This window comes from Gorilla gorilla, chromosome 6 (genome assembly GCF_029281585.2).
Source record: "Gorilla gorilla gorilla isolate KB3781 chromosome 6, NHGRI_mGorGor1-v2.1_pri, whole genome shotgun sequence".
Classification (NCBI taxonomy): domain Eukaryota; kingdom Metazoa; phylum Chordata; class Mammalia; order Primates; family Hominidae; genus Gorilla; species Gorilla gorilla.
In genome coordinates, this window is record NC_073230.2 from 6,922,811 (window position 1) to 7,499,526 (window position 576,716).

General features: G+C 54.7%; 2 long non-coding RNA genes across 19 annotated transcripts; both read right to left on the minus strand.

Moving 5' to 3' along the window:
• Positions 1-5,753: 5,753 nt before the first annotated feature.
• On the minus strand, positions 5,754-51,072 carry LOC129523742 (uncharacterized). Of its 11 annotated transcripts, XR_010134569.1 has the most exons (16): positions 50,542-51,072; positions 50,216-50,448; positions 49,250-49,440; positions 47,126-47,183; positions 45,621-47,004; positions 42,959-45,522; positions 40,669-40,726; positions 15,924-17,307; positions 15,392-15,825; positions 13,262-15,342; positions 10,972-11,029; positions 10,646-10,878; positions 8,834-8,891; positions 8,508-8,740; positions 6,238-6,295; positions 5,754-6,144 (listed from the first exon to the last, which is right to left on the minus strand). It is a non-coding gene; the product is annotated as an uncharacterized lncRNA (long non-coding RNA). The 11 variants fall into 11 exon arrangements; XR_010134568.1 differs by having other exon boundaries at positions 13,262-15,776; XR_010134562.1 differs by having other exon boundaries at positions 13,262-15,825.
• A 39,622-nt stretch (positions 51,073-90,694) lies between these two features.
• Positions 90,695-334,212, minus strand: LOC129523740 (uncharacterized). Of its 8 annotated transcripts, XR_010134576.1 has the most exons (20): positions 333,670-334,212; positions 324,023-324,218; positions 143,110-143,656; positions 133,462-133,657; positions 120,313-120,429; positions 116,078-116,268; positions 113,963-114,020; positions 113,637-113,869; positions 105,744-105,801; positions 105,418-105,650; positions 104,452-104,642; positions 102,328-102,385; positions 100,291-102,206; positions 98,161-100,241; positions 95,871-95,928; positions 95,545-95,777; positions 93,733-93,790; positions 93,407-93,639; positions 91,197-91,254; positions 90,696-91,103 (listed from the first exon to the last, which is right to left on the minus strand). It is a non-coding gene; the product is annotated as an uncharacterized lncRNA (long non-coding RNA). The 8 variants fall into 8 exon arrangements; XR_010134573.1 differs by having other exon boundaries at positions 98,161-102,206; XR_010134580.1 differs by lacking the exon at positions 104,452-104,642 and having other exon boundaries at positions 90,695-91,103; positions 98,161-102,209.
• Between the last annotated feature and the right edge of the window lie 242,504 nt (positions 334,213-576,716).

Genomic DNA, 576,716 nt, shown 5'->3' on the forward strand with positions numbered 1-576,716 from the left:
CCATGGGCCCTGGCGCTGACCCTGAAACAACCCTACCCCTGGGCCCTGGCCGTGACCCTAAATCAACCCTAAACCTGGGCCCTGGCCCTGACCCTAAAACAAGCCTATCCCTGGGCCCTGTCCGTGACCCTAAAACAAGCCTAACCCTGGGCCCTGGCCCTGACCCTAAAACAACCTTAACCCTGGGCCCTGGCCCTGACCCTAAAACAACCCTAACCCTGGCCCCTGGTCCTGACCCTAAAACAAGCCTAACCCTAGGCACTGGCACTGATCCTGAAACAAGCCTAACCCTGGGCCCTGGCCCTGACCCTGAAACAAGCCTAACCCTGGGCCCTGGCCCTGACCCTAAAACAACCCTAACCCTGGGCCCTGGCCCTGACCCCAAAATAAGCCTAACCCTGGGCCCTGGCCCTGACCCTAAAACAAGAATAACCCTGGGCCCTGGACCTGACCGTAAAAAAAACTTAACCCTGGGCCCTGGCCCTGACCCTAAAACAACCCTAACCCTGGGCCCTGGCCCAGACCCTAAAACAACCCCAAACCTGGGCCCTGGCCATGACCTAAAACAACCATAATGCTGGGCCCTGGCACTGACCTAAAACATCCCTGACCCTGGGCCCTGGCCCTGACCCTAAAACAACCCGAAACCTGGGCCCTGGCACTAAAACAAGCCTAACCCTGGGTCCAGGTCCTGACCCTATAACAACGCTAACCCTGGGCCCTGGCCCTGACCCTAAAACAACCCTAACCCTGGAACCTGGCCCTGACCCTAAAACAAGCCTAACCCAGCGCCCTGGCCCTGACCCTAAAACCCTAACCCTGGGCCCTGAAACTGATCCTAAAACCCTAACCCTGGGCCCTGACCCTGAGCCTAAAACCCTAACCCTGGGCCCTGGCCCTGACCCTAAAACCCTAACCCTGGGCCCTGCCCCTGAGCCTAAAACCCTAACCCTGGGCCCTGGCCCTGACCCTAAAACCCTAACCGTGGGACCTGGCCCTGAGCCTATAACCCGAACCCTGGGCCCTGGCCCTGAGCCTAAAACCCTAACCCTGGGCCCAGGTCATGACCCTAAAACAAACCTAACCCTGGGCACTGACCCTAAAACAACCCTAACCCTCGGCACTGACCCTAAAATAACCATAACCCTGGGCCCTGGCCGTGACCCTACAACAACCCTAACCCTGGGCCCTGGCCATGACACTGAAACAACCCTAACCCTGGACCATGGCCTTGACCCTAAAACAACCCTAAACCTGGGCCCTGGCCCTGACCCTAAAACAACCATAACCGTGGGCCCTGGCCCTGACCCTAAAACAACCCTAACCCTGGGCCCTGGCCCTGAACCAAAAACAACCCTAACCCCGGGCCCTGGCCCTGACCCTATAACAACCCTAACCCTGGGCCTTGGACATGACCCTAAAACAACCCTAACCCTGAGCCCCGGCCCTGACTCTAAAACAACCCTAACCCTGCGCCCTGGCCCTGACCCTAAAACAACCCTAAACCTGCGCCCTGACCCTGAACTTAAAACAACCCTAAACCTGGGCCCTATCCCTGACCCTAAAACATCCCTAACCCTGGGCTCTGGCCCTGACCCTAAAACAAGCCTAACCCCGGGCCCTGGCCCTGACCCTAAAACAACCCTAACCCTGGGCCCTGTCCCTGACAATAAAACAAGCCTAACCAAGGGCCCTGGCCTTGACCCTAAAACAAGCCTAACCCTGGGCCCTGGCCCTGACCCTTAAACAAGCCTAACCTTGGGCCCTGGCCCTGACCCTAAAACAACCCTAACCCTGGCCCCTGGTCCTGACCCTAAAACAAGCCTAACCCTAGGCACTGGCACTGATCCTGAAACAAGCCTAACCCTGGGCCCTGGCCCTGACCCTGAAACAAGCCTAACCCTGGGCCCTGGCCCTGACCCTAAAACAACCCTAACCCTGGGCCCTTGCCCTGACCCTAAAACAAGCCTAACGCTGGGCCCTGGCGCTGACCCTAAAACAACCCTAACCCTGGGCCCTTGCCCTGACCCTAAAACAAGCCTAACGCTGGGCCCTGGCGCTGACCCTAAAACAACCCTAACCCTGGGCCCTGGCCCTGACCCTAAAACAACCCTAAACCTGGGACCTGACCGTGACCCTAAAACAAGCCTAACCCTGGGCCCTGGCCCTGACCCTAAAACAACCCTAACCCTGGCTCCTGGCCCTGACCCTAAAACAAGCCTAACCCTGGGCCCAGGTCATGACCCTAAAACAACCCTAACCCTGGGCACTGACCCTAAAACAACCCTAACCCTCGGCACTGACCCTAAAATAACCATAACCGTGGGCCCTGGCCCTGACCCTAAAACAACCCTAACCCTGGGCCCTGGCCCTGAACCTAAAACAACCCTAACCCAGGGCCTTGGACATGAACCTAAAACAACCCTAACCCTGAGCCCTGGCCCTGACCCTAAAACAACCCTAACCCTGTACCCTGGCCCTGACCCTAAAACAACCCTAAACCTGGCCCCTGACCCTGAACTTAAAACAACCCTAACCCTGGGCCCTGTCCCTGACCCTAAAACATCCCTAACCCTCGACCCTGGCCCTGACCCTAAAACAAGCCTAACCCTGGGCCCTGGCCCTGAGCCTAAAACAAGCCTAACCCTCGAACCTGGCGCTGAACCTAAAACAACCCTAACGCTGGGCCTTGGCCCTGACCTAAAACAACCCTAACCTGGGCCCTGACCCTGACCCTAAAACAACCCTAACCCTGGGCCCTGGCACTAAAACAAGCGTAACACTGGGCCCAGGTCCTGACCCTAAAACAACCCTAACCCTGGGCCCTGGCCCTGACCCTAAAGCAAGCCTAACCCTGGACCCTGGCCCTGACCCTAAAACAACCCTAACCCTGGGCCCTGGCCTTGACCCTAAAAGATCCCTAACCCTGGGCCCTGGCCCTGACCCTAAAACAACCCTAACCCTGGGCCCTGGCCCTGACCCTAAAACAACCCTAACCCTGGGCCCTGGCCCTGACCCTAAAACAACCCTAACCCCGGGCCCTGGCCCTGACTCTAAAACAACCCTAAACCTGGACCCTGGCCCTGACCTAAAACAACCCTAATGCTGGGCCCTGGCCCTGACCTAAAACAACCCTGACCCTGGACCCTGGCCCTGACCCTAAAACAACCCTAACCCTGGGCCCTGGCACTAAAACAAGCCTAACCCTGGGCCCAGGTCCAGACCCTATAACAACCCTAACCCTGGGCCCTGGCCCTGACCCTAAAACAACCCTAACCCTAGGCCCTGGACCTGAACCTAAAACAACCCTAACCCTGGGCCCTGGCCCTGCCCCTAAAACAAAACTAAACCTGGGCCCTGGCACTAAAACAAGCCTAACCCTGGGCCCAGGTCCTGACCCTAAAACAACCCTAACACTGGGCCATGGCCCTGACCCTAAAACAACCCTAACCCTGGGCCCTGGCCCTGAGCCTAAAACAAGCCTAACCCTCGAACCTGGCGCTGAACCTAAAACAACCCTAACGCTGGGCCTTGGCCCTGACCTAAAACAACCCTAACCTGGGCCCTGACCCTGACCCTAAAACAACCCTAACCCTGGGCCCTGGCACTAAAACAAGCGTAACACTGGGCCCAGGTCCTGACCCTAAAACAACCCTATCCCTGGGCCCTGGCCCTGACCCTAAAACAACCCTAACCCTGGGCCCTGGCCCTGACCCTAAAACAACCCTAACCCTGGCTCCTGGCCCTGACCCTAAAACAAGCCTAACCCTGGGCCCAGGTCATGACCCTAAAACAACCCTAACCCTGGGCACTGACCCTAAAACAACCCTAACCCTCGGCACTGACCCTAAAATAACCATAACCGTGGGCCCTGGCCCTGACCCTAAAACAACCCTAACCCTGGGCCCTGGCCCTGAACCTAAAACAACCCTAATCCAGGGCCTTGGACATGACCCTAAAACAACCCTAACCCTGAGCCCTGGCCCTGACCCTAAAACAACCCTAACCCTGTACCCTGGCCCTGACCCTAAAACAATCCTAAACCTGGGCCCTGACCCTGAACTTAAAACAACCCTAACCCTGGGCCCTGTCCCTGACCCTAAAACACCCCTAACCCTCGGCCCTGGCCCTGACCCTAAAACAAGCCTAACCCTGGGCCCTGGCCCTGAGCCTAAAACAAGCCTAACCCTCGAACCTGGCGCTGAACCTAAAACAACCCTAACGCTGGGCCTTGGCCCTGACCTAAAACAACCCTAACCTGGGCCCTGACCCTGACCCTAAAACAACCCTAACCCTGGGCCCTGGCACTAAAACAAGCGTAACACTGGGCCCAGGTCCTGACCCTAAAACAACCCTATCCCTGGGCCCTGGCCCTGACCCTAAAACAAGCCTAACCCTGGACCCTGGCCCTGACCCTAAAACAACCCTAACCCTGGGCCCTGGCCTTGACCCTAAAAGATCCCTAACCCTGGGCCCTGGCCCTGACCCTAAAACAACCCTAACCCTGGGCCCTGGCCCTGACCCTAAAACAACACTAACCCTGGGCCCTGGCCCTGACCCTAAAACAACCCTAACCCCGGGCACTGGCCCTGACCCTAAAACAACCCTAACCCCGGGCCCTGACCCTAAAACAACCCTAACCCTGGGCCCTGACCCTGAAACAACCCTAACCCAGGGCCCTGACCCTGAAACAACCCTAACCCTGGGCCCTGACCCTGAAAAAACCCTAACCCTGGGCCCTGACCCTGAAACTACCCTAACCCTGGGCCCTGGCCCTGAGCCTAAAACCCTAACCCTGGGCCCTGGCCCTTACCCTAAAACCCTAACCCTGGGCCCTGGCCCTGATCCTAAAACCCTAACCGTGGGTCCTGACCCTAAAACAACCCTACCCTGTGCCTTGACCCTAAAACAACCCCAACCCTGGGCCCTGACCCTAAAACAACCCTAACACTGGGCCCTTACCCTAAAATAACCCTAACCCTGGGCCCTAACCCTAAAACAACACTAACCCTGGGCCCTGACCCTAAAACAACCCTAACCCTGGGCCCTGACCCTTAAACAACCCTAACCCTGGGCCCTGACCCTAAAACAACCCTAACCCTGGGCCCTGACCCTAAAACAACCCTAACTCTGGGCCCTGACATTAAAACAACCCTAACCCTGGGCCCTGGCCCAAATTGTAATGAGGTCTGTTGGGCAAAATTCCATATAAGCAAAGTATAAATTAATAAAGCAAATCGTGATAAATTAGTACGATTGACTTTCTGGAGTTTCTGACAATAAAAGTAAGGAAAATGCAGAACACAAAGACAGAGAGTAAAAAGAGAAATTAGGAAAGCATTCTACATGTTTAATAGGAAGACACTGGCCGTGTTCGTGCAGCGGCAGTATGTCGTGACATGACATACCTTGGAGAGAAGTTAACAGATGAGGAAGTTGATAAAAATCGTCAGAGAAGCAAAATACTGGTAGCGACACTCAAGGAAACCACGAAATTTCCATAACTTATGTCAGCAAAGTGGGAATATTGTACAGTGTGTGTTGAAGTTCCTATACAACATTGTTTATCTGCCGTTTGTTTGTTTGTAAGGAATGTATATACTAAAAGTTCTTCTTGCTGTCAAAAGAATATGTGTGAATAAGTCATTTTAACTTATTCTTCTGTTTTTCTTTTATCTTCCTGCCATCATCCCACAGCCTTACTTTAGAAATTTTTTCTTTAGAAAATTGAACAAGTGCCCCTTGTGGTGGCACATACCTCGAGGATGGGAGGCAGGGGTGGAAGGGTCACTTGAGGCCATTAGTTTGACAGCAGCCTGGCCAACAAAGTGAGACCCCATGTCTGCAAAACAATTTAAAAATTAGCCAAGTATCATCATGTATACCTACAGTCCCAGCTACCTCAACTTACGGAGAAAGTTCAGGGCCTGGAGAGAAGGCTGGGAGGCAGGAGCTGGGTCTAAAGAGGCCATTGTAACGATGGAGCTGTGCCTGTGGAGGCTGTTGTGAGGCAGTAGGCTCATCTGCGGAGACTGCCGTGAGGTAGGGTATGGGCCTCAATAGGCCATTGTGAGTCATGAGCTTGGTCTGTAGAGGCTGACTGGAGAGAGTTCTGGGCCTGGCGAGGCTGCCGGGAGGTAGGAGCTGGGCCAAAAGATTTAAGCACATTTACGTTGATTAGGCACTTCATTTCCATTATTACACTGGAATATATAATAAAATAATTATAGAACTCACCATAATGTAGAATCAGTGGGCGTGTTAAGCTTGTTTTCCTGAAACTGGATGGTCCCACCTGAGCGTGATGGGAGAAAGTGACAGATCAATAGGTATTAGATTCTCATAAGCACAGCGCAACCTAGATCCCTCACATGCACGGTTCACAACAGGGTGTGTTCTCCTATGAGAATCTAATGCTGCTGCTCATCTGAGAAGGTGGAGCTCAGGCGGGAATGTGAGCAAAGGGGAGTGGCTGTAAATACAGACGAAGCTTCCCTCACTCCCTCACTCGACACCACACACCTGCTGTGTGGCTCCTTACGGCTCCATGGCTCAGGGGTTGGGGACCGCTGCTCAAGTGCATCCAAAGCGACCCTTCCCACACCAGTCTTCATAGTAGTCAAGGGCAGCAACCACTTAGCTCCCAAGGCATGTGCCTCAGCTGGCATTTCATCACAATCAACAGTAAGTGGTAGCTTGAGTCACTGTGAGGTCACTTCCTGGAAATCACCCTAACCCTGGGCCCTGACCCTAAAACCCTAACCCTGGGCCCTGACCCTAAAAACCTAACCCTGGGCCCAGGCCCTGACCCAAAAACCCTAACCCTGGGCCCTGGCCCTGACCCTAAAACCCTAACCCTGGGCCCTGGCCCTGACCCTAAAACCCTAACCCTGGGCCCTGACCCTAAAAGAACCCTAAACCTGGGCCCTGGCCCTGACCCTAAAACAACCCTAATCCTGGGACCTGGCCATGACCCTAAAACAACCCTAACCCTGGGCCCTGGCCCCGACCCTAAAACAACCCTAAACCTGGGCCCTGGCCCTGAGCCTAAAACCCTAACCCTGGACCCTGGACCAGTGCCTAAAAACCTAACCCTGGGCCCTGACCCTGACCCTAAAACAACCCTAACCCTAGGCCGTGGCCCTGACCCTAAAACAAGCCTAACCCTGGGCCCTGGCCCTGACCCTAAAACAAGCCTAACCCTGGGCCCTGACCCTGACCCTAAAACAACCCTAACCCTGGGCCCTGACCCTGAAACAACCCTAACCCAGGGCCCTGACCCTGAAACAACCCTAACCCTGGGCCCTGACCCTGAAAAAACCCTAACCCTGGGCCCTGACCCTGAAACTACCCTAACCCTGGGCCCTGGCCCTGAGCCTAAAACCCTAACCCTGGGCCCTGGCCCTTACCCTAAAACCCTAACCCTGGGCCCTGGCCCTGATCCTAAAACCCTAACCGTGGGTCCTGACCCTAAAACAACCCTACCCTGTGCCTTGACCCTAAAACAACCCCAACCCTGGGCCCTGACCCTAAAACAACCCTAACACTGGGCCCTTACCCTAAAACAACCCTAACCCTGGGCCCTAACCCTAAAACAACACTAACCCTGGGCCCTGACCCTAAAACAACCCTAACCCTGGGCCCTGACCCTTAAACAACCCTAACCCTGGGCCCTGACCCTAAAACAACCCTAACCCTGGGCCCTGACCCTAAAACAACCCTAACTCTGGGCCCTGACATTAAAACAACCCTAACCCTGGGCCCTGGCCCAAATTGTAATGAGGTCTGTTGGGCAAAATTCCATATAAGCAAAGTATAAATTAATAAAGCAAATCGTGATAAATTAGTACGATTGACTTTCTGGAGTTTCTGACAATAAAAGTAAGGAAAATGCAGAACACAAAGACAGAGAGTAAAAAGAGAAATTAGGAAAGCATTCTACATGTTTAATAGGAAGACACTGGCCGTGTTCGTGCAGCGGCAGTATGTCATGACATGACATACCTTGGAGAGAAGTTAACAGATGAGGAAGTTGATAAAAATCATCAGAGAAGCAAAATACTGGTAGCGACACTCAAGGAAACCACGAAATTTCCATAACTTATGTCAGCAAAGTGGGAATATTGTACAGTGTGTGTTGAAGTTCCTATACAACATTGTTTATCTGCCGTTTGTTTGTTTGTAAGGAATGTATATACTAAAAGTTCTTCTTGCTGTCAAAAGAATATGTGTGAATAAGTCATTTTAACTTATTCTTCTGTTTTTCTTTTATCTTCCTGCCATCATCCCACAGCCTTACTTTAGAAATTTTTTCTTTAGAAAATTGAACAAGTGCCCCTTGTGGTGGCACATACCTCGAGGATGGGAGGCAGGGGTGGAAGGGTCACTTGAGGCCATTAGTTTGACAGCAGCCTGGCCAACAAAGTGAGACCCCATGTCTGCAAAACAATTTAAAAATTAGCCAAGTATCATCATGTATACCTACAGTCCCAGCTACCTCAACTTACGGAGAAAGTTCAGGGCCTGGAGAGAAGGCTGGGAGGCAGGAGCTGGGTCTAAAGAGGCCATTGTAACGATGGAGCTGTGCCTGTGGAGGCTGTTGTGAGGCAGTAGGCTCATCTGCGGAGACTGCCGTGAGGTAGGGTATGGGCCTCAATAGGCCATTGTGAGTCATGAGCTTGGTCTGTAGAGGCTGACTGGAGAGAGTTCTGGGCCTGGCGAGGCTGCCGGGAGGTAGGAGCTGGGCCAAAAGATTTAAGCACATTTACGTTGATTAGGCACTTCATTTCCATTATTACACTGGAATATATAATAAAATAATTATAGAACTCACCATAATGTAGAATCAGTGGGCGTGTTAAGCTTGTTTTCCTGAAACTGGATGGTCCCACCTGAGCGTGATGGGAGAAAGTGACAGATCAATAGGTATTAGATTCTCATAAGCACAGCGCAACCTAGATCCCTCACATGCACGGTTCACAACAGGGTGTGTTCTCCTATGAGAATCTAATGCTGCTGCTCATCTGAGAAGGTGGAGCTCAGGCGGGAATGTGAGCAAAGGGGAGTGGCTGTAAATACAGACGAAGCTTCCCTCACTCCCTCACTCGACACCACACACCTGCTGTGTGGCTCCTTACGGCTCCATGGCTCAGGGGTTGGGGACCGCTGCTCAAGTGCATCCAAAGCGACCCTTCCCACACCAGTCTTCATAGTAGTCAAGGGCAGCAACCACTTAGCTCCCAAGGCATGTGCCTCAGCTGGCATTTCATCACAATCAACAGTAAGTGGTAGCTTGAGTCACTGTGAGGTCACTTCCTGGAAATCACCCTAACCCTGGGCCCTGACCCTAAAACCCTAACCCTGGGCCCTGACCCTAAAAACCTAACCCTGGGCCCAGGCCCTGACCCAAAAACCCTAACCCTGGGCCCTGGCCCTGACCCTAAAACCCTAACCCTGGGCCCTGGCCCTGACCCTAAAACCCTAACCCTGGGCCCTGACCCTAAAAGAACCCTAAACCTGGGCCCTGGCCCTGACCCTAAAACAACCCTAATCCTGGGACCTGGCCATGACCCTAAAACAACCCTAACCCTGGGCCCTGGCCCCGACCCTAAAACAACCCTAAACCTGGGCCCTGGCCCTGAGCCTAAAACCCTAACCCTGGACCCTGGACCAGTGCCTAAAAACCTAACCCTGGGCCCTGACCCTGACCCTAAAACAACCCTAACCCTAGGCCGTGGCCCTGACCCTAAAACAAGCCTAACCCTGGGCCCTGGCCCTGACCCTAAAACAAGCCTAACCCTGGGCCCTGGCCCTGACCCTAAAACAAACCCAACCCTGGGCCCTCACCCCAAAACAACCCTAATCTTGGTCCCTGACCCTAAAACAACCCTAACCCTGGGCCCTGGCCCAAATTGTAATGAGGTCTGTTGGGCAAAATTCCATATAAGCATAGTATAAATTAATAAAGCAAATCGTGATAAATTAGTACGATTGACTTTCTGGAGTTTCTGACAATAAAAGTAAGGAAAATGCAGAACACAAAGACAGAGAGTAAAAAGAGAAATTAGGAAAGCATTCTACATGTTTAATAGGAAGACACTGGCCGTGTTCATGCAGCGGCAGTATGTCGTGACATGACATACTTTGGAGAGAAGTTAACAGATGAGGAAGTTGATAAAAATCGTCAGAGGAGCAAAATACTAGTAGCGACACTCAAGGAAACCACGAAATTTCCATAACTTATGTCAGCAAAGTGGGAATATTGTACAGTGTGTGTTGAAGTTCCTATACAACATTGTTTATCTGCCGTTTGTTTGTTTGTAAGGAATGTATATACTAACAGTTCTTCTTGCTGTCAAAAGAATATGTGTGAATAAGTCATTTTAACTTATTCTTCTGTTTTTCTTTTATCTTCCTGCCATCATCCCACAGCCTTACTTTAGAAATTTTTTCTTTAGAAAATTGAACAAGTGCTCCTTGTGGTGGCACATACCTCGAGGATGGGAGGCAGGGGTGGAAGGGTCACTTGAGGCCATTAGTTTGACACCAGCCTGGCCAACAAAGTGAGACCCCATGTCTGCAAAACAATTTAAAAATTAGCCAAGTATCATCATGTATACCTACAGTCCCAGCTACCTCAACTTACGGAGAAAGTTCAGGGCCTGGAGAGAAGGCTGGGAGGCAGGAGCTGGGTCTAAAGAGGCCATTGTAAAGATGGAGCTGTGCCTGTGGAGGCTGTTGTGAGGCAGTAGGCTCATCTGCGGAGACTGCCGTGAGGTAGGGTATGGGCCTAAATAGGCCATTGTGAGTCATGAGCTTGGTCTGTAGAGGCTGACTGGAGAGAGTTCTGGGCCTGGCGAGGCTGCCAGGAGGTAGGAGCTGGGCCAAAAGATTTAAGCACATTTACGTTGATTAGGCACTTCATTTCCATTATTACACTGGAATATATAATAAAATAATTATAGAACTCACCATAATGTAGATTCAGTGGGCGTGTTAAGCTTGTTTTCCTGAAACTGGATGGTCCCACCTGAGCGTGATGGGAGAAAGTGACAGATCAATAGGTATTAGATTCTCATAAGAACAGTGCAACCTAGATCCCTCACATGCACGGCTCACAACAAGGTGCGTTCTCCTATGAGAATCTAATGCTGCTGCTCATCTGAGAAGGTGGAGCTCAGGCGGGAATGTGAGCAAAGGGGAGTGGCTGTAAATACAGACGAAGCTTCCCTCACTCCCTCACTCGACACCACTCTCCTGCTGTGTGGCTCCTTACGGCTCCATGGCTCAGGGGTTGGGGACCCCTGCTCAAGTGCATCCAAAGCGACCCTTCCCACACCAGTCTTCATAGTGGTCAAGTGCAGCAACCCCTTAGCTCCCAAGGCGTGTGCCTCAGCTGGCATTTCATCACAATCAACAGTAAGTGGTAGCTTGAGTCGTTGTGAGGTCACTTCCTGGAAATCACCCTAACCCTGGGCCCCGGGCCCTGACCCTAAAACCCTAACCCTGGGCCCCGGGCCCTGACCCTGAAGCCCTAACCCTGGGCCCCGGGCCCTGACCCTGAAGCCCAAACCCTGGGCCCCGGGCCCTGACCCTGAAGCCCAAACCCTGGGCCCCGGCCCTGACCCTGAAGCCCTAACCCTGGGCCCCAGGCCCTGACCCTGAAGCCCTAACACTGGGCCCCGGGCCCTGACCCTGAAGCCCTAACCCTGGGCCTCGGGCCCTGACCCTGAAGCCCTAACCCTGGGCCCCGGGCCCTGGCCTTGAAGCCCCAACCCTGGGCCCCGGGCCCTGTCCCTAAAGCCCTAACCCTTGGCCCCAGGCCCTGACCCTAAAGCCGTAACCCTGGGCCCCGGGCCCTGACCCTAAATCCCTAACCCTGGGCCCCGGGCCCTGGCCCTAAAGCCCTAACCCTGGGTCCTGGGCCCTGACACTAAAACCCTAACGCTGGGCCCTGGGCCCTGACCCTAAAACCCTAACCCTGGGCCCTGACCCTAAAACCCTAACCCTTCACCCTTACCCTAAAACCCTAACCCTAACCCTAGTGAGCCTAGACCACACATTGCACTCCAGCCTGGGTGACAGAGCATGACTCTGTCTCAAAAAAAAAAAAAAGAAAAAAAGACAGAGAAAAGGAAGCCAACAAGACACCATTAGGCAACCCATTGTCAGGTTATGGGAGTTTGAAAAGGAAAGTAGAGAAAGGAGAAGAAAGCTTATTTAAAGAATGGCTGAAGACTGCCTAAATCATGGGAAAGATTTAGACATCTAAATCCATAAAGCTTAAAGATTCCTGAAGAGGTTCAAACCAAATAGATACTCACCAAGTCACAATATAATCAAATAGTCAAAAGTTAAAGAAACTTTGCAGGTCAGGACAGAATCGAATAATACATTCAAAGTGCTGAAAGAAAAAAAGTGCCAGCAACTAATACTATGTCTGACAAAGCTGTCCTTCAGAAAGAAAAAAGAAATAACGTGCTTCCTCGACAAACAAAGCTGAGGGCATTCAGGACCACTAGGTCTACCTTAAAAAAATGCTTAACGGAGTTTTTCAAGTAAAAATGAATGAAGTTGGGAGCAGTGGCTCATGCCCGTAATCCCATTTTGGGAGGCTGAGGTGGGTGGATCACCTGAGGTCGGGAGGTCAAGACCAGCCTGGCCAACATGGCAAAACCCCATCCCCAGTAAAAATACAAAAAATTAGCCAGGTATGAAGGCCACTGAGATCGTGCCACTGCACTCCAGCCTGGGTGACAAGAGTCAAACTACATTTCAAAAACAAAAAAACAAACAAAAAAAACAAAACTTGAGGCCTGGTCTTCTGCTCCTCTCCAACCCCCACTTCTCTGGGCCCAAGCCACCTGGGCTGAGGAGGGGGTGAGGTGTGAGCCCCTGCCAGGAACTCCCTGCCCGGACCAAGTACTCGGCCCCCAGGCCTGCATTCAGTGAGGCCTCCCGTGGCGTCAGCATGTTCGTGTGGAGGAATGTGGAAGGTCACTCTGTGGCCGTGTTCCCCTGGTACTCCATCCCCTTCCTGACCCCTCCCTGCAGCCACACGAGGCCCAGCAACCTGCCAGTTACTCAGTGGCCTCCAACCAGAGAAAACAACCTGCCAAGTTGGCAGCTGTTGCTCATGAGCATCCACCAGGTGGCACAGGGAGTGTTGACCCTGGGCGGCCCCCTGGAGCCACCTGCCCTGAAAGCCCAGGGCCCGCAACCCCACACACTTTGGGGGTGGTGGAACCTGTTAAAAGCTCACCTCCCACCATGGAGGAGGAGCCCTGGGCCCCTCAGGGGAGTCCCTGCTTGACAGTGAGACAGAGAATGACCATGATGATGCTTTCCTCTCCATCATGTCTCCTGACACCCAGTTGCCTCTACCACTCAGATGATGTCAGGCCCAGTCCCTCAGTGCCCTGCGCAAGGAACAGGACTCATCTTCTGAGAAGGATGGACGCAGCCCCAACAAATGGGACAAGGACCACATCGGTGGCCCATGAGTGGCGGTCATGATCTTCAGCAAGCGGCACCAGGCCCTGGCAGGGCACACCAGGGTCACTCCAACCAGGATATCCGGACCGTCAGCCAGATGCTGACTCTGGCCCAAAGACTTCTACTCAGTATGGAGCTCCAGGCCACTTTGCAGCCCCTGGTGAGGGAGGTGTACATACCATGAATTGTGGGACCTTCAGAGCTTTTCACTTTTCGGAAAATAGCTCCTGTTGGGGCTACAAGATGGAGTGTGAAGAGGGCCTTGGGCCACAGGGAGGTGCCTGTGGACTAGGGGGAGTTCATGCACCCCTTCTTTCCCCAGAGGGGCTGGACTCAGGTGAGTATGGGGGTGGGGGCTCCTGCACTTCGACACAGGCAGCGGGAGGGTTTTATCCCCATTCCCTCTGCACTCCCAACTTGAGCTATACTTTTTAAGAAAGTGATTCACCCTGCCTTTGCCCCCTTCCCCAGAACAGAACACATTGATCATGGGTGATATTTTTCATTGTGCCAAACAGTTGCCATGACCGTCATTAAACCTGTTTAACACCAAATAATAAGGAAAATAAAATAAAAAATTCAGGCTTGGTGCAGAAACTCACCCCAAATAAATCACCTACCAAAATATTTACATAATGGTGGAAATATTCCAAAATTCAATATTTTGGGATTTATACACAAAAGATAAACAAATTAGAGGCCAAGAGGCTGCCAGAAGGGAAAAACGGGGCCTGGGAAGGCCGTTGTGAGGAACGAGCTGGGCCTAAAGAGGCCACTGGCAGGCGGGAGCTGGGCCTGCCGAAGCGGCCGAGAGGCAGGAGCTTTGGACTCGGGAGGCCGCAATGAGGCGAGAGCTAGCTGGGCATGGAGAGTCCGCTGTGAGTCCGCTGTGAGTCCGGGCCCGTGCAGGCCTTCGAGAGGCAGGAGGCCGGGCCTGCAAAGGCCCACTGGAGGTCAAGTTCTGGGCCTGAAGAGGCCACCAAAAGTCAAAAGCGGGGCCTGGGAAGGCCGCCAAGAGCCATGAGCTGGTCTGGGCTGAAAGAGGCCACTGGGAGGCAGGAGGAGCTGGGCCTGGAGAGGCTGACTCGAGGAAGTTTTGCATCTGGAGAGGCCGCCGAGAGGACGGAGCTGGGCCCGGGGAGGCCGACTTGCTGCTCTTCCGGGCCCAATTCCAGGCTGACTTGACGACAACTTGGGCCTGCTGGGAGCTGGGCAGGAGCTGAGTCCAAAGACGTTGTAGGGAGGCCAGACTCAGGCCTGGAGATGCAGCCGGGAGGAAGAGCTGGGCCCGGAGAGGATGCCGGGAGGCTGCAAGTGGGTCTGGAGAGGCCGATTTGAGGAGGCCCGGCCTCCGCCTCCCGCATGGCGGCCTCTGCAGGCACAGCTGTTTCTCCTGGCTGCATCTCCCGCCTCCCAGCAAACAAGCTTTTTTGGCTCAGCTCCCGCCTGCGTTTGTAGACCCCGAAGTTTCTGCAACCAAGCTCTTCAGACCCACATCCCACCTCCCAGTACCTGAACAGTCCCAGCTCCGGCTGGAGAACAGAGTCTGTAGGCCCCGCTGTTGCCTCCCAGGGGAGTCTCCAAGCCCAGCTCTCACCCCACCACGACCTCCCAGGCCCAAGTCGCTGCCTGCCTCACAGCAGCCCGCGTGCGACCCTGCTCCTCCCTCACGGTGGCCTGTTGAGGCAGGGGCTCACGCTGACCTCTCTCACCGTGGGAGGGGCCGGTGTGAGGCAAGGGCTCACGCCGACCTCTCTCAGCGTGGGAGGGGCCGGTGTGAGGCAAGGGGCTGACGCTGACCTCTCTCACCGTGGGAGGGGCCGGTGTGAGGCAAGGGCTCACGCCGACCTCTCTCAGCGTGGGAGGGGCCGGTGTGAGGCAAGGGGCTCACGCCGACCTCTCTCAGCATGGGAGGGGCCGGTGTGAGGCAAGGGCTCACGCCGACCTCTCTCAGCATGGGAGGGGCCGGGGTGAGGCAAGGGGCTCACGCCGACCTCTCTCAGCGTGGGAGGGGCCGGTGTGAGGCAAGGGCTCACGCTGACCTCTCTCAGCGTGGGAGGGGCCGGGGTGAGGCAAGGGGCTCACGCTGACCTCTCTCAGCGTGGGAGGGGCCGGTGTGAGGCAAGGGCTCACGCTGACCTCTCAGCGTGGGAGGGGCCGGTGTGAGACAAGGGCTCAGGCTGACCTCTGTCAGAGTGAGAGGGGCCTGTGTGAGGCAAGGGGCTCATGCCGACCTCTCTCAGCGTGGGAGGGGCCGGTGTGAGGCAAGGGCTCACGCTGACCTCTCTCAGCGTGGGAGGGGCCGGTGTGAGGCAAGGGGCTCATGTTGACCTCTCTCAGCGTGGGAGGGGCCGGTGTGAGGCAAGGGGCTCATGTTGAAATCTCTCAGCGTGGGAGGGGCCGGTATGAGGCAAGGGGCTCATGTTGACCTCTCTCAGCGTGGGAGGGGCCGGCGTGAGGCAAGGGCTCACGCCGACCTCTCTCAGCGTGGGAGGGGCCGGTGTGAGGCAAGGAGCTCATGTTGACCTCTCTCAGCGTGGGAGGGGCCGGTGTGAGTCAAGGGCTCACGGCGACCTCTCTCAGCGTGGGAGGGGCCGGTGTGAGGCAAGGGGCTGACGCTGACCTCTCTCACCGTGGGAGGGGCCGGTGTGAGGCAAGGGCTCACGCCGACCTCTCTCACCGTGGGAGGGGCCGGTGTGAGGCAAGGGGCTGACGCTGACCTCTCTCACCGTGGGAGGGGCCGGTGTGAGGCAAGGGCTCACGCCAACCTCTCTCAGCATGGGAGGGGCCGGTGTGAGGCAAGGGCTCACGCTGACCTCTCTCAGCGTGGGAGGAGCCAGGGTCAGGCAAGGGGCTCACGCTGACCTCTCTCAGGATGGGAGGGGCCGGTGTGAGGCAAGGGCTCACGCTGACCTCTCTCAGCGTGGGAGGAGCCAGTGTGTGGCAGGGGCTCATGCCTCTGGGCAGGGTACCAGAGGCATGGGCATCAACAGGCCACCGTGAGGGAGGAGCTGGGCCGCATGCGGGCTGCTGGGAGGCAGGCAGGGACTTGGCCCCAGGTGGCCGCCGTGGGGGCAAGAGCTGGGCCTGGAGAGGCCCCTGGGAGGCAAGAGCGGGACCTGCAGAGGCCGTTCTCCAACCATTGCTGGGCCCGTACAGGCCACCGGGCGGCAGGAATGAGGCCCAAAGAACTTGGCTGGAGAAAGTTCGGGACCTACAAAGGCGGTTGGGAGCTGGGCAGGAGTTGAGCCAAAAGAGCTTGCTTACTTGCTGGGAGGCATGGCTGGGAGATGCCGACTTCAGGACAACTTGGGCCTGCAGAGGTCACCGGGAGGCCCAAGCTTGGCATGGAGGAGCCCACCGACCGGAGACCATTTGGGTCCTGCAGGTGCCATTGGAGGGCAGGAGCTCATCGTGGAGGGGGCACCGTGAGGCCTGACCTGGGCCTGGGGAGCTTGGCTTGAGGAAGCTGTGGGCCGACCAAGGACGCCAGGAGATGGGTAGGCACTGAGTCCAAAGAGGTTGTTGAGAGGCAGGAGTCGGGCCTGGAGACGCAGCCAGGAAGAGGAGCTTGGCCCGGAGAGGACGCCTGGAGGGTGCAAGTGAGTCTGGAGAGGCCGACTTGAGGAGGTTCTCAGCCCGGAGAGGCCGCCGGAAGGGAAAAACTGGGACTGGAAAGGCTGTTGTGAGGAATGAGCCCCATGGGCCTGAAGAGGCCACTGGCAGGCGGGAGCTGGGTGTGTAGAAGCTGCTGAAAGGTTGGGAGCTTGGCTTGGGGGGTCCACAGTGAGGCAGATGCTGGGCCTGAAGAATCTGCTTAAAAAGATTTAAGCAGATTTACATTTATTAGGCACTTTATTTCCATTATTACATACATATAAATATATATACGTATTATATATCCAATATATAATAAAATGATTATACAACTCACCATAATGTAGAATCAGTGGGCGTGTTAAGCTTGTTTTCCTGAAACTGGATGGTCCCACCTGAGCGTGATGGGAGAAAGTGACAGATCAATAGGTATTAGATACTCATAAGCACAGCGCAACCTAGATCCCTCACATGCATGGTTCACAACAGGGTGCATTCTCCTATGAGAATCTAATGCTGCTGCTCATCTGAGAAGGTGGAGCTCAAGCGGGAATGTGAGCAAAGGGGAGTGGCTGTAAATACAGACGAAGCTTCCCTCACTCCCTCACTCGACACCACTCACCTCCTGCTGTGTGGCTCCCTACGGCTCCATGGCTCAGGGGTTGGGGACCCCTGCTCAAGTGCATCCAAAGCGACCCTTCCCACACCAGTCTTCATAGTGGTCAAGGGCAGCAACCACTTAGCTCCCAAGGCATGTGCCTCAGCTGGCATTTCGTCACAATCAACAGTAAGTGGTAGCTTGAGTCACTGTGAGGTCACTTCCTGGAAATCACCAGCATCCCATTTCCCACTGGCAAAGAGCTCAGCACTGCCCCCTGGGAAACCAAACCTATGCACAAATCCCATCTGTGTGGGTTTATCTCCTGGGACCCTTCCTAACATATTAGTCAGAGTCCAATCAGGAAGCATAAACCACTCAAAAGTTGAAAGTGGTAAAATTTAATACGGAGAATTATTCATTATAACAGGTGAACAGCATAATGAGAGACAGGCTAGCACAAAGTAAAGAGAACTCTAGAGAATACAGGACTAGCCCAGGCCAGGCATGGTGGCTCATGCCTGAAATTCCAGCAATTTGAGAAGCTAATGCAGGAGGATTGCTTAAGGCCAGGAGCTAGAGACCGGTCTGGACAGCACAGTGAGAACCTGTCTCTATCCAAAAGAAGAAAACAGTTAGCTGGGAGTGGTGGTGCACACTTGTAGTCCCAGCTACTCGGAATGCTGAAGTTTGAGCCTGGGAGGTCAAGGCTGCAGCGAGGCATGATTATGCCACTACAGTCCAGCCTGGTGACAGAGCAAGACCCTGTCTCAAAGAACAAAACAACAACAACCATTTACAGACAGAAAAGAGGTAGAGCTAATAAGCTAAGGAAAGCTGTTGAAATGTGACAAGTAAAGTAATATGAGGTCTTTTATCTATTTAAAATAATCAAACAAAAAATGACTTACTAAATTATAATACCCTGTGCTGGCAAAGGTGCAGTGAAATGGGCACTTTCTTATACTATGAGGGGTGTTTACATTGTGTATAAGCCTTCCCGGGTAAAGCTTGTCAATTTTTTAAAATAATGGAGACAGGGTCTCACCATACTGCCATACTGCCTCCTCCAACTCTTGGCCTCAAGCAATCCTCCTCTCTTAGCCTCCCAAAGTGCTAAGAGTATAGCTGGGAGGCACCCAAAACCCTGTCAATTTACATCAAGGGTAATGAGAATGTCCATTCACCATGACTCACAGTAATCTTACTTCTGGGGAGACAATTCAATCTAAACAAAAGGTCATCTGTACACACACAGTAAAAATCTGGGAGTAACTGAAGACAGAGTTGGTAAGTGAAATAAGAAACAGTTCTAAGAAATTAAACTATGGTATCAATAGGCACCTGGTATAAAAGGTCAGTTGATGTTAGCTGCTACTTTTTTGTTGTTTTGAGACAGGGTCTCACTCTGTCACCCAGGCTGGAGTGCAGAGGCCTGATCATGACTCACTGCAGTCTCAGCCTCCCTGGGCTTGAGTGATCCTCCCACCTCAGCCTCCCAAGTAGCTGGGACTACAGGAACGTGCCACCACACTAGGCTAATTCATGTATTTTTCTGTAGGGATGGTGACTCCCCCTTTGTTTCCAAGGCCTATCGCAAACTCTTGGCCTCAAGCCATCCTCCTACCTCAGCCTCCCAAAGTGTTGCGATTACCAGTGTGAGCCACCACACCTGGCCAGCTGCTACTTTTAGAAATATTATTATTATTCTTCCACTCCATTAAAAATTATTATTTTCAAGGCTATGCAACAGTATGTATCTTACAGCGTAATTGTAAAAACATAAACAGTTGCCGTCCCTCAGTATACAGAATTAGTTACAGCCCCCCATCTCTGCATATACCAAAATCCATGCTTACTCACGTTTCGCTGTCACTCCTCTGGAATCCACGTATACGAAAATACCAAATATTAGTTGGGCATAGTGGCAAGCACCTGTAGTCTCAGCCACGTGGGAGGTTGAGATGGGAGGATCGCTTCAGCCTGGAAGGTTGAGGCTGCAGTCAGCTGCGATAGCACTACTACCCTCCAGCCTCGGACAACAGAGGGAGACCCTGTCTCAGAAAAAAGAAAACAAAATAAAACAGGTTAGAAATTGTAATGAGGTCTGTTGGGCAAAATTCCATATAAGCAAAGTATAAATTAATGAAGCAAATCGTGATAAATTAGTACGATTGACTTTCTGGAGTTTCTGACAATAAAAGTAAGGAAAATGCAGAACACAAAGACAGAGAATAAAAAGAGAAATTAGGAAAGCATTCTACGTGTTTAATAGGAAGACACTGACTGTGTTCGTGCAGCGGCAGTATGTCATGACATGACATACTTTGGAGAGAAGTTAACAGATGAGGAAGTTGATAAAAATCATCAGAGCAGCAAAATACTGGTAGCGACACTCAAGGAAACCACGAAATTTCCATAACTTATGTCAGCAAAGTGGGAATATTGTACAGTGTGTGTTGAAGTTCCTATACAACATTGTTTATCTGCCGTTTGTTTGTTTGTAAGGAATGTATATACTAAAAGTTCTTCTTGCTGTCAAAAGAATATGTGTGAATAAGTCATTTTAACTTATTCTTCTGTTTTTCTTTTATCTTCCTGCCATCATCCCACAGCCTTACTTTAGAAATTTTTTCTTTAGAAAATTGAACAAGTGCTCCTTGTGGTGGCACATACCTCGAGGATGGGAGGCAGGGGTGGAAGGGTCACTTGAGGCCATTAGTTTGACAGCAGCCTGGCCAACAAAGTGAGACCCCATGTCTGCAAAACAATTTAAAAATTAGCCAAGTATCATCATGTATACCTACAGTCCCAGCTAACTCAACTTACGGAGAAAGTTCAGGGCCTGGAGAGAAGGCTGGGCGGCAGGAGCTGGGTCTAAAGAGGCCATTGTAACGATGGAGCTGTGCCTGTGGAGGCTGTTGTGAGGCAGTAGGCTCATCTGCGGAGACTGCCGTGAGGTAGGGTATGGGCCTCAATAGGCCATTGTGAGTCATGAGCTTGGTCTGTAGAGGCTGACTGGAGAGAGTTCTGGGCCTGGCGAGGCTGCCGGGAGGTAGGAGCTGGGCCAAAAGATTTAAGCACATTTACGTTGATTAGGCACTTCATTTCCATTATTACACTGGAATATATAATAAAATAATTACAGAACTCACCATAATGTAGAATCAGTGGGCGTGTTAAGCTTGTTTTCCTGAAACTGGATGGTCCCACCTGAGCGTGATGGGAGAAAGTGACAGATCAATAGGTATTAGATTCTCATAAGAACAGCGCAACCTAGATCCCTCACATGCACGGTTCACAACAGGGTGCGTTCTCCTATGAGAATCTAATGCTGCTGCTCATCTGAGAAGGTGGAGCTCAGGCGGGAATGTGAGCAAAGGGGAGTGGCTGTAAATACAGACGAAGCTTCCCTCACTCCCTCACTCGACACCACTCACCTGCTGTGTGGCTCCTTACGGCTCCATGGCTCAGGGGTTGGGGACCCCTGCTCAAGTGCATCCAAAGCGACCCTTCCCACACCAGTCTTCATAGTAGTCAAGGGCAGCAACGAATTAGCTCCCAAGGCATATGCATCAGCTGGCATTTCGTCACAATCAACAGTAAGTGGTAGCTTGAGTCATTGTGAGGTCACTTCCTGGAAATCACCCTAAACCTGCGCCCTGACCCTAAAACCCCAACCCTGGGCCCTGACCCTAAAACCCTAACACTGGGCCCTGACACTAATAACCTAACACTGGGCCCTGGCCCTGAGCCTAAAACCCCAAACCAGGGTCCCGGCCCTGACCTTAAACAACCCTAAAACTGGGCCCCGGCACTGAACCTAAAACAACCCTAACACTGGGCCCCGGACCTGACCCTAAAACAACCCTAACCCTGGGCCCCGGACCTGACCCTGAAACAAGCCTAAACCTGGGCCCTGGCCCTGAACCTAAAACAATCCTAACCCTGGGCCCTGGCCCTTTCCCTAAAACAACCCTAAACCTGGGCCTTGGCCCTGATCCTAAAACAACCCTAACCCTGGGCCCTGGCCATGACCCTAAAACAACCCTAACCCTGGGCCCTGGCCATGACCCTAAAACAACCCTAACCCTGGGCCCTGGCCCTGACCCTAAAACAACCCTAACCCTGGGCCCTGGCCCTGACCCTAAAACAACCCTAAACCTGGGCCCTGGCCCTGACCCTAAAACCACCCTAAACCTGGGCCCTGGCCCTGACCGTAAAACAAGCCTAACACTGGGCCCTGACCCTGACCCTAAAACAACCCTAACCCTGGGCCCTGGCCCTGAACCTAAAACAACCCTAACCCTGGGCCCTGTCCCTGATCCTAAAACAAGCATGACCCTGGGCCCTGACCCTTACCCTTAAACAACCCTAACCCTGGGCCCTGGCCCTGACCCTAAAAAAAGCTGCACCCTGGGCCCTGGCCCTGACCCTAAAACAACCCTAACCCAGTGCCCTGGCCCTGACCCTAAAACAACCCTAACCCTGGGCCTTGGCCCTGACCCTAAAACAAACCCACCCCTGGGCCCTCACCCTAAAACAACCCTAACCCTGGACCATGACCCTGAAACAAACCTAACACTGGGCCCTGACCATAAAACAACCCTAACCCTGAGCCCTGACCCTAAAACAACCCTAACCCTGGGCCCTGATCCTAAAACAAGCCTAACCATGGGCCCTGACCCTGACCCAAAACAAGCCTAACCCTGGGCCCTGGCCCTTTACCTAAAACAAACCTAACCATGAGCCTTGGCCCTGACCCTAAAACAAGCCTAAATCTGGGCCCTGGCCCTGACCCTACAACAACCCTAAACCTGGGCCCTGGCCCTGACCCTAAAAGAACCCTAAACCTGGGCCCTGGCCCTGACCCTAAAACAACCCTAACACTGGGCCCTGGCCCTGACCCTAAAACAAGCCTAACGCTGGGCCCTAGCCCTGACCCTCAAACAACCCTAACCCTGGGCCCTGGCCCTGACCCTAAAACAAACCAAACCCAGGGCCCTCACCCTAAAACAAACCTAACCCTGGGCCCTGACCCTAAAACAACCCTAACCCTGGGACCTGACCCTAAAACAACCCTATCCCTGGGCCCTGATCCTAAAACAAGCCTAACCCTGGGCCGCGACCCTAAAAAATCCCTAACCCGGGCCCTGGCACTAAAACAAGCCTAGCTCTGGGCCCTGGCCCTGACCCTAAAACAAGCCTAACCCTGGGCCGTGGCCGTGACCCTAAAACAAGCCTAACCCTGGGCCCTGACCCTGACCCTAAAACAAGCCTAACCCTGGGCCCTGGCCCTGACCCTAAAACAAGCCTAACCCTGCGCCCTGGCCCTGACCCTAAAACAACCCTAACCCTGGGCCCTGTCCCTGACCCTAAAACAAGCCTAACACTGGGCCCTGGCCCTGATCCTAAAACAAGCCTAACCCTGGGCCCTGGCGCTGACCCTAAAACAAGCCTAACCCTGGGCCCTGGCCCTGACCCTAAAACAACCCTAACCCTGGGCCCTGGCCCTGACCGTAAAACAACCCTAACCTTGGGACCTGGCCCTGACCTAAAACAACCCTAACCCTGGGACCTGGCCCGGACTCTAAAACAACCCTAAACCAGGGCCCTGGCCTTGACCCTAAAACAACCCTAAACCTGGGCCCTGGCCCTGACCCTAAAATAAGCCTAACCCTGGGCCCTGGCCCGGACCCTAAAACAACCATAACCCTGGGCCCTGGCCCTGACCCTAAAACAAGCCTAAACCTGGGCCCTGGCCCTGACCCTAAAACAACCCTAAACCTAGGCCGTGGCCCTGACCCTAAAACAAGCCTAACCCTGGGCCCTCACCCTGACACTAAAACAACCCAAACACTCGGACCTGGCCTTAACCCTGACCCTAAAACAACCCTAACACTGGGCCCGCTGCGACCCTAAAACAAGCCTAACCCTGGGCCCTGGCCCTGACCCTAAAACAAGCCTAACCCTGGGCCCAGGTCCTGACACTAAAACAAGCCTAACCCTGGGCCCTGGCCCTGACCCTATAACAACCCTAACCCAGGGCCCTGACCCTGACCCTAAAACAACCCTAACCCTGGGCCATGGCCTTAAACCTAAAACAACCCTAACCATGGGCCCTGGCCCTGACCCTAAAACAACCCTAACCCTGGGCCCTGGCCCTGACCCTAAAACAACCCTAACCTTGGGCCCTGGCCCTGACCCTAAAACAACCCTAACCCTGTGACCTGGCCCTGACCTAAAACAACCCTAACACTGGGCCCTGGCCCTGACCAAAAACAAGCCTAACCCTGGGACCTGGCCCTGACCCTAAAACAAACCTAACCCAGGGCCTTGGCACTAAAACAAGCCTAACCCTGGGCGCAGGTCCTCACCCTAAAACAACCCTAACACTGGGCCCTGGCCCTGACCCTAAAACAACCCTAACCCTTGGCACTGACCCTAAAACAACCCTATCCCTGGGCCCTGATCCTAAAACAACCCTAACCCTGGGCCGCGACCCTAAAAAAACCCTAACCCTGGGACCTGGCACTAAAACAAGCCTAACCCTGGGCCCTGGCCCTGACCCTAAAACAAGCCTAACCCTGGGCCGTGGCCCTGACCCTAAAACAAGCCTAACCTTGGGCCCTGACCCTGAACCTAAAACAAGCCTAACCCTGGGCCCTGGCCCTGACCCTAAAACAAGCCTAACCCTGGTCCCTGGCACTGACCCTAAAACAACCCTAACCCTGGGCCCTGGCCCTGACCCTAAAACAAGCCTAACCCTGGGCCCAGGCCCTGACCCTAAAACAAGCCTAACCCTGGGCCCTGGCCCTGACCGTAAAACAACCCTAACCCTGGGCCCTGGCCCTGACCCTAAAACAACCCTAACCTTGGGACCTGGCCCTGACCTAAAACAACCCTAACCCTGGGCCCTGGCCCTGACTCTAAAACAACCCTAACCCTGGGACCTGGCACTAAAACAAGACTAAACCTGGGCCCAGGTCCTGACCCTAAAACCACCCTAAACCTGGGCCCTGGCCCTGACCCTAAAACAACCCTAAACCAGGGCCCTGGCCTTGACCCTAAAACAACAGTAACCCTGGGCCCTGGCCCTGACCCTAAAACAAGCCTAACCCTGGGCTCTGGCCCTGACCCTAAAACAACCATAACCCTGGGCCCTGGCCCTGACCGTAAAACAAGCCTAAACCTGAGCCTTGGCCCTGACCCTGAAACAACCCTACACCTGGGCCCTGGCCGTGACCCTAAAACAAGCCTAACCCTGGGCCCTCACTCTGACCCTAAAACAACCCTAACCCTGGGACCTGGCCTTAACCCTGACCCTAATACAACCCTAACACTGGGCCCTCGCTCTGACCCTAAAACAAGCCTAACCCTGGGCCCAGGTCCTGACGCTAAAACAATCCTAAACCTGGGCCATGGCCCTGACCCTATAACAAACCTAACCCTGGGCCCTGGCCCTGACCCTAAAACAACCCTAACCCTGGGCCCTGGCCTGAACCTAAAACAACCCTAACACTGGGCCCTGGCCCTGATCTTAAAACAAGCCTAACACTGAGCCCTGGCCCTGACCCTGAAACAACCCTAACCCAGGGCCCTGGCCCTGACCCTAAAACAAACCTAACCCTGGGCCCTGGCCCGGACCCTAAAACAAAACCAACCATGGGCACTCACCCTAAAACAACCCTAACCCAGGGCCCTGACCCTAAAAGAACCCTAATGCTGGGACCTGGTCGTGACCCTAAAACAAGACTAAACCTGGGCCCTGGCCCTGACCCTAAAACAACCCTAACACTGGGCCCTGGCCCTGACCTTAAAACACGCCTAACATTGGGCCCTGGCCCTGACCCTAAAACACGCCTGACCCTGGGCCCTGGCCCTCACCCTAAAACAACCCTAACCCTGGGCCCTGTCCCTGACCCTAAAACAACCCTAAACCTGGGCCCTGGCCCTGACCCTAAAACAACCCTAACCCTGGGCCCTGGCACTAAACCAAGCCTAACACTGGGCCCAGGTCCTGACCCTAAAACAACCCTAACCCAGGGCCCTGGCCCTGACCTTAAAACAAGCATAACCCTGGACCCTGGCCCAGAACCTAAAACAACCCTAACCCTGGGCCCTGACACTGACCCTAAAACATCCCTAACCCTGGGCTCTGGCCCTGACCCTAAAACAACCCTAACCCTGGACCCTGGCCCTGACCCTAAAACAACCCTAACCCTGGGCCCTGGCCCTGACCTAAAACAACCCTAAACCTGGGCCCTGGTCCTGACCCTAAAACAACCCTAACCCTGGGCCCTGGCACTGAAACAACCCTAACCCTGGGCCCACGACCTGACTCTAAAACAACCCTAACCCTGGGTCCTGGCCCTGACCCTAAAACAACCCTAACCCTGGCCCCTGGCCCTGACCCTAAAACAACCCTAACCCTGGGCCTTACCCCTGACCCTAAAACAAGCGTAACCCTGGGCCCTGGACCTGACCCTACAACAACCCTAACCTTGGGCCTTTTCCCTGACCCTAAAACAAGCCTAACACTGGGCCCTGGCCCTGACCCTAAAACAAGCTTTACCCAGGGCCCTGGCCCTGACCCTAAAACAAGCCTAACCCTGGGCCCTGGCCCAGACCCTAAAACAACCCTAACCCTTGGCCCTGGCCCTGACCCTAAAATAACCCTAACCCTGGGCCCTGGCCCTGAAACTAAAACAACCCTAAACTTGGGACATTGCCCTGAACTAAAACAACCCTAATCCTGGGCCCTGGCCTTGACCTAAAACAATCCGAAACCTGGGCCCTGGCCCTGACTCTAAGACAACCCTAACCCTGGGCCCTGGAACTAAAACAAGCCTAAACCTGGGCCCAGGTCCTGACCCTAAAACCACCCTAACCCTGGGCCCTGGCCCTGACCCTAAAACAACCCTAACCCTGGGCCCTGGCCCTGACCCTAAAACAAGCCTAACCCTGGGCCCTGGCCCTGATCCTGAAACAACCCTAACCCTGGGCCCTGGCCCTGACCCTAAAACTAACCTAACCCTGGGCCCTGGCCCTGACCCTAAAACAAAAACAACCATGTGCACTCACCCTAAAACAACCCTAACCCAGGGCCCTGACCCTAAAAGAACTCTAACCCTGGGACCTGGCCGTGACCCTAAAACAAGCCTAAACCTCGGCCCTGGCCCTGACCCTAAAAAAACCCTAACCCTGGGCCCTGGCCATGACCCTAAAACAACCCTAATCTTGGGCCCTGGCCCTGACCTAAAACAACCCTAAACCTGGGACCTGACCCTGACCCTAAAACAACCCTAACCCTGGGCCCTGGCATTAAAACCACCCTAACACTGGGCCCAGGTCCTGACCCTAAAACAACCCTAACCCTGGGCCCTGGCCCTGACACTAAAAAAAGTCTAAACCTGGGCCCTGACCCTGACCTAAAACAACCCTAACCCTGGGCCCTGGCCCTGACCCTAAAACAACCCTAACCCTGGGCCCTGGCACTAAAACAACCCTAACCCTGGGCCCAGGACCTGACCCTAAAACAACCCTAACCCTGGGTCCAGGCTCTGACCCTAAAACAACCCTAACCCTGGGCCCTGGCCCTGACCCTTAAACAACCCTAACCCTGGGACCTAGCCCTGACCCTAAAACAAGCCTAACCCTGGGCCCTGGCCCTGACCCTAAAACAACCCTAACCCTGGGCCTTTTCCCTGACCCTAAAACAAGCCTAACCCTGGGCCCTGGCCCTGACCCTAAAACAAGCCTTACCCTGGGCCCTGGCCCTGACACTAAAATAAGCCTAACCCTGGGCCGTAGCCCAGACCCTAAAACAACCCTAACCTTTGGCCCTGGCCCTGATCGTAAAACATCCCTAAACCTGGCCACTGGCCCTGAACTAAAACAACCATAATCCGGGGCCCTGGCCCTGACCTAAAAGAACACTAACCCTGGGCCCTGGCCCTGACCATAAAACAACCCTAACCCTGTGCCCTGGCACCAAAACAAGCCTAAACCTGGGCCCAGGTCCTGACCCTAAAACAACCCTAATCCTGGGCCCTGGCCCTAACCCTAAAAGAACCCTAACCCTGGGCCCTGGCCCTGACCCAAAAACAACCCTAACCCTGGGCCCTGGCCCAGACCCTAAAACAACCCTAACCCTCGGCCCTGGCCCTGACCCTAAAACAAGCCTAACCCTGTGCCCTGGCCCTGACCCTAAAACAAGCCTAACCCTGGGCCCTGGGCATGACCCTGAAACAACCCTAACCCTCGGCCCTGGCCCTGACCCTAAAACAAACCCAACCCTGGGCCCTCACCGTAAAACAACCCTAACCCTGGGCCCTGACCCTAAAACAAACCTAACCCTGCGCCCTGACCCTAAAACAACCCTAACCCTGGGCCCTGACCCTAAAACAACCTTAACACTGGGACCTGATACAAAAACAAGCCTAACCCTGGGCCCCAACCCTTAAAAAACCCTAACCCTGGGCCATGGCACTAAAACAAGCCTAACCCTGGGCCCAGGTCCTGACCCTAAAACAACCCTAACACTGGGCCCAGGCCCTGACCCTAAAACAACCCTAACCCTGGGCCCTGGCCGTGACTCTAAAACAAGCCTAACCCTGGGCCCTGGTCCTGACACTGAAACAACCCTAATCCTGGACCCTGGCCCTGACCCTAAAACAACCCTAAACCTGGGCCCTGGCCCTGACCCTAAAACAACCATAACCCTGGGCCCTGGCCCTGACCCTAAAACAACCCTAACCCTGGGCCCTGGCCCTGAACCTAAAACAACCCTAACCCAGGGCCCTGGCCCTGACCCTAAAACAACCCTAACCCTGGGACCTGGCCCTGACCCTAAAACAACCCTAACCCTGTGACCTGGCCCTGACCTAAAACAACCCTAACACTGGGCCCTGGCCCTGACCAAAAACAAGCCTAACCCTGACACCTGGCCCTGACCCTAAAACAAACCTAACCCAGGGCCCTGGCACTAAAACAAGCCTAACCCTGGGCCCAGGTCCTCACCCTAAAACAACCCTAACCCTGGGCTCTGGCCTTGACCCTAAAACAACCCTAACCATGGGCCCTGGCCCTGACCCTGAAACAACCCTAAACCTGGGCCCTGGCCCTGACCCTAAATCAACCGTAAACCTGGGCCCTGGCCCTGACCCTAAAACAAGCCTATCCCTGGGCCCTGTCCCTGACCCTAAAACAAGCCTAACCCTGGGCCCTGGCCCTGACCCTAAAACAACCGTAACCCTGGGCCCTGGCCCTGACCCTAAAACAACCCTAACCCTGGCCCCTGGCCCTGACCCTAAAACGAGCCTAACCCTAGGCACTGGCACTGAACCTGAAACAAGCCTAACCCTGGGCCCTGGCCCTGACCCTGAAACAAGCCTAACCCTGGGCCCTGGCCCTGACCCTAAAACAACCCTAACCCTGGGCCCTTGCCGTGACCCTAAAACAAGCCTAACGCTGGGCCCTGGCGCTGACCCTAAAACAAGCCTAACCCTGGGCCCTGGAACTGACCCTAAAACAAGAATACCCCAGGGCCCTGGCCCTGACCCTAAAACAAGCCTAACCCTGGGCCCTGGCCCTGAGCATAAAACAAGCCTAACCCTCGAACCTGGCCCTGAACCTAAAACAACCCTAACGCTGGGCCTTGGCCCTGACCCTAAAACAACCCTAACCCTGGGCCCTGACCCTGACCCTAAAACAACCCTAACCCTGGGCCCTGACCCTGACCCTAAAACAACCCTAACCCTGGGCCCTGGCACTAAAACAAGCGTAACACTGGGCCCAGGTCCTGACCCTAAAACAACCCTAACCCTGGCCCCTGGCCCTGACCCTAAAACAACCCTAACCCTGGGCCTTACCCCAGACCCTAAAACAAGCCTAACCCTGGGCCCTGGACCTGACCCTAAAACAACCCTAACCTTGGGCCTTTTCCCTGACCCTAAAACAAGCCTAACACTGGGCCCTGGCCCTGACACTAAAACAAGCCTTACCCAGGGCCCTGGCCCTGACCCTAAAACAAGCCTAACCCTGGGGCCTGGCCCAGACCCTAAAACAACCCTAACCCTTGGCCCTGGCCCTGACCCTAAAACAACCGTAACCCTTGGCCCTGGCCCTGACCCTGAAACAAACCCAACCCTGGGCCCTCACCGTAAAACAACCCTAACCCTGGGCCCTGACCCTAAAACAAACCTAACCCTGCGCCCTGACCCAAAAACAACCCTAACCCAGGGCCCTGACCCTAAAACAACCTTAACACTGGGACCTGATCCAAAAACAAGCCTAACCCTGGGCCCCAACCCTTAAAAAACCCTAACCCTGGGCCATGGCACTAAAACAAGCCTAACCCTGGGCCCAGGTCCTGACCCTAAAACAACCCTAACACTGGGCCCTGGCCCTGACCCTAAAACAACCCTAACCCTGGGCCCTGGCCGTGACTCTAAAACAAGCCTAACCCTAGGCCCTGGTCCTGACACTGAAACAACCCTAACCCTGGACCCTGGCCCTGAACCTAAAACAACCCTAAACCTGGGCACTGGCCCTGACCCTAAAACAACCATAACCCTGGGCCCTGGCCCTGACCCTAAAACAACCCTAACCCTGGGCCCTGGCCCTGAACCTAAAACAACCCTAACCCAGGGCCCTGGCCCTGACCCTAAAACAACCCTAACCCTGGGACCTGGCCCTGACCCTAAAACAACCCTAAACCTGTGACATGGCCCTGACCTAAAACAACCCTAACACTGGGCCCTGGCCCTGACCAAAAACAACCCTAACCCTGAGACCTGGCCCTGACCCTAAAACAAACCTAACCCAGGGCCCTGGCACTAAAACAAGCCTAACCCTGGGCCCTGTCCCTGACCCTAAAACAAGCCTAACCCTGGGCCCTGGCCCTGACCCTAAAACAACCGTAACCCTGGGCCCTGGCCCTGACCCTAAAACAACCCTAACCCTGGCCCCTGGCCCTGACCCTAAAACGAGCCTAACCCTAGGCACTGGCATTGAACCTGAAACAAGCCTAACCCTGGGCCCTGGCCCTGACCCTGAAACAAGCCTAACCCTGGGCCCTGGCCCTGACCCTAAAACAACCCTAACCCTGGGCCCTTGCCCTGACCCTAAAACAAGCCTAACCCTGGGACCTGGCCCTGACCCTAGAACAAACCTAACCCAGGGCCCTGGCACTAAAACAAGCCTAACCGTGGGCCCAGATCCTCCCCCTAAAACAACCCTAACACTGGGACCTGGCCCTGATCCTAAAACAACCCTAACCCTGGGCCCTGGCCCTAACCCTAAAACAACCCTAACCTGGGCCCTGGCACCGACCCTAAAACAACCCTAACCCTGGGCCCTGGCCCTGACCCTAAAACAACCCTAACCCCGGGCCCTGGCCCTGACTCTAAAACAACCCTAAACCTGGACCCTGGCCCTGACGTAAAACAACCCTAATGCTGGGCCCTGGCCCTGACCTAAAACAACCCTGACCCTGGACCCAGGCCCTGACCCTAAAACAACCCTAACCCTGGGCCCTGGCACTAAAACAACCCTAACCCTGGGCCCTGGCCCTGACTCTAAAATAAGCCTAACCCTGGGCCCTGGTCCAGACCCTAAAACAAGCCTAACCCTGGGCCCTGGCCCTGACCCTAAAACAACCCTAACCCTGGGCCCTGGCCCTGACCCTAAAACAAGCCTAACACTGGGCCCTGGCCCTGACCCTAAAACAAGCCTAACCCTGGGCCCTGGCCCTGACCCTAAAACAAGCCTAACCCTGGGCCCAGGTCATGACCCTAAAACAACCCTAACCCTGGGCACTGACCCTAAAACAACCCTAGCCCTCGGTACTGACCCTAAAATAACCATAACCCTGGGCCCTGGCCCTAAAACAACCGTAACCCTGGGCCCAGGCCCTGACCCTAAAACAACCCTAACCCTGGGCCCTGGCCCTGACCCTAAAACAACCCTAACCCTGGGCCCTGGCCCTGACCCTAAAACAAGCCTAACCCTGGGCCCTGGCCCTGAGCCTAAAACAAGCCTAACCCTCGAACATGGCGCTGAACCTAAAACAACCCTAATGCTGGGCCTTGGCCCTGACCCTAAAACAACCCTAACCCTGGGCCCTGACCCTGACCCTAAAACAACCCTAACCCTGGGCCCTGGCCCTGACCCTAAAACAAGCCTAACCCTGGGCCCTGGCCCTCACCCTAAAACAACCCTAATCCTGGGCCCTGGCCCTGACCCTAAAACAACCCAAACCCTAGGCCCTGGCCCTGAACCTAAAACAACCCTAACCCTAGGCCCTGGAGCTGACCCTAAAACAACCCTAACCCTGGGCCCTGGCCCTGACCCTAAAACAACCCGAACCCTGGGCCCTGGCACTAAAACAAGCCTAACCTTGGGCCCAGGTCCTGACCCTAAAACAAACCTAACACTGGGCCCTGGCCCTGACCCTAAAACAACCCTAACACTGGGCCCTGGCCTTGACCCTAAAACAACCCTAACCCTGGGCCCTGGCCCTGACCCTAAAACAACCCTAACACTGGGCCCTGGCCCTGACCCTAAAACAACCCTAAACCTAGGCCCTGGCCCTGACCCTAAAACAAGCCTAACCCTGGGCCCTGGCCCTCACCCTAAAACAAGCCTAACCCTGGGCCCTGGCCCTAACCCTAAATCAACCCTACCACTGGGCCCTGGCCCTGACCCTAAAACAAGCCTAACCCTGGGCCCTGGCCCTGACCCTAAAACAAGCCTAACCCTGGGCCCTGGCCCTTACCCTAAAACAAGCCTAACCCTGGGCCCTGGCCCTGACCCTAAAACAACCCTAACCCTGGACCCTGGCCCTGACCCTAAAACAAGCCTAACACTGGGCCCTGGCCCTGACCCTAAAACAACCCTAACCCTGGGCCCTGGCCCTGACCCTAAAACAAGCCTAACCCTGGGCCCAGGTCATGACCCTAAAACAACCCTAACCCTGGGCACTGACCCTAAAACAACCCTAACCCTCGGCACTGACCCTAAAATAACCATAACCCTGGGCCCTGGCCAGGACCCTACAACAAACCTAACCCTGGGCTCTGGGCCTGACACTGCAACAACCCTAACCCTGGACCATGGCCCTGACCCTAAAACAACCCTAAACCTGGGCCCTGGCCCTGAACCTAAAACAACCCTAACCCAGGACCTTGGACATGACCCTAAAACAACCCTAACCCTGAGCCCTGGCCCTGACCCTAAAACAACCCTAACCCTGTGCCCTGGCCCTGACCCTAAAACAACCCTAAACCTGGGCCCTCACCCTGAACTTAAAACAACCCTAACCCTGTACCCTGTCCCTGACCCTAAAACATCCCTAACCCTGGGCCCTGGCCCTGACCCTAAAACAAGCCTAACCCTGGGCCCTGGCCCTGAGCCTAAAACAAGCCTAACACTCGAACCTGGCGCTGAACCTAAAACAACCCTAACGCTGGGCCTTGGCCCTGACCCTAAAACAACCCTAACCCTGGGCCCTGACCCTGACCCTAAAACAACCCTAACCCTGGGCCCTGGCCCTGACCCTAAAACAAGCCTAACACTGGGCCCTGGCCCTGAACCTAAAACAAGCCTAACCCTGGGCCCTGGCCCTGACCCTAAAACAAGCCTAACCCTGGGCCCAGGTCATGACCCTAAAACAACCCTAACCCTGGGCACTGACCCTAAAACAACCCTACCCCTCGGCACTGACCCTAAAATAACCATAATCCTGGGCCCTGGCCCTGACCCTAAAACAACCGTAACCCTGGGCCCTGGCCCTGAACCTAAAACAACACTAACCCTGGGCCCTGGCCCTGAACCCAAAACAACCCTAACCCAGGGCCTTGGACATGACCCTAAAACAACCCTAACTATGAGCCCTGGCCCTGACCCTAAAACAACCCTAACCCTTTGCCCTGGCCCTGACCCTAAAACAACCCTAAACCTGGGCCCTGACCCTGAACTTAAAACAACCCTAACCCTGGGCCCTCGCCCTGACCCTAAAACATCCATAAACCTGGGCCCTGGCCCTGACCCTAAAACAAGCCTAACCCTGGGCCCTGGCCCTGAGCCTAAAACAAGCCTAACCCTCGAACCTGGCGCTGAACCTAAAACAACCCTAATGCTGGGCCTTGGCCCTGACCCTAAAACAACCCTAACCCTGGGCCCTGACCCTGACCCTAAAACAACCCTAACCCTGGGCCCTGGCCCTGACCCTAAAACAAGCCTAACCCTGGGCCCTGGCCCTGAACCTAAAACAAGCCTAACCCTGGGCCCTGGCCCTGACCCTAAAACAACCCTAACCCTGGGCCCTGGCCCTGACCCTAAAACAACCCTAATCCTGGACCCTGGCCCTGACCTAAAACAACCCTAAACCTGGGACCTGACCCTGACCCTAAAACAACCCTAACCCTGGGCCCTGGCACTAAAACAAGCGTAACACTGGGCCCAGGTCCTGACCCTAAAACAAGCCTAACCCTGGGCCCTGGCCCTGACACTAAAACAAGCCTAACCCTGGACCCTGGCCCTGACCCTGAAACAACCCTAACACTGGGCCCTGGCCCTGACCCTAAAAGATCCCTAACCCTGGGCCCTGGCCCTGACCCTAAAACAACCCTAACCCAGGGCCCTGGCCCTGACCCTAAAACAACCCTAACCCTGGGCCCTGGCCCTGACCCTAAAACAACCCTAACCCCGGGCCCTGGCCCTGACCCTAAAACAACCCTAACCCTGGGCCCTGGTCCTGACCCTAAAACAAGCCTAACCCTGGGCCCTGGCCCTGACCCTAAAACAAGCCTAACCCTGGGCCCTGGCCCTGACCCTAAAACAAGCCTAACCCTGGGCCCAGGTCATGACCCTAAAACAACCCTAACCCTGGGCACTGACCCTAAAACAACCCTAACCCTCGGCACTGACCCTAAAATAACCATAACCCTGGGCCCTGGCCCAGACCCTAAAACAACCCTAACCCTGGGCCCTGGCCCTGACCCTAAAACAACCCTAACCCTGGCCCCTGGCCCTGACCCTAAAACAAGCCTAACCCTAGGCACTGGCACTGACCCTAAAACAAGCCTAACCCTGGGCCCTGGCCCTGACCCTGAAACAAGCCTAACCCTGGGCACAGGCCCTGACCCTAAAACAACCCTAACCCTGGGCCCTTGCCCTGACCCTAAAACAAGCCTAACGCTGGGCCCTGGTGCTGACCCTAAAACAAACCTAACCCTGGGCCCTGGCCCTGACCCTAAAACAAGCCTAACCCTGGGCCCAGGTCATGACGCTAAAACAACCCTAACCCTGGGCACTGACCCTAAAACAACCCTAACCCTCGGCACTGACCCTAAAATAACCATAACCCTGGGCCCTGGCCCTGACCCTAAAACAACCCTAAACCTGGGCCCTGACCCTGAACTTAAAATAACCCTAACCCTGGGCCCTGTCCCTGACCCTAAAACATCCCTAACCCTGGGCCCTTGCCCTGACCCTAAAACAAGCCTAACGCTGGGCCCTGGCGCTGACCCTAAAACAACCCTAACCCTGGGCCCTGGAACTGACCCCAAAGCAAGAATACCCCTGGGCCCTGGCCCTGACCCTAAAACAACCCTAACCCTGGGCCCTGGCCCTGACCCTAAAACAACCCTAACCCTGGGACCTGACCGTGACCCTAAAACAAGCCTAAACCTGGACCCTGGCCCTGACCCTAAAACAACACTAACCCTGGGCCCTGGCACTAAAACAAGCCTAACACTGGGCCCAGGTCCTGACCATATAACAACCCTAACCCTGGGCCCTGGCCCTGACCCTAAAACAACCTTAAATCTGAGCCCTGGCCCTGACCCTAAAACAACCCTAACCCTGGGCCCTGGCCCTGACCCTAAAACAAGCCTAACCCTGGGCCGTGGCCCTGAGCCTAAAACAACCCTAACCCACGAACCTGGCGCTGAACCTAAAACAACCCTAACGCTGGGCCTTGGCCCTGACCCTAAAACAACCCTAACCCTGGGCCCTGACCCTGACCCTAAAACAACCCTAACCCTGGGCCCTTGCCCTGACCCTAAAACAAGCCTAACACTGGGCCCTGGCCCTGACCCTAAAACAAGCCTAACACTGGGCCCTGGCCCTGACCCTAAAACAAGCCTAACCCTGGGCCCTGACCCTGAACTTAAAACAACCCTAACCTTGGGCCCTGGCCCTGACCCTAAAACATCCCTAACCCTGGGCCCTGGCCCTGACCCTAAAACAAGCCTCACCCTGGGCCCTGGCCCTGAGCCTAAAACAAGCCTAACCCTCGAACCTGGCGCTGAACCTAAAACAACCCTAACGCTGGGCCTTGGCCCTGACCCTAAAACAACCCTAACCCTGGGCCCTGGCCCTGACCCTAAAACAACCCTAAACCTGGGACCTGACCGTGACCCTAAAACAAGCATAACCCTGGGCCCTGGCCCTGACCCTAAAACAACCCTAACCCTGGCTCCTGGCCCTGACCCTAAAACAAGCCTAACCCTGGGCCCAGGTCATGACCCTAAAACAACCCTAACCCTGGGCACTGACCCTAAAACAACCCTAACCCTCGGCACTGACCCTAAAATAACCATAACCGTGGGCCCTGGCCCTGACCCTAAAACAACCCTAACCCTGGGCCCTGGCCCTGAACCTAAAACAACCCTAACCCAGGGCCTTGGACATGACCCTAAAACAACCCTAACCCTGAGCCCTGGCCCTGACCCTAAAACAACCCTAACCCTGTACCCTGGCCCTGACCCTAAAACAACCCTAAACCTGGGCCCTGACCATGAACTTAAAACAACCCTAACCCTGGGCCCTGTCCCTGACCCTAAAACACCCCTAACCCTCGGCCCTGGCCCTGACCCTAAAACAAGCCTAACCCTGGGCCCTGGCCCTGAGCCTAAAACAAGCCTAACCCTCGAACCTGGCGCTGAACCTAAAACAACCCTAACGCTGGGCCTTGGCCCTGACCTAAAACAACCCTAACCTGGGCCCTGACCCTGACCCTAAAACAACCCTAACCCCGGGCCCTGGCACTAAAACAAGCGTAACACTGGGCCCAGGTCCTGACCCTAAAACAACCCTAACCCTGGGCCCTGGCCCTGACCCTAAAACAACCCTAACCCTGGGCCCTGGCCCTGACCCTAAAACAACCCTAACCCCGGGCACTGGCCCTGACCCTAAAACAACCCTAACCCCGGGCCCTGACCCTAAAACAACCCTAACCCTGGGCCCTGACCCTGAAACAACCCTAACCCAGGGCCCTGACCCTGAAACAACCCTAACCCTGGGCCCTGACCCTGAAAAAACCCTAACCCTGGGCCCTGACCCTGAAACTACCCTAACCCTGGGCCCTGGCCCTGAGCCTAAAACCCTAACCCTGGGCCCTGGCCCTTACCCTAAAACCCTAACCCTGGGCCCTGGCCCTGATCCTAAAACCCTAACCGTGGGTCCTGACCCTAAAACAACCCTACCCTGTGCCTTGACCCTAAAACAACCCCAACCCTGGGCCCTGACCCTAAAACAACCCTAACACTGGGCCCTTACCCTAAAACAACCCTAACCCTGGGCCCTAACCCTAAAACAACACTAACCCTGGGCCCTGACCCTAAAACAACCCTAACCCTGGGCCCTGACCCTTAAACAACCCTAACCCTGGGCCCTGACCCTAAAACAACCCTAACCCTGGGCCCTGACCCTAAAACAACCCTAACTCTGGGCCCTGACATTAAAACAACCCTAACCCTGGGCCCTGGCCCAAATTGTAATGAGGTCTGTTGGGCAAAATTCCATATAAGCAAAGTATAAATTAATAAAGCAAATCGTGATAAATTAGTACGATTGACTTTCTGGAGTTTCTGACAATAAAAGTAAGGAAAATGCAGAACACAAAGACAGAGAGTAAAAAGAGAAATTAGGAAAGCATTCTACATGTTTAATAGGAAGACACTGGCCGTGTTCGTGCAGCGGCAGTATGTCGTGACATGACATACCTTGGAGAGAAGTTAACAGATGAGGAAGTTGATAAAAATCGTCAGAGAAGCAAAATACTGGTAGCGACACTCAAGGAAACCACGAAATTTCCATAACTTATGTCAGCAAAGTGGGAATATTGTACAGTGTGTGTTGAAGTTCCTATACAACATTGTTTATCTGCCGTTTGTTTGTTTGTAAGGAATGTATATACTAAAAGTTCTTCTTGCTGTCAAAAGAATATGTGTGAATAAGTCATTTTAACTTATTCTTCTGTTTTTCTTTTATCTTCCTGCCATCATCCCACAGCCTTACTTTAGAAATTTTTTCTTTAGAAAATTGAACAAGTGCCCCTTGTGGTGGCACATACCTCGAGGATGGGAGGCAGGGGTGGAAGGGTCACTTGAGGCCATTAGTTTGACAGCAGCCTGGCCAACAAAGTGAGACCCCATGTCTGCAAAACAATTTAAAAATTAGCCAAGTATCATCATGTATACCTACAGTCCCAGCTACCTCAACTTACGGAGAAAGTTCAGGGCCTGGAGAGAAGGCTGGGAGGCAGGAGCTGGGTCTAAAGAGGCCATTGTAACGATGGAGCTGTGCCTGTGGAGGCTGTTGTGAGGCAGTAGGCTCATCTGCGGAGACTGCCGTGAGGTAGGGTATGGGCCTCAATAGGCCATTGTGAGTCATGAGCTTGGTCTGTAGAGGCTGACTGGAGAGAGTTCTGGGCCTGGCGAGGCTGCCGGGAGGTAGGAGCTGGGCCAAAAGATTTAAGCACATTTACGTTGATTAGGCACTTCATTTCCATTATTACACTGGAATATATAATAAAATAATTATAGAACTCACCATAATGTAGAATCAGTGGGTGTGTTAAGCTTGTTTTCCTGAAACTGGATGGTCCCACCTGAGCGTGATGGGAGAAAGTGACAGATCAATAGGTATTAGATTCTCATAAGCACAGCGCAACCTAGATCCCTCACATGCACGGTTCACAACAGGGTGTGTTCTCCTATGAGAATCTAATGCTGCTGCTCATCTGAGAAGGTGGAGCTCAGGCGGGAATGTGAGCAAAGGGGAGTGGCTGTAAATACAGACGAAGCTTCCCTCACTCCCTCACTCGACACCACACACCTGCTGTGTGGCTCCTTACGGCTCCATGGCTCAGGGGTTGGGGACCGCTGCTCAAGTGCATCCAAAGCGACCCTTCCCACACCAGTCTTCATAGTAGTCAAGGGCAGCAACCACTTAGCTCCCAAGGCATGTGCCTCAGCTGGCATTTCATCACAATCAACAGTAAGTGGTAGCTTGAGTCACTGTGAGGTCACTTCCTGGAAATCACCCTAACCCTGGGCCCTGACCCTAAAACCCTAACCCTGGGCCCTGACCCTAAAAACCTAACCCTGGGCCCAGGCCCTGACCCAAAAACCCTAACCCTGGGCCCTGGCCCTGACCCTAAAACCCTAACCCTGGGCCCTGGCCCTGACCCTAAAACCCTAACCCTGGGCCCTGACCCTAAAAGAACCCTAAACCTGGGCCCTGGCCCTGACCCTAAAACAACCCTAATCCTGGGACCTGGCCATGACCCTAAAACAACCCTAACCCTGGGCCCTGGCCCCGACCCTAAAACAACCCTAAACCTGGGCCCTGGCCCTGAGCCTAAAACCCTAACCCTGGACCCTGGACCAGTGCCTAAAAACCTAACCCTGGGCCCTGACCCTGACCCTAAAACAACCCTAACCCTAGGCCGTGGCCCTGACCCTAAAACAAGCCTAACCCTGGGCCCTGGCCCTGACCCTAAAACAAGCCTAACCCTGGGCCCTGGCCCTGACCCTAAAACAAACCCAACCCTGGGCCCTCACCCCAAAACAACCCTAATCTTGGTCCCTGACCCTAAAACAACCCTAACCCTGGGCCCTGGCCCAAATTGTAATGAGGTCTGTTGGGCAAAATTCCATATAAGCATAGTATAAATTAATAAAGCAAATCGTGATAAATTAGTACGATTGACTTTCTGGAGTTTCTGACAATAAAAGTAAGGAAAATGCAGAACACAAAGACAGAGAGTAAAAAGAGAAATTAGGAAAGCATTCTACATGTTTAATAGGAAGACACTGGCCGTGTTCATGCAGCGGCAGTATGTCGTGACATGACATACTTTGGAGAGAAGTTAACAGATGAGGAAGTTGATAAAAATCGTCAGAGGAGCAAAATACTAGTAGCGACACTCAAGGAAACCACGAAATTTCCATAACTTATGTCAGCAAAGTGGGAATATTGTACAGTGTGTGTTGAAGTTCCTATACAACATTGTTTATCTGCCGTTTGTTTGTTTGTAAGGAATGTATATACTAACAGTTCTTCTTGCTGTCAAAAGAATATGTGTGAATAAGTCATTTTAACTTATTCTTCTGTTTTTCTTTTATCTTCCTGCCATCATCCCACAGCCTTACTTTAGAAATTTTTTCTTTAGAAAATTGAACAAGTGCTCCTTGTGGTGGCACATACCTCGAGGATGGGAGGCAGGGGTGGAAGGGTCACTTGAGGCCATTAGTTTGACACCAGCCTGGCCAACAAAGTGAGACCCCATGTCTGCAAAACAATTTAAAAATTAGCCAAGTATCATCATGTATACCTACAGTCCCAGCTACCTCAACTTACGGAGAAAGTTCAGGGCCTGGAGAGAAGGCTGGGAGGCAGGAGCTGGGTCTAAAGAGGCCATTGTAAAGATGGAGCTGTGCCTGTGGAGGCTGTTGTGAGGCAGTAGGCTCATCTGCGGAGACTGCCGTGAGGTAGGGTATGGGCCTAAATAGGCCATTGTGAGTCATGAGCTTGGTCTGTAGAGGCTGACTGGAGAGAGTTCTGGGCCTGGCGAGGCTGCCAGGAGGTAGGAGCTGGGCCAAAAGATTTAAGCACATTTACGTTGATTAGGCACTTCATTTCCATTATTACACTGGAATATATAATAAAATAATTATAGAACTCACCATAATGTAGATTCAGTGGGCGTGTTAAGCTTGTTTTCCTGAAACTGGATGGTCCCACCTGAGCGTGATGGGAGAAAGTGACAGATCAATAGGTATTAGATTCTCATAAGAACAGTGCAACCTAGATCCCTCACATGCACGGCTCACAACAAGGTGCGTTCTCCTATGAGAATCTAATGCTGCTGCTCATCTGAGAAGGTGGAGCTCAGGCGGGAATGTGAGCAAAGGGGAGTGGCTGTAAATACAGACGAAGCTTCCCTCACTCCCTCACTCGACACCACTCTCCTGCTGTGTGGCTCCTTACGGCTCCATGGCTCAGGGGTTGGGGACCCCTGCTCAAGTGCATCCAAAGCGACCCTTCCCACACCAGTCTTCATAGTGGTCAAGTGCAGCAACCCCTTAGCTCCCAAGGCGTGTGCCTCAGCTGGCATTTCATCACAATCAACAGTAAGTGGTAGCTTGAGTCGTTGTGAGGTCACTTCCTGGAAATCACCCTAACCCTGGGCCCCGGGCCCTGACCCTAAAACCCTAACCCTGGGCCCCGGGCCCTGACCCTGAAGCCCTAACCCTGGGCCCCGGGCCCTGACCCTGAAGCCCAAACCCTGGGCCCCGGGCCCTGACCCTGAAGCCCAAACCCTGGGCCCCGGCCCTGACCCTGAAGCCCTAACCCTGGGCCCCAGGCCCTGACCCTGAAGCCCTAACACTGGGCCCCGGGCCCTGACCCTGAAGCCCTAACCCTGGGCCTCGGGCCCTGACCCTGAAGCCCTAACCCTGGGCCCCGGGCCCTGGCCTTGAAGCCCCAACCCTGGGCCCCGGGCCCTGTCCCTAAAGCCCTAACCCTTGGCCCCAGGCCCTGACCCTAAAGCCGTAACCCTGGGCCCCGGGCCCTGACCCTAAATCCCTAACCCTGGGCCCCGGGCCCTGGCCCTAAAGCCCTAACCCTGGGTCCTGGGCCCTGACACTAAAACCCTAACGCTGGGCCCTGGGCCCTGACCCTAAAACCCTAACCCTGGGCCCTGACCCTAAAACCCTAACCCTTCACCCTTACCCTAAAACCCTAACCCTAACCCTAGTGAGCCTAGACCACACATTGCACTCCAGCCTGGGTGACAGAGCATGACTCTGTCTCAAAAAAAAAAAAAAGAAAAAAAGACAGAGAAAAGGAAGCCAACAAGACACCATTAGGCAACCCATTGTCAGGTTATGGGAGTTTGAAAAGGAAAGTAGAGAAAGGAGAAGAAAGCTTATTTAAAGAATGGCTGAAGACTGCCTAAATCATGGGAAAGATTTAGACATCTAAATCCATAAAGCTTAAAGATTCCTGAAGAGGTTCAAACCAAATAGATACTCACCAAGTCACAATATAATCAAATAGTCAAAAGTTAAAGAAACTTTGCAGGTCAGGACAGAATCGAATAATACATTCAAAGTGCTGAAAGAAAAAAAGTGCCAGCAACTAATACTATGTCTGACAAAGCTGTCCTTCAGAAAGAAAAAAGAAATAACGTGCTTCCTCGACAAACAAAGCTGAGGGCATTCAGGACCACTAGGTCTACCTTAAAAAAATGCTTAACGGAGTTTTTCAAGTAAAAATGAATGAAGTTGGGAGCAGTGGCTCATGCCCGTAATCCCATTTTGGGAGGCTGAGGTGGGTGGATCACCTGAGGTCGGGAGGTCAAGACCAGCCTGGCCAACATGGCAAAACCCCATCCCCAGTAAAAATACAAAAAATTAGCCAGGTATGAAGGCCACTGAGATCGTGCCACTGCACTCCAGCCTGGGTGACAAGAGTCAAACTACATTTCAAAAACAAAAAAACAAACAAAAAAAACAAAACTTGAGGCCTGGTCTTCTGCTCCTCTCCAACCCCCACTTCTCTGGGCCCAAGCCACCTGGGCTGAGGAGGGGGTGAGGTGTGAGCCCCTGCCAGGAACTCCCTGCCCGGACCAAGTACTCGGCCCCCAGGCCTGCATTCAGTGAGGCCTCCCGTGGCGTCAGCATGTTCGTGTGGAGGAATGTGGAAGGTCACTCTGTGGCCGTGTTCCCCTGGTACTCCATCCCCTTCCTGACCCCTCCCTGCAGCCACACGAGGCCCAGCAACCTGCCAGTTACTCAGTGGCCTCCAACCAGAGAAAACAACCTGCCAAGTTGGCAGCTGTTGCTCATGAGCATCCACCAGGTGGCACAGGGAGTGTTGACCCTGGGCGGCCCCCTGGAGCCACCTGCCCTGAAAGCCCAGGGCCCGCAACCCCACACACTTTGGGGGTGGTGGAACCTGTTAAAAGCTCACCTCCCACCATGGAGGAGGAGCCCTGGGCCCCTCAGGGGAGTCCCTGCTTGACAGTGAGACAGAGAATGACCATGATGATGCTTTCCTCTCCATCATGTCTCCTGACACCCAGTTGCCTCTACCACTCAGATGATGTCAGGCCCAGTCCCTCAGTGCCCTGCGCAAGGAACAGGACTCATCTTCTGAGAAGGATGGACGCAGCCCCAACAAATGGGACAAGGACCACATCGGTGGCCCATGAGTGGCGGTCATGATCTTCAGCAAGCGGCACCAGGCCCTGGCAGGGCACACCAGGGTCACTCCAACCAGGATATCCGGACCGTCAGCCAGATGCTGACTCTGGCCCAAAGACTTCTACTCAGTATGGAGCTCCAGGCCACTTTGCAGCCCCTGGTGAGGGAGGTGTACATACCATGAATTGTGGGACCTTCAGAGCTTTTCACTTTTCGGAAAATAGCTCCTGTTGGGGCTACAAGATGGAGTGTGAAGAGGGCCTTGGGCCACAGGGAGGTGCCTGTGGACTAGGGGGAGTTCATGCACCCCTTCTTTCCCCAGAGGGGCTGGACTCAGGTGAGTATGGGGGTGGGGGCTCCTGCACTTCGACACAGGCAGCGGGAGGGTTTTATCCCCATTCCCTCTGCACTCCCAACTTGAGCTATACTTTTTAAGAAAGTGATTCACCCTGCCTTTGCCCCCTTCCCCAGAACAGAACACATTGATCATGGGTGATATTTTTCATTGTGCCAAACAGTTGCCATGACCGTCATTAAACCTGTTTAACACCAAATAATAAGGAAAATAAAATAAAAAATTCAGGCTTGGTGCAGAAACTCACCCCAAATAAATCACCTACCAAAATATTTACATAATGGTGGAAATATTCCAAAATTCAATATTTTGGGATTTATACACAAAAGATAAACAAATTAGAGGCCAAGAGGCTGCCAGAAGGGAAAAACGGGGCCTGGGAAGGCCGTTGTGAGGAACGAGCTGGGCCTAAAGAGGCCACTGGCAGGCGGGAGCTGGGCCTGCCGAAGCGGCCGAGAGGCAGGAGCTTTGGACTCGGGAGGCCGCAATGAGGCGAGAGCTAGCTGGGCATGGAGAGTCCGCTGTGAGTCCGCTGTGAGTCCGGGCCCGTGCAGGCCTTCGAGAGGCAGGAGGCCGGGCCTGCAAAGGCCCACTGGAGGTCAAGTTCTGGGCCTGAAGAGGCCACCAAAAGTCAAAAGCGGGGCCTGGGAAGGCCGCCAAGAGCCATGAGCTGGTCTGGGCTGAAAGAGGCCACTGGGAGGCAGGAGGAGCTGGGCCTGGAGAGGCTGACTCGAGGAAGTTTTGCATCTGGAGAGGCCGCCGAGAGGACGGAGCTGGGCCCGGGGAGGCCGACTTGCTGCTCTTCCGGGCCCAATTCCAGGCTGACTTGACGACAACTTGGGCCTGCTGGGAGCTGGGCAGGAGCTGAGTCCAAAGACGTTGTAGGGAGGCCAGACTCAGGCCTGGAGATGCAGCCGGGAGGAAGAGCTGGGCCCGGAGAGGATGCCGGGAGGCTGCAAGTGGGTCTGGAGAGGCCGATTTGAGGAGGCCCGGCCTCCGCCTCCCGCATGGCGGCCTCTGCAGGCACAGCTGTTTCTCCTGGCTGCATCTCCCGCCTCCCAGCAAACAAGCTTTTTTGGCTCAGCTCCCGCCTGCGTTTGTAGACCCCGAAGTTTCTGCAACCAAGCTCTTCAGACCCACATCCCACCTCCCAGTACCTGAACAGTCCCAGCTCCGGCTGGAGAACAGAGTCTGTAGGCCCCGCTGTTGCCTCCCAGGGGAGTCTCCAAGCCCAGCTCTCACCCCACCACGACCTCCCAGGCCCAAGTCGCTGCCTGCCTCACAGCAGCCCGCGTGCGACCCTGCTCCTCCCTCACGGTGGCCTGTTGAGGCAGGGGCTCACGCTGACCTCTCTCACCGTGGGAGGGGCCGGTGTGAGGCAAGGGCTCACGCCGACCTCTCTCAGCGTGGGAGGGGCCGGTGTGAGGCAAGGGGCTGACGCTGACCTCTCTCACCGTGGGAGGGGCCGGTGTGAGGCAAGGGCTCACGCCGACCTCTCTCAGCGTGGGAGGGGCCGGTGTGAGGCAAGGGGCTCACGCCGACCTCTCTCAGCATGGGAGGGGCCGGTGTGAGGCAAGGGCTCACGCCGACCTCTCTCAGCATGGGAGGGGCCGGGGTGAGGCAAGGGGCTCACGCTGACCTCTCTCAGCGTGGGAGGGGCCGGTGTGAGGCAAGGGCTCACGCCGACCTCTCTCAGCGTGGGAGGGGCCGGGGTGAGGCAAGGGGCTCACGCTGACCTCTCTCAGCGTGGGAGGGGCCGGTGTGAGGCAAGGGCTCACGCTGACCTCTCAGCGTGGGAGGGGCCGGTGTGAGACAAGGGCTCAGGCTGACCTCTGTCAGAGTGAGAGGGGCCTGTGTGAGGCAAGGGGCTCATGCCGACCTCTCTCAGCGTGGGAGGGGCCGGTGTGAGGCAAGGGCTCACGCTGACCTCTCTCAGCGTGGGAGGGGCCGGTGTGAGGCAAGGGGCTCATGTTGACCTCTCTCAGCGTGGGAGGGGCCGGTGTGAGGCAAGGGGCTCATGTTGAAATCTCTCAGCGTGGGAGGGGCCGGTATGAGGCAAGGGGCTCATGTTGACCTCTCTCAGCGTGGGAGGGGCCGGCGTGAGGCAAGGGCTCACGCCGACCTCTCTCAGCGTGGGAGGGGCCGGTGTGAGGCAAGGAGCTCATGTTGACCTCTCTCAGCGTGGGAGGGGCCGGTGTGAGTCAAGGGCTCACGGCGACCTCTCTCAGCGTGGGAGGGGCCGGTGTGAGGCAAGGGGCTGACGCTGACCTCTCTCACCGTGGGAGGGGCCGGTGTGAGGCAAGGGCTCACGCCGACCTCTCTCACCGTGGGAGGGGCCGGTGTGAGGCAAGGGGCTGACGCTGACCTCTCTCACCGTGGGAGGGGCCGGTGTGAGGCAAGGGCTCACGCCAACCTCTCTCAGCATGGGAGGGGCCGGTGTGAGGCAAGGGCTCACGCTGACCTCTCTCAGCGTGGGAGGAGCCAGGGTCAGGCAAGGGGCTCACGCTGACCTCTCTCAGGATGGGAGGGGCCGGTGTGAGGCAAGGGCTCACGCTGACCTCTCTCAGCGTGGGAGGAGCCAGTGTGTGGCAGGGGCTCATGCCTCTGGGCAGGGTACCAGAGGCATGGGCATCAACAGGCCACCGTGAGGGAGGAGCTGGGCCGCATGCGGGCTGCTGGGAGGCAGGCAGGGACTTGGCCCCAGGTGGCCGCCGTGGGGGCAAGAGCTGGGCCTGGAGAGGCCCCTGGGAGGCAAGAGCGGGACCTGCAGAGGCCGTTCTCCAACCATTGCTGGGCCCGTACAGGCCACCGGGCGGCAGGAATGAGGCCCAAAGAACTTGGCTGGAGAAAGTTCGGGACCTACAAAGGCGGTTGGGAGCTGGGCAGGAGTTGAGCCAAAAGAGCTTGCTTACTTGCTGGGAGGCATGGCTGGGAGATGCCGACTTCAGGACAACTTGGGCCTGCAGAGGTCACCGGGAGGCCCAAGCTTGGCATGGAGGAGCCCACCGACCGGAGACCATTTGGGTCCTGCAGGTGCCATTGGAGGGCAGGAGCTCATCGTGGAGGGGGCACCGTGAGGCCTGACCTGGGCCTGGGGAGCTTGGCTTGAGGAAGCTGTGGGCCGACCAAGGACGCCAGGAGATGGGTAGGCACTGAGTCCAAAGAGGTTGTTGAGAGGCAGGAGTCGGGCCTGGAGACGCAGCCAGGAAGAGGAGCTTGGCCCGGAGAGGACGCCTGGAGGGTGCAAGTGAGTCTGGAGAGGCCGACTTGAGGAGGTTCTCAGCCCGGAGAGGCCGCCAGAAGGGAAAAACTGGGACTGGAAAGGCTGTTGTGAGGAATGAGCCCCATGGGCCTGAAGAGGCCACTGGCAGGCGGGAGCTGGGTGTGTAGAAGCTGCTGAAAGGTTGGGAGCTTGGCTTGGGGGGTCCACAGTGAGGCAGATGCTGGGCCTGAAGAATCTGCTTAAAAAGATTTAAGCAGATTTACATTTATTAGGCACTTTATTTCCATTATTACATACATATAAATATATATACGTATTATATATCCAATATATAATAAAATGATTATACAACTCACCATAATGTAGAATCAGTGGGCGTGTTAAGCTTGTTTTCCTGAAACTGGATGGTCCCACCTGAGCGTGATGGGAGAAAGTGACAGATCAATAGGTATTAGATACTCATAAGCACAGCGCAACCTAGATCCCTCACATGCATGGTTCACAACAGGGTGCATTCTCCTATGAGAATCTAATGCTGCTGCTCATCTGAGAAGGTGGAGCTCAAGCGGGAATGTGAGCAAAGGGGAGTGGCTGTAAATACAGACGAAGCTTCCCTCACTCCCTCACTCGACACCACTCACCTCCTGCTGTGTGGCTCCCTACGGCTCCATGGCTCAGGGGTTGGGGACCCCTGCTCAAGTGCATCCAAAGCGACCCTTCCCACACCAGTCTTCATAGTGGTCAAGGGCAGCAACCACTTAGCTCCCAAGGCATGTGCCTCAGCTGGCATTTCGTCACAATCAACAGTAAGTGGTAGCTTGAGTCACTGTGAGGTCACTTCCTGGAAATCACCAGCATCCCATTTCCCACTGGCAAAGAGCTCAGCACTGCCCCCTGGGAAACCAAACCTATGCACAAATCCCATCTGTGTGGGTTTATCTCCTGGGACCCTTCCTAACATATTAGTCAGAGTCCAATCAGGAAGCATAAACCACTCAAAAGTTGAAAGTGGTAAAATTTAATACGGAGAATTATTCATTATAACAGGTGAACAGCATAATGAGAGACAGGCTAGCACAAAGTAAAGAGAACTCTAGAGAATACAGGACTAGCCCAGGCCAGGCATGGTGGCTCATGCCTGAAATTCCAGCAATTTGAGAAGCTAATGCAGGAGGATTGCTTAAGGCCAGGAGCTAGAGACCGGTCTGGACAGCACAGTGAGAACCTGTCTCTATCCAAAAGAAGAAAACAGTTAGCTGGGAGTGGTGGTGCACACTTGTAGTCCCAGCTACTCGGAATGCTGAAGTTTGAGCCTGGGAGGTCAAGGCTGCAGCGAGGCATGATTATGCCACTACAGTCCAGCCTGGTGACAGAGCAAGACCCTGTCTCAAAGAACAAAACAACAACAACCATTTACAGACAGAAAAGAGGTAGAGCTAATAAGCTAAGGAAAGCTGTTGAAATGTGACAAGTAAAGTAATATGAGGTCTTTTATCTATTTAAAATAATCAAACAAAAAATGACTTACTAAATTATAATACCCTGTGCTGGCAAAGGTGCAGTGAAATGGGCACTTTCTTATACTATGAGGGGTGTTTACATTGTGTATAAGCCTTCCCGGGTAAAGCTTGTCAATTTTTTAAAATAATGGAGACAGGGTCTCACCATACTGCCATACTGCCTCCTCCAACTCTTGGCCTCAAGCAATCCTCCTCTCTTAGCCTCCCAAAGTGCTAAGAGTATAGCTGGGAGGCACCCAAAACCCTGTCAATTTACATCAAGGGTAATGAGAATGTCCATTCACCATGACTCACAGTAATCTTACTTCTGGGGAGACAATTCAATCTAAACAAAAGGTCATCTGTACACACACAGTAAAAATCTGGGAGTAACTGAAGACAGAGTTGGTAAGTGAAATAAGAAACAGTTCTAAGAAATTAAACTATGGTATCAATAGGCACCTGGTATAAAAGGTCAGTTGATGTTAGCTGCTACTTTTTTGTTGTTTTGAGACAGGGTCTCACTCTGTCACCCAGGCTGGAGTGCAGAGGCCTGATCATGACTCACTGCAGTCTCAGCCTCCCTGGGCTTGAGTGATCCTCCCACCTCAGCCTCCCAAGTAGCTGGGACTACAGGAACGTGCCACCACACTAGGCTAATTCATGTATTTTTCTGTAGGGATGGTGACTCCCCCTTTGTTTCCAAGGCCTATCGCAAACTCTTGGCCTCAAGCCATCCTCCTGCCTCAGCCTCCCAAAGTGTTGCGATTACCAGTGTGAGCCACCACACCTGGCCAGCTGCTACTTTTAGAAATATTATTATTATTCTTCCACTCCATTAAAAATTATTATTTTCAAGGCTATGCAACAGTATGTATCTTACAGCGTAATTGTAAAAACATAAACAGTTGCCGTCCCTCAGTATACAGAATTAGTTACAGCCCCCCATCTCTGCATATACCAAAATCCATGCTTACTCACGTTTCGCTGTCACTCCTCTGGAATCCACGTATACGAAAATACCAAATATTAGTTGGGCATAGTGGCAAGCACCTGTAGTCTCAGCCACGTGGGAGGTTGAGATGGGAGGATCGCTTCAGCCTGGAAGGTTGAGGCTGCAGTCAGCTGCGATAGCACTACTACCCTCCAGCCTCGGACAACAGAGGGAGACCCTGTCTCAGAAAAAAGAAAACAAAATAAAACAGGTTAGAAATTGTAATGAGGTCTGTTGGGCAAAATTCCATATAAGCAAAGTATAAATTAATGAAGCAAATCGTGATAAATTAGTACGATTGACTTTCTGGAGTTTCTGACAATAAAAGTAAGGAAAATGCAGAACACAAAGACAGAGAATAAAAAGAGAAATTAGGAAAGTATTCTACATGTTTAATAGGAAGACACTGACTGTGTTCGTGCAGCGGCAGTATGTCATGACATGACATACTTTGGAGAGAAGTTAACAGATGAGGAAGTTGATAAAAATCATCAGAGCAGCAAAATACTGGTAGCGACACTCAAGGAAACCACGAAATTTCCATAACTTATGTCAGCAAAGTGGGAATATTGTACAGTGTGTGTTGAAGTTCCTATACAACATTGTTTATCTGCCGTTTGTTTGTTTGTAAGGAATGTATATACTAAAAGTTCTTCTTGCTGTCAAAAGAATATGTGTGAATAAGTCATTTTAACTTATTCTTCTGTTTTTCTTTTATCTTCCTGCCATCATCCCACAGCCTTACTTTAGAAATTTTTTCTTTAGAAAATTGAACAAGTGCTCCTTGTGGTGGCACATACCTCGAGGATGGGAGGCAGGGGTGGAAGGGTCACTTGAGGCCATTAGTTTGACAGCAGCCTGGCCAACAAAGTGAGACCCCATGTCTGCAAAACAATTTAAAAATTAGCCAAGTATCATCATGTATACCTACAGTCCCAGCTAACTCAACTTACGGAGAAAGTTCAGGGCCTGGAGAGAAGGCTGGGCGGCAGGAGCTGGGTCTAAAGAGGCCATTGTAACGATGGAGCTGTGCCTGTGGAGGCTGTTGTGAGGCAGTAGGCTCATCTGCGGAGACTGCCGTGAGGTAGGGTATGGGCCTAAATAGGCCATTGTGAGTCATGAGCTTGGTCTGTAGAGGCTGACTGGAGAGAGTTCTGGGCCTGGCGAGGCTGCCGGGAGGTAGGAGCTGGGCCAAAAGATTTAAGCACATTTACGTTGATTAGGCACTTCATTTCCATTATTACACTGGAATATATAATAAAATAATTACAGAACTCACCATAATGTAGAATCAGTGGGCGTGTTAAGCTTGTTTTCCTGAAACTGGATGGTCCCACCTGAGCGTGATGGGAGAAAGTGACAGATCAATAGGTATTAGATTCTCATAAGCACAGCGCAACCTAGATCCCTCACATGCACGGTTCACAACAGGGTGCGTTCTCCTATGAGAATCTAATGCTGCTGCTCATCTGAGAAGGTGGAGCTCAGGCGGGAATGTGAGCAAAGGGGAGTGGCTGTAAATACAGACGAAGCTTCCCTCACTCCCTCACTCGACACCACTCACCTGCTGTGTGGCTCCTTACGGCTCCATGGCTCAGGGGTTGGGGACCCCTGCTCAAGTGCATCCAAAGCGACCCTTCCCACACCAGTCTTCATAGTAGTCAAGGGCAGCAACGAATTAGCTCCCAAGGCATATGCATCAGCTGGCATTTCGTCACAATCAACAGTAAGTGGTAGCTTGAGTCATTGTGAGGTCACTTCCTGGAAATCACCCTAAACCTGCGCCCTGACCCTAAAACCCCAACCCTGGGCCCTGACCCTAAAACCCTAACACTGGGCCCTGACACTAATAACCTAACACTGGGCCCTAGCCCTGAGCCTAAAACCCCAAACCAGGGTCCCGGCCCTGACCTTAAACAACCCTAAAACTGGGCCCCGGCACTGAACCTAAAACAACCCTAACACTGGGCCCCGGACCTGACCCTAAAACAACCCTAACCCTGGGCCCCGGACCTGACCCTGAAACAAGCCTAAACCTGGGCCCTGGCCCTGAACCTAAAACAATCCTAACCCTGGGCCCTGGCCCTTTCCCTAAAACAACCCTAAATCTGGGACTTGGCCCTGATCCTAAAACAACCCTAACCCTGGGCCCTGGCCATGACCCTAAAACAACCCTAACCCTGGGCCCTGGCCATGACCCTAAAACAACCCTAACCCTGGGCCCTGGCCCTGACCCTAAAACAACCCTAACCCTGGGCCCTGGCCCTGACCCTAAAACAACCCTAAACCTGGGCCCTGGCCCTGACCCTAAAACCACCCTAAACCTGGGCCCTGGCCCTGACCGTAAAACAAGCCTAACACTGGGCCCTGACCCTGACCCTAAAACAACCCTAACCCTGGGCCCTGGCCCTGAACCTAAAACAACCCTAACCCTGGGCCCTGTCCCTGATCCTAAAACAAGCATGACCCTGGGCCCTGACCCTTACCCTTAAACAACCCTAACCCTGGGCCCTGGCCCTGACCCTAAAAAAAGCTGCACCCTGGGCCCTGGCCCTGACCCTAAAACAACCCTAACCCAGTGCCCTGGCCCTGACCCTAAAACAACCCTAACCCTGGGCCTTGGCCCTGACCCTAAAACAAACCCACCCCTGGGCCCTCACCCTAAAACAACCCTAACCCTGGGCCATGACCCTGAAACAAACCTAACACTGGGCCCTGACCATAAAACAACCCTAACCCTGAGCCCTGACCCTAAAACAACCCTAACCCTGGGCCCTGATCCTAAAACAAGCCTAACCATGGGCCCTGACCCTGACCCAAAACAAGCCTAACCCTGGGCCCTGGCCCTTTACCTAAAACAAACCTAACCATGAGCCTTGGCCCTGACCCTAAAACAAGCCTAAATCTGGGCCCTGGCCCTGACCCTACAACAACCCTAAACCTGGGCCCTGGCCCTGACCCTAAAAGAACCCTAAACCAGGGCCCTGGCCCTGACCCTGACCCTAAAACAACCCTAACACTGGGCCCTGGCCCTGACCCTAAAACAAGCCTAACGCTGGGCCCTGTCCCTGACCCTCAAACAACCCTAACCCTGGGCCCTGGCCCTGACCCTAAAACAAACCAAACCCAGGGCCCTCACCCTAAAACAAACCTAACCCTGGGCCCTGACCCTAAAACAACCCTAACCCTGGGACCTGATCCTAAAACAACCCTATCCCTGGGCCCTGATCCTAAAACAAGCCTAACCCTGGGCCGCGACCCTAAAAAATCCCTAACCCGGGCCCTGGCACTAAAACAAGCCTAACCCTGGGCCCTGGCCCTGACCCTAAAACAAGCCTAACCCTGGGCCGTGGCCGTGACCCTAAAACAAGCCTAACCCTGGGCCCTGACCCTGACCCTAAAACAAGCCTAACCCTGGGCCCTGGCCCTGACCCTAAAACAAGCCTAACCCTGCGCCCTGGCCCTGACCCTAAAACAACCCTAACCCTGGGCCCTGTCCCTGACCCTAAAACAAGCCTAACACTGGGCCCTGGCCCTGATCCTAAAACAAGCCTAACCCTGGGCCCTGGCGCTGACCCTAAAACAAGCCTAACCCTGGGCCCTGGCCCTGACCCTAAAACAACCCTAACCCTGGGCCCTGGCCCTGACCGTAAAACAACCCTAACCTTGGGACCTGGCCCTGACCTAAAACAACCCTAACCCTGGGACCTGGCCCGGACTCTAAAACAACCCTAAACCAGGGCCCAGGCCTTGACCCTAAAACAACCCTAAACCTGGGCCCTGGCCCTGACCCTAAAATAAGCCTAACCCTGGGCCCTGGCCCGGACCCTAAAACAACCATAACCCTGGGCCCTGGCCCTGACCCTAAAACAAGCCTAAACCTGGGCCCTGGCCCTGACCCTAAAACAACCCTAAACCTAGGCCGTGGCCCTGACCCTAAAACAAGCCTAACCCTGGGCCCTCACCCTGACACTAAAACAACCCAAACACTCGGACCTGGCCTTAACCCTGACCCTAAAACAACCCTAACACTGGGCCCGCTGCGACCCTAAAACAAGCCTAACCCTGGGCCCTGGCCCTGACCCTAAAACAAGCCTAACCCTGGGCCCAGGTCCTGACCCTAAAACAAGCCTAACCCTGGGCCCTGGCCCTGACCCTATAACAACACTAACCCAGGGCCCTGACCCTGACCCTAAAACAACCCTAACCCTGGGCCATGGCCTTAAACCTAAAACAACCCTAACCATGGGCCCTGGCCCTGACCCTAAAACAACCCTAACCCTGGGCCCTGGCCCTGACCCTAAAACAACCCTAACCTTGGGCCCTGGCCCTGACCCTAAAACAACCCTAACCCTGTGACCTGGCCCTGACCTAAAACAACCCTAACACTGGGCCCTGGCCCTGACCAAAAACAAGCCTAACCCTGGGACCTGGCCCTGACCCTAAAACAAACCTAACCCAGGGCCTTGGCACTAAAACAAGCCTAACCCTGGGCGCAGGTCCTCACCCTAAAACAACCCTAACACTGGGCCCTGGCCCTGACCCTAAAACAACCCTAACCCTTGGCACTGACCCTAAAACAACCCTATCCCTGGGCCCTGATCCTAAAACAACCCTAACCCTGGGCCGCGACCCTAAAAAAACCCTAACCCTGGGACCTGGCACTAAAACAAGCCTAACCCTGGGCCCTGGCCCTGACCCTAAAACAAGCCTAACCCTGGGCCGTGGCCCTGACCCTAAAACAAGCCTAACCTTGGGCCCTGACCCTGAACCTAAAACAAGCCTAACCCTGGGCCCTGGCCCTGACCCTAAAACAAGCCTAACCCTGGTCCCTGGCACTGACCTTAAAACAACCCTAACCCTGGGCCCTGGCCCTGACCCTAAAACAAGCCTAACCCTGGGCCCAGGCCCTGACCCTAAAACAAGCCTAACCCTGGGCCCTGGCCCTGACCGTAAAACAACCCTAACCCTGGGCCCTGGCCCTGACCCTAAAACAACCCTAACCTTGGGACCTGGCCCTGACCTAAAACAACCCTAACCCTGGGCCCTGGCCCTGACTCTAAAACAACCCTAACCCTGGGACCTGGCACTAAAACAAGACTAAACCTGGGCCCAGGTCCTGACCCTAAAACCACCCTAAACCTGGGCCCTGGCCCTGACCCTAAAACAACCCTAAACCAGGGCCCTGGCCTTGACCCTAAAACAACAGTAACCCTGGGCCCTGGCCCTGACCCTAAAACAAGCCTAACCCTGGGTTCTGGCCCTGACCCTAAAACAACCATAACCCTGGGCCCTGGCCCTGACCCTAAAACAAACCAAACCCAGGGCCCTCACCCTAAAACAAACCTAACCCTGGGCCCTGACCCTAAAACAACCCTAACCCTGGGACCTGACCCTAAAACAACCCTATCCCTGGGCCCTGATCCTAAAACAAGCCTAACCCTAGGCCGCGACCCTAAAAAATCCCTAACCCGGGCCCTGGCACTAAAACAAGCCTAACCCTGGGCCCTGGCCCTGACCCTAAAACAAGCCTAACCCTGGGCCGTGGCCGTGACCCTAAAACAAGCCTAACCCTGGGCCCTGACCCTGACCCTAAAACAAGCCTAACCCTGGGCCCTGGCCCTGACCCTAAAACAAGCCTAACCCTGCGCCCTGGCCCTGACCCTAAAACAACCCTAACCCTGGGCCCTGTCCCTGACCCTAAAACAAGCCTAACACTGGGCCCTGGCCCTGATCCTAAAACAAGCCTAACCCTGGGCCCTGGCGCTGACCCTAAAACAAGCCTAACCCTGGGCCCTGGCCCTGACCCTAAAACAACCCTAACCCTGGGCCCTGGCCCTGACCGTAAAACAACCCTAACCTTGGGACCTGGCCCTGACCTAAAACAACCCTAACCCTGGGACCTGGCCCGGACTCTAAAACAACCCTAAACCAGGGCCCAGGCCTTGACCCTAAAACAACCCTAAACCTGGGCCCTGGCCCTGACCCTAAAATAAGCCTAACCCTGGGCCCTGGCCCGGACCCTAAAACAACCATAACCCTGGGCCCTGACCCTGACCCTAAAACAAGCCTAAACCTGGGCCCTGGCCCTGACCCTAAAACAACCCTAAACCTAGGCCGTGGCCCTGACCCTAAAACAAGCCTAACCCTGGGCCCTCACCCTGACACTAAAACAACCCAAACACTCGGACCTGGCCTTAACCCTGACCCTAAAACAACCCTAACACTGGGCCCGCTGCGACCCTAAAACAAGCCTAACCCTGGGCCCTGGCCCTGACCCTAAAACAAGCCTAACCCTGGGCCCAGGTCCTGACCCTAAAACAAGCCTAACCCTGGGCCCTGGCCCTGACCCTATAACAACACTAACCCAGGGCCCTGACCCTGACCCTAAAACAACCCTAACCCTGGGCCATGGCCTTAAACCTAAAACAACCCTAACCATGGGCCCTGGCCCTGACCCTAAAACAACCCTAACCCTGGGCCCTGGCCCTGACCCTAAAACAACCCTAACCTTGGGCCCTGGCCCTGACCCTAAAACAACCCTAACCCTGTGACCTGGCCCTGACCTAAAACAACCCTAACACTGGGCCCTGGCCCTGACCAAAAACAAGCCTAACCCTGGGACCTGGCCCTGACCCTAAAACAAACCTAACCCAGGGCCTTGGCACTAAAACAAGCCTAACCCTGGGCGCAGGTCCTCACCCTAAAACAACCCTAACACTGGGCCCTGGCCCTGACCCTAAAACAACCCTAACCCTTGGCACTGACCCTAAAACAACCCTATCCCTGGGCCCTGATCCTAAAACAACCCTAACCCTGGGCCGCGACCCTAAAAAAACCCTAACCCTGGGACCTGGCACTAAAACAAGCCTAACCCTGGGCCCTGGCCCTGACCCTAAAACAAGCCTAACCCTGGGCCGTGGCCCTGACCCTAAAACAAGCCTAACCTTGGGTCCTGACCCTGAACCTAAAACAAGCCTAACCCTGGGCCCTGGCCCTGACCCTAAAACAAGCCTAACCCTGGTCCCTGGCACTGACCCTAAAACAACCCTAACCCTGGGCCCTGGCCCTGACCCTAAAACAAGCCTAACCCTGGGCCCAGGCCCTGACCCTAAAACAAGCCTAACCCTGGGCCCTGGCCCTGACCGTAAAACAACCCTAACCCTGGGCCCTGGCCCTGACCCTAAAACAACCCTAACCTTGGGACCTGGCCCTGACCTAAAACAACCCTAACCCTGGGCCCTGGCCCTGACTCTAAAACAACCCTAACCCTGGGACCTGGCACTAAAACAAGACTAAACCTGGGCCCAGGTCCTGACCCTAAAACCACCCTAAACCTGGGCCCTGGCCCTGACCCTAAAACAACCCTAAACCAGGGCCCTGGCCTTGACCCTAAAACAACAGTAACCCTGGGCCCTGGCCCTGACCCTAAAACAAGCCTAACCCTGGGCTCTGGCCCTGACCCTAAAACAACCATAACCCTGGGCCCTGGCCCTGACCGTAAAACAAGCCTAAACCTGAGCCTTGGCCCTGACCCTGAAACAACCCTACACCTGGGCCCTGGCCGTGACCCTAAAACAAGACTAACCCTGGGCCCTCACTCTGACCCTAAAACAACCCTAACCCTGGGACCTGGCCTTAACCCTGACCCTAATACAACCCTAACACTGGGCCCTCGCTCTGACCCTAAAACAAGCCCAACCCTGGGCCCAGGTCCTGACGCTAAAACAATCCTAAACCTGGGCCCTGGCCCTGACCCTATAACAAACCTAACCCTGGGCCCTGGCCCTGACCCTAAAACAACCCTAACCCTGTGCCCTGGCCTTGAACCTAAAACAACCCTAACCATGGGCCGTGGCCCTGACCCTAAAACAACCCTAACCCTGGGCCCTGGCCTGAACCTAAAACAACCCTAACACTGGGCCCTGGCCCTGATCTTAAAACAAGCCTAACACTGAGCCCTGGCCCTGACCCTGAAACAACCCTAACCTAGGGCCCTGGCCCTGACCCTAAAACAAACCTAACCCTGGGCCCTGGCCCGGACCCTAAAACAAAACCAACCATGGGCACTCACCCTAAAACAACCCTAACCCAGGGCCCTGACCCTAAAAGAACCCTAAAGCTGGGACCTGGTCGTGACCCTAAAACAAGACTAAACCTGGGCCCTGGCCCTGACCCTAAAACAACCCTAACACTGGGCACTGGCCCTGACCTTAAAACACGCCTAACATTGGGCCCTGGCCCTGACCCTAAAACACGCCTGACCCTGGGCCCTGGCCCTCACCCTAAAACAACCCTAACCCTGGGCCCTGTCCCTGACCCTAAAACAACCCTAAACCTGGGCCCTGGCCCTGACCCTAAAACAACCCTAACCCTGGGCCCTGGCACTAAACCAAGCCTAACACTGGGCCCAGGTCCTGACCCTAAAACAACCCTAACCCAGGGCCCTGGCCCTGACCTTAAAACAAGCATAACCCTGGACCCTGGCCCAGAACCTAAAACAACCCTAACCCTGGGCCCTGACACTGACCCTAAAACATCCCTAACCCTGGGCTCTGGCCCTGACCCTAAAACAACCCTAACCCTGGGCCCTGGCCCTGACCCTAAAACAACCCTAACCCTGGGCCCTGGCCCTGACCTAAAACAACCCTAAACCTGGGACCTGGTCCTGACCCTAAAACAACCCTAACCCTGGGCCCTGGCACTGAAACAACCCTAACCCTGGGCCCACGACCTGACTCTAAAACAACCCTAACCCTGGGTCCTGGCCCTGACCCTAAAACAACCCTAACCCTGGCCCCTGGCCCTGACCCTAAAACAACCCTAACCCTGGGCCTTACCCCTGACCCTAAAACAAGCGTAACCCTGGGCCCTGGACCTGACCCTACAACAACCCTAACCTTGGGCCTTTTCCCTGACCCTAAAACAAGCCTAACACTGCGCCCTGGCCCTGACCCTAAAACAAGCTTTATCCAGGGCCCTGGCCCTGAACCTAAAACAAGCATAACCCTGGGCCCTGGCCCAGACCCTAAAACAACCCTAACCCTTGGCCCTGGCCCTGACCCTAAAACAACCCTAACCCTGGGCCCTGGCCCTGAAACTAAAACAACCCTAAACTTGGGACATTGCCCTGAACTAAAACAACCCTAATCCTGGGCCCTGGCCTTGACCTAAAACAATCCGAAACCTGGGCCCTGGCCCTGACTCTAAGACAACCCTAACCCTGGGCCCTGGAACTAAAACAAGCCTAAACCTGGGCCCAGGTCCTGACCCTAAAACCACCCTAACCCTGGGCCCAGGCCCTGACCCTAAAACAACCCTAACCCTGGGCCCTGGCCCTGACCCTAAAACAAGCCTAACCCTGGGCCCTGGCCCTGACCCTGAAACAACCCTAACCCTGGGCTCTGGCCCTGACCCTAAAACTAACCTAACCCTGGGCCCTGGCCCTGACCCTAAAACAAAAACAACCATGTGCACTCACCCTAAAACAACCCTAACCCAGGGCCCTGACCCTAAAAGAACTCTAACCCTGGGACCTGGCCGTGACCCTAAAACAAGCCTAAACCTCGGCCCTGGCCCTGACCCTAAAAAAACCCTAACCCTGGGCCCTGGCCATGACCCTAAAACAACCCTAATCTTGGGCCCTGGCCCTGACCTAAAACAACCCTAAACCTGGGACCTGACCCTGACCCTAAAACAACCCTAACCCTGGGCCCTGGCATTAAAACCACCCTAACACTGGGCCCAGGTCCTGACCCTAAAACAACCCTAACCCTGGGCCCTGGCCCTGACACTAAAAAAAGTCTAAACCTGGGCCCTGACCCTGACCTAAAACAACCCTAACCCTGGGCCCTGGCCCTGACCCTAAAACAACCCTAACTCTGGGCCCTGGCACTAAAACAACCCTAACCCTGGGCCCAGGACCTGACCCTAAAACAACCCTAACCCTGGGTCCAGGCTCTGACCCTAAAACAACCCTAACCCTGGGCCCTGGCCCTGACCCTTAAACAACCCTAACCCTGGGACCTAGCCCTGACCCTAAAACAAGCCTAACCCTGGGCCCTGGCCCTGACCCTAAAACAACCCTAACCCTGGGCCTTTTCCCTGACCCTAAAACAAGCCTAACCCTGGGCCCTGGCCCTGACCCTAAAACAAGCCTTACCCTGGGCCCTGGCCCTGACACTAAAATAAGCCTAACCCTGGGCCGTAGCCCAGACCCTAAAACAACCCTAACCTTTGGCCCTGGCCCTGGCCCTGACCGTAAAACATCCCTAAACCTGGCCACAGGCCCTGAACTAAAACAACCATAATCCGGGGCCCTGGCCCTGACCTAAAAGAACACTAACCCTGGGCCCTGGCCCTGACCATAAAACAACCCTAACCCTGTGCCCTGGCACCAAAACAAGCCTAAACCTGGGCCCAGGTCCTGACCCTAAAACAACCCTAATCCTGGGCCCTGGCCCTAACCCTAAAACAACCCTAACCCTGGGCCCTGGCCCTGACCCAAAAACAACCCTAACCCTGGGCCCTGGCCCAGACCCTAAAACAACCCTAACCCTCGGCTGTGGCCCTGACCCTAAAACAAGCCTAACCCTGGGCCCTGGCCCTGACCCTAAAACAAGCCTAACCCTGGGCCCTGGGCATGACCCTGAAACAACCCTAACCCTCGGCCCTGGCCCTGACCCTAAAACAAACCCAACCCTGGGCCCTCACCGTAAAACAACCCTAACCCTGGGCCCTGACCCTAAAACAAACCTAACCCTGAGCCCTGACCCTAAAACAACCCTAACCCTGGGCCCTGACCCTAAAACAACCTTAACACTGGGACCTGATACAAAAACAAGCCTAACCCTGGGCCCCAACCCTTAAAAAACCCTAACCCTGGGCCATGGCACTAAAACAAGCCTAACCCTGGGCCCAGGTCCTGACCCTAAAACAACCCTAACACTGGGCCCAGGCCCTGACCCTAAAACAACCCTAACCCTGGGCCCTGGCCGTGACTCTAAAACAAGCCTAACCCTGGGCCCTGGTCCTGACACTGAAACAACCCTAATCCTGGACCCTGGCCCTGACCCTAAAACAACCCTAAACCTGGGCCCTGGCCCTGACCCTAAAACAACCATAACCCTGGGCCCTGGCCCTGACCCTAAAACAACCCTAACCCTGGGCCCTGGCCCTGAACCTAAAACAACCCTAACCCAGGGCCCTGGCCCTGACCCTAAAACAACCCTAACCCTGGGACCTGGCCCTGACCCTAAAACAACCCTAACCCTGTGACCTGGCCCTGACCTAAAACAACCCTAACACTGGGCCCTGGCCCTGACCAAAAACAAGCCTAACCCTGAGACCTGGCCCTGACCCTAAAACAAACCTAACCCAGGGCCCTGGCACTAAAACAAGCCTAACCCTGGGCCCAGGTCCTCACCCTAAAACAACCCTAACCCTGGGCTCTGGCCTTGACCCTAAAACAACCCTAACCATGGGCCCTGGCCCTGACCCTGAAACAACCCTAAACCTGGGCCCTGGCCCTGACCCTAAATCAACCGTAAACCTGGGCCCTGGCCCTGACCCTAAAACAAGCCTATCCCTGGGACCTGTCCCTGACCCTAAAACAAGCCTAACCCTGGGCCCTGGCCCTGACCCTAAAACAACCGTAACCCTGGGCCCTGGCCCTGACCCTAAAACAACCCTAACCCTGGCCCCTGGCCCTGACCCTAAAACGAGCCTAACCCTAGGCACTGGCACTGAACCTGAAACAAGCCTAACCCTGGGCCCTGGCCCTGACCCTGAAACAAGCCTAACCCTGGGCCCTGGCCCTGACCCTAAAACAACCCTAACCCTGGGCCCTTGCCCTGACCCTAAAACAAGCCTAACGCTGGGCCCTGGCGCTGACCCTAAAACAAGCCTAAACCTGGGCCCTGGAACTGACCCTAAAACAAGAATACCCCAGGGCCCTGGCCCTGACCCTAAAACAAGCCTAACCCTGGGCCCTGGCCCTGAGCATAAAACAAGCCTAACCCTCGAACCTGGCCCTGAACCTAAAACAACCCTAACGCTGGGCCTTGGCCCTGACCCTAAAACAACCCTAACCCTGGGCCCTGACCCTGACCCTAAAACAACCCTAACCCTGGGCCCTGACCCTGACCCTAAAACAACCCTAACCCTGGGCCCTGGCACTAAAACAAGCGTAACACTGGGCCCAGGTCCTGACCCTAAAACAACCCTAACCCTGGCCCCTGGCCCTGACCCTAAAACAACCCTAACCCTGGGCCTTACCCCAGACCCTAAAACAAGCCTAACCCTGGGCCCTGGACCTGACCCTAAAACAACCCTAACCTTGGGCCTTTTCCCTGACCCTAAAACAAGCCTAACACTGGGCCCTGGCCCTGACCCTAAAACAAGCCTTACCCAGGGCCCTGGCCCTGACCCTAAAACAAGCCTAACCCTGGGGCCTGGCCCAGACCCTAAAACAACCCTAACCCTTGGCCCTGGCCCTGACCCTAAAACAACCGTAACCCTTGGCCCTGGCCCTGACCCTGAAACAAACCCAACCCTGGGCCCTCACCGTAAAACAACCCTAACCCTGGGCCCTGACCCTAAAACAAACCTAACCCTGCGCCCTGACCCAAAAACAACCCTAACCCTGGGCCCTGACCCTAAAACAACCTTAACACTGGGACCTGATCCAAAAACAAGCCTAACCCTGGGCCCCAACCCTTAAAAAACCCTAACCCTGGGCCATGGCACTAAAACAAGCCTAACCCTGGGCCCAGGTCCTGACCCTAAAACAACCCTAACACTGGGCCCTGGCCCTGACCCTAAAACAACCCTAACCCTGGGCCCTGGCCGTGACTCTAAAACAAGCCTAACCCTGGGCCCTGGTCCTGACACTGAAACAACCCTAACCCTGGACCCTGGCCCTGAACCTAAAACAACCCTAAACCTGGGCACTGGCCCTGACCCTAAAACAACCATAACCCTGGGCCCTGGCCCTGACCCTAAAACAACCCTAACCCTGGGCCCTGGCCCTGAACCTAAAACAACCCTAACCCAGGGCCCTGGCCCTGACCCTAAAACAACCCTAACCCTGGGACCTGGCCCTGACCCTAAAACAACCCTAAACCTGTGACCTGGCCCTGACCTAAAACAACCCTAACACTGGGCCCTGGCCCTGACCAAAAACAACCCTAACCCTGAGACCTGGCCCTGACCCTAAAACAAACCTAACCCAGGGCCCTGGCACTAAAACAAGCCTAACCCTGGGCCATGTCCCTGACCCTAAAACAAGCCTAACCCTGGGCCCTGGCCCTGACCCTAAAACAACCGTAACCCTGGGCCCTGGCCCTGACCCTAAAACAACCCTAACCCTGGCCCCTGGCCCTGACCCTAAAACGAGCCTAACCCTAGGCACTGGCACTGAACCTGAAACAAGCCTAACCCTGGGCCCTGGCCCTGACCCTGAAACAAGCCTAACCCTGGGCCCTGGCCCTGACCCTAAAACAACCCTAACCCTGGGCCCTTGCCCTGACCCTAAAACAAGCCTAACCCTGGGACCTGGCCCTGACCCTAGAACAAACCTAACCCAGGGCCCTGGCACTAAAACAAGCCTAACCGTGGGCCCAGGTCCTCCCCCTAAAACAACCCTAACACTGGGACCTGGCCCTGATCCTAAAACAACCCTAACCCTGGGCCCTGGCCCTAACCCTAAAACAACCCTAACCTGGGCCCTGGCACTGACCCTAAAACAACCCTAACCCTGGGCCCTGGCCCTGACCCTAAAACAACCCTAACCCCGGGCCCTGGCCCTGACTCTAAAACAACCCTAAAACTGGACCCTGGCCCTGACGTAAAACAACCCTAATGCTGGGCCCTGGCCCTGACCTAAAACAACCCTGACCCTGGACCCAGGCCCTGACCCTAAAACAACCCTAACCCTGGGCCCTGGCACTAAAACAACCCTAACCCTGGGCCCTGGCCCTGACTCTAAAATAAGCCTAACCCTGGGCCCTGGTCCAGACCCTAAAACAAGCCTAACCCTGGGCCCTGGCCCTGACCCTAAAACAACCCTAACCCTGGGCCCTGGCCCTGACCCTAAAACAAGCCTAACACTGGGCCCTGGCCCTGACCCTAAAACAAGCCTAACCCTGGGCCCTGGCCCTGACCCTAAAACAAGCCTAACCCTGGGCCCAGGTCATGACCCTAAAACAACCCTAACCCTGGGCACTGACCCTAAAACAACCCTAGCCCTCGGTACTGACCCTAAAATAACCATAACCCTGGGCCCTGGCCCTAAAACAACCGTAACCCTGGGCCCAGGCCCTGACCCTAAAACAACCCTAACCCTGGGCCCTGGCCCTGACCCTAAAACAACCCTAACCCTGGGCCCTGGCCCTGACCCTAAAACAAGCCTAACCCTGGGCCCTGGCCCTGAGCCTAAAACAAGCCTAACCCTCGAACATGGCGCTGAACCTAAAACAACCCTAATGCTGGGCCTTGGCCCTGACCCTAAAACAACCCTAACCCTGGGCCCTGACCCTGACCCTAAAACAACCCTAACCCTGGGCCCTGGCCCTGACCCTAAAACAAGCCTAACCCTGGGCCCTGGCCCTCACCCTAAAACAACCCTAATCCTGGGCCCTGGCCCTGACCCTAAAACAACCCAAACCCTAGGCCCTGGCCCTGAACCTAAAACAACCCTAACCCTAGGCCCTGGAGCTGACCCTAAAACAACCCTAACCCTGGGCCCTGGCCCTGACCCTAAAACAACCCGAACCCTGGGCCCTGGCACTAAAACAAGCCTAACCTTGGGCCCAGGTCCTGACCCTAAAACAAACCTAACACTGGGCCCTGGCCCTGACCCTAAAACAACCCTAACACTGGGCCCTGGCCTTGACCCTAAAACAACCCTAACCCTGGGCCCTGGCCCTGACCCTAAAACAACCCTAACACTGGGCCCTGGCCCTGACCCTAAAACAACCCTAAACCTAGGCCCTGGCCCTGACCCTAAAACAAGCCTAACCCTGGGCCCTGGCCCTCACCCTAAAACAAGCCTAACCCTGGGCCCTGGCCCTAACCCTAAATCAACCCTACCACTGGGCCTGGCCCTGACCCTAAAACAAGCCTAACCCTGGGCCCTGGCCCTGACCCTAAAACAAGCCTAACCCTGGGCCCTGGCCCTTACCCTAAAACAAGCCTAACCCTGGGCCCTGGCCCTGACCCTAAAACAACCCTAACCCTGGACCCTGGCCCTGACCCTAAAACAAGCCTAGCACTGGGCCCTGGCCCTGACCCTAAAACAACCCTAACCCTGGGCCCTGGCCCTGACCCTAAAACAAGCCTAACCCTGGGCCCAGGTCATGACCCTAAAACAACCCTAATCCTGGGCACTGACCCTAAAACAACCCTAACCCTCGGCACTGACCCTAAAATAACCATAACCCTGGGCCCTGGCCCAGACCCTACAACAACCCTAACCCTGTGACCTGGCCCTGACCTAAAACAACCCTAACACTGGGCCCTGGCCCTGACCAAAAACAAGCCTAACCCTGAGACCTGGCCCTGACCCTAAAACAAACCTAACCCAGGGCCCTGGCACTAAAACAAGCCTAACCCTGGGCCCAGGTCCTCACCCTAAAACAACCCTAACCCTGGGCTCTGGCCTTGACCCTAAAACAACCCTAACCATGGGCCCTGGCCCTGACCCTGAAACAACCCTAAACCTGGGCCCTGGCCCTGACCCTAAATCAACCGTAAACCTGGGCCCTGGCCCTGACCCTAAAACAAGCCTATCCCTGGGACCTGTCCCTGACCCTAAAACAAGCCTAACCCTGGGCCCTGGCCCTGACCCTAAAACAACCGTAACCCTGGGCCCTGGCCCTGACCCTAAAACAACCCTAACCCTGGCCCCTGGCCCTGACCCTAAAACGAGCCTAACCCTAGGCACTGGCACTGAACCTGAAACAAGCCTAACCCTGGGCCCTGGCCCTGACCCTGAAACAAGCCTAACCCTGGGCCCTGGCCCTGACCCTAAAACAACCCTAACCCTGGGCCCTTGCCCTGACCCTAAAACAAGCCTAACGCTGGGCCCTGGCGCTGACCCTAAAACAAGCCTAAACCTGGGCCCTGGAACTGACCCTAAAACAAGAATACCCCAGGGCCCTGGCCCTGACCCTAAAACAAGCCTAACCCTGGGCCCTGGCCCTGAGCATAAAACAAGCCTAACCCTCGAACCTGGCCCTGAACCTAAAACAACCCTAACGCTGGGCCTTGGCCCTGACCCTAAAACAACCCTAACCCTGGGCCCTGACCCTGACCCTAAAACAACCCTAACCCTGGGCCCTGACCCTGACCCTAAAACAACCCTAACCCTGGGCCCTGGCACTAAAACAAGCGTAACACTGGGCCCAGGTCCTGACCCTAAAACAACCCTAACCCTGGCCCCTGGCCCTGACCCTAAAACAACCCTAACCCTGGGCCTTACCCCAGACCCTAAAACAAGCCTAACCCTGGGCCCTGGACCTGACCCTAAAACAACCCTAACCTTGGGCCTTTTCCCTGACCCTAAAACAAGCCTAACACTGGGCCCTGTCCCTGACCCTAAAACAAGCCTTACCCAGGGCCCTGGCCCTGACCCTAAAACAAGCCTAACCCTGGGGCCTGGCCCAGACCCTAAAACAACCCTAACCCTTGGCCCTGGCCCTGACCCTAAAACAACCGTAACCCTTGGCCCTGGCCCTGACCCTGAAACAAACCCAACCCTGGGCCCTCACCGTAAAACAACCCTAACCCTGGGCCCTGACCCTAAAACAAACCTAACCCTGCGCCCTGACCCAAAAACAACCCTAACCCTGGGCCCTGACCCTAAAACAACCTTAACACTGGGACCTGATCCAAAAACAAGCCTAACCCTGGGCCCCAACCCTTAAAAAACCCTAACCCTGGGCCATGGCACTAAAACAAGCCTAACCCTGGGCCCAGGTCCTGACCCTAAAACAACCCTAACACTGGGCCCTGGCCCTGACCCTAAAACAACCCTAACCCTGGGCCCTGGCCGTGACTCTAAAACAAGCCTAACCCTGGGCCCTGGTCCTGACACTGAAACAACCCTAACCCTGGACCCTGGCCCTGAACCTAAAACAACCCTAAACCTGGGCACTGGCCCTGACCCTAAAACAACCATAACCCTGGGCCCTGGCCCTGACCCTAAAACAACCCTAACCCTGGGCCCTGGCCCTGAACCTAAAACAACCCTAACCCAGGGCCCTGGCCCTGACCCTAAAACAACCCTAACCCTGGGACCTGGCCCTGACCCTAAAACAACCCTAAACCTGTGACCTGGCCCTGACCTAAAACAACCCTAACACTGGGCCCTGGCCCTGACCAAAAACAACCCTAACCCTGAGACCTGGCCCTGACCCTAAAACAAACCTAACCCAGGGCCCTGGCACTAAAACAAGCCTAACCCTGGGCCCTGTCCCTGACCCTAAAACAAGCCTAACCCTGGGCCCTGGCCCTGACCCTAAAACAACCGTAACCCTGGGCCCTGGCCCTGACCCTAAAACAACCCTAACCCTGGCCCCTGGCCCTGACCCTAAAACGAGCCTAACCCTAGGCACTGGCACTGAACCTGAAACAAGCCTAACCCTGGGCCCTGGCCCTGACCCTGAAACAAGCCTAACCCTGGGCCCTGGCCCTGACCCTAAAACAACCCTAACCCTGGGCCCTTGCCCTGACCCTAAAACAAGCCTAACCCTGGGACCTGGCCCTGACCCTAGAACAAACCTAACCCAGGGCCCTGGCACTAAAACAAGCCTAACCGTGGGCCCAGGTCCTCCCCCTAAAACAACCCTAACACTGGGACCTGGCCCTGATCCTAAAACAACCCTAACCCTGGGCCCTGGCCTTAACCCTAAAACAACCCTAACCTGGGCCCTGGCACTGACCCTAAAACAACCCTAACCCTGGGCCCTGGCCCTGACCCTAAAACAACCCTAACCCCGGGCCCTGGCCCTGACTCTAAAACAACCCTAAAACTGGACCCTGGCCCTGACGTAAAACAACCCTAATGCTGGGCCCTGGCCCTGACCTAAAACAACCCTGACCCTGGACCCAGGCCCTGACCCTAAAACAACCCTAACCCTGGGCCCTGGCACTAAAACAACCCTAACCCTGGGCCCTGGCCCTGACTCTAAAATAAGCCTAACCCTGGGCCCTGGTCCAGACCCTAAAACAAGCCTAACCCTGGGCCCTGGCCCTGACCCTAAAACAACCCTAACCCTGGGCCCTGGCCCTGACCCTAAAACAAGCCTAACACTGGGCCCTGGCCCTGACCCTAAAACAAGCCTAACCCTGGGCCCTGGCCCTGACCCTAAAACAAGCCTAACCCTGGGCCCAGGTCATGACCCTAAAACAACCCTAACCCTGGGCACTGACCCTAAAACAACCCTAGCCCTCGGTACTGACCCTAAAATAACCATAACCCTGGGCCCTGGCCCTAAAACAACCGTAACCCTGGGCCCAGGCCCTGACCCTAAAACAACCCTAACCCTGGGCCCTGGCCCTGACCCTAAAACAACCCTAACCCTGGGCCCTGGCCCTGACCCTAAAACAAGCCTAACCCTGGGCCCTGGCCCTGAGCCTAAAACAAGCCTAACCCTCGAACATGGCGCTGAACCTAAAACAACCCTAATGCTGGGCCTTGGCCCTGACCCTAAAACAACCCTAACCCTGGGCCCTGACCCTGACCCTAAAACAACCCTAACCCTGGGCCCTGGCCCTGACCCTAAAACAAGCCTAACCCTGGGCCCTGGCCCTCACCCTAAAACAACCCTAATCCTGGGCCCTGGCCCTGACCCTAAAACAACCCAAACCCTAGGCCCTGGCCCTGAACCTAAAACAACCCTAACCCTAGGCCCTGGAGCTGACCCTAAAACAACCCTAACCCTGGGCCCTGGCCCTGACCCTAAAACAACCCGAACCCTGGGCCCTGGCACTAAAACAAGCCTAACCTTGGGCCCAGGTCCTGACCCTAAAACAAACCTAACACTGGGCCCTGGCCCTGACCCTAAAACAACCCTAACACTGGGCCCTGGCCTTGACCCTAAAACAACCCTAACCCTGGGCCCTGGCCCTGACCCTAAAACAACCCTAACACTGGGCCCTGGCCCTGACCCTAAAACAACCCTAAACCTAGGCCCTGGCCCTGACCCTAAAACAAGCCTAACCCTGGGCCCTGGCCCTCACCCTAAAACAAGCCTAACCCTGGGCCCTGGCCCTAACCCTAAATCAACCCTACCACTGGGCCTGGCCCTGACCCTAAAACAAGCCTAACCCTGGGCCCTGGCCCTGACCCTAAAACAAGCCTAACCCTGGGCCCTGGCCCTTACCCTAAAACAAGCCTAACCCTGGGCCCTGGCCCTGACCCTAAAACAACCCTAACCCTGGACCCTGGCCCTGACCCTAAAACAAGCCTAGCACTGGGCCCTGGCCCTGACCCTAAAACAACCCTAACCCTGGGCCCTGGCCCTGACCCTAAAACAAGCCTAACCCTGGGCCCAGGTCATGACCCTAAAACAACCCTAATCCTGGGCACTGACCCTAAAACAACCCTAACCCTCGGCACTGACCCTAAAATAACCATAACCCTGGGCCCTGGCCCAGACCCTACAACAACCCTAACCCTGGGCTCTGGGCCTGACACTGCAACAACCCTAACCCTGGACCATGGCCCTGACCCTAAAACAACCCTAAACCTGGGCCCTGGCCCTGAACCTAAAACAACCCTAACCCAGGGCCTTGGACATGACCCTAAAACAACCCTAACCCTGAGCCCTGGCCCTGACCCTAAAACAACCCTAACCCTGTGCCCTGGCCCTGACCCTAAAACAACCCTAAACCTGGGCCCTCACCCTGAACTTAAAACAACCCTAACCCTGTGCCCTGTCCCTGACCCTAAAACATCCCTAACCCTGGGCCCTGGCCCTGACCCTAAAACAAGCCTAACCCTGGGCCCTGTCCCTGAGCCTAAAACAAGCCTAACACTCGAACCTGGCGCTGAACCTAAAACAACCCTAACGCTGGGCCTTGGCCCTGACCCTAAAACAACCCTAAACCTGGGCCCTGACCCTGACCCTAAAACAACCCTAACCCTGGGCCCTGGCCCTGACCCTAAAACAAGCCTAACACTGGGCCCTGGCCCTGAACCTAAAACAAGCCTAACCCTGGGCCCTGGCCCTGACCCTAAAACAAGCCTAACCCTGGGCCCAGGTCATGACCCTAAAACAACCCTAACCCTGGGCACTGACCCTAAAACAACCCTACCCCTCGGCACTGACCCTAAAATAACCATAATCCTGGGCCCTGGCCCTGACCCTAAAACAACCGTAAACCTGGGCCCGGGCCCTGAACCTAAAACAACCCTAACCCTGGGCCCTGGCCCTGAACCCAAAACAACCCTAACCCAGGGCCTTGGACATGACCCTAAAACAACCCTAACTATGAGCCCTGGCCCTGACCCTAAAACAACCCTAACCCTGTGCCCTAGCCCTGACCCTAAAACAACCCTAAACCTGGGCCCTGACCCTGAACTTAAAACAACCCTAACCCTGGGCCCTGGCCCTGACCCAAAAACATCCATAAACCTGGGCCCTGGCCCTGACCCTAAAACAAGCCTAACCCTGGGCCCTGGCCCTGAGCCTAAAACAAGCCTAACCCTCGAACCTGGCGCTGAACCTAAAACAACCCTAATGCTGGGCCTTGGCCCTGACCCTAAAACAACCCTAACCCTGGGCCCTGACCCTGACCCTAAAACAACCCTAACCCTGGGCCCTGGCCCTGACCCTAAAACAAGCCTAACCCTGGGCCCTGGCCCTGAACCTAAAACAAGCCTAACCCTGGGCCCTGGCCCTGACCCTAAAACAACCCTAACCCTGGGCCCTGGCACTAAAACAAGCGTAACACTGGGCCCAGGTCCTGACCCTAAAACAACCCTAACCCTGGGCCCTGGCCCTGACCCTAAAACAAGCCTAACCCTGGACCCTGGCCCTGACCCTGAAACAACCCTAACACTGGGCCCTGGCCCTGACCCTAAAAGATCCCTAACCGAGGGCCCTGGCCCTGACCCTAAAACAACCCTAACCCAGGGCCCTGGCCCTGACCCTAAAACAACCCTAACCCTGGGCCCTGGCCCTGACCCTAAAACAACCCTAACCCCGGGCCCTGGCCCTGACCCTAAAACAACCCTAACCCTGGGCCCTGGTCCTGACCCTAAAACAAGCCTAACCCTGGGCCCTGGCCCTGACCCTAAAACAAGCCTAACCCTGGGCCCTGGCCCTGACCCTAAAACAAGCCTAACCCTGGGCCCAGGTCATGACCCTAAAACAACCCTAACCCTGGGCACTGACCCTAAAACAACCCTAACCCTCGGCACTGACCCTAAAATAGCCATAACCCTGGGCCCTGGCCCAGACCCTAAAACAACCCTAACCCTGGGCCCTGGCCCTGACCCTAAAACAACCCTAACCCTGGCCCCTGGCCCTGACCCTAAAACAAGCCTAACCCTAGGCACTGGCACTGACCCTGAAACAAGCCTAACCCTGGGCCCTGGCCCTGACCATGAAACAAGCCTAACCCTGGGCACAGGCCCTGACCCTAAAACAACCCTAACCCTTGGCCCTTGCCCTGACCCTAAAACAAGCCTAACGCTGGGCCCTGGCGCTGACCCTAAAACAACCCTAACCCTGGGCCCTGGCCCTGACCCTAAAACAAGCCTAACCCTGGGCCCAGGTCATGACGCTAAAACAACCCTAACCCTGGGCACTGACCCTAAAACAACCCTAACCCTTGGCACTGACCCTAAAATAACCATAACCCTGGGCCCTGGCCCTGACCCTAAAACAACCCTAAACCTGGGCCCTGACCCTGAACTTAAAATAACCCTAACCCTGGGCCCTGTCCCTGACCCTAAAACATCCCTAACCCTGGGCCCTTGCCCTGACCCTAAAACAAGCCTAAACCTGGACCCTGGCCCTGACCCTAAAACAACACTAACCCTGGGCCCTGGCACTAAAACAAGCCTAACACTGGGCCCAGGTCCTGACCATATAACAACCCTAACCCTGGGCCCTGGCCCTGACCCTAAAACAACCTTAAATCTGAGCCCTGGCCCTGACCCTAAAACAACCCTAACCCTGGGCCCTGGCCCTGACCCTAAAACAAGCCTAACCCTGGGCCGTGGCCCTGAGCCTAAAACAAGCCTAACCCTCGAACCTGGCGCTGAACCTAAAACAATCCTAACGCTGGGCCTTGGCCCTGACCCTAAAACAACCCTAACCCTGGGCCCTGACCCTGACCCTAAAACAACCCTAACCCTGGGCCCTTGCCCTGACCCTAAAACAAGCCTAACACTGGGCCCTGGCCCTGAACCTAAAACAAGCCTAACCCTGGGCCCTGGCCCTGACCCTAAAACAACCCTAACCCTGGGCCCAGGTCATGACCCTAAAACAACCCTAACCCTGGGCACTGACCCTAAAACAACCCTACCCCTCGGCACTGACCCTAAAATAACCATAATCCTGGGCCCTGGCCCTGACCCTAAAACAACCGTAACCCTGGGCCCTGGCCCTGACCCTAAAACAACCCTAACCCTGGGCCCTGGCCCTGAACCCAAAACAACCCTAACCCAGGGCCTTGGACATGACCCTAAAACAACCCTAACTATGAGCCCTGGCCCTGACCCTAAAACAACCCTAACCCTGTGCCCTGGCCCTGACCCTAAAACAACCCTAAACCTGGGCCCTGACCCTGAACTTAAAACAACCCTAACCCTGGGCCCTGGCCCTGACCCTAAAACATCCCTAACCCTGGGCCCTGGCCCTGACCCTAAAACAAGCCTCACCCTGGGCCCTGGCCCTGAGCCTAAAACAAGCCTAACCCTCGAACCTGGCGCTGAACCTAAAACAACCCTAACGCTGGGCCTTGGCCCTGACCCTAAAACAACCCTAACCCTGGGCCCTGACCCTGTCCCTAAAACAACCCTAACCCTGGGCCCTGGCCCTGACCCTAAAACAAGCCTAACCCTGGGCCCTGGCCCTGAACCTAAAACAAGCCTAACCCTGGGCCCTGGCCCTGACCCTAAAACAACCCTAACCCTGGGCCCTGGCCCTGACCCTAAAACAACCCTAATCCTGGACCCTGGCCCTGACCTAAAACAACCCTAAACCTGGGACCTGACCCTGACCCTAAAACAATCCTAACCCTGGGCCCTGGCACTAAAACAAGCGTAACACTTGGCCCAGGTACTGAACCTAAAACAACCCTAACCCTGGGCCTAGTCCCTGACCCTAAAACAAGCCTAACCCTGGACCCTGGCCCTGACCCTGAAACAACCCTAACACTGGGCCCTGGCCCTGACCCTAAAAGATCCCTAACCGTGGGCCCTGGCCCTGACCCTAAAAGAACCATAACCCAGGGCCCTGGCCCTGACCCTAAAACAACCCTAACCCCGGGCCCTGGCCCTGACCCTAAAACAACCCTAACCCCGGGCCCTGGCCCTGACCCTAAAACAACCCTAACCCTGGGCCCTGGTCCTGACCCTAAAACAAGCCTAACCCTGGGCCCTGGCCCTGACCCTAAAACAAGCCTAACCCTGGGCCCTGGCCCTGACCCTAAAACAAGCCTAACCCTGGGCCCAGGTCATGACCCTAAAACAACCCTAACCCTGGGCACTGACCCTAAAACAACCCTAACCCTCGGCACTGACCCTAAAATAACCATAACCCTGGGCCCTGGCCCAGACCCTAAAACAACCCTAACCCTGGGCCCTGGCCCTGACCCTAAAACAACCCTAACCCTGGCCCCTGGCCCTGACCCTAAAACAAGCCTAACCCTAGGCACTGGCACTGACCCTGAAACAAGCCTAACCCTGGGCCCTGGCCCTGACCCTGAAACAAGCCTAACCCTGGGCACTGGCCCTGACCCTAAAACAACCCTAACCCTGGGCCCTTGCCCTGACCCTAAAACAAGCCTAACGCTGGGCCCTGGCGCTGACCCTAAAACAACCCTAACCCTGGGCCCTGGAACTGACCCTAAAACAAGAATACGCCTGGGCCCTGGCACTGACCCTAAAACAACCCTAACCCTGGGCCCTGCCCCTTACCCTAAAACAACCCTAACCCTGGGACCTGACCGTGACCCTAAAACAAGCCTAACCCTGGGCCCTGGCCCTGACCCTAAAACAACCCTAACCCTGGGCCCTGGCCCTGACCCTAAAACAAGCCTAACCCTGGGCCCAGGTCATGACCCTAAAACAACCCTAACCCTGGGCACTGACCCTAAAACAACCCTAACCCTCGGCACTGACCCTAAAATAACCATAACCCTGGGCCCTGGCCCTGACCCTAAAACAACCCTAAACCTGGGCCCTGACCCTGAACTTAAAATAACCCTAACCCTGGGCCCTGTCCCTGACCCTAAAACATCCCTAACCCTGGGCCCTTGCCCTGACCCTAAAACAAGCCTAACGCTGGGCCCTGGCGCTGACCCTAAAACAACCCTAACCCTGGGCCCTGGAACTGACCCCAAAACAAGAATAGCCCTGGGCCCTGGCCCTGACACTAAAACAACCCTAACCCTGGGCCCTGGCCCTGACCCTAAAACAACCCTAACCCTGGGACCTGACCGTGACCCTAAAACAAGCCTAACCCTGGACCCTGGCCCTGACCCTAAAACAACACTAACCCTGGGCCCTGGCACTAAAACAAGCCTAACCCTGGGCCCAGGTCCTGACCATATAACAATCCTAACCCTGGGACCTGGCCCTGACCCTAAAACAACCTTAAACCTGAGCCCTGGCCCTGACCCTAAAACAACCCTAACCCTGGGACCCGGCCCTGACCCTAAAACAAGCCTAACCCTGGGCCCTGGCCCTGACCCTAAAACAACCCTAACCCTGGGCCCTGACCCTGACGCTAAAACAACCCTAACCCTGGGCCCTGGCCCTTACCCTAAAACAACCCTAACCCTGGGCCCTGGCCCTGACCATAAAACAAGCCTAACCAGGGGCCCTGGCCTTGACCCTAAAACAAGCCTAACCCTGGGCCCTGGCCCTGACCCTTAAACAAGCCTAACCTTGGGCCCTGGCCCTGAACCTAAAACAACCGTAACCCTAGGCCCTTGCCCTGACCCTAAAACAACTCTAACCCTGTGACCTGGCCCTGACCTAAAACAACCCTAACACTGGGCCCTGGCCCTGACCAAAAACAAGCCTAACCTTGGGACCTGGCCCTGACCCTAAAACAAACCTAACCCAGGGCCCTGGCACTGAAACAAGCCTAACCCTGGGCCCAGGTCCTCAGCCTAAAACAACCCTAACCCTGGGCTCTGGCCTTGACCCTAAAACAACCCTAACCATGGGCCGTGGCCCTGACCCTAAAACAACCCTAACCCTGGGCCCTGACCCTGACCTACAACAACCCTAATGCTGAGCCCTGGCCCTGACTTAAAACAACCCTGACCCTGGACCCTGGCCCTGACCCTAAAACAACCCTAACCCTGGGCCCTGGCACTAAAACAAGCCTAACCCTGGGCCCAGGTCCTGACCCTATAACAACACTAACCCTGGGCCCTGGCCCTGGCCCTAAAACAACCGTAAACCTGGGCCCTGGCCCTGACCCTAAAACAACCCTAATCCTGGGCCCTGGCCCTGACCCTAAAACAAGCCTAACCCTGGGCCCTGGCCCTCACCCTAAAACAACCCTAACCCTGGGCCCTGGCCCTGACCCTAAAACAACCCAAACCCTAGGCCCTGGCCCTGAACCTAAAACAACCCTAACCCTAGGCCCTGGAGCTGACCCTAAAACAACCCTAACCCTGGGCCCTGGCCCTGACCCTAAAACAATCCGAACCCTGGGCCCTGGCACTAAAACAAGCCTAACCCTGGGCCCAAGTCCTGACCCTAAAACAACCCTAACACAGGGCCCTGGCCCTGACCCTAAAACAACCCTAACACTGGGCCCTGTCCTTGACCCTAAAACAACCCTAACCCTGGGCCCTGGCCCTGACCCTAAAAAAACCCTAACACTGGGCCCTGGCCCTGACCCTAAAACAACCCTAAACCTAGGCCCTGGCCCTGACCCTAAAACAAGCCTAACCCTGGGCCCTGGCCCTGACCCTAAAACAACCCTAACCCTGGGCCCTGGCCCTGACCCTAAAACAACCCTACCACTGGGCCCTGGCCCTGACCCTAAAACAAGCCTAACCCTGGGCCCTGGCCCTGACCCTAAAACAAGCCTAACCCTGGGCCCTGGCCCTTACCTTAAAACAAGCCTAAACCTGGGCCCTGGTCCTGACCCTAAAACAACCCTAACCCTGGGCCCTGGCCCTGACCCTAAAGCAAGCCTAACACTGGGCCCTGGCCCTGACCCTAAAACAAGCCTAACCCTGGTCCCTGGACCTGACCCTAAAACAAGCCTAACCCTGGGCCCAGGTCATGACCCTAAAACAACCCTAACCCTGGGCACTGACCCTAAAACAACCCTAGCCCTCGGCACTGACCCTAAAATAACCATAACCCTGGGCCCTGGCCCTGACCCTAAAACAACCGTAACCCTGGGCCCTGGCCCTGACCCTAAAACAACCCTAACCCTGGGCCCTGGCCCTGACCCTAAAACAACCCTAACCCTGGGCCCTGGCCCTGAACCCAAAACAACCCTAACCCAGGGCCTTGGACATGACCCTAAAACAACCCTAACTATGAGCCCTGGCCCTGACCCTAAAACAACCCTAACCCTGTGCCATGGCCCTGACCCTAAAACAACCCTAAACCTGGGCCCTGACCCTGAACTTAAAACAAACCTAACCCTGGGCCCTGGCCCTGACCCTAAAACATCCCTAACCCTGGGCCCTGGCCCTGACCCTAAAACAAGCCTAACCATGGGCCCTGGCCCTGAGCCTAAAACAAGCCTAACCCTCGAACATGGCGCTGAACCTAAAACAACCCTAATGCTGGGCCTTGGCCCTGACCCTAAAACAACCCTAACCCTGGGCCCTGACCCTGACCCTAAAACAACCCTAACCCTGGGCCCTGGCCCTGACCCTAAAACAAGCCTAACCCTGGGCCCTGGCCCTCACCCTAAAACAACCCTAACCCTGGGCCCTGGCCCTGACCCTAAAACAACCCAAACCCTAGGCCCTGCCCCTGAACCTGAAACAACCCTAACCCTAGGCCCTGGAGCTGACCCTAAAACAACCCTAACCCTGGGCCCTGGCCCTGACCCTAAAACAACCCGAACCCTGGGCCCTGGCACTAAAACAAGCCTAACCTTGGGCCCAGGTCCTGACCCTAAAACAAACCTAACACTGGGCCCTGGCCCTGACCCTAAAACAACCCTAACACTGGGCCCTGGCCTTGACCCTAAAACAACCCTAACCCTGGGCCCTGGCCCTGACACTAAAACAACCCTAACACTGGGCCCTGGCCCTGACCCTAAAACAACCCTAAACCTAGGCCCTGGCCCTGACCCTAAAACAAGCCTAACCCTGGGCCCTGGCCCTCACCCTAAAACAAGCCTAACCCTGGGCCCTGGCCCTGACCCTAAATCAACCCTACCACTGGGCCCTGGCCCTGACCCTAAAACAAGCCTAACCCTGGGCCCTGGCCCTGACCCTAAAACAAGCCTAACCCTGGGCCCTGTCCCTGACGCTAAAACAACCCTAACCCTGGGCCCTGGCCCTGACCCTAAAACAACCCTAACCCTGGACCCTGGCCCTGACCCTAAAACAAGCCAAACACTGGGCCCTGGCCCTGACCCTAAAACAACCCTAACCCTGGGCCCTGGCCCTGACCCTAAAACAAGCCTAACCCTGGGCCCAGGTCATGACCCTAAAACAACCCTAACCCTGGGCACTGACCCTAAAACAACCCTAACCCTCGGCACTGACCCTAAAATAACCATAACCCTGGGCCCTGGCCCAGACCCTACAACAACCCTAACCCTGGGCTCTGGGCCTGACACTGCAACAACCCTAACCCTGGACAATGGCCCTGACCCTAAAACAACCCTAAACCTGGGCCCTGGCCCTGACCCTAAAACAACCATAACCGTGGGCCCTGGCCCTGACCCTAAAGCAACCCTAACCCTGGGCCCTGGCCCTGAACCTAAAACAACCCTAACCCAGGGCCTTGGACATGACCCTAAAACAACCCTAACCCTGAGCCCTGGCCCTGACCCTAAAACAACCCTAACCCTGTGCCCTGGCCCTGACCCTAAAACAACCCTAAACCTGGGCCCTCACCCTGAACTTAAAACAACCCTAACCCTGTGCCCTGTCCCTGACCCTAAAACATCCCTAACCCTGGGCCCTGGCCCTGACCCTAAAACAAGCCTAACCCTGGGCCCTGGCCCTGAGCCTAAAACAAGCCTAACACTCGAACCTGGCGCTGAACCTAAAACAACCCTAACGCTGGGCCTTGGCCCTGACCCTAAAACAACCCTAACCCTGGGCCCTGACCCTGACCCTAAAACAACCCTAACCATGGGCCCTGGCCCTGACCCTAAAACAAGCCTAACACTGGGCCCTGGCCCTGAACCTAAAACAAGCCTAACCCTGGGCCCTGGCCCTGACCCTAAAACAACCCTAACCCTGGGCCCTGGCCCTGAACCCAAAACAACCCTAACCCAGGGCCTTGGACATGACCCTAAAACAACCCTAACTATGAGCCTTGGCCCTGACCCTAAAACAACCCTAACCCTGGGCCCTGACCCTGTCCCTAAAACAACCCTAACCCTGGGCCCTGGCCCTGACCCTAAAACAAGCCTAACCCTGGGCCCTGGCCCTGAACCTAAAACAAGCCTAACCCTGGGCCCTGGCCCTGACCCTAAAACAACCCTAACCCTGGGCCCTGGCCCTGACCCTAAAACAACCCTAATCCTGAACCCTGGCCCTGACCTAAAACAACCCTAAACCTGGGACCTGACCCTGACCCTAAAACAACCCTAACCCTGGGCCCTGGCATTAAAACAAGCGTAACACTGGGCCCAGGTACTGACCCTAAAACAACCCTAACCCTGGGCCCTGGCCCTGACCCTAAAACAAGCCTATCCCTGGACCCTGGCCCTGACCCTGAAACAACCCTAACACTGGGCCCTGGCCCTGACCCTAAAAGATCCCTAACCGTGGGCCCTGGCCTTGACCCTAAAACAACCCTAACCCAGGGCCCTGGCCCTGACCCTAAAACAACCCTAACCCTGGGCCCTGGCCCTGACCCTAAAACAACCCTAACCCCGGGCCCTGGCCCTGACCCTAAAACAACCCTAACCCTGGGCCATGGTCCTGACCCTAAAACAAGCCTAACCCTGGGCCCTGGCCCTGACCCTAAAACAAGCCTAACCATGGGCCCTGGCCCTGACCCTAAAACAAGCCTAACCCTGGGCCCAGGTCATGACCCTAAAACAACCCTAACCCTGGGCACTGACCCTAAAACAACCCTAACCCTCGGCCCTGACCCTAAAATAACCATAACCCTGGGCCCTGGCCCAGACCCTAAAACAACCCTAACCCTGGGCCCTGGCCCTGACCCTAAAACAACCCTAACCCTGGCCCCTGGCCCTGACCCTAAAACAAGCCTAACCCTAGGCACTGGCACTGACCCTCAAACAAGCCTAACCCTGGGCCATGGCCCTGACCCTGAAACAAGCCTAACCCTGGGCACTGGCCCTGACCCTAAAACAACCCTAACCCTGGGCCCTTGCCCTGACCCTAAAACAAGCCTAACCCTGGGACCTGACCGTGACCCTAAAACAAGCCTAACCCTGGGCCCTGGCCCTGACCCTAAAACAACCCTAACCCTGGGACCTGACCGTGACCCTAAAACAAGCCTAACCCTGGGCCCTGGCCCTGACCCTAAAACAACCCTAACCCTGGGCCCTGGCCCTGACCCTAAAACAAGCCTAACCCTGGGCCCAGGTCATGACCCTAAAACAACCCTAACCCTGGGCACTGACCCTAAAACAACCCTAACCCTCAGCACTGACCCTAAAATAACCATAACCCTGGGCCCTGGCCCTGACCCTAAAACAACCCTAAACCTGGGCCCTGACCCTGAACTTAAAATAACCCTAACCCTGGGCCCTGTCCCTGACCCTAAAACATCCCTAACCCTGGGCCCTTGCCCTGACCCTAAAACAAGCCTAACGCTGGGCCCTGGCGCTGACCCTAAAACAACCCTAACCCTCGGCCCTGGCCCTGACCCTAAAACAACCCTAACCCTGGGACCTGACCGTGACCCTAACACAAGCCTAACCCTGGACCCTGGCCCTCACCCTAAAACAACACTAACCCTGGGCCCTGGCACTAAAACAAGCCTAACCCTGGGCCCAGGTCCTGACCAGATAACAACCCTAACCCTGGGCCCTGGCCCTGACCCTAAAACAACCTTAAACCTGAGCCCTGGCCCTGACCCTAAAACAACCATAACCCTGGGCCCTGGCCCTGACCCTAAAACAAGCCTAACCCTGGGCCCTGGCCCTGACCCTAAAACAACCCTAACCCTGGGCCCTGACCCTGACGCTAAAACAACCCTAACCCTGGGCCCTGGCCCTGACCCTAAAACAACCCTAACCCTGGGCCCTGGCCCTGACCATAAAACAAGCCTAACCAAGGGCCCTGGCCTTGACCCTAAAACAAGGCTAACCCTGGGCCCTGGCTCTGACCCTTAAACAAGCCTAACCTTGGGCCCTGGCCATGAACCTAAAACAACCGTAACCCTAGGCCCTTGCCCTGACCCTAAAACAACTCTAACCCTGTGACCTGGCCCTGACCTAAAACAACCCTAACACTGGGCCCTGGCCCTGACCAAAAACAAGCCTAACCTTGGGACCTGGCCCTGACCCTAAAACAAACCTAACCCAGGGCCCTGGCACTGAAACAAGCCTAACCCTGGGCCCAGGTCCTCACCCTAAAACAACCCTAACCCTAGGCTCTGGCCTTGACCCTAAAACAACCCTAACCATGGGCCGTGGACCTGACCCTAAAACAACCCTAACCCTGGGCCCTGACCCTGACCCTAAAACAACCCTAACACTGGGCCCTGACCCTGACCCTAAAACAACCCTAACCCTGGGCCCTGACCCTCACCCTAAAACAACCCTAACCCTGGGCCCTGGCACTAAAACAAGCGTAACACTGGGCCCAGGTCCTGACCCTAAAACAACCCTAAACCTGGGCCCTAACCCTGACCCTAAAACAACCCTAAACCTGGGCCCTGACCCTGACCCTAAAACAACCCTAACCCTGGGCCCTGGCACTAAAACAAGCGTAACACTGGGCCCAGGTCCTGACCCTAAAACAACCCTAACCCTGGGACCTGGCCCTGACCCTAAAACAAGCCTAACCCTGCACCCTGGCCCTGACCCTGAAACAACCCTATCCCTGGGCCCTGGCCCTGACCCTAAAACATCCCTAACCCTAGGCCCTGGAGCTGACCCTAAAACAACCCTAACCCTGGGCCCTGGCCCTGACCCTAAAACAACCCGAACCCTGGGCCCTGGCACTAAAACAAGCCTAACCCTGGGCCCAGGTCATGACCCTAAAACAACCCTAAACCTGGGCCCTGTCCCTGACCCTAAAACAACCCTAACACTGGGCCTTGGCCTTGACCCTAAAACAACACTAACCCTGGGCCCTGGCCCTGACCCTAAAACAACCCTAACACTGGGCCCTGGCCCTGACCCTAAAACAACCCTAAACCTGGGCCCCGGCCCTGACCCTAAAACAAGCCTAACCCTGGGCCCTGGCCCTCACCCTAAAACAAGCCTAACCCTGGGCCCTGGCCCTGACCCTAAAACAACCCTAACCCTGGGCCCTGGCCCTGACCCTAAAACAACCCTAACCCTGGGCCCTGGCCCTGACCCTAAAACAAGCCTAACCCTGGGCCCTGGCCCTTACCCTAAAACAAGCCTAACCCTGGGCCCTGGCCCTGACCCTAAAACAACCCTAACCCTGGGCCCTGGCCCTGACCATAAAACAAGCCTAACACTGGGCCCTGGCCCTGACCCTGAAACAAGCATAACCCTGGGCCCTGGCCCTGACTCTAAAACAAGCCTAACCCTGGGCCCAGGTCATGACCCTAAAACAACCCTAACCCTGGGCACTGACCCTAAAACAACCCTAACCCTCGGCACTGACCCTAAAATAACCATAACCCTGGGCCCTGGCCGTGACCCTACAACAACCCTAACCCGGGGCCGTGGCCATGACACTGAAACAACCCTAACCCTGGACCATGGCCTTGACCCTAAAACAACCCTAAACCTGGGCCCTGGCCCTGACCCTAAAACAACCATAACCGTGGGCCCTGGCCCTGACACTAAAACAACCCTAACCCTGGGCCCTGGCCCTGAACCTAAAACAACCCTAACCCCGGGCCCTGGCCCTGACCCTATAACAACCCTAACCCTGGGCCTTGGACATGACCCTAAAACAACCCTAACCCTGAGCCCCGGCCCTGACTCTAAAACAACCCTAACCCTGTGCCCTGGCCCTGACCCTAAAACAACCCTAAACCTGGGCCCTGACCCTGAACTTAAAACAACCCTAAACCTGGGCCCTATCCCTGACCCTAAAACATCCCTAACCCTGGGCCCTGGCCCTGACCCTGAAACAAGCCTAACCCTGGGCACTGGCCCTGACCCTAAAACAACCCTAACCCTGGGCCCTTGCCCTGACCCTAAAACAAGCCTAACGCTGGGCCCTGGCGCTGACCCTAAAACAACCCTAACCCTGGGCCCTGGAACTGACCCTAAAACAAGAATACGCCTGGGCCCTGGCCCTGACCCTAAAACAACCCTAACCCTGGGCCCTGCCCCTTACCCTAAAACAACCCTAACCCTGTGACCTGACCGTGACCCTAAAACAAGCCTAACCCTGGGCCCTGGCCCTGACCCTAAAACAACCCTAACCCTGGGCCCTGGCCCTGACCCTAAAACAAGCCTAACCCTGGGCCCAGGTCATGACCCTAAAACAACCCTAACCCTGGGCACTGACCCTAAAACAACCCTAACCCTCGGCACTGACCCTAAAATAACCATAACCCTGGGCCCTGGCCCTGACCCTAAAACAACCCTAAACCTGGGCCCTGACACTGAACTTAAAATAACCCTAACCCTGGGCCCTGTCCCTGACCCTGAAACATCCCTAAACCTGGGCCCTTGCCCTGACCCTAAAACAAGCCTAACGCTGGGCCCTGGAGCTGACCCTAAAACAACCCTAACCCTGGGCCCTGGAACTGACCCCAAAACAAGAATACCCCTGGGCCGTGGCCCTGACACTAAAACAACCCTAACCCTGGGCCCTGGCCCTGACCCTAAAACAACCCTAACCCTGGGACCTGACCGTGACCCTAACACAAGCCTAACCCTGGACCCTGGCTCTGACCCTAAAACAACACTAACCCTGGGCCCTGGCACTAAAACAAGCCTAACCCTGGGCCCAGGTCCTGACCATATAACAACCCTAACCCTGGGCCCTGGCCCTGACCCTAAAACAACCTTAAACCTGAGCCCTGGCCCTGACCCTAAAACAACCCTAACCCTGGGCCCTGGCCCTGACCCTAAAACAAGCCTAACCCTGGGAACTGGCCCTGACCCTAAAACAACCCTAACCCTGGGCCCTGACCCTGACGCTAAAACAACCCTAACCCTGGGCCCTGGCCCTGACCCTAAAACAACCCTAACCCTGGGCCCTGGCCCTGACCCTAAAACAACCCTAACCCTGGGCCCTGGCCCTCACCCTAAAACAAGCCTAACCAAGGGCCCTGGCCTTGACCCTAAAACAAGGCTAACCCTGGGCCCTGGCCCTTACCCTAAAACAAGCCTAACCCTGGGCCCTGGCCCTGACCCTAAAACAACCCTAACCCTGGGCCCTGGCCCTGACCATAAAACAAGCCTAACCCTGGGCCCTGGCCCTGACCCTAAAACAACCCTAACCCTGGGCCCTGGCCCTGACCATAAAACAAGCCTAACACTGGGCCCTGGCCCTGACCCTGAAACAAGCATAACCCTGGGCCCTGGCCCTGACTCTAAAACAAGCCTAACCCTGGGCCCAGGTCATGACCCTAAAACAACCCTAACCCTGGGCACTGACCCTAAAACAACCCTAACCCTCGGCACTGACCCTAAAATAACCATAACCCTGGGCCCTGGCCGTGACCCTACAACAACCCTAACCCGGGGCCGTGGCCATGACACTGAAACAACCCTAACCCTGGAACATGGCCTTGACCCTAAAACAACCCTAAACCTGGGCCCTGGCCCTGACCCTAAAACAACCATATCCGTGGGCCCTGGCCCTGACCCTAAAACAACCCTAACCCTGGGCCCTGGCCCTGAACCTAAAACAACCCTAACCCCGGGCCCTGGCCCTGACCCTATAACAACCCTAACCCTGGGCCTTGGACATGACCCTAAAACAACCCTAACCCTGAGCCCCGGCCCTGACTCTAAAACAACCCTAACCCTGTGTCCTGGCCCTGACCCTAAAACAACCCTAAACCTGGGCCCTGACCCTGAACTTAAAACAACCCTAAACCTGGGCCCTATCCCTGACCCTAAAACATCCCTAACCCTGGGCCCTGGCCCTGACCCTGAAACAAGCCTAACCCTGGGCACTGGCCCTGACCCTAAAACAACCCTAACCCTGGGCCCTTGCCCTGACCCTAAAACAAGCCTAACGCTGGGCCCTGGCGCTGACCCTAAAACAACCCTAACCCTGGGCCCTGGAACTGACCCTAAAACAAGAATACGCCTGGGCCCTGGCCCTGACCCTAAAACAACCCTAACCCTGGGCCCTGCCCCTTACCCTAAAACAACCCTAACCCTGGGACCTGACCGTGACCCTAAAACAAGCCTAACCCTGGGCCCTGGCCCTGACCCTAAAACAACCCTAACCCTGGGCCCTGGCCCTGACCCTAAAACAAGCCTAACCCTGGGCCCAGGTCATGACCCTAAAACAACCCTAACCCTGGGCACTGACCCTAAAACAACCCTAACCCTCGGCACTGACCCTAAAATAACCATAACCCTGGGCCCTGGCCCTGACCCTAAAACAACCCTAAACCTGGGCCCTGACCCTGAACTTAAAATAACCCTAACCCTGGGCCCTGTCCCTGACCCTAAAACATCCCTAACCCTGGGCCCTTGCCCTGACCCTAAAACAAGCCTAACGCTGGGCCCTGGCGCTGACCCTAAAACAACCCTAACCCTGGGCCCTGGAACTGACCCCAAAACAAGAATACCCCTGGGCCGTGGCCCTGACACTAAAACAACCCTAACCCTGGGCCCTGGCCCTGACCCTAAAACAACCCTAACCCTGGGACCTGACCGTGACCCTAACACAAGCCTAACCCTGGACCCTGGCCCTGACCCTAAAACAACACTAACCCTGGGCCCTGGCACTAAAACAAGCCTAACCCTGGGCCCAGGTCCTGACCATATAACAACCCTAACCCTGGGCCCTGGCCCTGACCCTAAAACAACCTTAAACCTGAGCCCTGGCCCTGACCCTAAAACAACCCTAACCCTGGGCCCTGGCCCTGACCCTAAAACAAGCCTAACCCTGGGCCCTGGCCCTGACCCTAAAACAACCCTAACCCTGGGCCCTGACCCTGACGCTAAAACAACCCTAACCCTGGGCCCTGGCCCAGACCCTAAAACAACCCTAACCATGGGCCCTGGCCCTGACCCTAAAACAACCCTAACCCTGGGCCCTGGCCCTGACCATAAAACAAGCCTAACCAAGGGCCCTGGCCTTGACCCTAAAACAAGGCTAACCCTGGGCCCTGGCCCTGACCCTTAAACAAGCCTAACCTTGGGCCCTGGCCCTGAACCTAAAACAACCGTAACCCTAGGCCCTTGCCCTGACCCTAAAACAACTCTAACCCTGTGACCTGGCCCTGACCTAAAACAACCCTAACACTGGGCCCTGGCCCTGACCAAAAACAAGCCTAACATTGGGACCTGGCCCTGACCCTAAAACAAACCTAACCCAGGGCCCTGGCACTGAAAAAAGCCTAACCCTGGGCCCAGGTCCTCACCCTAAAACAACCCTAACCCTGGGCTCTGGCCTTGACCCTAAAACAACCCTAACCATGGGCCGTGGCCCTGACCCTAAAACAACCCTAACCCTGGGCCCTGACCCTGACCCTAAAACAACCCTAACACTGGGCCCTGACCCTGACCCTAAAACAACCCTAACCCTGGGCCCTGACCCTCACCCTAAAACAACCCTAACCCTGGGCCCTGGCACTAAAACAAGCGTAACACTGGGCCCAGGTCCTGACCCTAAAACAACCCTAAACCTAGGCCGTAACCCTGACCCTAAAACAACCCTAAGCCTGGGCCCTGACCCTGACCCTAAAACAACCCTAACCCTGGGCCCTGGCACTAAAACAAGCGTAACACTGGGCCCAGGTCCTGACCCTAAAACAACCCTAACCCTGGGACCTGGCCCTGACCCTAAAACAAGCCTAACCCTGCACCCTGGCCCTGACCCTGAAACAACCCTATCCCTGGGCCCTGGCCCTGACCCTAAACCATCCCTAACCCTAGGCCCTGGAGCTGACCCTAAAACAACCCTAACCCAGGGCCCTGGCCCTGACCCTAAAACAACCCGAACCCTGGGCCCTGGCACTAAAACAAGCCTAACCCTGGGCCCAGGTCCTGACCCTAAAACAACCCTAAACCTGGGCCCTGGCCCTGACCCTAAAACAAGCCTAACCCTGGGCCCTGGCCCTCACCCTAAAACAAGCCTAACCCTGGGCCCTGGCCCTGACCCTAAAACAACCCTAACCCTGGGCCCTGGACCTGACCCTAAAACAACCCTAACCCTGGGCCCTGGCCCTGACCCTAAAACAAGCCTAACCCTGGGCCCTGGCCCTTACCCTAAAACAAGCCTAACCCTGGGCCCTGGCCCTGACCCTAAAGCAACCCTAACCCTGGGCCCTGGCCCTGACCATAAAACAAGCCTAACACTAGGCCCTGGCCCTGACCCTGAAACAAGCATAACCCTGGGCCCTGGCCCTGACTCTAAAACAAGCCTAACCCTGGGCCCAGGTCATGACCCTAAAACAACCCTAACCCTGGGCACTGACCCTAAAACAACCCTAACCCTCGGCACTGACCCTAAAATAACCATAACCCTGGGCCCTGGCCGTGACCCTACAACAACCCTAACCCGGGGCCGTGGCCATGACACTGAAACAACCCTAACCCTGGACCATGGCCTTGACCCTAAAACAACCCTAAACCTGGGCCCTGGCCCTGACCCTAAAACAACCATAACCGTGGGCCCTGGCCCTGACCCTAAAACAACCCTAACCCTGGGCCCTGGCCCTGAACCTAAAACAACCCTAACCCCGGGCCCTGGCCCTGACCCTATAACAACCCTAACCCTGGGCCTTGGACATGACAGTAAAACAACCCTAACCCTGAGCCCCGGCCCTGACTCTAAAACAACCCTAACCCTGTGCCCTGGCCCTGACCCTAAAACAACCCTAAACCTGGGCCCTGACCCTGAACTTAAAACAACCCTAAACCTGGGCCCTATCCCTGACCCTAAAACATCCCTAACCCTGGGCTCTGGCCCTGACCCTAAAACAAGCCTAACCCCGGGCCCTGGCCCTGACCCTAAAACAACCCTAACCCTGGGCCCTGTCCCTGACCATAAAACAAGCCTAACCAAGGGCCCTGGCCTTGACCCTAAAACAAGCCTAACCCTGGGCCCTGGCCCTGACCCTTAAACAAGCCTAACCTTGGGCCCTGGCCCTGACCCTAAAACAACCCTAACCCTGGGACCTGGCCCTGACACTAAAACAACCCTAACCCTGTGACCTGGCCCTGACCTAAAACAACCCTAACACTGGGCCCTGGCCCTGACCAAAAACAAGCCTAACCTTGGGACCTGGCCCTGACCCTAAAACAAACCTAACCCAGGGCCCTGGCACTGAAACAAGCCTAACCCTGGGCCCGGGTCCTCACCCTAAAACAACCCTAACCCTGGACTCTGGCCTTGACCCTAAAACAACCCTAACCATGGGCCCTGGCGCTGACCCTGAAACAACCCTAACCCTGGGCCCTGGCCGTGACCCTAAATCAACCCTAAACCTGGGCCCTGGCCCTGACCCTAAAACAACCCTATCCCTGGGCCCTGTCCGTGACCCTAAAACAAGCCTAACCCTGGGCCCTGGCCCTGACCCTAAAACAACCGTAACCCTGGGCCCTGGCCCTGACCCTAAAACAACCCTAACCCTGGCCCCTGGTCCTGACCCTAAAACAAGCCTAACCCTAGGCACTGGCACTGATCCTGAAACAAGCCTAACCCTGGGCCCTGGCCCTGACCCTGAAACAAGCCTAACCCTGGGCCCTGGCCCTGACCCTAAAACAACCCTAACCCTGGGCCCTTGCCCTGACCCTAAAACAAGCCTAACGCTGGGCCCTGGCGCTGACCCTAAAACAGGCCTAACCCTGGGCCCTGGAACTGACCCTAAAACAAGAATACCCCTGGGCCCTGGCCCTGACCCTAAAACAACCCTAACCCTGGGCCCTGGCCCTGACCCTAAAACAACCCTAAACCTGGGACCTGACCGTGACCCTAAAACAAGCCTAACCCTGGGCCCTGGCCCTGACCCTAAAACAACCCTAACCCTGGCTCCTGGCCCTGACCCTAAAACAAGCCTAACCCTGGGCCCAGGTCATGACCCTAAAACAACCCTAACCCTGGGCACTGACCCTAAAACAACCCTAACCCTCGGCACTGACCCTAAAATAACCATAACCGTGGGCCCTGGCCCTGACCCTAAAACAACCCTAACCCTGGGCCCTGGCCCTGAACCTAAAACAACCCTAATCCAGGGCCTTGGACATGACCCTAAAACAACCCTAACCCTGAGCCCTGGCCCTGACCCTAAAACAACCCTAACCCTGTACCCTGGCCCTGACCCTAAAACAATCCTAAACCTGGGCCCTGACCCTGAACTTAAAACAACCCTAACCCTGGGCCCTGTCCCTGACCCTAAAACACCCCTAACCCTCGGCCCTGGCCCTGACCCTAAAACAAGCCTAACCCTGGGCCCTGGCCCTGAGCCTAAAACAAGCCTAACCCTCGAACCTGGCGCTGAACCTAAAACAACCCTAACGCTGGGCCTTGGCCCTGACCTAAAACAACCCTAACCTGGGCCCTGACCCTGACCCTAAAACAACCCTAACCCTGGGCCCTGGCACTAAAACAAGCGTAACACTGGGCCCAGGTCCTGACCCTAAAACAACCCTATCCCTGGGCCCTGGCCCTGACCCTAAAACAAGCCTAACCCTGGACCCTGGCCCTGACCCTAAAACAACCCTAACCCTGGGCCCTGGCCCTGACCCTAAAACAACCCTAACCCTGGCTCCTGGCCCTGACCCTAAAACAAGCCTAACCCTGGGCCCAGGTCATGACCCTAAAACAACCCTAACCCTGGGCACTGACCCTAAAACAACCCTAACCCTCGGCACTGACCCTAAAATAACCATAACCGTGGGCCCTGGCCCTGACCCTAAAACAACCCTAACCCTGGGCCCTGGCCCTGAACCTAAAACAACCCTAATCCAGGGCCTTGGACATGACCCTAAAACAACCCTAACCCTGAGCCCTGGCCCTGACCCTAAAACAACCCTAACCCTGTACCCTGGCCCTGACCCTAAAACAATCCTAAACCTGGGCCCTGACCCTGAACTTAAAACAACCCTAACCCTGGGCCCTGTCCCTGACCCTAAAACACCCCTAACCCTCGGCCCTGGCCCTGACCCTAAAACAAGCCTAACCCTGGGCCCTGGCCCTGAGCCTAAAACAAGCCTAACCCTCGAACCTGGCGCTGAACCTAAAACAACCCTAACGCTGGGCCTTGGCCCTGACCTAAAACAACCCTAACCTGGGCCCTGACCCTGACCCTAAAACAACCCTAACCCTGGGCCCTGGCACTAAAACAAGCGTAACACTGGGCCCAGGTCCTGACCCTAAAACAACCCTATCCCTGGGCCCTGGCCCTGACCCTAAAACAAGCCTAACCCTGGACCCTGGCCCTGACCCTAAAACAACCCTAACCCTGGGCCCTGGCCTTGACCCTAAAAGATCCCTAACCCTGGGCCCTGGCCCTGACCCTAAAACAACCCTAACCCTGGGCCCTGGCCCTGACCCTAAAACAACACTAACCCTGGGCCCTGGCCCTGACCCTAAAACAACCCTAACCCCGGGCACTGGCCCTGACCCTAAAACAACCCTAACCCCGGGCCCTGACCCTAAAACAACCCTAACCCTGGGCCCTGACCCTGAAACAACCCTAACCCAGGGCCCTGACCCTGAAACAACCCTAACCCTGGGCCCTGACCCTGAAAAAACCCTAACCCTGGGCCCTGACCCTGAAACTACCCTAACCCTGGGCCCTGGCCCTGAGCCTAAAACCCTAACCCTGGGCCCTGGCCCTTACCCTAAAACCCTAACCCTGGGCCCTGGCCCTGATCCTAAAACCCTAACCGTGGGTCCTGACCCTAAAACAACCCTACCCTGTGCCTTGACCCTAAAACAACCCCAACCCTGGGCCCTGACCCTAAAACAACCCTAACACTGGGCCCTTACCCTAAAACAACCCTAACCCTGGGCCCTAACCCTAAAACAACACTAACCCTGGGCCCTGACCCTAAAACAACCCTAACCCTGGGCCCTGACCCTTAAACAACCCTAACCCTGGGCCCTGACCCTAAAACAACCCTAACCCTGGGCCCTGACCCTAAAACAACCCTAACTCTGGGCCCTGACATTAAAACAACCCTAACCCTGGGCCCTGGCCCAAATTGTAATGAGGTCTGTTGGGCAAAATTCCATATAAGCAAAGTATAAATTAATAAAGCAAATCGTGATAAATTAGTACGATTGACTTTCTGGAGTTTCTGACAATAAAAGTAAGGAAAATGCAGAACACAAAGACAGAGAGTAAAAAGAGAAATTAGGAAAGCATTCTACATGTTTAATAGGAAGACACTGGCCGTGTTCGTGCAGCGGCAGTATGTCGTGACATGACATACCTTGGAGAGAAGTTAACAGATGAGGAAGTTGATAAAAATCGTCAGAGAAGCAAAATACTGGTAGCGACACTCAAGGAAACCACGAAATTTCCATAACTTATGTCAGCAAAGTGGGAATATTGTACAGTGTGTGTTGAAGTTCCTATACAACATTGTTTATCTGCCGTTTGTTTGTTTGTAAGGAATGTATATACTAAAAGTTCTTCTTGCTGTCAAAAGAATATGTGTGAATAAGTCATTTTAACTTATTCTTCTGTTTTTCTTTTATCTTCCTGCCATCATCCCACAGCCTTACTTTAGAAATTTTTTCTTTAGAAAATTGAACAAGTGCCCCTTGTGGTGGCACATACCTCGAGGATGGGAGGCAGGGGTGGAAGGGTCACTTGAGGCCATTAGTTTGACAGCAGCCTGGCCAACAAAGTGAGACCCCATGTCTGCAAAACAATTTAAAAAGTAGCCAAGTATCATCATGTATACCTACAGTCCCAGCTACCTCAACTTACGGAGAAAGTTCAGGGCCTGGAGAGAAGGCTGGGAGGCAGGAGCTGGGTCTAAAGAGGCCATTGTAACGATGGAGCTGTGCCTGTGGAGGCTGTTGTGAGGCAGTAGGCTCATCTGCGGAGACTGCCGTGAGGTAGGGTATGGGCCTCAATAGGCCATTGTGAGTCATGAGCTTGGTCTGTAGAGGCTGACTGGAGAGAGTTCTGGGCCTGGCGAGGCTGCCGGGAGGTAGGAGCTGGGCCAAAAGATTTAAGCACATTTACGTTGATTAGGCACTTCATTTCCATTATTACACTGGAATATATAATAAAATAATTATAGAACTCACCATAATGTAGAATCAGTGGGCGTGTTAAGCTTGTTTTCCTGAAACTGGATGGTCCCACCTGAGCGTGATGGGAGAAAGTGACAGATCAATAGGTATTAGATTCTCATAAGCACAGCGCAACCTAGATCCCTCACATGCACGGTTCACAACAGGGTGTGTTCTCCTATGAGAATCTAATGCTGCTGCTCATCTGAGAAGGTGGAGCTCAGGCGGGAATGTGAGCAAAGGGGAGTGGCTGTAAATACAGACGAAGCTTCCCTCACTCCCTCACTCGACACCACACACCTGCTGTGTGGCTCCTTACGGCTCCATGGCTCAGGGGTTGGGGACCGCTGCTCAAGTGCATCCAAAGCGACCCTTCCCACACCAGTCTTCATAGTAGTCAAGGGCAGCAACCACTTAGCTCCCAAGGCATGTGCCTCAGCTGGCATTTCATCACAATCAACAGTAAGTGGTAGCTTGAGTCACTGTGAGGTCACTTCCTGGAAATCACCCTAACCCTGGGCCCTGACCCTAAAACCCTAACCCTGGGCCCTGACCCTAAAAACCTAACCCTGGGCCCAGGCCCTGACCCAAAAACCCTAACCCTGGGCCCTGGCCCTGACCCTAAAACCCTAACCCTGGGCCCTGGCCCTGACCCTAAAACCCTAACCCTGGGCCCTGACCCTAAAAGAACCCTAAACCTGGGCCCTGGCCCTGACCCTAAAACAACCCTAATCCTGGGACCTGGCCATGACCCTAAAACAACCCTAACCCTGGGCCCTGGCCCCGACCCTAAAACAACCCTAAACCTGGGCCCTGGCCCTGAGCCTAAAACCCTAACCCTGGACCCTGGACCAGTGCCTAAAAACCTAACCCTGGGCCCTGACCCTGACCCTAAAACAACCCTAACCCTAGGCCGTGGCCCTGACCCTAAAACAAGCCTAACCCTGGGCCCTGGCCCTGACCCTAAAACAAGCCTAACCCTGGGCCCTGGCCCTGACCCTAAAACACCCCTAACCCTGGGCCCTGACCCTGAAACAACCCTAACCCAGGGCCCTGACCCTGAAACTACCCTAACCCTGGGCCCTGGCCCTGAGCCTAAAACCCTAACCCTGGGCCCTGGCCCTTACCCTAAAACCCTAACCCTGGGCCCTGGCCCTGATCCTAAAACCCTAACCGTGGGTCCTGACCCTAAAACAACCCTACCCTGTGCCTTGACCCTAAAACAACCCCAACCCTGGGCCCTGACCCTAAAACAACCCTAACACTGGGCCCTTACCCTAAAACAACCCTAACCCTGGGCCCTAACCCTAAAACAACACTAACCCTGGGCCCTGACCCTAAAACAACCCTAACCCTGGGCCCTGACCCTTAAACAACCCTAACCCTGGGCCCTGACCCTAAAACAACCCTAACCCTGGGCCCTGACCCTAAAACAACCCTAACTCTGGGCCCTGACATTAAAACAACCCTAACCCTGGGCCCTGGCCCAAATTGTAATGAGGTCTGTTGGGCAAAATTCCATATAAGCAAAGTATAAATTAATAAAGCAAATCGTGATAAATTAGTACGATTGACTTTCTGGAGTTTCTGACAATAAAAGTAAGGAAAATGCAGAACACAAAGACAGAGAGTAAAAAGAGAAATTAGGAAAGCATTCTACATGTTTAATAGGAAGACACTGGCCGTGTTCGTGCAGCGGCAGTATGTCGTGACATGACATACCTTGGAGAGAAGTTAACAGATGAGGAAGTTGATAAAAATCGTCAGAGAAGCAAAATACTGGTAGCGACACTCAAGGAAACCACGAAATTTCCATAACTTATGTCAGCAAAGTGGGAATATTGTACAGTGTGTGTTGAAGTTCCTATACAACATTGTTTATCTGCCGTTTGTTTGTTTGTAAGGAATGTATATACTAAAAGTTCTTCTTGCTGTCAAAAGAATATGTGTGAATAAGTCATTTTAACTTATTCTTCTGTTTTTCTTTTATCTTCCTGCCATCATCCCACAGCCTTACTTTAGAAATTTTTTCTTTAGAAAATTGAACAAGTGCCCCTTGTGGTGGCACATACCTCGAGGATGGGAGGCAGGGGTGGAAGGGTCACTTGAGGCCATTAGTTTGACAGCAGCCTGGCCAACAAAGTGAGACCCCATGTCTGCAAAACAATTTAAAAATTAGCCAAGTATCATCATGTATACCTACAGTCCCAGCTACCTCAACTTACGGAGAAAGTTCAGGGCCTGGAGAGAAGGCTGGGAGGCAGGAGCTGGGTCTAAAGAGGCCATTGTAACGATGGAGCTGTGCCTGTGGAGGCTGTTGTGAGGCAGTAGGCTCATCTGCGGAGACTGCCGTGAGGTAGGGTATGGGCCTCAATAGGCCATTGTGAGTCATGAGCTTGGTCTGTAGAGGCTGACTGGAGAGAGTTCTGGGCCTGGCGAGGCTGCCGGGAGGTAGGAGCTGGGCCAAAAGATTTAAGCACATTTACGTTGATTAGGCACTTCATTTCCATTATTACACTGGAATATATAATAAAATAATTATAGAACTCACCATAATGTAGAATCAGTGGGCGTGTTAAGCTTGTTTTCCTGAAACTGGATGGTCCCACCTGAGCGTGATGGGAGAAAGTGACAGATCAATAGGTATTAGATTCTCATAAGCACAGCGCAACCTAGATCCCTCACATGCACGGTTCACAACAGGGTGTGTTCTCCTATGAGAATCTAATGCTGCTGCTCATCTGAGAAGGTGGAGCTCAGGCGGGAATGTGAGCAAAGGGGAGTGGCTGTAAATACAGACGAAGCTTCCCTCACTCCCTCACTCGACACCACACACCTGCTGTGTGGCTCCTTACGGCTCCATGGCTCAGGGGTTGGGGACCCCTGCTCAAGTGCATCCAAAGCGACCCTTCCCACACCAGTCTTCATAGTAGTCAAGGGCAGCAACCACTTAGCTCCCAAGGCATGTGCCTCAGCTGGCATTTCATCACAATCAACAGTAAGTGGTAGCTTGAGTCACTGTGAGGTCACTTCCTGGAAATCACCCTAACCCTGGGCCCTGACCCTAAAACCCTAACCCTGGGCCCTGACCCTAAAAACCTAACCCTGGGCCCAGGCCCTGACCCAAAAACCCTAACCCTGGGCCCTGGCCCTGACCCTAAAACCCTAACCCTGGGCCCTGGCCCTGACCCTAAAACCCTAACCCTGGGCCCTGACCCTAAAAGAACCCTAAACCTGGGCCCTGGCCCTGACCCTAAAACAACCCTAATCCTGGGACCTGGCCATGACCCTAAAACAACCCTAACCCTGGGCCCTGGCCCCGACCCTAAAACAACCCTAAACCTGGGCCCTGGCCCTGAGCCTAAAACCCTAACCCTGGACCCTGGACCAGTGCCTAAAAACCTAACCCTGGGCCCTGACCCTGACCCTAAAACAACCCTAACCCTAGGCCGTGGCCCTGACCCTAAAACAAGCCTAACCCTGGGCCCTGGCCCTGACCCTAAAACAAGCCTAACCCTGGGCCCTGGCCCTGACCCTAAAACAAACCCAACCCTGGGCCCTCACCCCAAAACAACCCTAATCTTGGTCCCTGACCCTAAAACAACCCTAACCCTGGGCCCTGGCCCAAATTGTAATGAGGTCTGTTGGGCAAAATTCCATATAAGCATAGTATAAATTAATAAAGCAAATCGTGATAAATTAGTACGATTGACTTTCTGGAGTTTCTGACAATAAAAGTAAGGAAAATGCAGAACACAAAGACAGAGAGTAAAAAGAGAAATTAGGAAAGCATTCTACATGTTTAATAGGAAGACACTGGCCGTGTTCATGCAGCGGCAGTATGTCGTGACATGACATACTTTGGAGAGAAGTTAACAGATGAGGAAGTTGATAAAAATCGTCAGAGGAGCAAAATACTAGTAGCGACACTCAAGGAAACCACGAAATTTCCATAACTTATGTCAGCAAAGTGGGAATATTGTACAGTGTGTGTTGAAGTTCCTATACAACATTGTTTATCTGCCGTTTGTTTGTTTGTAAGGAATGTATATACTAACAGTTCTTCTTGCTGTCAAAAGAATATGTGTGAATAAGTCATTTTAACTTATTCTTCTGTTTTTCTTTTATCTTCCTGCCATCATCCCACAGCCTTACTTTAGAAATTTTTTCTTTAGAAAATTGAACAAGTGCTCCTTGTGGTGGCACATACCTCGAGGATGGGAGGCAGGGGTGGAAGGGTCACTTGAGGCCATTAGTTTGACACCAGCCTGGCCAACAAAGTGAGACCCCATGTCTGCAAAACAATTTAAAAATTAGCCAAGTATCATCATGTATACCTACAGTCCCAGCTACCTCAACTTACGGAGAAAGTTCAGGGCCTGGAGAGAAGGCTGGGAGGCAGGAGCTGGGTCTAAAGAGGCCATTGTAAAGATGGAGCTGTGCCTGTGGAGGCTGTTGTGAGGCAGTAGGCTCATCTGCGGAGACTGCCGTGAGGTAGGGTATGGGCCTAAATAGGCCATTGTGAGTCATGAGCTTGGTCTGTAGAGGCTGACTGGAGAGAGTTCTGGGCCTGGCGAGGCTGCCAGGAGGTAGGAGCTGGGCCAAAAGATTTAAGCACATTTACGTTGATTAGGCACTTCATTTCCATTATTACACTGGAATATATAATAAAATAATTATAGAACTCACCATAATGTAGATTCAGTGGGCGTGTTAAGCTTGTTTTCCTGAAACTGGATGGTCCCACCTGAGCGTGATGGGAGAAAGTGACAGATCAATAGGTATTAGATTCTCATAAGAACAGTGCAACCTAGATCCCTCACATGCACGGCTCACAACAAGGTGCGTTCTCCTATGAGAATCTAATGCTGCTGCTCATCTGAGAAGGTGGAGCTCAGGCGGGAATGTGAGCAAAGGGGAGTGGCTGTAAATACAGACGAAGCTTCCCTCACTCCCTCACTCGACACCACTCTCCTGCTGTGTGGCTCCTTACGGCTCCATGGCTCAGGGGTTGGGGACCCCTGCTCAAGTGCATCCAAAGCGACCCTTCCCACACCAGTCTTCATAGTGGTCAAGTGCAGCAACCCCTTAGCTCCCAAGGCGTGTGCCTCAGCTGGCATTTCATCACAATCAACAGTAAGTGGTAGCTTGAGTCGTTGTGAGGTCACTTCCTGGAAATCACCCTAACCCTGGGCCCCGGGCCCTGACCCTAAAACCCTAACCCTGGGCCCCGGGCCCTGACCCTGAAGCCCTAACCCTGGGCCCCGGGCCCTGACCCTGAAGCCCAAACCCTGGGCCCCGGGCCCTGACCCTGAAGCCCAAACCCTGGGCCCCGGCCCTGACCCTGAAGCCCTAACCCTGGGCCCCAGGCCCTGACCCTGAAGCCCTAACACTGGGCCCCGGGCCCTGACCCTGAAGCCCTAACCCTGGGCCTCGGGCCCTGACCCTGAAGCCCTAACCCTGGGCCCCGGGCCCTGGCCTTGAAGCCCCAACCCTGGGCCCCGGGCCCTGTCCCTAAAGCCCTAACCCTTGGCCCCAGGCCCTGACCCTAAAGCCGTAACCCTGGGCCCCGGGCCCTGACCCTAAATCCCTAACCCTGGGCCCCGGGCCCTGGCCCTAAAGCCCTAACCCTGGGTCCTGGGCCCTGACACTAAAACCCTAACGCTGGGCCCTGGGCCCTGACCCTAAAACCCTAACCCTGGGCCCTGACCCTAAAACCCTAACCCTTCACCCTTACCCTAAAACCCTAACCCTAACCCTAGTGAGCCTAGACCACACATTGCACTCCAGCCTGGGTGACAGAGCATGACTCTGTCTCAAAAAAAAAAAAAAGAAAAAAAGACAGAGAAAAGGAAGCCAACAAGACACCATTAGGCAACCCATTGTCAGGTTATGGGAGTTTGAAAAGGAAAGTAGAGAAAGGAGAAGAAAGCTTATTTAAAGAATGGCTGAAGACTGCCTAAATCATGGGAAAGATTTAGACATCTAAATCCATAAAGCTTAAAGATTCCTGAAGAGGTTCAAACCAAATAGATACTCACCAAGTCACAATATAATCAAATAGTCAAAAGTTAAAGAAACTTTGCAGGTCAGGACAGAATCGAATAATACATTCAAAGTGCTGAAAGAAAAAAAGTGCCAGCAACTAATACTATGTCTGACAAAGCTGTCCTTCAGAAAGAAAAAAGAAATAACGTGCTTCCTCGACAAACAAAGCTGAGGGCATTCAGGACCACTAGGTCTACCTTAAAAAAATGCTTAACGGAGTTTTTCAAGTAAAAATGAATGAAGTTGGGAGCAGTGGCTCATGCCCGTAATCCCATTTTGGGAGGCTGAGGTGGGTGGATCACCTGAGGTCGGGAGGTCAAGACCAGCCTGGCCAACATGGCAAAACCCCATCCCCAGTAAAAATACAAAAAATTAGCCAGGTATGAAGGCCACTGAGATCGTGCCACTGCACTCCAGCCTGGGTGACAAGAGTCAAACTACATTTCAAAAACAAAAAAACAAACAAAAAAAACAAAACTTGAGGCCTGGTCTTCTGCTCCTCTCCAACCCCCACTTCTCTGGGCCCAAGCCACCTGGGCTGAGGAGGGGGTGAGGTGTGAGCCCCTGCCAGGAACTCCCTGCCCGGACCAAGTACTCGGCCCCCAGGCCTGCATTCAGTGAGGCCTCCCGTGGCGTCAGCATGTTCGTGTGGAGGAATGTGGAAGGTCACTCTGTGGCCGTGTTCCCCTGGTACTCCATCCCCTTCCTGACCCCTCCCTGCAGCCACACGAGGCCCAGCAACCTGCCAGTTACTCAGTGGCCTCCAACCAGAGAAAACAACCTGCCAAGTTGGCAGCTGTTGCTCATGAGCATCCACCAGGTGGCACAGGGAGTGTTGACCCTGGGCGGCCCCCTGGAGCCACCTGCCCTGAAAGCCCAGGGCCCGCAACCCCACACACTTTGGGGGTGGTGGAACCTGTTAAAAGCTCACCTCCCACCATGGAGGAGGAGCCCTGGGCCCCTCAGGGGAGTCCCTGCTTGACAGTGAGACAGAGAATGACCATGATGATGCTTTCCTCTCCATCATGTCTCCTGACACCCAGTTGCCTCTACCACTCAGATGATGTCAGGCCCAGTCCCTCAGTGCCCTGCGCAAGGAACAGGACTCATCTTCTGAGAAGGATGGACGCAGCCCCAACAAATGGGACAAGGACCACATCGGTGGCCCATGAGTGGCGGTCATGATCTTCAGCAAGCGGCACCAGGCCCTGGCAGGGCACACCAGGGTCACTCCAACCAGGATATCCGGACCGTCAGCCAGATGCTGACTCTGGCCCAAAGACTTCTACTCAGTATGGAGCTCCAGGCCACTTTGCAGCCCCTGGTGAGGGAGGTGTACATACCATGAATTGTGGGACCTTCAGAGCTTTTCACTTTTCGGAAAATAGCTCCTGTTGGGGCTACAAGATGGAGTGTGAAGAGGGCCTTGGGCCACAGGGAGGTGCCTGTGGACTAGGGGGAGTTCATGCACCCCTTCTTTCCCCAGAGGGGCTGGACTCAGGTGAGTATGGGGGTGGGGGCTCCTGCACTTCGACACAGGCAGCGGGAGGGTTTTATCCCCATTCCCTCTGCACTCCCAACTTGAGCTATACTTTTTAAGAAAGTGATTCACCCTGCCTTTGCCCCCTTCCCCAGAACAGAACACATTGATCATGGGTGATATTTTTCATTGTGCCAAACAGTTGCCATGACCGTCATTAAACCTGTTTAACACCAAATAATAAGGAAAATAAAATAAAAAATTCAGGCTTGGTGCAGAAACTCACCCCAAATAAATCACCTACCAAAATATTTACATAATGGTGGAAATATTCCAAAATTCAATATTTTGGGATTTATACACAAAAGATAAACAAATTAGAGGCCAAGAGGCTGCCAGAAGGGAAAAACGGGGCCTGGGAAGGCCGTTGTGAGGAACGAGCTGGGCCTAAAGAGGCCACTGGCAGGCGGGAGCTGGGCCTGCCGAAGCGGCCGAGAGGCAGGAGCTTTGGACTCGGGAGGCCGCAATGAGGCGAGAGCTAGCTGGGCATGGAGAGTCCGCTGTGAGTCCGCTGTGAGTCCGGGCCCGTGCAGGCCTTCGAGAGGCAGGAGGCCGGGCCTGCAAAGGCCCACTGGAGGTCAAGTTCTGGGCCTGAAGAGGCCACCAAAAGTCAAAAGCGGGGCCTGGGAAGGCCGCCAAGAGCCATGAGCTGGTCTGGGCTGAAAGAGGCCACTGGGAGGCAGGAGGAGCTGGGCCTGGAGAGGCTGACTCGAGGAAGTTTTGCATCTGGAGAGGCCGCCGAGAGGACGGAGCTGGGCCCGGGGAGGCCGACTTGCTGCTCTTCCGGGCCCAATTCCAGGCTGACTTGACGACAACTTGGGCCTGCTGGGAGCTGGGCAGGAGCTGAGTCCAAAGACGTTGTAGGGAGGCCAGACTCAGGCCTGGAGATGCAGCCGGGAGGAAGAGCTGGGCCCGGAGAGGATGCCGGGAGGCTGCAAGTGGGTCTGGAGAGGCCGATTTGAGGAGGCCCGGCCTCCGCCTCCCGCATGGCGGCCTCTGCAGGCACAGCTGTTTCTCCTGGCTGCATCTCCCGCCTCCCAGCAAACAAGCTTTTTTGGCTCAGCTCCCGCCTGCGTTTGTAGACCCCGAAGTTTCTGCAACCAAGCTCTTCAGACCCACATCCCACCTCCCAGTACCTGAACAGTCCCAGCTCCGGCTGGAGAACAGAGTCTGTAGGCCCCGCTGTTGCCTCCCAGGGGAGTCTCCAAGCCCAGCTCTCACCCCACCACGACCTCCCAGGCCCAAGTCGCTGCCTGCCTCACAGCAGCCCGCGTGCGACCCTGCTCCTCCCTCACGGTGGCCTGTTGAGGCAGGGGCTCACGCTGACCTCTCTCACCGTGGGAGGGGCCGGTGTGAGGCAAGGGCTCACGCCGACCTCTCTCAGCGTGGGAGGGGCCGGTGTGAGGCAAGGGGCTGACGCTGACCTCTCTCACCGTGGGAGGGGCCGGTGTGAGGCAAGGGCTCACGCCGACCTCTCTCAGCGTGGGAGGGGCCGGTGTGAGGCAAGGGGCTCACGCCGACCTCTCTCAGCATGGGAGGGGCCGGTGTGAGGCAAGGGCTCACGCCGACCTCTCTCAGCATGGGAGGGGCCGGGGTGAGGCAAGGGGCTCACGCCGACCTCTCTCAGCGTGGGAGGGGCCGGTGTGAGGCAAGGGCTCACGCTGACCTCTCTCAGCGTGGGAGGGGCCGGGGTGAGGCAAGGGGCTCACGCTGACCTCTCTCAGCGTGGGAGGGGCCGGTGTGAGGCAAGGGCTCACGCTGACCTCTCAGCGTGGGAGGGGCCGGTGTGAGACAAGGGCTCAGGCTGACCTCTGTCAGAGTGAGAGGGGCCTGTGTGAGGCAAGGGGCTCATGCCGACCTCTCTCAGCGTGGGAGGGGCCGGTGTGAGGCAAGGGCTCACGCTGACCTCTCTCAGCGTGGGAGGGGCCGGTGTGAGGCAAGGGGCTCATGTTGACCTCTCTCAGCGTGGGAGGGGCCGGTGTGAGGCAAGGGGCTCATGTTGAAATCTCTCAGCGTGGGAGGGGCCGGTATGAGGCAAGGGGCTCATGTTGACCTCTCTCAGCGTGGGAGGGGCCGGCGTGAGGCAAGGGCTCACGCCGACCTCTCTCAGCGTGGGAGGGGCCGGTGTGAGGCAAGGAGCTCATGTTGACCTCTCTCAGCGTGGGAGGGGCCGGTGTGAGTCAAGGGCTCACGGCGACCTCTCTCAGCGTGGGAGGGGCCGGTGTGAGGCAAGGGGCTGACGCTGACCTCTCTCACCGTGGGAGGGGCCGGTGTGAGGCAAGGGCTCACGCCGACCTCTCTCACCGTGGGAGGGGCCGGTGTGAGGCAAGGGGCTGACGCTGACCTCTCTCACCGTGGGAGGGGCCGGTGTGAGGCAAGGGCTCACGCCAACCTCTCTCAGCATGGGAGGGGCCGGTGTGAGGCAAGGGCTCACGCTGACCTCTCTCAGCGTGGGAGGAGCCAGGGTCAGGCAAGGGGCTCACGCTGACCTCTCTCAGGATGGGAGGGGCCGGTGTGAGGCAAGGGCTCACGCTGACCTCTCTCAGCGTGGGAGGAGCCAGTGTGTGGCAGGGGCTCATGCCTCTGGGCAGGGTACCAGAGGCATGGGCATCAACAGGCCACCGTGAGGGAGGAGCTGGGCCGCATGCGGGCTGCTGGGAGGCAGGCAGGGACTTGGCCCCAGGTGGCCGCCGTGGGGGCAAGAGCTGGGCCTGGAGAGGCCCCTGGGAGGCAAGAGCGGGACCTGCAGAGGCCGTTCTCCAACCATTGCTGGGCCCGTACAGGCCACCGGGCGGCAGGAATGAGGCCCAAAGAACTTGGCTGGAGAAAGTTCGGGACCTACAAAGGCGGTTGGGAGCTGGGCAGGAGTTGAGCCAAAAGAGCTTGCTTACTTGCTGGGAGGCATGGCTGGGAGATGCCGACTTCAGGACAACTTGGGCCTGCAGAGGTCACCGGGAGGCCCAAGCTTGGCATGGAGGAGCCCACCGACCGGAGACCATTTGGGTCCTGCAGGTGCCATTGGAGGGCAGGAGCTCATCGTGGAGGGGGCACCGTGAGGCCTGACCTGGGCCTGGGGAGCTTGGCTTGAGGAAGCTGTGGGCCGACCAAGGACGCCAGGAGATGGGTAGGCACTGAGTCCAAAGAGGTTGTTGAGAGGCAGGAGTCGGGCCTGGAGACGCAGCCAGGAAGAGGAGCTTGGCCCGGAGAGGACGCCTGGAGGGTGCAAGTGAGTCTGGAGAGGCCGACTTGAGGAGGTTCTCAGCCCGGAGAGGCCGCCGGAAGGGAAAAACTGGGACTGGAAAGGCTGTTGTGAGGAATGAGCCCCATGGGCCTGAAGAGGCCACTGGCAGGCGGGAGCTGGGTGTGTAGAAGCTGCTGAAAGGTTGGGAGCTTGGCTTGGGGGGTCCACAGTGAGGCAGATGCTGGGCCTGAAGAATCTGCTTAAAAAGATTTAAGCAGATTTACATTTATTAGGCACTTTATTTCCATTATTACATACATATAAATATATATACGTATTATATATCCAATATATAATAAAATGATTATACAACTCACCATAATGTAGAATCAGTGGGCGTGTTAAGCTTGTTTTCCTGAAACTGGATGGTCCCACCTGAGCGTGATGGGAGAAAGTGACAGATCAATAGGTATTAGATACTCATAAGCACAGCGCAACCTAGATCCCTCACATGCATGGTTCACAACAGGGTGCATTCTCCTATGAGAATCTAATGCTGCTGCTCATCTGAGAAGGTGGAGCTCAAGCGGGAATGTGAGCAAAGGGGAGTGGCTGTAAATACAGACGAAGCTTCCCTCACTCCCTCACTCGACACCACTCACCTCCTGCTGTGTGGCTCCCTACGGCTCCATGGCTCAGGGGTTGGGGACCCCTGCTCAAGTGCATCCAAAGCGACCCTTCCCACACCAGTCTTCATAGTGGTCAAGGGCAGCAACCACTTAGCTCCCAAGGCATGTGCCTCAGCTGGCATTTCGTCACAATCAACAGTAAGTGGTAGCTTGAGTCACTGTGAGGTCACTTCCTGGAAATCACCAGCATCCCATTTCCCACTGGCAAAGAGCTCAGCACTGCCCCCTGGGAAACCAAACCTATGCACAAATCCCATCTGTGTGGGTTTATCTCCTGGGACCCTTCCTAACATATTAGTCAGAGTCCAATCAGGAAGCATAAACCACTCAAAAGTTGAAAGTGGTAAAATTTAATACGGAGAATTATTCATTATAACAGGTGAACAGCATAATGAGAGACAGGCTAGCACAAAGTAAAGAGAACTCTAGAGAATACAGGACTAGCCCAGGCCAGGCATGGTGGCTCATGCCTGAAATTCCAGCAATTTGAGAAGCTAATGCAGGAGGATTGCTTAAGGCCAGGAGCTAGAGACCGGTCTGGACAGCACAGTGAGAACCTGTCTCTATCCAAAAGAAGAAAACAGTTAGCTGGGAGTGGTGGTGCACACTTGTAGTCCCAGCTACTCGGAATGCTGAAGTTTGAGCCTGGGAGGTCAAGGCTGCAGCGAGGCATGATTATGCCACTACAGTCCAGCCTGGTGACAGAGCAAGACCCTGTCTCAAAGAACAAAACAACAACAACCATTTACAGACAGAAAAGAGGTAGAGCTAATAAGCTAAGGAAAGCTGTTGAAATGTGACAAGTAAAGTAATATGAGGTCTTTTATCTATTTAAAATAATCAAACAAAAAATGACTTACTAAATTATAATACCCTGTGCTGGCAAAGGTGCAGTGAAATGGGCACTTTCTTATACTATGAGGGGTGTTTACATTGTGTATAAGCCTTCCCGGGTAAAGCTTGTCAATTTTTTAAAATAATGGAGACAGGGTCTCACCATACTGCCATACTGCCTCCTCCAACTCTTGGCCTCAAGCAATCCTCCTCTCTTAGCCTCCCAAAGTGCTAAGAGTATAGCTGGGAGGCACCCAAAACCCTGTCAATTTACATCAAGGGTAATGAGAATGTCCATTCACCATGACTCACAGTAATCTTACTTCTGGGGAGACAATTCAATCTAAACAAAAGGTCATCTGTACACACACAGTAAAAATCTGGGAGTAACTGAAGACAGAGTTGGTAAGTGAAATAAGAAACAGTTCTAAGAAATTAAACTATGGTATCAATAGGCACCTGGTATAAAAGGTCAGTTGATGTTAGCTGCTACTTTTTTGTTGTTTTGAGACAGGGTCTCACTCTGTCACCCAGGCTGGAGTGCAGAGGCCTGATCATGACTCACTGCAGTCTCAGCCTCCCTGGGCTCCAGTGATCCTCCCACCTCAGCCTCCCAAGTAGCTGGGACTACAGGAACGTGCCACCACACTAGGCTAATTCATGTATTTTTCTGTAGGGATGGTGACTCCCCCTTTGTTTCCAAGGCCTATCGCAAACTCTTGGCCTCAAGCCATCCTCCTGCCTCAGCCTCCCAAAGTGTTGCGATTACCAGTGTGAGCCACCACACCTGGCCAGCTGCTACTTTTAGAAATATTATTATTATTCTTCCACTCCATTAAAAATTATTATTTTCAAGGCTATGCAACAGTATGTATCTTACAGCGTAATTGTAAAAACATAAACAGTTGCCGTCCCTCAGTATACAGAATTAGTTACAGCCCCCCATCTCTGCATATACCAAAATCCATGCTTACTCACATTTCGCTGTCACTCCTCTGGAATCCACGTATACGAAAATACCAAATATTAGTTGGGCATAGTGGCAAGCACCTGTAGTCTCAGCCACGTGGGAGGTTGAGATGGGAGGATCGCTTCAGCCTGGAAGGTTGAGGCTGCAGTCAGCTGCGATAGCACTACTACCCTCCAGCCTCGGACAACAGAGGGAGACCCTGTCTCAGAAAAAAGAAAACAAAATAAAACAGGTTAGAAATTGTAATGAGGTCTGTTGGGCAAAATTCCATATAAGCAAAGTATAAATTAGTGAAGCAAATCGTGATAAATTAGTACGATTGACTTTCTGGAGTTTCTGACAATAAAAGTAAGGAAAATGCAGAACACAAAGACAGAGAGTAAAAAGAGAAATTAGGAAAGCATTCTACGTGTTTAATAGGAAGACACTGACTGTGTTCGTGCAGCGGCAGTATGTCATGACATGACATACTTTGGAGAGAAGTTAACAGATGAGGAAGTTGATAAAAATCATCAGAGCAGCAAAATACTGGTAGCGACACTCAAGGAAACCACGAAATTTCCATAACTTATGTCAGCAAAGTGGGAATATTGTACAGTGTGTGTTGAAGTTCCTATACAACATTGTTTATCTGCCGTTTGTTTGTTTGTAAGGAATGTATATACTAAAAGTTCTTCTTGCTGTCAAAAGAATATGTGTGAATAAGTCATTTTAACTTATTCTTCTGTTTTTCTTTTATCTTCCTGCCATCATCCCACAGCCTTACTTTAGAAATTTTTTCTTTAGAAAATTGAACAAGTGCTCCTTGTGGTGGCACATACCTCGAGGATGGGAGGCAGGGGTGGAAGGGTCACTTGAGGCCATTAGTTTGACAGCAGCCTGGCCAACAAAGTGAGACCCCATGTCTGCAAAACAATTTAAAAAGTAGCCAAGTATCATCATGTATACCTACAGTCCCAGCTAACTCAACTTACGGAGAAAGTTCAGGGCCTGGAGAGAAGGCTGGGCGGCAGGAGCTGGGTCTAAAGAGGCCATTGTAACGATGGAGCTGTGCCTGTGGAGGCTGTTGTGAGGCAGTAGGCTCATCTGCGGAGACTGCCGTGAGGTAGGGTATGGGCCTAAATAGGCCATTGTGAGTCATGAGCTTGGTCTGTAGAGGCTGACTGGAGAGAGTTCTGGGCCTGGCGAGGCTGCCGGGAGGTAGGAGCTGGGCCAAAAGATTTAAGCACATTTACGTTGATTAGGCACTTCATTTCCATTATTACACTGGAATATATAATAAAATAATTACAGAACTCACCATAATGTAGAATCAGTGGGCGTGTTAAGCTTGTTTTCCTGAAACTGGATGGTCCCACCTGAGCGTGATGGGAGAAAGTGACAGATCAATAGGTATTAGATTCTCATAAGAACAGCGCAACCTAGATCCCTCACATGCACGGTTCACAACAGGGTGCGTTCTCCTATGAGAATCTAATGCTGCTGCTCATCTGAGAAGGTGGAGCTCAGGCGGGAATGTGAGCAAAGGGGAGTGGCTGTAAATACAGACGAAGCTTCCCTCACTCCCTCACTCGACACCACTCACCTGCTGTGTGGCTCCTTACGGCTCCATGGCTCAGGGGTTGGGGACCCCTGCTCAAGTGCATCCAAAGCGACCCTTCCCACACCAGTCTTCATAGTAGTCAAGGGCAGCAACGAATTAGCTCCCAAGGCATATGCATCAGCTGGCATTTCGTCACAATCAACAGTAAGTGGTAGCTTGAGTCATTGTGAGGTCACTTCCTGGAAATCACCCTAAACCTGCGCCCTGACCCTAAAACCCCAACCCTGGGCCCTGACCCTAAAACCCTAACACTGGGCCCTGACACTAATAACCTAACACTGGGCCCTGGCCCTGAGCCTAAAACCCCAAACCAGGGTCCCGGCCCTGACCTTAAACAACCCTAAAGCTGGGCCCCGGCACTGAACCTAAAACAACCCTAACACTGGGCCCCGGACCTGACCCTAAAACAACCCTAACCCTGGGCCCCGGACCTGACCCTGAAACAAGCCTAAACCTGGGCCCTGGCCCTGAACCTAAAAAAATCCTAACCCTGGGCCCTGGCCCTTTCCCTAAAACAACCCTAAACATGGGCCTTGGCCCTGATCCTAAAACAACCCTAAACCTGGGCCCTGGCCATGACCCTAAAACAACCCTAACGCTGGGCCCTGGCCATGACCCTAAAACAACCCTAACCCTGAGCCCTGGCCCTGACCCTAAAACAACCCTAACCCTGGGCCCTGGCCCTGACCCTAAAACAACCCTAAACCTGGGCCCTGGCCCTGACCCTAAAACCACCCTAAACCTGGGCCCTGGCCCTGACCGTAAAACAAGCCTAACACTGGGCCCTGACCCTGACCCTAAAACAACCCTAACCCTGGGCCCTGGCCCTGAACCTAAAACAACCCTAACCCTGGGCCCTGTCCCTGATCCTAAAACAAGCATGACCCTGGGCCCTGACCCTTACCCTTAAACAACCCTAACCCTGGGCCCTGGCCCTGACCCTAAAAAAAGCTGCACCCTGGGCCCTGGCCCTGACCCTAAAACAACCCTAACCCAGTGCCCTGGCCCTGACCCTAAAACAACCCTAACCCTGGGCCTTGGCCCTGACCCTAAAACAAACCCACCCCTGGGCCCTCACCCTAAAACAACCCTAACCCTGGGCCATCACCCTGAAACAAACCTAACACTGGGCCCTGACCATAAAACAACCCTAACCCTGAGCCCTGACCCTAAAACAACCCTAACCCTGGGCCCTGATGCTAAAACAAGCCTAACCATGGGCCCTGACCCTGACCCAAAACAAGCCTAACCCTGGGCCCAGGCCCTTTACCTAAAACAAACCTAACCATGAGCCTTGGCCCTGACCCTAAAACAAGCCTAAATCTGGGCCCTGGCCCTGACCCTACAACAACCCTAAACCTGGGCCCTGGCCCTGACCCTAAAAGAACCCTAAACCTGGGCCCTGGCCCTGACCCTAAAACAACCCTAACACTGGGCCCTGGCCCTGACCCTAAAACAAGCCTAACGCTGGGCCCTAGCCCTGACCCTCAAACAACCCTAACCCTGGGCCCTGGCCCTGACCCTAAAACAAACCAAACCCAGGGCCCTCACCCTAAAACAACCCTAACCCTGGGCCCTGACCCTAAAACAACCCTAACCCTGGGACCTGACCCTAAAACAACCCTATCCCTGGGCCCTGATCCTAAAACAAGCCTAACCCTGGGCCGCGACCCTAAAAAATCCCTAACCCGGGCCCTGGCACTAAAACAAGCCTAACCCTGGGCCCTGGCCCTGACCCTAAAACAAGCCTAACCCTGGGCCGTGGCCGTGACCCTAAAACAAGCCTAACCCTGGGCCCTGACCCTGACCCTAAAACAAGCCTAACCCTGGGCCCTGGCCCTGACCCTAAAACAAGCCTAACACTGGGCCCTGGCCCTGACCCTAAAACAACCCTAACCCTGGGCCCTGTCCCTGACCCTAAAACAAGCCTAACACTGGGCCCTGGCCCTGATCCTAAAACAAGCCTAACCCTGGGCCCTGGCGCTGACCCTAAAACAAGCCTAACCCTGGGCCCTGGCCCTGACCCTAAAACAACCCTAACCCTGGGCCCTGGCCCTGACCGTAAAACAACCCTACCCTTGGGACCTGGCCCTGACCTAAAACAACCCTAACCCTGGGACCTGGCCCGGACTCTAAAACAACCCTAAACCACGGCCCTGGCCTTGACCCTAAAACAACCCTAAACCTGGGCCCTGGCCCTGACCCTAAAATAAGCCTAACCCTGGGCCCTGGCCCTGACCCTAAAACAACCATAACCCTGGGCCCTGGCCCTGACCCTAAAACAAGCCTAAACCTGGGCCCTGGCCCTGACCCTAAAACAACCCTAAACCTGGGCCGTGGCCCTGACCCTAAAACAAGCCTAACCCTGGGCCCTCACCCTGACACTAAAACAACCCAAACACTCGGACCTGGCCTTAACCCTGACCCTAAAACAACCCTAACACTGGGCCCGCTGCGACCCTAAAACAAGCCTAACCCTGGGCCCTGGCCCTGACCCTAAAACAAGCCTAACCCTGGGCCCAGGTCCTGACCCTAAAACAAGCCTAACCCTGGGCCCTGGCCCTGACCCTATAACAACCCTAACCCTGGGCCCTGACCCTGACCCTAAAACAACCCTAACCCTGGGACCTGACCGTGACCCTAAAACAAGCCTAACCATGGGCCCTGGCACTGACCCTAAAACAACCCTAACCTTGGGCCCTGGCACTAAAACAACCCTAACCCTGGGCCCTGACCCTGACCCTAAAACAACCCTAACGCTGAGCCCTGGCCCTGACCGTAAAACACCCCTAAACCTCGGCCCTGGCCCTGACCCTAAAACAACCCTAATGCTGGGCCCTGGCCCTGACCTAAAACAACCCTGACCCTGGGCCCTGACCCTGACCCTAAAACAACCCTAATCGTAGGCCCTGGCACTAAAACAAGCCTAACCCTGGGCCCAGGTCCTGACCCTAAAACAACCCTAACACTGGGCCCTGGCCCTGACCTTAAAACAACCCTAATGCTGAGCCCTGGCCCTGACCCTAAAACAAGCCTAACCCTGGGCCCTGGCCCTGACCCTAAAACAAGCCTAACCCTGGGCCCTGGCCCTGACCCTAAAACAAGCCTAATCCTGGGCCCTGGCCCTGACCCTAAAACAAGCCTAACAGTGGGCCCTGGCCCTGACCCTAAAACAACCCTAATGCTGGGCCCTGGCCCTGACCTAAAACAACCCTGACCCTGGGCCCTGACCCTGACCCTAACACAACCCTAACCCTGGGCCCTGGCACTAAAACAAGCCTAACCCTGGGCCCAGGTCCTGACCCTAAAACAACCCTAACCCTGGGCCCTGGCCCTGAAGCTAAAACAACCCTAACCCTGGGCCCTGGCCATCACCCCACAACAACCCTAACCCTGGGCCCTGACCCTGACCCTACAACAACCCTAACCCTGGGCCCTGGCCCTGACCCTAAAACAACCCTAACCCTGGGCCCTGGCCCTGACCCTAAAACAACCCTAACCCTGGGCCCAGGCCCTGACCCTAAAACAACCCTGACCCTAAAACAACCCTAACCCTGGGCCCTGGCCCTGACCCTAAAACAATCCTAACCCTGGGCCCTGACCCTAGAACAAGCCTAAACCTGGGCCCTGACCCTAGAACAACCCTAACCCTGGGCCCTGACTCTAAAACAAGCCTAACCCTGGGACCTGACCCTAAAACAACCCTAACCCTGGGCCCTGTCCTTGACCCTAAAACAACCCTAACCCTGGGCCCTGGCCCTGACCCTAAAACAACCCTAACCCTGGGCCCTGGCACTAAAACAAGCCTAACCCTGGGCCCAGGTCCTGACCCTAAAACAACCCTAAACCTGGGCCCTGGCCCTGACCCTAAAACAACCCTAACGCTGGGCCTTGGCCCTGACCCTAAAACAACCCCAACCCTGGGCCCTGGCCCTGACCCTAAAACAAGCCTAACCCTGGGCCCTGGCCCTGACCCTAAAACAACCCTAACCCTGGGCCCTAGCCCTGACCCTAAAACAAGCCTAACACTGGGCCCTGGCCCTGACCCTAAAACAAGCCTAACCGTGGGCGCTCGACCTGACCCTAAAACAAGCCTAACCCTTGGCCCTGGACCTGACCCTAAAACAACCCTAACCCTGGGACCTGGCCCTGACCCTAAAACAAGCCTAACCATGGGCCCTGGCCCTGACCCTAAAACAAGCCTAACCCTGGGCCCTGACCCGGACCCTAAAACAACCCTAAACCTGGGCCCTGGCACTGACCCTAAAACAACCCTAACCCTAGGCCGTGGCCCTGACCCTAAAACAACCCTAAACCTGGGCCCTGGCCCTGACCCTAAAACAAGCCTAACCCTGGGCCCTGGCCCTGACCCTAAAACAAGCCTAACCATGGGCCCTGGCACTGACCCTAAAACAACCCTAACCTTGGGCCCTGGCACTAAAACAACCCTAACCCTGGGCCCTGACCCTGACCCTAAAACAACCCTAACGCTGAGCCCTGGCCCTGACCCTAAAACACCCCTAAACCTGGGCCCTGGCCCTGACCCTAAAACAATCCTAATGCTGGGCCCTGGCCCTGACCTAAAACAACCCTGACCCTGGGCCCTGACCCTGACCCTAAAACAACCCTAATCCTGGGCCCTGGCACTAAAACAAGCCTAACCCTGGGCCCAGGTCCTGACCATAAAACAACCCTAACCCTGGGCCCTGGCCCTGACCTTAAAACAACCCTAACGCTGGGCCCTGGCCCTGACCCTAAAACAACCCTAACCCTGGGCCCTGGCCCTGACCCTAAAACAAGCCTAACCCTGGGCCCTGGCCCTGACCCTAAAACAAGCCTAATCCTGGGCCCTGGCCCTGACCCTAAAACAAGCCTAACAGTGGGCCCTGGCCCTGACCCTAAAACAACCCTAATGCTGGGCCCTGGCCCTGACCTAAAACAACCCTGACCCTGGGCCCTGACCCTGACCCTAACACAACCGTAACCCTGGGCCCTGGCACTAAAACAAGCCTAACCCTGGGCCCAGGTCCTGACCCTAAAACAACCCTAACCCTGGGCCCTGGCCCTGAAGCTAAAACAAGCCTAACCCTGGGCCCTGGCCTTCACCCCACAACAACCCTAAACCTGGGCCCTGGCCCTGACCCTACAACAACCCTAACCCTGGGCCCTGGCCCTGACCCTAAAACAACCCTAACCCTAGGCCCTGGCCCTGACCCTAAAACAACCCTAACCCTGGGCCCTGGACCTGACCCTAAAACAACCCTGACCCTAAAACAACCCTAACCCTGGGCCCTGGCCCTGACCCTAAAACAATCCTAACCCTGGGCCCTGACCCTAGAACAAGCCTAACCCTGGGCCCTGACCCTAGAACAACCCTAACCCTGGGCCCTGACCCTAGAACAACCCTAACCCTGGGCCCTGACCCTAAAACAACCCTAACCCAGGGCCCTGGCCCTGACCCTAAAACAACCCTAAACCTGGGCCCTGGCCCTGACACTAAAACAACCCTAACCCTGGGCCCTGACCCTGAAACAACCCTAACCCTGGGCCCCGGCGCTGGGCCTAAAACAACCCTAAACCTGGGCCCCGGCCCTGGGCCTGAAACAACCCTAACCCTGGGCCCCAGCCCTGGGCCTGAAACAACCCTAACCCTGGGCCCTGGCCCTGACCCTGAAACAACCCTAACCCCGGGCCTCGGCCCTGACCCTAAAACAACCCTAACCCTGGGCCCCGGCCCTGACCCTAAAACAACCCTTACCCTGGGCCCCGGCCCTGACCCTAAAACAACCCTAGCCCTGGGCCCCGGCCCTGAGCCTAAAACAACCCTAACCCTGGGCCCCGGCCCAGAGCCTAAAACAACCCTAACCCTGGGCCCTGGCCCTGAGCCTAAAACAACCCTAACCCTGGGCCCCGGCCCTGACCCTAAAACAACCCTAAACCTGGGCCCCGGCCCTGACCCTAAAGCAACCCTAACCCTGGGCCCCTGCCCTGACTCTAAAGCAACCCTAACCCTGGGCCCCGGTCCTGACCCTAAAACAACCCTAATCCTGGGCCCCGGCCCTGACCCTAAAACAACCCTAACCCTGGGCCCCGGCCCTGACCCTAAAACAACCCTAACCCTGGGCCCCGGCCCTGACCCTAAAACAACCCTAACCCTGGGCCCCGGCCCTGACCCTAAAACAACCCTAACCCTGGTCCCCGGCCCTGACCCTAAAACAACCCTAACCCTGGGCCCTGGCCCTGACCCTAAAACAACCCTAACCCTGGGCCCCGGACCTGACCCTAAAACATCCCTAACCCTGGGCCCTGGCCCTGACCCTAAAACAACCCTCACCCTGGACCCCGGCCCTGACCCTAAAACAACCCTAACCCTGGTCCCCGGCCCTGACCCTAAAACAACCCTAACCCTGGGCCCCGGCCCTTACCCTAAAACAACCCTAACCCTGGGCCCCGGCCCTGACCCTAAAACAACCCTAACCCTGGGCCCCGGCCCTGACCCTAAAACAACCCTAACCCTGGGCCCCGGCCCTGACCCTAAAACAACCCTAAACCTGGGTCCCGGCCCTGACCCTAAAACAACCCTAACCCTGGGCAGCGGCCCTGACCCTAAAACAACCCTAACCCTGGGCCCCGGCCGTGTGCCTAAAACAACCCTAACCCTGGGCCCCGGCCCTGACCCTAAAACAACCCTAACCCTGGGCCCCGGCCCTGACCCTAAAACAACCCTAAACCTGGGCCCTGGCCCTGACCCTAAAACAACCCTAACCCTGGGCACCGGCCCTGACCCTAAAACAACCCTAACCCTGGGCCCCGGCCGTGTGCCTAAAACAACCCTAACCCTGGGCCCCGGCCCAAATTGTAATGAGGTCTGTTGGGCAAAATTCCATATAAGCAAAGTATAAATTAATGAAGCTAATCGTGATAAATTAGTACGATTCACTTTCTGGAGTTTCTGACAATAAAAGTAAGGAAAATGCAAAACACAAAGACAGAGAGTAAAAGGAGAAATTAGGAAAGCATTCTACATGTTTAATAGGAAGACACTGGCCGTGTTCGTGCAGCGGCAGTATGTCGTGACATGACATACCTTGGAGAGAAGTTAACAGATGAGGAAGTTGATAAAAATCTTCAGAGAAGCAAAATACTGGTAGCGACACTCAAGGAAACCACGAAATTTCCATAACTTATGTCAGCAAAGTGGGAATATTGTACAGTGTGTGTTGAAGTTCCTATACAACATTGTTTATCTGCCGTTTGTTTGTTTGTAAGGAATGTATATACTAAAAGTTCTTCTTGCTGTCAAAAGAATATGTGTGAATAAGTCATTTTAACTTATTCTTCTGTTTTTCTTTTATCTTCCTGCCATCATCCCACAGCCTTACTTTAGAAATTTTTTCTTTAGAAAATTGAACAAGTGCCCCTTGTGGTGGCACATACCTCGAGGATGGGAGGCAGGGGTGGAAGGGTCACTTGAGGCCATTAGTTTGACAGCAGCCTGGCCAACAAAGTGAGACCCCATGTCTGCAAAACAATTTAAAAAGTAGCCAAGTATCATCATGTATACCTACAGTCCCAGCTACCTCAACTTACGGAGAAAGTTCAGGGCCTGGAGAGAAGGCTGGGAGGCAGGAGCTGGGTCTAAAGAGGCCATTGTAACGATGGAGCTGTGCCTGTGGAGGCTGTTGTGAGGCAGTAGGCTCATCTGCGGAGACTGCCGTGAGGTAGGGTATGGGCCTAAATAGGCCATTGTGAGTCATGAGCTTGGTCTGTAGAGGCTGACTGGAGAGAGTTCTGGGCCTGGCGAGGCTGCCGGGAGGTAGGAGCTGGGCCAAAAGATTTAAGCACATTTACATTTATTAGGCACTTCATTTCCATTATTACACTGGAATATATAATAAAATAATTATAGAACTCACCATAATGTAGAATCAGTGGGCGTGTTAAGCTTGTTTTCCTGAAACTGGATGGTCCCACCTGAGCGTGATGGGAGAAAGTGACAGATCAATAGGTATTAGATTCTCATAAGAACAGCGCAACCTAGATCCCTCACATGCACGGTTCACAACAGGGTGCGTTCTCCTATGAGAATCTAATGCTGCTGCTCATCTGAGAAGGTGGAGCTCAGGCGGGAATGTGAGCAAAGGGGAGTGGCTGTAAATACAGACGAAGCTTCCCTCACTCCCTCACTCGACACCACTCACCTCCTGCTGTGTGGCTCCCTACAGCTCCATGGCTCAGGGGTTGGGGACCCCTGCTCAAGTGCATCCAAAGCGACCCTTCCCAAACCAGTCTTCACAGTGGTCAAGGGCAGCAACCACTTAGTTCCCAAGGCATGTGCCTCAGCTGGCATTTCGTCACAATCAACAGTAAGTGGTAGCTTGAGTCACTGTGAGGTCACCTACTGGAAATCACCAGCATCCCATTTCCCACTGGCAAAGAGCTCAGCACTGCCCCCTGGGAAACCAAACCTATGCACAAATCCCATCTGTGTGGGTTTATCTCCTGGGACCCTTCCTAACATATTAGTCAGAGTCCAATCAGGAAGCATAAACCACTCAAAAGTTGAAAGTGGTAAAATTTAATACGGAGAATTATTCATTATAACAGGTGAACAGCATAATGAGAGATTGGCTAGCACAAAGTAAACAGAACGCTAGAGAATACAGGACTAGCCCAGGCCAGGCATGGTGGCTCATGCCTGAAATTCCAGCAATTTGAGAAGCTAATGCAGGAGGATTGCTTAAGGCCAGGAGCTAGAGACCGGTCTGGACAGCACAGTGAGAACCTGTCTCCATCCAAAAGAAGAAAAAGTTAGCTGGGGGTGGTGGTGCACACTTGTAGTCCCAGCTACTCGGAATGCTGAAGTTTGAGCCTGGGAGGTCAAGGCTGCAGCGAGGCATGATTATGCCACTACAGTCCAGCCTGGTGACAGAGCAAGACCCTGTCTCAAAGAACAAAACAACAACAACCATTTACAGACAGAAAAGAAATAGAGCCAATAAGCTGATGAAAGATGTTGAAATGTGACAAGTAACATGAAGTCTTTTGTCTATTTAAAATAATCAAACAAAAAATGACTTACTAAATTATAATACCCTGTGCTGGCAAAGGTGCAGTGAAATGGGCACTTTCTTATACTATGAGGGGTGTTTACATTGTGTATAAGCCTTCCTGGGTAAAGTCTGTCAATTTTTTAAAATAATGGAGACAGGGTCTCACCATACTGCCATACTGCCTCCTCCAACTCTTGTCCTCAAGCAATCCTCCTCTCTTAGCCTCCCAAAGTGCTAAGAGTATAGCTGGGAGGCACCCAAAACCCTGTCAATTTACATCAAGGGTAATGAGAATGTCCATTCACCATGACTCACAGTAATCTTACTTCTGGGGAGACAATTCAATCTAACCGAAAGGTCATCTGCACACACACAGTAAAAATCTGGGAGTAACTGAAGACAGAGTTGGTAAGTGAAATAAGAAACAGTTCTAAGAAATCAAACCATGGTATCAATAGGCACCTGGTATAAAAGGTCAGTAGATGTTAGCTGCTACTTTTTTGTTGTTTTGAGACAGGGTCTCACTCTGTCACCCAGGCTGGAGTGCAGAGGCCTGATCATGACTCACTGCAGTCTCAGCCTCCCTGGGCTCCAGTGATCCTCCCACCTCAGCCTCCCAAGTAGCTGGGACTACAGGAACGTGCCACCACACTAGGCTAATTCATGTATTTTTCGGTAGGGATGGTGACTCCCCCTTTGTTTCCAAGGCCTATCACAAACTCTTGGCCTCAAGCCATCCTCCTGCCTCAGCCTCCCAAAGTGTTGCGATTACCAGTGTGAGCCACCACACCTGGGCAGCTGCTACTTTTGGCAGTATTATTATTATTCCACTCAATTAAAAATTATTATTTTGAAGGCTATGCAACAGTATGTATCCTACAGCATAATTGTAAAAACATATACAGTTGCCGTCCCTCAGTATACAGAATTAGTTGCAGCCCCCCATCTCTGCATATACCAAAATCCATGCTTACTCACGTTTCGCTGTCACCTCTCTGGAATCCACGTATACGAAAATTCCAAATATTAGTTGGGCATAGTGGCAAGCACCTGTAGTCTCAGCCACGTGGGAGGTTGAGATGGGAGGATCGCTTCAGCCTGGAAGGTTGAGGCTGCAATCAGCTGCGATAGCAGTACTACCCTCCAGCCTTGGACAACAGAGGGAGACCCTGTCTCAGAAAAAAAAAACAAAATAAAACAGGTTAGAAATTATAATGAGGTCTGTTGGGCAAAATTCCATATAAGCAAAGTATAAATTAATAAAGCAAATCGTGATAAATTAGTACGATTGACTTTCTGGAGTTTCTGACAATAAAAGTAAGGAAAATGCAGAACACAAAGACAGAGAGTAAAAAGAGAAATTAGGAAAGCATTCTACATGTTTAATAGGAAGACACTGGCCGTGTTCGTGCAGCGGCAGTATGTCGTGACATGACATACCTTGGAGAGAAGTTAACAGATGAGGAAGTTGATAAAAATCGTCAGAGAAGCAAAATACTGGTAGCGACACTCAAGGAAACCACGAATTTTCCATAACTTATGTCAGCAAAGTGGGAATATTGTACAGTGTGTGTTGAAGTTCCTATACAACATTGTTTATCTGCCGTTTGTTTGTTTGTAAGGAATGTATATACTAAAAGTTCTTCTTGCTGTCAAAAGAATATGTGTGAATAAGTCATTTTAACTTATTCTTCTGTTTTTCTTTTATCTTCCTGCCATCATCCCACAGCCTTACTTTAGAAATTTTTTCTTTAGAAAATTGAACAAGTGCTCCTTGTGGTGGCACATACCTCGAGGATGGGAGGCAGGGGTGGAAGGGTCACTTGAGGCCATTAGTTTGACACCAGCCTGGCCAACAAAGTGAGACCCCATGTCTACAAAACAATTTAAAAATTAGCCAAGTATCGTCATGTATACCTACAGTCCTAGCTACTCAGGAGGGTCAGGTAGGAGTATCCTTAGCCCAGGAGTTCAAGGCTGCAGTGAGCTGTGATAGCACTACTGTACTCAAGCCTGGGTGACAGGGTGAGACCCCATCTCCTACAATAAAAAACAAAGAAAAAAAATAGTTCAAGTAGCAAGTTGTATGTGGCTTAGTCTGAATATTTGTAAACTAGAAATTCTCAGTCTTTTGGGGTCTAACATCCCTTTACCTTTTTTAACTTTATTGAAGATCTCTAGGACTATTTCTTTCTGTTGATAATTATATGAAAACTAGAAAATAAGACCCAAATTTTTAAATATTATTCATCACATATTAAAGCCATTACATGTTGACGTAAGATTTTAAAAATATTTAATATTCATTACATATTAATAATAAAACCATTACATGTTGATATAATACTTTTTTTTCTTTGAGACAAAGTCTTGTTCTCTTGCCCAGGTTGGAGTGAAGTGGCTCAATCTCAGCTCATTGCAACCTCCGCCCCGCAGGTTCAAGTGATTCTCCTACCTCAGCCTCCCAAGTAGCTGGGATTACAGGCGTCCACTACCATGTCCAGCTAATTATTGTATTTTCTTAGTAGAGAAGGAGTTTCACCATGTTGGCAAGGCTGGTCTTGAACTCTTGACCTCAGGTGATCCACCCGCCTGGGTCTCCCTAAGTGCTGGGATTACAGGTGTGAGCCACCGCGCCCACCCCGATTAATGTATGTTTTAAAACACTGATTAGTCAGGCAACAACACCGGGCAGGGGTCTCCTCATTCCCAGCGACGCAAACCCCACTGCACGGCTGAGGGGTTGCAAGGGCTGCAGAGCCAAAAGGCTCTGACTTGAGATATTATTTTACTTGTATTTTTATTTGTATTGTGAGACAGGTACTGCTCTGTCACCCAGACTGGAGTGCAGCTGTGCATTTACAGCTCGCTGCAGCCTCGACCTCCTGGGCTCAAGCCATCTTCCTGCCTCAGCTCCCCAGTAGCTGGTAGTACAGTTGAGTGTCACCATGCCTGGTTATTTTTTTAATTTTTTTGTAGAGTGAGGGTTCTTGCTATGTTGCCCAAGCTGGCCTCAAACTCCTGACCTCAAGAGATCTGCCCACTTCAGCCTCCTGAGTAGCTGAAACTACAAGTACACATCACCATGCCTAGCTACATTTATTTCATTTTGAAAAATATTTTTGTAAAGAGCAGATCTTGCTGTGTTGTCCAGGCTGGTCTTGAACACCTGACCTTAAAAGATACTCGCACCTCTGCTTACCAAAGAGCTGGGACTACAGGCATGAGCCATTGCAATGAGCCTGAAGAGATTTCTTTAATCTAGCATCCCATACTTGGTAGGATTGGGAAAGGCAGTAGTGTTTTTTAAAATTACTTAATAATTTCAGTAACAATCAAACTCAACCTTGACCCCTGCCTTCTCTCACACCCCATATCCAGTCTGTCAGGAAATCCTGTTGATTGTCTTCGACATCTACTAAAGATCCCCACCCAGCAACTCCCTGGCCTCCTCCCCTACTTCTCCCCTCTGACCATCTCTCAACACCACCACGACCCTGGTCAGGACCACCATCATCTCCTGCCTGGATGTTGCCAAAGCTTGGCCCCCATGCTTCTATCACATCTTCCCACAGTCTTTCTCAACTCAGCAGCCAGAGAATGCTTTTAAATCGGGAGACAGATTATGTCGCCTCTCTGCTCAGAACCCTCCCGCAGTTCCCATCTGAGTCAGAGTAAAAGCCAAAGCCCCACCAATAACCTCCCAGGGCTTATGTGATCTGTATTTATCCCCACCCAGCAACTCCCTGGCTCCCTCCCCTAATTCTCTTCCTCTCTCCATCTGCTCCATGGGCCTCCTTCCAGAGCCAGAGACACACCTCAGACAGTTTATTCTATTGTTTCTGCCTACAATCCTCTTCCCTCAGCACCTTGGCCACCTCCTTCCCCTCCTTCAAATCTTTACTCAGTTTTCACTTAGGAGGCCACCCCTGACCATTCTATTTAACATTGCCATTTGTCCCCATGCCCACCATGCTCATTTCTTCTTTCTTTACTTTCTTCTTTCTTTTTTTCAAGATCTCACTGTCACCAAGGCTGGAGTGCAGTGGCGAAATCACAGCTCACTGCAGCCTTGACCACCTGGGCTCAAGTAATCTCACTTAATTTTTATTTGGTTTAAGAAAGTCTTGGTTGAGGGTGGTGGCTTATGCCTGTAATCTCAGCACTTTGGGAGGCTGAGAGAGGTATATTACTTGAGGCCAGGAGTTTGAGATCAGCCTGGGCAATATATTAAGACCCTGCCTCTACCAAAAAACAGAGTGAATGTGTGGAAGACAATTTTTCCACAGACTGGGAGTGAGGGAATAATTTCAGGATGATTCAAGTGCATTACGTATATTGTGCGCTTTATTTCTATTATTACTACATAGTAATATATAATGAAATGATTCTACAACTCACTATAACGTAGACTCAGTGGGATCTCTGAGCTTGTTTTCCTGCAACTAGACTGTCCATCTGGGGTGATGGCAGACAGTAACAGAATATCAGGCATTAGATTCTCATAAGGAGTACACAACCTAGATCCCTCACATGCACACTTCACAACAGAGTTTGTGCTCCTATGAGAATCTAATGCTGCTGCTGATCTGACAGGACATGGAGCTCAGGTGGTCATGCAAGCGATGGGAGGGGCTAGAAATACAGATGAAGTTTCCCTTCACTCGCCTGCTGCTCACCTCCAGCTCTGTGGCCCTGTGGTTGGAGACCGCTGCTCAAGTGCATTTGAAAGGATCCATCCCACGCCATTCTTCAGAGTCATCTTTACTGCTGCAGTGGTCAACTTGTAGCACCCCTAAGCTCGCAGGACATGTGCTTCAACTGGCATTTCACAATCAGCAGTATGTGGCAGCTTGAGTCATTGTGAGCTCACTTCCTGGAAATCACCAGCATCCCATATCCCATTAGCAAGGAGCTCAGCACTGCTCCTTGGATAACCAAACCTATTCCCAAATCCCATCTGTGTGTGTCTATCTCCTGGTACCCTTCCTAGCATCAATTCTGTATTTGTAGGAGTCCAATCAGGAGACACAAACCACTCAAAAGTTTAAACTAGAATGAGCAAGATGGCTCACACCTGTAATCCCAGCACTCTGGGAGGCCAAGGTGGGTGGACTGCTTTGAGCTCAGGAGTTTGAGAACAGTCTGGGAAACACGGCGAAACCTCGTCTCTACAAAAAACACAAAAATCAGCTGGGTGTGGTGGCACTTACCTGTAATCCCAGCTACTCGGGAGGCTGAGGCAGGAGAATTGCTTGAGCCTGGCAGGTGGAGGCTGCAGTGAGCAGAGGTTGTGCCACTGTACTCCAGGCTGGGTGACAGTGTGAGACCTGGTATCAAAAAGAAAAAACGTATATATATATATGTATATGTAAATTTAATATAAAAAGTATTAATTTTGGCCAGGCAAAATGGCTCATGCCTGTAATCCCAACACTTTGGGAGGCCAAGGCAGACAGATCACCTGAGGTCAGGAGTTCGAGACCAGCCTGACCAGCATAGAGAAACCCCAACCCTACTAAAAATACAAAATTAGCTGGGCATGGTGGCACATGCCTGTAATCCCAACTACTCGGGAGGCTGAGGCAGGAGAATCACTTGAACCCGGCAGGTGGAGGTTGCGCTGAGCAGAGATAGCGCTATTGCACTCCAGCCTGGGCAACAAGAGTGAAACTCCATCTCAAAAAAAAAAAAAAAGGTATTTTTACAGAGGATCAGCACAATGAGGGACACACTAGCAAAAAGTAAAGACAACTCTAGAGAATACGGAACTAGCAGAGGCCAGGCATTGTGGCTCATGCCTGTAATCCCAGCAATTTGGGAAGCCTAGGCAGGAGGATCGCTTGAGGCCAGGAGTTGGAGACCAACCAGTGTTAAATAGTGAGACTCTGTGTCTACCAAAAAAAAGAGACATTAGCCAGGTGTGGTAGTGGTGCACACCTGTAGTTCCAGCTACCTGGGAGTCTGGGGTGGGAGAAATCCCTTGAGCCTGGGAAGTCTACACTACAGTGAGCCAAGATTGTGCCACTGCACTCCAGCCTGGGCGACAGAGTGAGACCCTGTCTTAGAAAGAAAAAAGAAAAGAAAGTGTTAATCCCCCTATGGGAATCTCCTCTTCTCCTGCCCTCTCTGGAACCTCACTTGTCGGTTCTTCCTCCCACTTTCCTGTACCTTTAACCTATCCCCCACTTTTAGCTCCTTCCCATCATCATTTACATTACTCAAACTTCTTCTGTTTTAAAAACCTCTCCCTAAACTCAGGGAGAGGTCTCCTGCACACCCATTGAGCCATCTGCTCTCCCTGGTGCCTTCTCCACAGCAGCCAGAGCCATGTCTCTAATCCATGAATCTCATCAGGTTACTCCCCCAATGCATTAGTATTGGAAGCGATGGTCTGGATTACATCAATGATAGGGAATGGTGTGGATATTATTACATTAGTATTGGAAGTGATGGTGTGGATTAGATCAGTGTTAAGTCATGGTATAGATATTATTATATTAGTATTGAAAGCGATGGTGTGGATTAGATCAGTGTTAAGGCATGGTGTGGATATTACTACATTAGCACTGGAGGAGATGGTGTGGATTAGATCAGTGATGGGGCATGGTGTGGATATTATTACATTAGTATTGGAAGCGATGTTGTCGATTAGATCAGTGATAGGGCATGGTGTGGATATTATTTCATTACTATTGGAGGCGATGGTGTGGACTAGAACTGTGATAGGGCATGGTGTGGATATTATTACATTAGAATTGGAAGCGATGGTGTGGACTAGATCAGTGACAGGGCATGGTGCGGATATTACTACCGTAGTATTGGAAGGGATGGTGTGGATTAGATCAGTGATAGGACATGGTGTGGATATTATTACATTAGTATTGGAAAGGATAGTGTGGATTAGATCAGCGATTGGGCACGGTGTGGATAATATTACAGTACTATTGGAGGCGATGGTTTGGATTAGACCAGTGTTAAGGCATAGTGTGGATATGACCACATTAGTATTGGAAGGGATGGTGTGAATTAGATCAGTGTTAAGGCATGGTGTGCATATTATTACATTAGTATTGGAAGCGATGGTGTGGATTAGATCAGTGATAGGCCATGGTGTGGATATTATTACATTACTATTGGAAGCGATGGTATGGATTAGATCAGTGTTAGGGCATGGTGTGGATATTATTACATTAGTACTGGAAGCGATGGTGTGGATTAGATCAGTGGTAGGGCATGGTGTGGATATTATTACATTAGTATTGGAAGTGATGGTGTGGATTACATCAGTGATAGCGCATGGTGTGGATATTATTACATTAGTATTAGAAGCGATGGTGTGGATTAGGTCAGTGATACGGCATGGTGTGGATATTATTACATTAGTATTGGAGGCGATAGTGTGGACAAGATCAGTGTTAGGGCATGGTGCGGATATTATTATACTAGTATTGGAAGTGATGGAGTGGATTAGATCAGTGTTAAGGCATGGTGTGGATATTATTACATTAGTATTGGAAGCGATGGTGTGGACTAGATCAGTGACAGGGCATGGTGCGGATATTACTACATTAGTATTGGAAGGGATGGTGTGCATTAGATCAGTGATAGGGCATGGTGTAGATATTATTACCATACTATTGGAGGTGATGGTGTGGATTAGATCAGTGTTAAGGCATGCTGTGGATACGACCACATTAGTATTGGAAGTGATGGTGTGAATTTCATCACTGTAAAGCCATGGTGTGCATATTATTACATTAGTATTGTAAGCGATGGTGTGGATTAGATCAGTGATAGGGCATGGTGTGGATATTATTACATTAGTATTGGAAGCGATGGTGTGGATTAGATCAGTGATAGGGCATGGTGTGGATATTATTACATTAGTATTAGAAGCGATGGTGCAGATTAGATCAGTGATAGGGCATGGTGTGGATATTACTACATTAGTATTGGAAGCGATGCTGTGGATTAGATCAGTGACAGGGCATGGTGTGGATATTATTACACTAGTATTGGAAGCGATGGTGTGGATTAGATCACTGTTAAGGCATGGTGTGGATATTATTATATTAGTACTGGAGGTGATGATGTGGACTAGATCAGTGATAGGGCAAGGTGTGGATATTATTACATCAATATTGCAACCGTTGTTGTGGATTAGAACAGTGTTAGGCCATGATGTGGATAGTATTACATTACTATTGGAAGCGATGGTGTGGATTGGATCAGTGATAGGGCATGGTGTGGATATTACTACATTAGTATTGGAGGTGATGGTGTGGATAAGATCAGTGATAGGGCATGGTGTGGATATTATTACATTAGTATTGGAAGCGATGCTCTGGATTAGATCAGTGAGAGGGCATGGTGTGGATATGACCACATTAGTATTGGAAGCGATGCTGTTGATTAGATCAGTGATAGGACACGGTGTGGATATCATTACATTAGTATTGGAAGGGATGGTGTGAATTAGATCAGTGTTAAGGCATGGTGTACATATTATTACATTAGTATTGGAAGCGATGGTGTGGATGAGATCAGTGATAGGGCATGGTGTGGATATTACTACATTAGTATTGGAAGCGATGGTGTGGATTAGATCAGTGTTAGGGCATGGTGTAGATATTATGACATTACTATTGGAAGCGATGGTGTGGATTAGATCAGTGATAGGGCATGGTGTGGATGTTATTACATTAGTATTGGAAGCGATGGTGTGGATTAGATCAGTGTTAGGGCATGGTGTGGATATTATTACATTAGTATTGGAAGCGATGGTGTGGAATACATCAGTGATAGGGCATGGTGTGGATATTATTACATTAGTATTGGAAGCGATGGTGTGGATTAGATCAGTCATAGGGCATGGTGTGGATATTTTCCCATTAGTATTGGAATTGATGGTGTGGATTCGATCAGTGTTAGGGCATGGTGTGGATATTACTACATTAGTATTGGGAGCGATGGTGTCGATTTTATCAGTGGTAAGGCATGGTGTGGATATTATTACATTAGTACTGGAAGCGATGTTATGGACTGCGTCAGTGTTAGGGCACGGTGTGGATATGATCACATTAGTATTGGAGGCGATGGTGTGGATTAGATCAGTGTTAGGGCATGGTGTGGATATTAATACATTAGTATTGGAAGCGATGGTGTGGATTAGATCACTGATAGGGCATGGTGTGGATATTATTACATTAGCATTGGAAGTGACGGTGTGGATTAGATCAGTGTTAGGGCATGGTGTGGATATTAATACATTAGTATTGGAAGCGATGCTGTGGATTAGACCAGTGATAGGGTATGGTGTGGATATTATTACATTAGTACTGGAGGCGATGGTGTGGATTAGATCAGTGATAGGGCATGGTGTACATATTATAACATTAGTATTGGAAGCGATGGTGTGGATTAGATCAGTGTTTAGGCATGGTGTGGATATTATTAGATTAGTATTGGAAGCGATGGTGTGGATTACATCAGTGATAGGGCATGGTGTGGATATTATTATATTAGTATTGGAAACGATGGTGTGGATTAGATCAGTGACAGGGCATGGTGTGGATATGGTTACATATCTATTGGAGGCGATGGTGTGGATTAGATCAGTGTTAAGGCATGGTGTGGATATTACTACATTAGTATTAGAAGTCATGGTGTGGATTAGATCAGTGTTAAGGCATGGTGTGGATATTATTACATTAGTATTGGAAGTGACGGTGTGGATTAGATCAGTGTTAAGGCATGGTGTGGATATTATTACATTAGTATTGGAAGTGACGTTGTGGATTAGATCAGTGTTAAGGCATGGTGTTGATATTATTATACCAGCATTGGAAGCGATGCTGTGTATTAGACCAGTGATAGGGCATGGTGTGGATATTATTACATTAGTACTGGAGGCGATGGTGTGGATTAGATCAGTCATAGGGCATGGTGTCGATATTATTACATTAGTATTGGAGGCAATGGTGTGGATTACATCATTGTTAGGGCATGGTGTGGACATTACTACATTAGTATTGGAGGTGATGGTGTGGATTAGATCACTGATAGGGCATGGTGTGGATATTATAACATTAGTATTAGAGGCGATGGTGTGGATTGTATCAGTGATAGGGCATGGTGAGAATATTACTACATTAGTATTGGAAGCGATGGTGTGGATTAGATTAGTGATAGGGCATGGCGTGGATATTATTACATTAGTATTGGAAGCGATGGTGTGGATTAGATCAGTGTTTAGGCATGGTGTGGATATTATTACATTAGTATTGGAAGCGATGGTGTGGATTACATCAGTGATAGGGCATGGTGTGGATATTATTATATTAGTATTGGAAACGATGGTGTGGATTAGATCAGTGACAGGGCATGGTGTGGATATTACTACATTAGTATTAGAAGTCATGGTGTGGATTAGATCAGTCTTAAGGCATGGTGTGGATATTATTACATTAGTATTTGAAACGATGGTGTGGATTAGATCACTGATCGGGTATGGTGTGGATATTATTACATTAGTATAGGAGGCGATGGTGTGGATTAGATCAGTGTTAAGGCAAGGTGTGGATATTACTGCATTAGTATTGGAAGTGATTGTGTGGATTAGATCAGTGTTAAGGCATGGTGTGGATATTATTACATAAGTATTGGAAACGATCGTGTGGATTAGATCAGTGATAGGGCATGGTGTGGATATTATTACTTTACTATTGGAGGCGATGGTGTGGATTGGATCAGTGTTAAGGCATGGTGTGGATATTATTACATTAGTATTGGAAGCGATGGTGTGGATTAGATCAGTGATAGGGCATGGTGTGGATATTATTACATTAGTATTGGAAGCGATGGTGTGGACTAGATCAGCGATAGGGCATGGTGAGAATATTACTACATAAGTATTGGAGGCGATGGTGTGGACTTGATCAGTGTTAGGGTATGGTGTGGATATTATTACATTAGGATTGGAGGCGATGGTCTGGATTAGATCAGTGATAGGGCATGGTGTGGATATTACAACATAAGTATTAGAAGCGATGATGTGGATTGGATCAGTGATAGAGCATGGTGTGGATATTACTACATTAGTATTGGAAGTGATGGTGTGGATTAGATCAGTGTTAAGGCATGTTGTGAATATTATTACGTTAGTATTGGTAGTGATTGTGTGGACTAGATCAGTGATAGGGCATGGTGTGGATATTATTACATTAATACTGGATGCGATGGTGAGGATTAGATCAGTGTTAGGGCATGTTGTGGAGACTACTACATTAGTATTGGAGGCGATGGTGTGGACTAGATCAGTGATAGGGCATGGTGTGGATATTATTACAGTAGTATTGGAAGTGATGGTGTGCATTAGATCACTGTTAAGTCATGGTATAGATATTATTACATTAGTATTGAAAGCGATGGTGTGGATTAGGTCAGTGATAGGGCATGGTGTGGATATTATTACATTAGCATTGGAAGTGATGGTGTCGATTAGATCAGTGTTAAGGCAAGGTGTGGATATTATTACATTAGTATTGAAAGCGATGTTGTCGATTACATCAGTGATAGGGCATGGTGTGGATATTATTTCATTACTATTGGAGGCGATGGTGTGGACTAGATCCGTGATAGGACATGGTGTGGATATTATTATATTAGTATTGGAAGCGATGGTGTGGACTAGATCAGTGACAGGGCATGGTGTGGATATTACTACCTTAGTATTGGAAGGGATGCTGTGGACTAGATCAGTGATAGGGCATGGTGTGGATATTATTACATTAGTATTGGAAGCGATGGTGTGGATTAGATCAGTGATAGGGCATGGTGTGGATATTACTACATTAGTACTGGAAGCGATGCTGTGTATTAGATCAGTGATAGGACATGGTGTGGATATTATTACATTAGTATTGGAAAGGATAGTGTGGATTAGATCAGTGTTACTGCATCCTGTGGATATTATCACATTAGTATTGGAGGCGATGCTGTGGATTAGATCAGTGTTAGGGCATGGTGTGGACATTACTACATTAGTATTGAAAGCAATGGTGTGGATTAGATCAGTGATAGGGCATGGTGTGGATATTATTACATTAGCAGTGGAAGCGATGGTGTGGATTAGATCAGTGTTAGGTCATGGTGTGGGTATTACTACATTAGTATTGGAAGCGATGGTGTGGATTGGATCAGTGTTAGGGTATGGTGTGGATATTATTACGTTAGCTTTGCAAACGACGGTGTGAACTAGATCAGTGATAGGGCATGGTGTGGATATTACTACATTAATATTGGAAGTGATGGTGTGGATTAGATCGGTGATAGGTTATTGTGTGGAAATTATTTCATTAGCATTGGAAGCGATGGTGTGGATTAGATCAGTGATAGGGCAAGGTGTGGATATTACCACATTAGTATTGGAAGCGATGGTGTGTATTAGATCAGTGATAGGGCAGTGTGTGGATATTATTATATTAGTACTGGAAGCGATGGTGTGGATTAGATCAGTGTTAGGGCATGGTGTGGAGATTAGTACATTAGTATTGGAAACGATGGTGTGGACTAGATCTCTGATAGGGCACAGTGTGGATATAATTACATTAATATTGGAAGCGATGGTGTGGATTAGATCAGTGATAGGACTTGGTGTGGATGTTATTACATTAGTATTGGAAGCGATGGTGTGGATTACGTCAGTGATAGGTCATGGTGTGGATATCACTACATTAGTATTGGAGGCGATGGTGTGGATTACATCGGTGTTAGGGCATGGTGCGGATGTTATTGCATTAGCAGTGGAAGCGATGGTGTGGACTAGATCAGTGATAGGGCATGGTGTTCATATAACTGCATTAGTATTGGAAGCCATGGTGTGGATTAGATCAGTGATACGGCCTGGTGTGGATATCATTACATGAGTATTGGAAGCGATGGTGTGGACTAGATCAGACATAGGGCATGGTGTGGATATTATTACATTAGTATTGGATGCGATGGTGTGGACTAGCTCAGTGATAGGGCATGGTGTGGATATTATTACATTAGTATTGGAAGCGATGGTGTGGATTAGATCAGTGATAGGGTATGCTGTATATATTATTACATTAGTATTGGAAATGATGTTGTGGATTAGATCAGTGTTAGGGCATGGTGTTGATATTATTACATTAGTAGTGGAAGTGATGGTGTGGACTAGATCAGTGATAGGGCATGTTGCGGATTTTATTACATGAATATGAGAAGCGATGTTGTGGATTAGATCAGTGACAGGGCATGATGTGGATATTATTACATTAGTGTTGGAAGCGATGGTGTGAATTAGATCAGTGATAGGGCATGGTGTGGATAATACTACTTTAGTATTGGAAGCGATGGTGTGGATTAGATCAGTCATAGGGCATGGTGTGGAAATCATTTCATTAGTATTGGAAGCGATGGCGTGGACTAGATCAGTGATAGGGCGTGGTGTGGATACTATTACATTAGTATTGGAAGTGATGGTGTGGATTAGATCAGTGTTAGGGCATGGTTTGGATATTACTACATTAGTATTGGAAGCGATGGTGTGGACTAGATCAGTGATAGGGCATGGTGTGGATATTATTCAATTAGTATTGGAAGCGATGGTGTGGATTAGATCAGTGATAGGGCATGATGTCGATATTATTACATTAGCATTGGAAGCAATGGTGTGGACTAGATCAGTGTTAGGGCATGGTGTGGATATTACGATATAAGTATTGGAAGTGATGGTGTGGATTAGATCAGTGTTAGGGCATGGTGTGGATATTACGATATAAGTATTGGAGGCGATGGTGTGGATTAGATTAGTGATAGGGCAGGGTGTGGATATTACTGCATTAGTATTGGAAGCGATGTTGTGGATTAGATCAGTGACAGGGATGGTGTGGATATTATTACATTAACATTGAAGCGATGGTGTGGATTTGATCAGTGTTAGGGCATGGTGTGGATATTATTACGTTAGTATTGGAAGCGATGGTGTGGACTAGATCAGTGATAGGGCATGGTGTGGATATTATTACATTAGTATTGGAAGCGATGGTGTGGATTAGATTAGTGATAGGGCAGGGTGTGGATATTATTACATTAGCATTGGAAGCGATGGTGTGGATTAGATCAGTGATTGGGCATGGTGTGGATATTATTACATTAGCATTGGAAGCAATGGTGTGGATTAGATCAGTGATAGGGCATGGTGTGGTTATTACTACATTAGTATTGGAAGCGATGGTGTGTACTAGATCAGTGATAGGGCATGGTGTGGATATTATTACATTAGTATTTGAAGCGATGGTGTATTAGATCAGTGATAGGGCATGGTGTGGATATTATTACATTAGTATTGGAAGCGATGGTGTGGACTAGATCAGTGATAGGGCATGGTGTGGATATTATTACATTAGTATTGGAAGCGATGGTGTGGACTAGATCAGTGTTAGGGCATGGTGTGGATATTACTACATTTGTATTGGAAGCGATGGTGTGGATTAGATCAGTGTTAGGGCATGGTGTGGATATTACTACATTAGTGCTGGAAGCGATGATGTGGATTATATCAGTGATAGGGCATGGTGTGGATATTATTACATTAGTATTGGAAGCGATGGTGTGGATTAGATCAGTGTTAGGGCGTGGTGTGGATATTACTACATTAGTACTGGAAGCGATGTTGTGGATTAGATCAGTGATAGGGCATGGTGTGGATATTATTACATTAGTATTGGAAGCGATGGTGTTGACTAGATCAGTGTTAGGGCATGGTGTGGATATTACGATATAAGTATTGGAAGTGATGGTGTGGATTAGATCAGTGTTAGGGCATGGTGTAGATATTATTACATTAGCATTGGAAGCGATGGTGTGGATTGCATCAGTGATAGGGCATTGTGTGGATATTCTTACTTTAGCATTGTAAGCGATGGTGTGGATTAGATCAGTGTTAGGGCATGGTGTGGATATTATTACAATAGTATTGGAAGTGATGCTGTGGATTAGATCAGTGTTAGGGCATGGTGTGGATATTACTACATTAGTATTGGAAGCGATGGTGTGGATTACATCACTGTTAGGGCATGGTGCGGATATTACTACATTAGTATTGGAGGCGATGGTGTGGATTAGATCAGTGTTAGGGCATGGTGTGGATATTATTACATTAGTATTGTAAGCGATGGTGTGGATTAGATCAGTGTTAGGGCATGGTGTGGATATTACTACATTAGTATTGAAAGCGATGGTGTGGATTAGATCAGTGATAGGGCATGGTGTGTATATTATTACATTAGTATTGGAAGTGATGGTGCGGATTAGATCAGTGTTAAGGCATCGTGTGGATATTATTACATTAGTCTTGGAAGCGTTGCTGTGAATTAGATCATTGATAGGGTATGGGGTGGATACTATTACATTAGTACTGGAGGCGATTGTGAGGATTACATCAGTGTTAAGGCATGGTGAGGATATTATTACATTAGTATTGGAAGCGATGGTGTGGACTAGATCAGTGATAGGGCATGGTGTGGATATTATTAAATTAGTATTGGAAGTGATGGTGTGGATTAGATCAGTGTTAGGGCATGGTGTGGATATTATTACAATAGTATTGGAAGCGATGCTGTGGATTAGATCAGTGTTAGGGCATGGTGTGGATATTACTACATTAGTATTGGAAGCGATGGTGTGGATTACATCAGTGATAGGGCATGGTGTGGATATTACTACATTAGTATTGGAAGCGATGGTGTGGATTACATCAGTGATAGGGCATGGTGTGGATATTATTACATTAGTATTCAAGGCGATGGTGTGGAATAGATCAGTGATAGGGCATGGTGTGCATATTACTACATTACCATAGGAAGCAATGGTGTGGACTAGATCAGTCATAGGGCATGGTGTGGATATTACTACATTAGTATTGGAAGCGATGGTGTGTACTAGATCAGTGATAGGGCATGGTGTGGATATTACTACATTAGTATTGGAAGCGATGGTGTGGACTAGATCAGTGATAGGGCATGGTGTGGATACTACTACATTAGTATTGGAAGCGATGGTGTGGACTAGATCAGTGATAGGGCATGGTGTGGATATCATTACATTTGTATTGGAAGCGACGGTATGGACTAGATCAGTGATAGGGCACGGTGTGGATATTATTACATTACTACTGGAAGCAATGGTGCGGACTAGATCAGTGATAGGGCATGGTGTGGATATTATTACATTAGCATTGGAAGCGATGATGTGGACTAGATCAGTGATAGGGTGTGGTGTGGATATTATTACATTAGTATTTGAAGCGATGGTGTGGACTAGATCAGTGATAGGGCATCGTGTGGATATTATTACATTAGTATTGGAAGAGGTGGCATGGACTAGATCAGTATAAGGCCATGGTGTTTATATTACAGCATTAGTATTGGAAGTGATGGTGTGGACTAGATCAGTGATAGGGCATGGTGTGGATATTATTACATTAGTATTGGAAGCAATGTTGTGTATTAGATCCATGATAGGGCATGGTGTGTATATTCTTACATTAGTATGGGAGGCAATGGTGTGGACTAGATCAGTGATAGGGCATGGTGTGGATATTACTAAATTCGTATTGGAGGCGATGGTGTGGATATTCTTACATTAGTATGGAAGGCAATGGTGTGGACTAGATCAGTGATAGGGCATGGTGTGGATATTATTACATTACTACTGGAAGCGATGGTGCGGACTAGATCAGTGATAGGGCATGGTGTGGATATTATTACATTAGTATAGGAGGCGATGGTGTGGATTAGATCAGTGATAGGGCATGGTGTGAATATTACTACATTAGTATTGGGAACGATGGTGTGGACTAGATCAGTGATAGGGCATGGTGTGGATATTGCTTCATTAGTATTGGAAGCGATGGTGTGGATTAGATCAGTGATAGGGCATGTTGTGGATATTATTACATTAGTATTCTAAGCGATGGTGTGGATTAGATCAGTGTTAGCGCATGATTTAGATATTACTACATTAGTATTGGAAGCGATGGTGTGGATTAGATCAGTGATAGGGCATGGTGTGGATATTACTACATTAGTATTGGAAGCGATGTTGTGGATTAGATCAGTGACAGGGATGGTGTGGATATTATTACATTAACATTGAAGCGATGGTGTGGATTTGATCAGTGTTAGGGCATGGTGTGGATATTATTACGTTAGTATTGGAAGCGATGGTGTGGACTAGATCAGTGATAGGGCATGGTGTGGATATTATTACATTAGTATTGGAAGCGATGGTGTGGATTAGATTAGTGATAGGGCAGGGTGTGGATATTATTACATTAGCATTGGAAGCGATGGTGTGGATTAGATCAGTGATTGGGCATGGTGTGGATATTATTACATTAGCATTGGAAGCAATGGTGTGGATTAGATCAGTGATAGGGCATGGTGTGGTTATTACTACATTAGTATTGGAAGCGATGGTGTGTACTAGATCAGTGATAGGGCATGGTGTGGATATTATTACATTAGTATTCGAAGCGATGGTGTATTAGATCAGTGATAGGGCATGGTGTGGATATTATTACATTAGTATTGGAAGCGATGGTGTGGACTAGATCAGTGATAGGGCATGGTGTGGATATTATTACATTAGTATTGGAAGCGATGGTGTGGACTAGATCAGTGTTAGGGCATGGTGTGGATATTATTACATTAGTATTGGAAGCGATGGTGTTGACTAGATCAGTGATAGGGCATGGTGTGGATATTACTACATTAGTACTGGAAGCGATGGTGTGGATTAGATAAGTGACAGGGCATGGTGTGGATATTATTACATTAGTATTGGAAGCGATTGTGTGGATTATATCAGTGATAGGGCATGGTGTGGATATTACTACATTAGTATTGGATGCGATGGTGTGGACTAGATCAGTGATAGGGCATGGTGTGGATATCATTACATTAGTATTGGAAGCGATGCTGTGGATTAGATCAGTGATAGGGCATGGTGTGGATATTATTACATTAGTATTGGAAGCGATGGTGTGGACTAGATCAGTGTTAGGGCATGGTGTGAATATTATATGGGTGTTAGGGCACGGTGTGGATATCATAGTAATGTAGGGCACCGTGTGATTATTATATTAGAGGCCACTGTAAGAATATATACTAGCAGCCACTGTGTCTTGGACGTTGACAATGATATTAAGGTGTACTCCAAGCAGTGAGATTTGGGGATTTTATTTTTCTAGATGGATTTCTTCCTCTGCTGAGTACTCTAAAGACTCACTCCTTGGCACTCAGGGCCGTGGACAGGAGCTTTTTACTCACCGATGAAGAACACCAAGTTAACACGACCCTCGTGCTGCCCTGAGGAAGTTGAAGCTCCTCGCTGCTTCTGGCACCTCCGCGGGAAGTTCGTTGGGGCGGGATCGCGCGCCCTCTGGTGGCTCCGTGGTTCAGCACAGACGCTCTTGCTCACAGTTTGTCGGCGGATGTGCGCCCCCTCCTGGCTGTCCTGAAATACCTATAAAATTCAATATTCAGTTTATTCAGTGTCATAATTTTGCAAATTCAAACCGAAATAAAGGCCACTATATCCATACCCTTCCCATAAATGGTGATGGAAGAATTATTTGGAAGCCAAATGGAATGAAATGACTCTATACACAAATTAAAACACAAAAACCTACTCAAAATAGTCCAGAGACTACAACTTCAAATGCAAAACTATAATCTAAAAGAAAACCTAAGAGACATTGGATCTGGTGTTGAGTTTTAACACACAGCATCAAGTGCCAATTCGTGAAAATACTAAGAACAGACTTTATAAAGCTAAATTTTCTACTATGAAAATCCCTATTCAGAGAACAAAAAGACAAGACACACTGTGAGAAGATATTTACAGAATACAAACGTGATTTTAAAAACTGTATTGAAAATACACAAAGAACTCTTCAAACGAACACTAAGAAAACTAAAAACCCAAATAAAACTGGGTAAATATCTGAACAGACATCCAGCCAAATAAAATATATAGATAGCAGGCCAGGTGTGGTGGCTCATGCCTATAACCCCAGCACTTTGGGAGGCTGAGGTGGGTGAGTCACCTGAGGTCAGGAATTTGAGATCAGCCTGGCCAACATAGTGATACCCCCTCTCTACTAAAAATACAAAAAAATTAGCCACGCATGGTGGTGGGTGCCTGTAATCCCAGCTACTTGGGAGGCTGATGCAAGAGAATTGCTTGAACATCGGAGGTGGAGGTTGCAGTGACCCAAGATCACGCCACTGCACTCCAGCCTGAGTGACAGAACGAGACTCTATCTCAATAAAAATAGAAAGAAAAAAGAAAAAAAAGAAAATATACAGATAGCACATAATCACACAAAAGGATGCTCAATATATCTCATTAGGAGACTGCAAATTAAAATAATGCTGAGATATCACTGCACACCTAGTACAACTGTGGGACTCTTAAAAAAGCTCAACAGTAACAATTGGAGGTTGAAGAACAATAGGTACGGCCATTCATTACTGGCAGAATGCATGAATGGGTACAGCCACTTTGGGAAATAGTTTGACAGTTTTTCCCAAAGATAAACAAGTCTTACCTTACAATCCAACAAATGCACCCCTAAATTGTGTATGTTTAGACAGCTGCTTTGAAAAATTATGTTCAAACAAAAACTAGCATGTAATTATATACGAGGCACTCTAGTCATAATGGCCAAAACTTGAAGTAATCAGAACGTTCTTCAATAGCTGAACGCACAATCAATTTGAAGTACAACCATGCAATGGAACACCATTCACCAACAGAAAGGAATGAACTGTCAATCCATGAAAACAAATGAATGAATCTTGCATCTATGTTGCTAAGTAAAGGGTGGCAGTATGAAGATGCTATACATTATATGACTCCATTCATATAACATTCTGGAAAAAGCACAACCAAAGAGATGATAGTCAGATCAGTGACTGTCTGGGGTGGGGATTTGAAGTATTCTGTATGCTACTTCAGTAGTGGATATCTGATACTATGCATTTGATAAAACCCACAGAATTTTAATGCACAAAGAACAAATCACAATCTACACAAATTAAATGATTTAGGATGTGGAAGTATCTAAGGACAAAATACAGAGTGCAACCAAGAATCTAACTGTATTACCAATGTATGTTGCAAGTGGTGGGCCAAAGGTGCTGAGCTGGAAATGAGTAGAATCCATAGACTAAAAACAAAACGTACTATATACACGAACAGTGGACTCTATTTTATAAAGTTATTTCCCATAGGGATAATAGTTAATTTTGAAACTACTATATCTGTAAAAAGAAAAATAACCATGATTTTCCTCTATACTATCAACACTCCACTTTTAACAGCAAATTGTGGGGGGTGGGGGGTGTGTCCCATACCAACCGATATTCCAACTCTCTGGAAAACAATTGGGTATCCTGTAATTCAACTGTGACACTGATTACCTGGAGTTAGTATACACCCTACAGGTTAAGGGCTTAGTAACACCAGACTGTCCACAACCTCAGATGCCAGTCACAAGTTGTGAATCCCCAGTTTACCCAAACTTCTATATGACTTGGCTAGAAACTAGGTATTCCTACACCCCCTCTTCAGGTTTGACAATTTGCTATGATGGCTTATGGAACTAGGAAATACTTACTTATGTTTACTAGTTATTATGGTCTCAATGTGTGTACACCCCCACCCCAAATTCCTATTTTGAAATGTAATCCCCAAAGGGATGGTATTCAGAGGTAACCGAGAGGTGATCGGATCATGAGAGTGCTGTCCTCATGAATGAAACCAGTGCCCTTATAAAAGCATCTAGGAGCCCGTTTCCCCATTCTGCCATGTCACGACATGCTAAAAGGTACTATCTATGATAGATGAGCCCTCACTAGACATCAAATCTGTCAGCCTTGATCTGGAACTTTCCAAATTCCATATTTTAGGAATTTTTATGGAAGCTTCATCATGTAGACATGACGGATTATTAACTCCATTTCCAGTCCCTTCACACCCTCAAAGGATTGCATGTTAAGCTAAAAGTTACAACCTTCTTATCATGGCTTGGTCTTTCTGGTGACCATCCCCATCCTGAAACCATCCAGGAACCCACAGAGTGTCCTTATTAGAACAGAAGCCATTCCTATTATCCAGGAGATTCCAAGAGATTTAGGAACTCTGCGTCAGGAACCAGGGCCAAAGACCAAATATTAGAACACAAGATGCTCCTAGCACCCCTACTGTTCAGGAAATTATAATAGTTTTAGAAGCTCTGTACCAGGAACTGCAGACACAGACCAAACATATATTTCTTATTAAGCCCAACCTGGAATCTTGATCAAGAATGAATTCCTTGTTCCCAATGGTACAAGGGATGAAATAAATGGCAGATAGTAGGAGCCAGGTTCCTCACTATTACAGTGAGAAGTTACAGATAAAAAATAGGGAAGCCTAGAATGATCTCTGTCATAATGAGTCAGAATATATATATACAACATAAGTATAAACTCACATTTAGCTTAACATATACATAGATGGTTCCACATAGAAATCTTTATAATTAAGTGGGTACATATAAGTTAGAAGACACACATATATTTCTTTGCACTGTCAGCTGTAAGTGTCATGATGCAATGACCACATTTAGTGGCCAGATGTAAGTTGTTCATACCATTCTCTAACAAAAGAAATCAGGGCTATTAGAAGAAATAGCTGAAACTAGGACTGGGACAGAAAATATATGAGCCAGGGTACTTTTGAAGTAACAGAAATAAATTATAAAAAAAAACCATGAAATTATGTAAAAGGAGCCAGTGGAAAGAGCTACCAATGGCCACAGGTATGAACAAAGAGCAACAAAATACTGTACAATTAGATAACAACCAAAAGATTAAAGTAACTATCTGTGGACCCATACTGGTATAAATAAATGATTAAACAGATATGCAAATGGGCTGAATAGAAATCTCTTATACAGAAGAATTCCAAATACCTGATATAGACAGCCATCAAGGAGGTGGGGCTAACTCCCCACTCCTTTAAGTATGAGCTCTGCATGATGACTTCCTCCAAAAGCATACATACAATATAGACATGGGAAAAAAGTAACTTCACAGTGAAAAACCTGAAAACACTGCCTCAACCAAGTGATAAAAGTTAACATTAATGGTGATAACACATCTTGAGAGCATGAAGTGACAGCATGAAGTGACTACACTAGCACTTGCAAACCAAAAATAAAATTCAAAGATCTTTCCCACAACCACCTCTCCACCAGGGGACACCAAAGTTAACCTGGAAGACTGGTTCAGGCTATGATGGGAAAGAGGTGGTCAGACATGCCTCATTATGCCCTCCTCCCTTTTGGAATTCAGGAAAAGCCAATCAGCATTTAACATCAACACAACCTAAAATCTGATAAGAAACATTTACAATCTATTCTCTCTGAAGCCTGCTACCTGGAAGCTTCATCTCCATGATAAAACCTTGGTCTCCATAACCCCTTATCATAGCCCAGACACTCCTTTCTATTGATAGTAAGTCTTTCAACAAACTGCCAATCAGAAAAATTTTAAATGTACCTATAACCTGGAAGCCCCATCCCACCCTAATCCATTGGGTTGTCCCACCTTTCTGGACCGAACCAATATATATCTTAAATACACTTGATTGATGTCTCCTATCTCCCTAAAATGTATAGAACCAACCTGTACCCCAACGACCTTGAGCACATGTTCTCAGGGTCTCCTGAGGGCTGTGTCAAGGGCCATGGTCACTCATATTTGGCTCAGAATACTTCTCTTCAAATATTTTACAGTCTTTGACTCTTTTTGTGGACACACTACACATCTGCTCTGCTTCCCGCAAACCCCTAAACCCAGGCTGATTATGAGAAAAACCCCAAGTAAACCACAATGGAGGACATTCTACACAATACCTGACCAATCCTCCTAACACTGTTCCAGGTCCTCAGAAGTAAAGTCTGAGAGACTGTCACAGCCAAGAAGAGCCTGACATGATGACTAAATGTCCTATGGGATCCTAGATAGGATCCTGGGAGAGAAAAAGGCAGAACTAAGGGAAACCAAATAAGATGTGAGCTTATTTAATAATATAGTAATACCCAGTCATTAAGTATGACAAGAAATGATGTAAGATGTTGGTCAGGAGTGGTGGCTCATGCCTGTAATCCCAGCACTTTGGGAGGCTGAGGCAGGCGGATAACCTGAGATCAGGAGTTCAAGACCAGCCTGGCCAATGTGGTGACACCTCATCTCTACTAAAAATACAAAAATTAGCCGGGCATGATGGCAGGCGCCTGTAATACCAGCTACTCAGGAGGCTGAGGCAGGAGAATCGCTTGAACCTGGGAGGCGGAGGTTGCAGTGAGCCGAGATCACGCCACTGCACTCCAGCCTGGTTGAGACTCTGTCTGGAAAAAAAAAAAAAAAAAGATGTTAAACCTATCTGATACATGTTGATATGTTAAAAAGAGGGGAAACTAGGTTGCATCTACATGGGAAATCTGCATTTTCTTCCCAATTTCTGTATGAATCTAAAACTAATTTAAAATAAAACCTCTATTTAAAAATTGTAATTTTTTCAGATATCTGCTAAATTATTTGTACTAAAAATTAGTAATTGACAGTAACTACTCCTACTTTTAAAAATAAGAGCATTCATGGTACTGCAAAGTAAATTATACAGACTAATATATACTTTCAAAGAAATGCCCCTTTTACATGTTTTATGTTATGATAACATATATGCGTAAACATGGTCATATCATTTTTCTTATGGTGTAGTTCACTCTCTAAGAAAGCTGGTCATCTTAGAACCAGGGAAAAAAATTCACATTTTGGAGACTATTTCAATTTACGGCTGGACGTTTTCAAAGTATGACTTTGTGGAAAAAAAAAAAAGTTCAAATTGATTCATTGTGACTGGATCACTTATTCTAATGAATGCTTGTCTTTATTTTGTTTCCCAGCATTCCTTTCAGCTATGATACAACAGAAGCAAATATTTGCCACTGGAAAAAATATTCAAAGACACTCTTAGGTTAATCTATAGCTGATGACAGTCAGTCTAGTCTATATAGCAAGCAGCTTCAAGATATGATTACTTAGCTAAGAGGGAAATGGGACGTGACTGCTGCCTCATTCCCATGCCTCTCTGGACCTGATAATTTAGAGGAAGCTCACATTCGCAAGATAAAAATTTTCTTTTCTTTCTCAGTATTAAATATGCTGTCACAATAGAAGAAAGCTTTACTGACTTCTTAAATGATGTGTTGAGACCGGAAACCTAAAATGATAGTTACTGAGAATACTGCTAATGCCCTAAGTTTTTAGTCACACCCTCACCTAGGTAGGAACCTAACCAAAAGGGGAGAACTGTTGAACAAATTACGGGAGGTCATTGTTTTGGTCACAACTCCCGCATTAGGCCACACTGAGCAGGCAAAACCAGAATGGAGACACTCACGCTGAATGACACACAACAAAGCTGAAACTTTAAGGAAGTAGATAGATCCCAAAAGAGCTCCCTTTTCCCTGAAGAGATTCCAGTCTACCTGAGTCAGCACGAAGAAGTCCCCTCTGCTTTAATTCTTACCAAAACAAGTAACTTGAAGTAATCTGATATTAACAAATCTGTTGTTATTTTCTATTGCTCTATTTCCGCCTTACACAACACAGTGTTCTGCTATTGCCCAGAGGGCACTGAGACCAAATAAAACTTGAAAATGCCACACTGAAAGCAAATAAGTCCTAATAACTCAATTTACAACGATAACAAAGAGTGACACCAATGCCCAAAGTTTTGATCAATATCTCAAAATTGAGAGGCTGACCAAAAGGGAGGAATTCTTACATCAAACAACATTTGGGCTTTAGAAGCCTCCCAAGGAGTCCTTGTAAAGAGTCGCGGCCGGGCGCCGTGGCTCACGCCTGTAATCCCGGCACTTTGGGAGGCCGAGACGGGTGGATCATGAGGTCAGGAAATCGAGACCATCATGGCTTACAAGGTGAAACCCAGTCTCTACTAAAAAAAAATACAAAAAAATTAGCCGGACTTGGTGGCGGCAGCCTGCAGTCCCAGCTACTCGGGAGGCCGGGACAGGAGAATGGCATGAACCCGGGAGGCGGAGCTTGCTGTGAGCTGAGATCGCGCCACTGCACTCCAGCCTGGGCGACAGAGCGAGACTCCGCCTCAAAAAAGAAAAAAGAAGAAGAAGAAGAAGAATCGCAACCTAATTTAGTATAGAAACAAACTGAAAATCTGACTTGGAATGTATCATGGTAACAAACAGCGGCGGTTCAGCCAATCACATCAGCCGAGTGTCAGTCAATGGCCGGCAGCCAGCTGTTCAAAACAAGTTCCAAGAAGGCAAATCCGGGCTGTAACCAGGTCTGTAACCAATCCAGCCACCTCTATACCTCACTTCTGTTTTCTGTATGTCACTTTTTTTCTCTGGCTATAAACATAACCCGCACAAGTTGTGTGGCAGATCATTCTGAACCATTTTTGGTCTGGACTGCTGCCTGATTCTAGAACCACAAAAAAAAGCCAATTAAGATCTGCAAACCCACATTTGTTGTAATTTTGTATTTTAACAGTTGTGCCCTACAAAAGAAATTAAGCTGAAATTAATTAAAAATCATTTACGGTCATGATTAGGTCATAAAAAATTGTCAAACATAACAATTCTTCAAAAAAAGCTAAAAAGTATATTTTAAAAATATTGTTGATGGAAAAAAGAGTGCAAAAGTAGATAGGAAAATTATGTACAAAACTAAAAACAGAGGAGAAATTAAAAGTCAAATAATTGCATCAAACTGGAAACCTAGAAAAAATGGGTGATTTCCTAGTAAAAATACACATTAACAAAATGGGCACTGAAATAAGGCAACTATGAATATACCAATTAGCAGAGAAAAGCTAAGAAAGGTCCTTAAAGATCTCCCAGTGGAAAAAGGCCCCAGGACCATCTGGGTCCATAGCTTAGTGTAAGCTGACTTAACTAAATGTGATTTTACACTCGTGCATTGCATACATATGATGGTGGTCCCATGAGATAAAAATGGAGCTGAAAAATTCCTTCCTAGCCATCTTGTCATAAGCTCATGGCTCAACGCATTACCTTTTCTTTGTTCTGATACCAGGAAAGGAAAATAAATCTCAGGACCCCCAAATCACTAAGCCAAGGGAAAAGTCAAGCTGGGAGCTATGTCAGGCAAACCTGCCCTCATTCTATTCCTAACTAAGATAGCTGCAAAGATAAAAAGCTACATACCTCACTCACAATTTGCCCACAAAGAATTTCCTTTTGGACAAAGGACAGACAGCACTCAAAGTCATCCCTCACCTGAGACAGACGCATATCTGATTGCTTCCTCTGCCCTATTATTTATGTAAAAATGCAGATTCATTGAGCCAGACTAAATTGTGTATTCAGTGGAAGGCTGATGAAGGATTCAAAAGAATGCAACCTTTTGTCTCTAACCTACTTCTGACCTGGAAGCACCCCCACTTCCTGCTTCCAGTTGTCCCACCTTACTGGGCCAAATGACTGTACATCTTACACATCTCATGTATCCCTAAAATGTACAAAAGCAAGCTCTACCCTGGCCACCTTGGACACACGTCATCAGGACCTCCTGAGGCTGTGTCATGGGCGTGTCCTTAATCTTGGCAAAATAAGCTTTCTAAATTGACTGAGACCTGTCTCAGATATTCTGGGATCACAATCTACAATCACCATGGTGTTATGGTTGACTACAGCATTCAGTACAGAGACATGCTGTACAGGTTCGTAGCCTGGGAGCAATAGGCTATACTACGTAACTTAGGTGTGGAGTGGGCTACACCATCTAAGTTTTATAAGGACACTCTACAGTGTTCACACAAAGATGAAATCACCTAGGGACAGATTTCTCAGAAAGTATAACATCGTTATGAGATGCCTGAGTGTATTTTAAATGGTCAAAGCCTAGGAGAAAAAAAGAAACTTAACTCTTGTTATGGGTTAATAACAAAGCTTAAGAGAGTTAACATATTTCATCTAATCTAAGATGCCAATGATTAAAAGACATTATTTTATGCACCATCACAAATAGGTTGCCAATTAAACCGACTTTCTGAATAACACACAAATGTGAATTTACTTCTATTAATGCCAGGAAAGTAAAATGAAAAATAAATTATGGTTTTGACATGTTAAAGCAAATACGGCGGGGGTTAGCCTGAGGCCTTCCCTAAGCAAACAGAAACCGAACTTGGAGGCATGTGAACTGACTTAAAAAAATTCACAAACCAACCACAGTCAATGCCAAAAAGCCCAGCAGCCAGTTGGCTGTATGACTAGGGACGCTGAGGGAAGCATCCCCACCACAGGCGGTCGCCTAGCTGGAGCCACTGAGGAGCCTCACTTACGGGCCACCCTAAGAGCTCGAAGCCCCAAGCCGACTTCCGTTCTGGTGCTTCCTGCGTGATTCATGAACCATTCCTTTGCCGAAATAAACTCCGCTTAAATTTATTTTACCTAAAATCCTGTTAACAGACAAAGTCCAGTATTTACACTTAAAATACGGTTGTGAAAACTCACATCTACATCTGGTCTTCAATATTTTTCAAGTACTTTAACACTCTAAGAAAAACGAGCCACTGGAACGCAAATAAAAGCAAGTCGTGGGGTGCGCGTCTCCCTGGGGCTCTCCATGTTGCCCTCAGGGTTTCTCCCTTCTCTGTCCCGGATCCACCCCAAACAAACCCAAATTGGTCAAAAATTTAAAAACGAAACAACTCAGGTATGCTGTAATAATGAATAACAAAGCCACTTAATGATGGGCCACTTTGTAAAATAAAATAAATACAACTTGAGAAAGTGGAGCGCGAGGCAGCGCGGCCGCCTCAGCACTGAGCCGGGACGGAAAGCTTTTCCTCACCTTTCCTCGGGCAGCCTCGGGGACCACGAAGCCACAGCTTCCCCAGTCGTTCCTGAGGAGCTGAGGAGAAGGAGGCTGGGTGGTCCCTGGCCACGGTCCCCAGGTGTTCCTATAGAGCCAGCGGCGTCTCCCGAGTGGGTCCTGAGGAGGAGGAGGCTGGGTCCTCTCGGGTGTCCCTGTAGGGATGACGGCGCCTCCTGCGTAGGTCCTGAGGAGGCGGCTCGGCTCCGCCCCCTGGAGCCGCCGGGCTTCTGTGCCGGAACCCGGGCGCCTCTTGAGGTTCTGTGAGGCGGCATCGCGCCCCCTGACGGCCGTCGCAGGCGGTGCAGGATGCTCAGGTGCTCGCGGTTGAGCTGTGGCCTCGCCCCTCCGGTGGATCTCCGAAGTTCACTGTTCTGACAATTACACGCCATGACTTTTGAAAAACCAGCTGAGGCCGGGCGCGGTGGCTCACGCCTGTAATCCCAGCACTTTGGGAGGCCGAGGCGGGCGGATCGCGAGGTCAGGAGATCGAGACCATCCTGGCTAACACGGTGAAACCCCGTCTCTACAAAAAAAAAAAACCAAAAAAAAATTAGCCGGGAGTGGTGGAGGGCGCCTATAGTTCCAGCTACTCGGGAGGCTGAGGCAGGAGAATCGCTTGAACCCGGAAGGGGGAGGTTTCGGGGAGCCTCCTCTAAACAGAAAAGACTGACCCCCAGTCAGTGTTTTATTTTCCCTGATGACCGCAGGCCATGAACTTATGGAACAATAAGGTAATTAGGCTCTTGGACCCAGGGAAGTAGCTCCATGCCACCTGCCCTCATTCGCTGAGCATTTTGGTTTCTCGGATCTGCTACTCAGTTTCCAGTCTCTTCCTCCCTGCCAATGCTGCCAGCGTGCCTCTTCTGCAAGCAGCAACTGCCTTCCACCTTCCATTCTCTACTCTTTAGCCATCACCTGGCTGGACTTTTCAGAATGGACTGCAAAGGAGAATAAACTGGCTGAGTCTGAGGGTGCACTCACGTGCAAAGTTGCAAGCTTTAATGTACCCATCTTGGCAGATTTTGGCTCCTTAGAGTTCTTTCTCATTTGGGGATCTCATGTGCCCTCTGATGAGGTGGGCTCACTGACTGTCTGCGCTGGTGGCATCTGGCAGCACCTTGTCACGTGCACCTAGGTAAGAACCTGGCTGCACCTGATGCTTAGCCAAACGGGGAACCCACAGTTCTGTGTATCAGGTGATGTTTAATCTCTGGAGGTTAATGAACGTGAGGGAGAGATACTGTCTGGGACTCTCCACATACTGCGTCTGAGTCACTGAAGGAAAAGAATGTGGGGTCTGTTTGCTGGGACTGGACACCTCCATAATCACATGCTCCATGAAATGCAGGCAGGAGATCTCGCTTTCTACCTCTGGGATGGGAGTGTGCAGTTTCAGAATGAGACTAGCCCACACAACTGACTCTTTATTTGGGAAAGAGAAATGAAATCAGATGCAGCAATTTAATATCCACTAAGATGATATCTTAATCACAAACACTCTTCTGGTTTTTAGAAATGTGAATGTTATTTACACTAAGTTAAAAAACCTGAATATCCAACAGCATGACACCGACTAAAGAAATACTGGCGCACTCTGGAACCTTGCACACCACTTATTGGCATGGGAACAATGGGAACACGCCTATGCAAAGATGTGCATGGAAATTAGAAGAATGCAACACTGTAGAACAGATGTGACTAGGTGCATGATCAAGAGCACACAAGACCAAGCCTGCCTCTGCACACACAAGACCGCGCCTGAGTCTGCACCACGTGACGGGACCATTGTGGAGCAAGCCGGGGAGATTTTGATGTAGGCAGCAGAGGCGTCACTTAGGGACCAGACCCTAAAACAACCCTAACCCTGGACCCTGACCCTAAAACAACCCTAACCCTGGACCCTGACCCTAAAACAACCCTAACCCTGGGCCCTGACCCTAAAACAAACCTAACCCTGGGCCCTGACCCTAAAACAACCGTAACCCAGGGCCCTGACCCTAAAACAACCCTAACGCTGGGCCCCGACCCTAAAACATCCCTACCCCTGTGCCCTGAACCTAAAACAACCCTAACCCTGAGCCCTGGCCCTGACCCTAAAACAACCCTAACCCTGGCCTGGCCCTGACCCTAAAACAACCCTAACCCTGGGCCCTGGCCCTGAGCCTAAAACCCTAACCCTGGGCCCTGGCCCTGACCCTAAAACACCCCTAGCCCTGGGCCCTGGCCCTGACCCTAAAACAACCCTAACCCTGGGCCCTGGCCCTGACCCTAAAACAACCCTAACCCTGGGCCCTGGCCCTGAGCCTAAAATCCTAACCCTGGGCCCTGGCCCTGTGCCGAAAACCCTAACCTTGGGCTCTGGCCCTGAGCCTGAAACCCCAACCCTAGGCCCTGGCCCTGAGCCTGAAACCCTAACCCTGGGCCCTGGCCCTGAGCCTAAAACCCTAACCCTGGGCCCTAACACTAAAACAACCATAACCATGGGCCCTGACCCTAAAACAACTCTAACCCTTGGCCCTGACCCTAAAACAACCCCAACCCTGGGCCGTAACCCTAAAACAACCCTAACCCTGGGCTATGACCCTAAAACAACCATAACCCTGGGCCCTGGCCCTGACCCTAAAACAACCCTAACCCTCGGCCCTGGCCATGACCCTAAAACAACCCTAACCCTGAGCCCTGGACCTGACCCTAAAACAACCCTAAACCTGGGCCCTGGCCCTGAGCCTAACAACCTATCCCAGGGCCCTGGACCTGAGCCTAAAACCCTAACCCTGGGCCCTGACCCTACAACAACCCTAAACCTGGGCCCTGGCCCTGACCCTAAAACAACCCTAACCCTGGGCCCTGACCCTAAAACAACCCTAACCCTGGGCCCTAACCCTAAAACAACCCAAACCCTGGGCACTGACCCTAAAACCCTAACCCTGGGCCCTGGCCCTGAGCCTAAAACCTTAACCCTGGGCCCTGGCCCTGAGCCTAAAACCCTAACCCTGGGCCCTAAACCTAAGAGAACCATAACCCTAGCCCCTGACCCTAAAACAACCCTAACCCTGGGCCCTGAGCCTAAAACAACCCTAACCCTGGGCCCTGACCCTAAAACAACCCTAACCCTGGGCCCTGACCCTAAAACAACCCTAACCCTGGGCCCTGACCCTAAAACAACCATAACCCTGGGCCCTGGCCCTGACCCTAAAACAACCCTAACCCTGGGACCTGGCCATGACCCTAAAACAACCATAACCCTGAACCCTGGCCCTGACCCTAAAACAACCCTAACCCTGGGCCCTGGCCCTGAGCCTAAAACCATAACCCTGGGCCCTGGACCTGAGCCAGAACCCTAACACTGGGCCCTGAACCTAAAACAACCCTAACTTTGGGCCCTGGCCCTGACCCTAAAACCCTAACCCTGGGCCCTGGCCCTGAGCCTAAAACCCTAACCCTGGGCCCTAAACCTAAGGGAACCATAACCCTAGGCCCTGAACCTAAAACAACCCTAACCCTGGGCCCTGACCCTAAAACAACCCTAACCCTGGGCCCTGACCCTAAAACAACCCTAACCCTGGGCCCTGACCCTAAAACAACCCTAACCCTGGGCCCTGGCCCTAACCCTAAAACAACCCTAACCCTGGGACCTGGCCATGACCCTAAAACAACCATAACCCTGGGCCCTGGCCCTGACCCTAAAACAACCCTAAACCTAGGCCCTAGCCCTGAGCCTAAAACCATAACCCTGGGCCCTGGACCTGAGCCTAAAACCCTAACCCTGGGCCCTGAACCTAAAACAGCCCTAACTTTGGGCCCTGGCCCTGACCCTAAAACCCTAACCCTGTGCCCTGACCCTAAAACCCTAACCCTGGGCCCTGACCCTAAATCCCTAACCCTGGGCCCTGACCCTAAAACTCTAATCCTCGGCCCTGGCACTGACCATAAAAACCTAACCCTGGGCCCTGGCCCAGAGCCTAAAACCCTACCTCTAGGCCCTGGCCCTGAGTCTAAAACCCTAACCCTGGGCCCTGGCCCTGAGCCTAAAACCCTAACCCTGGGCCCTGAACCTAAAACAACCCTAACTTTGGGCTCTGGCCCTGACCCTAAAACCCTAACCCTGGGCCCTGACCCTAAATCCCTAACCCTGGGCCCGGACCCTAAAACTCTAATCCTGGGCCCTGGCACTGACCATAAAAACCTAACCCTGGGCCCAGGCCCTGATCAAAAAACCCCAACTGTGGGCCCTGACCCTAAAACAACCCTAACCCTCGGCCGTGACCCTAAAACAACCCTAACCCTGGGCCCTGACCCTAAAAAAACCCTAACTCTGGGCCCTGACCATAAAATAACCCTAACAATGGGCCCTGACCCTAAAACAACCCTAACCCTGGGCCCTGGCCCTGACCCTAAAACAACCCTAACCCTGGCCTGGCCCTGACCCTAAAACAACCCTAACCCTGGGCCCTGGCCCTGAGCCTAAAACCCTAACCCTGGGCCCTGGACCTGAGCCTAAAACCCTAACCCTGGGCCCTGACCCTAAAACAACCCTAACTTTGGGCCCTGGCCCTGACCCTAAAACACCCCTAGCCCTGGGCCCTGGCCCTGACCCTAAAACAACCCTAACCCTGGGCCCTGGCCCTGACCCAAAAACAACCCTAACCCTGGGCCCTGGCCCTGAGCCTAAAACCCTAACCCTGGGCCCTGGCCCTGTGCCGAAAACCCTAACCTTGGGCTCTGGCCCTGAGCCTGAAACCCCAACCCTAGGCCCTGGCCCTGAGCCTAAAACACTAACCCTGGGCCCTGGCCCTGAGCCTAAAACCCTAACCCTGGGTCCTAACACTAAAACAACCATAACCATGGGCCCTGACCCTAAAACAACTCTAACCCTTGGCCCTGACCCTAAAACAACCCCAACCCTGGGCCCTAACCCTAAAACAACCCTAACCCTAGGCTCTGACCCTAAAACAACCGTAACCCTGGGCCCTGGCCCTGACCCTAAAACAACCCTAACCCTCAGCCCTGGCCATGACCCTAAAACAACCCTAACCCTGAGCCCTGGACCCGACCCTAAAACAACCCTAAACCTGGGCCCTGGCCCTGAGCCTAAAACCTTAACCCTGGGCCCTGGACCTGAGCCTAAAACCCTAACCCTGGGCCCTGGCCCTGAGCCGAAAACCCTAACCTTGGGCTTGGGCCCTGAGCCTGAAACCCCAACCCTGGGCCCAGGCCCTGAGCCTAAAACCCTAAACCTGGGCCCTGGCCCTGAGCCTAAAACCCTAACCCTGGGCCCTAAACCTAAGAGAACCATAACCCTAGGCCCTGACCTTAAAACAACCCTAACCCTGGGCCCTGACCCTAAAACAACCCTAACCCTGGGCCCTGACCCTAAAACAACCCTAACCCTGGGCCCTGACCCTAAAACAACCATAACCCTGGGCCCTGGCCCTGACCCTAAAACAACCCTAACCCTGGGACCTGGCCATGACCCTAAAACAACCATAACCCTGAGCCCTGGCCCTGACCCTAAAACAACCCTAAACCTGGGCCCTGGCCCTGAGCCTAATACCATAACCCTAGGCCCTGGACCTGAGCCAGAACCCTAACCCTGGGCCCTGAACCTAAAACAACCCTAACTTTGGGCCATGGCCCTGACCCTAAAACCCTAACCCTGGGCCCTAAACCTAAGAGAACCATAACCCTAGGCCCTGACCCAAAAACAACCCTAACCCTGGGCCCTGACCCTAAAACAACCCTAACCCTGGGCCCTGACCCTAAAACAACCCTAACCCTGGGCCCTGACCCTAAAACAACCATAAACCTGGGCCCTGGCCCTAACCCTAAAACAACCCTAACCCTGGGACCTGGCCATGACCCTAAAACAACGATAACCCTGGGCCCTGGCCCTGACCCTAAAACAACCCTAAACCTGGGCCCTGGCCCTGAGCCTAAAACCATAACCCTGGGACCTGGACCTGAGCCTAAAACCCAAATCCTGGGCCCTGAACCTAAAACAACCCTAACTTTGGGCCCTGGCCCTGACCCTAAAACCCTAACCCTGTGCCCTGACCCTAAAACCCTAACCCTGGGCCCTGACCCTAAATCCCTAACCCTGGGCGCTGACCCTAAAACTCTAATCCTGGGCCCTGGCGCTGACCATAAAAACCTAACCCTGGGCCCTGGCCCAGAGCCTAAAACCCTACCTCTAGGCCCTGGCCCTGAGTCTAAAACCCTAACCCTGGGCCCTGGCCCTGAGCCTAAAACCCTAACCCTGGGCCCTGGCCCTGACCCTAAAACCCTAACCCTGGGCCCTGGCCCTGATCAAAAAACCCTAACTGTGGGCCCTGACCCTAAAACAACCCTAACCCTGGGCCCTGACAATAAAACAACCCAAACCCTGGGCCGTGACCCTAAAACAACCCTAACAGTGGGCCCTTACCCTAAAAAAACCCTAACTCTGGGCCCTGACCCTACAACAACCCTAACACTGGGCCCTGACCCTAAAACAACCCTATCCCTGGGCCCTGGCCCTGACCCTAAAACAACCCTAACCCTGGCCTGGCCCTGACCCTAAAACAACCCTAACACTGGGCCCTGGCCCTGAGCCTAAAACCCTAACCCTGGGCCCTAACACTAAAACAACCATAACCATGGGCCTTGACCCTAAAACAACCCAAACCCTGGGCCCTGACCCTAAAACCCTAACCCTGGGCCCTGGCCCTGAGCCTAAAACCCTATCTCTGGTCCCTGGCCCTGAGCCTAAAACCCTAACCCTGGGCCCTGGCCCAGAGCCTAAAACCCTAACCCTGGGCCCTGGCCCTGAGCCGAAAACCCTAACCTTGGGCTCGGGCCCTGAGCCTGAAACCCCAACCCTGGGCCCAGGCCCTGAGCCTAAAACCCTAAACCTGGGCCCTGGCCCTGAGCCTACAACCCTAACCCTGGGCCCTAAACCTAAGAGAACCATAACCCTAGGCCCTGACCCTAAAACAACCCTAACCCTGGGCCCTGACCCTAAAACAACCCTAAATTTGGGCCCTGGCCCTGACCCTAAAACAACATTAACCCTGGGCCCTGGCCCTGACCCTTAAACAACCCTAAACCTGGGCCCTGGCCCTGACCCTAAAACAACCCTAACCCTAGGCCCGGACCCTAAAACAACCCTAACCCTGGACCCTGACCCTAAAACAACCCTAAACCTGGGCCCTGAACCTAAAACAACCCTAACCCTGGGCCCTCACCCTAAAACAACCCTAACCCTGGGACCTGACCCTAAAACAACCCTAACCCTGGACCGGGACCCTAAAACAACCCTAACCCTGGGCCCTGACCCTAAAACAACCCTAACCCTGGGCCCTGACCCTGAGCCTGAAACCCCAACCCTGGGCCCTGAACCTGAGCCTGAAACCCTAACCCTGGGCCCTGACCCTAAAACAACCCTAACCCTGGGCCCTGACCCTAAAACAACCCTAACCCTGGGCCCTGACCCTAAAACAACCCTAACCCTGGGCCCTGACCCTAAAACAACCCTAACCCTGGGCCCTGACCCTAAAACAAACCTAACCCTGGGCCCTGACCCTAAAACAACCCTACCCCTGGGCCCTGACCCTAAAACAACCCTAACCCTGGGCCCTGACCCTAAAACAACCCTAACCATGGGCCCTGACCCTAAAACAACCCTAACCCGGGGCCCTGACCGTAAAAAAACCCTAACCCTGGGCCCTGACCCTAAAACCCTAACCCTGGGCCCTGGCCCTGAGCCTAAAACCTTATCTCTGGTCCCCGGCCCTGAGCCTAAAACCCTAACCCTGCGCCCTGGCCCTGAGCCTAAAACCTTAACCCTGGGCCCTGGCCCTGAGCCTAAAACCCTAACCCTGAGCCGTGGCCCTGAGCCGAAAACCCTAACCTTGGGCTCGGGCCCTGAGCCTGAAACCCCAACCCTGTGCCCTGACCCTGAGCCTAAAACCCTAACCCTGGGCCCTGGCCCTGAGCCTAAAACCCTAACCCTGGGCCCTAAACCTAAGAGAAACATAACCCTAGGCCCTGACCCTAAAACAACTGTAACCCTGCGCCCTGACCCTAAAACAACCCTAACCCTGGGCCCTGACCCTAAAACAACCATAACCCTGGGCCCTGAGCCTAAAACAACCATAACCCTGGGCCCTGGCCCTGACCCTAAAACAACCCTAACCCTGGGACCTGGCCACGACCCTAAAACAACCATAACCCTGGGCCCTGGCCCTGACCCTAAAACAACCCTAACCCTGGGACCTGGCCCTGAGCCTAAAACCCTAACCCTGGGCCCTGGCCCTGAGCCGAAAACACTAACCTTGGGCTCTGGCCCTGAGCCTGAAACCCCAACCCTAGGCTCTGGCCCTGAGCCTAAAACCCTAACCCTGGGCCCTGGCCCTGAGCCTAAAACCCTAACCCTGGGCCCTCGCCCTGAGCCTAAAACCCTAACCCTGGGCCCTGACCCTAAAACAACCCTACCCTCTGCCCTGACCCTAAAACAACCCTAAGCCTGGGCCCTGACCCTAAAACAACCCTAACCCTGGGCCCTGACGCTAAAACAACCCTACCCCTGGGCCCTGACCCTAAAACAACCCTAACCCTGCGCCCTGACCCTAAAACAACCCTAACCCTGGGCCCTGACGCTAAAACAACCCTAACCCGGGGCCCTGACCCTAAAACAACCCTAACCCTGGGCCCTGACCCTAAAACCCTAACCCTGGGCCCTGGCCCTGAGCCTAAAACCCTATATCTGGTCCCTGACCCTGAGCCTAAAACCCTAACCCTGCGCCCTGGCCCTGAGCCTAAAACCCTAACCCTGGGCCCTGACCCTAAAACAACCCTAACCCTGGGACCTGGCCATGACCCTAAAACAACCATAACCCTGGGCCCTGGCCCTGACCCTAAAACAACCCTAACCCTGGGCCCTGGCCCTGAGCCTAAAACCCTAACCCTGGGCCCTGGCCCTGAGCCGAAAACCCTAACCTTGGGCTCTGGCCCTGAGCCTGAAACCCCAACCCTAGGCCCTGGCCCTGAGCCTAAAACCCTAACCCTGGGCCCTGGCCCTGAGCCTAAAACCCTAACCCTGGGCCCTAACACAAAAACAACCATAACCATGGGCCCTGACCCTAAAACAACCCTAACCCTTGGCCCTGACCCTAAAACAACCCCAACCCTGGGCCCTGACCCTAAAACAACCCTAACCCTGGGCTCTGACCCTAAAACAACCATAACCCTGGGCCCTGGCCCTGACCCTAAAACAACCCTAACCCTGGGCCCTGTCCATGACCCTAAAACAACCCTAACCCTGAGCCCTGGACCTGACCCTAAAACAAGCCTAAACCTGGGCCCTGGCCCTGAGCCTAAAACCCTATCCCTGGGCCCTGGACCTTAGCCTAAAACCCTAACCCTGGGCCCTGACCCTAAAACAACCCTAAACCTGGACCCTGGCCCTGACCCTAAAACAACCCTAACCCTTGGACCTGACCCTAAAACAACCCTAACCCCGGACCCTGAACCTAAAACAACCCTAACCCTGGGCCCTGACCCTAAAACAACCCTAACCCTGTGCCCTGCCACTGAGCCTAAAACCCTAACCTTGGGCTCTGGCCCTGAGCCTGAAACCCCAATCCTGGGCCCTGGCTCTGAGCCTAAAACAACGCTAAACCTGGGCCCTGGCCCTGACCGTATAACAACCATAACCCTGGGCCCTGACCCTAAAACAACCCTAACCCTGGGCCCTTACCCTAAAACAACACTAACTCTGGGCCCTGACCCTAAAACAACACTAACGCTGGGCCCTGACCCTAAAACAACACTAACCCTGGGCCCTGACCCTAAAACAACCCTAACTTAGGGCCCCGGGCCCTGACCCTAAAACAACCCTAACCCTGGGCCCCGGGCCCTGACCCTAAAGCCCTAACCCTGGGCCCCGGGCCCAGGTCCTAAAGCCCTAACCTTGGGCCCCGGGCCCTGACCCTAAAGCCCTAACCCTGGGCCCCGGGCCCTGCCCCTAAAGCCCTAACCCTGGGCCCCGGGCCCTACCCCTAAAGCCCTAACCCTGGGCCCCGGGCCCTGGCCCTAAAGCCCTAAGCCTGGGCCCTGGGCCCTGACCCTAAAACAACCCTAAACCTGGGCCCTGGCCCTGAGCCTAAAACCATAACCCTGGGCCCTGGACCTGAGCCTAAAACCCTAACCCTGGGCCCTGAACCTAAAACAACCTTAACTTTGGGCCCTGGCCCTGACCCTAAAACCCTAACCCTGGGCCCTGACCCTAAAACCCTAACCCTGGACCCTGACCCTAAATCCCTAACCCTGGGCCCTGACCCTAAAACTCTAACCCTGGGTCCTGGCCCTGACCCTAAAAACCTAACCCTGGGCCCTGGCCCTGACCCTAAAAACCTAACCCTGGGCCCTGGCCCAGAGCCTAAAACCCTAACTCTGGGCCCTGCCCCTGAGGCTAAAATCCTAACCCTGGGCCCTGGCCCTGAGCCTAAAACCCTAACCCTGGGCCCTGGCCCTGACCCTAAAACCCTAACCCTGGGCCCTGGCCCTGACCCTAAAACCCTAACCCTGGGCCCTGGACCTTACCCTAAAACCCTAACCCTGGGCCCTGACCCTGATCAAAAAACCCTAACTGTGGGCCCTGACCCTAAAACAACCCTAACCCTGGGCCCTGACCCTAAAACAACCCTAACCCTGGGCCCTGGCCCTGAGCCTAAAACAACGCTAACCCTGGGCCCTGGCCCTGACCCTATAACAACCCTAACCCTCGGCCCTGACCCTAAAACAAAACTAACCCTGGGCCCTGACCCTAAAACAACACTAACCCTGGGCCCTGACCCTAAAACAACACTAACCCTGGGCCCTGACCCTAAAACAACCCTAACTTCGGGCCCCGGGCCCTGACCCTAAAACAACCCTAACCCTGGGCCCCGGGCCCTGACCCTAAAGCCCTAACCCTGGGCCCCGGGCCCTGCCCCTAAAGCCCTAACCCTGGGCCCCGGGCCCTGCCCCTAAAACCCTAACCCAGGGCCCTGACCCTAAAACAACCCTAACTTTGGGCCCTGGCCCTGAACCTAAAACACCCCTAGCCCTGGGCCCTGGCCCTGACCCTAAAACAACCCTAACCCTGGGCCCTGGCCCTGACCCTAAAACAACCCTAACCCTGGGACCTGGCCCTGAGCCTAAAAACCTAACCCAGGGCCCTGGCCCTGAGCCAAAAACCCTAACCTTGGGCTCTGGCCCTGAGCCTGAAACCCCAACCCTAGGCCCAGGCCCTGAGCCTAAAACCCTTAACCTGGGCCCTGGCCCTGAGCCTAAAACCCTAACCCTGGGCCCTAACACTAAAACAACCATAACCATGGACCCTGACCTTAAAACAACCCTAACCCTTGGCCCTGACCCTAAAACAACCCCAACCCTGGGCCCTGACCCTAAAACAACCCTAACCCTGGGCTCTGACCCTAAAACAACCATAACCCTGGGCCCTGGCCCTGACCCTAAAACAATCCTAACCCTGGGCCCTGGCCATGACCCTAAAACAACCCTAACCCTGGGCCCTGGCCCTGGGCCTAAAACCCTAACCCTGGGCCCTAAACCTAAGAGAACCATAACCCTAGGCCCTGACCCTAAAACAACCCTAACCCTGGGCCCTGACCCTAAAACAACCCTAACCCTGGGCCCTGACCCTAAAACAACCCTAACCCTGGGCCCTGACCCTAAAACAACCATAACCCTGGGCCCTGGCCCTAACCCTAAAACAACCCTAACCCTGGGACCTGGCCATGACCCTAAAACAACCATAACCCTGGGCCCTGGCCCTGACCCTAAAACAACCCTAAACCTGGGCCCTAGCCCTGAGCCTAAAACCATAACCCTGGGCCCTGGACCTGAGCCTAAAACCCAAATCCTGGGCCCTGAACCTAAAACAACCCTAACTTTGGGCCCTGGCCCTGACCCTAAAACCCTAACCCTGTGCCCTGACCCTAAAACCCTAACCCTGGGCCCTGACCCTAAATCCCTAACCCTGGGCCCTGACCCTAAAACTCTAATCCTGGGCCCTGGCGCTGACCATAAAAACCTAACCCTGGGCCCTGGCCCAGAGCCTAAAACCCTAACTCTGGGCCCTGCCCCTGAGGCTAAAACCCTAACCCTGGGCCCTGGCCCTGAGCCTAAAACCCTAACCCTGGGCCCTGGCCCTGACCCTAAAACCGTAACCCTGGGCCCTGGCCCTGACCCTAAAACCCTAACCCTGGGCCCTGGCCCGGATCAAAAAACCCTAACTGTGGGCCCTGACCCTAAAACAACCCTAACCCTGGGCCCTGACCCTAAAACAACCCTAACCCTGGGCCGTGACCCTAAAACAACCCTAACCCTGGGCCCTTACCCTAAAAAAACCCTAACTCTGGGCCCTGACCGTAAAACAACCCTAACACTGGGCCCTGACCCAAAAACAACCCTAACCCTGGGCCCTGGCCCTGACCCTAAAACAACCCTAACCCTGGCCTGGCCCTGACCCTAAAACAACCCTAACCCTGGGCCCTGGCCCTGAGCCTAAAACCCTAACCCTGGGCCCTGGACCTGAGCCTAAAACCCGAACCCTGGGCCCTGACCCTAAAACAACCCTAACTTTGGGCCCTGGCCCTGACCCTAAAACACCCCTAACCCTGGGCCCTGGCCCTGACCCTAAAACAACCCTAACCCTGGGCCCTGGCCCTGACCCTAAAACAACCCTAACCCTGGGCCCTGGCCCTGAGCTTAAAATCCTAACCCTGGGCCCTGGCTCTGTGCCGAAAACCCTAACCTTGGGCTCTATCTCTGAGCCTGAAACCCCAACCCTAGGCCCTGGCCCTGACCCTAAAACAACCCTAACCCTGGGCCCTAACCCTAAAACAACCCAAACCCTGGGCCCTGACCCTAAAACCCTAACCCTGGGCCCTGGCCCTGAGCCTAAAACCCTATCTCTGGACCCTGGCCCTGAGCCTAAAACCCTAACCCTGGGCCCTGGCCCTGAGCCTAAAACCTTAACCCTGGGACCTGGCCCTCAGCCTAAAACCCTAACCCTGGGCCCTGGCCCTGAGCCGAAAACCCTAACCTTGGGCTCGGGCCCTGAGCCTGAAACCCCAACCCTGGGCCCAGGCCCTGAGCCTCAAACCATAAACCTGGACACTGGCCCTGAGCCTAAAACCCTAACCCTGGGCCCTAAACCTAAGAGAACCATAACCCTAGGCCCTGACCCTAAAACAACCCTAACCCTGGTCCCTGACCCTAAAACAACACTAACCCTGGGCCCTGGCCCTAAAACAACCCTAACTTTGGGGCCTGGCCCTGACCCTAAAACAACCCTAACCCTGGGCCCTGGCCTTGACCCTAAAACAACGCTAACCCTGGGCCCTGACCCTGACCCTAAAACAACCCTAACCCTGGGCCCTGGCCCTGAGCCTAAAACCTTAACGCTGGGCCCTGGACCTCAGCCTAAAACCCTAACCCAGGGCCCTGACCCTAAAACAACCCTAAATTTGGGCCCTGGCCCTGACCCTAAAACAACATTAACCCTGGGCCCTGGCCCTGACCCTTAAACAACCCTAAACCTGGGCCCTGGCCCTGACCCCAAAACAACCCTAACCCTGGGCCCTGACCCTAAAACAACACTAACCCTGGACCCTGACCCTAAAACAACCCTAACCCTGGGCCCTGACCCTAAAACAACCCTAAATTTGGGCCCTGGCCCTGACCCTAAAACAACATTAACCCTGGGCCCTGGCCCTGACCCTTAAACAACCCTAAACCTGGGCCCTGGCCCTGACCCTAAAACAACCCTAACCCTGGGCCCGGACCCTAAAACAACCCTAACCCTGGGCCCTGACCCTAAAACAACCCTAACCCTGGGCCCTGACCCTAAAACAACCCTAACCCTGGGACCTGACCCTAAAACAACCCTAACCCTGGACCGGGACCCTAAAACAACCCTAACCCTGGGCCCTGACCCTAAAACAACCCTAACCCTGGGCCCTGACCCTGAGCCTGAAACCCCAACCCTGGGCCCTGGACCTGAGCCTGAAACCCTAACCCTGGGCCCTGAACCTAAAACAACCCTAACCCTGGGCCCTGACCCTAAAACAACCCTAACCCTGGTCCCTGACCGTAAAACAACCCTAACACTGGGCCCTGACCCAAAAACAACCCTAACCCTGGGCCCTGGTCCTGACCCTAAAACAACCCTAACCCTGGCCTGGCCCTGACCCTAAAACAACCCTAACCCTGGGCCCTGGCCCTGAGCCTAAAACCCTAACCCTGGGCCCTGGACCTGAGCCTAAAACCCGAACCATGGGCCCTGACCCTAAAACAACCCTAACTTTGGGCCCTGGCCCTGACCCTAAAACACCCCTAACCCTGGGCCCTGGCCCTGACCCTAAAACAACCCTAACCCTGGGCCCTGGCCCTGACCCTAAAACAACCCTAACCCTGGGCCCTGGCCCTGAGCTTAAAATCCTAACCCTGGGCCCTGGCTCTGTGCCGAAAACCCTAACCTTGGGCTCTATCTCTGAGCCTGAAACCCCAACCCTAGGCCCTGGCCCTGACCCTAAAACAACCCTAACCCTGGGCCCTAACCCTAAAACAACCCAAACCCTGGGCCCTGACCCTAAAACCCTAACCCTGGGCCCTGGCCCTGAGCCTAAAACCCTATCTCTGGACCCTGGCCCTGAGCCTAAAACCCGAACCCTGGGCCCTGGCCCTGAGCCTAAAACCTTAACCCTGGGACCTGGCCCTGAGCCTAAAACCCTAACCCTGGGCCCTGGCCCTGAGCCGAAAACCCTAACCTTGGGCTCGGGCCCTGAGCCTGAAACCCCAACCCTGGGCCCAGGCCCTGAGCCTCAAACCCTAAACCTGGGCCCTGGCCCTGAGCCTAAAACCCTAACCCTGGGCCCTAAACCTAAGAGAACCATAACCCTAGGCCCTGACCCTAAAACAACCCTAACCCTGGTCCCTGACCCTAAAACAACACTAACCCTGGGCCCTGGCCCTAAAACAACCCTAACTTTGGGGCCTGGCCCTGACCCTAAAACAACCCTAACCCTGGGCACTGGCCTTGACCCTAAAACAACGCTAACCCTGGGCCCTGACCCTGACCCTAAAACAACCCTAACCCTGGGCCCTGGCCCTGAGCCTAAAACCATAACGCTGGGCCCTGGACCTCAGCCTAAAACCCTAACCCAGGGCCCTGACCCTAAAACAACCCTAAATTTGGGCCCTGGCCCTGACCCTAAAACAACATTAACCCTGGGCCCTGGCCCTGACCCTTAAACAACCCTAAACCTGGGCCCTGGCCCTGACCCCAAAACAACCCTAACCCTGGGCCCTGACCCTAAAACAACACTAACCCTGGACCCTGACCCTAAAACAACCCTAACCCTGGGCCCTGACCCTAAAACAACCCTAAATTTGGGCCCTGGCCCTGACCCTAAAACAACATTAACCCTGGGCCCTGGCCCTGACCCTTAAACAACCCTAAACCTGGGCCCTGGCCCTGACCCTAAAACAACCCTAACCCTGGGCCCGGACCCTAAAACAACCCTAACCCTGGGCCCTGACCCTAAAACAACCCTAACCCTGGGCCCTGACCCTAAAACAACCCTAACCCTGGGACCTGACCCTAAAACAACCCTAACCCTGGACCGGGACCCTAAAACAACCCTAACCCTGGGCCCTGACCCTAAAACAACCCTAACCCTGGGCCCTGACCCTGAGCCTGAAACCCCAACCCTGGGCCCTGGACCTGAGCCTGAAACCCTAACCCTGGGCCCTGAACCTAAAACAACCCTAACCCTGGGCCCTGACCCTAAAACAACCCTAACCCTGGTCCCTGACCCTAAAAGAACCCTAACCCTGGGCCCTGACCCTAAAACAACCCTAACCCTGGGCCCTGACGCTAAAACAACCCTAACCCTGGGCCCTGACCCTAAAACAACCCTACCCCTGGCCCCTGACCCTAAAACAACCCTAACCCTGGGCCCTGACCCTAAAACAACCCTAACCATGGGCCCTGAAGCTAAAACAACGCTAACCCGGGGCCCTGACCGTAAAACAACCCTAACCCTGGGCCCTGACCCTAAAACCCTAACCCTGGGCCCTGGCCCTGAGCCTAAAACCCTATCTCTGGTCCCTGGCCCTGAGCCTAAAACCCTAACCCTGCGCCCTGGCCCTGAGCCTAAAACCTTAACCCTGGGCCCTGGCCCTGAGCCTAAAACCCTAACCCTGAGAAGTGGCCCTGAGCCGAAAACCCTAACCTTGGGCTCGGGCCCTGAGCCTGAAACCCCAACCCTGTGCCCTGGCCCTGAGCCTAAAACCCTAACCCTGGGCCCTGGCCCTGAGCCTAAAACCCTAACCCTGGACCCTAAACCTAAGAGAAACATAACCCTAGGCCCTGACCCTAAAACAACTGTAACCCTGCGCCCTGACCCTAAAACAACCCTAACCCTGGGCCCTGACCCTAAAACAACCATAACCCTGGGCCCTGAGCCTAAAACAACCATAACCCTGGGCCCTGGCCCTGACCCTAAAACAACCCTAACCCTGGGACCTGGCCATGACCCTAAAAAAACCCTAACCCTGGGCCCTGGCCCTGACCCTAAAACAACCCTAACCCTGGGCCCTGGCCCTGAGCCTAAAACCCTAACCCTGGGCCGTGGCCCTGAGCCGAAAACACTAACCTTGGGCTCTGGCCCTGAGCCTGAAACCCCAACCCTAGGCTCTGGCCCTGAGCCTAAAACCCTAACCCTGGGCCCTGGACCTTACCCTAAAACCCTAACCCTGGGCCCTCGCCCTGAGCCTAAAACCCTAACTCTGGGCCCTGACCCTAAAACAACCCTAACCCTCTGCCCTGACCCTAAAACAACCCTAACCCTGGGCCCTGACCCTAAAACAACCCTAACCCTGGGCCCTGACGCTAAAACAACCCTACCCCTAGGCCCTGACCCTAAAACAACCCTAACCCTGCGCCCTGACCCTAAAACAACCCTAACCCTGGGCCCTGACACTAAAACAACCCTAACCCGGGGCCCTGACCCTAAACCAACACTAACCCTGGGCCCTGACCCTAAAACCCTAACCCTGGGCCCTGGCCCTGAGCCTAAAACCCTATATCTGGTCCCTGACCCTGAGCCTAAAACCCTAACCCTGCGCCCTGGCCCTGAGCCTAAAACCCTAACCCTGGGCCCTGACAATAAAACAACCCTAACCCTGGGACCTGGCCATGACCCTAAAACAACCATAACCCTGGGCCCTGGCCCTGACCCTAAAACAACCCTAACCCTGGGCCCTGGCCCTGAGCCTAAAACCCTAACCCTGGGCCCTGGCCCTGAGCCGAAAACCCTAACCTTGGGCTCTGGCCCTGAGCCTGAAACCCCAACCCTAGGCCCTGGCCCTGAGCCTAAAACCCTAACCCTGGGCCCTAACACTAAAACAACCATAACCATGGGCCCTGACCCTAAAACAACCCTAACCCTTGGCCCTGACCCTAAAACAACCCCAACCCTGGGCCCTGACCCTAAAACAACCCTAAGCCTGGGCTCTGACCCTAAAACAACCATAACCCTGGGCCCTGGCCCTGACCCTAAAACAACCCTAACCCTGGGCCCTGTCCATGACCCTAAAACAACCCTAACCCTGAGCCCTGGACCTGACCCTAAAACAAGCCTAAACCTGGGCCCTGGCCCTGAGCCTAAAACCCTATCCCTGGGCCCTGGACCTGAGCCTAAAACCCTAACCCTGGGCCCTGACCCTAAAACAACCCTAAACCTGGACCCTGGCCCTGACCCTAAAACAACCCTAACCCTGGGACCTGACCCTAAAACAACCCTAAACCTGGGCCCTGGCCCTGACCCTAAAACAACCCTAACCATGGGACCTGACCCTAAAACAACCCTAACCCTGGACCCTGAACCTAAAACAACCCTAACCCTGGGCCCTGACCCTAAAACAACCCTAACCCTGTGCCCTGCCACTGAGCCTAAAACCCTAACCTTGGGCTCTGGCCCTGAGCCTGAAACCCCAATCCTGGGCCCTGGCTCTGAGCCTAAAACAACGCTAAACCTGGGCCCTGGCCCTGACCGTATAACAACCCTAACCCTGGGCCCTGACCCTAAAACAACCCTAACCCTGGGCCCTTACCCTAAAACAACACTAACTCTGGGCCCTGACCCTAAAACAACACTAACGCTGGGCCCTGACCCTAAAACAACACTAACCCTGGGCCCTGACCCTAAAACAACCCTAACCCTGGGCCCCGGGCCCTGACCCTAAAGCCCTAACCCTGGGCCCCGGGCCCAGGTCCTAAAGCCCTAACCTTGGGCCCCGGGCCCTGACCCTAAAGCCCTAACCCTGGGCCCCGGGCCCTGCCCCTAAAGCCCTAACCCTGGGCCCCGGGCCCTGCCCCTAAAGCCCTAACCCTGGGCCCCGGGCCCTGGCCCTAAAGCCCTAAGCCTGGGCCCTGGGCCCTGACCCTAAAACAACCCTAAACCTGGGCGCTGGCCCTGAGCCTAAAACCATAACCCTGGGCCCTGGACCTGAGCCTAAAACCCTAACCCTGGGCCCTGAACCTAAAACAACCTTAACTTTGGGCCCTGGCCCTGACCCTAAAACCCTAACCCTGGGCCCTGACCCTAAAACCCTAACCCTGGGCCCTGACCCTAAATCCCTAACCCTGGGCCCTGACCCTAAAACTCTAACCCTGGGCCCTGGCCCTGGCCCTGACCCTAAAAACCTAACCCTGGGCCCTGGCCCTGACCGTAAAAACCTAACCCTGGGCCCTGGCCCAGAGCCTAAAACCCTAACTCTGGGCCCTGCCCCTGAGGCTAAAATCCTAACCCTGGGCCCTGGCCCTGAGCCTAAAACCCTAACCCTGGGCCCTGGCCCTGACCCTAAAACCCTAACCCTGGGCCCTGGTCCTGACCCTAAAACCCTAACCCTGGGCCCTGGACCTTACCCTAAAACCCTAACCCTGGGCCCTGACCCTGATCAAAAAACCCTAACTGTGGGCCCTGACCCTAAAACAACCCTAACCCTGGGCCCTGACCCTAAAACAACCCTAACCCTGGGCCCTGACCCTAAAACAAACATAACCCTGGGCCCTTACCCTAAAAAAACCCTAACTCTGGGCCATGACCCTAAAACAACCCTAACACTGGGCCCTGACCCTAAAACAACCCTAACCCTGGGCCCTGGCCCTGACCCTAAAACAACCCTAGCCCTGGGCCCTGGCCCTGCCCTAAAACAACCCTAACCCTGGGCCCTGGACCTGAGCCTAAAACCCTAACCCAGGGCCCTGACCCTAAAACAACCCTAACTTTGGGCCCTGGCCCTGAACCTAAAACACCCCTAGCCCTGGGCCCTGGCCCTGACCCTAAAACAACCCTAACCCTGGGCCCTGGCCCTGACCCTAAAACAACCCTAACCCTGGGACCTGGCCCTGAGCCTAAAAACCTAACCCAGGGCCCTGGCCCTGAGCCAAAAACCCTAACCTTGGGCTCTGGCCCTGAGCCTGAAACCCCAACCCTAGGCCCTGGCCCTGAGCCTAAAACCCTAACCCTGGGCCCTGGCCCTGAGCCTAAAACCCTAACCCTGGGCCCTAACACTAAAACAACCATAACCATGGACCCTGACCGTATAACAACCGTAACCCTTGGCCCTGACCCTAAAACAACCCCAACCCTGGGCCCTGACCCTAAAACAACCCTAACCCTGGGCTCTGACCCTAAAACAACCATAACCCTGGGCCCTGGCCCTGACCCTAAAACAATCCTAACCCTGGGCCCTGGCCATGACCCTAAAACAACCCTAACCCTGAGCCCTGGACCTGACCCTAAAACAAGCCTAAACCTGGGCCCTGGCCCTGAGCCTAAAACCCTATCCCTGGGCACTGGACCTGACCCTAAAACAACCCTAAACCTGGGCCCTGGCCCTGACCCTAAAACAACCCTAACCCTGGGCCCTGACCCTAAAACAACCCTAACCCTGGGCCCTGACACTGAGCCTAAAACCCTAACCTTGGGCTCTGGCCCTGAGCCTGAAACCCCAATCCTGGGCCCTGGCACTGAGCCTAAAACAACGCTAACCCTGGGCCCTGGCCCTGACCCTATAACAACCCTAACCCTCGGCCCTGACCCTAAAACAAAACTAACCCTGGGCCCTGACCCTAAAACAACATTAACCCTGGGCCCTGACCCTAAAACAACACTAACCCTGGGCCCTGACCCTAAAACAACCCTAACTTCGGGCCCCAGGCCCTGACCCTAAAACAACCCTAACCCTGGGCCCCGGGCCCTGACCCTAAAGCCCTAACCCTGGGCCCCGGGCCCAGGTCCTAAAGCCCTAACCCTGGGTCCCGGGCCCTGACCCTAAAGCCCTAACCCTGGGCCCCGGGCCCTGCCCCTAAAGCCCTAACCCTGGGACCCGGGCCCTGCCCCTAAAGCCCTAACCCTGGGCCCCGGGCCCTGCCCCTAAAGCCCTAACCCTGGGCGCCGGGCCCTTGCCCTAAAGCCCTAATCCTGGGCCCCGGGCCCTGGCCCTAAAGCCCTAATCCTGGGCCCCGGGCCCAGGCCCTAAAGCCCTAACCCTGGGCCACGGGCCCTGGCCCTAAAGCCCTAACCCTGGGCCACGGGCCCTGGCCCTAAAGCCCTAACCCTGGGCCACGGGCCCTGGACCTAAAGCCCTAACCCTGGGCCACGGGCCCTGGACCTAAAGCCCTAACCCTGGGACAGGGGACCTGAGCCTAAAACCCTAACCCTGGGCCCTGGCCCTGAGCCTAAAACCCTAACCCTGGGCCCTGGCCCTGAGCCTAAAACCCTAACCCTGGGCCCTGGCCCTGATCCTAAAACCCTAACCCTGGGCCCTGGCCCTCAGCCTAAAACCCTAACCCTGGGCTCTGGCCCTGAGCCTGAAACCCCAACCCTGGGCCCTGGACCTGAGCCTGAAACCCTAACCCTGGGCCCTGACCCTAAAACAACCCTAACCCTGGGCCCTGACCCTAAAACAACCCTAACCCTGGGCCCTGACCCTAAAACAACCCTATCCCTGGGCCCCGACCCTAAAACAACCCTAACCCTGGGCCGGGACCCTAAAACAACCCTATCCCTGGGCCCTGACCCTAAAACAACCCTAACCATGGGCCCTGACCCTAAAAAAACCCTAACCCTGGGCCCTGACGCTAAAACAACCCTAACCCTGGGCCCTGACCCTAAAACAACCCTAACCCTGGGCCCTGACCCTAAAACAACCCTAACCCTGGGCCCTGACCATAAAACAACCCTAACCCGGGGCCCTGACCCGAAAACAACCCTAACCCTGGGCCATGACCCTAAAACAACCCTAACCCTGGGCCCTGACCCTAAAACAACCCTAACCCTGGGCTCTGACCCTAAAACAACCATAACCCCGGGCCCTGGCCCTGACCCTAAAACAATCCTAACCCTGGGCCCTAGCCATGATCCTAAAACAACCCTAACCCTGAGCCCTGGACCTGACCCTAAAACAAGCCTAAACCTGGGCCCTGGCCCTGAGCCTAAAACCCTATCCCTGGGCCCTGGCCCTGAGCCTAAAACCCTAACCCTGGACCCTGACCCTAAAACAACCCTAAACCTGGGCCCTGGCCCTGACCCTAAAACAACACTAACCCTGGGCCCTGACCCTAAAACAACCCTAACCCTGGACCCTGACCCTAAAACAACCCTAACCCTAGACCCTGACCCTAAAACAACCCTAAACCTGGGCCCTGACCCTAAAACAACCCTAACCCTGGGCCCTGACGCTAAAACAACCCTAACCCTGGGCCCTGACCCTAAAACAAACCTAACCCTGGGCCCTGACCCGAAAACAACCCTAACCCTGGGCCCTGACCCGAAAACAACCCTAACCCGGGGCCCTGACCCTAAAACAACACTAACCCTGGGCCCTGACCCTAAAACCCTAACCCTGGGCCCTGGCCCTGAGCCTAAAACCCTATCTCTGGTCCCTGGCCCTGAGCCTAAAACCCTAACCCTGCGCCCTGGCCCTGAGCCTAAAACCTTAACCCTGGGCCCTGGCCCTGAGCCTAAAACCCTACCCCTGGGCCCTAACACTAAAACAACCATAACCATGGGCCCTGACCCTAAAACAACCCTAACCCTTGGCCCTGACCCTAAAACAACCCCAACCCTGGGCCCTGACCCTAAAACAACCCTAACCCTGGGCTCTGACCCTAAAACAACCATAACCCTGGGCCCTGGCCCTGACCCTAAAACAACCCTAACCCTGGGCCCTAGCCATGACCCTAAAACAACCCTAACCCTGGGCCCTGACACTGAGCCTAAAACCCTAACCTTGGGCTCTGTCCCTGAGCCTGAAACCCCAATCCTGGGCCGTGGCCCAGAGCCTAAAACAACGCTAACCCTGGGCCCTGGCCCTGACCCTATAACAAACCTAACCCTGGGCCCTGACCCTAAAACACCCCTAACCCTGGGCCCTGACCCTAAAACAACACTAAACCTGGGCCCTGACCCTAAAACAACACTAACCATGGGCCCTGACCCTAAAACAACACTAACCCTGGGCCCTGACCCTAAAACAACCCTAACTTAGGGCCCCGGGCCCTGACCCTAAAACAACCCTAACCCTGGGCCCCGGGCCCTGACCCTAAAGCCCTAACCCTGGGCCCCGGGCCCAGGTCCTAAAGCGCTAACCCTGGGCCCCGGACCCTGACCCTCAAGCCCTAACCCTGGGCCCCGGGCCCTGCCCCTAAAGCCCTAACCCTGGGCCCCGGGCCCTGCCCCTAAAGCCCTAACCCTGGGCCCCGGGCCCTGGCCCTAAAGCCCTAACCCTGGGCGCCGGGCCCTGGCCATAAAGCCCTAACCCTGGGCCCCGAGCCCTGGCCCTAAAGCCCTAACCCTGGGCCCCGGGCCCTGGCCCTAAAGCCCTAACCCTGGGCCACGGGCCCTGGCCCTAAAACCGTAACCCTGGGCCAGGGGCCCTGAGCCTAAAACCCTAACCCTGGGCCCTGGCCCTGAGCCTAAAACCCTAACCCTGGGACCTGGCCCTGAGCCTAAAACCCTAACCCTGGGCCCAGGCCCTGAGCCTAAAACCCTAACCCTGGGCCCTAGCCCTCAGCCTAAAACCCTAACCTTGGGCTCTGGCCCTGAGCCTGAAACCCCAACCCTGGGCCCTGGACCTGAGCCTGAAACCCTAACCCTGGGCTCTAACCCTAAAACAAACCTAACCATGGGCCCTGACCCTAAAACAACCCTAACCCTGGGCCCTGACCCTAAAACAACCCTAAACCTGGGCCCTGACCCTAAAACAACCCCAACCCTGGGCCCTGACGCTAAAACAACCCTAACCCTGGGCACTGACCCTAAAACAACCCTAACCCTGGGCCCTGACCCTAAAACAACCCTAACTCTGGGCCCTGACCCTAAAACAACCCTAACCCGGGGCCCTGACCCTGAAACAACACTAACCCTGGGCCCTAATCCTAAAACCCTAACCCTGGGCCCTGGCCCTGAGCCTAAAACCCTATCTCTGGTCCCTGGCCCTGAGCCTAAAACCCTAACCCTGCGCCCTGGCCCTGAGCCTAAAATCTTAACCCTGGGCCCTGGCCCTGAGCCTAAAACCCTAACCCTGGGCCCTGGCCCTGAGCCGAAAACCCTAACCTTGGGCTCGGGCCCTAAGCCTGAAACCCCAACCCTGGGCCCTGGCCCTGAGCCTAAAACCCTAACCGTGGGCCCTGGCCCTGAGCCTAAAACCCTAACCCTAGGCCCTAAACCTAAGAGAACCATAACCCTAGGCCCTGACCCTAAAACAACCCTAACCCTGGGCCCTGACCCTAAAACAACCCTAACCCTGGGCCCTGACCCTAAAACAACCCTAACCCTGGGCTCTGACCCTAAAACAACCATAACCCTGGGCCCTGGCCCTGACCCTAAAACAACCCTAACCCTGGGACCTGGCCATGACCCTAAAACAACCATAACCCTGGGCCCTGGCCCTGACCCTAAAACAACCCTAAACCTGGGCCCTGGCCCTGAGCCTAAAACCATGACCCTGGGCCCTGGACCTGAGCCTAAAACCCTAACCCTGGGCCCTGAACCTAAAACAACCCTAACTTTGGGCCCTGGCCCTGACCCTAAAACCCTAACCCTGGGCCCTGACCCTAAAACCCTAACCCTGGGCCCTGACCCTAAATCCCTAACCCTGGGCCCTGACCCTAAAAAAACCCTAACTCTGGGCCCTGACCCTAAAACAACCCTAACACTGGGCCCTGACCCTAAAACAACCCTAACCCTGGGCCCTGGCCCTGCCCTAAAACAACCCAAACCCTGGGCCCTGGCCCTGAGCCTAAAACCCGAACCCTGGGCCCTGGACCTGAGCCTAAAACCCTAACCCTGGGCCCTGACGCTAAAACAACCCTAACTTTGGGCCCTGGCCCTGACCCTAAAACACCCCTAGCCCTGGGCCCTGGCCCTGACCCTAAAACAACCCTAACCCTGGGCCCTGGTCCTCACCCTAAAACAACCCTAACCCAGGGCCCTGGCCCTGAGCCTAAAACCCTAACCCTGGGCCTTGGCCCTGAGCCGAAAACCCTAACCTTGGGCTCTGGCCCTGAGCCTGAAACCCCAACCCTAGGCCCTGGCCCTGAGCCTAAAACCCTAACCCTGGGCCCTGGCCCTGAGCCTGAAACCCTAACCCTGGGCCCTAACACTAAAACAACCATAACCATGGGCCCTGACCCTAAAACAACCCTAAACCTTGGCCCTGACCCTAAAACAACCCCAACCCTGGGCCCTGACCCTAAAACAAACCTAACCCTGGGCTCTGACCCTAAAACAACCATAACCCTGGGCCCTGGCCCTGACCCTAAAACAATCCTAACCCTGGGCCCTAGCCATGACCCTAAAACAACCCTAACCCTGAGCCCTGGACCTGACCCTAAAAGAAGCCTAAACCTGGGCCCTGGCCCTGAGCATAAAACCCTATCCCTGGGACCTGGACCTGAGCCTAAAACCCTAACCCTGGGCCCTGAGCCTAAAACAACCCTAAACCTGGGCCCTGGCCCTGACCCTAAAACAACCCTAACCCTGGGCCCTGACCCTAAAACAACCCTAACCCTGGGCCCTGACCCTAAAACAACCCTAACCCTGGGCCCTGACACTAAAACAACCCTAACCCTGGGCCCTGACCCTAAAACAACCCTATCCCTGGGCCCTGACCCTAAAACAACCCTAAACCTGGGCCGGGACCCTAAAACAACCCTATCCCTGGGCCCTGACCCTAAAACACCCCTAACCCTGGGCTCTGTCCCTAAAACAACACTAACCCTGGGCCCTGACCCTAAAACAACCCTAACTTTGGGCCCTGGCCCTGACCCTAAAACACCCCTAACCCTGGGCCCTGGCCCTGACCCTAAAACAACCCTAACCCTGGGCCCTGGCCCTGACCCTAAAACAACCCTAACCCTGGGCCCTGGCCCTGAGCTTAAAATCCTAACCCTGGGCCCTGGCTCTGTGCCGAAAACCCTAACCTTGGGCTCTATCTCTGAGCCTGAAACCCCAACCCTAGGCCCTGGCCCTGACCCTAAAACAACCCTAACCCTGGGCCCTAACCCTAAAACAACCCAAACCCTGGGCCCTGACCCTAAAACCCTAACCCTGGGCCCTGGCCCTGAGCCTAAAACCCTATCTCTGGACCCTGGCCCTGAGCCTAAAACCCTAACCCTGGGCCCTGGCCCTGAGCCTAAAACCTTAACCCTGGGACCTGGCCCTCAGCCTAAAACCCTAACCCTGGGCCCTGGCCCTGAGCCGAAAACCCTAACCTTGGGCTCGGGCCCTGAGCCTGAAACCCCAACCCTGGGCCCAGGCCCTGAGCCTCAAACCATAAACCTGGACACTGGCCCTGAGCCTAAAACCCTAACCCTGGGCCCTAAACCTAAGAGAACCATAACCCTAGGCCCTGACCCTAAAACAACCCTAACCCTGGTCCCTGACCCTAAAACAACACTAACCCTGGGCCCTGGCCCTAAAACAACCCTAACTTTGGGGCCTGGCCCTGACCCTAAAACAACCCTAACCCTGGGCCCTGGCCTTGACCCTAAAACAACGCTAACCCTGGGCCCTGACCCTGACCCTAAAACAACCCTAACCCTGGGCCCTGGCCCTGAGCCTAAAACCTTAACGCTGGGCCCTGGACCTCAGCCTAAAACCCTAACCCAGGGCCCTGACCCTAAAACAACCCTAAATTTGGGCCCTGGCCCTGACCCTAAAACAACATTAACCCTGGGCCCTGGCCCTGACCCTTAAACAACCCTAAACCTGGGCCCTGGCCCTGACCCCAAAACAACCCTAACCCTGGGCCCTGACCCTAAAACAACACTAACCCTGGACCCTGACCCTAAAACAACCCTAACCCTGGGCCCTGACCCTAAAACAACCCTAAATTTGGGCCCTGGCCCTGACCCTAAAACAACATTAACCCTGGGCCCTGGCCCTGACCCTTAAACAACCCTAAACCTGGGCCCTGGCCCTGACCCTAAAACAACCCTAACCCTGGGCCCGGACCCTAAAACAACCCTAACCCTGGGCCCTGACCCTAAAACAACCCTAACCCTGGGCCCTGACCCTAAAACAACCCTAACCCTGGGACCTGACCCTAAAACAACCCTAACCCTGGACCGGGACCCTAAAACAACCCTAACCCTGGGCCCTGACCCTAAAACAACCCTAACCCTGGGCCCTGACCCTGAGCCTGAAACCCCAACCCTGGGCCCTGGACCTGAGCCTGAAACCCTAACCCTGGGCCCTGAACCTAAAACAACCCTAACCCTGGGCCCTGACCCTAAAACAACCCTAACCCTGGTCCCTGACCGTAAAACAACCCTAACACTGGGCCCTGACCCAAAAACAACCCTAACCCTGGGCCCTGGTCCTGACCCTAAAACAACCCTAACCCTGGCCTGGCCCTGACCCTAAAACAACCCTAACCCTGGGCCCTGGCCCTGAGCCTAAAACCCTAACCCTGGGCCCTGGACCTGAGCCTAAAACCCGAACCATGGGCCCTGACCCTAAAACAACCCTAACTTTGGGCCCTGGCCCTGACCCTAAAACACCCCTAACCCTGGGCCCTGGCCCTGACCCTAAAACAACCCTAACCCTGGGCCCTGGCCCTGACCCTAAAACAACCCTAACCCTGGGCCCTGGCCCTGAGCTTAAAATCCTAACCCTGGGCCCTGGCTCTGTGCCGAAAACCCTAACCTTGGGCTCTATCTCTGAGCCTGAAACCCCAACCCTAGGCCCTGGCCCTGACCCTAAAACAACCCTAACCCTGGGCCCTAACCCTAAAACAACCCAAACCCTGGGCCCTGACCCTAAAACCCTAACCCTGGGCCCTGGCCCTGAGCCTAAACCCCTATCTCTGGACCCTGGCCCTGAGCCTAAAACCCGAACCCTGGGCCCTGGCCCTGAGCCTAAAACCTTAACCCTGGGACCTGGCCCTGAGCCTAAAACCCTAACCCTGGGCCCTGGCCCTGAGCCGAAAACCCTAACCTTGGGCTCGGGCCCTGAGCCTGAAACCCCAACCCTGGGCCCAGGCCCTGAGCCTCAAACCCTAAACCTGGGCCCTGGCCCTGAGCCTAAAACCCTAACCCTGGGCCCTAAACCTAAGAGAACCATAACCCTAGGCCCTGACCCTAAAACAACCCTAACCCTGGTCCCTGACCCTAAAACAACACTAACCCTGGGCCCTGGCCCTAAAACAACCCTAACTTTGGGGCCTGGCCCTGACCCTAAAACAACCCTAACCCTGGGCACTGGCCTTGACCCTAAAACAACGCTAACCCTGGGCCCTGACCCTGACCCTAAAACAACCCTAACCCTGGGCCCTGGCCCTGAGCCTAAAACCATAACGCTGGGCCCTGGACCTCAGCCTAAAACCCTAACCCAGGGCCCTGACCCTAAAACAACCCTAAATTTGGGCCCTGGCCCTGACCCTAAAACAACATTAACCCTGGGCCCTGGCCCTGACCCTTAAACAACCCTAAACCTGGGCCCTGGCCCTGACCCCAAAACAACCCTAACCCTGGGCCCTGACCCTAAAACAACACTAACCCTGGACCCTGACCCTAAAACAACCCTAACCCTGGGCCCTGACCCTAAAACAACCCTAAATTTGGGCCCTGGCCCTGACCCTAAAACAACATTAACCCTGGGCCCTGGCCCTGACCCTTAAACAACCCTAAACCTGGGCCCTGGCCCTGACCCTAAAACAACCCTAACCCTGGGCCCGGACCCTAAAACAACCCTAACCCTGGGCCCTGACCCTAAAACAACCCTAACCCTGGGCCCTGACCCTAAAACAACCCTAACCCTGGGACCTGACCCTAAAACAACCCTAACCCTGGACCGGGACCCTAAAACAACCCTAACCCTGGGCCCTGACCCTAAAACAACCCTAACCCTGGGCCCTGACCCTGAGCCTGAAACCCCAACCCTGGGCCCTGGACCTGAGCCTGAAACCCTAACCCTGGGCCCTGAACCTAAAACAACCCTAACCCTGGGCCCTGACCCTAAAACAACCCTAACCCTGGTCCCTGACCCTAAAAGAACCCTAACCCTGGGCCCTGACCCTAAAACAACCCTAACCCTGGGCCCTGACGCTAAAACAACCCTAACCCTGGGCCCTGACCCTAAAACAACCCTACCCCTGGCCCCTGACCCTAAAACAACCCTAACCCTGGGCCCTGACCCTAAAACAACCCTAACCATGGGCCCTGAAGCTAAAACAACGCTAACCCGGGGCCCTGACCGTAAAACAACCCTAACCCTGGGCCCTGACCCTAAAACCCTAACCCTGGGCCCTGGCCCTGAGCCTAAAACCCTATCTCTGGTCCCTGGCCCTGAGCCTAAAACCCTAACCCTGCGCCCTGGCCCTGAGCCTAAAACCTTAACCCTGGGCCCTGGCCCTGAGCCTAAAACCCTAACCCTGAGAAGTGGCCCTGAGCCGAAAACCCTAACCTTGGGCTCGGGCCCTGAGCCTGAAACCCCAACCCTGTGCCCTGGCCCTGAGCCTAAAACCCTAACCCTGGGCCCTGGCCCTGAGCCTAAAACCCTAACCCTGGACCCTAAACCTAAGAGAAACATAACCCTAGGCCCTGACCCTAAAACAACTGTAACCCTGCGCCCTGACCCTAAAACAACCCTAACCCTGGGCCCTGACCCTAAAACAACCATAACCCTGGGCCCTGAGCCTAAAACAACCATAACCCTGGGCCCTGGCCCTGACCCTAAAACAACCCTAACCCTGGGACCTGGCCATGACCCTAAAAAAACCCTAACCCTGGGCCCTGGCCCTGACCCTAAAACAACCCTAACCCTGGGCCCTGGCCCTGAGCCTAAAACCCTAACCCTGGGCCGTGGCCCTGAGCCGAAAACACTAACCTTGGGCTCTGGCCCTGAGCCTGAAACCCCAACCCTAGGCTCTGGCCCTGAGCCTAAAACCCTAACCCTGGGCCCTGGACCTTACCCTAAAACCCTAACCCTGGGCCCTCGCCCTGAGCCTAAAACCCTAACTCTGGGCCCTGACCCTAAAACAACCCTAACCCTCTGCCCTGACCCTAAAACAACCCTAACCCTGGGCCCTGACCCTAAAACAACCCTAACCCTGGGCCCTGACGCTAAAACAACCCTACCCCTAGGCCCTGACCCTAAAACAACCCTAACCCTGCGCCCTGACCCTAAAACAACCCTAACCCTGGGCCCTGACACTAAAACAACCCTAACCCGGGGCCCTGACCCTAAACCAACACTAACCCTGGGCCCTGACCCTAAAACCCTAACCCTGGGCCCTGGCCCTGAGCCTAAAACCCTATATCTGGTCCCTGACCCTGAGCCTAAAACCCTAACCCTGCGCCCTGGCCCTGAGCCTAAAACCCTAACCCTGGGCCCTGACAATAAAACAACCCTAACCCTGGGACCTGGCCATGACCCTAAAACAACCATAACCCTGGGCCCTGGCCCTGACCCTAAAACAACCCTAACCCTGGGCCCTGGCCCTGAGCCTAAAACCCTAACCCTGGGCCCTGGCCCTGAGCCGAAAACCCTAACCTTGGGCTCTGGCCCTGAGCCTGAAACCCCAACCCTAGGCCCTGGCCCTGAGCCTAAAACCCTAACCCTGGGCCCTAACACTAAAACAACCATAACCATGGGCCCTGACCCTAAAACAACCCTAACCCTTGGCCCTGACCCTAAAACAACCCCAACCCTGGGCCCTGACCCTAAAACAACCCTAAGCCTGGGCTCTGACCCTAAAACAACCATAACCCTGGGCCCTGGCCCTGACCCTAAAACAACCCTAACCCTGGGCCCTGTCCATGACCCTAAAACAACCCTAACCCTGAGCCCTGGACCTGACCCTAAAACAAGCCTAAACCTGGGCCCTGGCCCTGAGCCTAAAACCCTATCCCTGGGCCCTGGACCTGAGCCTAAAACCCTAACCCTGGGCCCTGACCCTAAAACAACCCTAAACCTGGACCCTGACCCTGACCCTAAAACAACCCTAACCCTGGGACCTGACCCTAAAACAACCCTAAACCTGGGCCCTGGCCCTGACCCTAAAACAACCCTAACCATGGGACCTGACCCTAAAACAACCCTAACCCTGGACCCTGAACCTAAAACAACCCTAACCCTGGGCCCTGACCCTAAAACAACCCTAACCCTGTGCCCTGCCACTGAGCCTAAAACCCTAACCTTGGGCTCTGGCCCTGAGCCTGAAACCCCAATCCTGGGCCCTGGCTCTGAGCCTAAAACAACGCTAAACCTGGGCCCTGGCCCTGACCGTATAACAACCCTAACCCTGGGCCCTGACCCTAAAACAACCCTAACCCTGGGCCCTTACCCTAAAACAACACTAACTCTGGGCCCTGACCCTAAAACAACACTAACGCTGGGCCCTGACCCTAAAACAACACTAACCCTGGGCCCTGACCCTAAAACAACCCTAACCCTGGGCCCCGGGCCCTGACCCTAAAGCCCTAACCCTGGGCCCCGGGCCCAGGTCCTAAAGCCCTAACCTTGGGCCCCGGGCCCTGACCCTAAAGCCCTAACCCTGGGCCCCGGGCCCTGCCCCTAAAGCCCTAACCCTGGGCCCCGGGCCCTGCCCCTAAAGCCCTAACCCTGGGCCCCGGGCCCTGGCCCTAAAGCCCTAAGCCTGGGCCCTGGGCCCTGACCCTAAAACAACCCTAAACCTGGGCGCTGGCCCTGAGCCTAAAACCATAACCCTGGGCCCTGGACCTGAGCCTAAAACCCTAACCCTGGGCCCTGAACCTAAAACAACCTTAACTTTGGGCCCTGGCCCTGACCCTAAAACCCTAACCCTGGGCCCTGACCCTAAAACCCTAACCCTGGGCCCTGACCCTAAATCCCTAACCCTGGGCCCTGACCCTAAAACTCTAACCCTGGGCCCTGGCCCTGGCCCTGACCCTAAAAACCTAACCCTGGGCCCTGGCCCTGACCGTAAAAACCTAACCCTGGGCCCTGGCCCAGAGCCTAAAACCCTAACTCTGGGCCCTGCCCCTGAGGCTAAAATCCTAACCCTGGGCCCTGGCCCTGAGCCTAAAACCCTAACCCTGGGCCCTGGCCCTGACCCTAAAACCCTAACCCTGGGCCCTGGTCCTGACCCTAAAACCCTAACCCTGGGCCCTGGACCTTACCCTAAAACCCTAACCCTGGGCCCTGACCCTGATCAAAAAACCCTAACTGTGGGCCCTGACCCTAAAACAACCCTAACCCTGGGCCCTGACCCTAAAACAACCCTAACCCTGGGCCCTGACCCTAAAACAAACATAACCCTGGGCCCTTACCCTAAAAAAACCCTAACTCTGGGCCATGACCCTAAAACAACCCTAACACTGGGCCCTGACCCTAAAACAACCCTAACCCTGGGCCCTGGCCCTGACCCTAAAACAACCCTAGCCCTGGGCCCTGGCCCTGCCCTAAAACAACCCTAACCCTGGGCCCTGGACCTGAGCCTAAAACCCTAACCCAGGGCCCTGACCCTAAAACAACCCTAACTTTGGGCCCTGGCCCTGAACCTAAAACACCCCTAGCCCTGGGCCCTGGCCCTGACCCTAAAACAACCCTAACCCTGGGCCCTGGCCCTGACCCTAAAACAACCCTAACCCTGGGACCTGGCCCTGAGCCTAAAAACCTAACCCAGGGCCCTGGCCCTGAGCCAAAAACCCTAACCTTGGGCTCTGGCCCTGAGCCTGAAACCCCAACCCTAGGCCCTGGCCCTGAGCCTAAAACCCTAACCCTGGGCCCTGGCCCTGAGCCTAAAACCCTAACCCTGGGCCCTAACACTAAAACAACCATAACCATGGACCCTGACCGTATAACAACCGTAACCCTTGGCCCTGACCCTAAAACAACCCCAACCCTGGGCCCTGACCCTAAAACAACCCTAACCCTGGGCTCTGACCCTAAAACAACCATAACCCTGGGCCCTGGCCCTGACCCTAAAACAATCCTAACCCTGGGCCCTGGCCATGACCCTAAAACAACCCTAACCCTGAGCCCTGGACCTGACCCTAAAACAAGCCTAAACCTGGGCCCTGGCCCTGAGCCTAAAACCCTATCCCTGGGCACTGGACCTGACCCTAAAACAACCCTAAACCTGGGCCCTGGCCCTGACCCTAAAACAACCCTAACCCTGGGCCCTGACCCTAAAACAACCCTAACCCTGGGCCCTGACACTGAGCCTAAAACCCTAACCTTGGGCTCTGGCCCTGAGCCTGAAACCCCAATCCTGGGCCCTGGCACTGAGCCTAAAACAACGCTAACCCTGGGCCCTGGCCCTGACCCTATAACAACCCTAACCCTCGGCCCTGACCCTAAAACAAAACTAACCCTGGGCCCTGACCCTAAAACAACATTAACCCTGGGCCCTGACCCTAAAACAACACTAACCCTGGGCCCTGACCCTAAAACAACCCTAACTTCGGGCCCCAGGCCCTGACCCTAAAACAACCCTAACCCTGGGCCCCGGGCCCTGACCCTAAAGCCCTAACCCTGGGCCCCGGGCCCAGGTCCTAAAGCCCTAACCCTGGGTCCCGGGCCCTGACCCTAAAGCCCTAACCCTGGGCCCCGGGCCCTGCCCCTAAAGCCCTAACCCTGGGACCCGGGCCCTGCCCCTAAAGCCCTAACCCTGGGCCCCGGGCCCTGCCCCTAAAGCCCTAACCCTGGGCGCCGGGCCCTTGCCCTAAAGCCCTAATCCTGGGCCCCGGGCCCTGGCCCTAAAGCCCTAATCCTGGGCCCCGGGCCCAGGCCCTAAAGCCCTAACCCTGGGCCACGGGCCCTGGCCCTAAAGCCCTAACCCTGGGCCACGGGCCCTGGCCCTAAAGCCCTAACCCTGGGCCACGGGCCCTGGACCTAAAGCCCTAACCCTGGGCCACGGGCCCTGGACCTAAAGCCCTAACCCTGGGACAGGGGACCTGAGCCTAAAACCCTAACCCTGGGCCCTGGCCCTGAGCCTAAAACCCTAACCCTGGGCCCTGGCCCTGAGCCTAAAACCCTAACCCTGGGCCCTGGCCCTGATCCTAAAACCCTAACCCTGGGCCCTGGCCCTCAGCCTAAAACCCTAACCCTGGGCTCTGGCCCTGAGCCTGAAACCCCAACCCTGGGCCCTGGACCTGAGCCTGAAACCCTAACCCTGGGCCCTGACCCTAAAACAACCCTAACCCTGGGCCCTGACCCTAAAACAACCCTAACCCTGGGCCCTGACCCTAAAACAACCCTATCCCTGGGCCCCGACCCTAAAACAACCCTAACCCTGGGCCGGGACCCTAAAACAACCCTATCCCTGGGCCCTGACCCTAAAACAACCCTAACCATGGGCCCTGACCCTAAAAAAACCCTAACCCTGGGCCCTGACGCTAAAACAACCCTAACCCTGGGCCCTGACCCTAAAACAACCCTAACCCTGGGCCCTGACCCTAAAACAACCCTAACCCTGGGCCCTGACCATAAAACAACCCTAACCCGGGGCCCTGACCCGAAAACAACCCTAACCCTGGGCCATGACCCTAAAACAACCCTAACCCTGGGCCCTGACCCTAAAACAACCCTAACCCTGGGCTCTGACCCTAAAACAACCATAACCCCGGGCCCTGGCCCTGACCCTAAAACAATCCTAACCCTGGGCCCTAGCCATGATCCTAAAACAACCCTAACCCTGAGCCCTGGACCTGACCCTAAAACAAGCCTAAACCTGGGCCCTGGCCCTGAGCCTAAAACCCTATCCCTGGGCCCTGGCCCTGAGCCTAAAACCCTAACCCTGGGCCCTGACCCTAAAACAACCCTAAACCTGGGCCCTGGCCCTGACCCTAAAACAACACTAACCCTGGGCCCTGACCCTAAAACAACCCTAACCCTGGACCCTGACCCTAAAACAACCCTAACCCTGGGCCCTGACCCTAAAACAACCCTAACCCTGGGCCCTGACGCTAAAACAACCCTAACCCTGGGCCCTGACCCTAAAACAAACCTAACCCTGGGCCCTGACCCGAAAACAACCCTAACCCTCGGCCCTGACCCTAAAACAACCCTAACCCGGGGCCCTGACCCTAAAACAACTCTAACCCTGGGCCCTGACCCTAAAACCCTAACCCTGGGCCCTGGCCCTGAGCCTAAAACCCTATCTCTGGTCCCTGGCCCTGAGCCTAAAACCCTAACCCTGCGCCCTGGCCCTGAGCCTAAAACCTTAACCCTGGGCCCTGGCCCTGAGCCGAAAACCCTAACCTTGGGCTCTGGCCCTGAGTCTGAAACCCCAACCCTGGGCCCTGGCCCTGAGCCTAAAACCCTAACCCTGGGCCCTGGCCCTGAGCCTAAAACCCTAACCCTGGGCCCTAAACCTAAGAGAACCATAACCCTAGGCCCTGACCCTAAAACAACCCTAACCCTGGGCCCTGACCCTAAAACAACCCTAACCCTGGGCCCTGACCCTAAAACAACCCTAACCCTGGGCCCTGACCCTAAAACAACCATAACCCTGGGCCCTGGCCATGACCCTAAAACAACCCTAACCCTGGGCCCTGGCCCTGAGCCTAAAACCCTAACCCTGGGCCCTGGCCCTGAGCCGAAAACCCTAACCTTGGGCTCTGGCCCTGAGCCTGAAACCCCAACCCTAGGCCCTGGCCCTGAGCCTAAAACCCTAACCATGGGCCCTGGCCCTGAGCCTAAAACCCTACCCCTGGGCCCTAACACTAAAACAACCATAACCATGGGCCCTGACCCTAAAACAACCCTAACCCTTGGCCCTGACCCTAAATCAACCCCAACCCTGGGCCCTGACCCTAAAACAACCCTAACCCTGGGCTCTGACCCTAAAACAACCATAACCCTGGGCCCTGGCCCTGACCCTAAAACAACCCTAACCCTGGGTCCTAGCCATGACCCTAAAACAACCCTAACCCTGGGCCCTGACACTGAGCCTAAAACCCTAACCTTGGGCTCTGGCCCTGAGCCTGAAACCCCAATCCTGGGCCCTGGCCCTGAGCCTAAAACAACGCTAAACCTGGGCCCTGGCCCTGACCCTATAACAAACCTAACCCTGGGCCCTGACCCTAAAACACCCCTAACCCTGGGCCCTGACCCTAAAACAACACTAAACCTGGGCCCTGACCCTAAAACAACACTAACCATGGGCCCTGACCCTAAAACAACACTAACCCTGGGCCCTGACCCTAAAACAACCCTAACTTAGGGCCCCGGGCCCTGACCCTAAAACAACCCTAACCCTGGGCCCCGGGCCCTGACCCTAAAGCCCTAACCCTGGGCCCCGGGCCCAGGTCCTAAAGCGCTAACCCTGGGCCCCGGGCCCTGACCCTAAAGCCCTAACCCTGGGCCCCGGGCCCTGCCCCTAAAGCCCTAACCCTGGGCCCCGGGCCCTGCCCCTAAAGCCCTAACCCTGGGCCCCGGGCCCTGGCCCTAAAGCCCTAACCCTGGGCGCCGGGCCCTGGCCCTAAAGCCCTAACCCTGGGCCCCGGGCCCTGGCCCTAAAGCCCTAACCCTGGGCCCCGGGCCCTGGCCCTAAAGCCCTAACCCTGGGCCACGGGCCCTGGCCCTAAAACCGTAACCCTGGGCCCAGGCCCTGAGCCTAAAACCCTAACCCTGGGCCCTGGCCCTCAGCCTAAAACCCTAACCTTGGGCTCTGGCCCTGAGCCTGAAACCCCAACCCTGGGCCCTGGACCTGAGCCTGAAACCCTAACCCTGGGCTCTAACCCTAAAACAAACCTAACCATGGGCCCTGACCCTAAAACAACCCTAACCCTGAGCCCTGACCCTAAAACAACCCTAACCCTGGGCCCTGACCCTAAAACAACCCCAACCCTGGGCCCTGACGCTAAAACAACCCTAACCCTGGGCCCTGACCCTAAAACAACCCTAACCCTGGGCCCTTACCCTAAAACAACCCTAACTCTGGGCCCTGACCCTAAAACAACCCTAACCCGGGGCCCTGACCCTGAAACAACACTAACCCTGGGCCCTAATCCTAAAACCCTAACCCTGGACCCTGGCCCTGAGCCTAAAACCCTATCTCTGGTCCCTGGCCCTGAGCCTAAAACCCTAACCCTGCGCCCTGGCCCTGAGCCTAAAATCTTAACCCTGGTCCCTGGCCCTGAGCCTAAAACCCTAACCCTGGGCCCTGGCCCTGAGCCGAAAACCCTAACCTTGGGCTCGGGCCCTAAGCCTGAAACCCCAACCCTGGGCCCTGGCCCTGAGCCTAAAACCCTAACCGTGGGCCCTGGCCCTGAGCCTAAAACCCTAACCCTAGGCCCTAAACCTAAGAGAACCATAACCCTAGGCCCTGACCCTAAAACAACCCTAACCCTGGGCCCTGACCCTAAAACAACCCTAACCCTGGGCCCTGACCCTAAAACAACCCTAACTCTGGGCTCTGACCCTAAAACAACCATAACCCTGGGCCCTGGCCCTGACCCTAAAACAACCCTAACCCTGGGACCTGGCCATGACCCTAAAACAACCATAACCCTGGGCCCTGGCCCTGACCCTAAAACAACCCTAAACCTGGGCCCTGGCCCTGAGCCTAAAACCATAACCCTGGGCCCTGGACCTGAGCCTAAAACCCTAACCCTGGGCCCTGAACCTAAAACAACCCTAACTTTGGGCCCTGGCCCTGACCCTAAAACCCTAACCCTGGGCCCTGACCCAAAAACCCTAACCCTGGGCCCTGACCCTAAATCCCTAACCCTGGGCCCTGACCCTAAAAAAACCCTAACTCTGGGCCCTGACCCTAAAACAACCCTAACACTGGGCCCTGACCCTAAAACAACCCTAACCCTGGGCCCTGGCCCTGACCTTAAAACAACCCTAACCCTGGGCCCTGGCCCTGCCCTAAAACAACCCTAACCCTGGACCCTGGCCCTGAGCCTAAAACCCTAACCCTGGGCCCTGGACCTGAGCCTAAAACCCTAACCGTGGGCCCTGACCCTAAAACAACCCTAACTTTGGGCCCTGGCCCTGACCCTAAAACACCCCTAGCCCTGGGCCCTGGACCTGAGCCTAAAACCCTAACCGTGGGCCCTGACCCTAAAACAACCCTAACTTTGGGCCCTGGCCCTGACCCTAAAACACCCCAAGCCCTGGGCCCTGGCCCTGACCCTAAAACAACCCTAACCCTGGGCCCTGGCCCTCACCCTAAAACAACCCTAACCCAGGGCCCTGGCCCTGAGCCTAAAACCCTAACCCTGGGCCTTGGCCCTGAGCCGAAAACCCTAACCTTGGGCTCTGGCCCTGAGCCTGAAACCCCAACCCTAGGCCCTGGCCCTGAGCCTAAAACCCTAACCCTGGGCCCTGGCCCTGAGCCTGAAACCCTAACCCTGGGCCCTAACACTAAAACAACCATAACCATGGGCCCTGACCCTAAAACAACCCTAAACCTTAGCCCTGACCCTAAAACAACCCCAACCCTGGGCCCTGACCCTAAAACAAACCTAACCCTGGGCTCTGACCCTAAAACAACCATAACCCTGGGCCCTGGCCCTGACCCTAAAACAATCCTAACCCTGGGCCCTAGCCATGACCCTAAAACAACCCTAACCCTGAGCCCTGGACCAGACCCTAAAAGAAGCCTAAACCTGGGCCCTGGCCCTGAGCATAAAACCCTATCCCTGGGACCTGGACCTGAGCCTAAAACCCTAACCCTGGGCCCTGAGCCTAAAACAACCCTAAACCTGGGCCCTGGCCCTGACCCTAAAACAACCCTAACCCTGGGCCCTGACCCTAAAACAACCCTAACCCTGGGCCCTGACCCTAAAACAACCCTAACCCTGGGCCCTGGCCCTCAGCCTAAAACCCTAACCCTGGGCCCTGGCCCGGAGCCTAAAACCCTAACCCTGGGACGTGGCCCTGAGCCTAAAACCCTAATCCTGGGCTCTGGCCCTGAGCGTAAAACCTTAACCCTGGGCCCTGACCCTGAACCTAAAGCCCTAAACTTGGGCTATGGCCCTGAGCCTGAAACCCCAACCCTGGGCCCTAGACCTGAGCCTGAAACCCTAACCCTGGGCCCTGACCCTAAAACAAACCAAACCCTGGGCCCTGACGCTAAAACAACCCTAACCCTAGGCCCTGACCCTAAAACAACCCCAACCCTGGGCCCTGACCCTAAAACAACCCTAACCCTGGGCCCTGACCCTAAAACAACCCTAACCCAGGGCCCTGACCCTAAAACAAAACTAAACCTGGGCCCTGACCCTAAAACAACACTAACCCTGGGCCCTGACCCTAAAACAACCCTAACCCAGGGTCCTGACCCTAAAACAACCCTAACCCAGGGCCCTGACCCTAAAACAACACTAACCCTGGGCCCTGAACCTACAACAACACTAACCCTGGGCCCTGACCCTAAAACAACCCTAACTTAGGGCCCCGGGCCCTGACCCTAAAACAACCCTAACCCTGGGCCCCGGGACCTGGCCCTAAAGCCCTAAACCTGGTCCCCGGGCCCAGGCCCTAAAGCCCTAACCCTGGACCACGGGCCCTGTCCCTAAAGCCCTAACCCTGGGCCACGGGCCCTGGCCCTAAAACCCTAACCCTGGGCCCTGGCACTGAGCCTAAAATCCTAACCCTGGGCCCTGACCCTAAAAAAACCCTAACCCTGGGCCCTGACCCTAAAGCAACCCTAACCCTGGGACCTGACCCTAAAACAACCCTAACCATGGGCCCTGACCCTAAAACAACCCTAACCCTGGGCCCTGACCCGAAAACAACCCTAACCCTGGGCCCTGACCCCAAAACAACCCTAACCCTGGGCCCTGTCCCTAAAACAACCCTAACCCTGGGCCCTGACCCTAAAACAACCCGAACCCTTGGCCCTGACCCTAAATCAACCCCAACCCTGGGCCCTGACCCTAAAACAACCCTAACCCTGGTCCCTAACTCTAAAACAACCATAACCATGGGCCCTGGCCCTGACCCTAAAACAACCCTAACCCTGGGCCCTGGCCATGACCCTAAAACAACCCTAACCCTGGGCCCTGGCCCTGACCCTAAAACAACCCTAAACCTGGGCCCTGCCCCTGAGCCTAAAACCCTAACCCTGGGCCCTGGACCTGAGCCTAAAACCCTACCCCTAGGCCCTGACCCTAAAACAACCCCAACCTTGGGCCCTGCCCCTGACCCTAAAACAACGCTAACCCTGGCCCCTGGCCCTGACCCTAAAATAACCCTAACCCTGGGCCCTGGCCCTGAGGCTAAAACCCTAACCCTGGGCCCCGGGCCCTGCCCCTAAAGCCCTAACGCTGGGCCCCGGGCCCTGGTCCTAAAGCCCTAACCCTGGGCCCCGGGCCCTGGCCATAAAGCCCTAACCCTGGGGCCCGGGCCCTGGCACTAAAGCCCTAACCCTGGGCCACGGGCCCTGGCCCAAAAGCCCTAACCCTGGGCCCGGGCCCCTGAGCCTAAAACCCTAACCCTGGGCCCTGGCCCTGAGCCTAAAACCCTAACCCTGGGCCCTGGCCCTCAGCCTAAAACCCTAACCCTGGGCCCTGGCCCTCAGCCTAAAACCCTAACCCTGGGCCCTGACCCTGAGCTTAAAACCCTAACCCTGGGCACTGACCCTGAGCCTAAAACCCTAACCCAAGGCCCTGGCCCTGAGCCTAAAACCATAACCCTGGGCCCTGACCCTGAACCTAAAACCCTAAACTTGGGCTCTGGCCCTGAGCCTGAAACCCCAACCCTGGGCCCTGGACCTGAGCCTGAAACCCTAACCCTGGGCCCTGCCCCTAAAACAACCCTAACCCTGGGCCCTGACCCTAAAACAACCCTAAACCTGGGCCCTGACCCTAAAACAACCCTAACCCTGGGCCCTGACGCGAAAACAACCCTAACCCTGGGCCCTGACCCTAAAACAACCCTAACCCTGGGCCCTGACCCTAAAACAACCCTAACCCTGGGCCCTGACCCTAAAACAACCCTAACCCTGGGCCCTGACCCTAAAACAACCCTATCCCTGGGCCCTGACCCTAAAACAACCCTAAACCTGGGCCGGGATCCTAAAACAACCCTATCCCTGGGCCCTGACCCTAAAACACCCCTAACCCTGGGCCCTGTCCCTAAAACAACACTAACCCTGCGCCCTGACCCTAAAACAACCCTAACCCTGGGCCCCGACCCTAAAACAACCCTAACTTAGGGCCCCGGGCCCTGACCCTAAAGCAACCCTAACCCTGGGCCCCGGGCGCTGACCCTAAAGCCCTAACCCTAGGCCCCGGGCCCTGGTCCTAAAGCCCTAAACCTGGACCCCGGGCCCTGACCCTAAGCCCTAACCCTGGGCCCCGGGCCCTGCCCCCTAAAGCCCTAACCCTGGGCCCCGGGCCCTGGCCCTAAAGCCCTAAACCTGGGCCCCGGGCCCTGGCCCTACAGCCCTAACCCTGGGCCACGGGCCCTGGCCCTAAAGCCCTAACCCTGGGCCCCGGGCCCTGGCCCTGAAGCCCTAACCCTGGGCCCTGGGCCCTGGCCCTAACGCCCTAACCCTGGGCCACGGGCCCTGGCCCTAAAGCCCTAACGCTGGGCCCGGGGCCCAAAGCCTAAATCCCTAACCCTGGGCCCAGGCCCTGAGCCTAAAACCCTAACCCTGGGCCCTGACCCTGAGCTTAAAACCCTAACCCTGGGCACTGACCCTGAGCCTAAAACCCTAACCCAAGGCCCTGGCCCTGAGACTAAAACCATAACCCTGGGCCCTGACCCTGAACCTAAAACCCTAAACTTGGGCTCTGGCCCTGAGCCTGAAACCCCAACCCTGGGCCCTGGACCTGAGCCTGAAACCCTAACCCTGGGCCCTGCCCCTAAAACAACCCTAACCCTGGGCCCTGACCCTAAAACAACCCTAACCATGGGCCCTGACCCTAAAACAACCCTAACCCTGGGCCCTGACGCTAAAACAACCCTAACCCTGGGCCCTGACCCTAAAACAACCCTAACCCTGGGCCCTGACCCTAAAACAACCCTAACCCTGGGCCCTGACCATAAAACAACCCTAACCCGGGGCCCTGACCCGAAAACAACCCTAACCCTGGGCCATGACCCTAAAACAACCCTAACCCTGGGCCCTGACCCTAAAACAACCCTAAGCCTGGGCTCTGACCCTAAAACAACCATAACCCCGGGCCCTGGCCCTGACCCTAAAACAATCCTAACCCTGGGCCCTAGCCATGACCCTAAAACAACCCTAACCCTGAGCCCTGGACCTGACCCTAAAACAAGCCTAAACCTGGGCCCTGGCCCTGAGCCTAAAACCCTATCCCTGGGCCCTGGCCCTGAGCCTAAAACCCTAACCCTGGGCCCTGACCCTAAAACAACCCTAAACCTGGGCCCTGGCCCTGACCCTAAAACAACACTAACCCTGGGCCATGACCCTAAAACAAACCTAACCCTGGACCCTGACCTTAAAACAACCCTAACCCTGGGCCCTGACCCTAAAACAACCCTAACCCTGGGCCCGGACCCTAAAACAACCCTAACCCTCGGCCCTGACCGTAAAACAACCCTAACCCTGGGCCGGGACCATAAACAACCCTAACCCTGGGCCCTGACCCTAAAACAACCCTAACCCTGGGCCCTGTCCCTAAAACAACCCTAACCCTGGGCCCTGACCCTAAAACGACCCTAACCCTGGGCCCTGACCCTAAAACGACCCTAACCCTGGGCCCTGACCCTAAAACAACCCTAACCCTGGGCCCTGACCCTAAAACAACCCTAACCCTGGGCCCTGACCCTAAAACGACCCTAACCCTGGGCCCTGACCCTAAAACAACCCTAACCCTGGGCCCTGACCCTAAAACAACCCTAACCCTGGGCCCTGACCCTAAAACAACCCTAACCCTGGGCCCTGACCCTAAAACAACCCTATCCCTGGGCCCTGACCCTAAAACAACCCTAAACCTGGGCCCTGACCCTAAAACAACCCTATCCCTGGGCCCTGACCCTAAAACACCCCTAACCCTGGGCCCTGTCCCTAAAACAACACTAACCCTGGGCCCTGACCCTAAAACAACCCTAACCCTGGGCCCCGACCCTAAAACAATCCTAACTTAGGGCCCCGGGCCCTGACCCTAAAACAACCCTAACCCTGGGCCCCGGGCGCTGACCCTAAAGCCCTAACCCTAGGCGCCGGGCCCTGGTCCTAAAGCCCGAAACCTGGACCCCGGGCCCTGACCCTAAGCCCTAACCCTGGGCCCCGGGCCCTGCCCCCTAAAGCCCTAACCCTGGGCCCCGGGCCCTGGCCCTAAAGCCCTAAACCTGGGCCCCGGGCCCTGGCCCTACAGCCCTAACCCTGGGCCACGGGCCCTGGCCCTAAAGCCCTAACCCTGGGCCCCGGGCCCTGGCCCTGAAGCCCTAACCCTGGGCCCTGGGCCCTGGCCCTAACGCCCTAACCCTGGGCCACGGGCCCTGGCCCTAACGCCCTAACCCTGGGCCACGGGCCCTGGCCCTAAAGCCCTAACCCTGGGCCCGGGGCCCAAAGCCTAAAACCCTAACCCTGGGCCCTGGCCCTGAGCCTAAAACCCTAACCCTGGGCCCTGACCCTGAGCTTAAAACCCTAACCCTGGGCACTGACCCTGAGCCTAAAACCCTAACCCAAGGCCCTGGCCCTGAGCCTAAAACCATAACCCTGGGCCCTGACCCTGAACCTAAAACCCTAAACTTGGGCTCTGGCCCTGAGCCTGAAACCCCAACCCTGGGCCCTGGACCTGAGCCTGAAACCCTAACCCTGGGCCCTGCCCCTAAAACAACCCTAACCCTGGGCCCTGACCCTAAAACAACCCTAACCATGGGCCCTGACCCTAAAACAACCCTAACCCTGGGCCCTGACGCTAAAACAACCCTAACCCTGGGCCCTGACCCTAAAACAACCCTAACCCTGGGCCCTGACCCTAAAACAACCCTAACCCTGGGCCCTGACCATAAAACAACCCTAACCCGGGGCCCTGACCCGAAAACAACCCTAACCCTGGGCCATGACCCTAAAACAACCCTAACCCTGGGCCCTGACCCTAAAACAACCCTAAGCCTGGGCTCTGACCCTAAAACAACCATAACCCCGGGCCCTGGCCCTGACCCTAAAACAATCCTAACCCTGGGCCCTAGCCATGACCCTAAAACAACCCTAACCCTGAGCCCTGGACCTGACCCTAAAACAAGCCTAAACCTGGGCCCTGGCCCTGAGCCTAAAACCCTATCCCTGGGCCCTGGCCCTGAGCCTAAAACCCTAACCCTGGGCCCTGACCCTAAAACAACCCTAAACCTGGGCCCTGGCCCTGACCCTAAAACAACACTAACCCTGGGCCATGACCCTAAAACAAACCTAACCCTGGACCCTGACCTTAAAACAACCCTAACCCTGGGCCCTGACCCTAAAACAACCCTAACCCTGGGCCCTGACCCTAAAACAACCCTAACCCTCGGCCCTGACCGTAAAACAACCCTAACCCTGGGCCGGGACCCTAAAACAACCCTAACCCTGGGCCCTGACCCTAAAACAACCCTAACCCTGGGCCCTGTCCCTAAAACAACCCTAACCCTGGGCCCTGACCCTAAAACAACCCTAACCCTGGGCCCTGACCCTAAAACAACCCTAACCCTGGGCCCTGACCCTAAAACAACCCTAACCCTGGGCCCTGACCCTAAAACAACCCTAACCCTGGGCCCTGACCCTAAAACAACCCTAACCCTGGGCCCTGACCCTAAAACAACCCTAACCCTGGGCCCTGACACTAAAACAACCCTAACCCTGGGCCCTGACCCTAAAACAACCCTATCCCTGGGCCCTGACCCTAAAACAACCCTAAACCTGGGCCGGGACCCTAAAACAACCCTATCCCTGGGCCCTGACCCTAAAACACCCCTAACCCTGGGCCCTGTCCCTAAAACAACACTAACCCTGGGCCCCGACCCTAAAACAACCCTAACCCTGGGCCCCGACCCTAAAACAACCCTAACTTAGGGCCCCGGGCCCTGACCCTAAAACAACCCTAACCCTGGGCCCCGGGCGCTGACCCTAAAGCCCTAACCCTAGGCCCCGGGCCCTGGTCCTAAAGCCCTAAACCTGGACCCCGGGCCCTGACCCTAAGCCCTAACCCTGGGCCCCGGGCCCTGCCGCCTAAAGCCCTAACCCTGGGCCCCGGGCCCTGGCCCTAAAGCCCTAACCCTGGGCCACGGGCCCTGGCCCTAAAGCCCTAACCCTTGGCCCCGGGCCCTGGCCCTGAAGCCCTAACCCTGGGCCCTGGGCCCTGGCCCTAACGCCCTAACCCTGGGCCACGGGCCCTGGCCCTAAAGCCCTAACCCTGGGCCCGGGGCCCTAAGCCTAAAACCCTAACCCTGGGCCCTGGCCCTGACCCTAAAACCCTAACCCTGGGCCCTGGCCCTCAGCCTAAAACCCTAACCCTGGGCCCTGGCCCGGAGCCTAAAACCCTAACCCTGGGACGTGGCCCTGAGCCTAAAACCCTAATCCTGGGCTCTGGCCCTGAGCGTAAAACCTTAACCCTGGGCCCTGACCCTGAACCTAAAGCCCTAAACTTGGGCTCTGGCCCTGAGCCTGAAACCCCAACCCTGGGCCCTAGACCTGAGCCTGAAACCCTAACCCTGGGCCCTGACCCTACAACAAACCTAACCCTGGGCCCTGACGCTAAAACAACCCTAACCCTAGGCCCTGACCCTAAAACAACCCCAACCCTGGGCCCTGAACCTAAAACAACCCTAACCCAGGGCCCTGACCCTAAAACAACACTAAACCTGGGCCCTGACCCTAAAACAACACTAACTCTGGGCCCTGACCCTAAAACAACCCTAACCCAGGGTCCTGACCCTAAAACAACCCTAACCCAGGGCCCTGACCCCAAAACAACACTAACCCTGGGCCCTGAACCTAAAACAACACTAACCCTGGGCCCTGACCCTAAAACAACCCTAACTTAGGGCCCCGGGCCCTGACCCTAAAACAACCCTAACCCTGGGCCCCGGGCCCTGGCCCTAAAGCCCTAAACCTGGTCCCCGGACCCAGGCCCTAAAGCCCTAACCCTGGACCACGGGCCCTGTCCCTAAAGCCCTAACCCTGGGCCACGGGCCCTGGCCCTAAAACCCTAACCCTGGGCCCTGGCACTGAGCCTAAAATCCTAACCCTGGGCCCTGACCCTAAAAAAACCCTAACCCTGGGCCCTGACCCTAAAGCAACCCTAACCCTGGGACCTGACCCTAAAACAACCCTAACCATGGGCCCTGACCCTAAAACAACCCTAACCCTGGGCCCTGACCCGAAAACAACCCTAACCCTGGGCCCTGACCCCAAAACAACCCTAACCCTGGGCCCTGTCCCTAAAACAACCCTAACCCTGGGCCCTGACCCTAAAACAACCCGAACCCTTGGCCCTGACCCTAAATCAACCCCAACCCTGGGCCCTGACCCTAAAACAACCCTAACCCTGGTCCCTAACTCTAAAACAACCATAACCATGGGCCCTGGCCCTGACCCTAAAACAACCCTAACCCTGGGCCCTGGCCATGACCCTAAAACAACCCTAACCCTGGGCCCTGGCCCTGACCCTAAAACAACCCTAAACCTGGGCCCTGGCCCTGAGCCTAAAACCCTAACCCTGGGCCCTGGACCTGAGCCTAAAACCCTACCCCTGGGCCCTGACCCTAAAACAACCCCAACTTTGGGCCCTGCCCCTGACCCTAAAACAACGCTAACCCTGGCCCCTGGCCCTGACCCTAAAATAACCCTAACCCTGGGCCCTGGCCCTGAGGCTAAAACCCTAACCCTGGGCCCCGGGCCCTGCCCCTAAAGCCCTAACGCTGGGCCCCGGGCCCTGGTCCTAAAGCCCTAACCCTGGGCCCCGGGCCCTGGCCCTAAAGCCCTAACCCTGGGCCCCGGGCCCTGGCCCTAAAGCCCTAACCCTGGGCCCCGGGCCCTGGCCCTAAAGCCCTAACCCTGGGCCCCGGGCCCTGGCCATAAAGCCCTAACCCTGGGCCCCGGGCCCTGACACTAAAGCCCTAACCCTGGGCCCGGGGCCCTGAGCCTAAAACCCTAACCCTGGGCCCTGGCCCTGAGCCTAAAACCCTAACCCTGGGCCCTGGCCCTCAGCCTAAAACCCTAACCCTGGGCCCTGGCCCTCAGCCTAAAACCCTAACCCTGGGCCCTGACCCTGAGCTTAAAACCCTAACCCTGGGCACTGACCCTGAGCCTAAAACCCTAACCCTAGGCCCTGGCCCTGAGCCTAAAACCTTAACCCTGGGCCCTGACCCTGAACCTAAAACCCTAAACTTGGGCTCTGGCCCTGAGCCTGAAACCCCAACCCTGGGCCCTGGACCTGAGCCTGAAACCCTAACACTGGGCCCTGACCCTAAAACAACCCTAACCCTGGGCCCTGACCCTAAAACAACCCTAACCCTGGGCCCTGTCCCTAAAACAACCCTAACCCTGGGCCCTGACCCTAAAACAACCCAAACCCTGGGCCCTGACCCTAAAACAACCCTAACACTGGGCCCTGACCCTAAAACAACCCTAACCCTGGGCCCTGACCCTAAAACAACCCTAACCCTGGGCCCTGACCCTAAAACAACCCTAACCCTGGGCCCTGAACCTAAAACAACTGTAACCCAGGGCCCTGACCCTAAAACAACCCTAACCCTGGGCCCTGACTTTAAAACATCCCTACCCCTGGGCCCTGACCCTAAAACATCCCTAACCCTGGGCCCTGGCCCTGAGCCTAAAACCCTAACCCTGGGCCCTGGCCCTGAGCCTAAAACCCTAACCCTGGGCCCTAACCCTAAAAGAACCATAACCCTGGGTCCTGACCCTAAAACAACCCTAACCCTGGGCCCTGACCCTAAAAGAACCCTAACCCTGGGCCCTGACCCTAAAACAAACCTAACTCTCAGCCCTGACCCTAAAACCACCATAATCCTGGGCCCTAGCCCTGACCCTAAAACAACCCTAACCCTGGGACCTGGCCATGACCCTAAAACAACCCTAACCCTGGGCCCTGGCCCTGACCCTAAAACAACCCTAAACCTGGGACCTGGCCCTAAAACAAACCTAACCCTGGACCCTGACCTTAAAACAACCCTAACCCTGGGCCATGACCCTAAAACAAACCTAACCCTGGACCCTGACCTTAAAACAACCCTAACCCTCGGCCCTGACCCTAAAACAACCCTAACCCTGGGCCCGGACCCTAAAACAACCCTAACCCTCGGCCCTGACCGTAAAACAACCCTAACCCTGGGCCGGGACCATAAACAACCCTAACCCTGGGCCCTGACCCTAAAACAACCCTAACCCTGGGCCCTGTCCCTAAAACAACCCTAACCCTGGGCCCTGACCCTAAAACGACCCTAACCCTGGGCCCTGACCCTAAAACGACCCTAACCCTGGGCCCTGACCCTAAAACAACCCTAACCCTGGGCCCTGACCCTAAAACAACCCTAACCCTGGGCCCTGACCCTCAAACAACCCTAACCCTGGGCCCTGACCCTAAAACAACCCTAACCCTGGGCCCTGACCCTAAAACAACCCTAACCCTGGGCCCTGACCCTAAAACAACCCTATCCCTGGGCCCTGACCCTAAAACAACCCTAAACCTGGGCCCTGACCCTAAAACAACCCTATCCCTGGGCCCTGACCCTAAAACACCCCTAACCCTGGGCCCTGTCCCTAAAACAACACTAACCCTGGGCCCTGACCCTAAAACAATCCTAACCCTGGGCCCTAGCCATGACCCTAAAACAACCCTAACCCTGAGCCCTGGACCTGACCCTAAAACAAGCCTAAACCTGGGCCCTGGCCCTGAACCTAAAACCCTATCCCTGGGCCCTGACCCTAAAACAACCCTAAACCTGGGCCCTGGCCCTGACCCTAAAACAACACTAACCCTGGGCCATGACCCTAAAACAAACCTAACCCTGGACCCTGACCTTAAAACAACCCTAACCCTGGGCCCTGACCCTAAAACAACCCTAACCCTGGGCCCTGACCCTAAAACAACCCTAACCCTCGGCCCTGACCGTAAAACAACCCTAACCCTGGGCCGGGACCCTAAAACAACCCTAACCCTGGGCCCTGACCCTAAAACAACCCTAACCCTGGGCCCTGTCCCTAAAACAACCCTAACCCTGGGCCCTGACCCTAAAACAACCCTAACCCTGGGCCCTGACCCTAAAACAACCCTAACCCTGGGCCCTGACCCTAAAACAACCCTAACCCTGGGCCCTGACCCTAAAACAACCCTAACCCTGGGCCCTGACCCTAAAACAACCCTAACCCTGGGCCCTGACCCTAAAACAACCCTAACCCTGGGCCCTGACACTAAAACAACCCTAACCCTGGGCCCTGACCCTAAAACAACCCTATCCCTGGGCCCTGACCCTAAAACAACCCTAAACCTGGGCCGGGACCCTAAAACAACCCTATCCCTGGGCCCTGACCCTAAAACACCCCTAACCCTGGGCCCTGTCCCTAAAACAACACTAACCCTGGGCCCCGACCCTAAAACAACCCTAACCCTGGGCCCCGACCCTAAAACAACCCTAACTTAGGGCCCCGGGCCCTGACCCTAAAACAACCCTAACCCTGGGCCCCGGGCGCTGACCCTAAAGCCCTAACCCTAGGCCCCGGGCCCTGGTCCTAAAGCCCTAAACCTGGACCCCGGGCCCTGACCCTAAGCCCTAACCCTGGGCCCCGGGCCCTGCCGCCTAAAGCCCTAACCCTGGGCCCCGGGCCCTGGCCCTAAAGCCCTAACCCTGGGCCACGGGCCCTGGCCCTAAAGCCCTAACCCTTGGCCCCGGGCCCTGGCCCTGAAGCCCTAACCCTGGGCCCTGGGCCCTGGCCCTAACGCCCTAACCCTGGGCCACGGGCCCTGGCCCTAAAGCCCTAACCCTGGGCCCGGGGCCCTAAGCCTAAAACCCTAACCCTGGGCCCTGGCCCTGACCCTAAAACCCTAACCCTGGGCCCTGGCCCTCAGCCTAAAACCCTAACCCTGGGCCCTGGCCCGGAGCCTAAAACCCTAACCCTGGGACGTGGCCCTGAGCCTAAAACCCTAATCCTGGGCTCTGGCCCTGAGCGTAAAACCTTAACCCTGGGCCCTGACCCTGAACCTAAAGCCCTAAACTTGGGCTCTGGCCCTGAGCCTGAAACCCCAACCCTGGGCCCTAGACCTGAGCCTGAAACCCTAACCCTGGGCCCTGACCCTACAACAAACCTAACCCTGGGCCCTGACGCTAAAACAACCCTAACCCTAGGCCCTGACCCTAAAACAACCCCAACCCTGGGCCCTGAACCTAAAACAACCCTAACCCAGGGCCCTGACCCTAAAACAACACTAAACCTGGGCCCTGACCCTAAAACAACACTAACTCTGGGCCCTGACCCTAAAACAACCCTAACCCAGGGTCCTGACCCTAAAACAACCCTAACCCAGGGCCCTGACCCCAAAACAACACTAACCCTGGGCCCTGAACCTAAAACAACACTAACCCTGGGCCCTGACCCTAAAACAACCCTAACTTAGGGCCCCGGGCCCTGACCCTAAAACAACCCTAACCCTGGGCCCCGGGCCCTGGCCCTAAAGCCCTAAACCTGGTCCCCGGACCCAGGCCCTAAAGCCCTAACCCTGGACCACGGGCCCTGTCCCTAAAGCCCTAACCCTGGGCCACGGGCCCTGGCCCTAAAACCCTAACCCTGGGCCCTGGCACTGAGCCTAAAATCCTAACCCTGGGCCCTGACCCTAAAAAAACCCTAACCCTGGGCCCTGACCCTAAAGCAACCCTAACCCTGGGACCTGACCCTAAAACAACCCTAACCATGGGCCCTGACCCTAAAACAACCCTAACCCTGGGCCCTGACCCGAAAACAACCCTAACCCTGGGCCCTGACCCCAAAACAACCCTAACCCTGGGCCCTGTCCCTAAAACAACCCTAACCCTGGGCCCTGACCCTAAAACAACCCGAACCCTTGGCCCTGACCCTAAATCAACCCCAACCCTGGGCCCTGACCCTAAAACAACCCTAACCCTGGTCCCTAACTCTAAAACAACCATAACCATGGGCCCTGGCCCTGACCCTAAAACAACCCTAACCCTGGGCCCTGGCCATGACCCTAAAACAACCCTAACCCTGGGCCCTGGCCCTGACCCTAAAACAACCCTAAACCTGGGCCCTGGCCCTGAGCCTAAAACCCTAACCCTGGGCCCTGGACCTGAGCCTAAAACCCTACCCCTGGGCCCTGACCCTAAAACAACCCCAACTTTGGGCCCTGCCCCTGACCCTAAAACAACGCTAACCCTGGCCCCTGGCCCTGACCCTAAAATAACCCTAACCCTGGGCCCTGGCCCTGAGGCTAAAACCCTAACCCTGGGCCCCGGGCCCTGCCCCTAAAGCCCTAACGCTGGGCCCCGGGCCCTGGTCCTAAAGCCCTAACCCTGGGCCCCGGGCCCTGGCCCTAAAGCCCTAACCCTGGGCCCCGGGCCCTGGCCCTAAAGCCCTAACCCTGGGCCCCGGGCCCTGGCCCTAAAGCCCTAACCCTGGGCCCCGGGCCCTGGCCATAAAGCCCTAACCCTGGGCCCCGGGCCCTGACACTAAAGCCCTAACCCTGGGCCCGGGGCCCTGAGCCTAAAACCCTAACCCTGGGCCCTGGCCCTGAGCCTAAAACCCTAACCCTGGGCCCTGGCCCTCAGCCTAAAACCCTAACCCTGGGCCCTGGCCCTCAGCCTAAAACCCTAACCCTGGGCCCTGACCCTGAGCTTAAAACCCTAACCCTGGGCACTGACCCTGAGCCTAAAACCCTAACCCTAGGCCCTGGCCCTGAGCCTAAAACCTTAACCCTGGGCCCTGACCCTGAACCTAAAACCCTAAACTTGGGCTCTGGCCCTGAGCCTGAAACCCCAACCCTGGGCCCTGGACCTGAGCCTGAAACCCTAACACTGGGCCCTGACCCTAAAACAACCCTAACCCTGGGCCCTGACCCTAAAACAACCCTAACCCTGGGCCCTGTCCCTAAAACAACCCTAACCCTGGGCCCTGACCCTAAAACAACCCAAACCCTGGGCCCTGACCCTAAAACAACCCTAACACTGGGCCCTGACCCTAAAACAACCCTAACCCTGGGCCCTGACCCTAAAACAACCCTAACCCTGGGCCCTGACCCTAAAACAACCCTAACCCTGGGCCCTGAACCTAAAACAACTGTAACCCAGGGCCCTGACCCTAAAACAACCCTAACCCTGGGCCCTGACTTTAAAACATCCCTACCCCTGGGCCCTGACCCTAAAACATCCCTAACCCTGGGCCCTGGCCCTGAGCCTAAAACCCTAACCCTGGGCCCTGGCCCTGAGCCTAAAACCCTAACCCTGGGCCCTAACCCTAAAAGAACCATAACCCTGGGTCCTGACCCTAAAACAACCCTAACCCTGGGCCCTGACCCTAAAAGAACCCTAACCCTGGGCCCTGACCCTAAAACAAACCTAACTCTCAGCCCTGACCCTAAAACCACCATAATCCTGGGCCCTAGCCCTGACCCTAAAACAACCCTAACCCTGGGACCTGGCCATGACCCTAAAACAACCCTAACCCTGGGCCCTGGCCCTGACCCTAAAACAACCCTAAACCTGGGCCCTGGCCCTAAAACAACCCTAACCCTGGGCCCTGACCCTAAAACAACCCTAACCCTGGGCCCTGACGCGAAAACAACCGTAACCCTGGGCACTGACCCTAAAACAACCCTAACCCTGGGCCCTGACCCTAAAACAACCCTAACTCTCGGCCCTGACCCTAAAACAACCCTAACCCGGGGCCCTGACCCTAAAACAACACTAACCCTGGGCCCTAATCCTAAAACCCTAACCCTGGGCCCTGGCCCTGAGCCTAAAACCCTATCTCTGGTCCCTGGCCCTGAGCCTAAAACCCTAACCCTGCGCCCTGGCCCTGAGCCTAAAACCTTAACCCTGGGCCCTGGCCCTGAGCCTAAAACCCTAACCCTGGGCCCTGGCCCTGAGCCGAAAACCCTAACCTTGGGCTCGGGCCCTAAGCCTGAAACCCCAACCCTGGGCCCTGGCCCTGAGCCTAAAACCCTAACCCTGGGCCCTGGCCCTGAGCCTAAAACCCTAACCCTGGGCCCTAAACCTAAGAGAACCATAACCCTAGGCCCTGACCCTAAAACAACCCTAACCCTGGGCCCTGACCCTAAAACAACCCTAACCCTGGGCCCTGACCCTAAAACAACCCTAACCCTGGGCCCTGACCCTAAAACAACCATAACCCTGGGCCCTGGCCCTGACCCTAAAACAACCCTAACCCTGGGACCTGGCCATGACCCTAAAACAACCATAACCCTGGGCCCTGGCCCTGACCCTAAAACAACCCTAAACCTGGGCCCTGGCCCTGAGCCTAAAACCATAACCCTGGGCCCTGGACCTGAGCCTAAAACCCTAACCCTGGGCCCTGAACCTAAAACAACCCTAACTTTGGGCCCTGGCCCTGACCCTAAAACCCTAACCCTGGGCCCTGACCCTAAAACCCTAACCCTGGGCCCTGACCCTAAATCCCTAACCCTGGGCCCTGACCCTAAAAAAACCCTAACTCTGGGCCCTGGCCCTGCCCTAAAACAACCCTAACCTTGGGCCCTGGCCCTGAGCCTAAAACCCTATCCCTGGGCCCTGGCCCTGAGCCTAAAACCCTAACCCTGGGCCCTGACCCTAAAACAACCCTAAACCTGGGCCTTGGCCCTGACCCTAAAACAACACTAACCCTGGGACCTGACCCTAAAACAACCCTAACCCTGGACCCTGACCCTAAAACAACCCTAAACCTGGGCCCTGACCCTAAAACAACCCTAACCCTGGGCCCTGACGCTAAAACAACCCTAACCCTGGGCCCTGACCCTAAAACAAACCTAACCCTGGGCCCTGACCCGAAAACAACCCTAACCCTGGGCCCTGACCCGAAAACAACCCTAACCCGGGGCCCTGACCCTAAAACAACACTAACCCTGGGCCCTGACCCTAAAACCCTAACCCTGGGCCCTGGCCCTGAGCCTAAAACCCTATCTCTGGTCCCTGGCCCTGAGCCTAAAACCCTAACCCTGCGCCCTGGCCCTGAGCCTAAAACCTTAACCCTGGGCCCTGGCCCTGAGCCTAAAACCCTAACCCTGGGCCCTGGCCCTGAGCCGAAAACCCTAACCTTGGGCTCTGGCCCTGAGTCTGAAACCCCAACCCTGGGCCCTGGCCCTGAGCCTAAAACCCTAACCCTGGGCCCTGGCCCTGAGCCTAAAACCCTAACCCTGGGCCCTAAACCTAAGAGAACCATAACCCTAGGCCCTGACCCTAAAACAACCCTAACCCTGGGCCCTGACCCTAAAACAACCCTAACCCTGGGCCCTGACCCTAAAACAACCCTAACCCTGGGCCCTGACCCTAAAACAACCCTAACCCTGGGACCTGGCCATGACCCTAAAACAACCCTAACCCTGGGCCCTGGCCCTGAGCCTAAAACCCTAACCCTGGGCCCTGGCCCTGAGCCGAAAACCCTAACCTTGGGCTCTGGCCCTGAGCCTGAAACCCCAACCCTAGGCCCTGGCCCTGAGCCTAAAACCCTAACCCTGGGCCCTGGCCCTGAGCCTAAAACCCTACCCCTGGGCCCTTACACTAAAACAACCATAACCATGGGCCCTGACCCTAAAACAACCCTAACCCTTGGCCCTGACCCTAAAACAACCCCAACCCTGGGCCCTGACCCTAAAACAACCCTAACCCTGGGCTCTGACCCTAAAACAACCATAACCCTGGGCCCTGGCCCTGACCCTAAAACAACCCTAACCCTGGGCCCTAGCCATGACCCTAAAACAACCCTAACCCTGGGCCCTGACACTGAGCCTAAAACCCTAACCTTGGGCTCTGTCCCTGAGCCTGAAACCCCAATCCTGGGCCCTGGCCCTGAGCCTAAAACAACGCTAACCCTGGGCCCTGGCCCTGACCCTATAACAAACCTAACCCTGGGCCCTGACCCTAAAACACCCCTAACCCTGGGCCCTGACCCTAAAACAACACTAAACCTGGGCCCTGACCCTAAAACAACACTAACCATGGGCCCTGACCCTAAAACAACACTAACCCTGGGCCCTGACCCTAAAACAGCCCTAACTTAGGGCCCCGGGCCCTGACCCTAAAACAACCCTAACCCTGGGCCCCGGGCCCTGACCCTAAAGCCCTAACCCTGGGCCCCGGGCCCAGGTCCTAAAGCGCTAACCCTGGGCCCCGGGCCCTGACCCTCAAGCCCTAACCCTGGGCCCCGGGCCCTGCCCCTAAAGCCCTAACCCTGGGCCCCGGGCCCTGCCCCTAAAGCCCTAACCCTGGGCCCCGGGCCCTGGCCCTAAAGCCCTAACCCTGGGCGCCGGGCCCTGGCCATAAAGCCCTAACCCTGGGCCCCGAGCCCTGGCCCTAAAGCCCTAACCCTGGGCCCCGGGCCCTGGCCCTAAAGCCCTAACCCTGGGCCACGGGCCCTGGCCCTAAAACCGTAACCCTGGGCCAGGGGCCCTGAGCCTAAAACCCTAACCCTGGGCCCTGGCCCTGAGCCTAAAACCCTAACCCTGGGACCTGGCCCTGAGCCTAAAACCCTAACCCTGGGCCCAGGCCCTGAGCCTAAAACCCTAACCCTGGGCCCTGGCCCTCAGCCTAAAACCCTAACCTTGGGCTCTGGCCCTGAGCCTGAAACCCCAACCCTGGGCCCTGGACCTGAGCCTGAAACCCTAACCCTGGGCTCTAACCCTAAAACAAACCTAACCATGGGCCCTGACCCTAAAACAACCCTAACCCTGGGCCCTGACCCTAAAACAACCCTAAACCTGGGCCCTGACCCTAAAACAATCCCAACCCTGGGCCCTGACGCTAAAACAACCCTAACCCTGGGCACTGACCCTAAAACAACCCTAACCCTGGGCACTGACCCTAAAACAACCCTAACTCTGGGCCCTGACCCTAAAACAACCCTAACCCGGGGCCCTGACCCTGAAACAACACTAACCCTGGGCCCTAATCCTAAAACCCTAACCCTGGGCCCTGGCCCTGAGCCTAAAACCCTATCTCTGGTCCCTGGCCCTGAGCCTAAAACCCTAACCCTGCGCCCTGGCCCTGAGCCTAAAATCTTAACCCTGGGCCCTGGCCCTGAGCCTAAAACCCTAACCCTGGGCCCTGGCCCTGAGCCGAAAACCCTAACCTTGGGCTCGGGCCCTAAGCCTGAAACCCCAACCCTGGGCCCTGGCCCTGAGCCTAAAACCCTAACCCTGGGCCCTGGCCCTGAGCCTAAAACCCTAACCCTAGGCCCTAAACCTAAGAGAACCATAACCCTAGGCCCTGACCCTAAAACAACCCTAACCCTGGGCCCTGACCCTAAAACAACCCTAACCCTGGGCCCTGACCCTAAAACAACCCTAACCCTGGGCTCTGACCCTAAAACAACCATAACCCTGGGCCCTGGCCCTGACCCTAAAACAACCCTAACCCTGGGACCTGGCCATGACCCTAAAACAACCATAACCCTGGGCCCTGGCCCTGACCCTAAAACAACCCTAAACCTGGGCCCTGGCCCTGAGCCTAAAACCATGACCCTGGGCCCTGGACCTGAGCCTAAAACCCTAACCCTGGGCCCTGAACCTAAAACAACCCTAACTTTGGGCCCTGGCCCTGACCCTAAAACCCTAACCCTGGGCCCTGACCCTAAAACCCTAACCCTGGGCCCTGACCCTAAATCCCTAACCCTGGGCCCTGACCCTAAAAAAACCCTAACTCTGGGCCCTGACCCTAAAACAACCCTAACACTGGGCCCTGACCCTAAAACAACCCTAACCCTGGGCCCTGGCCCTGCCCTAAAACAACCCAAACCCTGGGCCCTGGCCCTGAGCCTAAAACCCGAACCCTGGGCCCTGGACCTGAGCCTAAAACCCTAACCCTGGGCCCTGACGCTAAAACAACCCTAACTTTGGGCCCTGGCCCTGACCCTAAAACACCCCTAGCCCTGGGCCCTGGCCCTGACCCTAAAACAACCCTAACCCTGGGCCCTGGTCCTCACCCTAAAACAACCCTAACCCAGGGCCCTGGCCCTGAGCCTAAAACCCTAACCCTGGGCCTTGGCCCTGAGCCGAAAACCCTAACCTTGGGCTCTGGCCCTGAGCCTGAAACCCCAACCCTAGGCCCTGGCCCTGAGCCTAAAACCCTAACCCTGGGCCCTGGCCCTGAGCCTGAAACCCTAACCCTGGGCCCTAACACTAAAACAACCATAACCATGGGCCCTGACCCTAAAACAACCCTAAACCTTGGCCCTGACCCTAAAACAACCCCAACCCTGGGCCCTGACCCTAAAACAAACCTAACCCTGGGCTCTGACCCTAAAACAACCATAACCCTGGGCCCTGGCCCTGACCCTAAAACAATCCTAACCCTGGGCCCTAGCCATGACCCTAAAACAACCCTAACCCTGAGCCCTGGACCTGACCCTAAAAGAAGCCTAAACCTGGGCCCTGGCCCTGAGCATAAAACCCTATCCCTGGGACCTGGACCTGAGCCTAAAACCCTAACCCTGGGCCCTGAGCCTAAAACAACCCTAAACCTGGGCCCTGGCCCTGACCCTAAAACAACCCTAACCCTGGGCCCTGACCCTAAAACAACCCTAACCCTGGGCCCTGACCCTAAAACAACCCTAACCCTGGGCCCTGACACTAAAACAACCCTAACCCTGGGCCCTGACCCTAAAACAACCCTATCCCTGGGCCCTGACCCTAAAACAACCCTAAACCTGGGCCGGGACCCTAAAACAACCCTATCCCTGGGCCCTGACCCTAAAACACCCCTAACCCTGGGCTCTGTCCCTAAAACAACACTAACCCTGGGCCCTGACCCTAAAACAACCCTAACCCTGGGCCCCGAACCTAAAACAACCCTAACTTAGGGCCCCGGGCCCTGACCCTAAAACAACCCTAACCCTGGGCCCCGGGCGCTGACCCTAAAGCCCTAACCCTAGGCCCCGGGCCCTGGTCCTAAAGCCCTAAACCTGGACCCCGGGCCCTGACCCTAAGCCCTAACCCTGTGCCCCGGGCCCTGCCCCCTAAAGCCCTAACCCTGGGCCCCGGGCCCTGGCCCTAAAGCCCTAAACCTGGGCCCCGGGCCCTGGCCCTACAGCCCTAACCCTGGGCCACGGGCCCTGGCCCTAAAGCCCTAACCCTGGGCCCCGGGCCCTGGCCCTGAAGCCCTAACCCTGGGCCCTGGGCCCTGGCCCTAACGCCCTAACCCTGGGCCACGGGCCCTGGCCCTAAAGCCCTAACCCTGGGCCCTGGCCCTGAGCCTAAAACCCTAACCCTGGGCCCTGGCCCTCAGCCTAAAACCCTAACCCTGGGCCCTGGCCCGGAGCCTAAAACCCTAACCCTGGGACGTGGCCCTGAGCCTAAAACCCTAATCCTGGGCTCTGGCCCTGAGCGTAAAACCTTAACCCTGGGCCCTGACCCTGAACCTAAAGCCCTAAACTTGGGCTCTGGCCCTGAGCCTGAAACCCCAACCCTGGGCCCTAGACCTGAGCCTGAAACCCTAACCCTGGGCCCTGACCCTACAACAAACCTAACCCTGGGCCCTGACGCTAAAACAACCCTAACCCTAGGCCCTGACCCTAAAACAACCCCAACCCTGGGCCCTGACCCTAAAACAACCCTAACCCTGGGCCCTGACCCTAAAACAACCCTAACGCAGGGCGCTGACCCTAAAACAACACTAAACCTGGGCCCTGACCCTAAAACAACACTAACCCTGGGCCCTGACCCTAAAACAACCCTAACACTGGGCCCTGACCCTAAAACAACCCTAACCCTGGGCCCTGGCCATGACCCTAAAACAACCCTAACCCTGGGCCCTGGCCCTGACCCTAAAACAACCCTAAACCTGCGCCCTGGCCCTGAGCCTAAAACCCTAACCCTGGGCCCTGGACCTGAGCCTAAAACCCTAACCCTGGGCCCTGACACTAAAACAACCCCAACTATGGGCCCTGCCCCTGACCCTAAAACAACGCTAACCCTGGCCCCTGGCCCTGACCCTAAAATAACCCTAACCCTGGGCCCTGGCCCTGAGGCTAAAACCCTAACCCTGGGCCCCGGGCCCTGCCCCTAAAGCCCTAACGCTGGGCCCCGGGCCCTGGCCCTAAAGCCCTAACCCTGGGCCCCGGGCCCTGGCCCTAAAGCCCTAACCCTGGGCCCCGGGCCCTGGCCCTAAAGCCCTAACCCTGGGCCCCGGGCCCTGGCCCTAAAGCCCTAACCCTGGGCCCCGGGCCCTGGCCATAAAGCCCTAACCCTGGGCCCCGGGCCCTGGCCCTAAAGCCCTAACCCTGGGCCCGGGGCCCTGAGCCTAAAACCCTAACCCTGGGCCCTGGCCCTGAGCCTAAAACCCTAACCCTGGGCCCTGGCCCTCAGCCTAAAACCCTAACCCTGGGCCCTGGCCCTCAGCCTAAAACCCTAACCCTGGGCCCTGACCCTGAGCTTAAAACCCTAACCCTGGGCACTGACCCTGAGCCTAAAACCCTAACCCTAGGCCCTGGCCCTGAGCCTAAAACCTTAACCCTGGGCCCTGACCCTGAACCTAAAACCCTAAACTTGGGCTCTGGCCCTGAGCCTGAAACCCCAACCCTGGGCCCTGGACCTGAGCCTGAAACCCTAACCCTGGGCCCTGCCCCTAAAACAACCCTAACCCTGGGCCCTGACCCTAAAACAACCCTAACCATGGGCCCTGACCCTAAAACAACCCTAACCCTGGGCCCTGACGCTAAAACAACCCTAACCCTGGGCCCTGACCCTAAAACAACCCTAACCCTGGGCCCTGACCATAAAACAACCCTAACCCGAGGCCCTGACCTGAAAACAACCCTAACCCTGGGCCATGACCCTAAAACAACCCTAACCCTGGGCCCTGACCCTAAAACAACCCTAAGCCTGGGCTCTGACCCTAAAACAACCATAACCCCGGGCCCTGGCCCTGACCCTAAAACAATCCTAACCCTGGGCCCTAGCCATGACCCTAAAACAACCCTAACCCTGAGCCCTGGACCTGACCCTAAAACAAGCCTCAACCTGGGCCCTGGCCCTGAGCCTATAACCCTATCCCTGGGCCCTGGCCCTGAGCCTAAAACCCTAACCCTGGGCCCTGACCCTAAAACAACCCTAAACCTGGGCCCTGGCCCTGAGCCTAAAACCCTAACCCTGGGCCCTGACCCTGAGCTTAAAACCCTAACCCTGGGCACTGACCCTGAGCCTAAAACCCTAACCCAAGGCCCTGGCCCTGAGCCTAAAACCATAACCCTGGGCCCTGACCCTGAACCTAAAACCCTAAACTTGGGCTCTGGCCCTGAGCCTGAAACCCCAACCCTGGGCCCTGGACCTGAGCCTGAAACCCTAACCCTGGGCCCTGCCCCTAAAACAACCCTAACCCTGGGCCCTGACCCTAAAACAACCCTAACCATGGGCCCTGACCCTAAAACAACCCTAACCCTGGGCCCTGACGCTAAAACAACCCTAACCCTGGGCCCTGACCCTAAAACAACCCTAACCCTGGGCCCTGACCCTAAAACAACCCTAACCCTGGGCCCTGACCATAAAACAACCCTAACCCGGGGCCCTGACCCGAAAACAACCCTAACCCTGGGCCATGACCCTAAAACAACCCTAACCCTGGGCCCTGACCCTAAAACAACCCTAAGCCTGGGCTCTGACCCTAAAACAACCATAACCCCGGGCCCTGGCCCTGACCCTAAAACAATCCTAACCCTGGGCCCTGGCCATGACCCTAAAACAACCCTAACCCTGAGCCCTGGACCTGACCCTAAAACAAGCCTAAACCTGGGCCCTGGCCCTGAGCCTAAAACCCTATCCCTGGGCCCTGGCCCTGAGCCTAAAACCCTAACCCTGGGCCCTGACCCTAAAACAACCCTAAACCTGGGCCCTGGCCCTGACCCTAAAACAACACTAACCCTGGGCCATGACCCTAAAACAAACCTAACCCTGGACCCTGACCTTAAAACAACCCTAACCCTGGGCCCTGACCCTAAAACAACCCTAACCCTGGGCCCTGACCCTAAAACAACCCTAACCCTCGGCCCTGACCGTAAAACAACCCTAACCCTGGGCCGGGACCCTAAAACAACCCTAACCCTGGGCCCTGACCCTAAAACAACCCTAACCCTGGGCCCTGTCCCTAAAACAACCCTAACCCTGGGCCCTGACCCTAAAACAACCCTAACCCTGGGCCCTGACCCTAAAACAACCCTAACCCTGGGCCCTGACCCTAAAACAACCCTAACCCTGGGCCCTGACCCTAAAACAACCCTAACCCTGGGCCCTGACCCTAAAACAACCCTAACCCTGGGCCCTGACCCTAAAACAACCCTAACCCTGGGCCCTGACACTAAAACAACCCTAACCCTGGGCCCTGACCCTAAAACAACCCTATCCCTGGGCCCTGACCCTAAAACAACCCTAAACCTGGGCCGGGACCCTAAAACAACCCTATCCCTGGGCCCTGACCCTAAAACACCCCTAACCCTGGGCCCTGTCCCTAAAACAACCCTAACCCTGGGCCCCGACCCTAAAACAACCCTAACCCTGGGCCCCGACCCTAAAACAACCCTAACTTAGGGCCCCGGGCCCTGACCCTAAAACAACCCTAACCCTGGGCCCCGGGCGCTGACCCTAAAGCCCTAACCCTAGGCCCCGGGCCCTGGTCCTAAAGCCCTAAACCTGGACCCCGGGCCCTGACCCTAAGCCCTAACCCTGGGCCCCGGGCCCTGCCGCCTAAAGCCCTAACCCTGGGCCCCGGGCCCTGGCCCTAAAGCCCTAACCCTGGGCCCCGGGCCCTGGCCCTACAGCCCTAACCCTGGGCCACGGGCCCTGGCCCTAAAGCCCTAACCCTTGGCCCCGGGCCCTGGCCCTGAAGCCCTAACCCTGGGCCCTGGGCCCTGGCCCTAACGCCCTAACCCTGGGCCACGGGCCCTGGCCCTAAAGCCCTAACCCTGGGCCCGGGGCCCTAAGCCTAAAACCCTAACCCTGGGCCCTGGCCCTGAGCCTAAAACCCTAACCCTGGGCCCTGGCCCTCAGCCTAAAACCCTAACCCTGGGCCCTGGCCCGGAGCCTAAAACCCTAACCCTGGGACGTGGCCCTGAGCCTAAAACCCTAATCCTGGGCTCTGGCCCTGAGCGTAAAACCTTAACCCTGGGCCCTGACCCTGAACCTAAAGCCCTAAACTTGGGCTCTGGCCCTGAGCCTGAAACCCCAACCCTGGGCCCTAGACCTGAGCCTGAAACCCTAACCCTGGGCCCTGACCCTACAACAAACCTAACCCTGGGCCCTGACGCTAAAACAACCCTAACCCTAGGCCCTGACCCTAAAACAACCCCAACCCTGGGCCCTGAACCTAAAACAACCCTAACCCAGGGCCCTGACCCTAAAACAACACTAAACCTGGGCCCTGACCCTAAAACAACACTAACTCTGGGCCCTGACCCTAAAACAACCCTAACCCAGGGTCCTGACCCTAAAACAACCCTAACCCAGGGCCCTGACCCCAAAACAACACTAACCCTGGGCCCTGAACCTAAAACAACACTAACCCTGGGCCCTGACCCTAAAACAACCCTAACTTAGGGCCCCGGGCCCTGACCCTAAAACAACCCTAACCCTGGGCCCCGGGCCCTGGCCCTAAAGCCCTAAACCTGGTCCCCGGGCCCAGGCCCTAAAGCCCTAACCCTGGACCACGGGCCCTGTCCCTAAAGCCCTAACCCTGGGCCACGGGCCCTGGCCCTAAAACCCTAACCCTGGGCCCTGGCACTGAGCCTAAAATCCTAACCCTGGGCCCTGACCCTAAAAAAACCCTAACCCTGGGCCCTGACCCTAAAGCAACCCTAACCCTGGGACCTGACCCTAAAACAACCCTAACCATGGGCCCTGACCCTAAAACAACCCTAACCCTGGGCCCTGACCCGAAAACAACCCTAACCCTGGGCCCTGACCCCAAAACAACCCTAACCCTGGGCCCTGTCCCTAAAACAACCCTAACCCTGGGCCCTGACCCTAAAACAACCCGAACCCTTGGCCCTGACCCTAAATCAACCCCAACCCTGGGCCCTGACCCTAAAACAACCCTAACCCTGGTCCCTAACTCTAAAACAACCATAACCATGGGCCCTGGCCCTGACCCTAAAACAACCCTAACCCTGGGCCCTGGCCATGACCCTAAAACAACCCTAACCCTGGGCCCTGGCCCTGACCCTAAAACAACCCTAAACCTGGGCCCTGGCCCTGAGCCTAAAACCCTAACCCTGGGCCCTGGACCTGAGCCTAAAACCCTACCCCTGGGCCCTGACCCTAAAACAACCCCAACTTTGGGCCCTGCCCCTGACCCTAAAACAACGCTAACCCTGGCCCCTGGCCCTGACCCTAAAATAACCCTAACCCTGGGCCCTGGCCCTGAGGCTAAAACCCTAACCCTGGGCCCCGGGCCCTGCCCCTAAAGCCCTAACGCTGGGCCCCGGGCCCTGGTCCTAAAGCCCTAACCCTGGGCCCCGGGCCCTGGCCCTAAAGCCCTAACCCTGGGCCCCGGGCCCTGGCCCTAAAGCCCTAACCCTGGGCCCCGGGCCCTGGCCCTAAAGCCCTAACCCTGGGCCCCGGGCCCTGGCCATAAAGCCCTAACCCTGGGCCCCGGGCCCTGACACTAAAGCCCTAACCCTGGGCCCGGGGCCCTGAGCCTAAAACCCTAACCCTGGGCCCTGGCCCTGAGCCTAAAACCCTAACCCTGGGCCCTGGCCCTCAGCCTAAAACCCTAACCCTGGGCCCTGGCCCTCAGCCTAAAACCCTAACCCTGGGCCCTGACCCTGAGCTTAAAACCCTAACCCTGGGCACTGACCCTGAGCCTAAAACCCTAACCCTAGGCCCTGGCCCTGAGCCTAAAACCTTAACCCTGGGCCCTGACCCTGAACCTAAAACCCTAAACTTGGGCTCTGGCCCTGAGCCTGAAACCCCAACCCTGGGCCCTGGACCTGAGCCTGAAACCCTAACACTGGGCCCTGACCCTAAAACAACCCTAACCCTGGGCCCTGACCCTAAAACAACCCTAACCCTGGGCCCTGTCCCTAAAACAACCCTAACCCTGGGCCCTGACCCTAAAACAACCCAAACCCTGGGCCCTGACCCTAAAACAACCCTAACCCTGGGCCCTGACCCTAAAACAACCCTAACCCTGGGCCCTGACCCTAAAACAACCCTAACCCTGGGCCCTGACCCTAAAACAACCCTAACCCTGGGCCCTGAACCTAAAACAACTGTAACCCAGGGCCCTGACCCTAAAACAACCCTAACCCTGGGCCCTGACTTTAAAACATCCCTAACCCTGGGCCCTGACCCTAAAACATCCCTAACCCTGGGCCCTGACACTGAGCCTAAAACCCTAACCTTGGGCTCTGGCCCTGAGCCTGAAACCCCAATCCTGGGCCCTGGCCCTGAGCCTAAAACCCTAACCCTGGGCCCTGGCCCTGAGCCTAAAACCCTAACCCTGGGCCCTAACCCTAAAAGAACCATAACCCTGGGTCCTGACCCTAAAACAACCCTAACCCTGGGCCCTGACCCTAAAAGAACCCTAACCCTGGGCCCTGACCCTAAAACAAACCTAACACTCAGCCCTGACCCTAAAACCACCATAATCCTGGGCCCTAGCCCTGACCCTAAAACAACCCTAACCCTGGGACCTGGCCATGACCCTAAAACAACCCTAACCCTGGGCCCTGGCCCTGACCCTAAAACAACCCTAAACCTGGGCCCTGGCCCTAAAACAACCCTAACCCTGGGCCCTGACCCTAAAACAACCCTAACCCTGGGCCCTGACGCGAAAACAACCGTAACCCTGGGCACTGACCCTAAAACAACCCTAACCCTGGGCCCTGACCCTAAAACAACCCTAACTCTCGGCCCTGACCCTAAAACAACCCTAACCCGGGGCCCTGACCCTAAAACAACACTAACCCTGGGCCCTAATCCTAAAACCCTAACCCTGGGCCCTGGCCCTGAGCCTAAAACCCTATCTCTGGTCCCTGGCCCTGAGCCTAAAACCCTAACCCTGCGCCCTGGCCCTGAGCCTAAAACCTTAACCCTGGGCCCTGGCCCTGAGCCTAAAACCCTAACCCTGGGCCCTGGCCCTGAGCCGAAAACCCTAACCTTGGGCTCGGGCCCTAAGCCTGAAACCCCAACCCTGGGCCCTGGCCCTGAGCCTAAAACCCTAACCCTGGGCCCTGGCCCTGAGCCTAAAACCCTAACCCTGGGCCCTAAACCTAAGAGAACCATAACCCTAGACCCTGACCCTAAAACAACCCTAACCCTGGGCCCTGACCCTAAAACAACCCTAACCCTGGGCCCTGACCCTAAAACAACCCTAAACCTGGGCCCTGACCCTAAAACAACCATAACCCTGGGCCCTGGCCCTGACCCTAAAACAACCCTAACCCTGGGACCTGGCCATGACCCTAAAACAACCATAACCCTGGGCCCTGGCCCTGACCCTAAAACAACCCTAAACCTGGGCCCTGGCCCTGAGCCTAAAACCATAACCCTGGGCCCTGGACCTGAGCCTAAAACCCTAACCCTGGGCCCTGAACCTAAAACAACCCTAACTTTGGGCCCTGGCCCTGACCCTAAAACCCTAACCCTGGGCCCTGACCCTAAAACCCTAACCCTGGGCCCTGACCCTAAATCCCTAACCCTGGGCCCTGACCCTAAAAAAACCCTAACTCTGGGCCCTGGCCCTGCCCTAAAACAACCCTAACCTTGGGCCCTGGCCCTGAGCCTAAAACCCTATCCCTGGGCCCTGGCCCTGAGCCTAAAACCCTAACCCTGGGCCCTGACCCTAAAACAACCCTAAACCTGGGCCTTGGCCCTGACCCTAAAACAACACTAACCCTGGGCCCTGACCCTAAAACAACCCTAACCCTAGACCCTGACCCTAAAACAACCCTAAACCTGGGCCCTGACCCTAAAACAACCCTAACCCTGGGCCCTGACGCTAAAACAACCCTAACCCTGGGCCCTGACCCTAAAACAAACCTAACCCTGGGCCCTGACCCGAAAACAACCCTAACCCTGGGCCCTGACCCGAAAACAACCCTAACCCGGGGCCCTGACCCTAAAACAACACTAACCCTGGGCCCTGACCCTAAAACCCTAACCCTGGGCCCTGGCCCTGAGCCTAAAACCCTATCTCTGGTCCCTGGCCCTGAGCCTAAAACCCTAACCCTGCGCCCTGGCCCTGAGCCTAAAACCTTAACCCTGGGCCCTGGCCCTGAGCCTAAAACCCTACCCCTGGGCCCTAACACTAAAACAACCATAACCATGGGCCCTGACCCTAAAACAACCCTAACCCTTGGCCCTGACCCTAAAACAACCCCAACCCTGGGCCCTGACCCTAAAACAACCCTAACCCTGGGCTCTGACCCTAAAACAACCATAACCCTGGGCCCTGGCCCTGACCCTAAAACAACCCTAACCCTGGGCCCTAGCCATGACCCTAAAACAACCCTAACCCTGGGCCCTGACACTGAGCCTAAAACCCTAACCTTGGGCTCTGTCCCTGAGCCTGAAACCCCAATCCTGGGCCGTGGCCCAGAGCCTAAAACAACGCTAACCCTGGGCCCTGGCCCTGACCCTATAACAAACCTAACCCTGGGCCCTGACCCTAAAACACCCCTAACCCTGGGCCCTGACCCTAAAACAACACTAAACCTGGGCCCTGACCCTAAAACAACACTAACCATGGGCCCTGACCCTAAAACAACACTAACCCTGGGCCCTGACCCTAAAACAACCCTAACTTAGGGCCCCGGGCCCTGACCCTAAAACAACCCTAACCCTGGGCCCCGGGCCCTGACCCTAAAGCCCTAACCCTGGGCCCCGGGCCCAGGTCCTAAAGCGCTAACCCTGGGCCCCGGACCCTGACCCTCAAGCCCTAACCCTGGGCCCCGGGCCCTGCCCCTAAAGCCCTAACCCTGGGCCCCGGGCCCTGCCCCTAAAGCCCTAACCCTGGGCCCCGGGCCCTGGCCCTAAAGCCCTAACCCTGGGCGCCGGGCCCTGGCCATAAAGCCCTAACCCTGGGCCCCGAGCCCTGGCCCTAAAGCCCTAACCCTGGGCCCCGGGCCCTGGCCCTAAAGCCCTAACCCTGGGCCACGGGCCCTGGCCCTAAAACCGTAACCCTGGGCCAGGGGCCCTGAGCCTAAAACCCTAACCCTGGGCCCTGGCCCTGAGCCTAAAACCCTAACCCTGGGACCTGGCCCTGAGCCTAAAACCCTAACCCTGGGCCCAGGCCCTGAGCCTAAAACCCTAACCCTGGGCCCTGGCCCTCAGCCTAAAACCCTAACCTTGGGCTCTGGCCCTGAGCCTGAAACCCCAACCCTGGGCCCTGGACCTGAGCCTGAAACCCTAACCCTGGGCTCTAACCCTAAAACAAACCTAACCATGGGCCCTGACCCTAAAACAACCCTAACCCTGGGCCCTGACCCTAAAACAACCCTAAACCTGGGCCCTGACCCTAAAACAACCCCAACCCTGGGCCCTGACGCTAAAACAACCCTAACCCTGGGCACTGACCCTAAAACAACCCTAACCCTGGGCCCTGACCCTAAAACAACCCTAACTCTGGGCCCTGACCCTAAAACAACCCTAACCCGGGGCCCTGACCCTGAAACAACACTAACCCTGGGCCCTAATCCTAAAACCCTAACCCTGGGCCCTGGCCCTGAGCCTAAAACCCTATCTCTGGTCCCTGGCCCTGAGCCTAAAACCCTAACCCTGCGCCCTGGCCCTGAGCCTAAAATCTTAACCCTGGGCCCTGGCCCTGAGCCTAAAACCCTAACCCTGGGCCCTGGCCCTGAGCCGAAAACCCTAACCTTGGGCTCGGGCCCTAAGCCTGAAACCCCAACCCTGGGCCCTGGCCCTGAGCCTAAAACCCTAACCCTGGGCCCTGGCCCTGAGCCTAAAACCCTAACCCTAGGCCCTAAACCTAAGAGAACCATAACCCTAGGCCCTGACCCTAAAACAACCCTAACCCTGGGCCCTGACCCTAAAACAACCCTAACCCTGGGCCCTGACCCTAAAACAACCCTAACCCTGGGCTCTGACCCTAAAACAACCATAACCCTGGGCCCTGGCCCTGACCCTAAAACAACCCTAACCCTGGGACCTGGCCATGACCCTAAAACAACCATAACCCTGGGCCCTGGCCCTGACCCTAAAACAACCCTAAACCTGGGCCCTGGCCCTGAGCCTAAAACCATGACCCTGGGCCCTGGACCTGAGCCTAAAACCCTAACCCTGGGCCCTGAACCTAAAACAACCCTAACTTTGGGCCCTGGCCCTGACCCTAAAACCCTAACCCTGGGCCCTGACCCTAAAACCCTAACCCTGGGCCCTGACCCTAAATCCCTAACCCTGGGCCCTGACCCTAAAAAAACCCTAACTCTGGGCCCTGACCCTAAAACAACCCTAACACTGGGCCCTGACCCTAAAACAACCCTAACCCTGGGCCCTGGCCCTGCCCTAAAACAACCCAAACCCTGGGCCCTGGCCCTGAGCCTAAAACCCGAACCCTGGGCCCTGGACCTGAGCCTAAAACCCTAACCCTGGGCCCTGACGCTAAAACAACCCTAACTTTGGGCCCTGGCCCTGACCCTAAAACACCCCTAGCCCTGGGCCCTGGCCCTGACCCTAAAACAACCCTAACCCTGGGCCCTGGTCCTCACCCTAAAACAACCCTAACCCAGGGCCCTGGCCCTGAGCCTAAAACCCTAACCCTGGGCCTTGGCCCTGAGCCGAAAACCCTAACCTTGGGCTCTGGCCCTGAGCCTGAAACCCCAACCCTAGGCCCTGGCCCTGAGCCTAAAACCCTAACCCTGGGCCCTGGCCCTGAGCCTGAAACCCTAACCCTGGGCCCTAACACTAAAACAACCATAACCATGGGCCCTGACCCTAAAACAACCCTAAACCTTGGCCCTGACCCTAAAACAACCCCAACCCTGGGCCCTGACCCTAAAACAAACCTAACCCTGGGCTCTGACCCTAAAACAACCATAACCCTGGGCCCTGGCCCTGACCCTAAAACATTCCTAACCCTGGGCCCTAGCCATGACCCTAAAACAACCCTAACCCTGAGCCCTGGACCTGACCCTAAAAGAAGCCTAAACCTGGGCCCTGGCCCTGAGCATAAAACCCTATCCCTGGGACCTGGACCTGAGCCTAAAACCCTAACCCTGGGCCCTGAGCCTAAAACAACCCTAAACCTGGGCCCTGGCCCTGACCCTAAAACAACCCTAACCCTGGGCCCTGACCCTAAAACAACCCTAACCCTGGGCCCTGACCCTAAAACAACCCTAACCCTGGGCCCTGACACTAAAACAACCCTAACCCTGGGCCCTGACCCTAAAACAACCCTATCCCTGGGCCCTGACCCTAAAACAACCCTAAACCTGGGCCGGGACCCTAAAACAACCCTATCCCTGGGCCCTGACCCTAAAACACCCCTAACCCTGGGCTCTGTCCCTAAAACAACACTAACCCTGGGCCCTGACCCTAAAACAACCCTAACCCTGGGCCCCGAACCTAAAACAACCCTAACTTAGGGCCCCGGGCCCTGACCCTAAAACAACCCTAACCCTGGGCCCCGGGCGCTGACCCTAAAGCCCTAACCCTAGGCCCCGGGCCCTGGTCCTAAAGCCCTAAACCTGGACCCCGGGCCCTGACCCTAAGCCCTAACCCTGTGCCCCGGGCCCTGCCCCCTAAAGCCCTAACCCTGGGCCCCGGGCCCTGGCCCTAAAGCCCTAAACCTGGGCCCCGGGCCCTGGCCCTACAGCCCTAACCCTGGGCCACGGGCCCTGGCCCTAAAGCCCTAACCCTGGGCCCCGGGCCCTGGCCCTGAAGCCCTAACCCTGGGCCCTGGGCCCTGGCCCTAACGCCCTAACCCTGGGCCACGGGCCCTGGCCCTAAAGCCCTAACCCTGGGCCCTGGCCCTGAGCCTAAAACCCTAACCCTGGGCCCTGGCCCTCAGCCTAAAACCCTAACCCTGGGCCCTGGCCCGGAGCCTAAAACCCTAACCCTGGGACGTGGCCCTGAGCCTAAAACCCTAATCCTGGGCTCTGGCCCTGAGCGTAAAACCTTAACCCTGGGCCCTGACCCTGAACCTAAAGCCCTAAACTTGGGCTCTGGCCCTGAGCCTGAAACCCCAACCCTGGGCCCTAGACCTGAGCCTGAAACCCTAACCCTGGGCCCTGACCCTACAACAAACCTAACCCTGGGCCCTGACGCTAAAACAACCCTAACCCTAGGCCCTGACCCTAAAACAACCCCAACCCTGGGCCCTGACCCTAAAACAACCCTAACCCTGGGCCCTGACCCTAAAACAACCCTAACGCAGGGCGCTGACCCTAAAACAACACTAAACCTGGGCCCTGACCCTAAAACAACACTAACCCTGGGCCCTGACCCTAAAACAACCCTAACACTGGGCCCTGACCCTAAAACAACCCTAACCCTGGGCCCTGGCCATGACCCTAAAACAACCCTAACCCTGGGCCCTGGCCCTGACCCTAAAACAACCCTAAACCTGCGCCCTGGCCCTGAGCCTAAAACCCTAACCCTGGGCCCTGGACCTGAGCCTAAAACCCTAACCCTGGGCCCTGACACTAAAACAACCCCAACTATGGGCCCTGCCCCTGACCCTAAAACAACGCTAACCCTGGCCCCTGGCCCTGACCCTAAAATAACCCTAACCCTGGGCCCTGGCCCTGAGGCTAAAACCCTAACCCTGGGCCCCGGGCCCTGCCCCTAAAGCCCTAACGCTGGGCCCCGGGCCCTGGCCCTAAAGCCCTAACCCTGGGCCCCGGGCCCTGGCCCTAAAGCCCTAACCCTGGGCCCCGGGCCCTGGCCCTAAAGCCCTAACCCTGGGCCCCGGGCCCTGGCCCTAAAGCCCTAACCCTGGGCCCCGGGCCCTGGCCATAAAGCCCTAACCCTGGGCCCCGGGCCCTGGCCCTAAAGCCCTAACCCTGGGCCCGGGGCCCTGAGCCTAAAACCCTAACCCTGGGCCCTGGCCCTGAGCCTAAAACCCTAACCCAGGGCCCTGACCCTAAAACAACCCTAAATTTGGGCCCTGGCCCTGACCCTAAAACAACATTAACCCTGGGCCCTGGCCCTGACCCTTAAACAACCCTAAACCTGGGCCCTGGCCCTGACCCCAAAACAACCCTAACCCTGGGCCCTGACCCTAAAACAACACTAACCCTGGACCCTGACCCTAAAACAACCCTAACCCTGGGCCCTGACCCTAAAACAACCCTAAATTTGGGCCCTGGCCCTGACCCTAAAACAACATTAACCCTGGGCCCTGGCCCTGACCCTTAAACAACCCTAAACCTGGGCCCTGGCCCTGACCCTAAAACAACCCTAACCCTGGGCCCGGACCCTAAAACAACCCTAACCCTGGGCCCTGACCCTAAAACAACCCTAACCCTGGGCCCTGACCCTAAAACAACCCTAACCCTGGGACCTGACCCTAAAACAACCCTAACCCTGGACCGGGACCCTAAAACAACCCTAACCCTGGGCCCTGACCCTAAAACAACCCTAACCCTGGGCCCTGACCCTGAGCCTGAAACCCCAACCCTGGGCCCTGGACCTGAGCCTGAAACCCTAACCCTGGGCCCTGAACCTAAAACAACCCTAACCCTGGGCCCTGACCCTAAAACAACCCTAACCCTGGTCCCTGACCCTAAAAGAACCCTAACCCTGGGCCCTGACCCTAAAACAACCCTAACCCTGGGCCCTGACGCTAAAACAACCCTAACCCTGGGCCCTGACCCTAAAACAACCCTACCCCTGGCCCCTGACCCTAAAACAACCCTAACCCTGGGCCCTGACCCTAAAACAACCCTAACCATGGGCCCTGAAGCTAAAACAACGCTAACCCGGGGCCCTGACCGTAAAACAACCCTAACCCTGGGCCCTGACCCTAAAACCCTAACCCTGGGCCCTGGCCCTGAGCCTAAAACCCTATCTCTGGTCCCTGGCCCTGAGCCTAAAACCCTAACCCTGCGCCCTGGCCCTGAGCCTAAAACCTTAACCCTGGGCCCTGGCCCTGAGCCTAAAACCCTAACCCTGAGAAGTGGCCCTGAGCCGAAAACCCTAACCTTGGGCTCGGGCCCTGAGCCTGAAACCCCAACCCTGTGCCCTGGCCCTGAGCCTAAAACCCTAACCCTGGGCCCTGGCCCTGAGCCTAAAACCCTAACCCTGGACCCTAAACCTAAGAGAAACATAACCCTAGGCCCTGACCCTAAAACAACTGTAACCCTGCGCCCTGACCCTAAAACAACCCTAACCCTGGGCCCTGACCCTAAAACAACCATAACCCTGGGCCCTGAGCCTAAAACAACCATAACCCTGGGCCCTGGCCCTGACCCTAAAACAACCCTAACCCTGGGACCTGGCCATGACCCTAAAAAAACCCTAACCCTGGGCCCTGGCCCTGACCCTAAAACAACCCTAACCCTGGGCCCTGGCCCTGAGCCTAAAACCCTAACCCTGGGCCGTGGCCCTGAGCCGAAAACACTAACCTTGGGCTCTGGCCCTGAGCCTGAAACCCCAACCCTAGGCTCTGGCCCTGAGCCTAAAACCCTAACCCTGGGCCCTGGACCTTACCCTAAAACCCTAACCCTGGGCCCTCGCCCTGAGCCTAAAACCCTAACTCTGGGCCCTGACCCTAAAACAACCCTAACCCTCTGCCCTGACCCTAAAACAACCCTAACCCTGGGCCCTGACCCTAAAACAACCCTAACCCTGGGCCCTGACGCTAAAACAACCCTACCCCTAGGCCCTGACCCTAAAACAACCCTAACCCTGCGCCCTGACCCTAAAACAACCCTAACCCTGGGCCCTGACACTAAAACAACCCTAACCCGGGGCCCTGACCCTAAACCAACACTAACCCTGGGCCCTGACCCTAAAACCCTAACCCTGGGCCCTGGCCCTGAGCCTAAAACCCTATATCTGGTCCCTGACCCTGAGCCTAAAACCCTAACCCTGCGCCCTGGCCCTGAGCCTAAAACCCTAACCCTGGGCCCTGACAATAAAACAACCCTAACCCTGGGACCTGGCCATGACCCTAAAACAACCATAACCCTGGGCCCTGGCCCTGACCCTAAAACAACCCTAACCCTGGGCCCTGGCCCTGAGCCTAAAACCCTAACCCTGGGCCCTGGCCCTGAGCCGAAAACCCTAACCTTGGGCTCTGGCCCTGAGCCTGAAACCCCAACCCTAGGCCCTGGCCCTGAGCCTAAAACCCTAACCCTGGGCCCTAACACTAAAACAACCATAACCATGGGCCCTGACCCTAAAACAACCCTAACCCTTGGCCCTGACCCTAAAACAACCCCAACCCTGGGCCCTGACCCTAAAACAACCCTAAGCCTGGGCTCTGACCCTAAAACAACCATAACCCTGGGCCCTGGCCCTGACCCTAAAACAACCCTAACCCTGGGCCCTGTCCATGACCCTAAAACAACCCTAACCCTGAGCCCTGGACCTGACCCTAAAACAAGCCTAAACCTGGGCCCTGGCCCTGAGCCTAAAACCCTATCCCTGGGCCCTGGACCTGAGCCTAAAACCCTAACCCTGGGCCCTGACCCTAAAACAACCCTAAACCTGGACCCTGGCCCTGACCCTAAAACAACCCTAACCCTGGGACCTGACCCTAAAACAACCCTAAACCTGGGCCCTGGCCCTGACCCTAAAACAACCCTAACCATGGGACCTGACCCTAAAACAACCCTAACCCTGGACCCTGAACCTAAAACAACCCTAACCCTGGGCCCTGACCCTAAAACAACCCTAACCCTGTGCCCTGCCACTGAGCCTAAAACCCTAACCTTGGGCTCTGGCCCTGAGCCTGAAACCCCAATCCTGGGCCCTGGCTCTGAGCCTAAAACAACGCTAAACCTGGGCCCTGGCCCTGACCGTATAACAACCCTAACCCTGGGCCCTGACCCTAAAACAACCCTAACCCTGGGCCCTTACCCTAAAACAACACTAACTCTGGGCCCTGACCCTAAAACAACACTAACGCTGGGCCCTGACCCTAAAACAACACTAACCCTGGGCCCTGACCCTAAAACAACCCTAACCCTGGGCCCCGGGCCCTGACCCTAAAGCCCTAACCCTGGGCCCCGGGCCCAGGTCCTAAAGCCCTAACCTTGGGCCCCGGGCCCTGACCCTAAAGCCCTAACCCTGGGCCCCGGGCCCTGCCCCTAAAGCCCTAACCCTGGGCCCCGGGCCCTGCCCCTAAAGCCCTAACCCTGGGCCCCGGGCCCTGGCCCTAAAGCCCTAAGCCTGGGCCCTGGGCCCTGACCCTAAAACAACCCTAAACCTGGGCGCTGGCCCTGAGCCTAAAACCATAACCCTGGGCCCTGGACCTGAGCCTAAAACCCTAACCCTGGGCCCTGAACCTAAAACAACCTTAACTTTGGGCCCTGGCCCTGACCCTAAAACCCTAACCCTGGGCCCTGACCCTAAAACCCTAACCCTGGGCCCTGACCCTAAATCCCTAACCCTGGGCCCTGACCCTAAAACTCTAACCCTGGGCCCTGGCCCTGGCCCTGACCCTAAAAACCTAACCCTGGGCCCTGGCCCTGACCGTAAAAACCTAACCCTGGGCCCTGGCCCAGAGCCTAAAACCCTAACTCTGGGCCCTGCCCCTGAGGCTAAAATCCTAACCCTGGGCCCTGGCCCTGAGCCTAAAACCCTAACCCTGGGCCCTGGCCCTGACCCTAAAACCCTAACCCTGGGCCCTGGTCCTGACCCTAAAACCCTAACCCTGGGCCCTGGACCTTACCCTAAAACCCTAACCCTGGGCCCTGACCCTGATCAAAAAACCCTAACTGTGGGCCCTGACCCTAAAACAACCCTAACCCTGGGCCCTGACCCTAAAACAACCCTAACCCTGGGCCCTGACCCTAAAACAAACATAACCCTGGGCCCTTACCCTAAAAAAACCCTAACTCTGGGCCATGACCCTAAAACAACCCTAACACTGGGCCCTGACCCTAAAACAACCCTAACCCTGGGCCCTGGCCCTGACCCTAAAACAACCCTAGCCCTGGGCCCTGGCCCTGCCCTAAAACAACCCTAACCCTGGGCCCTGGACCTGAGCCTAAAACCCTAACCCAGGGCCCTGACCCTAAAACAACCCTAACTTTGGGCCCTGGCCCTGAACCTAAAACACCCCTAGCCCTGGGCCCTGGCCCTGACCCTAAAACAACCCTAACCCTGGGCCCTGGCCCTGACCCTAAAACAACCCTAACCCTGGGACCTGGCCCTGAGCCTAAAAACCTAACCCAGGGCCCTGGCCCTGAGCCAAAAACCCTAACCTTGGGCTCTGGCCCTGAGCCTGAAACCCCAACCCTAGGCCCTGGCCCTGAGCCTAAAACCCTAACCCTGGGCCCTGGCCCTGAGCCTAAAACCCTAACCCTGGGCCCTAACACTAAAACAACCATAACCATGGACCCTGACCGTATAACAACCGTAACCCTTGGCCCTGACCCTAAAACAACCCCAACCCTGGGCCCTGACCCTAAAACAACCCTAACCCTGGGCTCTGACCCTAAAACAACCATAACCCTGGGCCCTGGCCCTGACCCTAAAACAATCCTAACCCTGGGCCCTGGCCATGACCCTAAAACAACCCTAACCCTGAGCCCTGGACCTGACCCTAAAACAAGCCTAAACCTGGGCCCTGGCCCTGAGCCTAAAACCCTATCCCTGGGCACTGGACCTGACCCTAAAACAACCCTAAACCTGGGCCCTGGCCCTGACCCTAAAACAACCCTAACCCTGGGCCCTGACCCTAAAACAACCCTAACCCTGGGCCCTGACACTGAGCCTAAAACCCTAACCTTGGGCTCTGGCCCTGAGCCTGAAACCCCAATCCTGGGCCCTGGCACTGAGCCTAAAACAACGCTAACCCTGGGCCCTGGCCCTGACCCTATAACAACCCTAACCCTCGGCCCTGACCCTAAAACAAAACTAACCCTGGGCCCTGACCCTAAAACAACATTAACCCTGGGCCCTGACCCTAAAACAACACTAACCCTGGGCCCTGACCCTAAAACAACCCTAACTTCGGGCCCCAGGCCCTGACCCTAAAACAACCCTAACCCTGGGCCCCGGGCCCTGACCCTAAAGCCCTAACCCTGGGCCCCGGGCCCAGGTCCTAAAGCCCTAACCCTGGGTCCCGGGCCCTGACCCTAAAGCCCTAACCCTGGGCCCCGGGCCCTGCCCCTAAAGCCCTAACCCTGGGACCCGGGCCCTGCCCCTAAAGCCCTAACCCTGGGCCCCGGGCCCTGCCCCTAAAGCCCTAACCCTGGGCGCCGGGCCCTTGCCCTAAAGCCCTAATCCTGGGCCCCGGGCCCTGGCCCTAAAGCCCTAATCCTGGGCCCCGGGCCCAGGCCCTAAAGCCCTAACCCTGGGCCACGGGCCCTGGCCCTAAAGCCCTAACCCTGGGCCACGGGCCCTGGCCCTAAAGCCCTAACCCTGGGCCACGGGCCCTGGACCTAAAGCCCTAACCCTGGGCCACGGGCCCTGGACCTAAAGCCCTAACCCTGGGACAGGGGACCTGAGCCTAAAACCCTAACCCTGGGCCCTGGCCCTGAGCCTAAAACCCTAACCCTGGGCCCTGGCCCTGAGCCTAAAACCCTAACCCTGGGCCCTGGCCCTGATCCTAAAACCCTAACCCTGGGCCCTGGCCCTCAGCCTAAAACCCTAACCCTGGGCTCTGGCCCTGAGCCTGAAACCCCAACCCTGGGCCCTGGACCTGAGCCTGAAACCCTAACCCTGGGCCCTGACCCTAAAACAACCCTAACCCTGGGCCCTGACCCTAAAACAACCCTAACCCTGGGCCCTGACCCTAAAACAACCCTATCCCTGGGCCCCGACCCTAAAACAACCCTAACCCTGGGCCGGGACCCTAAAACAACCCTATCCCTGGGCCCTGACCCTAAAACAACCCTAACCATGGGCCCTGACCCTAAAAAAACCCTAACCCTGGGCCCTGACGCTAAAACAACCCTAACCCTGGGCCCTGACCCTAAAACAACCCTAACCCTGGGCCCTGACCCTAAAACAACCCTAACCCTGGGCCCTGACCATAAAACAACCCTAACCCGGGGCCCTGACCCGAAAACAACCCTAACCCTGGGCCATGACCCTAAAACAACCCTAACCCTGGGCCCTGACCCTAAAACAACCCTAACCCTGGGCTCTGACCCTAAAACAACCATAACCCCGGGCCCTGGCCCTGACCCTAAAACAATCCTAACCCTGGGCCCTAGCCATGATCCTAAAACAACCCTAACCCTGAGCCCTGGACCTGACCCTAAAACAAGCCTAAACCTGGGCCCTGGCCCTGAGCCTAAAACCCTATCCCTGGGCCCTGGCCCTGAGCCTAAAACCCTAACCCTGGGCCCTGACCCTAAAACAACCCTAAACCTGGGCCCTGGCCCTGACCCTAAAACAACACTAACCCTGGGCCCTGACCCTAAAACAACCCTAACCCTGGACCCTGACCCTAAAACAACCCTAACCCTGGGCCCTGACCCTAAAACAACCCTAACCCTGGGCCCTGACGCTAAAACAACCCTAACCCTGGGCCCTGACCCTAAAACAAACCTAACCCTGGGCCCTGACCCGAAAACAACCCTAACCCTCGGCCCTGACCCTAAAACAACCCTAACCCGGGGCCCTGACCCTAAAACAACTCTAACCCTGGGCCCTGACCCTAAAACCCTAACCCTGGGCCCTGGCCCTGAGCCTAAAACCCTATCTCTGGTCCCTGGCCCTGAGCCTAAAACCCTAACCCTGCGCCCTGGCCCTGAGCCTAAAACCTTAACCCTGGGCCCTGGCCCTGAGCCGAAAACCCTAACCTTGGGCTCTGGCCCTGAGTCTGAAACCCCAACCCTGGGCCCTGGCCCTGAGCCTAAAACCCTAACCCTGGGCCCTGGCCCTGAGCCTAAAACCCTAACCCTGGGCCCTAAACCTAAGAGAACCATAACCCTAGGCCCTGACCCTAAAACAACCCTAACCCTGGGCCCTGACCCTAAAACAACCCTAACCCTGGGCCCTGACCCTAAAACAACCCTAACCCTGGGCCCTGACCCTAAAACAACCATAACCCTGGGCCCTGGCCATGACCCTAAAACAACCCTAACCCTGGGCCCTGGCCCTGAGCCTAAAACCCTAACCCTGGGCCCTGGCCCTGAGCCGAAAACCCTAACCTTGGGCTCTGGCCCTGAGCCTGAAACCCCAACCCTAGGCCCTGGCCCTGAGCCTAAAACCCTAACCATGGGCCCTGGCCCTGAGCCTAAAACCCTACCCCTGGGCCCTAACACTAAAACAACCATAACCATGGGCCCTGACCCTAAAACAACCCTAACCCTTGGCCCTGACCCTAAATCAACCCCAACCCTGGGCCCTGACCCTAAAACAACCCTAACCCTGGGCTCTGACCCTAAAACAACCATAACCCTGGGCCCTGGCCCTGACCCTAAAACAACCCTAACCCTGGGTCCTAGCCATGACCCTAAAACAACCCTAACCCTGGGCCCTGACACTGAGCCTAAAACCCTAACCTTGGGCTCTGGCCCTGAGCCTGAAACCCCAATCCTGGGCCCTGGCCCTGAGCCTAAAACAACGCTAAACCTGGGCCCTGGCCCTGACCCTATAACAAACCTAACCCTGGGCCCTGACCCTAAAACACCCCTAACCCTGGGCCCTGACCCTAAAACAACACTAAACCTGGGCCCTGACCCTAAAACAACACTAACCATGGGCCCTGACCCTAAAACAACACTAACCCTGGGCCCTGACCCTAAAACAACCCTAACTTAGGGCCCCGGGCCCTGACCCTAAAACAACCCTAACCCTGGGCCCCGGGCCCTGACCCTAAAGCCCTAACCCTGGGCCCCGGGCCCAGGTCCTAAAGCGCTAACCCTGGGCCCCGGGCCCTGACCCTAAAGCCCTAACCCTGGGCCCCGGGCCCTGCCCCTAAAGCCCTAACCCTGGGCCCCGGGCCCTGCCCCTAAAGCCCTAACCCTGGGCCCCGGGCCCTGGCCCTAAAGCCCTAACCCTGGGCGCCGGGCCCTGGCCCTAAAGCCCTAACCCTGGGCCCCGGGCCCTGGCCCTAAAGCCCTAACCCTGGGCCCCGGGCCCTGGCCCTAAAGCCCTAACCCTGGGCCACGGGCCCTGGCCCTAAAACCGTAACCCTGGGCCCAGGCCCTGAGCCTAAAACCCTAACCCTGGGCCCTGGCCCTCAGCCTAAAACCCTAACCTTGGGCTCTGGCCCTGAGCCTGAAACCCCAACCCTGGGCCCTGGACCTGAGCCTGAAACCCTAACCCTGGGCTCTAACCCTAAAACAAACCTAACCATGGGCCCTGAACCTAAAACAACCCTAACCCTGAGCCCTGACCCTAAAACAACCCTAACCCTGGGCCCTGACCCTAAAACAACCCCAACCCTGGGCCCTGACGCTAAAACAACCCTAACCCTGGGCCCTGACCCTAAAACAACCCTAACCCTGGGCCCTTACCCTAAAACAACCCTAACTCTGGGCCCTGACCCTAAAACAACCCTAACCCGGGGCCCTGACCCTGAAACAACACTAACCCTGGGCCCTAATCCTAAAACCCTAACCCTGGACCCTGGCCCTGAGCCTAAAACCCTATCTCTGGTCCCTGGCCCTGAGCCTAAAACCCTAACCCTGCGCCCTGGCCCTGAGCCTAAAATCTTAACCCTGGTCCCTGGCCCTGAGCCTAAAACCCTAACCCTGGGCCCTGGCCCTGAGCCGAAAACCCTAACCTTGGGCTCGGGCCCTAAGCCTGAAACCCCAACCCTGGGCCCTGGCCCTGAGCCTAAAACCCTAACCGTGGGCCCTGGCCCTGAGCCTAAAACCCTAACCCTAGGCCCTAAACCTAAGAGAACCATAACCCTAGGCCCTGACCCTAAAACAACCCTAACCCTGGGCCCTGACCCTAAAACAACCCTAACCCTGGGCCCTGACCCTAAAACAACCCTAACTCTGGGCTCTGACCCTAAAACAACCATAACCCTGGGCCCTGGCCCTGACCCTAAAACAACCCTAACCCTGGGACCTGGCCATGACCCTAAAACAACCATAACCCTGGGCCCTGGCCCTGACCCTAAAACAACCCTAAACCTGGGCCCTGGCCCTGAGCCTAAAACCATAACCCTGGGCCCTGGACCTGAGCCTAAAACCCTAACCCTGGGCCCTGAACCTAAAACAACCCTAACTTTGGGCCCTGGCCCTGACCCTAAAACCCTAACCCTGGGCCCTGACCCAAAAACCCTAACCCTGGGCCCTGACCCTAAATCCCTAACCCTGGGCCCTGACCCTAAAAAAACCCTAACTCTGGGCCCTGACCCTAAAACAACCCTAACACTGGGCCCTGACCCTAAAACAACCCTAACCCTGGGCCCTGGCCCTGACCTTAAAACAACCCTAACCCTGGGCCCTGGCCCTGCCCTAAAACAACCCTAACCCTGGACCCTGGCCCTGAGCCTAAAACCCTAACCCTGGGCCCTGGACCTGAGCCTAAAACCCTAACCGTGGGCCCTGACCCTAAAACAACCCTAACTTTGGGCCCTGGCCCTGACCCTAAAACACCCCTAGCCCTGGGCCCTGGACCTGAGCCTAAAACCCTAACCGTGGGCCCTGACCCTAAAACAACCCTAACTTTGGGCCCTGGCCCTGACCCTAAAACACCCCAAGCCCTGGGCCCTGGCCCTGACCCTAAAACAACCCTAACCCTGGGCCCTGGCCCTCACCCTAAAACAACCCTAACCCAGGGCCCTGGCCCTGAGCCTAAAACCCTAACCCTGGGCCTTGGCCCTGAGCCGAAAACCCTAACCTTGGGCTCTGGCCCTGAGCCTGAAACCCCAACCCTAGGCCCTGGCCCTGAGCCTAAAACCCTAACCCTGGGCCCTGGCCCTGAGCCTGAAACCCTAACCCTGGGCCCTAACACTAAAACAACCATAACCATGGGCCCTGACCCTAAAACAACCCTAAACCTTAGCCCTGACCCTAAAACAACCCCAACCCTGGGCCCTGACCCTAAAACAAACCTAACCCTGGGCTCTGACCCTAAAACAACCATAACCCTGGGCCCTGGCCCTGACCCTAAAACAATCCTAACCCTGGGCCCTAGCCATGACCCTAAAACAACCCTAACCCTGAGCCCTGGACCAGACCCTAAAAGAAGCCTAAACCTGGGCCCTGGCCCTGAGCATAAAACCCTATCCCTGGGACCTGGACCTGAGCCTAAAACCCTAACCCTGGGCCCTGAGCCTAAAACAACCCTAAACCTGGGCCCTGGCCCTGACCCTAAAACAACCCTAACCCTGGGCCCTGACCCTAAAACAACCCTAACCCTGGGCCCTGACCCTAAAACAACCCTAACCCTGGGCCCTGGCCCTCAGCCTAAAACCCTAACCCTGGGCCCTGGCCCGGAGCCTAAAACCCTAACCCTGGGACGTGGCCCTGAGCCTAAAACCCTAATCCTGGGCTCTGGCCCTGAGCGTAAAACCTTAACCCTGGGCCCTGACCCTGAACCTAAAGCCCTAAACTTGGGCTATGGCCCTGAGCCTGAAACCCCAACCCTGGGCCCTAGACCTGAGCCTGAAACCCTAACCCTGGGCCCTGACCCTAAAACAAACCAAACCCTGGGCCCTGACGCTAAAACAACCCTAACCCTAGGCCCTGACCCTAAAACAACCCCAACCCTGGGCCCTGACCCTAAAACAACCCTAACCCTGGGCCCTGACCCTAAAACAACCCTAACCCAGGGCCCTGACCCTAAAACAAAACTAAACCTGGGCCCTGACCCTAAAACAACACTAACCCTGGGCCCTGACCCTAAAACAACCCTAACCCAGGGTCCTGACCCTAAAACAACCCTAACCCAGGGCCCTGACCCTAAAACAACACTAACCCTGGGCCCTGAACCTACAACAACACTAACCCTGGGCCCTGACCCTAAAACAACCCTAACTTAGGGCCCCGGGCCCTGACCCTAAAACAACCCTAACCCTGGGCCCCGGGACCTGGCCCTAAAGCCCTAAACCTGGTCCCCGGGCCCAGGCCCTAAAGCCCTAACCCTGGACCACGGGCCCTGTCCCTAAAGCCCTAACCCTGGGCCACGGGCCCTGGCCCTAAAACCCTAACCCTGGGCCCTGGCACTGAGCCTAAAATCCTAACCCTGGGCCCTGACCCTAAAAAAACCCTAACCCTGGGCCCTGACCCTAAAGCAACCCTAACCCTGGGACCTGACCCTAAAACAACCCTAACCATGGGCCCTGACCCTAAAACAACCCTAACCCTGGGCCCTGACCCGAAAACAACCCTAACCCTGGGCCCTGACCCCAAAACAACCCTAACCCTGGGCCCTGTCCCTAAAACAACCCTAACCCTGGGCCCTGACCCTAAAACAACCCGAACCCTTGGCCCTGACCCTAAATCAACCCCAACCCTGGGCCCTGACCCTAAAACAACCCTAACCCTGGTCCCTAACTCTAAAACAACCATAACCATGGGCCCTGGCCCTGACCCTAAAACAACCCTAACCCTGGGCCCTGGCCATGACCCTAAAACAACCCTAACCCTGGGCCCTGGCCCTGACCCTAAAACAACCCTAAACCTGGGCCCTGCCCCTGAGCCTAAAACCCTAACCCTGGGCCCTGGACCTGAGCCTAAAACCCTACCCCTAGGCCCTGACCCTAAAACAACCCCAACCTTGGGCCCTGCCCCTGACCCTAAAACAACGCTAACCCTGGCCCCTGGCCCTGACCCTAAAATAACCCTAACCCTGGGCCCTGGCCCTGAGGCTAAAACCCTAACCCTGGGCCCCGGGCCCTGCCCCTAAAGCCCTAACGCTGGGCCCCGGGCCCTGGTCCTAAAGCCCTAACCCTGGGCCCCGGGCCCTGGCCATAAAGCCCTAACCCTGGGGCCCGGGCCCTGGCACTAAAGCCCTAACCCTGGGCCACGGGCCCTGGCCCAAAAGCCCTAACCCTGGGCCCGGGCCCCTGAGCCTAAAACCCTAACCCTGGGCCCTGGCCCTGAGCCTAAAACCCTAACCCTGGGCCCTGGCCCTCAGCCTAAAACCCTAACCCTGGGCCCTGGCCCTCAGCCTAAAACCCTAACCCTGGGCCCTGACCCTGAGCTTAAAACCCTAACCCTGGGCACTGACCCTGAGCCTAAAACCCTAACCCAAGGCCCTGGCCCTGAGCCTAAAACCATAACCCTGGGCCCTGACCCTGAACCTAAAACCCTAAACTTGGGCTCTGGCCCTGAGCCTGAAACCCCAACCCTGGGCCCTGGACCTGAGCCTGAAACCCTAACCCTGGGCCCTGCCCCTAAAACAACCCTAACCCTGGGCCCTGACCCTAAAACAACCCTAAACCTGGGCCCTGACCCTAAAACAACCCTAACCCTGGGCCCTGACGCGAAAACAACCCTAACCCTGGGCCCTGACCCTAAAACAACCCTAACCCTGGGCCCTGACCCTAAAACAACCCTAACCCTGGGCCCTGACCCTAAAACAACCCTAACCCTGGGCCCTGACCCTAAAACAACCCTATCCCTGGGCCCTGACCCTAAAACAACCCTAAACCTGGGCCGGGATCCTAAAACAACCCTATCCCTGGGCCCTGACCCTAAAACACCCCTAACCCTGGGCCCTGTCCCTAAAACAACACTAACCCTGCGCCCTGACCCTAAAACAACCCTAACCCTGGGCCCCGACCCTAAAACAACCCTAACTTAGGGCCCCGGGCCCTGACCCTAAAGCAACCCTAACCCTGGGCCCCGGGCGCTGACCCTAAAGCCCTAACCCTAGGCCCCGGGCCCTGGTCCTAAAGCCCTAAACCTGGACCCCGGGCCCTGACCCTAAGCCCTAACCCTGGGCCCCGGGCCCTGCCCCCTAAAGCCCTAACCCTGGGCCCCGGGCCCTGGCCCTAAAGCCCTAAACCTGGGCCCCGGGCCCTGGCCCTACAGCCCTAACCCTGGGCCACGGGCCCTGGCCCTAAAGCCCTAACCCTGGGCCCCGGGCCCTGGCCCTGAAGCCCTAACCCTGGGCCCTGGGCCCTGGCCCTAACGCCCTAACCCTGGGCCACGGGCCCTGGCCCTAAAGCCCTAACGCTGGGCCCGGGGCCCAAAGCCTAAATCCCTAACCCTGGGCCCAGGCCCTGAGCCTAAAACCCTAACCCTGGGCCCTGACCCTGAGCTTAAAACCCTAACCCTGGGCACTGACCCTGAGCCTAAAACCCTAACCCAAGGCCCTGGCCCTGAGACTAAAACCATAACCCTGGGCCCTGACCCTGAACCTAAAACCCTAAACTTGGGCTCTGGCCCTGAGCCTGAAACCCCAACCCTGGGCCCTGGACCTGAGCCTGAAACCCTAACCCTGGGCCCTGCCCCTAAAACAACCCTAACCCTGGGCCCTGACCCTAAAACAACCCTAACCATGGGCCCTGACCCTAAAACAACCCTAACCCTGGGCCCTGACGCTAAAACAACCCTAACCCTGGGCCCTGACCCTAAAACAACCCTAACCCTGGGCCCTGACCCTAAAACAACCCTAACCCTGGGCCCTGACCATAAAACAACCCTAACCCGGGGCCCTGACCCGAAAACAACCCTAACCCTGGGCCATGACCCTAAAACAACCCTAACCCTGGGCCCTGACCCTAAAACAACCCTAAGCCTGGGCTCTGACCCTAAAACAACCATAACCCCGGGCCCTGGCCCTGACCCTAAAACAATCCTAACCCTGGGCCCTAGCCATGACCCTAAAACAACCCTAACCCTGAGCCCTGGACCTGACCCTAAAACAAGCCTAAACCTGGGCCCTGGCCCTGAGCCTAAAACCCTATCCCTGGGCCCTGGCCCTGAGCCTAAAACCCTAACCCTGGGCCCTGACCCTAAAACAACCCTAAACCTGGGCCCTGGCCCTGACCCTAAAACAACACTAACCCTGGGCCATGACCCTAAAACAAACCTAAACCTGGACCCTGACCTTAAAACAACCCTAACCCTGGGCCCTGACCCTAAAACAACCCTAACCCTGGGCCCGGACCCTAAAACAACCCTAACCCTCGGCCCTGACCGTAAAACAACCCTAACCCTGGGCCGGGACCATAAACAACCCTAACCCTGGGCCCTGACCCTAAAACAACCCTAACCCTGGGCCCTGTCCCTAAAACAACCCTAACCCTGGGCCCTGACCCTAAAACGACCCTAACCCTGGGCCCTGACCCTAAAACGACCCTAACCCTGGGCCCTGACCCTAAAACGACCCTAACCCTGGGCCCTGACCCTAAAACAACCCTAACCCTGGGCCCTGACCCTAAAACAACCCTAACCCTGGGCCCTGACCCTAAAACAACCCTAACCCTGGGCCCTGACCCTAAAACAACCCTAACCCTGGGCCCTGACCCTAAAACAACCCTAACCCTGGGCCCTGACCCTAAAACAACCCTATCCCTGGGCCCTGACCCTAAAACAACCCTAAACCTGGGCCCTGACCCTAAAACAACCCTATCCCTGGGCCCTGACCCTAAAACACCCCTAACCCTGGGCCCTGTCCCTAAAACAACACTAACCCTGGGCCCTGACCCTAAAACAACCCTAACCCTGGGCCCCGACCCTAAAACAATCCTAACTTAGGGCCCCGGGCCCTGACCCTAAAACAACCCTAACCCTGGGCCCCGGGCGCTGACCCTAAAGCCCTAACCCTAGGCGCCGGGCCCTGGTCCTAAAGCCCGAAACCTGGACCCCGGGCCCTGACCCTAAGCCCTAACCCTGGGCCCCGGGCCCTGCCCCCTAAAGCCCTAACCCTGGGCCCCGGGCCCTGGCCCTAAAGCCCTAAACCTGGGCCCCGGGCCCTGGCCCTACAGCCCTAACCCTGGGCCACGGGCCCTGGCCCTAAAGCCCTAACCCTGGGCCCCGGGCCCTGGCCCTGAAGCCCTAACCCTGGGCCCTGGGCCCTGGCCCTAACGCCCTAACCCTGGGCCACGGGCCCTGGCCCTAAAGCCCTAACCCTGGGCCCGGGGCCCAAAGCCTAAAACCCTAACCCTGGGCCCTGGCCCTGAGCCTAAAACCCTAACCCTGGGCCCTGACCCTGAGCTTAAAACCCTAACCCTGGGCACTGACCCTGAGCCTAAAACCCTAACCCAAGGCCCTGGCCCTGAGCCTAAAACCATAACCCTGGGCCCTGACCCTGAACCTAAAACCCTAAACTTGGGCTCTGGCCCTGAGCCTGAAACCCCAACCCTGGGCCCTGGACCTGAGCCTGAAACCCTAACCCTGGGCCCTGCCCCTAAAACAACCCTAACCCTGGGCCCTGACCCTAAAACAACCCTAACCATGGGCCCTGACCCTAAAACAACCCTAACCCTGGGCCCTGACGCTAAAACAACCCTAACCCTGGGCCCTGACCCTAAAACAACCCTAACCCTGGGCCCTGACCCTAAAACAACCCTAACCCTGGGCCCTGACCATAAAACAACCCTAACCCGGGGCCCTGACCCGAAAACAACCCTAACCCTGGGCCATGACCCTAAAACAACCCTAACCCTGGGCCCTGACCCTAAAACAACCCTAAGCCTGGGCTCTGACCCTAAAACAACCATAACCCCGGGCCCTGGCCCTGACCCTAAAACAATCCTAACCCTGGGCCCTAGCCATGACCCTAAAACAACCCTAACCCTGAGCCCTGGACCTGACCCTAAAACAAGCCTAAACCTGGGCCCTGGCCCTGAGCCTAAAACCCTATCCCTGGGCCCTGGCCCTGAGCCTAAAACCCTAACCCTGGGCCCTGACCCTAAAACAACCCTAAACCTGGGCCCTGGCCCTGACCCTAAAACAACACTAACCCTGGGCCATGACCCTAAAACAAACCTAACCCTGGACCCTGACCTTAAAACAACCCTAACCCTGGGCCCTGACCCTAAAACAACCCTAACCCTGGGCCCTGACCCTAAAACAACCCTAACCCTCGGCCCTGACCGTAAAACAACCCTAACCCTGGGCCGGGACCCTAAAACAACCCTAACCCTGGGCCCTGACCCTAAAACAACCCTAACCCTGGGCCCTGTCCCTAAAACAACCCTAACCCTGGGCCCTGACCCTAAAACAACCCTAACCCTGGGCCCTGACCCTAAAACAACCCTAACCCTGGGCCCTGACCCTAAAACAACCCTAACCCTGGGCCCTGACCCTAAAACAACCCTAACCCTGGGCCCTGACCCTAAAACAACCCTAACCCTGGGCCCTGACCCTAAAACAACCCTAACCCTGGGCCCTGACACTAAAACAACCCTAACCCTGGGCCCTGACACTAAAACAACCCTAACCCTGGGCCCTAACCCTAAAACAACCCTATCCCTGGGCCCTGACCCTAAAACAACCCTAAACCTGGGCCGGGACCCTAAAACAACCCTATCCCTGGGCCCTGACCCTAAAACACCCCTAACCCTGGGCCCTGTCCCTAAAACAACACTAACCCTGGGCCCCGACCCTAAAACAACCCTAACCCTGGGCCCCGACCCTAAAACAACCCTAACTTAGGGCCCCGGGCCCTGACCCTAAAACAACCCTAACCCTGGGCCCCGGGCGCTGACCCTAAAGCCCTAACCCTAGGCCCCGGGCCCTGGTCCTAAAGCCCTAAACCTGGACCCCGGGCCCTGACCCTAAGCCCTAACCCTGGGCCCCGGGCCCTGCCGCCTAAAGCCCTAACCCTGGGCCCCGGGCCCTGGCCCTAAAGCCCTAACCCTGGGCCACGGGCCCTGGCCCTAAAGCCCTAACCCTTGGCCCCGGGCCCTGGCCCTGAAGCCCTAACCCTGGGCCCTGGGCCCTGGCCCTAACGCCCTAACCCTGGGCCACGGGCCCTGGCCCTAAAGCCCTAACCCTGGGCCCGGGGCCCTAAGCCTAAAACCCTAACCCTGGGCCCTGGCCCTGACCCTAAAACCCTAACCCTGGGCCCTGGCCCTCAGCCTAAAACCCTAACCCTGGGCCCTGGCCCGGAGCCTAAAACCCTAACCCTGGGACGTGGCCCTGAGCCTAAAACCCTAATCCTGGGCTCTGGCCCTGAGCGTAAAACCTTAACCCTGGGCCCTGACCCTGAACCTAAAGCCCTAAACTTGGGCTCTGGCCCTGAGCCTGAAACCCCAACCCTGGGCCCTAGACCTGAGCCTGAAACCCTAACCCTGGGCCCTGACCCTACAACAAACCTAACCCTGGGCCCTGACGCTAAAACAACCCTAACCCTAGGCCCTGACCCTAAAACAACCCCAACCCTGGGCCCTGAACCTAAAACAACCCTAACCCAGGGCCCTGACCCTAAAACAACACTAAACCTGGGCCCTGACCCTAAAACAACACTAACTCTGGGCCCTGACCCTAAAACAACCCTAACCCAGGGTCCTGACCCTAAAACAACCCTAACCCAGGGCCCTGACCCCAAAACAACACTAACCCTGGGCCCTGAACCTAAAACAACACTAACCCTGGGCCCTGACCCTAAAACAACCCTAACTTAGGGCCCCGGGCCCTGACCCTAAAACAACCCTAACCCTGGGCCCCGGGCCCTGGCCCTAAAGCCCTAAACCTGGTCCCCGGACCCAGGCCCTAAAGCCCTAACCCTGGACCACGGGCCCTGTCCCTAAAGCCCTAACCCTGGGCCACGGGCCCTGGCCCTAAAACCCTAACCCTGGGCCCTGGCACTGAGCCTAAAATCCTAACCCTGGGCCCTGACCCTAAAAAAACCCTAACCCTGGGCCCTGACCCTAAAGCAACCCTAACCCTGGGACCTGACCCTAAAACAACCCTAACCATGGGCCCTGACCCTAAAACAACCCTAACCCTGGGCCCTGACCCGAAAACAACCCTAACCCTGGGCCCTGACCCCAAAACAACCCTAACCCTGGGCCCTGTCCCTAAAACAACCCTAACCCTGGGCCCTGACCCTAAAACAACCCGAACCCTTGGCCCTGACCCTAAATCAACCCCAACCCTGGGCCCTGACCCTAAAACAACCCTAACCCTGGTCGCTAACTCTAAAACAACCATAACCATGGGCCCTGGCCCTGACCCTAAAACAACCCTAACCCTGGGCCCTGGCCATGACCCTAAAACAACCCTAACCCTGGGCCCTGGCCCTGACCCTAAAACAACCCTAAACCTGGGCCCTGGCCCTGAGCCTAAAACCCTAACCCTGGGCCCTGGACCTGAGCCTAAAACCCTACCCCTGGGCCCTGACCCTAAAACAACCCCAACTTTGGGCCCTGCCCCTGACCCTAAAACAACGCTAACCCTGGCCCCTGGCCCTGACCCTAAAATAACCCTAACCCTGGGCCCTGGCCCTGAGGCTAAAACCCTAACCCTGGGCCCCGGGCCCTGCCCCTAAAGCCCTAACGCTGGGCCCCGGGCCCTGGTCCTAAAGCCCTAACCCTGGGCCCCGGGCCCTGGCCCTAAAGCCCTAACCCTGGGCCCCGGGCCCTGGCCCTAAAGCCCTAACCCTGGGCCCCGGGCCCTGGCCCTAAAGCCCTAACCCTGGGCCCCGGGCCCTGGCCATAAAGCCCTAACCCTGGGCCCCGGGCCCTGACACTAAAGCCCTAACCCTGGGCCCGGGGCCCTGAGCCTAAAACCCTAACCCTGGGCCCTGGCCCTGAGCCTAAAACCCTAACCCTGGGCCCTGGCCCTCAGCCTAAAACCCTAACCCTGGGCCCTGGCCCTCAGCCTAAAACCCTAACCCTGGGCCCTGACCCTGAGCTTAAAACCCTAACCCTGGGCACTGACCCTGAGCCTAAAACCCTAACCCTAGGCCCTGGCCCTGAGCCTAAAACCTTAACCCTGGGCCCTGACCCTGAACCTAAAACCCTAAACTTGGGCTCTGGCCCTGAGCCTGAAACCCCAACCCTGGGCCCTGGACCTGAGCCTGAAACCCTAACACTGGGCCCTGACCCTAAAACAACCCTAACCCTGGGCCCTGACCCTAAAACAACCCTAACCCTGGGCCCTGTCCCTAAAACAACCCTAACCCTGGGCCCTGACCCTAAAACAACCCAAACCCTGGGCCCTGACCCTAAAACAACCCTAACACTGGGCCCTGACCCTAAAACAACCCTAACCCTGGGCCCTGACCCTAAAACAACCCTAACCCTGGGCCCTGACCCTAAAACAACCCTAACCCTGGGCCCTGAACCTAAAACAACTGTAACCCAGGGCCCTGACCCTAAAACAACCCTAACCCTGGGCCCTGACTTTAAAACATCCCTACCCCTGGGCCCTGACCCTAAAACATCCCTAACCCTGGGCCCTGGCCCTGAGCCTAAAACCCTAACCCTGGGCCCTGGCCCTGAGCCTAAAACCCTAACCCTGGGCCCTAACCCTAAAAGAACCATAACCCTGGGTCCTGACCCTAAAACAACCCTAACCCTGGGCCCTGACCCTAAAAGAACCCTAACCCTGGGCCCTGACCCTAAAACAAACCTAACTCTCAGCCCTGACCCTAAAACCACCATAATCCTGGGCCCTAGCCCTGACCCTAAAACAACCCTAACCCTGGGACCTGGCCATGACCCTAAAACAACCCTAACCCTGGGCCCTGGCCCTGACCCTAAAACAACCCTAAACCTGGGACCTGGCCCTAAAACAAACCTAACCCTGGACCCTGACCTTAAAACAACCCTAACCCTGGGCCATGACCCTAAAACAAACCTAACCCTGGACCCTGACCTTAAAACAACCCTAACCCTCGGCCCTGACCCTAAAACAACCCTAACCCTGGGCCCGGACCCTAAAACAACCCTAACCCTCGGCCCTGACCGTAAAACAACCCTAACCCTGGGCCGGGACCATAAACAACCCTAACCCTGGGCCCTGACCCTAAAACAACCCTAACCCTGGGCCCTGTCCCTAAAACAACCCTAACCCTGGGCCCTGACCCTAAAACGACCCTAACCCTGGGCCCTGACCCTAAAACGACCCTAACCCTGGGCCCTGACCCTAAAACAACCCTAACCCTGGGCCCTGACCCTAAAACAACCCTAACCCTGGGCCCTGACCCTCAAACAACCCTAACCCTGGGCCCTGACCCTAAAACAACCCTAACCCTGGGCCCTGACCCTAAAACAACCCTAACCCTGGGCCCTGACCCTAAAACAACCCTATCCCTGGGCCCTGACCCTAAAACAACCCTAAACCTGGGCCCTGACCCTAAAACAACCCTATCCCTGGGCCCTGACCCTAAAACACCCCTAACCCTGGGCCCTGTCCCTAAAACAACACTAACCCTGGGCCCTGACCCTAAAACAACCCTAACCCTGGGCCCCGACCCTAAAACAACCCTAACTTAGGGCCCCGGGCCCTGACCCTAAAACAACCCTAACCCTGGGCCCCGGGCGCTGACCCTAAAGCCCTAACCCTAGGCGCCGGGCCCCGGTCCTAAAGCCCGAAACCTGGACCCCGGGCCCTGACCCTAAGCCCTAACCCTGGGCCCCGGGCCCTGCCCCCTAAAGCCCTAACCCTGGGCCCCGGGCCCTGGCCCTAAAGCCCTAAACCTGGGCCCCGGGCCCTGGCCCTACAGCCCTAACCCTGGGCCACGGGCCCTGGCCCTAAAGCCCTAACCCTGGGCCCCGGGCCCTGGCCCTGAAGCCCTAACCCTGGGCCCTGGGCCCTGGCCCTAACGCCCTAACCCTGGGCCACGGGCCCTGGCCCTAAAGCCCTAACCCTGGGCCCGGGGCCCAAAGCCTAAAACCCTAACCCTGGGCCCTGGCCCTGAGCCTAAAACCCTAACCCTGGGCCCTGACCCTGAGCTTAAAACCCTAACCCTGGGCACTGACCCTGAGCCTAAAACCCTAACCCAAGGCCCTGGCCCTGAGCCTAAAACCATAACCCTGGGCCCTGACCCTGAACCTAAAACCCTAAACTTGGGCTCTGGCCCTGAGCCTGAAACCCCAACCCTGGGCCCTGGACCTGAGCCTGAAACCCTAACCCTGGGCCCTGCCCCTAAAACAACCCTAACCCTGGGCCCTGACCCTAAAACAACCCTAACCATGGGCCCTGACCCTAAAACAACCCTAACCCTGGGCCCTGACGCTAAAACAACCCTAACCCTGGGCCCTGACCCTAAAACAACCCTAACCCTGGGCCCTGACCCTAAAACAACCCTAACCCTGGGCCCTGACCATAAAACAACCCTAACCCGGGGCCCTGACCCGAAAACAACCCTAACCCTGGGCCATGACCCTAAAACAACCCTAACCCTGGGCCCTGACCCTAAAACAACCCTAAGCCTGGGCTCTGACCCTAAAACAACCATAACCCCGGGCCCTGGCCCTGACCCTAAAACAATCCTAACCCTGGGCCCTAGCCATGACCCTAAAACAACCCTAACCCTGAGCCCTGGACCTGACCCTAAAACAAGCCTAAACCTGGGCCCTGGCCCTGAACCTAAAACCCTATCCCTGGGCCCTGACCCTAAAACAACCCTAAACCTGGGCCCTGGCCCTGACCCTAAAACAACACTAACCCTGGGCCATGACCCTAAAACAAACCTAACCCTGGACCCTGACCTTAAAACAACCCTAACCCTGGGCCCTGACCCTAAAACAACCCTAACCCTGGGCCCTGACCCTAAAACAACCCTAACCCTCGGCCCTGACCGTAAAACAACCCTAACCCTGGGCCGGGACCCTAAAACAACCCTAACCCTGGGCCCTGACCCTAAAACAACCCTAACCCTGGGCCCTGTCCCTAAAACAACCCTAACCCTGGGCCCTGACCCTAAAACAACCCTAACCCTGGGCCCTGACCCTAAAACAACCCTAACCCTGGGCCCTGACCCTAAAACAACCCTAACCCTGGGCCCTGACCCTAAAACAACCCTAACCCTGGGCCCTGACCCTAAAACAACCCTAACCCTGGGCCCTGACCCTAAAACAACCCTAACCCTGGGCCCTGACACTAAAACAACCCTAACCCTGGGCCCTGACCCTAAAACAACCCTATCCCTGGGCCCTGACCCTAAAACAACCCTAAACCTGGGCCGGGACCCTAAAACAACCCTATCCCTGGGCCCTGACCCTAAAACACCCCTAACCCTGGGCCCTGTCCCTAAAACAACACTAACCCTGGGCCCCGACCCTAAAACAACCCTAACCCTGGGCCCCGACCCTAAAACAACCCTAACTTAGGGCCCCGGGCCCTGACCCTAAAACAACCCTAACCCTGGGCCCCGGGCGCTGACCCTAAAGCCCTAACCCTAGGCCCCGGGCCCTGGTCCTAAAGCCCTAAACCTGGACCCCGGGCCCTGACCCTAAGCCCTAACCCTGGGCCCCGGGCCCTGCCGCCTAAAGCCCTAACCCTGGGCCCCGGGCCCTGGCCCTAAAGCCCTAACCCTGGGCCACGGGCCCTGGCCCTAAAGCCCTAACCCTTGGCCCCGGGCCCTGGCCCTGAAGCCCTAACCCTGGGCCCTGGGCCCTGGCCCTAACGCCCTAACCCTGGGCCACGGGCCCTGGCCCTAAAGCCCTAACCCTGGGCCCGGGGCCCTAAGCCTAAAACCCTAACCCTGGGCCCTGGCCCTGACCCTAAAACCCTAACCCTGGGCCCTGGCCCTCAGCCTAAAACCCTAACCCTGGGCCCTGGCCCGGAGCCTAAAACCCTAACCCTGGGACGTGGCCCTGAGCCTAAAACCCTAATCCTGGGCTCTGGCCCTGAGCGTAAAACCTTAACCCTGGGCCCTGACCCTGAACCTAAAGCCCTAAACTTGGGCTCTGGCCCTGAGCCTGAAACCCCAACCCTGGGCCCTAGACCTGAGCCTGAAACCCTAACCCTGGGCCCTGACCCTACAACAAACCTAACCCTGGGCCCTGACGCTAAAACAACCCTAACCCTAGGCCCTGACCCTAAAACAACCCCAACCCTGGGCCCTGAACCTAAAACAACCCTAACCCAGGGCCCTGACCCTAAAACAACACTAAACCTGGGCCCTGACCCTAAAACAACACTAACTCTGGGCCCTGACCCTAAAACAACCCTAACCCAGGGTCCTGACCCTAAAACAACCCTAACCCAGGGCCCTGACCCCAAAACAACACTAACCCTGGGCCCTGAACCTAAAACAACACTAACCCTGGGCCCTGACCCTAAAACAACCCTAACTTAGGGCCCCGGGCCCTGACCCTAAAACAACCCTAACCCTGGGCCCCGGGCCCTGGCCCTAAAGCCCTAAACCTGGTCCCCGGACCCAGGCCCTAAAGCCCTAACCCTGGACCACGGGCCCTGTCCCTAAAGCCCTAACCCTGGGCCACGGGCCCTGGCCCTAAAACCCTAACCCTGGGCCCTGGCACTGAGCCTAAAATCCTAACCCTGGGCCCTGACCCTAAAAAAACCCTAACCCTGGGCCCTGACCCTAAAGCAACCCTAACCCTGGGACCTGACCCTAAAACAACCCTAACCATGGGCCCTGACCCTAAAACAACCCTAACCCTGGGCCCTGACCCGAAAACAACCCTAACCCTGGGCCCTGACCCCAAAACAACCCTAACCCTGGGCCCTGTCCCTAAAACAACCCTAACCCTGGGCCCTGACCCTAAAACAACCCGAACCCTTGGCCCTGACCCTAAATCAACCCCAACCCTGGGCCCTGACCCTAAAACAACCCTAACCCTGGTCCCTAACTCTAAAACAACCATAACCATGGGCCCTGGCCCTGACCCTAAAACAACCCTAACCCTGGGCCCTGGCCATGACCCTAAAACAACCCTAACCCTGGGCCCTGGCCCTGACCCTAAAACAACCCTAAACCTGGGCCCTGGCCCTGAGCCTAAAACCCTAACCCTGGGCCCTGGACCTGAGCCTAAAACCCTACCCCTGGGCCCTGACCCTAAAACAACCCCAACTTTGGGCCCTGCCCCTGACCCTAAAACAACGCTAACCCTGGCCCCTGGCCCTGACCCTAAAATAACCCTAACCCTGGGCCCTGGCCCTGAGGCTAAAACCCTAACCCTGGGCCCCGGGCCCTGCCCCTAAAGCCCTAACGCTGGGCCCCGGGCCCTGGTCCTAAAGCCCTAACCCTGGGCCCCGGGCCCTGGCCCTAAAGCCCTAACCCTGGGCCCCGGGCCCTGGCCCTAAAGCCCTAACCCTGGGCCCCGGGCCCTGGCCCTAAAGCCCTAACCCTGGGCCCCGGGCCCTGGCCATAAAGCCCTAACCCTGGGCCCCGGGCCCTGACACTAAAGCCCTAACCCTGGGCCCGGGGCCCTGAGCCTAAAACCCTAACCCTGGGCCCTGGCCCTGAGCCTAAAACCCTAACCCTGGGCCCTGGCCCTCAGCCTAAAACCCTAACCCTGGGCCCTGGCCCTCAGCCTAAAACCCTAACCCTGGGCCCTGACCCTGAGCTTAAAACCCTAACCCTGGGCACTGACCCTGAGCCTAAAACCCTAACCCTAGGCCCTGGCCCTGAGCCTAAAACCTTAACCCTGGGCCCTGACCCTGAACCTAAAACCCTAAACTTGGGCTCTGGCCCTGAGCCTGAAACCCCAACCCTGGGCCCTGGACCTGAGCCTGAAACCCTAACACTGGGCCCTGACCCTAAAACAACCCTAACCCTGGGCCCTGACCCTAAAACAACCCTAACCCTGGGCCCTGTCCCTAAAACAACCCTAACCCTGGGCCCTGACCCTAAAACAACCCAAACCCTGGGCCCTGACCCTAAAACAACCCTAACACTGGGCCCTGACCCTAAAACAACCCTAACCCTGGGCCCTGACCCTAAAACAACCCTAACCCTGGGCCCTGACCCTAAAACAACCCTAACCCTGGGCCCTGAACCTAAAACAACTGTAACCCAGGGCCCTGACCCTAAAACAACCCTAACCCTGGGCCCTGACTTTAAAACATCCCTACCCCTGGGCCCTGACCCTAAAACATCCCTAACCCTGGGCCCTGGCCCTGAGCCTAAAACCCTAACCCTGGGCCCTGGCCCTGAGCCTAAAACCCTAACCCTGGGCCCTAACCCTAAAAGAACCATAACCCTGGGTCCTGACCCTAAAACAACCCTAACCCTGGGCCCTGACCCTAAAAGAACCCTAACCCTGGGCCCTGACCCTAAAACAAACCTAACTCTCAGCCCTGACCCTAAAACCACCATAATCCTGGGCCCTAGCCCTGACCCTAAAACAACCCTAACCCTGGGACCTGGCCATGACCCTAAAACAACCCTAACCCTGGGCCCTGGCCCTGACCCTAAAACAACCCTAAACCTGGGCCCTGGCCCTAAAACAACCCTAACCCTGGGCCCTGACCCTAAAACAACCCTAAACCTGGGCCCTGACGCGAAAACAACCGTAACCCTGGGCACTGACCCTAAAACAACCCTAACCCTGGGCCCTGACCCTAAAACAACCCTAACTCTCGGCCCTGACCCTAAAACAACCCTAACCCGGGGCCCTGACCCTAAAACAACACTAACCCTGGGCCCTAATCCTAAAACCCTAACCCTGGGCCCTGGCCCTGAGCCTAAAACCCTATCTCTGGTCCCTGGCCCTGAGCCTAAAACCCTAACCCTGCGCCCTGGCCCTGAGCCTAAAACCTTAACCCTGGGCCCTGGCCCTGAGCCTAAAACCCTAACCCTGGGCCCTGGCCCTGAGCCGAAAACCCTAACCTTGGGCTCGGGCCCTAAGCCTGAAACCCCAACCCTGGGCCCTGGCCCTGAGCCTAAAACCCTAACCCTGGGCCCTGGCCCTGAGCCTAAAACCCTAACCCTGGGCCCTAAACCTAAGAGAACCATAACCCTAGGCCCTGACCCTAAAACAACCCTAACCCTGGGCCCTGACCCTAAAACAACCCTAACCCTGGGCCCTGACCCTAAAACAACCCTAACCCTGGGCCCTGACCCTAAAACAACCATAACCCTGGGCCCTGGCCCTGACCCTAAAACAACCCTAACCCTGGGACCTGGCCATGACCCTAAAACAACCATAACCCTGGGCCCTGGCCCTGACCCTAAAACAACCCTAAACCTGGGCCCTGGCCCTGAGCCTAAAACCATAACCCTGGGCCCTGGACCTGAGCCTAAAACCCTAACCCTGGGCCCTGAACCTAAAACAACCCTAACTTTGGGCCCTGGCCCTGACCCTAAAACCCTAACCCTGGGCCCTGACCCTAAAACCCTAACCCTGGGCCCTGACCCTAAATCCCTAACCCTGGGCCCTGACCCTAAAAAAACCCTAACTCTGGGCCCTGGCCCTGCCCTAAAACAACCCTAACCTTGGGCCCTGGCCCTGAGCCTAAAACCCTATCCCTGGGCCCTGGCCCTGAGCCTAAAACCCTAACCCTGGGCCCTGACCCTAAAACAACCCTAAACCTGGGCCTTGGCCCTGACCCTAAAACAACACTAACCCTGGGACCTGACCCTAAAACAACCCTAACCCTGGACCCTGACCCTAAAACAACCCTAAACCTGGGCCCTGACCCTAAAACAACCCTAACCCTGGGCCCTGACGCTAAAACAACCCTAACCCTGGGCCCTGACCCTAAAACAAACCTAACCCTGGGCCCTGACCCGAAAACAACCCTAACCCTGGGCCCTGACCCGAAAACAACCCTAACCCGGGGCCCTGACCCTAAAACAACACTAACCCTGGGCCCTGACCCTAAAACCCTAACCCTGGGCCCTGGCCCTGAGCCTAAAACCCTATCTCTGGTCCCTGGCCCTGAGCCTAAAACCCTAACCCTGCGCCCTGGCCCTGAGCCTAAAACCTTAACCCTGGGCCCTGGCCCTGAGCCTAAAACCCTAACCCTGGGCCCTGGCCCTGAGCCGAAAACCCTAACCTTGGGCTCTGGCCCTGAGTCTGAAACCCCAACCCTGGGCCCTGGCCCTGAGCCTAAAACCCTAACCCTGGGCCCTGGCCCTGAGCCTAAAACCCTAACCCTGGGCCCTAAACCTAAGAGAACCATAACCCTAGGCCCTGACCCTAAAACAACCCTAACCCTGGGCCCTGACCCTAAAACAACCCTAACCCTGGGCCCTGACCCTAAAACAACCCTAACCCTGGGCCCTGACCCTAAAACAACCCTAACCCTGGGACCTGGCCATGACCCTAAAACAACCCTAACCCTGGGCCCTGGCCCTGAGCCTAAAACCCTAACCCTGGGCCCTGGCCCTGAGCCGAAAACCCTAACCTTGGGCTCTGGCCCTGAGCCTGAAACCCCAACCCTAGGCCCTGGCCCTGAGCCTAAAACCCTAACCCTGGGCCCTGGCCCTGAGCCTAAAACCCTACCCCTGGGCCCTTACACTAAAACAACCATAACCATGGGCCCTGACCCTAAAACAACCCTAACCCTTGGCCCTGACCCTAAAACAACCCCAACCCTGGGCCCTGACCCTAAAACAACCCTAACCCTGGGCTCTGACCCTAAAACAACCATAACCCTGGGCCCTGGCCCTGACCCTAAAACAACCCTAACCCTGGGCCCTAGCCATGACCCTAAAACAACCCTAACCCTGGGCCCTGACACTGAGCCTAAAACCCTAACCTTGGGCTCTGTCCCTGAGCCTGAAACCCCAATCCTGGGCCCTGGCCCTGAGCCTAAAACAACGCTAACCCTGGGCCCTGGCCCTGACCCTATAACAAACCTAACCCTGGGCCCTGACCCTAAAACACCCCTAACCCTGGGCCCTGACCCTAAAACAACACTAAACCTGGGCCCTGACCCTAAAACAACACTAACCATGGGCCCTGACCCTAAAACAACACTAACCCTGGGCCCTGACCCTAAAACAGCCCTAACTTAGGGCCCCGGGCCCTGACCCTAAAACAACCCTAACCCTGGGCCCCGGGCCCTGACCCTAAAGCCCTAACCCTGGGCCCCGGGCCCAGGTCCTAAAGCGCTAACCCTGGGCCCCGGGCCCTGACCCTCAAGCCCTAACCCTGGGCCCCGGGCCCTGCCCCTAAAGCCCTAACCCTGGGCCCCGGGCCCTGCCCCTAAAGCCCTAACCCTGGGCCCCGGGCCCTGGCCCTAAAGCCCTAACCCTGGGCGCCGGGCCCTGGCCATAAAGCCCTAACCCTGGGCCCCGAGCCCTGGCCCTAAAGCCCTAACCCTGGGCCCCGGGCCCTGGCCCTAAAGCCCTAACCCTGGGCCACGGGCCCTGGCCCTAAAACCGTAACCCTGGGCCAGGGGCCCTGAGCCTAAAACCCTAACCCTGGGCCCTGGCCCTGAGCCTAAAACCCTAACCCTGGGACCTGGCCCTGAGCCTAAAACCCTAACCCTGGGCCCAGGCCCTGAGCCTAAAACCCTAACCCTGGGCCCTGGCCCTCAGCCTAAAACCCTAACCTTGGGCTCTGGCCCTGAGCCTGAAACCCCAACCCTGGGCCCTGGACCTGAGCCTGAAACCCTAACCCTGGGCTCTAACCCTAAAACAAACCTAACCATGGGCCCTGACCCTAAAACAACCCTAACCCTGGGCCCTGACCCTAAAACAACCCTAAACCTGGGCCCTGACCCTAAAACAATCCCAACCCTGGGCCCTGACGCTAAAACAACCCTAACCCTGGGCACTGACCCTAAAACAACCCTAACCCTGGGCACTGACCCTAAAACAACCCTAACTCTGGGCCCTGACCCTAAAACAACCCTAACCCGGGGCCCTGACCCTGAAACAACACTAACCCTGGGCCCTAATCCTAAAACCCTAACCCTGGGCCCTGGCCCTGAGCCTAAAACCCTATCTCTGGTCCCTGGCCCTGAGCCTAAAACCCTAACCCTGCGCCCTGGCCCTGAGCCTAAAATCTTAACCCTGGGCCCTGGCCCTGAGCCTAAAACCCTAACCCTGGGCCCTGGCCCTGAGCCGAAAACCCTAACCTTGGGCTCGGGCCCTAAGCCTGAAACCCCAACCCTGGGCCCTGGCCCTGAGCCTAAAACCCTAACCCTGGGCCCTGGCCCTGAGCCTAAAACCCTAACCCTAGGCCCTAAACCTAAGAGAACCATAACCCTAGGCCCTGACCCTAAAACAACCCTAACCCTGGGCCCTGACCCTAAAACAACCCTAACCCTGGGCCCTGACCCTAAAACAACCCTAACCCTGGGCTCTGACCCTAAAACAACCATAACCCTGGGCCCTGGCCCTGACCCTAAAACAACCCTAACCCTGGGACCTGGCCATGACCCTAAAACAACCATAACCCTGGGCCCTGGCCCTGACCCTAAAACAACCCTAAACCTGGGCCCTGGCCCTGAGCCTAAAACCATGACCCTGGGCCCTGGACCTGAGCCTAAAACCCTAACCCTGGGCCCTGAACCTAAAACAACCCTAACTTTGGGCCCTGGCCCTGACCCTAAAACCCTAACCCTGGGCCCTGACCCTAAAACCCTAACCCTGGGCCCTGACCCTAAATCCCTAACCCTGGGCCCTGACCCTAAAAAAACCCTAACTCTGGGCCCTGACCCTAAAACAACCCTAACACTGGGCCCTGACCCTAAAACAACCCTAACCCTGGGCCCTGGCCCTGCCCTAAAACAACCCAAACCCTGGGCCCTGGCCCTGAGCCTAAAACCCGAACCCTGGGCCCTGGACCTGAGCCTAAAACCCTAACCCTGGGCCCTGACGCTAAAACAACCCTAACTTTGGGCCCTGGCCCTGACCCTAAAACACCCCTAGCCCTGGGCCCTGGCCCTGACCCTAAAACAACCCTAACCCTGGGCCCTGGTCCTCACCCTAAAACAACCCTAACCCAGGGCCCTGGCCCTGAGCCTAAAACCCTAACCCTGGGCCTTGGCCCTGAGCCGAAAACCCTAACCTTGGGCTCTGGCCCTGAGCCTGAAACCCCAACCCTAGGCCCTGGCCCTGAGCCTAAAACCCTAACCCTGGGCCCTGGCCCTGAGCCTGAAACCCTAACCCTGGGCCCTAACACTAAAACAACCATAACCATGGGCCCTGACCCTAAAACAACCCTAAACCTTGGCCCTGACCCTAAAACAACCCCAACCCTGGGCCCTGACCCTAAAACAAACCTAACCCTGGGCTCTGACCCTAAAACAACCATAACCCTGGGCCCTGGCCCTGACCCTAAAACAATCCTAACCCTGGGCCCTAGCCATGACCCTAAAACAACCCTAACCCTGAGCCCTGGACCTGACCCTAAAAGAAGCCTAAACCTGGGCCCTGGCCCTGAGCATAAAACCCTATCCCTGGGACCTGGACCTGAGCCTAAAACCCTAACCCTGGGCCCTGAGCCTAAAACAACCCTAAACCTGGGCCCTGGCCCTGACCCTAAAACAACCCTAACCCTGGGCCCTGACCCTAAAACAACCCTAACCCTGGGCCCTGACCCTAAAACAACCCTAACCCTGGGCCCTGACACTAAAACAACCCTAACCCTGGGCCCTGACCCTAAAACAACCCTATCCCTGGGCCCTGACCCTAAAACAACCCTAAACCTGGGCCGGGACCCTAAAACAACCCTATCCCTGGGCCCTGACCCTAAAACACCCCTAACCCTGGGCTCTGTCCCTAAAACAACACTAACCCTGGGCCCTGACCCTAAAACAACCCTAACCCTGGGCCCCGAACCTAAAACAACCCTAACTTAGGGCCCCGGGCCCTGACCCTAAAACAACCCTAACCCTGGGCCCCGGGCGCTGACCCTAAAGCCCTAACCCTAGGCCCCGGGCCCTGGTCCTAAAGCCCTAAACCTGGACCCCGGGCCCTGACCCTAAGCCCTAACCCTGTGCCCCGGGCCCTGCCCCCTAAAGCCCTAACCCTGGGCCCCGGGCCCTGGCCCTAAAGCCCTAAACCTGGGCCCCGGGCCCTGGCCCTACAGCCCTAACCCTGGGCCACGGGCCCTGGCCCTAAAGCCCTAACCCTGGGCCCCGGGCCCTGGCCCTGAAGCCCTAACCCTGGGCCCTGGGCCCTGGCCCTAACGCCCTAACCCTGGGCCACGGGCCCTGGCCCTAAAGCCCTAACCCTGGGCCCTGGCCCTGAGCCTAAAACCCTAACCCTGGGCCCTGGCCCTCAGCCTAAAACCCTAACCCTGGGCCCTGGCCCGGAGCCTAAAACCCTAACCCTGGGACGTGGCCCTGAGCCTAAAACCCTAATCCTGGGCTCTGGCCCTGAGCGTAAAACCTTAACCCTGGGCCCTGACCCTGAACCTAAAGCCCTAAACTTGGGCTCTGGCCCTGAGCCTGAAACCCCAACCCTGGGCCCTAGACCTGAGCCTGAAACCCTAACCCTGGGCCCTGACCCTACAACAAACCTAACCCTGGGCCCTGACGCTAAAACAACCCTAACCCTAGGCCCTGACCCTAAAACAACCCCAACCCTGGGCCCTGACCCTAAAACAACCCTAACCCTGGGCCCTGACCCTAAAACAACCCTAACGCAGGGCGCTGACCCTAAAACAACACTAAACCTGGGCCCTGACCCTAAAACAACACTAACCCTGGGCCCTGACCCTAAAACAACCCTAACACTGGGCCCTGACCCTAAAACAACCCTAACCCTGGGCCCTGGCCATGACCCTAAAACAACCCTAACCCTGGGCCCTGGCCCTGACCCTAAAACAACCCTAAACCTGCGCCCTGGCCCTGAGCCTAAAACCCTAACCCTGGGCCCTGGACCTGAGCCTAAAACCCTAACCCTGGGCCCTGACACTAAAACAACCCCAACTATGGGCCCTGCCCCTGACCCTAAAACAACGCTAACCCTGGCCCCTGGCCCTGACCCTAAAATAACCCTAACCCTGGGCCCTGGCCCTGAGGCTAAAACCCTAACCCTGGGCCCCGGGCCCTGCCCCTAAAGCCCTAACGCTGGGCCCCGGGCCCTGGCCCTAAAGCCCTAACCCTGGGCCCCGGGCCCTGGCCCTAAAGCCCTAACCCTGGGCCCCGGGCCCTGGCCCTAAAGCCCTAACCCTGGGCCCCGGGCCCTGGCCCTAAAGCCCTAACCCTGGGCCCCGGGCCCTGGCCATAAAGCCCTAACCCTGGGCCCCGGGCCCTGGCCCTAAAGCCCTAACCCTGGGCCCGGGGCCCTGAGCCTAAAACCCTAACCCTGGGCCCTGGCCCTGAGCCTAAAACCCTAACCCTGGGCCCTGGCCCTCAGCCTAAAACCCTAACCCTGGGCCCTGGCCCTCAGCCTAAAACCCTAACCCTGGGCCCTGACCCTGAGCTTAAAACCCTAACCCTGGGCACTGACCCTGAGCCTAAAACCCTAACCCTAGGCCCTGGCCCTGAGCCTAAAACCTTAACCCTGGGCCCTGACCCTGAACCTAAAACCCTAAACTTGGGCTCTGGCCCTGAGCCTGAAACCCCAACCCTGGGCCCTGGACCTGAGCCTGAAACCCTAACCCTGGGCCCTGCCCCTAAAACAACCCTAACCCTGGGCCCTGACCCTAAAACAACCCTAACCATGGGCCCTGACCCTAAAACAACCCTAACCCTGGGCCCTGACGCTAAAACAACCCTAACCCTGGGCCCTGACCCTAAAACAACCCTAACCCTGGGCCCTGACCATAAAACAACCCTAACCCGAGGCCCTGACCTGAAAACAACCCTAACCCTGGGCCATGACCCTAAAACAACCCTAACCCTGGGCCCTGACCCTAAAACAACCCTAAGCCTGGGCTCTGACCCTAAAACAACCATAACCCCGGGCCCTGACCCTGACCCTAAAACAATCCTAACCCTGGGCCCTAGCCATGACCCTAAAACAACCCTAACCCTGAGCCCTGGACCTGACCCTAAAACAAGCCTAAACCTGGGCCCTGGCCCTGAGCCTATAACCCTATCCCTGGGCCCTGGCCCTGAGCCTAAAACCCTAACCCTGGGCCCTGACCCTAAAACAACCCTAAACCTGGGCCCTGGCCCTGAGCCTAAAACCCTAACCCTGGGCCCTGACCCTGAGCTTAAAACCCTAACCCTGGGCACTGACCCTGAGCCTAAAACCCTAACCCAAGGCCCTGGCCCTGAGCCTAAAACCATAACCCTGGGCCCTGACCCTGAACCTAAAACCCTAAACTTGGGCTCTGGCCCTGAGCCTGAAACCCCAACCCTGGGCCCTGGACCTGAGCCTGAAACCCTAACCCTGGGCCCTGCCCCTAAAACAACCCTAACCCTGGGCCCTGACCCTAAAACAACCCTAACCATGGGCCCTGACCCTAAAACAACCCTAACCCTGGGCCCTGACGCTAAAACAACCCTAACCCTGGGCCCTGACCCTAAAACAACCCTAACCCTGGGCCCTGACCCTAAAACAACCCTAACCCTGGGCCCTGACCATAAAACAACCCTAACCCGGGGCCCTGACCCGAAAACAACCCTAACCCTGGGCCATGACCCTAAAACAACCCTAACCCTGGGCCCTGACCCTAAAACAACCCTAAGCCTGGGCTCTGACCCTAAAACAACCATAACCCCGGGCCCTGGCCCTGACCCTAAAACAATCCTAACCCTGGGCCCTGGCCATGACCCTAAAACAACCCTAACCCTGAGCCCTGGACCTGACCCTAAAACAAGCCTAAACCTGGGCCCTGGCCCTGAGCCTAAAACCCTATCCCTGGGCCCTGGCCCTGAGCCTAAAACCCTAACCCTGGGCCCTGACCCTAAAACAACCCTAAACCTGGGCCCTGGCCCTGACCCTAAAACAACACTAACCCTGGGCCATGACCCTAAAACAAACCTAACCCTGGACCCTGACCTTAAAACAACCCTAACCCTGGGCCCTGACCCTAAAACAACCCTAACCCTGGGCCCTGACCCTAAAACAACCCTAACCCTCGGCCCTGACCGTAAAACAACCCTAACCCTGGGCCGGGACCCTAAAACAACCCTAACCCTGGGCCCTGACCCTAAAACAACCCTAACCCTGGGCCCTGACCCTAAAACAACCCTAACCCTGGGCCCTGACCCTAAAACAACCCTAACCCTGGGCCCTGACCCTAAAACAACCCTAACCCTGGGCCCTGACCCTAAAACAACCCTAACCCTGGGCCCTGACACTAAAACAACCCTAACCCTGGGCCCTGACCCTAAAACAACCCTATCCCTGGGCCCTGACCCTAAAACAACCCTAAACCTGGGCCGGGACCCTAAAACAACCCTATCCCTGGGCCCTGACCCTAAAACACCCCTAACCCTGGGCCCTGTCCCTAAAACAACCCTAACCCTGGGCCCCGACCCTAAAACAACCCTAACCCTGGGCCCCGACCCTAAAACAACCCTAACTTAGGGCCCCGGGCCCTGACCCTAAAACAACCCTAACCCTGGGCCCCGGGCGCTGACCCTAAAGCCCTAACCCTAGGCCCCGGGCCCTGGTCCTAAAGCCCTAAACCTGGACCCCGGGCCCTGACCCTAAGCCCTAACCCTGGGCCCCGGGCCCTGCCGCCTAAAGCCCTAACCCTGGGCCCCGGGCCCTGGCCCTAAAGCCCTAACCCTGGGCCCCGGGCCCTGGCCCTACAGCCCTAACCCTGGGCCACGGGCCCTGGCCCTAAAGCCCTAACCCTTGGCCCCGGGCCCTGGCCCTGAAGCCCTAACCCTGGGCCCTGGGCCCTGGCCCTAACGCCCTAACCCTGGGCCACGGGCCCTGGCCCTAAAGCCCTAACCCTGGGCCCGGGGCCCTAAGCCTAAAACCCTAACCCTGGGCCCTGGCCCTGAGCCTAAAACCCTAACCCTGGGCCCTGGCCCTCAGCCTAAAACCCTAACCCTGGGCCCTGGCCCGGAGCCTAAAACCCTAACCCTGGGACGTGGCCCTGAGCCTAAAACCCTAATCCTGGGCTCTGGCCCTGAGCGTAAAACCTTAACCCTGGGCCCTGACCCTGAACCTAAAGCCCTAAACTTGGGCTCTGGCCCTGAGCCTGAAACCCCAACCCTGGGCCCTAGACCTGAGCCTGAAACCCTAACCCTGGGCCCTGACCCTACAACAAACCTAACCCTGGGCCCTGACGCTAAAACAACCCTAACCCTAGGCCCTGACCCTAAAACAACCCCAACCCTGGGCCCTGAACCTAAAACAACCCTAACCCAGGGCCCTGACCCTAAAACAACACTAAACCTGGGCCCTGACCCTAAAACAACACTAACTCTGGGCCCTGACCCTAAAACAACCCTAACCCAGGGTCCTGACCCTAAAACAACCCTAACCCAGGGCCCTGACCCCAAAACAACACTAACCCTGGGCCCTGAACCTAAAACAACACTAACCCTGGGCCCTGACCCTAAAACAACCCTAACTTAGGGCCCCGGGCCCTGACCCTAAAACAACCCTAACCCTGGGCCCCGGGCCCTGGCCCTAAAGCCCTAAACCTGGTCCCCGGGCCCAGGCCCTAAAGCCCTAACCCTGGACCACGGGCCCTGTCCCTAAAGCCCTAACCCTGGGCCACGGGCCCTGGCCCTAAAACCCTAACCCTGGGCCCTGGCACTGAGCCTAAAATCCTAACCCTGGGCCCTGACCCTAAAAAAACCCTAACCCTGGGCCCTGACCCTAAAGCAACCCTAACCCTGGGACCTGACCCTAAAACAACCCTAACCATGGGCCCTGACCCTAAAACAACCCTAACCCTGGGCCCTGACCCGAAAACAACCCTAACCCTGGGCCCTGACCCCAAAACAACCCTAACCCTGGGCCCTGTCCCTAAAACAACCCTAACCCTGGGCCCTGACCCTAAAACAACCCGAACCCTTGGCCCTGACCCTAAATCAACCCCAACCCTGGGCCCTGACCCTAAAACAACCCTAACCCTGGTCCCTAACTCTAAAACAACCATAACCATGGGCCCTGGCCCTGACCCTAAAACAACCCTAACCCTGGGCCCTGGCCATGACCCTAAAACAACCCTAACCCTGGGCCCTGGCCCTGACCCTAAAACAACCCTAAACCTGGGCCCTGGCCCTGAGCCTAAAACCCTAACCCTGGGCCCTGGACCTGAGCCTAAAACCCTACCCCTGGGCCCTGACCCTAAAACAACCCCAACTTTGGGCCCTGCCCCTGACCCTAAAACAACGCTAACCCTGGCCCCTGGCCCTGACCCTAAAATAACCCTAACCCTGGGCCCTGGCCCTGAGGCTAAAACCCTAACCCTGGGCCCCGGGCCCTGCCCCTAAAGCCCTAACGCTGGGCCCCGGGCCCTGGTCCTAAAGCCCTAACCCTGGGCCCCGGGCCCTGGCCCTAAAGCCCTAACCCTGGGCCCCGGGCCCTGGCCCTAAAGCCCTAACCCTGGGCCCCGGGCCCTGGCCCTAAAGCCCTAACCCTGGGCCCCGGGCCCTGGCCATAAAGCCCTAACCCTGGGCCCCGGGCCCTGACACTAAAGCCCTAACCCTGGGCCCTGACCCTAAAACAACCCTAACCCTGGGCCCTGACCCTAAAACAACCCTAACCCTGGGCCCTGACCCTAAAACAACCCTAACCCTGGGCCCTGACCCTAAAACAACCCTAACCCTGGGCCCTGAACCTAAAACAACTGTAACCCAGGGCCCTGACCCTAAAACAACCCTAACCCTGGGCCCTGACTTTAAAACATCCCTAACCCTGGGCCCTGACCCTAAAACATCCCTAACCCTGGGCCCTGACACTGAGCCTAAAACCCTAACCTTGGGCTCTGGCCCTGAGCCTGAAACCCCAATCCTGGGCCCTGGCCCTGAGCCTAAAACCCTAACCCTGGGCCCTGGCCCTGAGCCTAAAACCCTAACCCTGGGCCCTAACCCTAAAAGAACCATAACCCTGGGTCCTGACCCTAAAACAACCCTAACCCTGGGCCCTGACCCTAAAAGAACCCTAACCCTGGGCCCTGACCCTAAAACAAACCTAACACTCAGCCCTGACCCTAAAACCACCATAATCCTGGGCCCTAGCCCTGACCCTAAAACAACCCTAACCCTGGGACCTGGCCATGACCCTAAAACAACCCTAACCCTGGGCCCTGGCCCTGACCCTAAAACAACCCTAAACCTGGGCCCTGGCCCTAAAACAACCCTAACCCTGGGCCCTGACCCTAAAACAACCCTAACCCTGGGCCCTGACGCGAAAACAACCGTAACCCTGGGCACTGACCCTAAAACAACCCTAACCCTGGGCCCTGACCCTAAAACAACCCTAACTCTCGGCCCTGACCCTAAAACAACCCTAACCCGGGGCCCTGACCCTAAAACAACACTAACCCTGGGCCCTAATCCTAAAACCCTAACCCTGGGCCCTGGCCCTGAGCCTAAAACCCTATCTCTGGTCCCTGGCCCTGAGCCTAAAACCCTAACCCTGCGCCCTGGCCCTGAGCCTAAAACCTTAACCCTGGGCCCTGGCCCTGAGCCTAAAACCCTAACCCTGGGCCCTGGCCCTGAGCCGAAAACCCTAACCTTGGGCTCGGGCCCTAAGCCTGAAACCCCAACCCTGGGCCCTGGCCCTGAGCCTAAAACCCTAACCCTGGGCCCTGGCCCTGAGCCTAAAACCCTAACCCTGGGCCCTAAACCTAAGAGAACCATAACCCTAGACCCTGACCCTAAAACAACCCTAACCCTGGGCCCTGACCCTAAAACAACCCTAACCCTGGGCCCTGACCCTAAAACAACCCTAAACCTGGGCCCTGACCCTAAAACAACCATAACCCTGGGCCCTGGCCCTGACCCTAAAACAACCCTAACCCTGGGACCTGGCCATGACCCTAAAACAACCATAACCCTGGGCCCTGGCCCTGACCCTAAAACAACCCTAAACCTGGGCCCTGGCCCTGAGCCTAAAACCATAACCCTGGGCCCTGGACCTGAGCCTAAAACCCTAACCCTGGGCCCTGAACCTAAAACAACCCTAACTTTGGGCCCTGGCCCTGACCCTAAAACCCTAACCCTGGGCCCTGACCCTAAAACCCTAACCCTGGGCCCTGACCCTAAATCCCTAACCCTGGGCCCTGACCCTAAAAAAACCCTAACTCTGGGCCCTGGCCCTGCCCTAAAACAACCCTAACCTTGGGCCCTGGCCCTGAGCCTAAAACCCTATCCCTGGGCCCTGGCCCTGAGCCTAAAACCCTAACCCTGGGCCCTGACCCTAAAACAACCCTAAACCTGGGCCTTGGCCCTGACCCTAAAACAACACTAACCCTGGGCCCTGACCCTAAAACAACCCTAACCCTAGACCCTGACCCTAAAACAACCCTAAACCTGGGCCCTGACCCTAAAACAACCCTAACCCTGGGCCCTGACGCTAAAACAACCCTAACCCTGGGCCCTGACCCTAAAACAAACCTAACCCTGGGCCCTGACCCGAAAACAACCCTAACCCTGGGCCCTGACCCGAAAACAACCCTAACCCGGGGCCCTGACCCTAAAACAACACTAACCCTGGGCCCTGACCCTAAAACCCTAACCCTGGGCCCTGGCCCTGAGCCTAAAACCCTATCTCTGGTCCCTGGCCCTGAGCCTAAAACCCTAACCCTGCGCCCTGGCCCTGAGCCTAAAACCTTAACCCTGGGCCCTGGCCCTGAGCCTAAAACCCTACCCCTGGGCCCTAACACTAAAACAACCATAACCATGGGCCCTGACCCTAAAACAACCCTAACCCTTGGCCCTGACCCTAAAACAACCCCAACCCTGGGCCCTGACCCTAAAACAACCCTAACCCTGGGCTCTGACCCTAAAACAACCATAACCCTGGGCCCTGGCCCTGACCCTAAAACAACCCTAACCCTGGGCCCTAGCCATGACCCTAAAACAACCCTAACCCTGGGCCCTGACACTGAGCCTAAAACCCTAACCTTGGGCTCTGTCCCTGAGCCTGAAACCCCAATCCTGGGCCGTGGCCCAGAGCCTAAAACAACGCTAACCCTGGGCCCTGGCCCTGACCCTATAACAAACCTAACCCTGGGCCCTGACCCTAAAACACCCCTAACCCTGGGCCCTGACCCTAAAACAACACTAAACCTGGGCCCTGACCCTAAAACAACACTAACCATGGGCCCTGACCCTAAAACAACACTAACCCTGGGCCCTGACCCTAAAACAACCCTAACTTAGGGCCCCGGGCCCTGACCCTAAAACAACCCTAACCCTGGGCCCCGGGCCCTGACCCTAAAGCCCTAACCCTGGGCCCCGGGCCCAGGTCCTAAAGCGCTAACCCTGGGCCCCGGACCCTGACCCTCAAGCCCTAACCCTGGGCCCCGGGCCCTGCCCCTAAAGCCCTAACCCTGGGCCCCGGGCCCTGCCCCTAAAGCCCTAACCCTGGGCCCCGGGCCCTGGCCCTAAAGCCCTAACCCTGGGCGCCGGGCCCTGGCCATAAAGCCCTAACCCTGGGCCCCGAGCCCTGGCCCTAAAGCCCTAACCCTGGGCCCCGGGCCCTGGCCCTAAAGCCCTAACCCTGGGCCACGGGCCCTGGCCCTAAAACCGTAACCCTGGGCCAGGGGCCCTGAGCCTAAAACCCTAACCCTGGGCCCTGGCCCTGAGCCTAAAACCCTAACCCTGGGACCTGGCCCTGAGCCTAAAACCCTAACCCTGGGCCCAGGCCCTGAGCCTAAAACCCTAACCCTGGGCCCTGGCCCTCAGCCTAAAACCCTAACCTTGGGCTCTGGCCCTGAGCCTGAAACCCCAACCCTGGGCCCTGGACCTGAGCCTGAAACCCTAACCCTGGGCTCTAACCCTAAAACAAACCTAACCATGGGCCCTGACCCTAAAACAACCCTAACCCTGGGCCCTGACCCTAAAACAACCCTAAACCTGGGCCCTGACCCTAAAACAACCCCAACCCTGGGCCCTGACGCTAAAACAACCCTAACCCTGGGCACTGACCCTAAAACAACCCTAACCCTGGGCCCTGACCCTAAAACAACCCTAACTCTGGGCCCTGACCCTAAAACAACCCTAACCCGGGGCCCTGACCCTGAAACAACACTAACCCTGGGCCCTAATCCTAAAACCCTAACCCTGGGCCCTGGCCCTGAGCCTAAAACCCTATCTCTGGTCCCTGGCCCTGAGCCTAAAACCCTAACCCTGCGCCCTGGCCCTGAGCCTAAAATCTTAACCCTGGGCCCTGGCCCTGAGCCTAAAACCCTAACCCTGGGCCCTGGCCCTGAGCCGAAAACCCTAACCTTGGGCTCGGGCCCTAAGCCTGAAACCCCAACCCTGGGCCCTGGCCCTGAGCCTAAAACCCTAACCCTGGGCCCTGGCCCTGAGCCTAAAACCCTAACCCTAGGCCCTAAACCTAAGAGAACCATAACCCTAGGCCCTGACCCTAAAACAACCCTAACCCTGGGCCCTGACCCTAAAACAACCCTAACCCTGGGCCCTGACCCTAAAACAACCCTAACCCTGGGCTCTGACCCTAAAACAACCATAACCCTGGGCCCTGGCCCTGACCCTAAAACAACCCTAACCCTGGGACCTGGCCATGACCCTAAAACAACCATAACCCTGGGCCCTGGCCCTGACCCTAAAACAACCCTAAACCTGGGCCCTGGCCCTGAGCCTAAAACCATGACCCTGGGCCCTGGACCTGAGCCTAAAACCCTAACCCTGGGCCCTGAACCTAAAACAACCCTAACTTTGGGCCCTGGCCCTGACCCTAAAACCCTAACCCTGGGCCCTGACCCTAAAACCCTAACCCTGGGCCCTGACCCTAAATCCCTAACCCTGGGCCCTGACCCTAAAAAAACCCTAACTCTGGGCCCTGACCCTAAAACAACCCTAACACTGGGCCCTGACCCTAAAACAACCCTAACCCTGGGCCCTGGCCCTGCCCTAAAACAACCCAAACCCTGGGCCCTGGCCCTGAGCCTAAAACCCGAACCCTGGGCCCTGGACCTGAGCCTAAAACCCTAACCCTGGGCCCTGACGCTAAAACAACCCTAACTTTGGGCCCTGGCCCTGACCCTAAAACACCCCTAGCCCTGGGCCCTGGCCCTGACCCTAAAACAACCCTAACCCTGGGCCCTGGTCCTCACCCTAAAACAACCCTAACCCAGGGCCCTGGCCCTGAGCCTAAAACCCTAACCCTGGGCCTTGGCCCTGAGCCGAAAACCCTAACCTTGGGCTCTGGCCCTGAGCCTGAAACCCCAACCCTAGGCCCTGGCCCTGAGCCTAAAACCCTAACCCTGGGCCCTGGCCCTGAGCCTGAAACCCTAACCCTGGGCCCTAACACTAAAACAACCATAACCATGGGCCCTGACCCTAAAACAACCCTAAACCTTGGCCCTGACCCTAAAACAACCCCAACCCTGGGCCCTGACCCTAAAACAAACCTAACCCTGGGCTCTGACCCTAAAACAACCATAACCCTGGGCCCTGGCCCTGACCCTAAAACAATCCTAACCCTGGGCCCTAGCCATGACCCTAAAACAACCCTAACCCTGAGCCCTGGACCTGACCCTAAAAGAAGCCTAAACCTGGGCCCTGGCCCTGAGCATAAAACCCTATCCCTGGGACCTGGACCTGAGCCTAAAACCCTAACCCTGGGCCCTGAGCCTAAAACAACCCTAAACCTGGGCCCTGGCCCTGACCCTAAAACAACCCTAACCCTGGGCCCTGACCCTAAAACAACCCTAACCCTGGGCCCTGACCCTAAAACAACCCTAACCCTGGGCCCTGACACTAAAACAACCCTAACCCTGGGCCCTGACCCTAAAACAACCCTATCCCTGGGCCCTGACCCTAAAACAACCCTAAACCTGGGCCGGGACCCTAAAACAACCCTATCCCTGGGCCCTGACCCTAAAACACCCCTAACCCTGGGCTCTGTCCCTAAAACAACACTAACCCTGGGCCCTGACCCTAAAACAACCCTAACCCTGGGCCCCGAACCTAAAACAACCCTAACTTAGGGCCCCGGGCCCTGACCCTAAAACAACCCTAACCCTGGGCCCCGGGCGCTGACCCTAAAGCCCTAACCCTAGGCCCCGGGCCCTGGTCCTAAAGCCCTAAACCTGGACCCCGGGCCCTGACCCTAAGCCCTAACCCTGTGCCCCGGGCCCTGCCCCCTAAAGCCCTAACCCTGGGCCCCGGGCCCTGGCCCTAAAGCCCTAAACCTGGGCCCCGGGCCCTGGCCCTACAGCCCTAACCCTGGGCCACGGGCCCTGGTCCTAAAGCCCTAAACCTGGACCCCGGGCCCTGACCCTAAGCCCTAACCCTGGGCCCCGGGCCCTGCCGCCTAAAGCCCTAACCCTGGGCCCCGGGCCCTGGCCCTAAAGCCCTAACCCTGGGCCCCGGGCCCTGGCCCTACAGCCCTAACCCTGGGCCACGGGCCCTGGCCCTGAAGCCCTAACCCTTGGCCCCGGGCCCTGGCCCTGAAGCCCTAACCCTGGGCCCTGGGCCCTGGCCCTAACGCCCTAACCCTGGGCCACGGGCCCTGGCCCTAAAGCCCTAACCCTGGGCCCGGGGCCCTAAGCCTAAAACCCTAACCCTGGGCCCTGGCCCTGAGCCTAAAACCCTAACCCTGGGCCCTGGCCCTCAGCCTAAAACCCTAACCCTGGGCCCTGGCCCGGAGCCTAAAACCCTAACCCTGGGACGTGGCCCTGAGCCTAAAACCCTAATCCTGGGCTCTGGCCCTGAGCGTAAAACCTTAACCCTGGGCCCTGACCCTGAACCTAAAGCCCTAAACTTGGGCTCTGGCCCTGAGCCTGAAACCCCAACCCTGGGCCCTAGACCTGAGCCTGAAACCCTAACCCTGGGCCCTGACCCTACAACAAACCTAACCCTGGGCCCTGACGCTAAAACAACCCTAACCCTAGGCCCTGACCCTAAAACAACCCCAACCCTGGGCCCTGAACCTAAAACAACCCTAACCCAGGGCCCTGACCCTAAAACAACACTAAACCTGGGCCCTGACCCTAAAACAACACTAACTCTGGGCCCTGACCCTAAAACAACCCTAACCCAGGGTCCTGACCCTAAAACAACCCTAACCCAGGGCCCTGACCCCAAAACAACACTAACCCTGGGCCCTGAACCTAAAACAACACTAACCCTGGGCCCTGACCCTAAAACAACCCTAACTTAGGGCCCCGGGCCCTGACCCTAAAACAACCCTAACCCTGGGCCCCGGGCCCTGGCCCTAAAGCCCTAAACCTGGTCCCCGGGCCCAGGCCCTAAAGCCCTAACCCTGGACCACGGGCCCTGTCCCTAAAGCCCTAACCCTGGGCCACGGGCCCTGGCCCTAAAACCCTAACCCTGGGCCCTGGCACTGAGCCTAAAATCCTAACCCTGGGCCCTGACCCTAAAAAAACCCTAACCCTGGGCCCTGACCCTAAAGCAACCCTAACCCTGGGACCTGACCCTAAAACAACCCTAACCATGGGCCCTGACCCTAAAACAACCCTAACCCTGGGCCCTGACCCGAAAACAACCCTAACCCTGGGCCCTGACCCCAAAACAACCCTAACCCTGGGCCCTGTCCCTAAAACAACCCTAACCCTGGGCCCTGACCCTAAAACAACCCGAACCCTTGGCCCTGACCCTAAATCAACCCCAACCCTGGGCCCTGACCCTAAAACAACCCTAACCCTGGTCCCTAACTCTAAAACAACCATAACCATGGGCCCTGGCCCTGACCCTAAAACACCCCTAGCCCTGGGCCCTGGCCATGACCCTAAAACAACCCTAACCCTGGGCCCTGGCCCTCACCCTAAAACAACCCTAACCCAGGGCCCTGGCCCTGAGCCTAAAACCCTAACCCTGGGCCTTGGCCCTGAGCCGAAAACCCTAACCTTGGGCTCTGGCCCTGAGCCTGAAACCCCAACCCTAGGCCCTGGCCCTGAGCCTAAAACCCTAACCCTGGGCCCTGGCCCTGAGCCTGAAACCCTAACCCTGGGCCCTAACACTAAAACAACCATAACCATGGGCCCTGACCCTAAAACAACCCTAAACCTTGGCCCTGACCCTAAAACAACCCCAACCCTGGGCCCTGACCCTAAAACAAACCTAACCCTGGGCTCTGACCCTAAAACAACCATAACCCTGGGCCCTGGCCCTGACCCTAAAACAATCCTAACCCTGGGCCCTGGCCATGACCCTAAAACAACCCTAACCCTGAGCCCTGGACCTGACCCTAAAAGAAGACTAAACCTGGGCCCTGGCCCTGAGCATAAAACCCTATCCCTGGGACCTGGACCTGAGCCTAAAACCCTAACCCTGGGCCCTGAGCCTAAAACAACCCTAAACCTGGGCCCTGGCCCTGACCCTAAAACAACCCTAACCCTGGGCCCTGACCCTAAAACAACCCTAACCCTGGGCCCTGACCCTAAAACAACCCTAACCCTGGGCCCTGACCCTAAAACAACCCTAACCCTGGGCCCTGAACCTAAAACAACTGTAACCCAGGGCCCTGACCCTAAAACAACCCTAACCCTGGGCCCTGACTTTAAAACATCCCTACCCCTGGGCCCTGACCCTAAAACAACCCTAACCCTGGGCCCTGACACTGAGCCTAAAACCCTAACCTTGGGCTCTGGCCCTGAGCCTGAAACCCCAATCCTGGGCCCTGGCCCTGAGCCTAAAACCCTAACCCTGGGCCCTGGCCCTGAGCCTAAAACCCTAACCCTGGGCCCTAACCCTAAAAGAACCATAACCCTGGGTCCTGACCCTAAAACAACCCTAACCCTGGGCCCTGACCCTAAAAGAACCCTAACCCTGGGCCCTGACCCTAAAACAAACCTAACTCTCAGCCCTGACCCTAAAACCACCATAACCCTGGGCCCTAGCCCTGACCCTAAAACAACCCTAACCCTGGGACCTGGCCATGACCCTAAAACAACCCTAACCCTGGGCCCTGGCCCTGACTCTAAAACAACCCTAAACCTGGGCCCTGGCCCTAAAACAACCCTAAACCTGGGCCCTGACCCTAAAACAACCCTAACCCTGGGCCCTGACGCTAAAACAGCCCTAACCCTGGGCACTGACCCTAAAACAACCCTAACCCTGGGCCCTGACCCTAAAACAACCCTAACTCTCGGCCCTGACCCTAAAACAACCCTAACCCGGGGCCCTGACCCTAAAACAACACTAACCCTGGGCCCTAATCCTAAAACCCTAACCCTGGGCCCTGGCCCTGAGCCTAAAACCCTATCTCTGGTCCCTGGCCCTGAGCCTAAAACCCTAACCCTGCGCCCTGGCCCTGAGCCTAAAACCTTAACCCTGGGCCCTGGCCCTGAGCCTAAAACCCTAACCCTGGGCCCTGGCCCTGAGCCGAAAACCCTAACCTTGGGCTCGGGCCCTAAGCCTGAAACCCCAACCCTGGGCCCTGGCCCTGAGCCTAAAACCCTAACCCTGGGCCCTGGCCCTGAGCCTAAAACCCTAACCCTGGGCCCTAAACCTAAGAGAACCATAACCCTAGACCCTGACCCTAAAACAACCCTAACCCTGGGCCCTGACCCTAAAACAACCCTAACCCTGGGCCCTGACCCTAAAACAACCCTAAACCTGGGCCCTGACCCTAAAACAACCATAACCCTGGGCCCTGGCCCTGACCCTAAAACAACCCTAACCCTGGGACCTGGCCATGACCCTAAAACAACCATAACCCTGGGCCCTGGCCCTGACCCTAAAACAACCCTAAACCTGGGCCCTGGCCCTGAGCCTAAAACCATAACCCTGGGCCCTGGACCTGAGCCTAAAACCCTAACCCTGGGCCCTGAACCTAAAACAACCCTAACTTTGGGCCCTGGCCCTGACCCTAAAACCCTAACCCTGGGCCCTGACCCTAAAACCCTAACCCTGGGCCCTGACCCTAAATCCCTAACCCTGGGCCCTGACCCTAAAAAAACCCTAACTCTGGGCCCTGGCCCTGCCCTAAAACAACCCTAACCTTGGGCCCTGGCCCTGAGCCTAAAACCCTATCCCTGGGCCCTGGCCCTGAGCCTAAAACCCTAACCCTGGGCCCTGACCCTAAAACAACCCTAAACCTGGGCCTTGGCCCTGACCCTAAAACAACACTAACCCTGGGCCCTGACCCTAAAACAACCCTAACCCTAGACCCTGACCCTAAAACAACCCTAAACCTGGGCCCTGACCCTAAAACAACCCTAACCCTGGGCCCTGACGCTAAAACAACCCTAACCCTGGGCCCTGACCCTAAAACAAACCTAACCCTGGGCCCTGACCCGAAAACAACCCTAACCCTGGGCCCTGACCCGAAAACAACCCTAACCCGGGGCCCTGACCCTAAAACAACACTAACCCTGGGCCCTGACCCTAAAACCCTAACCCTGGGCCCTGGCCCTGAGCCTAAAACCCTATCTCTGGTCCCTGGCCCTGAGCCTAAAACCCTAACCCTGCGCCCTGGCCCTGAGCCTAAAACCTTAACCCTGGGCCCTGGCCCTGAGCCTAAAACCCTACCCCTGGGCCCTAACACTAAAACAACCATAACCATGGGCCCTGACCCTAAAACAACCCTAACCCTTGGCCCTGACCCTAAAACAACCCCAACCCTGGGCCCTGACCCTAAAACAACCCTAACCCTGGGCTCTGACCCTAAAACAACCATAACCCTGGGCCCTGGCCCTGACCCTAAAACAACCCTAACCCTGGGCCCTAGCCATGACCCTAAAACAACCCTAACCCTGGGCCCTGACACTGAGCCTAAAACCCTAACCTTGGGCTCTGTCCCTGAGCCTGAAACCCCAATCCTGGGCCCTGGCCCAGAGCCTAAAACAACGCTAACCCTGGGCCCTGGCCCTGACCCTATAACAAACCTAACCCTGGGCCCTGACCCTAAAACACCCCTAACCCTGGGCCCTGACCCTAAAACAACACTAAACCTGGGCCCTGACCCTAAAACAACACTAACCATGGGCCCTGACCCTAAAACAACACTAACCCTGGGCCCTGACCCTAAAACAACCCTAACTTAGGGCCCCGGGCCCTGACCCTAAAACAACCCTAACCCTGGGCCCCGGGCCCTGACCCTAAAGCCCTAACCCTGGGCCCCGGGCCCAGGTCCTAAAGCGCTAACCCTGGGCCCCGGACCCTGACCCTCAAGCCCTAACCCTGGGCCCCGGGCCCTGCCCCTAAAGCCCTAACCCTGGGCCCCGGGCCCTGCCCCTAAAGCCCTAACCCTGGGCCCCGGGCCCTGGCCCTAAAGCCCTAACCCTGGGCGCCGGGCCCTGGCCATAAAGCCCTAACCCTGGGCCCCGAGCCCTGGCCCTAAAGCCCTAACCCTGGGCCCCGGGCCCTGGCCCTAAAGCCCTAACCCTGGGCCACGGGCCCTGGCCCTAAAACCGTAACCCTGGGCCAGGGGCCCTGAGCCTAAAACCCTAACCCTGGGCCCTGGCCCTGAGCCTAAAACCCTAACCCTGGGACCTGGCCCTGAGCCTAAAACCCTAACCCTGGGCCCAGGCCCTGAGCCTAAAACCCTAACCCTGGGCCCTGGCCCTGAGCCTAAAACCCTATCTCTGGTCCCTGGCCCTGACCCTAAAACCCTAACCCTGGGCCCTGGCCCTGAGCCTAAAACCCTATCTCTGGTCCCTGGCCCTGAGCCTAAAACCCTAACCCTGCGCCCTGGCCCTGAGCCTAAAACCTTAACCCTGGGCCCTGGCCCTGAGCCTAAAACCCTACCCCTGGGCCCTAACACTAAAACAACCATAACCATGGGCCCTGACCCTAAAACAACCCTAACCCTTGGCCCTGACCCTAAAACAACCCCAACCCTGGGCCCTGACCCTAAAACAACCCTAACCCTGGGCTCTGACCCTAAAACAACCATAACCCTGGGCCCTGGCCCTGACCCTAAAACAACCCTAACCCTGGGCCCTAGCCATGACCCTAAAACAACCCTAACCCTGGGCCCTGACACTGAGCCTAAAACCCTAACCTTGGGCTCTGTCCCTGAGCCTGAAACCCCAATCCTGGGCCCTGGCCCAGAGCCTAAAACAACGCTAACCCTGGGCCCTGGCCCTGACCCTATAACAAACCTAACCCTGGGCCCTGACCCTAAAACACCCCTAACCCTGGGCCCTGACCCTAAAACAACACTAAACCTGGGCCCTGACCCTAAAACAACACTAACCATGGGCCCTGACCGTAAAACAACACTAACCCTGGGCCCTGACCCTAAAACAACCCTAACTTAGGGCCCCGGGCCCTGACCCTAAAACAACCCTAACCCTGGGCCCCGGGCCCTGACCCTAAAGCCCTAACCCTGGGCCCCGGGCCCAGGTCCTAAAGCGCTAACCCTGGGCCCCGGACCCTGACCCTCAAGCCCTAACCCTGGGCCCCGGGCCCTGCCCCTAAAGCCCTAACCCTGGGCCCCGGGCCCTGCCCCTAAAGCCCTAACCCTGGGCCCCGGGCCCTGGCCCTAAAGCCCTAACCCTGGGCGCCGGGCCCTGGCCATAAAGCCCTAACCCTGGGCCCCGAGCCCTGGCCCTAAAGCCCTAACCCTGGGCCCCGGGCCCTGGCCCTAAAGCCCTAACCCTGGGCCACGGGCCCTGGCCCTAAAACCGTAACCCTGGGCCAGGGGCCCTGAGCCTAAAACCCTAACCCTGGGCCCTGGCCCTGAGCCTAAAACCCTAACCCTGGGACCTGGCCCTGAGCCTAAAACCCTAACCCTGGGCCCAGGCCCTGAGCCTAAAACCCTAACCCTGGGCCCTGGCCCTCAGCCTAAAACCCTAACCTTGGGCTCTGGCCCTGAGCCTGAAACCCCAACCCTGGGCCCTGGACCTGAGCCTGAAACCCTAACCCTGGGCTCTAACCCTAAAACAAACCTAACCATGGGCCCTGACCCTAAAACAACCCTAACCCTGGGCCCTGACCCTAAAACAACCCTAAACCTGGGCCCTGACCCTAAAACAACCCCAACCCTGGGCCCTGACGCTAAAACAACCCTAACCCTGGGCACTGACCCTAAAACAACCCTAACCCTGGGCCCTGACCCTAAAACAACCCTAACTCTGGGCCCTGACCCTAAAACAACCCTAACCCGGGGCCCTGACCCTGAAACAACACTAACCCTGGGCCCTAATCCTAAAACCCTAACCCTGGGCCCTGGCCCTGAGCCTAAAACCCTATCTCTGGTCCCTGGCCCTGAGCCTAAAACCCTAACCCTGCGCCCTGGCCCTGAGCCTAAAATCTTAACCCTGGGCCCTGGCCCTGAGCCTAAAACCCTAACCCTGGGCCCTGGCCCTGAGCCGAAAACCCTAACCTTGGGCTCGGGCCCTAAGCCTGAAACCCCAACCCTGGGCCCTGGCCCTGAGCCTAAAACCCTAACCCTGGGCCCTGGCCCTGAGCCTAAAACCCTAACCCTAGGCCCTAAACCTAAGAGAACCATAACCCTAGGCCCTGACCCTAAAACAACCCTAACCCTGGGCCCTGACCCTAAAACAACCCTAACCCTGGGCCCTGACCCTAAAACAACCCTAACCCTGGGCTCTGACCCTAAAACAACCATAACCCTGGGCCCTGGCCCTGACCCTAAAACAACCCTAACCCTGGGACCTGGCCATGACCCTAAAACAACCATAACCCTGGGCCCTGGCCCTGACCCTAAAACAACCCTAAACCTGGGCCCTGGCCCTGAGCCTAAAACCATGACCCTGGGCCCTGGACCTGAGCCTAAAACCCTAACCCTGGGCCCTGAACCTAAAACAACCCTAACTTTGGGCCCTGGCCCTGACCCTAAAACCCTAACCCTGGGCCCTGACCCTAAAACCCTAACCCTGGGCCCTGACCCTAAATCCCTAACCCTGGGCCCTGACCCTAAAAAAACCCTAACTCTGGGCCCTGACCCTAAAACAACCCTAACACTGGGCCCTGACCCTAAAACAACCCTAACCCTGGGCCCTGGCCCTGCCCTAAAACAACCCAAACCCTGGGCCCTGGCCCTGAGCCTAAAACCCGAACCCTGGGCCCTGGACCTGAGCCTAAAACCCTAACCCTGGGCCCTGACGCTAAAACAACCCTAACTTTGGGCCCTGGCCCTGACCCTAAAACACCCCTAGCCCTGGGCCCTGGCCCTGACCCTAAAACAACCCTAACCCTGGGCCCTGGCCCTCACCCTAAAACAACCCTAACCCAGGGCCCTGGCCCTGAGCCTAAAACCCTAACCCTGGGCCTTGGCCCTGAGCCGAAAACCCTAACCTTGGGCTCTGGCCCTGAGCCTGAAACCCCAACCCTAGGCCCTGGCCCTGAGCCTAAAACCCTAACCCTGGGCCCTGGCCCTGAGCCTGAAACCCTAACCCTGGGCCCTAACACTAAAACAACCATAACCATGGGCCCTGACCCTAAAACAACCCTAAACCTTGGCCCTGACCCTAAAACAACCCCAACCCTGGGCCCTGACCCTAAAACAAACCTAACCCTGGGCTCTGACCCTAAAACAACCATAACCCTGGGCCCTGGCCCTGACCCTAAAACAATCCTAACCCTGGGCCCTAGCCATGACCCTAAAACAACCCTAACCCTGAGCCCTGGACCTGACCCTAAAAGAAGCCTAAACCTGGGCCCTGGCCCTGAGCATAAAACCCTATCCCTGGGACCTGGACCTGAGCCTAAAACCCTAACCCTGGGCCCTGAGCCTAAAACAACCCTAAACCTGGGCCCTGGCCCTGACCCGAAAACAACCCTAACCCTGGGCCCTGACCCCAAAACAACCCTAACCCTGGGCCCTGTCCCTAAAACAACCCTAACCCTGGGCCCTGACCCTAAAACAACCCGAACCCTTGGCCCTGACCCTAAATCAACCCCAACCCTGGGCCCTGACCCTAAAACAACCCTAACCCTGGTCCCTAACTCTAAAACAACCATAACCATGGGCCCTGGCCCTGACCCTAAAACACCCCTAGCCCTGGGCCCTGGCCATGACCCTAAAACAACCCTAACCCTGGGCCCTGGCCCTCACCCTAAAACAACCCTAACCCAGGGCCCTGGCCCTGAGCCTAAAACCCTAACCCTGGGCCTTGGCCCTGAGCCGAAAACCCTAACCTTGGGCTCTGGCCCTGAGCCTGAAACCCCAACCCTAGGCCCTGGCCCTGAGCCTAAAACCCTAACCCTGGGCCCTGGCCCTGAGCCTGAAACCCTAACCCTGGGCCCTAACACTAAAACAACCATAACCATGGGCCCTGACCCTAAAACAACCCTAAACCTTGGCCCTGACCCTAAAACAACCCCAACCCTGGGCCCTGACCCTAAAACAAACCTAACCCTGGGCTCTGACCCTAAAACAACCATAACCCTGGGCCCTGGCCCTGACCCTAAAACAATCCTAACCCTGGGCCCTGGCCATGACCCTAAAACAACCCTAACCCTGAGCCCTGGACCTGACCCTAAAAGAAGACTAAACCTGGGCCCTGGCCCTGAGCATAAAACCCTATCCCTGGGACCTGGACCTGAGCCTAAAACCCTAACCCTGGGCCCTGAGCCTAAAACAACCCTAAACCTGGGCCCTGGCCCTGACCCTAAAACAACCCTAACCCTGGGCCCTGACCCTAAAACAACCCTAACCCTGGGCCCTGACCCTAAAACAACCCTAACCCTGGGCCCTGACCCTAAAACAACCCTAACCCTGGGCCCTGAACCTAAAACAACTGTAACCCAGGGCCCTGACCCTAAAACAACCCTAACCCTGGGCCCTGACTTTAAAACATCCCTACCCCTGGGCCCTGACCCTAAAACAACCCTAACCCTGGGCCCTGACACTGAGCCTAAAACCCTAACCTTGGGCTCTGGCCCTGAGCCTGAAACCCCAATCCTGGGCCCTGGCCCTGAGCCTAAAACCCTAACCCTGGGCCCTGGCCCTGAGCCTAAAACCCTAACCCTGGGCCCTAACCCTAAAAGAACCATAACCCTGGGTCCTGACCCTAAAACAACCCTAACCCTGGGCCCTGACCCTAAAAGAACCCTAACCCTGGGCCCTGACCCTAAAACAAACCTAACTCTCAGCCCTGACCCTAAAACCACCATAACCCTGGGCCCTAGCCCTGACCCTAAAACAACCCTAACCCTGGGACCTGGCCATGACCCTAAAACAACCCTAACCCTGGGCCCTGGCCCTGACTCTAAAACAACCCTAAACCTGGGCCCTGGCCCTAAAACAACCCTAAACCTGGGCCCTGACCCTAAAACAACCCTAACCCTGGGCCCTGACGCTAAAACAGCCCTAACCCTGGGCACTGACCCTAAAACAACCCTAACCCTGGGCCCTGACCCTAAAACAACCCTAACTCTCGGCCCTGACCCTAAAACAACCCTAACCCGGGGCCCTGACCCTAAAACAACACTAACCCTGGGCCCTAATCCTAAAACCCTAACCCTGGGCCCTGGCCCTGAGCCTAAAACCCTATCTCTGGTCCCTGGCCCTGAGCCTAAAACCCTAACCCTGCGCCCTGGCCCTGAGCCTAAAACCTTAACCCTGGGCCCTGGCCCTGAGCCTAAAACCCTAACCCTGGGCCCTGGCCCTGAGCCGAAAACCCTAACCTTGGGCTCGGGCCCTAAGCCTGAAACCCCAACCCTGGGCCCTGGCCCTGAGCCTAAAACCCTAACCCTGGGCCCTGGCCCTGAGCCTAAAACCCTAACCCTGGGCCCTAAACCTAAGAGAACCATAACCCTAGACCCTGACCCTAAAACAACCCTAACCCTGGGCCCTGACCCTAAAACAACCCTAACCCTGGGCCCTGACCCTAAAACAACCCTAAACCTGGGCCCTGACCCTAAAACAACCATAACCCTGGGCCCTGGCCCTGACCCTAAAACAACCCTAACCCTGGGACCTGGCCATGACCCTAAAACAACCATAACCCTGGGCCCTGGCCCTGACCCTAAAACAACCCTAAACCTGGGCCCTGGCCCTGAGCCTAAAACCATAACCCTGGGCCCTGGACCTGAGCCTAAAACCCTAACCCTGGGCCCTGAACCTAAAACAACCCTAACTTTGGGCCCTGGCCCTGACCCTAAAACCCTAACCCTGGGCCCTGACCCTAAAACCCTAACCCTGGGCCCTGACCCTAAATCCCTAACCCTGGGCCCTGACCCTAAAAAAACCCTAACTCTGGGCCCTGGCCCTGCCCTAAAACAACCCTAACCTTGGGCCCTGGCCCTGAGCCTAAAACCCTATCCCTGGGCCCTGGCCCTGAGCCTAAAACCCTAACCCTGGGCCCTGACCCTAAAACAACCCTAAACCTGGGCCTTGGCCCTGACCCTAAAACAACACTAACCCTGGGCCCTGACCCTAAAACAACCCTAACCCTAGACCCTGACCCTAAAACAACCCTAAACCTGGGCCCTGACCCTAAAACAACCCTAACCCTGGGCCCTGACGCTAAAACAACCCTAACCCTGGGCCCTGACCCTAAAACAAACCTAACCCTGGGCCCTGACCCGAAAACAACCCTAACCCTGGGCCCTGACCCGAAAACAACCCTAACCCGGGGCCCTGACCCTAAAACAACACTAACCCTGGGCCCTGACCCTAAAACCCTAACCCTGGGCCCTGGCCCTGAGCCTAAAACCCTATCTCTGGTCCCTGGCCCTGAGCCTAAAACCCTAACCCTGCGCCCTGGCCCTGAGCCTAAAACCTTAACCCTGGGCCCTGGCCCTGAGCCTAAAACCCTACCCCTGGGCCCTAACACTAAAACAACCATAACCATGGGCCCTGACCCTAAAACAACCCTAACCCTTGGCCCTGACCCTAAAACAACCCCAACCCTGGGCCCTGACCCTAAAACAACCCTAACCCTGGGCTCTGACCCTAAAACAACCATAACCCTGGGCCCTGGCCCTGACCCTAAAACAACCCTAACCCTGGGCCCTAGCCATGACCCTAAAACAACCCTAACCCTGGGCCCTGACACTGAGCCTAAAACCCTAACCTTGGGCTCTGTCCCTGAGCCTGAAACCCCAATCCTGGGCCCTGGCCCAGAGCCTAAAACAACGCTAACCCTGGGCCCTGGCCCTGACCCTATAACAAACCTAACCCTGGGCCCTGACCCTAAAACACCCCTAACCCTGGGCCCTGACCCTAAAACAACACTAAACCTGGGCCCTGACCCTAAAACAACACTAACCATGGGCCCTGACCCTAAAACAACACTAACCCTGGGCCCTGACCCTAAAACAACCCTAACTTAGGGCCCCGGGCCCTGACCCTAAAACAACCCTAACCCTGGGCCCCGGGCCCTGACCCTAAAGCCCTAACCCTGGGCCCCGGGCCCAGGTCCTAAAGCGCTAACCCTGGGCCCCGGACCCTGACCCTCAAGCCCTAACCCTGGGCCCCGGGCCCTGCCCCTAAAGCCCTAACCCTGGGCCCCGGGCCCTGCCCCTAAAGCCCTAACCCTGGGCCCCGGGCCCTGGCCCTAAAGCCCTAACCCTGGGCGCCGGGCCCTGGCCATAAAGCCCTAACCCTGGGCCCCGAGCCCTGGCCCTAAAGCCCTAACCCTGGGCCCCGGGCCCTGGCCCTAAAGCCCTAACCCTGGGCCACGGGCCCTGGCCCTAAAACCGTAACCCTGGGCCAGGGGCCCTGAGCCTAAAACCCTAACCCTGGGCCCTGGCCCTGAGCCTAAAACCCTAACCCTGGGACCTGGCCCTGAGCCTAAAACCCTAACCCTGGGCCCAGGCCCTGAGCCTAAAACCCTAACCCTGGGCCCTGGCCCTGAGCCTAAAACCCTATCTCTGGTCCCTGGCCCTGACCCTAAAACCCTAACCCTGGGCCCTGGCCCTGAGCCTAAAACCCTATCTCTGGTCCCTGGCCCTGAGCCTAAAACCCTAACCCTGCGCCCTGGCCCTGAGCCTAAAACCTTAACCCTGGGCCCTGGCCCTGAGCCTAAAACCCTACCCCTGGGCCCTAACACTAAAACAACCATAACCATGGGCCCTGACCCTAAAACAACCCTAACCCTTGGCCCTGACCCTAAAACAACCCCAACCCTGGGCCCTGACCCTAAAACAACCCTAACCCTGGGCTCTGACCCTAAAACAACCATAACCCTGGGCCCTGGCCCTGACCCTAAAACAACCCTAACCCTGGGCCCTAGCCATGACCCTAAAACAACCCTAACCCTGGGCCCTGACACTGAGCCTAAAACCCTAACCTTGGGCTCTGTCCCTGAGCCTGAAACCCCAATCCTGGGCCCTGGCCCAGAGCCTAAAACAACGCTAACCCTGGGCCCTGGCCCTGACCCTATAACAAACCTAACCCTGGGCCCTGACCCTAAAACACCCCTAACCCTGGGCCCTGACCCTAAAACAACACTAAACCTGGGCCCTGACCCTAAAACAACACTAACCATGGGCCCTGACCGTAAAACAACACTAACCCTGGGCCCTGACCCTAAAACAACCCTAACTTAGGGCCCCGGGCCCTGACCCTAAAACAACCCTAACCCTGGGCCCCGGGCCCTGACCCTAAAGCCCTAACCCTGGGCCCCGGGCCCAGGTCCTAAAGCGCTAACCCTGGGCCCCGGACCCTGACCCTCAAGCCCTAACCCTGGGCCCCGGGCCCTGCCCCTAAAGCCCTAACCCTGGGCCCCGGGCCCTGCCCCTAAAGCCCTAACCCTGGGCCCCGGGCCCTGGCCCTAAAGCCCTAACCCTGGGCGCCGGGCCCTGGCCATAAAGCCCTAACCCTGGGCCCCGAGCCCTGGCCCTAAAGCCCTAACCCTGGGCCCCGGGCCCTGGCCCTAAAGCCCTAACCCTGGGCCACGGGCCCTGGCCCTAAAACCGTAACCCTGGGCCAGGGGCCCTGAGCCTAAAACCCTAACCCTGGGCCCTGGCCCTGAGCCTAAAACCCTAACCCTGGGACCTGGCCCTGAGCCTAAAACCCTAACCCTGGGCCCAGGCCCTGAGCCTAAAACCCTAACCCTGGGCCCTGGCCCTCAGCCTAAAACCCTAACCTTGGGCTCTGGCCCTGAGCCTGAAACCCCAACCCTGGGCCCTGGACCTGAGCCTGAAACCCTAACCCTGGGCTCTAACCCTAAAACAAACCTAACCATGGGCCCTGACCCTAAAACAACCCTAACCCTGGGCCCTGACCCTAAAACAACCCTAAACCTGGGCCCTGACCCTAAAACAACCCCAACCCTGGGCCCTGACGCTAAAACAACCCTAACCCTGGGCACTGACCCTAAAACAACCCTAACCCTGGGCCCTGACCCTAAAACAACCCTAACTCTGGGCCCTGACCCTAAAACAACCCTAACCCGGGGCCCTGACCCTGAAACAACACTAACCCTGGGCCCTAATCCTAAAACCCTAACCCTGGGCCCTGGCCCTGAGCCTAAAACCCTATCTCTGGTCCCTGGCCCTGAGCCTAAAACCCTAACCCTGCGCCCTGGCCCTGAGCCTAAAATCTTAACCCTGGGCCCTGGCCCTGAGCCTAAAACCCTAACCCTGGGCCCTGGCCCTGAGCCGAAAACCCTAACCTTGGGCTCGGGCCCTAAGCCTGAAACCCCAACCCTGGGCCCTGGCCCTGAGCCTAAAACCCTAACCCTGGGCCCTGGCCCTGAGCCTAAAACCCTAACCCTAGGCCCTAAACCTAAGAGAACCATAACCCTAGGCCCTGACCCTAAAACAACCCTAACCCTGGGCCCTGACCCTAAAACAACCCTAACCCTGGGCCCTGACCCTAAAACAACCCTAACCCTGGGCTCTGACCCTAAAACAACCATAACCCTGGGCCCTGGCCCTGACCCTAAAACAACCCTAACCCTGGGACCTGGCCATGACCCTAAAACAACCATAACCCTGGGCCCTGGCCCTGACCCTAAAACAACCCTAAACCTGGGCCCTGGCCCTGAGCCTAAAACCATGACCCTGGGCCCTGGACCTGAGCCTAAAACCCTAACCCTGGGCCCTGAACCTAAAACAACCCTAACTTTGGGCCCTGGCCCTGACCCTAAAACCCTAACCCTGGGCCCTGACCCTAAAACCCTAACCCTGGGCCCTGACCCTAAATCCCTAACCCTGGGCCCTGACCCTAAAAAAACCCTAACTCTGGGCCCTGACCCTAAAACAACCCTAACACTGGGCCCTGACCCTAAAACAACCCTAACCCTGGGCCCTGGCCCTGCCCTAAAACAACCCAAACCCTGGGCCCTGGCCCTGAGCCTAAAACCCGAACCCTGGGCCCTGGACCTGAGCCTAAAACCCTAACCCTGGGCCCTGACGCTAAAACAACCCTAACTTTGGGCCCTGGCCCTGACCCTAAAACACCCCTAGCCCTGGGCCCTGGCCCTGACCCTAAAACAACCCTAACCCTGGGCCCTGGCCCTCACCCTAAAACAACCCTAACCCAGGGCCCTGGCCCTGAGCCTAAAACCCTAACCCTGGGCCTTGGCCCTGAGCCGAAAACCCTAACCTTGGGCTCTGGCCCTGAGCCTGAAACCCCAACCCTAGGCCCTGGCCCTGAGCCTAAAACCCTAACCCTGGGCCCTGGCCCTGAGCCTGAAACCCTAACCCTGGGCCCTAACACTAAAACAACCATAACCATGGGCCCTGACCCTAAAACAACCCTAAACCTTGGCCCTGACCCTAAAACAACCCCAACCCTGGGCCCTGACCCTAAAACAAACCTAACCCTGGGCTCTGACCCTAAAACAACCATAACCCTGGGCCCTGGCCCTGACCCTAAAACAATCCTAACCCTGGGCCCTAGCCATGACCCTAAAACAACCCTAACCCTGAGCCCTGGACCTGACCCTAAAAGAAGCCTAAACCTGGGCCCTGGCCCTGAGCATAAAACCCTATCCCTGGGACCTGGACCTGAGCCTAAAACCCTAACCCTGGGCCCTGAGCCTAAAACAACCCTAAACCTGGGCCCTGGCCCTGACCCTAAAACAACCCTAACCCTGGGCCCTGACCCTAAAACAACCCTAACCCTGGGCCCTGACCCTAAAACAACCCTAACCCTGGGCCCTGACCCTAAAACAACCCTAACCCTGGGCCCTGAACCTAAAACAACTGTAACCCAGGGCCCTGACCCTAAAACAACCCTAACCCTGGGCCCTGACTTTAAAACATCCCTACCCCTGGGCCCTGACCCTAAAACAACCCTAACCCTGGGCCCTGACACTGAGCCTAAAACCCTAACCTTGGGCTCTGGCCCTGAGCCTGAAACCCCAATCCTGGGCCCTGGCCCTGAGCCTAAAACCCTAACCCTGGGCCCTGGCCCTGAGCCTAAAACCCTAACCCTGGGCCCTAACCCTAAAAGAACCATAACCCTGGGCCCTGACCCTAAAAGAACCCTAACCCTGGGCCCTGACCCTAAAACAAACCTAACTCTCAGCCCTGACCCTAAAACCACCATAACCCTGGGCCCTAGCCCTGACCCTAAAACAACCCTAACCCTGGGACCTGGCCATGACCCTAAAACAACCCTAACCCTGGGCCCTGGCCCTGACTCTAAAACAACCCTAAACCTGGGCCCTGGCCCTAAAACAACCCTAAACCTGGGCCCTGACCCTAAAACAACCCTAACCCTGGGCCCTGACGCTAAAACAGCCCTAACCCTGGGCACTGACCCTAAAACAACCCTAACCCTGGGCCCTGACCCTAAAACAACCCTAACTCTCGGCCCTGACCCTAAAACAACCCTAACCCGGGGCCCTGACCCTAAAACAACACTAACCCTGGGCCCTAATCCTAAAACCCTAACCCTGGGCCCTGGCCCTGAGCCTAAAACCCTATCTCTGGTCCCTGGCCCTGAGCCTAAAACCCTAACCCTGCGCCCTGGCCCTGAGCCTAAAACCTTAACCCTGGGCCCTGGCCCTGAGCCTAAAACCCTAACCCTCGGCCCTGGCCCTGAGCCGAAAACCCTAACCTTGGGCTCGGGCCCTAAGCCTGAAACCCCAACCCTGGGCCCTGGCCCTGAGCCTAAAACCCTAACCCTGGGCCCTGGCCCTGAGCCTAAAACCCTAACCCTGGGCCCTAAACCTAAGAGAACCATAACCCTAGGCCCTGACCCTAAAACAACCCTAACCCTGGGCCCTGACCCTAAAACAACCCTAACCCTGGGCCCTGACCCTAAAACAACCCTAACCCTGGGTCCTGACCCTAAAACAACCATAACTCTGGGCCCTGGCCCTGACCCTAAAACAACCCTAACCCTGGGACCTGGCCATGACCCTAAAACAACCATAACCCTGGGCCCTGGCCCTGACCCTAAAACAACCCTAAACCTGGGCCCTGGCCCTGAGCCTAAAACCATAACCCTGGGCCCTGGACCTGAGCCTAAAACCCTAACCCTGGGCCCTGAACCTAAAACAACCCTAACTTTGGGCCCTGGCCCTGACCCTAAAACCCTAACCCTGGGCCCTGACCCTAAAACCCTAACCCTGGGCCCTGACCCTAAATCCCTAACCCTGGGCCCTGACCCTAAAAAAACCCTAACTCTGGGCCCTGACCCTAAAACAACCCTAACCCTGGGCCCTGGCCCTGCCCTAAAACAACCCTAACCCTGGGCCCTGGCCCTGAGCCTAAAACCCTAACCCTGGGCCCTGGACCTGAGCCTAAAACCCTAACCGTGGGCCCTGACCCTAAAACAACCCTAACTTTGGGCCCTGGCCCTGACCCTAAAACACCCCTAGCCCTGGGCCCTGGCCCTGACCCTAAAACAACCCTAACCCTGGGCCCTGGCCCTGAGCCTAAAACCATAACCCTGGGCCCTGGACCTGAGCCTAAAACCCTAACCCTGGGCCCTGAACCTAAAACAACCCTAACTTTGGGCCCTGGCCCTGACCCTAAAACCCTAACCCTGGGCCCTGACCCTAAAACCCTAACCCTGGGCCCTGACCCTAAATCCCTAACCCTGGGCCCTGACCCTAAAAAAACCCTAACTCTGGGCCCTGACCCTAAAACAACCCTAACCCTGGCCCTGGCCCTGCCCTAAAACAACCCTAACCCTGGGCCCTGACCCTAAAACAACCCTAACCCTGGGCCCTGACCCTAAAACAACCCTAACCCTGGGCCCTGACCCTAAAACAACCCTAACCCTGGGCCCTTACCCTAAAAAAACCCTAACTCTGGGCCCTGACCCTAAAACAACCCTAACACTGGGCCCTGACCCTAAAACAACCCTAACCCTGGGCCTTGGCCCTGACCCTAAAACAACCCTAACCCTGGGCCGTGACCCTAAAACAACCCTAACTTTGGGCCCTGGCGCTGACCCTAAAACACCCCTAGCCCTGGGCGCTGGCCCTGACCCTAAAACAACCCTAACCCTGGGCCCTGGCCCTGACCCTAAAACAACCCTAACCTTGGGCCCTGGCCCTGACCCTAAAACAACCCTAACCCTGGGCCCTGACCCTAAAACAACCCTAACCCTGGGCCCTGACCCTAAAACAACCCTAACCCTGGACCCTGACCCTAAAACAACCCTAACCCTGGGCCCTGACCCTAAAACAACCCTAACCCTGGGCCCTGACCCTAAAACAACCCTAACCCTGGGCCCTGACACTAAAACAACCCTAACCCTGGGCCCTGACCCTAAAACAACCCTATCCCTGGGCCCTGACCCTAAAACAACCCTAAACCTGGGCCGGGACCCTAAAACAACCCTATCCCTGGGCCCTGACCCTAAAACACCCCTAACCCTGGGCTCTGTCCCTAAAACAACACTAACCCTGGGCCCTGACCCTAAAACAACCCTAACCCTGGGCCCCGACCCTAAAACAACCCTAACTTAGGGCCCCGGGCCCTGACCCTAAAACAACCCTAACCCTGGGCCCCGGGCGCTGACCCTAAAGCCCTAACCCTAGGCCCCGGGCCCTGGTCCTAAAGCCCTAAACCTGGACCCCGGGCCCTGACCCTAAGCCCTAACCCTGGGCCCCGGGCCCTGCCCCCTAAAGCCCTAACCCTGGGCCCCGGGCCCTGGCCCTAAAGCCCTAAACCTGGGCCCCGGGCCCTGGCCCTACAGCCCTAACCCTGGGCCACGGGCCCTGGCCCTAAAGCCCTAACCCTGGGCCCCGGGCCCTGGCCCTGAAGCCCTAACCCTGGGCCCTGGGCCCTGGCCCTAACGCCCTAACCCTGGGCCACGGGCCCTGGCCCTAAAGCCCTAACCCTGGGCCCGGGGCCCAAAGCCTAAAACCCTAACCCTGGGCCCTGGCCCTGAGCCTAAAACCCTAACCCTGGGCACTGACCCTGAGCCTAAAACCCTAACCCAAGGCCCTGGCCCTGAGCCTAAAACCATAACCCTGGGCCCTGACCCTGAACCTAAAACCCTAAACTTGGGCTCTGGCCCTGAGCCTGAAATCCCAACCCTGGGCCCTGGACCTGAGCCTGAAACCCTAACCCTGGGCCCTGCCCCTAAAACAACCCTAACCCTGGGCCCTGACCCTAAAACAACCCTAACCATGGGCCCTGACCCTAAAACAACCCTAACCCTGGGCCCTGACGCTAAAACAACCCTAACCCTGGGCCCTGACCCTAAAACAACCCTAACCCTGGGCCCTGACCCTAAAACAACCCTAACCCTGGGCCCTGACCATAAAACAACACTAACCCGGGGCCCTGACCCGAAAACAACCCTAACCCTGGGCCATGACCCTAAAACAACCCTAACCCTGGGCCCTGACCCTAAAACAACCCTAAGCCTGGGCTCTGACCCTAAAACAACCATAACCCCGGGCCCTGGCCCTGACCCTAAAACAATCCTAACCCTGGGCCCTAGCCATGACCCTAAAACAACCCTAACCCTGAGCCCTGGACCTGACCCTAAAACAAGCCTAAACCTGGGCCCTGGCCCTGAGCCTAAAACCCTATCCCTGGGCCCTGGCCCTGAGCCTAAAACCCTAACCCTGGGCCCTGACCCTAAAACAACCCTAAACCTGGGCCCTGGCCCTGACCCTAAAACAACACTAACCCTGGGCCATGACCCTAAAACAAACCTAACCCTGGACCCTGACCTTAAAACAACCCTAACCCTGGGCCCTGACCCTAAAACAACCCTAACCCTGGGCCCTGACCCTAAAACAACCCTAACCCTCGGCCCTGACCGTAAAACAACCCTAACCCTGGGCCGGGACCCTAAAACAACCCTAACCCTGGGCCCTGACCCTAAAACAACACTAACCCTGCGCCCTGTCCCTAAAACAACCCTAACCCTGGGCCCTGACCCTAAAACAACCCTAACCCTGGGCCCTGACCCTAAAACAACCCTAACCCTGGGCCCTGACCCTAAAACAACCCTAACCCTGGGCCCTGACCCTAAAACAACCCTAACCCTGGGCCCTGACCCTAAAACAACCCTAACCCTGGGCCCTGACCCTAAAACAACCCTAACCCTGGGCCCTGACCCTAAAACAACCCTAACCCTGGGCCCTGACCCTAAAACAACCCTAACCCTGGGCCCTGACACTAAAACAACCCTAACCCTGGGCCCTGACCCTAAAACAACCCTATCCCTGGGCCCTGACCCTAAAACAACCCTAAACCTGGGCCGGGACCCTAAAACAACCCTATCCCTGGGCCCTGACCCTAAAACACCCCTAACCCTGGGCCCTGTCCCTAAAACAACACTAACCCTGGGCCCCGACCCTAAAACAACCCTAACCCTGGGCCCCGACCCTAAAACAACCCTAACTTAGGGCCCCGGGCCCTGACCCTAAAACAACCCTAACCCTGGGCCCCGGGCGCTGACCCTAAAGCCCTAACCCTAGGCCCCGGGCCCTGGTCCTAAAGCCCTAAACCTGGACCCCGGGCCCTGACCCTAAGCCCTAACCCTGGGCCCCGGGCCCTGCCGCCTAAAGCCCTAACCCTGGGCCCCGGGCCCTGGCCCTAAAGCCCTAACCCTGGGCCCCGGGCCCTGGCCCTAAAGCCCTAACCCTTGGCCCCGGGCCCTGGCCCTGAAGCCCTAACCCTGGGCCCTGGGCCCTGGCCCTAACGCCCTAACCCTGGGCCACGGGCCCTGGCCCTAAAGCCCTAACCCTGGGCCCGGGGCCCTAAGCCTAAAACCCTAACCCTGGGCCCTGGCCCTGACCCTAAAACCCTAACCCTGGGCCCTGGCCCTCAGCCTAAAACCCTAACCCTGGGCCCTGGCCCGGAGCCTAAAACCCTAACCCTGGGACGTGGCCCTGAGCCTAAAACCCTAATCCTGGGCTCTGGCCCTGAGCGTAAAACCTTAACCCTGGGCCCTGACCCTGAACCTAAAGCCCTAAACTTGGGCTCTGGCCCTGAGCCTGAAACCCCAACCCTGGGCCCTAGACCTGAGCCTGAAACCCTAACCCTGGGCCCTGACCCTACAACAAACCTAACCCTGGGCCCTGACGCTAAAACAACCCTAACCCTAGGCCCTGACCCTAAAACAACCCCAACCCTGGGCCCTGAACCTAAAACAACCCTAACCCAGGGCCCTGACCCTAAAACAACACTAAACCTGGGCCCTGACCCTAAAACAACACTAACTCTGGGCCCTGACCCTAAAACAACCCTAACCCAGGGTCCTGACCCTAAAACAACCCTAACCCAGGGCCCTGACCCCAAAACAACACTAACCCTGGGCCCTGAACCTAAAACAACACTAACCCTGGGCCCTGACCCTAAAACAACCCTAACTTAGGGCCCCGGGCCCTGACCCTAAAACAACCCTAACCCTGGGCCCCGGGCCCTGGCCCTAAAGCCCTAAACCTGGTCCCCGGGCCCAGGCCCTAAAGCCCTAACCCTGGACCACGGGCCCTGTCCCTAAAGCCCTAACCCTGGGCCACGGGCCCTGGCCCTAAAACCCTAACCCTGGGCCCTGGCACTGAGCCTAAAATCCTAACCCTGGGCCCTGACCCTAAAAAAACCCTAACCCTGGGCCCTGACCCTAAAGCAACCCTAACCCTGGGACCTGACCCTAAAACAACCCTAACCATGGGCCCTGACCCTAAAACAACCCTAACCCTGGGCCCTGACCCGAAAACAACCCTAACCCTGGGCCCTGACCCCAAAACAACCCTAACCCTGGGCCCTGTCCCTAAAACAACCCTAACCCTGGGCCCTGACCCTAAAACAACCCGAACCCTTGGCCCTGACCCTAAATCAACCCCAACCCTGGGCCCTGACCCTAAAACAACCCTAACCCTGGTCGCTAACTCTAAAACAACCATAACCATGGGCCCTGGCCCTGACCCTAAAACAACCCTAACCCTGGGCCCTGGCCATGACCCTAAAACAACCCTAACCCTGGGCCCTGGCCCTGACCCTAAAACAACCCTAAACCTGGGCCCTGGCCCTGAGCCTAAAACCCTAACCCTGGGCCCTGGACCTGAGCCTAAAACCCTACCCCTGGGCCATGACCCTAAAACAACCCCAACTTTGGGCCCTGCCCCTGACCCTAAAACAACGCTAACCCTGGCCCCTGGCCCTGACCCTAAAATAACCCTAACCCTGGGCCCTGGCCCTGAGGCTAAAACCCTAACCCTGGGCCCCGGGCCCTGCCCCTAAAGCCCTAACGCTGGGCCCCGGGCCCTGGTCCTAAAGCCCTAACCCTGGGCCCCGGGCCCTGGCCCTAAAGCCCTAACCCTGGGCCCCGGGCCCTGGCCCTAAAGCCCTAACCCTGGGCCCCGGGCCCTGGCCCTAAAGCCCTAACCCTGGGCCCCGGGCCCTGGCCATAAAGCCCTAACCCTGGGCCCCGGGCCCTGACACTAAAGCCCTAACCCTGGGCCCGGGGCCCTGAGCCTAAAACCCTAACCCTGGGCCCTGGCCCTGAGCCTAAAACCCTAACCCTGAGCCCTGGCCCTCAGCCTAAAACCCTAACCCTGGGCCCTGGCCCTCAGCCTAAAACCCTAACCCTGGGCCCTGACCCTGAGCTTAAAACCCTAACCCTGGGCACTGACCCTGAGCCTAAAACCCTAACCCTAGGCCCTGGCCCTGAGCCTAAAACCTTAACCCTGGGCCCTGACCCTGAACCTAAAACCCTAAACTTGGGCTCTGGCCCTGAGCCTGAAACCCCAACCCTGGGCCCTGGACCTGAGCCTGAAACCCTAACCCTGGGCCCTGACCCTAAAACAACCCTAACCCTGGGCCCTGACCCTAAAACAACCCTAACCCTGGGCCCTGTCCCTAAAACAACCCTAACCCTGGGCCCTGACACTAAAACAACCCAAACCCTGGGCCCTGACCCTAAAACAACCCTAACCCTGGGCCCTGACCCTAAAACAACCCTAACCCTGGGCCCTGACCCTAAAACAACCCTAACCCTGGGCCCTGACCCTAAAACAACCCTAACCCTGGGCCCTGAACCTAAAACAACTGTAACCCAGGGCCCTGACCCTAAAACAACCCTAACCCTGGGCCCTGACTTTAAAACATCCCTACCCCTGGGCCCTGACCCTAAAACATCCCTAACCCTGGGCCCTGACACTGAGCCTAAAACCCTAACCTTGGGCTCTGGCCCTGAGCCTGAAACCCCAATCCTGGGCCCTGGCCCTGAGCCTAAAACCCTAACCCTGGGCCCTGGCCCTGAGCCTAAAACCCTAACCCTGGGCCCTAACCCTAAAAGAACCATAACCCTGGGTCCTGACCCTAAAACAACCCTAACCCTGGGCCCTGACCCTAAAAGAACCCTAACCCTGGGCCCTGACCCTAAAACAAACCTAACTCTCAGCCCTGACCCTAAAACCACCATAATCCTGGGCCCTAGCCCTGACCCTAAAACAACCCTAACCCTGGGACCTGGCCATGACCCTAAAACAACCCTAACCCTGGGCCCTGGCCCTGACCCTAAAACAACCCTAAACCTGGGCCCTGGCCCTAAAACAACCCTAACCCTGGGCCCTGACCCTAAAACAACCCTAACCCTGGGCCCTGACGCGAAAACAACCCTAACCCTGGGCACTGACCCTAAAACAACCCTAACCCTGGGCCCTGACCCTAAAACAACCCTAACTCTCGGCCCTGACCCTAAAACAACCCTAACCCGGGGCCCTGACCCTAAAACAACACTAACCCTGGGCCCTAATCCTAAAACCCTAACCCTGGGCCCTGGCCCTGAGGCTAAAACCCTATCTCTGGTCCCTGGCCCTGAGCCTAAAACCCTAACCCTGCGCCCTGGCCCTGAGCCTAAAACCTTAACCCTGGGCCCTGGCCCTGAGCCTAAAACCCTAACCCTGGGCCCTGGCCCTGAGCCGAAAACCCTAACCTTGGGCTCGGGCCCTAAGCCTGAAACCCCAACCCTGGGCCCTGGCCCTGAGCCTAAAACCCTAACCCTGGGCCCTGGCCCTGAGCCTAAAACCCTAACCCTGGGCCCTAAACCTAAGAGAACCATAACCCTAGGCCCTGACCCTAAAACAACCCTAACCCTGGGCCCTGACCCTAAAACAACCCTAACCCTGGGCCCTGACCCTAAAACAACCCTAACCCTGGGCCCTGACCCTAAAACAACCCTAACCCTGGGCCCTGGCCCTGACCCTAAAACAACCCTAACCCTGGGACCTGGCCATGACCCTAAAACAACCATAACCCTGGGCCCTGGCCCTGACCCTAAAACAACCCTAAACCTGGGCCCTGGCCCTGAGCCTAAAACCATAACCCTGGGCCCTGGACCTGAGCCTAAAACCCTAACCCTGGGCCCTGAACCTAAAACAACCCTAACTTTGGGCCCTGGCCCTGACCCTAAAACCCTAACCCTGGGCCCTGACCCTAAAACCCTAACCCTGGGCCCTGACCCTAAATCCCTAACCCTGGGCCCTGACCCTAAAAAAACCCTAACTCTGGGCCCTGGCCCTGCCCTAAAACAACCCTAACCTTGGGCCCTGGCCCTGAGCCTAAAACCCTATCCCTGGGCCCTGGCCCTGAGCCTAAAACCCTAACCCTGGGCCCTGACCCTAAAACAACCCTAAACCTGGGCCTTGGCCCTGACCCTAAAACAACACTAACCCTGGGCCCTGACCCTAAAACAACCCTAACCCTGGACCCTGACCCTAAAACAACCCTAAACCTGGGCCCTGACCCTAAAACAACCCTAACCCTGGGCCCTGACGCTAAAACAACCCTAACCCTGGGCCCTGACCCTAAAACAAACCTAACCCTGGGCCCTGACCCGAAAACAACCCTAACCCTGGGCCCTGACCCGAAAACAACCCTAACCCGGGGCCCTGACCCTAAAACAACACTAACCCTGGGCCCTGACCCTAAAACCCTAACCCTGGGCCCTGGCCCTGAGCCTAAAACCCTATCTCTGGTCCCTGGCCCTGAGCCTAAAACCCTAACCCTGCGCCCTGGCCCTGAGCCTAAAACCTTAACCCTGGGCCCTGGCCCTGAGCCTAAAACCCTAACCCTGGGCCCTGGCCCTGAGCCGAAAACCCTAACCTTGGGCTCTGGCCCTGAGTCTGAAACCCCAACCCTGGGCCCTGGCCCTGAGCCTAAAACCCTAACCCTGGGCCCTGGCCCTGAGCCTAAAACCCTAACCCTGGGCCCTAAACCTAAGAGAACCATAACCCTAGGCCCTGACCCTAAAACAACCCTAACCCTGGGCCCTGACCCTAAAACAACCCTAACCCTGGGCCCTGACCCTAAAACAACCCTAACCCTGGGCCCTGACCCTAAAACAACCCTAACCCTGGGACCTGGCCATGACCCTAAAACAACCCTAACCCTGGGCCCTGGCCCTGAGCCTAAAACCCTAACCCTGGGCCCTGGCCCTGAGCCGAAAACCCTAACCTTGGGCTCTGGCCCTGAGCCTGAAACCCCAACCCTAGGCCCTGGCCCTGAGCCTAAAACCCTAACCCTGGGCCCTGGCCCTGAGCCTAAAACCCTACCCCTGGGCCCTAACACTAAAACAACCATAACCATGGGCCCTGACCCTAAAACAACCCTAACCCTTGGCCCTGACCCTAAAACAACCCCAACCCTGGGCCCTGACCCTAAAACAACCCTAACCCTGGGCTCTGACCCTAAAACAACCATAACCCTGGGCCCTGGCCCTGACCCTAAAACAACCCTAACCCTGGGCCCTAGCCATGACCCTAAAACAACCCTAACCCTGGGCCCTGACACTGAGCCTAAAACCCTAACCTTGGGCTCTGTCCCTGAGCCTGAAACCCCAATCCTGGGCCCTGGCCCTGAGCCTAAAACAACGCTAACCCTGGGCCCTGGCCCTGACCCTATAACAAACCTAACCCTGGGCCCTGACCCTAAAACACCCCTAACCCTGGGCCCTGACCCTAAAACAACACTAAACCTGGGCCCTGACCCTAAAACAACACTAACCATGGGCCCTGACCCTAAAACAACACTAACCCTGGGCCCTGACCCTAAAACAACCCTAACTTAGGGCCCCGGGCCCTGACCCTAAAACAACCCTAACCCTGGGCCCCGGGCCCTGACCCTAAAGCCCTAACCCTGGGCCCCGGGCCCAGGTCCTAAAGCGCTAACCCTGGGCCCCGGGCCCTGACCCTCAAGCCCTAACCCTGGGCCCCGGGCCCTGCCCCTAAAGCCCTAACCCTGGGCCCCGGGCCCTGCCCCTAAAGCCCTAACCCTGGGCCCCGGGCCCTGGCCCTAAAGCCCTAACCCTGGGCGTCGGGCCCTGGCCATAAAGCCCTAACCCTGGGCCCCGGGCCCTGGCCCTAAAGCCCTAACCCTGGGCCACGGGCCCTGGCCCTAAAACCGTAACCCTGGGCCAGGGGCCCTGAGCCTAAAACCCTAACCCTGGGCCCTGGCCCTGAGCCTAAAACCCTAACCCTGGGACCTGGCCCTGAGCCTAAAACCCTAACCCTGGGCCCAGGCCCTGAGCCTAAAACCCTAACCCTGGGCCCTGGCCCTCAGCCTAAAACCCTAACCTTGGGCTCTGGCCCTGAGCCTGAAACCCCAACCCTGGGCCCTGGACCTGAGCCTGAAACCCTAACCCTGGGCTCTAACCCTAAAACAAACCTAACCATGGGCCCTGACCCTAAAACAACCCTAACCCTGGGCCCTGACCCTAAAACAACCCTAAACCTGGGCCCTGACCCTAAAACAACCCCAACCCTGGGCCCTGACGCTAAAACAACCCTAACCCTGGGCACTGACCCTAAAACAACCCTAACCCTGGGCCCTGACCCTAAAACAACCCTAACTCTGGGCCCTGACCCTAAAACAACCCTAACCCGGGGCCCTGACCCTGAAACAACACTAACCCTGGGCCCTAATCCTAAAACCCTAACCCTGGGCCCTGGCCCTGAGCCTAAAACCCTATCTCTGGTCCCTGGCCCTGAGCCTAAAACCCTAACCCTGCGCCCTGGCCCTGAGCCTAAAATCTTAACCCTGGGCCCTGGCCCTGAGCCTAAAACCCTAACCCTGGGCCCTGGCCCTGAGCCGAAAACCCTAACCTTGGGCTCGGGCCCTAAGCCTGAAACCCCAATCCTGGGCCCTGGCCCTGAGCCTAAAACCCTAACCCTGGGCCCTGGCCCTGAGCCTAAAACCCTAACCCTAGGCCCTAAACCTAAGAGAACCATAACCCTAGGCCCTGACCCTAAAACAACCCTAACCCTGGGCCCTGACCCTAAAACAACCCTAACCCTGGGCCCTGACCCTAAAACAACCCTAACCCTGGGCTCTGACCCTAAAACAACCATAACCCTGGGCCCTGGCCCTGACCCTAAAACAACCCTAACCCTGGGACCTGGCCATGACCCTGAAACAACCATAACCCTGGGCCCTGGCCCTGACCCTAAAACAACCCTAAACCTGGGCCCTGGCCCTGAGCCTAAAACCATGACCCTGGGCCCTGGACCTGAGCCTAAAACCCTAACCCTGGGCCCTGAACCTAAAACAACCCTAACTTTGGGCCCTGGCACTGACCCTAAAACCCTAACCCTGGGCCCTGACCCTAAAACCCTAACCCTGGGCCCTGACCCTAAATCCCTAACCCTGGGCCCTGACCCTAAAAAAACCCTAATTCTGGGCCCTGACCCTAAAACAACCCTAACACTGGGCCCTGACCCTAAAACAACCCTAACCCTGGGCCCTGGCCCTGCCCTAAAACAACCCAAACCCTGGGCCCTGGCCCTGAGCCTAAAACCCGAACCCTGGGCCCTGGACCTGAGCCTAAAACCCTAACCCTGGGCCCTGACGCTAAAACAACCCTAACTTTGGGCCCTGGCCCTGACCCTAAAACACCCCTAGCCCTGGGCCCTGGCCCTGACCCTAAAACAACCCTAACCCTGGGCCCTGGCCCTCACCCTAAAACAACCCTAACCCAGGGCCCTGGCCCTGAGCCTAAAACCCTAACCCTGGGCCTTGGCCCTGAGCCGAAAACCCTAACCTTGGGCTCTGGCCCTGAGCCTGAAACCCCAACCCTAGGCCCTGGCCCTGAGCCTAAAACCCTAACCCTGGGCCCTGGCCCTGAGCCTGAAACCCTAACCCTGGGCCCTAACACTAAAACAACCATAACCATGGGCCCTGACCCTAAAACAACCCTAAACCTTGGCCCTGACCCTAAAACAACCCCAACCCTGGGCCCTGACCCTAAAACAAACCTAACCCTGGGCTCTGACCCTAAAACAACCATAACCCTGGGCCCTGGCCCTGACCCTAAAACAATCCTAACCCTGGGCCCTAGCCATGACCCTAAAACAACCCTAACCCTGAGCCCTGGACCTGACCCTGAAAGAAGCCTAAACCTGGGCCCTGGCCCTGAGCATAAAACCCTATCCCTGGGACCTGGACCTGAGCCTAAAACCCTAACCCTGGGCCCTGAGCCTAAAACAACCCTAAACCTGGGCCCTGGCCCTGACCCTAAAACAACCCTAACCCTGGGCCCTGACCCTAAAACAACCCTAACCCTGGGCCCTGACCCTAAAACAACCCTAACCCTGGGCCCTGACACTAAAACAACCCTAACCCTGGGCCCTGACCCTAAAACAACCCTATCCCTGGGCCCTGACCCTAAAACAACCCTAAACCTGGGCCGGGACCCTAAAACAACCCTATCCCTGGGCCCTGACCCTAAAACACCCCTAACCCTGGGCTCTGTCCCTAAAACAACACTAACCCTGGGCCCTGACCCTAAAACAACCCTAACCCTGGGCCCCGAACCTAAAACAACCCTAACTTAGGGCCCCGGGCCCTGACCCTAAAACAACCCTAACCCTGGGCCCCGGGCGCTGACCCTAAAGCCCTAACCCTAGGCCCCGGGCCCTGGTCCTAAAGCCCTAAACCTGGACCCCGGGCCCTGACCCTAAGCCCTAACCCTGGGCCCCGGGCCCTGCCCCCTAAAGCCCTAACCCTGGGCCCCGGGCCCTGGCCCTACAGCCCTAACCCTGGGCCACGGGCCCTGGCCCTGAAGCCCTAACCCTGGGCCCCGGGCCCCGGCCCTGAAGCCCTAACCCTGGGCCCTGGGCCCTGGCCCTAACGCCCTAACCCTGGGCCACGGGCCCTGGCCCTAAAGCCCTAACCCTGGGCCCTGGCCCTGAGCCTAAAACCCTGACCCTGGGCCCTGGCCCTCAGCCTAAAACCCTAACCCTGGGCCCTGGCCCGGAGCCTAAAACCCTAACCCTGGGACGTGGCCCTGAGCCTAAAACCCTAATCCTGGGCTCTGGCCCTGAGCGTAAAACCTTAACCCTGGGCCCTGACCCTGAACCTAAAGCCCTAAACTTGGGCTCTGGCCCTGAGCCTGAAACCCCAACCCTGGGCCCTAGACCTGAGCCTGAAACCCTAACCCTGGGTCCTGACCCTACAACAAACCTAACCCTGGGCCCTGACGCTAAAACAACCCTAACCCTAGGCCCTGACCCTAAAACAACCCCAACCCTGGGCCCTGACCCTAAAACAACCCTAACCCTGGGCCCTGACCCTAAAACAACCCTAACCCAGGGCGCTGACCCTAAAACAACACTAAACCTGGGCCCTGACCCTAAAACAACACTAACCCTGGGCCCTGACCCTAAAACAACCCTAACACTGGGCCCTGACCCTAAAACAACCCTAACCCTGGGCCCTGGCCATGACCCTAAAACAACCCTAACCCTGGGCCCTGGCCCTGACCCTAAAACAACCCTAAACCTGCGCCCTGGCCCAGAGCCTAAAACCCTAACCCTGGGCCCTGGACCTGAGCCTAAAACCCTAACCCTGGGCCCTGACACTAAAACAACCCCAACTTTGGGCCCTGCCCCTGACCCTAAAACAACGCTAACCCTGGCCCCTGGCCCTGACCCTAAAATAACCCTAACCCTGGGCCCTGGCCCTGAGGCTAAAACCCTAACCCTGGGCCCCGGGCCCTGCCCCTAAAGCCCTAACGCTGGGCCCCGGGCCCTGGCCCTAAAGCCCTAACCCTGGGCCCCGGGCCCTGGCCCTAAAGCCCTAACCCTGGGCCCCGGGCCCTGGCCCTAAAGCCCTAACCCTGGGCCCCGGGCCCTGGCCCTAAAGCCCTAACCCTGGGCCCCGGGCCCTGGCCATAAAGCCCTAACCCTGGGCCCCGGGCCCTGGCACTAAAGCCCTAACCCTGGGCCACGGGCCCTGGCCCTAAAGCCCTAACCCTGGGCCCGGGGCCCTGAGCCTAAAACCCTAACCCTGGGCCCTGGCCCTGAGCCTAAAACCCTAACCCTGGGCCCTGGCCCTCAGCCTAAAACCCTAACCCTGGGCCCTGGCCCTCAGCCTAAAACCCTAACCCTGGGCCCTGACCCTGAGCTTAAAACCCTAACCCTGGGCACTGACCCTGAGCCTAAAACCCTAACCCTAGGCCCTGGCCCTGAGCCTAAAACCTTAACCCTGGGCCCTGACCCTGAACCTAAAACCCTAAACTTGGGCTCTGGCCCTGAGCCTGAAACCCCAACCCTGGGCCCTGGACCTGAGCCTGAAACCCTAACCCTGGGCCCTGCCCCTAAAACAACCCTAACCCTGGGCCCTGACCCTAAAACAACCCTAACCATGGGCCCTGACCCTAAAACAACCCTAACCCTGGGCCCTGACGCTAAAACAACCCTAACCCTGGGCCCTGACCCTAAAACAAACCTAACCCTGGGCCCTGACCCTAAAACAACCCTAACCCTGGGCCCTGACCATAAAACAACCCTAACCCGAGGCCCTGACCTGAAAACAACCCTAACCCTGGGCCATGACCCTAAAACAACCCTAACCCTGGGCCCTGACCCTAAAACAACCCTAAGCCTGGGCTCTGACCCTAAAACAACCATAACACCGGGCCCTGGCCCTGACCCTAAAACAATCCTAACCATGGGCCCTAGCCATGACCCTAAAACAACCCTAACCCTGAGCCCTGGACCTGACCCTAAAACAAGCCTAAACCTGGGCCCTGGCCCTGAGCCTATAACCCTATCCCTGGGCCCTGGCCCTGAGCCTAAAACCCTAACCCTGGGCCCTGACCCTAAAACAACCCTAAACCTGGGCCCTGGCCCTGACCCTAAAACAACACTAACCCTGGGCCATGACCCTAAAACAACCCTAACCCTGGACCCTGACCTTAAAACAACCCTAACCCTGGGCCCTGACCCTAAAACAACCCTAACCCTGGGTCCTGACCCTAAAACAACCCTAACCCTCGGCCCTGACCGTAAAACAACCCTAACCCTGGGCCGGGACCCTAAAACAACCTTAACCCTGGGCCCTGACCCTAAAACAACCCTAACCCTGGGCCCTGTCCCTAAAACAACCCTAACCCTGGGCCCTGACCCTAAAACAACCCTAACCCTGGGCCCTGACCCTAAAACAACCCTAACCCTGGGCCCTGACCCTAAAACAACCCTAACCCTGGTCCCTGACCCTAAAACAACCCTAACCCTGGGCCCTGACCCTAAAACAACCCTAACCCTGGGCCCTGACCCTAAAACAACCCTAACCCTGGGCCGGGACCCTAAAACAACCTTATCCCTGGGCCCTGACCCTAAAACACCCCTAACCCTGGGCCCTGTCCCTAAAACAACACTAACCCTGGGCCCTGACCCTAAAACAACCCTAACCCTGGGCCCCGACCCTAAAATAACCCTAACTTAGGGCCCCGGGCCCTGACCCTAAAACAACCCTAACCCTGGGCCCCGGGCGCTGACCCTAAAGCCCTAACCCTAGGCCCCGGGCCCTGGTCCTAAAGCCCTAAACCTGGACCCCGGGCCCTGACCCTAAGCCCTAACCCTGGGCCCCGGGCCCTGCCCCCTAAAGCCCTAACCCTGGGCCCCGGGCCCTGGCCCTGAAGCCCTAACCCTGGGCCCCGGGCCCTGGCCCTACAGCCCTAACCCTGGGCCCCGGGCCCTCGCCCTAAAGCCCTAACCCTGGGCCCCGGGCCCTGGCCCTGAAGCCCTAACCCTGGGCCCCGGGCCCTGGCCCTAACGCCCTAACCCTGGGCCACGGGCCCTGGCCCTAAAGCCCTAACCCTGGGCCCGGGGCCCTAAGCCTAAAACCCTAACCCTGGACCCTGGCCCTGAGCCTAAAACCCTAACCCTGGGCCCTGCCCCTCAGCCTAAAACCCTAACCCTGGGCCCTGGCCCGGAGCCTAAAACCCTAACCCTGGGACGTGGCCCTGAGCCCAAAACCCTAACCCTGGGCCCTGGCCCTGAGCGTAAAACCTTAACCCTGGGCTCTGACCCTGAACCTAAAGCCCTAAACTTGGGCTCTGGCCCTGAGCCTGAAACCCCAACCCTGGGCCCTGGCCCTGAGCCTAAAACCCTAACCCTGGGCCCTGGCCCATACTCTAAAACCCCAACCCTGGGCCCTGGCCCTGATCAAAAAACCCTAACCGTGGGCCCTGACCCTAAAACAACCCTAACCCTGGGCCCTGACCCTAAAACAACCCTAACCCTGGGCCCTGACCCTAAAACAACCCTAACCCTGGGCCCTTACCCTAAAAAAACCCTAACTCTGGGCCCTGACCCTAAAACAACCCTAACACTGGGCCCTGACCCTAAAACAACCCTAACCCTGGGCCTTGGCCCTGACCCTAAAACAACCCTAACCCTGGGCCGTGACCCTAAAACAACCCTAACTTTGGGACCTGGCGCTGACCCTAAAACACCCCTAGCCCTGGGCGCTGGCCCTGACCCTAAAACAACCCTAACCCTGGGCCCTGGCCCTGACCCTAAAACAACCCTAACATTGGGCCCTGGCCCTGACCCTAAAACAACCCTAACCCTTGGCCCTGACCCTAAAACAACCCTAACCCTGGGCCGTGACCCTAAAACAACCCTAACCCTGGACCCTGACCCTAAAACAACCCTAACCCTGGGCCCTGACCCTAAAACAACCCTAACCCTGGGCCCTGACCCTAAAACAACCCTAACCCTGGGCCCTGACCGTAAAACAACCCTAACCCTGGACCGGGACCCGAAAACAACCCTAACGCTGGGCCCTGACCCTAAAACAACCCTAACCCTGGGCCCTGTCCCTAAAACAACCCTAACCCTGGGCCCTGACCCTAAAACAACCCTAACCCTGGGCCCTGACCCTAAAACAACCCTAACCCTGGGCCCTGACCCTAAAACAACCCTAACCCTGGGCCCTGACCCTAAAACAACCCTAACCCTGGGCCCTGACCCTAAAACAACCCTAACCCTGGGCCCTGACTTTAAAACATCCCTACCCCTGGGCCCTGACCCTAAAACAACCCTAACCCTGGGCCCTGACACTGAGCCTAAAACCCTAACCTTGGGCTCTGGCCCTGAGCCTGAAACCCCAATCCTGGGCCCTGGCCCTGAGCCTAAAACCCTAACCCTGGGCCCTGGCCCTGAGCCTAAAACCCTAACCCTGGGCCCTAACCCTAAAAGAACCATAACCCTGGGTCCTGACCCTTAAACAACCCTAACCCTGGGCCCTGACCCTAAAAGAACCCTAACCCTGGGCCCTGACCCTAAAACAAACCTAACTCTCAGCCCTGACCCTAAAACCACCATAACCCTGGGCCCTAGCCCTGACCCTAAAACAACCCTAACCCTGGGACCTGGCCATGACCCTAAAACAACCCTAACCCTGGGCCCTGGCCCTGACTCTAAAACAACCCTAAACCTGGGCCCTGGCCCTAAAACAACCCTAAACCTGGGCCCTGACCCTAAAACAACCCTAACCCTGGGCCCTGACGCTAAAACAGCCCTAACCCTGGGCACTGACCCTAAAACAACCCTAACCCTGGGCCCTGACCCTAAAACAACCCTAACTCTCGGCCCTGACCCTAAAACAACCCTAACCCGGGGCCCTGACCCTAAAACAACACTAACCCTGGGCCCTAATCCTAAAACTCTAACCCTGGGCCCTGGCCCTGAGCCTAAAACCCTAACCCTGGGCCCTGGCCCTGAGCCTAAAACCCTAACCCTGCGCCCTGGCCCTGAGCCTAAAACCTTAACCCTGGGCCCTGGCCCTGAGCCTAAAACCCTAACCCTGGGCCCTGGCCCTGAGCCGAAAACCCTAACCTTGGGCTCGGGCCCTAAGCCTGAAACCCCAACCCTGGGCCCTGGCCCTGAGCCTAAAACCCTAACCCTGGGCCCTGGCCCTGAGCCTAAAACCCTAACCCTGGGCCCTAAACCTAAGAGAACCATAACCCTAGGCCCTGACCCTAAAACAACCCTAACCCTGGGCCCTGACCCTAAAACAACCCTAACCCTGGGCCCTGACCCTAAAACAACCCTAACCCTGGGTCCTGACCCTAAAACAACCATAACTCTGGGCCCTGGCCCTGACCCTAAAACAACCCTAACCCTGGGACCTGGCCATGACCCTAAAACAACCATAACCCTGGGCCCTGGCCCTGACCCTAAAACAACCCTAAACCTGGGCCCTGGCCCTGAGCCTAAAACCATAACCCTGGGCCCTGGACCTGAGCCTAAAACCCTAACCCTGGGCCCTGAACCTAAAACAACCCTAACTTTGGGCCCTGGCCCTGACCCTAAAACCCTAACCCTGGGCCCTGACCCTAAAACCCTAACCCTGGGCCCTGACCCTAAATCCCTAACCCTGGGCCCTGACCCTAAAAAAACCCTAACTCTGGGCCCTGACCCTAAAACAACCCTAACCCTGGGCCCTGGCCCTGCCCTAAAACAACCCTAACCCTGGGCCCTGGCCCTGAGCCTAAAACCCTAACCCTGGGCCCTGGACCTGAGCCTAAAACCCTAACCGTGGGCCCTGACCCTAAAACAACCCTAACTTTGGGCCCTGGCCCTGACCCTAAAACACCCCTAGCCCTGGGCCCTGGAACTGACCCTAAAACAACCCTAACCCTGGGCCCTGGCCCTGAGCCTAAAACCCTAACCCTGGGCCCTGGACCTGAGCCTAAAACCCTAACCCTGGGCCCTGAACCTAAAACAACCCTAACTTTGGGCCCTGGCCCTGACCCTAAAACCCTAACCCTGGGCCCTGACCCTAAAACCCTAACCCTGGGCCCTGACCCTAAATCCCTAACCCTGGGCCCTGACCCTAAAAAAACCCTAACTCTGGGCCCTGACCCTAAAACAACCCTAACCCTGGGCCCTGGCCCTGCCCTAAAACAACCCTAACCCTGGGCCCTGGCCCTGAGCCTAAAACCCTAACCCTGGGCCCTGGACCTGAGCCTAAAACCCTAACCGTGGGCCCTGACCCTAAAACAACCCTAACTTTGGGCCCTGGCCCTGACCCTAAAACACCCCTAGCCCTGGGCCCTGGCCCTGACCCTAAAACAACCCTAACCCTGGGCCCTGGCCCTGAGCCTAAAACCCTAACCCTGGGCCTTGGCACTGAGCCGAAAACCCTAACCTTGGGCTCTGACCCTGAGCCTGAAACCCCAACCCTAGGCCCTGGCCCTGAGCCTAAAACCCTAACCCTGGGCCCTGGCCCTGAGCCTGAAACCCTAACCCTGGGCCCTAACCCTAAAAGAACCATAACCCTGGGCCCAGACCCTAAAACAAACCTAACCCTGGGCCCTGACCCTAAAAGAAGCCTAACCCTGGGCCCTGACCCTAAAACAAACCTAACTCTCAGCCCTGACCCTAAAAACACCATAACCCTGGGCCCTAGCCCTGACCCTAAAACAACCCTAACCCTGGGACCTGGCCATGACCCTAAAACAACGCTAACCCTGGGCAATGGCGCTGACTCTAAAACAACCCTAAGCCTGGGCCCTGGCCCTGAGCCTAAAACCCGAACCCTGGGCCCTGGACCTGAGCCTAAAACCCTAACCCTTGGCCCTGGCCCTGAGCCTAAAACCCTAACCATGGGCCCTGGCCCTGAGCCTAAATCCCTAACCCTAGGCCCTGGCCCTGACCCTAAAACCCTAATCCAGGGCCCTGGCCCTGATGAAAAAACCCTAACCCTGGGCCCTGGCCCTGATGAAAAAACCCTAACCGTGGGCCCTGACCCTAAAACAACCCTAACCCTGGGCCCTGACCCTAAAACAACCCTAACCCTGGGCCCTGACCCTAAAACAACCCTAACCCTGGGCCCTTACCCTAAAAAAACCCTAACTCTGGGCCCTGACCCTAAAACAACCCTAACACTGGGCCCCGACACTAAAACAACCCTAACCCTGGGCCCTGGCCTTGACCCTAAAACAACCCTAACCCTGGGGCCTGGCCCTGACCCTAAAACAACCCTAACCCTGGGACCTGGCCCTGAGACTAAAACCCTAACCCTGGGCCCTAGCCCTGAGCCGAAAACCCTAACCTTGGGCTCTGGCCCTGAGCCTGAAACCCCAACCCTAGGCCCTGGCCCTGAGCCTAAAACCCTAACCCTGGGCCCTGGCCCTGAGCCTAAAACCCTAACTCCGGGCCCTAACACTAAAACAACCATAACCATGGGCCCTGACCCTAAAACAACCCTAACCCTTGGCCCTGACACTAAAACAACCCCAACCCTGGGCCCTGACCCTAAAACAACCCTAACCCTGGGCTCTGACCCTAAAACAACCATAACCCCGGGCCCTAGCCCTGACCCTAAAACAATCCTAACCCTGGGACCTAGCCATGACCCTAAAACAACCCTAACCCTAAGCCCTGGACCTGACCCTAAAACAAGCCTAAACCTGGGCCCTGGCCCTGAGCCTAAAACCCTATCCCTGGGCCCTGGACCTGAGCCTAAAACCCTAACCCTGGGCCCTGACCCTAAAACAACCCTAACCCTGGGCCCTGGCCCTGACCCTAAAACAACCCTAACCCTGGGCCCTGACCCTAAAACAACCCTAACCCTGGACCCTGACCCTAAAACAACCCTAACCCTAGGCCCTGACCCTAAAACAACCCTAACCCTGGGCCCTGACCCTAAAACAACCCTAGCCCTGGGCCCTGAACCTAAAACAACCCTAACCCTGGGCCGGAACCCTAAAACAACCCTAACCCTGGGCCCTGACACTAAAACAACCCTAACCCTGGGCCCTGTCCCTAAAACAACCCTAACCCTGGGCCCTGACGCTAAAACAACCCTAACCCTGGGCACTGACCCTAAAACAACCCTAACCCTGGGCCCTGAACCTAAAACAACTCTAACCCAGGGCCCTGACCCTAAAACAACCCTAACCATGGGCCCGGACTTTAAAACATCCCTACCCCTGCGCCCTGACCCTAAAACAACCCTAACCCTGGGCCCTGACACTGAGCCTAAAACCCTAACCTTGGGCTCTGGCCCTGAGCCTGAAACCCCAATCCTGGGCCCTGGCCCTGAGCCTAAAACCCTAACCCTGGGCCCTGGCCCTGAGCCTAAAACCCTAACCCTGGGCCCTAACCCTAAATCAACCATAACCCTGGGCCCTGACCCTAAAACAAATCTAACCCTGGGCCCTGACCCTAAAAGAAGCCTAACCCTGGGCCCTGACCCTAAAACAAACCTAACTCTCAGACCTGACCCTAAAACCACCATAACCCTGGGCCCTAGCCCTGACCCTAATACAACCCTAACCCTGGGACCTGGCCATGACCCTAAAACAACCCTAACCCTGGGCCCTGGCCCTGACTCTAAAACAACCCTAAACCTCGGCCCTGGCCCTGAGCCTAAAACCCGAACCCTGGGCCCTGGACCTGAGCCTAAAACCCTAACCCTGGGCCCTGGCCCTGAGCCTAAAACCCTAACCCTGGGCCCTGGCCCTGAGCCTAAAACCCTAACCCTGGGCCCTGGCCCTGACCCTAAAACCCTAATCCTGGGCCCTGGCCCTTACCCTAAAACCCTAACCCTGGGCCATGGCCCTGATCAAAAAACCCTAACCGTGGGCCCTGACCCTAAAACAACCCTAACCCTGGGCCCTGACCCTAAAACAACCCTAACCCTGGGCCCTGACCCTAAAACAACCCTAACCCTGGGCCCTGGCCCTGACCCTAAAACAACCCTAACCCTGGGCCCTGGCCCTGAGCCTAAAACCCTAACCCTGGGCCCTGGACCTGAGCCTAAAACCCTAACCCTGGGCCGTGACCCTAAAACAACCCTAACTTTGGGCCCTGGCCCTGACCCGAAAACACCCCTAGCCCTGGGCGCTGGCCCTGACCCTAAAACAACCCTAACCCTGGGCCCTGGCCCTGACCCTAAAATAACCCTAACCCTGGGCCCTGGCCCTGAGCCTAAAACCCTAACCCTGGGCCCTAGCCCTGAGCCGAAAACCCTAACCTTGGGATCTGGCCCTGAGCCTGAAACCCCAACCCTAGGCCCTGGCCCTGAGCCGAAAACCCTCACCCTGGGCCCTGGCCCTGAGCCTAAAACCCTAACCCTGGGCCCTAACACTAAAACAACCATAACCATGGGCCCTGACCCTAAAACAACCCTAACCCTTGGCCCTGACCCTAAAACAACCCCAACCCTGGGCCCTGACCCTAAAACAACCCTAACCCTGGGCTCTGACCCTAAAACAACAATAACCCCGGGCCCAGGCCCTGACCCTAAAACAATCCTAACCCTGGGCCCTAGCCATGACCTTAAAACAATCCTAACCCTGGGCCCTGACACTGAGACTAAAACCCTAACCTTGGGCTCTGGCCCTGAGCCTGAAACCCCAATCCTGGGCCCTGGGCCATAACCCTAAAAGAACCATAACCCTGGGCCCTGACCCTAAAACAACCCTAACCCTGGGCCCTGACCCTAAAAGAACCCTAACCCTGGGCCCTGACCCTAAAACAAACCTAACTCTCAGCCCTGACCCTAAAACCACCATAACCCTGGGCCCTAGCCCTGACCCTAAAACAACCCTAACCCTGGGACCTGGCCATGACCCTAAAACAACCCTAACCCTGGGCCCTGGCCCTGGCTCTAAAACAACCCTAAACCTGGGCCCTGGCCCTAAAACAACCCTAACCCTGGGCCCTGACCCTAAAACAACCCTAACCCTGGGCCCTGACGCTAAAACAACCCTAACCCTGGGCACTGACCCTAAAACAACCCTAACCCTGGGCCCTGACCCTAAAACAACCCTAACTCTCGACCCTGACCCTAAAAGAACCCTAACCCGGGGCCCTGACCCTAAAACAACACTAACCCTGGGCCCTAATCCTAAAACCCTAACCCTGTGCCCTGGCCCTGAGCCTAAAACCCTATCTCTGGTCCCTGGCCCTGAGCCTAAAACCCTAACCCTGCGCCCTGGCCCTGAGCCTAAAACCTTAACCCTGGGCCCTAGCCCTGAGCCTAAAACCCTAACCCTGGGACCTGGCCCTGAGCCGAAAACCCTAACCTTGGGCTCGGGCCCTAAGCCTGAAACCCCAACCCTGGGCCCTGGCCCTGAGCCTAAAACCCTAACCCTGGGCCCTGGCCCTGAGCCTAAAACCCTAACCCTGGGCCCTAAACCTAAGAGAACCATAACACTAGGCCCTGACCCGAAAACAACCCTAACCGTGGGCCCTGACCCTAAAACAACCCTAACCCTGGGCCCTGACCCTAAAACAACCCTAACCCTGGGCCCTGACCCTAAAACAACCCTAACCCTGGGCCCTGACCCCAAAACAACCCTAACCCTGGGCCCTGTCCCTAAAACAACCCTAACCCTGGGCACTGACCCTAAAACAACCCGAACCCTTGGCCCTGACCCTAAATCAACCCCAACCCTGGGCCCTGACCCTAAAACAACCCTAACCCTGGTCCCTAACTCTAAAACAACCATAACCATGGGCCCTGGCCCTGACGCTAAAACAACCCTAACCCTGGGCCCTGGCCATGACCCTAAAACAACCCTAACCCTGGGCCCTGGCCATGACCCTAAAACAACCCTAACCCTGGGCCCTGGCCCTGACCCTAAAACAACCCTAAACCTGGGCCCTGGCCCTGAGCCTAAAACCCTAACCCTGGGCCCTGGACCTCAGCCTAAAACCCTAACCCTGGGCCCTGACCCTAAAACAACCGTAACTTTGGGCCCTGCCCCTGACCCTAAAACAACGCTAACCCTGGCCCCTGGCCCTGACCCTAAAATAACCCTAACCCTGGGCCCCGGGCCCTGAGCCTAAAACCCTAACCCTGGGCCTCGGGCCCTGCCCCTAAAGCCCTAACCCTGGGCCCCGGGCCCTGGTCCTAAAGCCCTAACCCTGGGCCCCGGGCCCTGCCCCTAAAGCCGTAACACTGGGCCCCGGGCCCTGCCCCTAAAGCCCTAACCCCGGGCGCCGGGCCCTGGCCCTAAAGCCCTAACCCCCTGGGCCCTGGCCCTGACCCTAAAACAACCCTAACCCTGGGCCCTGGCCCTGACCCTAAAACAACCCTAACGCTGGGCCCTGGCCCTGAGCCTAAAACCCTAACCCTGGGCCCTGGCCCTGTGCCGAAAACCCTAACCTTGGGCTCTGGCCCTGAGCCTGAAACCCCAACCCTAGGCCCTGGCCCTGAGCCTAAAACCCTAACCCTGGGCCCTGGCCCTGAGCCTAAAACCCTAACCCTGGGCCCTAACACTAAAACAACCATAACCATGGGCCCTGACCCTAAAACAACTCTAACCCTTGGCCCTGACCCTAAAACAACCCCAACCCTGGGCCCTAACCCTAAAACAACCCTAACCCTGGGCTCTGACCCTAAAACAACCATAACCCTGGGCCCTGGCCCTGACCCTAAAACAACCCTAACCCTCGGCCCTGGCCATGACCCTAAAACAACCCTAACCCTGAGCCCTGGACCTGACCCTAAAACAACCCTAAACCTGGGCCCTGGCCCTGAGCCTAACACCCTATCCCTGGGCCCCGGACCTGAGCCTAAAACCCTAACCCTGGGCCCTGACCCTACAACAACCCTAAACCTGTGCCCTGGCCCTGACCCTAAAAAACCCTAACCCTGGGCCCTGACCCTAAAACAACCCTAACCCTGGGCCCTAACCCTAAAACAACCCAAACCCTGGGCCCTGACCCTAAAACCCTAACCCTGAGCCCTGGCCCTGAGCCTAAAACCCTATCTCTGGTCCCTGGCCCTGAGCCAAAAACCCTAACCCTGGGCCCTGGCCCTGAGCCTAAAACCTTAACCCTGGGCCCTGGCCCTGAGCCTAAAACCCTAACCCTGGGCCCTGGCCCTGAGCCGAAAACCCTAACCTTGGGCTCGGGCCCTGAGCCTGAAACCCCAAACCTGGGCCCAGGCCCTGAGCCTAAAACCCTAAACCTGGGCCCTGGCCCTGAGCCTAAAACCCTAACCCTGGGCCCTAAACCTAAGAGAACCATAACCCTAGGCCCTGACCCTAAAACAACCCTACCCTGGGCCCTGACCCTAAAACAACCCTAACCCTGGGCCCTGACCCTAAAACAACCCTAACCCTGGGCCCTGACCCTAAAACAACCATAACCCTGGGCCCTGGCCCTGACCCTAAAACAACCCTAACCCTGGGACCTGGCCATGACCCTAAAACAACCATAACCCTGAGCCCTGGCCCTGACCCTAAAACAACCCTAACCCTGGGCCCTGGCCCTGAGCCTAAAACCATAACCCTGGGCCCTGGACCTCAGCCAGAACCCTAACCCTGGGCCCTGAACCTAAAACAACCCTAACTTTGGGCCCTGGCCCTGACCCTTAAACCCTAACCCTGGGCCCTGGCCCTGAGCCTAAAACCCTAACCCTGGGCCCTAAACCTAAGAGAACCATAACCCTAGGCCCTGACCCTAAAACAACCCTAACCCTGGGCCCTGACCCTAAAACAACCCTAACCCTGGGCCCTGACCCTAAAACAACCCTAACCCTGGGCCCTGGCTCTAACCCTAAAACAACCCTAACCCTGGGCCCTGGCCCTGATCCTAAAACAACCCTAACCCTGGGCCCTGGCCCTGAGCTTAAAACCCTAACCCTGGGCCCTGGCCCTGAGCCAAAAACCCTAACCTTGGGCTCTGGCCATAAGCCTGAAACCCCAACCCTAGGCCCTGCCCTGAGCCTAAAACCCTAACCCTGGGCCCTGGCCCTGAGCCTAAAACCCTAACCCTGGGCCCTGGCCCTGACCCTAAAACCCTAACCATGAGCCCTGGCCCTTAACCTAAAACCCTAACCCTGGGCCCTGGCCCTAATCAAAAAACCCCACCTGTGGGCCCTGACCCTAAAACAACCCTAACCCTGGGCCTTGACCCTAAAACAACCTTAACCCTCGGCCGTGACCCTAAAACAACCCTAACCCTGGGCCCTTACCCTAAAAAAACCCTAACTCTGGGCCCTGACCCTAAAACAACCCTAACACTGGGGCCTGACCCTAAAACAACCCTAACCCTGGGCCCTGGCCCTGACCCTAAAACAACCCTAACCCTGGCCTGGCCCTGACCCTAAAACAACCCTAATCCTGGGCCCTGGCCCGGAGCCTAAAACCCTAACCCTGGGCCCTGGACCTGAGCCTAAAACCCTAACCCTGGGCCCTGACCCTAAAACAACCCTAACTTTGGGCCCTGGCCCTGACCCTAAAACACCCCTAGCCCTGGGCCCTGGCCCTGACCCTAAAACAACCCTAACCCTGGGCCCTGGTCCTGACCCTAAAACAACCCTAACCCTGGGCCCTGGCCCTGAGCCTAAAACCCTAACCCTGGGCCCTGGCCCTGTGCCGAAAACCCTAACCTTGGGCTCTGGCCCTGAGCCTGAAACCCCAACCCTAGGCCCTGGCCCTGAGCCTGAAACCCTAACCCTGGGCCCTGGCCCTGACCCTAAAACACCCCTAGCCCTGGGCCCTGGCCCTGACCCTAAAACAACCCTAACCCTGGGCCCTGGCCCTGACCCTAAAACAACCCTAACCCTGGGCCCTGGCCCTGAGCCTAAAACCCTAACCCTGGGCCCTGGCCCTGTGCCAAAAACCCTAACCTTGGGCTCTGGCCCTGAGCCTGAAACCCCAACCCTAGGCCCTGGCCCTGAGCCTAAAACCCTAACCCTGGGCCCTGGCCCTGAGCCTAAAACCCTAACCCTGGGCCCTAACACTAAAACAACCATAACCATGGGCCCTGACCCTAAAACAACTCTAACCCTTGGCCCTGACCCTAAAACAACCCCAACCCTGGGCCCTAACCCTAAAACAACCCTAACCCTGGGCTCTGACCCTAAAACAACCATAACCCTGGGCCCTGGCCCTGACCCTAAAACAACCCTAACCCTCGGCCCTGGACATGACCCTAAAACAACCCTAACCCTGAGCCCTGGACCTGACCCTAAAACAACCCTAAACCTGGGCCCTGGCCCTGAGCCTAACACCCTATCCCTGGGCCCTGGACCTGAGCCTAAAACCCTAACCCTGGGCCCTGACCCTAAAACAACCCTAAACCTGGGCCCTGGCCCTGACCCTAAAACAACCCTAACTCTGGGCCCTGACCCTAAAACAACCCTAACCCTGGGCCCTAACCCTAAAACACCCCAAACCCTGGGCCCTGACCCTAAAACCCTAACCCTGGGCCCTGGCCCTCAGCCTAAAACCCTATCTCTGGTCCCTGGCCCTCAGCCAAAAACCCTAACCTTGGGCCCTGGCCCTGAGCCTAAAACCTTAACCCTGGGCCCTGGCCCAGAGCCTAAAACCCTAACCCTGGGCACTGGCCCTGAGCCGAAAACCCTAACCTTGGGCTCGGGCCCTGAGCCTGAAACCCGAACCCTGGGCCCAGGCCCTGAGCCTAAAACCCTAAACCTGGGCCCTGGCCCTGAGCCTAAAACCCTAACCCTGGGCCCTAAACCTAAGAGAACCATAACCCTAGGCCCTGACCCTAAAACAACCCTAACCCTGGGCCCTGACCCTAAAACAACCCTAACCCTGGGCCCTGACCCTAAAACAACCCTAACTCTGGGCCCTGACCCTAAAACAACCATAACCCTGGGCCCTGGCCCTGACCCTAAAACAACCCTAACCCTGGGACCTGGCCATGACCCTAAAACAACCCTAAACCTGGGCCCTGGCCCTGACTCTAAAACAACCCTAAACCTGGGCCCTGGCCCTGAGCCTAAAACCCGAACCCTGGGCCCTGGACCTGAGCCTAAAACCCTAACCCTGGGCCCTGGCCCTGAGCGTAAAACCCTAACCCTGGGCCCTGGCCCTGAGCCTAAAACCCTAACCCTGGGCCCTGGCCCTGACCCTAAAACCCTAATCCTGGGCCCTGGCCCATACTCTAAAACCCTAACCCTGGGCCCTGGCCCTGATCAAAAAACCCTAACCGTGGGCCCTGACCCTAAAACAACCCTAACCCTGGGCCCTGACCCTAAAAGAACCATAACCCTGGGCCCTGACCCTAAAACAACCCTAACCCTGTTCCCTTACCCTAAAAAAACCCTAACTCTGGGCCCTGACCCTAAAACAACCCTAACACTGGACCCTGACCCTAAAACAACCCTAACCCTGGGCCCTGCCCCTGACCCTAAAACAACCCTAACCCTGGGCCCTGGCCCTGACCCTAAAACAACCCTAACCCTGGGCCCTGGCCCTGAGCCTAAAACCCTAACCCTGGGCCCTGGACCTGAGCCTAAAACCCTAACCCTGGGCCGTGACCCTAAAACAACCCTAACTTTGGGCCCTGGCCCTGACCCTAAAACACCCCTAGCCCTGGGCGCTGGCCCTAAAACAACCCTAACCCTGGGCCCTGACCCTAAAACAACCCTAAACCTGGGCCCTGGCCCTGACCCTAAAACAACCCTAACCCTGGGCCCTGACCCTAAAACAACCCTAACCCTGGGCCCTGACCCTAAAACAACCCTAACCCTGGGCCGGGACCCTAAAACAACCCTAACCCTGGGCCCTGACCCTAAAACAACCCTAACCCTGGGCCCTGTCCCTAAAACAACCCTAACCCTGGGCCCTGACCCTAAAACAACCCTAACCCTGGGCCCTGACCCTAAAACAAACCTAACCCTGGGCCCTGAACCTAAAACAACCGTAACCCAGGGCCCTGACCCTAAAACAACCCTAACCCTGGGCCCTGACCCTAAAACCACCATAACCCTGGGCCCTAGCCCAGACCCTAAAACAACCCTAACCCTGGGACCTGGCCATGACACTAAAACAACCCTAACCCTGAGACCTGGCCATGACCCTAAAACAAACCTAACCCTGGGCCCTGGCCCTGACTCTAAAACAACCCTAAACCTGGGCACTGGCCCTGAGCCTAAAACCCTAACCTTGGGCTCTGGCCCTGAGCCTGAAACCCCAATCCTGGGCCCTGGCCCTGAGCCTAAAACCCTAACCCTGGTCCCTGGCCCTGAGCCTAAAACCCTAACCCTGGGCCCTAACCCTAAAAGAACCATAACCCTGGGCCCTGGCCCTGAGCCTAAAACCCTAACCCTGGGCCCTAACCCTAAAAGAACCATAACCCTGGGCCCTGACCCTAAAACAACCCTAACCCTGGGCCCTGACCCTAAAACCACCATAACCCTGGGCCCTAGCCCTGACCCTAAAACAACCCTAACCCTGGGACCTGGCCATGACCCTAAAACAACCCTAACCCTGGGCCCTGGCCCTGACTCTAAAACAACCCTAAACCTGGGCCCTGGCCCTGAGACTAAAACCCGAGCCCTGGGCCCTGGACCTGAGCCTAAAACCCTAACCCTGGGCCCTGAACCAAAAACAAACCTAACTTTGGGACCTGGCCCTGACCCTAAAACAACCCTAAGCCTGGGCCCTGGCCCTGACCCTAAAACAATGCAAACCCTGGGCCCTGGCCCTGACCCTATAACAACCCTACCCCTGGGCCCTGACCCTAAAACAACCCTAACCCTGGGCCCTGACCCTAAAACAACACTAACCCTGGGCCCTGACCCTAAAACAACACTAACCCTGGGCCCTGACCCTAAAACAACACTAACCCTGGGCCCTGACCCTAAAACAACACTAAACCTGGGCCCAGACCCTAAAACAACCCTAACTTAGGGCCCCGGGCCCTGACCCTAAAACAACCCTAACCCTGGGCCCCGGGCGCTGACCCTAAAGCCCTAACCCTGGGCGCCGGGCCCTGGTCCTAAAGCCCTAATCCTGGGCCCCGGGCCCTCACCCTAAAGCCCTAACGCTGGGCCCCGGGCCCTGCCACTAAAGCCCTAACCCTGGGCCCCGGGCTCTGCCCCTAAAGCCCTAACCCTGGGCCCCAGGCCCTGGCCCTAAAGCCTTAACCCTGGTGCCCGGGCCCTAGCCCTAAAGCCCTAACCCTGGTCCCCGGGCCCCGGCCCTAAAGCCCTAAACCTGGTCCCCGGGCCCCGGCCCTAAAGCCCTAACCCTGGACTACGGGCCCTGTCCCTAAAGCCCTAACCCTGGGCCACGGGCCCTGGCCCTAAAACCCTAACCCTGGGCCCTGGCCCTGAGCCTAAAACCCTAACCCTGGGCCCTGACCCTAAAATAACCCTAACCCTGGACCCTGACCCTAAAACAACCCTAACCCTGGGCCCTGACCCTAAAGCAACCCTAACCCTGGGCCCTGACCCTAAAACAACCCTAACCATGGGCCCTGACACTAAAACAACCCTAACCCTGGGCCCTAACCCCAAAACAACCCTAACCCTAGGCCCTGTCCCTAAAACAACCCTAACAATGGGCCCTGACCCTAAAACAACCCTAACACTGGGCCTTGGCCCTGACCCTAAAACAACCCTAACCCTGGGCCCTGGCCCTGACCCTAAAACAACCCTAACCCTGGGCTCTGGCCCTGAGCCTAAAACCCTAACCCTGGGCCCTGGACCTGAGCCTAAAACCCTAACCCTGGGCGGTGACCCTAAAACAACCCTAACTTTGGGCCCTGGCCCTGACCCTAAAACACACCTAGCCCTGGGCGCTGGCCCTGACCCTAAAACAACCCTAACCCTGGGCCCTGGCCCTGATCCTAAAACAACCCTAACCCTGGGCCCTGGCCCTGAGCCAAAAACCCTAACCTTGGGCTCTGGCCATAAGCCTGAAACCCCAACCCTAGGCCCTGGCCCTGAGCCTAAAACCCTAACCCTGGGCCCTGGCCCTGAGCCTAAAACCCTAACCCTGGGCCCTGACACTAAAACAAGCATAACCATGGGCCCTGACCCTAAAACAACCCTAACCCTTGGCCCTGACCCTAAAACAACCCCAACCCTGGGCCCTGACCCTAAAACAAGCCTAACCCTTGGCCCTGACCCTAAAACAACCCCAACCCTGGGCCCTGACCCTAAAACAACCCTAACCCTGGGCCCTAACCCCAAAACAACACTAACCCTGGGCCCTGAGCCTGAAACCTTGGGATCTAAACCAGGGCGCTGGCCCTGACCCTAAAACAACCCTAACCCTGGGCCCTGGCCCTGATCCTAAAACAACCCTAACCCTGGGCCCTGGCCCTGAGCCAAAAACCCTAACCTTGGGCTCTGGCCCTGAGCCTGAAACCCCAACCCTAGGCCCTGGCCCTGAGCCGAAAACCCTCACCCTGGGCCCTGGCCCTGAGCCTAAAACCCTAACCCTGGGCCCTAACACTAAAACAACCATAACCATGGGCCCTGACCCTAAAACAACCCGAACCCTTGGCCCTGACCCTAAATCAACCCCAACCCTGGGCCCTGACCCTAAAACAACCCTAACCCTGGTCCCTAACTCTAAAACAACCATAACCATGGGCCCTGGCCCTGACGCTAAAACAACCCTAACCCTGGGCCCTGGCCATGACCCTAAAACAACCCTAACCCTGGGCCCTGGCCATGACCCTAAAACAACCCTAACCCTGAGCCCTGGACCTGACCCTAAAACAACCCTAAACCTGGGCCCTGGCCCTGAGCCTAACACCCTATCCCTGGGCCCCGGACCTGAGCCTAAAACCCTAACCCTGGGCCCTGACCCTACAACAACCCTAAACCTGTGCCCTGGCACTGACCCTAAAAAACCCTAACCCTGGGCCCTGACCCTAAAACAACCCTAACCCTGGGCCCTAACCCTAAAACAACCCAAACCCTGGGCCCTGACCCTAAAACCCTAACCCTGAGCCCTGGCCCTGAGCCTAAAACCCTATCTCTGGTCCCTGGCCCTGAGCCAAAAACCCTAACCCTGGGCCCTGGCCCTGAGCCTAAAACCTTAACCCTGGGCCCTGGCCCTGAGCCTAAAACCCTAACCCTGGGCCCTGGCCCTGAGCCGAAAACCCTAACCTTGGGCTCGGGCCCTGAGCCTGAAACCCCAAACCTGGGCCCAGGCCCTGAGCCTAAAACCCTAAACCTGGGCCCTGGCCCTGAGCCTAAAACCCTAACCCTGGGCCCTAAACCTAAGAGAACCATAACCCTAGGCCCTGACCCTAAAACAACCCTACCCTGGGCCCTGACCCTAAAACAACCCTAACCCTGGGCCCTGACCCTAAAACAACCCTAACCCTGGGCCCTGACCCTAAAACAACCATAACCCTGGGCCCTGGCCCTGACCCTAAAACAACCCTAACCCTGGGACCTGGCCATGACCCTAAAACAACCATAACCCTGAGCCCTGGCCCTGACCCTAAAACAACCCTAACCCTGGGCCCTGGCCCTGAGCCTAAAACCATAACCCTGGGCCCTGGACCTCAGCCAGAACCCTAACCCTGGGCCCTGAACCTAAAACAACCCTAACTTTGGGCCCTGGCCCTGACCCTTAAACCCTAACCCTGGGCCCTGGCCCTGAGCCTAAAACCCTAACCCTGGGCCCTAAACCTAAGAGAACCATAACCCTAGGCCCTGACCCTAAAACAACCCTAACCCTGGGCCCTGACCCTAAAACAACCCTAACCCTGGGCCCTGACCCTAAAACAACCCTAACCCTGGGCCCTGGCTCTAACCCTAAAACAACCCTAACCCTGGGCCCTGGCCCTGATCCTAAAACAACCCTAACCCTGGGCCCTGGCCCTGAGCTTAAAACCCTAACCCTGGGCCCTGGCCCTGAGCCAAAAACCCTAACCTTGGGCTCTGGCCATAAGCCTGAAACCCCAACCCTAGGCCCTGCCCTGAGCCTAAAACCCTAACCCTGGGCCCTGGCCCTGAGCCTAAAACCCTAACCCTGGGCCCTGGCCCTGACCCTAAAACCCTAACCATGAGCCCTGGCCCTTAACCTAAAACCCTAACCCTGGGCCCTGGCCCTAATCAAAAAACCCCACCTGTGGGCCCTGACCCTAAAACAACCCTAACCCTGGGCCTTGACCCTAAAACAACCTTAACCCTCGGCCGTGACCCTAAAACAACCCTAACCCTGGGCCCTTACCCTAAAAAAACCCGAACTCTGGGCCCTGACCCTAAAACAACCCTAACACTGGGGCCTGACCCTAAAACAACCCTAACCCTGGGCCCTGGCCCTGACCCTAAAACAACCCTAACCCTGGCCTGGCCCTGACCCTAAAACAACCCTAATCCTGGGCCCTGGCCCGGAGCCTAAAACCCTAACCCTGGGCCCTGGACCTGAGCCTAAAACCCTAACCCTGGGCCCTGACCCTAAAACAACCCTAACTTTGGGCCCTGGCCCTGACCCTAAAACACCCCTAGCCCTGGGCCCTGGCCCTGACCCTAAAACAACCCTAACCCTGGGCCCTGGTCCTGACCCTAAAACAACCCTAACCCTGGGCCCTGGCCCTGAGCCTAAAACCCTAACCCTGGGCCCTGGCCCTGTGCCGAAAACCCTAACCTTGGGCTCTGGCCCTGAGCCTGAAACCCCAACCCTAGGCCCTGGCCCTGAGCCTGAAACCCTAACCCTGGGCCCTGGCCCTGACCCTAAAACACCCCTAGCCCTGGGCCCTGGCCCTGACCCTAAAACAACCCTAACCCTGGGCCCTGGCCCTGACCCTAAAACAACCCTAACCCTGGGCCCTGGCCCTGAGCCTAAAACCCTAACCCTGGGCCCTGGCCCTGTGCCAAAAACCCTAACCTTGGGCTCTGGCCCTGAGCCTGAAACCCCAACCCTAGGCCCTGGCCCTGAGCCTAAAACCCTAACCCTGGGCCCTGGCCCTGAGCCTAAAACCCTAACCCCGGGCCCTAACACTAAAACAACCATAACCATGGGCCCTGACCCTAAAACAACTCTAACCCTTGGCCCTGACCCTAAAACAACCCCAACCCTGGGCCCTAACCCTAAAACAACCCTAACCCTGGGCTCTGACCCTAAAACAACCATAACCCTGGGCCCTGGCCCTGACCCTAAAACAACCCTAACCCTCGGCCCTGGACATGACCCTAAAACAACCCTAACCCTGAGCCCTGGACCTGACCCTAAAACAACCCTAAACCTGGGCCCTGGCCCTGAGCCTAACACCCTATCCCTGGGCCCTGGACCTGAGCCTAAAACCCTAACCCTGGGCCCTGACCCTAAAACAACCCTAAACCTGGGCCCTGGCCCTGACCCTAAAACAACCCTAACTCTGGGCCCTGACCCTAAAACAACCCTAACCCTGGGCCCTAACCCTAAAACACCCCAAACCCTGGGCCCTGACCCTAAAACCCTAACCCTGGGCCCTGGCCCTCAGCCTAAAACCCTATCTCTGGTCCCTGGCCCTCAGCCAAAAACCCTAACCTTGGGCCCTGGCCCTGAGCCTAAAACCTTAACCCTGGGCCCTGGCCCAGAGCCTAAAACCCTAACCCTGGGCACTGGCCCTGAGCCGAAAACCCTAACCTTGGGCTCGGGCCCTGAGCCTGAAACCCGAACCCTGGGCCCAGGCCCTGAGCCTAAAACCCTAAACCTGGGCCCTGGCCCTGAGCCTAAAACCCTAACCCTGGGCCCTAAACCTAAGAGAACCATAACCCTAGGCCCTGACCCTAAAACAACCCTAACCCTGGGCCCTGACCCTAAAACAACCCTAACCCTGGGCCCTGACCCTAAAACAACCCTAACTCTGGGCCCTGACCCTAAAACAACCATAACCCTGGGCCCTGGCCCTGACCCTAAAACAACCCTAACCCTGGGACCTGGCCATGACCCTAAAACAACCCTAAACCTGGGCCCTGGCCCTGACTCTAAAACAACCCTAAACCTGGGCCCTGGCCCTGAGCCTAAAACCCGAACCCTGGGCCCTGGACCTGAGCCTAAAACCCTAACCCTGGGCCCTGGCCCTGAGCGTAAAACCCTAACCCTGGGCCCTGGCCCTGAGCCTAAAACCCTAACCCTGGGCCCTGGCCCTGACCCTAAAACCCTAATCCTGGGCCCTGGCCCATACTCTAAAACCCTAACCCTGGGCCCTGGCCCTGATCAAAAAACCCTAACCGTGGGCCCTGACCCTAAAACAACCCTAACCCTGGGCCCTGACCCTAAAAGAACCATAACCCTGGGCCCTGACCCTAAAACAACCCTAACCCTGTTCCCTTACCCTAAAAAAACCCTAACTCTGGGCCCTGACCCTAAAACAACCCTAACACTGGACCCTGACCCTAAAACAACCCTAACCCTGGGCCCTGCCCCTGACCCTAAAACAACCCTAACCCTGGGCCCTGGCCCTGACCCTAAAACAACCCTAACCCTGGGCCCTGGCCCTGAGCCTAAAACCCTAACCCTGGGCCCTGGACCTGAGCCTAAAACCCTAACCCTGGGCCGTGACCCTAAAACAACCCTAACTTTGGGCCCTGGCCCTGACCCTAAAACACCCCTAGCCCTGGGCGCTGGCCCTAAAACAACCCTAACCCTGGGCCCTGACCCTAAAACAACCCTAAACCTGGGCCCTGGCCCTGACCCTAAAACAACCCTAACCCTGGGCCCTGACCCTAAAACAACCCTAACCCTGGGCCCTGACCCTAAAACAACCCTAACCCTGGGCCGGGACCCTAAAACAACCCTAACCCTGGGCCCTGACCCTAAAACAACCCTAACCCTGGGCCCTGTCCCTAAAACAACCCTAACCCTGGGCCCTGACCCTAAAACAACCCTAACCCTGGGCCCTGACCCTAAAACAAACCTAACCCTGGGCCCTGAACCTAAAACAACCGTAACCCAGGGCCCTGACCCTAAAACAACCCTAACCCTGGGCCCTGACCCTAAAACCACCATAACCCTGGGCCCTAGCCCAGACCCTAAAACAACCCTAACCCTGGGACCTGGCCATGACACTAAAACAACCCTAACCCTGAGACCTGGCCATGACCCTAAAACAAACCTAACCCTGGGCCCTGGCCCTGACTCTAAAACAACCCTAAACCTGGGCCCTGGCCCTGAGCCTAAAACCCTAACCTTGGGCTCTGGCCCTGAGCCTGAAACCCCAATCCTGGGCCCTGGCCCTGAGCCTAAAACCCTAACCCTGGTCCCTGGCCCTGAGCCTAAAACCCTAACCCTGGGCCCTAACCCTAAAAGAACCATAACCCTGGGCCCTGGCCCTGAGCCTAAAACCCTAACCCTGGGCCCTAACCCTAAAAGAACCATAACCCTGGGCCCTGACCCTAAAACAACCCTAACCCTGGGCCCTGACCCTAAAACCACCATAACCCTGGGCCCTAGCCCTGACCCTAAAACAACCCTAACCCTGGGACCTGGCCATGACCCTAAAACAACCCTAACCCTGGGCCCTGGCCCTGACTCTAAAACAACCCTAAACCTGGGCCCTGGCCCTGAGACTAAAACCCGAGCCCTGGGCCCTGGACCTGAGCCTAAAACCCTAACCCTGGGCCCTGAACCAAAAACAAACCTAACTTTGGGACCTGGCCCTGACCCTAAAACAACCCTAAGCCTGGGCCCTGGCCCTGACCCTAAAACAATGCAAACCCTGGGCCCTGGCCCTGACCCTATAACAACCCTACCCCTGGGCCCTGACCCTAAAACAACCCTAACCCTGGGCCCTGACCCTAAAACAACACTAACCCTGGGCCCTGACCCTAAAACAACACTAACCCTGGGCCCTGACCCTAAAACAACACTAACCCTGGGCCCTGACCCTAAAACAACACTAAACCTGGGCCCAGACCCTAAAACAACCCTAACTTAGGGCCCCGGGCCCTGACCCTAAAACAACCCTAACCCTGGGCCCCGGGCGCTGACCCTAAAGCCCTAACCCTGGGCGCCGGGCCCTGGTCCTAAAGCCCTAATCCTGGGCCCCGGGCCCTCACCCTAAAGCCCTAACGCTGGGCCCCGGGCCCTGCCACTAAAGCCCTAACCCTGGGCCCCGGGCTCTGCCCCTAAAGCCCTAACCCTGGGCCCCAGGCCCTGGCCCTAAAGCCTTAACCCTGGTGCCCGGGCCCTAGCCCTAAAGCCCTAACCCTGGTCCCCGGGCCCCGGCCCTAAAGCCCTAAACCTGGTCCCCGGGCCCCGGCCCTAAAGCCCTAACCCTGGACTACGGGCCCTGTCCCTAAAGCCCTAACCCTGGGCCACGGGCCCTGGCCCTAAAACCCTAACCCTGGGCCCTGGCCCTGAGCCTAAAACCCTAACCCTGGGCCCTGACCCTAAAATAACCCTAACCCTGGACCCTGACCCTAAAACAACCCTAACCCTGGGCCCTGACCCTAAAGCAACCCTAACCCTGGGCCCTGACCCTAAAACAACCCTAACCATGGGCCCTGACACTAAAACAACCCTAACCCTGGGCCCTAACCCCAAAACAACCCTAACCCTAGGCCCTGTCCCTAAAACAACCCTAACAATGGGCCCTGACCCTAAAACAACCCTAACACTGGGCCTTGGCCCTGACCCTAAAACAACCCTAACCCTGGGCCCTGGCCCTGACCCTAAAACAACCCTAACCCTGGGCTCTGGCCCTGAGCCTAAAACCCTAACCCTGGGCCCTGGACCTGAGCCTAAAACCCTAACCCTGGGCCGTGACCCTAAAACAACCCTAACTTTGGGCCCTGGCCCTGACCCTAAAACACACCTAGCCCTGGGCGCTGGCCCTGACCCTAAAACAACCCTAACCCTGGGCCCTGGCCCTGATCCTAAAACAACCCTAACCCTGGGCCCTGGCCCTGAGCCAAAAACCCTAACCTTGGGCTCTGGCCATAAGCCTGAAACCCCAACCCTAGGCCCTGGCCCTGAGCCTAAAACCCTAACCCTGGGCCCTGGCCCTGAGCCTAAAACCCTAACCCTGGGCCCTGACACTAAAACAAGCATAACCATGGGCCCTGACCCTAAAACAACCCTAACCCTTGGCCCTGACCCTAAAACAACCCCAACCCTGGGCCCTGACCCTAAAACAAGCCTAACCCTTGGCCCTGACCCTAAAACAACCCCAACCCTGGGCCCTGACCCTAAAACAACCCTAACCCTGGGCCCTAACCCCAAAACAACACTAACCCTGGGCCCTGTCCCTAAAACAACCCTAACCCTGGGCCCTGACCCTAAAACAACCCGAACCCTTGGCCCTGACCCTAAATCAACCCCAACCCTGGGCCCTGACCCTAAAACAACCCTAACCCTGGTCCCTAACTCAAAAACAACCATAACCATGGGCCATGCCCCTGACCCTAAAACAACCCTAACCCTGGGCCCTGGCCATGACCCTAAAACAACCCTAACCCTGGGCCCTGGCCCTGACCCCAAAACAACCCTAAACCTGGGCCCTGGCCCTGAGCCTAAAACCCTAACCCTGGGCCCTGGACCTGAGCCTAAAACCCTAACCCTGGGCCCTGACCCTAAAACAACCGTAACTTTGGGCCCTGCCCCTGACCCGAAAACAACGCTAATTCTGGACCCTGGCCCTGACCCTAAAATAACCCTAACCCTGGGCCCCGGGCCCTGAGCCTAAAACCCTAACCCTGGGCCCCGGGCCCTGCCCCTAAAGCCCTAACCCTGGGCTCCGGGCCCTGGTCCTAAAGCCCTAACCCTGGGCTCCGGGCCCTGCCCCTAAAGCCCTAACACTGGGCACCGGGCCCTGCCCCTAAAGCCCTAACCCTGGGCCCCGGGCCCTGGCCCTAAAGCCCTAACCCCCTGGGCCCCGGGCCCTGGCCCTAAAGCCCTAACCCTGGGCCCCGGGCCGAGGCCCTAAAGCCCTAACCCTGGGCCCCGGTCCCTGGCCCTAAAGCCCTAACACTGGGCCCCGGGCCCTGGCCCTAAAGCCCTAAACCTGGGCACCGGGCCCTGGCCCTAAAGCCCTAACCCTGGGCCCCGGGCCCTGGCCCTAAAGCCCTAACCCTGGGCCCCGGGCCCTGGCACTAAAGCCCTAACCCTGGGCCACGGGCCGTGGCCCTAAAGCCCTAACCCTGGGCCCGGGGCCCTGAGCCTAAAACCCTAACCCTGGGCCCTGGCCCTGAGCCTAAAACCCTAACCCTGGGCCCTGGCCCTCAGCCTAAAACCCTAACCCTGGGCCCTGGCCCTCAGCCTAAAACCCTAACCCTGGGCCCTGACCCTGAGCCTAAAACCCTAATCCTGGGCCCTGACCCTGAGCCTAAAACCCTAACCCTAGGCCCAGGCCCTGAGCCTAAAACCTTAACCCTGGGCCCTGACCCTGAACCTAAAACCCTAAACTTGGGCTCTGGCCTAGAGCCTGAAACCCCAACCCTGGGCCCTGGACCTGAGCCTGAAACCCTAACCCTGGGCCCTGACCCTAAAACAACCCAAACCCTGGGCCCTGCCCCTAAAACAACCCTAACCATGGGCCCTGACCCTAAAACAACCCTAACCCTGGGCCCTGACCCTAAAACAACCCTAACCCTGGGCCCTGACGCTAAAACAACCCTAACCCTGGGCCCTGACCCTAAAACAACCCAAACCCTTGGCCCTGACCCTAAAACAACCCTAACCCTGGGCCCTGGCCATAAAACAACCCTAACCCGGGGCCCTGACCCTAAAATAACTCTAACCCTGGGCCCTGACCCTAAAACAACCCTAAGCCTGGACCCTGACCCTAAAACAACCCTAACCCTGGGCCCCAGGCCCTGACCCTAAAGCCCTAACCCTGGGCCCCGGGCCCTGGTCCTAAAGCCCTAACCCTGGGCCCCGGGCCCTGACCCAAAAGCCCTAACCCTGGGCCCCGGGCCCTGCCACTAAAGCCCTAACCCTGGGCCCCGGGCCCTGGCCCTAAAGCCCTAACCCTGGGCCCCGGGCCCTGGCCCAAAAGCCCTAAACCTGGTCCCCGGGCCTTGGCCCTAACGCCCTAACCCTGGGCCGCGGGCCCTGGCCCTAAAGCCCTCACCCTGGGCCCCGGGCCATGGCCCTAAAGCCCTAAACCGGGTCCCCGGGCCTTGGCCCTAACGCCCTAACCCTGGGCCCCGGGCCCTGGCCCTAAAGCCCTAACCCTGGGCCACGGGCCCTGGTCCTAAAACCCTAACCCTGGGCCCAGGGCCCTGAGCCTAAAACCCTAACCCTGGGCCCTGGACCTGAGCCTAAAACCCTAACCCTGGGCCGTGACCCTAAAACAACCCTAACTTTGGGCCCTGGCCCTGACCCTAAAACACCCCTAGCCCTGGGCGCTGGCCCTGACCCTAAAACAACCCTAACCCTGGGCCCAGGCCCTGAGCTTAAAACCCTAACCCTGGGCCCTGGCCCTGAGCCAAAAACCCTAACCTTGGGCTCTGGCCATAAGCCTGAAACCCCAACCCTAGGCCCTGGCCCTGAGCCTAAAACCCTAACCCTGGGCCCTTGCCCTGAGCCTAAAACCCTAACCCTGGGCCCTAACACTAAAACAAGCATAACCATGGGCCCTGACCCTAAAACAACCCTAACCCTTGGCCCTGACCCTAAAACAACCCCAACCCTGGGCCCAGTCCCTAAAACAACCCTAACAATGGGCCCTGACCCTAAAACAACCCTAACACTGGGCCCTGGCCCTGACCCTAAAACAACCCTAACCCTGGGCCCTGGCCCTGACCCTAAAATAACCCTAATCCTGGGCCCCGGGCCCTGAGCCTAAAACCCTAACCCTGGGCCCCGAGCCGTGCCCCTAAAGCCCTAACCCTGGGCCCCGGGCCCTGGTCCTAAAGCCCTAACCCTGGGCCCCGGGCCCTGCCCCTAAAGCCCTAACACTGGGCCCCGGGCCCTGGCCATAAAGCCCTAACCCCCTGGGCCCCGGGCCCTGGCCCTAAAGCCCTAACCCTGGGCCACGGGCCGTGGCCCTAAAGCCCTAACCCTGGGCCCGGGGCCCTGAGCCAAAAACCCTAACCCTGGGCCCTGGCTCTGAGCCTAAAACCCTAACCCTGGGCCCTGGCCCTCAGCCTAAAACCCTAACCCTGGGCCCTGGCCCTCAGCCTAAAACCCAAACCCTGGGCCCTCACCCTGAGCCTAAAACCCTAATCCTGGGCCCTGACCCTGAGCCTAAAACCCTAACCCTAGGCCCTGGCCCTGAGCCTAAAACCTTAACCCTGGGCCCTGACCCTGAACCTAAAACCCTAAACTTGGGCTCTGGCCTAGAGCCTGAAACCCCAACCCTGGGCCCTGGACCTGAGCCTGAAACCCTAACCCTGGGCCCAGGGCCCTGAGCCTAAAACCCTAACCCTGGGCCCTGGACCTGAGCCTAAAACCCTAACCCTGGGCCGTGACCCTAAAACAACCCTAACTTTGGGCCCTGGCCCTGACCCTAAAACACCCCTAGCCCTGGGCGCTGGCCCTGACCCTAAAACAACCCTAACCCTGGGCCCTGGCCCTGACCCTAAAACAACCCTAACCCTGGGCCCTGGCCCTGAGCTTAAAACCCTAACCCTGGGCCCTGGCCCTGAGCCAAAAACCCTAACCTTGGGCTCTGGCCATAAGCCTGAAACCCCAACCCTAGGCCCTGGCCCTGAGCCTAAAACCCTAACCCTGGGCCCTGGCCCTGAGCCTAAAACCCTAACCCTGGGCCCTAACACTAAAACAAGCATAACCATGGGCCCTGACCCTAAAACAACCCTAACCCTTGGCCCTGACCCTAAAACAACCAAAACCCTGGGCCCTGACCCTAAAACAACCCTAACCCTGGGCTCTGACCCTAAAACAACCATAACCCTGGGCCCTGACCCTGACCCTAAAACAACCCTAACCCTGAGCCCTGGACCTGACCCTAAAACAACCCTAAACCTGGGCCCTGGCCCTGAGACTAAAACCCTATCCCTGGGCCCTGGCCCTGAGCCTAAAACCCTAACCCTGGGCCCTGACCCTAAAACAACCCTAAACCTGCGCCCTGGCCCTGACCCTAAAACAACCCTAACCCTGGGCCCTGACCCTAAAACAACCCCAACCCTGGGCCCTGGCCCTGACCCTAAAACAACCCTAAACCTGGGCCCTGACCCTAAAACAACCCTAAACCTGGACCCTGACCCTAAAACAACCCTAACCCTGGGCCCTGACCCTAAAGCAACCCTAACCCTGGGCCCTGACCCTAAAACAACCCTAACCATGGGCCCTGACCCTAAAGCAACCCTAACCCTGGGCCCTGACCCTAAAACAACCCGAACCCTTGGCCCTGACCCTAAATCAACCCCAACCCTGGGCCCTGACCCTAAAACAACCCTAACCCTAGTCCCTGACCCTAAAACAACTATAACCCTGGGCCCTGGCCCTGACCCTAAAACAACCCTAACCCTGGGCCCTGGCCATGACCCTAAAACAACCCTAACCCTGGGCTCTGGCCCTGACCCTAAAACAACGCTAACCCTGGGCCCTGGCCCTGACCCTAAAACAACCCTAACCCTGGGCCCTGGCCCAGAGCCTAAAACCCTAACGCTGGGCCCTGGACCTGAGCCTAAAACCCTAACCCTGGGCCCTGACCCTAAAACAACCCTAAATTTGGGCCCTGGCCCTGACCTTAAAACAACATTAACCCTGGGCCCCGGCCCTGACCCTTAAACAACCCTAAACCTGGGCCCTGGCACTGACCCTAAAACAACCCTAACCCTGGGCCCTGACCCTAAAACAACCCTAACCCTGGGCCCTGACCCTAAAACAACCCTAACCCTGGGCCCTGACCCTAAAACAACCCTAACCCTGGGCCCTGACCCTAAAACAACCCTAACCCTGGGCCCTGGCCCTGAGCCTAAAACCCTAACCCTGTGCCCTGGCCGTGAGCCTAAAACCCTAACCCTGGGCCCTTACCCTAAAAGAACCATAACCCTGGGCCCTGACCCTAAAACAACCCTAACCCTGGGCCCTGACCCTAAAACAACCCTAACCCTGGGCCCTGACCCTAAAACAAACCTAACCCTGGGCCCTGACCCTAAAACAACCATAACCCTGGGCCCTGGCCCTGACCCTAAAAGAACCCTAACCCTGGGACCTGGCCATGACCCTAAAACGACCCTAACCCTGGGCCCTGGCCCTGACTCTAAAACAACCCTAAACCTGGGCCCTGACCCTGAACCTAAAACCCTAAACTTGGGCTCTGGCCTAGAGCCTGAAACCCCAACCCTGGGCCCTGGACCTGAGCCTGAAACCCTAACCATGGGCCCTGACCCTAAAACAACCCTAACCCTGGGCCCTGCCCCTAAAACAACCCTAACCATGGGCCCTGACCCTAAAACAACCCTAACCCTGGGCCCTGACCCTAAAACAACCCTAACCCTGGGCCCTGACGCTAAAACAACCCTAACCCTGGGCCCTGACCCTAAAACAACCCAAACCCTTGGCCCTGACCCTAAAACAACCCTAACCCTGGGCCCTGGCCATAAAACAACCCTAACCCGGGGCCCTGACCCTAAAATAACTCTAACCCTGGGCCCTGACCCTAAAACAACCCTAACCCTGGACCCTGACCCTAAAACAACCCTAACCCTGGGCCCCAGGCCCTGACCCTAAAGCCCTAACCCTGGGCCCCGGGCCCTGGTCCTAAAGCCCTAACCCTGGGCCCCGGGCCCTGACCCTAAAGCCCTAACCCTGGGCCCCGGGCCCTGCCACTAAAGCCCTAACCCTGGGCCCCGGGCCCTGGCCCTAAAGCCCTAACCCTGGGCCCCGGGCCCTGGCCCAAAAGCCCTAAACCTGGTCCCCGGGCCTTGGCCCTAACGCCCTAACCCTGGGCCGCGGGCCCTGGCCCTAAAGCCCTCACCCTGGGCCCCGGGCCATGGCCCTAAAGCCCTAAACCGGGTCCCCGGGCCTTGGCCCTAACGCCCTAACCCTGGGCCCCGGGCCCTGGCCCTAAAGCCCTAACCCTGGGCCACGGGCCCTGGTCCTAAAACCCTAACCCTGGGCCCAGGGCCCTGAGCCTAAAACCCTAACCCTGGGCCCTGGACCTGAGCCTAAAACCCTAACCCTGGGCCGTGACCCTAAAACAACCCTAACTTTGGCCCTGGCCCTGACCCTAAAACACCCCTAGCCCTGGGCGCTGGCCCTGACCCTAAAACAACCCTAACCCTGGGCCCTGGCCCTGACCCTAAAACAACCCTAACCCTGGGCCCTGGCCCTGAGCTTAAAACCCTAACCCTGGGCCCTGGCCCTGAGCCAAAAACCCTAACCTTGGGCTCTGGCCATAAGCCTGAAACCCCAACCCTAGGCCCTGGCCCTGAGCCTAAAACCCTAACCCTGGGCCCTGGCCCTGAGCCTAAAACCCTAACCCTGGGCCCTAACACTAAAACAAGCATAACCATGGGCCCTGACCCTAAAACAACCCTAACCCTTGGCCCTGACCCTAAAACAACCCCAACCCTGGGCCCTGACCCTAAAACAACCCTAACCCTGGGCTCTGACCCTAAAACAACCATAACCCTGGGCCCTGACCCTGACCCTAAAACAACCCTAACCCTGAGCCCTGGACCTGACCCTAAAACAACCCTAAACCTGGGCCCTGGCCCTGAGCCTAAAACCCTATCCCTGGGCCCTGGCCCTGAGCCTAAAACCCTAACCCTGGGCCCTGACCCTAAAACAACCCTAAACCTGCGCCCTGGCCCTGACCCTAAAACAACCCTAACCCTGGGCCCTGACCCTAAAACAACCCCAACCCTGGGCCCTGGCCCTGACCCTAAAACAACCCTAAACCTGGGCCCTGACCCTAAAACAACCCTAAACCTGGACCCTGACCCTAAAACAACCCTAACCCTGGGCCCTGACCCTAAAGCAACCCTAACCCTGGGCCCTGACCCTAAAACAACCCTAACCATGGGCCCTGACCCTAAAACAACCCTAACCCTGGGCCCTGACCCTAAAACAACCCTAACACTGGGCCCTGACCCCAAAACAACCCTAACCCTGGGCCCTGTCCCTAAAACAACCCTAACCCTGGGCCCTGACCCTAAAACAACCCGAACCCTTGGCCCTGACCCTAAATCAACCCCAACCCTGGGCCCTGACACTAAAACAACCCTAACCCTAGTCCCTGACCCTAAAACAACTATAACCCTGGGCCCTGGCCCTGACCCTAAAACAACCCTAACCCTGGGCCCTGGCCATGACCCTAAAACAACCCTAACCCTGGGCTCTGGCCCTGACCCTAAAACAACGCTAACCCTGGGCCCTGGCCCTGACCCTAAAACAACCCTAACCCTGGGCCCTGGCCCAGAGCCTAAAACCCTAACGCTGGGCCCTGGACCTGAGCCTAAAACCCTAACCCTGGGCCCTGACCCTAAAACAACCCTAAATTTGGGCCCTGGCCCTGACCTTAAAACAACATTAACCCTGGGCCCCGGCCCTGACCCTTAAACAACCCTAAACCTGGGCCCTGGCACTGACCCTAAAACAACCCTAACCCTGGGCCCTGACCCTAAAACAACCCTAACCCTGGGCCCTGACCCTAAAACAACCCTAACCCTGGGCCCTGACCCTAAAACAACCCTAACCCTGGGCCCTGACCCTAAAACAACCCTAACCCTGGGCCCTGGACCTGAGCCTAAAACCCTAACCCTGTGCCCTGGCCGTGAGCCTAAAACCCTAACCCTGGGCCCTTACCCTAAAAGAACCATAACCCTGGGCCCTGACCCTAAAACAACCCTAACCCTGGGCCCTGACCCTAAAACAACCCTAACCTTGGGCCCTGACCCTAAAACAAACCTAACCCTGGGCCCTGACCCTAAAACAACCATAACCCTGGGCCCTGGCCCTGACCCTAAAAGAACCCTAACCCTGGGACCTGGCCATGACCCTAAAACGACCCTAACCCTGGGCCCTGGCCCTGACTCTAAAACAACCCTAAACCTGGGCCCTGACCCTGAACCTAAAACCCTAAACTTGGGCTCTGGCCTAGAGCCTGAAACCCCAACCCTGGGCCCTGGACCTGAGCCTGAAACCCTAACCCTGGGCCCTGACCCTAAAACAACCCTAACCCTGGGCCCTGCTCCTAAAACAACCCTAACCATGGGCCCTGACCCTAAAACAACCCTAACCCTGGGCCCTGACCCTAAAACAACCCTAACCCTGGGCCCTGACGCTAAAACAACCCTAACCCTGGGCCCTGACCCTAAAACAACCCAAACCCTTGGCCCTGACCCTAAAACAACCCTAACCCTGGGCCCTGGCCATAAAACAACCCTAACCCGGGGCCCTGACCCTAAAATAACTCTAACCCTGGGCCCTGACCCTAAAACAACCCTAACCCTGGACCCTGACCCTAAAACAACCCTAACCCTGGGCCCCAGGCCCTGACCCTAAAGCCCTAACCCTGGGCCCCGGGCCCTGGTCCTAAAGCCCTAACCCTGGGCCCCGGGCCCTGACCCTAAAGCCCTAACCCTGGGCCCCGGGCCCTGCCACTAAAGCCCTAATCCTGGGCCCCGGGCCCTGGCCCTAAAGCCCTAACCCTGGGCCCCGGGCCCTGGCCCAAAAGCCCTAAACCTGGTCCCCGGGCCTTGGCCCTAACGCCCTAACCCTGGGACGCGGGCCCTGGCCCTAAAGCCCTCACCCTGGGCCCCGGGCCATGGCCCTAAAGCCCTAAACCGGGTCCCCGGGCCTTGGCCCTAACGCCCTAACCCTGGGCCCCGGGCCCTGGCCCTAAAGCCCTAACCCTGGGCCACGGGCCCTGGTCCTAAAACCCTAACCCTGGGCCCAGGGCCCTGAGCCTAAAACCCTAACCCTGGGCCCTGGACCTGAGCCTAAAACCCTAACCCTGGGCCGTGACCCTAAAACAACCCTAACTTTGGGCCCTGGCCCTGACCCTAAAACACCCCTAGCCCTGGGCGCTGGCCCTGACCCTACAACAACCCTAACCCTGGGCCCTGGCCCTGACCCTAAAACAACCCTAACCCTGGGCCCTGGCCCTGAGCTTAAAACCCTAACCCTGGGCCCTGGCCCTGAGCCAAAAACCCTAACCTTGGGCTCTGGCCATAAGCCTGAAACCCCAACCCTAGGCCCTGGCCCTGAGCCTAAAACCCTAACCCTGGGCCCTGGCCCTGAGCCTAAAACCCTAACCCTGGGCCCTAACACTAAAACAAGCATAACCATGGGCCCTGACCCTAAAACAACCCTAACCCTTGGCCCTGACCCTAAAACAACCCCAACCCTGGGCCCTGACCCTAAAACAACCCTAACCCTGGGCTCTGACCCTAAAACAACCATAACCCTGGGCCCTGACCCTGACCCTAAAACAACCCTAACCCTGAGCCCTGGACCTGACCCTAAAACAACCCTAAACCTGGGCCCTGGCCCTGAGCCTAAAACCCTATCCCTGGGCCCTGGCCCTGAGCCTAAAACCCTAACCCTGGGCCCTGACCCTAAAACAACCCTAAACCTGGGCCCTGGCCCTGACCCTAAAACAACCCTAACCCTGGGCCCTGACCCTAAAACAACCCCAACCCTGGGCCCTGGCCCTGACCCTAAAACAACCCTAAACCTGGGCCCTGACCCTAAAACAACCCTAAACCTGGACCCTGACCCTAAAACAACCCTAACCCTGGGCCCTGACCCTAAAGCAACCCTAACCCTGGGCCCTGACCCTAAAACAACCCTAACCATGGGCCCTGACCCTAAAACAACCCTAACCCTGGGCCCTGACCCTAAAACAACCCTAACCCTGGGCCCTGACCCCAAAACAACCCTAACCCTGGGCCCTGTCCCTAAAACAACCCTAACCCTGGGCCCTGACCCTAAAACAACCCGAACCCTTGGCCCTGACCCTAAATCAACCCCAACCCTGGGCCCTGACCCTAAAACAACCCTAACCCTAGTCCCTGACCCTAAAACAACTATAACCCTGGGCCCTGGCCCTGACCCTAAAACAACCCTAACCCTGGGCCCTGGCCATGACCCTAAAACAACCCTAACCCTGGGCTCTGGCCCTGACCCTAAAACAACGCTAACCCTGGGCCCTGGCCCTGACCCTAAAACAACCCTAACCCTGGGCCCTGGCCCAGAGCCTAAAACCCTAACGCTGGGCCCTGGACCTGAGCCTAAAACCCTAACCCTGGGCCCTGACCCTAAAACAACCCTAAATTTGGGCCCTGGCCCTGACCTTAAAACAACATTAACCCTGGGCCCCGGCCCTGACCCTTAAACAACCCTAAACCTGGGCCCTGGCACTGACCCTAAAACAACCCTAACCCTGGGCCCTGACCCTAAAACAACCCTAACCCTGGGCCCTGACCCTAAAACAACCCTAACCCTGGGCCCTGACCCTAAAACAACCCTAACCCTGGGCCCTGACCCTAAAACAACCCTAACCCTGGGCCCTGGCCCTGAGCCTAAAACCCTAACCCTACGCCCTGGCCGTGAGCCTAAAACCCTAACCCTGGGCCCTAACCCTAAAAGAACCATAACCCTGGGCCCTGACCCTAAAACAACCCTAACCCTGGGCCCTGACCCTAAAACAACCCTAACCCTGGGCCCTGACCCTAAAACAAACCTAACCCTGGGCCCTGACCCTAAAACAACCATAACCCTGGGCCCTGGCCCTGACCCGAAAAGAACCCTAACCCTGGGACCTGGCCATGACCCTAAAACGACCCTAACCCTGGGCCCTGGCCCTGACTCTAAAACAACCCTAAACCTGGGCCCTGGCCCTGAGCCTAAAACCCTAACCCTGGGCCCTGAACCTAAAACAACCCTAACTTTGGGCCCTGGCCCTGACCCTAAAACAACCCTAACCCTGGGCCCTGGCCCTGACCCTAAAACAACGCTAACCCTGGGCCCTGGCACTGACCCTATAACAACCCTAACCCTGGGCCCTGACCCTAAAACAACCCTAACCCTGGGCCCTGACCCTAAAACAACCCTAGGCAGCCTAGGCAGGAGGATCGCTTGAGGCCAGGAGTTGGAGACCAATCAGTGTTAAATAGTGAGACTCTGTGTCTACCAAAAAAAAGAGACATTAGCCAGGTGTGGTAGTGGTGCACACCCGTAGTTCCAGCTACCTGGGAGTCTGGGGTGGGAGAAATCCCTTGAGCCTGGGAAGTCTACACTACAGTGAGCCAAGATTGTGCCACTGCACTCCAGCCTGGGCGACAGAGTGAGACCCTGTCTTAGAAAGAAAAAAGAAAAGAAAGTGTTAATCCCCCTATGGGAATCTCCTCTTCTCCTGCTCTCTCTGGAACCTCACTTGTCGGTTCTTCCTCCCACTCTCCTGTATCTTTAACCTATCCCCCACTTTTAGCTCCTTCCCATCATCATTTAAATTACTCAAACTTCTTCTGTTTTAAAAACCTCTCCCTAAACTCAGGGAGAGGTCTCCTGCACACCCATTGAGCCATCTGCTCTCCCTGGTGCCTTCTCCACAGCAGCCAGAGCCATGTCTCTAATCCATGAATCTCATCAGGTTACTCCCCCAATGCATTAGTATTGGAAGCGATGGTGCGGATTAGAACAGTGTTAAGGCACGGTGTGGATTTTATTACATTAGTATTGGAAGCAATGGTGCAGATTAGATCAGTGTTAGGGCATGGTGTGGATATTATTACATTAGTACTGGAGGCGATGGTGTGGATTAGATCAGTGTTAGGGCATGCTCTGGATATTATTACATTAGTATTGGAAGCGACGGTGTGGATTAGATCAGTGATAGGCCATGGTGTGGATATTATTACATTACTATTGGAAGCGATGGTGTGGATTAGATCAGTGTTAGGGCATGGTGTGGATATTATTACATTAGTACTGGAAGCGATGGTGTGGATTAGATCAGTGTTAAGGCATCGTGTGGATATTACTACATTAGTATTGGAGGCGATGGTGTGGACTAGATCAGTGATAGGGCATGGTGTGGATATTATTACATTAGTATTGGAAGTGATGGTGTGGATTAGATCAGTGTTAAGGCATGGTTTGGATATTATTACATTAGTACTGGAGGCGACGGTGTGGATTAGATCACTGATAGGGCATGGTGGGGATATTATTACATTAGTATTGGAAGCGATGGTGTGGATTAGATCAGTGATAGGGCATGGTGCGGATATTATTACATTAGTATTGGAAGCGATGGTGCAGATTAGATCAGTGATAGGGCATGGTGTGGATATTATTACATTAGTAGTGGAAGCGATGGTGTGGACTAGATCAGTGATAGGGCATGGAGTGGATATTATTACATTGGTATCGGAGGCGATGGTGTGGATTAGAGCAGTGATAGGGCATGGTGTGGATATTATTACATTAGTATTGTAAGCGATGGTGAGGACTAGATCAGTGATAGGGCATGGTGTGGATATTACTACATTACTATTGGAAGCGATGCTGTGGATTAGATCAGTGACAGGGCATGGTGTGGATATTATTACACTAGTATTGGAAGCGATGGTGTGGATTAGATCACTGTTAAGGCATGGTGTGGATATAATTATATTAGTACTGGAGGCGATGGTGTGGACTAGATCAGTGATAGGGCATGGTGTGGATATTATTACATCAATATTGCAACCGTTGTTGTGGATTAGAACAGTGTTAGGCCATGATGTGGATAGTATTACATTATTATTGGAAGCGATGGTGTGGATTGGACCAGTGATAGGGCATGGTGTGGATATTACTACATTAGTATTGGAGGTGATGGTGTGGATTAGATCACCGATAGGGCATGGTGTGGATATTATTACATTAGTATTGGAGGCGATGGTGTGGATTAGGTCAGTGACAGAGCATGGTTTGGATATTATTACATTAGTATTGGAGGCGATGGTGTGGATTAGATCACTCATAGGGCATGGTGTGGATATTATTTCATTAGTACTGGAGGCGACGGTGTGGATTAGATCACTGATAGGGCATGGTGTGGATATTACTACATTAGTATTGGAAGTGATGGTGTGGATTAGATCAGTGTTAAGGCATGGTGCGGATATTATTACATTAGTACTGGAAGCGATGGTGTGGATTACATCAGTGGTAGGGCATGGTATGGATATTATTACATTAGTATTGGAAGCGATGTTGTGGATTAGATCAGTGACAGGGCATGGTGTGGATATTATTACATTAGTATTGGAAGCGATGGTATGGATTAGATCACAGTTAAGGCATGGTGTGGATATTATTACATTAGTACTGGAGGTGATGGTGTGGACTAGATCAGTGATAGGGCATGGTGTGGATATTATTACATTAGTATTGGAAGCGATGTTGTGGATTAGATCAGTGACAGGGCATGGTGTGGATATTATTACATTAGTATTGGAAGCGATGTTGTGGATTAGATCAGTGACAGGGCATGGTGTGGATATTATTACATTAGTATTGGAAGCGATGGTGTGGATTAGATCACAGTTAAGGCATGGTGTGGATATTATTACATTAGTACTGGAGGTGATGGTGTGGACTAGGTCAGTGATAGGGCATGGTGTGGATATTATTACATTAATATTGAAAGCATTGTTGTGGACTAGAACAGTGTTGGAGCATGGTGTGGACAGTATTACATTACTATTGGAAGCGATGGTGTGGACTACATCAGTGATAGGGCATGGTGTGGATATTATTACATTAGTATTGGCAGTGATGGTGTGGATTAGATCAGTGATAGGGCATGGTGTGGATATTACTACATTAGTACTGGAAGCGATGGTGTGGATTAGATCAGTGATAGGGCATGGTGTGGATATTATTACATTAGTATTGTAAGCGACGGTTTGGACTACATCAGTGATAGGGCATGGTGTGGATATTACTACATTAGTATTGGAAGCGATGGTGTGGACTAGATCAGTGTTAGGGCATGGTGTGGATATTATATGGGTGTTAGGGCACGGTGTGGATATCATAGTAATGTAGGGCCCAGTGTGATTATTATGTTAGAGGCCACTGTAAGAATATATACTAGCAGCCACTGTGTCTTGGACGTTGACAATGATATTAAGGTGTACTCCAAGCAGTGAGATTTGGGGATTTTATTTTTCTAGATGGATTTCTTCCTCTGCTGAGTACTCTAAAGACTCACTCCTTGGCACTCAGGGCCGTGGACAGGAGCTTTTTACTCACCAATGAAGAACACCAAGTTAACACGACCCTCGTGCTGCCCTGAGGAAGTTGAAGCTCCTCGCTGCTTCTGGCACCTCCGCGGGAAGTTCGTTGGGGCGGGATCGCGCGCCCTCTGGTGGCTCCGTGGTTCAGCACAGACGCTCTTGCTCACAGTTTGTCGGCGGATGTGCGCCCCCTCCTGGCTGTCCTGAAATACCTATAAAATTCAATATTCCGTTTATTCAGTGTCATAATTTTGGAAATTCAAACCGAAATAAAGGCCACTATATCCATACCCTTCCCATAAATGGTGATGGAAGAATTATTTGGAAGCCAAATGGAATGAAATGACTCTATACACAAATTAAAACACAAAAACCTACTCAAAATAGTCCAGAGACTACAACTTCAAATGCAAAACTATAATCTAAAAGAAAACCTAAGAGACATTGGATCTGGTGTTGAGTTTTAACACACAGCATCAAGTGCCAATTCGTGAAAATACTGAGAACAGACTTTATAAAGCTAAATTTTCTACTATGAAAATCCCTATTCAGAGAACACAAAGACAAGACACACTGTGAGAAGATATTTACAGAATACAAACGTGATTTTAAAAACTGTATTGAAGATACACAAAGAACTCTTCAAACGAACACTAAGAAAACTAAAAACCCAAATAAAACTGGGTAAATATCTGAACAGACATCCAGCCAAATAAAATATATAGATAGCAGGCCAGGTGTGGTGGCTCATGCCTATAACCCCAGCACTTTGGGAGGCTGAGGTGGGTGAGTCACCCGAGGTCAGGAATTTGAGATCAGCCTGGCCAACATAGTGATACCCCCTCTCTACTAAAAATACAAAAAAATTAGCCACGCATGGTGGTGGGTGCCTGTAATCCCAGCTACTTGGGAGGCTGATGCAAGAGAATTGCTTGAACATCGGAGGTGGAGGTTGCAGTGACCCAAGATCACGCCACTGCACTCCAGCCTGAGTGACAGAATGAGACTCTATCTCAATAAAAATAGAAAGAAAAAAGAAAAAAAAGAAAATATACAGATAGCACATAATCACACAAAAGGATGCTCAATATATCTCATTAGGAGACTGCAAATTAAAATAATGCTGAGATATCACTGCACACCTAGTACAACTGTGGGACTCTTAAAAAAGCTCAACAGTAACAATTGGAGGTTGAAGAACAATAGGTACGGCCATTCATTACTGGCAGAATGCATGAATGGGTACAGCCACTTTGGGAAATAGTTTGACAGTTTTTCCCAAAGATAAACAAGTCTTACCTTACAATCCAACAAATGCACCCCTGAATTGTGTATGTTTAGACAGCTGCTTTGAAAAATTATGTTCAAACAAAAACTAGCATGTAATTATATACAAGCCACTCTACTCATAATGGCCAAAACTTGAAGTAATCAGAACGTTCTTCAATAGCTGAATGCATAATCAATTTGAAGTACAACCATGCAATGGAACACCATTCACCAACAGAAAGGAATGAACTGTCAATCCATGAAAACAAATGAATGAATCTTGCATCTATGTTGCTAAGTAAAGGGTGGCAGTATGAAGATGTTATACATTATATGACTCCATTCATATAACATTCTGGAAAAAGCACAACCAAAGAGATGATAGTCAGATCAGTGACTGTCTGGGGTGGGGATTTGAAGTATTCTGTATGCTGCTTCAGTAGTGGATATCTGACACTATGCATTTGATAAAACCCACAGAATTTTAATGCACAAAGAACAAATCACAATCTACACAAATTAAATGATTTAGGATGTGGAAGTATCTAAGGACAAAATACAGAGTGCAACCAAGAATCTAACTGTATTACCAATGTATGTTGCAAGTGGTGGGCCAAAGGTGCTGAGCTGGAAATGAGTAGAAGCCATAGACTAAAAACAAAACGTACTATATACACGAACAGTGGACTCTATTTTATAAAGTTATTTCCCATAGGGATAATAGTTAATTTTGAAACTACTATATCTGTAAAAAGAAAAATAACCATGATTTTCCTCTATACTATCAACACTCCACTTTTAACAGCAAATTGTGGGGGGGTGGTGGGTGTTTCCCATACCAACGGATATTCCAACTCTCTGGAAAACAATTGGGTATCCTGTAATTCAACTGTGACACTGATTACCTGGAGTTAGTATACACCCTACAAGTTAAGGGCTTAGTAACACCAGACTGTCCACAACCTCAGATGCCAATCACAAGTAGTGAATCCCCAGTTTACCCAAACTTCTATATGACTTGGCCAGAAACTAGGCATTCCTACACCCCCTCTTCAGGTTTGACAATTTGCTATGATGACTTATGGAACTAGGAAATACTTACTTATGTTTACTAGTTATTATGGTCTCAATGTGTGTACACCCCCACCCCAAATTCCTATTTTGAAATGTAATCCCCAAAGGGATGGTATTCAGAGGTAACCGAGAGGTGATCGGATCATGAGAGTGCTGTCCTCATGAATGAAACCAGTGCCCTTATAAAAGCATCTAGGAGCCCATTTCCCCATTCTGCCATGTCACGACATGCTAGAAGGCACTATCTATGATAGATGAGCCCTCACTAGACATCAAATCTGTCAGCCTTGATCTGGAACTTTCCAAATTCCATATTTTAGGAATTTTTATGGAAGCTTCATCATGTAGACATGATGGATTATTAACTCCATTTCCAGTCCCTTCACACCCTCAAAGGATTGCATGTTAAGCTAAAAGTTACAACCTTCTTATCATGGCTTGGTCTTTCTGGTGACCATCCCCATCCTGAAACCATCCAGGAACCCACAGAGTGTCCTTATTAGAACAGAAGCCATTCCTATTATCCAGGAGATTCCAAGAGATTTAGGAACTCTGCATCAGGAACCAGGGCCAAAGACCAAATATTAGAACACAAGATGCTCCTAGCACCCCTACTGTTCAGGAAATTATAATAGTTTTAGAAGCTCTGTACCAGGAACTGCAGACACAGACCAAACATATATTTCTTATTAAGTCCCAACCTGGAATCTTGATCAAGAATGAATTCATTGTTCCCAATGGTACAAGGGATGAAATAAATGGCAGATAGTAGGAGCCAGGTTCCTCACTATTACAGTGAGAAGTTACAGATAAAAAATAGGGAAGCCTAGAATGATCTCTGTCATAATGAGTCAGAATATATATATACAACATAAGTATAAACTCACATTTAGCTTAACATATACATAGATGGTTCCACATAGAAACCTTTATAATTAAGTGGGTACATATAAGTTAGAAGACACACATATATTTCTTTGCACTGTCAGCTGTAAGTGTCATGATGCAATGACCACATTTAGTGGCCAGATGTAAGTTGTTCATACCATTCTCTAACAAAAGAAATCAGGGCTATTAGAAGAAATAGCTGAAACTAGGACTGGGACAGAAAATATATGAGCCAGGGTACATTTGAAGTAACAGAAATAAATTATAAAAAAAAACCATGAAATTATGTAAAAGGAGCCAGTGGAAAGAGCTACCAATGGCCACAGGTATGAACAAAGAGCAACAAAATACTGTACAATTAGATAACCACCAAAAGATTAAAGTAACTATCTGTGGACCCATACTGGTATAAATAAATGATTAAACAGATATGCAAATGGGCTGAATAGAAATCTCTTATACAGAAGAATTCCAAATACCTGATATAGACAGCCATCAAGGAGGTGGGGCTAACTCCCCACTCCTTTAAGTATGAGCTCTGCATGATGACTTCCTCCAAAAGCATACATACAATATAGACATGGGAAAAAAGTAACCTCACAGTGAAAAACCTGAAAACACTGCCTCAACCAAGTGATAAAAGTTAACATTAATGGTGATAACACATCTTGAGAGCATGAAGTGACTAGACTAGCGCTTGCAAACCAAAAATAAAATTCAAAGATCTTTCCCACAACCACCTCTCCACCAGGGGACACCAAAGTTAACCTGGAAGACTGGTTCAGGCTATGATGGGAAAGAGGTGGTCAGACATGCCTCATGATGCCCTCCTCCCTTTTGGAATTCAGGAAAAGCCAATCAGCATTTAACATCAACACAACCTTAAATCTGATAAGAAACATTTACAATCTATTCTCTCTGAAGCCTGCTACCTGGAAGCTTCATCTCCATGACAAAACCTTGGTCTCCATAACCCCTTATCATAGCCCAGACACTCCTTTCTATTGATAGTAAGTCTTTCAACAAACTGCCAATCAGAAAAATTTTAAATGTACCTATAACCTGGAAGCCCCACCCCACCCTAATCCATTGGGTTGTCCCACCTTTCTGGACCGAACCAATATATATCTTAAATACACTTGATTGATGTCTCCTATCTCCCTAAAATGTATAGAACCAACCTGCACCCCAAAGACCTTGGGCACATGTTCTCAGGGTCTCCTGAGGGCTGTGTCAAGGGCCATGGTCACTCATATTTGGCTCAGAATACATCTCTTCAAATATTTTACAGTCTTTGACTCTTTTTGTGGACACACTACACATCTGCTCTGCTTCCCGCAAACCCCTAAACCCAGGCTGATTATGAGAAAAACCCCAAGTAAACCACAATGGAGGACATTCTACACAATACCTGACCAATCCTCCTAACACTGTTCCAGGTCCTCAGAAGTAAAGTCTGAGAGACTGTCACAGCCAAGAAGAGCCTGACATGATGACTAAATGTCCTATGGGATCCTAGATAGGATCCTGGGAGAGAAAAAGGCAGAACTAAGGGAAACCAAATAAGATGTGAGCTTATTTAATAATATAGTAATACCCAGTCATTAAGTATGACAAGAAATGATGTAAGATGTTGGTCAGGAGTGGTGGCTCATGTCTGTAATCCCAGCACTTTGGGAGGCTGAGGCGGGCGGATCACCTGAGATCAGGAGTTCAAGACCAGCCTGGCCAACGTGGTGAAACCTCACCTCTACTAAAAATACAAAAATTAGCCGGGCATGATGGCAGGCGCCTGTAATACCAGCTACTCAGGAGGCTGAGGCAGGAGAATCGCTTGAACCTGGGAGGCGGAGGTTGCAGTGAGCCGAGATCACGCCACTGCACTCCAGCCTGGTTGAGACTCTGTCTGGAAAAAAAAAAAAAAAAAAAAAAAAAGATGTTAAACCTATCTGATACATGTTGATATGTTAAAAAGAGGGGAAACTAGGTTGCATCTACATGGGAAATCTGCATTTTCTTCCCAATTTCTGTATGAATCTAAAACTAATTTAAAATAAAACCTCTATTTAAAAATTGTAATTTTTTCAGATATCTGCTAAATTATTTGTACTAAAAATTAGTAATTGACAGTAACTACTCCTACTTTTAAAAATAAGAGCATTCATGATACTGCAAAGTAAATTATACAGACTAATATATACTTTCAAAGAAATGCCCCTTTTACATGTTTTATGTTATGATAACATATATGTGTAAACATGGTCATATCATTTTTCTTATGGTGTAGTTCACTCTCTAAGAAAGCTGGTCATCTTAGAACCAGGGAAAAAAATTCACATTTTGGAGACTATTTCAATTTACGGCTGGACGTTTTCAAAGTATGACTTTGTGGGAAAAAAAAAAAAGTTCAAATTGATTCATTGTGACTGGATCACTTATTCTAATGAATGCTTGTCTTTATTTTGTTTCCCAGCATTCCTTTCAGCTATGATACAACAGAAGCAAATATTTGCCACTGGAAAAAATATTCAAAGACACTCTTAGGTTAATCTATAGCTGATGACAGTCAGTCTAGTCTATATAGCAAGCAGCTTCAAGATATGATTACTTAGCTAAGAGGGAAATGGGACGTGACTGCTGCCTCATTCCCACGCCTCTCTGGACCTGATAATTTAGAGGAAGCTCACATTCGCAAGATAAAAATTTTCTTTTCTTTCTCAGTATTAAATATGCTGTCACAATAGAAGAAAGCTTTACTGACTTCTTAAATGATGTGTTGAGACCGGAAACCTAAAATGATAGTTACTGAGAATACTGCTAATGCCCTAAGTTTTTAGTCACACCCTCACCTAGGTAGGAACCTAACCAAAAGGGGAGAACTGTTGAACAAATTACGGGAGGTCATTGTTTTGGTCACAACTCCCGCATTAGGCCACACTGAGCAGGCAAAACCAGAATGGAGACACTCACGCTGAATGACACACAACAAAGCTGAAACTTTAAGGAAGTAGATAGATCCCAAAAGAGCTCCCTTTTTCCCTGAAGAGATTCCAGTCTACCTGAGTCAGCATAAAGAAGTCCCCTCTGCTTTAATTCTTACCAAAACAAGTAACTTGAAGTAATCTGATATTAACAAATCAGTTGTTATTTTCTATTGCTCTATTTCCGCCTTACACAACACAGTGTTCTGCTATTGCCCAGAGGGCACTGAGACCAAATAAAACTTGAAAATGCCACACTGAAAGCAAATAAGTCCTAATAACTCAATTTACAACGATAACAAAGAGTGACACCAATGCCCAAAGTTTTGATCAATATCTCAAAATTGAGAGGCTGACCAAAAGGGAGGAATTCTTACATCAAACAACATTTGGGCTTTAGAAGCCTCCCAAGGAGTCCTTGTAAAGAGTCGCGGCCGGGCGCCGTGGCTCACGCCTGTAATCCCGGCACTTTGGGAGCCGAGACGGGTGGATCATGAGGTCAGGAAATCGAGACCATCATGGCTTACAAGGTGAAACCCAGTCTCTACTAAAAAAAAATACAAAAAAATTAGCCGGACTTGGTGGCGGCAGCCTGCAGTCCCAGCTACTCGGGAGGCCGGGACAGGAGAATGGCATGAACCCGGGAGGCGGAGCTTGCTGTGAGCTGAGATCGCACCACTGCACTCCAGCCTGGGCGACAGAGCGAGACTCAGCCTCAAAAAAGAAAAAAGAAGAAGAAGAAGAAGAATCGCAACCTAATTTAGTATAGAAACAAACTGAAAATCTGACTTGGGAATGTATCATGGTAACAAACAGCGGCGGTTCAGCCAATCACATCAGCCGAGTGTCAGTCAATGGCCGGCAGCCAGCTGTTCAAAACAAGTTCCAAGAAGGCAAATCCGGGCTGTAACCAGGTCTGTAACCAATCCAGCCACCTCTATACCTCACTTCTGTTTTCTGTATGTCACTTTTTTTCTCTGGTTATAAATATAACCCGCACATGTTGTGTGGCAGATCATTCTGAACCATTTTTGGTCTGGACTGCTGCCTGATTCTAGAACCACAAAAAAAAAGCCAGTTAAGATCTGCAAACCCACATTTGTTGTAATTTTGTATTTTAACAGTTGTGCCCTACAAAAGACATTAAGCTGAAATTAATTAAAAATCATTTACGGTCATGATTAGGTCATAAAAAATTGTCAAACATAACAATTCTTCAAAAAAAGCTAAAAAGTATATTTTAAAAATACTGTTGATGGAAAAAAGAGTGCAAAGTAGATAGGAAAATTATGTACAAAACTAAAAACAGAGGAGAAATTAAAAGTCAAATAATTGCATCAAACTGGAAACCTAGAAAAAATGGGTGATTTCCTAGTAAAAATACACATTAACAAAATGGGCACTGAAATAAGGCAACTATGAATATACCAATTAGCATAGAAAAGCTAAGAAAGGTCCTTAAAGATCTCCCAGTGGAAAAAGGCCCCAGGACCATCTGGGTCCATAGCTTAGTGTAAGCTGACTTAACTAAATGTGATTTTACACTCGTGCATTGCACACATATGATGGTGGTCCCATGAGATAAAAATGGAGCTGAAAAATTCCTTCCTAGCCATCTTGTCATAAGCTCATGGCTCAACAAATTACTTTTTCTCTGTTCTGATACCATGAAAGGAAAATAAATCTCAGGACCCCCAAATCACTAAGCCAAGGGAAAAGTCAAGCTGGGAGCTATGTCAGGCAAACCTGCCCTCATTCTATTCCTAACTAAGATAGCTGCAAAGATAAAAAGCTACATACCTCACTCACAATTTGCCCACAAAGAATTTCCTTTTGGACAAAGGACAGACAGCACTCAAAGTCATCCCTCACCTGAGACAGATGCATATCTGATTGCTTCCTCTGCCCTATTATTTATGTAAAAATGCAGATTCATTGAGCCAGACTAAATTGTGTATTCAGTGGAAGGCTGATGAAGGATTCAAAAGAACGCAACCTTTTGTCTCTAACCTACTTCTGACCTGGAAGCACCCCCACTTCCTGCTTCCAGTTGTCCCGCCTTACTGGGCCAAATGACTGTACATCTTACACGTCTCATGTATCCCTAAAATGTACAAAAGCAAGCTCTACCCTGGCCACCTTGGACACACATCGTCAGGACCTCCTGAGGCTGTGTCACGGGCGTGTCCTTAATCTTGGCAAAATAAGCTTTCTAAATTGACTGAGACCTGTCCCAGATATTCTGGGATCACAATCTACAATCACCATGGTGTTATGGTTGACTACAGCATTCAGTACAGAGACATGCTGTACAGGTTCGTAGCCTGGGAGCAATAGGCTATACTACGTAACTTAGGTGTGGAGTGGGCTACACCATCTAAGTTTTATAAGGACACTCTACAGTGTTCACACAAAGATGAAATCACCTAGGGACAGATTTCTCAGAAAGTATAACATCGTTATGAGATGCCTGAGTGTATTTTAAATGGTCAAAGCCTAGGAGAAAAAAAGAAACTTAACTCTTGTTATGGGTTAATAACAAAGCTTAAGAGAGTTAACATATTTCATCTAATCTAAGATGCCAATGATTAAAAGACATTATTTTATGCACCATCACAAATAGGTTGCCAATTAAACCGACTTTCTGAATAACACACAAATGTGAATTTACTTCTATTAATGCCAGGAAAGTAAAATGAAAAATAAATTATGGTTTTGACATGTTAAAGCAAATACGGCGGGGGTTAGCCTGAGGCCTTCCCTAAGCAAACAGAAACCGAACTTGGAGGCATGTGAACTGACTTAAAAAAATTCACAAACCAACCACAGTCAATGCCAAAAAGCCCAGCAGCCAGTTGGCTGTATGACTAGGGACGCTGAGGGAAGCATCCCCACCACAGGCGGTCGCCTAGCTGGAGCCACTGAGGAGCCTCACTTACGGGCCACCCTAAGAGCTCGAAGCCCCAAGCCGACTTCCGTTCTGGTGCTTCCTGCGTGATTCATGAACCATTCCTTTGCCGAAATAAACTCCGCTTAAATTTATTTTACCTAAAATCCTGTTAACAGACAAAGTCCAGTATTTACACTTAAAATACGGTTGTGAAAACTCACATCTACATCTGGTCTTCAATATTTTTCAAGTACTTTAACACTCTAAGAAAAACGAGCCACTGGAACGCAAATAAAAGCAAGTCGTGGGGTGCGCGTCTCCCTGGGGCTCTCCATGTTGCCCTCAGGGTTTCTCCCTTCTCTGTCCCGGATCCACCCCAAACAAACCCAAATTGGTCAAAAATTTAAAAATGAAACAACTCAGGTATGCTGTAATAATGAATAACAAAGCCACTTAATGATGGGCCACTTTGTAAAATAAAATAAATACAACTTGAGAAAGTGGAGCGCGAGGCAGCGCGGCCGCCTCAGCACTGAGCCGGGACGGAAAGCTTTTCCTCACCTTTCCTCGGGCAGCCTCGGGGACCATGAAGCCACAGCTTCCCCAGTCGTTCCTGAGGAGCTGAGGAGAAGGAGGCTGGGTGGTCCCTGGCCACGGTCCCCAGGTGTTCCTATAGAGCCAGCGGCGTCTCCCGAGTGGGTCCTGAGGAGGAGGAGGCTGGGTCCTCTCAGGTGTCCCTGTAGGGATGACGGCGCCTCCTGCGTAGGTCCTGAGGAGGCGGCTCGGCTCCGCCCCCTGGAGCCGCCGGGCTTCTGTGCCGGAACCCGGGCGCCTCTTGAGGTTCTGTGAGGCGGCATCGCGCCCCCTGACGGCCGTCGCAGGCGGTGCAGGATGCTCAGGTGCTCGCGGTTGAGCTGTGGCCTCGCCCCTCCGGTGGATCTCCGAAGTTCACTGTTCTGACAATTACACGCCATGACTTTTGAAAAACCAGCTGAGGCCGGGCGCGGTGGCTCACGCCTGTAATCCCAGCACTTTGGGAGGCCGAGGCGGGCGGATCGCGAGGTCAGGAGATCGAGACCATCCTGGCTAACACGGTGAAACCCCGTCTCTACAAAAAAAAAAAACCAAAAAAAAAATTAGCCGGGAGTGGTGGAGGACGCCTATAGTTCCAGCTACTCGGGAGGCTGAGGCAGGAGAATCGCTTGAACCCGGGAGGGGGAGGTTTCGGGGAGCCTCCTCTAAACAGAAAAGACTGACCCCCAGTCAGTGTTTTATTTTCCCTGATGACCGCAGGCCATGAACTTATGGAACAATAAGGTAATTAGGCTCTTGGACCCAGGGAAGTAGCTCCATGCCACCTGCCCTCATTCGCTGAGCATTTTGGTTTCTCGGATCTGCTACTCAGTTTCCAGTCTCTTCCTCCCTGCCAATGCTGCCAGCGTGCCTCTTCTGCAAGCAGCAACTGCCTTCCACCTTCCATTCTCTACTCTTTAGCCATCATCTGGCTGGACTTTTCAGAATGGACTGCAAAGGAGAATAAACTGGCTGAGTCTGAGGGTGCACTCACGTGCAAAGTTGCAAGCTTTAATGTACCCATCTTGGCAGATTTTGGCTCCTTAGAGTTCTTTCTCATTTGGGGATCTCATGTGCCCTCTGATGAGGTGGGCTCACTGACTGTCTGCGCTGGTGGCATCTGGCAGCACCTTGTCACGTGCACCTAGGTAAGAACCTGGCTGCACCTGATGCTTAGCCAAACGGGGAACCCACAGTTCTGTGTATCAGGTGATGTTTAATCTCTGGAGGTTAATGAACGTGAGGGAGAGATACTGTCTGGGACTCTCCACATACTGCGTCTGAGTCACTGAAGGAAAAGAATGTGGGGTCTGTTTGCTGGGACTGGACACCTCCATAATCACATGCTCCATGAAATGCAGGCAGGAGATCTCGCTTTCTACCTCTGGGATGGGAGTGTGCAGTTTCAGAATGAGACTAGCCCACACAACTGACTCTTTATTTGGGAAAGAGAAATGAAATCAGATGCAGCAATTTAATATCCACTAAGATGATATCTTAATCACAAACACTCTTCTGGTTTTTAGAAATGTGAATGTTATTTACACTAAGTTAAAAAACCTGAATATCCAACAGCATGACACCGACTAAAGAAATACTGGCGCACTCTGGAACCTTGCACACCACTTATTGGCATGGGAACAATGGGAACACGCCTATGCAAAGATGTGCATGGAAATTAGAAGAATGCAACACTGTAGAACAGATGTGACTAGGTGCATGATCAAGAGCACACAAGACCAAGCCTGCCTCTGCACACACAAGACCGCGCCTGAGTCTGCACCACGTGACGGGACCATTGTGGAGCAAGCCGGGGAGATTTTGATGTAGGCAGCAGAGGCGTCACTTAGGGACCAGACCCTAAAACAACCCTAACCCTGGACCCTGACCCTAAAACAACCCTAACCCTGGACCCTGACCCTAAAACAACCCTAACCCTGGGCCCTGACCCTAAAACAAACCTAACCCTGGGCCCTGACCCTAAAACAACCGTAACCCAGGGCCCTGACCCTAAAACAACACTAACGCTGGGCCCCGACCCTAAAACATCCCTACCCCTGTGCCCTGAACCTAAAACAACCCTAACCCTGAGCACTGGCCCTGACCCTAAAACAACCCTAACCCTGGCCTGGCCCTGACCCTAAAACAACCCTAACCCTGGGCCCTGGCCCTGAGCCTAAAACAACCCTAGCCCTGGGCCCTGGCCCTGACCCTAAAACAACCCTAACCCTGGGCCCTGGCCCTGAGCCTAAAACCCTAACCCTGGGCCCTGGCCCTGTGCCGAAAACCCTAACCTTGGGCTCTGGCCCTGAGCCTGAAACCCCAACCCTAGGCCCTGGCCCTGAGCCTAAAACCCTAACCCTGGGCCCTGGCCCTGAGCCTAAAACCCTAACCCTGGGCCCTAACACTAAAACAACCATAACCATGGGCCCTGACCCTAAAACAACTCTAACCCTTGGCCCTGACCCTAAAACAACCCCAACCCTGGGGCCTAACCCTAAAACAACCCTAACCCTGGGCTCTGACCCTAAAACAACCATAACCCTGGGCCCTGGCCCTGACCCTAAAACAACCCTAAACCTCGGCCCTGGCCATGACCCTAAAACAACCCTAACCCTGAGCCCTGGACCTGACCCTAAAACAACCCTAAACCTGGGCCCTGGCCCTGAGCCTAACACCCTATCCCTGGGCCCTGGACCTGAGCCTAAAACCCTAACCCTGGGCCCTGACCCTACAACAACCCTAAACCTGGGCCCTGGCCCTGACCCTAAAACAACCCTAACCCTGGGCCCTGACCCTAAAACAACCCTAACCCTGGGCCCTAACCCTAAAACAACCCAAACCCTGGGCCCTGACCCTAAAACCCTAACACTGGGCCCTGGCCCTGAGCCTAAAACCCTATCTCTGGTCCCTGGCCCTGAGCCAAAAACCCTAACCCTGGGCCCTGGCCCTGAGCCTAAAACCTTAACCCTGGGCCCTGGCCCTGAGCCTAAAACCCTAACCCTGGGCCCTGGCCCTGAGACGAAAACCCTAACCTTGGGCTCGGGCCCTGAGCCTGAAACCCCAAACCTGGGCCCAGGCCCTGAGCCTAAAACCCTAAACCTGGGCCCTGGCCCTGAGCCTAAAACCCTAACCCTGGGCCATAAACCTAAGAGAACCATAACCCTAGGCCCTGACCCTAAAACAACCCTAACCCTGGGCCCTGACCCTAAAACAACCCTAACCATGGGCCCTGACCCTAAAACAACCCTAACCCTGGGCCCTGACCCTAAAACAACCATAACCCTGGGCCCTGGCCCTGACCCTAAAACAACCCTAACCCTGGGACCTGGCCATGACCCTAAAACAACCATAACCCTGAGCCCTGGCCCTGACCCTAAAACAACCCTAACCCTGGGCCCTGGCCCTGAGCCTAAAACCATAACCCTGGGCCCTGGACCTGAGCCAGAACCCTAACACTGGGCCCTGAACCTAAAACAACCCTAACTTTGGGCCCTGGCCCTGACCCTAAAACCCTAACCCTGGGCCCTGGCCCTGAGCCTAAAACCCTAACCCTGGGCCCTAAACCTAAGAGAACCATAACCCTAGGCCCTGACCCTAAAACAACCCTAACCCTGGGCCCTGACCCTAAAACAACCCTAACCCTGGGCCCTGACCCTAAAACAACCCTAACCCTGGGCCCTGACCCTAAAACAACCCTAACCCTGGGCCCTGGCCCTAACCCTAAAACAACCGTAACCCTGGGACCTGGCCATGACCCTAAAACAACCATAACCCTGGGCCCTGGCCCTGACCCTAAAACAACCCTAAACCTGGGCCCTGGCCCTGAGCCTAAAACCATAACCCTGGGCCCTGGACCTGAGCCTAAAACCCTAACCCTGGGCCCTGAATCTAAAAGAACCCTAACTTTGGGCCCTGGCCCTGACACTAAAACCCTAACCCTGTGCCCTGACCCTAAAACGCTAACCCTGGGCCCTGACCCTAAATCCCTAACCCTGGGCCCTGACCCTAAAACTCTAATCCTGGGCCCTGGCACTGACCATAAAAACATAACCCTGGGCCCTGGCCCAGAGCCTAAAACCCTAACTCTGGGCCCTGGCCCTGAGTCTAAAACCGTAACCCTGGGCCCTGGCCCTGAGCCTAAAACCCTAACCCTGGGCCCTGGCCCTGACCCTAAAACCCTAACCCTGGGCCCTGGCCCTGACCCTAAAACCCTAACCCTGGGCCCTGGCCCTTACCCTAAAACCCTAACCCTGGGCCCTGGCCCTGATCAAAAAACCCCAACTGTGGGCCCTGACCCTAAAACAACCCTAACCCTGGGCCCTGGCCATGACCCTAAAACAACCCTAACCCTGGGCCCTGGCCCTGACCCTAAAACAACCCTAAACCTGGGCCCTGGCCCTGAGCCTAAAACCCTAACCCTGGGCCCTGGACCTAAGCCTAAAACCCTAACCCTAGGCCCTGACCCTAAAACAACCCCAACTTTGGGCCCTGCCCCTGACCCTAAAACAACGCTAACCCTGGCCCCTGGCCCTGACCCTAAAATAACCCTAACCCTGGGCCCTGGCCCTGAGGCTAAAACCCTAACCCTGGGCCCCGGGCCCTGCCCCTAAAGCCCTAACGCTGGGCCCCGGGCCCTGTCCTAAAGCCCTAACCCTGGGCCCCGGGCCCTGGCCCTAAAGCCCTAACCCTGGGCCCCGGGCCCTGGCCCTAAAGCCCTAACCCCCTGGGCCCCGGGCCCTGGCCCTAAAGCCCTAAACCTGGGCCTCGGGCCCTGGCCCTAAAGCCCTAACCCTGGGCCCAGGGCCCTGGCCCTAAAGCCCTAACCCTGGGCCCAGGGCCCTGGCCCTAAAGCCCTAACCCTGGGCCCAGGGCCCTGGCCCTAAAGCCCTAACCCCGGGCCACGGGCCCTGGCCCTAAAGCCCTAACCCCGGGCCCGGGGCCCTGAGCCTAAAACCCTAAACTTGGGCTCTGGCCCTGAGCCTGAAACCCCAACCCTGGGCCCTGGACCTGAGCCTGAAACCCTAACCCTGGGCCCTGACCCTAAAACAACCCTAACCCTGGGCCCTGCCCCTAAAACAACCCTAACCCTGGGCCCTGACCCTAAAACAACCCTAACCCTGGGCCCTGACGCTAAAACAACCCTAACCCTGGGCCGTGACCCTAAAACAACCCTAACCCTGGGCCCTGACCCTAAAACAACCCTAACCCTGGGCCCTGACCATAAAACAACCCTAACCGGGGCCCTGACCCTAAAACAACCCTAACCCTGGGCCCTGACCCTAAAACAACCCTAACCCTGGGCCCTGACCATAAAACAACCCTAACCGGGGCCCTGACCCTAAAACAACCCTAACCCTGGGCCCTGACCCTAAAACAACCCTAACCCTGGGCCCTGACCATAAAACAACCCTAACCCTGGGCTCTGACCCTAAAACAACCATAACCCCGGGCCCTGGCCCTGACCCTAAAACAATCCTAACCCTGGGCCCTAGCCATGACCCTAAAACAACCCTAACCCTGAGCCCTGGACCTGACCCTAAAACAAGCGTAAACCTGGGCCCTGGCCCTGAGCCTAAAACCCTATCCTTGGGACCTGGACCTGAGCCTAAAACCCTAACCCTGGGCCCTGACCCTAAAACAACCCTAAACCTGGGCCCTGGCCCTGACCCTAAAACAACCCTAACCCTGGGCCCTGTCCCTGAAACAACCTTAACCCTGGGCCCTGACCCTAAAACAACCCTAACCCTGGGCCCTGACCCTAAAACAACCCTAACCCTGGGCCCTGAACCTAAAACAACCGTAACCCAGGGCCATGACCCTAAAACAACCCTAACCCTGGGCCCTGACTTTAAAACATCCCTACCCCTGGGCCCTGACCCTAAAACAACCCTAACCCTGGGCCCTGACACTGAGCCTAAAACCCTAACCTTGGGCTCTGGCCCTGAGCCTGAAACCCCAATCCTGGGCCCTGGCCCTGAGCCTAAAACCCTAACCCTGGGCCCTGGCCCTGAGCCTAAAACCCTAACCCTGGGCCCTAACCCTAAAAGAACCATAACCCTGGGCCCTGACCCTAAAACAAACCTAACCCTGGGCCCTGACCCTAAAAGAAGCCTAACCCTGGGCCCTGACCCTAAAACAAACCTAACTCTCAGCCCTGACCCTAAAACCACCATAACCCTGGGCCCTAGCCCTGACCCTAAAACAACCCTAACCCTGGGACCTGGCCATGACCCTAAAACAACCCTAACCCTGGGCCCTGGCCCTGACTCTAAAACAACCCTAAACCTGGGCCCTGGCCCTGAGCCTAAAACCCGAACCCTGGTCCCTGGACCTGAGCCTAAAACCCTAACCCTGGGCCCTGGCCATGAGCCTAAAACCCTAACCCTGGGCCCTGGCCCTGAGCCTAAAACCCTAACCCTGGGCCCTGGCCCTGACCCTAAAACCCTAATCCTGGGCCCTGGCACTTACCCTAAAATCCTAACCCTGGGCCCTGGCCCTGATCAAAAAACCCTAACCGTGGGCCCTGACCCTAAAACAACCCTAACCCTGGGCCCTGACCCTAAAACAACCCTAACCCTGGGCCCTGACCCTAAAACAACCCTAACCCTGGGCCCTTACCCTAAAAAAACCCTAACTCTGGGCCCTGACCCTAAAGCAACACTAACCCTGGGCCCTGACCCTAAAACAACACTAACCCTGGGCCCTGACCCTAAAACAACACTAACCCTGCGCCCTGACCCTAAAACAACACTAACCCTGGGCCCCGACCCTAAAACAACCCTAACCCTGGGCCCCGGGCACTGACCCTAAAGCCCTAACCCTGGGCCCCGGGCCCTGCCACTAAAGCCCTAACCCTGGGCCCCGGGCCCTGGCCCTAAAGCCCTAACCCTGGGCCCCGGGCCCTGGCCCTAAAGCCCTAACCCTGGGCACCGGGCCCTGGCCCTACAGCCCTAACCCTGGGCCCCGGGCCCTGGCCCTAAAGCCCTAACCCTGGGACCAGGGCCCTGGCCCTAAAGCCCTAACCCTGGGCCCCGGGCCCTGGCCCTAACGCCCTAACCCTTGGCCACGGGCCCTGGCCCTAAAGCCCTAATCCTGGGCCCGGGGCCCTAAGCCTAAAACCCTAACCCTGGGCCCTGGACCTGAGCGTAAAACCTTAACCCTGGGCCCTGACCCTGAACCTAAAGCCCTAAACTTGGGCTCTGGCCCTGAGCCTGAAACCCCAACCCTGGGCCCTAGACCTGAGCCTGAAACCCTAACCCTGGGCCCTGACCCTAAAACAACCCTAACCCCGGGCCCAGACGCTAAAACAACCCTAACCCTAGGCCCTGACCCTAAAACAACCCTAACCCTGGGCCCTGACCCTAAAACAACCCTAACCCTGGGCCCTGACCCTAAAACAACCCTAACTTAGGGCCCCGGGCCCTGACCCTAAAACAACCCAAACCCTGGGCCCCGGGCCCTGGTCCTAAAGCCCTAATCCTGGGCCCCGGGCCCTCACCCTAAAGCCCTAACGCTGGGCCCCGGGCCCTGCCACTAAAGCCCTAACCCTAGGCCCCGGGCCCTGCCCCTAAAGCCCTAACCCTGGGCCCCGGGCCCTGGCCCTAAAGCCCTAACCCTGGTCCCCGGGCCCTGGCCCTAAAGCCCTAACCCTGGTCCCCGGGCCCTGGCCCTAAAGCCCTAACCCTGGTCCCCGGGCCCTGTCCCTAAAGCCCTAACCCTGGACCACGGGCCCTGTCCCTAAAGCCCTAACCCTGGTCCACGGGCCCTGGCCCTAAAACCCTAACCCTGGGCCCTGGCCCTGAGCCTAAAACCCTAACCCTGGGCCCTGACACTAAAATAACCCTAACCCTGGACCCTGACCCTAAAACAACCCTAACCCTGGGCCCTGACCCTAAAGCAACCCTAACCCTGGGCCCTGACCCTAAAACAACCCTAACCCTGGGCCCTGACCCTAAAACAACCCTAACCCTCGGCCCTGACCCCAAAAAAACCCTAACCCTGGGCCCTGACCCCAAAACAACCCTAACCCTGGGCCCTGTCCCTAAATCAACCCTAACCCTGGGCCCTCACCCTAAATCAACCCGAACCCTTGGCCCTGACCCTAAATCAACCCCAACCCTGGGCCCTGACCCTAAAACAAACCTAACCCTGGTCCCTAACTCTAAAACAACCATAACCATGGGCCCTGGCCCTGACCCTAAAACAACCCTAACCCTGGGCCCTGGCCATGACCCTAAAACAACCCTAACCCTGGGCCCTCGCCCTGACCCTAAAACAACCCTAAACCTGGGCCCTGGCCCTGAGCCTAAAACCCTAACCCTGGGCCCTGGACCTGAGCCTAAAACCCTAACCCTGGGCCCTGACCCTAAAACAACCGTAACTTTGGGCCCTGCCCCTGACCCTAAAACAACGCTAACCATGGCCACTGGCCCTGACCCTAAAATAACCCTAACCCTGGGCCCCGGGCACTGAGCCTAAAACCCTAACCCTGGGCCCCGGGCCCTACCCCTAAAGCCCTAACCCTGGGCCCCGGGCCCTGCCCCTAAAGCCCTAACACTGGGCCCCGGGCCCTGCCCCTAAAGCCCTAACCCTGGGCGCCGGGCCCTGGCCCTAAAGCCCTAACCCCCTGGGCCTCGGGCCCTGGCCCTAAAGCCGTAACCCCCTGGGCCCCGGGCCCTGGACCTAAAGCCCTAACCCTGGGCCCCGGGCCCTGGCCCTAAAGCCCTAACCCTGGGCCCCGGGCCCTGGCCCTAAAGCCCTAACCCTGGGCCCCGGGCCCTGGCACTAAAGCCCTAACCCTGAGCCACAGGCCCTGGCCCTAAAGCCCTAACCCTGGGCCCGGGGCCCTGAGCCTAAAACCCTAACCCTGGACCCTGGCCCTGAGCCTAAAACCCTAACCCTGGGCCCTGGCCCTCAGCCTAAAACCCTAACCCTGGGCCCTGGCCCTCAGCCTAAAACCCTAACCCTGGGCCCTGGCCCTCAGCCTAAAACCCTAACCCTGGGCCCTGACCCTGAGCCTAAAACCCTAATCCTGGGCCCTGACCCTGAACCTAAAACCCTAACCCTGGGCCCTGGCCCTGAGCCTAAAACCTTAACCCTGGGCCCTGACCCTGAACCTAAAACCCTAAACTTGGGCTCTGGCCCTGAGCCTGAAACCCCAACCCTGGGCCCTGGACCTGAGCCTGAAACCCTAACCCTGGGCCCTGACCCTAAAACAACCCTAACCCTGGGCCCTGCCCCTAAAACAACCCTAACCATGGGCCCTGACCCTAAAACAACCCTAACCCTGGGCCCTGACCCTAAAACAATCCTAACCCTGGGCCCTGACGCTAAAACAACCCTAACCCTGGGCCCTGACCCTAAAACAACCCAAACCCTTGGCCCTGACCCTAAAACAACCCTAACCCTGGGCCCTGACCATAAAACAACCCTAACCCGGGGCCCTGACCCTAAAATAACCCTAACCCTGGGCCCTTACCCTAAAAAAACCCTAACTCTGGGCCCTGACCCTAAAACAACACTAACACTGGGCCCTGACCCTAAAACAACCCTAACCCTGGGCCCTGGCCCTGACCCTAAAACAACCCTAACCCTGGGCCCTGGCCCTGACCCTAAAACAACCCTAACCCTGGGCCCTGACCCTAAAACAACACTAACCCTGGGCCCTGACCCTAAAACAACACTAACCCTGGGCCCTGACCCTAAAACAACACTAACCCTGGGCCCTGACCCTAAAACAACACTAACCCTGGGCCCCGACCCTAAAACAACCCTAACTTAGGGCCCCGGGCCCTGACCCTAAAACAACCCTAACCCTGGGCCCCGGGCGCTGACCCTAAAGCCCTAACCCTGGGCCCCGGGCCCTGCCACTAAAGCCCTAACCCTGGGCCCCGGGCCCTGGCCCTAAAGCCCTAACCCTGGGCCCCGGGCCCTGGCCCTAAAGCCCTAACCCTGGGCACCGGGCCCTGGCCCTACAGCCCTAACCCTGGGCCCCGGGCCCTGGCCCTAAAGCCCTAACCCTGGGACCCGGGCCCTGGCCCTAAAGCCCTAAACCTGGGCCCCGGGCCCTGGCCCTAACGCCCTAACCCTTGGCCACGGGCCCTGGCCCTAAAGCCCTAATCCTGGGCCCGGGGCCCTAAGCCTAAAACCCTAACCCTGGGCCCTGGACCTGAGCGTAAAACCTTAACCCTGGGCCCTGACCCTGAACCTAAAGCCCTAAACTTGGGCTCTGGCCCTGAGCCTGAAACCCAACCCTGGGCCCTAGACCTGAGCCTGAAAGCCTAACCCTGGGCCCTGACCCTAAAACAACCCTAACCCCGGGCCCTGACGCTAAAACAACCCTAACCCTAGGCCCTGACCCTAAAACAACCCTAACCCTGGGCCCTGACCCTAAAACAACCCTAACCCTGGGCCCTGACCCTAAAACAACCCTAACTTAGGTCCCCGGGCCCTGACCCTAAAACAACCCAAACCCTGGGCCCCGGGCCCTGGTCCTAAAGCCCTAATCCTGGGCCCCGGGCCCTCACCCTAAAGCCCTAACGCTGGGCCCCGGGCCCTGCCACTAAAGCCCTAACCCTGGGCCCCGGGCTCTGCCCCTAAAGCCCTAACCCTGGGCCCCGGGCCCTGGCCCTAAAGCCCTAACCCTGGTCCCCGGGCCCTGGCCCTAAAGCCCTAACCCTGGTCCCCGGGCCCTGGCCATAAAGCCCTAACCCTGGTCCCCGGGCCCTGGCCCTAAAGCCCTAAACCTGGTCCCCGGGCCCTGGCCCTAAAGCCCTAACCCTGGACCACGGGCCCTGTCCCTAAAGCCCTAACCCTGGGCCATGGGCCCTGGCCCTAAAACCCTAACCCTGGGCCCTGGCCCTGAGCCTAAAACCCTAACCCTGGGCCCTGACCCTAAAGCAACCCTAACCCTGGGCCCTGACCCTAAAACAACCCTAACCCTGGGCCCTGACCCTAAAACAACCCTAACCCTGGGCCCTGACCCCAAAAAAACCCTAACCCTGGGCCCTGACCCCAAAACAACCCTAACCCTGGGCCCTGTCCCTAAATCAACCCTAACCCTGGGCCCTCACCCTAAATCAACCCAAACCCTTGGCCCTGACCCTAAATCAACCCCAACCCTGGGCCCTGACCCTAAAACAACCCTAACCCTGGTCCCTAACTCTAAAACAACCATAACCATGGGCCCTGGCCCTGACCCTAAAACAACCCTAACCCTGGGCCCTGGCCATGACCCTAAAACAACCCTAACCCTGGGCCCTGGCCCTGACCCTAAAACAACCCTAAACCTGGGCCCTGGCCCTGAGCCTAAAACCCTAACCCTGGGCCCTGGACCTGAGCCTAAAACCCTAACCCTGGGCCCTGACCCTAAAACAACCGTAACTTTGGGCCCTGCCCCTGACCCTAAAACAACGCTAACCATGGCCACTGGCCCTGACCCTAAAATAACCCTAACCCTGGGCCCCGGGCCCTGAGCCTAAAACCCTAACCCTGGGCCCCGGGCCCTGCCCCTAAAGCCCTAACCCTGGGCCCCGGGCCCTGGTCCTAAAGCCCTAACCCTGGGCCCCGGGCCCTGCCCCTAAAGCCCAAACCCTGGGCGCCGGGCCCTGGCCCTAAAGCCCTAACCCCCTGGACCCCGGGCCCTGGCCCTAAAGCCCTAACCCTGGGCCCCGGGCCCCAGCCCTAAAGCCCTAACCCTGGGCCCCGGGCCCTGGCACTAAAGCCCTAACCCTGGGCCACGGGCCCTGGCCCTAAAGCCCTAACCCTGGGCCCGGGGCCCTGAGCCTAAAACCCTAACCCTGGACCCTGGCCCTGAGCCTAAAACCCTAACCCTGGGCCCTGGCCCTCAGCCTAAAACCCTAACCCTGGGCCCTGGCCCTGAGCCTAAAACCTTAACCCTGGGCCCTGACCCTGAACCTAAAACCCTAAACTTGGGCTCTGGCCCTGAGCCTGAAACCCCAACCCTGGGCCCTGGACCTGAGCCTAAAACCCTAACCCTGGACCCTGACCCTAAAGCAACCCTAACCCTGTGCCCTGACCCTAAAGCAACCCTAACCCTGGGCCCTGACCCTAAAACAACCCTAACCATGGGCCCTGACCCTAAAACAACCCCAACCCTGGGCCCTGACCCTAAAACAACCCTAACCCTGGGCCCTGACCCCAAAACAACCCTAACCCTGGGCCCTGTCCCTAAATCAACCCTAACCCTGGGCCCTCACCCTAAATCAACCCGAACCCTTGGCCCTGACCCTAAATCAACCCCAACCCTGGGCCCTGACCCTAAAACAACCCTAACCCTGGTCCCTAACTCTAAAACAACCATAACCATGGGCCCTGGCCCTGACCCTAAAACAACCCTAACCCTGGGCCCTGGCCATGACCCTAAAACAACCCTAACCCTGGGCCCTGGCCCTGACCCTAAAACAACCCTAAACCTGGGCCCTGGCCCTGAGCCTAAAACCCTAACCCTGGGCCCTGGACCTGAGCCTAAAACCCTAACCCTGGGCCCTGACCCTAAAACAACCGTAACTTTGGGCCCTGCCCCTGACCCTAAAACAACGCTAACCATGGCCACTGGCCGTGACCCTAAAATAACCCTAACCCTGGGCCCCGGACCCTGAGCCTAAAACCCTAACCCTGGGCCCCGGGCCCTGCCCCTAAAGCCCTAACCCTGGGCCCCGGGCCCTGGTCCTAAAGCCCTAACCCTGGGCCCCGGGCCCTGCCCCTAAAGCCCTAACACTGGGACCCGGGCCCTGCCCCTAAAGCCCTAACCCTGGGCGCCGGGCCCTGGCCCTAAAGCCCTAACCCCCTGGGCCCCGGGCCCTGGCCCTAAAGCCCTAACCCTGGGCCCCGGGCCCAGGCCCTAAAGCCCTAACCCTGGGCCCCGGGCCCAGGCCCTAAAGCCCTAACCCTGGGCCCCGGTCCCTGGCCCTAAAGCCCTAACCCTGGGCCCCGGGCCCTGGCCCTAAAGCCCTAACCCTGGGCCCCGGGCCCTGGCCCTAAAGCCCTAACCCTGGGCCCCGGGCCCTGGCCCTAAAGCCCTAACCCTGGGACCCGGGCCCTGGCACTAAAGCCCTAACCCTGGGCCCCGGGCTCTGCCCCTAAAGCCCTAACCCTGGTCCCCGGGCCCTGGCCCTAAAGCCCTAACCCTGGTCCCCGGGCCCTGGCCCTAAAGCCCTAAACCTGGTCCCCGGGCCCTGGCCCTAAAGCCCTAACCCTGGACCACGGGCCCTGTCCCTAAAGCCCTAACCCTGGGCCATGGGCCCTGGCCCTAAAACCCTAACCCTGGGCCATGGCCCTGAGCCTAAAACCCTAACCCTGGGCCCTGACCCTAAAGCAACCCTAACCCTGGGCCCTGACCCTAAAACAACCCTAACCCTGGGCCCTGACCCTAAAACAACCCTAACCCTGGGCCCTGACCCCAAAAAAACCCTAACCCTGGGCCCTGACCCCAAAACAACCCTAACCCTGGGCCCTGTCCCTAAATCAACCCTAACCCTGGGCCCTAACCCTAAATCAACCCGAACCCTTGGCCCTGACCCTAAATCAACCCCAACCCTGGGCCCTGACCCTAAAACAACCCTAACCCTGGTCCCTAACTCTAAAACAACCATAACCATGGGCCCTGGCCCTGACCCTAAAACAACCCTAACCCTGGGCCCTGGCCATGACCCTAAAACAACCCTAACCCTGGGCCCTGGCCCTGACCCTAAAACAACCCTAAACCTGGGCCCTGGCCCTGAGCCTAAAACCCTAACCCTGGGCCCTGGACCTGAGCCTAAAACCCTAACCCAGGGCCCTGACCCTAAAACAACCGTAACTTTGGGCCCTGCCCCTGACCCTAAAACAACGCTAACCATGGCCACCGGCCCTGACCCTAAAATAACCCTAACCCTGGGCCCCGGGCCCTGAGCCTAAAACCCTAACCCTGGGCCCCAGGCCCTGCCCCTAAAGCCCTAACCCTGGGCCCCGGGCCCTGGTCCTAAAGCCCTAACCCTGGGCCCCGGGCCCTGCCACTAAAGCCCTAACACTGGGCCCCGGGCCCTGCCCCTAAAGCCCTAACCCTGGGCGCCGGGCCCTGGCCCTAAAGCCCTAACCCCCTGGGCCCCGGGCCCTGGCCCTAAAGCCCTAACCCTGGGCCCCGGTCCCCGGCCCTAAAGCCCTAACCCTGGGCCCCGGGCCCCGGCCCTAAAGCCCTAACCCTGGGCCCCGGGCCCCGGCCCTAAAGCCCTAAACCTGGGCCCCGGGCCCCGGCCCTAAAGCCCTAACCCTGGGCCCCGGGCCCTGGCCCTAAAGCCCTAACCCTGGGCCCCGGGCCCTGGCACTAAAGCCCTAACCCTGGGCCACGGGCCCTGGCCCTAAAGCCCTAACCCTGGGCCCGGGGCCCTGAGCCTAAAACCCTAACCCTGGGCCCTGGCCCTCAGCCTAAAACCCTAACCCTGGGCCCTGGCCCTCAGCCTAAAACCCTAACCCTGGGCCCTGGCCCTGAGCCTAAAACCCTAACCCTGGGCCCTGACCCTAAAACAACCGTAACTTTGGGCCCTGCCCCTGACCCTAAAGCCCTAACCCTGGGCCCCGGGCCCTGGTCCTAAAGCCCTAACCCTGGGCCCCGGGCCCTGACGCTAAAGCCCTAACCCTGGGCCCCGGGCCCTGCCACTAAAGCCCTAACCCTGGGCCCCGGGACCTGGCCCTAAAGCCCTAACCCTGGGCCCCGGGCCCTGGCCCTAAAGCCCTCACACTGGGCCCCGGGCCCTGGCCCTAAAGCCCTAACCCTGGGCCCTGGGCCCTGGCCCAAAAGCCCTAAACCTGGTCCCCGGGCCCTGGCCCTAACGCCCTAACCCTGGGCCGCGGGCCCTGGCCCTAAAGCCCTAACCCTGGGCCCCGGGCCCTGGCCCTAAAGCCCTCACCCTGGGCCCCGGGCCCTGGCCCTAAAGCCCTAACCCTGGGCCCAGGGCCCTGAGCCTAAAACCCTAACCCTGGGCCCTGGCCCTGAGCCTAAAACCCTAACCCTGGGTCCTGGCCCTGAGCCTAAAACTAACCCTGGGCCCTGGCCCTGAGCCTAAAACCCTAACCCTGGGCCCTGGCCTTGAACCTAAAACCCTAACCCTGGGCCCTGGCCCTGAGCCTAAAACCTTAACCCTGGGCCCTGACCCTGAACCTAAAACCCTAACCTTGGGCCCTGGCCCTGAGCCTGAAACCCCAACCCTGGGCCCTGGGCCTGAGCCTGAAACCTTAACCCTGGGCCCTGACCCTAAAACAACCCTAACCCTGGGCCCTGACCCTAAAACAACCCTAACCCTGGGCACTGACCCTAAAACAACCCTAACCCTGGGCCCTGACGCTAAAACAATCCTAACCCTGGGCCCTGACCCTAAAACAACCCTAATCATGGGCCCTGGCCCTGAGCCTAAAACCATAACCCTGGGCCCTGGACCTGAGCCTAAAACCCTAACCCTGGGCCCTGGACCTGAGCCTAAAACCCTAACCTTGGGCCGTGACCCTAAAACAACCCTAACTTTGGGCCCTGGCCCTGACCCTAAAACACCCCTAGCCCTGGGCGCTGGCCCTGACCCTAAAACAACCCTAACCCTGGGCCCTGGCCCTGACCCTAAAACAACCCTAACCCTGGGCCCTGGCCCTGAGCTTAAAACCCTAACCCTGGGCCCTGGCCCTGAGCCGAAAACCCTAACCTTGGGCTCTGGCCATAAGCCTGAAACCCCAACCCTAGGCCCTGGCCCTGAGCCTAAAACCCTAACCCTGGGCCCTGGCCCTGAGCCTAAAACCCTAACCCTGGGCCCTAACACTAAAACAAGCATAACCATGGGCCCTGACCCTAAAACAACCCTAACCCTTGGCCCTGACCCTAAAACAACCCCAACCCTGGGCCCTGGCCCTGACCCTAAAACAACCCTAAACCTGGACCCTGACCCTAAAACAACCCTAACCCTGGGCCCTGACCCTAAAGCAACCCTAACCCTGGGCCCTGACCCTAAAACAACCCTAACCCTGGGCCCTGACCCTAAAACAACCCTAACCCTGGGCCCTGACCCCAAAACAACCCTAACCCTGGGCCCTGTCCCTAAAACAACCCTAACCCTGGGCCCTGACCCTAAAACAACCCGAACCCTTGGCCCTGACCCTAAATCAACCCCAACCCTGGGCCCTGACCCTAAAACAACCCTAACCCTAGTCCCTGACCCTAAAACAACTATAACCCTGGGCCCTGGCCCTGACCCTAAAACAACCCTAACCCTGGGCCCTGGCAATGACCCTAAAACAACCCTAACCCTGGGCTCTGGCCCTGACCCTAAAACAACGCTAACCCTGGGCCCTGGCCCTGACCCTAAAACAACCCTAACCCTGGGCCCTGGCCCAGAGCCTAAAACCCTAACGCTGGGCCCTGGACCTGAGCCTAAAACCCTAACCCTGGGCCCTGACCCTAAAACAACCCTAAATTTGGGCCCTGGCCCTGACCTTAAAACAACATTAACCCTGGGCCCAGGCCCTGACCCTTAAACAACCCTAAACCTGGGCCCTGGCACTGACCCTAAAACAACCCTAACCCTGGGCCCTGACCCTAAAACAACCCTAACCCTGGGCCCTGACCCTAAAACAACCCTAAACCTGGGCCCTGACCCTAAAACAACCCTAACCCTGGGCCCTGACCCTAAAACAACCCTAACCCTGGACCCTGGCCCTGAGCCTAAAACCCTAACCCTACGCCCTGGCCGTGAGCCTAAAACCCTAACCCTGGGCCCTAACCCTAAAAGAACCATAACCCTGGGCCCTGACCCTAAAACAACCCTAACCCTGGGCCCTGACCCTAAAACAACCCTAACCCTGGGCCCTGACCCTAAAACAAACCTAACCCTGGGCCCTGACCCTAAAACAACCATAACCCTGGGCCCTGGCCCTGACCCGAAAAGAACCCTAACCCTGGGACCTGGCCATGACCCTAAAACGACCCTAACCCTGGGCCCTGGCCCTGACTCTAAAACAACCCTAAACCTGGGCCCTGGCCCTGAGCCTAAAACCCTAACCCTGGGCCCTGAACCTAAAACAACCCTAACTTTGGGCCCTGGCCCTGACCCTAAAACAACCCTAACCCTGGGCCCTGGCCCTGACCCTAAAACAACGCTAACCCTGGGCCCTGGCACTGACCCTATAACAACCCTAACCCTGGGCCCTGACCCTAAAACAACCCTAACCCTGGGCCCTGACCCTAAAACAACCCTAGGCAGCCTAGGCAGGAGGATCGCTTGAGGCCAGGAGTTGGAGACCAATCAGTGTTAAATAGTGAGACTCTGTGTCTACCAAAAAAAAGAGACATTAGCCAGGTGTGGTAGTGGTGCACACCCGTAGTTCCAGCTACCTGGGAGTCTGGGGTGGGAGAAATCCCTTGAGCCTGGGAAGTCTACACTACAGTGAGCCAAGATTGTGCCACTGCACTCCAGCCTGGGCGACAGAGTGAGACCCTGTCTTAGAAAGAAAAAAGAAAAGAAAGTGTTAATCCCCCTATGGGAATCTCCTCTTCTCCTGCTCTCTCTGGAACCTCACTTGTCGGTTCTTCCTCCCACTCTCCTGTATCTTTAACCTATCCCCCACTTTTAGCTCCTTCCCATCATCATTTAAATTACTCAAACTTCTTCTGTTTTAAAAACCTCTCCCTAAACTCAGGGAGAGGTCTCCTGCACACCCATTGAGCCATCTGCTCTCCCTGGTGCCTTCTCCACAGCAGCCAGAGCCATGTCTCTAATCCATGAATCTCATCAGGTTACTCCCCCAATGCATTAGTATTGGAAGCGATGGTGCGGATTAGAACAGTGTTAAGGCACGGTGTGGATTTTATTACATTAGTATTGGAAGCGATGGTGTGGACTAGATCAGTGATAGGCCACGGTGTGCATATTATTACATTAGTATTGGAAGCAATGGTGCGGATTAGATCAGTGTTAGGGCATGGTGTGGATATTATTACATTAGTACTGGAGGCGATGGTGTGGATTAGATCAGTGTTAGGGCATGCTCTGGATATTATTACATTAGTATTGGAAGCGACGGTGTGGATTAGATCAGTGATAGGCCATGGTGTGGATATTATTACATTACTATTGGAAGCGATGGTGTGGATTAGATCAGTGTTAGGGCATGGTGTGGATATTATTACATTAGTACTGGAAGCGATGGTGTGGATTAGATCAGTGTTAAGGCATCGTGTGGATATTACTACATTAGTATTGGAGGCGATGGTGTGGACTAGATCAGTGATAGGGCATGGTGTGGATATTATTACATTAGTATTGGAAGTGATGGTGTGGATTAGGTCAGTGTTAGGGCATGGTGTGGATATTATTACATTAGTACTGGAGGCGACGGTGTGGATTAGATCACTGATAGGGCATGGTGTGGATATTACTACATTAGTATTGGAAGCGATGGTGTGGATTAGATCAGTGATAGGGCATGGGGCGGATATTATTACATTAGTATTGGAAGCGATGGTGCAGATTAGATCAGTGATAGGGCATGGTGTGGATATTATTACATTAGTAGTGGAAGCGATGGTGTGGACTAGATCAGTGATAGGGCATGGAGTGGATATTATTACATTGGTATTGGAGGCGATGGTGTGGATTAGAGCAGTGATAGGGCATGGTGTGGATATTATTACATTAGTATTGTAAGCGATGGTGAGGACTAGATCAGTGATAGGGCATGGTGTGGATATTACTACATTACTATTGGAAGCGATGCTGTGGATTAGATCAGTGACAGGGCATGGTGTGGATATTATTACACTAGTATTGGAAGCGATGGTGTGGATTAGATCACTGTTAAGGCATGGTGTGGATATTATTATATTAGTACTGGAGGCGATGGTGTGGACTAGATCAGTGATAGGGCATGGTGTGGATATTATTACATCAATATTGCAACCGTTGTTGTGGATTAGAACAGTGTTAGGCCATGATGTGGATAGTATTACATAATTATTGGAAGCGATGGTGTGGATTGGACCAGTGATAGGGCATGGTGTGGATATTACTACATTAGTATTGGAGGTGATGGTGTGGATTAGATCACCGATAGGGCATGGTGTGGATATTATTACATTAGTATTGGAGGCGACGGTGTGGATTAGATCACTGATAGGGCATGGTGTGGATATTACTACATTAGTATTGGAAGTGATGGTGTGGATTAGATCAGTGTTAAGGCATGGTGCGGATATTATTACATTAGTACTGGAAGCGATGGTGTGGATTACATCAGTGGTAGGGCATGGTATGGATATTATTACATTAGTATTGGAAGCGATGTTGTGGATTAGATCAGTGACAGGGCATGGTGTGGATATTATTACATTAGTATTGGAAGTGACGGTGTGGATTAGATCACAGTTAAGGCATGGTGTGGATATTATTACATTAGTACTGGAGGTGATGGTGTGGACTAGATCAGTGATAGGGCATGGTGTGGATATTATTACATTAATATTGAAAGCGTTGTTGTGGACTAGAACAGTGTTGGACCATGGTGTGGACAGTATTACATTACTATTGGAAGCGATGGTGTGGACTAGATCAGTGATAGGGCATGGTGTGGATATTATTACATTAGTATTGGAAGCGATGGTGTGTACTACATCAGTGATAGGGCATGGTGTGGATATTATTACATTAGTATTGGCAGTGATGATGTGGATTAGGTCAGTGATAGGGCATGGTGGGGATATTATTACATTACTATTGGAAGCGATGGTGTGGACTAGATCAGTGATAGGGCATGGTGTGGATATTACTACATTAGTACTGGAAGCGATGGTGTGGATTAGATCAGTGATAGGGCATGGTGTGGATATTATTACATGAGTATTGGAAGCGATGGTGTGGATTAGATCAGTGATAGGGCATGGTGTGGATATTATTACATTAGTATTGGAAGCGATGGTGTGGATTAGATCAGTGATAGGGCATGGTGTGGATATTGCTACATCAGTATTGGAAGCGATGGTGTGGACTAGATCAGTGATAGGGCATGGTGTGGATATTATTACATTAGTATTGGAAGCGATGGTGTGTACTACATCAGTGATAGGGCATGGTGTGGATATTATTACATTAGTATTGGCAGTGATGGTGTGGATTAGGTCAGTGATAGGGCATGGTGGGGATATTATTACATTACTATTGGAAGCGATGGTGTGGACTAGATCAGTGATAGAGCATGGTGTGGATATTACTACATTAGTACTGGAAGCGATGGTGTGGATTAGATCAGTGATAGGGCATGCTCTGGATATTATTACATTAGTATTGGAAGCGATGGTGTGGATTAGATCAGTGATAGGGCATGGTGTGGATATTATTACATTAGTATTGGAAGCGATGGTGTGGATTAGATCAGTGATAGGGCATGGTGTGGATATTGCTACATCAGTATTGGAAGCGATGGTGTGGATTAGATCAGTGATAGGGCATGGTGTGGATATTGTTACATCAGTATTGGAAGCGATGGTGTGGATTAGATCAGTGATAGTGCATGCTGTGGATATCACTACATTAGTATTGGAAGCGATGGTGTGGACTAGATCAGTGACAGGCATGGTTTGGATATTACTACATTAGTATTGGAAGCGATGGTGTGGATTAGATCATCGATAGGGCATGGTGTAGATATTACTACATTGTTATTGGAAGCGATGGTGTGGATTAGATCAGTGATAGGGCATGGTGTGGATTTCACTACATTAGTATTGGAAGCGATGGTGTGGACTAGATCAGTGATAAGGCATGGTGTGGATATTACTACATTAGTATTGGTAGTGATGCTGTGGACTAGATCAGTGATAGGGCATGGTGTGCATATTATTACATTAGTATGGGAAGCGATGGTGTGGACTAGATCACTGATAGGGCATGGTGGGGATATTATTACATTAGTATTGGAAGCGATGGTGTGGACTAGATCAGTGATAAGGCATGGTGTGGATATTACTACCTTAGTATTGGAAGTGATGCTGTGGACTCGATCAGTGATAGGGCATGGTGTGGATATTACTACATTAGTATTGGAAGCGATGGTGTGGATTAGATCAGTGATAGGGCATGGTGTGGATATTACTACATTAGTATTAGAAGCGATGGTGTGGACTAGATCAGTCATAGGTCATGGTGTGGATATTATTTCATTAGTATTGGAAGCGATGGTGTGGACTAGATCAGTGATAGGGCATGGTATGGATATTATTCCATTAGTATTGGAAGCGATAGTGTGGATTAGATCAGTGATAGGGCATGGTGTGGATATTACTACATTAGTATTGGAAGTGATGGTGTGGACTAGATCAGTGTTAGGGCATGGTGGGGATATTACCACGTTAGTACTGGAAGCGATGCTGTGGACTAGATCAGTGTTAGGGCATGGTGTGGATATTATTACATTAGTATTGGAAGCGATGATGTGGACTAGATCACTAATAGGGCATGGTGTGGATATTACTACATTAGTATTGGAAGCAATCATGTGGATTAGATCAGTGATAGGGCATGGTGTGGATATTATTACATTAGTATTGGAAGCGATGGTGTGGACTAGATCAGTGATAGGGCATGCTGTGGATATTATTACATTAGTATTGGAAGCGATGGTGTGGATAAGATCGGTGATAGGGCATGGTGTGGATATTATTGCACTAGTATTGGAAGGGATGGTGTGGATTAGATCAGTGATAGGGCATGGTGTGGATATTACTGCATTAGTACTGGAAGCGATGCTGTGGATTAGATCAGTGATAGGGCATGGTGTGGATATTATTACATTAGTATTGGAAGTGATGGTGTGGATTAGATCAGCGGTAGGGCATGGTGTGGATATTATTACATTAGTATTGGGAGTGATGGTGTGGATTAGATCAATGATAGGCCATGGTGGGGATATTATTTCATTACTATTGGAAGTGATTGTGTGGATTAGATCGGCGTTAAGGCATGGTGTCGATATTACTCCATTAGTATTGGAAGCGATGGTGTGGATTAGATCAGTGATAGGGCATGGTGTGGATATTACTACATTAGTATTGGAAGCGATAGTGTGGATTAGATCAGTGACAGGGCATGGTGTGGATATTATTTCATTAGTATTGGAAGCGATGGTGTGGATTATATCAGTGATAGGGCATGCTGTGGATATTATTACATTAGTATTTGTGGCGATGGTCTGGACTAGATCAGTGATAGGGCATGGTGTAGATATTATGACATTACTATTGGAAGCGATGGTGTGGATTAGATCAGTGATAGGGCATGGTGTGGATATTATTACATTAGTATTGGATGTGATGGTGTGGATTATGTCAGTGGTAGGGCATGGTGTGGATATTATTACATTAGTATTGGAAGCGATGGTGTGGATTAGATCAGTGATAGGGCATGGTGTGTATATTATTACATTAGTATTGGAATCGATGGTGTGGATTAGATCAGTGATAGGGCATGGTGTGGATATTATTGCACTAGTATTGGAAGCGACGGTGTGGATTAGATCATCGACAGGGCATGGTGTGGATATTACTTCATTAGCATTGGAAGCGATTGTGTGGATTAGATCAGTGACAGGGCATGGTGGGGATATTACTACATTAGTATTGGAAGCGATGGTGTGGATTAGATCAGTAATAGGGCATGGTGTGGTATTAATACATTAGTATTGGAAGCGATGGTGTGGACTAGATCAGTGATAGGACATGGTGTGGATATTATTACATTAGTATTGGTAGTGATGGTGTGGATTAAATCAGTGATAGGGCATGGTGAGGATATTATTACATTAGTATTGGAAGCGATGTTGTGGACTAGATCAGTGATAGGGCATGGTGTGGATATTACTACATTAGTATTGGAAGAGATGGTGTGGACTAGATCAGTGTTAAGGCATGGTGTGGATATTATTACATTAGTATTGGGAGCGATGGTGTGGAGTAGATCAGTGATAGGGCATGGTGCGGATATTACTACATTAGTATTGGAAGCGATGGTGTGGATTAGATCAGTGGTAGGGCATGGTGTGGATATTATTGCACTAGTATTGGAAGCGATGGTGTGGATTAGATCAGTCATAGGGCATGGTGGGGATATTATTGCACTAGTATTGGAAGCGATGGTGTGGATTAGATCAGTGATAGGGCATGGTGTGGATATTATTACATTAGTATTGGAAGCGATGGTGTGGATTAGATCAGTGATAGGGCATGGTGTGGATATTATTAAATTAGTATTGGAAGCGATGGTGTGGACTAGATCAGTGATAGAGCATGGTGTGGATATTATTACATTAGTATTGGAAGCGATGTTGTGGACTAGATCAGTGATAGGGCATGGTCTGTATATCACTACATTAGTATTGGAAGCGATGGTGTGGACTAGATCAGTGTTAGGGCATGGTGTGGATATTATTACATTAGTATTGGAAGCGATGGTGTGGATTAGATCAGTGATAGGGCATGGTGTGGATATAACTACATTAGTATTGGAAGCGATGGTGTGGACTAGATCCTTGATAGGGCTAGGTGTCAATATTATTACATTAGTATTGGAAGCGATGGTGTGGATCAGGTCAGTGATAGGGCATGGTGTGGATATTGCTACATCAGTATTGGAAGCGATGGTATGGATTAGATCAGTGATAGGGCACGGTGTGGATAATATTACATTAGTATTGGAAGCGATGGTGTGCATTAGATCAGTGATAGGGCATGGTGTGGATATCACTACATTAGTATTGGAAGCGATGGTGTGGACTAGATCAGTGATAGGGGATGGTGTGGATATCATTACATTAGTATTGGAAGCGATGGTGTGGACTAGATCAGTGATAGGGCATGGTGTGGATATCATTACATTAGTATTGGAAGCGATGGTGTGGACTAGATCAGTGTTAGGGCATAGTGTGGATATTATTACATTAGTATTGGAAGCGATGGTGTGGATTAGGTCAGTGATAGGGCATGGTGTGGATATTACTACGTTAGTATTGGAAGCGATGGTGTGGATTAGATCAGTGATAGGGCATGGTGTGGATATTACTACATTAGTATTGGAAGTGATCGTGTGGATTAGATCAGTGATAGGGCATGGTGTGGATATTGCTACGTCAGTATTGGAAGCGATGGTGTGGATTAGATCAGTGATAGGGCATGGTGTGGATATTGCTACATCAGTATTGGAGGCGATGGTGTGGATTAGATCAGTGATAGGGCATGGTGTGGATATTACTTCATTAGCATTGGAAGCGATGGTGTGGACTAGCTCAGTGATAGGGCATGGTGTGGATATTATTACATTAGTATTGGAAGTGATGGTGTGGATTAGATCAGTGATAGGGCATGGTGTGCATATTATTACATTAGTATTGGAAGCGATGGTGTGGACTAGATCAGTGATAGGGCATGGTGTGGATATTATTACATTATTATCGGAAGTGATGGTGTGGATTAGATCAGCGATAGGGCATGGTGTGGATATTATTACATTAGTATTGGGAGTGATGGTGTGGATTAGATCAATGATAGGCCAAGGTGGGGATATTATTCCATTAGTATTGGAAGTGATGGTGTGGATTAGATTGGCGTTAAGGCATGGTGTCGATATTACTACATTAGTATTGGAAGCGATGGTGTGGATTAGATCAGTGATAGGGCACGGTGTGGATATAATTACATTAATATTGAAAGCGATGGTGTGGATTAGATCAGTGATAGGACTTGGTGTGGATGTTATTACATTAGTATTGGAAGCGATGGTGTGGATTACGTCAGTGATAGGGCATGGTGTGGATATCACTACATTAGTATTGGAGGCGATGGTGTGGATTACATCGGTGTTAGGGCATGGTGCGGATGTTATTGCATTAGCAGTGGAAGCGATGGTGTGGACTAGATCAGTGATAGGGCATGGTGTTCATATAACTGCATTAGTATTGGAAGCCATGGTGTGGATTAGATCAGTGATACGGCCTGGTGTGGATATTATTACATGAGTATTGGAAGCGATGGTGTGGACTAGATCAGACATAGGGCATGGTGTGGATATTATTACATTAGTATTGGATGCGATGGTGTGGACTAGGTCAGTGATAGGGCATGGTGTGGATATTATTACATTAGTATTGGAAGCGATGGTGTGGATTAGATCAGTGATAGGGTATGCTGTATATATTATTACATTAGTATTGGAAATGATGTTGTGGATTAGATCAGTGTTAGGGCATGGTGTGGATATTATTACATTAGTAGTGGAAGCGATGGTGTGGACTAGATCAGTGATAGGGCACGTTGCGGATTTTATTACATGAATATCAGAAGCGATGTTGTGGATTAGATCAGTGACAGGGCATGGTGTGGATATTATTACATTAGTGTTGGAAGCGATGGTGTGAATTAGATCAGTGATAGGGCATGGTGTGGATAATACTACTTTAGTATTGGAAGCGATGGTGTGGATTAGATCAGTCATAGGGCATGGTGTGGAAATCATTTCATTAGTATTGGAATCGATGGCGTGGACTAGATCAGTGATAGGGCGTGGTGTGGATATAATTACATTGGTATTCGAAGTGATGGTGTGGATTAGATCAGTCATAGGGCCTGGTGTGGATATTACTCCATTAGTATTGGAAGCAATGGTGTGGACTAGATCAGTGATAGGGCATGGTGTGGATATTATTGCATTAGTATTGGAAGCGATGGTGTGGATTAGATCCATGATAGGGCATGGTGTGGATATTACTACATTAGTATTGGAAGTGATGGTGTGGATTAGATCAGTGTTAGGGCATGGTTTGGATATTACTACATTAGTATTGGAAGCGATGGTGTGGACTAGATCAGTGGTAGGGCATGGTGTGGATATTATTACATTAGTATTGGAAGCGATGGTGTGGATTAGATCAGTGATAGGGCATGATGTCGATATTATTACATTAGCATTGGAAGCAATGTTGTGGACTAGATCAGTGTTAGGGCATGGTGTGGATATTACGATATAAGTATTGGAAGTGATGGTGTGGATTAGATCAGTGTTAGGGCATGGTGTAGATATTATTACATTAGCATTGGAAGCGATGGTGTGGATTGCATCAGTGATAGGGCATGGTGTGGATATTCTTACTTTAGCATTGTAAGCGATGGTGTGGATTAGATCAGTGATAGGGCATGCTCTGGATATTATTACATTAGTATTGGAAGCGATGGTGTGGACTAGATCAGTGATAGCGCATGGTGTGGATATTATTATATTAGTATTGGAGGCGATGGTGTGGATTAGATCCGTGTTAGGGCATGGTGTGGATATTACTACATTACTATTGGAAGCGATGGTGTGGATTAGATCAGTGATAGAGCATGGTGTGGATATTCTTACATTAGTATTGGAAGCGGTGGTGTGGATTAGATCACTGATAGGACGCGGTGTGGACATTACTACATTAGTATTGGAAGCGATGGTGTCGATTAGATCAGTGATAGGGCATGGTGTGGATATTACTACATTAGTATTGGAAGCGATGGTGTGGATTAGATCAGTGATAGGGCATGGTGTGGATATTATTACATTAGTATTGGAAGCGATGGTGTAGATTAGATCAGTGATAGGGCATGGTGTGGATATTATTACATTAGTATTGGAAGTGAAGGTGTGGATAAGATCGGTGATAGGGCATGGTGTGGATATTATTACATTAGTATTGGAAGCGATGGTGTGGATTAGATCAGTGATAGGGTATGCTGTGTATATTATTACATTAGTATTGGAAATGATGGTGTGGATTAGGTCAGTGTTAGGACATCGTGTGGATTTTATTACATTACTAGTGGAAGCGATGGTGTGGACTAGATCAGTGATAGGGCATGTTGTGGATTTTATTACATTAATATCAGAAGCGATGGTGTGGATTAGATCAGTGACAGGGCATGGTGTGGATATTACTATATTAGTATTGGAAGCGATCGTGTGAATTAGAACAGTGATAGGGCATGTTGTGGATAATACTACTTTAGTATTGGAAGCGATGGTGTGGATTAGATCAGTCATAGGGCATGGTGTGGAAATCATTTCATTAGTATTGGAAGCAATGCCGTGGACTAGATCAGTGATAGGGCGTGGTGTGGATATAATTACATTAGTATTCGAAGTGATGGTGTGGATTAGATCACTGTTAGGTCCTGGTGTGGATATTACTACAATAGTATTGGAAGCGATGGTGTGGATTAGATCACCGACAGGGCATGGTGTGGATATTATGACATTAGCATTGGAAGCCATGGTGTGGACTAGATCAGTGATAGGGTATGGTGTGGATATTAGTACATTAGTATTGGAAGTGATGGTGTGGATTATATCAGTGTTAGGGCATGGTGTGGATATTACTACATTAGTATTGGAAGCGATGATGTGGATTATATCAGTGTTAGGGCATGGTGTGGATATTATTACATTAGTATTGGAAGCGATGGTGTGGATTACATCACTGTTAGGGCATGGTGCAGATATTATTACAGTAGTATTGGAGGCGATGGTGTGGATTAGATTAGTGTTAGGGCATGGTGTGGATATTATTACATTAGTATTGTAAGCGATGGTTTGGACTACATCAGTGATAGGGCATGGTGTGGATATTATTACATTAGTATTGAAAGCGATGGTGTGGATTAGATCAGTGATAGGGCATGGTGTGGATATTATTACATTAGTATTGGAAGCGATGGTGTGGATTACATCACTGTTAGGGCATGGTGCAGATATTATTACATTAGTATTGGAGGCGATGGTGTGGATTAGATCAGTGTTAGGGCATGGTGTGGATATTATTACATTAGTATTGTAAGCGACGGTTTGGACTACATCAGTGATAGGGCATGGTGTGGATATTACTACATTAGTATTGGAAGCGATGGTGTGGACTAGATCAGTGTTAGGGCATGGTGTGGATATTATTACATTAGTATTGGAAGCGATGGTGTGGATTACATCAGTGTTAGGGCATGGTGTGGATACTATATGGCTGTTAGGGCACGGTGTGGATATCATAGTAATGTAGGGCACCGTGTGATTATTATATTAGAGGCCACTGTAAGAATATATACTAGCAGCCACTTTGTCTTGGACGTTGACAATGATATTAAGGTGTACTCCAAACAGTGAGATTTGGGGATTTTATTTTTCTAGATGGATTTCTTCCTCTGCTGAGTACTCTAAAGACTCACTCCTTGGCACTCAGGGCCGTGGACAGGAGCTTTTTACTCACCGATGAAGAACACCAAGTTAACACGACCCTCGTGCTGCCCTGAGGAAGTTGAAGCTCCTGGCTGCTTCTGGCACCTCCGCGGGAAGTTCGTTGGGGCGGGATCGCGCGCCCTCTGGTGGCTCCGTGGTTCAGCACAGACGCTCTTGCTCACAGTTTGTCGGCGGATGTGCGCCCCCTCCTGGCTGTCCTGAAATACCTATAAAATTCAATATTCAGTTTATTCAGTGTCATAATTTTGCAAATTCAAACCGAAATAAAGGCCACTATATCCATACCCTTCCCATAAATGGTGATGGAAGAATTATTTGGAAGCCATATAGAATGAAATGATTCTATACACAAATTAAAACACAAAAACCTACTCAAAATAGTCCAGAGACTACAACTTCAAATGCAAAACTATAAATAATCTAAAAGAAAACCTAAGAGACATTGGATCTGGTGTTGAGTTTTAACACACAGCATCAAGTGCCAATTCGTGAAAATACTGAGAACAGACTTTATAAAGCTAAATTTTCTACTATGAAAATCCCTATTCAGAGAACACAAAGACAAGACACACTGTGAGAAGATATTTACAGAATACAAACGTGATTTTAAAAACTGTATTGAAAATACACAAAGAACTCTTCAAACGAACACTAAGAAAACTAAAAACCCAAATAAAACTGGGTAAATATCTGAACAGACATCCAGCCAAATAAAATGTATAGATAGCAGGCCAGGTGTGGTGGCTCATGCCTATAACCCCAGCACTTTGGGAGGCTGAGGTGGGTGAGTCACCTGAGGTCAGGAATTTGAGATCAGCCTGGCCAACATAGTGATACCCCCTCTCTACTAAAAATACAAAAAAATTAGCCACGCATGGTGGTGGGTGCCTGTAATCCCAGCTACTTGGGAGGCTGATGCAAGAGAATTGCTTGAACATCGGAGGTGGAGGTTGCAGTGACCCAAGATCACGCCACTGCACTCCAGCCTGAGTGACAGAACGAGACTCTATCTCAATAAAAAAAAAAAGAAAAAAGAAAAAAAAGAAAATATACAGATAGCACATAATCACACAAAAGGATGCTCAATATATCTCATTAGGAGACTGCAAATTAAAATAATGCTGAGATATCACTGCACACCTAGTACAACTGTGGGACTCTTAAAAAAGCTCAACAGTAACAATTGGAGGTTGAAGAACAATAGGTACGGCCATTCATTACTGGCAGAATGCATGAATGGGTACAGCCACTTTGGGAAATAGTTTGACAGTTTTTCCCAAAGATAAACAAGTCTTACCTTACAATCCAACAAATGCACCCCTAAATTGTGTATGTTTAGACAGCTGCTTTGAAAAATTATGTTCAAACAGAAACTAGCATGTAATTATATACGAGGCACTCTACTCATAATGGCCAAAACTTGAAGTAATCAGAACGTTCTTCAATAGCTGAACGCACAATCAATTTGAAGTACAACCATGCAATGGAACACCATTCACCAACAGAAAGGAATGAACTGTCAATCCATGAAAACAAATGAATGAATCTTGCATCTATGTTGCTAAGTAAAGGGTGGCAGTATGAAGATGCTATACATTATATGACTCCATTCATATAACATTCTGGAAAAAGCACAACCAAAGAGATGATAGTCAGATCAGTGACTGTCTGGGGTGGGGATTTGAAGTATTCTGTATGCTACTTCAGTAGTGGATATCTGACACTATGCATTTGATAAAACCCACAGAATTTTAATGCACAAAGAACAAATCACAATCTACACAAATTAAATGATTTAGGATGTGGAAGTATCTAAGGACAAAATACAGAGTGCAACCAAGAATCTAACTGTATTACCAATGTATGTTGCAAGTGGTGGGCCAAAGGTGCTGAGCTGGAAATGAGTAGAATCCATAGACTAAAAACAAAACGTACTATATACACGAACAGTGGACTCTATTTTATAAAGTTATTTCCCATAGGGATAATAGTTAATTTTGAAACTACTATATCTGTAAAAAGAAAAATAACCATGATTTTCCTCTATACTATCAACACTCCACTTTTAACAGCAAATTGTGGGGGGTGGGGGGTGTGTCCCATACCAACCGATATTCCAACTCTCTGGAAAACAATTGGGTATCCTGTAATTCAACTGTGACACTGATTACCTGGAGTTAGTATACACCCTACAGGTTAAGGGCTTAGTAACACCAGACTGTCCACAACCTCAGATGCCAGTCACAAGTTGTGAATCCCCAGTTTACCCAAACTTCTATATGACTTGGCTAGAAACTAGGTATTCCTACACCCCCTCTTCAGGTTTGACAATTTGCTATGATGGCTTATGGAACTAGGAAATACTTACTTATGTTTACTAGTTATTATGGTCTCAATGTGTGTACACCCCCACCCCAAATTCCTATTTTGAAATGTAATCCCCAAAGGGATGGTATTCAGAGGTAACCGAGAGGTGATCGGATCATGAGAGTGCTGTCCTCATGAATGAAACCAGTGCCCTTATAAAAGCATCTAGGAGCCCGTTTCCCCATTCTGCCATGTCACGACATGCTAAAAGGTACTATCTATGATAGATGAACCCTCACTAGACATCAAATCTGTCAGCCTTGATCTGGAACTTTCCAAATTCCATATTTTAGGAATTTTTATGGAAGCTTCATCATGTAGACATGACGGATTATTAACTCCATTTCCAGTCCCTTCACACCCTCAAACGATTGCATGTTAAGCTAAAAGTTACAACCTTCTTATCATGGCTTGGTCTTTCTGGTGGCCATCCCCATCCTGAAACCATCCAGGAACCCACAGAGTGTCCTTATTAGAACAGAAGCCATTCCTATTATCCAGGAGATTCCAAGAGATTTAGGAACTCTGCGTCAGGAACCAGGGCCAAAGACCAAATATTAGAACACAAGATGCTCCTAGCACCCCTACTGTTCAGGAAATTATAATAGTTTTAGAAGCTCTGTACCAGGAACTGCAGACACAGACCAAACATATATTTCTTATTAAGCCCAACCTGGAATCTTGATCAAGAATGAATTCCTTGTTCCCAATGGTACAAGGGATGAAATAAATGGCAGATAGTAGGAGCCAGGTTCCTCACTATTACAGTGAGAAGTTACAGATAAAAAATAGGGAAGCCTAGAATGATCTCTGTCATAATGAGTCAGAATATATATATACAACATAAGTATAAACTCACATTTAGCTTAACATATACATAGATGGTTCCACATAGAAATCTTTATAATTAAGTGGGTACATATAAGTTAGAAGACACACATATATTTCTTTGCACTGTCAGCTGTAAGTGTCATGATGCAATGACCACATTTAGTGGCCAGATGTAAGTTGTTCATACCATTCTCTAACAAAAGAAATCAGGGCTATTAGAAGAAATAGCTGAAACTAGGACTGGGACAGAAAATATATGAGCCAGGGTACTTTTGAAGTAACAGAAATAAATTATAAAAAAAAACCATGAAATTATGTAAAAGGAGCCAGTGGAAAGAGCTACCAATGGCCACAGGTATGAACAAAGAGCAACAAAATACTGTACAATTAGATAACAACCAAAAGATTAAAGTAACTATCTGTGGACCCATACTGGTATAAATAAATGATTAAACAGATATGCAAATGGGCTGAATAGAAATCTCTTATACAGAAGAATTCCAAATACCTGATATAGACAGCCATCAAGGAGGTGGGGCTAACTCCCCACTCCTTTAAGTATGAGCTCTGCATGATGACTTCCTCCAAAAGCATACATACAATATAGACATGGGAAAAAAGTAACTTCACAGTGAAAAACCTGAAAACACTGCCTCAACCAAGTGATAAAAGTTAACATTAATGGTGATAACACATCTTGAGAGCATGAAGTGACAGCATGAAGTGACTACACTAGCACTTGCAAACCAAAAATAAAATTCAAAGATCTTTCCCACAACCACCTCTCCACCAGGGGACACCAAAGTTAACCTGGAAGACTGGTTCAGGCTATGATGGGAAAGAGGTGGTCAGACATGCCTCATTATGCCCTCCTCCCTTTTGGAATTCAGGAAAAGCCAATCAGCATTTAACATCAACACAACCTAAAATCTGATAAGAAACATTTACAATCTATTCTCTCTGAAGCCTGCTACCTGGAAGCTTCATCTCCATGATAAAACCTTGGTCTCCATAACCCCTTATCATAGCCCAGACACTCCTTTCTATTGATAGTAAGTCTTTCAACAAACTGCCAATCAGAAAAATTTTAAATGTACCTATAACCTGGAAGCCCCATCCCACCCTAATCCATTGGGTTGTCCCACCTTTCTGGACCGAACCAATATATATCTTAAATACACTTGATTGATGTCTCCTATCTCCCTAAAATGTATAGAACCAACCTGTACCCCAACGACCTTGAGCACATGTTCTCAGGGTCTCCTGAGGGCTGTGTCAAGGGCCATGGTCACTCATATTTGGCTCAGAATACTTCTCTTCAAATATTTTACAGTCTTTGACTCTTTTTGTGGACACACTACACATCTGCTCTGCTTCCCGCAAACCCCTAAACCCAGGCTGATTATGAGAAAAACCCCAAGTAAACCACAATGGAGGACATTCTACACAATACCTGACCAATCCTCCTAACACTGTTCCAGGTCCTCAGAAGTAAAGTCTGAGAGACTGTCACAGCCAAGAAGAGCCTGACATGATGACTAAATGTCCTATGGGATCCTAGATAGGATCCTGGGAGAGAAAAAGGCAGAACTAAGGGAAACCAAATAAGATGTGAGCTTATTTAATAATATAGTAATACCCAGTCATTAAGTATGACAAGAAATGATGTAAGATGTTGGTCAGGAGTGGTGGCTCATGCCTGTAATCCCAGCACTTTGGGAGGCTGAGGCAGGCGGATAACCTGAGATCAGGAGTTCAAGACCAGCCTGGCCAATGTGGTGAAACCTCATCTCTACTAAAAATACAAAAATTAGCCGGGCATGATGGCAGGCGCCTGTAATACCAGCTACTCAGGAGGCTGAGGCAGGAGAATCGCTTGAACCTGGGAGGCGGAGGTTGCAGTGAGCCGAGATCACGCCACTGCACTCCAGCCTGGTTGAGACTCTGTCTGGAAAAAAAAAAAAAAAAAGATGTTAAACCTATCTGATACATGTTGATATGTTAAAAAGAGGGGAAACTAGGTTGCATCTACATGGGAAATCTGCATTTTCTTCCCAATTTCTGTATGAATCTAAAACTAATTTAAAATAAAACCTCTATTTAAAAATTGTAATTTTTTCAGATATCTGCTAAATTATTTGTACTAAAAATTAGTAATTGACAGTAACTACTCCTACTTTTAAAAATAAGAGCATTCATGGTACTGCAAAGTAAATTATACAGACTAATATATACTTTCAAAGAAATGCCCCTTTTACATGTTTTATGTTATGATAACATATATGCGTAAACATGGTCATATCATTTTTCTTATGGTGTAGTTCACTCTCTAAGAAAGCTGGTCATCTTAGAACCAGGGAAAAAAATTCACATTTTGGAGACTATTTCAATTTACGGCTGGACGTTTTCAAAGTATGACTTTGTGGAAAAAAAAAAAAGTTCAAATTGATTCATTGTGACTGGATCACTTATTCTAATGAATGCTTGTCTTTATTTTGTTTCCCAGCATTCCTTTCAGCTATGATACAACAGAAGCAAATATTTGCCACTGGAAAAAATATTCAAAGACACTCTTAGGTTAATCTATAGCTGATGACAGTCAGTCTAGTCTATATAGCAAGCAGCTTCAAGATATGATTACTTAGCTAAGAGGGAAATGGGACGTGACTGCTGCCTCATTCCCACGCCTCTCTGGACCTGATAATTTAGAGGAAGCTCACATTCGCAAGATAAAAATTTTCTTTTCTTTCTCAGTATTAAATATGCTGTCACAATAGAAGAAAGCTTTACTGACTTCTTAAATGATGTGTTGAGACCGGAAACCTAAAATGATAGTTACTGAGAATACTGCTAATGCCCTAAGTTTTTAGTCACACCCTCACCTAGGTAGGAACCTAACCAAAAGGGGAGAACTGTTGAACAAATTACGGGAGGTCATTGTTTTGGTCACAACTCCCGCATTAGGCCACACTGAGCAGGCAAAACCAGAATGGAGACACTCACGCTGAATGACACACAACAAAGCTGAAACTTTAAGGAAGTAGATAGATCCCAAAAGAGCTCCCTTTTCCCTGAAGAGATTCCAGTCTACCTGAGTCAGCACGAAGAAGTCCCCTCTGCTTTAATTCTTACCAAAACAAGTAACTTGAAGTAATCTGATATTAACAAATCTGTTGTTATTTTCTATTGCTCTATTTCCGCCTTACACAACACAGTGTTCTGCTATTGCCCAGAGGGCACTGAGACCAAATAAAACTTGAAAATGCCACACTGAAAGCAAATAAGTCCTAATAACTCAATTTACAACGATAACAAAGAGTGACACCAATGCCCAAAGTTTTGATCAATATCTCAAAATTGAGAGGCTGACCAAAAGGGAGGAATTCTTACATCAAACAACATTTGGGCTTTAGAAGCCTCCCAAGGAGTCCTTGTAAAGAGTCGCGGCCGGGCGCCGTGGCTCACGCCTGTAATCCCGACACTTTGGGAGGCCGAGACGGGTGGATCACGAGGTCAGGAAATCGAGACCATCATGGCTTACAAGGTGAAACCCAGTCTCTACTAAAAAAAAATACAAAAAAATTAGCCGGACTTGGTGGCGGCAGCCTGCAGTCCCAGCTACTCGGGAGGCCGGGACAGGAGAATGGCATGAACCCGGGAGGCGGAGCTTGCTGTGAGCTGAGATCGCGCCACTGCACTCCAGCCTGGGCGACAGAGCGAGACTCCGCCTCAAAAAAGAAAAAAGAAGAAGAAGAAGAAGAATCGCAACCTAATTTAGTATAGAAACAAACTGAAAATCTGACTTGGAATGTATCATGGTAACAAACAGCGGCGGTTCAGCCAATCACATCAGCCGAGTGTCAGTCAATGGCCGGCAGCCAGCTGTTCAAAACAAGTTCCAAGAAGGCAAATCCGGGCTGTAACCAGGTCTGTAACCAATCCAGCCACCTCTATACCTCACTTCTGTTTTCTGTATGTCACTTTTTTTCTCTGGCTATAAACATAACCCGCACAAGTTGTGTGGCAGATCATTCTGAACCATTTTTGGTCTGGACTGCTGCCTGATTCTAGAACCACAAAAAAAAAGCCAATTAAGATCTGCAAACCCATATTTGTTGTAATTTTGTATTTTAACAGTTGTGCCCTACAAAAGAAATTAAGCTGAAATTAATTAAAAATCATTTACGGTCATGATTAGGTCATAAAAAATTGTCAAACATAACAATTCTTCAAAAAAAGCTAAAAAGTATATTTTAAAAATATTGTTGATGGAAAAAAGAGTGCAAAAGTAGATAGGAAAATTATGTACAAAACTAAAAACAGAAGAGAAATTAAAAGTCAAATAATTGCATCAAACTGGAAACCTAGAAAAATGGGTGATTTCCTAGTAAAAATACACATTAACAAAATGGGCACTGAAATAAGGCAACTATGAATATACCAATTAGCATAGAAAAGCTAAGAAAGGTCCTTAAAGATCTCCCAGTGGAAAAAGGCCCCAGGACCATCTGGGTCCATAGCTTAGTGTAAGCTGACTTAACTAAATGTGATTTTACACTCGTGCATTGCACACATATGATGGTGGTCCCATGAGATAAAAATGGAGCTGAAAAATTCCTTCCTAGCCATCTTGTCATAAGCTCATGGCTCAACGCATTACCTTTTCTTTGTTCTGATACCAGGAAAGGAAAATAAATCTCAGGACCCCCAAATCACTAAGCCAAGGGAAAAGTCAAGCTGGGAGCTATGTCAGGCAAACCTGCCCTCATTCTATTCCTAACTAAGATAGCTGCAAAGATAAAAAGCTACATACCTCACTCACAATTTGCCCACAAAGAATTTCCTTTTGGACAAAGGACAGACAGCACTCAAAGTCATCCCTCACCTGAGACAGACGCATATCTGATTGCTTCCTCTGCCCTATTATTTATGTAAAAATGCAGATTCATTGAGCCAGACTAAATTGTGTATTCAGTGGAAGGCTGATGAAGGATTCAAAAGAATGCAACCTTTTGTCTCTAACCTACTTCTGACCTGGAAGCACCCCCACTTCCTGCTTCCAGTTGTCCCACCTTACTGGGCCAAATGACTGTACATCTTACACATCTCATGTATCCCTAAAATGTACAAAAGCAAGCTCTACCCTGGCCACCTTGGACACACGTCATCAGGACCTCCTGAGGCTGTGTCATGGGTGTGTCCTTAATCTTGGCAAAATAAGCTTTCTAAATTGACTGAGACCTGTCTCAGATATTCTGGGATCACAATCTACAATCACCATGGTGTTATGGTTGACTACAGCATTCAGTACAGAGACATGCTGTACAGGTTCGTAGCCTGGGAGCAATAGGCTATACTACGTAACTTAGGTGTGGAGTGGGCTACACCATCTAAGTTTTATAAGGACACTCTACAGTGTTCACACAAAGATGAAATCACCTAGGGACAGATTTCTCAGAAAGTATAACATCGTTATGAGATGCCTGAGTGTATTTTAAATGGTCAAAGCCTAGGAGAAAAAAAGAAACTTAACTCTTGTTATGGGTTAATAACAAAGCTTAAGAGAGTTAACATATTTCATCTAATCTAAGATGCCAATGATTAAAAGACATTATTTTATGCACCATCACAAATAGGTTGCCAATTAAACCGACTTTCTGAATAACGCACAAATGTGAATTTACTTCTATTAATGCCAGGAAAGTAAAATGAAAAATAAATTATGGTTTTGGCATGTTAAAGCAAATACGGCGGGGGTTAGCCTGAGGCCTTCCCTAAGCAAACAGAAACCGAACTTGGAGGCATGTGAACTGACTTAAAAAAATTCACAAACCAACCACAGTCAATGCCAAAAAGCCCAGCAGCCAGTTGGCTGTATGACTAGGGACGCTGAGGGAAGCATCCCCACCACAGGCGGTCGCCTAGCTGGAGCCACTGAGGAGCCTCACTTACGGGCCACCCTAAGAGCTCGAAGCCCCAAGCCGACTTCCGTTCTGGTGCTTCCTGCGTGATTCATGAACCATTCCTTTGCCGAAATAAACTCCGCTTAAATTTATTTTACCTAAAATCCTGTTAACAGACAAAGTCCAGTATTTACACTTAAAATACGGTTGTGAAAACTCACATCTACATCTGGTCTTCAATATTTTTCAAGTACTTTAACACTCTAAGAAAAACGAGCCACTGGAACGCAAATAAAAGCAAGTCGTGGGGTGCGCGTCTCCCTGGGGCTCTCCATGTTGCCCTCAGGGTTTCTCCCTTCTCTGTCCCGGATCCACCCCAAACAAACCCAAATTGGTCAAAAATTTAAAAACGAAACAACTCAGGTATGCTGTAATAATGAATAACAAAGCCACTTAATGATGGGCCACTTTGTAAAATAAAATAAATACAACTTGAGAAAGTGGAGCGCGAGGCAGCGCGGCCGCCTCAGCACTGAGCCGGGACGGAAAGCTTTTCCTCACCTTTCCTCGGGCAGCCTCGGGGACCATGAAGCCACAGCTTCCCCAGTCGTTCCTGAGGAGCTGAGGAGAAGGAGGCTGGGTGGTCCCTGGCCACGGTCCCCAGGTGTTCCTATAGAGCCAGCGGCGTCTCCCGAGTGGGTCCTGAGGAGGAGGAGGCTGGGTCCTCTCAGGTGTCCCTGTAGGGATGACGGCGCCTCCTGCGTAGGTCCTGAGGAGGCGGCTCGGCTCCGCCCCCTGGAGCCGCCGGGCTTCTGTGCCGGAACCCGGGCGCCTCTCGAGGTTCTGTGAGGCGGCATCGCGCCCCCTGACGGCCGTCGCAGGCGGTGCAGGATGCTCAGGTGCTCGCGGTTGAGCTGTGGCCTCGCCCCTCCGGTGGATCTCCGAAGTTCACTGTTCTGACAATTACACGCCATGACTTTTGAAAAACCAGCTGAGGCCGGGCGCGGTGGCTCACGCCTGTAATCCCAGCACTTTGGGAGGCCGAGGCGGGCGGATCGCGAGGTCAGGAGATCGAGACCATCCTGGCTAACACGGTGAAACCCCGTCTCTACAAAAAAAAAAAACCAAAAAAAAATTAGCCGGGAGTGGTGGAGGGCGCCTATAGTTCCAGCTACTCGGGAGGCTGAGGCAGGAGAATCGCTTGAACCCGGAAGGGGGAGGTTTCGGGGAGCCTCCTCTAAACAGAAAAGACTGACCCCCAGTCAGTGTTTTATTTTCCCTGATGACCGCAGGCCATGAACTTATGGAACAATAAGGTAATTAGGCTCTTGGACCCAGGGAAGTAGCTCCATGCCACCTGCCCTCATTCGCTGAGCATTTTGGTTTCTCGGATCTGCTACTCAGTTTCCAGTCTCTTCCTCCCTGCCAATGCTGCCAGCGTGCCTCTTCTGCAAGCAGCAACTGCCTTCCACCTTCCATTCTCTACTCTTTAGCCATCATCTGGCTGGACTTTTCAGAATGGACTGCAAAGGAGAATAAACTGGCTGAGTCTGAGGGTGCACTCACGTGCAAAGTTGCAAGCTTTAATGTACCCATCTTGGCAGATTTTGGCTCCTTAGAGTTCTTTCTCATTTGGGGATCTCATGTGCCCTCTGATGAGGTGGGCTCACTGACTGTCTGCGCTGGTGGCATCTGGCAGCACCTTGTCACGTGCACCTAGGTAAGAACCTGGCTGCACCTGATGCTTAGCCAAACGGGGAACCCACAGTTCTGTGTATCAGGTGATGTTTAATCTCTGGAGGTTAATGAACGTGAGGGAGAGATACTGTCTGGGACTCTCCACATACTGCGTCTGAGTCACTGAAGGAAAAGAATGTGGGGTCTGTTTGCTGGGACTGGACACCTCCATAATCACATGCTCCATGAAATGCAGGCAGGAGATCTCGCTTTCTACCTCTGGGATGGGAGTGTGCAGTTTCAGAATGAGACTAGCCCACACAACTGACTCTTTATTTGGGAAAGAGAAATGAAATCAGATGCAGCAATTTAATATCCACTAAGATGATATCTTAATCACAAACACTCTTCTGGTTTTTAGAAATGTGAATGTTATTTACACTAAGTTAAAAAACCTGAATATCCAACAGCATGACACCGACTAAAGAAATACTGGCGCACTCTGGAACCTTGCACACCACTTATTGGCATGGGAACAATGGGAACACGCCTATGCAAAGATGTGCATGGAAATTAGAAGAATGCAACACTGTAGAACAGATGTGACTAGGTGCATGATCAAGAGCACACAAGACCAAGCCTGCCTCTGCACACACAAGACCGCGCCTGAGTCTGCACCACGTGACGGGACCATTGTGGAGCAAGCCGGGGAGATTTTGATGTAGGCAGCAGAGGCGTCACTTAGGGACCAGACCCTAAAACAACCCTAACCCTGGACCCTGACCCTAAAACAACCCTAACCCTGGACCCTGACCCTAAAACAACCCTAACCCTGGGCCCTGACCCTAAAACAAACCTAACCCTGGGCCCTGACCCTAAAACAACCGTAACCCAGGGCCCTGACCCTAAAACAACCCTAACGCTGGGCCCCGACCCTAAAACATCCCTACCCCTGTGCCCTGAACCTAAAACAACCCTAACCCTGAGCCCTGGCCCTGACCCTAAAACAACCCTAACCCTGGCCTGGCCCTGACCCTAAAACAACCCTAACCCTGGGCCCTGGCCCTGAGCCTAAAACCCTAACCCTGGGCCCTGGCCCTGACCCTAAAACACCCCTAGCCCTGGGCCCTGGCCCTGACCCTAAAACAACCCTAACCCTGGGCCCTGGCCCTGACCCTAAAACAACCCTAACCCTGGGCCCTGGCCCTGAGCCTAAAATCCTAACCCTGGGCCCTGGCCCTGTGCCGAAAACCCTAACCTTGGGCTCTGGCCCTGAGCCTGAAACCCCAACCCTAGGCCCTGGCCCTGAGCCTGAAACCCTAACCCTGGGCCCTGGCCCTGAGCCTAAAACCCTAACCCTGGGCCCTAACACTAAAACAACCATAACCATGGGCCCTGACCCTAAAACAACTCTAACCCTTGGCCCTGACCCTAAAACAACCCCAACCCTGGGCCGTAACCCTAAAACAACCCTAACCCTGGGCTATGACCCTAAAACAACCATAACCCTGGGCCCTGGCCCTGACCCTAAAACAACCCTAACCCTCGGCCCTGGCCATGACCCTAAAACAACCCTAACCCTGAGCCCTGGACCTGACCCTAAAACAACCCTAAACCTGGGCCCTGGCCCTGAGCCTAACAACCTATCCCAGGGCCCTGGACCTGAGCCTAAAACCCTAACCCTGGGCCCTGACCCTACAACAACCCTAAACCTGGGCCCTGGCCCTGACCCTAAAACAACCCTAACCCTGGGCCCTGACCCTAAAACAACCCTAACCCTGGGCCCTAACCCTAAAACAACCCAAACCCTGGGCACTGACCCTAAAACCCTAACCCTGGGCCCTGGCCCTGAGCCTAAAACCTTAACCCTGGGCCCTGGCCCTGAGCCTAAAACCCTAACCCTGGGCCCTAAACCTAAGAGAACCATAACCCTAGCCCCTGACCCTAAAACAACCCTAACCCTGGGCCCTGAGCCTAAAACAACCCTAACCCTGGGCCCTGACCCTAAAACAACCCTAACCCTGGGCCCTGACCCTAAAACAACCCTAACCCTGGGCCCTGACCCTAAAACAACCATAACCCTGGGCCCTGGCCCTGACCCTAAAACAACCCTAACCCTGGGACCTGGCCATGACCCTAAAACAACCATAACCCTGAACCCTGGCCCTGACCCTAAAACAACCCTAACCCTGGGCCCTGGCCCTGAGCCTAAAACCATAACCCTGGGCCCTGGACCTGAGCCAGAACCCTAACACTGGGCCCTGAACCTAAAACAACCCTAACTTTGGGCCCTGGCCCTGACCCTAAAACCCTAACCCTGGGCCCTGGCCCTGAGCCTAAAACCCTAACCCTGGGCCCTAAACCTAAGGGAACCATAACCCTAGGCCCTGAACCTAAAACAACCCTAACCCTGGGCCCTGACCCTAAAACAACCCTAACCCTGGGCCCTGACCCTAAAACAACCCTAACCCTGGGCCCTGACCCTAAAACAACCCTAACCCTGGGCCCTGGCCCTAACCCTAAAACAACCCTAACCCTGGGACCTGGCCATGACCCTAAAACAACCATAACCCTGGGCCCTGGCCCTGACCCTAAAACAACCCTAAACCTAGGCCCTAGCCCTGAGCCTAAAACCATAACCCTGGGCCCTGGACCTGAGCCTAAAACCCTAACCCTGGGCCCTGAACCTAAAACAGCCCTAACTTTGGGCCCTGGCCCTGACCCTAAAACCCTAACCCTGTTCCCTGACCCTAAAACCCTAACCCTGGGCCCTGACCCTAAATCCCTAACCCTGGGCCCTGACCCTAAAACTCTAATCCTCGGCCCTGGCACTGACCATAAAAACCTAACCCTGGGCCCTGGCCCAGAGCCTAAAACCCTAACTCTGGGCCCTGGCCCTGAGTCTAAAACCCTAACCCTGGGCCCTGGCCCTGAGCCTAAAACCCTAACCCTGGGCCCTGGCCCTGAGCCTAAAACCCTAACCCTGGGCCCTAACACTAAAACAACCATAACCATGGGCCCTGACCCTAAAACAACTCTAACCCTTGGCCCTGACCCTAAAACAAACCCAACCCTGGACCCTAACCCTAAAACAACCCTAACCCTGGGCTCTGACCCTAAAACAACCATAACCCTGGGCCCTGGCCCTGATCCTAAAACAACCCTAAACCTGGGCCCTGGCCCTGAGCCTCAAACCATAACCCTGGGCCCTGGACCTGACCCTAAAACCCTAACCCTGGGCCCTGAACCTAAAACAACCCCAACTTTGGGCCCTGGCCCTGACCCTAAAACCCTAACCCTGGGCCCTGGCCCTGAGCCTAAAACCCTAACCCTGGGCCCTAAACCTAAGAGAACCATAACCCTAGGCCCTGACCCTAAAACAACCCTAACCCTGGGCCCTGACCCTAAAACAACCCTAACCCTGGGCCCTGACCCTAAAACAACCCTAAGCCTGGGCCCTGACCCAAAAACAACCATAACCCTGGGCCCTGGACCTAACCCTAAAACAACCCTAACCCTGGGACCTGGCCATGACCCTAAAACAACCATAACCCTGGGCCCTGGCCCTGACCCTAAAACAACCCTAAACCTGGGCCCTGACCCTGAGCCTAAAACCATAACCCTGGGCCCTGGACCTGAGCCTAAAACCCTAACCCTGGGCCCTGAACCTAAAACAACCCTAACTTTGGGCTCTGGCCCTGACCCTAAAACCCTAACCCTGGGCCCTGACCCTAAATCCCTAACCCTGGGCCCGGACCCTAAAACTCTAATCCTGGGCCCTGGCACTGACCATAAAAACCTAACCCTGGGCCCAGGCCCTGATCAAAAAACCCCAACTGTGGGCCCTGACCCTAAAACAACCCTAACCCTGGGCCCTGACCCTAAAACAACCCTAACCCTCGGCCGTGACCCTAAAACAACCCTAACCCTGGGCCCTGACCCTAAAAAAACCCTAACTCTGGGCCCTGACCATAAAATAACCCTAACAATGGGCCCTGACCCTAAAACAACCCTAACCCTGGGCCCTGGCCCTGACCCTAAAACAACCCTAACCCTGGCCTGGCCCTGACCCTAAAACAACCCTAACCCTGGGCCCTGGCCCTGAGCCTAAAACCCTAACCCTGGGCCCTGGACCTGAGCCTAAAACCCTAACCCTGGGCCCTGACCCTAAAACAACCCTAACTTTGGGCCCTGGCCCTGACCCTAAAACACCCCTAGCCCTGGGCCCTGGCCCTGACCCTAAAACAACCCTAACCCTGGGCCCTGGCCCTGACCCTAAAACAACCCTAACCCTGGGCCCTGGCCCTGAGCCTAAAACCCTAACCCTGGGCCCTGGCCCTGTGCCGAAAACCCTAACCTTGGGCTCTGGCCCTGAGCCTGAAACCCCAACCCTAGGCCCTGGCCCTGAGCCTAAAACACTAACCCTGGGCCCTGGCCCTGAGCCTAAAACCCTAACCCTGGGTCCTAACACTAAAACAACCATAACCATGGGCCCTGACCCTAAAACAACTCTAACCCTTGGCCCTGACCCTAAAACAACCCCAACCCTGGGCCCTAACCCTAAAACAACCCTAACCCTAGGCTCTGACCCTAAAACAACCGTAACCCTGGGCCCTGGCCCTGACCCTAAAACAACCCTAACCCTCAGCCCTGGCCATGACCCTAAAACAACCCTAACCCTGAGCCCTGGACCCGACCCTAAAACAACCCTAAACCTGGGCCCTGGCCCTGAGCCTAAAACCCTATCCCTCGGCCCTGGACCTGAGCCTAAAACCCTAACCCTGGGCCCTGACCCTAAAACAACCCTAAACCTGGGCCCTGGCCCTGACCCTAAAACAACCCTAACCCTGGGCCCTGGCCCTGAGCCTAAAACCCTAACCCTGGGCCCTGGCCCTGTGCCAAAAACCCTAACCTTGGGCTCTGGCCCTGAGCCTGAAACCCCAACCCTAGGCCCTGGCCCTGAGCCTAAAACCCTAACCCTGGGCCCTGGCCCTGAGCCTAAAACCCTAACCCTGGGCCCTAACACTAAAACAACCATAACAATGGGCCCTGACCCTAAAACAACCCAAACCCTGGGCCCTGACCCTAAAACCCTAACCCTGGGCCCTGGCCCTCAGCCTAAAACCCTATCTCTGGTCCCTGGCCCTGAGCCTAAAACCCTAACCCTGGGCCCTGGCCCTGAGCCTAAAACCTTAACCCTGGGCCCTGGACCTGAGCCTAACACCCTATCCCAGGGCCCTGGACCTGAGCCTAAAACCCTAACCCTGGGCCCTGACCCTACAACAACCCTAAACCTGGGCCCTGGCCCTGACCCTAAAACAACCCTAACCCTGGGCCCTGACCCTAAAACAACCCTAACCCTGGGCCCTAACCCTAAAACAACCCAAACCCTGGGCACTGACCCTAAAACCCTAACCCTGGGCCCTGGCCCTGAGCCTAAAACCTTAACCCTGGGCCCTGGCCCTGAGCCTAAAACCCTAACCCTGGGCACTAAACCTAAGAGAACCATAACCCTAGGCCCTGACCCTAAAACAACCCTAACCCTGGGCCCTGACCCTAAAACAACCCTAACCCTGGGCCCTGACCCTAAAACAACCCTAACCCTGGGCCCTGACCCTAAAACAACCCTAACCCTGGGCCCTGACCCTAAAACAACCATAACCCTGGGCCCTGGCCCTGACCCTAAAACAACCATAACCCTGAACCCTGGCCCTGACCCTAAAACAACCCTAACCCTGGGCCCTGGCCCTGAGCCTAAAACCATAACCCTGGGCCCTGGACCTGAGCCAGAACCCTAACACTGGGCCCTGAACCTAAAACAACCCTAACTTTGGGCCCTGGCCCTGACCCTAAAACCCTAACCCTGGGCCCTGGCCCTGAGCCTAAAACCCTAACCCTGGGCCCTAAACCTAAGGGAACCATAACCCTAGGCCCTGAACCTAAAACAACCCTAACCCTGGGCCCTGACCCAAAAACAACCCTAACCCTGGGCCCTGACCCTAAAACAACCCTAACCCTGGGCCCTGACCCTAAAACAACCCTAACCCTGGGCCCTGGCCCTAACCCTAAAACAACCCTAACCCTGGGACCTGGCCATGACCCTAAAACAACCATAACCCTGGGCCCTGGCCCTGACCCTAAAACAACCCTAAACCTAGGCCCTGGCCCTGAGCCTAAAACCATAACCCTGGGCCCTGGCCCTGAGCCTAAAACCCTAACCCTGGGCCCTGAACCTAAAACAGCCCTAACTTTGGGCCCTGGCCCTGACCCTAAAACCCTAACCCTGTGCCCTGACCCAAAAACCCTAACCCTGGGCCCTGACCCTAAATCCCTAACCCTGGGCCCTGACCCTAAAACTCTAATCCTCGGCCCTGGCACTGACCATAAAAACCTAACCCTGGGCCCTGGCCCAGAGCCTAAAACCCTAACCCTGGGCCCTGGCCCTGAGTCTAAAACCCTAACCCTGGGCCCTGGCCCTGAGCCTAAAACCCTAACCCTGGGCCCTGGCCCTGAGCCTAAAACCCTAACCCTGGGCCCTAACACTAAAACAACCATAACCATGGGCCCTGACCCTAAAACAACTCTAACCCTTGGCCCTGACCCTAAAACAAACCCAACCCTGGACCCTAACCCTAAAACAACCCTAACCCTGGGCTCTGACCCTAAAACAACCATAACCCTGGGCCCTGGCCCTGATCCTAAAACAACCCTAAACCTGGGCCCTGGCCCTGAGCCTCAAACCATAACCCTGGGCCCTGGACCTGACCCTAAAACCCTAACCCTGGGCCCTGAACCTAAAACAACCCCAACTTTGGGCCCTGGCCCTGACCCTAAAACCCTAACCCTGGGCCCTGGCCCTGAGACTAAAACCCTAACCCTGGGCCCTAAACCTAAGAGAACCATAACCCTAGGCCCTGACCCTAAAACAACCCTAACCCTGGGCCCTGACCCTAAAACAACCCTAACCCTGGGCCCTGACCCTAAAACAACCCTAACCCTGGGCCCTGACCCAAAAACAACCATAACCCTGGGCCCTGGACCTAACCCTAAAACAACCCTAACCCTGGGACCTGGCCATGACCCTAAAACAACCATAACCCTGGGCCCTGGCCCTGAGCCTAAAACAACCCTAAACCTGGGCCCTGGCCCTGAGCCTAAAACCATAACCCTGGGCCCTGGACCTGAGCCTAAAACCCTAACCCTGGGCCCTGAACCTAAAACAACCCTAACTTTGGGCTCTGGCCCTGACCCTAAAACCCTAACCCTGGGCCCTGACCCTAAATCCCTAACCCTGGGCCCGGACCCTAAAACTCTAATCCTGGGCCCTGGCACTGACCATAAAAACCTAACCCTGGGCCCAGGCCCTGATCAAAAAACCCCAACTGTGGGCCCTGACCCTAAAACAACCCTAACCCTGGGCCCTGACCCTAAAACAACCCTAACCCTCGGCCGTGACCCTAAAACAACCCTAACCCTGGGCCCTGACCCTAAAAAAACCCTAACTCTGGGCCCTGACCATAAAATAACCCTAACAATGGGCCCTGACCCTAAAACAACCCTAACCCTGGGCCCTGGCCCTGACCCTAAAACAACCCTAACCCTGGCCTGGCCCTGACCCTAAAACAACCCTAACCCTGGGCCCTGGCCCTGAGCCTAAAACCCTAACCCTGGGCCCTGGACCTGAGCCTAAAACCCTAACCCTGGGCCCTGGCCCTGAGCCTAAAACCTTAACCCTGGGCCCTGGCCCAGAGCCTAAAACCCTAACCCTGGGCCCTGGCCCTGAGCCGAAAACCCTAACCTTGGGCTCGGGCCCTGAGCCTGAAACCCCAACCCTGGGCCCAGGCCCTGAGCCTAAAACCCTGAACCTGGGCCCTGGCCCTGAGCCTAAAACCCTAACCCTGGGCCCTAAACCTAAGAGAACCATAACCCTAGGCCCTGACCCTAAAACAACCCTAACCCTGGGCCCTGACCCTAAAACAACCCTAAATTTGGGCCCTGGCCCTGACCCTAAAACAACATTAACCCTGGGCCCTGGCCCTGACCCTTAAACAACCCTAAACCTGGGCCCTGGCCCTGACCCTAAAACAACCCTAACCCTAGGCCCGGACCCTAAAACAACCCTAACCCTGGACCCAGACCCTAAAACAACCCTAAACCTGGGCCCTGAACCTAAAACAACCCTAACCCTGGGCCCTGACCCTAAAACAACCCTAACCCTGGGACCTGACCCTAAAACAACCCTAACCCTGGACCGGGACCCTAAAACAACCCTAACCCTGGGCCCTGACCCTAAAACAACCCTAACCCTGGGCCCTGACCCTGAGCCTGAAACCCCAACCCTGGGCCCTGGACCTGAGCCTGAAACCCTAACCCTGGGCCCTGACCCTAAAACAACCCTAACCCTGGGCCCTGACCCTAAAACAACCCTAACCCTGGGCCCTGACCCTAAAACAACCCTAACCCGGGGCCCTGACCGTAAAACAACCCTAACCCTGGGCCCTGACCCTAAAACCCTAACCCTGGGCCCTGGCCCTGAGCCTAAAACCCTATCTCTGGTCCCCGGCCCTGAGCCTAAAACCCTAACCCTGCGCCCTGGCCCTGAGCCTAAAACCTTAACCCTGGGCCCTGGCCCTGAGCCTAAAACCCTAACCCTGAGCCGTGGCCCTGAGCCGAAAACCCTAACCTTGGGCTCGGGCCCTGAGCCTGAAACCCCAACCCTGTGCCCTGACCCTGAGCCTAAAACCCTAACCCTGGGCCCTGGCCCTGAGCCTAAAACCCTAACCCTGGGCCCTAAACCTAAGAGAAACATAACCCTAGGCCCTGACCCTAAAACAACTGTAACCCTGCGCCCTGACCCTAAAACAACCCTAACCCTGGGCCCTGACCCTAAAACAACAATAACCCTGGGCCCTGAGCCTAAAACAACCATAACCCTGGGCCCTGGCCCTGACCCTAAAACAACCCTAACCCTGGGACCTGGCCACGACCCTAAAACCACCATAACCCTGGGCCCTGCCCCTGACCCTAAAACAACCCTAACCCTGGGACCTGGCCGTGAGCCTAAAACCCTAACCCTGGGCCCTGGCCCTGAGCCGAAAACACTAACCTTGGGCTCTGGCCCTGAGCCTGAAACCCCAACCCTAGGCTCTGGCCCTGAGCCTAAAACCCTAACCCTGGGCCCTGGCCCTGAGCCTAAAACTCTAACCCTGGGCCCTCGCCCTGAGCCTAAAACCCTAACCCTGGGCCCTGACCCTAAAACAACCCTAACCCTCTGCCCTGACCCTAAAACAACCCTAAGCCTGGGCCCTGACCCTAAAACAACCCTAACCCTGGGCCCTGACGCTAAAACAACCCTACCCCTGGGCCCTGACCCTAAAACAACCCTAACCCTGCGCCCTGACCCTAAAACAACCCTAACCCTGGGCCCTGATGCTAAAACAACCCTAACCCGGGGCCCTGACCCTAAAACAACCCTAACCCTGGGCCCTGACCCTAAAACCCTAACCCTGGGCCCTGGCCCTGAGCCTAAAAACCTATATCTGGTCCCTGACCCTGAGCCTAAAACCCTAACCCTGCGCCCTGGCCCTGAGCCTAAAACCCTAACCCTGGGCCCTGACCCTAAAACAACCCTAACCCTGGGACCTGGCCATGACCCTAAAACAACCATAACCCTGGGCCCTGGCCCTGACCCTAAAACAACCCTAACCCTGGGCCCTGGCCCTGAGCCTAAAACCCTAACCCTGGGCCCTGGCCCTGAGCCGAAAACCCTAACCTTGGGCTCTGGCCCTGAGCCTGAAACCCCAACCCTAGGCCCTGGCCCTGAGCCTAAAACCCTAACCCTGGGCCCTGGCCCTGAGCCTAAAACCCTAACCCTGGGCCCTAACACTAAAACAACCATAACCATGGGCCCTGACCCTAAAACAACCCTAACCCTTGGCCCTGACCCTAAAACAACCCCAACCCTGGGCCCTGACCCTAAAACAACCCTAACCCTGGGCTCTGACCCTAAAACAACCATAACCCTGGGCCCTGGCCCTGACCCTAAAACAACCCTAACCCTGGGCCCTGTCCATGACCCTAAAACAACCCTAACCCTGAGCCCTGGACCTGACCCTAAAACAAGCCTAAACCTGGGCCCTGGCCCTGAGCCTAAAACCCTATCCCTGGGCCCTGGACCTTAGCCTAAAACCCTAACCCTGGGCCCTGACCCTAAAACAACCCTAAAACTGGACCCTGGCCCTGACCCTAAAACAACCCTAACCCTGGGACCTGACCCTAAAACAACCCTAACCCTGGACCCTGAACCTAAAACAACCCTAACCCTGGGCCCTGACCCTAAAACAACCCTAACCCTGTGCCCTGCCACTGAGCCTAAAACCCTAACCTTGGGCTCTGGCCCTGAGCCTGAAACCCCAATCCTGGGCCCTGGCTCTGAGCCTAAAACAACGCTAAACCTGGGCCCTGGCCCTGACCGTATAACAACCCTAACCCTGGGCCCTGACCCTAAAACAACCCTAACCCTGGGCCCTTACCCTAAAACAACACTAACTCTCGGCCCTGACCCTAAAACAACACTAACGCTGGGCCCTGACCCTAAAACAACACTAACCCTGGGCCCTGACCCTAAAACAACCCTAACTTAGGGCCCCGGGCCCTGACCCTAAAACAACCCTAACCCTGGGCCCCGGGCCCTGACCCTAAAGCCCTAACCCTGGGCCCCGGGCCCAGGTCCTAAAGCCCTAACCTTGGGCCCCGGGCCCTGACCCTAAAGCCCTAACCCTGGGCCCCGGGCCCTGCCCCTAAAGCCCTAACCCTGGGCCCCGGGCCCTGCCCCTAAAGCCCTAACCCTGGGCCCCGGGCCCTGGCCCTAAAGCCCTAAGCCTGGGCCCTGGGCCCTGACCCTAAAACAACCCTAAACCTGGGCCCTGGCCCTGAGCCTAAAACCATAACCCTGGGCCCTGGACCTGAGCCTAAAACCCTAACCCTGGGCCCTGAACCTAAAACAACCTTAACTTTGGGCCCTGGCCCTGACCCTAAAACCCTAACCCTGGGCCCTGACCCTAAAACCCTAACCCTGGACCCTGACCCTAAATCCCTAACCCTGGGCCCTGACCCTAAAACTCTAACCCTGGGCCCTGGCCCTGACCCTAAAAACCTAACCCTGGGCCCTGGCCCTGACCCTAAAACCCTAACCCTGGGCCCTGGACCTTACCCTAAAACCCTAACCCTGGGCCCTGACCCTGATCAAAAAACCCTAACTGTGGGCCCTGACCCTAAAACAACCCTAACCCTGGGCCCTGACCCTAAAACAACCCTAACCCTGGGCCCTGGCCCTGAGCCTAAAACAACGCTAACCCTGGGCCCTGGCCCTGACCCTATAACAACCCTAACCCTCGGCCCTGACCCTAAAACAAAACTAACCCTGGGCCCTGACCCTAAAACAACACTAACCCTGGGCCCTGACCCTAAAACAACACTAACCCTGGGCCCTGACCCTAAAACAACCCTAACTTCGGGCCCCGGGCCCTGACCCTAAAACAACCCTAACCCTGGGCCCCGGGCCCTGACCCTAAAGCCCTAACCCTGGGCCCCGGGCCCAGGTCCTAAAGCCCTAACCCTGGGCCCCGGACCCTGACCCTAAAGCCCTAACCCTGGGACCCGGGCCCTGCCCCCAAAGCCCTAACCCTGGGCCCCGGGCCCTGCCCCTAAAACCCTAACGCAGGGCCCTGACCCTAAAACAACCCTAACTTTGGGCCCTGGCCCTGAACCTAAAACACCCTTAGCCCTGGGCCCTGGCCCTGACCCTAAAACAACCCTAACCCTGGGCCCTGGCCATGACCCTAAAACAACCCTAACCCTGGGACCTGGCCCTGAGCCTAAAAACCTAACCCAGGGCCCTGGCCCTGAGCCAAAAACCCTAACCTTGGGCTCTGGCCCTGAGCCTGAAACCCCAACCCTAGGCCCTGGCCCTGAGCCTAAAACCCTTACCCTGGGCCCTGGCCCTGAGCCTAAAACCCTAACCCTGGGCCCTAACACTAAAACAACCATAACCATGGACCCTGACCTTAAAACAACCCTAACCCTTGGCCCTGACCCTAAAACAACCCCAACCCTGGGCCCTGACCCTAAAACAACCCTAACCCTGGGCTGTGACCCTAAAACAACCATAACCCTGGGCCCTGGCCCTGACCCTAAAACAATCCTAACCCTGAGCCCTGGCCATGACCCTAAAACAACCCTAACCCTGGGCCCTGGCCCTGGGCCTAAAACCCTAACCCTGGGCCCTAAACCTAAGAGAACCATAACCCTAGGCCCTGACCCTAAAACAACCCTAACCCTGGGCCCTGACCCTAAAACAACCCTAACCCTGGGCCCTGACCCTAAAACAACCCTAACCCTGGGCCCTGACCCTAAAACAACCATAACCCTGGGCCCTGGCCCTAACCCTAAAACAACCCTAACCCTGGGACCTGGCCATGACCCTAAAACAACCATAACCCTGGGCCCTGGCCCTGACCCTAAAACAACCCTAAACCTGGGCCCTGGCCCTGAGCCTAAAACCATAACCCTGGGCCCTGGACCTGAGCCTAAAACCCAAATCCTGGGCCCTGAACCTAAAACAACCCTAACTTTGGGCCCTGGCCCTGACCCTAAAACCCTAACCCTGTGCCCTGACCCTAAAACCCTAACCCTGGGCCCTGACCCTAAATCCCTAACCCTGGGCCCTGACCCTAAAACTCTAATCCTGGGCCCTGGCGCTGACCATAAAAACCTAACCCTGGGCCCTGGCCCAGAGCCTAAAACCCTAACCCTGGGCCCTGGCCCTGAGTCTAAAACCCTAACCCTGGGCCCTGGCCCTGAGCCTAAAACCCTAACCCTGGGCCCTGGCCCTGACCCTAAAACCCTAACCCTGGGCCCTGGCCCTGACCCTAAAACCCTAACCCTGGGCCCTGGCCCGGATCAAAAAACCCTAACTGTGGGCCCTGACCCTAAAACAACCCTAACCCTGGGCCCTGACCCTAAAACAACCCTAACCCTGGGCCGTGACCCTAAAACAACCCTAACCCTGGGCCCTTACCCTAAAAAAACCCTAACTCTGGGCCCTGACCGTAAAACAACCCTAACCCTGGGCCCTGACCCAAAAACAACCCTAACCCTGGGCCCTGGCCCTGACCCTAAAACAACCCTAACCCTGGCCTGGCCCTGACCCTAAAACAACCCTAACCCTGGGCCCTGGCCCTGAGCCTAAAACCCTAACCCTGGGCCCTGGACCTGAGCCTAAAACCCGAACCCTGGGCCCTGACCCTAAAACAACCCTAATTTTGGGCCCTGGCCCTGACCCTAAAACACCCCTAACCCTGGGCCCTGGCCCTGACCCTAAAACAACCCTAACCCTGGGCCCTGGCCCTGACCCTAAAACAACCCTAACCCTGGGCCCTGGCCCTGAGCTTAAAATCCTAACCCTGGGCCCTGGCTCTGTGCCGAAAACCCTAACCTTGGGCTCTATCTCTGAGCCTGAAACCCCAACCCTAGGCCCTGGCCCTGACCCTAAAACAACCCTAACCCTGGGCCCTAACCCTAAAACAACCCAAACCCTGGGCCCTGACCCTAAAACCCTAACCCTGGGCCCTGGCCCTGAGCCTAAAACCCTATCTCTGGACCCTGGCCCTGAGCCTAAAACCCTAACCCTGGGACCTGGCCCTGAGCCTAAAACCTTAACCCTGGGCCCTGGCCCTGAGCCTAAAACCCTAACCATGGCCCTGGCCCTGAGCCGAAAACCCTAACCTTGGGCTCGGACCCTGAGCCTGAAACCCCAACCCTGGGCCCAGGCCCTGAGCCTCAAACCCTAAACCTGGGCCCTGGCCCTGAGCCTAAAACCCTAACCCTGGGCCCTAAACCTAAGAGAACCATAACCCTAGGCCCTGACCCTAAAACAACCCTAACCCTGGTCCCTGACCCTAAAACAACACTAACCCTGGGCCCTGGCCCTAAAACAACCCTAACTTTGGGGCCTGGCCCTGACCCTAAAACAACCCTAACCCTGGGCCCTGGCCTTGACCCTAAAACAACGCTAACCCTGGGCCCTGACCCTGACCCTAAAACAACCCTAACCCTGGGCCCTGGCCCTGAGCCTAAAACCTTAACGCTGGGCCCTGGACCTCAGCCTAAAACCCTAACCCAGGGCCCTGACCCTAAAACAACCCTAAATTTGGGCCCTGGCCCTGACCCTAAAACAACATTAACCCTGGGCCCTGGCCCTGACCCTTAAACAACCCTAAACCTGGGCCCTGGCCCTGACCCCAAAACAACCCTAACCCTGGGCCCTGACCCTAAAACAACACTAACCCTGGACCCTGACCCTAAAACAACCCTAACCCTGGGCCCTGACCCTAAAACAACCCTAACCCTGGGCCCTGACCCTAAAACAAACCTAACCCTGGACCGGGACCCTAAAACAACCCTAACCCTGGGCCCTGACCCTAAAACAACCCTAACCCTGGGCCCTGACCCTGAGCCTGAAACCCCAACCCTGGGCCCTGGACCTGAGCCTGAAACCCTAACCCTGGGCCCTGAACCTAAAACAACCCTAACCCTGGGCCCTGACCCTAAAACAACCCTAACCCTGGTCCCTGACCCTAAAAGAACCCTAACCCTGGGCCCTGACCCTAAAACAACCCTAACCCTGGGCCCTGACGCTAAAACAACCCTAACCCTGGGCCCTGACCCTAAAACAACCCTACCCCTGGCCCCTGACCCTAAAACAACCCTAACCCTGGGCCCTGACCCTAAAACAACCCTAACCATGGGCCCTGACGCTAAAACAACGCTAACCCGGGGCCCTGACCGTAAAACAACCCTAACCCTGGGCCCTGACCCTAAAACCCTAACCCTGGGCCCTGGCCCTGAGCCTAAAACCCTATCTCTGGTCCCTGGCCCTGAGCCTAAAACCCTAACCCTGCGCCCTGGCCCTGAGCCTAAAACCTTAACCCTGGGCCCTGGCCCTGAGCCTAAAACCCTAACCCTGAGCCGTGGCCCTGAGCCGAAAACCCTAACCTTGGGCTCGGGCCCTGAGCCTGAAACCCCAACCCTGTGCCCTGGCCCTGAGCCTAAAACCCTAACCCTGGGCCCTGGCCCTGAGCCTAAAACCCTAACCCTGGACCCTAAACCTAAGAGAAACATAACCCTAGGCCCTGACCCTAAAACAACTGTAACCCTGCGCCCTGACCCTAAAACAACCCTAACCCTGGGCCCTGACCCTAAAACAACCATAACCCTGGGCCCTGAGCCTAAAACAACCATAACCCTGGGCCCTGGCCCTGACCCTAAAACAACCCTAACCCTGGGACCTGGCCATGACCCTAAAACAACCCTAACCCTGGGCCCTGACCCTGAGCCTGAAACCCCAACCCTGGGCCCTGGACCTGAGCCTGAAACCCTAACCCTGGGCCCTGAACCTAAAACAACCCTAACCCTGGGCCCTGACCCTAAAACAACCCTAACCCTGGTCCCTGACCCTAAAAGAACCCTAACCCTGGGCCCTGACCCTAAAACAACCCTAACCCTGGGCCCTGACGCTAAAACAACCCTAACCCTGGGCCCTGACCCTAAAACAACCCTACCCCTGGCCCCTGACCCTAAAACAACCCTAACCCTGGGCCCTGACCCTAAAACAACCCTAACCATGGGCCCTGACGCTAAAACAACGCTAACCCGGGGCCCTGACCGTAAAACAACCCTAACCCTGGGCCCTGACCCTAAAACCCTAACCCTGGGCCCTGGCCCTGAGCCTAAAACCCTATCTCTGGTCCCTGGCCCTGAGCCTAAAACCCTAACCCTGCGCCCTGGCCCTGAGCCTAAAACCTTAACCCTGGGCCCTGGCCCTGAGCCTAAAACCCTAACCCTGAGCCGTGGCCCTGAGCAGAAAACCCTAACCTTGGGCTCGGGCCCTGAGCCTGAAACCCCAACCCTGTGCCCTGGCCCTGAGCCTAAAACCCTAACCCTGGGCCCTGGCCCTGAGCCTAAAACCCTAACCCTGGACCCTAAACCTAAGAGAAACATAACCCTAGGCCCTGACCCTAAAACAACTGTAACCCTGCGCCCTGACCCTAAAACAACCCTAACCCTGGGCCCTGACCCTAAAACAACCATAACCCTGGGCCCTGAGCCTAAAACAACCATAACCCTGGGCCCTGGCCCTGACCCTAAAACAACCCTAACCCTGGGACCTGGCCATGACCCTAAAACAACCCTAACCCTGGGCCCTGGCCCTGACCCTAAAACAACCCTAACCCTGGGCCCTGGCCCTGAGCCTAAAACCCTAACCCTGGGCCGTGGCCCTGAGCCGAAAACACTAACCTTGGGCTCTGGCCCTGAGCCTGAAACCCCAACCCTAGGCTCTGGCCCTGAGCCTAAAACCCTAACCCTGGGCCCTGGCCCTGAGCCTAAAACCCTAACCCTGGGCCCTCGCCTTGAGCCTAAAACCCTAACCCTGGGCCCTGACCCTAAAACAACCCTAACCCTCTGCCCTTACCCTAAAACAACCCTAAGCCTGGGCCCTGACCCTAAAACAACCCTAACCCTGGGCCCTGACGCTAAAACAACCCTACCCCTAGGCCCTGACCCTAAAACAACCCTAACCCTGCGCCCTGACCCTAAAACAACCCTAACCCTGGGCCCTGACACTAAAACAACCCTAACCCGGGGCCCTGACCCTAAACCAACCCTAACCCTGGGCCCTGACCCTAAAACCCTAACCCTGGGCCCTGGCCCTGAGCCTAAAACCCTATATCTGGTCCCTGACCCTGAGCCTAAAACCCTAACCCTGCGCCCTGACCCTGAGCCTAAAACCCTAACCCTGGGCCCTGACAATAAAACAACCCTAACCCTGGGACCTGGCCATGACCCTAAAACAACCATAACCCTGGGCCCTGGCCCTGACCCTAAAACAACCCTAACCCTGGGCCCTGGCCCTGAGCCTAAAACCCTAACCCTGGGCCCTGGCCCTGAGCCGAAAACCCTAACCTTGGGCTCTGGCCCTGAGCCTGAAACCCCAACCCTAGGCCCTGGCCCTGAGCCTAAAACCCTAACCCTGGGCCCTGGCCCTGAGCCTAAAACCCTAACCCTGGGCCCTAACACTAAAACAACCATAACCATGGGCCCTGACCCTAAAACAACCCTAACCCTTGGCCCTGACCCTAAAACAACCCCAACCCTGGGCCCTGACCCTAAAACAACCCTAACCCTGGGCTCTGACCCTAAAACAACCATAACCCTGGGCCCTGGCCCTGACCCTAAAACAACCCTAACCCTGGGCCCTGTCCATGACCCTAAAACAACCCTAACCCTGAGCCCTGGACCTGACCCTAAAACAAGCCTAAACCTGGGCCCTGGCCCTGAGCCTAAAACCCTATCCCTGGGCCCTGGACCTGAGCCTAAAACCCTAACCCTGGGCCCTGACCCTAAAACAACCCTAAACCTGGACCCTGGCCCTGACCCTAAAACAACCCCAACCCTGGGCCCTGACCCTAAAACAACCCTAACCCTGGGCTGTGACCCTAAAACAACCATAACCCTGGGCCCTGGCCCTGACCCTAAAACAATCCTAACCCTGAGCCCTGGCCATGACCCTAAAACAACCCTAACCCTGGGCCCTGGCCCTGGGCCTAAAACCCTAACCCTGGGCCCTAAACCTAAGAGAACCATAACCCTAGGCCCTGACCCTAAAACAACCCTAACCCTGGGCCCTGACCCTAAAACAACCCTAACCCTGGGCCCTGACCCTAAAACAACCCTAACCCTGGGCCCTGACCCTAAAACAACCATAACCCTGGGCCCTGGCCCTAACCCTAAAACAACCCTAACCCTGGGACCTGGCCATGACCCTAAAACAACCATAACCCTGGGCCCTGGCCCTGACCCTAAAACAACCCTAAACCTGGGCCCTGGCCCTGAGCCTAAAACCATAACCCTGGGCCCTGGACCTGAGCCTAAAACCCAAATCCTGGGCCCTGAACCTAAAACAACCCTAACTTTGGGCCCTGGCCCTGACCCTAAAACCCTAACCCTGTGCCCTGACCCTAAAACCCTAACCCTGGGCCCTGACCCTAAATCCCTAACCCTGGGCCCTGACCCTAAAACTCTAATCCTGGGCCCTGGCGCTGACCATAAAAACCTAACCCTGGGCCCTGGCCCAGAGCCTAAAACCCTAACTCTGGGCCCTGGCCCTGAGTCTAAAACCCTAACCCTGGGCCCTGGCCCTGAGCCTAAAACCCTAACCCTGGGCCCTGGCCCTGACCCTAAAACCCTAACCCTGGGCCCTGGCCCTGACCCTAAAACCCTAACCCTGGGCCCTGGCCCGGATCAAAAAACCCTAACTGTGGGCCCTGACCCTAAAACAACCCTAACCCTGGGCCCTGACCCTAAAACAACCCTAACCCTGGGCCGTGACCCTAAAACAACCCTAACCCTGGGCCCTTACCCTAAAAAAACCCTAACTCTGGGCCCTGACCGTAAAACAACCCTAACACTGGGCCCTGACCCAAAAACAACCCTAACCCTGGGCCCTGGCCCTGACCCTAAAACAACCCTAACCCTGGCCTGGCCCTGACCCTAAAACAACCCTAACCCTGGGCCCTGGCCCTGAGCCTAAAACCCTAACCCTGGGCCCTGGACCTGAGCCTAAAACCCGAACCCTGGGCCCTGACCCTAAAACAACCCTAATTTTGGGCCCTGGCCCTGACCCTAAAACACCCCTAACCCTGGGCCCTGGCCCTGACCCTAAAACAACCCTAACCCTGGGCCCTGGCCCTGACCCTAAAACAACCCTAACCCTGGGCCCTGGCCCTGAGCTTAAAATCCTAACCCTGGGCCCTGGCTCTGTGCCGAAAACCCTAACCTTGGGCTCTATCTCTGAGCCTGAAACCCCAACCCTAGGCCCTGGCCCTGACCCTAAAACAACCCTAACCCTGGGCCCTAACCCTAAAACAACCCAAACCCTGGGCCCTGACCCTAAAACCCTAACCCTGGGCCCTGGCCCTGAGCCTAAAACCCTATCTCTGGACCCTGGCCCTGAGCCTAAAACCCTAACCCTGGGACCTGGCCCTGAGCCTAAAACCTTAACCCTGGGCCCTGGCCCTGAGCCTAAAACCCTAACCATGGCCCTGGCCCTGAGCCGAAAACCCTAACCTTGGGCTCGGACCCTGAGCCTGAAACCCCAACCCTGGGCCCAGGCCCTGAGCCTCAAACCCTAAACCTGGGCCCTGGCCCTGAGCCTAAAACCCTAACCCTGGGCCCTAAACCTAAGAGAACCATAACCCTAGGCCCTGACCCTAAAACAACCCTAACCCTGGTCCCTGACCCTAAAACAACACTAACCCTGGGCCCTGGCCCTAAAACAACCCTAACTTTGGGGCCTGGCCCTGACCCTAAAACAACCCTAACCCTGGGCCCTGGCCTTGACCCTAAAACAACGCTAACCCTGGGCCCTGACCCTGACCCTAAAACAACCCTAACCCTGGGCCCTGGCCCTGAGCCTAAAACCTTAACGCTGGGCCCTGGACCTCAGCCTAAAACCCTAACCCAGGGCCCTGACCCTAAAACAACCCTAAATTTGGGCCCTGGCCCTGACCCTAAAACAACATTAACCCTGGGCCCTGGCCCTGACCCTTAAACAACCCTAAACCTGGGCCCTGGCCCTGACCCCAAAACAACCCTAACCCTGGGCCCTGACCCTAAAACAACACTAACCCTGGACCCTGACCCTAAAACAACCCTAACCCTGGGCCCTGACCCTAAAACAACCCTAACCCTGGGCCCTGACCCTAAAACAAACCTAACCCTGGACCGGGACCCTAAAACAACCCTAACCCTGGGCCCTGACCCTAAAACAACCCTAACCCTGGGCCCTGACCCTGAGCCTGAAACCCCAACCCTGGGCCCTGGACCTGAGCCTGAAACCCTAACCCTGGGCCCTGAACCTAAAACAACCCTAACCCTGGGCCCTGACCCTAAAACAACCCTAACCCTGGTCCCTGACCCTAAAAGAACCCTAACCCTGGGCCCTGACCCTAAAACAACCCTAACCCTGGGCCCTGACGCTAAAACAACCCTAACCCTGGGCCCTGACCCTAAAACAACCCTACCCCTGGCCCCTGACCCTAAAACAACCCTAACCCTGGGCCCTGACCCTAAAACAACCCTAACCATGGGCCCTGACGCTAAAACAACGCTAACCCGGGGCCCTGACCGTAAAACAACCCTAACCCTGGGCCCTGACCCTAAAACCCTAACCCTGGGCCCTGGCCCTGAGCCTAAAACCCTATCTCTGGTCCCTGGCCCTGAGCCTAAAACCCTAACCCTGCGCCCTGGCCCTGAGCCTAAAACCTTAACCCTGGGCCCTGGCCCTGAGCCTAAAACCCTAACCCTGAGCCGTGGCCCTGAGCCGAAAACCCTAACCTTGGGCTCGGGCCCTGAGCCTGAAACCCCAACCCTGTGCCCTGGCCCTGAGCCTAAAACCCTAACCCTGGGCCCTGGCCCTGAGCCTAAAACCCTAACCCTGGACCCTAAACCTAAGAGAAACATAACCCTAGGCCCTGACCCTAAAACAACTGTAACCCTGCGCCCTGACCCTAAAACAACCCTAACCCTGGGCCCTGACCCTAAAACAACCATAACCCTGGGCCCTGAGCCTAAAACAACCATAACCCTGGGCCCTGGCCCTGACCCTAAAACAACCCTAACCCTGGGACCTGGCCATGACCCTAAAACAACCCTAACCCTGGGCCCTGACCCTGAGCCTGAAACCCCAACCCTGGGCCCTGGACCTGAGCCTGAAACCCTAACCCTGGGCCCTGAACCTAAAACAACCCTAACCCTGGGCCCTGACCCTAAAACAACCCTAACCCTGGTCCCTGACCCTAAAAGAACCCTAACCCTGGGCCCTGACCCTAAAACAACCCTAACCCTGGGCCCTGACGCTAAAACAACCCTAACCCTGGGCCCTGACCCTAAAACAACCCTACCCCTGGCCCCTGACCCTAAAACAACCCTAACCCTGGGCCCTGACCCTAAAACAACCCTAACCATGGGCCCTGACGCTAAAACAACGCTAACCCGGGGCCCTGACCGTAAAACAACCCTAACCCTGGGCCCTGACCCTAAAACCCTAACCCTGGGCCCTGGCCCTGAGCCTAAAACCCTATCTCTGGTCCCTGGCCCTGAGCCTAAAACCCTAACCCTGCGCCCTGGCCCTGAGCCTAAAACCTTAACCCTGGGCCCTGGCCCTGAGCCTAAAACCCTAACCCTGAGCCGTGGCCCTGAGCAGAAAACCCTAACCTTGGGCTCGGGCCCTGAGCCTGAAACCCCAACCCTGTGCCCTGGCCCTGAGCCTAAAACCCTAACCCTGGGCCCTGGCCCTGAGCCTAAAACCCTAACCCTGGACCCTAAACCTAAGAGAAACATAACCCTAGGCCCTGACCCTAAAACAACTGTAACCCTGCGCCCTGACCCTAAAACAACCCTAACCCTGGGCCCTGACCCTAAAACAACCATAACCCTGGGCCCTGAGCCTAAAACAACCATAACCCTGGGCCCTGGCCCTGACCCTAAAACAACCCTAACCCTGGGACCTGGCCATGACCCTAAAACAACCCTAACCCTGGGCCCTGGCCCTGACCCTAAAACAACCCTAACCCTGGGCCCTGGCCCTGAGCCTAAAACCCTAACCCTGGGCCGTGGCCCTGAGCCGAAAACACTAACCTTGGGCTCTGGCCCTGAGCCTGAAACCCCAACCCTAGGCTCTGGCCCTGAGCCTAAAACCCTAACCCTGGGCCCTGGCCCTGAGCCTAAAACCCTAACCCTGGGCCCTCGCCTTGAGCCTAAAACCCTAACCCTGGGCCCTGACCCTAAAACAACCCTAACCCTCTGCCCTTACCCTAAAACAACCCTAAGCCTGGGCCCTGACCCTAAAACAACCCTAACCCTGGGCCCTGACGCTAAAACAACCCTACCCCTAGGCCCTGACCCTAAAACAACCCTAACCCTGCGCCCTGACCCTAAAACAACCCTAACCCTGGGCCCTGACACTAAAACAACCCTAACCCGGGGCCCTGACCCTAAACCAACCCTAACCCTGGGCCCTGACCCTAAAACCCTAACCCTGGGCCCTGGCCCTGAGCCTAAAACCCTATATCTGGTCCCTGACCCTGAGCCTAAAACCCTAACCCTGCGCCCTGACCCTGAGCCTAAAACCCTAACCCTGGGCCCTGACAATAAAACAACCCTAACCCTGGGACCTGGCCATGACCCTAAAACAACCATAACCCTGGGCCCTGGCCCTGACCCTAAAACAACCCTAACCCTGGGCCCTGGCCCTGAGCCTAAAACCCTAACCCTGGGCCCTGGCCCTGAGCCGAAAACCCTAACCTTGGGCTCTGGCCCTGAGCCTGAAACCCCAACCCTAGGCCCTGGCCCTGAGCCTAAAACCCTAACCCTGGGCCCTGGCCCTGAGCCTAAAACCCTATCTCTGGTCCCTGGCCCTGAGCCTAAAACCCTAACCCTGCGCCCTGGCCCTGAGCCTAAAACCTTAACCCTGGGCCCTGGCCCTGAGCCTAAAACCCTAACCCTGAGCCGTGGCCCTGAGCAGAAAACCCTAACCTTGGGCTCGGGCCCTGAGCCTGAAACCCCAACCCTGTGCCCTGGCCCTGAGCCTAAAACCCTAACCCTGGGCCCTGGCCCTGAGCCTAAAACCCTAACCCTGGACCCTAAACCTAAGAGAAACATAACCCTAGGCCCTGACCCTAAAACAACTGTAACCCTGCGCCCTGACCCTAAAACAACCCTAACCCTGGGCCCTGACCCTAAAACAACCATAACCCTGGGCCCTGAGCCTAAAACAACCATAACCCTGGGCCCTGGCCCTGACCCTAAAACAACCCTAACCCTGGGACCTGGCCATGACCCTAAAACAACCCTAACCCTGGGCCCTGGCCCTGACCCTAAAACAACCCTAACCCTGGGCCCTGGCCCTGAGCCTAAAACCCTAACCCTGGGCCGTGGCCCTGAGCCGAAAACACTAACCTTGGGCTCTGGCCCTGAGCCTGAAACCCCAACCCTAGGCTCTGGCCCTGAGCCTAAAACCCTAACCCTGGGCCCTGGCCCTGAGCCTAAAACCCTAACCCTGGGCCCTCGCCTTGAGCCTAAAACCCTAACCCTGGGCCCTGACCCTAAAACAACCCTAACCCTCTGCCCTTACCCTAAAACAACCCTAAGCCTGGGCCCTGACCCTAAAACAACCCTAACCCTGGGCCCTGACGCTAAAACAACCCTACCCCTAGGCCCTGACCCTAAAACAACCCTAACCCTGCGCCCTGACCCTAAAACAACCCTAACCCTGGGCCCTGACACTAAAACAACCCTAACCCGGGGCCCTGACCCTAAACCAACCCTAACCCTGGGCCCTGACCCTAAAACCCTAACCCTGGGCCCTGGCCCTGAGCCTAAAACCCTATATCTGGTCCCTGACCCTGAGCCTAAAACCCTAACCCTGCGCCCTGGCCCTGAGCCTAAAACCCTAACCCTGGGCCCTGACAATAAAACAACCCTAACCCTGGGACCTGGCCATGACCCTAAAACAACCATAACCCTGGGCCCTGGCCCTGACCCTAAAACAACCCTAACCCTGGGCCCTGGCCCTGAGCCTAAAACCCTAACCCTGGGCCCTGGCCCTGAGCCGAAAACCCTAACCTTGGGCTCTGGCCCTGAGCCTGAAACCCCAACCCTAGGCCCTGGCCCTGAGCCTAAAACCCTAACCCTGGGCCCTGGCCCTGAGCCTAAAACCCTAACCCTGGGCCCTAACACTAAAACAACCATAACCATGGGCCCTGACCCTAAAACAACCCTAACCCTTGGCCCTGACCCTAAAACAACCCCAACCCTGGGCCCTGACCCTAAAACAACCCTAACCCTGGGCTCTGACCCTAAAACAACCATAACCCTGGGCCCTGGCCCTGACCCTAAAACAACCCTAACCCTGGGCCCTGTCCATGACCCTAAAACAACCCTAACCCTGAGCCCTGGACCTGACCCTAAAACAAGCCTAAACCTGGGCCCTGGCCCTGAGCCTAAAACCCTATCCCTGGGCCCTGGACCTGAGCCTAAAACCCTAACCCTGGGCCCTGACCCTAAAACAACCCTAAACCTGGACCCTGGCCCTGACCCTAAAACAACCCTAACCCTGGGACCTGACCCTAAAACAACCCTAAACCTGGGCCCTGGCCCTGACCCTAAAACAACCCTAACCATGGGACCTGACCCTAAAACAACCCTAACCCTGGACCCTGAACCTAAAACAACCCTAACCCTGGGCCCTGACCCTAAAACAACCCTAACCCTGTGCCCTGCCACTGAGCCTAAAACCCTAACCTTGGGCTCTGGCCCTGAGCCTGAAACCCCAATCCTGGGCCCTGGCACTGAGCCTAAAACAACGCTAAACCTGGGCCCTGGCCCTGACCGTATAACAACCCTAACCCTGGGCCCTGACCCTAAAACAACCCTAACCCTGGGGCCTTACCCTAAAACAACACTAACTCTGGGCCCTGACCCTAAAACAACACTAACGCTGAGCCCTGACCCTAAAACAACACTAACCCTGGGCCCTGACCCTAAAACAACCCTAACTTACGGCCCCGGGCCCTGACCCTAAAACAACCCTAACCCTGGGCCCCGGGCCCTGACCCTAAAGCCCTAACCCTGGGCCCCGGGCCCAGGTCCTAAAGCCCTAACCTTGGGCCCCGGGCCCTGACCCTAAAGCCCTAACCCTGGGCCCCGGGCCCTGCCCCTAAAGCCCTAACCCTGGGCCCCGGGCCCTGCCCCTAAAGCCCTAACCCTGGGCCCCGGGCCCTGGCCCTAAAGCCCTAAGCCTGAGCCCTGGGCCCTGACCCTAAAACAACCCTAAACCTGGGCGCTGGCCCTGAGCCTAAAACCATAACCCTGGGCCCTGGACCTGAGCCTAAAACCCTAACCCTGGGCCCTGAACCTAAAACAACCTTAACTTTGGGCCCTGGCCCTGACCCTAAAACCCTAACCCTGGGCCCTGACCCTAAAACCCTAACCCTGGGCCCTGACCCTAAATCCCTAACCCTGGGCCCTGACCCTAAAACTCTAACCCTGGGCCCTGGCCCTGGCCCTGACCCTAAAAACCTAACCCTGGGCCCTGGCCCTGACCGTAAAAACCTAACCCTGGGCCCTGGCCCAGAGCCTAAAACCCTAACTCTGGGCCCAGCCCCTGAGGCTAAAATCCTAACCCTGGGCCCCGGCCCTGAGCCTAAAACCCTAAACCTGGGCCCTGGCCCTGACCCTAAAACCCTAACCCTGGGCCCTTGTCCTGACCCTAAAACCCTAACCCTGGGCCCTGGACCTTACCCTAAAACCCTAACCCTGGGCCCTGACCCTGATCAAAAAACCCTAACTGTGGGCCCTGACCCTAAAACAACCCTAACCCTGGGCCCTGACCCTAAAACAACCCTAACCCTGGGCCCTGACCCTAAAACAAACCTAACCCTGGGCCCTTACCCTAAAAAAACCCTAACTCTGGGCCATGACCCTAAAACAACCCTAACACTGGGCCCTGACCCTAAAACAACCCTAACCCTGGGCCCTGGCCCTGACCCTAAAACAACCCTAGCCCTGGGCCCTGGCCCTGCCCTAAAACAACCCTAACCCTGGGCCCTGGACCTGAGCCTAAAACCCTAACCCAGGGCCCTGACCCTAAAACAACCCTAACTTTGGGCCCTGGCCCTGAACCTAAAACACCCCTAGCCCTGGGCCCTGGCCCTGACCCTAAAACAACCCTAACCCTGGGCCCTGGCCCTGACCCTAAAACAACCCTAACCCTGGGACCTGGCCCTGAGCCTAAAAACCTAACCCAGGGCCCTGGCCCTGAGCCAAAAACCCTAACCTTGGGCTCTGGCCCTGAGCCTGAAACCCCAACCCTAGGCCCTGGCCCTGAGCCTAAAACCCTAACCCTGGGCCCTGGCCCGGAGCCTAAAACCCTAACCCTGGGCACTAACACTAAAACAACCATAACCATGGACCCTGACCGTATAACAACCGTAACCCTTGGCCCTGACCCTAAAACAACCCCAACCCTGGGCCCTGACCCTAAAACAACCCTAACCCTGGGCTCTGACCCTAAAACAACCATAACCCTGGGCCCTGGCCCTGACCCTAAAACAATCCTAACCCTGGGCCCTGGCCATGACCCTAAAACAACCCTAACCCTGAGCCCTGGACCTGACCCTAAAACAAGCCTAAACCTGGGCCCTGGCCCTGAGCCTAAAACCCTATCCCTGGGCACTGGACCTGACCCTAAAACAACCCTAAACCTGGGCCCTGGCCCTGACCCTAAAACAATCCTAACCCTGGGCCCTGGCCATGACCCTAAAACAACCCTAACCCTGAGCCCTGGACCTGACCCTAAAACAAGCCTAAACCTGGGCCCTGGCCCTGAGCCTAAAACCCTATCCCGGGGCACTGGACCTGAGCCTAAAACCCTAACCCTGGTCCCTGACCCTAAAACAACCCTAAACCTGGGCCCTGGCCCTGACCCTAAAACAACCCTAACCCGGGGACCTGACCCTAAAACAACCCTAACCCTGGACCCTGACCCTAAAACAACCCTAACCCTGGGCCCTGACCCTAAAACAACCCTAACCCTGGGCCCTGACACTGAGCCTAAAACCCTAACCTTGGGCTCTGGCCCTGAGCCTGAAACCCCAATCCTGGGCCCTGGCCCTGAGCCTAAAACAACGCTAACCCTGGGCCCTGGCCCTGACCCTATAACAACCCTAATCCTCGGCCCTGACCCTAAAACAAAACTAACCCTGGGCCCTGACCCTAAAACAACACTAACCCTGGGCCCTGACCCTAAAACAACACTAACCCTGGGCCCTGACCCTAAAACAACCCTAACTTCGGGCCCCAGGCCCTGATCCTAAAACAACCCTAACCCTGGGCCCCGGGCCCTGACCCTAAAGCCCTAACCCTGGGCCCCGGGCCCAGGTCCTAAAGCCCTAACCCTGGGTCCCGGGCCCTGACCCTAAAGCCCTAACCCTGGGCCCCGGGCCCTGCCCCTAAAGCCCTAACCCTGGGACCCGGGCCCTGCCCCTAAAGCCCTAACCCTGGGCCCCGGGCCCTGGCCCTAAAGCCCTAACCCTGGGCGCCGGGCCCTTGCCCTAAAGCCCTAATCCTGGGCCCAGGGCCCTGGCCCTAAAGCCCTAATCCTGGGCCCCGGGCCCTGGCCCTAAAGCCCTAACCCTGGGCCACGGGCCCTGGCCCTAAAGCCCTAACCCTGGGCCACGGGCCCTGGACCTAAAGCCCTAACCCTGGGACACGGGCCCTGGACCTAAAGCCCTAACCCTGGGACACGGGCCCTGGACCTAAAGCCCTAACCCTGGGACAGGGGACCTGAGCCTAAAACCCTAACCCTGGGCCCTGGCCCTGAGCCAAAAACCCTAACCCTGGGACCTGGCCCTGAGCCTAAAACCCTAACCCTGGGCCCTGGCCCTCAGCCTAAAACCCTAACCGTGGGCTCTGGCCCTGAGCCTGAAACCCCAACCCTGGGCCCTGGACCTGAGCCTGAAACCCTAACCCTGGGCCCTGACCCTAAAACAACCCTAACCCTGGGCCCTGACCCTAAAACAACCCTAACCCTGGGCCCTGACCCTAAAACAACCCTAACCCTGGGCCCTGACCCTAAAACAACCCTAACCCTGGGCCCTGACGCTAAAACAACCCTAACCCTGGGCCCTGACCCTAAAACAACCCTAACCCTGGGCCCTGACCCTAAAACAACCCTAACCCGGGACCCTGACCCTAAAACAACCCTAACCCTGGGCACTGACCCTAAAACCCTAACCCTGGGCCCTGACCCTGAGCCTAAAACCCTATCTCTGGTCCCTGGCCCTGAGCCTAAAATCCTAACCCTGCGCCCTGGCCCTGAGCCTAAAACCTTAACCCTGGGCCCTGGCCCTGAGCCTAAAACCCTAACCCTGGGCCCTGGCCCTGAGCCGAAAACCCTAACCTTGGGCTCTGGCCCTGAGTCTGAAACCCCAACCCTGGGCCCTGGCCCTGAGCCTAAAACCCTAACCCTGGGCCCTGGCCCTGAGCCTAAAACCCTAACCCTGGGCCCTAAACCTAAGAGAACCATAATCCTAGGCCCTGACCCTAAAACAACCCTAACCCTGGGCCCTGACCCTAAAACAACCCTAACCCTGGGCCCTGACCCTAAAACCCTAACCCTGGGCCCTGGCCCTGAGCCTAAAACCCTATATCTGGTCCCTGACCCTGAGCCTAAAACCCTAACCCTGCGCCCTGGCCCTGAGCCTAAAACCCTAACCCCGGGCCCTGACCCTAAAACAACCCTAACCCTGGGACCTGGCCATGACCCTAAAACAACCCTAACCCTGGGCCCTGGCCCTGAGCCTAAAACCCTAACCCTGGGCCCTGGCCCTGAGCCGAAAACCCTAACCTTGGGCTCTGGCCCTGAGCCTGAAACCCCAACCCTAGGCCCTGGCCCTGAGCCTAAAACCCTAACCCTGGGCCCTAACACTAAAACAACCATAACCATGGGCCCTGACCCTAAAACAACCCTAACCCTTCGCCCTGACCCTAAAACAACCCCAACCCTGGGCCCTGACCCTAAAACAACCCTAACCCTGGGCTCTGAACCTAAAACAACCATAACCCTGGGCCCTGGCCCTGACCCTAAAACAACCCTAACCCTGGGCCCTCTCCATCACCCTAAAACAACCCTAACCCAGAGCCCTGGACCTGACCCTAAAACAAGCCTAAACCTGGGCCCTGGCCCTGAGCCTAAAACCCTATCCCTGGGCCCTGGACCTGAGCCTAAAACCCTAACCCTGGGCCCTGACCCTAAAACAACCCTAAACCTGGGCCCTGGCCCTGACCCTAAAACAACCCTAACCATGGGACCTGACCCTAAAACAACCCTAACCCTGGACCCTGAACCTAAAACAACCCTAACCCTGGGCCCTGACCCTAAACCAACCCTAACCCTGTGCCCTGACACTGAGCCTAAAACCCTAACCTTGGGCTCTGGCCCTGAGCCTGAAACCCCAATCCTGGGCCCTGGCTCTGAGCCTAAAACAACGCTAAACCTGGGCCCTGCCCCTGACCGTATAACAACCCTAACCCTGGGCCCTGACCCTAAAACAACCCTAACCCTGGGCCCTTACCCTAAAACAACACTAACTCTGGGTCCTGACCCTAAAACAACACTAACGCTGGGCCCTGACCATAAAACAACCCTAACCCTGGGCCCTGACCCTAAAACAACCCTAACTTAGGGCCCCGGGCCCTGACCCTAAAACAACCCTAACCCTGGGCCCCGGGCCCTGACCCTAAAGCCCTAACCCTGGGCCCCGGGCCCTGACCCTAAAACAACCCTAACCCTGGGCCCCGGGCCCTGACCCTAAAGCCCTAACCCTGGGCCCCGGGCCCAGGTCCTAAAGCCCTAACCTTGGGCCCCGGGCCCTGACCCTAAAGCCCTAACCCTGGGCCCCGGGCCCTGCCCCTAAAGCCCTAACCCTGGGCCCCGGGCCCTGCCCCTAAAGCCCTAACCCTGGGCCCCGGGCCCTGGCCCTAAAGCCCTAAGCCTGGGCCCTGGGCCCTGACCCTAAAACAACCCTAAACCTGGACCCTGGCCCTGAGCCTAAAACCATAACCCTGGGCCTTGGACCTGAGCCTAAAACCCTAACCCTGGGCCCTGAACCTAAAACAACCTTAACTTTGGGCCCTGGCCCTGACCCTAAAACCCTAACCCTGGGCCCTGACCCTAAAACCCTAACCCTGGGCCCTGACCCTAAATCCCTAACCCTGGGCCCTGACCCTAAAACTCTAACCCTGGGCCCTGGCCCTGACCCTAAAAACCTAACCCTGGGCCCTGGCCCTGACCCTAAAAACCTAACCCTGGGCCCTGGCCCAGAGCCTAAAACCCTAACTCTGGGCCCTGCCCCTGAGGCTAAAATCCTAACCCTGGGCCCTGGCCCTGAGCCTAAAACCCTAACCCTGGGCCCTGGCCCTGACCCTAAAACCCTAACCCTGGGCCCTGGCCCTGACCCTAAAACCCTAACCCTGGGCCCTGGACCTTACCCTAAAACCCTAACCCTGGGCCCTGACCCTGATCAAAAAACCCTAACTGTGGGCCCTGACCCTAAAACAACCCTAACCCAGGGCCCTGACCCTAAAACAACCCTAACCCTGGGCCCTGACCCTAAAACAAACCTAACCCTGGGCCCTTACCCTAAAAAAACCCTAACTCTGGGGCATGACCCTAAAACAGCCCTAACACTGGGCCCTGACCCTAAAACAACCCTAACCCTGGGCCCTGGCCCTGACCCTAAAACAACCCTAACCCTGGGCCCTGGCCCTGCCCTAAAACAACCCTAACCCTGGGCCCTGGACCTGAGCCTAAAACCCTAACCCAGGGACCTGACCCTAAAACAACCCTAACTTTGGGCCCTGGCCCTGAACCTAAAACACCCCTAGCCCTGGGCCCTGGCCCTGACCCTAAAACAACCCTAACCCTGGGCCCTGGCCCTGACCGTAAAACAACCCTAACCCTGGGACCTGGCCCTGAGCCTAAAAACCTAACCCAGGGCCCTGGCCCTGAGCCAAAAACCCTAACCTTGGGCTCTGGCCCTGAGCCTGAAACCCCAACCCTAGGCCCTGGCCCTGAGCCTAAAACCCTAACCCTGGGCCCTGGCCCTGAGCCTAAAACCCTAACCCTGGGCCCTAACACTAAAACAACCATAATCATGGACCCTGACCTTAAAACAACCCTAACCCTTGGCCCTGACCCTAAAACAACCCCAACCCTGGGCCCTGACCCTAAAACAACCCTAACCCTGGGCTCTGACCCTAAAACAACCATAACCCTGGGCCCTGGCCCTGACCCTAAAACAATCCTAACCCTGGGCCCTGGCCATGACCCTAAAACAACCCTAACCCTGAGCCCTGGACCTGACCCTAAAACAAGCCTAAACCTGGGCCCTGCCCCTGAGCCTAAAACCCTATCCCGGGGCACTGGACCTGAGCCTAAAACCCTAACCCTGGTCCCTGACCCTAAAACAACCCTAAACCTGGGCCCTGGCCCTGACCCTAAAACAACCCTAACCCGGGGACCTGACCCTAAAACAACCCTAACCCTGGACCCTGACCCTAAAACAACCCTAACCCTGGGCCCTGACCCTAAAACAACCCTAACCCTGGGCCCTGACACTGAGCCTAAAACCCTAACCTTGGGCTCTGGCCCTGAGCCTGAAACCCCAATCCTGGGCCCTGGCCCTGAGCCTAAAACAACGCTAACCCTGGGCCCTGGCCCTGACCCTATAACAACCCTAACCCTCGGCCCTGACCCTAAAACAAAACTAACCCTGGGCCCTGACCCTAAAACAACACTAACCCTGGGCCCTGACCCTAAAACAACACTAACCCTGGGCCCTGACCCTAAAACAACCCTAACTTCGGGCCCCGGGCCCTGACCCTAAAACAACCCTAACCCTGGGCCCCGGGCCCTGACCCTAAAGCCCTAACCCTGGGCCCCGGGCCCAGGTCCTAAAGCCCTAACCCTGGGCCCCGGGCCCTGACACTAAAGCCCTAACCCTGGGCCCCGGGCCCTGCCCCTAAAGCCCTAACCCTGGGCCCCGGGACATGCCCCTAAAGCCCTAACCCTGGGCCCCGGGCCCTGCCCCTAAAACCCTAACCCAGGGCCCTGACCCTAAAACAACCCTAACTTTGGGCCCTGGCCCTGAACCTAAAACACCCCTAGCCCTGGGCCCTGGCCCTGACCCTAAAACAACCCTAACCCTGGGCCCTGGCCCTGACCCTAAAACAACCCTAACCCTGGGACCTGGCCCCGAGCCTAAAAACCTAACCCAGGGCCCTGGCCCTGAGCCAAAAACCCTAACCTTGGGCTCTGGCCCTGAGCCTGAAACCCCAACCCTAGGCCCTGGCCCTGAGCCTAAAACCCTAACCCTGGGCCCTGGCCCTGAGCCTAAAACCCTAACCCTGGGCCCTAACACTAAAACAACCATAACCATGGACCCTGACCTTAAAACAACCCTAACCCTTGGCCCTGACCCTAAAACAACCCCAACCCTGGGCCCTAACCCTAAAACAACCCTAACCCTGGGCTCTGACCCTAAAACAACCATAACCCTGGGCCCTGGCCCTGACCCTAAAACAACCCTAACCCTCGGCCCTGGCCATGACCCTAAAACAACCCTAACCCTGAGCCCTGGACCTGACCCTAAAACAACCCTAAACCTGGGCCCTGGCCCTGAGCCTAACACCCTATCCCTGGGCCCCGGACCTGAGCCTAAAACCCTAACCCTGGGCCCTGACCCTACAACAACCCTAAACCTGTGCCCTGGCCCTGACCCTAAAAAACCCTAACCCTGGGCCCTGACCCTAAAACAACCCTAACCCTGGGCCCTAACCCTAAAACAACCCAAACCCTGGGCCCTGACCCTAAAACCCTAACCCTGAGCCCTGGCCCTGAGCCTAAAACCCTATCTCTGGTCCCTGGCCCTGAGCCAAAAACCCTAACCCTGGGCCCTGGCCCTGAGCCTAAAACCTTAACCCTGGGCCCTGGCCCTGAGCCTAAAACCCTAACCCTGGGCCCTGGCCCTGAGCCGAAAACCCTAACCTTGGGCTCGGGCCCTGAGCCTGAAACCCCAAACCTGGGCCCAGGCCCTGAGCCTAAAACCCTAAACCTGGGCCCTGGCCCTGAGCCTAAAACCCTAACCCTGGGCCCTAAACCTAAGAGAACCATAACCCTAGGCCCTGACCCTAAAACAACCCTACCCTGGGCCCTGACCCTAAAACAACCCTAACCCTGGGCCCTGACCCTAAAACAACCATAACCCTGGGCCCTGGCCCTGACCCTAAAACAACCCTAACCCTGGGACCTGGCCATGACCCTAAAACAACCATAACCCTGAGCCCTGGCCCTGACCCTAAAACAACCCTAACCCTGGGCCCTGGCCCTGAGCCTAAAACCATAACCCTGGGCCCTGGACCTCAGCCAGAACCCTAACCCTGGGCCCTGAACCTAAAACAACCCTAACTTTGGGCCCTGGCCCTGACCCTTAAACCCTAACCCTGGGCCCTGGCCCTGAGCCTAAAACCCTAACCCTGGGCCCTAAACCTAAGAGAACCATAACCCTAGGCCCTGACCCTAAAACAACCCTAACCCTGGGCCCTGACCCTAAAACAACCCTAACCCTGGGCCCTGACCCTAAAACAACCCTAACCCTGGGCCCTGGCCCTAACCCTAAAACAACCCTAACCCTAGGACCTGGCCATGACCCTAAAACACCCCTAGCCCTGGGGGCTGGCCCTGACCCTAAAACAACCCTAACCCTGGGCCCTGGCCCTGATCCTAAAACAACCCTAACCCTGGGCCCTGGCCCTGAGCTTAAAACCCTAACCCTGGGCCCTGGCCCTGAGCCAAAAACCCTAACCTTGGGCTCTGGCCATAAGCCTGAAACCCCAACCCTAGGCCCTGCCCTGAGCCTAAAACCCTAACCCTGGGCCCTGACCCTGAGCCTAAAACCCTAACCCTGGGCCCTGGACCTGACCCTAAAACCCTAACCCTGGGCCCTGGCCCTTAACCTAAAACCCTAACCCTGGGCCCTGGCCCTAATCAAAAAACCCCAACTGTGGGCCCTGACCCTAAAACAACCCTAACCCTGGGCCTTGACCCTAAAACAACCTTAACCCTCGGCCGTGACCCTAAAACAACCCTAACCCTGGGCCCTTACCCTAAAAAAACCCTAACTCTGGGCCCTGACCCTAAAACAACCCTAACACTGGGCCCTGACCCTAAAACAACCCTAACCCTGGGCCCTGGCCCTGACCCTAAAACAACCCTAACCCTGGCCTGGCCCTGACCCTAAAACAACCCTAATCCTGGGCCCTGGCCCTGAGCCTAAAACCCTAACCCTGGGCCCTGGACCTGAGCCTAAAACCCTAACCCTGGGCCCTGACCCTAAAACAACCCTAACTTTGGGCCCTGGCCCTGACCCTAAAACACCCCTAGCCATGGGCCCTGGCCCTGACCCTAAAACAACCCTAACCCTGGGCCCTGGTCCTGACCCTAAAACAACCCTAACCCTGGGCCCTGGCCCTGAGCCTAAAACCCTAACCCTGGGCCCTGGCCCTGTGCCGAAAACCCTAACCTTGGGCTCTGGCCCTGAGCCTGAAACCCCAACCCTAGGCCCTGGCCCTGAGCCTAAAACCCTAACCCTGGGCCCTGGCCCTGAGCCTAAAACCCTACCCCTGGGCCCTAACACTAAAACAACCATAACCATGGGCCCTGACCCTAAAACAACCCTAACCCTTGGCCCTGACCCTAAAACAACCCCAACCCTGGGCCCTGACCCTAAAACAACCCTAACCCTGGGCTCTGACCCTAAAACAACCATAACCCTGGGCCCTGGCCCTGACCCTAAAACAACCCTAACCCTGGGACCTGGCCATGACCCTAAAACAACCATAACCCTGAGCCCTGGCCCTGAACCTAAAACAACCCTAACCCTGGGCCCTGGCCCTGAGCCTAAAACCATAACCCTGGGCCCTGGACCTGAGCCAGAACCCTAACACTGGGCCCTGAACCTAAAACAACCCTAACTTTGGGCCCTGGCCCTGACCCTAAAACCCTAACCCTGGGCCCTGGCCTTGAGCCTAAAACCCTAACCCTGGGCCCTAAACCTAAGAGAACCATAACCCTAGGCCCTGACCCTAAAACAACCCTAACCCTGGGCCCTGACCCTAAAACAACCCTAACCCTGGGCCCTGACCCTAAAACAACCCTAACCCTGGGCCCTGACCCTAAAACAACCATAACCCTGGGCCCTGGCCCTAACCCTAAAACAACCGTAACCCTGGGACCTGGCCATGACCCTAAAACAACCATAACCCTGGGCCCTGGCCCTGACCCTAAAACAACCCTAAACCTGGGCCCTGGCCCTGAGCCTAAAACCATAACCCTGGGCCCTGGACCTGAGCCTAAAACCCTAACCCTGGGCCCTGAATCTAAAACAACCCTAACTTTGGGCCCTGGCCCTGACACTAAAACCCTAACCCTGTGCCCTGACCCTAAAACGCTAACCCTGGGCCCTGACCCTAAATCCCTAACCCTGGGCCCTGACCCTAAAACTCTAATCCTGGGCCCTGGCACTGACCATAAAAACATAACCCTGGGCCCTGGCCCAGAGCCTAAAACCCTAACTCTGGGCCCTGGCCCTGAGTCTAAAACCGTAAACCTGGGCCCTGACCCTGAGCCTAAAACCCTAACCCTGGGCCCTGGCCCTGACCCTAAAACCCTAACCCTGGGCCCTGGCCCTTAACCTAAAACCCTAACCCTGGGCCCTGGCCCTAATCAAAAAACCCCAACTGTGGGCCCTGACCCTAAAACAACCCTAACCCTGGGCCTTGACCCTAAAACAACCTTAACCCTCGGCCGTGACCCTAAAACAACCCTAACCCTGGGCCCTTACCCTAAAAAAACCCTAACTCTGGGCCCTGACCCTAAAACAACCCTAACACTGGGCCCTGACCCTAAAACAACCCTAACCCTGGGCCCTGGCCCTGACCCTAAAACAACCCTAACCCTGGCCTGGCCCTGACCCTAAAACAACCCTAATCCTGGGCCCTGGCCCTGAGCCTAAAACCCTAACCCTGGGCCCTGGACCTGAGCCTAAAACCCTAACCCTGGGCCCTGACCCTAAAACAACCCTAACTTTGGGCCCTGGCCCTGACCCTAAAACACCCCTAGCCATGGGCCCTGGCCCTGACCCTAAAACAACCCTAACCCTGGGTCCTGGTCCTGACCCTAAAACAACCCTAACCCTGGGCCCTGGCCCTGAGCCTAAAACCCTAACCCTGGGCCCTGGCCCTGTGCCGAAAACCCTAACCTTGGGCTCTGGCCCTGAGCCTGAAACCCCAACCCTAGGCCCTGGCCCTGAGCCTAAAACCCTACCCCTGGGCCCTAACACTAAAACAACCATAACCATGGGCCCTGACCCTAAAACAACCCTAACCCTGGGCCCTAAACCTAAGAGAACCATAACCCTAGGCCCTGACCCTAAAACAACCCTAACCCTGGGCCCTGACCCTAAAACAACCCTAACCCTGGGCCCTGACCCTAAAACAACCCTAACCCTGGGCCCTGACCCTAAAACAACCCTAACTCTGGGCCCTGGCCCTAACCCTAAAACAACCGTAACCCTGGGACCTGGCCATGACCCTAAAACAACCATAACCCTGGGCCCTGGCCCTGACCCTAAAACAACCCTAAACCTGGGCCCTGGCCCTGAGCCTAAAACCATAACCCTGGGCCCTGGACCTGAGCCTAAAACCCTAACCCTGGGCCCTGAATCTAAAACAACCCTAACTTTGGGCCCTGGCCCTGACACTAAAACCCTAACCCTGTGCCCTGACCCTAAAACGCTAACCCTGGGCCCTGACCCTAAATCCCTAACCCTGGGCCCTGACCCTAAAACTCTAATCCTGGGCCCTGGCACTGACCATAAAAACATAACCCTGGGCCCTGGCCCAGAGCCTAAAACCCTAACTCTGGGCCCTGGCCCTGAGTCTAAAACCGTAACCCTGGGCCCTGGCCCTGAGCCTAAAACCCTAACCCTGGGCCCTGGCCCTGACCCTAAAACCCTAACCCTGGGCCCTGGCCCTGACCCTAAAACCCTAACCCTGGGCCCTGGCCCTTACCCTAAAACCCTAACCCTGGGCCCTGGCCCTGATCAAAAAACCCCAACTGTGGGCCCTGACCCTAAAACAACCCTAACCCTGGGCCCTGGCCATGACCCTAAAACAACCCTAACCCTGGGCCCTGGCCCTGACCCTAAAACAACCCTAAACCTGGGCCCTGGCCCTGAGCCTAAAACCCTAACCCTGGGCCCTGGACCTGAGTCTAAAACCCTAACCCTAGGCCCTGACCCTAAAACAACCCCAACTTTGGGCCCTGCCCCTGACCCTAAAACAACGCTAACCCTGGCCCCTGGCCCTGACCCTAAAATAACCCTAACCCTGGGCCCTGGCCCTGAGGCTAAAACCCTAACCCTGGGCCCCGGGCCCTGCCCCTAAAGCCCTAACGCTGGGCCCCGGGCCCTGGTCCTAAAGCCCTAACCCTGGGCCCCGGGCCCTGGCCCTAAAGCCCTAACCCTGGGCCCCGGGCCCTGGCCCTAAAGCCCTAACCCCCTGGGACCCGGGCCCTGGCCCTGAAGCCCTAACCCTGGGCCCAGGGCCCTGGCCCTAAAGCCCTAATCCTGGGCCCCGGGCCCTGGCCCTAAAGCCCTAACCCCGGGCCCGGGGCCCTGAGCCTAAAACCCTAACCCTGGGCCCTGGCCCTGAGCCTAAAACCCTAACCCTGGGCCCTGGCCCTCAGCCTAAAACCCTAACCCTGGGCCCTGGCCCTCAGCCTAAAACCCTAACCCTGGGCACTGACCCTGAGCCTAAAACCCTAACCCTAGGCCCTGGCCCTGAGCCTAAAACCTTAACCCTGGGCCCTGACCCTGAACCTAAAACCCTAAACTTGGGCTCTGGCCCTGAGCCTGAAACCCCAACCCTGGGCCCTGGACCTGAGCCTGAAACCCTAACCCTGGGCCCTGACCCTAAAACAACCCTAACCCTGGGCCCTGCCCCTAAAACAACCCTAACCATGGGCCCTGACCCTAAAACAACCCTAACCCTGGGCCCTGACACTAAAACAATCCTAACCCTGGGCCCTGACGCTAAAACAACCCTAACCCTGGGCCCTGACCCTAAAACAACCCTAACCCTGGGCCCTGACCATAAAACAACCCTAACCCTGGGCTCTGGCCCTGAGCCTAAAACCATAACCCTGGGCCCTGGACCTGAGCCTAAAACCCTAACCCTGGGCCCTGAACCTAAAACAACCCTAACTTTGGGCCCTGGCCCTGACCCTAAAACCCTAACCCTGTGCCCTGACCCTAAAAGGCTAACCCTGGGCCCTGACCCTAAATCCCTACCCCTGGGCCCTGACCCTAAAACTCTAATCCTGGGCCCTGGAACTGACCATAAAAACATAACCCTGGGCCCTGGCCCAGAGCCTAAAACCCTAACTCTGGGCCCTGGACCTGAGTCTAAAACCGTAACCCTGGGCCATGGCCCTGAGCCTAAAACCCTAACCCTGGGCCCTGGCCCTTACCCTAAAACCCTAACCCTGGGCCCTGGCCCTGACCCTAAAACCCTAACCCTGGGCCCTGGCCCTTACCCTAAAATCCTAACCCTGGGCCCTGGCCCTGATCAAAAAACCCCAACTGTGGGCCCTGACCCTAAAACAACCCTAACCCTGGGCCCTGGCCATGACCCTAAAACAACCCTAACCCTGGGCCCTGGCCCTGACCCTAAAACAACCCTAAACCTGGGCCCTGGCCCTGAGCCTAAAACCCTAACCCTGGGCCCTGGACCTGAGCCTAAAACCCTAACCCTGGGCCCTGACCCTAAAACAACCCCAACTTTGGGCCCTGCCCCTGACCCTAAAACAACGCTAACCCTGGCCCCTGGCCCTGACCCTAAAATAACCCTAACCCTGGGCCCTGGCCCTGAGGCTAAAACCCTAACCCTGGGCCCCGGGCCCTGCCCCTAAAGCCCTAACGCTGGGCCCTGGGCCCTGGCCCTAAAGCCCTAACCCCCTGGGCCCCGGGCCCTGGCCCTGAAGCCCTAACCCTGGGCCCCGGGCCCTGGCCCTAAAGCCCTAACCCTGGGCCCGGGCCCTGGCCCTAAAGCCCTAAACCTGGGCCTCGGGCCCTGGCCCTGAAGCCCTAACCCTGGGCCCAGGGCCCTGGCCCTGAAGCCCTAACCCTGGGCCCAGGGCCCTGGCCCTGAAGCCCTAACCCTGGGCCACGGGCCCTGGCCCTGAAGCCCTAACCCTGGGCCCGGGGCCCTGAGCCTAAAACCCTAACCCTGGGCCCTGGCCCTCAGCCTAAAACCCTAACCCTGGGCCCTGGCCCTCAGCCTAAAACCCTAACCCTGGGCCCTGACCCTGAGCCTAAAACCCTAACCCTGGGCACTGACCCTGAGCCTAAAACCCTAACCCTAGGCCCTGGCCCTGAGCCTAAAACCTTAACCCTGGGCCCTGACCCTGAACCTAAAACCCTAAACTTGGGCTCCGGCCCTGAGCCTGAAACCCCAACCCTGGGCCCTGGACCTGAGCCTGAAACCCTAACCCTGGGCCCTGACCCTAAAACAACCCTAACCCTGGGCCCTGCCCCTAAAACAACCCTAACCCTGGGCCCTGACCCTAAAACAACCCTAACCCTGGGCCCTGACGCTAAAACAACCCTAACCCTGGGCCGTGACCCTAAAACAACCCTAACCCTGGGCCCTGACCCTAAAACAACCCTAACCCTGGGCCCTGACCATAAAACAACCCTAACCGGGGCCCTGACCCTAAAACAACCCTAACCCTGGGCCCTGACCCTAAAACAACCCTAACCCTGGGCCCTGACCATAAAACAACCCTAACCCTGGGCTCTGACCCTAAAACAACCATAACCCCAGGCCCTGGCCCTGACCCTAAAACAATCCTAACCCTGGGCCCTAGCCATGACCCTAAAACAACCCTAACCCTGAGCCCTGGACCTGACCCTAAAACAAGCGTAAACCTGGGCCCTGGCCCTGAGCCTAAAACCCTATCCTTGGGACCTGGACCTGAGCCTAAAACCCTAAACCTGGGCCCTGACCCTAAAACAACCCTAAACCTGGGCCCTGGCCCTGACCCTAAAACAACCCTAACCCTGGGCCCTGTCCCTGAAACAACCTTAACCCTGGGCCCTGACCCTAAAACAACCCTAACCCTGGGCCCTGACCCTAAAACAACCCTAACCCTGGGCCCTGAACCTAAAACAACCGTAACCCAGGGCCATGACCCTAAAACAACCCTAACTCTGGGCCCTGACTTTAAAACATCCCTACCCCTGGGCCCTGACCCTAAAACAACCCTAACCCTGGGCCCTGACACTGAGCCTAAAACCCTAACCTTGGGCTCTGGCCCTGAGCCTGAAACCCCAATCCTGGGCCCTGGCCCTGAGCCTAAAACCCTAACCCTGGGCCCTGGCCCTGAGCCTAAAACCCTAACCCTGGGACCTAACCCTAAAAGAACCATAACCCTGGGCCCTGACCCTAAAACAACCCTAACCCTGGGCCCTGACCCTAAAAGAAGCCTAACCCTGGGCCCTGACCCTAAAACAAACCTAACTCTCAGCCCTGACCCTAAAACCACCATAACCCTGGGCCCTAGCCCTGACCCTAAAACACCCTAACCCTGGGACCTGGCCATGACCCTAAAACAACCCTAACCCTGGGCCCTGGCCCTGACTCTAAAACAACCCTAAACCTGGGCCCTGGCCCTGAGCCTAAAACCCGAACCCTGGTCCCTGGACCTGAGCCTAAAACCCTAACCCTGGGCCCTGGCCATGAGCCTAAAACCCTAACCCTGGGCCCTGGCCCTGAGCCTAAAACCCTAACCCTGGGCCCTGGCCCTGACCCTAAAACCCTAATCCTGGGCCCTGGCCCTTACCCTAAAACCCTAACCCTGGGCCCTGGCCCTGATCAAAAAACCCTAACCGTGGGCCCTGACCCTAAAACAACCCTAACCCTGGGCCCTGACCCTAAAACAACCCTAACCCTGGGCCCTGACCCTAAAAAAACCCTAACTCTGGGCCCTGACCCTAAAACAACCCTAACCCTGGGCCCTGACCCTAAAACAACCCTAACCCTGGGCCCTGACCCTAAAGCAACACTAACCCTGGGCCCTGACCCTAAAACAACACTAACCCTGGGCCCTGACCCTAAAACAACACTAACCCTGGGCCCTGACCCTAAAACAACACTAACCCTGGGCCCCGACCCTAAAACAACCCTAACTTAGGGCCCCGGGCCCTGACCCTAAAACAACCCTAACCCTGGGCCCCGGGCGCTGACCCTAAAGCCCTAACCCTGGGCCCCGGGCCCTGCCACTAAAGCCCTAACCCTGGGCCCCGGGCCCTGGCCCTAAAGCCCTAACCCTGGGCCCCGGGCCCTGGCCCTAAAGCCCTAACCCTGGGCACCGGGCCCTGGCCCTACAGCCCTAACCCTGGGCCCCGGGCCCTGGCCCTAAAGCCCTAACCCTGGGACCCGGGCCCTGGCCCTAAAGCCCTAACCCTGGGACCCGGGCCCTGGCCCTAACGCCCTAACCCTTGGCCACGGGCCCTGGCCCTAAAGCCCTAATCCTTGGCCCGGGGCCCTAAGCCTAAAACCCTAACCCTGGGCCCTGGACCTGAGCGTAAAACCTTAACCCTGGGCCCTGACCCTGAACCTAAAGCCCTAAACTTGGGCTCTGGCCCTGAGCCTGAAACCCCAACCCTGGGCCCTAGACCTGAGCCTGAAACCCTAACCCTGGGCCCTGACCCTAAAACAACCCTAACCCCGGGCCCTGACGCTAAAACAACCCTAACCCTAGGCCCTGACCCTAAAACAACCCTAACCCTGGGCCCTGACCCTAAAACAACCCTAACCCTGGGCCCTGACCCTAAAACAACCCTAACTTAGGGCCCCGGGCCCTGACCCTAAAACAACCCAAACCCTGGGCCCCGGGCCCTGGTCCTAAAGCCCTAATCCTGGGCCCCGGGCCCTCACCCTAAAGCCCTAACGCTGGGCCCCGGGCCCTGCCACTAAAGCCCTAACACTGGGCCCCGGGCTCTGCCCCTAAAGCCCTAACCCTGGGCCCCGGGCCCTGGCCCTAAAGCCCTAACCCTGGTCCCCGGTCCCTGGCCCTAAAGCCCTAACCCTGGTCCCCGGGCCCTGGCCCTAAAGCCCTAACCCTGGTCCCCGGGCCCTGTCCCTAAAGCCCTAACCCTGGACCACGGGCCCTGTCCCTAAAGCCCTAACCCTGGGCCACGGGCCCTGGCCCTAAAACCCTAACCCTGGGCCCTGGCCCTGAGCCTAAAACCCTAACCCTGGGCCCTGACCCTAAAATAACCCTAACCCTGGACCCTGACCCTAAAACAACCCTAACCCTGGGCCCTGACCCTAAAGCAACCCTAACCCTGGGCCCTGACCCTAAAACAACCCTAACCCTGGGCCCTGACCCTAAAACAAACCTAACCCTGGGCCCTGACCCCAAAAAAACCCTAACCCTGGGCCCTGACCCCAAAACAACCCTAACCCTGGGCCCTGTCCCTAAATCAACCCTAACCCTGGGCCCTCACCCTAAATCAACCCGAACCCTTGGCCCTGACCCTAAATCAACCCCAACCCTGGGCCCTGACCCTAAAACAACCCTAACCCTGGTCCCTAACTCTAAAACAACCATAACCATGGGCCCTGGCCCTGACCCTAAAACAACCCTAACCCTGGGCCCTGGCCATGACCCTAAAACAACCCTAACCCTGGGCCCTCGCCCTGACCCTAAAACAACCCTAAACCTGGGCCCTGGCCCTGAGCCTAAAACCCTAACCCTGGGCCCTGGACCTGAGCCTAAAACCCTAACCCTGGGCCCTGACCCTAAAACAACCGTAACTTTGGGCCCTGCCCCTGACCCTAAAACAACGCTAACCATGGCCACTGGCCCTGACCCTAAAATAACCCTAACCCTGGGCCCCGGGCCCTGAGCCTAAAACCCTAACCCTGGGCCCCGGGCCCTACCCCTAAAGCCCTAACCCTGGGCCCCGGGCCCTGCCCCTAAAGCCCTAACACTGGGCCCCGGGCCCTGCCCCTAAAGCCCTAACCCTGGGCGCCGGGCCCTGGCCCTAAAGCCCTAACCCCCTGGGCCCCGGGCCCTGGCCCTAAAGCCGTAACCCCCTGGGCCCCGGGCCCTGGCCCTAAAGCCCTAACCCTGGGCCCCGGGCCCTGGCCCTAAAGCCCTAACGCTGGGCCCCGGGCCCTGGCCCTAAAGCCCTAACCCTGGGCCCCGGGCCCTGGCCCTAAAGCCCTAACCCTGGGCCCCGGGCCCTGGCACTAAAGCCCTAACCCTGGGCCACGGGCCCTGGCCCTAAAGCCCTAACCCTGGGCCCGGGGCCCTGAGCCTAAAACCCTAACCCTGGACCCTGGCCCTGAGCCTAAAACCCTAACCCTGGGCCCTGGCCCTCAGCCTAAAACCCTAACCCTGGGCCCTGGCCCTCAGCCTAAAACCCTAACCCTGGGCCCTGGCCCTCAGCCTAAAACCCTAACCCTGGGCCCTGACCCTGAGCCTAAAACCCTAATCCTGGGCCCTGACCCTGAACCTAAAACCCTAACCCTGGGCCCTGGCCCTGAGCCTAAAACCTTAACCCTGGGCCCTGACCCTGAACCAAAAACCCTAAACTTGGGCTCTGGCACTGAGCCTGAAACCCCAACCCTGGGCCCTGGACCTGAGCCTGAAACCCTAACCCTGGGCCCTGACCCTAAAACAACCCTAACCCTGGGCCCTGCCCCTAAAACAACCCTAACCATGGGCCCTGACCCTAAAACAACCCTAACCCTGGGCCCTGACCCTAAAACAATCCTAACTCTGGGCCCTGACGCTAAAACAACCCTAACCCTGGGCCCTGACCCTAAAACAACCCAAACCCTTGGCCCTGACCCTAAAACAACCCTAACCCTGGGCCCTAACCATAAAACAACCCTAACCCGGGGCCCTGACCCTAAAATAACCCTAACCCTGGGCCCTTACCCTAAAAAAACCCTAACTCTGGGCCCTGACCCTAAAACAACCCTAACACTGGGCCCTGACCCTAAAACAACCCTAACCCTGGGCCCTGGCCCTGACCCTAAAACAACCCTAACCCTGGGCCCTGGCCCTGACCCTAAAACAACCCTAACCCTGGGCCCTGACCCTAAAACAACACTAACCCTGGGCCCTGACCCTAAAACAACACTAACCCTGGGCCCTGACCCTAAAACAACACTAACCCTGGGCCCTGACCCTAAAACAACACTAACCCTGGGCCCCGACCCTAAAACAACCCTAACTTAGGGCCCCGGGCCCTGACCCTAAAACAACCCTAACCCTGGGCCCCGGGCGCTGACCCTAAAGCCCTAACCCTGGGCCCCGGGCCCTGCCACTAAAGCCCTAACCCTGGGCCCCGGGCCCTGGCCCTAAAGCCCTAACCCTGGGCCCCGGGCCCTGGCCCTAAAGCCCTAACCCTGGGCACCGGGCCCTGGCCCTACAGCCCTAACCCTGGGCCCCGGGCCCTGGCCCTAAAGCCCTAACCCTGGGACCCGGGCCCTGGCCCTAAAGCCCTAACCCTGGGCCCCGGGCCCTGGCCCTAACGCCCTAACCCTTGGCCACGGGCCCTGGCCCTAAAGCCCTAATCCTGGGCCCGGGGCCCTAAGCCTAAAACCCTAACCCTGGGCCCTGGACCTGAGCGTAAAACCTTAACCCTGGGCCCTGACCCTGAACCTAAAGCCCTAAACTTGGGCTCTGGCCCTGAGCCTGAAACCCCAAACCTGGGCCCTAGACCTGAGCCTGAAACCCTAACCCTGGGCCCTGACCCTAAAACAACCCTAACCCCGGGCCCTGACGCTAAAACAACCCTAACCCTAGGCCCTGACCCTAAAACAACCCTAACCCTGGGCCCTGACCCTAAAACAACCCTAACCCTGGGCCCTGACCCTAAAACAACCCTAACTTAGGTCCCCGGGCCCTGACCCTAAAACAACCCAAACCCTGGGCCCCGGGCCCTGGTCCTAAAGCCCTAATCCTGGGCCCCGGGCCCTCACCCTAAAGCCCTAACGCTGGGCCCCGGGCCCTGCCACTAAAGCCCTAACCCTGGGCCCCGGGCTCTGCCCCTAAAGCCCTAACCCTGGGCCCCGGGCCCTGGCCCTAAAGCCCTAACCCTGGTCCCCGGGCCCTGGCCCTAAAGCCCTAACCCTGGTCCCCGGGCCCTGGCCCTAAAGCCCTAACCCTGGTCCCCGGGCCCTGGCCCTAAAGCCCTAAACCTGGTCCCCGGGCCCTGGCCCTAAAGCCCTAACCCTGGACCACGGGCCCTGTCCCTAAAGCCCTAACCCTGGGCCATGGGCCCTGGCCCTAAAACCCTAACCCTGGGCCCTGGCCCTGAGCCTAAAACCCTAACCCTGGGCCCTGACCCTAAAGCAACCCTAACCCTGGGCCCTGACCCTAAAACAACCCTAACCCTGGGCCCTGACCCTAAAACAACCCTAACCCTGGGCCCTGACCCCAAAAAAACCCTAACCCTGGGCCCTGACCCCAAAACAACCCTAACCCTGGGCCCTGTCCCTAAATCAACCCTAACCCTGGGCCCTCACCCTAAATCAACCCGAACCCTTGGCCCTGACCCTAAATCAACCCCAACCCTGGGCCCTGACCCTAAAACAACCCTAACCCTGGGCCCTGGCCATGACCCTAAAACAACCCTAACCCTGGGCCCTGGCCCTGACCCTAAAACAACCCTAAACCTGGGCCCTGGCCCTGAGCCTAAAACCCTAACCCTGGGCCCTGGACCTGAGCCTAAAACCCTAACCCTGGGCCCTGACCCTAAAACAACCGTAACTTTGGGCCCTGCCCCTGACCCTAAAACAACGCTAACCATGGCCACTGGCCCTGACCCTAAAATAACCCTAAACCTGGGCCCCGGGCCCTGAGCCTAAAACCCTAACCCTGGGCCCCGGGCCCTGCCCCTAAAGCCCTAACCCTGGGCCCCGGGCCCTGGTCCTAAAGCCCTAACCCTGGGCCCCGGGCCCTGCCCCTAAAGCCCTAACACTGGGCCCCGGGCCCTGCCCCTAAAGCCCTAACCCTGGGCGCCGGGCCCTGGCCCTAAAGCCCTAACCCCCTGGGCCCCGGGCCCTGGCCCTAAAGCCCTAACCCTGGGCCCCGGTCCCCGGCCCTAAAGCCCTAACCCTGGGCCCCGGGCCCCGGCCTTAAAGCCCTAACCCTGGGCCCCGGGCCCCGGCCCTAAAGCCCTAACCCTGGACCCCGGGCCCTGGCCCTAAAGCCCTAACCCTGGGCCCCGGGCCCTGGCACTAAAGCCCTAACCCTGGGCCACGGGCCCTGGCCCTAAAGCCCTAACCCTGGGCCCGGGGCCCTGAGCCTAAAACCCTAACCCTGGACCCTGGCCCTGAGCCTAAAACCCTAACCCTGGGCCCTGGCCCTCAGCCTAAAACCCTAACCCTGGGCCCTGGCCCTCAGCCTAAAACCCTAACCCTGGGCCCTGACCCTGAGCCTAAAACCCTAATCCTGGGCCCTGACCCTGAGCCTAAAACCCTAACCCTGGGCCCTGGCCCTGAGCCTAAAACCTTAACCCTGGGCCCTGACCCTGAACCTAAAACCCTAAACTTCGGCTCTGGCCCTGAGCCTGAAACCCCAACCCTGGGCCCTGGACCTGAGCCTGAAACCCTAACCCTGGGCCCTGACCCTAAAACAACCCTAACCCTGGGCCCTGCCCCTAAAACAACCCTAACCATGGGCCCTGACCCTAAAACAACCCTAACCCTGGGCCCTGACCCTAAAACAATCCTAAGCCTGGGCCCTGACGCTAAAACAACGCTAACCCTGGGCCCTGACCCTAAAACAACCCAAACCCTTGGCCCTGACCCTAAAACAACCCTAACCCTGGGCCCTGACCATAAAACAACCCTAAACCGGGGCCCTGACCCTAAAATAACCCTAACCCTGGGCCCTTACCCTAAAAAAACCCTAACTCTGGGCCCTGACCCTAAAACAACCCTAACACTGGGCCCTGACCCTAAAACAACCCTAACCCTGGGCCCTGGCCCTGACCCTAAAACAACCCTAACCCTGGGCCCTGGCCCTGACCCTAAAACAACCCTAACCCTGGGCCCTGACCCTAAAACAACACTAACCCTGGGCCCTGACCCTAAAACAACACTAACCCTGGGCCCTGACCCTAAAACAACACTAACCCAGGGCCCTGACCCTAAAACAACACTAACCCTGGGCCCCGACCCTAAAACAACCCTAACCCTGGGCCCCGGGCGCTGACCCTGAAGCCCTAACCCTGGGCCCCGGGCCCTGCCACTAAAGCCCTAACCCTGGGCCCCGGGCCCTGGCCCTAAAGCCCTAACCCTGGGCCCCGGGCCCTGGCCCTAAAGCCCTAACCCTGGGCACCGGGCCCTGGCCCTACAGCCCTAACCCTGGGCCCCGGGCCCTGGCCCTAAAGCCCTAACCCTGGGACCCGGGCCCTGGCCCTAAAGCCCTAACCCTGGGACCCGGGCCCTGGCCCTAACGCCCTAACCCTTGGCCACGGGCCCTGGCCCTAAAGCCCTAATCCTGGGCCCGGGGCCCTAAGCCTAAAACCCTAACCCTGGGCCCTGGACCTGAGCGTAAAACCTTAACCCTGGGCCCTGACCCTGAACCTAAAGCCCTAAACTAGGGCTCTGGCCCTGAGCCTGAAACCCCAACCCTGGGCCCTAGACCTGAGCCTGAAACCCTAACCCTGGGCCCTGACCCTAAAACAACCCTAACCCCGGGCCCTGACGCTAAAACAACCCTAACCCTAGGCCCTGACCCTAAAACAACCCTAACCCTGGGCCCTGACCCTAAAACAACCCTAACCCTGGGCCCTGACCCTAAAACAACCCTAACTTAGGTCCCCGGGCCCTGACCCTAAAACAACCCAAACCCTGGGCCCCGGGCCCTGGTCCTAAAGCCCTAATCCTGGGCCCCGGGCCCTCACCCTAAAGCCCTAACGCTGGGCCCCGGGCCCTGCCACTAAAGCCATAACCCTGGGCCCCGGGCTCTGCCCCTAAAGCCCTAACCCTGGGCCCCGGGCCCTGGCCCTAAAGCCCTAACCCTGGTGCCCGGGCCCTGGCCCTAAAGCCCTAACCCTGGTGCCCGGGCCCTGGCCCTAAAGCCCTAACCCTGGTCCCCGGGCCCTGGCCCTAAAGCCCTAACCCTGGTCCCCGGGCCCTGGCCCTAAAGCCCTAACCCTGGACCACGGGCCCTGTCCCTAAAGCCCTAACCCTGGGCCATGGGCCCTGGCACTAAAACCCTAACCCTGGGCCCTGGCCCTGAGCCTAAAACCCTAACCCTGGGCCCTGACCCTAAAATAACCCTAACCCTGGACCCTGACCCTAAAACAACCCTAACCCTGGGCCCTGACCCTAAAGCAACCCTAACCCTGGGCCCTGACCCTAAAACAACCCTAACCATGGGCCCTGACCCTAAAACAACCCTAACCCTGGGCCCTGACCCTAAAACAACCCTAACCCTGGGCCCTGACCCCAAAACAACCCTAACCCTGGGCCCTGTCCCTAAATCAACCCTAACCCTGGGCCCTCACCCTAAATCAACCCGAACCCTTGGCCCTGACCCTAAATCAACCCCAACCCTGGGCCCTGACCCTAAAACAACCCTAACCCTGGTCCCTAACTCTAAAACAACCATAACCATGGGCCCTGGCCCTGACCCTAAAACAACCCTAACCCTGGGCCCTGGCCATGACCCTAAAACAACCCTAACCCTGGGCCCTGGCCCTGACCCTAAAACAACCCTAAACCTGGGCCCTGGCCCTGAGCCTAAAACCCTAACCCTGGGCCCTGGACCTGAGCCTAAAACCCTAACCCTGGGCCCTGACCCTAAAACAACCGTAACTTTGGGCCCTGCCCCTGACCCTAAAACAACGCTAACCATGGCCACTGGCCGTGACCCTAAAATAACCCTAACCCTGGGCCCCGGACCCTGAGCCTAAAACCCTAACCCTGGGCCCCGGGCCCTGCCCCTAAAGCCCTAACCCTGGGCCCCGGGCCCTGGTCCTAAAGCCCTAACCCTGGGCCCCGGGCCCTGCCCCTAAAGCCCTAACACTGGGCCCCGGGCCCTGCCCCTAAAGCCCTAACCCTGGGCGCCGGGCCCTGGCCCTAAAGCCCTAACCCCCTGGGCCCCGGGCCCTGGCCCTAAAGCCCTAACCCTGGGCCCCGGGCCCAGGCCCTAAAGCCCTAACCCTGGGCCCCGGGCCCAGGCCCTAAAGCCCTAACCCTGGGCCCCGGTCCCTGGCCCTAAAGCCCTAACCCTGGGCCCCGGGCCCTGGCTCTAAAGCCCTAACCCTGGGCCCCGGGCCCTGGCCCTAAAGCCCTAACCCTGGGCCCCGGGCCCTGGCCCTAAAGCCCTAACCCTGGGCCCCGGGCCCTGGCACTAAAGCCCTAACCCTGGGCCCCGGGCCCTGGCCCTAAAGCCCTAACCCTGGGCCCGGGGCCCTGAGCCTAAAACCCTAACCCTGGACCCTGGCCCTGAGCCTAAAACCCTAACCCTGGGCCCTGGCCCTCAGCCTAAAACCCTAACCCTGGGCCCTAGCCCTCAGCCTAAAACCCTAACCCTGGGCCCTGACCCTGAGCCTAAAACCCTAATCCTGGGCCCTGACCCTGAGCCTAAAACCCTAACCCTGGGCCCTGGCCCTGAGCCTAAAACCTTAACCCTGGGCCCTGACCCTGAACCTAAAACCCAAAACTTGGGCTCTGTCCCTGAGCCTGAAACCCCAACCCTGGGCCCTAGACCTGAGCCTGAAACCCTAACCCTGGGCCCTGACCCTAAAACAACCCTAACCCTGGGCCCTGCCCCTAAAACAACCCTAACCATGGGCCCTGACCCTAAAACAACCCTAACCCTGGGCCCTGACCCTAAAACAATCCTAACCCTGGGCCCTGACGCTAAAACAACCCTAACCCTGGGCCCTGACCCTAAAACAACCCAAACCCTTGGCCCTGACCCTAAAACAACCCTAACCCTGGGCCCTGACCATAAAACAACCCTAACCCGGGGCCCTGACCCTAAAATAACCCTATCCCTGGGCCCTGACCCTAAAACAACCCTAAACCTGGACCCTGACCCTAAAACAACACTAACCCTGGGCCCCGGGCCCTGACCCTAAAGCCCTAACCCTGGGCCCCGGGCCCTGGTCCTAAAGCCCTAACCCTGGGCCCCGGGCCCTGACCCTAAAGCCCTAACCCTGGGCCCCGGGCCCTGCCACTAAAGCCCTAACCCTGGGCCCCGGGACCTGGTCCTAAAGCCCTAACCCTGGGCCCCGGGCCCTGGCCCTAAAGCCCTCACCCTGGGCCCCGGGCCCTGGCCCTAAAGCCCTAACCCTGGGCCCCGGGCCCTGGCCCAAAAGCCCTAAACCTGGTCCCCGGGCCTTGGCCCTAACGCCCTAACCCTGGGCCGCGGGCCCTGGCCCTAAAGCCCTAACCCTGGGCCCCGGGCCCTGGCCCTAAAGCCCTCACCCTGGGCCCCGGGCCCTGGCCCTAAAGCCCTAACCCTGGGCCCAGGGCCCTGAGCCTAAAACCCTAACCCTGGGCCCTGGCCCTGAGCCTAAAACCCTAACCCTGGGTCCTGGCCCTGAGCCTAAAACTAACCCTGGGCCCTGGCCCTGAGCCTAAAACCCTAACCCTGGGCCCTGGCCCTGAACCTAAAACCCTAACCCTGGGCCCTGGCCCTGAGCCTAAAACCTTAACCCTGGGCCCTGACCCTGAACCTAAAACCCTAACCTTGGGCCCTGGCCCTGAGCCTGAAACCCCAACCCTGGGCCCTGGGCCTGAGCCTGAAACCTTAACCCTGGGCCCTGACCCTAAAACAACCCTAACCCTGGGCCCTGACCCTAAAACAACCCTAACCCTGGGCCCTGACCCTAAAACAACCCTAACCCTGGGCCCTGACGCTAAAACAATCCTAACCCTGGGCCCTGACCCTAAAACAACCCTAATCATGGGCCCTGGCCCTGAGCCTAAAACCCTAACCCTGGGCCCTAAACCTAAGAGAACCATAACCCTAGGCCCTGACCCTAAAACAACCCTAACCCTGGGCCCTGACCCTAAAACAACCCTAACCCTGGGCCCTGACCCTAAAACAACCCTAACCCTGGGCCCTGACCCTAAAACAACCATAACCCTGAGCCCTCGCCCTGACCCTAAAACAACCCTAAACCTGGGCCCTGGCCCTGAGCCTAAAACCATAACCCTGGGCCCTGGACCTCAGCCTAAAACCCTAACCCTGGGCCCTGAACCTAAAACAACCCTAACTTTGGGCCCTGGCCCTGACTCTAAAACCCTAACCCTGGGCCCTGACCCTAAAACCCTAACCCTGGTCCCTGACCCTAAATCCCTAACCCTGGGCCCTGACCCTAAAACTCTAACCCTGGGCCCTGGCCCTGACCCTAAAAACCTAACACTGGGCCCTGGCCCTGACCCTAAAACCCTAACCCTGGGCCCTGGCTCTGAGCCTAAAACCCTAACCCTGGGCCCTGGCCCTGACCCTAAAACCCTAACCCAGGGCCCTGGCCCTGACCCTAAAACCCTAATCCTGAGCCTTGGCCCTTACCCTAAAACCCTAACCCTGGGCCCTGGCCCTGATCAAAAAACCCTAACTGTGGGCCCTGACCCTAAAACAACGCTAACCCTGGGCCCTGACCCTAAAACAACCCAAACCCTGGGCCCTGACCCTAAAACAACCCTAACCCTGGGCCCTGACCCTAAAACAACCCTAACCCTGGGCCCTGACGCTAAAACAATCCTAACCCTGGGCCCTGACCCTAAAACAACCCTAATCCTGGGCCCTGGCCCTGAGCCTAAAACCCTAACCCTGGGCCCTAAACCTAAGAGAACCATAACCCTAGGCCCTGACCCTAAAACAACCCTAACCCTGGGCCCTGACCCTAAAACAACCCTAACCCTGGGCCCTGACCCTAAAACAACCCTAACCCTGGGCCCTGACCCTAAAACAACCATAACCCTGGGCCCTGGCCCTGGCCCTAAAACAACCCTAACCTTGGGACCTGGCCATGACCCTAAAACAACCATAACCCTGGGCCCTGGCCCTGACCCTAAAACAACCCTAAACCTGGGCCCTGGCCCTGAGCCTAAAACCATAACCCTGGGCCCTGGACCTGAGCCTAAAACCCTAACCCTGGGCCCTGAACCTAAAACAACCCTAACTTTGGGCCCTGGCCCTGACTCTAAAACCCTAACCCTGGGCCCTGACCCTAAAACCCTAACCCTGGGACCTGACCCTAAATCCCTAACCCTGGGCCCTGACCCTAAAACTCTAACCCTGGGCCCTGGCCCTGACCCTAAAAACCTAACACTGGGCCCTGGCCCTGACCCTAAAACCCTAACCCTGGGCCCTGGCTCTGAGCCTAAAACCCTAACCCTGGGCCCTGGCCCTGACCCTAAAACCCTAACCCAGGGCCCTGGCCCTGACCCTAAAACCCTAATCCTGAGCCTTGGCCCTTACCCTAAAACCCTAACCCTGGGCCCTGGCCCTGATCAAAAAACCCTAACTGTGGGCCCTGACCCTAAAACAACCCTAACCCTGGCCCTGACCCTAAAACAACCCTAACCCTGGGCCCTGACCCTAAAACAACCCTAACCCTGGGCCCTGACCCTAAAACAACCCTAACACTGGGCCCTGGCCCTGACCCTAAAACAACCCTAACACTGGGCCCTGGCCCTGACCCTAAAACAACCCTAACCCTGGGCCCTGGCCCTGACCCTAAAACAACCCTAACCCTGGGCTCTGGCCCTGAGCCTAAAACCCTAACCCAGGGCCCTGGACCTGAGCCTAAAACCCTAACCCTGGGCCATGACCCTAAAACAACCCTAACTTTGGGCCCTGGCCCTCACCCTAAAACACCCCTAGCCCTGGGCGCTGGCCCTGACCCTAAAACAACCCTAACCCTGGGCCCTTACCCTAAAAAAACCCTAAATCTGGGCCCTGACCCTAAAACAACCCTAACACTGGGCCCTGACCCTAAAACAACCCTAACACTGGGCCCTGGCCCTGACCCTAAAACAACCCTAACCCTGGGCCCTGGCCCTGACCCTAAAACAACCCTAACCCTGGGCTCTGGCCCTGAGCCTAAAACCCTAACCCTGGGCCCTGGACCTGAGCCTAAAACCCTAACCCTGGGCCGTGACCCTAAAACAACCCTAACTTTGGGCCCTGGCCCTGACCCTAAAACACCCCTAGCCCTGGGCGCTGGCCCTGACCCTAAAACAACCCTAACCCTGGGCCCTGGCCCTGACCCTAAAACAACCCTAACCCTGGGCCCTGGCCCTGAGCTTAAAACCCTAACCCTGGGCCCTGGCCCTGAGCCGAAAACCCTAACCTTGGGCTCTGGCCATAAGCCTGAAACCCCAACCCTAGGCCCTGGCCCTGAGCCTAAAACCCTAACACTGGGCCCTGGCCCTGAGCCTAAAACCCTAACCCTGGGCCCTAACACTAAAACAAGCATAACCATGGGCCCTGACCCTAAAACAACCCTAACCCTTGGCCCTGACCCTAAAACAACCCCAACCCTGGGCCCTGGCCCTGACCCTAAAACAACCCTAAACCTGGACCCTGACCCTAAAACAACCCTAACCCTGGGCCCTGACCCTAAAGCAACCCAAACCCTTGGCCCTGACCCTAAAACAACCCTAACCATGGGCCCTGACCCTAAAACAACCCTAACCCTGGGCCCTGACCCTAAAACAACCCTAACCCTGGGCCCTGACCCCAAAACAACCCTAACCCTGGGCCCTGTCCCTAAAACAACCGTAACCCTGGGCCCTGACCCTAAAACAACCCGAACCCTTGGCCCTGACCCTAAATCAACCCCAACCCTGGGCCCTGACCCTAAAACAACCCTAACCCTAGTCCCTGACCCTAAAACAACTATAACCCTGGGCCCTGGCCCTGACCCTAAAACAACCCTAACCCTGGGCCCTGGCAATGACCCTAAAACAACCCTAACCCTGGGCTCTGGCCCTGACCCTAAAACAACGCTAACCCTGGGCCCTGGCCCTGACCCTAAAACAACCCTAACCCTGGGCCCTGGCCCAGAGCCTAAAACCCTAACGCTGGGCCCTGGACCTGAGCCTAAAACCCTAACCCTGGGCCCTGACCCTAAAACAACCCTAAATTTGGGCCCTGGCCCTGACCTTAAAACAACATTAACCCTGGGCCCAGGCCCTGACCCTTAAACAACCCTAAACCTGGGCCCTGGCACTGACCCTAAAACAACCCTTACCCTGGGCCCTGAACCTAAAACAACCCTAACCCTGGGCCCTGACCCTAAAACAACCCTAAACCTGGGCCCTGACCCTAAAACAACCCTAACCCTGGGCCCTGACCCTAAAACAACCCTAACCCTGGGCCCTGGCCCTGAGCCTAAAACCCTAACCCTACGCCCTGGCCGTGAGCCTAAAACCCTAACCCTGGGCCCTAACCCTAAAAGAACCATAACCCTGGGCCCTGACCCTAAAACAACCCTAACCCTGGGCCCTGACCCTAAAACAACCCTAACCCTGGGCCCTGACCCTAAAACAAACCTAACCCTGGGCCCTGACCCTAAAACAACCATAACCCTGGGCCCTGGCCCTGACCCGAAAAGAACCCTAACCCTGGGACCTGGCCATGACCCTAAAACGACCCTAACCCTGGGCCCTGGCCCTGACTCTAAAACAACCCTAAACCTGGGCCCTGGCCCTGAGCCTAAAACCCTAACCCTGGGCCCTGAACCTAAAACAACCCTAACTTTGGGCCCTGGCCCTGACCCTAAAACAACCCTAACCCTGGGCCCTGGCCCTGACCCTAAAACAACGCTAACCCTGGGCCCTGGCACTGACCCTATAACAACCCTAACCCTGGGCCCTGACCCTAAAACAACCCTAACCCTGGGCCCTGACCCTAAAACAACCCTAGGCAGCCTAGGCAGGAGGATCGCTTGAGGCCAGGAGTTGGAGACCAATCAGTGTTAAATAGTGAGACTCTGTGTCTACCAAAAAAAAGAGACATTAGCCAGGTGTGGTAGTGGTGCACACCCGTAGTTCCAGCTACCTGGGAGTCTGGGGTGGGAGAAATCCCTTGAGCCTGGGAAGTCTACACTACAGTGAGCCAAGATTGTGCCACTGCACTCCAGCCTGGGCGACAGAGTGAGACCCTGTCTTAGAAAGAAAAAAGAAAAGAAAGTGTTAATCCCCCTATGGGAATCTCCTCTTCTCCTGCTCTCTCTGGAACCTCACTTGTCGGTTCTTCCTCCCACTCTCCTGTATCTTTAACCTATCCCCCACTTTTAGCTCCTTCCCATCATCATTTAAATTACTCAAACTTCTTCTGTTTTAAAAACCTCTCCCTAAACTCAGGGAGAGGTCTCCTGCACACCCATTGAGCCATCTGCTCTCCCTGGTGCCTTCTCCACAGCAGCGAGAGCCATGTCTCTAATCCATGAATCTCATCAGGTTACTCCCCCAATGCATTAGTATTGGAAGCGATGGTGCGGATTAGAACAGTGTTAAGGCACGGTGTGGATTTTATTACATTAGTATTGGAAGCGATGGTGTGGACTAGATCAGTGATAGGCCACGGTGTGCATATTATTACATTAGTATTGGAAGCAATGGTGCGGATTAGATCAGTGTTAGGGCATGGTGTGGATATTATTACATTAGTACTGGAGGCGATGGTGTGGATTAGATCAGTGTTAGGGCATGCTCTGGATATTATTACATTAGTATTGGAAGCGACGGTGTGGATTAGATCAGTGATAGGCCATGGTGTGGATATTATTACATTACTATTGGAAGCGATGGTGTGGATTAGATCAGTGTTAGGGCATGGTGTGGATATTATTACATTAGTACTGGAAGCGATGGTGTGGATTAGATCAGTGTTAAGGCATCGTGTGGATATTACTACATTAGTATTGGAGGCGATGGTGTGGACTAGATCAGTGATAGGGCATGGTGTGGATATTATTACATTAGTATTGGAAGTGATGGTGTGGATTAGGTCAGTGTTAGGGCATGGTGTGGATATTATTACATTAGTACTGGAGGCGACGGTGTGGATTAAATCACTGATAGGGCATGGTGTGGATATTACTACATTAGTATTGGAAGCGATGGTGTGGATTAGATCAGTGATAGGGCATGGGGCGGATATTATTACATTAGTATTGGAAGCGATGGTGCAGATTAGATCAGTGATAGGGCATGGTGTGGATATTATTACATTAGTAGTGGAAGCGATGGTGTGGACTAGATCAGTGATAGGGCATGGAGTGGATATTATTACATTGGTATTGGAGGCGATGGTGTGGATTAGAGCAGTGATAGGGCATGGTGTGGATATTATTACATTAGTATTGTAAGCGATGGTGAGGACTAGATCAGTGATAGGGCATGGTGTGGATATTACTACATTACTATTGGAAGCGATGCTGTGGATTAGATCAGTGACAGGGCATGGTGTGGATATTATTACACTAGTATTGGAAGCGATGGTGTGGATTAGATCACTGTTAAGGCATGGTGTGGATATTATTATATTAGTACTGGAGGCGATGGTGTGGACTAGATCAGTGATAGGGCATGGTGTGGATATTATTACAACAATATTGCAACCGTTGTTGTGGATTAGAACAGTGTTAGGCCATGATGTGGATAGTATTACATTATTATTGGAAGCGATGGTGTGGATTGGACCAGTGATAGGGCATGGTGTGGATATTACTACATTAGTATTGGAGGTGATGGTGTGGATTAGATCACCGATAGGGCATGGTGTGGATATTATTACATTAGTATTGGAGGCGACGGTGTGGATTAGATCACTGATAGGGCATGGTGTGGATATTACTACATTAGTATTGTAAGTGATGGTGTGGATTAGATCAGTGTTAAGGCATGGTGCGGATATTATTACATTAGTACTGGAAGCGATGGTGTGGATTACATCAGTGGTAGGGTATGGTATGGATATTATTACATTAGTATTGGAAACGATGTTGTGGATTAGATCAGTGACAGGGCATGGTGTGGATATTATTACATTAGTATTGGAAGTGACGGTGTGGATTAGATCACAGTTAAGGCATGGTGTGGATATTATTACATTAGTACTGGAGGTGATGGTGTGGACTAGATCAGTGATAGGGCATGGTGTGGATATTATTACATTAATATTGAAAGCGTTGTTGTGGACTAGAACAGTGTTGGACCATGGTGTGGACAGTATTACATTACTATTGGAAGCGATGGTGTGGACTAGATCAGTGATAGGGCATGGTGTGGATATTATTACATTAGTATTGGAAGCGATGGTGTGTACTACATCAGTGATAGGGCATGGTGTGGATATTATTACATTAGTATTGGCAGTGATGATGTGGATTAGGTCAGTGATAGGGCATGGTGGGGATATTATTACATTACTATTGGAAGCGATGGTGTGGACTAGATCAGTGATAGGGCATGGTGTGGATATTACTACATTAGTACTGGAAGCGATGGTGTGGATTAGATCAGTGATAGGGCATGGTGTGGATATTATTACATGAGTATTGGAAGCGATGGTGTGGATTAGATCAGTGATAGGGCATGGTGTGGATATTATTACATTAGTATTGGAAGCGATGGTGTGGATTAGATCAGTGATAGGGCATGGTGTGGATATTGCTACATCAGTATTGGAAGCGATGGTGTGGACTAGATCAGTGATAGGGCATGGTGTGGATATTGTTACATCAGTATTGGAAGCGATGGTGTGGATTAGATCAGTGATAGTGCATGCTGTGGATATCACTACATTAGTATTGGAAGCGATGGTGTGGACTAGATCAGTGACAGGCATGGTTTGGATATTACTACATTAGTATTGGAAGCGATGGTGTGGATTAGATCATCGATAGGGCATGGTGTAGATATTACTACATTGTTATTGGAAGCGATGGTGTGGATTAGATCAGTGATAGGGCATGGTGTGGATTTCACTACATTAGTATTGGAAGCGATGGTGTGGACTAGATCAGTGATAAGGCATGGTGTGGATATTACTACATTAGTATTGGTAGTGATGCTGTGGACTAGATCAGTGATAGGGCATGGTGTGCATATTATTACATTAGTATGGGAAGCGATGGTGTGGACTAGATCACTGATAGGGCATGGTGGGGATATTATTACATTAGTATTGGAAGCGATGGTGTGGACTAGATCAGTGATAAGGCATGGTGTGGATATTACTACCTTAGTATTGGAAGTGATGCTGTGGACTCGATCAGTGATAGGGCATGGTGTGGATATTACTACATTAGTATTGGAAGCGATGGTGTGGATTAGATCAGTGATAGGGCATGGTGTGGATATTACTACATTAGTATTAGAAGCGATGGTGTGGACTAGATCAGTCATAGGTCATGGTGTGGATAGTATTTCATTAGTATTGGAAGCGATGGTGTGGACTAGATCAGTGATAGGGCATGGTATGGATATTATTCCATTAGTATTGGAAGCGATAGTGTGGATTAGATCAGTGATAGGGCATGGTGTGGATATTACTACATTAGTATTGGAAGTGATGGTGTGGACTAGATCAGTGTTAGGGCATGGTGGGGATATTACCACGTTAGTACTGGAAGCGATGCTGTGGACTAGATCAGTGTTAGGGCATGGTGTGGATATTATTACATTAGTATTGGAAGCGATGATGTGGACTAGATCACTAATAGGGCATGGTGTGGATATTACTACATTAGTATTGGAAGCAATCGTGTGGATTAGATCAGTGATAGGGCATGGTGTGGATATTATTACATTAGTATTGGAAGCGATGGTGTGGACTAGATCAGTGATAGGGCATGCTGTGGATATTATTACATTAGTATTGGAAGCGATGGTGTGGATTAGATCTGTGACCGGGCATGGTGTGGATATTATTGCACTAGTATTGGAAGGGATGGTGTGGATTAGATCAGTGATAGGGCATGGTGTGGATATTACTGCATTAGTACTGGAAGCGATGGTGTGGATTAGATCAGTGATAGGGCATGGTGTGGATATTATTACATTAGTATTGGAAGTGATGGTGTGGATTAGATCAGCGGTAGGGCATGGTGTGGATATTATTACATTAGTATTGGGAGTGATGGTGTGGATTAGATCAATGATAGGCCATGGTGGGGATATTATTTCATTACTATTGGAAGTGATTGTGTGGATTAGATCGGCGTTAAGGCATGGTGTCGATATTACTCCATTAGTATTGGAAGCGATGGTGTGGATTAGATCAGTGATAGGGCATGGTGTGGATATTACTACATTAGTATTGGAAGCGATAGTGTGGATTAGATCAGTGACAGGGCATGGTGTGGATATTATTTCATTAGTATTGGAAGCGATGGTGTGGATTATATCAGTGATAGGGCATGCTGTGGATATTATTACATTAGTATTTGTGGCGATGGTCTGGACTAGATCAGTGATAGGGCGTGGTGTAGATATTATGACATTACTATTGGAAGCGATGGTGTGGATTAGATCAGTGATAGGGCATGGTGTGGATATTATTACATTAGTATTGGATGTGATGGTGTGGATTATGTCAGTGGTAGGGCATGGTGTGGATATTATTACATTAGTATTGGAAGCGATGGTGTGGATTAGATCAGTGATAGGGCATGGTGTGTATATTATTACATTAGTATTGGAATCGATGGTGTGGATTAGATCAGTGATAGGGCATGGTGTGGATATTATTGCACTAGTATTGGAAGCGACGGTGTGGATTAGATCATCGACAGGGCATGGTGTGGATATTACTTCATTAGCATTGGAAGCGATTCTGTGGATTAGATCAGTGACAGGGCATGGTGGGGATATTACTACATTAGTATTGGAAGCGATGGTGTGGATTAGATCAGTAATAGGGCATGGTGTGGTATTAATACATTAGTATTGGAAGCGATGGTGTGGACTAGATCAGTGATAGGACATGGTGTGGATATTATTACATTAGTATTGGTAGTGATGGTGTGGATTAAATCAGTGATAGGGCATGGTGAGGATATTATTACATTAGTATTGGAAGCGATGTTGTGGACTAGATCAGTGATAGGGCATGGTGTGGATATTACTACATTAGTATTGGGAGCGATGGTGTGGAGTAGATCAGTGATAGGGCATGGTGCGGATATTACTACATTAGTATTGGAAGCGATGGTGTGGATTAGATCAGTGGTAGGGCATGGTGTGGATATTATTGCACTAGTATTGGAAGCGATGGTGTGGATTAGATCAGTCATAGGGCATGGTGGGGATATTATTGCACTAGTATTGGAAGCGATGGTGTGGATTAGATCAGTGATAGGGCATGGTGTGGATATTATTACATTAGTATTGGAAGCGATGGTGTGGATTAGATCAGTGATAGGGCATGGTGTGGATATTATTAAATTAGTATTGGAAGCGATGGTGTGGACTAGATCAGTGATAGAGCATGGTGTGGATATTATTACATTAGTATTGGAAGCGATGTTGTGGACTAGATCAGTGATAGGGCATGGTCTGTATATCACTACATTAGTATTGGAAGCGATGGTGTGGACTAGATCAGTGTTAGGGCATGGTGTGGATATTATTACATTAGTATTGGAAGCGATGGTGTGGATTAGATCAGTGATAGGGCATGGTGTGGATATAACTACATTAGTATTGGAAGCGATGGTGTGGACTAGATCCTTGATAGGGCTAGGTGTCAATATTATTACATTAGTATTGGAAGCGATGGTGTGGATCAGGTCAGTGATAGGGCATGGTGTGGATATTGCTACATCAGTATTGGAAGCGATGGTATGGATTAGATCAGTGATAGGGCACGGTGTGGATAATATTACATTAGTATTGGAAGCGATGGTGTGCATTAGATCAGTGATAGGGCATGGTGTGGATACTATTACATTAGTATTGGAAGTGATGGTGTGGATTAGATCAGTGTTAGGGCATGGTTTGGATATTACTACATTAGTATTGGAAGCGATGGTGTGGACTAGATCAGTGATAGGGCATGGTGTGGATATTATTACATTAGTATTGGAAGCGATGGTGTGGATTAGATCAGTGATAGGGCATGATGTCGATATTATTACATTAGCATTGGAAGCAATGGTGTGGACTAGATCAGTGTTAGGGCATGGTGTGGATATTACGATATAAGTATTGGAAGTGATGGTGTGGATTAGATCAGTGTTAGGGCATGGTGTAGATATTATTACATTAGCATTGGAAGCGATGGTGTGGATTGCATCAGTGATAGGGCATGGTGTGGATATTCTTACTTTAGCATTGTAAGCGATGGTGTGGATTAGATCAGTGATAGGGCATGCTCTGGATATTATTACATTAGTATTGGAAGCGATGGTGTGGACTAGATCAGTGATAGCGCATGGTGTGGATATTATTATATTAGTATTGGAGGCGATGGTGTGGATTAGATCCGTGTTAGGGCATGGTGTGGATATTACTACATTACTATTGGAAGCGATGGTGTGGATTAGATCAGTGATAGAGCATGGTGTGGATATTCTTACATTAGTATTGGAAGCGGTGGTGTGGATTAGATCACTGATAGGACGCGGTGTGGACATTACTACATTAGTATTGGAAGCGATGGTGTCGATTAGATCAGTGATAGGGCATGGTGTGGATATTACTACATTAGTATTGGAAGCGATGGTGTGGATTAGATCAGTGATAGGGCATGGTGTGGATATTACTACATTAGTATTGGAAGCGATGGTGTAGATTAGATCAGTGATAGGGCATGGTGTGGATATTATTACATTAGTATTGGAAGTGAAGGTGTGGATAAGATCGGTGATAGGGCATGGTGTGGATATTATTACATTAGTATTGGAAGCGATGGTGTGGATTAGATCAGTGATAGGGTATGCTGTGTATATTATTACATTAGTATTGGAAATGATGGTGTGGATTAGATCAGTGTTAGGACATGGTGTGGATTTTATTACATTACTAGTGGAAGCGATGGTGTGGACTAGATCAGTGATAGGGCATGTTGTGGATTTTATTACATTAATATCAGAAGCGATGGTGTGGATTAGATCAGTGACAGGGCATGGTGTGGATATTACTATATTAGTATTGGAAGCGATCGTGTGAATTAGAACAGTGATAGGGCATGTTGTGGATAATACTACTTTAGTATTGGAAGCGATGGTGTGGATTAGATCAGTCATAGGGCATGGTGTGGAAATCATTTCATTAGTATTGGAAGCAATGCCGTGGACTAGATCAGTGATAGGGCGTGGTGTGGATATAATTACATTAGTATTCGAAGAGATGGTGTGGATTAGATCACTGTTAGGTCCTGGTGTGGATATTACTACAATAGTATTGGAAGCGATGGTGTGGATTAGATCACCGACAGGGCATGGTGTGGATATTATGACATTAGCATTGGAAGCCATGGTGTGGACTAGATCAGTGATAGGGTATGGTGTGGATATTAGTACATTAGTATTGGAAGTGATGGTGTGGATTATATCAGTGTTAGGGCATGGTGTGGATATTACTACATTAGTATTGGAAGCGATGATGTGGATTATATCAGTGTTAGGGCATGGTGTGGATATTATTACATTAGTATTGGAAGCGATGGTGTGGATTACATCACTGTTAGGGCATGGTGCAGATATTATTACAGTAGTATTGGAGGCGATGGTGTGGATTAGATTAGTGTTAGGGCATGGTGTGGATATTATTACATTAGTATTGTAAGCGATGGTTTGGACTACATCAGTGATAGGGCATGGTGTGGATATTATTACATTAGTATTGAAAGCGATGGTGTGGATTAGATCAGTGATAGGGCATGGTGTGGATATTATTACATTAGTATTGGAAGCGATGGTGTGGATTACATCACTGTTAGGGCATGGTGCAGATATTATTACATTAGTATTGGAGGCGATGGTGTGGATTAGATCAGTGTTAGGGCATGGTGTGGATATTATTACATTAGTATTGTAAGCGACGGTTTGGACTACATCAGTGATAGGGCATGGTGTGGATATTATTAAATTAGTATTGGAAGCGATGGTGTGGACTAGATCAGTGTTAGGGCATGGTGTGGATATTATTACATTAGTATTGGAAGCGATGGTGTGGATTACATCAGTGTTAGGGCATGGTGTGGATACTATATGGCTGTTAGGGCACGGTGTGGATATCATAGTAATGTAGGGCACCGTGTGATTATTATATTAGAGGCCACTGTAAGAATATATACTAGCAGCCACTTTGTCTTGGACGTTGACAATGATATTAAGGTGTACTCCAAACAGTGAGATTTGGGGATTTTATTTTTCTAGATGGATTTCTTCCTCTGCTGAGTACTCTAAAGACTCACTCCTTGGCACTCAGGGCCGTGGACAGGAGCTTTTTACTCACCGATGAAGAACACCAAGTTAACACGACCCTCGTGCTGCCCTGAGGAAGTTGAAGCTCCTCGCTGCTTCTGGCACCTCCGCGGGAAGTTCGTTGGGGCGGGATCGCGCGCCCTCTGGTGGCTCCGTGGTTCAGCACAGACGCTCTTGCTCACAGTTTGTCGGCGGATGTGCGCCCCCTCCTGGCTGTCCTGAAATACCTATAAAATTCAATATTCAGTTTATTCAGTGTCATAATTTTGCAAATTCAAACCGAAATAAAGGCCACTATATCCATACCCTTCCCATAAATGGTGATGGAAGAATTATTTGGAAGCCATATAGAATGAAATGATTCTATACACAAATTAAAACACAAAAACCTACTCAAAATAGTCCAGAGACTACAACTTCAAATGCAAAACTATAAATAATCTAAAAGAAAACCTAAGAGACATTGGATCTGGTGTTGAGTTTTAACACACAGCATCAAGTGCCAATTCGTGAAAATACTGAGAACAGACTTTATAAAGCTAAATTTTCTACTATGAAAATCCCTATTCAGAGAACACAAAGACAAGACACACTGTGAGAAGATATTTACAGAATACAAACGTGATTTTAAAAACTGTATTGAAGATACACAAAGAACTCTTCAAACGAACACTAAGAAAACTAAAAACCCAAATAAAACTGGGTAAATATCTGAACAGACATCCAGCCAAATAAAATATATAGATAGCAGGCCAGGTGTGGTGGCTCATGCCTATAACCCCAGCACTTTGGGAGGCTGAGGTGGGTGAGTCACCCGAGGTCAGGAATTTGAGATCAGCCTGGCCAACATAGTGATACCCCCTCTCTACTAAAAATACAAAAAAATTAGCCACGCATGGTGGTGGGTGCCTGTAATCCCAGCTACTTGGGAGGCTGATGCAAGAGAATTGCTTGAACATCGGAGGTGGAGGTTGCAGTGACCCAAGATCACGCCACTGCACTCCAGCCTGAGTGACAGAACGAGACTCTATCTCAATAAAAATAGAAAGAAAAAAGAAAAAAAAGAAAATATACAGATAGCACATAATCACACAAAAGGATGCTCAATATATCTCATTAGGAGACTGCAAATTAAAATAATGCTGAGATATCACTGCACACCTAGTACAACTGTGGGACTCTTAAAAAAGCTCAACAGTAACAATTGGAGGTTGAAGAACAATAGGTACGGCCATTCATTACTGGCAGAATGCATGAATGGGTACAGCCACTTTGGGAAATAGTTTGACAGTTTTTCCCAAAGATAAACAAGTCTTACCTTACAATCCAACAAATGCACCCCTAAATTGTGTATGTTTAGACAGCTGCTTTGAAAAATTATGTTCAAACAGAAACTAGCATGTAATTATATACGAGGCACTCTACTCATAATGGCCAAAACTTGAAGTAATCAGAACGTTCTTCAATAGCTGAACGCACAATCAATTTGAAGTACAACCATGCAATGGAACACCATTCACCAACAGAAAGGAATGAACTGTCAATCCATGAAAACAAATGAATGAATCTTGCATCTATGTTGCTAAGTAAAGGGTGGCAGTATGAAGATGCTATACATTATATGACTCCATTCATATAACATTCTGGAAAAAGCACAACCAAAGAGATGATAGTCAGATCAGTGACTGTCTGGGGTGGGGATTTGAAGTATTCTGTATGCTACTTCAGTAGTGGATATCTGATACTATGCATTTGATAAAACCCACAGAATTTTAATGCACAAAGAACAAATCACAATCTACACAAATTAAATGATTTAGGATGTGGAAGTATCTAAGGACAAAATACAGAGTGCAACCAAGAATCTAACTGTATTACCAATGTATGTTGCAAGTGGTGGGCCAAAGGTGCTGAGCTGGAAATGAGTAGAATCCATAGACTAAAAACAAAACGTACTATATACACGAACAGTGGACTCTATTTTATAAAGTTATTTCCCATAGGGATAATAGTTAATTTTGAAACTACTATATCTGTAAAAAGAAAAATAACCATGATTTTCCTCTATACTATCAACACTCCACTTTTAACAGCAAATTGTGGGGGGTGGGGGGTGTGTCCCATACCAACCGATATTCCAACTCTCTGGAAAACAATTGGGTATCCTGTAATTCAACTGTGACACTGATTACCTGGAGTTAGTATACACCCTACAGGTTAAGGGCTTAGTAACACCAGACTGTCCACAACCTCAGATGCCAGTCACAAGTTGTGAATCCCCAGTTTACCCAAACTTCTATATGACTTGGCTAGAAACTAGGTATTCCTACACCCCCTCTTCAGGTTTGACAATTTGCTATGATGGCTTATGGAACTAGGAAATACTTACTTATGTTTACTAGTTATTATGGTCTCAATGTGTGTACACCCCCACCCCAAATTCCTATTTTGAAATGTAATCCCCAAAGGGATGGTATTCAGAGGTAACCGAGAGGTGATCGGATCATGAGAGTGCTGTCCTCATGAATGAAACCAGTGCCCTTATAAAAGCATCTAGGAGCCCGTTTCCCCATTCTGCCATGTCACGACATGCTAAAAGGTACTATCTATGATAGATGAGCCCTCACTAGACATCAAATCTGTCAGCCTTGATCTGGAACTTTCCAAATTCCATATTTTAGGAATTTTTATGGAAGCTTCATCATGTAGACATGACGGATTATTAACTCCATTTCCAGTCCCTTCACACCCTCAAAGGATTGCATGTTAAGCTAAAAGTTACAACCTTCTTATCATGGCTTGGTCTTTCTGGTGACCATCCCCATCCTGAAACCATCCAGGAACCCACAGAGTGTCCTTATTAGAACAGAAGCCATTCCTATTATCCAGGAGATTCCAAGAGATTTAGGAACTCTGCGTCAGGAACCAGGGCCAAAGACCAAATATTAGAACACAAGATGCTCCTAGCACCCCTACTGTTCAGGAAATTATAATAGTTTTAGAAGCTCTGTACCAGGAACTGCAGACACAGACCAAACATATATTTCTTATTAAGCCCAACCTGGAATCTTGATCAAGAATGAATTCCTTGTTCCCAATGGTACAAGGGATGAAATAAATGGCAGATAGTAGGAGCCAGGTTCCTCACTATTACAGTGAGAAGTTACAGATAAAAAATAGGGAAGCCTAGAATGATCTCTGTCATAATGAGTCAGAATATATATATACAACATAAGTATAAACTCACATTTAGCTTAACATATACATAGATGGTTCCACATAGAAATCTTTATAATTAAGTGGGTACATATAAGTTAGAAGACACACATATATTTCTTTGCACTGTCAGCTGTAAGTGTCATGATGCAATGACCACATTTAGTGGCCAGATGTAAGTTGTTCATACCATTCTCTAACAAAAGAAATCAGGGCTATTAGAAGAAATAGCTGAAACTAGGACTGGGACAGAAAATATATGAGCCAGGGTACTTTTGAAGTAACAGAAATAAATTATAAAAAAAAACCATGAAATTATGTAAAAGGAGCCAGTGGAAAGAGCTACCAATGGCCACAGGTATGAACAAAGAGCAACAAAATACTGTACAATTAGATAACAACCAAAAGATTAAAGTAACTATCTGTGGACCCATACTGGTATAAATAAATGATTAAACAGATATGCAAATGGGCTGAATAGAAATCTCTTATACAGAAGAATTCCAAATACCTGATATAGACAGCCATCAAGGAGGTGGGGCTAACTCCCCACTCCTTTAAGTATGAGCTCTGCATGATGACTTCCTCCAAAAGCATACATACAATATAGACATGGGAAAAAAGTAACTTCACAGTGAAAAACCTGAAAACACTGCCTCAACCAAGTGATAAAAGTTAACATTAATGGTGATAACACATCTTGAGAGCATGAAGTGACAGCATGAAGTGACTACACTAGCACTTGCAAACCAAAAATAAAATTCAAAGATCTTTCCCACAACCACCTCTCCACCAGGGGACACCAAAGTTAACCTGGAAGACTGGTTCAGGCTATGATGGGAAAGAGGTGGTCAGACATGCCTCATTATGCCCTCCTCCCTTTTGGAATTCAGGAAAAGCCAATCAGCATTTAACATCAACACAACCTAAAATCTGATAAGAAACATTTACAATCTATTCTCTCTGAAGCCTGCTACCTGGAAGCTTCATCTCCATGATAAAACCTTGGTCTCCATAACCCCTTATCATAGCCCAGACACTCCTTTCTATTGATAGTAAGTCTTTCAACAAACTGCCAATCAGAAAAATTTTAAATGTACCTATAACCTGGAAGCCCCATCCCACCCTAATCCATTGGGTTGTCCCACCTTTCTGGACCGAACCAATATATATCTTAAATACACTTGATTGATGTCTCCTATCTCCCTAAAATGTATAGAACCAACCTGTACCCCAACGACCTTGAGCACATGTTCTCAGGGTCTCCTGAGGGCTGTGTCAAGGGCCATGGTCACTCATATTTGGCTCAGAATACTTCTCTTCAAATATTTTACAGTCTTTGACTCTTTTTGTGGACACACTACACATCTGCTCTGCTTCCCGCAAACCCCTAAACCCAGGCTGATTATGAGAAAAACCCCAAGTAAACCACAATGGAGGACATTCTACACAATACCTGACCAATCCTCCTAACACTGTTCCAGGTCCTCAGAAGTAAAGTCTGAGAGACTGTCACAGCCAAGAAGAGCCTGACATGATGACTAAATGTCCTATGGGATCCTAGATAGGATCCTGGGAGAGAAAAAGGCAGAACTAAGGGAAACCAAATAAGATGTGAGCTTATTTAATAATATAGTAATACCCAGTCATTAAGTATGACAAGAAATGATGTAAGATGTTGGTCAGGAGTGGTGGCTCATGCCTGTAATCCCAGCACTTTGGGAGGCTGAGGCAGGCGGATAACCTGAGATCAGGAGTTCAAGACCAGCCTGGCCAATGTGGTGACACCTCATCTCTACTAAAAATACAAAAATTAGCCGGGCATGATGGCAGGCGCCTGTAATACCAGCTACTCAGGAGGCTGAGGCAGGAGAATCGCTTGAACCTGGGAGGCGGAGGTTGCAGTGAGCCGAGATCACGCCACTGCACTCCAGCCTGGTTGAGACTCTGTCTGGAAAAAAAAAAAAAAAAAGATGTTAAACCTATCTGATACATGTTGATATGTTAAAAAGAGGGGAAACTAGGTTGCATCTACATGGGAAATCTGCATTTTCTTCCCAATTTCTGTATGAATCTAAAACTAATTTAAAATAAAACCTCTATTTAAAAATTGTAATTTTTTCAGATATCTGCTAAATTATTTGTACTAAAAATTAGTAATTGACAGTAACTACTCCTACTTTTAAAAATAAGAGCATTCATGGTACTGCAAAGTAAATTATACAGACTAATATATACTTTCAAAGAAATGCCCCTTTTACATGTTTTATGTTATGATAACATATATGCGTAAACATGGTCATATCATTTTTCTTATGGTGTAGTTCACTCTCTAAGAAAGCTGGTCATCTTAGAACCAGGGAAAAAAATTCACATTTTGGAGACTATTTCAATTTACGGCTGGACGTTTTCAAAGTATGACTTTGTGGAAAAAAAAAAAAGTTCAAATTGATTCATTGTGACTGGATCACTTATTCTAATGAATGCTTGTCTTTATTTTGTTTCCCAGCATTCCTTTCAGCTATGATACAACAGAAGCAAATATTTGCCACTGGAAAAAATATTCAAAGACACTCTTAGGTTAATCTATAGCTGATGACAGTCAGTCTAGTCTATATAGCAAGCAGCTTCAAGATATGATTACTTAGCTAAGAGGGAAATGGGACGTGACTGCTGCCTCATTCCCACGCCTCTCTGGACCTGATAATTTAGAGGAAGCTCACATTCGCAAGATAAAAATTTTCTTTTCTTTCTCAGTATTAAATATGCTGTCACAATAGAAGAAAGCTTTACTGACTTCTTAAATGATGTGTTGAGACCGGAAACCTAAAATGATAGTTACTGAGAATACTGCTAATGCCCTAAGTTTTTAGTCACACCCTCACCTAGGTAGGAACCTAACCAAAAGGGGAGAACTGTTGAACAAATTACGGGAGGTCATTGTTTTGGTCACAACTCCCGCATTAGGCCACACTGAGCAGGCAAAACCAGAATGGAGACACTCACGCTGAATGACACACAACAAAGCTGAAACTTTAAGGAAGTAGATAGATCCCAAAAGAGCTCCCTTTTCCCTGAAGAGATTCCAGTCTACCTGAGTCAGCACGAAGAAGTCCCCTCTGCTTTAATTCTTACCAAAACAAGTAACTTGAAGTAATCTGATATTAACAAATCTGTTGTTATTTTCTATTGCTCTATTTCCGCCTTACACAACACAGTGTTCTGCTATTGCCCAGAGGGCACTGAGACCAAATAAAACTTGAAAATGCCACACTGAAAGCAAATAAGTCCTAATAACTCAATTTACAACGATAACAAAGAGTGACACCAATGCCCAAAGTTTTGATCAATATCTCAAAATTGAGAGGCTGACCAAAAGGGAGGAATTCTTACATCAAACAACATTTGGGCTTTAGAAGCCTCCCAAGGAGTCCTTGTAAAGAGTCGCGGCCGGGCGCCGTGGCTCACGCCTGTAATCCCGGCACTTTGGGAGGCCGAGACGGGTGGATCATGAGGTCAGGAAATCGAGACCATCATGGCTTACAAGGTGAAACCCAGTCTCTACTAAAAAAAAATACAAAAAAATTAGCCGGACTTGGTGGCGGCAGCCTGCAGTCCCAGCTACTCGGGAGGCCGGGACAGGAGAATGGCATGAACCCGGGAGGCGGAGCTTGCTGTGAGCTGAGATCGCGCCACTGCACTCCAGCCTGGGCGACAGAGCGAGACTCCGCCTCAAAAAAGAAAAAAGAAGAAGAAGAAGAAGAATCGCAACCTAATTTAGTATAGAAACAAACTGAAAATCTGACTTGGAATGTATCATGGTAACAAACAGCGGCAGTTCAGCCAATCACATCAGCCGAGTGTCAGTCAATGGCCGGCAGCCAGCTGTTCAAAACAAGTTCCAAGAAGGCAAATCCGGGCTGTAACCAGGTCTGTAACCAATCCAGCCACCTCTATACCTCACTTCTGTTTTCTGTATGTCACTTTTTTTCTCTGGCTATAAACATAACCCGCACAAGTTGTGTGGCAGATCATTCTGAACCATTTTTGGTCTGGACTGCTGCCTGATTCTAGAACCACAAAAAAAAGCCAATTAAGATCTGCAAACCCACATTTGTTGTAATTTTGTATTTTAACAGTTGTGCCCTACAAAAGAAATTAAGCTGAAATTAATTAAAAATCATTTACGGTCATGATTAGGTCATAAAAAATTGTCAAACATAACAATTCTTCAAAAAAAGCTAAAAAGTATATTTTAAAAATATTGTTGATGGAAAAAAGAGTGCAAAAGTAGATAGGAAAATTATGTACAAAACTAAAAACAGAGGAGAAATTAAAAGTCAAATAATTGCATCAAACTGGAAACCTAGAAAAAATGGGTGATTTCCTAGTAAAAATACACATTAACAAAATGGGCACTGAAATAAGGCAACTATGAATATACCAATTAGCAGAGAAAAGCTAAGAAAGGTCCTTAAAGATCTCCCAGTGGAAAAAGGCCCCAGGACCATCTGGGTCCATAGCTTAGTGTAAGCTGACTTAACTAAATGTGATTTTACACTCGTGCATTGCATACATATGATGGTGGTCCCATGAGATAAAAATGGAGCTGAAAAATTCCTTCCTAGCCATCTTGTCATAAGCTCATGGCTCAACGCATTACCTTTTCTTTGTTCTGATACCAGGAAAGGAAAATAAATCTCAGGACCCCCAAATCACTAAGCCAAGGGAAAAGTCAAGCTGGGAGCTATGTCAGGCAAACCTGCCCTCATTCTATTCCTAACTAAGATAGCTGCAAAGATAAAAAGCTACATACCTCACTCACAATTTGCCCACAAAGAATTTCCTTTTGGACAAAGGACAGACAGCACTCAAAGTCATCCCTCACCTGAGACAGACGCATATCTGATTGCTTCCTCTGCCCTATTATTTATGTAAAAATGCAGATTCATTGAGCCAGACTAAATTGTGTATTCAGTGGAAGGCTGATGAAGGATTCAAAAGAATGCAACCTTTTGTCTCTAACCTACTTCTGACCTGGAAGCACCCCCACTTCCTGCTTCCAGTTGTCCCACCTTACTGGGCCAAATGACTGTACATCTTACACATCTCATGTATCCCTAAAATGTACAAAAGCAAGCTCTACCCTGGCCACCTTGGACACACGTCATCAGGACCTCCTGAGGCTGTGTCACGGGCGTGTCCTTAATCTTGGCAAAATAAGCTTTCTAAATTGACTGAGACCTGTCTCAGATATTCTGGGATCACAATCTACAATCACCATGGTGTTATGGTTGACTACAGCATTCAGTACAGAGACATGCTGTACAGGTTCGTAGCCTGGGAGCAATAGGCTATACTACGTAACTTAGGTGTGGAGTGGGCTACACCATCTAAGTTTTATAAGGACACTCTACAGTGTTCACACAAAGATGAAATCACCTAGGGACAGATTTCTCAGAAAGTATAACATCGTTATGAGATGCCTGAGTGTATTTTAAATGGTCAAAGCCTAGGAGAAAAAAAGAAACTTAACTCTTGTTATGGGTTAATAACAAAGCTTAAGAGAGTTAACATATTTCATCTAATCTAAGATGCCAATGATTAAAAGACATTATTTTATGCACCATCACAAATAGGTTGCCAATTAAACCGACTTTCTGAATAACACACAAATGTGAATTTACTTCTATTAATGCCAGGAAAGTAAAATGAAAAATAAATTATGGTTTTGACATGTTAAAGCAAATACGGCGGGGGTTAGCCTGAGGCCTTCCCTAAGCAAACAGAAACCGAACTTGGAGGCATGTGAACTGACTTAAAAAAATTCACAAACCAACCACAGTCAATGCCAAAAAGCCCAGCAGCCAGTTGGCTGTATGACTAGGGACGCTGAGGGAAGCATCCCCACCACAGGCGGTCGCCTAGCTGGAGCCACTGAGGAGCCTCACTTACGGGCCACCCTAAGAGCTCGAAGCCCCAAGCCGACTTCCGTTCTGGTGCTTCCTGCGTGATTCATGAACCATTCCTTTGCCGAAATAAACTCCGCTTAAATTTATTTTACCTAAAATCCTGTTAACAGACAAAGTCCAGTATTTACACTTAAAATACGGTTGTGAAAACTCACATCTACATCTGGTCTTCAATATTTTTCAAGTACTTTAACACTCTAAGAAAAACGAGCCACTGGAACGCAAATAAAAGCAAGTCGTGGGGTGCGCGTCTCCCTGGGGCTCTCCATGTTGCCCTCAGGGTTTCTCCCTTCTCTGTCCCGGATCCACCCCAAACAAACCCAAATTGGTCAAAAATTTAAAAACGAAACAACTCAGGTATGCTGTAATAATGAATAACAAAGCCACTTAATGATGGGCCACTTTGTAAAATAAAATAAATACAACTTGAGAAAGTGGAGCGCGAGGCAGCGCGGCCGCCTCAGCACTGAGCCGGGACGGAAAGCTTTTCCTCACCTTTCCTCGGGCAGCCTCGGGGACCACGAAGCCACAGCTTCCCCAGTCGTTCCTGAGGAGCTGAGGAGAAGGAGGCTGGGTGGTCCCTGGCCACGGTCCCCAGGTGTTCCTATAGAGCCAGCGGCGTCTCCCGAGTGGGTCCTGAGGAGGAGGAGGCTGGGTCCTCTCGGGTGTCCCTGTAGGGATGACGGCGCCTCCTGCGTAGGTCCTGAGGAGGCGGCTCGGCTCCGCCCCCTGGAGCCGCCGGGCTTCTGTGCCGGAACCCGGGCGCCTCTTGAGGTTCTGTGAGGCGGCATCGCGCCCCCTGACGGCCGTCGCAGGCGGTGCAGGATGCTCAGGTGCTCGCGGTTGAGCTGTGGCCTCGCCCCTCCGGTGGATCTCCGAAGTTCACTGTTCTGACAATTACACGCCATGACTTTTGAAAAACCAGCTGAGGCCGGGCGCGGTGGCTCACGCCTGTAATCCCAGCACTTTGGGAGGCCGAGGCGGGCGGATCGCGAGGTCAGGAGATCGAGACCATCCTGGCTAACACGGTGAAACCCCGTCTCTACAAAAAAAAAAAAACCAAAAAAAAATTAGCCGGGAGTGGTGGAGGGCGCCTATAGTTCCAGCTACTCGGGAGGCTGAGGCAGGAGAATCGCTTGAACCCGGAAGGGGGAGGTTTCGGGGAGCCTCCTCTAAACAGAAAAGACTGACCCCCAGTCAGTGTTTTATTTTCCCTGATGACCGCAGGCCATGAACTTATGGAACAATAAGGTAATTAGGCTCTTGGACCCAGGGAAGTAGCTCCATGCCACCTGCCCTCATTCGCTGAGCATTTTGGTTTCTCGGATCTGCTACTCAGTTTCCAGTCTCTTCCTCCCTGCCAATGCTGCCAGCGTGCCTCTTCTGCAAGCAGCAACTGCCTTCCACCTTCCATTCTCTACTCTTTAGCCATCATCTGGCTGGACTTTTCAGAATGGACTGCAAAGGAGAATAAACTGGCTGAGTCTGAGGGTGCACTCACGTGCAAAGTTGCAAGCTTTAATGTACCCATCTTGGCAGATTTTGGCTCCTTAGAGTTCTTTCTCATTTGGGGATCTCATGTGCCCTCTGATGAGGTGGGCTCACTGACTGTCTGCGCTGGTGGCATCTGGCAGCACCTTGTCACGTGCACCTAGGTAAGAACCTGGCTGCACCTGATGCTTAGCCAAACGGGGAACCCACAGTTCTGTGTATCAGGTGATGTTTAATCTCTGGAGGTTAATGAACGTGAGGGAGAGATACTGTCTGGGACTCTCCACATACTGCGTCTGAGTCACTGAAGGAAAAGAATGTGGGGTCTGTTTGCTGGGACTGGACACCTCCATAATCACATGCTCCATGAAATGCAGGCAGGAGATCTCGCTTTCTACCTCTGGGATGGGAGTGTGCAGTTTCAGAATGAGACTAGCCCACACAACTGACTCTTTATTTGGGAAAGAGAAATGAAATCAGATGCAGCAATTTAATATCCACTAAGATGATATCTTAATCACAAACACTCTTCTGGTTTTTAGAAATGTGAATGTTATTTACACTAAGTTAAAAAACCTGAATATCCAACAGCATGACACCGACTAAAGAAATACTGGCGCACTCTGGAACCTTGCACACCACTTATTGGCATGGGAACAATGGGAACACGCCTATGCAAAGATGTGCATGGAAATTAGAAGAATGCAACACTGTAGAACAGATGTGACTAGGTGCATGATCAAGAGCACACAAGACCAAGCCTGCCTCTGCACACACAAGACCGCGCCTGAGTCTGCACCACGTGACGGGACCATTGTGGAGCAAGCCGGGGAGATTTTGATGTAGGCAGCAGAGGCGTCACTTAGGGACCAGACCCTAAAACAACCCTAACCCTGGACCCTGACCCTAAAACAACCCTAACCCTGGACCCTGACCCTAAAACAACCCTAACCCTGGGCCCTGACCCTAAAACAAACCTAACCCTGGGCCCTGACCCTAAAACAACCGTAACCCAGGGCCCTGACCCTAAAACAACACTAACGCTGGGCCCCGACCCTAAAACATCCCTACCCCTGTGCCCTGAACCTAAAACAACCCTAACCCTGAGCCCTGGCCCTGACCCTAAAACAACCCTAACCCTGGCCTGGCCCTGACCCTAAAACAACCCTAACCCTGGGCCCTGGCCCTGAGCCTAAAACCCTAACCCTGGGCCCTGGCCCTGACCCTAAAACACCCCTAGCCCTGGGCCCTGGCCCTGACCCTAAAACAACCCTAACCCTGGGCCCTGGCCCTGACCCTAAAACAACCCTAACCCTGGGCCCTGGCCCTGAGCCTAAAATCCTAACCCTGGGCCCTGGCCCTGTGCCGAAAACCCTAACCTTGGGCTCTGGCCCTGAGCCTGAAACCCCAACCCTAGGCCCTGGCCCTGAGCCTGAAACCCTAACCCTGGGCCCTGGCCCTGAGCCTAAAACCCTAACCCTGGGCCCTAACACTAAAACAACCATAACCATGGGCCCTGACCCTAAAACAACTCTAACCCTTGGCCCTGACCCTAAAACAACCCCAACCCTGGGCCGTAACCCTAAAACAACCCTAACCCTGGGCTCTGACCCTAAAACAACCATAACCTTGGGCCCTGGCCCTAACCCTAAAACAACCCTAACCCTCGGCCCTGGCCATGACCCTAAAACAACCCTAACCCTGAGCCCTGGACCTGACCCTAAAACAACCCTAAACCTGGGCCCTGGCCCTGAGCCTAACACCCTATCCCAGGGCCCTGGACCTGAGCCTAAAACCCTAACCCTGGGCCCTGACCCTACAACAACCCTAAACCTGGGCCCTGGCCCTGACCCTAAAACAACCCTAACCCTGGGCCCTGACCCTAAAACAACCCTAACCCTGGGCCCTAACCCTAAAACAACCCAAACCCTGGGCACTGACCCTAAAACCCTAACCCTGGGCCCTGGCCCTGAGCCTAAAACCTTAACCCTGGGCCCTGGCCCTGAGCCTAAAACCCTAACCCTGGGCCCTAAACCTAAGAGAACCATAACCCTAGCCCCTGACCCTAAAACAACCCTAACCCTGGGCCCTGACCCTAAAACAACCCTAACCCTGGGCCCTGACCCTAAAACAACCCTAACCCTGGGCCCTGACCCTAAAACAACCCTAACCCTGGGCCCTGACCCTAAAACAACCATAACCCTGGGCCCTGGCCCTGACCCTAAAACAACCCTAACCCTGGGACCTGGCCATGACCCTAAAACAACCATAACCCTGAACCCTGGCCCTGACCCTAAAACAACCCTAACCCTGGGCCCTGGCCCTGAGCCTAAAACCATAACCCTGGGCCCTGGACCTGAGCCAGAACCCTAACACTGGGCCCTGAACCTAAAACAACCCTAACTTTGGGCCCTGGCCCTGACCCTAAAACCCTAACCCTGGGCCCTGGCCCTGAGCCTAAAACCCTAACCCTGGGCCCTAAACCTAAGGGAACCATAACCCTAGGCCCTGAACCTAAAACAACCCTAACCCTGGGCCCTGACCCTAAAACAACCCTAACCCTGGGCCCTGACCCTAAAACAACCCTAACCCTGGGCCCTGACCCTAAAACAACCCTAACCCTGGGCCCTGGCCCTAACCCTAAAACAACCCTAACCCTGGGACCTGGCCATGACCCTAAAACAACCATAACCCTGGGCCCTGGCCCTGACCCTAAAACAACCCTAAACCTAGGCCCTGGCCCTGAGCCTAAAACCATAACCCTGGGCCCTGGACCTGAGCCTAAAACCCTAACCCTGGGCCCTGAACCTAAAACAGCCCTAACTTTGGGCCCTGGCCCTGACCCTAAAACCCTAACCCTGTGCCCTGACCCAAAAACCCTAACCCTGGGCCCTGACCCTAAATCCCTAACCCTGGGCCCTGACCCTAAAACTCTAATCCTCGGCCCTGGCACTGACCATAAAAACCTAACCCTGGGCCCTGGCCCAGAGCCTAAAACCCTAACCCTGGACCCTGGCCCTGAGTCTAAAACCCTAACCCTGGGCCCTGGCCCTGAGCCTAAAACCCTAACCCTGGGCCCTGGCCCTGAGCCTAAAACCCTAACCCTGGGCCCTAACACTAAAACAACCATAACCATGGGCCCTGACCCTAAAACAACTCTAACCCTTGGCCCTGACCCTAAAACAAACCCAACCCTGGACCCTAACCCTAAAACAACCCTAACCCTGGGCTCTGACCCTAAAACAACCATAACCCTGGGCCCTGGCCCTGATCCTAAAACAACCCTAAACCTGGGCCCTGGCCCTGAGCCTCAAACCATAACCCTGGGCCCTGGACCTGACCCTAAAACCCTAACCCTGGGCCCTGAACCTAAAACAACCCCAACTTTGGGCCCTGGCCCTGACCCTAAAACCCTAACCCTGGGCCCTGGCCCTGAGACTAAAACCCTAACCCTGGGCCCTAAACCTAAGAGAACCATAACCCTAGGCCCTGACCCTAAAACAACCCTAACCCTGGGCCCTGACCCTAAAACAACCCTAACCCTGGGCCCTGACCCTAAAACAACCCTAACCCTGGGCCCTGACCCAAAAACAACCATAACCCTGGGCCCTGGACCTAACCCTAAAACAACCCTAACCCTGGGACCTGGCCATGACCCTAAAACAACCATAACCCTGGGCCCTGGCCCTGACCCTAAAACAACCCTAAACCTGGGCCCTGGCCCTGAGCCTAAAACCATAACCCTGGGCCCTGGACCTGAGCCTAAAACCCTAACCCTGGGCCCTGAACCTAAAACAACCCTAACTTTGGGCTCTGGCCCTGACCCTAAAACCCTAACCCTGGGCCCTGACCCTAAATCCCTAACCCTGGGCCCGGACCCTAAAACTCTAATCCTGGGCCCTGGCACTGACCATAAAAACCTAACCCTGGGCCCAGGCCCTGATCAAAAAACCCCAACTGTGGGCCCTGACCCTAAAACAACCCTAACCCTGGGCCCTGACCCTAAAACAACCCTAACCCTCGGCCGTGACCCTAAAACAACCCTAACCCTGGGCCCTGACCCTAAAAAAACCCTAACTCTGGGCCCTGACCATAAAATAACCCTAACAATGGGCCCTGACCCTAAAACAACCCTAACCCTGGGCCCTGGCCCTGACCCTAAAACAACCCTAACCCTGGCCTGGCCCTGACCCTAAAACAACCCTAACCCTGGGCCCTGGCCCTGAGCCTAAAACCCTAACCCTGGGCCCTGGACCTGAGCCTAAAACCCTAACCCTGGGCCCTGGCCCTGAGCCTAAAACCTTAACCCTGGGCCCTGGCCCAGAGCCTAAAACCCTAACCCTGGGCCCTGGCCCTGAGCCGAAAACCCTAACCTTGGGCTCGGGCCCTGAGCCTGAAACCCCAACCCTGGGCCCAGGCCCTGAGCCTAAAACCCTGAACCTGGGCCCTGGCCCTGAGCCTAAAACCCTAACCCTGGGCCCTAAACCTAAGAGAACCATAACCCTAGGCCCTGACCCTAAAACAACCCTAACCCTGGGCCCTGACCCTAAAACAACCCTAAATTTGGGCCCTGGCCCTGACCCTAAAACAACATTAACCCTGGGCCCTGGCCCTGACCCTTAAACAACCCTAAACCTGGGCCCTGGCCCTGACCCTAAAACAACCCTAACCCTAGGCCCGGACCCTAAAACAACCCTAACCCTGGACCCAGACCCTAAAACAACCCTAAACCTGGGCCCTGAACCTAAAACAACCCTAACCCTGGGCCCTGACCCTAAAACAACCCTAACCCTGGGACCTGACCCTAAAACAACCCTAACCCTGGACCGGGACCCTAAAACAACCCTAACCCTGGGCCCTGACCCTAAAACAACCCTAACCCTGGGCCCTGACCCTGAGCCTGAAACCCCAACCCTGGGCCCTGGACCTGAGCCTGAAACCCTAACCCTGGGACCTGACCCTAAAACAACCCTAACCCTGGGCCCTGACCCTAAAACAACCCTAACCCTGGGCCCTGACCCTAAAACAACCCTAACCCGGGGCCCTGACCGTAAAACAACCCTAACCCTGGGCCCTGACCCTAAAACCCTAACCCTGGGCCCTGGCCCTGAGCCTAAAACCCTATCTCTGGTCCCCGGCCCTGAGCCTAAAACCCTAACCCTGCGCCCTGGCCCTGAGCCTAAAACCTTAACCCTGGGCCCTGGCCCTGAGCCTAAAACCCTAACCCTGAGCCGTGGCCCTGAGCCGAAAACCCTAACCTTGGGCTCGGGCCCTGAGCCTGAAACCCCAACCCTGTGCCCTGACCCTGAGCCTAAAACCCTAACCCTGGGCCCTGGCCCTGAGCCTAAAACCCTAACCCTGGGCCCTAAACCTAAGAGAAACATAACCCTAGGCCCTGACCCTAAAACAACTGTAACCCTGCGCCCTGACCCTAAAACAACCCTAACCCTGGGCCCTGACCCTAAAACAACAATAACCCTGGGCCCTGAGCCTAAAACAACCATAACCCTGGGCCCTGGCCCTGACCCTAAAACAACCCTAACCCTGGGACCTGGCCACGACCCTAAAACCACCATAACCCTGGGCCCTGCCCCTGACCCTAAAACAACCCTAACCCTGGGACCTGGCCGTGAGCCTAAAACCCTAACCCTGGGCCCTGGCCCTGAGCCGAAAACACTAACCTTGGGCTCTGGCCCTGAGCCTGAAACCCCAACCCTAGGCTCTGGCCCTGAGCCTAAAACCCTAACCCTGGGCCCTGGCCCTGAGCCTAAAACCCTAACCCTGGGCCCTCGCCCTGAGCCTAAAACCCTAACCCTGGGCCCTGACCCTAAAACAACCCTAACCCTCTGCCCTGACCCTAAAACAACCCTAAGCCTGGGCCCTGACCCTAAAACAACCCTAACCCTGGGCCCTGACGCTAAAACAACCCTACCCCTGGGCCCTGACCCTAAAACAACCCTAACCCTGCGCCCTGACCCTAAAACAACCCTAACCCTGGGCCCTGATGCTAAAACAACCCTAACCCGGGGCCCTGACCCTAAAACAACCCTAACCCTGGGCCCTGACCCTAAAACCCTAACCCTGGGCCCTGGCCCTGAGCCTAAAACCCTATATCTGGTCCCTGACCCTGAGCCTAAAACCCTAACCCTGCGCCCTGGCCCTGAGCCTAAAACCCTAACCCTGGGCCCTGACCCTAAAACAACCCTAACCCTGGGACCTGGCCATGACCCTAAAACAACCATAACCCTGGGCCCTGGCCCTGACCCTAAAACAACCCTAACCCTGGGCCCTGGCCCTGAGCCTAAAACCCTAACCCTGGGCCCTGGCCCTGAGCCGAAAACCCTAACCTTGGGCTCTGGCCCTGAGCCTGAAACCCCAACCCTAGGCCCTGGCCCTGAGCCTAAAACCCTAACCCTGGGCCCTGGCCCTGAGCCTAAAACCCTAACCCTGGGCCCTAACACTAAAACAACCATAACCATGGGCCCTGACCCTAAAACAACCCTAACCCTTGGCCCTGACCCTAAAACAACCCCAACCCTGGGCCCTGACCCTAAAACAACCCTAACCCTGGGCTCTGACCCTAAAACAACCATAACCCTGGGCCCTGGCCCTGACCCTAAAACAACCCTAACCCTGGGCCCTGTCCATGACCCTAAAACAACCCTAACCCTGAGCCCTGGACCTGACCCTAAAACAAGCCTAAACCTGGGCCCTGGCCCTGAGCCTAAAACCCTATCCCTGGGCCCTGGACCTTAGCCTAAAACCCTAACCCTGGGCCCTGACCCTAAAACAACCCTAAACCTGGACCCTGGCCCTGACCCTAAAACAACCCTAACCCTGGGACCTGACCCTAAAACAACCCTAACCCTGGACCCTGAACCTAAAACAACCCTAACCCTGGGCCCTGACCCTAAAACAACCCTAACCCTGTGCCCTGCCACTGAGCCTAAAACCCTAACCTTGGGCTCTGGCCCTGAGCCTGAAACCCCAATCCTGGGCCCTGGCTCTGAGCCTAAAACAACGCTAAACCTGGGCCCTGGCCCTGACCGTATAACAACCCTAACCCTGGGCCCTGACCCTAAAACAACCCTAACCCTGGGCCCTTACCCTAAAACAACACTAACTCTCGGCCCTGACCCTAAAACAACACTAACGCTGGGCCCTGACCCTAAAACAACACTAACCCTGGGCCCTGACCCTAAAACAACCCTAACTTAGGGCCCCGGGCCCTGACCCTAAAACAACCCTAACCCTGGGCCCCGGGCCCTGACCCTAAAGCCCTAACCCTGGGCCCCGGGCCCAGGTCCTAAAGCCCTAACCTTGGGCCCCGGGCCCTGACCCTAAAGCCCTAACCCTGGGCCCCGGGCCCTGCCCCTAAAGCCCTAACCCTGGGCCCCGGGCCCTGCCCCTAAAGCCCTAACCCTGGGCCCCGGGCCCTGGCCCTAAAGCCCTAAGCCTGGGCCCTGGGCCCTGACCCTAAAACAACCCTAAACCTGGGCCCTGGCCCTGAGCCTAAAACCATAACCCTGGGCCCTGGACCTGAGCCTAAAACCCTAACCCTGGGCCCTGAACCTAAAACAACCTTAACTTTGGGCCCTGGCCCTGACCCTAAAACCCTAACCCTGGGCCCTGACCCTAAAACCCTAACCCTGGACCCTGACCCTAAATCCCTAACCCTGGGCCCTGACCCTAAAACTCTAACCCTGGGCCCTGGCCCTGACCCTAAAAACCTAACCCTGGGCCCTGGCCCTGACCCTAAAACCCTAACCCTGGGCCCTGGACCTTACCCTAAAACCCTAACCCTGGGCCCTGACCCTGATCAAAAAACCCTAACTGTGGGCCCTGACCCTAAAACAACCCTAACCCTGGGCCCTGACCCTAAAACAACCCTAACCCTGGGCCCTGGCCCTGAGCCTAAAACAACGCTAACCCTGGGCCCTGGCCCTGACCCTATAACAACCCTAACCCTCGGCCCTGACCCTAAAACAAAACTAACCCTGGGCCCTGACCCTAAAACAACACTAACCCTGGGCCCTGACCCTAAAACAACACTAACCCTGGGCCCTGACCCTAAAACAACCCTAACTTCGGGCCCCGGGCCCTGACCCTAAAACAACCCTAACCCTGGGCCCCGGGCCCTGACCCTAAAGCCCTAACCCTGGGCCCCGGGCCCAGGTCCTAAAGCCCTAACCCTGGGCCCCGGGCCCTGACCCTAAAGCCCTAACCCTGGGACCCGGGCCCTGCCCCCAAAGCCCTAACCCTGGGCCCCGGGCCCTGCCCCTAAAACCCTAACGCAGGGCCCTGACCCTAAAACAACCCTAACTTTGGGCCCTGGCCCTGAACCTAAAACACCCCTAGCCCTGGGCCCTGGCCCTGACCCTAAAACAACCCTAACCCTGGGCCCTGGCCATGACCCTAAAACAACCCTAACCCTGGGACCTGGCCCTGAGCCTAAAAACCTAACCCAGGGCCCTGGCCCTGAGCCAAAAACCCTAACCTTGGGCTCTGGCCCTGAGCCTGAAACCCCAACCCTAGGCCCTGGCCCTGAGCCTAAAACCCTTACCCTGGGCCCTGGCCCTGAGCCTAAAACCCTAACCCTGGGCCCTAACACTAAAACAACCATAACCATGGACCCTGACCTTAAAACAACCCTAACCCTTGGCCCTGACCCTAAAACAACCCCAACCCTGGGCCCTGACCCTAAAACAACCCTAACCCTGGGCTGTGACCCTAAAACAACCATAACCCTGGGCCCTGGCCCTGACCCTAAAACAATCCTAACCCTGAGCCCTGGCCATGACCCTAAAACAACCCTAACCCTGGGCCCTGGCCCTGGGCCTAAAACCCTAACCCTGGGCCCTAAACCTAAGAGAACCATAACCCTAGGCCCTGACCCTAAAACAACCCTAACCCTGGGCCCTGACCCTAAAACAACCCTAACCCTGGGCCCTGACCCTAAAACAACCCTAACCCTGGGCCCTGACCCTAAAACAACCATAACCCTGGGCCCTGGCCCTAACCCTAAAACAACCCTAACCCTGGGACCTGGCCATGACCCTAAAACAACCATAACCCTGGGCCCTGGCCCTGACCCTAAAACAACCCTAAACCTGGGCCCTGGCCCTGAGCCTAAAACCATAACCCTGGGCCCTGGACCTGAGCCTAAAACCCAAATCCTGGGCCCTGAACCTAAAACAACCCTAACTTTGGGCCCTGGCCCTGACCCTAAAACCCTAACCCTGTGCCCTGACCCTAAAACCCTAACCCTGGGCCCTGACCCTAAATCCCTAACCCTGGGCCCTGACCCTAAAACTCTAATCCTGGGCCCTGGCGCTGACCATAAAAACCTAACCCTGGGCCCTGGCCCAGAGCCTAAAACCCTAACTCTGGGCCCTGGCCCTGAGTCTAAAACCCTAACCCTGGGCCCTGGCCCTGAGCCTAAAACCCTAACCCTGGGCCCTGGCCCTGACCCTAAAACCCTAACCCTGGGCCCTGGCCCTGACCCTAAAACCCTAACCCTGGGCCCTGGCCCGGATCAAAAAACCCTAACTGTGGGCCCTGACCCTAAAACAACCCTAACCCTGGGCCCTGACCCTAAAACAACCCTAACCCTGGGCCGTGACCCTAAAACAACCCTAACCCTGGGCCCTTACCCTAAAAAAACCCTAACTCTGGGCCCTGACCGTAAAACAACCCTAACACTGGGCCCTGACCCAAAAACAACCCTAACCCTGGGCCCTGGCCCTGACCCTAAAACAACCCTAACCCTGGCCTGGCCCTGACCCTAAAACAACCCTAACCCTGGGCCCTGGCCCTGAGCCTAAAACCCTAACCCTGGGCCCTGGACCTGAGCCTAAAACCCGAACCCTGGGCCCTGACCCTAAAACAACCCTAATTTTGGGCCCTGGCCCTGACCCTAAAACACCCCTAACCCTGGGCCCTGGCCCTGACCCTAAAACAACCCTAACCCTGGGCCCTGGCCCTGACCCTAAAACAACCCTAACCCTGGGCCCTGGCCCTGAGCTTAAAATCCTAACCCTGGGCCCTGGCTCTGTGCCGAAAACCCTAACCTTGGGCTCTATCTCTGAGCCTGAAACCCCAACCCTAGGCCCTGGCCCTGACCCTAAAACAACCCTAACCCTGGGCCCTAACCCTAAAACAACCCAAACCCTGGGCCCTGACCCTAAAACCCTAACCCTGGGCCCTGGCCCTGAGCCTAAAACCCTATCTCTGGACCCTGGCCCTGAGCCTAAAACCCTAACCCTGGGACCTGGCCCTGAGCCTAAAACCTTAACCCTGGGCCCTGGCCCTGAGCCTAAAACCCTAACCATGGCCCTGGCCCTGAGCCGAAAACCCTAACCTTGGGCTCGGACCCTGAGCCTGAAACCCCAACCCTGGGCCCAGGCCCTGAGCCTCAAACCCTAAACCTGGGCCCTGGCCCTGAGCCTAAAACCCTAACCCTGGGCCCTAAACCTAAGAGAACCATAACCCTAGGCCCTGACCCTAAAACAACCCTAACCCTGGTCCCTGACCCTAAAACAACACTAACCCTGGGCCCTGGCCCTAAAACAACCCTAACTTTGGGGCCTGGCCCTGACCCTAAAACAACCCTAACCCTGGGCCCTGGCCTTGACCCTAAAACAACGCTAACCCTGGGCCCTGACCCTGACCCTAAAACAACCCTAACCCTGGGCCCTGGCCCTGAGCCTAAAACCTTAACGCTGGGCCCTGGACCTCAGCCTAAAACCCTAACCCAGGGCCCTGACCCTAAAACAACCCTAAATTTGGGCCCTGGCCCTGACCCTAAAACAACATTAACCCTGGGCCCTGGCCCTGACCCTTAAACAACCCTAAACCTGGGCCCTGGCCCTGACCCCAAAACAACCCTAACCCTGGGCCCTGACCCTAAAACAACACTAACCCTGGACCCTGACCCTAAAACAACCCTAACCCTGGGCCCTGACCCTAAAACAACCCTAACCCTGGGCCCTGACCCTAAAACAAACCTAACCCTGGACCGGGACCCTAAAACAACCCTAACCCTGGGCCCTGACCCTAAAACAACCCTAACCCTGGGCCCTGACCCTGAGCCTGAAACCCCAACCCTGGGCCCTGGACCTGAGCCTGAAACCCTAACCCTGGGCCCTGAACCTAAAACAACCCTAACCCTGGGCCCTGACCCTAAAACAACCCTAACCCTGGTCCCTGACCCTAAAAGAACCCTAACCCTGGGCCCTGACCCTAAAACAACCCTAACCCTGGGCCCTGACGCTAAAACAACCCTAACCCTGGGCCCTGACCCTAAAACAACCCTACCCCTGGCCCCTGACCCTAAAACAACCCTAACCCTGGGCCCTGACCCTAAAACAACCCTAACCATGGGCCCTGACGCTAAAACAACGCTAACCCGGGGCCCTGACCGTAAAACAACCCTAACCCTGGGCCCTGACCCTAAAACCCTAACCCTGGGCCCTGGCCCTGAGCCTAAAACCCTATCTCTGGTCCCTGGCCCTGAGCCTAAAACCCTAACCCTGCGCCCTGGCCCTGAGCCTAAAACCTTAACCCTGGGCCCTGGCCCTGAGCCTAAAACCCTAACCCTGAGCCGTGGCCCTGAGCCGAAAACCCTAACCTTGGGCTCGGGCCCTGAGCCTGAAACCCCAACCCTGTGCCCTGGCCCTGAGCCTAAAACCCTAACCCTGGGCCCTGGCCCTGAGCCTAAAACCCTAACCCTGGACCCTAAACCTAAGAGAAACATAACCCTAGGCCCTGACCCTAAAACAACTGTAACCCTGCGCCCTGACCCTAAAACAACCCTAACCCTGGGCCCTGACCCTAAAACAACCATAACCCTGGGCCCTGAGCCTAAAACAACCATAACCCTGGGCCCTGGCCCTGACCCTAAAACAACCCTAACCCTGGGACCTGGCCATGACCCTAAAACAACCCTAACCCTGGGCCCTGACCCTGAGCCTGAAACCCCAACCCTGGGCCCTGGACCTGAGCCTGAAACCCTAACCCTGGGCCCTGAACCTAAAACAACCCTAACCCTGGGCCCTGACCCTAAAACAACCCTAACCCTGGTCCCTGACCCTAAAAGAACCCTAACCCTGGGCCCTGACCCTAAAACAACCCTAACCCTGGGCCCTGACGCTAAAACAACCCTAACCCTGGGCCCTGACCCTAAAACAACCCTACCCCTGGCCCCTGACCCTAAAACAACCCTAACCCTGGGCCCTGACCCTAAAACAACCCTAACCATGGGCCCTGACGCTAAAACAACGCTAACCCGGGGCCCTGACCGTAAAACAACCCTAACCCTGGGCCCTGACCCTAAAACCCTAACCCTGGGCCCTGGCCCTGAGCCTAAAACCCTATCTCTGGTCCCTGGCCCTGAGCCTAAAACCCTAACCCTGCGCCCTGGCCCTGAGCCTAAAACCTTAACCCTGGGCCCTGGCCCTGAGCCTAAAACCCTAACCCTGAGCCGTGGCCCTGAGCAGAAAACCCTAACCTTGGGCTCGGGCCCTGAGCCTGAAACCCCAACCCTGTGCCCTGGCCCTGAGCCTAAAACCCTAACCCTGGGCCCTGGCCCTGAGCCTAAAACCCTAACCCTGGACCCTAAACCTAAGAGAAACATAACCCTAGGCCCTGACCCTAAAACAACTGTAACCCTGCGCCCTGACCCTAAAACAACCCTAACCCTGGGCCCTGACCCTAAAACAACCATAACCCTGGGCCCTGAGCCTAAAACAACCATAACCCTGGGCCCTGGCCCTGACCCTAAAACAACCCTAACCCTGGGACCTGGCCATGACCCTAAAACAACCCTAACCCTGGGCCCTGGCCCTGACCCTAAAACAACCCTAACCCTGGGCCCTGGCCCTGAGCCTAAAACCCTAACCCTGGGCCGTGGCCCTGAGCCGAAAACACTAACCTTGGGCTCTGGCCCTGAGCCTGAAACCCCAACCCTAGGCTCTGGCCCTGAGCCTAAAACCCTAACCCTGGGCCCTGGCCCTGAGCCTAAAACCCTAACCCTGGGCCCTCGCCTTGAGCCTAAAACCCTAACCCTGGGCCCTGACCCTAAAACAACCCTAACCCTCTGCCCTTACCCTAAAACAACCCTAAGCCTGGGCCCTGACCCTAAAACAACCCTAACCCTGGGCCCTGACGCTAAAACAACCCTACCCCTAGGCCCTGACCCTAAAACAACCCTAACCCTGCGCCCTGACCCTAAAACAACCCTAACCCTGGGCCCTGACACTAAAACAACCCTAACCCGGGGCCCTGACCCTAAACCAACCCTAACCCTGGGCCCTGACCCTAAAACCCTAACCCTGGGCCCTGGCCCTGAGCCTAAAACCCTATATCTGGTCCCTGACCCTGAGCCTAAAACCCTAACCCTGCGCCCTGGCCCTGAGCCTAAAACCCTAACCCTGGGCCGTGACAATAAAACAACCCTAACCCTGGGACCTGGCCATGACCCTAAAACAACCATAACCCTGGGCCCTGGCCCTGACCCTAAAACAACCCTAACCCTGGGCCCTGGCCCTGAGCCTAAAACCCTAACCCTGGGCCCTGGCCCTGAGCCGAAAACCCTAACCTTGGGCTCTGGCCCTGAGCCTGAAACCCCAACCCTAGGCCCTGGCCCTGAGCCTAAAACCCTAACCCTGGGCCCTGGCCCTGAGCCTAAAACCCTAACCCTGGGCCCTAACACTAAAACAACCATAACCATGGGCCCTGACCCTAAAACAACCCTAACCCTTGGCCCTGACCCTAAAACAACCCCAACCCTGGGCCCTGACCCTAAAACAACCCTAACCCTGGGCTCTGACCCTAAAACAACCATAACCCTGGGCCCTGGCCCTGACCCTAAAACAACCCTAACCCTGGGCCCTGTCCATGACCCTAAAACAACCCTAACCCTGAGCCCTGGACCTGACCCTAAAACAAGCCTAAACCTGGGCCCTGGCCCTGAGCCTAAAACCCTATCCCTGGGCCCTGGACCTGAGCCTAAAACCCTAACCCTGGGCCCTGACCCTAAAACAACCCTAAACCTGGACCCTGGCCCTGACCCTAAAACAACCCTAACCCTGGGACCTGACCCTAAAACAACCCTAAACCTGGGCCCTGGCCCTGACCCTAAAACAACCCTAACCATGGGACCTGACCCTAAAACAACCCTAACCCTGGACCCTGAACCTAAAACAACCCTAACCCTGGGCCCTGACCCTAAAACAACCCTAACCCTGTGCCCTGCCACTGAGCCTAAAACCCTAACCTTGGGCTCTGGCCCTGAGCCTGAAACCCCAATCCTGGGCCCTGGCACTGAGCCTAAAACAACGCTAAACCTGGGCCCTGGCCCTGACCGTATAACAACCCTAACCCTGGGCCCTGACCCTAAAACAACCCTAACCCTGGGCCCTTACCCTAAAACAACACTAACTCTGGGCCCTGACCCTAAAACAACACTAACGCTGAGCCCTGACCCTAAAACAACACTAACCCTGGGCCCTGACCCTAAAACAACCCTAACTTACGGCCCCGGGCCCTGACCCTAAAACAACCCTAACCCTGGGCCCCGGGCCCTGACCCTAAAGCCCTAACCCTGGGCCCCGGGCCCAGGTCCTAAAGCCCTAACCTTGGGCCCCGGGCCCTGACCCTAAAGCCCTAACCCTGGGCCCCGGGCCCTGCCCCTAAAGCCCTAACCCTGGGCCCCGGGCCCTGCCCCTAAAGCCCTAACCCTGGGCCCCGGGCCCTGGCCCTAAAGCCCTAAGCCTGGGCCCTGGGCCCTGACCCTAAAACAACCCTAAACCTGGGCGCTGGCCCTGAGCCTAAAACCATAACCCTGGGCCCTGGACCTGAGCCTAAAACCCTAACCCTGGGCCCTGAACCTAAAACAACCTTAACTTTGGGCCCTGGCCCTGACCCTAAAACCCTAACCCTGGGCCCTGACCCTAAAACCCTAACCCTGGGCCCTGACCCTAAATCCCTAACCCTGGGCCCTGACCCTAAAACTCTAACCCTGGGCCCTGGCCCTGGCACTGACCCTAAAAACCTAACCCTGGGCCCTGGCCCTGACCGTAAAAACCTAACCCTGGGCCCTGGCCCAGAGCCTAAAACCCTAACTCTGGGCCCAGCCCCTGAGGCTAAAATCCTAACCCTGGGCCCTGGCCCTGAGCCTAAAACCCTAAACCTGGGCCCTGGCCCTGACCCTAAAACCCTAACCCTGGGCCCTTGTCCTGACCCTAAAACCCTAACCCTGGGCCCTGGACCTTACCCTAAAACCCTAACCCTGGGCCCTGACCCTGATCAAAAAACCCTAACTGTGGGCCCTGACCCTAAAACAACCCTAACCCTGGGCCCTGACCCTAAAACAACCCTAACCCTGGGCCCTGACCCTAAAACAAACCTAACCCTGGGCCCTTACCCTAAAAAAACCCTAACTCTGGGCCATGACCCTAAAACAACCCTAACACTGGGCCCTGACCCTAAAACAACCCTAACCCTGGGCCCTGGCCCTGACCCTAAAACAACCCTAGCCCTGGGCCCTGGCCCTGCCCTAAAACAACCCTAACCCTGGGCCCTGGACCTGAGCCTAAAACCCTAACCCAGGGCCCTGACCCTAAAACAACCCTAACTTTGGGCCCTGGCCCTGAACCTAAAACACCCCTAGCCCTGGGCCCTGGCCCTGACCCTAAAACAACCCTAACCCTGGGCCCTGGCCCTGACCCTAAAACAACCCTAACCCTGGGACCTGGCCCTGAGCCTAAAAACCTAACCCAGGGCCCTGGCCCTGAGCCAAAAACCCTAACCTTGGGCTCTGGCCCTGAGCCTGAAACCCCAACCCTAGGCCCTGGCCCTGAGCCTAAAACCCTAACCCTGGGCCCTGGCCCGGAGCCTAAAACCCTAACCCTGGGCACTAACACTAAAACAACCATAACCATGGACCCTGACCGTATAACAACCGTAACCCTTGGCCCTGACCCTAAAACAACCCCAACCCTGGGCCCTGACCCTAAAACAACCCTAACCCTGGGCTCTGACCCTAAAACAACCATAACCCTGGGCCCTGGCCCTGACCCTAAAACAATCCTAACCCTGGGCCCTGGCCATGACCCTAAAACAACCCTAACCCTGAGCCCTGGACCTGACCCTAAAACAAGCCTAAACCTGGGCCCTGGCCCTGAGCCTAAAACCCTATCCCTGGGCACTGGACCTGACCCTAAAACAACCCTAAACCTGGGCCCTGGCCCTGACCCTAAAACAATCCTAACCCTGGGCCCTGGCCATGACCCTAAAACAACCCTAACCCTGAGCCCTGGACCTGACCCTAAAACAAGCCTAAACCTGGGCCCTGGCCCTGAGCCTAAAACCCTATCCCGGGGCACTGGACCTGAGCCTAAAACCCTAACCCTGGTCCCTGACCCTAAAACAACCCTAAACCTGGGCCCTGGCCCTGACCCTAAAACAACCCTAACCCGGGGACCTGACCCTAAAACAACCCTAACCCTGGACCCTGACCCTAAAACAACCCTAACCCTGGGCCCTGACCCTAAAACAACCCTAACCCTGGGCCCTGACACTGAGCCTAAAACCCTAACCTTGGGCTCTGGCCCTGAGCCTGAAACCCCAATCCTGGGCCCTGGCCCTGAGCCTAAAACAACGCTAACCCTGGGCCCTGGCCCTGACCCTATAACAACCCTAATCCTCGGCCCTGACCCTAAAACAAAACTAACCCTGGGCCCTGACCCTAAAACAACACTAACCCTGGGCCCTGACCCTAAAACAACACTAACCCTGGGCCCTGACCCTAAAACAACCCTAACTTCGGGCCCCAGGCCCTGATCCTAAAACAACCCTAACCCTGGGCCCCGGGCCCTGACCCTAAAGCCCTAACCCTGGGCCCCGGGCCCAGGTCCTAAAGCCCTAACCCTGGGTCCCGGGCCCTGACCCTAAAGCCCTAACCCTGGGCCCCGGGCCCTGCCCCTAAAGCCCTAACCCTGGGACCCGGGCCCTGCCCCTAAAGCCCTAACCCTGGGCCCCGGGCCCTGGCCCTAAAGCCCTAACCCTGGGCGCCGGGCCCTTGCCCTAAAGCCCTAATCCTGGGCCCAGGGCCCTGGCCCTAAAGCCCTAATCCTGGGCCCCGGGCCCTGGCCCTAAAGCCCTAACCCTGGGCCACGGGCCCTGGCCCTAAAGCCCTAACCCTGGGCCACGGGCCCTGGACCTAAAGCCCTAACCCTGGGACACGGGCCCTGGACCTAAAGCCCTAACCCTGGGACACGGGCCCTGGACCTAAAGCCCTAACCCTGGGACAGGGGACCTGAGCCTAAAACCCTAACCCTGGGCCCTGGCCCTGAGCCAAAAACCCTAACCCTGGGACCTGGCCCTGAGCCTAAAACCCTAACCCTGGGCCCTGGCCCTCAGCCTAAAACCCTAACCGTGGGCTCTGGCCCTGAGCCTGAAACCCCAACCCTGGGCCCTGGACCTGAGCCTGAAACCCTAACCCTGGGCCCTGACCCTAAAACAACCCTAACCCTGGGCCCTGACCCTAAAACAACCCTAACCCTGGGCCCTGACCCTAAAACAACCCTAACCCTGGGCCCTGACCCTAAAACAACCCTAACCCTGGGCCCTGACGCTAAAACAACCCTAACCCTGGGCCCTGACCCTAAAACAACCCTAACCCTGGGCCCTGACCCTAAAACAACCCTAACCCGGGACCCTGACCCTAAAACAACCCTAACCCTGGGCACTGACCCTAAAACCCTAACCCTGGGCCCTGACCCTGAGCCTAAAACCCTATCTCTGGTCCCTGGCCCTGAGCCTAAAACCCTAACCCTGCGCCCTGGCCCTGAGCCTAAAACCTTAACCCTGGGCCCTGGCCCTGAGCCTAAAACCCTAACCCTGGGCCCTGGCCCTGAGCCGAAAACCCTAACCTTGGGCTCTGGCCCTGAGTCTGAAACCCCAACCCTGGGCCCTGGCCCTGAGCCTAAAACCCTAACCCTGGGCCCTGGCCCTGAGCCTAAAACCCTAACCCTGGGCCCCGGGCCCAGGTCCTAAAGCCCTAACCCTGGGTCCCGGGCCCTGACCCTAAAGCCCTAACCCTGGGCCCCGGGCCCTGCCCCTAAAGCCCTAACCCTGGGCCCCGGGCCCTGCCCCTAAAGCCCTAACCCTGGGCCCCGGGCCCTGGCCCTAAAGCCCTAAGCCTGGGCCCTGGGCCCTGACCCTAAAACAACCCTAAACCTGGACCCTGGCCCTGAGCCTAAAACCATAACCCTGGGCCTTGGACCTGAGCCTAAAACCCTAACCCTGGGCCCTGAACCTAAAACAACCTTAACTTTGGGCCCTGGCCCTGACCCTAAAACCCTAACCCTGGGCCCTGACCCTAAAACCCTAACCCTGGGCCCTGACCCTAAATCCCTAACCCTGGGCCCTGACCCTAAAACTCTAACCCTGGGCCCTGGCCCTGACCCTAAAAACCTAACCCTGGGCCCTGGCCCTGACCCTAAAAACCTAACCCTGGGCCCTGGCCCAGAGCCTAAAACCCTAACTCTGGGCCCTGCCCCTGAGGCTAAAATCCTAACCCTGGGCCCTGGCCCTGAGCCTAAAACCCTAACCCTGGGCCCTGGCCCTGACCCTAAAACCCTAACCCTGGGCCCTGGCCCTGACCCTAAAACCCTAACCCTGGGCCCTGGACCTTACCCTAAAACCCTAACCCTGGGCCCTGACCCTGATCAAAAAACCCTAACTGTGGGCCCTGACCCTAAAACAACCCTAACCCAGGGCCCTGACCCTAAAACAACCCTAACCCTGGGCCCTGACCCTAAAACAAACCTAACCCTCGGCCCTTACCCTAAAAAAACCCTAACTCTGGGGCATGACCCTAAAACAGCCCTAACACTGGGCCCTGACCCTAAAACAACCCTAACCCTGGGCCCTGGCCCTGACCCTAAAACAACCCTAACCCTGGGCCCTGGCCCTGCCCTAAAACAACCCTAACCCTGGGCCCTGGACCTGAGCCTAAAACCCTAACCCAGGGACCTGACCCTAAAACAACCCTAACTTTGGGCCTTGGCCCTGAACCTAAAACACCCCTAGCCCTGGGCCCTGGCCCTGACCCTAAAACAACCCTAACCCTGGGCCCTGGCCCTGACCGTAAAACAACCCTAACCCTGGGACCTGGCCCTGAGCCTAAAAACCTAACCCAGGGCCCTGGCCCTGAGCCAAAAACCCTAACCTTGGGCTCTGGCCCTGAGCCTGAAACCCCAACCCTAGGCCCTGGCCCTGAGCCTAAAACCCTAACCCTGGGCCCTGGCCCTGAGCCTAAAACCCTAACCCTGGGCCCTAACACTAAAACAACCATAATCATGGACCCTGACCTTAAAACAACCCTAACCCTTGGCCCTGACCCTAAAACAACCCCAACCCTGGGCCCTGACCCTAAAACAACCCTAACCCTGGGCTCTGACCCTAAAACAACCATAACCCTGGGCCCTGGCCCTGACCCTAAAACAATCCTAACCCTGGGCCCTAGCCATGACCCTAAAACAACCCTAACCCTGAGCCCTGGACCTGACCCTAAAACAAGCCTAAACCTGGGCCCTGCCCCTGAGCCTAAAACCCTATCCCGGGGCACTGGACCTGAGCCTAAAACCCTAACCCTGGTCCCTGACCCTAAAACAACCCTAAACCTGGGCCCTGGCCCTGACCCTAAAACAACCCTAACCCGGGGACCTGACCCTAAAACAACCCTAACCCTGGACCCTGACCCTAAAACAACCCTAACCCTGGGCCCTGACCCTAAAACAACCCTAACCCTGGGCCCTGACACTGAGCCTAAAACCCTAACCTTGGGCTCTGGCCCTGAGCCTGAAACCCCAATCCTGGGCCCTGGCCCTGAGCCTAAAACAACGCTAACCCTGGGCCCTGGCCCTGACCCTATAACAACCCTAACCCTCGGCCCTGACCCTAAAACAAAACTAACCCTGGGCCCTGACCCTAAAACAACACTAACCCTGGGCCCTGACCCTAAAACAACACTAACCCTGGGCCCTGACCCTAAAACAACCCTAACTTCGGGCCCCGGGCCCTGACCCTAAAACAACCCTAACCCTGGGCCCCGGGCCCTGACCCTAAAGCCCTAACCCTGGGCCCCGGGCCCAGGTCCTAAAGCCCTAACCCTGGGCCCCGGGCCCTGACACTAAAGCCCTAACCCTGGGCCCCGGGCCCTGCCCCTAAAGCCCTAACCCTGGGCCCCGGGACATGCCCCTAAAGCCCTAACCCTGGGCCCCGGGCCCTGCCCCTAAAACCCTAACCCAGGGCCCTGACCCTAAAACAACCCTAACTTTGGGCCCTGGCCCTGAACCTAAAACACCCCTAGCCCTGGGCCCTGGCCCTGACCCTAAAACAACCCTAACCCTGGGCCCTGGCCCTGACCCTAAAACAACCCTAACCCTGGGACCTGGCCCTGAGCCTAAAAACCTAACCCAGGGCCCTGGCCCTGAGCCAAAAACCCTAACCTTGGGCTCTGGCCCTGAGCCTGAAACCCCAACCCTAGGCCCTGGCCCTGAGCCTAAAACCCTAACCCTGGGCCCTGGCCCTGAGCCTAAAACCCTAACCCTGGGCCCTAACACTAAAACAACCATAACCATGGACCCTGACCTTAAAACAACCCTAACCCTTGGCCCTGACCCTAAAACAACCCCAACCCTGGGCCCTAACCCTAAAACAACCCTAACCCTGGGCTCTGACCCTAAAACAACCATAACCCTGGGCCCTGGCCCTGACCCTAAAACAACCCTAACCCTCGGCCCTGGCCATGACCCTAAAACAACCCTAACCCTGAGCCCTGGACCTGACCCTAAAACAACCCTAAACCTGGGCCCTGGCCCTGAGCCTAACACCCTATCCCTGGGCCCCGGACCTGAGCCTAAAACCCTAACCCTGGGCCCTGACCCTACAACAACCCTAAACCTGTGCCCTGGCCCTGACCCTAAAAAACCCTAACCCTGGGCCCTGACCCTAAAACAACCCTAACCCTGGGCCCTAACCCTAAAACAACCCAAACCCTGGGCCCTGACCCTAAAACCCTAACCCTGAGCCCTGGCCCTGAGCCTAAAACCCTATCTCTGGTCCCTGGCCCTGAGCCAAAAACCCTAACCCTGGGCCCTGGCCCTGAGCCTAAAACCTTAACCCTGGGCCCTGGCCCTGAGCCTAAAACCCTAACCCTGGGCCCTGGCCCTGAGCCGAAAACCCTAACCTTGGGCTCGGGCCCTGAGCCTGAAACCCCAAACCTGGGCCCAGGCCCTGAGCCTAAAACCCTAAACCTGGGCCCTGGCCCTGAGCCTAAAACCCTAACCCTGGGCCCTAAACCTAAGAGAACCATAAGCCTAGGCCCTGACCCTAAAACAACCCTACCCTGGGCCCTGACCCTAAAACAACCCTAACCCTGGGCCCTGACCCTAAAACAACCCTAACCCTGGGCCCTGACCCTAAAACAACCATAACCCTGGGCCCTGGCCCTGACCCTAAAACAACCCTAACCCTGGGACCTGGCCATGACCCTAAAACAACCATAACCCTGAGCCCTGGCCCTGACCCTAAAACAACCCTAACCCTGGGCCCTGGCCCTGAGCCTAAAACCATAACCCTGGGCCCTGGACCTCAGCCAGAACCCTAACCCTGGGCCCTGAACCTAAAACAACCCTAACTTTGGGCCCTGGCCCTGACCCTTAAACCCTAACCCTGGGCCCTGGCCCTGAGCCTAAAACCCTAACCCTGGGCCCTAAACCTAAGAGAACCATAACCCTAGGCCCTGACCCTAAAACAACCCTAACCCTGGGCCCTGACCCTAAAACAACCCTAACCCTGGGCCCTGACCCTAAAACAACCCTAACCCTGGGCCCTGGCCCTAACCCTAAAACAACCCTAACCCTAGGACCTGGCCATGACCCTAAAACACCCCTAGCCCTGGGGGCTGGCCCTGACCCTAAAACAACCCTAACCCTGGGCCCTGGCCCTGATCCTAAAACAACCCTAACCCTGGGCCCTGGCCCTGAGCTTAAAACCCTAACCCTGGGCCCTGGCCCTGAGCCAAAAACCCTAACCTTGGGCTCTGGCCATAAGCCTGAAACCCCAACCCTAGGCCCTGCCCTGAGCCTAAAACCCTAACCCTGGGCCCTGACCCTGAGCCTAAAACCCTAACCCTGGGCCCTGGACCTGACCCTAAAACCCTAACCCTGGGCCCTGGCCCTTAACCTAAAACCCTAACCCTGGGCCCTGGCCCTAATCAAAAAACCCCAACTGTGGGCCCTGACCCTAAAACAACCCTAACCCTGGGCCTTGACCCTAAAACAACCTTAACCCTCGGCCGTGACCCTAAAACAACCCTAACCCTGGGCCCTTACCCTAAAAAAACCCTAACTCTGGGCCCTGACCCTAAAACAACCCTAACACTGGGCCCTGACCCTAAAACAACCCTAACCCTGGGCCCTGGCCCTGACCCTAAAACAACCCTAACCCTGGCCTGGCCCTGACCCTAAAACAACCCTAATCCTGGGCCCTGGCCCTGAGCCTAAAACCCTAACCCTGGGCCCTGGACCTGAGCCTAAAACCCTAACCCTGGGCCCTGACCCTAAAACAACCCTAACTTTGGGCCCTGGCCCTGACCCTAAAACACCCCTAGCCATGGGCCCTGGCCCTGACCCTAAAACAACCCTAACCCTGGGCCCTGGTCCTGACCCTAAAACAACCCTAACCCTGGGCCCTGGCCCTGAGCCTAAAACCCTAACCCTGGGCCCTGGCCCTGTGCCGAAAACCCTAACCTTGGGCTCTGGCCCTGAGCCTGAAACCCCAACCCTAGGCCCTGGCCCTGAGCCTAAAACCCTAACCCTGGGCCCTGGCCCTGAGCCTAAAACCCTACCCCTGGGCCCTAACACTAAAACAACCATAACCATGGGCCCTGACCCTAAAACAACCCTAACCCTTGGCCCTGACCCTAAAACAACCCCAACCCTGGGCCCTGACCCTAAAACAACCCTAACCCTGGGCTCTGACCCTAAAACAACCATAACCCTGGGCCCTGGCCCTGACCCTAAAACAACCCTAACCCTAGGACCTGGCCATGACCCTAAAACAACCATAACCCTGAGCCCTGGCCCTGAACCTAAAACAACCCTAACCCTGGGCCCTGGCCCTGAGCCTAAAACCATAACCCTGGGCCCTGGACCTGAGCCAGAACCCTAACACTGGGCCCTGAACCTAAAACAACCCTAACTTTGGGCCCTGGCCCTGACCCTAAAACCCTAACCCTGGGCCCTGGCCTTGAGCCTAAAACCCTAACCCTGGGCCCTAAACCTAAGAGAACCATAACCCTAGGCCCTGACCCTAAAACAACCCTAACCCTGGGCCCTGACCCTAAAACAACCCTAACCCTGGGCCCTGACCCTAAAACAACCCTAACCCTGGGCCCTGACCCTAAAACAACCCTAACTCTGGGCCCTGGCCCTAACCCTAAAACAACCGTAACCCTGGGACCTGGCCATGACCCTAAAACAACCATAACCCTGGGCCCTGGCCCTGACCCTAAAACAACCCTAAACCTGGGCCCTGGCCCTGAGCCTAAAACCATAACCCTGGGCCCTGGACCTGAGCCTAAAACCCTAACCCTGGGCCCTGAATCTAAAACAACCCTAACTTTGGGCCCTGGCCCTGACACTAAAACCCTAACCCTGTGCCCTGACCCTAAAACGCTAACCCTGGGCCCTGACCCTAAATCCCTAACCCTGGGCCCTGACCCTAAAACTCTAATCCTGGGCCCTGGCACTGACCATAAAAACATAACCCTGGGCCCTGGCCCAGAGCCTAAAACCCTAACTCTGGGCCCTGGCCCTGAGTCTAAAACCGTAACCCTGGGCCCTGACCCTGAGCCTAAAACCCTAACCCTGGGCCCTGGCCCTGACCCTAAAACCCTAACCCTGGGCCCTGGCCCTTAACCTAAAACCCTAACCCTGGGCCCTGGCCCTAATCAAAAAACCCCAACTGTGGGCCCTGACCCTAAAACAACCCTAACCCTGGGCCTTGACCCTAAAACAACCTTAACCCTCGGCCGTGACCCTAAAACAACCCTAACCCTGGGCCCTTACCCTAAAAAAACCCTAACTCTGGGCCCTGACCCTAAAACAACCCTAACACTGGGCCCTGACCCTAAAACAACCCTAACCCTGGGCCCTGGCCCTGACCCTAAAACAACCCTAACCCTGGCCTGGCCCTGACCCTAAAACAACCCTAATCCTGGGCCCTGGCCCTGAGCCTAAAACCCTAACCCTGGGCCCTGGACCTGAGCCTAAAACCCTAACCCTGGGCCCTGATCCTAAAACAACCCTAACTTTGGGCCCTGGCCCTGACCCTAAAACACCCCTAGCCATGGGCCCTGGCCCTGACCCTAAAACAACCCTAACCCTGGGTCCTGGTCCTGACCCTAAAACAACCCTAACCCTGGGCCCTGGCCCTGAGCCTAAAACCCTAACCCTGGGCCCTGGCCCTGTGCCGAAAACCCTAACCTTGGGCTCTGGCCCTGAGCCTGAAACCCCAACCCTAGGCCCTGGCCCTGAGCCTAAAACCCTACCCCTGGGCCCTAACACTAAAACAACCATAACCATGGGCCCTGACCCTAAAACAACCCTAACCCTGGGCCCTAAACCTAAGAGAACCATAACCCTAGGCCCTGACCCTAAAACAACCCTAACCCTGGGCCCTGACCCTAAAACAACCCTAACCCTGGGCCCTGACCCTAAAACAACCCTAACCCTGGGCCCTGACCCTAAAACAACCCTAACTCTGGGCCCTGGCCCTAACCCTAAAACAACCGTAACCCTGGGACCTGGCCATGACCCTAAAACAACCATAACCCTGGGCCCTGGCCCTGACCCTAAAACAACCCTAAACCTGGGCCCTGGCCCTGAGCCTAAAACCATAACCCTGGGCCCTGGACCTGAGCCTAAAACCCTAACCCTGGGCCCTGAATCTAAAACAACCCTAACTTTGGGCCCTGGCCCTGACACTAAAACCCTAACCCTGTGCCCTGACCCTAAAACGCTAACCCTGGGCCCTGACCCTAAATCCCTAACCCTGGGCCCTGACCCTAAAACTCTAATCCTGGGCCCTGGCACTGACCATAAAAACATAACCCTGGGCCCTGGCCCAGAGCCTAAAACCCTAACTCTGGGCCCTGGCCCTGAGTCTAAAACCGTAACCCTGGGCCCTGGCCCTGAGCCTAAAACCCTAACCCTGGGCCCTGGCCCTGACCCTAAAACCCTAACCCTGGGCCCTGGCCCTGACCCTAAAACCCTAACCCTGGGCCCTGGCCCTTACCCTAAAACCCTAACCCTGGGCCCTGGCCCTGATCAAAAAACCCCAACTGTGGGCCCTGACCCTAAAACAACCCTAACCCTGGGCCCTGGCCATGACCCTAAAACAACCCTAACCCTGGGCCCTGGCCCTGACCCTAAAACAACCCTAAACCTGGGCCCTGGCCCTGAGCCTAAAACCCTAACCCTGGGCCCTGGACCTGAGCCTAAAACCCTAACCCTAGGCCCTGACCCTAAAACAACCCCAACTTTGGGCCCTGCCCCTGACCCTAAAACAACGCTAACCCTGGCCCCTGGCCCTGACCCTAAAATAACCCTAACCCTGGGCCCTGGCCCTGAGGCTAAAACCCTAACCCTGGGCCCCGGGCCCTGCCCCTAAAGCCCTAACGCTGGGCCCCGGGCCCTGGTCCTAAAGCCCTAACCCTGGGCCCCGGGCCCTGGCCCTAAAGCCCTAACCCTGGGCCCCGGGCCCTGGCCCTAAAGCCCTAACCCCCTGGGACCCGGGCCCTGGCCCTGAAGCCCTAACCCTGGGCCCAGGGCCCTGGCCCTAAAGCCCTAATCCTGGGCCCCGGGCCCTGGCCCTAAAGCCCTAACCCCGGGCCCGGGGCCCTGAGCCTAAAACCCTAACCCTGGGCCCTGGCCCTGAGCCTAAAACCCTAACCCTGGGCCCTGGCCCTCAGCCTAAAACCCTAACCCTGGGCCCTGGCCCTCAGCCTAAAACCCTAACCCTGGGCCCTGACCCTGAGCCTAAAACCCCAACCCTGGGCACTGACCCTGAGCCTAAAACCCTAACCCTAGGCCCTGGCCCTGAGCCTAAAACCTTAACCCTGGGCCCTGACCCTGAACCTAAAACCCTAAACTTGGGCTCTGGCCCTGAGCCTGAAACCCCAACCCTGGGCCCTGGACCTGAGCCTGAAACCCTAACCCTGGGCCCTGACCCTAAAACAACCCTAACCCTGGGCCCTGCCCCTAAAACAACCCTAACCATGGGCCCTGACCCTAAAACAACCCTAACCCTGGGCCCTGACACTAAAACAATCCTAACCCTGGGCCCTGACGCTAAAACAACCCTAACCCTGGGCCCTGACCCTAAAACAACCCTAACCCTGGGCCCTGACCATAAAACAACCCTAACCCTGGGCTCTGGCCCTGAGCCTAAAACCATAACCCTGGGCCCTGGACCTGAGCCTAAAACCCTAACCCTGGGCCCTGAACCTAAAACAACCCTAACTTTGGGCCCTGGCCCTGACCCTAAAACCCTAACCCTGTGCCCTGACCCTAAAAGGCTAACCCTGGGCCCTGACCCTAAATCCCTACCCCTGGGCCCTGACCCTAAAACTCTAATCCTGGGCCCTGGAACTGACCATAAAAACATAACCCTGGGCCCTGGCCCAGAGCCTAAAACCCTAACTCTGGGCCCTGGACCTGAGTCTAAAACCGTAACCCTGGGCCATGGCCCTGAGCCTAAAACCCTAACCCTGGGCCCTGGCCCTTACCCTAAAACCCTAACCCTGGGCCCTGGCCCTGACCCTAAAACCCTAACCCTGGGCCCTGGCCCTTACCCTAAAATCCTAACCCTGGGCCCTGGCCCTGATCAAAAAACCCCAACTGTGGGCCCTGACCCTAAAACAACCCTAACCCTGGGCCCTGGCCATGACCCTAAAACAACCCTAACCCTGGGCCCTGGCCCTGACCCTAAAACAACCCTAAACCTGGGCCCTGGCCCTGAGCCTAAAACCCTAACCCTGGGCCCTGGACCTGAGCCTAAAACCCTAACCCTGGGCCCTGACCCTAAAACAACCCCAACTTTGGGCCCTGCCCCTGACCCTAAAACAACGCTAACCCTGGCCCCTGGCCCTGACCCTAAAATAACCCTAACCCTGGGCCCTGGCCCTGAGGCTAAAACCCTAACCCTGGGCCCCGGGCCCTGCCCCTAAAGCCCTAACGCTGGGCCCTGGGCCCTGGCCCTAAAGCCCTAACCCCCTGGGCCCCGGGCCCTGGCCCTGAAGCCCTAACCCTGGGCCCCGGGCCCTGGCCCTAAAGCCCTAACCCTGGGCCCGGGCCCTGGCCCTAAAGCCCTAAACCTGGGCCTCGGGCCATGGCCCTGAAGCCCTAACCCTGGGCCCAGGGCCCTGGCCCTGAAGCCCTAACCCTGGGCCCAGGGCCCTGGCCCTGAAGCCCTAACCCTGGGCCACGGGCCCTGGCCCTGAAGCCCTAACCCTGGGCCCGGGGCCCTGAGCCTAAAACCCTAACCCTGGGCCCTGGCCCTCAGCCTAAAACCCTAACCCTGGGCCCTGGCCCTCAGCCTAAAACCCTAACCCTGGGCCCTGACCCTGAGCCTAAAACCCTAACCCTGGGCACTGACCCTGAGCCTAAAACCCTAACCCTGGGCCCTGGCCCTGAGCCTAAAACCTTAACCCTGGGCCCTGACCCTGAACCTAAAACCCTAAACTTGGGCTCCGGCCCTGAGCCTGAAACCCCAACCCTGGGCCCTGGACCTGAGCCTGAAACCCTAACCCTGGGCCCTGACCCTAAAACAACCCTAACCCTGGGCCCTGCCCCTAAAACAACCCTAACCCTGGGCCCTGACCCTAAAACAACCCTAACCCTGGGCCCTGACGCTAAAACAACCCTAACCCTGGGCCGTGACCCTAAAACAACCCTAACCCTGGGCCCTGACCCTAAAACAACCCTAACCCTGGGCCCTGACCATAAAACAACCCTAACCGGGGCCCTGACCCTAAAACAACCCTAACCCTGGGCCCTGACCCTAAAACAACCCTAACCCTGGGCCCTGACCATAAAACAACCCTAACCCTGGGCTCTGACCCTAAAACAACCATAACCCCAGGCCCTGGCCCTGACCCTAAAACAATCCTAACCCTGGGCCCTAGCCATGACCCTAAAACAACCCTAACCCTGAGCCCTGGACCTGACCCTAAAACAAGCGTAAACCTGGGCCCTGGCCCTGAGCCTAAAACCCTATCCTTGGGACCTGGACCTGAGCCTAAAACCCTAAACCTGGGCCCTGACCCTAAAACAACCCTAAACCTGGGCCCTGGCCCTGACCCTAAAACAACCCTAACCCTGGGCCCTGTCCCTGAAACAACCTTAACCCTGGGCCCTGACCCTAAAACAACCCTAACCCTGGGCCCTGACCCTAAAACAACCCTAACCCTGGGCCCTGAACCTAAAACAACCGTAACCCAGGGCCATGACCCTAAAACAACCCTAACTCTGGGCCCTGACTTTAAAACATCCCTACCCCTGGGCCCTGACCCTAAAACAACCCTAACCCTGGGCCCTGACACTGAGCCTAAAACCCTAACCTTGGGCTCTGGCCCTGAGCCTGAAACCCCAATCCTGGGCCCTGGCCCTGAGCCTAAAACCCTAACCCTGGGCCCTGGCCCTGAGCCTAAAACCCTAACCCTGGGCCCTAACCCTAAAAGAACCATAACCCTGGGCCCTGACCCTAAAACAACCCTAACCCTGGGCCCTGACCCTAAAAGAAGCCTAACCCTGGGCCCTGACCCTAAAACAAACCTAACTCTCAGCCCTGACCCTAAAACCACCATAACCCTGGGCCCTAGCCCTGACCCTAAAACACCCTAACCCTGGGACCTGGCCATGACCCTAAAACAACCCTAACCCTGGGCCCTGGCCCTGACTCTAAAACAACCCTAAACCTGGGCCCTGGCCCTGAGCCTAAAACCCGAACCCTGGTCCCTGGACCTGAGCCTAAAACCCTAACCCTGGGCCCTGGCCATGAGCCTAAAACCCTAACCCTGGGCCCTGGCCCTGAGCCTAAAACCCTAACCCTGGGCCCTGGCCCTGACCCTAAAACCCTAATCCTGGGCCCTGGCCCTTACCCTAAAACCCTAACCCTGGGCCCTGGCCCTGATCAAAAAACCCTAACCGTGGGCCCTGACCCTAAAACAACCCTAACCCTGGGCCCTGACCCTAAAACAACCCTAACCCTGGGCCCTGACCCTAAAAAAACCCTAACTCTGGGCCCTGACCCTAAAACAACCCTAACCCTGGGCCCTGACCCTAAAACAACCCTAACCCTGGGCCCTGACCCTAAAGCAACACTAACCCTGGGCCCTGACCCTAAAACAACACTAACCCTGGGCCCTGACCCTAAAACAACACTAACCCTGGGCCCTGACCCTAAAACAACACTAACCCTGGGCCCCGACCCTAAAACAACCCTAACTTAGGGCCCCGGGCCCTGACCCTAAAACAACCCTAACCCTGGGCCCCGGGCGCTGACCCTAAAGCCCTAACCCTGGGCCCCGGGCCCTGCCACTAAAGCCCTAACCCTGGGCCCCGGGCCCTGGCCCTAAAGCCCTAACCCTGGGCCCCGGGCCCTGGCCCTAAAGCCCTAACCCTGGGCACCGGGCCCTGGCCCTACAGCCCTAACCCTGGGCCCCGGGCCGTGGCCCTAAAGCCCTAACCCTGGGACCCGGGCCCTGGCCCTAAAGCCCTAACCCTGGGACCCGGGCCCTGGCCCTAACGCCCTAACCCTTGGCCACGGGCCCTGGCCCTAAAGCCCTAATCCTTGGCCCGGGGCCCTAAGCCTAAAACCCTAACCCTGGGCCCTGGACCTGAGCGTAAAACCTTAACCCTGGGCCCTGACCCTGAACCTAAAGCCCTAAACTTGGGCTCTGGCCCTGAGCCTGAAACCCCAACCCTGGGCCCTAGACCTGAGCCTGAAACCCTAACCCTGGGCCCTGACCCTAAAACAACCCTAACCCCGGGCCCTGACGCTAAAACAACCCTAACCCTAGGCCCTGACCCTAAAACAACCCTAACCCTGGGCCCTGACCCTAAAACAACCCTAACCCTGGGCCCTGACCCTAAAACAACCCTAACTTAGGGCCCCGGGCCCTGACCCTAAAACAACCCAAACCCTGGGCCCCGGGCCCTGGTCCTAAAGCCCTAATCCTGGGCCCCGGGCCCTCACCCTAAAGCCCTAACGCTGGGCCCCGGGCCCTGCCACTAAAGCCCTAACACTGGGCCCCGGGCTCTGCCCCTAAAGCCCTAACCCTGGGCCCCGGGCCCTGGCCCTAAAGCCCTAACCCTGGTCCCCGGTCCCTGGCCCTAAAGCCCTAACCCTGGTCCCCGGGCCCTGGCCCTAAAGCCCTAACCCTGGTCCCCGGGCCCTGTCCCTAAAGCCCTAACCCTGGACCACGGGCCCTGTCCCGAAAGCCCTAACCCTGGGCCACGGGCCCTGGCCCTAAAACCCTAACCCTGGGCCCTGGCCCTGAGCCTAAAACCCTAACCCTGGGCCCTGACCCTAAAATAACCCTAACCCTGGACCCTGACCCTAAAACAACCCTAACGCTGGGCCCTGACCCTAAAGCAACCCTAACCCTGGGCCCTGACCCTAAAACAACCCTAACCCTGGGCCCTGACCCTAAAACAAACCTAACCCTGGGCCCTGACCCCAAAAAAACCCTAACCCTGGGCCCTGACCCCAAAACAACCCTAACCCTGGGCCCTGTCCCTAAATCAACCCTAACCCTGGGCCCTCACCCTAAAACAACCCTAACCCTGGTCCCTAACTCTAAAACAACCATAACCATGGGCCCTGGCCCTGACCCTAAAACAACCCTAACCCTGGGCCCTGGCCATGACCCTAAAACAACCCTAACCCTGGGCCCTCGCCCTGACCCTAAAACAACCCTAAACCTGGGCCCTGGCCCTGAGCCTAAAACCCTAACCCTGGGCCCTGGACCTGAGCCTAAAACCCTAACCCTGGGCCCTGACCCTAAAACAACCGTAACTTTGGGCCCTGCCCCTGACCCTAAAACAACGCTAACCATGGCCACTGGCCCTGACCCTAAAATAACCCTAACCCTGGGCCCCGGGCCCTGAGCCTAAAACCCTAACCCTGGGCCCCGGGCCCTACCCCTAAAGCCCTAACCCTGGGCCCCGGGCCCTGCCCCTAAAGCCCTAACACTGGGCCCCGGGCCCTGCCCCTAAAGCCCTAACCCTGGGCGCCGGGCCCTGGCCCTAAAGCCGTAACCCCCTGGGCCCCGGGCCCTGGCCCTAAAGCCCTAACCCTGGGCCCCGGGCCCTGGCCCTAAAGCCCTAACGCTGGGCCCCGGGCCCTGGCCCTAAAGCCCTAACCCTGGGCCCCGGGCCCTGGCCCTAAAGCCCTAACCCTGGGCCCCGGGCCCTGGCACTAAAGCCCTAACCCTGGGCCACGGGCCCTGGCCCTAAAGCCCTAACCCTGGGCCCGGGGCCCTGAGCCTAAAACCCTAACCCTGGACCCTGGCCCTGAGCCTAAAACCCTAACCCTGGGCCCTGGCCCTCAGCCTAAAACCCTAACCCTGGGCCCTGGCCCTCAGCCTAAAACCCTAACCCTGGGCCCTGGCCCTCAGCCTAAAACCCTAACCCTGGGCCCTGACCCTGAGCCTAAAACCCTAATCCTGGGCCCTGACCCTGAACCTAAAACCCTAACCCTGGGCCCTGGCCCTGAGCCTAAAACCTTAACCCTGGGCCCTGCCCCTGAACCAAAAACCCTAAACTTGGGCTCTGGCCCTGAGCCTGAAACCCCAACCCTGGGCCCTGGACCTGAGCCTGAAACCCTAACCCTGGGCCCTGACCCTAAAACAACCCTAACCCTGGGCCCTGCCCCTAAAACAACCCTAACCATGGGCCCTGACCCTAAAACAACCCTAACCCTGGGCCCTGACCCTAAAACAATCCTAACTCTGGGCCCTGACGCTAAAACAACCCTAACCCTGGGCCCTGACCCTAAAACAACCCAAACCCTTGGCCCTGACCCTAAAACAACCCTAACCCTGGGCCCTAACCATAAAACAACCCTAACCCGGGGCCCTGACCCTAAAATAACCCTAACCCTGGGCCCTTACCCTAAAAAAACCCTAACTCTGGGCCCTGACCCTAAAACAACCCTAACACTGGGCCCTGACCCTAAAACAACCCTAACCCTGGGCCCTGGCCCTGACCCTAAAACAACCCTAACCCTGGGCCCTGGCCCTGACCCTAAAACAACCCTAACCCTGGGCCCTGACCCTAAAACAACACTAACCCTGGGCCCTGACCCTAAAACAACACTAACCCTGGGCCCTGACCCTAAAACAACACTAACCCTGGGCCCTGACCCTAAAACAACACTAACCCTGGGCCCCGACCCTAAAACAACCCTAACTTAGGGCCCCGGGCCCTGACCCTAAAACAACCCTAACCCTGGGCCCCGGGCGCTGACCCTAAAGCCCTAACCCTGGGCCCCGGGCCCTGCCACTAAAGCCCTAACCCTGGGCCCCGGGCCCTGGCCCTAAAGCCCTAACCCTGGGCCCCGGGCCCTGGCCCTAAAGCCCTAACCCTGGGCACCGGGCCCTGGCCCTACAGCCCTAACCCTGGGCCCCGGGCCCTGGCCCTAAAGCCCTAACCCTGGGACCCGGGCCCTGGCCCTAAAGCCCTAACCCTGGGCCCCGGGCCCTGGCCCTAACGCCCTAACCCTTGGCCACGGGCCCTGGCCCTAAAGCCCTAATCCTGGGCCCGGGGCCCTAAGCCTAAAACCCTAACCCTGGGCCCTGGACCTGAGCGTAAAACCTTAACCCTGGGCCCTGACCCTGAACCTAAAGCCCTAAACTTGGGCTCTGGCCCTGAGCCTGAAACCCCAAACCTGGGCCCTAGACCTGAGCCTGAAACCCTAACCCTGGGCCCTGACCCTAAAACAACCCTAACCCCGGGCCCTGACGCTAAAACAACCCTAACCCTAGGCCCTGACCCTAAAACAACCCTAACCCTGGGCCCTGACCCTAAAACAACCCTAACCCTGGGCCCTGACCCTAAAACAACCCTAACTTAGGTCCCCGGGCCCTGACCCTAAAACAACCCAAACCCTGGGCCCCGGGCCCTGGTCCTAAAGCCCTAATCCTGGGCCCCGGGCCCTCACCCTAAAGCCCTAACGCTGGGCCCCGGGCCCTGCCACTAAAGCCCTAACCCTGGGCCCCGGGCTCTGCCCCTAAAGCCCTAACCCTGGGCCCCGGGCCCTGGCCCTAAAGCCCTAACCCTGGTCCCCGGGCCCTGGCCCTAAAGCCCTAACCCTGGTCCCCGGGCCCTGGCCCTAAAGCCCTAACCCTGGTCCCCGGGCCCTGGCCCTAAAGCCCTAAACCTGGTCCCCGGGCCCTGGCCCTAAAGCCCTAACCCTGGACCACGGGCCCTGTCCCTAAAGCCCTAACCCTGGGCCATGGGCCCTGGCCCTAAAACCCTAACCCTGGGCCCTGGCCCTGAGCCTAAAACCCTAACCCTGGGCCCTGACCCTAAAGCAACCCTAACCCTGGGCCCTGACCCTAAAACAACCCTAACCCTGGGCCCTGACCCTAAAACAACCCTAACCCTGGGCCCTGACCCCAAAAAAACCCTAACCCTGGGCCCTGACCCCAAAACAACCCTAACCCTGGGCCCTGTCCCTAAATCAACCCTAACCCTGGGCCCTCACCCTAAATCAACCCGAACCCTTGGCCCTGACCCTAAATCAACCCCAACCCTGGGCCCTGACCCTAAAACAACCCTAACCCTGGGCCCTGGCCATGACCCTAAAACAACCCTAACCCTGGGCCCTGGCCCTGACCCTAAAACAACCCTAAACCTGGGCCCTGGCCCTGAGCCTAAAACCCTAACCCTGGGCCCTGGACCTGAGCCCAAAACCCTAACCCTGGGCCCTGACCCTAAAACAACCGTAACTTTGGGCCCTGCCCCTGACCCTAAAACAACGCTAACCATGGCCACTGGCGCTGACCCTAAAATAACCCTAAACCTGGGCCCCGGGCCCTGAGCCTAAAACCCTAACCCTGGGCCCCGGGCCCTGCCCCTAAAGCCCTAACCCTGGGCCCCGGGCCCTGGTCCTAAAGCCCTAACCCTGGGCCCCGGGCCCTGCCCCTAAAGCCCTAACACTGGGCCCCGGGCCCTGCCCCTAAAGCCCTAACCCTGGGCGCCGGGCCCTGGCCCTAAAGCCCTAACCCCCTGGGCCCCGGGCCCTGGCCCTAAAGCCCTAACCCTGGGCCCCGGTCCCCGGCCCTAAAGCCCTAACCCTGGGCCCCGGGCCCCGGCCTTAAAGCCCTAACCCTGGGCCCCGGGCCCCGGCCCTAAAGCCCTAACCCTGGACCCCGGGCCCTGGCCCTAAAGCCCTAACCCTGGGCCCCGGGCCCTGGCACTAAAGCCCTAACCCTGGGCCACGGGCCCTGGCCCTAAAGCCCTAACCCTGGGCCCGGGGCCCTGAGCCTAAAACCCTAACCCTGGACCCTGGCCCTGAGCCTAAAACCCTAACCCTGGGCCCTGGCCCTCAGCCTAAAACCCTAACCCTGGGCCCTGGCCCTCAGCCTAAAACCCTAACCCTGGGCCCTGACCCTGAGCCTAAAACCCTAATCCTGGGCCCTGACCCTGAGCCTAAAACCCTAACCCTGGGCCCTGGCCCTGAGCCTAAAACCTTAACCCTGGGCCCTGACCCTGAACCTAAAACCCTAAACTTCGGCTCTGGCCCTGAGCCTGAAACCCCAACCCTGGGCCCTGGACCTGAGCCTGAAACCCTAACCCTGGGCCCTGACCCTAAAACAACCCTAACCCTGGGCCCTGCCCCTAAAACAACCCTAACCATGGGCCCTGACCCTAAAACAACCCTAACCCTGGGCCCTGACCCTAAAACAATCCTAAGCCTGGGCCCTGACGCTAAAACAACGCTAACCCTGGGCCCTGACCCTAAAACAACCCAAACCCTTGGCCCTGACCCTAAAACAACCCTAACCCTGGGCCCTGACCATAAAACAACCCTAACCCGGGGCCCTGACCCTAAAATAACCCTAACCCTGGGCCCTTACCCTAAAAAAACCCTAACTCTGGGCCCTGACCCTAAAACAACCCTAACACTGGGCCCTGACCCTAAAACAACCCTAACCCTGGGCCCTGGCCCTGACCCTAAAACAACCCTAACCCTGGGCCCTGGCCCTGACCCTAAAACAACCCTAACCCTGGGCCCTGACCCTAAAACAACACTAACCCTGGGCCCTGACCCTAAAACAACACTAACCCTGGGCCCTGACCCTAAAACAACACTAACCCTGGGCCCTGACCCTAAAACAACACTAACCCTGGGCCCCGACCCTAAAACAACCCTAACCCTGGGCCCCGGGCGCTGACCCTAAAGCCCTAACCCTGGGCCCCGGGCCCTGCCACTAAAGCCCTAACCCTGGGCCCCGGGCCCTGGCCCTAAAGCCCTAACCCTGGGCCCCGGGCCCTGGCCCTAAAGCCCTAACCCTGGGCACCGGGCCCTGGCCCTACAGCCCTAACCCTGGGCCCCGGGCCCTGGCCCTAAAGCCCTAACCCTGGGACCCGGGCCCTGGCCCTAAAGCCCTAACCCTGGGCCCCGGGCCCTGGCCCTAACGCCCTAACCCTTGGCCACGGGCCCTGGCCCTAAAGCCCTAATCCTGGGCCCGGGGCCCTAAGCCTAAAACCCTAACCCTGGGCCCTGGACCTGAGCGTAAAACCTTAACCCTGGGCCCTGACCCTGAACCTAAAGCCCTAAACTAGGGCTCTGGCCCTGAGCCTGAAACCCGAACCCTGGGCCCTAGACCTGAGCCTGAAACCCTAACCCTGGGCCCTGACCCTAAAACAACCCTAACCCCGGGCCCTGACGCTAAAACAACCCTAACCCTAGGCCCTGACCCTAAAACAACCCTAACCCTGGGCCCTGACCCTAAAACAACCCTAACCCTGGGCCCTGACCCTAAAACAACCCTAACTTAGGTCCCCGGGCCCTGACCCTAAAACAACCCAAACCCTGGGCCCCGGGCCCTGGTCCTAAAGCCCTAATCCTGGGCCACGGGCCCTCACCCTAAAGCCCTAACGCTGGGCCCCGGGCCCTGCCACTAAAGCCATAACCCTGGGCCCCGGGCTCTGCCCCTAAAGCCCTAACCCTGGGCCCCGGGCCCTGGCCCTAAAGCCCTAACCCTGGTGCCCGGGCCCTGGCCCTAAAGCCCTAACCCTGGTGCCCGGGCCCTGGCCCTAAAGCCCTAACCCTGGTCCCCGGGCCCTGGCCCTAAAGCCCTAACCCTGGTCCCCGGGCCCTGGCCCTAAAGCCCTAACCCTGGACCACGGGCCCTGTCCCTAAAGCCCTAACCCTGGGCCATGGGCCCTGGCACTAAAACCCTAACCCTGGGCCCTGGCCCTGAGCCTAAAACCCTAACCCTGGGCCCTGACCCTAAAATAACCCTAACCCTGGACCCTGACCCTAAAACAACCCTAACCCTGGGCCCTGACCCTAAAGCAACCCTAACCCTGGGCCCTGACCCTAAAACAACCCTAACCATGGGCCCTGACCCTAAAACAACCCTAACCCTGGGCCCTGACCCTAAAACAACCCTAACCCTGGGCCCTGACCCCAAAACAACCCTAACCCTGGGCCCTGTCCCTAAATCAACCCTAACCCTGGGCCCTCACCCTAAATCAACCCGAACCCTTGGCCCTGACCCTAAATCAACCCCAACCCTGGGCCCTGACCCTAAAACAACCCTAACCCTGGTCCCTAACTCTAAAACAACCATAACCATGGGCCCTGGCCCTGACCCTAAAACAACCCTAACCCTGGGCCCTGGCCATGACCCTAAAACAACCCTAACCCTGGGCCCTGGCCCTGACCCTAAAACAACCCTAAACCTGGGCCCTGGCCCTGAGCCTAAAACCCTAACCCTGGGCCCTGGACCTGAGCCTAAAACCCTAACCCTGGGCCCTGACCCTAAAACAACCGTAACTTTGGGCCCTGCCCCTGACCCTAAAACAACGCTAACCATGGCCACTGGCCGTGACCCTAAAATAACCCTAACCCTGGGCCCCGGACCCTGAGCCTAAAACCCTAACCCTGGGCCCCGGGCCCTGCCCCTAAAGCCCTAACCCTGGGCCCCGGGCCCTGGTCCTAAAGCCCTAACCCTGGGCCCCGGGCCCTGCCCCTAAAGCCCTAACACTGGGCCCCGGGCCCTGCCCCTAAAGCCCTAACCCTGGGCGCCGGGCCCTGGCCCTAAAGCCCTAACCCCCTGGGCCCCGGGCCCTGGCCCTAAAGCCCTAACCCTGGGCCCCGGGCCCAGGCCCTAAAGCCCTAACCCTGGGCCCCGGGCCCAGGCCCTAAAGCCCTAACCCTGGGCCCCGGTCCCTGGCCCTAAAGCCCTAACCCTGGGCCCCGGGCCCTGGCCCTAAAGCCCTAACCCTGGGCCCCGGGCCCTGGCCCTAAAGCCCTAACCCTGGGCCCCGGGCCCTGGCCCTAAAGCCCTAATCCTGGGCCCCGGGCCCTGGCACTAAAGCCCTAACCCTGGGCCCCGGGCCCTGGCCCTAAAGCCCTAACCCTGGGCCCGGGGCCCTGAGCCTAAAACCCTAACCCTGGACCCTGGCCCTGAGCCTAAAACCCTAACCCTGGGCCCTGGCCCTCAGCCTAAAACCCTAACCCTGGGCCCTAGCCCTCAGCCTAAAACCCTAACCCTGGGCCCTGACCCTGAGCCTAAAACCCTAATCCTGGGCCCTGACCCTGAGCCTAAAACCCTAACCCTGGGCCCTGGCCCTGAGCCTAAAACCTTAACCCTGGGCCCTGACCCTGAACCTAAAACCCAAAACTTGGGCTCTGTCCCTGAGCCTGAAACCCCAACCCTGGGCCCTAGACCTGAGCCTGAAACCCTAACCCTGGGCCCTGACCCTAAAACAACCCTAACCCTGGGCCCTGCCCCTAAAACAACCCTAACCATGGGCCCTGACCCTAAAACAACCCTAACCCTGGGCCCTGACCCTAAAACAATCCTAACCCTGGGCCCTGACGCTAAAACAACCCTAACCCTGGGCCCTGACCCTAAAACAACCCAAACCCTTGGCCCTGACCCTAAAACAACCCTAACCCTGGGCCCTGACCATAAAACAACCCTAACCCGGGGCCCTGACCCTAAAATAACCCTATCCCTGGGCCCTGACCCTAAAACAACCCTAAACCTGGACCCTGACCCTAAAACAACACTAACCCTGGGCCCCGGGCCCTGACCCTAAAGCCCTAACCCTGGGCCCCGGGCCCTGGTCCTAAAGCCCTAACCCTGGGCCCCGGGCCCTGACCCTAAAGCCCTAACCCTGGGCCCCGGGCCCTGCCACTAAAGCCCTAACCCTGGGCCCCGGGACCTGGTCCTAAAGCCCTAACCCTGGGCCCCGGGCCCTGGCCCTAAAGCCCTCACCCTGGGCCCCGGGCCCTGGCCCTAAAGCCCTAACCCTGGGCCCCGGGCCCTGGCCCAAAAGCCCTAAACCTGGTCCCCGGGCCTTGGCCCTAACGCCCTAACCCTGGGCCGCGGGCCCTGGCCCTAAAGCCCTAACCCTGGGCCCCGGGCCCTGGCCCTAAAGCCCTCACCCTGGGCCCCGGGCCCTGGCCCTAAAGCCCTAACCCTGGGCCCAGGGCCCTGAGCCTAAAACCCTAACCCTGGGCCCTGGCCCTGAGCCTAAAACCCTAACCCTGGGTCCTGGCCCTGAGCCTAAAACTAACCCTGGGCCCTGGCCCTGAGCCTAAAACCCTAACCCTGGGCCCTGGCCCTGAACCTAAAACCCTAACCCTGGGCCCTGGCCCTGAGCCTAAAACCTTAACCCTGGGCCCTGACCCTGAACCTAAAACCCTAACCTTGGGCCCTGGCCCTGAGCCTGAAACCCCAACCCTGGGCCCTGGGCCTGAGCCTGAAACCTTAACCCTGGGCCCTGACCCTAAAACAACCCTAACCCTGGGCCCTGACCCTAAAACAACCCTAACCCTGGGCCCTGACCCTAAAACAACCCTAACCCTGGGCCCTGACGCTAAAACAATCCTAACCCTGGGCCCTGACCCTAAAACAACCCTAATCATGGGCCCTGGCCCTGAGCCTAAAACCCTAACCCTGGGCCCTAAACCTAAGAGAACCATAACCCTAGGCCCTGACCCTAAAACAACCCTAACCCTGGGCCCTGACCCTAAAACAACCCTAACCCTGGGCCCTGACCCTAAAACAACCCTAACCCTGGGCCCTGACCCTAAAACAACCATAACCCTGAGCCCTGGCCCTGACCCTAAAACAACCCTAAACCTGGGCCCTGGCCCTGAGCCTAAAACCATAACCCTGGGCCCTGGACCTCAGCCTAAAACCCTAACCCTGGGCCCTGAACCTAAAACAACCCTAACTTTGGGCCCTGGCCCTGACTCTAAAACCCTAACCCTGGGCCCTGACCCTAAAACCCTAACCCTGGTCCCTGACCCTAAATCCCTAACCCTGGGCCCTGACCCTAAAACTCTAACCCTGGGCCCTGGCCCTGACCCTAAAAACCTAACACTGGGCCCTGGCCCTGACCCTAAAACCCTAACCCTGGGCCCTGGCTCTGAGCCTAAAACCCTAACCCTGGGCCCTGGCCCTGACCCTAAAACCCTAACCCAGGGCCCTGGCCCTGACCCTAAAACCCTAATCCTGAGCCTTGGCCCTTACCCTAAAACCCTAACCCTGGGCCCTGGCCCTGATCAAAAAACCCTAACTGTGGGCCCTGACCCTAAAACAACGCTAACCCTGGGCCCTGACCCTAAAACAACCCAAACCCTGGGCCCTGACCCTAAAACAACCCTAACCCTGGGCCCTGACCCTAAAACAACCCTAACCCTGGGCCCTGACGCTAAAACAATCCTAACCCTGGGCCCTGACCCTAAAACAACCCTAATCCTGGGCCCTGGCCCTGAGCCTAAAACCCTAACCCTGGGCCCTAAACCTAAGAGAACCATAACCCTAGGCCCTGACCCTAAAACAACCCTAACCCTGGGCCCTGACCCTAAAACAACCCTAACCCTGGGCCCTGACCCTAAAACAACCCTAACCCTGGGCCCTGACCCTAAAACAACCATAACCCTGGGCCCTGGCCCTGGCCCTAAAACAACCCTAACCTTGGGACCTGGCCATGACCCTAAAACAACCATAACCCTGGGCCCTGGCCCTGACCCTAAAACAACCCTAAACCTGGGCCCTGGCCCTGAGCCTAAAACCATAACCCTGGGCCCTGGACCTGAGCCTAAAACCCTAACCCTGGGCCCTGAACCTAAAACAACCCTAACTTTGGGCCCTGGCCCTGACTCTAAAACCCTAACCCTGGGCCCTGACCCTAAAACCCTAACCCTGGGACCTGACCCTAAATCCCTAACCCTGGGCCCTGACCCTAAAACTCTAACCCTGGGCCCTGGCCCTGACCCTAAAAACCTAACACTGGGCCCTGGCCCTGACCCTAAAACCCTAACCCTGGGCCCTGGCTCTGAGCCTAAAACCCTAACCCTGGGCCCTGGCCCTGACCCTAAAACCCTAACCCAGGGCCCTGGCCCTGACCCTAAAACCCTAATCCTGAGCCTTGGCCCTTACCCTAAAACCCTAACCCTGGGCCCTGGCCCTGATCAAAAAACCCTAACTGTGGGCCCTGACCCTAAAACAACCCTAACCCTGGCCCTGACCCTAAAACAACCCTAACCCTGGGCCCTGACCCTAAAACAACCCTAACCCTGGGCCCTGACCCTAAAACAACCCTAACACTGGGCCCTGGCCCTGACCCTAAAACAACCCTAACACTGGGCCCTGGCCCTGACCCTAAAACAACCCTAACCCTGGGCCCTGGCCCTGACCCTAAAACAACCCTAACCCTGGGCTCTGGCCCTGAGCCTAAAACCCTAACCCAGGGCCCTGGACCTGAGCCTAAAACCCTAACCCTGGGCCATGACCCTAAAACAACCCTAACTTTGGGCCCTGGCCCTGACCCTAAAACACCCCTAGCCCTGGGCGCTGGCCCTGACCCTAAAACAACCCTAACCCTGGGCCCTTACCCTAAAAAAACCCTAAATCTGGGCCCTGACCCTAAAACAACCCTAACACTGGGCCCTGACCCTAAAACAACCCTAACACTGGGCCCTGGCCCTGACCCTAAAACAACCCTAACCCTGGGCCCTGGCCCTGACCCTAAAACAACCCTAACCCTGGGCTCTGGCCCTGAGCCTAAAACCCTAACCCTGGGCCCTGGACCTGAGCCTAAAACCCTAACCCTGGGCCGTGACCCTAAAACAACCCTAACTTTGGGCCCTGGCCCTGACCCTAAAACACCCCTAGCCCTGGGCGCTGGCCCTGACCCTAAAACAACCCTAACCCTGGGCCCTGGCCCTGACCCTAAAACAACCCTAACCCTGGGCCCTGGCCCTGAGCTTAAAACCCTAACCCTGGGCCCTGGCCCTGAGCCGAAAACCCTAACCTTGGGCTCTGGCCATAAGCCTGAAACCCCAACCCTAGGCCCTGGCCCTGAGCCTAAAACCCTAACACTGGGCCCTGGCCCTGAGCCTAAAACCCTAACCCTGGGCCCTAACACTAAAACAAGCATAACCATGGGCCCTGACCCTAAAACAACCCTAACCCTTGGCCCTGACCCTAAAACAACCCCAACCCTGGGCCCTGGCCCTGACCCTAAAACAACCCTAAACCTGGACCCTGACCCTAAAACAACCCTAACCCTGGGCCCTGACCCTAAAGCAACCCAAACCCTTGGCCCTGACCCTAAAACAACCCTAACCATGGGCCCTGACCCTAAAACAACCCTAACCCTGGGCCCTGACCCTAAAACAACCCTAACCCTGGGCCCTGACCCCAAAACAACCCTAACCCTGGGCCCTGTCCCTAAAACAACCGTAACCCTGGGCCCTGACCCTAAAACAACCCGAACCCTTGGCCCTGACCCTAAATCAACCCCAACCCTGGGCCCTGACCCTAAAACAACCCTAACCCTAGTCCCTGACCCTAAAACAACTATAACCCTGGGCCCTGGCCCTGACCCTAAAACAACCCTAACCCTGGGCCCTGGCAATGACCCTAAAACAACCCTAACCCTGGGCTCTGGCCCTGACCCTAAAACAACGCTAACCCTGGGCCCTGGCCCTGACCCTAAAACAACCCTAACCCTGGGCCCTGGCCCAGAGCCTAAAACCCTAACGCTGGGCCCTGGACCTGAGCCTAAAACCCTAACCCTGGGCCCTGACCCTAAAACAACCCTAAATTTGGGCCCTGGCCCTGACCTTAAAACAACATTAACCCTGGGCCCAGGCCCTGACCCTTAAACAACCCTAAACCTGGGCCCTGGCACTGACCCTAAAACAACCCTTACCCTGGGCCCTGAACCTAAAACAACCCTAACCCTGGGCCCTGACCCTAAAACAACCCTAAACCTGGGCCCTGACCCTAAAACAACCCTAACCCTGGGCCCTGACCCTAAAACAACCCTAACCCTGGGCCCTGGCCCTGAGCCTAAAACCCTAACCCTACGCCCTGGCCGTGAGCCTAAAACCCTAACCCTGGGCCCTAACCCTAAAAGAACCATAACCCTGGGCCCTGACCCTAAAACAACCCTAACCCTGGGCCCTGACCCTAAAACAACCCTAACCCTGGGCCCTGACCCTAAAACAAACCTAACCCTGGGCCCTGACCCTAAAACAACCATAACCCTGGGCCCTGGCCCTGACCCGAAAAGAACCCTAACCCTGGGACCTGGCCATGACCCTAAAACGACCCTAACCCTGGGCCCTGGCCCTGACTCTAAAACAACCCTAAACCTGGGCCCTGGCCCTGAGCCTAAAACCCTAACCCTGGGCCCTGAACCTAAAACAACCCTAACTTTGGGCCCTGGCCCTGACCCTAAAACAACCCTAACCCTGGGCCCTGGCCCTGACCCTAAAACAACGCTAACCCTGGGCCCTGGCACTGACCCTATAACAACCCTAACCCTGGGCCCTGACCCTAAAACAACCCTAACCCTGGGCCCTGACCCTAAAACAACCCTAGGCAGCCTAGGCAGGAGGATCGCTTGAGGCCAGGAGTTGGAGACCAATCAGTGTTAAATAGTGAGACTCTGTGTCTACCAAAAAAAAGAGACATTAGCCAGGTGTGGTAGTGGTGCACACCCGTAGTTCCAGCTACCTGGGAGTCTGGGGTGGGAGAAATCCCTTGAGCCTGGGAAGTCTACACTACAGTGAGCCAAGATTGTGCCACTGCACTCCAGCCTGGGCGACAGAGTGAGACCCTGTCTTAGAAAGAAAAAAGAAAAGAAAGTGTTAATCCCCCTATGGGAATCTCCTCTTCTCCTGCTCTCTCTGGAACCTCACTTGTCGGTTCTTCCTCCCACTCTCCTGTATCTTTAACCTATCCCCCACTTTTAGCTCCTTCCCATCATCATTTAAATTACTCAAACTTCTTCTGTTTTAAAAACCTCTCCCTAAACTCAGGGAGAGGTCTCCTGCACACCCATTGAGCCATCTGCTCTCCCTGGTGCCTTCTCCACAGCAGCCAGAGCCATGTCTCTAATCCATGAATCTCATCAGGTTACTCCCCCAATGCATTAGTATTGGAAGCGATGGTGCGGATTAGAACAGTGTTAAGGCACGGTGTGGATTTTATTACATTAGTATTGGAAGCGATGGTGTGGACTAGATCAGTGATAGGCCACGGTGTGCATATTATTACATTAGTATTGGAAGCAATGGTGCGGATTAGATCAGTGTTAGGGCATGGTGTGGATATTATTACATTAGTACTGGAGGCGATGGTGTGGATTAGATCAGTGTTAGGGCATGCTCTGGATATTATTACATTAGTATTGGAAGCGACGGTGTGGATTAGATCAGTGATAGGCCATGGTGTGGATATTATTACATTACTATTGGAAGCGATGGTGTGGATTAGATCAGTGTTAGGGCATGGTGTGGATATTATTACATTAGTACTGGAAGCGATGGTGTGGATTAGATCAGTGTTAAGGCATCGTGTGGATATTACTACATTAGTATTGGAGGCGATGGTGTGGACTAGATCAGTGATAGGGCATGGTGTGGATATTATTACATTAGTATTGGAAGTGATGGTGTGGATTAGGTCAGTGTTAGGGCATGGTGTGGATATTATTACATTAGTACTGGAGGCGACGGTGTGGATTAAATCACTGATAGGGCATGGTGTGGATATTACTACATTAGTATTGGAAGCGATGGTGTGGATTAGATCAGTGATAGGGCATGGGGCGGATATTATTACATTAGTATTGGAAGCGATGGTGCAGATTAGATCAGTGATAGGGCATGGTGTGGATATTATTACATTAGTAGTGGAAGCGATGGTGTGGACTAGATCAGTGATAGGGCATGGAGTGGATATTATTACATTGGTATTGGAGGCGATGGTGTGGATTAGAGCAGTGATAGGGCATGGTGTGGATATTATTACATTAGTATTGTAAGCGATGGTGAGGACTAGATCAGTGATAGGGCATGGTGTGGATATTACTACATTACTATTGGAAGCGATGCTGTGGATTAGATCAGTGACAGGGCATGGTGTGGATATTATTACACTAGTATTGGAAGCGATGGTGTGGATTAGATCACTGTTAAGGCATGGTGTGGATATAATTATATTAGTACTGGAGGCGATGGTGTGGACTAGATCAGTGATAGGGCATGGTGTGGATATTATTACATCAATATTGCAACCGTTGTTGTGGATTAGAACAGTGTTAGGCCATGATGTGGATAGTATTACATTATTATTGGAAGCGATGGTGTGGATTGGACCAGTGATAGGGCATGGTGTGGATATTACTACATTAGTATTGGAGGTGATGGTGTGGATTAGATCACCGATAGGGCATGGTGTGGATATTATTACATTAGTATTGGAGGCGACGGTGTGGATTAGATCACTGATAGGGCATGGTGTGGATATTACTACATTAGTATTGGAAGTGATGGTGTGGATTAGATCAGTGTTAAGGCATGGTGCGGATATTATTACATTAGTACTGGAAGCGATGGTGTGGATTACATCAGTGGTAGGGTATGGTATGGATATTATTACATTAGTATTGGAAACGATGTTGTGGATTAGATCAGTGACAGGGCATGGTGTGGATATTATTACATTAGTATTGGAAGTGACGGTGTGGATTAGATCACAGTTAAGGCATGGTGTGGATATTATTACATTAGTACTGGAGGTGATGGTGTGGACTAGATCAGTGATAGGGCATGGTGTGGATATTATTACATTAATATTGAAAGCGTTGTTGTGGACTAGAACAGTGTTGGACCATGGTGTGGACAGTATTACATTACTATTGGAAGCGATGGTGTGGACTAGATCAGTGATAGGGCATGGTGTGGATATTATTACATTAGTATTGGAAGCGATGGTGTGTACTACATCAGTGATAGGGCATGGTGTGGATATTATTACATTAGTATTGGCAGTGATGATGTGGATTAGGTCAGTGATAGGGCATGGTGGGGATATTATTACATTACTATTGGAAGCGATGGTGTGGACTAGATCAGTGATAGGGCATGGTGTGGATATTACTACATTAGTACTGGAAGCGATGGTGTGGATTAGATCAGTGATAGGGCATGGTGTGGATATTATTACATGAGTATTGGAAGCGATGGTGTGGATTAGATCAGTGATAGGGCATGGTGTGGATATTATTACATTAGTATTGGAAGCGATGGTGTGGATTAGATCAGTGATAGGGCATGGTGTGGATATTGCTACATCAGTATTGGAAGCGATGGTGTGGACTAGATCAGTGATAGGGCATGGTGTGGATATTGTTACATCAGTATTGGAAGCGATGGTGTGGATTAGATCAGTGATAGTGCATGCTGTGGATATCACTACATTAGTATTGGAAGCGATGGTGTGGATTAGATCAGTGATAGGGCATGGTGTGCATATTATTACATTAGTATGGGAAGCGATGGTGTGGACTAGATCACTGATAGGGCATGGTGGGGATATTATTACATTAGTATTGGAAGCGATGGTGTGGACTAGATCAGTGATAAGGCATGGTGTGGATATTACTACCTTAGTATTGGAAGTGATGCTGTGGACTCGATCAGTGATAGGGCATGGTGTGGATATTACTACATTAGTATTGGAAGCGATGGTGTGGATTAGATCAGTGATAGGGCATGGTGTGGATATTACTACATTAGTATTAGAAGCGATGGTGTGGACTAGATCAGTCATAGGTCATGGTGTGGATAGTATTTCATTAGTATTGGAAGCGATGGTGTGGACTAGATCAGTGATAGGGCATGGTATGGATATTATTCCATTAGTATTGGAAGCGATAGTGTGGATTAGATCAGTGATAGGGCATGGTGTGGATATTACTACATTAGTATTGGAAGTGATGGTGTGGACTAGATCAGTGTTAGGGCATGGTGGGGATATTACCACGTTAGTACTGGAAGCGATGCTGTGGACTAGATCAGTGTTAGGGCATGGTGTGGATATTATTACATTAGTATTGGAAGCGATGATGTGGACTAGATCACTAATAGGGCATGGTGTGGATATTACTACATTAGTATTGGAAGCAATCATGTGGATTAGATCAGTGATAGGGCATGGTGTGGATATTATTACATTAGTATTGGAAGCGATGGTGTGGACTAGATCAGTGATAGGGCATGCTGTGGATATTATTACATTAGTATTGGAAGCGATGGTGTGGATTAGATCTGTGACCGGGCATGGTGTGGATATTATTGCACTAGTATTGGAAGGGATGGTGTGGATTAGATCAGTGATAGGGCATGGTGTGGATATTACTGCATTAGTACTGGAAGCGATGGTGTGGATTAGATCAGTGATAGGGCATGGTGTGGATATTATTACATTAGTATTGGAAGTGATGGTGTGGATTAGATCAGCGGTAGGGCATGGTGTGGATATTATTACATTAGTATTGGGAGTGATGGTGTGGATTAGATCAATGATAGGCCATGGTGGGGATATTATTTCATTACTATTGGAAGTGATTGTGTGGATTAGATCGGCGTTAAGGCATGGTGTCGATATTACTCCATTAGTATTGGAAGCGATGGTGTGGATTAGATCAGTGATAGGGCATGGTGTGGATATTACTACATTAGTATTGGAAGCGATAGTGTGGATTAGATCAGTGACAGGGCATGGTGTGGATATTATTTCATTAGTATTGGAAGCGATGGTGTGGATTATATCAGTGATAGGGCATGCTGTGGATATTATTACATTAGTATTTGTGGCGATGGTCTGGACTAGATCAGTGATAGGGCGTGGTGTAGATATTATGACATTACTATTGGAAGCGATGGTGTGGATTAGATCAGTGATAGGGCATGGTGTGGATATTATTACATTAGTATTGGATGTGATGGTGTGGATTATGTCAGTGGTAGGGCATGGTGTGGATATTATTACATTAGTATTGGAAGCGATGGTGTGGATTAGATCAGTGATAGGGCATGGTGTGTATATTATTACATTAGTATTGGAATCGATGGTGTGGATTAGATCAGTGATAGGGCATGGTGTGGATATTATTGCACTAGTATTGGAAGCGACGGTGTGGATTAGATCATCGACAGGGCATGGTGTGGATATTACTTCATTAGCATTGGAAGCGATTCTGTGGATTAGATCAGTGACAGGGCATGGTGGGGATATTACTACATTAGTATTGGAAGCGATGGTGTGGATTAGATCAGTAATAGGGCATGGTGTGGTATTAATACATTAGTATTGGAAGCGATGGTGTGGACTAGATCAGTGATAGGACATGGTGTGGATATTATTACATTAGTATTGGTAGTGATGGTGTGGATTAAATCAGTGATAGGGCATGGTGAGGATATTATTACATTAGTATTGGAAGCGATGTTGTGGACTAGATCAGTGATAGGGCATGGTGTGGATATTACTACATTAGTATTGGGAGCGATGGTGTGGAGTAGATCAGTGATAGGGCATGGTGCGGATATTACTACATTAGTATTGGAAGCGATGGTGTGGATTAGATCAGTGGTAGGGCATGGTGTGGATATTATTGCACTAGTATTGGAAGCGATGGTGTGGATTAGATCAGTCATAGGGCATGGTGGGGATATTATTGCACTAGTATTGGAAGCGATGGTGTGGATTAGATCAGTGATAGGGCATGGTGTGGATATTATTACATTAGTATTGGAAGCGATGGTGTGGATTAGATCAGTGATAGGGCATGGTGTGGATATTATTAAATTAGTATTGGAAGCGATGGTGTGGACTAGATCAGTGATAGAGCATGGTGTGGATATTATTACATTAGTATTAGAAGCGATGTTGTGGACTAGATCAGTGATAGGGCATGGTCTGTATATCACTACATTAGTATTGGAAGCGATGGTGTGGACTAGATCAGTGTTAGGGCATGGTGTGGATATTATTACATTAGTATTGGAAGCGATGGTGTGGATTAGATCAGTGATAGGGCATGGTGTGGATATAACTACATTAGTATTGGAAGCGATGGTGTGGACTAGATCCTTGATAGGGCTAGGTGTCAATATTATTACATTAGTATTGGAAGCGATGGTGTGGATCAGGTCAGTGATAGGGCATGGTGTGGATATTGCTACATCAGTATTGGAAGCGATGGTATGGATTAGATCAGTGATAGGGCACGGTGTGGATAATATTACATTAGTATTGGAAGCGATGGTGTGCATTAGATCAGTGATAGGGCATGGTGTGGATACTATTACATTAGTATTGGAAGTGATGGTGTGGATTAGATCAGTGTTAGGGCATGGTTTGGATATTACTACATTAGTATTGGAAGCGATGGTGTGGACTAGATCAGTGATAGGGCATGGTGTGGATATTATTACATTAGTATTGGAAGCGATGGTGTGGATTAGATCAGTGATAGGGCATGATGTCGATATTATTACATTAGCATTGGAAGCAATGGTGTGGACTAGATCAGTGTTAGGGCATGGTGTGGATATTACGATATAAGTATTGGAAGTGATGGTGTGGATTAGATCAGTGTTAGGGCATGGTGTAGATATTATTACATTAGCATTGGAAGCGATGGTGTGGATTGCATCAGTGATAGGGCATGGTGTGGATATTCTTACTTTAGCATTGTAAGCGATGGTGTGGATTAGATCAGTGATAGGGCATGCTCTGGATATTATTACATTAGTATTGGAAGCGATGGTGTGGACTAGATCAGTGATAGCGCATGGTGTGGATATTATTATATTAGTATTGGAGGCGATGGTGTGGATTAGATCCGTGTTAGGGCATGGTGTGGATATTACTACATTACTATTGGAAGCGATGGTGTGGATTAGATCAGTGATAGAGCATGGTGTGGATATTCTTACATTAGTATTGGAAGCGGTGGTGTGGATTAGATCACTGATAGGACGCGGTGTGGACATTACTACATTAGTATTGGAAGCGATGGTGTCGATTAGATCAGTGATAGGGCATGGTGTGGATATTACTACATTAGTATTGGAAGCGATGGTGTGGATTAGATCAGTGATAGGGCATGGTGTGGATATTACTACATTAGTATTGGAAGCGATGGTGTAGATTAGATCAGTGATAGGGCATGGTGTGGATATTATTACATTAGTATTGGAAGTGAAGGTGTGGATAAGATCGGTGATAGGGCATGGTGTGGATATTATTACATTAGTATTGGAAGCGATGGTGTGGATTAGATCAGTGATAGGGTATGCTGTGTATATTATTACATTAGTATTGGAAATGATGGTGTGGATTAGATCAGTGTTAGGACATGGTGTGGATTTTATTACATTACTAGTGGAAGCGATGGTGTGGACTAGATCAGTGATAGGGCATGTTGTGGATTTTATTACATTAATATCAGAAGCGATGGTGTGGATTAGATCAGTGACAGGGCATGGTGTGGATATTACTATATTAGTATTGGAAGCGATCGTGTGAATTAGAACAGTGATAGGGCATGTTGTGGATAATACTACTTTAGTATTGGAAGCGATGGTGTGGATTAGATCAGTCATAGGGCATGGTGTGGAAATCATTTCATTAGTATTGGAAGCAATGCCGTGGACTAGATCAGTGATAGGGCGTGGTGTGGATATAATTACATTAGTATTCGAAGAGATGGTGTGGATTAGATCACTGTTAGGTCCTGGTGTGGATATTACTACAATAGTATTGGAAGCGATGGTGTGGATTAGATCACCGACAGGGCATGGTGTGGATATTATGACATTAGCATTGGAAGCCATGGTGTGGACTAGATCAGTGATAGGGTATGGTGTGGATATTAGTACATTAGTATTGGAAGTGATGGTGTGGATTATATCAGTGTTAGGGCATGGTGTGGATATTACTACATTAGTATTGGAAGCGATGATGTGGATTATATCAGTGTTAGGGCATGGTGTGGATATTATTACATTAGTATTGGAAGCGATGGTGTGGATTACATCACTGTTAGGGCATGGTGCAGATATTATTACAGTAGTATTGGAGGCGATGGTGTGGATTAGATTAGTGTTAGGGCATGGTGTGGATATTATTACATTAGTATTGTAAGCGATGGTTTGGACTACATCAGTGATAGGGCATGGTGTGGATATTATTACATTAGTATTGAAAGCGATGGTGTGGATTAGATCAGTGATAGGGCATGGTGTGGATATTATTACATTAGTATTGGAAGCGATGGTGTGGATTACATCACTGTTAGGGCATGGTGCAGATATTATTACATTAGTATTGGAGGCGATGGTGTGGATTAGATCAGTGTTAGGGCATGGTGTGGATATTATTACATTAGTATTGTAAGCGACGGTTTGGACTACATCAGTGATAGGGCATGGTGTGGATATTATTAAATTAGTATTGGAAGCGATGGTGTGGACTAGATCAGTGTTAGGGCATGGTGTGGATATTATTACATTAGTATTGGAAGCGATGGTGTGGATTACATCAGTGTTAGGGCATGGTGTGGATACTATATGGCTGTTAGGGCACGGTGTGGATATCATAGTAATGTAGGGCACCGTGTGATTATTATATTAGAGGCCACTGTAAGAATATATACTAGCAGCCACTTTGTCTTGGACGTTGACAATGATATTAAGGTGTACTCCAAACAGTGAGATTTGGGGATTTTATTTTTCTAGATGGATTTCTTCCTCTGCTGAGTACTCTAAAGACTCACTCCTTGGCACTCAGGGCCGTGGACAGGAGCTTTTTACTCACCGATGAAGAACACCAAGTTAACACGACCCTCGTGCTGCCCTGAGGAAGTTGAAGCTCCTCGCTGCTTCTGGCACCTCCGCGGGAAGTTCGTTGGGGCGGGATCGCGCGCCCTCTGGTGGCTCCGTGGTTCAGCACAGACGCTCTTGCTCACAGTTTGTCGGCGGATGTGCGCCCCCTCCTGGCTGTCCTGAAATACCTATAAAATTCAATATTCAGTTTATTCAGTGTCATAATTTTGCAAATTCAAACCGAAATAAAGGCCACTATATCCATACCCTTCCCATAAATGGTGATGGAAGAATTATTTGGAAGCCATATAGAATGAAATGATTCTATACACAAATTAAAACACAAAAACCTACTCAAAATAGTCCAGAGACTACAACTTCAAATGCAAAACTATAAATAATCTAAAAGAAAACCTAAGAGACATTGGATCTGGTGTTGAGTTTTAACACACAGCATCAAGTGCCAATTCGTGAAAATACTGAGAACAGACTTTATAAAGCTAAATTTTCTACTATGAAAATCCCTATTCAGAGAACACAAAGACAAGACACACTGTGAGAAGATATTTACAGAATACAAACGTGATTTTAAAAACTGTATTGAAGATACACAAAGAACTCTTCAAACGAACACTAAGAAAACTAAAAACCCAAATAAAACTGGGTAAATATCTGAACAGACATCCAGCCAAATAAAATATATAGATAGCAGGCCAGGTGTGGTGGCTCATGCCTATAACCCCAGCACTTTGGGAGGCTGAGGTGGGTGAGTCACCCGAGGTCAGGAATTTGAGATCAGCCTGGCCAACATAGTGATACCCCCTCTCTACTAAAAATACAAAAAAATTAGCCACGCATGGTGGTGGGTGCCTGTAATCCCAGCTACTTGGGAGGCTGATGCAAGAGAATTGCTTGAACATCGGAGGTGGAGGTTGCAGTGACCCAAGATCACGCCACTGCACTCCAGCCTGAGTGACAGAACGAGACTCTATCTCAATAAAAATAGAAAGAAAAAAGAAAAAAAAGAAAATATACAGATAGCACATAATCACACAAAAGGATGCTCAATATATCTCATTAGGAGACTGCAAATTAAAATAATGCTGAGATATCACTGCACACCTAGTACAACTGTGGGACTCTTAAAAAAGCTCAACAGTAACAATTGGAGGTTGAAGAACAATAGGTACGGCCATTCATTACTGGCAGAATGCATGAATGGGTACAGCCACTTTGGGAAATAGTTTGACAGTTTTTCCCAAAGATAAACAAGTCTTACCTTACAATCCAACAAATGCACCCCTAAATTGTGTATGTTTAGACAGCTGCTTTGAAAAATTATGTTCAAACAGAAACTAGCATGTAATTATATACGAGGCACTCTACTCATAATGGCCAAAACTTGAAGTAATCAGAACGTTCTTCAATAGCTGAACGCACAATCAATTTGAAGTACAACCATGCAATGGAACACCATTCACCAACAGAAAGGAATGAACTGTCAATCCATGAAAACAAATGAATGAATCTTGCATCTATGTTGCTAAGTAAAGGGTGGCAGTATGAAGATGCTATACATTATATGACTCCATTCATATAACATTCTGGAAAAAGCACAACCAAAGAGATGATAGTCAGATCAGTGACTGTCTGGGGTGGGGATTTGAAGTATTCTGTATGCTACTTCAGTAGTGGATATCTGATACTATGCATTTGATAAAACCCACAGAATTTTAATGCACAAAGAACAAATCACAATCTACACAAATTAAATGATTTAGGATGTGGAAGTATCTAAGGACAAAATACAGAGTGCAACCAAGAATCTAACTGTATTACCAATGTATGTTGCAAGTGGTGGGCCAAAGGTGCTGAGCTGGAAATGAGTAGAATCCATAGACTAAAAACAAAACGTACTATATACACGAACAGTGGACTCTATTTTATAAAGTTATTTCCCATAGGGATAATAGTTAATTTTGAAACTACTATATCTGTAAAAAGAAAAATAACCATGATTTTCCTCTATACTATCAACACTCCACTTTTAACAGCAAATTGTGGGGGGTGGGGGGTGTGTCCCATACCAACCGATATTCCAACTCTCTGGAAAACAATTGGGTATCCTGTAATTCAACTGTGACACTGATTACCTGGAGTTAGTATACACCCTACAGGTTAAGGGCTTAGTAACACCAGACTGTCCACAACCTCAGATGCCAGTCACAAGTTGTGAATCCCCAGTTTACCCAAACTTCTATATGACTTGGCTAGAAACTAGGTATTCCTACACCCCCTCTTCAGGTTTGACAATTTGCTATGATGGCTTATGGAACTAGGAAATACTTACTTATGTTTACTAGTTATTATGGTCTCAATGTGTGTACACCCCCACCCCAAATTCCTATTTTGAAATGTAATCCCCAAAGGGATGGTATTCAGAGGTAACCGAGAGGTGATCGGATCATGAGAGTGCTGTCCTCATGAATGAAACCAGTGCCCTTATAAAAGCATCTAGGAGCCCGTTTCCCCATTCTGCCATGTCACGACATGCTAAAAGGTACTATCTATGATAGATGAGCCCTCACTAGACATCAAATCTGTCAGCCTTGATCTGGAACTTTCCAAATTCCATATTTTAGGAATTTTTATGGAAGCTTCATCATGTAGACATGACGGATTATTAACTCCATTTCCAGTCCCTTCACACCCTCAAAGGATTGCATGTTAAGCTAAAAGTTACAACCTTCTTATCATGGCTTGGTCTTTCTGGTGACCATCCCCATCCTGAAACCATCCAGGAACCCACAGAGTGTCCTTATTAGAACAGAAGCCATTCCTATTATCCAGGAGATTCCAAGAGATTTAGGAACTCTGCGTCAGGAACCAGGGCCAAAGACCAAATATTAGAACACAAGATGCTCCTAGCACCCCTACTGTTCAGGAAATTATAATAGTTTTAGAAGCTCTGTACCAGGAACTGCAGACACAGACCAAACATATATTTCTTATTAAGCCCAACCTGGAATCTTGATCAAGAATGAATTCCTTGTTCCCAATGGTACAAGGGATGAAATAAATGGCAGATAGTAGGAGCCAGGTTCCTCACTATTACAGTGAGAAGTTACAGATAAAAAATAGGGAAGCCTAGAATGATCTCTGTCATAATGAGTCAGAATATATATATACAACATAAGTATAAACTCACATTTAGCTTAACATATACATAGATGGTTCCACATAGAAATCTTTATAATTAAGTGGGTACATATAAGTTAGAAGACACACATATATTTCTTTGCACTGTCAGCTGTAAGTGTCATGATGCAATGACCACATTTAGTGGCCAGATGTAAGTTGTTCATACCATTCTCTAACAAAAGAAATCAGGGCTATTAGAAGAAATAGCTGAAACTAGGACTGGGACAGAAAATATATGAGCCAGGGTACTTTTGAAGTAACAGAAATAAATTATAAAAAAAAACCATGAAATTATGTAAAAGGAGCCAGTGGAAAGAGCTACCAATGGCCACAGGTATGAACAAAGAGCAACAAAATACTGTACAATTAGATAACAACCAAAAGATTAAAGTAACTATCTGTGGACCCATACTGGTATAAATAAATGATTAAACAGATATGCAAATGGGCTGAATAGAAATCTCTTATACAGAAGAATTCCAAATACCTGATATAGACAGCCATCAAGGAGGTGGGGCTAACTCCCCACTCCTTTAAGTATGAGCTCTGCATGATGACTTCCTCCAAAAGCATACATACAATATAGACATGGGAAAAAAGTAACTTCACAGTGAAAAACCTGAAAACACTGCCTCAACCAAGTGATAAAAGTTAACATTAATGGTGATAACACATCTTGAGAGCATGAAGTGACAGCATGAAGTGACTACACTAGCACTTGCAAACCAAAAATAAAATTCAAAGATCTTTCCCACAACCACCTCTCCACCAGGGGACACCAAAGTTAACCTGGAAGACTGGTTCAGGCTATGATGGGAAAGAGGTGGTCAGACATGCCTCATTATGCCCTCCTCCCTTTTGGAATTCAGGAAAAGCCAATCAGCATTTAACATCAACACAACCTAAAATCTGATAAGAAACATTTACAATCTATTCTCTCTGAAGCCTGCTACCTGGAAGCTTCATCTCCATGATAAAACCTTGGTCTCCATAACCCCTTATCATAGCCCAGACACTCCTTTCTATTGATAGTAAGTCTTTCAACAAACTGCCAATCAGAAAAATTTTAAATGTACCTATAACCTGGAAGCCCCATCCCACCCTAATCCATTGGGTTGTCCCACCTTTCTGGACCGAACCAATATATATCTTAAATACACTTGATTGATGTCTCCTATCTCCCTAAAATGTATAGAACCAACCTGTACCCCAACGACCTTGAGCACATGTTCTCAGGGTCTCCTGAGGGCTGTGTCAAGGGCCATGGTCACTCATATTTGGCTCAGAATACTTCTCTTCAAATATTTTACAGTCTTTGACTCTTTTTGTGGACACACTACACATCTGCTCTGCTTCCCGCAAACCCCTAAACCCAGGCTGATTATGAGAAAAACCCCAAGTAAACCACAATGGAGGACATTCTACACAATACCTGACCAATCCTCCTAACACTGTTCCAGGTCCTCAGAAGTAAAGTCTGAGAGACTGTCACAGCCAAGAAGAGCCTGACATGATGACTAAATGTCCTATGGGATCCTAGATAGGATCCTGGGAGAGAAAAAGGCAGAACTAAGGGAAACCAAATAAGATGTGAGCTTATTTAATAATATAGTAATACCCAGTCATTAAGTATGACAAGAAATGATGTAAGATGTTGGTCAGGAGTGGTGGCTCATGCCTGTAATCCCAGCACTTTGGGAGGCTGAGGCAGGCGGATAACCTGAGATCAGGAGTTCAAGACCAGCCTGGCCAATGTGGTGACACCTCATCTCTACTAAAAATACAAAAATTAGCCGGGCATGATGGCAGGCGCCTGTAATACCAGCTACTCAGGAGGCTGAGGCAGGAGAATCGCTTGAACCTGGGAGGCGGAGGTTGCAGTGAGCCGAGATCACGCCACTGCACTCCAGCCTGGTTGAGACTCTGTCTGGAAAAAAAAAAAAAAAAAGATGTTAAACCTATCTGATACATGTTGATATGTTAAAAAGAGGGGAAACTAGGTTGCATCTACATGGGAAATCTGCATTTTCTTCCCAATTTCTGTATGAATCTAAAACTAATTTAAAATAAAACCTCTATTTAAAAATTGTAATTTTTTCAGATATCTGCTAAATTATTTGTACTAAAAATTAGTAATTGACAGTAACTACTCCTACTTTTAAAAATAAGAGCATTCATGGTACTGCAAAGTAAATTATACAGACTAATATATACTTTCAAAGAAATGCCCCTTTTACATGTTTTATGTTATGATAACATATATGCGTAAACATGGTCATATCATTTTTCTTATGGTGTAGTTCACTCTCTAAGAAAGCTGGTCATCTTAGAACCAGGGAAAAAAATTCACATTTTGGAGACTATTTCAATTTACGGCTGGACGTTTTCAAAGTATGACTTTGTGGAAAAAAAAAAAAGTTCAAATTGATTCATTGTGACTGGATCACTTATTCTAATGAATGCTTGTCTTTATTTTGTTTCCCAGCATTCCTTTCAGCTATGATACAACAGAAGCAAATATTTGCCACTGGAAAAAATATTCAAAGACACTCTTAGGTTAATCTATAGCTGATGACAGTCAGTCTAGTCTATATAGCAAGCAGCTTCAAGATATGATTACTTAGCTAAGAGGGAAATGGGACGTGACTGCTGCCTCATTCCCACGCCTCTCTGGACCTGATAATTTAGAGGAAGCTCACATTCGCAAGATAAAAATTTTCTTTTCTTTCTCAGTATTAAATATGCTGTCACAATAGAAGAAAGCTTTACTGACTTCTTAAATGATGTGTTGAGACCGGAAACCTAAAATGATAGTTACTGAGAATACTGCTAATGCCCTAAGTTTTTAGTCACACCCTCACCTAGGTAGGAACCTAACCAAAAGGGGAGAACTGTTGAACAAATTACGGGAGGTCATTGTTTTGGTCACAACTCCCGCATTAGGCCACACTGAGCAGGCAAAACCAGAATGGAGACACTCACGCTGAATGACACACAACAAAGCTGAAACTTTAAGGAAGTAGATAGATCCCAAAAGAGCTCCCTTTTCCCTGAAGAGATTCCAGTCTACCTGAGTCAGCACGAAGAAGTCCCCTCTGCTTTAATTCTTACCAAAACAAGTAACTTGAAGTAATCTGATATTAACAAATCTGTTGTTATTTTCTATTGCTCTATTTCCGCCTTACACAACACAGTGTTCTGCTATTGCCCAGAGGGCACTGAGACCAAATAAAACTTGAAAATGCCACACTGAAAGCAAATAAGTCCTAATAACTCAATTTACAACGATAACAAAGAGTGACACCAATGCCCAAAGTTTTGATCAATATCTCAAAATTGAGAGGCTGACCAAAAGGGAGGAATTCTTACATCAAACAACATTTGGGCTTTAGAAGCCTCCCAAGGAGTCCTTGTAAAGAGTCGCGGCCGGGCGCCGTGGCTCACGCCTGTAATCCCGGCACTTTGGGAGGCCGAGACGGGTGGATCATGAGGTCAGGAAATCGAGACCATCATGGCTTACAAGGTGAAACCCAGTCTCTACTAAAAAAAAATACAAAAAAATTAGCCGGACTTGGTGGCGGCAGCCTGCAGTCCCAGCTACTCGGGAGGCCGGGACAGGAGAATGGCATGAACCCGGGAGGCGGAGCTTGCTGTGAGCTGAGATCGCGCCACTGCACTCCAGCCTGGGCGACAGAGCGAGACTCCGCCTCAAAAAAGAAAAAAGAAGAAGAAGAAGAAGAATCGCAACCTAATTTAGTATAGAAACAAACTGAAAATCTGACTTGGAATGTATCATGGTAACAAACAGCGGCGGTTCAGCCAATCACATCAGCCGAGTGTCAGTCAATGGCCGGCAGCCAGCTGTTCAAAACAAGTTCCAAGAAGGCAAATCCGGGCTGTAACCAGGTCTGTAACCAATCCAGCCACCTCTATACCTCACTTCTGTTTTCTGTATGTCACTTTTTTTCTCTGGCTATAAACATAACCCGCACAAGTTGTGTGGCAGATCATTCTGAACCATTTTTGGTCTGGACTGCTGCCTGATTCTAGAACCACAAAAAAAAGCCAATTAAGATCTGCAAACCCACATTTGTTGTAATTTTGTATTTTAACAGTTGTGCCCTACAAAAGAAATTAAGCTGAAATTAATTAAAAATCATTTACGGTCATGATTAGGTCATAAAAAATTGTCAAACATAACAATTCTTCAAAAAAAGCTAAAAAGTATATTTTAAAAATATTGTTGATGGAAAAAAGAGTGCAAAAGTAGATAGGAAAATTATGTACAAAACTAAAAACAGAGGAGAAATTAAAAGTCAAATAATTGCATCAAACTGGAAACCTAGAAAAAATGGGTGATTTCCTAGTAAAAATACACATTAACAAAATGGGCACTGAAATAAGGCAACTATGAATATACCAATTAGCAGAGAAAAGCTAAGAAAGGTCCTTAAAGATCTCCCAGTGGAAAAAGGCCCCAGGACCATCTGGGTCCATAGCTTAGTGTAAGCTGACTTAACTAAATGTGATTTTACACTCGTGCATTGCATACATATGATGGTGGTCCCATGAGATAAAAATGGAGCTGAAAAATTCCTTCCTAGCCATCTTGTCATAAGCTCATGGCTCAACGCATTACCTTTTCTTTGTTCTGATACCAGGAAAGGAAAATAAATCTCAGGACCCCCAAATCACTAAGCCAAGGGAAAAGTCAAGCTGGGAGCTATGTCAGGCAAACCTGCCCTCATTCTATTCCTAACTAAGATAGCTGCAAAGATAAAAAGCTACATACCTCACTCACAATTTGCCCACAAAGAATTTCCTTTTGGACAAAGGACAGACAGCACTCAAAGTCATCCCTCACCTGAGACAGACGCATATCTGATTGCTTCCTCTGCCCTATTATTTATGTAAAAATGCAGATTCATTGAGCCAGACTAAATTGTGTATTCAGTGGAAGGCTGATGAAGGATTCAAAAGAATGCAACCTTTTGTCTCTAACCTACTTCTGACCTGGAAGCACCCCCACTTCCTGCTTCCAGTTGTCCCACCTTACTGGGCCAAATGACTGTACATCTTACACATCTCATGTATCCCTAAAATGTACAAAAGCAAGCTCTACCCTGGCCACCTTGGACACACGTCATCAGGACCTCCTGAGGCTGTGTCACGGGCGTGTCCTTAATCTTGGCAAAATAAGCTTTCTAAATTGACTGAGACCTGTCTCAGATATTCTGGGATCACAATCTACAATCACCATGGTGTTATGGTTGACTACAGCATTCAGTACAGAGACATGCTGTACAGGTTCGTAGCCTGGGAGCAATAGGCTATACTACGTAACTTAGGTGTGGAGTGGGCTACACCATCTAAGTTTTATAAGGACACTCTACAGTGTTCACACAAAGATGAAATCACCTAGGGACAGATTTCTCAGAAAGTATAACATCGTTATGAGATGCCTGAGTGTATTTTAAATGGTCAAAGCCTAGGAGAAAAAAAGAAACTTAACTCTTGTTATGGGTTAATAACAAAGCTTAAGAGAGTTAACATATTTCATCTAATCTAAGATGCCAATGATTAAAAGACATTATTTTATGCACCATCACAAATAGGTTGCCAATTAAACCGACTTTCTGAATAACACACAAATGTGAATTTACTTCTATTAATGCCAGGAAAGTAAAATGAAAAATAAATTATGGTTTTGACATGTTAAAGCAAATACGGCGGGGGTTAGCCTGAGGCCTTCCCTAAGCAAACAGAAACCGAACTTGGAGGCATGTGAACTGACTTAAAAAAATTCACAAACCAACCACAGTCAATGCCAAAAAGCCCAGCAGCCAGTTGGCTGTATGACTAGGGACGCTGAGGGAAGCATCCCCACCACAGGCGGTCGCCTAGCTGGAGCCACTGAGGAGCCTCACTTACGGGCCACCCTAAGAGCTCGAAGCCCCAAGCCGACTTCCGTTCTGGTGCTTCCTGCGTGATTCATGAACCATTCCTTTGCCGAAATAAACTCCGCTTAAATTTATTTTACCTAAAATCCTGTTAACAGACAAAGTCCAGTATTTACACTTAAAATACGGTTGTGAAAACTCACATCTACATCTGGTCTTCAATATTTTTCAAGTACTTTAACACTCTAAGAAAAACGAGCCACTGGAACGCAAATAAAAGCAAGTCGTGGGGTGCGCGTCTCCCTGGGGCTCTCCATGTTGCCCTCAGGGTTTCTCCCTTCTCTGTCCCGGATCCACCCCAAACAAACCCAAATTGGTCAAAAATTTAAAAACGAAACAACTCAGGTATGCTGTAATAATGAATAACAAAGCCACTTAATGATGGGCCACTTTGTAAAATAAAATAAATACAACTTGAGAAAGTGGAGCGCGAGGCAGCGCGGCCGCCTCAGCACTGAGCCGGGACGGAAAGCTTTTCCTCACCTTTCCTCGGGCAGCCTCGGGGACCACGAAGCCACAGCTTCCCCAGTCGTTCCTGAGGAGCTGAGGAGAAGGAGGCTGGGTGGTCCCTGGCCACGGTCCCCAGGTGTTCCTATAGAGCCAGCGGCGTCTCCCGAGTGGGTCCTGAGGAGGAGGAGGCTGGGTCCTCTCGGGTGTCCCTGTAGGGATGACGGCGCCTCCTGCGTAGGTCCTGAGGAGGCGGCTCGGCTCCGCCCCCTGGAGCCGCCGGGCTTCTGTGCCGGAACCCGGGCGCCTCTTGAGGTTCTGTGAGGCGGCATCGCGCCCCCTGACGGCCGTCGCAGGCGGTGCAGGATGCTCAGGTGCTCGCGGTTGAGCTGTGGCCTCGCCCCTCCGGTGGATCTCCGAAGTTCACTGTTCTGACAATTACACGCCATGACTTTTGAAAAACCAGCTGAGGCCGGGCGCGGTGGCTCACGCCTGTAATCCCAGCACTTTGGGAGGCCGAGGCGGGCGGATCGCGAGGTCAGGAGATCGAGACCATCCTGGCTAACACGGTGAAACCCCGTCTCTACAAAAAAAAAAAAACCAAAAAAAAATTAGCCGGGAGTGGTGGAGGGCGCCTATAGTTCCAGCTACTCGGGAGGCTGAGGCAGGAGAATCGCTTGAACCCGGAAGGGGGAGGTTTCGGGGAGCCTCCTCTAAACAGAAAAGACTGACCCCCAGTCAGTGTTTTATTTTCCCTGATGACCGCAGGCCATGAACTTATGGAACAATAAGGTAATTAGGCTCTTGGACCCAGGGAAGTAGCTCCATGCCACCTGCCCTCATTCGCTGAGCATTTTGGTTTCTCGGATCTGCTACTCAGTTTCCAGTCTCTTCCTCCCTGCCAATGCTGCCAGCGTGCCTCTTCTGCAAGCAGCAACTGCCTTCCACCTTCCATTCTCTACTCTTTAGCCATCATCTGGCTGGACTTTTCAGAATGGACTGCAAAGGAGAATAAACTGGCTGAGTCTGAGGGTGCACTCACGTGCAAAGTTGCAAGCTTTAATGTACCCATCTTGGCAGATTTTGGCTCCTTAGAGTTCTTTCTCATTTGGGGATCTCATGTGCCCTCTGATGAGGTGGGCTCACTGACTGTCTGCGCTGGTGGCATCTGGCAGCACCTTGTCACGTGCACCTAGGTAAGAACCTGGCTGCACCTGATGCTTAGCCAAACGGGGAACCCACAGTTCTGTGTATCAGGTGATGTTTAATCTCTGGAGGTTAATGAACGTGAGGGAGAGATACTGTCTGGGACTCTCCACATACTGCGTCTGAGTCACTGAAGGAAAAGAATGTGGGGTCTGTTTGCTGGGACTGGACACCTCCATAATCACATGCTCCATGAAATGCAGGCAGGAGATCTCGCTTTCTACCTCTGGGATGGGAGTGTGCAGTTTCAGAATGAGACTAGCCCACACAACTGACTCTTTATTTGGGAAAGAGAAATGAAATCAGATGCAGCAATTTAATATCCACTAAGATGATATCTTAATCACAAACACTCTTCTGGTTTTTAGAAATGTGAATGTTATTTACACTAAGTTAAAAAACCTGAATATCCAACAGCATGACACCGACTAAAGAAATACTGGCGCACTCTGGAACCTTGCACACCACTTATTGGCATGGGAACAATGGGAACACGCCTATGCAAAGATGTGCATGGAAATTAGAAGAATGCAACACTGTAGAACAGATGTGACTAGGTGCATGATCAAGAGCACACAAGACCAAGCCTGCCTCTGCACACACAAGACCGCGCCTGAGTCTGCACCACGTGACGGGACCATTGTGGAGCAAGCCGGGGAGATTTTGATGTAGGCAGCAGAGGCGTCACTTAGGGACCAGACCCTAAAACAACCCTAACCCTGGACCCTGACCCTAAAACAACCCTAACCCTGGACCCTGACCCTAAAACAACCCTAACCCTGGGCCCTGACCCTAAAACAAACCTAACCCTGGGCCCTGACCCTAAAACAACCGTAACCCAGGGCCCTGACCCTAAAACAACACTAACGCTGGGCCCCGACCCTAAAACATCCCTACCCCTGTGCCCTGAACCTAAAACAACCCTAACCCTGAGCCCTGGCCCTGACCCTAAAACAACCCTAACCCTGGCCTGGCCCTGACCCTAAAACAACCCTAACCCTGGGCCCTGGCCCTGAGCCTAAAACCCTAACCCTGGGCCCTGGCCCTGACCCTAAAACACCCCTAGCCCTGGGCCCTGGCCCTGACCCTAAAACAACCCTAACCCTGGGCCCTGGCCCTGACCCTAAAACAACCCTAACCCTGGGCCCTGGCCCTGAGCCTAAAATCCTAACCCTGGGCCCTGGCCCTGTGCCGAAAACCCTAACCTTGGGCTCTGGCCCTGAGCCTGAAACCCCAACCCTAGGCCCTGGCCCTGAGCCTGAAACCCTAACCCTGGGCCCTGGCCCTGAGCCTAAAACCCTAACCCTGGGCCCTAACACTAAAACAACCATAACCATGGGCCCTGACCCTAAAACAACTCTAACCCTTGGCCCTGACCCTAAAACAACCCCAACCCTGGGCCGTAACCCTAAAACAACCCTAACCCTGGGCTCTGACCCTAAAACAACCATAACCTTGGGCCCTGGCCCTAACCCTAAAACAACCCTAACCCTCGGCCCTGGCCATGACCCTAAAACAACCCTAACCCTGAGCCCTGGACCTGACCCTAAAACAACCCTAAACCTGGGCCCTGGCCCTGAGCCTAACACCCTATCCCAGGGCCCTGGACCTGAGCCTAAAACCCTAACCCTGGGCCCTGACCCTACAACAACCCTAAACCTGGGCCCTGGCCCTGACCCTAAAACAACCCTAACCCTGGGCCCTGACCCTAAAACAACCCTAACCCTGGGCCCTAACCCTAAAACAACCCAAACCCTGGGCACTGACCCTAAAACCCTAACCCTGGGCCCTGGCCCTGAGCCTAAAACCTTAACCCTGGGCCCTGGCCCTGAGCCTAAAACCCTAACCCTGGGCCCTAAACCTAAGAGAACCATAACCCTAGCCCCTGACCCTAAAACAACCCTAACCCTGGGCCCTGACCCTAAAACAACCCTAACCCTGGGCCCTGACCCTAAAACAACCCTAACCCTGGGCCCTGACCCTAAAACAACCCTAACCCTGGGCCCTGACCCTAAAACAACCATAACCCTGGGCCCTGGCCCTGACCCTAAAACAACCCTAACCCTGGGACCTGGCCATGACCCTAAAACAACCATAACCCTGAACCCTGGCCCTGACCCTAAAACAACCCTAACCCTGGGCCCTGGCCCTGAGCCTAAAACCATAACCCTGGGCCCTGGACCTGAGCCAGAACCCTAACACTGGGCCCTGAACCTAAAACAACCCTAACTTTGGGCCCTGGCCCTGACCCTAAAACCCTAACCCTGGGCCCTGGCCCTGAGCCTAAAACCCTAACCCTGGGCCCTAAACCTAAGGGAACCATAACCCTAGGCCCTGAACCTAAAACAACCCTAACCCTGGGCCCTGACCCTAAAACAACCCTAACCCTGGGCCCTGACCCTAAAACAACCCTAACCCTGGGCCCTGACCCTAAAACAACCCTAACCCTGGGCCCTGGCCCTAACCCTAAAACAACCCTAACCCTGGGACCTGGCCATGACCCTAAAACAACCATAACCCTGGGCCCTGGCCCTGACCCTAAAACAACCCTAAACCTAGGCCCTGGCCCTGAGCCTAAAACCATAACCCTGGGCCCTGGACCTGAGCCTAAAACCCTAACCCTGGGCCCTGAACCTAAAACAGCCCTAACTTTGGGCCCTGGCCCTGACCCTAAAACCCTAACCCTGTGCCCTGACCCAAAAACCCTAACCCTGGGCCCTGACCCTAAATCCCTAACCCTGGGCCCTGACCCTAAAACTCTAATCCTCGGCCCTGGCACTGACCATAAAAACCTAACCCTGGGCCCTGGCCCAGAGCCTAAAACCCTAACCCTGGACCCTGGCCCTGAGTCTAAAACCCTAACCCTGGGCCCTGGCCCTGAGCCTAAAACCCTAACCCTGGGCCCTGGCCCTGAGCCTAAAACCCTAACCCTGGGCCCTAACACTAAAACAACCATAACCATGGGCCCTGACCCTAAAACAACTCTAACCCTTGGCCCTGACCCTAAAACAAACCCAACCCTGGACCCTAACCCTAAAACAACCCTAACCCTGGGCTCTGACCCTAAAACAACCATAACCCTGGGCCCTGGCCCTGATCCTAAAACAACCCTAAACCTGGGCCCTGGCCCTGAGCCTCAAACCATAACCCTGGGCCCTGGACCTGACCCTAAAACCCTAACCCTGGGCCCTGAACCTAAAACAACCCCAACTTTGGGCCCTGGCCCTGACCCTAAAACCCTAACCCTGGGCCCTGGCCCTGAGACTAAAACCCTAACCCTGGGCCCTAAACCTAAGAGAACCATAACCCTAGGCCCTGACCCTAAAACAACCCTAACCCTGGGCCCTGACCCTAAAACAACCCTAACCCTGGGCCCTGACCCTAAAACAACCCTAACCCTGGGCCCTGACCCAAAAACAACCATAACCCTGGGCCCTGGACCTAACCCTAAAACAACCCTAACCCTGGGACCTGGCCATGACCCTAAAACAACCATAACCCTGGGCCCTGGCCCTGACCCTAAAACAACCCTAAACCTGGGCCCTGGCCCTGAGCCTAAAACCATAACCCTGGGCCCTGGACCTGAGCCTAAAACCCTAACCCTGGGCCCTGAACCTAAAACAACCCTAACTTTGGGCTCTGGCCCTGACCCTAAAACCCTAACCCTGGGCCCTGACCCTAAATCCCTAACCCTGGGCCCGGACCCTAAAACTCTAATCCTGGGCCCTGGCACTGACCATAAAAACCTAACCCTGGGCCCAGGCCCTGATCAAAAAACCCCAACTGTGGGCCCTGACCCTAAAACAACCCTAACCCTGGGCCCTGACCCTAAAACAACCCTAACCCTCGGCCGTGACCCTAAAACAACCCTAACCCTGGGCCCTGACCCTAAAAAAACCCTAACTCTGGGCCCTGACCATAAAATAACCCTAACAATGGGCCCTGACCCTAAAACAACCCTAACCCTGGGCCCTGGCCCTGACCCTAAAACAACCCTAACCCTGGCCTGGCCCTGACCCTAAAACAACCCTAACCCTGGGCCCTGGCCCTGAGCCTAAAACCCTAACCCTGGGCCCTGGACCTGAGCCTAAAACCCTAACCCTGGGCCCTGGCCCTGAGCCTAAAACCTTAACCCTGGGCCCTGGCCCAGAGCCTAAAACCCTAACCCTGGGCCCTGGCCCTGAGCCGAAAACCCTAACCTTGGGCTCGGGCCCTGAGCCTGAAACCCCAACCCTGGGCCCAGGCCCTGAGCCTAAAACCCTGAACCTGGGCCCTGGCCCTGAGCCTAAAACCCTAACCCTGGGCCCTAAACCTAAGAGAACCATAACCCTAGGCCCTGACCCTAAAACAACCCTAACCCTGGGCCCTGACCCTAAAACAACCCTAAATTTGGGCCCTGGCCCTGACCCTAAAACAACATTAACCCTGGGCCCTGGCCCTGACCCTTAAACAACCCTAAACCTGGGCCCTGGCCCTGACCCTAAAACAACCCTAACCCTAGGCCCGGACCCTAAAACAACCCTAACCCTGGACCCAGACCCTAAAACAACCCTAAACCTGGGCCCTGAACCTAAAACAACCCTAACCCTGGGCCCTGACCCTAAAACAACCCTAACCCTGGGACCTGACCCTAAAACAACCCTAACCCTGGACCGGGACCCTAAAACAACCCTAACCCTGGGCCCTGACCCTAAAACAACCCTAACCCTGGGCCCTGACCCTGAGCCTGAAACCCCAACCCTGGGCCCTGGACCTGAGCCTGAAACCCTAACCCTGGGACCTGACCCTAAAACAACCCTAACCCTGGGCCCTGACCCTAAAACAACCCTAACCCTGGGCCCTGACCCTAAAACAACCCTAACCCGGGGCCCTGACCGTAAAACAACCCTAACCCTGGGCCCTGACCCTAAAACCCTAACCCTGGGCCCTGGCCCTGAGCCTAAAACCCTATCTCTGGTCCCCGGCCCTGAGCCTAAAACCCTAACCCTGCGCCCTGGCCCTGAGCCTAAAACCTTAACCCTGGGCCCTGGCCCTGAGCCTAAAACCCTAACCCTGAGCCGTGGCCCTGAGCCGAAAACCCTAACCTTGGGCTCGGGCCCTGAGCCTGAAACCCCAACCCTGTGCCCTGACCCTGAGCCTAAAACCCTAACCCTGGGCCCTGGCCCTGAGCCTAAAACCCTAACCCTGGGCCCTAAACCTAAGAGAAACATAACCCTAGGCCCTGACCCTAAAACAACTGTAACCCTGCGCCCTGACCCTAAAACAACCCTAACCCTGGGCCCTGACCCTAAAACAACAATAACCCTGGGCCCTGAGCCTAAAACAACCATAACCCTGGGCCCTGGCCCTGACCCTAAAACAACCCTAACCCTGGGACCTGGCCACGACCCTAAAACCACCATAACCCTGGGCCCTGCCCCTGACCCTAAAACAACCCTAACCCTGGGACCTGGCCGTGAGCCTAAAACCCTAACCCTGGGCCCTGGCCCTGAGCCGAAAACACTAACCTTGGGCTCTGGCCCTGAGCCTGAAACCCCAACCCTAGGCTCTGGCCCTGAGCCTAAAACCCTAACCCTGGGCCCTGGCCCTGAGCCTAAAACCCTAACCCTGGGCCCTCGCCCTGAGCCTAAAACCCTAACCCTGGGCCCTGACCCTAAAACAACCCTAACCCTCTGCCCTGACCCTAAAACAACCCTAAGCCTGGGCCCTGACCCTAAAACAACCCTAACCCTGGGCCCTGACGCTAAAACAACCCTACCCCTGGGCCCTGACCCTAAAACAACCCTAACCCTGCGCCCTGACCCTAAAACAACCCTAACCCTGGGCCCTGATGCTAAAACAACCCTAACCCGGGGCCCTGACCCTAAAACAACCCTAACCCTGGGCCCTGACCCTAAAACCCTAACCCTGGGCCCTGGCCCTGAGCCTAAAACCCTATATCTGGTCCCTGACCCTGAGCCTAAAACCCTAACCCTGCGCCCTGGCCCTGAGCCTAAAACCCTAACCCTGGGCCCTGACCCTAAAACAACCCTAACCCTGGGACCTGGCCATGACCCTAAAACAACCATAACCCTGGGCCCTGGCCCTGACCCTAAAACAACCCTAACCCTGGGCCCTGGCCCTGAGCCTAAAACCCTAACCCTGGGCCCTGGCCCTGAGCCGAAAACCCTAACCTTGGGCTCTGGCCCTGAGCCTGAAACCCCAACCCTAGGCCCTGGCCCTGAGCCTAAAACCCTAACCCTGGGCCCTGGCCCTGAGCCTAAAACCCTAACCCTGGGCCCTAACACTAAAACAACCATAACCATGGGCCCTGACCCTAAAACAACCCTAACCCTTGGCCCTGACCCTAAAACAACCCCAACCCTGGGCCCTGACCCTAAAACAACCCTAACCCTGGGCTCTGACCCTAAAACAACCATAACCCTGGGCCCTGGCCCTGACCCTAAAACAACCCTAACCCTGGGCCCTGTCCATGACCCTAAAACAACCCTAACCCTGAGCCCTGGACCTGACCCTAAAACAAGCCTAAACCTGGGCCCTGGCCCTGAGCCTAAAACCCTATCCCTGGGCCCTGGACCTTAGCCTAAAACCCTAACCCTGGGCCCTGACCCTAAAACAACCCTAAACCTGGACCCTGGCCCTGACCCTAAAACAACCCTAACCCTGGGACCTGACCCTAAAACAACCCTAACCCTGGACCCTGAACCTAAAACAACCCTAACCCTGGGCCCTGACCCTAAAACAACCCTAACCCTGTGCCCTGCCACTGAGCCTAAAACCCTAACCTTGGGCTCTGGCCCTGAGCCTGAAACCCCAATCCTGGGCCCTGGCTCTGAGCCTAAAACAACGCTAAACCTGGGCCCTGGCCCTGACCGTATAACAACCCTAACCCTGGGCCCTGACCCTAAAACAACCCTAACCCTGGGCCCTTACCCTAAAACAACACTAACTCTCGGCCCTGACCCTAAAACAACACTAACGCTGGGCCCTGACCCTAAAACAACACTAACCCTGGGCCCTGACCCTAAAACAACCCTAACTTAGGGCCCCGGGCCCTGACCCTAAAACAACCCTAACCCTGGGCCCCGGGCCCTGACCCTAAAGCCCTAACCCTGGGCCCCGGGCCCAGGTCCTAAAGCCCTAACCTTGGGCCCCGGGCCCTGACCCTAAAGCCCTAACCCTGGGCCCCGGGCCCTGCCCCTAAAGCCCTAACCCTGGGCCCCGGGCCCTGCCCCTAAAGCCCTAACCCTGGGCCCCGGGCCCTGGCCCTAAAGCCCTAAGCCTGGGCCCTGGGCCCTGACCCTAAAACAACCCTAAACCTGGGCCCTGGCCCTGAGCCTAAAACCATAACCCTGGGCCCTGGACCTGAGCCTAAAACCCTAACCCTGGGCCCTGAACCTAAAACAACCTTAACTTTGGGCCCTGGCCCTGACCCTAAAACCCTAACCCTGGGCCCTGACCCTAAAACCCTAACCCTGGACCCTGACCCTAAATCCCTAACCCTGGGCCCTGACCCTAAAACTCTAACCCTGGGCCCTGGCCCTGACCCTAAAAACCTAACCCTGGGCCCTGGCCCTGACCCTAAAACCCTAACCCTGGGCCCTGGACCTTACCCTAAAACCCTAACCCTGGGCCCTGACCCTGATCAAAAAACCCTAACTGTGGGCCCTGACCCTAAAACAACCCTAACCCTGGGCCCTGACCCTAAAACAACCCTAACCCTGGGCCCTGGCCCTGAGCCTAAAACAACGCTAACCCTGGGCCCTGGCCCTGACCCTATAACAACCCTAACCCTCGGCCCTGACCCTAAAACAAAACTAACCCTGGGCCCTGACCCTAAAACAACACTAACCCTGGGCCCTGACCCTAAAACAACACTAACCCTGGGCCCTGACCCTAAAACAACCCTAACTTCGGGCCCCGGGCCCTGACCCTAAAACAACCCTAACCCTGGGCCCCGGGCCCTGACCCTAAAGCCCTAACCCTGGGCCCCGGGCCCAGGTCCTAAAGCCCTAACCCTGGGCCCCGGGCCCTGACCCTAAAGCCCTAACCCTGGGACCCGGGCCCTGCCCCCAAAGCCCTAACCCTGGGCCCCGGGCCCTGCCCCTAAAACCCTAACGCAGGGCCCTGACCCTAAAACAACCCTAACTTTGGGCCCTGGCCCTGAACCTAAAACACCCCTAGCCCTGGGCCCTGGCCCTGACCCTAAAACAACCCTAACCCTGGGCCCTGGCCATGACCCTAAAACAACCCTAACCCTGGGACCTGGCCCTGAGCCTAAAAACCTAACCCAGGGCCCTGGCCCTGAGCCAAAAACCCTAACCTTGGGCTCTGGCCCTGAGCCTGAAACCCCAACCCTAGGCCCTGGCCCTGAGCCTAAAACCCTTACCCTGGGCCCTGGCCCTGAGCCTAAAACCCTAACCCTGGGCCCTAACACTAAAACAACCATAACCATGGACCCTGACCTTAAAACAACCCTAACCCTTGGCCCTGACCCTAAAACAACCCCAACCCTGGGCCCTGACCCTAAAACAACCCTAACCCTGGGCTGTGACCCTAAAACAACCATAACCCTGGGCCCTGGCCCTGACCCTAAAACAATCCTAACCCTGAGCCCTGGCCATGACCCTAAAACAACCCTAACCCTGGGCCCTGGCCCTGGGCCTAAAACCCTAACCCTGGGCCCTAAACCTAAGAGAACCATAACCCTAGGCCCTGACCCTAAAACAACCCTAACCCTGGGCCCTGACCCTAAAACAACCCTAACCCTGGGCCCTGACCCTAAAACAACCCTAACCCTGGGCCCTGACCCTAAAACAACCATAACCCTGGGCCCTGGCCCTAACCCTAAAACAACCCTAACCCTGGGACCTGGCCATGACCCTAAAACAACCATAACCCTGGGCCCTGGCCCTGACCCTAAAACAACCCTAAACCTGGGCCCTGGCCCTGAGCCTAAAACCATAACCCTGGGCCCTGGACCTGAGCCTAAAACCCAAATCCTGGGCCCTGAACCTAAAACAACCCTAACTTTGGGCCCTGGCCCTGACCCTAAAACCCTAACCCTGTGCCCTGACCCTAAAACCCTAACCCTGGGCCCTGACCCTAAATCCCTAACCCTGGGCCCTGACCCTAAAACTCTAATCCTGGGCCCTGGCGCTGACCATAAAAACCTAACCCTGGGCCCTGGCCCAGAGCCTAAAACCCTAACTCTGGGCCCTGGCCCTGAGTCTAAAACCCTAACCCTGGGCCCTGGCCCTGAGCCTAAAACCCTAACCCTGGGCCCTGGCCCTGACCCTAAAACCCTAACCCTGGGCCCTGGCCCTGACCCTAAAACCCTAACCCTGGGCCCTGGCCCGGATCAAAAAACCCTAACTGTGGGCCCTGACCCTAAAACAACCCTAACCCTGGGCCCTGACCCTAAAACAACCCTAACCCTGGGCCGTGACCCTAAAACAACCCTAACCCTGGGCCCTTACCCTAAAAAAACCCTAACTCTGGGCCCTGACCGTAAAACAACCCTAACACTGGGCCCTGACCCAAAAACAACCCTAACCCTGGGCCCTGGCCCTGACCCTAAAACAACCCTAACCCTGGCCTGGCCCTGACCCTAAAACAACCCTAACCCTGGGCCCTGGCCCTGAGCCTAAAACCCTAACCCTGGGCCCTGGACCTGAGCCTAAAACCCGAACCCTGGGCCCTGACCCTAAAACAACCCTAATTTTGGGCCCTGGCCCTGACCCTAAAACACCCCTAACCCTGGGCCCTGGCCCTGACCCTAAAACAACCCTAACCCTGGGCCCTGGCCCTGACCCTAAAACAACCCTAACCCTGGGCCCTGGCCCTGAGCTTAAAATCCTAACCCTGGGCCCTGGCTCTGTGCCGAAAACCCTAACCTTGGGCTCTATCTCTGAGCCTGAAACCCCAACCCTAGGCCCTGGCCCTGACCCTAAAACAACCCTAACCCTGGGCCCTAACCCTAAAACAACCCAAACCCTGGGCCCTGACCCTAAAACCCTAACCCTGGGCCCTGGCCCTGAGCCTAAAACCCTATCTCTGGACCCTGGCCCTGAGCCTAAAACCCTAACCCTGGGACCTGGCCCTGAGCCTAAAACCTTAACCCTGGGCCCTGGCCCTGAGCCTAAAACCCTAACCATGGCCCTGGCCCTGAGCCGAAAACCCTAACCTTGGGCTCGGACCCTGAGCCTGAAACCCCAACCCTGGGCCCAGGCCCTGAGCCTCAAACCCTAAACCTGGGCCCTGGCCCTGAGCCTAAAACCCTAACCCTGGGCCCTAAACCTAAGAGAACCATAACCCTAGGCCCTGACCCTAAAACAACCCTAACCCTGGGCCCTGACCCTAAAACAACCCTAAATTTGGGCCCTGGCCCTGACCCTAAAACAACATTAACCCTGGGCCCTGGCCCTGACCCTTAAACAACCCTAAACCTGGGCCCTGGCCCTGACCCTAAAACAACCCTAACCCTAGGCCCGGACCCTAAAACAACCCTAACCCTGGACCCAGACCCTAAAACAACCCTAAACCTGGGCCCTGAACCTAAAACAACCCTAACCCTGGGCCCTGACCCTAAAACAACCCTAACCCTGGGACCTGACCCTAAAACAACCCTAACCCTGGACCGGGACCCTAAAACAACCCTAACCCTGGGCCCTGACCCTAAAACAACCCTAACCCTGGGCCCTGACCCTGAGCCTGAAACCCCAACCCTGGGCCCTGGACCTGAGCCTGAAACCCTAACCCTGGGACCTGACCCTAAAACAACCCTAACCCTGGGCCCTGACCCTAAAACAACCCTAACCCTGGGCCCTGACCCTAAAACAACCCTAACCCGGGGCCCTGACCGTAAAACAACCCTAACCCTGGGCCCTGACCCTAAAACCCTAACCCTGGGCCCTGGCCCTGAGCCTAAAACCCTATCTCTGGTCCCCGGCCCTGAGCCTAAAACCCTAACCCTGCGCCCTGGCCCTGAGCCTAAAACCTTAACCCTGGGCCCTGGCCCTGAGCCTAAAACCCTAACCCTGAGCCGTGGCCCTGAGCCGAAAACCCTAACCTTGGGCTCGGGCCCTGAGCCTGAAACCCCAACCCTGTGCCCTGACCCTGAGCCTAAAACCCTAACCCTGGGCCCTGGCCCTGAGCCTAAAACCCTAACCCTGGGCCCTAAACCTAAGAGAAACATAACCCTAGGCCCTGACCCTAAAACAACTGTAACCCTGCGCCCTGACCCTAAAACAACCCTAACCCTGGGCCCTGACCCTAAAACAACAATAACCCTGGGCCCTGAGCCTAAAACAACCATAACCCTGGGCCCTGGCCCTGACCCTAAAACAACCCTAACCCTGGGACCTGGCCACGACCCTAAAACCACCATAACCCTGGGCCCTGCCCCTGACCCTAAAACAACCCTAACCCTGGGACCTGGCCGTGAGCCTAAAACCCTAACCCTGGGCCCTGGCCCTGAGCCGAAAACACTAACCTTGGGCTCTGGCCCTGAGCCTGAAACCCCAACCCTAGGCTCTGGCCCTGAGCCTAAAACCCTAACCCTGGGCCCTGGCCCTGAGCCTAAAACCCTAACCCTGGGCCCTCGCCCTGAGCCTAAAACCCTAACCCTGGGCCCTGACCCTAAAACAACCCTAACCCTCTGCCCTGACCCTAAAACAACCCTAAGCCTGGGCCCTGACCCTAAAACAACCCTAACCCTGGGCCCTGACGCTAAAACAACCCTACCCCTGGGCCCTGACCCTAAAACAACCCTAACCCTGCGCCCTGACCCTAAAACAACCCTAACCCTGGGCCCTGATGCTAAAACAACCCTAACCCGGGGCCCTGACCCTAAAACAACCCTAACCCTGGGCCCTGACCCTAAAACCCTAACCCTGGGCCCTGGCCCTGAGCCTAAAACCCTATATCTGGTCCCTGACCCTGAGCCTAAAACCCTAACCCTGCGCCCTGGCCCTGAGCCTAAAACCCTAACCCTGGGCCCTGACCCTAAAACAACCCTAACCCTGGGACCTGGCCATGACCCTAAAACAACCATAACCCTGGGCCCTGGCCCTGACCCTAAAACAACCCTAACCCTGGGCCCTGGCCCTGAGCCTAAAACCCTAACCCTGGGCCCTGGCCCTGAGCCGAAAACCCTAACCTTGGGCTCTGGCCCTGAGCCTGAAACCCCAACCCTAGGCCCTGGCCCTGAGCCTAAAACCCTAACCCTGGGCCCTGGCCCTGAGCCTAAAACCCTAACCCTGGGCCCTAACACTAAAACAACCATAACCATGGGCCCTGACCCTAAAACAACCCTAACCCTTGGCCCTGACCCTAAAACAACCCCAACCCTGGGCCCTGACCCTAAAACAACCCTAACCCTGGGCTCTGACCCTAAAACAACCATAACCCTGGGCCCTGGCCCTGACCCTAAAACAACCCTAACCCTGGGCCCTGTCCATGACCCTAAAACAACCCTAACCCTGAGCCCTGGACCTGACCCTAAAACAAGCCTAAACCTGGGCCCTGGCCCTGAGCCTAAAACCCTATCCCTGGGCCCTGGACCTTAGCCTAAAACCCTAACCCTGGGCCCTGACCCTAAAACAACCCTAAACCTGGACCCTGGCCCTGACCCTAAAACAACCCTAACCCTGGGACCTGACCCTAAAACAACCCTAACCCTGGACCCTGAACCTAAAACAACCCTAACCCTGGGCCCTGACCCTAAAACAACCCTAACCCTGTGCCCTGCCACTGAGCCTAAAACCCTAACCTTGGGCTCTGGCCCTGAGCCTGAAACCCCAATCCTGGGCCCTGGCTCTGAGCCTAAAACAACGCTAAACCTGGGCCCTGGCCCTGACCGTATAACAACCCTAACCCTGGGCCCTGACCCTAAAACAACCCTAACCCTGGGCCCTTACCCTAAAACAACACTAACTCTCGGCCCTGACCCTAAAACAACACTAACGCTGGGCCCTGACCCTAAAACAACACTAACCCTGGGCCCTGACCCTAAAACAACCCTAACTTAGGGCCCCGGGCCCTGACCCTAAAACAACCCTAACCCTGGGCCCCGGGCCCTGACCCTAAAGCCCTAACCCTGGGCCCCGGGCCCAGGTCCTAAAGCCCTAACCTTGGGCCCCGGGCCCTGACCCTAAAGCCCTAACCCTGGGCCCCGGGCCCTGCCCCTAAAGCCCTAACCCTGGGCCCCGGGCCCTGCCCCTAAAGCCCTAACCCTGGGCCCCGGGCCCTGGCCCTAAAGCCCTAAGCCTGGGCCCTGGGCCCTGACCCTAAAACAACCCTAAACCTGGGCCCTGGCCCTGAGCCTAAAACCATAACCCTGGGCCCTGGACCTGAGCCTAAAACCCTAACCCTGGGCCCTGAACCTAAAACAACCTTAACTTTGGGCCCTGGCCCTGACCCTAAAACCCTAACCCTGGGCCCTGACCCTAAAACCCTAACCCTGGACCCTGACCCTAAATCCCTAACCCTGGGCCCTGACCCTAAAACTCTAACCCTGGGCCCTGGCCCTGACCCTAAAAACCTAACCCTGGGCCCTGGCCCTGACCCTAAAACCCTAACCCTGGGCCCTGGACCTTACCCTAAAACCCTAACCCTGGGCCCTGACCCTGATCAAAAAACCCTAACTGTGGGCCCTGACCCTAAAACAACCCTAACCCTGGGCCCTGACCCTAAAACAACCCTAACCCTGGGCCCTGGCCCTGAGCCTAAAACAACGCTAACCCTGGGCCCTGGCCCTGACCCTATAACAACCCTAACCCTCGGCCCTGACCCTAAAACAAAACTAACCCTGGGCCCTGACCCTAAAACAACACTAACCCTGGGCCCTGACCCTAAAACAACACTAACCCTGGGCCCTGACCCTAAAACAACCCTAACTTCGGGCCCCGGGCCCTGACCCTAAAACAACCCTAACCCTGGGCCCCGGGCCCTGACCCTAAAGCCCTAACCCTGGGCCCCGGGCCCAGGTCCTAAAGCCCTAACCCTGGGCCCCGGGCCCTGACCCTAAAGCCCTAACCCTGGGACCCGGGCCCTGCCCCCAAAGCCCTAACCCTGGGCCCCGGGCCCTGCCCCTAAAACCCTAACGCAGGGCCCTGACCCTAAAACAACCCTAACTTTGGGCCCTGGCCCTGAACCTAAAACACCCCTAGCCCTGGGCCCTGGCCCTGACCCTAAAACAACCCTAACCCTGGGCCCTGGCCATGACCCTAAAACAACCCTAACCCTGGGACCTGGCCCTGAGCCTAAAAACCTAACCCAGGGCCCTGGCCCTGAGCCAAAAACCCTAACCTTGGGCTCTGGCCCTGAGCCTGAAACCCCAACCCTAGGCCCTGGCCCTGAGCCTAAAACCCTTACCCTGGGCCCTGGCCCTGAGCCTAAAACCCTAACCCTGGGCCCTAACACTAAAACAACCATAACCATGGACCCTGACCTTAAAACAACCCTAACCCTTGGCCCTGACCCTAAAACAACCCCAACCCTGGGCCCTGACCCTAAAACAACCCTAACCCTGGGCTGTGACCCTAAAACAACCATAACCCTGGGCCCTGGCCCTGACCCTAAAACAATCCTAACCCTGAGCCCTGGCCATGACCCTAAAACAACCCTAACCCTGGGCCCTGGCCCTGGGCCTAAAACCCTAACCCTGGGCCCTAAACCTAAGAGAACCATAACCCTAGGCCCTGACCCTAAAACAACCCTAACCCTGGGCCCTGACCCTAAAACAACCCTAACCCTGGGCCCTGACCCTAAAACAACCCTAACCCTGGGCCCTGACCCTAAAACAACCATAACCCTGGGCCCTGGCCCTAACCCTAAAACAACCCTAACCCTGGGACCTGGCCATGACCCTAAAACAACCATAACCCTGGGCCCTGGCCCTGACCCTAAAACAACCCTAAACCTGGGCCCTGGCCCTGAGCCTAAAACCATAACCCTGGGCCCTGGACCTGAGCCTAAAACCCAAATCCTGGGCCCTGAACCTAAAACAACCCTAACTTTGGGCCCTGGCCCTGACCCTAAAACCCTAACCCTGTGCCCTGACCCTAAAACCCTAACCCTGGGCCCTGACCCTAAATCCCTAACCCTGGGCCCTGACCCTAAAACTCTAATCCTGGGCCCTGGCGCTGACCATAAAAACCTAACCCTGGGCCCTGGCCCAGAGCCTAAAACCCTAACTCTGGGCCCTGGCCCTGAGTCTAAAACCCTAACCCTGGGCCCTGGCCCTGAGCCTAAAACCCTAACCCTGGGCCCTGGCCCTGACCCTAAAACCCTAACCCTGGGCCCTGGCCCTGACCCTAAAACCCTAACCCTGGGCCCTGGCCCGGATCAAAAAACCCTAACTGTGGGCCCTGACCCTAAAACAACCCTAACCCTGGGCCCTGACCCTAAAACAACCCTAACCCTGGGCCGTGACCCTAAAACAACCCTAACCCTGGGCCCTTACCCTAAAAAAACCCTAACTCTGGGCCCTGACCGTAAAACAACCCTAACACTGGGCCCTGACCCAAAAACAACCCTAACCCTGGGCCCTGGCCCTGACCCTAAAACAACCCTAACCCTGGCCTGGCCCTGACCCTAAAACAACCCTAACCCTGGGCCCTGGCCCTGAGCCTAAAACCCTAACCCTGGGCCCTGGACCTGAGCCTAAAACCCGAACCCTGGGCCCTGACCCTAAAACAACCCTAATTTTGGGCCCTGGCCCTGACCCTAAAACACCCCTAACCCTGGGCCCTGGCCCTGACCCTAAAACAACCCTAACCCTGGGCCCTGGCCCTGACCCTAAAACAACCCTAACCCTGGGCCCTGGCCCTGAGCTTAAAATCCTAACCCTGGGCCCTGGCTCTGTGCCGAAAACCCTAACCTTGGGCTCTATCTCTGAGCCTGAAACCCCAACCCTAGGCCCTGGCCCTGACCCTAAAACAACCCTAACCCTGGGCCCTAACCCTAAAACAACCCAAACCCTGGGCCCTGACCCTAAAACCCTAACCCTGGGCCCTGGCCCTGAGCCTAAAACCCTATCTCTGGACCCTGGCCCTGAGCCTAAAACCCTAACCCTGGGACCTGGCCCTGAGCCTAAAACCTTAACCCTGGGCCCTGGCCCTGAGCCTAAAACCCTAACCATGGCCCTGGCCCTGAGCCGAAAACCCTAACCTTGGGCTCGGACCCTGAGCCTGAAACCCCAACCCTGGGCCCAGGCCCTGAGCCTCAAACCCTAAACCTGGGCCCTGGCCCTGAGCCTAAAACCCTAACCCTGGGCCCTAAACCTAAGAGAACCATAACCCTAGGCCCTGACCCTAAAACAACCCTAACCCTGGTCCCTGACCCTAAAACAACACTAACCCTGGGCCCTGGCCCTAAAACAACCCTAACTTTGGGGCCTGGCCCTGACCCTAAAACAACCCTAACCCTGGGCCCTGGCCTTGACCCTAAAACAACGCTAACCCTGGGCCCTGACCCTGACCCTAAAACAACCCTAACCCTGGGCCCTGGCCCTGAGCCTAAAACCTTAACGCTGGGCCCTGGACCTCAGCCTAAAACCCTAACCCAGGGCCCTGACCCTAAAACAACCCTAAATTTGGGCCCTGGCCCTGACCCTAAAACAACATTAACCCTGGGCCCTGGCCCTGACCCTTAAACAACCCTAAACCTGGGCCCTGGCCCTGACCCCAAAACAACCCTAACCCTGGGCCCTGACCCTAAAACAACACTAACCCTGGACCCTGACCCTAAAACAACCCTAACCCTGGGCCCTGACCCTAAAACAACCCTAACCCTGGGCCCTGACCCTAAAACAAACCTAACCCTGGACCGGGACCCTAAAACAACCCTAACCCTGGGCCCTGACCCTAAAACAACCCTAACCCTGGGCCCTGACCCTGAGCCTGAAACCCCAACCCTGGGCCCTGGACCTGAGCCTGAAACCCTAACCCTGGGCCCTGAACCTAAAACAACCCTAACCCTGGGCCCTGACCCTAAAACAACCCTAACCCTGGTCCCTGACCCTAAAAGAACCCTAACCCTGGGCCCTGACCCTAAAACAACCCTAACCCTGGGCCCTGACGCTAAAACAACCCTAACCCTGGGCCCTGACCCTAAAACAACCCTACCCCTGGCCCCTGACCCTAAAACAACCCTAACCCTGGGCCCTGACCCTAAAACAACCCTAACCATGGGCCCTGACGCTAAAACAACGCTAACCCGGGGCCCTGACCGTAAAACAACCCTAACCCTGGGCCCTGACCCTAAAACCCTAACCCTGGGCCCTGGCCCTGAGCCTAAAACCCTATCTCTGGTCCCTGGCCCTGAGCCTAAAACCCTAACCCTGCGCCCTGGCCCTGAGCCTAAAACCTTAACCCTGGGCCCTGGCCCTGAGCCTAAAACCCTAACCCTGAGCCGTGGCCCTGAGCCGAAAACCCTAACCTTGGGCTCGGGCCCTGAGCCTGAAACCCCAACCCTGTGCCCTGGCCCTGAGCCTAAAACCCTAACCCTGGGCCCTGGCCCTGAGCCTAAAACCCTAACCCTGGACCCTAAACCTAAGAGAAACATAACCCTAGGCCCTGACCCTAAAACAACTGTAACCCTGCGCCCTGACCCTAAAACAACCCTAACCCTGGGCCCTGACCCTAAAACAACCATAACCCTGGGCCCTGAGCCTAAAACAACCATAACCCTGGGCCCTGGCCCTGACCCTAAAACAACCCTAACCCTGGGACCTGGCCATGACCCTAAAACAACCCTAACCCTGGGCCCTGACCCTGAGCCTGAAACCCCAACCCTGGGCCCTGGACCTGAGCCTGAAACCCTAACCCTGGGCCCTGAACCTAAAACAACCCTAACCCTGGGCCCTGACCCTAAAACAACCCTAACCCTGGTCCCTGACCCTAAAAGAACCCTAACCCTGGGCCCTGACCCTAAAACAACCCTAACCCTGGGCCCTGACGCTAAAACAACCCTAACCCTGGGCCCTGACCCTAAAACAACCCTACCCCTGGCCCCTGACCCTAAAACAACCCTAACCCTGGGCCCTGACCCTAAAACAACCCTAACCATGGGCCCTGACGCTAAAACAACGCTAACCCGGGGCCCTGACCGTAAAACAACCCTAACCCTGGGCCCTGACCCTAAAACCCTAACCCTGGGCCCTGGCCCTGAGCCTAAAACCCTATCTCTGGTCCCTGGCCCTGAGCCTAAAACCCTAACCCTGCGCCCTGGCCCTGAGCCTAAAACCTTAACCCTGGGCCCTGGCCCTGAGCCTAAAACCCTAACCCTGAGCCGTGGCCCTGAGCAGAAAACCCTAACCTTGGGCTCGGGCCCTGAGCCTGAAACCCCAACCCTGTGCCCTGGCCCTGAGCCTAAAACCCTAACCCTGGGCCCTGGCCCTGAGCCTAAAACCCTAACCCTGGACCCTAAACCTAAGAGAAACATAACCCTAGGCCCTGACCCTAAAACAACTGTAACCCTGCGCCCTGACCCTAAAACAACCCTAACCCTGGGCCCTGACCCTAAAACAACCATAACCCTGGGCCCTGAGCCTAAAACAACCATAACCCTGGGCCCTGGCCCTGACCCTAAAACAACCCTAACCCTGGGACCTGGCCATGACCCTAAAACAACCCTAACCCTGGGCCCTGGCCCTGACCCTAAAACAACCCTAACCCTGGGCCCTGGCCCTGAGCCTAAAACCCTAACCCTGGGCCGTGGCCCTGAGCCGAAAACACTAACCTTGGGCTCTGGCCCTGAGCCTGAAACCCCAACCCTAGGCTCTGGCCCTGAGCCTAAAACCCTAACCCTGGGCCCTGGCCCTGAGCCTAAAACCCTAACCCTGGGCCCTCGCCTTGAGCCTAAAACCCTAACCCTGGGCCCTGACCCTAAAACAACCCTAACCCTCTGCCCTTACCCTAAAACAACCCTAAGCCTGGGCCCTGACCCTAAAACAACCCTAACCCTGGGCCCTGACGCTAAAACAACCCTACCCCTAGGCCCTGACCCTAAAACAACCCTAACCCTGCGCCCTGACCCTAAAACAACCCTAACCCTGGGCCCTGACACTAAAACAACCCTAACCCGGGGCCCTGACCCTAAACCAACCCTAACCCTGGGCCCTGACCCTAAAACCCTAACCCTGGGCCCTGGCCCTGAGCCTAAAACCCTATATCTGGTCCCTGACCCTGAGCCTAAAACCCTAACCCTGCGCCCTGGCCCTGAGCCTAAAACCCTAACCCTGGGCCGTGACAATAAAACAACCCTAACCCTGGGACCTGGCCATGACCCTAAAACAACCATAACCCTGGGCCCTGGCCCTGACCCTAAAACAACCCTAACCCTGGGCCCTGGCCCTGAGCCTAAAACCCTAACCCTGGGCCCTGGCCCTGAGCCGAAAACCCTAACCTTGGGCTCTGGCCCTGAGCCTGAAACCCCAACCCTAGGCCCTGGCCCTGAGCCTAAAACCCTAACCCTGGGCCCTGGCCCTGAGCCTAAAACCCTAACCCTGGGCCCTAACACTAAAACAACCATAACCATGGGCCCTGACCCTAAAACAACCCTAACCCTTGGCCCTGACCCTAAAACAACCCCAACCCTGGGCCCTGACCCTAAAACAACCCTAACCCTGGGCTCTGACCCTAAAACAACCATAACCCTGGGCCCTGGCCCTGACCCTAAAACAACCCTAACCCTGGGCCCTGTCCATGACCCTAAAACAACCCTAACCCTGAGCCCTGGACCTGACCCTAAAACAAGCCTAAACCTGGGCCCTGGCCCTGAGCCTAAAACCCTATCCCTGGGCCCTGGACCTGAGCCTAAAACCCTAACCCTGGGCCCTGACCCTAAAACAACCCTAAACCTGGACCCTGGCCCTGACCCTAAAACAACCCTAACCCTGGGACCTGACCCTAAAACAACCCTAAACCTGGGCCCTGGCCCTGACCCTAAAACAACCCTAACCATGGGACCTGACCCTAAAACAACCCTAACCCTGGACCCTGAACCTAAAACAACCCTAACCCTGGGCCCTGACCCTAAAACAACCCTAACCCTGTGCCCTGCCACTGAGCCTAAAACCCTAACCTTGGGCTCTGGCCCTGAGCCTGAAACCCCAATCCTGGGCCCTGGCACTGAGCCTAAAACAACGCTAAACCTGGGCCCTGGCCCTGACCGTATAACAACCCTAACCCTGGGCCCTGACCCTAAAACAACCCTAACCCTGGGCCCTTACCCTAAAACAACACTAACTCTGGGCCCTGACCCTAAAACAACACTAACGCTGAGCCCTGACCCTAAAACAACACTAACCCTGGGCCCTGACCCTAAAACAACCCTAACTTACGGCCCCGGGCCCTGACCCTAAAACAACCCTAACCCTGGGCCCCGGGCCCTGACCCTAAAGCCCTAACCCTGGGCCCCGGGCCCAGGTCCTAAAGCCCTAACCTTGGGCCCCGGGCCCTGACCCTAAAGCCCTAACCCTGGGCCCCGGGCCCTGCCCCTAAAGCCCTAACCCTGGGCCCCGGGCCCTGCCCCTAAAGCCCTAACCCTGGGCCCCGGGCCCTGGCCCTAAAGCCCTAAGCCTGGGCCCTGGGCCCTGACCCTAAAACAACCCTAAACCTGGGCGCTGGCCCTGAGCCTAAAACCATAACCCTGGGCCCTGGACCTGAGCCTAAAACCCTAACCCTGGGCCCTGAACCTAAAACAACCTTAACTTTGGGCCCTGGCCCTGACCCTAAAACCCTAACCCTGGGCCCTGACCCTAAAACCCTAACCCTGGGCCCTGACCCTAAATCCCTAACCCTGGGCCCTGACCCTAAAACTCTAACCCTGGGCCCTGGCCCTGGCCCTGACCCTAAAAACCTAACCCTGGGCCCTGGCCCTGACCGTAAAAACCTAACCCTGGGCCCTGGCCCAGAGCCTAAAACCCTAACTCTGGGCCCAGCCCCTGAGGCTAAAATCCTAACCCTGGGCCCTGGCCCTGAGCCTAAAACCCTAAACCTGGGCCCTGGCCCTGACCCTAAAACCCTAACCCTGGGCCCTTGTCCTGACCCTAAAACCCTAACCCTGGGCCCTGGACCTTACCCTAAAACCCTAACCCTGGGCCCTGACCCTGATCAAAAAACCCTAACTGTGGGCCCTGACCCTAAAACAACCCTAACCCTGGGCCCTGACCCTAAAACAACCCTAACCCTGGGCCCTGACCCTAAAACAAACCTAACCCTGGGCCCTTACCCTAAAAAAACCCTAACTCTGGGCCATGACCCTAAAACAACCCTAACACTGGGCCCTGACCCTAAAACAACCCTAACCCTGGGCCCTGGCCCTGACCCTAAAACAACCCTAGCCCTGGGCCCTGGCCCTGCCCTAAAACAACCCTAACCCTGGGCCCTGGACCTGAGCCTAAAACCCTAACCCAGGGCCCTGACCCTAAAACAACCCTAACTTTGGGCCCTGGCCCTGAACCTAAAACACCCCTAGCCCTGGGCCCTGGCCCTGACCCTAAAACAACCCTAACCCTGGGCCCTGGCCCTGACCCTAAAACAACCCTAACCCTGGGACCTGGCCCTGAGCCTAAAAACCTAACCCAGGGCCCTGGCCCTGAGCCAAAAACCCTAACCTTGGGCTCTGGCCCTGAGCCTGAAACCCCAACCCTAGGCCCTGGCCCTGAGCCTAAAACCCTAACCCTGGGCCCTGGCCCGGAGCCTAAAACCCTAACCCTGGGCACTAACACTAAAACAACCATAACCATGGACCCTGACCGTATAACAACCGTAACCCTTGGCCCTGACCCTAAAACAACCCCAACCCTGGGCCCTGACCCTAAAACAACCCTAACCCTGGGCTCTGACCCTAAAACAACCATAACCCTGGGCCCTGGCCCTGACCCTAAAACAATCCTAACCCTGGGCCCTGGCCATGACCCTAAAACAACCCTAACCCTGAGCCCTGGACCTGACCCTAAAACAAGCCTAAACCTGGGCCCTGGCCCTGAGCCTAAAACCCTATCCCTGGGCACTGGACCTGACCCTAAAACAACCCTAAACCTGGGCCCTGGCCCTGACCCTAAAACAATCCTAACCCTGGGCCCTGGCCATGACCCTAAAACAACCCTAACCCTGAGCCCTGGACCTGACCCTAAAACAAGCCTAAACCTGGGCCCTGGCCCTGAGCCTAAAACCCTATCCCGGGGCACTGGACCTGAGCCTAAAACCCTAACCCTGGTCCCTGACCCTAAAACAACCCTAAACCTGGGCCCTGGCCCTGACCCTAAAACAACCCTAACCCGGGGACCTGACCCTAAAACAACCCTAACCCTGGACCCTGACCCTAAAACAACCCTAACCCTGGGCCCTGACCCTAAAACAACCCTAACCCTGGGCCCTGACACTGAGCCTAAAACCCTAACCTTGGGCTCTGGCCCTGAGCCTGAAACCCCAATCCTGGGCCCTGGCCCTGAGCCTAAAACAACGCTAACCCTGGGCCCTGGCCCTGACCCTATAACAACCCTAATCCTCGGCCCTGACCCTAAAACAAAACTAACCCTGGGCCCTGACCCTAAAACAACACTAACCCTGGGCCCTGACCCTAAAACAACACTAACCCTGGGCCCTGACCCTAAAACAACCCTAACTTCGGGCCCCAGGCCCTGATCCTAAAACAACCCTAACCCTGGGCCCCGGGCCCTGACCCTAAAGCCCTAACCCTGGGCCCCGGGCCCAGGTCCTAAAGCCCTAACCCTGGGTCCCGGGCCCTGACCCTAAAGCCCTAACCCTGGGCCCCGGGCCCTGCCCCTAAAGCCCTAACCCTGGGACCCGGGCCCTGCCCCTAAAGCCCTAACCCTGGGCCCCGGGCCCTGGCCCTAAAGCCCTAACCCTGGGCGCCGGGCCCTTGCCCTAAAGCCCTAATCCTGGGCCCAGGGCCCTGGCCCTAAAGCCCTAATCCTGGGCCCCGGGCCCTGGCCCTAAAGCCCTAACCCTGGGCCACGGGCCCTGGCCCTAAAGCCCTAACCCTGGGCCACGGGCCCTGGACCTAAAGCCCTAACCCTGGGACACGGGCCCTGGACCTAAAGCCCTAACCCTGGGACACGGGCCCTGGACCTAAAGCCCTAACCCTGGGACAGGGGACCTGAGCCTAAAACCCTAACCCTGGGCCCTGGCCCTGAGCCAAAAACCCTAACCCTGGGCCCTGGCCCTCAGCCTAAAACCCTAACCGTGGGCTCTGGCCCTGAGCCTGAAACCCCAACCCTGGGCCCTGGACCTGAGCCTGAAACCCTAACCCTGGGCCCTGACCCTAAAACAACCCTAACCCTGGGCCCTGACCCTAAAACAACCCTAACCCTGGGCCCTGACCCTAAAACAACCCTAACCCTGGGCCCTGACCCTAAAACAACCCTAACCCTGGGCCCTGACGCTAAAACAACCCTAACCCTGGGCCCTGACCCTAAAACAACCCTAACCCTGGGCCCTGACCCTAAAACAACCCTAACCCGGGACCCTGACCCTAAAACAACCCTAACCCTGGGCACTGACCCTAAAACCCTAACCCTGGGCCCTGACCCTGAGCCTAAAACCCTATCTCTGGTCCCTGGCCCTGAGCCTAAAACCCTAACCCTGCGCCCTGGCCCTGAGCCTAAAACCTTAACCCTGGGCCCTGGCCCTGAGCCTAAAACCCTAACCCTGGGCCCTGGCCCTGAGCCGAAAACCCTAACCTTGGGCTCTGGCCCTGAGTCTGAAACCCCAACCCTGGGCCCTGGCCCTGAGCCTAAAACCCTAACCCTGGGCCCCGGGCCCTGAGCCTAAAACCCTAACCCTGGGCCCCGGGCCCTGACCCTAAAGCCCTAACCCTGGGCCCCGGGCCCTGCCCCTAAAGCCCTAACCCTGGGCCCCGGGCCCTGCCCCTAAAGCCCTAACCCTGGGCCCCGGGCCCTGGCCCTAAAGCCCTAAGCCTGGGCCCTGGGCCCTGACCCTAAAACAACCCTAAACCTGGACCCTGGCCCTGAGCCTAAAACCATAACCCTGGGCCTTGGACCTGAGCCTAAAACCCTAACCCTGGGCCCTGAACCTAAAACAACCTTAACTTTGGGCCCTGGCCCTGACCCTAAAACCCTAACCCTGGGCCCTGACCCTAAAACCCTAACCCTGGGCCCTGACCCTAAATCCCTAACCCTGGGCCCTGACCCTAAAACTCTAACCCTGGGCCCTGGCCCTGACCCTAAAAACCTAACCCTGGGCCCTGGCCCTGACCCTAAAAACCTAACCCTGGGCCCTGGCCCAGAGCCTAAAACCCTAACTCTGGGCCCTGCCCCTGAGGCTAAAATCCTAACCCTGGGCCCTGGCCCTGAGCCTAAAACCCTAACCCTGGGCCCTGGCCCTGACCCTAAAACCCTAACCCTGGGCCCTGGCCCTGACCCTAAAACCCTAACCCTGGGCCCTGGACCTTACCCTAAAACCCTAACCCTGGGCCCTGACCCTGATCAAAAAACCCTAACTGTGGGCCCTGACCCTAAAACAACCCTAACCCAGGGCCCTGACCCTAAAACAACCCTAACCCTGGGCCCTGACCCTAAAACAAACCTAACCCTCGGCCCTTACCCTAAAAAAACCCTAACTCTGGGGCATGACCCTAAAACAGCCCTAACACTGGGCCCTGACCCTAAAACAACCCTAACCCTGGGCCCTGGCCCTGACCCTAAAACAACCCTAACCCTGGGCCCTGGCCCTGCCCTAAAACAACCCTAACCCTGGGCCCTGGACCTGAGCCTAAAACCCTAACCCAGGGACCTGACCCTAAAACAACCCTAACTTTGGGCCTTGGCCCTGAACCTAAAACACCCCTAGCCCTGGGCCCTGGCCCTGACCCTAAAACAACCCTAACCCTGGGCCCTGGCCCTGACCGTAAAACAACCCTAACCCTGGGACCTGGCCCTGAGCCTAAAAACCTAACCCAGGGCCCTGGCCCTGAGCCAAAAACCCTAACCTTGGGCTCTGGCCCTGAGCCTGAAACCCCAACCCTAGGCCCTGGCCCTGAGCCTAAAACCCTAACCCTGGGCCCTGGCCCTGAGCCTAAAACCCTAACCCTGGGCCCTAACACTAAAACAACCATAATCATGGACCCTGACCTTAAAACAACCCTAACCCTTGGCCCTGACCCTAAAACAACCCCAACCCTGGGCCCTGACCCTAAAACAACCCTAACCCTGGGCTCTGACCCTAAAACAACCATAACCCTGGGCCCTGGCCCTGACCCTAAAACAATCCTAACCCTGGGCCCTAGCCATGACCCTAAAACAACCCTAACCCTGAGCCCTGGACCTGACCCTAAAACAAGCCTAAACCTGGGCCCTGCCCCTGAGCCTAAAACCCTATCCCGGGGCACTGGACCTGAGCCTAAAACCCTAACCCTGGTCCCTGACCCTAAAACAACCATAAACCTGGGCCCTGGCCCTGACCCTAAAACAACCCTAACCCGGGGACCTGACCCTAAAACAACCCTAACCCTGGACCCTGACCCTAAAACAACCCTAACCCTGGGCCCTGACCCTAAAACAACCCTAACCCTGGGCCCTGACACTGAGCCTAAAACCCTAACCTTGGGCTCTGGCCCTGAGCCTGAAACCCCAATCCTGGGCCCTGGCCCTGAGCCTAAAACAACGCTAACCCTGGGCCCTGGCCCTGACCCTATAACAACCCTAACCCTCGGCCCTGACCCTAAAACAAAACTAACCCTGGGCCCTGACCCTAAAACAACACTAACCCTGGGCCCTGACCCTAAAACAACACTAACCCTGGGCCCTGACCCTAAAACAACCCTAACTTCGGGCCCCGGGCCCTGACCCTAAAACAACCCTAACCCTGGGCCCCGGGCCCTGACCCTAAAGCCCTAACCCTGGGCCCCGGGCCCAGGTCCTAAAGCCCTAACCCTGGGCCCCGGGCCCTGACACTAAAGCCCTAACCCTGGGCCCCGGGCCCTGCCCCTAAAGCCCTAACCCTGGGCCCCGGGACATGCCCCTAAAGCCCTAACCCTGGGCCCCGGGCCCTGCCCCTAAAACCCTAACCCAGGGCCCTGACCCTAAAACAACCCTAACTTTGGGCCCTGGCCCTGAACCTAAAACACCCCTAGCCCTGGGCCCTGGCCCTGACCCTAAAACAACCCTAACCCTGGGCCCTGGCCCTGACCCTAAAACAACCCTAACCCTGGGACCTGGCCCTGAGCCTAAAAACCTAACCCAGGGCCCTGGCCCTGAGCCAAAAACCCTAACCTTGGGCTCTGGCCCTGAGCCTGAAACCCCAACCCTAGGCCCTGGCCCTGAGCCTAAAACCCTAACCCTGGGCCCTGGCCCTGAGCCTAAAACCCTAACCCTGGGCCCTAACACTAAAACAACCATAACCATGGACCCTGACCTTAAAACAACCCTAACCCTTGGCCCTGACCCTAAAACAACCCCAACCCTGGGCCCTAACCCTAAAACAACCCTAACCCTGGGCTCTGACCCTAAAACAACCATAACCCTGGGCCCTGGCCCTGACCCTAAAACAACCCTAACCCTCGGCCCTGGCCATGACCCTAAAACAACCCTAACCCTGAGCCCTGGACCTGACCCTAAAACAACCCTAAACCTGGGCCCTGGCCCTGAGCCTAACACCCTATCCCTGGGCCCCGGACCTGAGCCTAAAACCCTAACCCTGGGCCCTGACCCTACAACAACCCTAAACCTGTGCCCTGGCCCTGACCCTAAAAAACCCTAACCCTGGGCCCTGACCCTAAAACAACCCTAACCCTGGGCCCTAACCCTAAAACAACCCAAACCCTGGGCCCTGACCCTAAAACCCTAACCCTGAGCCCTGGCCCTGAGCCTAAAACCCTATCTCTGGTCCCTGGCCCTGAGCCAAAAACCCTAACCCTGGGCCCTGGCCCTGAGCCTAAAACCTTAACCCTGGGCCCTGGCCCTGAGCCTAAAACCCTAACCCTGGGCCCTGGCCCTGAGCCGAAAACCCTAACCTTGGGCTCGGGCCCTGAGCCTGAAACCCCAAACCTGGGCCCAGGCCCTGAGCCTAAAACCCTAAACCTGGGCCCTGGCCCTGAGCCTAAAACCCTAACCCTGGGCCCTAAACCTAAGAGAACCATAAGCCTAGGCCCTGACCCTAAAACAACCCTACCCTGGGCCCTGACCCTAAAACAACCCTAACCCTGGGCCCTGACCCTAAAACAACCCTAACCCTGGGCCCTGACCCTAAAACAACCATAACCCTGGGCCCTGGCCCTGACCCTAAAACAACCCTAACCCTGGGACCTGGCCATGACCCTAAAACAACCATAACCCTGAGCCCTGGCCCTGACCCTAAAACAACCCTAACCCTGGGCCCTGGCCCTGAGCCTAAAACCATAACCCTGGGCCCTGGACCTCAGCCAGAACCCTAACCCTGGGCCCTGAACCTAAAACAACCCTAACTTTGGGCCCTGGCCCTGACCCTTAAACCCTAACCCTGGGCCCTGGCCCTGAGCCTAAAACCCTAACCCTGGGCCCTAAACCTAAGAGAACCATAACCCTAGGCCCTGACCCTAAAACAACCCTAACCCTGGGCCCTGACCCTAAAACAACCCTAACCCTGGGCCCTGACCCTAAAACAACCCTAACCCTGGGCCCTGGCCCTAACCCTAAAACAACCCTAACCCTAGGACCTGGCCATGACCCTAAAACACCCCTAGCCCTGGGGGCTGGCCCTGACCCTAAAACAACCCTAACCCTGGGCCCTGGCCCTGATCCTAAAACAACCCTAACCCTGGGCCCTGGCCCTGAGCTTAAAACCCTAACCCTGGGCCCTGGCCCTGAGCCAAAAACCCTAACCTTGGGCTCTGGCCATAAGCCTGAAACCCCAACCCTAGGCCCTGCCCTGAGCCTAAAACCCTAACCCTGGGCCCTGACCCTGAGCCTAAAACCCTAACCCTGGGCCCTGGACCTGACCCTAAAACCCTAACCCTGGGCCCTGGCCCTTAACCTAAAACCCTAACCCTGGGCCCTGGCCCTAATCAAAAAACCCCAACTGTGGGCCCTGACCCTAAAACAACCCTAACCCTGGGCCTTGACCCTAAAACAACCTTAACCCTCGGCCGTGACCCTAAAACAACCCTAACCCTGGGCCCTTACCCTAAAAAAACCCTAACTCTGGGCCCTGACCCTAAAACAACCCTAACACTGGGCCCTGACCCTAAAACAACCCTAACCCTGGGCCCTGGCCCTGACCCTAAAACAACCCTAACCCTGGCCTGGCCCTGACCCTAAAACAACCCTAATCCTGGGCCCTGGCCCTGAGCCTAAAACCCTAACCCTGGGCCCTGGACCTGAGCCTAAAACCCTAACCCTGGGCCCTGACCCTAAAACAACCCTAACTTTGGGCCCTGGCCCTGACCCTAAAACACCCCTAGCCATGGGCCCTGGCCCTGACCCTAAAACAACCCTAACCCTGGGCCCTGGTCCTGACCCTAAAACAACCCTAACCCTGGGCCCTGGCCCTGAGCCTAAAACCCTAACCCTGGGCCCTGGCCCTGTGCCGAAAACCCTAACCTTGGGCTCTGGCCCTGAGCCTGAAACCCCAACCCTAGGCCCTGGCCCTGAGCCTAAAACCCTAACCCTGGGCCCTGGCCCTGAGCCTAAAACCCTACCCCTGGGCCCTAACACTAAAACAACCATAACCATGGGCCCTGACCCTAAAACAACCCTAACCCTTGGCCCTGACCCTAAAACAACCCCAACCCTGGGCCCTGACCCTAAAACAACCCTAACCCTGGGCTCTGACCCTAAAACAACCATAACCCTGGGCCCTGGCCCTGACCCTAAAACAACCCTAACCCTAGGACCTGGCCATGACCCTAAAACAACCATAACCCTGAGCCCTGGCCCTGAACCTAAAACAACCCTAACCCTGGGCCCTGGCCCTGAGCCTAAAACCATAACCCTGGGCCCTGGACCTGAGCCAGAACCCTAACACTGGGCCCTGAACCTAAAACAACCCTAACTTTGGGCCCTGGCCCTGACCCTAAAACCCTAACCCTGGGCCCTGGCCTTGAGCCTAAAACCCTAACCCTGGGCCCTAAACCTAAGAGAACCATAACCCTAGGCCCTGACCCTAAAACAACCCTAACCCTGGGCCCTGACCCTAAAACAACCCTAACCCTGGGCCCTGACCCTAAAACAACCCTAACCCTGGGCCCTGACCCTAAAACAACCCTAACTCTGGGCCCTGGCCCTAACCCTAAAACAACCGTAACCCTGGGACCTGGCCATGACCCTAAAACAACCATAACCCTGGGCCCTGGCCCTGACCCTAAAACAACCCTAAACCTGGGCCCTGGCCCTGAGCCTAAAACCATAACCCTGGGCCCTGGACCTGAGCCTAAAACCCTAACCCTGGGCCCTGAATCTAAAACAACCCTAACTTTGGGCCCTGGCCCTGACACTAAAACCCTAACCCTGTGCCCTGACCCTAAAACGCTAACCCTGGGCCCTGACCCTAAATCCCTAACCCTGGGCCCTGACCCTAAAACTCTAATCCTGGGCCCTGGCACTGACCATAAAAACATAACCCTGGGCCCTGGCCCAGAGCCTAAAACCCTAACTCTGGGCCCTGGCCCTGAGTCTAAAACCGTAACCCTGGGCCCTGACCCTGAGCCTAAAACCCTAACCCTGGGCCCTGGCCCTGACCCTAAAACCCTAACCCTGGGCCCTGGCCCTTAACCTAAAACCCTAACCCTGGGCCCTGGCCCTAATCAAAAAACCCCAACTGTGGGCCCTGACCCTAAAACAACCCTAACCCTGGGCCTTGACCCTAAAACAACCTTAACCCTCGGCCGTGACCCTAAAACAACCCTAACCCTGGGCCCTTACCCTAAAAAAACCCTAACTCTGGGCCCTGACCCTAAAACAACCCTAACACTGGGCCCTGACCCTAAAACAACCCTAACCCTGGGCCCTGGCCCTGACCCTAAAACAACCCTAACCCTGGCCTGGCCCTGACCCTAAAACAACCCTAATCCTGGGCCCTGGCCCTGAGCCTAAAACCCTAACCCTGGGCCCTGGACCTGAGCCTAAAACCCTAACCCTGGGCCCTGATCCTAAAACAACCCTAACTTTGGGCCCTGGCCCTGACCCTAAAACACCCCTAGCCATGGGCCCTGGCCCTGACCCTAAAACAACCCTAACCCTGGGTCCTGGTCCTGACCCTAAAACAACCCTAACCCTGGGCCCTGGCCCTGAGCCTAAAACCCTAACCCTGGGCCCTGGCCCTGTGCCGAAAACCCTAACCTTGGGCTCTGGCCCTGAGCCTGAAACCCCAACCCTAGGCCCTGGCCCTGAGCCTAAAACCCTACCCCTGGGCCCTAACACTAAAACAACCATAACCATGGGCCCTGACCCTAAAACAACCCTAACCCTGGGCCCTAAACCTAAGAGAACCATAACCCTAGGCCCTGACCCTAAAACAACCCTAACCCTGGGCCCTGACCCTAAAACAACCCTAACCCTGGGCCCTGACCCTAAAACAACCCTAACCCTGGGCCCTGACCCTAAAACAACCCTAACTCTGGGCCCTGGCCCTAACCCTAAAACAACCGTAACCCTGGGACCTGGCCATGACCCTAAAACAACCATAACCCTGGGCCCTGGCCCTGACCCTAAAACAACCCTAAACCTGGGCCCTGGCCCTGAGCCTAAAACCATAACCCTGGGCCCTGGACCTGAGCCTAAAACCCTAACCCTGGGCCCTGAATCTAAAACAACCCTAACTTTGGGCCCTGGCCCTGACACTAAAACCCTAACCCTGTGCCCAGACCCTAAAACGCTAACCCTGGGCCCTGACCCTAAATCCCTAACCCTGGGCCCTGACCCTAAAACTCTAATCCTGGGCCCTGGCACTGACCATAAAAACATAACCCTGGGCCCTGGCCCAGAGCCTAAAACCCTAACTCTGGGCCCTGGCCCTGAGTCTAAAACCGTAACCCTGGGCCCTGGCCCTGAGCCTAAAACCCTAACCCTGGGCCCTGGCCCTGACCCTAAAACCCTAACCCTGGGCCCTGGCCCTGACCCTAAAACCCTAACCCTGGGCCCTGGCCCTTACCCTAAAACCCTAACCCTGGGCCCTGGCCCTGATCAAAAAACCCCAACTGTGGGCCCTGACCCTAAAACAACCCTAACCCTGGGCCCTGGCCATGACCCTAAAACAACCCTAACCCTGGGCCCTGGCCCTGACCCTAAAACAACCCTAAACCTGGGCCCTGGCCCTGAGCCTAAAACCCTAACCCTGGGCCCTGGACCTGAGCCTAAAACCCTAACCCTAGGCCCTGACCCTAAAACAACCCCAACTTTGGGCCCTGCCCCTGACCCTAAAACAACGCTAACCCTGGCCCCTGGCCCTGACCCTAAAATAACCCTAACCCTGGGCCCTGGCCCTGAGGCTAAAACCCTAACCCTGGGCCCCGGGCCCTGCCCCTAAAGCCCTAACGCTGGGCCCCGGGCCCTGGTCCTAAAGCCCTAACCCTGGGCCCCGGGCCCTGGCCCTAAAGCCCTAACCCTGGGCCCCGGGCCCTGGCCCTAAAGCCCTAACCCCCTGGGACCCGGGCCCTGGCCCTGAAGCCCTAACCCTGGGCCCAGGGCCCTGGCCCTAAAGCCCTAATCCTGGGCCCCGGGCCCTGGCCCTAAAGCCCTAACCCCGGGCCCGGGGCCCTGAGCCTAAAACCCTAACCCTGGGCCCTGGCCCTGAGCCTAAAACCCTAACCCTGGGCCCTGGCCCTCAGCCTAAAACCCTAACCCTGGGCCCTGGCCCTCAGCCTAAAACCCTAACCCTGGGCCCTGACCCTGAGCCTAAAACCCCAACCCTGGGCACTGACCCTGAGCCTAAAACCCTAACCCTAGGCCCTGGCCCTGAGCCTAAAACCTTAACCCTGGGCCCTGACCCTGAACCTAAAACCCTAAACTTGGGCTCTGGCCCTGAGCCTGAAACCCCAACCCTGGGCCCTGGACCTGAGCCTGAAACCCTAACCCTGGGCCCTGACCCTAAAACAACCCTAACCCTGGGCCCTGCCCCTAAAACAACCCTAACCATGGGCCCTGACCCTAAAACAACCCTAACCCTGGGCCCTGACACTAAAACAATCCTAACCCTGGGCCCTGACGCTAAAACAACCCTAACCCTGGGCCCTGACCCTAAAACAACCCTAACCCTGGGCCCTGACCATAAAACAACCCTAACCCTGGGCTCTGGCCCTGAGCCTAAAACCATAACCCTGGGCCCTGGACCTGAGCCTAAAACCCTAACCCTGGGCCCTGAACCTAAAACAACCCTAACTTTGGGCCCTGGCCCTGACCCTAAAACCCTAACCCTGTGCCCTGACCCTAAAAGGCTAACCCTGGGCCCTGACCCTAAATCCCTACCCCTGGGCCCTGACCCTAAAACTCTAATCCTGGGCCCTGGAACTGACCATAAAAACATAACCCTGGGCCCTGGCCCAGAGCCTAAAACCCTAACTCTGGGCCCTGGACCTGAGTCTAAAACCGTAACCCTGGGCCATGGCCCTGAGCCTAAAACCCTAACCCTGGGCCCTGGCCCTTACCCTAAAACCCTAACCCTGGGCCCTGGCCCTGACCCTAAAACCCTAACCCTGGGCCCTGGCCCTTACCCTAAAATCCTAACCCTGGGCCCTGGCCCTGATCAAAAAACCCCAACTGTGGGCCCTGACCCTAAAACAACCCTAACCCTGGGCCCTGGCCATGACCCTAAAACAACCCTAACCCTGGGCCCTGGCCCTGACCCTAAAACAACCCTAAACCTGGGCCCTGGCCCTGAGCCTAAAACCCTAACCCTGGGCCCTGGACCTGAGCCTAAAACCCTAACCCTGGGCCCTGACCCTAAAACAACCCCAACTTTGGGCCCTGCCCCTGACCCTAAAACAACGCTAACCCTGGCCCCTGGCCCTGACCCTAAAATAACCCTAACCCTGGGCCCTGGCCCTGAGGCTAAAACCCTAACCCTGGGCCCCGGGCCCTGCCCCTAAAGCCCTAACGCTGGGCCCTGGGCCCTGGCCCTAAAGCCCTAACCCCCTGGGCCCCGGGCCCTGGCCCTGAAGCCCTAACCCTGGGCCCCGGGCCCTGGCCCTAAAGCCCTAACCCTGGGCCCGGGCCCTGGCCCTAAAGCCCTAAACCTGGGCCTCGGGCCATGGCCCTGAAGCCCTAACCCTGGGCCCAGGGCCCTGGCCCTGAAGCCCTAACCCTGGGCCCAGGGCCCTGGCCCTGAAGCCCTAACCCTGGGCCACGGGCCCTGGCCCTGAAGCCCTAACCCTGGGCCCGGGGCCCTGAGCCTAAAACCCTAACCCTGGGCCCTGGCCCTCAGCCTAAAACCCTAACCCTGGGCCCTGGCCCTCAGCCTAAAACCCTAACCCTGGGCCCTGACCCTGAGCCTAAAACCCTAACCCTGGGCACTGACCCTGAGCCTAAAACCCTAACCCTGGGCCCTGGCCCTGAGCCTAAAACCTTAACCCTGGGCCCTGACCCTGAACCTAAAACCCTAAACTTGGGCTCCGGCCCTGAGCCTGAAACCCCAACCCTGGGCCCTGGACCTGAGCCTGAAACCCTAACCCTGGGCCCTGACCCTAAAACAACCCTAACCCTGGGCCCTGCCCCTAAAACAACCCTAACCCTGGGCCCTGACCCTAAAACAACCCTAACCCTGGGCCCTGACGCTAAAACAACCCTAACCCTGGGCCGTGACCCTAAAACAACCCTAACCCTGGGCCCTGACCCTAAAACAACCCTAACCCTGGGCCCTGACCATAAAACAACCCTAACCGGGGCCCTGACCCTAAAACAACCCTAACCCTGGGCCCTGACCCTAAAACAACCCTAACCCTGGGCCCTGGCCCTGACTCTAAAACAACCCTAAACCTGGGCCCTGGCCCTGAGCCTAAAACCCGAACCCTGGTCCCTGGACCTGAGCCTAAAACCCTAACCCTGGGCCCTGGCCATGAGCCTAAAACCCTAACCCTGGGCCCTGGCCCTGAGCCTAAAACCCTAACCCTGGGCCCTGGCCCTGACCCTAAAACCCTAATCCTGGGCCCTGGCCCTTACCCTAAAACCCTAACCCTGGGCCCTGGCCCTGATCAAAAAACCCTAACCGTGGGCCCTGACCCTAAAACAACCCTAACCCTGGGCCCTGACCCTAAAACAACCCTAACCCTGGGCCCTGACCCTAAAAAAACCCTAACTCTGGGCCCTGACCCTAAAACAACCCTAACCCTGGGCCCTGACCCTAAAACAACCCTAACCCTGGGCCCTGACCCTAAAGCAACACTAACCCTGGGCCCTGACCCTAAAACAACACTAACCCTGGGCCCTGACCCTAAAACAACACTAACCCTGGGCCCTCACCCTAAAACAACACTAACCCTGGGCCCCGACCCTAAAACAACCCTAACTTAGGGCCCCGGGCCCTGACCCTAAAACAACCCTAACCCTGGGCCCCGGGCGCTGACCCTAAAGCCCTAACCCTGGGCCCCGGGCCCTGCCACTAAAGCCCTAACCCTGGGCCCCGGGCCCTGGCCCTAAAGCCCTAACCCTGGGCCCCGGGCCCTGGCCCTAAAGCCCTAACCCTGGGCACCGGGCCCTGGCCCTACAGCCCTAACCCTGGGCCCCGGGCCGTGGCCCTAAAGCCCTAACCCTGGGACCCGGGCCCTGGCCCTAAAGCCCTAACCCTGGGACCCGGGCCCTGGCCCTAACGCCCTAACCCTTGGCCACGGGCCCTGGCCCTAAAGCCCTAATCCTTGGCCCGGGGCCCTAAGCCTAAAACCCTAACCCTGGGCCCTGGACCTGAGCGTAAAACCTTAACCCTGGGCCCTGACCCTGAACCTAAAGCCCTAAACTTGGGCTCTGGCCCTGAGCCTGAAACCCCAACCCTGGGCCCTAGACCTGAGCCTGAAACCCTAACCCTGGGCCCTGACCCTAAAACAACCCTAACCCCGGGCCCTGACGCTAAAACAACCCTAACCCTAGGCCCTGACCCTAAAACAACCCTAACCCTGGGCCCTGACCCTAAAACAACCCTAACCCTGGGCCCTGACCCTAAAACAACCCTAACTTAGGGCCCCGGGCCCTGACCCTAAAACAACCCAAACCCTGGGCCCCGGGCCCTGGTCCTAAAGCCCTAATCCTGGGCCCCGGGCCCTCACCCTAAAGCCCTAACGCTGGGCCCCGGGCCCTGCCACTAAAGCCCTAACACTGGGCCCCGGGCTCTGCCCCTAAAGCCCTAACCCTGGGCCCCGGGCCCTGGCCCTAAAGCCCTAACCCTGGTCCCCGGTCCCTGGCCCTAAAGCCCTAACCCTGGTCCCCGGGCCCTGGCCCTAAAGCCCTAACCCTGGTCCCCGGGCCCTGTCCCTAAAGCCCTAACCCTGGACCACGGGCCCTGTCCCGAAAGCCCTAACCCTGGGCCACGGGCCCTGGCCCTAAAACCCTAACCCTGGGCCCTGGCCCTGAGCCTAAAACCCTAACCCTGGGCCCTGACCCTAAAATAACCCTAACCCTGGACCCTGACCCTAAAACAACCCTAACGCTGGGCCCTGACCCTAAAGCAACCCTAACCCTGGGCCCTGACCCTAAAACAACCCTAACCCTGGGCCCTGACCCTAAAACAAACCTAACCCTGGGCCCTGACCCCAAAAAAACCCTAACCCTGGGCCCTGACCCCAAAACAACCCTAACCCTGGGCCCTGTCCCTAAATCAACCCTAACCCTGGGCCCTCACCCTAAAACAACCCTAACCCTGGTCCCTAACTCTAAAACAACCATAACCATGGGCCCTGGCCCTGACCCTAAAACAACCCTAACCCTGGGCCCTGGCCATGACCCTAAAACAACCCTAACCCTGGGCCCTCGCCCTGACCCTAAAACAACCCTAAACCTGGGCCCTGGCCCTGAGCCTAAAACCCTAACCCTGGGCCCTGGACCTGAGCCTAAAACCCTAACCCTGGGCCCTGACCCTAAAACAACCGTAACTTTGGGCCCTGCCCCTGACCCTAAAACAACGCTAACCATGGCCACTGGCCCTGACCCTAAAATAACCCTAACCCTGGGCCCCGGGCCCTGAGCCTAAAACCCTAACCCTGGGCCCCGGGCCCTACCCCTAAAGCCCTAACCCTGGGCCCCGGGCCCTGCCCCTAAAGCCCTAACACTGGGCCCCGGGCCCTGCCCCTAAAGCCCTAACCCTGGGCGCCGGGCCCTGGCCCTAAAGCCGTAACCCCCTGGGCCCCGGGCCCTGGCCCTAAAGCCCTAACCCTGGGCCCCGGGCCCTGGCCCTAAAGCCCTAACGCTGGGCCCCGGGCCCTGGCCCTAAAGCCCTAACCCTGGGCCCCGGGCCCTGGCCCTAAAGCCCTAACCCTGGGCCCCGGGCCCTGGCACTAAAGCCCTAACCCTGGGCCACGGGCCCTGGCCCTAAAGCCCTAACCCTGGGCCCGGGGCCCTGAGCCTAAAACCCTAACCCTGGACCCTGGCCCTGAGCCTAAAACCCTAACCCTGGGCCCTGGCCCTCAGCCTAAAACCCTAACCCTGGGCCCTGGCCCTCAGCCTAAAACCCTAACCCTGGGCCCTGGCCCTCAGCCTAAAACCCTAACCCTGGGCCCTGACCCTGAGCCTAAAACCCTAATCCTGGGCCCTGACCCTGAACCTAAAACCCTAACCCTGGGCCCTGGCCCTGAGCCTAAAACCTTAACCCTGGGCCCTGCCCCTGAACCAAAAACCCTAAACTTGGGCTCTGGCCCTGAGCCTGAAACCCCAACCCTGGGCCCTGGACCTGAGCCTGAAACCCTAACCCTGGGCCCTGACCCTAAAACAACCCTAACCCTGGGCCCTGCCCCTAAAACAACCCTAACCATGGGCCCTGACCCTAAAACAACCCTAACCCTGGGCCCTGACCCTAAAACAATCCTAACTCTGGGCCCTGACGCTAAAACAACCCTAACCCTGGGCCCTGACCCTAAAACAACCCAAACCCTTGGCCCTGACCCTAAAACAACCCTAACCCTGGGCCCTAACCATAAAACAACCCTAACCCGGGGCCCTGACCCTAAAATAACCCTAACCCTGGGCCCTTACCCTAAAAAAACCCTAACTCTGGGCCCTGACCCTAAAACAACCCTAACACTGGGCCCTGACCCTAAAACAACCCTAACCCTGGGCCCTGGCCCTGACCCTAAAACAACCCTAACCCTGGGCCCTGGCCCTGACCCTAAAACAACCCTAACCCTGGGCCCTGACCCTAAAACAACACTAACCCTGGGCCCTGACCCTAAAACAACACTAACCCTGGGCCCTGACCCTAAAACAACACTAACCCTGGGCCCTGACCCTAAAACAACACTAACCCTGGGCCCCGACCCTAAAACAACCCTAACTTAGGGCCCCGGGCCCTGACCCTAAAACAACCCTAACCCTGGGCCCCGGGCGCTGACCCTAAAGCCCTAACCCTGGGCCCCGGGCCCTGCCACTAAAGCCCTAACCCTGGGCCCCGGGCCCTGGCCCTAAAGCCCTAACCCTGGGCCCCGGGCCCTGGCCCTAAAGCCCTAACCCTGGGCACCGGGCCCTGGCCCTACAGCCCTAACCCTGGGCCCCGGGCCCTGGCCCTAAAGCCCTAACCCTGGGACCCGGGCCCTGGCCCTAAAGCCCTAACCCTGGGCCCCGGGCCCTGGCCCTAACGCCCTAACCCTTGGCCACGGGCCCTGGCCCTAAAGCCCTAATCCTGGGCCCGGGGCCCTAAGCCTAAAACCCTAACCCTGGGCCCTGGACCTGAGCGTAAAACCTTAACCCTGGGCCCTGACCCTGAACCTAAAGCCCTAAACTTGGGCTCTGGCCCTGAGCCTGAAACCCCAAACCTGGGCCCTAGACCTGAGCCTGAAACCCTAACCCTGGGCCCTGACCCTAAAACAACCCTAACCCCGGGCCCTGACGCTAAAACAACCCTAACCCTAGGCCCTGACCCTAAAACAACCCTAACCCTGGGCCCTGACCCTAAAACAACCCTAACCCTGGGCCCTGACCCTAAAACAACCCTAACTTAGGTCCCCGGGCCCTGACCCTAAAACAACCCAAACCCTGGGCCCCGGGCCCTGGTCCTAAAGCCCTAATCCTGGGCCCCGGGCCCTCACCCTAAAGCCCTAACGCTGGGCCCCGGGCCCTGCCACTAAAGCCCTAACCCTGGGCCCCGGGCTCTGCCCCTAAAGCCCTAACCCTGGGCCCCGGGCCCTGGCCCTAAAGCCCTAACCCTGGTCCCCGGGCCCTGGCCCTAAAGCCCTAACCCTGGTCCCCGGGCCCTGGCCCTAAAGCCCTAACCCTGGTCCCCGGGCCCTGGCCCTAAAGCCCTAAACCTGGTCCCCGGGCCCTGGCCCTAAAGCCCTAACCCTGGACCACGGGCCCTGTCCCTAAAGCCCTAACCCTGGGCCATGGGCCCTGGCCCTAAAACCCTAACCCTGGGCCCTGGCCCTGAGCCTAAAACCCTAACCCTGGGCCCTGACCCTAAAGCAACCCTAACCCTGGGCCCTGACCCTAAAACAACCCTAACCCTGGGCCCTGACCCTAAAACAACCCTAACCCTGGGCCCTGACCCCAAAAAAACCCTAACCCTGGGCCCTGACCCCAAAACAACCCTAACCCTGGGCCCTGTCCCTAAATCAACCCTAACCCTGGGCCCTCACCCTAAATCAACCCGAACCCTTGGCCCTGACCCTAAATCAACCCCAACCCTGGGCCCTGACCCTAAAACAACCCTAACCCTGGGCCCTGGCCATGACCCTAAAACAACCCTAACCCTGGGCCCTGGCCCTGACCCTAAAACAACCCTAAACCTGGGCCCTGGCCCTGAGCCTAAAACCCTAACCCTGGGCCCTGGACCTGAGCCCAAAACCCTAACCCTGGGCCCTGACCCTAAAACAACCGTAACTTTGGGCCCTGCCCCTGACCCTAAAACAACGCTAACCATGGCCACTGGCGCTGACCCTAAAATAACCCTAAACCTGGGCCCCGGGCCCTGAGCCTAAAACCCTAACCCTGGGCCCCGGGCCCTGCCCCTAAAGCCCTAACCCTGGGCCCCGGGCCCTGGTCCTAAAGCCCTAACCCTGGGCCCCGGGCCCTGCCCCTAAAGCCCTAACACTGGGCCCCGGGCCCTGCCCCTAAAGCCCTAACCCTGGGCGCCGGGCCCTGGCCCTAAAGCCCTAACCCCCTGGGCCCCGGGCCCTGGCCCTAAAGCCCTAACCCTGGGCCCCGGTCCCCGGCCCTAAAGCCCTAACCCTGGGCCCCGGGCCCCGGCCTTAAAGCCCTAACCCTGGGCCCCGGGCCCCGGCCCTAAAGCCCTAACCCTGGACCCCGGGCCCTGGCCCTAAAGCCCTAACCCTGGGCCCCGGGCCCTGGCACTAAAGCCCTAACCCTGGGCCACGGGCCCTGGCCCTAAAGCCCTAACCCTGGGCCCGGGGCCCTGAGCCTAAAACCCTAACCCTGGACCCTGGCCCTGAGCCTAAAACCCTAACCCTGGGCCCTGGCCCTCAGCCTAAAACCCTAACCCTGGGCCCTGGCCCTCAGCCTAAAACCCTAACCCTGGGCCCTGACCCTGAGCCTAAAACCCTAATCCTGGGCCCTGACCCTGAGCCTAAAACCCTAACCCTGGGCCCTGGCCCTGAGCCTAAAACCTTAACCCTGGGCCCTGACCCTGAACCTAAAACCCTAAACTTCGGCTCTGGCCCTGAGCCTGAAACCCCAACCCTGGGCCCTGGACCTGAGCCTGAAACCCTAACCCTGGGCCCTGACCCTAAAACAACCCTAACCCTGGGCCCTGCCCCTAAAACAACCCTAACCATGGGCCCTGACCCTAAAACAACCCTAACCCTGGGCCCTGACCCTAAAACAATCCTAAGCCTGGGCCCTGACGCTAAAACAACGCTAACCCTGGGCCCTGACCCTAAAACAACCCAAACCCTTGGCCCTGACCCTAAAACAACCCTAACCCTGGGCCCTGACCATAAAACAACCCTAACCCGGGGCCCTGACCCTAAAATAACCCTAACCCTGGGCCCTTACCCTAAAAAAACCCTAACTCTGGGCCCTGACCCTAAAACAACCCTAACACTGGGCCCTGACCCTAAAACAACCCTAACCCTGGGCCCTGGCCCTGACCCTAAAACAACCCTAACCCTGGGCCCTGGCCCTGACCCTAAAACAACCCTAACCCTGGGCCCTGACCCTAAAACAACACTAACCCTGGGCCCTGACCCTAAAACAACACTAACCCTGGGCCCTGACCCTAAAACAACACTAACCCTGGGCCCTGACCCTAAAACAACACTAACCCTGGGCCCCGACCCTAAAACAACCCTAACCCTGGGCCCCGGGCGCTGACCCTAAAGCCCTAACCCTGGGCCCCGGGCCCTGCCACTAAAGCCCTAACCCTGGGCCCCGGGCCCTGGCCCTAAAGCCCTAACCCTGGGCCCCGGGCCCTGGCCCTAAAGCCCTAACCCTGGGCACCGGGCCCTGGCCCTACAGCCCTAACCCTGGGCCCCGGGCCCTGGCCCTAAAGCCCTAACCCTGGGACCCGGGCCCTGGCCCTAAAGCCCTAACCCTGGGCCCCGGGCCCTGGCCCTAACGCCCTAACCCTTGGCCACGGGCCCTGGCCCTAAAGCCCTAATCCTGGGCCCGGGGCCCTAAGCCTAAAACCCTAACCCTGGGCCCTGGACCTGAGCGTAAAACCTTAACCCTGGGCCCTGACCCTGAACCTAAAGCCCTAAACTAGGGCTCTGGCCCTGAGCCTGAAACCCGAACCCTGGGCCCTAGACCTGAGCCTGAAACCCTAACCCTGGGCCCTGACCCTAAAACAACCCTAACCCCGGGCCCTGACGCTAAAACAACCCTAACCCTAGGCCCTGACCCTAAAACAACCCTAACCCTGGGCCCTGACCCTAAAACAACCCTAACCCTGGGCCCTGACCCTAAAACAACCCTAACTTAGGTCCCCGGGCCCTGACCCTAAAACAACCCAAACCCTGGGCCCCGGGCCCTGGTCCTAAAGCCCTAATCCTGGGCCCCGGGCCCTCACCCTAAAGCCCTAACGCTGGGCCCCGGGCCCTGCCACTAAAGCCATAACCCTGGGCCCCGGGCTCTGCCCCTAAAGCCCTAACCCTGGGCCCCGGGCCCTGGCCCTAAAGCCCTAACCCTGGTGCCCGGGCCCTGGCCCTAAAGCCCTAACCCTGGTGCCCGGGCCCTGGCCCTAAAGCCCTAACCCTGGTCCCCGGGCCCTGGCCCTAAAGCCCTAACCCTGGTCCCCGGGCCCTGGCCCTAAAGCCCTAACCCTGGACCACGGGCCCTGTCCCTAAAGCCCTAACCCTGGGCCATGGGCCCTGGCACTAAAACCCTAACCCTGGGCCCTGGCCCTGAGCCTAAAACCCTAACCCTGGGCCCTGACCCTAAAATAACCCTAACCCTGGACCCTGACCCTAAAACAACCCTAACCCTGGGCCCTGACCCTAAAGCAACCCTAACCCTGGGCCCTGACCCTAAAACAACCCTAACCATGGGCCCTGACCCTAAAACAACCCTAACCCTGGGCCCTGACCCTAAAACAACCCTAACCCTGGGCCCTGACCCCAAAACAACCCTAACCCTGGGCCCTGTCCCTAAATCAACCCTAACCCTGGGCCCTCACCCTAAATCAACCCGAACCCTTGGCCCTGACCCTAAATCAACCCCAACCCTGGGCCCTGACCCTAAAACAACCCTAACCCTGGTCCCTAACTCTAAAACAACCATAACCATGGGCCCTGGCCCTGACCCTAAAACAACCCTAACCCTGGGCCCTGGCCATGACCCTAAAACAACCCTAACCCTGGGCCCTGGCCCTGACCCTAAAACAACCCTAAACCTGGGCCCTGGCCCTGAGCCTAAAACCCTAACCCTGGGCCCTGGACCTGAGCCTAAAACCCTAACCCTGGGCCCTGACCCTAAAACAACCGTAACTTTGGGCCCTGCCCCTGACCCTAAAACAACGCTAACCATGGCCACTGGCCGTGACCCTAAAATAACCCTAACCCTGGGCCCCGGACCCTGAGCCTAAAACCCTAACCCTGGGCCCCGGGCCCTGCCCCTAAAGCCCTAACCCTGGGCCCCGGGCCCTGGTCCTAAAGCCCTAACCCTGGGCCCCGGGCCCTGCCCCTAAAGCCCTAACACTGGGCCCCGGGCCCTGCCCCTAAAGCCCTAACCCTGGGCCCCGGGCCCTGGCCCTAAAGCCCTAACCCTGGGCCCCGGGCCCAGGCCCTAAAGCCCTAACCCTGGGCCCCGGGCCCAGGCCCTAAAGCCCTAACCCTGGGCCCCGGTCCCTGGCCCTAAAGCCCTAACCCTGGGCCCCGGGCCCTGGCCCTAAAGCCCTAACCCTGGGCCCTGGGCCCTGGCCCTAAAGCCCTAACCCTGGGCCCCGGGCCCTGGCCCTAAAGCCCTAATCCTGGGCCCCGGGCCCTGGCACTAAAGCCCTAACCCTGGGCCCCGGGCCCTGGCCCTAAAGCCCTAACCCTGGGCCCGGGGCCCTGAGCCTAAAACCCTAACCCTGGACCCTGGCCCTGAGCCTAAAACCCTAACCCTGGGCCCTGGCCCTCAGCCTAAAACCCTAACCCTGGGCCCTAGCCCTCAGCCTAAAACCCTAACCCTGGGCCCTGACCCTGAGCCTAAAACCCTAATCCTGGGCCCTGACCCTGAGCCTAAAACCCTAACCCTGGGCCCTGGCCCTGAGCCTAAAACCTTAACCCTGGGCCCTGACCCTGAACCTAAAACCCAAAACTTGGGCTCTGTCCCTGAGCCTGAAACCCCAACCCTGGGCCCTAGACCTGAGCCTGAAACCCTAACCCTGGGCCCTGACCCTAAAACAACCCTAACCCTGGGCCCTGCCCCTAAAACAACCCTAACCATGGGCCCTGACCCTAAAACAACCCTAACCCTGGGCCCTGACCCTAAAACAATCCTAACCCTGGGCCCTGACGCTAAAACAACCCTAACCCTGGGCCCTGACCCTAAAACAACCCAAACCCTTGGCCCTGACCCTAAAACAACCCTAACCCTGGGCCCTGACCATAAAACAACCCTAACCCGGGGCCCTGACCCTAAAATAACCCTATCCCTGGGCCCTGACCCTAAAACAACCCTAAACCTGGACCCTGACCCTAAAACAACACTAACCCTGGGCCCCGGGCCCTGACCCTAAAGCCCTAACCCTGGGCCCCGGGCCCTGGTCCTAAAGCCCTAACCCTGGGCCCCGGGCCCTGACCCTAAAGCCCTAACCCTGGGCCCCGGGCCCTGCCACTAAAGCCCTAACCCTGGGCCCCGGGACCTGGTCCTAAAGCCCTAACCCTGGGCCCCGGGCCCTGGCCCTAAAGCCCTCACCCTGGGCCCCGGGCCCTGGCCCTAAAGCCCTAACCCTGGGCCCCGGGCCCTGGCCCAAAAGCCCTAAACCTGGTCCCCGGGCCTTGGCCCTAACGCCCTAACCCTGGGCCGCGGGCCCTGGCCCTAAAGCCCTAACCCTGGGCCCCGGGCCCTGGCCCTAAAGCCCTCACCCTGGGCCCCGGGCCCTGGCCCTAAAGCCCTAACCCTGGGCCCAGGGCCCTGAGCCTAAAACCCTAACCCTGGGCCCTGGCCCTGAGCCTAAAACCCTAACCCTGGGTCCTGGCCCTGAGCCTAAAACTAACCCTGGGCCCTGGCCCTGAGCCTAAAACCCTAACCCTGGGCCCTGGCCCTGAACCTAAAACCCTAACCCTGGGCCCTGGCCCTGAGCCTAAAACCTTAACCCTGGGCCCTGACCCTGAACCTAAAACCCTAACCTTGGGCCCTGGCCCTGAGCCTGAAACCCCAACCCTGGGCCCTGGGCCTGAGCCTGAAACCTTAACCCTGGGCCCTGACCCTAAAACAACCCTAACCCTGGGCCCTGACCCTAAAACAACCCTAACCCTGGGCCCTGACCCTAAAACAACCCTAACCCTGGGCCCTGACGCTAAAACAATCCTAACCCTGGGCCCTGACCCTAAAACAACCCTAATCATGGGCCCTGGCCCTGAGCCTAAAACCCTAACCCTGGGCCCTAAACCTAAGAGAACCATAACCCTAGGCCCTGACCCTAAAACAACCCTAACCCTGGGCCCTGACCCTAAAACAACCCTAACCCTGGGCCCTGACCCTAAAACAACCCTAACCCTGGGCCCTGACCCTAAAACAACCATAACCCTGAGCCCTGGCCCTGACCCTAAAACAACCCTAAACCTGGGCCCTGGCCCTGAGCCTAAAACCATAACCCTGGGCCCTGGACCTCAGCCTAAAACCCTAACCCTGGGCCCTGAACCTAAAACAACCCTAACTTTGGGCCCTGGCCCTGACTCTAAAACCCTAACCCTGGGCCCTGACCCTAAAACCCTAACCCTGGTCCCTGACCCTAAATCCCTAACCCTGGGCCCTGACCCTAAAACTCTAACCCTGGGCCCTGGCCCTGACCCTAAAAACCTAACACTGGGCCCTGGCCCTGACCCTAAAACCCTAACCCTGGGCCCTGGCTCTGAGCCTAAAACCCTAACCCTGGGCCCTGGCCCTGACCCTAAAACCCTAACCCAGGGCCCTGGCCCTGACCCTAAAACCCTAATCCTGAGCCTTGGCCCTTACCCTAAAACCCTAACCCTGGGCCCTGGCCCTGATCAAAAAACCCTAACTGTGGGCCCTGACCCTAAAACAACGCTAACCCTGGGCCCTGACCCTAAAACAACCCAAACCCTGGGCCCTGACCCTAAAACAACCCTAACCCTGGGCCCTGACCCTAAAACAACCCTAACCCTGGGCCCTGACGCTAAAACAATCCTAACCCTGGGCCCTGACCCTAAAACAACCCTAATCCTGGGCCCTGGCCCTGAGCCTAAAACCCTAACCCTGGGCCCTAAACCTAAGAGAACCATAACCCTAGGCCCTGACCCTAAAACAACCCTAACCCTGGGCCCTGACCCTAAAACAACCCTAACCCTGGGCCCTGACCCTAAAACAACCCTAACCCTGGGCCCTGACCCTAAAACAACCATAACCCTGGGCCCTGGCCCTGGCCCTAAAACAACCCTAACCTTGGGACCTGGCCATGACCCTAAAACAACCATAACCCTGGGCCCTGGCCCTGACCCTAAAACAACCCTAAACCTGGGCCCTGGCCCTGAGCCTAAAACCATAACCCTGGGCCCTGGACCTGAGCCTAAAACCCTAACCCTGGGCCCTGAACCTAAAACAACCCTAACTTTGGGCCCTGGCCCTGACTCTAAAACCCTAACCCTGGGCCCTGACCCTAAAACCCTAACCCTGGGACCTGACCCTAAATCCCTAACCCTGGGCCCTGACCCTAAAACTCTAACCCTGGGCCCTGGCCCTGACCCTAAAAACCTAACACTGGGCCCTGGCCCTGACCCTAAAACCCTAACCCTGGGCCCTGGCTCTGAGCCTAAAACCCTAACCCTGGGCCCTGGCCCTGACCCTAAAACCCTAACCCAGGGCCCTGGCCCTGACCCTAAAACCCTAATCCTGAGCCTTGGCCCTTACCCTAAAACCCTAACCCTGGGCCCTGGCCCTGATCAAAAAACCCTAACTGTGGGCCCTGACCCTAAAACAACCCTAACCCTGGCCCTGACCCTAAAACAACCCTAACCCTGGGCCCTGACCCTAAAACAACCCTAACCCTGGGCCCTGACCCTAAAACAACCCTAACACTGGGCCCTGGCCCTGACCCTAAAACAACCCTAACACTGGGCCCTGGCCCTGACCCTAAAACAACCCTAACCCTGGGCCCTGGCCCTGACCCTAAAACAACCCTAACCCTGGGCTCTGGCCCTGAGCCTAAAACCCTAACCCAGGGCCCTGGACCTGAGCCTAAAACCCTAACCCTGGGCCATGACCCTAAAACAACCCTAACTTTGGGCCCTGGCCCTGACCCTAAAACACCCCTAGCCCTGGGCGCTGGCCCTGACCCTAAAACAACCCTAACCCTGGGCCCTTACCCTAAAAAAACCCTAAATCTGGGCCCTGACCCTAAAACAACCCTAACACTGGGCCCTGACCCTAAAACAACCCTAACACTGGGCCCTGGCCCTGACCCTAAAACAACCCTAACCCTGGGCCCTGGCCCTGACCCTAAAACAACCCTAACCCTGGGCTCTGGCCCTGAGCCTAAAACCCTAACCCTGGGCCCTGGACCTGAGCCTAAAACCCTAACCCTGGGCCGTGACCCTAAAACAACCCTAACTTTGGGCCCTGGCCCTGACCCTAAAACACCCCTAGCCCTGGGCGCTGGCCCTGACCCTAAAACAACCCTAACCCTGGGCCCTGGCCCTGACCCTAAAACAACCCTAACCCTGGGCCCTGGCCCTGAGCTTAAAACCCTAACCCTGGGCCCTGGCCCTGAGCCGAAAACCCTAACCTTGGGCTCTGGCCATAAGCCTGAAACCCCAACCCTAGGCCCTGGCCCTGAGCCTAAAACCCTAACACTGGGCCCTGGCCCTGAGCCTAAAACCCTAACCCTGGGCCCTAACACTAAAACAAGCATAACCATGGGCCCTGACCCTAAAACAACCCTAACCCTTGGCCCTGACCCTAAAACAACCCCAACCCTGGGCCCTGGCCCTGACCCTAAAACAACCCTAAACCTGGACCCTGACCCTAAAACAACCCTAACCCTGGGCCCTGACCCTAAAGCAACCCAAACCCTTGGCCCTGACCCTAAAACAACCCTAACCATGGGCCCTGACCCTAAAACAACCCTAACCCTGGGCCCTGACCCTAAAACAACCCTAACCCTGGGCCCTGACCCCAAAACAACCCTAACCCTGGGCCCTGTCCCTAAAACAACCGTAACCCTGGGCCCTGACCCTAAAACAACCCGAACCCTTGGCCCTGACCCTAAATCAACCCCAACCCTGGGCCCTGACCCTAAAACAACCCTAACCCTAGTCCCTGACCCTAAAACAACTATAACCCTGGGCCCTGGCCCTGACCCTAAAACAACCCTAACCCTGGGCCCTGGCAATGACCCTAAAACAACCCTAACCCTGGGCTCTGGCCCTGACCCTAAAACAACGCTAACCCTGGGCCCTGGCCCTGACCCTAAAACAACCCTAACCCTGGGCCCTGGCCCAGAGCCTAAAACCCTAACGCTGGGCCCTGGACCTGAGCCTAAAACCCTAACCCTGGGCCCTGACCCTAAAACAACCCTAAATTTGGGCCCTGGCCCTGACCTTAAAACAACATTAACCCTGGGCCCAGGCCCTGACCCTTAAACAACCCTAAACCTGGGCCCTGGCACTGACCCTAAAACAACCCTTACCCTGGGCCCTGAACCTAAAACAACCCTAACCCTGGGCCCTGACCCTAAAACAACCCTAAACCTGGGCCCTGACCCTAAAACAACCCTAACCCTGGGCCCTGACCCTAAAACAACCCTAACCCTGGGCCCTGGCCCTGAGCCTAAAACCCTAACCCTACGCCCTGGCCGTGAGCCTAAAACCCTAACCCTGGGCCCTAACCCTAAAAGAACCATAACCCTGGGCCCTGACCCTAAAACAACCCTAACCCTGGGCCCTGACCCTAAAACAACCCTAACCCTGGGCCCTGACCCTAAAACAAACCTAACCCTGGGCCCTGACCCTAAAACAACCATAACCCTGGGCCCTGGCCCTGACCCGAAAAGAACCCTAACCCTGGGACCTGGCCATGACCCTAAAACGACCCTAACCCTGGGCCCTGGCCCTGACTCTAAAACAACCCTAAACCTGGGCCCTGGCCCTGAGCCTAAAACCCTAACCCTGGGCCCTGAACCTAAAACAACCCTAACTTTGGGCCCTGGCCCTGACCCTAAAACAACCCTAACCCTGGGCCCTGGCCCTGACCCTAAAACAACGCTAACCCTGGGCCCTGGCACTGACCCTATAACAACCCTAACCCTGGGCCCTGACCCTAAAACAACCCTAACCCTGGGCCCTGACCCTAAAACAACCCTAGGCAGCCTAGGCAGGAGGATCGCTTGAGGCCAGGAGTTGGAGACCAATCAGTGTTAAATAGTGAGACTCTGTGTCTACCAAAAAAAAGAGACATTAGCCAGGTGTGGTAGTGGTGCACACCCGTAGTTCCAGCTACCTGGGAGTCTGGGGTGGGAGAAATCCCTTGAGCCTGGGAAGTCTACACTACAGTGAGCCAAGATTGTGCCACTGCACTCCAGCCTGGGCGACAGAGTGAGACCCTGTCTTAGAAAGAAAAAAGAAAAGAAAGTGTTAATCCCCCTATGGGAATCTCCTCTTCTCCTGCTCTCTCTGGAACCTCACTTGTCGGTTCTTCCTCCCACTCTCCTGTATCTTTAACCTATCCCCCACTTTTAGCTCCTTCCCATCATCATTTAAATTACTCAAACTTCTTCTGTTTTAAAAACCTCTCCCTAAACTCAGGGAGAGGTCTCCTGCACACCCATTGAGCCATCTGCTCTCCCTGGTGCCTTCTCCACAGCAGCCAGAGCCATGTCTCTAATCCATGAATCTCATCAGGTTACTCCCCCAATGCATTAGTATTGGAAGCGATGGTGCGGATTAGAACAGTGTTAAGGCACGGTGTGGATTTTATTACATTAGTATTGGAAGCGATGGTGTGGACTAGATCAGTGATAGGCCACGGTGTGCATATTATTACATTAGTATTGGAAGCAATGGTGCGGATTAGATCAGTGTTAGGGCATGGTGTGGATATTATTACATTAGTACTGGAGGCGATGGTGTGGATTAGATCAGTGTTAGGGCATGCTCTGGATATTATTACATTAGTATTGGAAGCGACGGTGTGGATTAGATCAGTGATAGGCCATGGTGTGGATATTATTACATTACTATTGGAAGCGATGGTGTGGATTAGATCAGTGTTAGGGCATGGTGTGGATATTATTACATTAGTACTGGAAGCGATGGTGTGGATTAGATCAGTGTTAAGGCATCGTGTGGATATTACTACATTAGTATTGGAGGCGATGGTGTGGACTAGATCAGTGATAGGGCATGGTGTGGATATTATTACATTAGTATTGGAAGTGATGGTGTGGATTAGGTCAGTGTTAGGGCATGGTGTGGATATTATTACATTAGTACTGGAGGCGACGGTGTGGATTAAATCACTGATAGGGCATGGTGTGGATATTACTACATTAGTATTGGAAGCGATGGTGTGGATTAGATCAGTGATAGGGCATGGGGCGGATATTATTACATTAGTATTGGAAGCGATGGTGCAGATTAGATCAGTGATAGGGCATGGTGTGGATATTATTACATTAGTAGTGGAAGCGATGGTGTGGACTAGATCAGTGATAGGGCATGGAGTGGATATTATTACATTGGTATTGGAGGCGATGGTGTGGATTAGAGCAGTGATAGGGCATGGTGTGGATATTATTACATTAGTATTGTAAGCGATGGTGAGGACTAGATCAGTGATAGGGCATGGTGTGGATATTACTACATTACTATTGGAAGCGATGCTGTGGATTAGATCAGTGACAGGGCATGGTGTGGATATTATTACACTAGTATTGGAAGCGATGGTGTGGATTAGATCACTGTTAAGGCATGGTGTGGATATTATTATATTAGTACTGGAGGCGATGGTGTGGACTAGATCAGTGATAGGGCATGGTGTGGATATTATTACATCAATATTGCAACCGTTGTTGTGGATTAGAACAGTGTTAGGCCATGATGTGGATAGTATTACATTATTATTGGAAGCGATGGTGTGGATTGGACCAGTGATAGGGCATGGTGTGGATATTACTACATTAGTATTGGAGGTGATGGTGTGGATTAGATCACCGATAGGGCATGGTGTGGATATTATTACATTAGTATTGGAGGCGACGGTGTGGATTAGATCACTGATAGGGCATGGTGTGGATATTACTACATTAGTATTGGAAGTGATGGTGTGGATTAGATCAGTGTTAAGGCATGGTGCGGATATTATTACATTAGTACTGGAAGCGATGGTGTGGATTACATCAGTGGTAGGGTATGGTATGGATATTATTACATTAGTATTGGAAACGATGTTGTGGATTAGATCAGTGACAGGGCATGGTGTGGATATTATTACATTAGTATTGGAAGTGACGGTGTGGATTAGATCACAGTTAAGGCATGGTGTGGATATTATTACATTAGTACTGGAGGTGATGGTGTGGACTAGATCAGTGATAGGGCATGGTGTGGATATTATTACATTAATATTGAAAGCGTTGTTGTGGACTAGAACAGTGTTGGACCATGGTGTGGACAGTATTACATTACTATTGGAAGCGATGGTGTGGACTAGATCAGTGATAGGGCATGGTGTGGATATTATTACATTAGTATTGGAAGCGATGGTGTGTACTACATCAGTGATAGGGCATGGTGTGGATATTATTACATTAGTATTGGCAGTGATGATGTGGATTAGGTCAGTGATAGGGCATGGTGGGGATATTATTACATTACTATTGGAAGCGATGGTGTGGACTAGATCAGTGATAGGGCATGGTGTGGATATTACTACATTAGTACTGGAAGCGATGGTGTGGATTAGATCAGTGATAGGGCATGGTGTGGATATTATTACATGAGTATTGGAAGCGATGGTGTGGATTAGATCAGTGATAGGGCATGGTGTGGATATTATTACATTAGTATTGGAAGCGATGGTGTGGATTAGATCAGTGATAGGGCATGGTGTGGATATTGCTACATCAGTATTGGAAGCGATGGTGTGGACTAGATCAGTGATAGGGCATGGTGTGGATATTGTTACATCAGTATTGGAAGCGATGGTGTGGATTAGATCAGTGATAGTGCATGCTGTGGATATCACTACATTAGTATTGGAAGCGATGGTGTGGATTAGATCAGTGATAGGGCATGGTGTGCATATTATTACATTAGTATGGGAAGCGATGGTGTGGACTAGATCACTGATAGGGCATGGTGGGGATATTATTACATTAGTATTGGAAGCGATGGTGTGGACTAGATCAGTGATAAGGCATGGTGTGGATATTACTACCTTAGTATTGGAAGTGATGCTGTGGACTCGATCAGTGATAGGGCATGGTGTGGATATTACTACATTAGTATTGGAAGCGATGGTGTGGATTAGATCAGTGATAGGGCATGGTGTGGATATTACTACATTAGTATTAGAAGCGATGGTGTGGACTAGATCAGTCATAGGTCATGGTGTGGATAGTATTTCATTAGTATTGGAAGCGATGGTGTGGACTAGATCAGTGATAGGGCATGGTATGGATATTATTCCATTAGTATTGGAAGCGATAGTGTGGATTAGATCAGTGATAGGGCATGGTGTGGATATTACTACATTAGTATTGGAAGTGATGGTGTGGACTAGATCAGTGTTAGGGCATGGTGGGGATATTACCACGTTAGTACTGGAAGCGATGCTGTGGACTAGATCAGTGTTAGGGCATGGTGTGGATATTATTACATTAGTATTGGAAGCGATGATGTGGACTAGATCACTAATAGGGCATGGTGTGGATATTACTACATTAGTATTGGAAGCAATCATGTGGATTAGATCAGTGATAGGGCATGGTGTGGATATTATTACATTAGTATTGGAAGCGATGGTGTGGACTAGATCAGTGATAGGGCATGCTGTGGATATTATTACATTAGTATTGGAAGCGATGGTGTGGATTAGATCTGTGACCGGGCATGGTGTGGATATTATTGCACTAGTATTGGAAGGGATGGTGTGGATTAGATCAGTGATAGGGCATGGTGTGGATATTACTGCATTAGTACTGGAAGCGATGGTGTGGATTAGATCAGTGATAGGGCATGGTGTGGATATTATTACATTAGTATTGGAAGTGATGGTGTGGATTAGATCAGCGGTAGGGCATGGTGTGGATATTATTACATTAGTATTGGGAGTGATGGTGTGGATTAGATCAATGATAGGCCATGGTGGGGATATTATTTCATTACTATTGGAAGTGATTGTGTGGATTAGATCGGCGTTAAGGCATGGTGTCGATATTACTCCATTAGTATTGGAAGCGATGGTGTGGATTAGATCAGTGATAGGGCATGGTGTGGATATTACTACATTAGTATTGGAAGCGATAGTGTGGATTAGATCAGTGACAGGGCATGGTGTGGATATTATTTCATTAGTATTGGAAGCGATGGTGTGGATTATATCAGTGATAGGGCATGCTGTGGATATTATTACATTAGTATTTGTGGCGATGGTCTGGACTAGATCAGTGATAGGGCGTGGTGTAGATATTATGACATTACTATTGGAAGCGATGGTGTGGATTAGATCAGTGATAGGGCATGGTGTGGATATTATTACATTAGTATTGGATGTGATGGTGTGGATTATGTCAGTGGTAGGGCATGGTGTGGATATTATTACATTAGTATTGGAAGCGATGGTGTGGATTAGATCAGTGATAGGGCATGGTGTGTATATTATTACATTAGTATTGGAATCGATGGTGTGGATTAGATCAGTGATAGGGCATGGTGTGGATATTATTGCACTAGTATTGGAAGCGACGGTGTGGATTAGATCATCGACAGGGCATGGTGTGGATATTACTTCATTAGCATTGGAAGCGATTCTGTGGATTAGATCAGTGACAGGGCATGGTGGGGATATTACTACATTAGTATTGGAAGCGATGGTGTGGATTAGATCAGTAATAGGGCATGGTGTGGTATTAATACATTAGTATTGGAAGCGATGGTGTGGACTAGATCAGTGATAGGACATGGTGTGGATATTATTACATTAGTATTGGTAGTGATGGTGTGGATTAAATCAGTGATAGGGCATGGTGAGGATATTATTACATTAGTATTGGAAGCGATGTTGTGGACTAGATCAGTGATAGGGCATGGTGTGGATATTACTACATTAGTATTGGGAGCGATGGTGTGGAGTAGATCAGTGATAGGGCATGGTGCGGATATTACTACATTAGTATTGGAAGCGATGGTGTGGATTAGATCAGTGGTAGGGCATGGTGTGGATATTATTGCACTAGTATTGGAAGCGATGGTGTGGATTAGATCAGTCATAGGGCATGGTGGGGATATTATTGCACTAGTATTGGAAGCGATGGTGTGGATTAGATCAGTGATAGGGCATGGTGTGGATATTATTACATTAGTATTGGAAGCGATGGTGTGGATTAGATCAGTGATAGGGCATGGTGTGGATATTATTAAATTAGTATTGGAAGCGATGGTGTGGACTAGATCAGTGATAGAGCATGGTGTGGATATTATTACATTAGTATTGGAAGCGATGTTGTGGACTAGATCAGTGATAGGGCATGGTCTGTATATCACTACATTAGTATTGGAAGCGATGGTGTGGACTAGATCAGTGTTAGGGCATGGTGTGGATATTATTACATTAGTATTGGAAGCGATGGTGTGGATTAGATCAGTGATAGGGCATGGTGTGGATATAACTACATTAGTATTGGAAGCGATGGTGTGGACTAGATCCTTGATAGGGCTAGGTGTCAATATTATTACATTAGTATTGGAAGCGATGGTGTGGATCAGGTCAGTGATAGGGCATGGTGTGGATATTGCTACATCAGTATTGGAAGCGATGGTATGGATTAGATCAGTGATAGGGCACGGTGTGGATAATATTACATTAGTATTGGAAGCGATGGTGTGCATTAGATCAGTGATAGGGCATGGTGTGGATACTATTACATTAGTATTGGAAGTGATGGTGTGGATTAGATCAGTGTTAGGGCATGGTTTGGATATTACTACATTAGTATTGGAAGCGATGGTGTGGACTAGATCAGTGATAGGGCATGGTGTGGATATTATTACATTAGTATTGGAAGCGATGGTGTGGATTAGATCAGTGATAGGGCATGATGTCGATATTATTACATTAGCATTGGAAGCAATGGTGTGGACTAGATCAGTGTTAGGGCATGGTGTGGATATTACGATATAAGTATTGGAAGTGATGGTGTGGATTAGATCAGTGTTAGGGCATGGTGTAGATATTATTACATTAGCATTGGAAGCGATGGTGTGGATTGCATCAGTGATAGGGCATGGTGTGGATATTCTTACTTTAGCATTGTAAGCGATGGTGTGGATTAGATCAGTGATAGGGCATGCTCTGGATATTATTACATTAGTATTGGAAGCGATGGTGTGGACTAGATCAGTGATAGCGCATGGTGTGGATATTATTATATTAGTATTGGAGGCGATGGTGTGGATTAGATCCGTGTTAGGGCATGGTGTGGATATTACTACATTACTATTGGAAGCGATGGTGTGGATTAGATCAGTGATAGAGCATGGTGTGGATATTCTTACATTAGTATTGGAAGCGGTGGTGTGGATTAGATCACTGATAGGACGCGGTGTGGACATTACTACATTAGTATTGGAAGCGATGGTGTCGATTAGATCAGTGATAGGGCATGGTGTGGATATTACTACATTAGTATTGGAAGCGATGGTGTGGATTAGATCAGTGATAGGGCATGGTGTGGATATTACTACATTAGTATTGGAAGCGATGGTGTAGATTAGATCAGTGATAGGGCATGGTGTGGATATTATTACATTAGTATTGGAAGTGAAGGTGTGGATAAGATCGGTGATAGGGCATGGTGTGGATATTATTACATTAGTATTGGAAGCGATGGTGTGGATTAGATCAGTGATAGGGTATGCTGTGTATATTATTACATTAGTATTGGAAATGATGGTGTGGATTAGATCAGTGTTAGGACATGGTGTGGATTTTATTACATTACTAGTGGAAGCGATGGTGTGGACTAGATCAGTGATAGGGCATGTTGTGGATTTTATTACATTAATATCAGAAGCGATGGTGTGGATTAGATCAGTGACAGGGCATGGTGTGGATATTACTATATTAGTATTGGAAGCGATCGTGTGAATTAGAACAGTGATAGGGCATGTTGTGGATAATACTACTTTAGTATTGGAAGCGATGGTGTGGATTAGATCAGTCATAGGGCATGGTGTGGAAATCATTTCATTAGTATTGGAAGCAATGCCGTGGACTAGATCAGTGATAGGGCGTGGTGTGGATATAATTACATTAGTATTCGAAGAGATGGTGTGGATTAGATCACTGTTAGGTCCTGGTGTGGATATTACTACAATAGTATTGGAAGCGATGGTGTGGATTAGATCACCGACAGGGCATGGTGTGGATATTATGACATTAGCATTGGAAGCCATGGTGTGGACTAGATCAGTGATAGGGTATGGTGTGGATATTAGTACATTAGTATTGGAAGTGATGGTGTGGATTATATCAGTGTTAGGGCATGGTGTGGATATTACTACATTAGTATTGGAAGCGATGATGTGGATTATATCAGTGTTAGGGCATGGTGTGGATATTATTACATTAGTATTGGAAGCGATGGTGTGGATTACATCACTGTTAGGGCATGGTGCAGATATTATTACAGTAGTATTGGAGGCGATGGTGTGGATTAGATTAGTGTTAGGGCATGGTGTGGATATTATTACATTAGTATTGTAAGCGATGGTTTGGACTACATCAGTGATAGGGCATGGTGTGGATATTATTACATTAGTATTGAAAGCGATGGTGTGGATTAGATCAGTGATAGGGCATGGTGTGGATATTATTACATTAGTATTGGAAGCGATGGTGTGGATTACATCACTGTTAGGGCATGGTGCAGATATTATTACATTAGTATTGGAGGCGATGGTGTGGATTAGATCAGTGTTAGGGCATGGTGTGGATATTATTACATTAGTATTGTAAGCGACGGTTTGGACTACATCAGTGATAGGGCATGGTGTGGATATTATTAAATTAGTATTGGAAGCGATGGTGTGGACTAGATCAGTGTTAGGGCATGGTGTGGATATTATTACATTAGTATTGGAAGCGATGGTGTGGATTACATCAGTGTTAGGGCATGGTGTGGATACTATATGGCTGTTAGGGCACGGTGTGGATATCATAGTAATGTAGGGCACCGTGTGATTATTATATTAGAGGCCACTGTAAGAATATATACTAGCAGCCACTTTGTCTTGGACGTTGACAATGATATTAAGGTGTACTCCAAACAGTGAGATTTGGGGATTTTATTTTTCTAGATGGATTTCTTCCTCTGCTGAGTACTCTAAAGACTCACTCCTTGGCACTCAGGGCCGTGGACAGGAGCTTTTTACTCACCGATGAAGAACACCAAGTTAACACGACCCTCGTGCTGCCCTGAGGAAGTTGAAGCTCCTCGCTGCTTCTGGCACCTCCGCGGGAAGTTCGTTGGGGCGGGATCGCGCGCCCTCTGGTGGCTCCGTGGTTCAGCACAGACGCTCTTGCTCACAGTTTGTCGGCGGATGTGCGCCCCCTCCTGGCTGTCCTGAAATACCTATAAAATTCAATATTCAGTTTATTCAGTGTCATAATTTTGCAAATTCAAACCGAAATAAAGGCCACTATATCCATACCCTTCCCATAAATGGTGATGGAAGAATTATTTGGAAGCCATATAGAATGAAATGATTCTATACACAAATTAAAACACAAAAACCTACTCAAAATAGTCCAGAGACTACAACTTCAAATGCAAAACTATAAATAATCTAAAAGAAAACCTAAGAGACATTGGATCTGGTGTTGAGTTTTAACACACAGCATCAAGTGCCAATTCGTGAAAATACTGAGAACAGACTTTATAAAGCTAAATTTTCTACTATGAAAATCCCTATTCAGAGAACACAAAGACAAGACACACTGTGAGAAGATATTTACAGAATACAAACGTGATTTTAAAAACTGTATTGAAGATACACAAAGAACTCTTCAAACGAACACTAAGAAAACTAAAAACCCAAATAAAACTGGGTAAATATCTGAACAGACATCCAGCCAAATAAAATATATAGATAGCAGGCCAGGTGTGGTGGCTCATGCCTATAACCCCAGCACTTTGGGAGGCTGAGGTGGGTGAGTCACCCGAGGTCAGGAATTTGAGATCAGCCTGGCCAACATAGTGATACCCCCTCTCTACTAAAAATACAAAAAAATTAGCCACGCATGGTGGTGGGTGCCTGTAATCCCAGCTACTTGGGAGGCTGATGCAAGAGAATTGCTTGAACATCGGAGGTGGAGGTTGCAGTGACCCAAGATCACGCCACTGCACTCCAGCCTGAGTGACAGAACGAGACTCTATCTCAATAAAAATAGAAAGAAAAAAGAAAAAAAAGAAAATATACAGATAGCACATAATCACACAAAAGGATGCTCAATATATCTCATTAGGAGACTGCAAATTAAAATAATGCTGAGATATCACTGCACACCTAGTACAACTGTGGGACTCTTAAAAAAGCTCAACAGTAACAATTGGAGGTTGAAGAACAATAGGTACGGCCATTCATTACTGGCAGAATGCATGAATGGGTACAGCCACTTTGGGAAATAGTTTGACAGTTTTTCCCAAAGATAAACAAGTCTTACCTTACAATCCAACAAATGCACCCCTAAATTGTGTATGTTTAGACAGCTGCTTTGAAAAATTATGTTCAAACAGAAACTAGCATGTAATTATATACGAGGCACTCTACTCATAATGGCCAAAACTTGAAGTAATCAGAACGTTCTTCAATAGCTGAACGCACAATCAATTTGAAGTACAACCATGCAATGGAACACCATTCACCAACAGAAAGGAATGAACTGTCAATCCATGAAAACAAATGAATGAATCTTGCATCTATGTTGCTAAGTAAAGGGTGGCAGTATGAAGATGCTATACATTATATGACTCCATTCATATAACATTCTGGAAAAAGCACAACCAAAGAGATGATAGTCAGATCAGTGACTGTCTGGGGTGGGGATTTGAAGTATTCTGTATGCTACTTCAGTAGTGGATATCTGATACTATGCATTTGATAAAACCCACAGAATTTTAATGCACAAAGAACAAATCACAATCTACACAAATTAAATGATTTAGGATGTGGAAGTATCTAAGGACAAAATACAGAGTGCAACCAAGAATCTAACTGTATTACCAATGTATGTTGCAAGTGGTGGGCCAAAGGTGCTGAGCTGGAAATGAGTAGAATCCATAGACTAAAAACAAAACGTACTATATACACGAACAGTGGACTCTATTTTATAAAGTTATTTCCCATAGGGATAATAGTTAATTTTGAAACTACTATATCTGTAAAAAGAAAAATAACCATGATTTTCCTCTATACTATCAACACTCCACTTTTAACAGCAAATTGTGGGGGGTGGGGGGTGTGTCCCATACCAACGGATATTCCAACTCTCTGGAAAACAATTGGGTATCCTGTAATTCAACTGTGACACTGATTACCTGGAGTTAGTATACACCCTACAGGTTAAGGGCTTAGTAACACCAGACTGTCCACAACCTCAGATGCCAGTCACAAGTTGTGAATCCCCAGTTTACCCAAACTTCTATATGACTTGGCTAGAAACTAGGTATTCCTACACCCCCTCTTCAGGTTTGACAATTTGCTATGATGGCTTATGGAACTAGGAAATACTTACTTATGTTTACTAGTTATTATGGTCTCAATGTGTGTACACCCCCACCCCAAATTCCTATTTTGAAATGTAATCCCCAAAGGGATGGTATTCAGAGGTAACCGAGAGGTGATCGGATCATGAGAGTGCTGTCCTCATGAATGAAACCAGTGCCCTTATAAAAGCATCTAGGAGCCCGTTTCCCCATTCTGCCATGTCACGACATGCTAAAAGGTACTATCTATGATAGATGAGCCCTCACTAGACATCAAATCTGTCAGCCTTGATCTGGAACTTTCCAAATTCCATATTTTAGGAATTTTTATGGAAGCTTCATCATGTAGACATGACGGATTATTAACTCCATTTCCAGTCCCTTCACACCCTCAAAGGATTGCATGTTAAGCTAAAAGTTACAACCTTCTTATCATGGCTTGGTCTTTCTGGTGACCATCCCCATCCTGAAACCATCCAGGAACCCACAGAGTGTCCTTATTAGAACAGAAGCCATTCCTATTATCCAGGAGATTCCAAGAGATTTAGGAACTCTGCGTCAGGAACCAGGGCCAAAGACCAAATATTAGAACACAAGATGCTCCTAGCACCCCTACTGTTCAGGAAATTATAATAGTTTTAGAAGCTCTGTACCAGGAACTGCAGACACAGACCAAACATATATTTCTTATTAAGCCCAACCTGGAATCTTGATCAAGAATGAATTCCTTGTTCCCAATGGTACAAGGGATGAAATAAATGGCAGATAGTAGGAGCCAGGTTCCTCACTATTACAGTGAGAAGTTACAGATAAAAAATAGGGAAGCCTAGAATGATCTCTGTCATAATGAGTCAGAATATATATATACAACATAAGTATAAACTCACATTTAGCTTAACATATACATAGATGGTTCCACATAGAAATCTTTATAATTAAGTGGGTACATATAAGTTAGAAGACACACATATATTTCTTTGCACTGTCAGCTGTAAGTGTCATGATGCAATGACCACATTTAGTGGCCAGATGTAAGTTGTTCATACCATTCTCTAACAAAAGAAATCAGGGCTATTAGAAGAAATAGCTGAAACTAGGACTGGGACAGAAAATATATGAGCCAGGGTACTTTTGAAGTAACAGAAATAAATTATAAAAAAAAACCATGAAATTATGTAAAAGGAGCCAGTGGAAAGAGCTACCAATGGCCACAGGTATGAACAAAGAGCAACAAAATACTGTACAATTAGATAACAACCAAAAGATTAAAGTAACTATCTGTGGACCCATACTGGTATAAATAAATGATTAAACAGATATGCAAATGGGCTGAATAGAAATCTCTTATACAGAAGAATTCCAAATACCTGATATAGACAGCCATCAAGGAGGTGGGGCTAACTCCCCACTCCTTTAAGTATGAGCTCTGCATGATGACTTCCTCCAAAAGCATACATACAATATAGACATGGGAAAAAAGTAACTTCACAGTGAAAAACCTGAAAACACTGCCTCAACCAAGTGATAAAAGTTAACATTAATGGTGATAACACATCTTGAGAGCATGAAGTGACAGCATGAAGTGACTACACTAGCACTTGCAAACCAAAAATAAAATTCAAAGATCTTTCCCACAACCACCTCTCCACCAGGGGACACCAAAGTTAACCTGGAAGACTGGTTCAGGCTATGATGGGAAAGAGGTGGTCAGACATGCCTCATTATGCCCTCCTCCCTTTTGGAATTCAGGAAAAGCCAATCAGCATTTAACATCAACACAACCTAAAATCTGATAAGAAACATTTACAATCTATTCTCTCTGAAGCCTGCTACCTGGAAGCTTCATCTCCATGATAAAACCTTGGTCTCCATAACCCCTTATCATAGCCCAGACACTCCTTTCTATTGATAGTAAGTCTTTCAACAAACTGCCAATCAGAAAAATTTTAAATGTACCTATAACCTGGAAGCCCCATCCCACCCTAATCCATTGGGTTGTCCCACCTTTCTGGACCGAACCAATATATATCTTAAATACACTTGATTGATGTCTCCTATCTCCCTAAAATGTATAGAACCAACCTGTACCCCAACGACCTTGAGCACATGTTCTCAGGGTCTCCTGAGGGCTGTGTCAAGGGCCATGGTCACTCATATTTGGCTCAGAATACTTCTCTTCAAATATTTTACAGTCTTTGACTCTTTTTGTGGACACACTACACATCTGCTCTGCTTCCCGCAAACCCCTAAACCCAGGCTGATTATGAGAAAAACCCCAAGTAAACCACAATGGAGGACATTCTACACAATACCTGACCAATCCTCCTAACACTGTTCCAGGTCCTCAGAAGTAAAGTCTGAGAGACTGTCACAGCCAAGAAGAGCCTGACATGATGACTAAATGTCCTATGGGATCCTAGATAGGATCCTGGGAGAGAAAAAGGCAGAACTAAGGGAAACCAAATAAGATGTGAGCTTATTTAATAATATAGTAATACCCAGTCATTAAGTATGACAAGAAATGATGTAAGATGTTGGTCAGGAGTGGTGGCTCATGCCTGTAATCCCAGCACTTTGGGAGGCTGAGGCAGGCGGATAACCTGAGATCAGGAGTTCAAGACCAGCCTGGCCAATGTGGTGACACCTCATCTCTACTAAAAATACAAAAATTAGCCGGGCATGATGGCAGGCGCCTGTAATACCAGCTACTCAGGAGGCTGAGGCAGGAGAATCGCTTGAACCTGGGAGGCGGAGGTTGCAGTGAGCCGAGATCACGCCACTGCACTCCAGCCTGGTTGAGACTCTGTCTGGAAAAAAAAAAAAAAAAAGATGTTAAACCTATCTGATACATGTTGATATGTTAAAAAGAGGGGAAACTAGGTTGCATCTACATGGGAAATCTGCATTTTCTTCCCAATTTCTGTATGAATCTAAAACTAATTTAAAATAAAACCTCTATTTAAAAATTGTAATTTTTTCAGATATCTGCTAAATTATTTGTACTAAAAATTAGTAATTGACAGTAACTACTCCTACTTTTAAAAATAAGAGCATTCATGGTACTGCAAAGTAAATTATACAGACTAATATATACTTTCAAAGAAATGCCCCTTTTACATGTTTTATGTTATGATAACATATATGCGTAAACATGGTCATATCATTTTTCTTATGGTGTAGTTCACTCTCTAAGAAAGCTGGTCATCTTAGAACCAGGGAAAAAAATTCACATTTTGGAGACTATTTCAATTTACGGCTGGACGTTTTCAAAGTATGACTTTGTGGAAAAAAAAAAAAGTTCAAATTGATTCATTGTGACTGGATCACTTATTCTAATGAATGCTTGTCTTTATTTTGTTTCCCAGCATTCCTTTCAGCTATGATACAACAGAAGCAAATATTTGCCACTGGAAAAAATATTCAAAGACACTCTTAGGTTAATCTATAGCTGATGACAGTCAGTCTAGTCTATATAGCAAGCAGCTTCAAGATATGATTACTTAGCTAAGAGGGAAATGGGACGTGACTGCTGCCTCATTCCCATGCCTCTCTGGACCTGATAATTTAGAGGAAGCTCACATTCGCAAGATAAAAATTTTCTTTTCTTTCTCAGTATTAAATATGCTGTCACAATAGAAGAAAGCTTTACTGACTTCTTAAATGATGTGTTGAGACCGGAAACCTAAAATGATAGTTACTGAGAATACTGCTAATGCCCTAAGTTTTTAGTCACACCCTCACCTAGGTAGGAACCTAACCAAAAGGGGAGAACTGTTGAACAAATTACGGGAGGTCATTGTTTTGGTCACAACTCCCGCATTAGGCCACACTGAGCAGGCAAAACCAGAATGGAGACACTCACGCTGAATGACACACAACAAAGCTGAAACTTTAAGGAAGTAGATAGATCCCAAAAGAGCTCCCTTTTCCCTGAAGAGATTCCAGTCTACCTGAGTCAGCACGAAGAAGTCCCCTCTGCTTTAATTCTTACCAAAACAAGTAACTTGAAGTAATCTGATATTAACAAATCTGTTGTTATTTTCTATTGCTCTATTTCCGCCTTACACAACACAGTGTTCTGCTATTGCCCAGAGGGCACTGAGACCAAATAAAACTTGAAAATGCCACACTGAAAGCAAATAAGTCCTAATAACTCAATTTACAACGATAACAAAGAGTGACACCAATGCCCAAAGTTTTGATCAATATCTCAAAATTGAGAGGCTGACCAAAAGGGAGGAATTCTTACATCAAACAACATTTGGGCTTTAGAAGCCTCCCAAGGAGTCCTTGTAAAGAGTCGCGGCCGGGCGCCGTGGCTCACGCCTGTAATCCCGGCACTTTGGGAGGCCGAGACGGGTGGATCATGAGGTCAGGAAATCGAGACCATCATGGCTTACAAGGTGAAACCCAGTCTCTACTAAAAAAAAATACAAAAAAATTAGCCGGACTTGGTGGCGGCAGCCTGCAGTCCCAGCTACTCGGGAGGCCGGGACAGGAGAATGGCATGAACCCGGGAGGCGGAGCTTGCTGTGAGCTGAGATCGCGCCACTGCACTCCAGCCTGGGCGACAGAGCGAGACTCCGCCTCAAAAAAGAAAAAAGAAGAAGAAGAAGAAGAATCGCAACCTAATTTAGTATAGAAACAAACTGAAAATCTGACTTGGAATGTATCATGGTAACAAACAGCGGCGGTTCAGCCAATCACATCAGCCGAGTGTCAGTCAATGGCCGGCAGCCAGCTGTTCAAAACAAGTTCCAAGAAGGCAAATCCGGGCTGTAACCAGGTCTGTAACCAATCCAGCCACCTCTATACCTCACTTCTGTTTTCTGTATGTCACTTTTTTTCTCTGGCTATAAACATAACCCGCACAAGTTGTGTGGCAGATCATTCTGAACCATTTTTGGTCTGGACTGCTGCCTGATTCTAGAACCACAAAAAAAAGCCAATTAAGATCTGCAAACCCACATTTGTTGTAATTTTGTATTTTAACAGTTGTGCCCTACAAAAGAAATTAAGCTGAAATTAATTAAAAATCATTTACGGTCATGATTAGGTCATAAAAAATTGTCAAACATAACAATTCTTCAAAAAAAGCTAAAAAGTATATTTTAAAAATATTGTTGATGGAAAAAAGAGTGCAAAAGTAGATAGGAAAATTATGTACAAAACTAAAAACAGAGGAGAAATTAAAAGTCAAATAATTGCATCAAACTGGAAACCTAGAAAAAATGGGTGATTTCCTAGTAAAAATACACATTAACAAAATGGGCACTGAAATAAGGCAACTATGAATATACCAATTAGCAGAGAAAAGCTAAGAAAGGTCCTTAAAGATCTCCCAGTGGAAAAAGGCCCCAGGACCATCTGGGTCCATAGCTTAGTGTAAGCTGACTTAACTAAATGTGATTTTACACTCGTGCATTGCATACATATGATGGTGGTCCCATGAGATAAAAATGGAGCTGAAAAATTCCTTCCTAGCCATCTTGTCATAAGCTCATGGCTCAACGCATTACCTTTTCTTTGTTCTGATACCAGGAAAGGAAAATAAATCTCAGGACCCCCAAATCACTAAGCCAAGGGAAAAGTCAAGCTGGGAGCTATGTCAGGCAAACCTGCCCTCATTCTATTCCTAACTAAGATAGCTGCAAAGATAAAAAGCTACATACCTCACTCACAATTTGCCCACAAAGAATTTCCTTTTGGACAAAGGACAGACAGCACTCAAAGTCATCCCTCACCTGAGACAGACGCATATCTGATTGCTTCCTCTGCCCTATTATTTATGTAAAAATGCAGATTCATTGAGCCAGACTAAATTGTGTATTCAGTGGAAGGCTGATGAAGGATTCAAAAGAATGCAACCTTTTGTCTCTAACCTACTTCTGACCTGGAAGCACCCCCACTTCCTGCTTCCAGTTGTCCCACCTTACTGGGCCAAATGACTGTACATCTTACACATCTCATGTATCCCTAAAATGTACAAAAGCAAGCTCTACCCTGGCCACCTTGGACACACGTCATCAGGACCTCCTGAGGCTGTGTCATGGGCGTGTCCTTAATCTTGGCAAAATAAGCTTTCTAAATTGACTGAGACCTGTCTCAGATATTCTGGGATCACAATCTACAATCACCATGGTGTTATGGTTGACTACAGCATTCAGTACAGAGACATGCTGTACAGGTTCGTAGCCTGGGAGCAATAGGCTATACTACGTAACTTAGGTGTGGAGTGGGCTACACCATCTAAGTTTTATAAGGACACTCTACAGTGTTCACACAAAGATGAAATCACCTAGGGACAGATTTCTCAGAAAGTATAACATCGTTATGAGATGCCTGAGTGTATTTTAAATGGTCAAAGCCTAGGAGAAAAAAAGAAACTTAACTCTTGTTATGGGTTAATAACAAAGCTTAAGAGAGTTAACATATTTCATCTAATCTAAGATGCCAATGATTAAAAGACATTATTTTATGCACCATCACAAATAGGTTGCCAATTAAACCGACTTTCTGAATAACACACAAATGTGAATTTACTTCTATTAATGCCAGGAAAGTAAAATGAAAAATAAATTATGGTTTTGACATGTTAAAGCAAATACGGCGGGGGTTAGCCTGAGGCCTTCCCTAAGCAAACAGAAACCGAACTTGGAGGCATGTGAACTGACTTAAAAAAATTCACAAACCAACCACAGTCAATGCCAAAAAGCCCAGCAGCCAGTTGGCTGTATGACTAGGGACGCTGAGGGAAGCATCCCCACCACAGGCGGTCGCCTAGCTGGAGCCACTGAGGAGCCTCACTTACGGGCCACCCTAAGAGCTCGAAGCCCCAAGCCGACTTCCGTTCTGGTGCTTCCTGCGTGATTCATGAACCATTCCTTTGCCGAAATAAACTCCGCTTAAATTTATTTTACCTAAAATCCTGTTAACAGACAAAGTCCAGTATTTACACTTAAAATACGGTTGTGAAAACTCACATCTACATCTGGTCTTCAATATTTTTCAAGTACTTTAACACTCTAAGAAAAACGAGCCACTGGAACGCAAATAAAAGCAAGTCGTGGGGTGCGCGTCTCCCTGGGGCTCTCCATGTTGCCCTCAGGGTTTCTCCCTTCTCTGTCCCGGATCCACCCCAAACAAACCCAAATTGGTCAAAAATTTAAAAACGAAACAACTCAGGTATGCTGTAATAATGAATAACAAAGCCACTTAATGATGGGCCACTTTGTAAAATAAAATAAATACAACTTGAGAAAGTGGAGCGCGAGGCAGCGCGGCCGCCTCAGCACTGAGCCGGGACGGAAAGCTTTTCCTCACCTTTCCTCGGGCAGCCTCGGGGACCATGAAGCCACAGCTTCCCCAGTCGTTCCTGAGGAGCTGAGGAGAAGGAGGCTGGGTGGTCCCTGGCCACGGTCCCCAGGTGTTCCTATAGAGCCAGCGGCGTCTCCCGAGTGGGTCCTGAGGAGGAGGAGGCTGGGTCCTCTCAGGTGTCCCTGTAGGGATGACGGCGCCTCCTGCGTAGGTCCTGAGGAGGCGGCTCGGCTCCGCCCCCTGGAGCCGCCGGGCTTCTGTGCCGGAACCCGGGCGCCTCTTGAGGTTCTGTGAGGCGGCATCGCGCCCCCTGACGGCCGTCGCAGGCGGTGCAGGATGCTCAGGTGCTCGCGGTTGAGCTGTGGCCTCGCCCCTCCGGTGGATCTCCGAAGTTCACTGTTCTGACAATTACACGCCATGACTTTTGAAAAACCAGCTGAGGCCGGGCGCGGTGGCTCACGCCTGTAATCCCAGCACTTTGGGAGGCCGAGGCGGGCGGATCGCGAGGTCAGGAGATCGAGACCATCCTGGCTAACACGGTGAAACCCCGTCTCTACAAAAAAAAAAAACCAAAAAAAAATTAGCCGGGAGTGGTGGAGGGCGCCTATAGTTCCAGCTACTCGGGAGGCTGAGGCAGGAGAATCGCTTGAACCCGGAAGGGGGAGGTTTCGGGGAGCCTCCTCTAAACAGAAAAGACTGACCCCCAGTCAGTGTTTTATTTTCCCTGATGACCGCAGGCCATGAACTTATGGAACAATAAGGTAATTAGGCTCTTGGACCCAGGGAAGTAGCTCCATGCCACCTGCCCTCATTCGCTGAGCATTTTGGTTTCTCGGATCTGCTACTCAGTTTCCAGTCTCTTCCTCCCTGCCAATGCTGCCAGCGTGCCTCTTCTGCAAGCAGCAACTGCCTTCCACCTTCCATTCTCTACTCTTTAGCCATCACCTGGCTGGACTTTTCAGAATGGACTGCAAAGGAGAATAAACTGGCTGAGTCTGAGGGTGCACTCACGTGCAAAGTTGCAAGCTTTAATGTACCCATCTTGGCAGATTTTGGCTCCTTAGAGTTCTTTCTCATTTGGGGATCTCATGTGCCCTCTGATGAGGTGGGCTCACTGACTGTCTGCGCTGGTGGCATCTGGCAGCACCTTGTCACGTGCACCTAGGTAAGAACCTGGCTGCACCTGATGCTTAGCCAAACGGGGAACCCACAGTTCTGTGTATCAGGTGATGTTTAATCTCTGGAGGTTAATGAACGTGAGGGAGAGATACTGTCTGGGACTCTCCACATACTGCGTCTGAGTCACTGAAGGAAAAGAATGTGGGGTCTGTTTGCTGGGACTGGACACCTCCATAATCACATGCTCCATGAAATGCAGGCAGGAGATCTCGCTTTCTACCTCTGGGATGGGAGTGTGCAGTTTCAGAATGAGACTAGCCCACACAACTGACTCTTTATTTGGGAAAGAGAAATGAAATCAGATGCAGCAATTTAATATCCACTAAGATGATATCTTAATCACAAACACTCTTCTGGTTTTTAGAAATGTGAATGTTATTTACACTAAGTTAAAAAACCTGAATATCCAACAGCATGACACCGACTAAAGAAATACTGGCGCACTCTGGAACCTTGCACACCACTTATTGGCATGGGAACAATGGGAACACGCCTATGCAAAGATGTGCATGGAAATTAGAAGAATG